The sequence below is a fragment of the Scyliorhinus canicula genome, chromosome 3 (assembly GCF_902713615.1).
Source record: "Scyliorhinus canicula chromosome 3, sScyCan1.1, whole genome shotgun sequence".
NCBI lineage: Eukaryota > Metazoa > Chordata > Chondrichthyes > Carcharhiniformes > Scyliorhinidae > Scyliorhinus > Scyliorhinus canicula.
In genome coordinates this window covers 42,504,757-42,964,911 of record NC_052148.1, presented here as the reverse complement: position 1 = coordinate 42,964,911, position 460,155 = coordinate 42,504,757, and the positions used below count along the sequence as shown (strand labels likewise).

General features: G+C 45.9%; 4 protein-coding genes and 1 long non-coding RNA gene across 22 annotated transcripts; 3 read left to right on the top strand and 2 right to left on the bottom strand.

Moving 5' to 3' along the window:
* Nucleotides 1-13,406: 13,406 nt before the first annotated feature.
* On the bottom strand, nt 13,407-29,955 carry ino80b (INO80 complex subunit B). Of its 2 annotated transcripts, none has more exons than XM_038793375.1 (5): nt 29,819-29,955; nt 24,565-24,754; nt 22,850-22,956; nt 18,061-18,260; nt 13,407-15,493 (listed from the first exon to the last, which is right to left on the bottom strand). In XM_038793375.1, the coding sequence occupies exons 1-5, from the start codon at nt 29,856-29,858 to the stop codon at nt 15,035-15,037; spliced, it is 996 nt and encodes a 331-aa protein (XP_038649303.1). In that variant the 5' UTR covers nt 29,859-29,955; the 3' UTR covers nt 13,407-15,034. The 2 variants fall into 2 exon arrangements, with proteins under 2 accessions (XP_038649303.1, XP_038649304.1); XM_038793376.1 differs by having other exon boundaries at nt 18,061-18,233.
* A 27,543-nt stretch (nt 29,956-57,498) lies between these two features.
* On the top strand, nt 57,499-148,906 carry si:dkey-21a6.5 (proprotein convertase subtilisin/kexin type 5). Of its 2 annotated transcripts, none has more exons than XM_038793374.1 (9): nt 57,499-57,782; nt 112,971-113,201; nt 113,970-114,105; nt 130,337-130,425; nt 137,971-138,031; nt 139,151-139,239; nt 141,103-141,215; nt 145,343-145,499; nt 146,915-148,906. In XM_038793374.1, exons 1-9 carry the CDS (start codon nt 57,728-57,730, stop codon nt 147,079-147,081), a joined length of 1,098 nt encoding a protein of 365 aa, XP_038649302.1. In that variant the 5' UTR covers nt 57,499-57,727; the 3' UTR covers nt 147,082-148,906. The 2 variants fall into 2 exon arrangements, with proteins under 2 accessions (XP_038649302.1, XP_038649301.1); XM_038793373.1 differs by lacking the exon at nt 57,499-57,782 and adding an exon at nt 58,493-58,514.
* A 4,392-nt stretch (nt 148,907-153,298) lies between these two features.
* Nucleotides 153,299-228,615, top strand: LOC119963935. Of its 7 annotated transcripts, none has more exons than XR_005460203.1 (8): nt 153,299-153,415; nt 178,435-178,635; nt 196,273-196,492; nt 196,612-196,686; nt 197,168-197,222; nt 222,642-222,736; nt 223,820-223,959; nt 226,853-228,615. It is a non-coding gene; the product is annotated as an uncharacterized LOC119963935 (long non-coding RNA). The 7 variants fall into 7 exon arrangements; XR_005460202.1 differs by lacking the exon at nt 197,168-197,222 and adding an exon at nt 153,942-154,142; XR_005460204.1 differs by lacking the exon at nt 197,168-197,222 and adding an exon at nt 154,069-154,142 and having other exon boundaries at nt 153,305-153,415.
* On the bottom strand, nt 176,365-298,446 carry nsd2 (nuclear receptor binding SET domain protein 2). Of its 6 annotated transcripts, none has more exons than XM_038793363.1 (23): nt 298,273-298,446; nt 288,427-289,133; nt 262,781-262,958; nt 252,395-252,564; nt 250,529-251,059; nt 243,548-243,704; nt 242,579-242,656; nt 239,086-239,207; nt 235,895-235,994; nt 235,611-235,735; nt 230,568-230,705; nt 228,869-228,992; nt 224,397-224,597; nt 222,074-222,256; nt 213,327-213,483; nt 205,260-205,465; nt 201,620-201,732; nt 197,259-197,528; nt 196,036-196,152; nt 192,375-192,516; nt 190,573-190,679; nt 186,120-186,321; nt 176,365-180,011 (listed from the first exon to the last, which is right to left on the bottom strand). In XM_038793363.1, the coding sequence occupies exons 2-23, from the start codon at nt 289,102-289,104 to the stop codon at nt 179,725-179,727; spliced, it is 4,386 nt and encodes a 1,461-aa protein (XP_038649291.1). In that variant the 5' UTR covers nt 289,105-289,133; nt 298,273-298,446; the 3' UTR covers nt 176,365-179,724. The 6 variants fall into 6 exon arrangements, 5 of the variants coding, with proteins under 5 accessions (XP_038649291.1, XP_038649289.1, XP_038649293.1 ...); XM_038793361.1 differs by lacking the exon at nt 298,273-298,446 and adding an exon at nt 297,932-298,094; XM_038793365.1 differs by lacking the exon at nt 298,273-298,446 and adding an exon at nt 297,932-298,094 and having other exon boundaries at nt 222,074-222,253.
* letm1 (leucine zipper-EF-hand containing transmembrane protein 1) lies at nt 298,185-417,353 on the top strand. Of its 5 annotated transcripts, XM_038793367.1 has the most exons (16): nt 298,185-298,305; nt 298,902-299,005; nt 321,581-321,638; nt 322,106-322,559; nt 335,997-336,140; nt 338,049-338,186; nt 350,005-350,208; nt 350,576-350,695; nt 352,117-352,248; nt 363,687-363,866; nt 368,444-368,599; nt 383,383-383,415; nt 389,367-389,501; nt 392,047-392,240; nt 411,350-411,506; nt 412,986-417,353. In XM_038793367.1, exons 2-16 carry the CDS (start codon nt 298,927-298,929, stop codon nt 413,136-413,138), a joined length of 2,337 nt encoding a protein of 778 aa, XP_038649295.1. In that variant the 5' UTR covers nt 298,185-298,305; nt 298,902-298,926; the 3' UTR covers nt 413,139-417,353. The 5 variants fall into 5 exon arrangements, with proteins under 5 accessions (XP_038649295.1, XP_038649296.1, XP_038649297.1 ...); XM_038793368.1 differs by lacking the exon at nt 298,185-298,305 and having other exon boundaries at nt 298,573-299,005; nt 411,368-411,506; XM_038793371.1 differs by lacking the exons at nt 298,185-298,305; nt 298,902-299,005 and adding an exon at nt 319,523-319,584.
* The last annotated feature ends 42,802 nt before the right edge of the window (nt 417,354-460,155 follow it).

Below are 460,155 nucleotides of genomic sequence, written 5' to 3'. Positions count from 1 at the left end.
ACCGCTGGTGACTGGGACTCCAGGATGAAAATTTACCATCTACCACCACCCTCTGTCTTCTATCTGATAGTCCGTTACTGATCCAATCAGCCAAATTTCCCTCTATGCCACGCCTCCTTACTTTCTACATGAGCCGACCATGGGGCACCTTATCAAACGCCTTACTAAAATCCATGTATATGACATCAACTGTTCTACCTTCATCTATGTACTTGGTTACCTCCTCAAAGAATACAATCAAACTTGTGACGCAAGACTTACCCCTCTCAAATCCGTGCTGACTATCCTGGATTAAGCTGTATCTTTCCAAATGATCAAAATCCTATCCCTCGGGACCCTGTACAATAATTTACCGATGACCGAAGTGAGACTAATCGGCCTATAATTCCCAAGGTTAAACCTATTCCCTTTCTTGAACAAGGGGACAACAATTCGCCTCTCTCCAGTCTTCTGGCACTATTCCTTTTTTTTAAAATAATTTTTATTGGAATTTTTTACAGAAAATATAAAAATATAACAAGTATAGCAAAAAGCAGTAATATGCAACTAACAGCCCCATAACACCCACAATTCCCCCCATACCGTAACATCACATGTATCACACTCCCCCCACCCCACCCCACCCCCCCACCCCCCAACAACAGAACTTAACCATAAATTAACATTAAATAAATCAAATTTAAATAAAATAAGCCAACATAATCAACGTCCCCCACCCCCCCCGGGTTGCTGCTGCTACTGTCCCAGTACCCTATCGTTGAGCCAGAAAGTCGAGGAAAGGTTGCCACCGTTTAAAGAACCCTTGCACCGATCCTCTCAGGGCGAATTTAACCTTCTCAAGCTTAATGAAGCCCGCCATGTCATTGATCCAGGTCCACGCTTGGGGGCCTCGCGTCCTTCCACTGTAGCAAAATCCTTCGCCGGGCTACTAGGGACGCAAAGGCCAGCACACCGGCCTCTTTCGCCTCCTGCACTCCCGGCTCTACCCCAACCCCAAAGATCGCGAGTCCCCATCCTGGCTTGACCCTGGATCCCACCACCCTTGACACCGTCCTCGCCACCCCCTTCCAGAACTCCTCCAATGCCGGGCATGCCCAGAACATATGGGCATGGTTCGCTGGACTCCCCGAGCACCTGACACACCTATCTTCACCCCCAAAGAACCTACTCATGCTCGTCCCAGTCATGTGGGCCCTATGCAGCACCTTGAATTGGATGAGGCTAAGCCGCGCACACGAGGAGGAAGAATTTACCCTCTCCAGGGCATCAGCCCATGTCCCGTCTTCGATCTGTTCCCCCAGTTCCCCCTCCCACTTCGTTTTCAGCTCCTCTACTGACGCCTCTTCCACCTCCTGCATAAGCTTGTAGATATCGGATATCTTCCCCTCCCCGACCCAGACCCCCAAGAGCACCCTGTCACTCACCCCCCTCGCGGGGAGCGCAGGGAATCCCTCCACCTGACGTCTAGCAAATGCCTTTACCTGCAGATATCTAAACATGTTTCCCGGTGGGAGCCCAAATTTCTCCTCCAACTCCCCCAGGCTCGCAAACCTTCCGTCGATAAACTGGTCCCTCAGCTGCCTAATGCCCGCTCTATACCATCCCCGAAATCCCCCATCCATGTTCCCCGGGACCTCTGGCACTATTCCTGTGGACAGTGAGGACATAAAGATCAAAGCAATCTCATCCCTCGCCTCCCAAAGAATCCTAGGATATCCCATCAGGCCCAGGGGACTTATCCTCAGACTTCTCAAAATTTCTAACACATCTTCCTTCCAAATATCTACCTTCTCCAGCCGACCAGCCTGTTGCACTATCCTCCTCAACAAAATGGCCCCTCTGTGAACACTGAAGAAAAGTATTCATTTAGGGCTTCTCTTCTTCAGACTCCATGCACACGTTCCCACTACTGTCCTTGACGGGCCCTAACTTCACCTTGGTCATTCTTTTATTCCTCACAAGTGTAGAAAGCCTTGGGGTTTTCCTTGATCCTACCCGCCAAGGACTTCTCATGCCCCCTCCTGGCTCTCCTAAGCCCTTTCTTGAGCTCCTCCCTAGCTATCTTGTATCCTTCAAGTGCCCTAACAGAACCTTGTTTTCTCATCATTACATAAGCCCCCTTCTTCCTCTTGACAAGACATTCAACCTCTTTTGTAAACCATGGTTCCCTCACTCGACCATTTCCTCCCTGCCTGACAAGGACATGCAGTATTTGCTCCTTGAACAAGCTCCACATCTCAATTGTGCCTATCCTGACAGTTCCTGTTTCCATCTTATGCTCCCCAATTCTTGCCTAATTGTATTGTAATTACCCTTCCCCCAGTTGTAAACCTTGCCCTGCCATATGTTCCTATCCCCCTCCATTGCTATAGTGAAAGTCACTGGATAGTGACCACAATTCGAAGTGCTCTCCCACAAACAAATCTCACACTTGGCCAGGTTCATTACCCAGTTCCAAATCCAATGTGGCCCCGCCTCTTGTCGGTCTATCCATATATGTGTGAGGGAACCCTCCTGCACATTGGATAAAAACTGCCCCATTCGAACTGTTCGAATTATAGTGGTTCCAATCAATAGTTGCAAAGTTAAAGTCACCCATGACAACTACCCTGTGACTACCGCACCTATCCAAAATCTGCATTGCAGTCTTTTCCTCCACATCTCTGTTACTGTTTGGGGGCCTCTCGAAAACTCCTAACAAGATAACCGCTCCTTTCCTATTTCTAACTTCAGCCCACACTACCTCGGTAGACAGATCCTCCTCAAACTGCCTTTCTGCAGCCATTATACTATCCTTGATTAACAATGCTACTCCGCCACCTCTTTTACCACCTTTCCTAATCTTACTGAAACATCTAAACCCCGGAACCTCCAACAACCATTCCTGCCCCTGTTCTATCCAAGTCTCCGTAATGGCCACAACATCGTAGTCCCAGGTACCAATCCATGCTTCAAGCTCACCAATCGTATTCCTTTCCTGATGCTCCTCGCTTTGATGTAGACACACTTCAAACCACCTTCATGCCTGCAGGTCCACTCTTATGACCTTGGTGCCTTCCTCAGTACTGCACTAACCCCCCCCCCCCCCTCTCCCGAAGAGCTGTAGCAAATTTCCCCCTCAGGATATTGGTGCCCCTCTGGTTCAGGTGTAACCCATCCTGTTTGTACAGGTCCCACCTTCCCTAGAATGTGCTCCAATTATCCAAGTAACTGAAACCCTCCCACCTGCACCATCCCTGTAGCCACGTGTTTATCTGCACTCTCTCCCTGTTCCTCACCTCGCCAGCACGTGGCACTGGCAGCAAACCAGAGATGACAACGCGGTCTGTCCTGGCTCTCAGCTTCCACCCGAGCTCCCTGAATTCCTGTTTTACATCCCCGTCCCTTTTCCTACCTATGTCGTTGGTACCGATGTGTACCACGACTTGTGGCTGCTCCTGCTCCCCCTTAAGGATCCTGAAAATACGATCAGAGATGTCACGGACGTTGGCACCCAGGAGGCAACACACCAATCGTGAGTTTCTATCGTTGCCACAGAACCGCCTATCTGTACCTCTAACTATAGAGTCTCCAATAACTAATGCTCTCCTACTCTTCCCCCCCCCCCCTTCCCTTCTGAGCCACCGGGCCAGACTCAGTGCCAGAGACCTGGTCTCCATGGCTTACCTCTTGTAGCTCCCCCCCCCCCAAACAGTATCCAAAACAGTATACCTGCTATTGAGGGGAACAAACGCAGGGGATCCCTTCACTGACTGCTTCTTCCCCCTTCTTTTAAACATCACCCAGCTACCTTCATTCTTAGGAGTAACTACATCTCTGTAGCTTCTATCTATAACCGACTCGGCCTTCCAAATGATCCTCTGTTCATCCAGCTCCAGCTCCAGTTCCCTAACGTGGATTTTGAGGAGCTGGAAATGGGTGCACTTCCCACAGGTGAACTCAGCAGGGCCACTGACGATGTACCTCACCTCGAACATCCTGCAGGAGGAACATTGCACTGCCATCCCTTCCATTTATCCACTTGAATAGTCAAGTTTGGAATGACGGTGCTTTCCTGAATGATTTGCAATACTCCGCTAACTTCAGGAACTTTTGCTTTTCAAAGCCTGTATCCTATTCTGCATCAATACCCTTGCCCTCATCCCGATCCTCACTGACCCACATTGGTTCCTGGTCAACAGATGCCTCAAATTTAAAATTCTCAACTTTGTATTTAAATTCCTTGATGACTTTGGCCTTTTCTTATCTTTGTAACCACCCAAAGCCCCCACCCAAAGCCCATCTCGCTCTCCATGTCTCTGACTCTAATTTCTCATGCATTCCTTTGCCCTTTGGCAGCTGTAGGCACAACTACCAATGATCAACATTCTGCAATTCTCTTTCTAAAACCCTCAACATAGTCCCCCTCAAATGCCACTGTAACACATTTTGGTCACCTAATATCTTCTCCTTTGGCTCAAACAATTTTATTTCTGGATACACCTCAGTGAAGCAACTGTGGCAAGTTTTATCACTTTAAAGGCAAAACGCCACCGTTCCCACGCTGGCGTGAGGACATGGCCCTAGAATCGAAGTTCCAGGGTCCCAGGTTTGATTCCCAGCTTGGGTCACTGTCTGGCCGGAGTCTGCACGTTCTCCCCGTGTCTACGTGAGTTTCCTCCGGGAGCTCTGGTTTCCTCCCATAGTCCACAAAGATGTGCAGGTTATATGGATTGGCCATGCTAAATTGCCCTTTGTGTCCAAAGGGGTTGGGTGAGGCTGCTGGGTTATGGGTATGGGGCAGAGGTGTGGTCTTAAGTGGGGTGACCTTTCCAAGGGCCAGCACAGACTCAATGGGCCGAATGGCCTCCTTCTGCCCTGTAAATTCTACGTCTATGAATTGAATGAAGCCTGGCATCTATGATACTTGGGTCCTCCGGAGTAGATGGAGATAGATCATCTTGGTAATTCAGGTTGATGATGCTTACAAATTCATAAATCTAAGCTTTTGCTCGGGTCTATTGGATTTCACATTCATTGAGGTTGGGGATGTTTGTAGAGCTTCACCCTGCTGTTAGTCATTTGGATGTTCACTATTCATGCCCAAAGCAGGCAGTACTAGATGCGGTAGAATGTCAGAACTTTGTTCTGACCTGTTGGTTGTGGGATCACTTAGCTCTGTCTTTAGTATTCTTCTAGTGAGTTCACCCAGTGAGCCAGAGAAGACACAGCCAGAGTGAGACACAACAAAGAGTGAGTTTGGGAATTTGAAGCTAGGTGGGAATTGAATTAAATTAAATCGAGAAGACTGTTCCTTTTTAAATTTCAGGAATTTAAATTAATCTAGAATTGTGCAATGAAGGTTAACAAGGGCTGCCCCACCCACTCACATAACTGGTTGACAGTTAAGTGTCAGTCACCTTAATCTACTTTGATCTCAAAGCAGGTGGGGTGGGGGGGGGGGGGGGGGGGGGGGGGGAGTCAACTCGGACTTTAAAAGCAACTTGTAACTCACTCCCGGTGAGTTCGCCCAGTGAGCCAGAGAAGATACAGCCAGAGTGAGACACAGCAAAGAGCGAGTTTGGGAATTTGAATCTAGGTGGGAATTTGAAGCTGGGTGGGGAGGAGGTGCTTTTTATCCCTGGTAAGTGACTGGTAAGTAGTTTTTCTTTTTCTTTTCATTGGTATATTTATTTATTTTTTCTTCATTTTTTTTTGGAATTGTATTTGTATAAGTTAACCGAAGGTTTAAGACATGGCAAGCGATCCCAGACCCATATCATGCTCCTCGTGTACGATGTGGGAGCTCAGGGACACGTCCACTGTCCCTGGCTCCTTCACGTGCAAGAAGTGTGTCCAGTTGCAGCTCCTGTTAGACCGCTTGGTGGATGGACTCACTTTGGAGCATCCACGATGCTGAAGATGTCGTGGATAGCACGTTTAGCGAGTTGGTCACTCCGCAGGTGAAGGTTACTGAGGGAGATAGAAAATGGGTGACCAAAAGACAGAGCAAGAGTAGGAAGTCAGTGCAGGTGACCCCTGTGGTCATCTCCCTGCAAAACAGATATACCGCTTTGGATACTGTTGAGGGAGATGGCTCACCAGGGGAAGGCAGCAGCAGCCAGGTTCATGGCACTGTCGCTGGCTCTGCTGCGCAGCAGGGCAGGAAGACGAATGGCAGGGCTATGGTGATAGGGGACTCAATCGTCAGGGGAATAGACAGGCGATTCTGCGGACACAATCGAGACTCCAGGATGGTATGTTGCCTCCCTGGTGCAAGGGTCAAGGATGTCTCGGAGCGGCTGCAGGACATTCTGAGGGGGGAGGGTGAACAGCCAGCTGTTGTGGTGCACATTGGCACCAACGATGTACGTAAAAAACGGGACAAGGTCCTACACGCTGAATTCAGGGCATTAGGAGTTAAACTAAAAAGTAGGACCTCAAAGGTAGTAATCTCAGGGTTGCTACCAGTGCCACGAGCTAGTCAGAGTAGGAGTGTCAGGATAGATAGGATGAATGTGTGGCTCGAGGGATGGTGCAAGAGGGAGGGATTCAAATTCCTCAGGCATTGGAACGTTCTGGGGGAGGTGGGACCAGTACAAGCCGGACGGTCTGCACCTGGGCAGGACTGGATCCGATATCCGAGGGGGATGTTTGCTAGAGCTGTTGGAGAGGGTTTAAACTAATGTGGCAGGGGGATGGGAACCAATGCTGGAAGTTGGAAGGTAGTAAAACAGGGACAGAAACAGAAGGCAGTAAGGGGGAATGTGTAAGGCAGAGAAGCCATAGTCAAAAATCAAAAAGGGTGACAGTACAAGGTACAGTGACTGAGGGGAGCTCAGTGAATACTAAAAGGAATAAAACGGGAAGTAAAAACATAAATGGTAAGCGACGCTGCAGGTTGTTACATGAAGATATGGGTTCAACGACAAGGAAAATTAAAAGTTAAGAGGAAATTCAACTTAGGAGAGGTTACTGATCGAGGTGTTAAGACTCAAAACAGAGGTATAAAAGCCAACATAAGTGTAATTTACCTGAATGCTCGTAGTATTCGGAATAAGGTAAATGGGTTGATGGCGCAAATCATCATGAATGACTATGATAAGGCAGCACGGTGGCCTAGTGGTTAGCACAACTGCCTCATGGCGCTGAGGTCCCAGGTTCGATCCTGGCTCTGGGTCACTGTCCGTGTGGAGTTTGCACATTCTACCCATGTCTGTGTGGGTTTTGCCCCCACAACCCAAAAATGTGCAGAGTAGGTGGATTGGCCATGCTAAATTGCCCCTTAATTGGAAAAAATAATTGGGTAATCTAAATTTATTTTTAAAAAAATTTTTTTTTAATGAATGACTATGATTTAGTGGCCATTACTGAAACATGGTTAAAGGATGGTCAAGACTGGGAGTTAAATATCCGAGGGTATCAAACTATTCGGAAGGAGAGAGTGGATGGTAAGGGAGGTGGTGTAGCTCTGATATTTAAGGATGACATCCGGGCAATAGTAAGGGATGACATCGGTGCTATGGAGGACAAGGTTGAATCCATTTGAGTCGAAATCAGGAATAGTAAGGCGAAAAAGTCACTGATAGGAGTAGTCTATAGGCCACCAAATAGTAACATTATGGTGGGGCAGGCAATAAACAAAGAAATAACTGATGCATGTAGAAATGATACAGCAGTTATCATGGGGGATTTTACATGTCGATTGGTTTAACCAGGTCGGTCAAGGCAACCTTGAGGAGGAGTTTATAGAATGTATCCGCGATAGTTTCCTAGAACAGTATGTAATGGAACCTACGAGGGAACAAGCGGTCCTAGATCTTGTCCTGTGTAATGAGACAGGATTGATTCATGATCTCATAGTTAGGGATCCTCTCGGAAGGAGCGATCACAATATGGTGGAATTTAAAATACAGATGGAGGGTGAGAAAGTAAAATCAAACACTAGTGTTTTGTGCTTAAACAAAGGATATTACAATGGGATGAGAGGAGAGCTAGCCAAGGTAGACTGGGAGCAAAGACTTTATGGTGAAACAGTTGAGGAACAGTGGAGAACCTTCCAAGTGATTGTTCACAGTGCTCAGCAAAGGTTTATACCAACAAAAAGGAAGTAAGGTAGAAAGAGGGAAAATCGACCGTGGATATCTAAGGAAAGAAGACAGAGTATCAAATTGAAGGAAAAAGCATATAAAGTGCCAAAGATTAGTGGGAGACTAGAGGACTGGGAAATCTTTAGGGGGCAACAGAAAGCTACTAAAGAAGCTATAAAGAAGAGTAAGATAGATTGAGAGTAAACTTGCTCAGAATATAAAAACAGATAGTAAAAGTTTCTACAAATATATAAAACAAAAAAAGAGTGGCTAAGGTCCGTTAGAGGATAAGAAGGGAGATTTAATAATGGGAGATGAGGAAATGACTGAGGAACGGAACAGGTTTTTTTGGGTCGGTCTTCAGTGGAAGACACAAATAACATGCCAGTGACTGATAGAAATGAGGCTATGACAGGTGAGGACCTTGAGATGATTGTTGTCACTAAGGAGGTAGTGATGGGCAAGCTCATGGGGCTAAAGGTAGACAAGTCTCCTGGCCCTGTTGGAATGCATCCCAGAGTGCTAAAAGAGATGGCTAGGGAAATTTCAAATGCACTGGTGATAATTTACCAAAATTCACTAGACTCTGGGGTGGTCCCGGTGGATTAGAAATTAGCAAACGTGACACCACTGTTTAAAAAAGGAGGTAGGCAGAAAGTGGGTAATAATAGGCCAGTGAGCTTAACTTCGGTAGTAGGGAAGATGCTGGAATCTACCATCAAGGAAGAAATAGCGAGGCATCTGGATAGAAATTGTCCCATTGGACAGACGCAGCATGGGTTCATGAAGGGCAGGTCGTGCCTAACTAAGTTAGTGGAATTTTTTGAGGACATTACCAGTGCGGTAGATAACGGGGAGCCAATGGATGTGGTATATCTGGATTTCCAGAAAGCCTTTGCAAGGTGCCACACAAAATGTTGCTGCATAAGATAAAGATGCATGACATTAAGGGTAAAGTAGTAGCATGGATAGAGGATTGGTTAATTAATAGAAAGCAAAGAGTGGGGATTAATGGGTGTTTCTCTGGTTGGCAATCAGTAGCTAGTGGTGTCCCTCAGGGATCAGTGTTGGGCCCACAATTGTTCACAATTTACATAGATGATTCGGAGTTGGGGACCAAGGGCAATGTGTCCACGTTTTCAGACGACACTAAGATGAGTGGTAAATCAAAAAGTGCAGAGGATACCGGAAGTCTGCAGATGGATTTGGATAGGTTAAGTGAATGGGCTAGGGTCTGGCAGATGGAATAGAATGTTGACAAATGTGAGGTTATCCATCTTGGCAGGAATAACAGCAAAAGGGATTATTATTTAAATGATAAAATAATAAAACATGCTGCTGTGCAGAGAGGCCTGGGTGTGCTAGTGCATGAGTCGCAAAAAGTTGGTTTACAGGTGCAATAGGTGATTAAGAAGGCAAATGGAATTTTGTCCTTCATTGCTAGAGGGATGGAGTTTAAGACTAAGGAGGTTAGGCTGCAATTGTATACGGTGTTAGTGAGGCCACATCTGGAGTATTGTGTTCAGTTTTGGTCTCCTTACCTGAGAAAGGACGTACTGGCGCTGGAGGGTGTGCAGAGGAAATTCACTAGGTTAATCCCAGAGCTGAAGGGGTTGGATTACAAGGAGAGGTTGAGTAGACTGAAGCTGTACTCATTGGAATTTAGAAGGATGAGGGGGATCTTATAGAAACATATAAAATTCTGAAGGGAATAGATAGGATAGATGCGGGCAGGATGTTTCCACTGGTGAGTGAAAGCAGAACTAGGGGGCATAGCCTCAAAATAAGGGGAAGTAGATTTAGGACTGAGTTTAGGAGGAACTTCTTCACCCAAAGGGTTGTGAATCTATGGAATTCCTTGCCCAGTGAAGCAGTTGAGGCTCCTTCATTAAATGTTTTTAAGATAGATAGATAGTTTTTTTTGAAGAATAAAGGGATTAAGGGTTATGGTGTTCGGGCTGGAAAGTGTAGCTGAGTCCACAAAAGATCAGCCATGATCTCATTGAATGGTGGAGCAGGCTCGAGGGGCCAGATGGCCTACTCCTGCTCTTAGTTCTTATGTTCTTCCACTCATGCATACAGTGTTGTTTCAATTTTACCAGGTTGGCTTCTCATTTTAAGGTACACCTGGTTCTACTCCAGCATGCTCTCATAGAATCGGTTGGTTTCCTGGCTTGAATGTCATGATAGAGTGAAGAAAATGCTAGGCCAAGAGGTTGCATTGAATTTCTGCATTAATTCTGAATCTATCCCATTTAGCACATGGCTTTGTCTCTCCAAGGACTAATAATTGTCAAGGAAGTTGGTGGTGTAGTGAGTGGCATTATCACTGGGCGATGAATCCAGGCACCCAGGGTAATGGTCTGCGGACCCAGGTTCGAATCCCAGCATGACAGATGTTGAAATCTCAATTCATTAAAAGTCTCGTGATGACCATGAAATCATTGTTGGTTGTCATAAAATCCCATCTGGTTCACTAATGCCCTTTAGGGGGAAATAAAATAGCCTGCATGTGACTCCAAATTCACAACGATGTGATCGACTCCAAACTGCCCTCTGAAATGGGCTAGCAAGCCACTCAGTTCAAGGACAATTAGTGATGTCCATATGAACAATTAAAATGAAAAACCCTGACTAGTACCATCTGATGCATCTGTGAAAGGTAGCTTGGTGAAGAAGGTTTTCCTTCTTGTTATCAGTCCCAGTCTGGCAGGTAAGCCTTCAGGAATCAGCTAGCTCCAGTTATTACTGGTGCTTTCAGATTACTCTTGATGATGGACATTGAGGTTTCTCACCTAAGTACATCCTGTGCCCTTGCGGTATGCTCAGTGCTTCTTCAAAGTGTTTAATATGGGAGGAGCACTGCTTCTTCACTTGAGGGTGTCAAACTGTAATCAGGTTTCCTTGTCTCTGTTTAACATAATGCAATTAGACTGCATGGAATGCAGATTCGATGTTGAGGACTCCCAGGGCCACCCCCTGCTGACTGTGTATCACTGTGCTGCCACCTCAGGTGGCTCATCCCATCAGTGAGGCAGGAATTATCCAGATGTAGTAATGCACGAGTCTGGGATATTGGCTGCAAGGTATAAGTCGATGCTCATAACTTTGTCATTTGTTGCTTGACTAGTCTGTGGGACAGTTCTCCCACTTTTGGCAGAGGGCCCAGCCATGGACAACATTGCAGGATTGACTGGCCAGAGTGTGCCTTTGCTTCGTGTCCACGTCAATGTAAGATGACCCAACCAGTTTTAAATTTATTCCACTTTTCTATTGCGATTTGATACAACTGCATGGCTTGCTGGGCCCTTTCAGAGGGTAAAGTTGCCATAGTCACAGATGACCTTCAGCTGCTTTCCCTTTGAGGGGGGAGCTGACTGGTAGCAATTTAACCTAAGGATCACCACACCTCGGGCGAGGAGCATAATTGAACAGGGTAGCACAGTAGTTAGCAGTTGCTTCACAGTTCCAGGGTCCCAGATTCAAATCCCAGCTTGGGTGACTGCCTGTGCAGAGTCTGCACGTTCTCCCAGTGTCTGCATGCGTTTCCGCCGGGTGCTGCGGTTTCCTTCCAGTCCAAAGATGTGCAGATTAGGTGGATTGGCCTAATCTAAATTGCCTTTAGGTTAGGAATGGTTACGGGGGCAGGGTGGAGGTGTGGGCTTAGGTGGGATGCTCTTTCCAAGGGCCGGTGCAGACTCGATGGGCTGAATGGTCCCCTTCTGCACTGTGAATTCTATGAGTCTATGATTCATGAATAACCTCAGTGGTACAAGGAATTGAATCCGCGCTCCTGGCCTTACTCTGCATCACGAACCAGCTGTCTCGCCACCTGAGCCAAACCACGAGGGTAGTGAAAGAGTGAACCACAGTACTGTTAACCTAGATAAGTCAGACCTCAAGCCTATTATGCAGCACACAATAGCTCACACAGGATACTGCTGAACTTTAACATACATCAACAGGTTAATTTCTTCCTCTCTCTTTACCTTGTGCATAGTATACACTACTACTTTTTTATCTGGGTATTTAATTTTAAATAGTGTCTCTAACATAATTTGGGTGGAGGGAACCTTTGATTAAAATATAATATGTTGATTATGGTATGACAAGTGTTGTGAACAAGACCCCCTCAAGAAAGAATAATTATGTCATGTAAGACAAAAGTGGCAATGTGTTTTTAAACCAAATCTCACCTCAAATCTGTTTTAACTATTTCCTAACGTAGATTATTTCCTAACATGACTGCAAAAACAAGAGGCAACAAACCTTGTATCCTAGACTTCCTGCAGAAGTGAAAAAGGACAGTCAGCTAAATTATTCCCAAGCACCTTGGGAATGAACAACTTTTAACCATTTAATTCAGTAAAAAAAAAAAAACTTTAAATAAGACTAAATGATATTCTAATCCTACATATATTATGGATACACAACCCAGGTATCGTATGGAATCAGACAGAACTTTTCAAATGAATGTAGTTTCCCCTCAAATCATGAAACAGGGCACACTCTCCTTCAAGAAGTTTAAAACATTTTTATCTGAGCGACAAATATAGTATTTACAAAAAATGTTCTTATCCACTACAGTTATAGAGTAAAGATGAAGGAAACACAAACTCCAAAATATACAAATCTAAGTGTACTTTCCTTAGATACAGCAGAGTGATTAGCACTGCAGCCTAATGGCGCTGAGGTCCCAGGTTCGATCCCGGCCCTGGGACACTGTCTATGTGGAGTTTGCACATTCGCCCTGTGTCTGTGTGGGTCTCACCCCTGCAACCCAAAAAGATGTGCAAGGCAGGTGAATTTGGGGTGAACCATTTGGGACTGAGGAGAAATTTCTTCATCCAGAGAGTGGTGAGCCTGTGAAATTCATTACTACAGAAAGTAGTTCAGGCAAAAACATTGTATGTTTTCAAGAAGAAGTTAGATTTGGGTCTTGGGGCTAAAGAGATCAAAGAATATTGGGGGAGGAAGCAGGGACAAGTTACTGAGTTGGATGATCAGCCATGATCATAATGATTGGGGGAGGGGCATGAAGGGCCGAATGGCCTACTGGTCCTATTTTCTATGCTTCTAATTGCCCCTTAATTGGAAAAAAAGAATTGGGTACTGTAAACTAAAAAAAAAAATAGAAAAGGAAACTTTGTTTCCTGCTCAAAATGCAAAGGCAAGAGGACTAGGCAGTTATTCTCCAATAATTTACCTCTTTCTACTTTCTACACACAATAAGAAGAAATTCCCATACCGAGGTGCCACTGATGCTAGAGAAACTTATGAAATCTTTCACACACACCAGGTCTCAAAATATCCAAATAAATTCCAAAGACTATCAAATTGTTTTTCTGAACATTTAATTTGGAAATTTATTTGCCAGAAAAAGATATTTCCACATCTTCAGTATTGTATCCAATTCCAAAGATACGAAAGGAGATATTTAAACCAACGTAATAATTTAGAGATGAGTAATGAAGAGGATTCCCAGCATCATTAGGAAAACAAAACTGAAGAAACAAGCATTTCAGCTCAAGGTAAACTGTGAAGGCAAAGCAAGGAGACAGGCTCAAAGGCAAATATTAGGAAGTCACTCACTCAAAATGACACACACACAATGTAGTTGACGGCAAAACCTTAGAACTGTTTTTGTCTATTTGGGGACAGGGTGGAACTGTAGGTTCTTTCCGGATGCTGCTTCAGCTCTATCTATGCTGATGATGTTCTCATCACCTGGCTATATAATCCCCATGTATCTGAAGTAATTTTTTTCACCCAACAAAAAAGATACTTTAATCAGTTTTTAACATCTGAGTGTGCATAAAGCAGCCATCTTTTGATTTTATATACATATTGCTCACCATTTCTTTCCTCTTTACTAACATAAATCTAGATAATCCTGCATTCTGAAATTACAGATGCCCAGGAGACATTCCAAGAGGAATGTTTATCACCAACACAGTACGTTCAAACTGCCACTTCTGATGAAAGGTCATCGACCAGTAATGTTAACCGTTTCTCACTATGTGGCCAGCTGGGTATTCGAAGCATTTGATGTTTTTATATTCAAACTTGATGTAGTTTGAATCCCATTATCTACACCAAAATCATTAAAGCTGTACAGCAAATTCAATAGAACTTGTACTTGAGTGGGCAGCCAGTCTAATAGTTACCCTGCTGAGTTTTGTTTGCCTCGCTTGTGCTAATCAGAGGTGTCTCTACTGATAGATAACCTTCCAAGAAGTTTACTAGCTATCTGTGTGCATGCCCGTGCGGGCATAGCACGTCCGCTATGTATTTTGTTGTGGGGGTGGTGGCAGGGGTGCATGGAATAAAATGAAGGAAGGGGAATTGTTTTAATGCGGGATTATGTGGTGCAGCGCAATGGAAACTGGCCTCCGCAATCCTAGATTTGAATGCAATCCAGACTGTTGGGATGGAAATCTATTCTGTTCACTATTTGAGTCCTATGAAATCTCGACTTTTGAAGTGAGCAAGGTTCCACAACTCCAATTGCTTCCAAATTGACCATAGGAAAGGAATGGAGAAACATCACACCGATGGGGGTGAAATGCATCATTGGGGCAGGGTAGAAGCACCTTCATTGTGGAACCGATTGTACTGTACTAGAACTAGAAGATTTACATTGGGTACTGCAGAAAACAGTTTTGTCCCTCACTGTGAGGAACACCATTATTTGTGATGATTACTAAACTGCAGACTTCCATTAATCCTGCCACTAATGAAGCATATCAACTCTAGCTCTGATTGAAACAAGCATCATGATCCACCTCGTGTCACAAAAAGAGCCAGACAAAGCACAGTAGATATTTCATATTACAGAAGAATCTTATTACCATTCATAGGATTCTACTGGCAAATTAATTGTTCCCATTAGTGCAGTAGCCCACAGGTAGCAGCTTTGCCTCTCTTTCATCAGGACCGACATTAAAAACAAAGCTTGCGGCCCATCAAGCCAAACCCCGGATTAACAAATTTTTTTTATAGCATTCAAGGCTGCAAAGAGGTAACCCGGTTTTAGAACAGGAGTATTTCTTGAAGTTTGAGCAGCCCTCTATCCCACAGGTTACAGGTGTGGGGACAGGCTGTGAAATGGCTGGGAGTGGCACAGCACATCCATGTGGAAAGGAGACTGTAATGCCTGTGGCATTATTTGAATATCTAATCATTGGATAGTGCACTCTCTTCGTCCTTCTCTCCCTCAGCGTTTTCACTTTGGCCTTGTTGGTTTTTGTCAACCGTTCAATAGTTTGGTTTTTGCTGTCCTCGGCTTTCTTGGCAGCTTGCAGGCGTCTCTTTCGAGCACGCTCAGCGCGTTTCACCATCATCTCCTCGGTCATCTCCTTCGCTTTATAACCCATGGGCAGCTCCAGGAGTGGTTGGCTTTGCTGTTTGTGTAGCAGGGCACGCTGCAGAAACAAAAAAGATCCATGGAAGAACTTGGGTAAACACTGCACACCAAGTAATCTTTGGTTTTAATGCAACAAGTTATGATCGGAGATGCACTTCCCAAAAGCAGGATCGAAACAGATTTTTAAAAAATAGCCTTTTCAAATTGTCTCATCACCGTCAAAGATTTATGTGAGTATATCCCTAGATCTCGGTTTCTGCAGCTCCTGTAAAATTGCACTGTTTATTTTATATTCCTTCTTCATTTTCTTTCCAAAATGCATCATTTCAAACATCTCTGCACTAAATTTCATCTGCCACGTCTGTCCATTTCACTAGTTTGTCTACGTCCTCCTGAAGTTTGTTCCAATCCTCCTTATTACTACAACATTAAAAAAATATATAAATTTTTTTTAAAGTACCCAATTCTTTTTTTTTTCCCCAGTTAAGGGATAATTTGGCGTGGTCAATTCACCTCTTTTTGGGTTGTGGGGGTGAGACCCACGCAGATGGGGAGAATGTGCAAACTCCATACGGACAAACTCCACCCGGCAGTGACCTGGGGCCGGGATCGAACCCGGGTCCTCAGCACGGTGAGGCAGCAGTGTTAACCACTGCGCCATTGTGCCGCCCTACTACAACATTTCTGATCTCTATGTCAACTGCAAACCTCAATTATGTCCTTTCTATCCATGTGCAAGTCATTAATCTATCAAAAAGTGCAGTGGGCCTTGAGGGAGACCACAGTTTACTTCCCTCCAATCTAAAGAAACTAAACATTATTACTCTACTTTCTGTCCCTTACCCAATTTCCATGTCCATGCTGTCATTGGCTCTGGAGCGTGGCACTGAACTGAATTAACAATTGTCACATTGTTCAAAAGGAAGGAGTGAAACCGTTTACCATGAAATCTAACTTGCTATGGTGAGTTAAATGGGCCATCAATGTGCAAGTTCTTACAAGTAACATTCAGGCTAGGGGCAAGATGCTATTGTGTGAAGCAAACAGCGGAGGAGTGTAGATCGACCAGGAGATGCCGGAGCTTCAGAACTTCTGGAGTATCCCTTAATTCCCTCAAATTGCTGGCCAATTTGCACATTAGTAACGTGCTTTTTTATTCCTAGAAAAGTTTGCTCCAGCATGTGGATGAAGGTAAAGCAGTAGATGTACTGTACATGGATTTTAGTAAGGCATTTGATAAGGTTCCCCATGGTAGGTTCCCCATGGTAGGCTTATGCAGAAAATAAGGAGGCATGGGATAGTGGGAAATTTGGCCAGTTGGATAACGAACTGGCTAACCGATAGAAGTCAGAGAGTGTTGGTGGATGGCAAATATTCAGCCTGGAGCCCAGTTATCAGTGGCGTACCGCAGGGATCAGTTCTGGGTCCTCTGCTGTTTGTGATTTTCATTAATGACTTGGATGAGGGAGTTGAAGGGTGGGTCAGTAAATTTGCAGATGCTATGAAGATTGGTGGAGTTGTGGATAGTGAAGAGGGCTGTTGTCGGCTGCAAAGAAACATAGATAGAATGCAGAGCTGGGCTGAGAAGTGGCAGATGGAGTTTAGCCCTGACAAGTATGAGGTTGTCCATTTTGGAAGGACAAATATGAATACGGAATACAGGGTTAACGGTAGAGTTCTTGGCAATGTAAAGGAGCAGAGAGATCTTGGGGTCTATGTTCATAGATCTTTGAACGTTGCCACTCAAGTGGATAGAGCTGTGAAGAAGGCCTATTGTGTGCTAGCGTTCAGTAGCAGAGGGATTGAATTTAAGAGCCGTGAGGTGATGATGCAGCTGTACAAAACCTTGGTACGGCCACATTTGGAGTACTGTGTGCAGTTCTGGTCACCTCATTTTAGGAAGGATGTGGAATCTTTGGAAAAGGTGCAAAGGAGATTTACTAGGATGTTGCCTGGAATGGTGAGTAGGTCTTACGAGGAAAGGTCGAGGGTGCTAGGCCTTTTCTCATTAGAATGGAGAAGGATGAGGGGCGACTTGATGGAGGTTTATAAGATGATCAGGGGAATAGATAAGAGTAGACAGTCAGAGACTTTTTCCCCGGGTGGAACAAACCATTACAATGGGACATAAATTTAAGGTAAATGGTGGAAGATATAGGGGGGATGTCAGAGGTACTCTCTTTACCCAGAGAGTAGTGGGGGCATGGCATGCACTGCCTGTGGAAATAGTTGAGTCGGAAACGTTCAGGACCTTCAAGCGGCTATTGGATAGGTACATGGATAATGGAGTGTAGATTAATTTGTTCTTAAGGGCAGCACGGTAGCATTGTGGATAGCACAATTGCTTCACAGCTCCAGGGTCCCAGGTTCAATTTTGGCTTGGGTCACTGTCTGTGTGGAGTCTGCACATCCTCCCAGTGTGCGCGTGGGTTTCCTCTGGGTGCTCCGGTTTCCTCCCACAGTCCAAAGATGTGCAGGTTGGGTGAATTGGCCATGGTAAATTGTCCTTAGTGTCCAAAATTCTATGATCTATGATTAACCTAGGACAAAAGTTCGGCACAACATCGTGGGCCGAAGGGCCTGTTCTGTGCTGTATTTCTCTATGTTCTCTGTTCTAACACTCACCTGCCTGGCTGTCAGCAGTGATTCATTAATCTCCTTCTTTAGTTCCCCATTGTCATCTAATTCTCCTTTTTCCAAAGCATCCAGCCATCGTTGCTCCTCATCCTGTTCTGGCACCTGAAGAGTTTCTGAATCCAGGTCCGGTAAAGGAGATGGATCCAAGTTGCTCTCCTCATCTGCAAATGTTATGGGCAATTCTTGTCCTACTCAAAATTTATACTGTCACACATTTATAACTGAAATAAAAAAAGACTACAGGTAAAGGAGAAGACTTTAGAATCGTAGAATAGAGAGTGCAAGAAGCTCATTCAGCCCATTGAGTCTGCACCGACCATCAGAAATAGAACCCTACTTAAGCCCACACCACCACCCTATCCCCGTAACCCAATCTAAACTTTTTGGACACTAAGTGCAATTTAGCATGGTCAATCCATCCAACCTGCACATTTCTGGACTGGGGAGGAAATGCGGAGAACTCAGAGGAAAGCCATGCAGACACAGGGAGAAAGTGCAAACTCCACACAGATACTTTTCTTTGAGACAAATTATTTTCTTCCCCCTCCTTGAGTATCTCTATGACATATATGCTTGCCATGGAGGTGAAAGGTTAGACCACTGCTTTCAGGTCCTGGACCATCCTAGTGCTGGCAATATATATGTGATACAACCAGCAGAACTGACTGGGCCTCCCATTGGGAAACACAGCAGTGGCTGGAAAAATAATGCCAAATTAAAGGTGCTCAGCACGTTTGTTTGTTTTTTAATTTAGCAATTTGTGAAGAAAATACAAGCCAGCAATCAGATTTGCACTTTTTTTTATTGCACTCTTCATTCTCTCCCAATAAAAAACAAGAAACAACACCTGGCCCCTGCAGTGACTGGTTAGGATCTGGACTGCACAGTGTGTGATAGAGGCAGACTCAATTATGGCCTTCAAAAGAGAAATGGAACATTACCGGATGAGAAAACATTTGTAGGGCTACTAGGGAAAAGGGAGGGTGATGGAATTAGGTGAGCTGATCTTCCAAAGCTGGCATGGCCATGGTGGGCAGAATGGTCTCCTTCTATGTTGTAACCATTCGCTGAAATTACTAGACAATTTGTGCTGCCATTAGTCTTGGCAAATCCAAAAAAATTGCAAGTTTTTCATGAGGAGCGCCATCGAAATCATGAAATTGCTGGCTTTATGTCAAAAACTGATATTAATCTCACAACTAATTATAGTGGGTGATTGTGATTTATGGTCCAAGAGGATCATAAAGGGAGCTGTGAGGTCTCACTCAATAACTACAACATTTTCCTACAAGTTTTGTTTTAGCTTTTGTCTTATTAATAATAATAATAATAATAATCATCACTTATTGTCACAAATAGGCTTCAATGAGATTACTGTGAAAAACCCCTAGTCGCCACATTCCAGCGCCTATTCGGGGAGGCCGGTACGGGAATTGAACCCGCGCTGCTGGTCTTGTTCTGCATTACAAGCCAGCTATTTTACCCACTGTGCTAAACCAGCCCCTACAACCAGCCATTACAAGCCAGTCTTGGCAGCATTTTTGTGCTACTATTGCCATCTACACTCCGGTTTCGAAAGCAATCATTTTCAGAACACAAGAGCTGTTTAGATACTTCAGAAATCCAAATTAGATCATTTCTTTCAGAAAATTATTTTAAGAATATATGATTCATTTGAGACATGGTGCTATAAGTGCACGGGTATCATGCAAGGTTACTCAGACTAGTAGAAGATGGTCTTCCATGGGAATTGGTGCCCAGACCACATTTGTTTGCAGAATGGGTATGTAAATGAAAAATTAATATCAATTTCGACAAGTTGGTATTTTGGTAGGAGGAATAAAGAAACCTTATATTCCTTGCAAAATAAGAGGCTAAATGAGATAGAGGGCATAGGGATTCGGGTGTGTAGATTCATAAAGCATTAAAAAAATGTACCAAGATGGGTTGGTTAATAATGCCACACCAAACTACAAACAAGGCAGCCAAGTTCATAGAAGCATAGAAAATAGGACCAGTAGGCCATTCGGCCCTTCAAGCCCCTCCACCAATCATTATGATCATGGCTGATCATCCAACTCAGTAACTTGTCCCTGCTTCCTCCCCCCAATATTCTTTGATCTATTTAGCCCCAAGAGCCAAATCCAACTTCTTCTTGAAAACATGTAATGTTTTTGCCTGAACTACTTTCTGCAGTAGTGAATTCCACAGGCTCACTACTCTCTGGATGAAGAAATTTCTCCTCAGTCCCAAATGGTTCACCCCATATCTTCAGACGGTGACCCCTGGTTCTGGACTGCCCCCACCACTGGGAACATCCTTCCTGAATCTACCCTGTCTAGTCCTGTTAGAATTTTCTAAGTTTCTGTGAGATCTCCCTCATTCTTCTGAACTCCAGCGAATATAATGCGAACCGACTCAATCTCTTCTCATCCACCAGTTCTGCCATCCCAAGAATCAGTCTGGTAAACCTCCCTACTACAGAGGGAGTGCAAGAACATCGTTCCTCAGATAAGCGACCAAAACTGCACAGAAACTACAGGTGTGGTCTCACCAAGGCCCTGTTTAATTCCATCCCTGCTCCTGTGCTAGAATCCTTTCATTATGAAGGCCAACATACCATTTGTCTTCTTTACCATCAGCTGCACCTGCATGCTTACTTTCAGCAACTGGTATACAAAGTCACCCAGGTTTCATTGGCTATAAATTGAAAGAGGGGAATGTGCATCCAGATAATAATCTGCCTTCCTGCTTTTGCTACCAAAGTGGCATATTTGGGGTAAATTCTAGAACCCATTGAATAAGATTTAATAGCAGAACATATGGAAAACAGTGACAGGATCGGACAGTCAGCACGGATTTACGAAAGGGAAATCATGCTTGACAAAGCTACCGGAATTAGTCGAGGATGTAACTAGTAGAATTGATGAAGGGGAGCCAGACTTATCCACATTATACTGCATACGCCATGAATTTGCCCACCCGGCTTGACTAAATCACACTGAATAAACTTTATTATTGTCACAAGTGGACTTACATTAACACTTCAATGAAGTTACTGTGAAAAGCCCCTAGCAGCCACACTCGCACTTGTTCAGGTACACTGAAGAAGACTTCAGAATGTCCAATTCACCTAACAAGCACGTCTTTCAGGACTTTGGGAGGAAACCGGAGCACCCAGAGGAATCCCACTCAGACACAGGGAGAACGTACAGACTCCACACAGACAGTGACCCAAGTGGGAATTGAACCCGGGACCCTGGCACTGTGAAGCAACAGTTCTAACCACTGTGCTGTGAAGCATCTCTGCATCCTCCTCACAGTTTACCCTCCTACCCAACTTTGTCTCATCTGCAAATTTGGAGATATTACATTTAGTTCCCTGATCTAAATTATTAATATATATTGTGAATAGCTGGGATCCCAGCACCAATCCCTGCGGTACCCCAATAGTCACTGCCTGCCACTCAGAAAATTACCCATTTATTCCTACTCTTTGGTTGTCAACAGTTTTCTATTCATCTCAATACACTCCCCCCAATCCAATGCACTTTAATTTTACACACTAATCTCTTATGTAGGACTTTGTTGAAAGCCTTATTGAAAGTCCAACTAAAACGCATCCACTGGTTTCCCTTCATCACTCTACTAGTTACATCCTTGAATAATTCCAGCAGCATTGTCAAGCATGATTTCCCTTTCGTAAATCAATGTTGACTCTGTCCGATCGCCACTGTTTTCCAAATGCCGTTATTAAATAGTTTATCATGGATGTTCCCCTCTACCAGATGTCAGGCTAACTGGTCCATAATTCCCGGTTTTCTCTCTGCCTGTCTTTTTTAAATAGTGGGGTTACATTAGCTGCCCTGTTCCATAGTCTATAAATATTGGAAAATGACCCCCAATGTATCCACTGAATAGCAAGAGAAACAGTATTGGAAAACAGAAGTTATATTAAAATGATACGGGTAGCGCGGTGGCGCAGTGGTTAGCACTGCTGCCTTATGGCACCGAGGTCCCTGGTTCGATCCCAGCTCTGGGTCACTGTCTGTGTGGAGTTTGCACATTCTCCCCGTGTCTGCCTGGGTTTCGCCCCCACAACCCAAAGATGTGCACTGTCGGTGGATTGACCAGGTTAAATTTCCCCTTAATTGGAAAAACTTAATTGGGTACTCTGAATTTATTGAAAAAAATAAAATAATACAACCTTGCTTAGACCACATTTAGGAAATTGCGCACAATTCTTTTTGATTTTCTTGTCCCTCTTCTCTAAACCAAGTAACATTTCTTCTGCAGGCTTGCACCCATGTTGCTGAGCCAAAAGTCTTTAAAGAATATCTAAGGTTTCTGACTTTAGGTTGCTGCTGCACATCAAGAAAGAAAATCCTAGGGCAGCACGGTGGCCTAGTGGTTAGCACAACCGCCTCACGGCGCTGAGGTCCCAGGTTCGATCCCGGCTCTGGGTCACTGTCCGTGTGGAGTTTGCACATTCTCCCCGTGTCTGTGTGGGTTTCGCCCCCACAACCCAAAAATGTGCAGAGTAGGTGGATTGGCCACGCTAAATTGCCCCTTAATTGGAAAAAATAATTGGGTAATCTAAATTTATTAAAAAAAAGAAAGAGAATCCTGACAAAATTGGCACCTATAAATATACAGAAAGATCCCACCACATTAAAACTGACCAACTGACCTAGTTTACCCACACAAAGTGGCGAGGGTTATAGAAGTACATAAACCGAAGCTTTCTTTTGAGAGAGTCAGGATGCATTGCACCTACCCAGCCAGGCTCGATACTGATCCAACGGCACTTCATCTGGTTCGTCATCAACTGTCAGTGGGCTTGGAGACTGCTTCAGTTCAGAAGTCAAAGAAAAGTGGGGCACACTGGTACACAAAAACAAAAATTCTGAATTACATGTACAATAGAAATAAAGTTGTGCAATACTGATAAGGATAAGCATGACTAGTTTGGTTCCGTTTTCTTCCATTCTACCTCTTTAGCTCCCCTCACCCTCGAACCATGGAGGTCACCAATGCCCAAAACATCTGACAGCAAGCACAGAGAATCTGGTCAAACAGTGTCCTTCATTCCTTGGGCTGACAAAGTCAACTGCAGGCTCCAGCTATGTCCCAATACAGTCTGCATCACATGGTGAACTTAGTCGGAGAGATGCAATAGCACTAGGACTGGTAATTCAGCAGTCCAGGCTAATGTTCCGGGGACATGGGTTCAAATCCCACCATGGCATCTGGTGGAATTTAAATATACTTAATTAATGTCAGTAATGGAAATGGAAATGGCGGTCGTTATAAAAACTCATCCGATTCCTTAACGTCCTTTAGGGAAGGAAATCTGCCGTCCTCGTCTAGTCCTACATACAACTCCAGAATCATGGTTGACTCTGAACTGCCCTCTGTGACAACCGAGCAAACTGCTGAATTAAAGGCAATTTGGGACGGGCAACAAATGATGGCATTGCCAGTGATGGCCACATTCCATGAAGGGAAAACAAACTCACCAGTGGAAGAGGGACAAGGCTTTGCAAATAAACAAGTTTATTTCAACCAATCCATAAATAGCACATTCCTGTCTTTCCATGGAATAATTGGACAAGTGATTGGGCATTGCACAGGGTGGCAATCCACAACAGATCCCGTGCATTCCTGCACTTTAAATTTCTCAGAACGTGGTTAACAATGGTACGGCCACTCCATTCCCAACTGCTCACAGGTTATCTTGAACTGCTGTAGCAATAATTTTACAGCAAGGTGGTTTACTACCTCCACTTCAACCAGCAATTTAGCGTGGCCAATCCACCTACCCTGCACATCTTTGGGTTGTGGGAGTGAAACCCACGCAAACATGGGGAGAATGTGCAAACTCCACACGAACATTGACCCGAGGCCGGGATTGAACCCGGGTCCTCGGTGCCGTGAGGCAGCAGTGTTAACCGCATGTCATTATATTTTTAAGGACTCACTTCAACCAGTGTTAAAAGTCAACCAGAAGGTATCATATGTAGAACAGATCAGGCAGGGGTAGCATTAGTTCACCGTAATTTAGCACCTTTTTCAGTGTAATCCACAAACCAAATATCATTCCATGATGGAAATTTCACCAATGACCATCGGAATGCTTGTCCGGTACTATAGCCACTGTACTACCACACCATTTTTCTGCCACGATCGTACATGGAACACCAGAAATAGGGAAAATGCCGGGTTCAATCCCGGCCTCAGGTCACTGTGTGTGCGGAGTTTGCACATTCTCCCCGTGTTTGCGAGGGTTTCGCCCCCACAACCCAAAGATGTGCAGGGTAGGTGGATTGGCCACGCTAAATTGCCCCTTAATTGGAAAAAGGAATTGGGCGCATTCAATTTATTTTTTTTAAATGTTAAAAGAAAATACAGAAACATTTCTTGACAGATTTCAAAATGAGTATCATCTAAAAACAACAAAAGAAGTGGAACCTGATAATGAAGTTACGTTACCTCTTTGTACCCATGGTCTGCCCACCCAATTTTATTTTAAGCTTTAACTGGGGTTTTCCGGTGCCAGAATCAGATTCCAGAGTCTCGGAGGAGAAGCCGAGCCCTACGTCTGCCTGGTGATGCTTCTTCTTGTGTTTCTTGTGCTTCTTGTGTTTCTTCTTGTGAGAGCTGTGCCCTCCAGCTTCGTCTTCTGCAAAACAGCAAAGAAAGCAAGATAAAATGGTGCCACAGCAGCTGATTGAGTGGCTGATCACCCAGCTCTCACCCTGGGCTGTCTATCACTCAAATCAATAGTTAATAAAGGACTACAACTATATATTAAACTGCCCATTGGCGAAGGCAGGTGACAACCTGAACTGTGCATCTTACATTTCAAAATGCTCAACTTTAAAGAAAAGTTTCTAGTCGTTTTACACTTGTGAACAAAGAACAAAGAAAAGTACAGCACAGGAACAGGCCCTTCGGCCCTCCAAGCCCGTGCCGACCATGCTGCCCATCTAAACTAAAATCTTCTACACTTCCTGGGTCCGTATCTCTCTATTCCCACCCCATTCATGTATTTGTCAAGATGCCCCTTAAATGTCACTATCGTCCATGCTTCCACCACCTCCTCCAGCAGCAAGTTCCAGGCACCCACCACCCTCCGTGTAAAAAACGTGCCTCACACATCTCCTCTAAACCTTACCCCTCGTACCTTAAACCTATGCCCCCTAGTAATTGACCCCTCTACCCTGGGGAAAAGCTATCCACTCTGTCTATGCCCCTCATAATTTTGTAGACCTCCTCAACCTCCGTTGTTCCAGTGAGAACAAACCGAGTTTATTCAACCGCTCCTCATAGCTAATGCCCTCCATACCAGGCAACATCCTGGTAAATCTCTTCTGCACCCTCTCAAAAGCCTCGACATCCTTCTGGTAGTGTGGCGACTAGAATTGAACACTATACTGTGTATTTCCAGAGTTCTTTTTTCAGATTTCCAACATCCACTCATTTTCGACTGGTTTATGTTAGACAACAGCATCAAAGGATATGGACAAAAAGCAGGTAATTAGCTTGAAGCACAAAATAAGATTGAACTAAAATGGTGGGCAAGGCTCAAGGAGTTGTTCTCAAGGATTTTGTTCCTATGAACCACCAATCCAATGCACCAACCCAATAACATTGAAGCACCGTACATTAAAACTCCCATTGTGGATCCCCTAATGAGTCAATACCCTCCCCAATGCAGAACTCAGCCCACACCGGTATGGGAAGTCCCAGGTTTACTCCCCTTCACGGGTTGAGCTCAGCCTGAGAACACAAGAAATAGGAGCCAGGAGTAGACTGTTGCTCGTTTTGCTAAGTGTGCTTTACACTTAATTGCTCTGTTTAATCACCTTGCTCTAGAGTCGCCAGGTATCTTTATGATACCACCACGAGGTTCAAGTTCAAGTGCTGATCAATAACTCAATACACCAGTTAGTAAGGTTCAAATCAAAACACATTTATTATATACACAGTCAATCACTACTCATGCATAAAATACTACAGAACTAGACTATTTCTACCACTAAAGGCCGATACTTAGCTTTGGAAAAGGAACCCACTGGGTCAGGGAACAATGGCCTCTTGTTCGATCCTGAGACTGCAGGCTTCCAGCTGGTATGGACTAAGGGTCAGGAGCGCCTATCTCGTAGCGTGCATTGACTGGACACTTACTTGTTGGTGCAGCTGCTAGGCAAGTCTCTCCGAGTTGAGAGCCACGGTCAAGAGTTCTTTGAGAGCTGCCAAGACGACCAAATTGAACTTGGGGACTCTATTTTATAGTCCCCAGGGGTTTCGTGCCTTTTTGGGCGGACCCTGTACCTGGCTCCAATTGATTGGACTATGTTCCAATTGATTGGTTTGATTTCCCCAATACTGGGGCTGTTCCATGATCACTGGGCGGTTCCCAAGTGTTCGTTGGCTTCTTTTGTGTTGGCTCCTGCTGGCACCGAGGAGTCTGGCTTTACCTCGATTATCTTTAACTGTTGCTATTGTTCCCGGGGATCGCTCATTAATATGTAGATGGTCGTCAGTTTCAGTGCTGTCTGCTTTCTGCAACTCGAATATACAGGACACTTTGCATTCTGCTTGCTTTTCTGAGCCTGTCCATTTTTCCCTGCGTTCTTAGCGAATCTCCATTTTAAACTCGGGAAGTGGCCAACCCAGGTGGCTACAAGGCCACTCAGCCCCTGGAACTATGTCTGCCGAGGCTGATCGGATTGTAGCTTAAACACCACTTTGCTGTCTGCCTCCCATAACCCAAGATACCATGTAAATCAAAAATCAGCCAAACTTGGCCTGGATTTTTAAAAACTTATTTTCACTGGATGTAGGCAATAGTAGCCAGGCCAGCATTTACCACCCATCCCCAATTAACCTGGAGAAGGTGGTGGGGATTAGCTGCCTTCTTGAACCGTTGCAGTGAAGGCACATCCAGAGTGCGGTTAATGGGGTGCGGAGGGGGCAAAAGAGAGAGAAAGAGTTTCAGGAATTTGACCCAGCGTCAGTGAAGAAAGGCAATAAAGTACCAAGTATAGAGATAACGTATTGGAGAGATCTCAGGTTCGAAAATCTGACAAATCCCTGGGACCTGCTGCTTACACCCTTGAGTTCTAACAGCTGCAGAGAGAAAGCAGATGCACGGACTACGATTTTCCAAAGTTCCTTAGATTCAGGAATGTCTCACTAGATTGGAAGTTACTTTTGACGAAAGGAGGGAGAGAGAAAACAAAATAGGCCAGTCGGGCTAACATCAGTTGTTGGTAAAATGCGAGAATCGATTATGAAGGAAATTTTTAAAATGCACTTGGAAAAGCATGGTTTGATTAGAACAAGTCAACATGGTTTTACAAAAGGGAAATCCGCTTGACAAACTTTTGGGTTTGTAATTTGTAGGATAGATAAAGGGAAACCAGTAGATGTAGGATATTTGGATTTTGAAAAGGCTTTTGATAAGGTGCCGCATGATAAGTGCTCATGGAGTTAGGGGTAATATCAGCATAAATAGAAGATTGGTTAACAGATAGAAAAGAAAGATGAACATAAATTAGGCTTTTCCAAGTTGGCAGGCAGTGAATAGTAGAGTGCCACCAGATTCAATGTTGGGGCCTCATCTACTTGCAATCTATAGTAATGACTTAGATAAAGGGACACAGATGTATCAATGTTTTCTGATGATGCCAAGCTAAGATGAAAGGTAAGTTGGGGGAGGACACAGAGGCTGCAAAGAGATACAGACAAGTTAAGTGAGTGGGGAACAAGATGAAAGATGGAGTATAACATAAGGAAGTGCAAAGTTACTCACTTTGATCATAAGAATGAAAAAGCAGATTTTTTTAAAGAAGTGTTGAAGAAACTTTGTGTTGATGTTCGAAGATGGGCGTTTGTATAAAGAATGTGGAAAGTTAGCACGCAGTAGCAGCAAGCAATTAGGAAGGAAAATAGCATGTTGCCATTTATTGCATTGGTTTGAAGTACAAGAATAAAGAAGTCTTGCTACAGCAATTTAAAGATGTGCAGGTTAGGTGGATTGGACATGCCAAATTGCCCCGAGTGTCCAAAGGTTGGCTGGGGATACAGCGATAGGGCTTGATGGGGCTAATGGCTTCCTTCTACACTGTAAGGATTATATGATTCTATGAACTCCATGGTCTTGGCGAGAGCGCATCTGGAGTAGTGTGTGCAGTTTTGGTCACCGCATTAAAAAAAGTATATACTTGCATTGGAGGCAGTACGGTAAAGGTTCACCAAATTGGTCCCTGGAGTGAGGGGGTTGATGAGAAGTGGAGTAAATTGGGCTTTTATTCCCTGGAGTTTAGAAGAATGATGAACAAAGTAATTGAAATATACAAAAACTCTGAAGTAACTGGACAGGGTTGACACGGAGAGATTGTTCCTGTTGGTTGGAGAATCTAAATCACAGCCTCGGTTAAGGGGCCAATCATTTAGGGCTGAGATGAGAAATTACTTCACTCAGCTGTGAATCTTTGGAATTGTTGTGAATGCCCTGTCATTGAATATATTAAAGGCTGGAAAGAAATATTTTTTGGTGTCTTAGGGAATTAAGGGATATGGGGAACGGGCAGGAAATGGAGTTGAAGCTCAAGATCAGCAATGATCATATTGATTGGTGGAGCAAGCTTAATGGGCCGTATGGTCTACTCCTACTTCTTATGCTGTTTAGTCAGGATGGTGTGCAGCTTGGAGGGGAACTTTTTGCTGGTGGTGTTCCCATGCATCTGCTTCCTCATCCTTCTAGGTGGTAGAGGTCACTGGTTTGGAAGGTGCTGTCAAAGCAGCCTTGGTAAGTTGCTGCAATGCATCTTGTAGACGGTGCATATTGCTGCCACTGTGTATTTGCAGTGGAGGAGTGAGTCCTCAAGCTGGCGGATGACATGTCAGTCAAGTAGGCTGCTTTGACCTGGATGGTGTCAAGCTTCTGGAGTACTGTTGAAGCAGCACTCACCCAGGCAAGTGACACTTGCGCTTAGCAGATCAGGGGACAACCTTTGTGGAGTTCCGGTAGCACGTTAGTTAGCATAGTTGCTTCACAGTTCCAGGTTTGATTCCCGGCTTGGGTAACTATCTGTGCGGAGTCTGCACATTTCTTCCACCCCCCCCCCCATGTGTCTGCGCGGGTTTCCTCCGGGTGCTTCGGTTTCCTCCCAGTCCAAAGATGTGCAGGTTAGGTGGATTGGCTATGCTAAATTGCCCTTAAGTGTCCAAAAAGGTTGGTGGGGTTACAGGGAGAGGGTGGAGGTGGGAGTTTAAGTAGGGTGCTTTTCCAAGGGCTGGTACAGACTCAATGGGCCGAATGGCCTCCTTCTCCGCTATAAATTCTATGATTTTATGAGTTGGCAGTTTATGACCCAGCCTCCATCACTCTCGGGGGGGGGGGGGGGGGGGGGGGGAAGAGATGCCCCGCCCCGGTCTTAAATTGGACACTGTTCATCACTCCCGATCGGAGTCTGATCACGATGCCTTATGTGGCCGAATAGCTCGGCCCGGTCATGAATCGCGGGGCCTCGGGGGGGGGGGGGGGACTTGCTCTCTGATTGGATCCACATTGTCAAATATAAATAATTATTCTTCCTCGGTACCGGTTTCAGTTTGGGGGAAACAATCGGCCCGGGCCCACGGATTAAAGTTGGTCGGGCCCACGGATTAAAGTTGGTCGTCCCCGACGCTCCCACCAGCCACACCCACTCGTGACAACCCCACCACGTCTTACCCAGGCCTCTTTCCACCGCCGCCTCCTTCTTCTTGCCCATCTTCACTGCCCGATTTAAAGGCCGAATTTGACTGAAACGGGGGAGAGGTGGTCAGGTCCCTTCCGGTGTAACGGCCGGAAATAGCCGGGCTGCCGGCCCACCATGGAGTAAAGGTTCCCCCTCCCCTCACACTGTCCACACAGCAACTAGACAAGACAGAACAAAACGCTCCAGGCAATAATTCACGAAGAAATGGCAGCGGGGGGAGATCATGAATGAAAGGTGGAATGTTGCTAAACAGTGAGATTAAAATCAGGAAAGCCTCAACTTCCATCTCAGCTGAATGAGGTCCTATAATTGGCCCAGGAATCAGAGAGGGACCTCAGCCTTGGTACTTGCTGGAAGCCAGGCTCACACAGAAATAGTGGATTTTGGACAAGGTGGTTCCCCTTGGGAATCATAGAATTCCTACAGCGTAGAAGGAGGCCATTTGACCCATCAACTCTGCACTGACCCTACGAAAGGGCACCTCATTCAGCCCCACTTCTAACTCTGTAACCCCGTCCCCACCTAACCTGTGTATCTTTGGAAACTAAGAGGCAATTTAACATGGCTAATCCATCTAACCTACACACCTTTGGGCTGTTTGAGGAAATCAGAGCACCTGGAGGAAACCCACACAGACACGGAGAACGTGCAAACTCCACAGAGTCACGCAAGGTCGGAATTGAATCCAGGTCTCTGGCGGTGAGGCAGCCCTGCGAACCACAGTGCCAACCATGTCGCATCAGTGCCTTCAGAAGAGAAAGAGTAAAGAGATGGAATTTTCTTCAAATTATAGAATATAAGGGCTGGTTTAGCACAGTGGGCTAAACAGCTGGCTTGTAATGCAGAACAATGCCAGCAGCGCGGGTTCAGTTTCTTTACCGGCGTCCCCGAACAGGCACCGGAATGTGGTGGGGCTTTTCACAGTAACATCATTGACGCCTACCTGTGACTATAAGTGATTATTATTATTATTATTATTATTAATATGGAATTAGGAATGATATGGAGGGGTCAACTTCCAATATTCAGTTTGAAGGTTCTTTGGTTTTGTCAGGGCCCATGCTCCATTAGTGCTGTTGATGTGCCAGGATTGTCTTGGGTTCCTAGAAACCCGAGGGTAGTATTAATAAAAAAAAATTTTCTTCCGTGAACACTTTTGTAACTCAAATATTGCAGACGGACATAATGGCTGTTTGGGCAGATTTTCTTTTAATTTGTTCATGGGATGTGGTTGTCACATGCTCTACCAGCATTTATTGCCCATTCCTAATTGCTCTTGACGGAGCAGTTAAGCGTCAACCAGATTGCTGTGGGTTTGGAGTCACATGTAGGCCAGGTAAGGATGGCAGATTTGCTTCCTTAAAGGACGTTATAATAATAATCTTTATTGTCACAAGTACGCTTACATTAATACTGCAATTAAGTTACTATGAAAAGCCCCTAGTCGCCACATTCCCGCGCCTCTTCGAGTACACAAGAGGGAGAATTCAGAATGTTCAAATGACCTAACAGCACGTCTTTCGGGACTTATGGGAGGAAACTGGAGCACCCGGAGGAAACCCATGCAGACACGGGGAGAACGTGCAGAACGGCACAGACAGTGACCCAAGCCAGGAATCGAATGTGGGATCCTGGTACTGTGAAGCAACAGTGCTAACCACTGTGCTATCGTGCCACCTGGTGAACCAGATGGGTTTTTACAACAATGGTTTAATGGTCATCCTTAGCCTTTACATTCCAGATATTTTATTGAGTTTAAATTCCATCACCTGCCTCCCTTAAAAAGGATGAAGTTGGGAAATCTTCTGATGAAACCTTCAGAACCCATAGACAACGATGTGCAGGTTATCGGGGGTTACAGGGTTTGATGTGCAAGTTAACTGGGGCTGGGGGAGTGGGCCTTGGTGGGGTGCTCTTTTGGAGGGTCATGCAGACTTGATGGACCGAATGGCTTCCTTCAGCATTGTAGGGATCCTATGAAATATGTCCAACTAGAGTTGGGAATATGAGGATCACAAGTTGTCACCAAGTTATGCAATTTTGAAATGCTGTATGTGTGGAAACGCATTTAAAATATGTGACTTACTAGCCTGACACTCGCCTCCTAGTTTTAAAGCTCTGTAAACTACTTGAACCTTTTTTCAGACTCTTGAAGACAAAAACTTGGTACGCAGTAGTTTCAGTGTAACAAATTAAGAGGGTTTATTAAGTAATAGAGCAATGAATAATTAGCTTTATGAGTCACACATGACCTTTACTCTCCTGAACAGCTCAGTCAATGCTTGTTCTGGTCTGGCATGACTTATTTCTGCTGTCTCTTTCTTTCTCTCTTTGATCTTCTGTGAACCTGTACAACCAGATTTGGTAAAAGCAATTGACTTGCATCATTCATAACACAGGCAATATGATCAATACACTATTCACTTTTACATTAGTGGACCGTCGATGCACAATAAATAGTTACATCCTGATCTACAATAAATGATGTCTCAGGCATGTGGACAATTTGGAGTCCAAATTGTCCTTTGGTAACACAATTCCAACCAGAGTTCAAAGCCAGGTAATTTTGAACCGTCCCTTGTCCCTTATTGTTAAACTTTAGACAGACTCAATCATTTAATACTGATCTAATTTCCATTTAATCATTCTGAATCATTCTGACTTCCTACCCTTTGTCTCTATAAATGTCTAGTTTCATCCATCATGTTAGCATTAATCATCATGTGACAGTCTTTATTTATTTACACCTAATCTACTCAATGGATGCAGAATCTCCGATTATAACATACCCAGTAGCCAATTCTTTGCTTACCACATGATCAGACAAACATTTCTAAAGTATAATATCCAAAACTTCATAGTATGGGGAAAAGTATATAAAACCCCATATTTCTTACATTGTGGCCTGTCAGAAAACTCATCTGAGTCTCCGCACAGACACACTCTGATCGACCAATTGGCCCAGATCTTCCCATCTCCGAACACAGAGACTCCCAAGATACACAACTGGACACCTCAGAAATCCCAACACACTGACTCCATGGGAATTTCTCAGGAGGTTTGAACTTCCGACAGGCAATTAATTCCCCTAGGACCCTCCAAAAAATACTCTCCAACCCGGAGATAGTGTTAGAGACGTTGGACAGTTCAGATTTACTTACCAGAATAGTTACCCAGGAAATGTTAGACAGAGAAATTCTAGTCTAACTCCTGGGGAATTATGCAACTGACATTCCACTCCCGTTCCAATTCCTAACTTGGCCGGAACCCACCACCCGATTTCCCCACCAATACCCAGACTACCCCCCCCCCCCCCGAACTACCAAACACCCCTAATCAGACTTTACAAGCCAACCCTCTGCTCTTTCAACTCTTCCCCTGGCCACCCCTGAGCCCAACCTGACTAGCCCCCACCACTTGACTCCCCACCCCAACCACGCGACTCACCTCCGACCCAACATGACCCCAACTTCAGCATCCTACCCACTTACGACCCAACCTATCTTCCTCCCTACCCACATGACAACCTACCGCATTATCCATCTACCAGCATACCCATATGCCACCCTTTTCACCTGCCATCCTACCCACTTACCCTCTCACCCACCTGCTACCCTACTCCCTTATGCACTTACTTTACCCACTTACCTTACCCGCCCTACTTTCTTAGCCACCTACACATTCACTCAGACACTCGTACACGAACGCCCTGAAAAGCAGTTTAAATGTCCAGTGTTATCGTGTGATAGGCAACACTTAACTGAATACGACAGCTAGTGCTATGAAAAGAGGGTGTGACCAGTCAGCCCGGACGTTCCAGTACTATGAGGAAGTAGTTGGATTTCAGGTACACTCCACATTTCCCAAGAAGCAGGGATCGTAATTCCTGGCTAGAAGTTCTGAGCTCTGGCATGGCGCAGGAAAGTAAGAGCGGAGCGACAATCCAACGCTGATTGCTGCTCCTCGAAGATTCAGGCCAATCATAGAATCATAGAAACGACTGTGCAGAAGAAGACCATTCGGGCCATCAAGTCTGCGCCAGTATCAATGTATCAGCTTGACTCAGTTGTTGCAGTCTCCTCTGAATCAGAAGGCTGAAACTAAGAGCGAAGGGGCTGAACTTCTTTGGAGTGGCAAACAGCGTCAGATTGCCACTCTGTGTCTAATTGCCTCCCTCAATTTTTCTCTGATGCTGTCTTGCCCAACCTTCCAACTCAGGCCAGGCGAGACCCAGGCAACACAGTGCATCCCCAGGGGCCCAATGTCAAAGCCCAGGAGGCCATGCCCCCTTTTTTTATAGTCTTAGCTGCAGTAAACCAGGTAAGTTTAAAGGTCCTTTCAGGCCAGGGAGAAGGTAAGTATTGAAGATAAATGGATGGGGTTGGAGGGTTGAGGGGGTTGGACATCAAAGATGATGGAAGAAGAATCATAGAATCCCTACAATGCAGAAGGAGGCCATTCAGCCCATCGTGTCTGCACCGAACCTTCGAAAGAGCACCCTGCCCAGGTCCACTCCACCAGGTCCACGTCTACCCTGCTCTATTCCTGTATCCCCATAATCCCACAATCTAACCTGCACATCCCTGAACACTCAGGAGCAATTTAGCATTGGCAAGGAAACCAGATTCCCTGGAGGAAACCCACGCAGACCCACGGAGAACACCCAAACTCCATAAAGGCAGTCACTTAATCTGGCACTATGAGGCAGCAGTGCTAGCCACTGTGCCTCCTGGTGTTCGGACATCATGAGGGGAGAGGGGGTGGGATTTGGGGGGAAATGTGGGAGCTGGGCATCGGGGCAGGAGCATGTGTGTCAGACATCAGGAGGTTGGGGTGATCGGATATTGGGGAAGATGTGGGAGCCAGATATTGGTGGGGGACAAGCCTCCCACTCCCCGATATATACAGCCCGATCCCCCTTTGGAATTCAACAAAATTGAACTCAATCGCTGCTAAAAGTAAACCGTGTACCTTTTTAACTTTATTAGGATTAAGTAGAAATGTGATGCTGCTGTTTTAAATTTTGTACAGTATATAAGTTCTTTGATATTCACCAGCAGCATGAGAGTAGCTTAGATAACGTTAGCTAGAGATCAACTGTGTGGATAAATTAAATGTTTTATAGTGACCTGAATTATAGTAACAGCACGGTAGCATGATGGTTAGCATAAATGCTTCACAGCTCCAGGGTCCCAGGTTCGGTTCCCGGCTGGGTCACTGTCTGTGCGGAGTCTGCACGTCCTCCCCGTGTGTGCGTGGGTTTCCTCCGGGTGCTCCGGTTTCCTCCCACAGTCCAAAGATGTGCGGGTTAGGTGGATTGGCCATGCTAAATTGCCCGTAGTGTCCTAAAAAGTAGGGTTGGGGGGGGGGGGGGGGGGGGGTTGTTGGGTTACGGGTATAGGGTGGATACGTGGGTTTGAGTAGGGTGATCATTGCTCGGCACAACATCGAGGGCCGAAGGGCCTGTTCTGTGCTGTACTGTTCTATGTTCTATAACAGTTAGAGATTAATTAATTTATGAACGTATTAATGGAATATTAGGTAAATGCCCCAGACCATAAGATAGAGTAGTGTAGAACCTTGCCTTGACCAAGGGTGACCGGTCCACCAAGGATGAACAGGGATCGATAGTGTGATCCACCACGCTTTGCATTCAGGATCAAGAAATTTGCATTTCTTGTCTCCAAAATTGTATTACAAAAAAATGAGGGAGTCACACATAGATTACTGCAATTACTAGAAGAGCCTCTACTATGTATGAAAGAGGGTTCCATTTGACAATGTTTTCACACCAGGTGGGGGTTTCGATGTCTGTCTTTATGTGTGGTGTGGTGTCCAGGCTGGGGGTGCCCTGTTGTGTGGTAGTACAGAGACTCTCGCAGCTTGTAGTCGATGCGGGAAGTGGTCGGACAATTTCGTCGACCAGTCTTTTCTTTTGCAACCAGTGGTGGTTGAGGCTTACCTTAACCAGCCCAATTTCAGGGTGGCCAGTTTTATATATTTGTTAGCCGGAATCACATTTGGTCTGGGGTGTAACTAGCATATGGAGTCGGTGTGTGACCGAAGAAGAGAGGAAGGAGGAGAGAAACAAAAATTAAGTGGCATTGCTGAGGTGTCCCTGGATGAGAAGTGGCGGGTAAGCGCTCACAGTTTGCACGGGGCAGCTGGGACCTTGTAGCTGCTGTGGGCGGTGTTCTGTTTCATATCTGAGGGCGAGTCTATCTGGCGGTGGGGGTCTCCTGCAATCTCGGGCGAAGTGTCCTGACTGCCCACAGTTGTAACATGACCCCCGGGGCACACAAGGTGGAGCAGGCTCTCTGGTGTATTGCTCCCTTGGTTATGTGAGAGAAGATCGGAACACGCATTTCTCTTTGTTGTACGTGAAGTTGAGGGACTGGGCAGTCTGGAGGAACTTCCTCAGGTTTGCGTCTTGGTCCTGCTGGTCATGGCCGCAGGTGGTGACGTTGTCCAAGTACGGGAAGGTAGCCTGTAAGCCGTACTGGTCCACCATTTGATCCATCGCCCTCTGGAAAACTGGAAAACGGAGACTCCGTTTGTAACACCAAAAGGGACCCTGAGGAAGTGAAACAGCCGACCGGCTGCTTCGAAAGCCGTGTAGGGGCGGTCCTCTGGGCGGATAGGGAGTTGATGATAGGCCGATTTAAGGTCGACCGTGGAGAATACCCGATACTGGGCGATTTGATTCACCCTTTCTACTATGCGGGGAAGTGGGTACGCATCGAGTTGCGTGAAGCGGTTTATGGTCTGGCTATAGTCCACTACCATTCGTTGCTTTTCCCCGGAGCGGACTACCAATACTTGAGCCCTCCAAGGACTGTTGCTGGCCTCTATGATCCCCTCTTTTAGTAGCCGCTGAACCTCTGACTTGATAAAAGTCATGTCTTGGGTACTGTACCGGCGACTCTTGGTGGCGATGGGCTTACAGTCGGGAGTGAGGTTCGCGAAGAGGGGGGGTGGCGCAACTTTGAGTGTCGCCAGGCTGCATACCATGAGTGGGGGCAGGGGTCCGCCGAGCTTCAGTGTCAGGCTCCGGTGGCTGCACTGAAAGTCCAGACCGAGCAGCAGGGGGGCGCAGAGGTGAGGGAGGATGTAGAGTTTAAAACGGGTGTATTCAGCGCCTTGAATTGCGAGGTCAGCGACACAATACCGCGTGATTTGAACCGAATGGGACCCAGAGGCGAGGGCGATAGTTTGGGAGGCGGGGTGGGTGCGCAGAGAGCAGCGCCTTACCGTGTCTGGATGGATAAAGCTCTCCGTGCTCCCGGAGTCGAATAGGCAGGGAGTGTCGTGGCCGTTGATTTGTACCCGCATCATTGAGTTCCGCAGGTGCTTTGGCCGTGATTGATCGAGCGTGATCGCTCCTAGTTGCGGGTAGTCAGAATCCTTGGTTAAGTCGGACTCACAAAATGGCCGCCTGGAGTCACAAAATGGCCACCCCCATCGGTCGCACGTGTCGGGGTTCGAAGATGGCCACCGCCAAGATGGCCGCTCCCATGACTCGCACGAGGTAGATGACGCGTCGGAAGTGGGCGTGTCCGGCCGTCGCACGGCCGTGTTGTGAGGCCGGGAGCTTGATTTCTGGGCCTGGTGAGGATTTTGTTTGTGGCCTTTGGGCCCTGCCACGCAGACTTTAGCAAAGTGCCCTTTCTTCCCGCAGTCGTTGCAGATCGCGGAGCGGGCCAGGCAACGTTGACGTGGGTGCTGGACTTGCCCACAGAAATAGCATGGGGAACCCCCGGAGTGAGCGGATCGCCGCGCGGTGCAGGCCTATAGCGTGGCCGAGTCTGGAGGGGATCGAGAGGGGTTTGCAAGGTCCACGGAGTATGTATGGAGGTTACGGTGGCCCGTTTCTAGAGAAGAGGCGAGCGTTCCCGTTCCTTGGAGATCCTTTGCCCCGTCTTCTAGGAGCCGCTGTCGGATGTATGAGGCCCTGATACCGGACACAAAGGCATCGCGAATATGCAAGTTCATGTGGGCTTCTGCCGTCACTGCTTTATGGTTGCAGTTCCTCGCGAGCGCAGTGAGTCTCTCCACGTACTTGTCCAGAGTTTCCCCGGAACGCTGGCTGCAGGTTGAGAGCAAATGTCTGGCGTGTACCTCGTTAATCGGCTTTACAAAGCGTTTCTTCAGTATCTCGACCGCAGTTTCGTAGGTCGTAGCGTTCTCAATCATGGAGGAGAGTCGGTGGCCCACCCGGGCATGTAGTAATCTCAGCTTGCGAGCGCCGTCGACATCAGTCGCTGAGGAGTCAAGATAGTCCTCAAAACACCGCAGCCAATATTTAAACATTTCCGGGGCTTCTGGCGACCGAGCGTCCAGGTTGAGTTTCTCCGGCTTTAGAGCGCTGTCCATCTTGATGCGTCTGATGATTAAATTGAGATACCCTCAATTACGACACAGGAGAGAAGATCGGTAATTCAAGGGCTATAATCATCAGAGAACTGAACAGCTGCCGAGAAGTGTGCTCACCACATGCTGCCGAATGAGCCTCAACTTATATACCATTTCCTGGGGGCGGAGCCAGAGGCGGAATCCCCCAGGGTTCCAAGCCCGGTCTTAAAGGGCCAATGTATTAAAGGCAAGGCGCAGGTACAGCAGTTACTAATACCATTCATCACAGTATGGTTCCCTGGGATATTCTCCTCCACCCTCGTTTATCCATGCAGGTCCCTGACTAGTGCTAACTGGATGCATGGTGGCTTTCTAGTCATTCTGTTGTATCTGTTTCTGCAGTGACTGTTCCCATGCTCTAAATAAACGTCTCAGTACCCATGCTTCATTGTGTGCCTGTTCTGTGGGATCGAAGTTTACACAAGCCTTTTTAACCTGCTTCTGTGGCGTGGGAGACTAAAGTGCGGGTTCATTTGGTAGTGTCTTCAGCATCTAGGTTAGCGCGGTTTAAATCCCCAAAAACTGCCTTAAAATGTATCCAGAGGCGACCGGCAAAGGCAGTTGGATGTTTCCCTTTCCTCTGTCTACATTTGTTCAAGCCCTCCACAGGATCGCCTTTATTGTATCCGATAGCGGCCAGTATGGCATCCTTCATTTCCTGTAGGGTTCCTCCTGCTACATTTTGGGGTTCTGGCAAAGCTGACCTTACGGACTGGCTAAGGCTCATAACTATTAGCTTTACTTCCTCCCTCTCATCTAGGCCGTACATAACTTTTTGTTGGCGCACTTCCTCAAAGAAGCTGCGAGTCTGCGGTGGGCTGGAATGGAATAATTTTCGTGCAAGCATCTCTTAATTGGGTTACGGATAGTGGGGTGGTGTAAACAATATCAGGCTCATCCTGATCCGGTGACCTGCGTTGTGTGGTAACCGGATTCATGGGGGTCGAATTGTGAGTGGGGGTGGGTGCTGCGGGTGCTTTTATTTTTGGGGCGTGGGGGGCTCAATTTTGATTAACCGTGTCCTCTACGTATCTTTGGGCGCTTTTGATTAACTCATGCCAATAGGGAGCATCTTCCTCACCAAAACCTGCCCAAAAATGTACCTGTAGCCATTCTGTACTGAGAGTAGCGACTGTAACTTTTCTATCTTCTGTCGGCATTTAGCATGGTCAACGGTACTCTGCCTCTGTTCCTTAGTGGAGCTGTGGAGGCCTCTCAAAGCTGCTTTTAAATCTGTGCATTTGCTAGTTAGCTGGGCGACCTGTTGTTCTGTTTCCTCTCTTACCAGGACTGCGCGCTGTGTATCGTGGTAGGCTTTATCATACTGGGTCTGGAAGCTACTAAGATGAACTAGACAAGATTGATGTGCGCGTTTTACATCGGCCATTTCCTTGTCCTTGGCAGCTAGCTGTTCCTGGAGTTGCTCAATTATCTTCTCGCTTTCGTTATTGTTTCCCTCGTTCTTTTCTTCCTTCTCAATTAACTGCCTACAGAGCGTCTTCACGACCTCCTCTGTGCCTCACAACTGTGCCAACAGAACACTATTACCATCGGCCTTCTGACTTTCCCTACATTTTTCTTGTGGACCTCGCTTAGGTTCTCCCACCAAGTCTGTCCTATCTTTCCTGCACCTGACTCATCATTAGCGCAAAAATTCGACCAAAGGGGCCATCCTTTCCCCTTTAAGTATTTCCTTAACTCTTCCTCCCATATGGAGCATTTCTCTGCTCTGTTGGTCGCTGCGACCTCGGGTTCCTGTGGATTCATCAATCTTCCCATTGCTTTAGTGGCCATTACTTCTCTTATCTCTTTCTCTACCTTTAATTTGGGACAGGGGAATAAGGCGGCGATTTGAACAACGGGTATGGCTTAAGCTATATTCCGGCTCACAATCCCTCGATAGTTGTACACAATTCTAACGAGTTTACCTTACTCTTCCTGTTAGGTACGCATGCGGGTTAGTGCCCACATCCGAAATTCAGTTATTTGGTCGATATGGGACTTGCACTTGTGGTTCTTTCTCTTTCTCGCAATTGGATTAAAAGTTTGTGGATTCTCTCGAGTCCCGTCAGAGTTCGCCAATAATGTTGCTCTGTTTCGATCCCAACAGTGTCGCCAATACTGCAGGTATTTCTATTTATCTTGGTGAATCACAAACCTTCCCTTATATTGATCAAATGATCACACAACCAGTTAGTTAGTTCAAAAGGTGGTTTATTCACATACACAAGAGTTATCTCAACATGCAAACACAATATCTACTACGAGTTGAACTACACCTATCAGCTACAATAACCTACACTTAACTTCAGGGCGACCGGTACTGTGCAAATGGATAAGGCCTTTATCTGGATTTCACTTGGCTGGTTCGAAGAAAGTGGTTCTGTCTCTGCTGGGCTCATCCGTCAGATAGCGATCATTGGTCTTGAATTTAGCTGGCTGTTCCTGCTGCAATTGGGCTAGTAGAGGCCGAATCCAAAAGAGACAGAACACATGGTTGTGTCCTTTTTTATCCCTCTGGGATTTCGCGCTCTTTGGGGCGCTCCTTAACCTGGGACCCAATAGCTCGACAGGGCTCTGATCACTCTCTTCGATTTCGGCCAATAAAGGGGCGGGTCCTTAGCGGTCATTGACCTTGGCAGTTGTGCTTTGAGAGTAAGGGGAGTGGCTCCTATCAGTCTGTGGCTTTACCGGTTGCTATTGTTCTAGGACTAATTCTATTGTCCTGGGAAAATGGGCCATTAAAATGCAAACGAGTGGAGGTTTCGATCTGGTTACCTGTGTTTTAGATACACATAGGCTGTGTATCTGTCTGAGTCCTGGATTGGCCATAATTCCCATGGTCCTTTGCAGGTGGCCATCTTAGAGGTGAGTGTGTGTGTGAGGGGTGAGGTCAGACATTGGGGAGCGGATGAGGGTGGTCGGATCTGGGGGGTGTTTTCCTTCCCGGTGGGGTCTGTTCAGGGGTTCCGATTGGGCAAGTGTGGGGAATACCATAGGGATGGTGTCCGGTCGGGTATAGTGTCGGGGATGGGGAGTCTCCTGTGGGGGTTGGGTGTGTGGGTAGGGGGGCTCCGTTTTCTGGGTATGGAAAAAAAATCAAGTTCGCCTTGAGGGATCTGTACTGGGGTTCGCCCGAAGGTGGCAACCATTCATCGACTTCTTTGCGGGAGAGTGAACGTCAGCGGGGGGGGGGGGGGGGGGGGGGGGGAGGGGGGAGGTTAGAGTAGTGCAGGAGGGACAAATAGGCGTGTAGTGTTTATGGGAGAGGAGCAGTTATGTGCACTATGGCTTGGTTGAAGTGTTGGTTTTCCGTCGTTGTTTGCATATTTCTGTAACTGTTTACAATGCCAAAAAATACCTCAATAAAATTGTTTGTTAAAAAAAAGAAGTGTGACGGAATACTCTCCACTTACCTGGATGAGTTCATCTCCAATATTCACCAAGATTTTTTTTTTTTTAAATTTAGATTAGCCAATTATTTTTTCCAATTAAGGGGCAATTTATCGTGGCCAATCCACCTACTCTGCACATTTTTGGGTTGTGGGGGCGAAACCCACGCAGACACGGGGAGAACGTGCAAACTCCACACGGACAGTGACCCAGAGCCGGGATCGAACCTGGGACCTCAGCGCCGTGAGGCGGTTGTGCTAACCACTAGGCCACCGTGCTGCCCAATATTCACCAAGATTGACAGCATCTAGGACAAAGCAGTCCTGTTGATCAGCACTCCTTCCACCAACCTAAACATTCACTCCCTCCATCGGCAATGCACTTTGGCAGCCAGCAGTGTGTGCTATATACGAGCTGCATTGCAGCAAATCACCAAGGCGCCTTAGACAGCACCATCTAAACCTGTGACCTCTACCACCAAGAAGAATAAGGACAATAGACGCATGGGACACCACAACCTGCAAATTCCACTCTAAACCTCACAATATCCTCACTTGGAAATATATCACCGTTCTTTCACTGTCACTGGGTCAAAAGCCAGGAACTCCCTCCTTACCAGCACTGTGGGTGTACCTACAACTCGGGAACTGCAGACGTTCAAGAAGGCAGCTCACCACCATCTTCTCCAGGGCAACTAGGGATGGGCAACAAATGCTGGCCTAACCAGAGGCTGATTTAGCACAGTGGGCTAAACAGCTGGCTTGTAATGCAGAACAGTGCCAGCAGCACGGTTCAATTCCCGGAACAGCCTCCCCGAACAGGCGCCGCAATGTGGCGACTACGGGCTTTTCACAGTAACTTCATCGAAGCCTACTTGTGACAATAAACGATTATTATTATTATTTTAAAAAATAAATTTAGATTACCCAATTATTTTTTCCAATTAAGGGGCAATTTAGTGTGGCCAATCCACCTAGCCTGCACATTTTTGGGTTGTGGGGGCGAAACCCACGCAGACACGGGGAGAATGTACAAACTCCACACGGACAGTGACCCAGAGCCGGGATCGAACCTGGGACCTCAGCGCCGTGAGGCAGCTGTGCTAACCACTAGGCCACCATGCTGCCCGATTATTATTATTATTATTATTACTAACCAGTGATACCCCATCCCATGAAATAATTTAAAAACTGAGTGTTGGACACACTCCTTCGGTCCACGCATGTGAATGCAAACTAGCTCACTGGGCTAAATTGCTGGCTTTTAAAGCAGGCCAGCAGCACGGTTCGATTCCCGTACTAGCCTCCCCGGACAGGCGCCGGAATGTGGCGACTAGGGGCTTTTCACAGTAACTTCATTGAAGCCTACTCGTGACAATAAGCGATTTTCATTTCATTTCATGGCAGAATTTGAAGGAAAACAGCAGAAGTTACCTGCTGAACTGACCAACATTCATCCCTCAACCAGAGACCACGCCACTGTTGCTCTTTTTTTTGTCCGTAAGCCTCAGCTTACTGAATCCACCCGTGCAATTGTTTCAGTTGTCGTAACAGACGCAAACAATACCCATCGTGAGAATTTTTCACTGACCTGTTTTTAATCTTTTTATGGGCACAAGTGCAGAAAGAGCTGAATTGTAAATGATAGACAATGATAGACAATACGGTGCTCACACTCAGGAACGGCAGATGCCATTTGGAATTGTAAATGATAGACAATGATAGACAATACAGTGCTCACACTCAGGAACGGCAGATGCCATTTGGAATTGTAAATGATAGACAATGCAGCTGAATTGTAAATGATAGACAATGCAGCTGAATTGTAAATGATAGACAATGCAGCTGAATTGTAAATGATAGACAATGCAGCTGAATTGTAAATGATAGACAATGCAGCTGAATTGTAAATGATAGACAATGCAGCTGAATTGTAAATGATAGACAATGCAGCTGAATTGTAAATGATGGACAATGCAGCTGAATTGTAAATGATGGACAATGCAGCTGAATTGTAAATGATAGGCAATGCTGCTGAATTGTAAATGATAGACAATGCAGCTGAATTGTAAATGATAGACAATGCAGCTGAATTGTAAATGATAGACAATGCAGCTGAATTGTAAATGATAGACACTGCAGCTGAATTGTAAATGATAGGCAATGCAGCTGAATTGTAAATGATAGGCAATGATAGACAATGCAGAGCTCACACTCAGGAAGGGCAGATGTCATTTGGAATTCACTTTTTTAAAACCAGTGAGGTATCTGACATAAGTGGAAACACATATCACCATGTTTACAGACAGGCCAAGCTGTTGGGAAGCCCTTTCTGTTTGCCCTGCATGGAACTGATACTAGCACTCTTTTGTGAAATACACCACTTATCTAAATTTAACAGGTTCAGATTAGCAAGAGCTGAGGCCAGGGAACCCCCCAGTTTAGTCAGGGAAATATTGAACTTTCCCACTTCAAACCCTGTGCCGCCAAGCAGAACAGAGGGGTGGGCAATTAACCCTTGCCACCCCAGCGATGTTCACATCCTGTAAATAAAAAACAAAATGAAATGTTTGTGGGAAGGAAGCAGCTGCTACTGAATCGTCACACCTTGGACTACCACTGCTCACTGTCAGTTTGAAGAACAGGATGAGGAAAGCTGAGAGCTAACCACAATCAAACCGGGATAGTTAGGGAATTCCTAATCCTTTACATACCCTAAATGCAGGAATCCCCCAAACTGCAGCCCACTACATCCAAAAATCCAACTGCGCATGTGCGGACCCCGCGGCGCTTGGTTCAGGCCGGGTGCTAGAACCCTGTGGGCTGCAGAATGGGGTCCCGGAACGGGCGCCGACGACAGAGTAAAACACTCCCATTTTTACGCCGGCGTCGGCACTTAGCCACCCGATGGGAGAATCCCGCCCCTTGTGTCTTCCCCGTTTTAATTTCTCAACCAATGGTGACCACGTCTTCAGTTGCCGAAGCCTCAAGTTCTGGAATTTCCATTCTACACCTCTCTGTCCCTCTACCTCACTCTCCTCCTTTACCACGCTCCTTAAAACTTACTTATTTGACCGCCTCCCCCCACCCCCACCCCCACCCCCGACCTAGTTTATCCTTATGTGGCTCGGTCTCATAATGCCCCACGAAACACTTTGGGATGTTTCATGATGTTGAAGATTGTTGTTGTGAGGCAACACAACAGGCAGACAACATGGTGAAAGCAAGAAGGTCTGAAATGTAGGCGGTAAAAGCTGGAAAGTCCCGGTAGCTCTCTGGATCCCCACCTCACGGCAGCCACCGGAACCTATGTTCAAATTAACCAACCTTCCCACCCACCCCTTCCCAAGGATTAACAGATCCACCCCACATCGTCAATCCCCTGAAACCTCAGATAAGATGATTAGATTACATGGGTCAAAGATACTGGTCCTGATACTTGATTAGAACTTACTTGAAGCAGAAATGAAGGCATGCCAGACGGGTCAATGGTAGCGGTGCCGCACAGCACTGTGATCACAGTACCCCACACCAGAATATACAAGCTGAGATGGTCTTGCCTCCAGTTACCTCAGCCGCAGTGCTTGCAGAAGTCTTGCTTTATATAAAAAATAATAATTTAGTGTACCCAATTCATTTTTTCCAATTCAGGGGCAATTTAACGTGGCCAATTCACCTAGCCTGCACATCTTTGGATTGTGGGGGGGCGAGACCCACACAAAGAGGTTTTACATTCTAAATGGGCATGATGTGGAGATGCCGGCGTTGGACTGGGGTGAGCACAGTAAGAAGTCTTACAACACCAGGTTAAAGTCCAACAGGTTTGTTTCAAACACGAGCTTTCGAAGCAGTAGCTGCTTCACGGAAGGAGCCGTGCTCCGAAAGCTCGTGTTTGAAACAAACCTGTTGGACTTTAACCTGGTGTTGTAAGACTTCTTACTATTCTAAATGGGGCCATCATCAACAACTTATACTTGCATCTTTGTCATAGTAAAATATCCAGTTTTTCACAGGAATGCGTTAAAGTTTGTAATCACGAGCTTTCAAGGGGCATTTTAAAGAAGGAGAGAGAGGTCAATAAATTATGACACATGCTTCAAGCTGACATACAGCCCATTTCCACCACTAGCATCACACTGCCAACCATTAGAAGGATCACAGCTACCCATCAGTTTTACCAGTCCTTCCGACTGTCAATGGGAACAGAGGGAAATATCTTAAGGTTAACGTGCAGGTTCAGTCGGCAGTTCGGAAGGCAAATGCAATGTTAGCATTCATGCCGAGAGGCTAGAATACAAGAGTAGGGGTGTACTTCTGAGGCTGTATAAGGCTCAGGTCAGACCCCATTTGGAGTATTGTGAACAGATTTGGGCCTCGTATCTAAGGAAGGATGTGCTGACCTTGGAAAGGGTCCAGAGGCAGGGCACAAGAATGATCCCTGGAATGAAGAGCTTGCGAGACCTGGACAGAGTGGACGTGGAGAGAATGTTTCCACTTGTAGGAAAAACTAAAAGCAGAGGACACCATCTCAGATGAAAGGGACGATCCTTTAAAACAGAGATGAGGAGGAATTTCTTCAGCCAGAGGGTGGTGAATCTGTGGAACTCTTTGCCGCAGTAGGCTGTGGAAGCCAAATCATTGAATGTCTTTAAGATAGAGATAGATAGGTTCTTGATTAATAAGGGGATCGAAGTTATGGGGAGAAGGCAGGAGAATGGGGATGTGAAAAATATCAGCCATAATTGAATGGCGGAGCAGACCCGATGGGCCGAGTGGCCTAATTCTGCTCCTATGTCTTATGTGACATTAGCCAATCAGCTGTGTGTTGAGCAAGTACAGATGCACACATGCTAGAGCAACAATTTCAATCTCTTGCCCCAAGTTACAATCAGCACTGCCTCAGGACTGTAATTTTATAGGCAGATTTCCTTGAGGTTAAAGCAACCTTGCATTGTACCCATGCATCTGTATGTGTTATCTTCCAATCCTCCGCTTCTCTCTCCCCCTTTAAGATCCCCATTGAAACCATGAAGCTTTAGATCACCTGTCCTGTTCCTCGTTCTTTGGCTTGATATCCATTTTTGTCTGATTATGGATTATGCCTCCATGAAGAGACTCGGGATGTTTTCTGTGTTAAGGGCACTATGCAAATGTGAGTTGTTGTCACATGCCGTCCCTGGCAACATGTGTCACCTGGTTGTGTTTCCCCTGAGATCGATGTTTCAGAAACAAACCCTTCCAGAGTTTTGAGGTGGTATTTTTTTTAAATATTTTTATTCAAGGCATTTTCATATGTGGGGAAAGAATCAGAAGAACAAACAATTCAATAAACAACCAACAACCACTGCCCCCCTGATGCCAACCCCACCTCACATCCCACCTTCCCCATTTTACCCCCCCCCCCCCCCCCCCCCCCGTTGCTGACCTCTCAAACCTCCTTAAAGAAACCAATAATGTCCTCCACCTCCAGGTGTACCCATCGGCCGGACCCCTCAAGGTGAACATAACCTTCTCCAGCCTCAGCAATTCTGCCAGGGTGCTCATTCACACTCTCACTTTCGGCACCTCTAAGTCCCGCCACACAAGCAAGATCCATCTCTGGGCTATCAGGGAGGCAAAGGCCAAAACATTGGCCTCTCTCACCCCCTGGAATCCTAGGTCTACCGACACCCCAAATATCGCCACCTCTGGACTCGGAATGACCACCACACCCAGTACCCGGGACCATGTCCGAGAGCCCCTGCCAGAACCCCCTCAGTCTTGGACACGCCCAGAATGTGTGGGCATGATTCGCGGGGGCCCCCGCGCACCACTCAGACTTATCCACTACCCCTGCAAAGAATCTACTCATCCTCACTACCGTCATATGAGCCTTATGTACCACTTTAAATGGGATGAGGCTTAGCCTCGCACATGACGAGGGCGCGTTCACACTCCTCAAGGCCTCCACCCATGTCTCTACCCCCACCTCTCCTCCCATTTACGCTTAATATCCCTTCTCTGGGTCCCTCCCGCTTGGGGCAAATTTTCAACATTTTCTGCTGTTCGTTTCAATGCTGAAGAGAGGAAAATGGAACAGACATTTGTGCATGATAATCTCGGCAAGCCAATAAGCAGCCATTAGGTACAATGTAGTATTTACTTTAACAAAAAATGTAACTATGACTGAGGGTCAAAGACTGGTGTGGGAAAAGTGGGTTTTGGTTTGTGGAGCACTGGCAGCAGTATTGGGGAAAGTGGGGGCTGTACCGTTGGGACGGCCTACACCTGAACCGTGCTGGGACCAATGTTCCTGCAAACCACATAATCAGGGAAGTGGAGAGGGATTTAAACACAATAGAGAGCTGATGGTTCTGGAGAGGGGTTATTATAATAACTCAGAGGAAGCTGTCGTGAATAAAGATGGATTTATTTACATATTTATAATTATCTGCGTAATGCAGCATTTCGCTCCCAGTGCAATCGTAGCTGGGAGGATTTGGCTCACTAGGCCGCGAGATGCGCCTGCTTTTATACCTTGCTCATAATGAGCCCAGGTGGTTGGTCCACCTTTTAACTGGGGTCACGTATTCCAGGAGTCTCACGGGGAGATCAACGATTGTTTCCCCGTGCTCCTCGTGGGGGTTATGACAAAGGATATATATATTTTTAATTTTCCAGTTAAGGGGCAATTTTAGCGTGTTCAATCCACCTATCCTGCCCATCTTTGGGCTGTGGGCGCGAAACCCAAGGAAACACGGGGAGGATTTGCAAACTCCACATGGACAGTGATCCGGGGCTGGGCTTACGAAGGATATTGCAGCATTGCAAGGCAGCTATTTAGGTAATGATCTCCAGAGTGTGACAGGAAGGGACAGAGTGTACAAACATTTAAAAAAGGTGCAAATAGGGTCAAAGGGGGAAGAAAATGGTTTTAAAACCCGAAAAGTACTGACTCTTTACTTAAATGTTCATAGTATTCGGCAAAAATAAATGAATTAATGGCACAAATTGAAGTTAATGGGTATGGTCTCATAGCCATTACAGAGATGTGGTTACAAGAGATCAAAACTGGGAACAAACCCCCCTCCACCCCAGAAGCTGACGGTAACCAACTCTTTAAAGTTAATAAACCCTTCCCTTGTGGAATCCCTCACTCGCTTCCCCCAAAACAAACATAACCTTCTCAAAATACAGGAACTCCATCAGGTTTGCCAGCCATACTGAGGCACAGGGCAAAGAAGCTGACCTCCACTCCAACAGGACCCGCCTGCCAGCGATCAGCGAGGCGAAAGCTAAAACATCTGCTCACGCCCCCATCTACACCTCTGGCAAGTCCAACACCCCAAATATGGGCCCCATCAACTGGGCTCCAAATACACATGCAAAACCGACCTCCGAAACTTCTCCAACTTCAGGCGGACCAGAACATATGTACATGGTTGGCCGGATCCCTCCCACATGGCTCACAAATGACCCCCTCAAACAACCGGCTCATCTTGACTTCGTCAGGTGCGGCCTATGCACCACCTTTAGTTGTATCAGCCCCAGCCTTGTGCACGAGGTTGAGGCATTTACCCTCCGCAATACCTCACACCATAACCCCTCCTCCACCCACCGCATATTTAGGAGTGACTGTGCTGGTAGAAATAAGTGCTCTGGACTTTGTAATCAGATAGCGACAGAATCCTATCTCCACCAATGCTAACTCCCAGAAGCTAATACAATTAACCTCCGGAACGTTTACTGGAAAATACATTAATGCGCACACACCTTTACAGACTGTAGTGAATGACATGTGGGTCTGGAGCCACATGTAGGCCAGACCATATCCCTGATTTATTGATTTCCCCTTTAAAGCCTACTATTGAACCTGTATCCATCACACCATTAGGCATTGCATTCCAAATGCTAGCCAAGTACTCATGCCACCCCTGGTTCTTTTACCAATAACCGTGCATCTGGGCATCCACACCTTAGCCACTGGAAGCAGTTCCTCTTTATTTACACTGATTCTATCCCCTTCATTTTGTTAAACATCTCTATCAAACTTCCACTTAGCCTTCTCTGCTCTGAGGAAAAAAACTTCAATTTATCTAGTCTCTCCATGCAATTCAAATCCCTTAACCCTACAACCATTCAAGTCAGTCTCATTTGGATACTCTCCAAAGAAGTACAGTCCTTTCTAAAGTTTGGCATTCAGAATTGGAGACAATACTCGAGCTGAGGTTCAACTTGCGTTTTCCAAAGTTTAGCATAACCTCCTGCTTTTTGTGCTCTAAGCATCCATTTGTAAAACACAGGATCGGCCATAACATTGGAAGGTGCAACTGTGTCCTCTTACCTCGCTTGACCTGCTAAACCTTCATTGAGTAACTATATTTCATTCCATGCACAGTTGACACTCATTGTCCTGGCCACAGTGGGGCAGCACAGTGGAACTGGGGTAGTTCTATGGTGGTTAACATTGCTGCCTCATAGCGCCAAGGTCCCGGGTTTGATTCCAACCTCGGGGAAACTGTCTGTGTGGAGTTTGCACTTTCTCCTCTTGTCTTTTTAAAAATAAATTTAGAGTAGCCAATTATTTTTTCCCCAATTAAGGGGCTATTTAACGTGGCCAATCCACCTATCCTGCACATCTTTGGGTCGTGGGGGTGAAACCCACACAGACACGGGGAGAATGTGCAAACTCCACACGGACAGTGACCCAGCGCCGGGGTCGAACCCAGGTCCTCAGCGCTTGAGATACCCTCAATTACGACACAGGAGAGAAGATAGGTAATTCAAAGGCCTTAATCATCTGAGAACTGAACAGCAGCTGAGAAGTGTGCTCATTACATGCTGCCGAGTGAGCCTCATCTTATATACCATTTCCTGGGGGCGGAGCCAGGGCCAATGCATTAAAGGTAAGGTACCGTTACAGCAGCTACTGATACCATTCATCACAGCGCTGTAGGCAGCAGTGCTAATCACTGCACCATCATGCCGCCCGACTTTCTCCCTTTGTCTGCAAGGGTTTCCTCTGGGTGCTCTGGTTTCCTCCCACAGTTCAAAGTCCAAAGATGTGCAGGTTAGGTGGATTGATTATGCTAAATTGCACCTTAGGGTGGCATTGCAGGAATAGGACGGGGGACTGGGCTTAGGTAGTGTGGTCATTCAAAGTGTTGGTGCAGACGTAGAATTCCGCCGGTTTTAGGGGTTTAAGCTTAATATGGGGAAGAGTGAGTTTGTGGTTCAGGCGAGAGGTCAGGAGAGGCGCCTGGTGGGCAGCACTGTGGCGCAGTGGGTTAGCCCAGCTGCCTCACAGCGCCGAGGTCCCAGGTTCGATCCCGGCTCTGGGTCACTGTCCGTGTGGAGTTTGCACATTCTCCCCGTGTTTGCGTGGGTTTCACCCCCACAACCCAAAGATGTGCAAGGTAGGTAAATCGAACACACTAAATTGCCCCTTAATTGGAAAAAAAATAAAAATGAATTGGGTACTCTAAATTTATAAAAAAAAAGGAGGCACCTGGGGGAACTGCCGTTTAGATTGGTAGGGGACAGTTTCAGGTACTTGGGTAAACAGGTGGCGCGGGATTGGGACAGACTACATAAATTGAACTAGGCCTGGCTGGTGGACCAGATGAAGTACGATTTCCGGAGATGGGATGCGCTCCAGTTCTCTCTGGCGGGTAAGGTGCAGTCTGTAAAAATGACGGTCCTCCCGAGATTCCTATTCGTGCTCCAGTGCCTCCCCATCTTCGTCCCACAGTCCTTTTTAAATAAGATTATCGTGGGCTTTGTGTGGGAGGGCAAGCTCCCGCAGGTGAAGAAGGCAATGCTTGAGCGAGTCGGGGGGATGGAGGGCTGGTGCTGCCGAATTTCAGCAATTACTACTGGGCGGCTAATATAGCCATGGTGGGGAGGTGACTGGTGGGGGGTGAGCCGGCGTGGGTGCGCATAGAGGCGCTTCTTGTAAGGGCACAAGTTTGGGGGCATTGGTGACGGCGTCCCTGCCATTCCCGCCGGCTCGGTACTCCACAGTCCAGTGGTGGTGGCGGCCCTGAGAGTCTGGGGGCAGTGGAGGAGAGGGGGCATCGGTGTGGTCCCCAATCTGCGATACCCATCGGTTTGCCCCGGGGAGGATGGAAGGGGGAGTTCCGAATTTGGCGGAGAACGGGGATTGAGAGGATGGGGGAACTTGTTTATAGAAGGAAGCTTCCCGAGTATGAGGGCGCTGGAGGAGAAGTGTGCGTTGGCTGGAGGGAAATGAATTCCGATATTTACAGGTACGGGACTTTCTGCGGAAGCAGGTACCAACCCTCCCACTCCTGCCGCTAAGGGGGATTCAGGATAGGGTGGTCTCCAGAGGATGGATAGGAGAAGGGAGCATCTCGGACATATATAAAGAGCTTATGGGTTCAGAGGAGACGCAACCAAGAAGCTGAAGCGAAAGTGGAAGGAGGATCTGGGGGGGGGGGGGGGGGGGGGGGGAGAGAGAGGAGGGCCTCTATGCGGACGCGTTAGGAAAGGCCAATGCTACCGCAACATGAGCCAGGCTCAGCCTGATCCAATTTAAGGTTGTTCACCGGGCTCACATGACAGTGGTCTGGATGAACAGATTCTTTGGGGTGGAGGATAGGTGTGTGAAGTGTGCGGGGGTTGGGGGGTGGGGGGGGGGGGGGGGGGGGGGGCAGTGAACCATGTCCATATGTTCTGGGCATGCCTGAAACTGAGGGAATTTTGGCAGGGGTTTGCTGACGCCATGTCCATAGTATTTAAAAAAAAATTTTTTTAAATAAATTTAGAGTACTCAATTCATTTTTCCAATTAAGGGGCAATTTAACGTAGCCAATCAACCCACCCTGCACATCTTTGGGTTGTGGGGGCCGAAACCCACGCAAACATGGGGAGAATGTGCAAACTCCACACGGACAGTGACCCAGAGCCGGGATCGAACTTGGGACCTCAGCGCTGTGAGGCGGCAGGGCTAACCCACTGTGCCACCGTGCTGCCCTATGTCCACAGTATTAAACATTTTTTATATTTTAAAAAATAAATTTAGAGTACCCAATTCATTTTTTCCAAATAAGGGGCAATTTAGCGTGGCCAATCCACCTACCCTGTACATCTTTGGGTTGTGGGGGAGAAACCCACACAGACACGGGGAGAATGTGCAAGCTCCACACGGACAGTGACCCAGAGCCGGGATCGAACCTGGGACCTTGGTGCCGTGAGGCCGCAGTGTTAACCCACTGCGCCACCGTGCTGCCCACAGTATTAAATATGAGGGTGGCAATGGGTCCGGAGGTGGCGATTTTTGGGGTATCGCAGGACCCGGGAATCCAGGAGGAGAGAGAGGCGGCCTTTGCTTCCCTGGTAGCGCGGAGGCATATATTGCTGGCATGGAGTGACTCAAAGCTCCCGAAATCGGAGATCTGGCTTTCAGACATGGCAGGCTTCCTCTGCCTGGAGAAGATTAAGTTTGCGAGAGGGTCTCTGCTGGGGCTCGCCCGGAGGTGACAACCATTCGTTGACTTCCTCGCAGAGATCTAATCATCAGCAGAAAAGGGAGGGGGGGGGGGGTTTAGGTTAGCATAGATTAGGGGAGTAATGGCAAGACCTGTGGGAGAGAGGGGGTGGAATTTGCACTATGTTTATATTTTCCTTGTTATGTATATTGTTGATTTTGTTGCTGTTGAAATGCCAAAGAAACACCTGAATAAAACGTTTATTTTAAAAAAGTGTCGGTGCAGACTCAATGGGCTGACTGGGCTCCTTCCACTGCTTGGTGGACACTGCTCCTGCATAGCAAACAGTGCATCTTTTTACATGACCTCCTGCAGTTACACTGCAGATCTGGATTGGAGAAGGCTGACATTACAGATTTTTCTTTTGGCAAAAATGCGTGCTTTGACATAGCACAAATAAAGGTTGATTTTTGCTGCTTTGAACAGCTGCAGTATTTAAATCCTGAGATAGGAGACTCAGTACATGATGCTGGGCAGATGCTTCATGCTCTGCTATATTTGTAGTTTGGATTGGAAAAGCTAAATTCTTAAATGTGTAATTCTGGTAAATTTATTGTTTATCTTTGCTGCTGTTGGAGGAAACATCAATTCAGAGCAGTTCAAAATAGTCAATAACTCATACCACTTATTATGATCTTGGACCAGGCCCCAACAGTTGCTAGGATACCAATCAGAAACCCCGATATTTAGTTTAATTGATAAGACTGTGAGGAAAGGATACTTCACTTCAGGAGTGATTCCACACACAAATAAGGATGCGGGCGCATTAAAACAATCTTTACCCCGACTCAAGCAAAACCCATCTCAGGTCAAAAGCCATGTTTAAATACAGTTAGCAAACAGAGGGTTACCAGAATATAGTTCCTTTTAAAAGAATGATTGGAGAAAGAGAGAAAACCTGTCAGGAAACAACCTGCAGATTTTTGTCTGTCTCAAACTACTGTCTAACCTGCTAGTCTTTGGCAAAAAGCTACCGTCCTGTTCACAGTCAAAACTTTAGCTGTTTTGAGAGAAGCTGCTGGTCTGTTCACATTCCATTCTTTACCAGAACTCCAAACTGAAACTCAACACCTGACTGCTTCAGCCCCAGCCCCAGCCCCCCGCCCCCTGCCCCCCCCCCCCCCCCCCCCCTGCCCCCCCCCCCCACATTAACTACATCATCTTATTAAGGCTAGACTCAATAACACTAATTATCTACTCCACAGGGAACCTTCTTTATATAAACAAAATTCCATTAGCCCTTACCTTTACGATGCTTTAATTGCATCCCTGTAGCCAAAGTGTTTGCTTGTCTTGTAAACCAGGATCTTTAAAAAAAAATTACTGCAGCAGTCATACACACACTAACCCGGACTTTGAACCCTTACTGCACCAACGACATATAATACAATATATCTGAACTTCCTACATGCATCACACACTACTAGAGATCCATTTTGGATGGGCGGCACGATGGTGCACTGGTTAGCACTGCTGCCTCACAGCGCTGAGGATCCGGATTCGATCCCAGCCCCAGGTCACTGTCCGTGTGGAATTTCCACATTCTCTCTGTGTGGAATTCCACATTCTCCCAGAGTTTGCGTGGGTCTCACCCCCACAATCCAAAGATGTGATGACAGGTGCATCGGCCATGCTAAATTTCCCCTTAATTAGAAAAAAAAAGAATTGGATACTTTAAATTTAAAAAAAAAAGAAAAAGAGTTCCATTATGGGGAAAGCAAAACCAGTTCAGCACAGTCAGTCTTACTGGTACCAGCCATATACAGGTGTCACTGGTTTCTGATCTTCCACTTACCGTTGATAGATCTGTTTGGTAACTAATATACTAAATCACAGTTTAATAATGGTTACCACTTTCCAAAGCCAAGATGACCCACAAGTGGGCATGTGATTTATCCAGCAAGCTGAAATAAACGGATTTGTTTTTCAGTGCCTGACATCACTCAGAAAACACACAGCCCGTGGCTGGAAATCTGTGGAGGACAGAATCCCATCAAGAGGAGCAGTCGGGCCCAGCTGTTTTGAATAAGGCCTACCCAGTGCGACATAAATGATCAAATTCCCTCAAGGGGAAGGCATGAGTAATAAACCCAGCCCAAACAAACTAGAACATAAATTATGACATTTAAATTAGATTCCGCCTGTTAATTAACACAACACAGGGAAAGTTCCTCTGCCGTGGGTTCCTTTACCCAACCAAGCAGCTTTCATGCCTCATCTGAAAGACAGCACCTCCAACAGTGCAGCATTGGAGCGCCCAGCTTGATCTTTGTCCTCTTGATCAGGAGTGGGACTCAAACCCAGCACCTTGTGACTCAGAAGCACAAGCTGTGCAGACTGAGCCACAACCCCAGGCTGATTATTCAGCACGACTCAGCCAACTATCAAAACAATCCCATTATTTTCAGAAGCATAACAGTGTGGCAAAATCTGAAAATGAATCAAAGTGGCTGGGAATACTCAGCAGGTCTGGCAACATCTGTGTAGAGAGAAGCAGAGTTAATGTTTCGATTCGAAGACCCTTGATCAGATTGGGAAGATGTTAAGGGATTTTAACAGCTTTTCATAGAATCATAGAATTCTATAGACTTGCAGCAGGAGGCCAATTGGCTCATTGAGTCTGCACCGAGTCTCTGAAAGAGCACCCTACCCAGGCCCATTCCCTTATCCCTAGAGCATGGACAATCTGACAAAGAAGGGCCTGGTACCGACAGAACCCTCACCCCAAGAATCAGTCTACACATGCACTCCCAGTGGTTCTGGTGAAGCTATTGTGGTGAATGTAACTTGGTAATTCACACTGTATCTTTGTAAGCACAGTAGCACTATCCGACCACTAGGGGGAGTAGCTCTGGGAATGCTCAGGAGTTTGTACGGGGCTCCACCCTTGGCTCCGCCCGCGACTCCTCCCTCTTGTGCTGCTGTATAAATACCCTTGTCCAGAGTAAGCCTGCATTTAACCGAGAGTTCACCAACGGGTAACAGGCTGGCTCTGTAGTAAGTAGATTAAAACCACTTCATATCGGAAAGCATTTGTCTGGTGAATTAATGGTTCCATCAGCTATGTTGTGTAATTCTTGCTGAAGAAGTAGAACAAAGAACAAAGAAGAACAATACAGCACAGGAACAGGCCCTTCGGCCCTCCAAGCCTGTACCGGCCATGATACCAACCTTGGCCAAAACTCTCAGCACTTCCGAGCGCTGTATCCCTCTATATCCATGCTATCCATGTATTTCTCAAGATGTCTTTTGAACACCGTTAATGTATCTGCTTCCACAACCTCCCCTGGCAATACGTTCCAGGCACTCACCATCCTCTGTGTAAAAAATATGCCTTGCACATCTCCTCTAAACGTTGCCCCATGGACCTTAAACCTATGACCCCTGGTGACTGATCCCTCCAACCTGGAAAGAGGGCCAGCCCATCCACTCTCTACATGCCCCTCACAATCCTGTAGACCTCTATCAAATCACTCCTCAACCTCCATTGTTCTAATGAAAACAGTCCGAGTCTATTCAGCCTCTCCACATAGCTAACATCCCCCAGACCAGGCAACATCCTGGCAAACCTCCTCTGCACCCTTTCCAAAATCTCCACATCCTTCTGGTAGTGTTGCGAACGAATTGTGCGCAACATTCCAAGTGTGACCTTACCAAGTATGGTAGTGGAAGTGAATGTTATGGCAGATGGAGTGTCAATCAAGTAGGCTACTTTGTCCTGGATGGTGCCGAGCTTCAAGTGTTGTTGGAGCTGCACTCATCCAGGCAAGTAAAGAGTACTCCAGCACACTCCTGATTTATGCCTTAATTTGTGGACATGCTACAGAGGGGAGCCAAGACATGAGTTACTGGCCAAACAAATCCCCACCACTGACATATCACTTGCAGCCACACTATTCACGTGGCTGATCCAGTACAGTTTCTGATCAATGATAACTCCCAATACGTTGATGGGGGGGATTCATCAAGGATTATACCATTGAATGTCATGGGGAGATGGTGGGATTCTGTCTTGGTGAAAATGGTCACGACCTGGCACTTGTGTGGCACAAATCTTACTTGGCCTTCATTGCCGTGCAAACAAAATTCCGCCTTTTAATGAGTTTGTCACCTCACTGACAATATTCAAATTAAAACAAACCCTTTCACAACCCTAAAATACATCAGGGTAAGAGATCTGGGAGTGACCTCAGCATAGTTGCAGCCGGGGTGTTAATGGAGGAAAACAATTGAAAATAGAATTCGTTTCAGAAACTTTATCACCCACAATGGTCATATTCCATAATAGTGTGGACAATCGAGGTGACTTTTTTTTGCACTTAAACGTTTTATGGCCGTTTAAAGCGTGCAGAGTTTTGATCTACCAGGCCTTATTCCCAAAATATAAACTCCACCTCCTCAGGGCGTGCAATGAAAATAATGGTTGCCCCGGCTAGGACTTGTCACATGATGGGAATCATATGATAGACCTGAGAGCGCCGCCGGCTCCTCGGCTGTTCTGTGGACATCATCACGGAATAGGCAAAATACAGCAGCGGCCAAGCAAGCAGGAGATACAGACAGGGAGAGAGAGAGACAGACAATCACCATGAAACAGCCCGGGCACAGATACTACTCGCTTCTGGCTCTGCTCTCGTCAGTCGGTGAGGAATACATGTTACTTTCGAGTTTCATTTATATGCTGGACGTTTCTTATTTCGCTTTATTGTAATTCTGCTCTATGGATCAACACTAGAATATTTACATTAACAGTCACATAAAAAGTAACAATGTCTCTCTCTCTCTCTCGTTTTCTCTTTTATTCACTGCCCAAGCCAATTGGAAATTTTTTTTAAAAAGTGAAGCTACCAGTGCTAAAAGTCGAAGTTGACAATACTGTCCAGGACTGGAGAGCTGTCCTTTTTGTTGTTGGAGGTCCGGCGCTTGTGTGATTGCAGCACTTTCTAGCTCAGAAACAATTATTGTGCAGAAGCCTGGCGTTTGGGGAAAAGTCTTCCAACATAATCTAAACAGGAGGAAGACCCCGAAATGGTCTTTTGTCTACTTAAACTGCCGTGTGGAGAGCGGCGAGAGCTGGGTATTATTATAGCTGGGTCCAGTTACCGGGTATTGCTGATCAACCAGCTGTTGAAGAAAGGGTAGAAGTCTACTGTGCACTTAATGTTGAATGTAATTTAAACAACATTTTATTCACCAAGTGATACCAAGATCAGCGTCTTAAACCAGGATACACCCAGACCAGCTGGAATGAAAAGCCCCATTGAGAGTTCCTCACTGACCTCCTGATCCTTTCACAGTGCAAATTCTGCTGTTCATGTCAAAAGTGCATTGTTGCTGGCGATGCTTAGATTCCTGCTGTGCACCAGATATGAAAGGTTTGTGAGCTCATTGTCAAACCAGCTTGCAATGTGGTGTAGTGGCAAATTAACAATCTTTTAAAAAAAAATTTAAACCAGTGTTGTTAGAGTTCATTACCAAAATGTGATGTTGAAATTCCTATCTGGTTAAAATTGTTTTTTAATATTGGGAAGTTAAATGAAGGGATCAAGGAATGAATTGATCTATGCCAGTTCTGAGGTGCTTGATCGATTTTCTTGGTGGAAGTATAACTGTGGTTTTGAAAACTTTCTTCAATACTGTGTAGCATTCATCAGAGGTAGGGTAGGTCTGGAGTGGGGATTCATACTGGAACTGTTGGTGGCCTGTTTGAGTCACAGTGGGAGTTCCACAGAATGTACATGGAAACATGTACACCCTTCATGCCAACTGGTCTATGTACTTTATTGTTTAATCTCAGCACCTTCCCATCCATATCCCTTTATTATTAGAACATAAAATTCCTACAGTGCAGAAGGAGGACACTTGGCCCATCGAGTCTGTACCGACCGTCTTTCAGAGTACCCCACCTCGGCCCACTCTCCTGCCCTATCCCAATAACCCCACCTAACCACATCTTTGGACGGTGGGAAGAAACCGGAGGAAACCCAGCAGTCACGAGCAGAAAGTGCAAACTCCACACAGTCACCAAGGCTGAAATTTAACCTGGGTCCCTGGTGCTGTGAGGCAGCAGAGCTAACCATTGTATCACCGTGCTGCCGTTAATCCTCATGTATGCATCAAGCCTCCCTTTAAATGTATCAATGCTTTCCACTTGAGCCACCCCGTGTGGCAGAGATTGTCAGTGGCTAACTAGTTCCAGACTTGTGCACAAATGAAAATAGTTTTTCTGTATTCACCATATCAAAATTTTCTTAATTTTTGAACAGTAAGAAGTTTTACAACACCAGGTTAAAGCCCAACATGTTTGTTTCAAACACTAGCTTTTGGAGCACTGCCCCTTCCTCAGGTGAATGAGCAGTGCTCCGAAAGCTAGTGTTTGAAACAAACATGTTGGACTTTAACCTGGTGTTGTAAGACTTCTTACTGTGCTCACCCCAGTCCCAACGCCGGCATCTCCACATCTTCATTTTTGAAGGCTTCTATCAAGTCTATTCTCCGTCTTGTTGTGCTGTGAGATAAATGCATCCGATGGGAGTTCCCGATTATTATAAATCAACAGCACAAGGCATTCTAAAATGTGTGACTCCTAGCCACCCAAGGGGCTTTAGTTAAAGAATTAGCTCTCAGAAGGAAAATTAGGGAGAGAAGCCACTGTCTCTTGGAGTTAAGGCAGTAAGAAATGAAGGCATGGCTGCCAATGGCAGAGCGAAGATTGAAAGTGTTCAGGAGGCCATAATTATTTGAGCACCTATATTTGGGTAGCATGTTGGGGGGGGGGGGATACATACAGATAGTGAGGGGAGAGAACATGGAATTATTGGAGAAGAAGGGCGAGAATTTTAAAGTTTGTGGCATCACTTAAACAGGTGTGAACTCCAGGTCATTGTTGCCTTCTAAACCCAAAGACTCCACTACAGTTTATATTTTGAGCAATATCCTGGTGCGTAATGGCTGCTCTTTCCTGGCTGCCACAAGATCTCTTGGCATGAATCAAAAACTGTAGATGAGCCTGATTGCTTCCTTAATTGCACAACTGCCAAATGTTCTCGTTATTTGCAGCCCTGCCAGTTGAGGCATGAACAGCAGCACCGGCTGGGGGTAGTGGAAATCCCAAAACCTTCCATTATGAATTGTTTTTAAAGAATAAAATTGAAAATTCTTGAGAGTTTTAATTCAATAGAAATATAATCGATAAAGGTTGGCCATGGTTCAGTGTAGAACTCTATCCCTCTTGAGTCAGGAAGTTTGATCTTAACTCCAAGGATTTTAGCAAAAACTATGTGGTTCTCCGGCCTCGTTGCGTCCTTGAGCGAGCGAGATGAGATGGAAAATGAGAATAGCGCAGGGTGGCAACCCTTTTGCGATGCAACCGGCCCTCTCCCGTAGGCGAAATCAGGATCCCGCCATAGTGTGGTGAGAAACCAATTATCATTACTTAAGCCCTATCTTCACACAATTAATGGGGGCCACCCCCACATCCAAAGGCCTCCCCAGCAAGTGGTCACGTTGGTGCTGGGAGTGGGATGTCATGGGGGCCTGGGGGGGGGGGGGGGGGCAGATGTGCACATGAGTCTGCCATTTGTTCCCATTTTGGGGGCGACCCGAGCCCCTGCCTGCCTGCTCCTCCCACCACCAATACCTCCGTCTGACCACGGAAGCCTCTGGCCTTGCGGCTGAATGCTGTTGCTAATGGGGAATTGGCAATCATAGGTAAGTCAGCACTTCACACATCCCAAGTGGATGCCTGTGGGTGGTTGGGCCATGTAGCATCGGGGCTCATTGCCTAGCACCCCAATCAGACCTTGATGCATGGACATTGTACTTGAACCCTGCGGGTGGCAGCACCACACACTCAGCGACCAACCTTCGATCATCCAGGGGATCTGGGTGGGTGTGCGTGGCAGGGTGTGTGGGGTGTGGGTGGCATGCATGTCTGGAGGGATGGGGCATGGGATTGTTGATTAGTGATCAGCCCGCATTGCGGAGCAAAGAACCAGAGGGAACATACTGGTTGTGGTAGGGTACTTTAATGTTCATCATGTATGTCACTGCCCCACTATCCCCACTCTCCCCCTCCCAACGTACATTCCACTCCTTACTCCCCCATCTACCCTCAACCTCCACCCCCCCCCTCCCCCCCAGTATCCTCCGTGATCCTCGATGTGCTTGGCCTTCCTTCCTCTACCGTTCCGTCGAGGTGTATCCCCCAGGATGCACGTCCGAGGTGGAGGCAGCCAGCTGCTTACCACGCACGTCCTGTAGCCTTCAATGCCCCTGGTGGGGATTCTCTGGGGGCTCTGGTGCTGCTGGAGGGCTCCGGCACACTAGCAGGCACATGCACACCCATGCCACCCTGTTCTGGATGCTGGCTGTGAGATGCGTCCTCATCTAAGGGGCGGACCGTGGGGAAACTGGTGGCCACCATCGCCAGTCCATAAGATGGGACTATGCCCCCTAGTTCTAGAGTCTCCTCTACCTTGTCTTTTCCTGTTAATATCTTTGAAGACTTCGATCAGGTCATCCCTTAATTGTCTAAATTCTGGAGAAAACGGGCCTAATTTATGTAATCTCTCCTTGTAACTTCACCCTTGATGTCCAGGTATCAAATTCCTCCAAGGCCAAAATATCCTTCCTATGGTGTGGTGCCCAGATCTGCTCTCAATATTCCATGTCAGGTCTAACTAGGGTTTTGTAAAGCTGCAGCATAACTTTAACATGACCTACAAGACATAAACCAAGAGTATGGTTAATAGTCCAGTTTACCTATTCTCTCCACTAACTCTGTTCCGAATTCGAGTTGGGTTGCTGCACTGAGTAGGTGATGACGGAAGCTGCCCAAAGACTGTCCAAATCTTTTGCTACAGATTCACTGTCAGGTCCCACAGTAAATGATTGAGACTTGACTGCAGTTTTAACTAGTGGCCTGAGTGTGGAGAAGGCTTCCTGCCAGGTAAAGTCAGCACGGAAAAAGTAACTGGGCCCCAGAATAGGCCGCAAGAGGCAACTGTGTGAAAGGTTTCGGGTGCAGGGCCAGGAGGAGCAGGAGTGAGCGTCTGGGATCTCAACTAAGGAAAACTCAAACCTGATCCGACTTGCCCAACTCCCATAGTCTCATTTCAACCCCGCCTAGGAGAGCCGGCATAAAGTAGAGGGAAACTAGATAGCTGGAAAGCTGTGCAGTAATGCCAGCTAGGTGACAGGATTGGATTTGAATGCTGTCCGGCTTGGTAGGGGGTGGTCTTGTGTTCAGGGAAGTGGATGCCTACATGTACCTGTGGAGCATTCCAGTGAAAGGATATTAGAATTGTCCAGCATGGGCTTCTCTACCTGCTCTCAATGTCTTCACCTAGTGGGAAAACGTCACCCGTTAAAATTCCAGCTGGATCTCGTTGATTACACTTGCTTTTCAAGAAGGGGAGGAGGAAAGAATGGAAATACTGAAGCACGATGACTTCCAGTGGCGGCCATGAGCTGAGTGGTCGCACGAAAGGTGGCTCGCGTGTGAAATCCTCGAATATGACCGGTTAAACTCATCAAACGGGCACCAAAAATATCCAGCCTAACCCCCACAAACTGCAGCGACCAGAAATAGAAGAGAAGAATGGGAAATAGTGCAATGGCCCAGCGGACAAGCCAGTAAGGACGAGGGGAGGGAAACCTCAACCTCGGAGCCGGCAGCCACACGAGGCGGCACAGAACCGGGAAGGACCGGCTCCACAGAGCTCCCAGTGCCCACCCAGGCACCGATGGACAGACTCATGGACTCCCATCACCTCTGAGCTCCAAAGACAGGGAGGAGCTGAAGAGAGACAGCATCCCAGTCAGCAGCGGAGGCGCCAACGGCTCCCATGAGGGAGGCTATGGCTAAAATGGAGATGCGGCTTGAGGCCCAAGAGCCAACTGTGAGAGACCTGGAGAAGGCTGCCAGGGACCAAGGGGACCGGATCATGGCACTCGAAGCCTGATAAAGACCCACAAGGGCCTAAAAGAAAAAATAAGACTACCAGGAGAGCTGGTCTCGACGCCAAAACCTGAGAATCGTGGGGCTACCAGAAGGTATGGAGGAGAGGAACCCCACAGAATACGTTTCAGCGATGTGCGGGGAAACTGGTCGCCGAGGAGGGCTTTGCCAAGCCCTTGCAGGTGGACTGTACCTACAGGTCACTTCGGCAGCAGCCCAGAGCTGGCAAACCTCCACAGGCAATAATTGTAATGTTCCACAAGTATCAGAACAAAGAGCAGATCCTGAGGTGGGTGAAAGTGGGAAGGACATTCTATTCGCTTGTATCAACACATTGGGGCAGACCTGGGCAAGCAGTGGGCCGAGTTTAACAGTGCCAAATCCGCCCTATACAAAAGCAAGGTGCGGTTTGGCATGCTGTACCCGGCCAAGCTATGGGTCATATACAGGGGAAAGAGTATTTTGATGCCCCCGAGTAGGCTAACAAATTTGCCCAGAAGAATGGTCTGGGCAGGCAGTGATGGTGCATATGCGAGTTGTGAGAGCTGAGAGGGGCAGGAATAAATGTGGGCAGAGATACGGAGATGGCAAGGGAAGGGAGGGGGGGTGGGGAGAGGAAGAGTCAGACAGGACTTAAATAGGAGAACCTGACAGTGAGGGGAGGTGCTAAGCAAGCAAGTGCTGGTGCACGGGAGTACGCTGAAGGGAGGACGGGACTGGTCCAGTGTCATAGAGGTGAGCTGCGGGTGGTCGTCCGAGGATTTAGATGGGGAGCGTTAGCGACCCGGATCCAGCGTTCCAGTCCCGTGGGGGAGACTGGTGGCGTCCAGAGGTCCTGTTGAGAAGATGGCGGCGTCCATGCAGCACACTTTGTAGGGGCGGGGCAAGATGGCGGCATCCATGGAGCGCATGTTGTGGGGGCGGTGCAAGATGGCGGCATCCATGGAGCGCATGTTGTGGGGGCGGGGCAAGATGGTGGCACCCATGGTGTGCACGTTGTGGGGGTGGGGCAAGATGGTGGCGCCCACGGGCCTCACGTGGGCCCGAGAGCAGAAGATGGCGGCGCCCATTGTGCAATCGGCTGGGGGAAGGGGGCGATTGCGGGCGCGATAGCGGCGACTGAGCGGGCCTGGCACACAGCTGCAAAGTGGCCCTTCTTACCGCAGGATTTGCAAGTGGCGGCGCGGGCTGGGCAGCGTTGGCGGAGGTGCTTCTGCTGGCCGCAGAAGTAGCAGCGGGGACCCCCCAGAGTGTGTGGCGTGGCGGGCGGTGTAGGCGTATTGAGCAGGAGAGGCCCCAGCCGGGGGGTCGTTTGCGGGGTCCAGGAGGGTAGGAGGGGTGGGCCGCGCGGCAAGCGGGGTAGGATTGGATGTTGCGAGATGCGACCGTCATGGAGAGCGCTAAAGCGTTCGTCTCCACTAGGTCGAGCGTGGCCCCTTCCAGCAGTCGTTGTCGGATGGGGTCCGACGCAATCCCCGTCAGGAATGCGTCACGCATGAGGAGATTGGAATGTTCAGTGGCCGTAACGGCCTGACAGTCACAGTCCCGTACGAGTGGGATAAGAGCCCGCCAGAAGTCTTCGATCGACTCACCAGGTAGTTGTACACGAGTGGCGAGTACGTGCCTTGCGAAGAGTGTGTTTGTCTTCTGAACCTAGTTCTCTTTTAGGAGTGCCATCGCTTCCGTGTAACTCGGGGCATCCTGGATCAACAGGAACACGCTGGAGCTCAACCTGGAGTATAGAACTTGAATCTTGTGAGCTCCCGTTGGCGCGGGGGCCGCAGCGTTCATGTAGGCCTCAACAAGCTATCCAGTGATTAAAGTCCTATCTGGCGAGTGCGGATCCAGCTGCAGGCGATCTGGTTTGATCCTGATGTCCATAATGTAGAAATATCTGACTGTAATAAATTGATGCACGATCAATTGCACGAAATGCTCCGATTGGTACAACTGTGGCTTTATTACAATCAGATGTGTGGCCTCCTGCCGCAGCTGGCGAAATGGTTGATCAGGAAGAGGTCACACATATTTATACGGCTCCTTGTGGGCTACCGGCGAACCTGTAGTGCAGGTCCTACCTTACATCCCCTAATACAGGTGCACAGTGGTTCACCACACACCTGGACACTGATAGGGCCGGACTGGTTAGGAGGTGACCAATGCGGTGGTATCGGAGGTCAGGAGTCCACGGGCCGAGACCAGGTTAAAATGGGCGAGGATGGGCATGGAGATAGGGGGAGGACTCTGAAGTGAGGTGCTGCACTACCTCAACTCCACCTCTTCCTGTGCCTGGGTAAACCTGATACAGCTCAAGGTGGTGTACCTTACCACGATGTGTATGTGCAGGTTCTTCCCGGAGGTGGAGGACAAGTGCGAGCGGTGCACCGGGTTTCCGACCATCCACACCCACATGTTCTGGTCCTGTCTCAGACTCGGGAAATTCTGGATGCCCAAGGTGATGGGGGTTGAGATGGAGCTCTGCCCGTCTGTCAGAGCACCCAGAGCTCTGGCCAGGGAAAGGGGCTCTGGCCCTCGCGTCACATTGCACGGCGGAGAGTTCTGATAGTTGGGTGGGGGAGGCGTCTGTAACACCACTCCAGACCTCCAATGGCTCTCGGACCTGCCCGATTTCTTGGGGCTAGAAAGGTAAAATTTGAAATAAGGGGGTCTGAGGTGAGATTCCACGGCACATGGAACAAATTCACAAGCCTCTTCACAGACCTGTTTGCAACCAGCAGCCAACCGGGGAGAAAGCTAGGGAAGGTGTGGTGGGAGGGGAGGGAAAGAGGGAGGAGAGGAGAGGGGAGCTCGCAAGGAACTGGGGAGGAGGGCCACTCCCTGGAGGGATCACATGCTCCCCCCTCGTACAGGGAGAAACTGGGGTAATGAACAGACCCACCTTCCCTCAAAGCTCATGGGGGGAGATTCCTCCCCCCCCCCCCCCCCCCCCCACCTCACCAGTGGAACAGAGTTTACCGATGAACGAGGGGAAAGATCCCCAACAACAAAAGCTGGGGGAAATCCCTACCGCCAAGCAGCAGGAGCCCCGGCTGAACCCTGACAAACCACTGTGTAGATGTAAATATTAAGGAGATTTTCTCAGTAACTTCATTGCAATTTTAATGTAAGCCTTCTTGTGACAAAGAATATTATTATTATTTTTCCTGCCTTATTCCCATATTTCTTGATCTATTTAATATCTAGAAATCTATCGATTGCTTGTCTTGAACATGCTCAATGACTGAGCATCTACAGCCCCCTGAAGTAGAGAATCCCACAGAATCATCACCCCCTAAGTGAAGAAATTCCTCCTCGTCTATAAATGGCCCACCTGTTTATTCTGACACCGTGTCCCCTGGTTCTAGACGTCTCCTTATCTTCCTTGTCTTTCCCACCCCACCTGTCGGGGGATACATCATTCCTGCATCTACTAGGTTGAGCCCTGTAAGAATTTTGTATGCTTAAATGAGGTGGCCTCTCATTCTTCTAAACTCTAGAGACTACAGTCTCCTGTACAAGACGTGCTGGTGGGCAATTTGGACATTCCAAATTCTCCCTCCGTGTACCCGGAACAGGCGCCGGAATGTGGTGACTCGGGGCTTTTCACAGTAACTTCATTGTAGTGTTAATGTAAGCCTACTTTTGGCAATAAGGAATTCAGTACTAAAATATCCCGATACAGCAACGATTTATGTATCCTGGCCCGACAGCATCTGTGGAGAGAGAATGGACCTAACCTTTCAAGTTCTGGGCAAACTCTTGGAATGCATAATTTGAAATCCAATTCGTAAACTATTTGAAATGCATGGGATAATTGGGATAGCCGCACAAGATTTGTTAAGGGTATTTGGGAAATTATTACAAGGATACCAAATTCAGTAGATCACTGGACCCTACGGCCCTACAATCAGGAGTGTGCAGTTTCAATGTATTATCTGGCCGTATCATGATGTGAACTGGGGCCCACAACAATATGACAGCATAAGCGTTCTGAACATTCTGTGCAAGGGAGCACGTGCCTATTCTGGAAGATGAACTGATTCTTTTAGTGGAATTCAGGAGGCAGAGAAGAATAGCAGTATTTGTTGATAAAATGAGGCAAATGTGGAGCATAAACATCAGCCAAATGGTCTATTTCTGTGCTGTTAAATGTTTTGAGTGCTGAGATAAGGACAATAACATCAAGGAAAACTGTTATTTTTCATGTTAAATGTGGACGGTTTTGGCAAATTCTGATCTAATTTTTAAATTATCTTGCATCATCTAATTTCCTTTGTAAAGAAAAATGGAATTTTGAAGTTAATGCATAGTTTACAAAATGTGATTATCGTGTATTTACATATGTATAGTTTCCCAACCCCTTGTTTTAGGTGTTCCTTGGTGCCTTAGTCTATTTTGCCTTATTTGCTTGTGCCAGCCCAGGCAGGGCCCTAGGCCCTGTAATTGGCTCTGTTAGTCTGGTGTGAACATTTCCACCCTGGGGTGGTCGGGGGTCGGTTGGGACCCGTTCCCCGTACCCGGCCAGCCAGCCCCCATTTCGACCTGGGGTCCTTCGTCCCTGCTGCAGGGTCCTGTCTTTCGACCCCCCCCCCCCCCCCTCCCCCCCCCCTCCGCTGAGACTCTCTCTTCCCCGGTACTGCCCTCTTCCTGTTCTTGGGTGGCCCCTCTGTACCCTCGCCCCTCCCCTCGCTCTGTTGCTTTCAAACGGGTCCTGGAACAAGTTACTAAATGGCTTCCACATCTGGAAGACCTTCTCTGACCCTTGGCTGGCGAATTTAAAAAATAAATGAGTACCCAATTCATTTTTCCAATTAAGGGACAATTTAGTGTGGCCAATCCACCTACTCTGCACATCTTTGGGTTGTGGGGGCAAAACCCACGCAAACATGGGGAGAATGTGCAAACTCCACATGGACAGTGACCCAGAGCCGGGATCAAACCTGGGACCTCAGCGCCGTGAGGCCGCAGTGCTAACCACTGCGCCACGGTGCTGCCCTTTGGATGGTGAATTTGATTTTCTCCAGGTGGATAAATTCCCACAGGTCTGCAACCTTGGATGGTCCTGCTGATCGCCAGCCCGAGCAGGACTTTTCGGCAGGCGATTAGGGAAGCAAGGGCGTTGGCCCATTTCCCTATAAATAGTTCTGGCTGGTTTGATACCTCTTTTGTTTTAATATACATCCATCTCCCAATCTATTTGAAATGTTGACCAATTTGTTGTACCTGGTTGAGGATCATCAATGCTATAACACACATGTGTTCCTTTCCCATGATGCTGCAATATTCTGTGTTTTGGGTAAAACTGAAGTTTTTCTATATTCACTTATGGGACGTGGCCTTCACTGGCTTGGTCAGCATTTATCTCTGATTGCCTTTGAATGTCTTGCTACGCCATTTCGAATCAGCCACATGGGTGGGTTCTTTCACTTCTGTGATGAATGTAGGTATTCAGATATGATCCGATATATTGTATTTGGTGTAGTTGGGGTTAAAAGCCTGGGTTACGATGTGTATGACTGCTGCAGTCACGTTTTTAAAATCCTGGTTTGCAAGGCAGCTAGGCCTTTTGGAGCCAGATGTAAACTTTTGGGCTAATGGACTTTTATTTGGATTAATAGGGTTCCCTGTGGAGTAGTTAATTGGATATATTGTGTTCAGTTTAGTAAGATAATGTAGTTAATGGGAGGAGCCAGATGTTCAGAGTTCGTCTGTGGGTGGAAGGCAAGCTGAGAAGCAGTTTCTGAAGAAATACAGCCAGAGTTTCTGCATTATTGTGACAGGGTGTCGGATCTCTTTCTTTAAAGCAATCTCAAAAGATCTCTTAAAGTGAACCATTCGAGACGTCTCTGCAGCAAGTATTCCTGACTGCTTGGAATCTGAGATGGTTTTGTTGTTCAAGTGGAAAGAAAGACGGCAGTCAGGATTATCGTGTCACCTATCTATTAGCATTGTTTCGGGCAGCACGGTGGCCTAGTGGTTAGCACAACCGCCTCACGGCGCTGAGGTCCCAGGTTCGATCCCGGCTCTGGGTCACTGTCCGTGTGGAGTTTGCACATTCTCCCCGTGTCTGCGTGGGTTTCGCCCCCACAACCCAAAAATGTGCAGAGTAGGTGGATTGGCCACGCTAAATTGCCCCTTAATTGGAAAAAATAATTGGGTAATCTAAATTTAAAAAAAAAAAAGCATTGTTTCAGGGGCAATTGTAAGCTATTTTCTTGTGTGATGTTAAAGATATTTTAATACTGTTTTTTTTGACAAATGTTTTATTGAGGCATTTATGTATTTACACATCAAACACAATCACAAAACAAACCAACAGGGCTGCAAATAACCAAATCAACTAAATCCCTAACACCCCACCCCACTGCTGACATCTTAACTGTTCTCAAAGAAGTCGATGAACGGCTGCCATCTCCAGGCAAACCCCCCCACAAGCTCCCTCAAGGCAAACTTTACCTTTTCCAGCCTAAGAAACTCAGCCAGGTCACTCTCCCACACCCCTGGTTTTGGGGTCCCCGAGTCCCTCCATTCTAATATTATCCGTCTCCGGGCTACCAGGGAGGCAAAGGCCAAGACATCAGCCTTTCTCGCCCCCTGGGCTCCCGGGTCTTCTGACACTCCAAAGATCGCCATTTCTGGACTCGGTGCCACCTTCACCTTCAGGACCTCCGACATAACATCGGCAAACCCCTGCCAGAATCCCCCAAGCTTAGGACAAGCCCAAAACACATGGGCACGATTCTCAGACCCACCTGCACAATGCCCACACCTATCCTCCACCCCTTCAAAAAAGCTTGCTCATCCTGACCACCGTCATGTGCACCCTGCGAACCACCTTAGACTGGATAAGGCTGAGCTTGGCGCACAACGAGGATGCATTCACTCTCCTCTGAGCCTCCTCACGCAACCCAGTCTCCAACTCCCTACCGAACCATTCCTCAACTCCTTGTAAATTTCTGATTAATATTGTGTTATTAATAAAGTTTTCTTAATATACCATATCACTATTTCTTCATGCAATCATTCCTGGATCTTGGAATTTCTGTCCAGTATTCTAGCCACTGATGGGGTCTGGTCTGGAATCCATAATACTTCAGATGGACATAAACCGGCTGCTCTCCTAGGGTCTCTTCATCAAACTTGCCTGAAACACAATATCTGGTCATTGGAGCTTGTTTGGTGCTAATGATTGTTACTGTGTTACAATAGTGATTACACCTCAAAATATTTAATTTTCTGTGGGATGTTTTGATATTGTGCAAGCCATTGTTCAAATGCAAGCATTTCCATTTCCTTATTTTTCTTTTTCTTTGCTTCCTCTTTTTCTTTGGTATTTTCCTTTGGAAATATTTTTATTGAAAACTTTTTCGTTAGAACAAAATAGTATAACCATATAGTACAAAATAGTTAATTTTCAAAATTTGTTTCTGGGAGGTGGGCGTCGCTGTCTGGGCCTGCATTTATTGTCCATCCCTGTCGGTATTTAAGAGTCAACCACATTGCTGTGGGTCTGGAGTTGCATGTAGGCCAGACCAGGTAAGGATGAGAGATTTCCTCACCTAAAGGACATTAGTGAACCAGATGAGTTTTTATGACGATCAACAATGGTTTCGTGGTCAGCATGTGGCAGCAGGGTGGCACACTGGTTAGCACTGCAGCCTCACAGCCCCAGGGTCCCGGGTTGAATCCCAGCCTTGGGTGACTGTGAATTTTGCACTTTCTCTCAGTGTCTGTGTGGATTTCCTCCGGGTGCTCCGGTTTCCTCCCACAGTCCAAAGATGTGCAGGTTAGGTGGATTGGCCATGATAAATAGGGTGCTTTTTTCAAGGGCCGGTGCCGACCCGATGGGCCGAATGGCCTCCACTGTAAATTCTATTAATTTAAAAATAATCTTTATTAGCCTGTTAATTCCGATAATTGAATTCGCGTTTCATCATCGCCATGGTGGGTTTCAAACCCAGGTCCATAGATAATGACTGAGTCTCTGGATTACTAGTCCAATGATAATCCCATTAGGCCACTGCCTCCAAGTTCAAGTTATGATGCAAAAGAAAAAAAATCAACAATCAAGAACCCCTCCAATCCAATCCTAACTCCCCCACCCCCGTTCCCACGTTAAACTAAACAAACAAAAAAAAAACCTTTAACAGCTGACAGTGACTAACTGCTTGAAAAAGTAATAAATGGCTGCCATCTTGGGTAGAACCCCTCCATCAACCCCCTAATGGTGTACTTGACCTTCTCCAAATGTAGAAACTCCATGAGGTCTCCCAACCAGGCCAAGGCACTGGTGTAGGAGACCTCCATCCAAGCAGAACTCGCCGCCGGGCTATTAACGATGCAGAGGCGAGGACATCCGCCTTCACCCCCCTCTGCAGCGCCGGCGAGTCTGACACCAGTGGACAAGGCTCCAGTTAAACATTAAGAATCTCTGACATGGTGTTAGTGAACCAAAAGCTTAACTTGGGACACAATCTGAACATTAGTGTATGATTACATCTCCCAGTCAGGCATTGCCTTCTTCCAAACCCTTCCATCAGGCAGAGGTCTGAAGACCCACACATCCAGACATGGAACAGCTTCTTCCCCACAGCTACGTGACTCCTCAACGATTCCCCCTGAGACTGATCTGTTCCCTGTAAGAACACTATTCAGAATGCCCTATGCTGCCCTTGCTCATGTATTCGTTTAGTTTGGCCCCTTGTTCCGCACTGTAACCCGCACTGTAACCAAACACTGGCGATGACAAATGGTACAATGTTCTCTGTTGATTATTCTTTTGTCTACTATATACGTTCCCTCAGCCGCAGAAAAATACTTTTCACTGTACTTCGGTACATGTGACAAATCAATCAAAGCGATTTTATAATAATAATCGCTTATTGTCACAAATAGGCTTCAATGAAATTACTGAAAAGCCCCTAGTCGCCACATTCCGGCGCCTGTTCGGGAGGCCGGTGCGGGAATTGAACCCACGCTGCTGCCTTGTTCTGCATTACAAGCCAGCTATTTAGTCCATTGTGCGAAACCAGCCCCTTGGGCTGGTTTTTAGGAGGTGTATGATTAGGAAACCTTTGAAACACTCCTCACACCTGCCTCCGACCCCCGAAAAGAAACCACTTCTCCTCGCCTTGGTCTGATCAGCCCTGTGCACCACCTTGAACTGAATTAAACTAAGCTGAACACAGGAGGATGTGGAATTGACCCTACGAAGAGCCTCGCTCCACACTTCCGCATCCAGAGCAGGACTCCATTCGCCTGCCATTTTATCTCCACTCATCCCACAGAGCAGACTCTGCTGACATGATCTGACCATAAAAATACCAAAATATTCCCCCCCATCAGACCTGGCCAAAGGTGAAATCCTCTCAATTTGAGAAGACGGTGGAACCAGGGGAAAGGAAGGAATGGTCTTTCGCAAAAAAAAAATCACAAACCTAGAAGTAGCTAAACAAATTGGGAGGTGAAATTTTTCTGACGGCTCCTCAGCAAAACTTCCCCAAATGCTGTCTGAACTGCTTCCAGATTCCCAGGATGGACACCGTCACTGTATTCAAAGGAAATCCTGCAGGAGAGAACGGAAGCGAAGCAGTCACTAAAGCACCCAAACTAGAGTCCCTCCAAGAACTCCCCTCCGTTTGCTTCCAAATGGAACTCTAATCACTAAGCTACCCCAATACTGAAATGGCCGACAGATTCTTGGGGTCCGGCCCTTCAAATAAAAGAGGACAGTTAACTCTAGCAAAAATGGAGTTGGGGAGAAAAGTGGGAGATGCTGAAAAATAAATATATAAACTTCGGGAGCACATTAATTTTAATAGTCTGAACCTTGCCCGCCAATGACAGGAAGGTTATCCCATTCCTGGAAGTTATTCTTGACCCCGTTCACCAGACTAGTACAATTTAATTAATGAAGCGAGGCCCAGTTGTGGACCACCTGGATTCCCAGATAATGAAAGCTGGATCTGGTAACCTTCCCAGATAGGCTCCCCTCCCCGAGATGTTAACCGGAAAGTATTCACTCCTGTCCAAATTTAACATACCCAGAGAAGGAGTCTAAAGTAGCTTCATTATCTCCTCCATTGTGGAAACTGGGTCCATAATGTAATATAAAGAAGTAAATCATCTGCGTTCAAGGACACCCTGTGCTCCCTCCCTCCCCGACTTATCCCCTTCCACTTACTGGAGGATCTTAATTGTCATGTGAGGGTACCTTTTAAGAAATGGGTGTTTACAAATGGGTGTGTACATAAATATCTGTAGTGAGAGGGTGTTTACTACTGCAGTGATGTCAGAGTGGGTGGAGCTGGGCTGTCTGTCAGCTTTTTACTTTTGTTTTGGACTGTTTGCTGCAGGGTGTGTTTTAGTTTCGTTTTCAGTGTTGGAGCTGAAGCCAGACCAAGCAGGTGTACTGCTGTTCTCTCTGCCATCAAAAGGCTATCTCTGGTGAATTCCGAATTATTATAAATGTTTTCAGTAGTGACTTTAACCTGATGTGCTTCTGATAAAGGTTTTTTTAAAGTCGTATGGATGTTAAAAAGGAAAGCTTAAAGGTTTACTTAGTGTTGTAGTCTTTGGGGGTTGTATTTGAATTGATGGTTGCAAAGATGTTCACTGTATGTTTTAAAAAGGTTAACTTGAGTTCATAGAATAAACATTATTTTGCTTTTAAAAAATACTTTTCTATTTCTGCTGTACCATACCTGTAGAGTGGGCCGTGTGCTCCCCATACCACAATCTAGTAAAAGTTGTGGGTCAGGTGAACTCCATGATACACTTTGGGGTTCTCTAAACCCTGGCCCATAACATAAAGCTATGACCAGCAGTTCAACTGCTAAAGCAAATGGGAACGGAGATGATGGCCATCCCTGCCTTGTACTCCTGTTGAACGGAAAATACCCCAACCTCAATGCATTAGTATGGACACTAGCAGTGTTAGCCCTATACAGCAAACAAATCCCAAGAAATTAACTTTTGCCCAAACCCCAAGGATCTCACTCCACCCTACTGAACGCTCTTTCGGCATCCATGGACATGATCACCTCCGTTTGGGCACACGAGGGGAAAAGACAATATTTAACAGCTGACATGTATTGGCTGACGATTACCAGCCCTTAACGAAGCCTGTCTGGTTGTCCACGATCGCCTCTGGAAGGCAGAGCTCCAACTGCAGCGCAGCACCTTTGTGAGAAATTTAACGTTAGGACAGCACGGTAGCACAAGTGGATAGCGTTGTGGCTTCACAGCGCCAAGGTCCCAGGTTTGATTCCCGGCTTGGGTCACTGTCTGTGCGGAGTCTGCACGTTCTCCCCGTGTCTGCGTGGGTTTCCTCCGGGTGCTCCGGTTTCATCCCACCGCCCAAAGCTGTGCAGGTTAGGTGGATTAGCCATGCTAAATTGCGCCTTAGTGCAAGGGGGGCAGAATGGGGGGAGTTGTTTTATTCTTTGTTAGGTGGGGGGGGGGGAAATGTTGGAAAAGGGAGGTGGGTTCTGGGGTGGCTGTGAGCTGAGTGCGGGGGGGGGGGATGTTGGTTGGGGTAGGTGCTAGGAGGGTAAGGTTTGTTATCTGTTGCGGTTGGTGTTGCAGACTGCACTCTAAGCAGCTCCTTTTGGTGATCTGGAGCAACTCCCATGCAAACATCCTCCATGAGTTTCTGTGCTGGCTCCTTTTGCTCCTGTTGTTGCAGTTGTTTATGATCAGTAATTTTTTTTAAAAAGTATTTTTTATTCTCCTTTTTCACATTTTCTCCCAAATTTACACCCACCAACAATAAACATTAATCAGTAACAAATATGTCAATGCCCATATCAATAACAACGATCCCATCCTCCCACCAACCCCCAAACATCAGCCCGCATGTTAACATAAACAAATGACAAAAAGGAATTAGGGATCACCCATAGTTGTCATTAACACACACAGTCCCCGCCCCCAACTAATGTTCGATGTTATCCAGTTCCTGAAAGTGCATAATGAATAATGCCCATGAATTGTAGAACCCCTCCATCTTTCCAAACTTAACCTTCTCAAGAGTCAAGAATTCCAACAGGTCCCCCCCGCCACGCCAGGGCCACAGGGTGGAGAGGTTGCTCTCCAACCCATCAGGATCCGCCTTCGGGTGATCAACGAGGCGAAGGCTACAACATCTGCCTCCACACCCGCTTCCAACCCTGGCTGGTCTGACACCCCGAAATTGGCCTCCTGGAGGTCCGGGTCCGGTTTCACGTGCACCAATTTAGAAATTACCCCAAAAACCTCCTTCCAGTAATCCTCTAGCTTTGGACAGGACCAAAACATATGAACGTTGAAGTGTTGGGTATTCTGGATCTGTGGAGACTGCGTTTACCTTAGCAGTAACATAGGCTACTAACACTTGTAGAAGTAAAACTTTATTTTATTGAACTATGAGCTGTTAAACATACTTGCACTGTGGGTCGACACTATGTTAGATTGACTGAAGACCTATGCCTAACCTGACCAGCCTATATTGCTAGCACATGGTAGATGTTTGTGCTACTGACTGCGGGCTCTGTCTGTCTCAGAGGCTGCATCCCGATTGAGCAGGAAAACTAGTGCCCTCTGGCTTTATAGTGACCTTGCCTTAACTGGTGATTGGCTGCTGTGTTGTGTGTGTTGATTGGTCTTGCAGTGTGTCAGTCAGTGTGTGTCTCTGCGCCATCATATACTTCTGTGTATATTATGACAAACGTGATTAGCGGGGCCCCCCGCAACATTCACACACACGTTCCACTCCTTCAAAGAATCGGCTCATTCTCGCCCTCGTGAGGTGTGCTCTGTATACCACCTTCAGCTGTATCAGCCCCAACCTCGCGCACGGGGTGGAGGCGTTCACCCTCTGGAGCACCTCACACTAGAACCCCTCCTCCATATCCTCTCCCAACTCTTCCTCTCACTTCGCTTTGATCCCTTCCAATGGTGCCTTCTCCTCTTCCAAAATAGTTCCGTAAACTGCTGACACTACCCCCATCTCCAGTCCCCCTGTCGTCAACACCTCCTCCAGCAATGTGGAGGCCAGCTCCACCGGGAAGCTCTGTGTCTCCTTTCTGGCAAAATCTTGAACCTGCACGTATCTAAACATTTCCCCCTGTTCCACCCCATACTTCGCTTCCAGCTCCTTCAATCCTGCAAACCGACCCCTAACAAGCAAATCTTTTAGTGCCTTAATCCCCTTCTCCTCCCATTTCTGAAAATTTCCATCCCACTCCCTGGCTCAAATCTATGGTTGCCCCGAATCGGCATTTCCCTTGACCCTGCCCCCAACCCGAAGTGTTGGCGAACCTGCCTCCAAATTCTCAATGAAGCTATTATTACCGGACTCCCTGAGTATTCCCCCGGGGCCATCGGGAGCGTCGTTGTTGCGATCAGCAATCTTTTCATTCTTGTTGACTATTGATGGATGAAGGGAGTCAGCTGCTTTTTCCAAACTGAATGTTCTTTCCAATGAACTTGAGAATTTCCTTTATAGTCAGGCGTTTTGAGATGCGCATAAATGTCTTGTTCCTCTGTGGTTTGGAAATGACGACAAAGGGAGCATTCTATTAGTATTCCGGGCCTTCTCAAATGAATTTTTCAGTGTGCTTTTGTCCTTCATTTTTGTCTATGCATCTCCGTAAGCTCTTCATCCTTTTTACCTCGATCCTGAGCCACATTTGTTACAATATGCTGAGCCTTTGTCGTCTTGGTCCCAGCGCTGCCAGCCTGACCCTTGGTCACAGCTGCTTTTAGATATTTTTTTCTGTTCCATTTAGGCTTTTGGTTGGGCCTGCTTAAGCATCTGATATGAAATTTTATCCAGTTTTCCTTGTTTGTCTCCAGCCAAATTCTCCCCGTTGGGGCTGGATAGGTACCTTGGGGCAAGTCTGCAGACTTGCCTGTTCACTGCACATTTCCATCGATACAGCCCCTCAACGGTGGTTCTTCCCTGGTACAGGTTTTAAGGATTATGCTTGAGGGGTTTTAAGGCAATGCCATAGTATGTCTTGGTAAAGAATTTCTGGTACCAATGAAATAGCTGCGCCAGTGTCCATGTGCATTTCACTGGCTGTCTGTCCAGTGGAGTGAGCCAATAACGGTTCCTTGTGCCTGTAGTGGCCAGTATATTCAGCATCAGTTTATCTGACTGCGATTCTGATCCCTTTTTGCGCCTTTTTCATGTCGCGTGGATACCCACTACTTGATATTTCATTTAGAACAAGAATAAAGAAGAGTACAGCACAGGAACAGGCCCTTTGGCCCTCCTAAGCCTGTACTGATCATGATGTCCTAACTTTAAAAAAAACCTTCTACCCTCACTCTGTCCATACCCGTCTATTTCTTCCCTATTCATGTACCCATCCAGGTGCCTCTTAAATGTTGCTAATGTGCCTGCTTCCAGCACATCCTTTGGCACTATGTTCCAGGCACCCACCACTCCCTGTGGAAAAACTAACCCCGTACACCTCCCTTAAACTTTCCCCCTATCACCTTGAACTTGTGCCCCCTTGTAATTGATACTTCCACCCTTGGTAAATCCTCTGACTATCCATCCTGTCTATGCACCTCATTATTTAATAGACCTCTAGCAATTCTCCCCTCAGCCTCCATCTTTCCAGTGAAAACCATCCTAGTTTATTCAACCTCTCCTCATAGCCGTTTTGTTCGTGCTTTTTAGAATTCTTGGTTGAGACTTGATGTTTCTTTCTCCAACATGCATGTTCAATGTGCCCACTACAAAATCTCTCTCTCAATTTTGTTCACCTGGACAAGTATTTAAATCTTTTAGAATACGAGCACGCTCTGTGCTTTCGTCATATGATTCCATGGTGCCAAAAACCCCTGCCGTTTTACTTGGGGAAGGCTTGCAAATGCACAAATGTGCCACTGTTTTTAGCACTACCTCACTTTTCAGTACAAACAAAGAACAATACAGCACAGAAACAGGCCCTTCAGCCCTCCAAGCCTGTGCCGACCATGGTACCTGCCTAAACTAAAACCTGTTGTTGAAAACTCGCCACTATTCTTAGAATTCCCCGTATACCAAAAAGGGCCGACATTCTAAATGTTGAACAGGGATTCTCACTCCCCGACTCCGATGCAGGCTTCGGTGGGTGCTATTCAGGTCAAACTATATTTTCAAGTTATCCCTCGGTATAACCCATACCTTCACCGAAGTTTCATCTACTTACCACTTTGTAGCATCGATCCTGGGTCCCACATTGCTAAGTAAGTAAAGTAGATTTAGGAATAACCACTGTTTCAGGTTAAAACTTAAAAGTTATTTTATTATTATAATTTTTCTATTAAAAGCTGCAATCACTGTCTTTACAGAAAGGTAAAAAGATCTTGCTTCTGGATCCTTCTGGTTGGTTGAAGGGACCTTCAGGCCCACCTTGACAATCAGTCTTTAAAGTCTGGTCTTCTTTAGATGTATTCGTTGGCTAGCTCGGTTGCTATGTATTGTCGATCCCATGTACTGAGCTATGAGAACTGACTCTACTGGCTGTCTCTGAGCTGACTCTGCCTCCTCTTTAAATTCTAGTCTTACTTAGATGTATGAGCTATTTTAGCTCGGCTGCTATGTCTTGTCTTTCCCATGACCGAGCTGACTGTAAGCTGACTCTGCTTGCTTCTCTTGTTCCTTCTCTCCTTCTCTCTGAGTTCTGGTAGTTCCTGCTCTGGTCTCTGGGTTTATATTCTCTTTCTAACAGTTATTATGTTTTTATGACCTTATTGTAAAATAACTATTATTTCATTTTGATTGTAAAAAGTATCTTTGATCTAAACATTCTAATACAACTAAGTATTCATTTTGACATGACCTCACCTCTCAGGTCTCTGATTACATTGTTTCCTTTGTGATGTTCAAAGTTCCTTTGTGATATTCAAAAATGATTTGGTTTCAAGAGGTGTTACTTTTAATTCCTTACGTTTCTATAGTTTTATTTTCCAATTGTGTCCCCAGCTCATAATTATGACTTTGATTTTGGCTCTAAATTATGTTTCTCGTAGACTGATAGTCTCCAGTTTTCTTTAATTTACTTGATATCAGCAGAACTTCACACTTAGAATTGTCAGCAAATTCAACAGAACCTCACCCTTTCCTTTCCAGCTGTTTACTAAGATAGTTAATTTCAATGAAGGTGTGAAACATTGCTTTTAGCTGTATTCTAAAAATTCACCTGGTTATAACTTGAAAGACCTGCCTGTTTTAAACATTCGTCACCTAATTCAACCGAAACTCTCATCCATGCTTTTCCAGATGCTTACTAAGATAGTTACTTTCAAAGAAGGTGTGAGCCATTGTTTTTAGCTTCATACAAAAATTCTGTGTTTGTTTGGGAGAAGGAATCTGCATTTTGTAATCCTGCTCTTTGCAGCTGCTGTTAACCCTTTGTGGGATCTTTCCCTGTATCCTCTCATACTTCTCTCAGACCAGATATTGCCAGACTTCCATGTTTCAAATGACACATCTTTCCATATTATGAATTACAAACCGTATGCGCTTATGGAGTCCGTATCCTTCCATTCCCACCCAATTCATATATTTGTCGAGATGTCCCTTAAATGCTGCTATCGTACCTGCTCCCACCATCCTCCCCAGGCAGCGCATTCCATATATTTACCACCCTCTATGTTAGAAAAAAACTTGCCTCACACATTTGTTCAAAACTTTTCCCCACGCACTTTAAACCTATGTCCCCTAGTACCTGACTCTCCAATCCGAGGAAAGAGCATCTGACTATTCACTCTGTCCATGGCACTCAGTAGACCTCAAGGTCGCCTCACAACCTTCGTCGTTCCAGTGAGAACAGACCGAGTTTATTCTCTTTCCTTTCAATTAAGCTCAGCCTGCGTTTTGCAAGGGGTGTTGCGATGGCCAGGTGACCCCATGCCTATGTTGGGGATTGGGCCCAGGTGTGCCTTGCCCTAATGAAGTGCGAGGGAATCGATGACTCCGCTTATTGGTGAGTTGGAATGTTTTGCGTTCCCGAGGCCGTGGTGGGGGTCTAGCAATCTGGGCACAATTTCTCTTCCTGCACTGGCGAGTGGAGCTAGTTAGTGCAGCAACAGGACTAAGTGGCACCTTGGCGGGGCATCCCTCACCGAGGCCCAGAAATGAGGACGAGTCCCATTTATAGTGGAGTCATTCTCGGCGGTGCCAGCTCTGGGAAACACCCGGCTAAATGCAAGACTCTGTTAAATTTCTGTTAAATTGCGTTTGGTTCCTTCGGTGGTTGGTGCTATTATTTAGCACCCCTCTATTGTCAGCTTTGGTGTAGTGATGTTTTTATTTTAATCCTTTTTTGGATGGCTGTAGTGTGGATCAATAATTTATCTTACACCATCGGATTTCTGCAGTTCTATTTCGGGGGCGAAATTCTCCGACCCCCCCCCCCCCCCCCCCCCCCCCGGCGGGGTCGGAGAATCGCCCGGGGCTGCCAAAAATCCCACCCCGCCGTGGCAGAAATTCTCCGCCACCCGGGAATTGGCGGGGGCGGGAAACGCGCCGCACCGAGCGGTGAGCCCCCTGCGGCGATTCTCCGGCCCGCAATGGGCCGAAGTCCCGCCGCTGGGAGGCCTCTCCCGCTGTCAAAGTTTGAACCACCTCCGGTGGTGACAGGATCGGCGGCGCAAGCAGGCCCCCGGGGTCCTGGGGGGGGGGGGGGGGGAGCGCGGGGCGATCGGACTCCAGGGGGTGCCCCCACGGTGGCCAGGCCCGCGATCGGGGCCCACCAATCGGCGGGCGGGACAGTGCCGTGGGGGCACTCTTTCCCTTCCGCCGCCATCACGGCCTCCACCTTGGCGGACGCGGAAGAGAATCCCCCAGCCCGCTTGTGCCGATGGTGACTGCCGCTGACGTCACCACCGGCGCATGCGCAAACCGGCGAAGGCCTTTCGGCCAACCCCGGCAGCGGGCGTCAAAGGCCGCTGGTGCCGGTTTTGGCGCCAGTCGGCGTGGTGCCAATCGCTCCGGTGCGGGCCTAGCCCCTCAATCTGAGGGCTTGGCCCCTAAAGGTGCGGAGAAGTCCGCACCTTTGGGGAGGCCTGACGCCGGAGTGGTTGGCGCTACGCCGGGACCCCCCCCCCCCCTGCCGGGTAGGGGAGAATCCCGCCCTTGGTGTTTGCTGTCTGGATCTTACCATCTCATGCCAGGTTTCTTTTTAAAAATAAATTTAAACTACCCAATTCATTCCTTTCCAGTTAAGTGGCATTTTAGCGTGGCCAAACTACCTACCCTGCACATCTTTGTGGCTTGTGGGAGCAAATCCCATGCAGACTCTGGGAGAATATGCAAGCTCCTCATGGACAGTTATCTGGGGTCAGGATCGATCCCGGTCCTCGGTAGCATGAGGCAGCGGTGTTAACCCCTACGCCACCGTGCCGTCCCATCGCCAGTTTTCTTTGTGGTATGTTTAATGGATAGGCTTGCAGGCCACAAAGGAACAAATAAGTAAGAGCTTTATTAGGGAGCTATTTACACGCAGACTGCTAGAATAGACTGACTGTTAATCTGCCCCAAGCTACCGATGATATCATCAGTACCACATGATTGAATTCTGAAAGTGACCTTGTCCCAACGAGTAACAAACATGAGCATGTAGCAATGGAGATGGGATGGAGTGTACATGAGCATGTAGCAATGGAGATGGGATGGAGTGTACATGAGCATGTAACAATGGAGATGGGATGGAGTGTACATGAGCATGTAGCAATGGAGATGGGATGGAGTGTACATGAGCATGTAGCAATGGAGATGGGATGGAGTGTACATGAGCATGCAGCAATGGAGATGGGATGGAGTGTACATGAGCATGCAGCAATGGAGATGGGATGGAGTGTACATGAGCATGTAGCAATGGAGATGGGATGGAGTGTACATGAGCATGCAGCAATGGAGATGGGATGGAGTGTACATGAGCATGTAGCAATGGAGATGGGATGGAGTGTACATGAGCGTGTAATAATGGAGATGGGATGGAGTGTACATGAGCATGTAGCAATGGAGATGGGATGGAGTGTACATGAGCATGTAGCAATGGAGATGGGATGGAGTGTACATGAGCATGCAGCAATGGAGATGGGATGGAGTGTACATGAGCATGCAGCAATGGAGATGGGATGGAGTGTACATGAGCATGTAGCAATGGAGATGGGATGGAGTGTACATGAGCATGTAGCAATGGAGATGGGATGGAGTGTACATGAGCATGCAGCAATGGAGATGGGATGGAGTGTACATGAGCATGTAGCAATGGAGATGGGATGGAGTGTACATGAGCATGCAGCAATGGAGATGGGATGGAGTGTACATGAGCATGCAGCAATGGAGATGGGATGGAGTGTTGAGGTACACAAGAAGGGAAATGGCGTTGGTGAGATGATCGAGCCTTGCATGACCCCAGTTGGCAATCTGATTGGGACTGTGGCCGATCTATTAGTAAGGATCAGAGCTTGCATGTCATGAAGGGCAGTGACAAATTTCAGTGGGCAGCCAAATTTGAGGATACTCCACAATCCCTCCTGGTTGTGAAAGCAAAGGCGGCCACAAATAAGAGGTTTCTGCTGCCCTCTACATTTTTCTTTGATATCAGGTAAGACTCGATGTGCTCATTTATACCCATTTAATTTAAAAATTTCTTCAGAACGGGCCCACTTGGCTCACTCTGTCGGCACTGGCTTTCTGAAAGGGAAGTCCAACTGGGCCAAAAGTACAAAAAACCACGTTTTATTACATAAATACCTGACTGTCATCATCGTGGCTTTGTGATTTTTGAGAAGTGTGTTGCGAAAGGAAACCTCCTCCTCCAACTTCCCTAATGCTGGCCCATGATTCTAGCTAAATTTCTTGTGACCAACCATTAATGTTAATCAGCAATATTCACCAACTTTGTGTCTTTAAAATAATATAGAAATTTACAGTACAGAAGGGGGCCATTCGGCCCATCATGTCAGCATAGGCTGACAAGTAACCATCCAGCCTAATCTCACTCTTGATCTGCAGCCCTGGGTTGGTTATGATACTTAGTGGGTATCCAAGTACCGTAATATTGTGAGGGTTTCTACCTCTATCATAAGAACATAAGGACTAGGAGCAGGCAAAGGCAATTCTGTCCCTCGAGTCAGCTCCATCATTCAATGTGATCTTGACTGATCTCATTTTCACCTTCCTCGCTCCCATAACCCTTCATCCCTCCACTAATTAAAAACCTACCCTTCTCATCAAATTGGTTTAATGTTCCACTCTGGGATAGAGCAGTGCACAGATTCACAAGCCTTTGAGTGAAGTAATTCCTCCTTATTTCTGTTTTAAATCTGCCTCCCCGTAACCTAAAACTATGGCTCCTCGCTCCTAGAATGTACCGCCCTACCCAGCAGTAAGTTCAAGATTCCTACCATTCCTCTGAGTTGAGTTTTCCCCTTGAATCTCCTTTAAACCTCTTTCCCCGAAAGCTGGGGAGAATGAGAATGTACCTGCCCTTGACAGAGAGCAGTGTGAAAGCCGGAACTGAATTTTGGTTTGTTTTATTTTGGACCTGGCCCCCTCTAATTTAATTTAAGTCATGTGTTTTACTTCCTCATCGAGGCAGCAGTACTTCAATTTCTACGCTTTACTAAGGTTATTTTTAAAAGGTCCCTTTTCTCAGTAAACATAGTCTAATGGATATGTGCACCAAAAGTAATAACATGCGCTTTGTGTAGTAAATTACTTTTTATTCTATGCTCCTAACAGACCCCTTGTGACCTGGTTTTCCGATCCTTGCCTTAAATTTTTGTTTCCTTGCTCAATAATCAGAAAAACTGCCGCCCAATACGAGGGGTATGGTTGGGGTGAATTCTGGAAACATATTGCCTTTTACTGCTTAGTCGATAAACAGACTGTGTAACAGTTTCTTAAATATTACTATTTGCAATCTTTATGGGAAACATCTGAGGTATGACCACTATTTGGCTTGATAGTTTTACTCTGGTGATGTATAGAGGTGGTCCTCGGACGTGCAAAGCAACTGATTCCTGAAAACTACGTCATAAATTGGATGCGATTTGTTTCAATGGGAAGATGGTAAAAATGGGGATGGTCCGTGAACCAAAGTCTGATGCCCTATTTATTTATTGCCCATTTCTCCTTTCCGATTTGGTCTCAGGGGTTTATTGTTGATATTTTGCTTAATGATCTCTCACTTTAAACTGTTTTGGGGATTTTTAAAGGGTGATGAATCTTCTATGAAAGGTGTTCCTCCGTCCCCATATGTATTACTGCTTTGACCTGATACCTGTCCTGGGCTGTTGCCTGAGGCCTGACTGCCTTGGTTTTGGGAGTGTTGAGCGTTGCTTCAGCCCAGCTTATGGCCAGTGGGCTGCACGGAACCGGTCAGGTATGGCATCCTAGGATGATTGACTGGAAAACTGTTTTCACGTTGGTCCATGTTCCTCACCAGCCGTTCACACTTGCTGTTACCATCTTCGGTGCCGGTGATGGAGGCCTGGCCAAAGGGGGCTGGGTGGTCGCACACTGGGTTTCTGAACTTCCTCGGGATCCGACATGCCAACCCCAACTTGAATCGGACACACTGTTCTGGAGCAAAAGGCGTTGGACTGGAGGCACTGGAATCCCATGGTAATCAATGGGAACGCCATCGGCGGAGCAAGGCCGCATTTTTACTAACCAGTTGGAGAGAGCTTTCTCCATTTCTCCGGGCTTGTTTGGAGTCAGTGGCCCAATATTTAATAAACATAAAGAAGATGGGCACTGCAGAACATAGATGCGCACATATGAACTGTTTGATGAGACCATCAATTCACTAGACACGTGCTTTGAGATATGAACAGTGGTTTTAATCTACTTACTACAGAGCCAGCCTGTTACACGTTGAACTCTCGATGAACTGGTCGGCTGGCTCTGGGCATCGATATTTATACAGCAGTCCGGGGGGAGGAGCCGTGGGCGGAGCCAAGGGTGGAGCCCTGTACAAACTCATCTACGACGTTTAGAAAGTAAACGTTCTTGTTAGTTGAGGGGAGTGGCCCTTTGAAATCAATCGCGAGGCGTTCAAAGGGCCTAGAAGCCTTGTCCAGGTGGGCCCTGTCTGGTCTATAGAAGTGCGGTTTGCACTCCGCGCAGATCGGGCAGCTCTGGTGACAGCTTTTACCTTCTCAGTGGAGAAAGGCAGATTTCAGGCTTTGATGTAGTGGGCGAGCCGGGTGACCCCCGGGTGACAGAGGTCGTTGTGGATGATTTTCAGGCGGTCGTTCTGCGCGCTGGCGTACGTCCCGAGGGTTAGGGCATCTGGGGGCTCGTTAAGCTTCCCTGGTCGATACTTAATATCGTAGCTATAGATGGAGAGTTCGATCCTCCACCGCAGAATTTTATCGTTTTTAATTTTGCCCCTTTTGCGAGTTGTCAAACATGAAGGCAACCGATCTTTGGTCAGTGATGAGGGTGAACCTCCTACCTGCGAGGTAGTGTCTCCAGTGACGAATAGCCTCCACAATGGCTTATGCTTTTTCGACTGCCGAGTGTCGGAGTTCCGAAGCGGAGAGGGTACGGGAGAAGAATGCGACTGGTCTGCCTGCCTGATTTAAAGTGGCTGCAAGAGCTACCTCTGAGGCGTCGCTCTCAACCTGAATGGGGGTGGATTCATCCACTGCCCGTATGGCTGCTTTGGCGATATCCTCCTTGATGCAGTTGAAGGCCTGGCGTGTCTCAGCTGACAGGGGAAATAGTGTGGTCTTAAAGAGTTGGCGGGCTTTGTCCGCATATTGAGGGACCCACTGGGCGTAATACAAAAAGAATCCCAAGCACTGTTTGAGGGCCTTGGGACAATGAGGGAGAGGGAGTTCATACAGTCGGGGTCGGGACCCAGGACAGCCGAGGATGGCTAGTCTCGTCGTGCGGAAAACGCATTTCTCCTTGTTATAGGTGAGGTTTAGTTTCTGAGCCGTCTGGAGAAAATGGTAGAGGTTGGCATCGTGGTCCTGCTGGTCATAGCCGCAGATGGTAACGTTATCCAAGTACGGGAACATGGCCCGCAGCCCGTACTGGTCCACCATTCGGTCCATTGTTCGTTGGAACCCCGAAACCCCATTAGTGACGCCGAAGGGAACCCGGAGGAAATGGAAGAGGCGGCCTACCTGGCGGAAGCAGGCACAGCCGAAACAACGGAGGAGCAGAAACTGAGCCTACTGCACGCGAGGGTGAGCCACAGAATCTCTACTCAACTAAACTGTGCCGGTTCGTATACTGAAGCACTAGCGCTACTCGACAAAATGTATGTGAGGCCTGTTAATGAAGTCTATGCACGACACGTGTTCACTACTCGTCGCCAGTGGTAGTGTGGGTGTGGCCGTCGGGGCACGCTACGTAGGCATGCTGCGGGTTGGCATGGAGTAGCTGTACCCTCTCAACCAACGGGTCCGCCTTGTGGAGTCAAACTTGTCTACGGAGGAGAACGGGTCCTGGAGCTCCCAGCCACGTTGGGAGCGAAACCCTGGAGGTGGACTTCCTAGGGAAGGCAAAGAGACGTTCATGGGGTTTTTCTTTAGTCGCGGTGCACAGGAGCAACCGAATGGAGTGAAGGGTGTCGGGGAGGACCTCCTGCCAGCGGGTGAGAGTGGCGGTGTGGAGAAATTTGGCAAGGTTGGCGTCATGGTCCTGCTGATCGTGGCCGCAGATGGTGATTATTGTCCAGGTACGGGAAGGTGACCCGCAGTCCGTACCGGTCAACCATTTGGTCCATCTCCTGTTGGAAGACCGAGATCCCGTTGGTGATGCTAAAGGGAACCCTAAGAAAATGGTAATTGCGGCCATCTGCCTCGAAGGCAGTGTATGGGCGGTCCGCCTTGCGGATGGGGAGCTGGTGGTAGGCAGATTTCAGGTCGACTGTCGAGAAGACCCGGTACTGTGCAATCTGATTGACCATATCAGATATGCGTGGGAGGGGATGTGCTTCGAGCTGCGTGTACCAAATGATGGTTTGACTATAGTCAACGACCATCCTGTGTTTCTCCCCAGTTTTCACAACTACCACTTGGGCTCTCCAGGGGTTGTTGCTGGCCTCAATGCCCTCAAGAGGCAGTCGCTGGACTTCGGACCTGATGAAGGTCCTGTCCTGGGCGCTGTACCGTCTGCTCCTGGTGGCGATGGGTTTGCAATCCGGGGTTAGGTTTGCAAATAGGGAAGGTGGGTTGGCCTTTAGGGTAGCGAGGCCGCACACAGTAAGGGGTGGTAGGGGCCCGCCGAATTTCAGTGTTAGGCTCTGGAGGATGCACTGGAAGTCCAGGCCGAGTAGCAGGGCCGCATAGAGGTTGGGAAGGACGTAGAGGTGGAAGCTGCTGGACTCCATGCCCTGGACAGTGAGAGTGGCGATGCAGTACCCCCGGATCGCCACGGAGTGAGACCCGGAGGCCAGGGAGATTCTCTGGTTAGCGGGGTGTACGATGAGGGAGCAGTGCATTACCGTATCGGGGTGAATGAAGCTCTCGGTGCTACCGGAGTCCAGCAGGCAGGAGATCCCGTGCCCATTGACCTTCACTTTGGTTGAAGCAGTTGCAAGGTTGTGTGGATGGGACTGGTCAATCGAGACGTGGTTGGTCATTGGCGGTTGCAGGCGACGAGCGGCCGCGTGAGGTGCCCAGGGGGCATGGGTAAGATGGTGGCGCCCACTGGCCGCACGTGTCGTAGGGAAAACAAGATGGCGGCGACCGTTGGTCCTGAGGGGAGGAAGATGGCAGCGCCCACTGGCTGCACGTGGGAGGTGCCGGAACAATAGCGACGACTGAGCCGGCCTGGCACACTGCAGCGAAGTGACCCTTCTTGCCACAGGCCTTGCAGAGGGCGCTCCGGGCCAGGCAGCGCTGTCGGGGGTGTTTGGACTGCCCACAGAAGTAACATTTGGGTCCCCTGGGGTTGGTTGGTCGCCCGCAGCACAGGTGTGGGGTTGGCTGCGGGCGGTCGCTGATGGAGTCCAAGATGCACAGGAGGGTGTGGGCCGCGCGGTCGGGGGCGTAGGCCTGGATGTTGCGTGAAGCGACTAAGTGAGAGCACTAACTCTTTGGTTTCCACGAGGTCGAGCGTGGCCCCTTCTGGCTGATGTAATCGGACCCTATGCCCATGACAAATGCGTGTCTCATGCGCAGATTCGAGTGTTCCGTGGCCGAAACGGCCTGACAGTCAGAGTCTCTAACTAGGGGAACCAGGGCACGCCAGAAATCTTCCACTGACTCACCACCAAGTTGATGACGGGTGGAGAGGTGTCTGGCGTAGTGTGATAGGCCGCTGAGTGTTTTCCTTTATTCGCGCCAGGGTTTCTACGTAGGTCGGCGCATCCTGGATAAGTGGAAAGACATTGGAGCTCAGCCGCTTGTAAATGATCTGGATCATCTGTGCTTCTGGGATTGGGTCTGGTGCAGATCTGATGTACGCTTCAAAACAGGCTAGCCAATGTTCAAAGTCCTTTTTGGCGTTGTCTGCTTGCGGATGCAGCTGCAGGCAATCCGGCTTGATGCGGAGATCCATCTTCTGAAAACCTAGTGTAATAAATTGATGCACCATCAATTACACAAAGACGAGAGTTGGATGCAATCGAGGCTTTATTACACTAAGATGTGTGGCCTCCTACAGCAGCTGGCGAAATGGCTGCTGTATGGGGCACACACATATTTATACTCCGTCTACTGGGCGGAGCCAGCAGGTGGGGAACTACCCCCGCACCTGTAGTACAGGGCCTTACCATAGATTATCATAGAATTTACAGTGCAGAAGGAGGCCATTCGACCCATCGAGTCTGCACCGGCTTTTGGAATGAGCACCCCACTCAAGCGCACACCTCCACCCTATCCCCATAAACCCAGTAACCCCACCCAACACTATGGGCAATTTAGCTTGGCCAATCCACCTAACCTGCACATCTTTGGACTGTGGGAGGAAACTGGAGCACCCGGAGGAAACCCACGCACACATGGGGACGATGTGCAGACTCGGCACAGACAGTGACCCAAGCCGGAATCTAAGCTGGGACCCTGGAGCTGTGAAGCAATTGTGCTATCCACAATGCTACCGTACTGGCCACAAAGCACCTACATTGACGTCCTCTATAAACAATAGCCAATCAGTGGTGACTACCACACCCCTCTACCGTGGGGGAAAAGCCTTTGACTATCCGCTCTGTCGATGCCCCTCATAATTTTGTAGACCTCTATCGGGTCGCTCCTCAACCTCCGTCATTCCAGTGAGAACAAACCGAGTTTATTCAACTGCTCCTCATAGCTAATGCCCTCCATACCAGGCAACATCCTGGTAAATCTCTTCTGCACCCTCTCCAAAGCCTCCACATCCTTCTGGTAGAGTGGCGATCAGAATTGAACACTTTATTCCAAGTGTGGCCTAACGAAGGTTCTATACAGATGCAACATGACTTGCCAATTCTTTTACTCAATGCCCCGGCCAATGGAGGCAAGCATGCTGTATGCCTTCTTGACTACCTTCACCACCTGTGTTGCCCCTTTCAGTGACCTGTAGACCTGTACACCTAGATCTCCCTGACTTTCAATACTCTTGAGGGTTCTACCATTCACCTGTATATTCCCTACCTGCATTGGACCTTCCAAAATGCATTACCTCACATTTGTCTGGATTAAACTCCATCTGCCATCTCTCCGCCCAAGTCTCCAAACGATCTAAATCCTGCTGTATCCTCTGACCGTCCTCATCGCTATTCGCAATTCCACCAACCTTTGTGTTGTCTGCAAATTTACTTATCAGACCAGTTACATTTTCCTCCAAATCATTTCTATATACTACGAACAGCAAAGGTCACAGCCCTCCAATTTGAAAAGCACCCTTCCATTGCTACTCTCTGCCTTCTATGACCTAGCCAGTTCTGTATCCACCTTGCCAGCTCACCCCTGATCCCGTGTGACTGTGACCCAAGCCCAGAATCGAACCTGGGTCCCTGACGCTGTGAAGCAACAGTACTATGGTTTCATTAGCATGAAGCACGATCTCTCTCTTGGGTGCTATTTTCAAAGACTGTTTGTTATTCACAGTCACAATGGAACTCATCCTATCCATGAGAAGCATTTCCAGCAGGGCCCTTCTTGAACTGTACATGGCTCAACCTTTTTATTGGTAAACCTGCTGAATCATCTGTGTGCTTGTTTTTCCCCCTGCTGCGCATTGTGAAATGTAAATGGGACATATAAACTGTTGTTGAATGCTGACCTGAGTTTAAGTTGGTCACGTGAACAGCATCATTAAAGTTGTTATGATCCGGAAAGGGAATGTGAACATTTAAAAAATAAATCCAAATGCCTTCTTTTTAACCAGTTGAACTACACTACAAGATTTGCCACTTAAAAAAAAACCAAAAAACTTTATTGTAGTAAAGTATTAAATTAACAATATGATGATTTATAACTGCGTATGTTAGGCACTCTGGTTTACTCCTTACCTCCCCCAAGAATTCTCTTACAGATACATCAATTGTAAAGCTATTTAATTCTGGAGGACCACCCATTTGAATGTCGCAGTCCCCTGGAGAATTCTTCTTAGTTCAAGCTTTTCAGAGGTAAAACCTTTGTTTACCATCTTTTGTGGATGCCCTGCTCTGATCACTTTTTGGTTCTTCCAACATAATTCAGCTGATTGCTTTCTTTTAGAGTAAGACACTGTCTTATTAGGTGGCATTGTGGTTAGCACTGCTGCCTCTCAGCGCCACAGACCCAAGCTCGATTCCCACCATGCGTGACTGTCTGTGTGGTGTTTGCACATTCTCCCCGTGTCTGAGTGGGTTTCCCCTGGGAGCTCCGGTTTCCTTCTACTGCCCAAAGATGTGCAGGTTAGGTGGACTGGCCATGCTAAATTGCCCTTTGTGTCCAAAGATGTGCAGGTTAGATGGGGTTACCAGAAGAGGGCGGGGGTGTGGACTTAGGTAGGGTGCTCGTTCAGAGGGTCGGTGCAGACTCGATGGGCCAAATGGCCTTCTCTGCACTATAGTAATTCTATGGTTCACCTTGTGTTCCATGCAGTCAATTATGTCACTAGTTCTTTACTCTATTTAGTTGTAATTTACTCTGGCTTAGTTTTTTTTAAAATTTAGAGTATTGATGTACCATCAATTGGACTCGAGACACGATTAAGATCCTAAACTGTGGCTTTAATCAGCTAGTTGTTAGCCCGGTGGTCGACTACAGAGAAAGGCCGACCGCCGGGAACTCTGGGTACTTATACCCCGCCTCGGGGGCAGGGTCTACTTGCCTCTCGACCAACTGGTGAGCAGTCACATGACCAGCCTGAGCCAATTGGAAACCCATGCTCTGCACCAATGGCAGTGCTCACATTCATACCACCACATTCACCCCTTGTGGAGAAGGAAGGCGGGGGGGTCTGAGGAGTGGTGGTATGAGCAGCGAAAATCGAGAAAGGTGGGCTGCCCACTGGCTCGTGGCAAAAAAAACAATACTACTACTACTTAAGGTGCAACAGAATAACAACAAAATCCAAAATGTCCCATGGTCGCATCAGATGGACACGATCAGTCTGTCGGGTGCCCATGGTGTTCTAGAGGACCGTCGCAGTGGAGCCGGTGACGTCGGGCTGATGGTTGTCCTTGCCTCCGGGAGCGTCGGTCGTAGATGTGTCTCCGTACCCCGGGCCGGTGGTGGAGACGCTGTAATCGGGGGAGAGGGGGCATGTGCGCTGGGTCGTGGGGAAACCACCTGAGATTCGGTGGGGGCGGGAATCGCGCCACGACGATCGGCGGGCCCCCCCGCGGCTATTCTCCGGCCCGTGATGGGCCCAAGTCCCGCCGCTGACTAGCCTCTCCCGCCAGCGTGGATTAAACCGCCTCTCTTACCGGCGGGATTGGCGGCATGGGCAGGCGGCGGGGTCCTGGGGGGGGGGGGGGGGGGGAGGGGAGGTGTTGCAGTCTACTTGCCTCTCGACCAATTGATGAGCAGTCACATGACTAGTCCCAGCCAATCGGATGAGAGGCACATGACCAGCCAGAGCCAATGGGAAACCCATGCTCTGCACCAATGGCAGGGCTCACATTCATACCACGACAAGTATCCAATTATTTTTTTTCCAATTAAGAGGCAATTTAGTGTGGCCGATCCACCTACCCTGCACGTCTTTGGGTTGTGGGGGTGAAACCCACGCAGACACAGGGAGAATGTGTAAACTCTACACAGACCCGGGGCCGGGATTGAACCCGGGTCCTCAGCGCCCGCTCTGGGCTGCCCTCAAAATGGCCTTTAGTTTAATTACCCCTCATTTCATGGGGTTTATGACCTTTTGGGGTTTACTGAATACTTTAAAACAAATTTAGCACTACCTCCCAAAAGAACAACAACACTCTACACTGCCATTGCTCTTGCAAGCATTACAGACATCATGGCCGGGATTCACCCCTACCCGGGGGGGTGGGGGGTCCTGGCGTGTTGGAGTGGTGTGAAACCATTCCGGCGTCGGGTCGCCCCAAAGGTGCGGAAGTCTCTGTATCTTTTAGGGGCCAAGCCCTCACATTGAGGGGCTAGGCCCGTGCCGGAGTGGTTCCTGCTCCGCTGGCTGGCGTGGACAGCCTTTGGCGCCACGCCAGCCGGGGCCGAAAGGACTTCGGCCGGCATAAGTCCACGCATGTGCCGGAGAGTCAGCGGCTGCTGACGTCATACTGGCGCATGCGCAGGGCAGGGGGTCTCTTCCGCCTCTGCCATGGTGAAGACCATGGCGAAGGCGGAAGAAAAAGAATGCCCCCACGGCACAGACCTGTCTGCCGATCGGTGGGCCCCGATCGCGGGCCAGGCCACCGTGGGGGCACACCCCCGGGGTCTAGCTATCACCTCTTTTCAGGTATCATGGCTCAATCTTTAAGTGTAATAGGCTCCAAGCTTTCTTTCATTGCAGTAACCCCACGTTTTGTGTAGTCAAAACTTTAATTCCTAAAACACTTGATCATATTCTAAAATGCATGAACCTAATATTCGCAGCAAAGGGTAAACTGTCATCCCAAAACTGATTCTCACTTGCACAGTTTAGGTGTATGAAAGTTTAAAAAATAAAGTCAAGTGATGGTGTTGAGACGGTGTTGGCTGTGAGTGGCGTGGGGAGTGAAGTGACGGTGTTGGCTGTGAGTGGCGTGGGGAGTGAAGTGACTGTGTTGGCTGTGAGTGGCGTGGGGAGTGAAGTGACGGTGTTGGCTGAGTGGAGTGGGGAGTGAAGTGACGGTGTTGGCTGTGAGTGGCGTGGGGAGTGAAGTGACGGTGTTGGCTGTGAGTGGCGTGGGGAGTGAAGTGACGGTGTTGGCTGTGAGTGGCGTGGGGGTTGAAGTGAAGTGACGGTGTTGGCTGTGAGTGGAGTGGGGGGTGAAGTGACGGTGTTGGCTATGAGTGGAGTGGGGAGTGAAGTGACGGTGTTGGCTGAGAGTGGAGTGGGGAGTGAAGTGACAGTGTTGGCTGAGTGAAGTGGGGAGTGAAGTGACGGTGTTGGCTGTGAGTGGAGTGGGGAGTGAAGTGAAGTGACGGTGTTGGCTGAGTGGAGTGGGGAGTGAAGTGACGGTGGTGGCTGTGAGTGGAGTGGGGAGTGACGGTGTTGGCTGTGAGTGGAGTGGGGAGTGAAGTGAAGTGACGGTGTTGGCTATGAGTGGAGTGGGGAGTGAAGTGACGGTGTTGGCTGTGAGTGTCGTGGGGAGTGAAGTGACGGTGTTGGCTGTGAGTGGCGTGGGAAGTGAAGTAACGGTGTTGGCTGTGAGTGGAGTGGGGGGTGAAGTGACGGTGTTGGCTATGAGTGGAGTGGGGAGTGAAGTGACGGTGTTGGCTATGAGTGGAGTGGGGAGTGAAGTGACGGTGTTGGCTGAGAGTGGAGTGGGGGGTGAAGTGACGGTGTTGGCTTTGAGTGGAGTGGGGAGTGAAGTGACGGTGTTGGCTATGAGTGGAGTGGGGAGTGAAGTGACGGTGTTGGCTGTGAGTGGAGTGGGGAGTGAAGTGACGGTGTTGGCTGTGAGTGGAGTGGGGAGTGAAGTGACGGTGTTGGCTGTGAGTGGAGTGGGGAGTGAAGTGAAGTGACGGTGTTGGCTGTGAGTGGCAGGAGGCCAAGTTAGTGACTTATTAATGTTTCTCCTTCTATGCTGGGTAACTTTCTAACCTGGCTAATAGGATAGAGCACAGAACAGGCCCTTCGGCTCTCGATGTTGTGCCGAGCATTGTCTGAAACCAAGATCAAGCTATCCCACTCCCTGTCATTGTGGTGTGCTCCATGTGCCTATCCAATAACCGCTTGAAAGTTCATAAAGTTGCGACTCCACTATCACAGCAGGCAGTCCATTCCACACCCTAACCACTCTCTGAGTAAAGAACCTACCTCGGACATCCCTCCTATATCTCCCACCCTGACCCTCATAGTTATGCCCCCTTGTAACAGCTACATCCGCCCGAGGAAATAGTCTCTGATCGTCCACTCTATCTATCCCCCTCATCATCTTATAAACCTCTATTAAGTCGCCTCTCATCCTCCTCCGCTCCAAAGAGAAAAGCCCTAGCTCGCTCAACCTTTTCTCTCAAGACCTATCCTGAAAACCAGGCAGCATCCAGGTAAATCTCCTTTGCACCCTTTCCAATGCTTCCACATCCTTCCTACAGTGAGGTGACCAGAACTGCACACACTACTCCAAATGTGGTCTCACCAGGTACAGTTGCAGCATAACCCTGCGGCTCTTAAACTTAAGCCCCCTGTTAATAAACGCTAACACACTATAAGTCTTCTTCACGGCTTTATCCACTTGAGTGGCAATCTTCAGAGATCTGTGGACATGAACCCCAAGATCTCTGTTCCTCCACATTCCTCAGAACCCTGCCGTTGACCCTGTAATCCGCATTCAAATTTTTTTTCTACCAAAATGAATCACCTCACACTTATTAGGGTCAAACTCCATCTGCCATTTTTCGGCCCAGCTCTGCATCCTATCAATGTCTCTTTGCAGTCTACAACAGCCCTCCACTTCATCCACTACTCCAACAATCTTGGTGTCATCAGCAAATTTACTGACCCACCCTTCCGTCCCCTCCTCCAAGTCATTGATAAAAATCACAAATAGCAGAGGACCCAGCACTGATCCCTGTGGTACACCGCTGGTAACTGGTCTCCAGTCTGAAAATGTTCCATCCACCATCACCCTCTGTCTTCTATGTGATAGCCAGATAGCCAGGAAATATGTGCTCCTATTGTGGAAAGACTTTCAGCCTCTAGTTGATGCAACAAACGACATAAACTGGAAATTCAATTGATGTAGGTTACCACACCTTGGCATTACAGGTAAGGATTCCAATGTTCTGTATCACCTGAACAGAACTTTTTTTTATTTGGCTTTCTAAATCCTAATACTGATTATTTTCCCAAGTAGAGAAATGCCCTTGCTACCTTCTATCCTAGATGTTGGTTAAACAACCTGCTCAGAAGGCATCATGGTGGCGCAGTGGTTAGCACTGCTGTCTCACCACTCTGCGGTCCTAGGTTCGATCCCGGCCCTGGGTCACTGTCCATGTGGAGATTGCACATTTCTCCCTGTGTTTGTGTGGGTTTCGCCCCCCACATCACGAGATGTGCAGGGTAGGTGGATTGGCCCTTAATTCCCCTTAATTGGAAAAAATGGATTGGGTACTCTAAATTTATTTTAAAAACGCAACAAAAAGAACCAACCTGCTCAGTACCTTGCTCGGGCCACAACTCATTGCATTGGGCATATCATGCAATACAGAACCTCAAAGAGGGCCAAGGAAGTACAATTAAACAGTTTAATTGCCAGTTGACACCAGTGTTGGCCAGTGATCTGTGTGGACTGCTTGGGGCAAGAAAGAACCGTGTCTGTGACATAATACGGTGATGTCACTAATTTAGTTGGTCTTAACCCGAGGCTGTAAATGAAGTTTGCAAGGGTGTTGGTGCCACATCATTGGCAAAATTGAAACCCATGGGAGCAAAAGGGTAATGGCAGCAGAAATAGGAAATTGAGCACAAGGCAGAGAGGAGTGGGAAAGTTTTTTTTTTTAGTAGAGATCATTGATACCTCCCATATAGGGGTCTGTACTGGATTACTGCCCTGTTTTCAATATGCCTCCGATATACAAAGCCCCTAAAGTGTTGAGATGACGTGAGACTGAGATATGTAGTAAATGATGAAGAGGAGAGCAAGTCTTTAGGACAATATAAACTGATAAATGGGCAGGTTGTGGTAGTCACCACTGATTGTATAATAGTTGTAATGATGATTAGTAGATGTAATACGGTAAGGCTCCTGTACTACAGGGACAGGGATAAATCCCTGCCTGCTGGCTCTGCCCAGTAGGCAGAGTATAAATGTGTGTGCACACCGAGCTGCTTCCATTCTGGTAGCAGCTGCAGGAGGCAACACATCTCTGCTTAATAAAACCTTGATTATTCTCTACTCTTGTCCCGTAGTAATTGATTAAGCAGAGATATTACAGCGATGGAACTTCGTATCAAGCCTGATCACCTACAGCTGCACCCTCAAGCAGCCAACGCCACGTCGGCCTTCGACCACTGGCTAGCTTGTTTCGAAAGCTACGTCCGATCCACGACCGATCAACCCTCGGACACACAGAAGCACCAGATCTTTTACTCACTGGTGAGCTCCGATATTTTTCCCCTTATCCGGGATGCACCTACTTGCCCTGAAGCAATAGAGCTTCTCAAAGGACATTATATTCAGCCGATCAATAAATTCTACGGCAGGCATCTCCTGTCCACGAGAGAGCAACTCCCTGGTGAGTCATTTGACGATTTCTGGCGTGCCCTGCACATCCTGGCGAGGAGCTGTGACTGCCAGGCAGTTTCGGCAGTCGAACATACGGAACTTTTAATCGGGGAAGCTTTTGTCACGGGCATGGGGTCGGTGTACATCCGCCAGCGCCTATTAGAAGGGGGTGTGCTTGACCTTCCGGCAACCAGGCAGATCGCAAATTTTCTAACAGTAGCCTCCCATAACGTACAGTCGTACGCCCCCAACCGCACGGCACCCTCATGGACATCGTGGGCCCCATCAGCTACCGCCCCCAGCCCACCCCAAGCCTGCGCCGCGTGGCAGCCAGCCAACCCCGGGGGGCCCAAATACTTTAGCGGGCAGACCAAACACTCCTGGCATCGCTGCCCAGCGCAAAGTGTAAACTGCAAGGCCTGCGGGAAGAAAGGACATTTTGTTGCTGTGTGCCAGGCCCGGTCGATCGCTGCAGTTTCTTGGCCCATCGTGCCTGCACCCCCCCATGTGCGACCCGTGGGCGCTGCCATTTTTGTCCCAGCAGACCACATGCGGTGCGTGGGAGCCACCATCTTTAATGCCGCCCGCCATGTGCGCCTCGTGGGCGCCGCCATCTTTAGCGCCATTTTGGACGGCGCCTCAGGACCCCTGCTCATCGGGAACTTCGTCCATCGCCTGCCACCACCGCCGACCAGCCCGGGGCCTACCAGCACCAGCCGCAGTTCGCCTGCATCACACTCGACCAGTCCCGGCCTCACAACCTCGCAACCGTGACGACAACGGTGAAAGTCGATGGGCACAAGACTCCCTGCCTTCTTGACTCCGGGAGCACAGAAAGCTTCATCCGCCCCACTATGGTAAGGCGCTGCTCCCTCGCGGTACACTCCATTACCCAGAGAATCTCCCTGGCCTCCGGATCCCATTCCATGGAAATCCAGGGGTACAGTATCACGACCCTCACCGTCCAGGGCATAGAGACCCGCAACCTCCGACTCCACGTCCTCCCTAACCTCTGCGCTGCCCTGTTACTCGGCCTGGATTTCCAGTGCAACCTCCAAAGCCTAACTCTAAAATTAGGCGGACCCCTGCCACCCCTCACCATTTGCGGCCTCACGACCCTCAAGGTCGACCCACCTTCCCTGTTTGCAAACCTCACCCCGGATTGCAAATCCATCGCCACCAGGAGCAGACAGTACAGTGCCCAGGACAGGACCTTCATCAGGTCGGAAGTCCAGCGACTATTGCGGGAAGGTGAAGTCCAGCGACTATTGCGGGAAGGTATCATCGAGACCAGCAACAGCCCCTGGAGAGCCAAGTGGTGGTAGTAGTAAAGACTGGGGAGAAACACAGGATGGTCATTGACTACAGTCAGACCATCATTTGATGCGTGCAGCAGGACGCGTACCCCCTCCCACGCATATCTGATATGGTCAATCAGATTGCACAGTACTGGGTCTTTTCCACAGTGGACCTGAAATCTGCCTACCACCAGCTCCCCATCCGCAAGGCCGACCGCCAATACATTGCGTTCGAAGCAAATGGCCACCTTGGAGTTCCTTTCGGCGTCACTAACGGCGTCTTGGGCTTCCAACGTGAGATGGACCGAATGGTTGACCGGTACGGACTGCAGGCCACCTTCCTGTACCTAGATAACGTCCCCATCTACGGCCACGATCAGCAAGACCACGACACTAATCTTCTCAAATTTCTCCACACCGCCAAACTCCTGAGCCTCACGTATAATAAGGAGAAGTCTGTGTTCCGCACCAACCGCTTAGCCATCCTTGGCTATGTTGTGGAAAACGGAGTTCGAGGGCCCGACCCCGACCGCATGCGCCCCCTCATGGAACTCCCACTGCCCCAAGGCTCCGAAACGATGCCTGGGGTTTTTTTCCTATTATGCCCAGTGGGTCCCTAACTATGCGGACAAGGCCCGCCCACTCATCCACTCCACAATTTTCCCCCTGGTGGCTGAGGCTCACCAAGCCTTGAACCGCATCAAGGCAGACATCGCCAAGGCCACGATGCACGCGGTCGACGAGTCCCTCACCTTTCAGGTCGAGAGCGATGCATCAGACATCGCTCTGGCCGCCACCCTCAACCAGGCAGGCAGGCCTGTGGCATTCTTTTCCCGCACCCTCCATGCCTCCGAAATGCGGCACTCCTCTGTCGAAAAGGAGGCCCGAGCCATCGTGGCAGCTGTGCGCATTACCTGGCCGGCAGGAGATTCACACTCCTCGCTGACCAACGGTCAGCTACCTTCATGTTTTAACAATGCACAACGGGGCAAGATTAACAATGATTAAAATCTTAAGGTGGCGGATCGAGCTCTCCACCTACAATTACGAGATTTTGTATCGCCCCGGGAAGCTCAATGAGCCCCCCGATGCCCTATCCCGAGGTACATGTGCCAGCGCACAAGTGGACCGACTCAGGGCGCTACGCGATGGTCTCTGTCACCCGGGGGTCACCTGGTTTTTTTCACTTCATAAAGGCCCGCAACCTGCCCTACTCCATTGCAGAGGTCAGGGCTATCACCAGAGACTGCCAGGTCTGTGCAGAGTGCAAACCACATTTCTACCGGCCAGATAGGGGACACCTGGTGAAGGCCTCCCGCCCCTTTGAACGCATCTGCGTGGACTTCAAAGGACCCCTCCCCTCCACCGACCGAAACACGTACTTCCTGAACTTGGTCGATGAATACTCCCGATTCACCTTCGCCACCCCATGCCCCGATATGACGTCTGCCATGGTCATTAAAGCATCTTCGCCCTGTTTGGTTTCCCTGCTTGCGTCCACAGCGACTGGGGATCCTCATTTATGAGCGATGAGCTGGGTCAGTTCCTGCTCAGCAAGGGCATTGCCTCGTGCAGGATGACCAGCTACAACCCTGGGGAAACGGGCAGGTGGAGAGGGAGAACGGGATGGTCTGGAAGGCCATCCTGCTGGCCCTGTGGTCTAAAAATCTCCTGGTCTCCAGCTGGCAGGAGGTCCTTTCCGACGCATTTCACTCCATCCGGTCACTACTCTGCACTGCAGCTAATGAAACACCCCAATGAACGTCTCCTTGCCTTCCCCAGGAAGTCGACCTCCGGGGTTTCGCTCCCAACGTGGCCGGCAGCTCCTGGACCCGTTGTCCTCTGCAAGCACGTGCGGACTCACAAGGTGGACCTGTTGGTCAAAAGGGTACAACTACTGCATGCGAACCCGCAGTACGCCTACGTGGCCTACCCTGACACGTGCCAGGACACAGTCTCCTTCCCCCACTCCGGCGCCACTCTCTCCCCCCCCCCCCCCCCCCCCCCCCCCCCCCCCCCCAGCGCACCTCACCACTGCCCCAGGACAATCCGACCTCCCACTGGTTCCACCCGGGATGAAGATGAGGACAACACGCTCCCGGAGTCACAAGCGACCAAGTCGGCACCCGAACGGCTGAAACTGTAAATTCTTCAACCAAACTGTATATTTTTTCAACCGAACTAATTTTCCACTACCCTCGCTGGATTCTTTATTATTTTAACAGGGGGTGAATGTGGTAGTCACCACTGATTGTATAATAGTTGTAATGATGATTTGTAGATGTAATACGGTAAGGCTCCTGTACTACAGGTACAGGGGTAAATCCCTGCCTGCTGGCTCCGCCCAGTAGGTGGAATATAAATGTGTGTGCACACCCGAGCTGCTTCCATTCTGGTAGCAGCTGCAGGAGGCCACACATCTCTGCTTAATAAAGCCTCTATTATTCTCTACTCTCGTCTCGTAGTAATTGATGGTGCATCACAGGTGAAATATATTGTTAAGTGTGAATGTGCATTTTGGCGGGGAGGACTGAAGAGGTGACATAAGTTTAACTGGTACAAGTGTGTGTAGACACAAAGAACTGGGGGTGTATATCAACAAACCTTTCAAGGTGACAGGACAAGTCGAGAGCCTTGGCTTTGTGAACAGGAACTTGGGAATAAAACCTAGAAAGCTGTGGTAAATTTTATGAAGCACTGGATAAGGTTCAGCTGGAATATTTATTCTGTTTGATTCTAGCACTACACTTTAGAAAACATGCTGAGTCTTTTAGCGAGGACCCTGAGGAGATTTACTAGAATTGTACCAGGGATGGGGGACTTCCAAGTTCCGTAGAGAGACTGGGCAAACTGCGGTTGATTTGGTTAAGAGTAGAGAAGGTTATGGAAGAGATTGAATAGAGGCTTGAGAAGGGTTTTTGATGAGCAAAAATGAATTCCAGTGGCAGAAGGAAGATGTGAACTTTTTAAAATCTGGTTATCACCTGGAGTTGTGGAAGCAGATTTTTTTTTTTTTTTTTTAATAATTTTTATTGAAGAAATTTTTCAAAATACAAACATTTTAACCCCCCCTACATTTACATTTAAATTATAACAAAACAAAGTCAAAAACCCCCCTACTTAACAAGAAAAAGAAAAAAGTCCCCCCCCCCCCTACTCGCGCGTCCCCCCCCCCCCCCCCCCCCCCCCCCACCGGCGAACCGACAGTCAGACCAACTTATCATTTCTAGCAGCGTCCTCGGGCAGGCCTTGCCCGTGCCACCACCGCTACCGTACTTCCTTCGTCTTTGTCCCCCTCTCCCCCCCCCCCCCCCCCCTCCTCCCCCCTCCCTCCCGCCCTCCCCTCCCCTCCCGGGTTGCTGCTGTCACGGCCTCAGTTTCTATCTCTGATCCAAGAGGTCTAGGAAGGGTTGCCATCGCCTGAAAAACCCCTGCACCGACCCTCTCGGCGAATTTGATCCTTTCCAATTGGATGAAGTTTGCCATGTCGTTTAACCAGGTGTTAACACTCGGAGGCCTTTCGTCCCTCCACTGAATCAGGATCTTCCTCCGAGCCACCAAGGACGCAAAGGCTAATATTCCAGCCTCCCTCGCCTCCTGTACCCCCGGTTCCACCCCAACCCCGAAGATCGCAAGTCCCCATCCTGGCTTGACCCTGGACCCCACCACTCTCGACACCGTCCCTGCCACCCCCTTCCAGAACTCCTCCAGTGCCGGACATGCCCAAAACATATGTGCATGATTCGCAGGGCTTCCCGAACATCTAATACACCTGTCTTCACCCCCGAAAAACCGACTCATCCTTGTCCCCGTCATGTGGGCTCTATGCAGTACCTTAAATTGAATGAGACTTAGTCTCGCACATGACGACGACGAGTTGACCCTCTCCAGGGCGTCTGCCCATGTCCCGTCCTCTATCTGTTCCCCCAGCTCTAACTTCCACTTATCTTTCAGCTCCTCTACTGGTACCTCCTCCACCTCCTGCATAATCTTATAGATGTCCGAGATCTTCCCCTCCCCGACCCAGACCCCTGATAGCACCCTATCACTCACCCCCCTGTCGGGGAGCGCGGGGAACCCCGCTACCTGTCGTCTGGCAAATGCCTTCACTTGGAGGTACCTGAACGTGTTCCCCGGGGGGAGCCCAAATTTCTCCTCCAGCTCTCCCAGGCTCGCAAACCTCCCCTCTATAAACAAGTCCCTCAGTTGTCTAATACCCGCCCTCTGCCAGCTCTGGAATCCCCCTCCTGTGTTTCCCGGCGCAAATCTGTGGTTCCCTCTTAGTGGTGCCCCTATCAGACCTCCCACTTCCCCCCTGTGTCGCCTCCACTGCCCCCAGATCTTGAGGGTGGCCGCCACCACCGGGCTCGTGGTATACCTCGTGGGAGGGAGCGGCCATGGTGCCGTTACCAGTGCCCCTAAGCTTATGTTGCCGCAGGACGCCCTCTCCATGCGCTTCCAGGCTGCCCCCTCCCCTTCCATCATCCACTTTCGTACCATCGATGTATTTGCCGCCCAGTAATATCCTGAAAGGTTGGGTAACGCCAGCCCTCCACTATCCCTACTCCGCTCCAAAAAGACCCTTCTAACTCTCGGGGTGCCATGTGCCCACACATACCCCATGATACTACTCGTTACCTTCTTGAAAAAGGCCCTGGGGAGGAAGATGGGCAGACACTGGAACAAAAACAAGAACCTCGGGAGGACCGTCATTTTAACTGACTGCACCCTCCCTGCCAGCGACAGCGGCACCATGTCCCACCTCTTAAACTCCTCCTCCATCTGTTCCACCAGTCTGGAAAAGTTCAACTTGTGGAGGGTCCCCCAGTTCTTTGCCACCTGCACCCCCAAATACCTAAAACTTTTAACTGCTCTTTTGAAGGGGAGCCTCCCAATTCCCTCCCCTTGGTCTCCCGGGTGTATTACAAAGACCTCACTTTTCCCCAGATTTAATTTATATCCCGAAAAGTCCCCGAACTCCGCTAGTATCCCCATTACCTCCGGCATTCCCCCCTCCGGGTCTGCCACATACAACAACAAATCATCCGCATAGAGCGAGACCCGATGTTCCTCCCCTCCCCTTGTCAGTCCTCTCCACCCCCCTGAACCCCTCAGTGCCATCGCCAACGGCTCAATCGCTAATGCAAAGAGTAAGGGAGATAGGGGACATCCCTGCCTAGTACCTTGATGGAGCCCAAAATATTCTGACCTCCTCCCGTTTGTTACCACACTTGCCATCGGAGCTGAATAGAGCAGTTTTACCCACTTGATAAATCCCTCCCCAAACCCAAACCTTTCCAACGTCTCCCACAAGTATTCCCACTCCACCCTGTCAAATGCCTTCTCCGCGTCCAGCGCTACCACTATCTCCGCCTCCCCTTCCACTGCTGGCATCATAATCACATTTAACAATCTCCGGACATTTGTGTTAAGTTGGCGTCCCTTCACGAACCCCGTCTGGTCTTCATGGACTACCCCTGGCACACAGTCCTCTATCCTGGTTGCCAGGACCTTTGCTAACAGCTTGGCGTCAACATTCAGGAGGGAGATGGGCCTGTAGGACCCGCACTGGACCGGGTCCTTGTCCCGCTTCAAAATCAAGGAGATCAGGGCCTGCGACATTGTTGGGGGCAGAACCCCCCCCTCGCGCGCCTCATTAAAGGCTCGCACCAGCACTGGACCCACCAAGTCCACAAATTTCCTGTAAAACTCCACCGGGAACCCATCCGGCCCCGGCGCCTTCCCCGCCTGCATCTGGCCTATCCCTTTAATTAGCTCCTGCAGCTCTATCGGCGCCCCCAACCCTTCCACCAGCTCCTCCTGTACCTTTGGGAACCCCAATTGTCGAGAAAGTTCTTCATTCCCCCTCTCCTCTTCGGCGGTTCAGACCTATACAATTCCCTATAGAAGTCCCTAAAGACCCTATTCACCTCTTGCCCCTTCTGCACTACATCCCCACCCCTCTCTCTCACTCCCCCAATCTCTCTGGCTGCATCTCGCTTACGAAGCTGGTGTGCCAGTATCCTGCTCGCCTTTTCCCCGTACTCATACGCCGCACCCTGCGCCCTTCTCCACTGCATTTCCGCCTTCCTAGTGGTCAGTAGGTCGAACCTGGCCTGCAAGCTACGCCGCTCCCTTAATAGCCCCTCCTCTGGTGCCGCCGCATATTTCCTATCTACTTCTAGGAGCTCCCCCACCAGCCTCTCCCTTTCCTGCCTCTCCTTCCTCTCTCTGTGTGCCCTTATGGAGATCAGCTCTCCTCTAATCACTGCTTTCAAGGCCTCCCAGACCGTCCCCACCTGCACCTCACCTGTGTCATTCGTACCCAGATAGTTCTCAATGCCCGTTCTCGCCCTTCTGCACACCTCTTCGTCCGCCAACAGCCCTACATCCAGGCGCCACAACGGGCGTTGGTCCCGCGCCTCCCCCATGTCCACGTCCACCCAATGTGGTGCATGGTCCGATATCGCAATGGCCGAGTACTCCGTGTCCTGCACTCTCGGTATCAGCCCCCTGTTCAATACGAAAAAATCGATCCTAGAGTACACTCTGTGGACGTGGGAGAAAAAAGAATACTCCCTCGCCCTAGGCCTACCAAATCTCCATGGGTCTACCCCTCCCATCTGCTCCATGAACCCCCTTAACACCTCTGCCGCTGCCGGCCTCCTATTCGTCCTGGAACTCGATCTATCCAGCCCAGGGTCTAACACCGTATTAAAGTCCCCTCCCATGATCAGGCCCCCTGCCTCCAGTCCCGGGATGAGGCCCAGCAGGCGCCTCATAAAACCCGCGTCGTCCCAGTTCGGGGCATACACATTTACCAGTACCACATTCTCTCCCTGCAGCCTACCCCTCACCATCACGTACCTGCCCTCCTTGTCTGCCACCACCTCTGCCGCCACAAACGACACCCTCTTTCCCACCAAAAGCGCCACCCCCCCGGTTCTTGATATCCAAGCCTGAGTGGAACACCTGTCCCACCCACCCCCTTCTCAGGCGGACCTGATCTGCTACCCTCAAATGAGTCTCCTGCAGCATTGCTACATCAGCCTTCAGTCCCTTCAGGTGTGAGAAGACCCTTGATCTTTTGACCGGCCCATTCAGCCCCCTTACGTTCCACGTGATCAATCGGGTCGCAGAGCGACCCGTCCCTACTCCCTGTCGATTAGCCATGTCTTGTCCCTTGCTCGCCCCGGGTCATCCCTTCTTTTCTGACCCGCTTCCCATAGCGATGGCCACCCCCCCCCCCCACCCCCCCGGCTCTCCCCTTCTCGTCCCTGGTCTTTCCAGCAGCAACCCGGTGTCCCCCCCCAGCCACCCCCCCCCTTCCCCCCCCCCCCCCCCCCTGACTAGGACCCCTCCCGGCCGCGATGTACCCCACATCGTACTCCCGAGAGTCAGCTGGTCTCCGCTGACCCGGCTGCTCCTGCCACATTCCGACTCCTCCCGGTTCACCCCATCTGCGCCCGTGAAAGATCCCCTTAAAACCCCCGAGAAAGACCCGCATAATCAACCCGCTCCCCCCCGTCCCGTCTCCCCAACTTAACGATATAAATACCCAATGGCAACTAAATACATAAATACTTAACTACATACTTAAATAACCAAATAATTAACTAACTATCAACTAACAGTGTGCCCAACCATCACCCTCCATCAAACAGTATAAATAACCGCAGATAACCATAACCCGAAAAGAAAAAAAAGAACAAAAAACCCCCCCAAGCACCCAAAGAAAAAGGGTAAGAGGGGTAAATAACTAAGGGAAATTGGAAACGGGAAAAAAACACCCCATAAGAAGCCAACGACCCACAATAGAGATTTCAACAGTACAAATATACAGAAACACCCAACAACTCGAAACCTTCAAATATTCAGAAAAGTCAACCGTTCGAGAAAAAACACCCCAAACAATCCACGAAACTGTTACCCAGTTCCGACCTGGCCTGAAAAAGAAAAGGGCCACTTGCTCAATCAAGAGTCCCCCGGCGGCTACGACCGCCGGTGCTCCCAGGTTTTAGTTCGTGTCCAACTTTTCCTCTTGTACAAAGGTCCAGGCCTCCTCTGGGGACTCGAAATAATGATGTTGGTCCTTGTAGGTGACCCACAAGCGCGCCGGTTGCAGCATTCCAAATTTGATCTTTTTCGCGTGTAGCACCGCCTTTGTCCGGTTGTACCGGGCCCGCCGCTTTGCCACCTCCGCACTCCAGTCCTGGTACACCCTTACCGTCGAGTTCTGCCACTTGCTGCTTTTCTCCCTTTTTGCCCACCTCAGGACTTTCTCTCGATCACTTAGCCGCTGGAACCGCACCAGCACCGCCCTCGGGGGCTCGTTTGCCCTAGGCCTCCTGGCCATGACCCGGTATGCCTCTTCCAATTCCAGGGGCGCCGGACCGGCCCCTTCCCCCATCAGGGAGCTCAACATCTCCGCCACATATCCCGGGAGATCCGACCCCTCCAGGCCTTCTTCCAGGCCCAGGATCCTCAAATCTTTCCTCCTCATCCGAGTGTCCAGCTCCTCGAAGCGGCTCTGCCACTTCATGTGGAGTGCCTCGTGCACCTCCACCTTTGCCCCGATGACTGTGGCCTCCTCCTCCCTCGCGGTCATCTCCTGCTGCAGATCTTTAATCGACGCCTCTTGGATCGCCTGGGCTCCCACCAACCTGGTGGCCGTCGCGTTCATGGACTCTAAGAGCTCCACTTTCATCTCCGTGAAAAAACGGAGGAGAGCGGCCTGCTGCTCCTCCGCCCATTTCTTCCACTCCTCCGATGCACCGCCGGCCGCCATTTTGATTTTCTTCCCCCGCTTTTTTTTGGGGAGCTGCTGCCGTTTTTCTTGCCGCTCCACTCCGGGTACCGACCATAAAATCGGTCTAGTTCTCCTCAGGGGACCTTCCCCCACCGGGATTCGTTTTTTCAGCGCCGTTGGGGCCCTCCAATTGGCCCAAAAACACCTTTGTTGCAGGAGCTTCCAAATGTGCGGCTTAGCTAGTCATAGCCGCAACCGGAAGTCGTGGAAGCAGATTTAATAGTACCTTTTTAAAAAGTAAATTTGATAAATACTTGAAGTGAGAGCGGATGGGGTGGAATTTGCATGCCTACAGTGAATGGGACGAATGAGTTGGCTCTTTGAAAGAGCAGGTACCTATGGGCCAAAGGCCTCCATCTGTGCTGTATCATCTTTGTAAGGAGTGAAATATGTCCTTGTGGGCAGCCGACTGTCCCTGCTTAGCTTTTATTCAGCAAACTAGTTTTTAATTTTGTATTTTACATTACTGAATTACAAGAGGGGGGAAAAAAAGGTACCCGCTTGCAAGACTTTTGAGGTTTGTATCTGCACTGAGATCAAGTAATTATTCCTCAGCACTGACATTGAACTGTTTGTGGCCATTTTCCTGTTGCATTTGGTGCACCAGTTACAGGATGGGATGGATTGGATTTGTTTATTGTCATGTGTACTGAGGTACAGTGAAAAGTGTTTTTCTGCGAGCAGTTCAAACAGATCATTAAGTACATGAAAATTTAAAAAATATATAATAGGGCAACACAAGGTACACAATGTAGCTACGTAACACCGGCATCAGATGAAGAATACAGAGGTGTAGTGTTAATGAGGTCAGTCAATAAGAGGGTTGAGTCTGGTAACAGCGGGGTAGAAGCTGTTTTTGAATCTGTTTGTGCGCCTTCTTAGACTTTTGTATCTCCTGCGCAATGGAAGAAGTTGGAACAGTGAGTAAACCGGGTGGGAGGGGTGTTTGATTATGCTGCCCGCTTTCCCCAGGCAGCAGGAGGTGTAGATGGAGTCCATGGATGGGAGGCAGGTTCGTGTGATGGACTGGGCTGTCTTCACCACTTTCTGAAGTTTCTTGCGGTCTTGGGCCGAGCAGTTGCCATACCAGGCTGTGATGCAGACAGATAGGATGGTTTCTATGGTGCATCTGTAAACGTTGGTGAGAGTTAATGTGGAAGTATAGGCGCTGAAGAAGTATAGGCGCTATTGTGCTTTCTTGGTGGTAGCGTCGACGTGAGTGGACCAGGACAGATTTTTGGTGATGTGCACCCCTAGGAATTTGAAGCTGTTGACCATCTCCACCTCTGCCTCGTTGATGCTGACAGGGGTGTGTATAGTACTTTGCTTCCTGAAGTCAATGACCAGCTCTTTAGTTTAGCCGGCATTGAGGGATAGATTTTTGTCGCTGCACCACTCCACTAGGTTCTCAATCTCCCTCCTGTATTCTGACTCATTGTAGTTCGAGATCCGACCCACTATGGTCGTGTCGTCAGCGAACTTGTAGATTGAGTTGGAACCAAATTTTGATATGCAGTCGTGTGTGTGTGTACAAGGAGTATAGTAGTACGCAGCCTTGCAGGGCCCAGTATTGAGGACTATTGTGGAGGAGGTGTTTATTCTTACTGATTGTGGTCTGTTGCTGCCTCACTGCGTCGAGGTCCCAGGTTCGATCCCGGCTCTGGGTCACTATCCGTGTGGAGTTTGCACATTCTCCCCTTGTTTGCGTGGGTTTCGCCCCCACAACACAATAAGATGTGTAGGGTAGGTGGATTGGCTGTGCTAAAATTGCCCCTTAATTGGAAACAAAAAATGAATTGGGTACTCCAAATTTAAAAAAAAAAAAGTTGAGGATCCAGTTGCAGAGTAAGGAGCCAAGTCCTAGGTTTTCGAGCATTGAGCTTGGCTGGGATTATGGTGTTGAAGGTGGAGCCTGATGTATGAGTCCTTGTTGTCGAGGTGCTCTAGGGATGAGTGTAGGGCTAGGGAGATGGCGTCTGCTGTGGACCAGTTGCGGCGGTATGCGAATTGCAGTGGATGTATGTGAATAAGTGGATGGAGGGTGAAAATGTGTACTCTGAGCTCACAAGGCAAAGAGTGTTCCAAAGACAAAGTTTAGAATATTGTGATGTTTTGGGACTGTGTCTTTAAGGTAAAAAGGAAAAGTGAAAAGGGTCAGATGACCTGCCCTGGATTCTGCTGACAACAAACCTGGATGGCTTGGTTGTTAAAGGGGGTCCCAGGCTGAAGAAGGTAAACACAGAATACCCAGAGAGACTGTGCTTTACGATGAATAGACTATTAGTCTTCAAGTCACGGGGAAATGATAGAAATATCAGGTTTTATAAATGGTTAGAATTTAAACTGTTTAATTCCAGGATAATAGAGTGAAGTTGTGGATCTAGAGAATAGCTGATTAGCACTTCACCTGAATACAAGGCCCATATGAGTCATATTGTCATGGCGATGGGAAGAGTTCATGGAAGTGATTGTAGGATTGAATTAGGAGATTTTATTTAAATAGCCAGAAGCTGGGCGGCGCAGTGGTTAGCATTGTTGCCTATGGCCCTGAGGACCCGGGTTTGAATCCCGGCCCTGGATCACTGTCCGTGCGGAGTTTGCACATTCTCCCCGTGTCTGCGTGGGTTTCGCCCCCACAACCCAAAAGATGTGCAGGATAGGTGGATTGGCCACACTAAATTGCCCCTTAATTGGAAAAAATAATTGGGTGCACTAAATTTATTTAAAAAAAAAAAAATTGCCAGAAGCTCACTGACTGGGTAAGTCTGTAAGGATACCAGAGAGCTAGAGATTGCCTCTATTGCTCACTACATCGGATGTAGATGGGAGCTCCTGCTCGGAATGAAGATATCAAGTTTGTGAGGGTTTCAACACAGTTGGGAGATTTATCTAGATTTGGCTAGAGGAAGGATCTACAATTCATTCATCAGTCAGTTTGGGGAGTAGAAGTTATCCATGTGGAAAAGGAAAAAGGAGCTGAGAATAACCTTGGACTGATTTCCAGAGAATGAAATATAGCCATAGCAAGGGGACTTTTGGAAAAGTTAAATCGTGGATCTTTTCTGTAGTTTGGAGAAAGAAATTGCCTACTGAAATAGTGTTTAGTTGGTATGTGTTGTTCGCTTTGGTTTTTGTTTGAAAACTGTTAAAATTATAAGTGCCTTAATAAAAAAAAATATATTTTTTTTTCTAAAACTGTTTCATCAATGTTGCTTTTAGTTTGTTTCAGTAAAAGACTTAAACACAAGATTTCAAGCTTTGTACATCTAGTCAGTCATTGGGAAGTTATTTATTTTTGACTGTCTGAGAACCTTAAGAGAAATATTTGACATAAGAGTTATGCTAATTTTTAAATCATGCAGACAAAAAATTATGCTTTTAAAATACTGCTACTGCATTGTGTTTGACGAGCACTTACTTTGTTGTGTCTGACGAGCACTTTCTTTGTGTCCATTTAACATTCACCACAAAAAAGTTCTTGCAGCAGCAGTTGCAACCTTTTCATTTGATCTTGCATCAATCGTCCTTTTGTCCGGGTCATGATGCAATTGACAAATTGATTGTTAATTAGTGGTGTTTTTGTGTTATCCTTCCTTGATTATTGGAATAGTGGCTTGTTTACAACTAGGCCGAACATCCTGTTAAAGGATGCTGCTTTTGTTATTGATTAATTGTGGCAATTTGAGAGCAAACTGTTAATCCTATAGGTCCAGGGCAGCATGGTTGTGCAGTGGTTAGCGTTGTTGCTTCATGGCACTGAGGTCCCAGGTTCGATCCCAGCTCTCGGTCACTGTCCGTGTGGAGTTTGCACATTCTCCCCGTGTCTGCATGGGTTTCGCCCCCACAACCCAAAAGATGTGCAGGATAGGTGGATTGGCCATGCTTTTTAAAAAATAAAAAATAAAAAAAATTGCCCCTTAATTGGAAAAAATGAATTGGGTACACTAAATTTATAAAAGAAAATCCGATAGGTCCACCTTTTACGCTGTCTACTGATGGGACTCGTGCTCTTTTTGTGCAGTTTGGAATGAAGGAAAGCTACAGTGTAAGATGCCGTTAGTGTTTCTGTTTGTCATTGTACTAGTTTGAATCAATGTTTACGTTCCTTCTGATCTGGTGATGTGTGGTAAAGTGGAAAGCATTGGACAATTACCTAGGAATCTTAAAGATTTTCTTCAGTGCAGCTGGGGAAACCCACTAATCTTTCCCTTAACTAAACTCGTGCTAGAGTCATAGATGTTTACAGCATGGAAACAGGCCCTTCGGCTTAGCTTGTCCATGCTGCCCAGTTTCTATCACTAAGCTAGTCCCACATGCCCAAATTTAGCCCAAATCCCTCCATACCCAACCTGCCCATGTAACTATCCAACTGCTTTTTAAAAGACAAAATTGTACCCGCCTCTACCACTGCCTCTGGCAGCCCGTTCCAGATGCTCACCACCCTCCGTGAAGACATTTCCCCTCTGGTCCCTTTTGTATCTCTCCCCTCTCACCTTAAACCTATGCTCTCTAGTTCTAGACTCCTCTACCTTTGGGAAAAGATGTTGACTATCTACCTTACAGATCATAGAATAGATCATAGAATTTACAGTGCAGAAGGAGGCCATTTGGCCCATCGGGTCTGCACCGGCTCTTGGAAAGAGCACCGCACTTCAGCCCTGGCCTCCACCCTATCCCCGTAAACAAGTAACCCCACCTAACCTGCCCACCTTTGGACTGTGGGAGGAAACTGGAGTACCCGGGGGAAACCCATGCAGACACTGGGAGAACGTGCAGACCCCGCACAGACAGTCACCCAAGCTGGGAATTGAGCCTGGGACCCTGTAAATGAAAAATCGCTTATTGTCACAAGTAGGCTTCAAATGAAGTTACTGTGAAAAGCCCCTAGTCGCCACATTCCGACGACTGTTCGGGGAGGCTGGTATAGGAATTGAACCCGCGCTGCTGGGCTTGTTCTGCTTTACAAGCCAGCTGTTTAGCCTAATGTGCTAAACCAGCCCTGGAGCTGTGAAGCAACTGGTCTAACCGCCCTGCTGCCCACATGCTCCTCTGTCTATGTTCCTCATCATATCTTGCTTCGGCTGACTAGTACAGTAGTCCCCCTTTATAACGCGGGTGTTGGGGTCCAAGACAGCCACCCGCGTTGCAACCGAGCCGCGGATATCCACGATGGGGGTTTTTAATTTATTTAAAAATCTATGCTAGCGCTTCCCATTGAGAGTCTACGGGGGGCGGGGGGAGAGGTCAGACCCCCGTAGACTCACAATGGGAAGCGCTAGCATAGCTTTTTAAATAAATTTAAAACCCCCATCGTGGATCTAATTAAAACAGTGTCAATTTCAGCGGCCGGCTCACTTTGATCCGGAGAGGGAAGCTGCTCTCTCACTGAAACAATCAGCCGGCCGCTGAAATTGACACTGCCCGCTGCTCTCTCCCTCCAATCCAACTTTTAAGTTTTAATGTTTCTGATTGGAGGGAGAGAGCAGCCGGCAGTGTCAATTTCAGCGGCCGGCTGATTGTTTCAGTGAGAGAGCAGCTTCCCTCTCCGGATCAAAGTGAGCCGGCCGCTGAAATTGACACAACTGACAGTTGGGGTCCATAAGCCCCCCCGCGGTATATCGCAAACCGCGGTATTGCGGAGCGCGGTATAACGGGGGACTACTGTAATCAGTCTGTATTTACTTTCAGACCTCTGCTCACTCTCTCACTCACTCTCTCAAATGCCAGAGCTGCTTGCTTTTTTTGTTCCACCATTGCATTGTTATGCCATAAAGTCCAGAGTTCACTTTTTTAACCTGATACCTTGTCTGTTGTTTAGGAACACCTTTCTATGATGAGACTAAATCCCTATATAAGAGTACCTCTTGGATAATTAAGTCTTTAATGCAATAACCAACATGTTAATACACTGACTTGTGATTGTAATTGTTATGCAGTGTATATGGCATCGTTCCATTTCCCTTAAACTGATTTGATCTAGTCACACTTGTTTTTACTTTTAGGTCTGGTGCTTGGCCAAGTCAGCACTGTTCCGACCATTCCACTTGCTTCTACACCAGTGAATACTTCGCCTAATACAACTGATGGCATTAACATCACCACCAGCACTACACAGGGAATTGACACCACATCAGCTCACCTTCCAGGGACAGTCACATCCATGTCTTCGAACTGTTCAGTTTTGAACACCTCTAATTGTGCTGGTTGTTCTCCAGGGCATTACTCCAATAATGGTAAGTGGCATCGGTACTTCTCCAGTTAGACGTCTTGCACAAGTTTGAGAGCAGCAATGTATTTAAGTGGATGGCACGGTGGCGCAGTGCTTGGCACTGCTGCCTCATGGCGCCGAGGACCCGGGTTTGATCCTGACCCTGGGTCACTGTCCGTATGGAGTTTACCGATTCTCCCAGTGTCTGCGTGGGTCTTGCCCCCACAACCCAAAGATATGCAGGGTAGGTGGATTGGCTACGCTAAATTGCCCCTTAATTGAAAAAAAATAATTGGGTATTAAAATTTAATTTGAAACCTTGGTTTTGTTTCTCCCTATACAATGAACCTTGGTCTCGGGGCATTATTCCAACCAGTGTTGCCTTTGTACAATGCATGTCGCATGTGAAGATGCATCTTCTTACTTTTTTCAGTGTCTCTGGATGCATAACTAATTTGTTTGGACCATCCTAATGCTCAGTAGCCACACTATGGAAATCCAATCCTCAGAAGTCTCTATGTAAACCAAATGAACCACCTGATCTCGGATCAGGAGAATGCCGTTCAGTTCCTCAAATCAGTTATGCCAATCAGTGTATTTCAGCTTGAATTTGAGGTGGTTTATTGTTTGTGAGGTCTGAATTGGCGAACTATTTTGGATTGGTTACACTTCTGTTAACTAAGGTTTACGACTGTCCTCGTTCTATTGAGTTTAACTAAAGTGTTTCTGTTTCATGTAAAACGTGATGGATATTTAAGTGGCTGTAACTTTTTAAAAAATGTTTCCCTTCCAGGGTCCCTGAATTGCTCCTGCTGTTCGGCTGGGTTCTGTCTTGCTCCAGACGACTGTCTGATGTGCCCACAGGGTTTCTACCAGTCTCAGGCTGGACAAATGATGTGTCTGCCATGTTCAAAAGGTGCTTATGCAAAGTAAGTACATGGGAGAAATGCCAACAATTAAGCATTGGATTCCCTCTGACATCCTGGGAAAGTAGCCCTTCTTCACTTGTGGCCTTATAGACAGTGTCGGTCTCTTTGACCAGAGGGGCAATGTAGTTGAACCAAATCCTACCCTCTACTGGTTAAGCTTCCTTCTGCAGTGAGACTCTGCATCTGGATCAACCAGATGAGTGGTTGAATGCATATCAATTTAAAAAAAAAATTAATTTAAGGTACCTAATTTCTTTTGTTTTGCAAGATAATTTATTGAAGTTATGACCAAAGAATACAGGAATAGTCCATAACACAAAACAACATCGGACACCGCATAACATACTAATAATGCTAATAACACTATAACAATACAATACAACAGGACCCCACCCCCCACCAACCCCACCCGCTGTCATTCTGATCGTTCTTGAAAAAGCCAATGAGCAGCTTCCACCTCACGGAGAACCCTTCCTCTGACCCTCTAATGGCGAACTTGATTCTCTCCAAATGAAGAAACTCAGCAAGGTCCTGTACCCATGACCCCTGCCAATTGAGCAAAATCCTCCTTCGAGCTAATAGGGAGGCGAAAACCATGACCTCTGCTTCCTTTCCCACTATGACACTAGGATACTCAGACATACCAAAGATAGCTAGCCATGGGGAAGGTGTGACTATACCCCCACCACTCGAGACAATACATCTGTAACACCCTCCCAAAACCCCACCAGTTTTGGACAGGACCAGAACATGTGGACATGGTTTGCATGGGACCCAGCACATTGCGTACATTGCTTAGCCACTTCTGGGAAGATACAGCTCAGCCTAGCCCAGGGGTTTTCAAATTTAGGGTCGCGACCCGCAGGGACGATAGTGACGTTTAAGGGGCCTCTTGACAAATACATGAATAAGATGGGAATAGAGGGATACGGACCCCGGAAGTGTAGAAGATTTTAGTTTAGACGGGCAGCATGGTCGGCGCAGGCTTGGAGGGCCGAAGGGCCTGTTCCTGTGCTGTACTTTTCTTTGTTCTTTGTTCTTTATTCATTTGATAGGTCCGCAAACTTCCCACCCAAAAACAGGGTCCTCAAAGCATTTGACCCCCAGATGGTCTCATTTCTTAAACCTGACATTCAATCTCGCTGGGACAAATCTACAGTTACCACTAATCGGAGCCTTTCTGTACATGCCCTTCTGGCGAAAATGTAAGTGCCACTGGTTCCAAACCCTCCAGAGTGGAAATCACCACTGGATTGATGAGTAACTATCTGGCAAAATTGGAAGGGGAGCTGAAGCCAATGCCCTTGAGGAAGTTTCTCTATACGAGATTTCCTCCACTCTGCACCATACCTACCCTTGATCCAACATCCATCTTCAGACCACAACAATATTAGCAGCCCAGTAGTAACTTTGAAAATTGGGAAGGGCCACTGAGGCGATCTCCAACCTCCCGCTTACCATGCGCATCTACCACTTGGATCTGCAATGAACCGCTTCATTGAGGAAGACACACTTTGACACCCAACTGAGGAAGCAGACAACTGCTAGGAAAATAGATAGGCTTCGGAGTGAGGGGGCAGAGATGGTTAAGGACCCAGCATGGATTAATAAAGACAACCCTCTGGGAGATCCCAGATTATCGGAGAATAGCCAATGTTGTTCCTTTGTTTAAGAAGGGTAGAAAGGATAATCCAGGTAATTACAGGCCGGTGAGCGGTACGTCAGTGGTAGGGAAATTATTGGCGAGGATGCATCGAGACAGGATTTACTCCCACTTGGAAATAAATGGACATATTAGCGAGAGGCAACATGGTTTTTTGAAGGGGAGGTTGTGTCTCACTAACTTGATCGAGTTTTTTGAGAAAATGCCGAAGATGATTGATGAGGGTAGAGCAGTGAATGTTGTCCACATGGACTTCAGGAAGGCCTTTGGCAAGGTCCCTCATGGCAGACTGGTACAGAAGGTGAAGTCACACGGGATCAGGGATGAGCTGGCAAGCTGGATACAAAACTGGCTCGGTCATAGAAGGCAGAGAGTAGCAATGGAAGGGTGCTTTTCTAATTGGAGGGCTGTGACTAGTGGTGTTCCGCAGGGATCATTGCTGGGACCTTTGCTGTTTGTAGTATATATAAATGATTTGGAGGGAAATGTAACTGGTCTGATTAGTAAGTTTGCAGACGACAAAGGCTGGTGGAATTGCGGGTAGCGATGATGACTGTCCGAGGATACAGCAGGATTTAGATCAGTTGGAGACTTGACGGAAAGATGGCAGATGGAATTTAATCTGGACAAATGTGAGGTAATGCATTTTGGAAGGTCTAATGCAGATGGGAAATATAAAGTAAATAGTAGAACCTTTTAAGTGTATTGATAGGCAGAGGGATCTGGGCGTACAGGTCACAAGTGGCAACGCAGGTGGAGAAGGTAGTCAAGTAGGCATAAGGCGTGCTAGCCTTCATTGGCCGGGGCATTGAGTTTAAAAATCCGGTTTCCTCCCACAGTCCAAAGATGTGCAGGTTAGGTGGATTGGCCATGATAAATTGCCCTTAGTGTCCAAAATTTGCCCTGAGTGTTGTGTGGTGTTACTGGGTTATGGGGATAGGGTGGAGGTGTTGACCTTGGGTAGGGTGCTCTTTCCAAGGGCTGGTGCTGACTCGATGGGCCGAATGGCCTCCTTCTGCACTGTAAATTCTATGTATAGAACCTTAGTAAGGCCACCCTTGGTGTATAGTGTTCAGAAGGATGAGGAGGCTACGCTACCAGAAGGATGTGGAGGCTTTGGAGAGGGTACAGAGAAGATTTACCAGGGGTAGCACAGTGGTGCAGTGAGTTAGCCCTGTTGCCTCACGGCGCAGAAGTCCCGGGTTCGATCCTGCCTCTGGGTCACTGTCTGTGGAGTTTGCACATTCTCCCCGTGTTTGTGTAGATTTCGCCTCCACAACCCAAAAGATGTGCAGGGTAGGTGGATTGGCTATGCTAAAATTGCCCCTGAATTGGAGAAATGAATTGGGTACACTAAATTTATATTTAAAAAAAAAAAGAGTTACCAGGATGTTTAGGGCATTAGCTATGAGGAGAGGTTGGAGAAACTTTAGGGGCAGCACGGTAACATTGTGGTTAGCACAATTGCTTCACAGCTCCAGGGTCCCAAGTTCGATTCCCGGCTTGGGTCACTGTCTGTGCGGAGTCTGCACATTCTCCCTGTGTCTGTGTGGTTTTCCTCCGGATGCTCTGGTTTCCTCCCACAGTCCAAAGATGTGCAGGTTAGGTGGATTGGCCATGCTAAATTGCCCTTGGTGTTCAAAATTGCCCTTAGTGTTGGGTGGGGTTACTGGGTTATGGGGATAGGGTGGAGGTGTCGGTTTGGGTTATGGTGCTTTTTCCAAGAGCCGGTGCAGACTTGATGGGCCGAATGTCCTCCTTCTGCACTGTAAATTCTATTCAATTCTAAACTTGGTTTGTTCTCACTGGAACGACCAAGGTTGAGGGGCGACCTGATAGAAGTCCACAAGATAATGAGGGGCATGGACAGAATGGATAGTCGGAAGCTTTTTCCCAGGATGGAAGAGTCCATTACGGGGGGGGGGGGGGGGGGGGGGGGGGGGGGGTTTAAGGTGCGAGGGGCAAGGTTTTAAGGAGATGTACAAAGTTTTTTGCAGAAAAGGTGGTGGGAGCCGGAGGATGTAGTGGTGCTGTTTAAGGGGCATATTGACAGATACATGTATAGGATGGGAATAGAGGGATATGGTCCCCGGAAGGCTAGGGTTTTTTTTTAGTTCAGACGGGCAGCTTGGTTGATGCGGGCTTGAAGGGCCTAATGGCCTGTTCCTGTGCTGCAATTGTCTTTTCTTTGTTCTTTGTTCTACTTATTACCACAGCCACCCCTCTCATCTTCATATCCAGTCCTGAGTGGTAAACCTTTATTGTTAAAATAAATTTAGATTCATTTTTTCCAATTAAGGGGCAATTTAGCGTGGCCAATCCACCTACCTTGCACATCTTTGGGTTGTGGGGGCGAAACCCATGCAGACACGGGGAGAATGTGCAAATTCCACATTGACAGTAACTCAGGGCCGGGATCGAACCTGGGACCTCGGCGCCGTGAGGCAGCAATGCTAACCACTGTGCCACCGTGCTGCCCCTGAGTGGTAAACCTGACAAACCCATCCCCTCTCAGTCTTCTCTGGTCAGCCACCTTCAAATGAGTCTCCTGGAGAAACATAGTCTGCCGCAGGCTCTTGCAGATGAGCAAATATGCACAACCGTTTAACAGGACAATTCAGGTCTCAAACATTCTAAGTTATCAATAGAGTGAGGGGGCCACCGCTAGGCTTCCACTGCCATCGACTCCCACGTCGCAGCACCCTAACAATCAGATTTTCCATACCCTCCCCGCCCTCCAGTTAAACCAGAAGAAAGAAATATACGAAGCCCTACCCTCTTCACACCATTTTGTCCCCCACATCCCTTCCGTTTACTGGTTTTCACACCAGCATGGTGGCTCCCACATGAGCCCTGCGACTACCCTGAACACACCAAAAAACCCTATACCCGATCCTGGACAAGTAAAAAGGAAAGTGCCCGAGTAAATAGATCCCCCCCCCCCCCCCCCCCCCCCCCCCCCCCCCCCCCCCCCCCCATCCCATCCCATCCTCCACATTCTCTCCCCCACCCTCCCAAAAAGCTCACTAGCACCAGACCCACCTCATTAAAACAAAAAAGAAAACCGGGAGAATGTTAAGTATTAGAGTACACAGTAATCAAACTAACAACACAACCGCCAACAACTCGGAACAACATTTTACCAATTTAACATATTTACAAATTTCCAATTCCCTGGTCTCTAAGAAATGTATCCGCCTCCTCCGGGGTGTCCCAAGAAGTATTCCGGTTTAAGGAAAGTAATCCACAGATGGGCTGGATAATTCATTCCAAATCTCACACCTTCCTTGCGGAGAACTGCCTTGACTTTATTAAAACGGGCACGGCGTTTAGCCAGTTCCGTACCCCAATTAGGGTGTACCCCAATCAGGGTGTATCCTGATGACGCTCTCCTCTCACGTGCACTTCTTCGCATGCCTGGCCCACCTCAGGACTTTTTCCTTGTCCAAGAATCGGTGCAGACGTACCACATTCACTTTTGGTTGTTCACCTGCCTTTGGTTTCCTTCTCAACACCCTATATGCAAGGTCAACCCCAGGGGGATATTAAAAACTTCCTCACCGACCAGCTTCCGCAGCATCTGTGCCACATACTCCGCTGGTTGTGAACCTTCCAATCCCTCTGGGAGACCCACCATCCCGGACGTTCAGCCTCTACTCTCGGTTCTCCAGCTTGACTACCCTGTCCCGTACCCTTTTTGAAGCTGCCCGGCAATCAGGGAAAGCTCTACTTCCATCATGGTCAGCTGGTCCTTGTGGTATGGGGGGGGGTGGGGAGGGGGAAGAAACAGCAAGTCCACAACTGTCTACCGCGAGAATGCCATCGGAAGTCCCCCCCCCCCCCCCCCCCCCCCCCCCCCCAATTTATTTTTGTTTCTAATTAAGGGGCAATTTAGCATGGCCAATCCACCCACTCTGCACATCTTTGGGTTGTGGGGGTGAGACCCACGCAGACACAGGAAGAATGTGCTCCACACATACTGACCCGGGTTGGGATCCAACCCGGGTCCTCAGTGCCGTGAGGCAGTGGTGCTAGCCATTGCGCCACCGTGCAGCCCTGTGAATGTGTATCATACCATCTTTTGTTAGTGTTTATCTATCAGTTATGTCAAAGTCTGACTGAATTTCCAGTTATGATGCAATTGAGGTTTTAATAAGAGAAATAGCTATTGCATAGAACATACAGTGCATACCGAGGCTATTCGTCCCATCGATTCTGCACCAACCCACTTAAGCCCTCACGTCCACCCCATCCCCGTAACCCAATAACCCCATCTAACCTTTTTTTTGGTCACTAAGGGCAATTTATCATGGCCAATCTACCTAACCTGCACGTCTTTGGACTGTGGGAGGAAACCGGAGCACCCGGAGGAAACCCACGTAGATATGGGGAGAAAGTGCAGACTCCGCACTTTCCGAAGGTGAACTTCCAGATGGCGGTGGTGGTGGTCCCATGTATCTGCAGCCCAAAGCGCATCATTATCCTACTGATATCAACCAAGTCTGGATGACCCAGCAATTTAATCAGATGCTGACTGGTCTCGCTAGCTCAGTTGCATGTTCGTTTTACTAGTTGAGCCACTGGAAATACTCCATTAAACTCTCTCTTTTGCTGGAACCCTTGGTTTACTGTGGATGTGGATCTGGTTAGTGATTATAAGCATTGTTCTTGTATTTCTTCATCCATTACAATAGTTTTGGGATGTGCTGCCTTTGTTTCAATGTTTAATGGGTGTTTACAAGACTGAAACTGGTGACAGGAAGTGAATGAATAATGTGGATCACAGTGACCCAATTAACACACCAAATTGCTGTAGGAATGTGAATTGATTTTACAATCTAATTGGGGTCATGACAGATTTAGGAATTTGAACTTAATCCCAAAAGTGCTTTTCTTTTCCTGTGTTGGCTACCATGTTTTAAACAAATGTATTCCAGCCACATTTAGTGTACTGAATTCTAGGGACTATAGACTGTTCATAAAGAAACATTTTACTGTGGCAGACATGGGTTGATCAAAAATGAGGACGGAACCCTGGAAATGGGGAACAGAGCGTCTGCTGCTAGAATAAGGGGATCGGCGGTTATGGGGAGAAGGCAGGAGAATGGGGATGTGAAAATATCAGCCATGATTGAATGGCGGAGCGGACTCGATGGACCAAGTGGCCTAATTATGTACCGATGTCTTATGGATCGCTAATCGATACCGTCGCCTCCTGACTTAATGTTTAGAATAGTCACTGGCTTTCCATCTTCCCTGTTCCATAAACTTGAGCTCATCTGTCCAAATCCTAACTTGACAAATCCTGTTCGGACATCACCCTGCTTGATGCCTGCTGTCGTTCAGCTCCTGATCTAGTAACGTCTCCACTTTTTGATTCTTATAGATAGAGAGGGATTTGAAAATGTAACCTCCTGCAGCCCTGCAACCCCTTAAGAGCTCTGTGCTGCTCCATTACTGATCATCACTCCACCATTGGCAGACATACCTTCATCTATCTGGGCCCTAAACTTTGGAGTTCCTCCCCTAAGCCGCTCTACGTTTAAAATGTCAATTTAAATGTAATCTAAATTCTCCCAAGGCAGCTGGTAGAACTGTAATTCAGTGAATGATTCTGGAATAGGAAAACTAGTCTCCGTAATGTTAATTGGAACGGCAAATGGAATTTTGGCATTCATTGCCAATGGAATGGAGTATAAAAGTAGGGAAGTGCTTTCGCAACTGTACAGGGCACTGGTGAGACTGCATCTGGAGAACTTGAGGCAGTTCACAGAGAAGATTCACTTGATTGATTCCAGGAATGAAGGACTTGGCTTATGAAGAGTCTTCTGGAGTTTAAAAGAATAAGAGGATATCTAATTGAAGTATATAAGATGTAAAGGGGATTGACAGGGGGATATGTAGAGTGGATGTTCCCCCTTGTTGGACATTCTAGAACGAGAGGCCATAGTTTTAGGCTAAGGAGTGGCAGAATTGAGGAGGAATTACTTCACTCTGGTTCGTGAATCTGTGGAATACTCTACCCCAGAGTGAAGAGGACACGGGTGCAGTAAAAAAATTTGAGAAGATAGATAGGTTTTTAAACAGTAGAGGGATGAAGGGCTATGGGGAGCGGCCAGGAAGGTAGAGATGAGATCAAGGTGATAGCCATCATGATTGTAAGAGCAGGCTTGAGCGACTGAAATGCATACTGCTTTCTCCTAGCTCTTGTGTTCTTCGTTTCATGGGCACATACCATAAGAACATGTTATCGATTGTTAGAAAAAGCTATCTGATTCACTTGTGCCCATCAGGGAAGGAAATCTGACCTGCATGTGACTCCAGACCCAGGGAAATGTGCCTGACTCAACTGCCCTCTGAAATGACCGACCAAGGACTTCCAGTGGTGGTGGGCGGGCAGGAGGCAGCTGCACATTGGAGAGCTCCCGCTCGGGAACGGCATTTTCGGGGTCTAACACCCGGTCCCAGGGGTAATGGAGGCGGCAAAAGCAGGGAGAAGGCACAGTGAAGAGAGATATCGAAAACAAGTTTTAAAAAATAGCCGTGAAAAAAGCAGTGGAAAGTCTGTTGGGGAGTGGAAAGGTCACCGCGGGGACGGCAAGGAAAATGGAGGCTGGAGCACCAGGGGAGGCCGCATTGCCCACGGCTGAAGAAATTACTACGGTAATGGCCGCGGTACTCGAAAGGCAGTTCACAAAACACATGGTGGTGATGAGGAAGGAGATGGGGGCGGTATTGAAAGTGCTGGTGGAGGAGGCGATTGCCCCGGTGAGGGCGGCGATATTGAATGCAGTGGTGGAGGTACGTGAGCAAGGCGAGGCGCTGAAGGAAGTGGAAGAGACATTGTTACAGCACAGCGATCAACTTACCGCGAAGGGGAAGGAGATGCGGAAGGTGATAGAGATCAACGAGGGTCTGCGAGCCAAAATGGACGACTTGGAAAACAGATCCAGGCGACAGAATCTGAGGATTATGGGTCTTCCCGAAGGAGTGGAAGGCCCGAGGCCGACTGAGTATTTTGCCACGATGTTGGCGAAGCTATTGGAGAAGGGGGATGATCTCTCCCGATATGAACTGGATCGGGCTCATCGGTCGTGGAGGCCTGTACCAAAGGAGAGTAACCCGCCAAGAGTAGTGACTGTGTTTTCATCGATACAGTGTGAAGGAGAAGGTCCTGTGCTGGGCAAAGCAGAAGCAGGTGGTGCAGTGGGCTGGAGCTAGTATACGCATATATCAGGTCTTTACGGTGGAGCTGGCGAGGAGGTGGGCTGCCTTCAGCCGGGTGAAGAAGGCGCTGTACATCAGTAAGGTGCAGTGCGGTATAGTATACCCAGCTAAATTGAGGGTGACCTACAAAGCCAAGGACTTTTATTTCGGGACTGCAGAAGCAACGGAGGAATTTGCGAAGGCAGAAGGACTGTGACTAAATTGAGAAGTGGTCATGTACCGATGTAGCCTCATGTAGCTGCATTTTTTTCACTGTGGCGGTGTATGTGCTAAATGAACTAACGTTGTATATATTTGGACAAGGGAAGAGAGGGGACTTTCACTTGCAATGATGGTTTTTTGGAGCTTGGGTGTGTATGCAGAGTTTGTGTGCTAAAAGGGATTTCTCTGTTTTCCTTGGGCCGGGCAAGGGGGAAAGAGACCCGGGCGGGGGCCTCCACGCTGGCCAGTGAACGGGAGTGAGGTGGGGGGAGGGGCTGCGGCCATCGGAGCCTGGCAGAATAGGTCCCGATGAGTCTAGCGGGGTGTAAAGATGGGGGGAAGGAACAGAGGTTGGGGGGAGGAGTTCTGTAAGAGGAAGTGGAGGGAGGAGTCGGGTGGGGGGGGGGGGGGGGCTTGCAATGCATGGGTGTCACCTACGGTACTCTTTCGGGGATTGGATGGCATTGAATGTTAGGGGGGGGGTGGGAGGGACTCTATAGGTTAATGGGGACCATAGGCGGTTCCTGATTCCTTTCTCTTTTATTTCTCCTTTGTTTGTCCCACCGTGGGAGGGTTTGTTCTATTTGATGTTTATATTGTCAGGTGGGTCGTTGCTTGGGTTAGTGGGAGGATGGGACCGTTGTTGTTGATAAGGAAATTGACTTTGTATTTGTTACCATTTGCTGCTTGTGGGTGGGGTGCAAATCCTGGAGAAAATATGAAAATGAAGAATAAAAATATTTTACAAAAAAAAAAGAAATGACCGAGCAAGGCACTGAACCCAGGGTAACTAGGCATGGGCCACAGAACCCGGGGTAACTAGACATGGGCCACAGAACCCGGGATAACTAGGCAGCAGCCACAGAACCCGGGGTAACTAGGCCGCAGCCACAGAACCCGGGGTAACTAGGCCGCAGCCACAGAACCCGGGGTAACTAGGCATGGGCCACAGAACCCGGGGTAACTAGGCATGGGCCACAGAACCCGGGGTAACTAGGCATGGGCCACAGAACCCGGGGTAACTAGGCCGCAGCCACAGAACCCGGGGAAACTAGGCAGCAGCCACAGAACCCGGGGTAACTAGGCAGCAGCCACAGAACCCGGGGTAACTAGGCATGGGCCACAGAACCCGGGGTAACTAGGCAGCGGCCACAGGTCCCGGGGTAACTAGGCAGCAGCCACAGAACCCGGGGTAACTAGGCATGGGCCACAGAACCCGGGGTAACTAGGCATGGGCCACAGAACCCGGGGTAACTAGGCATGGGCCACAGAACCCGGGGTAACTAGGCATGGGCCACAGAACCCGGGGTAACTAGGCATGGGCCACAGAACCCGGGGTAACTAGGCATGGGCCACAGAACCCGGGGTAACTAGGCAGCAGCCACAGAACCCGGGGTAACTAGGCAGCAGCCACAGAACCCGGGGTAACTAGGCATGGGCCACAGAACCCGGGGTAACTAGGCAGCAGCCACAGAACCCGGAATAACTAGGCAGCAGCCACAGAACCCGGGGTAACTAGGCAGCAGCCACAGAACCCGGGGTAACTAGGCATGGGCCACAGACCCCGGGGTAACTAGGCAGCAGCCACAGAACCCGGGGTATCTAGGCAGCAGCCACAGAACCCGGGGTAACTAGGCCGCAGCCACAGAACCCGGGGTAACTAGGCATGGGCCACAGAACCCGGGGTAACTAGGCATGGGCCACAGAACCCGGGGTAACTAGGCAGCAGCCACAGAACCCGGGGTATCTAGGCAGCAGCCACAGAACCCGGGGTAACTAGGCAGCAGCCACAGAACCCGGAGTAACTAGGCAGCAGCCACAGAACCCGGGGTAACTAGGCAGCAGCCACAGAACCCGGGGTAACTAGGCAGCAGCCACAGAACCCGGGGTAACTAGGCAGCAGCCACAGAACCCGGGGTAACTAGGCAGCAGCCACAGAACCCGGGGTAACTAGGCAGCAGCCACAGAACCCGGGGTAACTAGGCAGCAGCCACAGAACCCGGGGTAACTAGGCATGGGCCACAGAACCCGGGGTAACTAGGCAGCAGCCACAGAACCCGGGGTAACTAGGCAGCAGCCACAGAACCCGGGGTAACTAGGCATGGGCCACAGAACCCGGGTAACTAGGCAGCAGCCACAGAACCCGGGGTAACTAGGCATGGGCCACAGAACCCGGGGTAACTAGGCAGCAGCCACAGAACCCGGGGTAACTAGGCCGCAGCCACAGAACCCGGGGTAACTAGGCCGCAGCCACAGAACCCGGGGTAACTAGGCCGCAGCCACAGAACCCGGGGTAACTAGGCAGCAGCCACAGAACCCGGGGTAACTAGGCAGCAGCCACAGAACCCGGGGTAACTAGGCAGCAGCCACAGAACCCGGGGTAACTAGGCAGCAGCCACAGAACCCGGGGTAACTAGGCAGCAGCCACAGAACCCGGGGTAACTAGGCAGCAGCCACAGAACCCGGGGTAACTAGGCCGCAGCCACAGAACCCGGGGTAACTAGGCCGCAGCCACAGAACCCGGGGTAACTAGGCCGCAGCCACAGAACCCGGGGTAACTAGGCAGCAGCCACAGAACCCGGGGTAACTAGGCCGCAGCCACAGAACCCGGGGTAACTAGGCCGCAGCCACAGAACCCGGGTAACTAGGCAGCAGCCACAGAACCCGGGGTAACTAGGCAGCAGCCACAGAACCCGGGGTAACTAGGCAGCAGCCACAGAACCCGGGGTAACTAGGCAGCAGCCACAGAACCCGGGGTAACTAGGCAGCAGCCACAGAACCCGGGGTAACTAGGCAGCAGCCACAGAACCCGGGGTAACTAGGCAGCAGCCACAGAACCCGGGGTAACTAGGCAGCAGCCACAGAACCCGGGGTAACTAGGCAGCAGCCACAGAACCCGGGGTAACTAGGCCGCAGCCACAGAGCCCGGGGTAACTAGGCCGCAGCCACAGAACCCGGGGTAACTAGGCCGCAGCCACAGAACCCGGGGTAACTAGGCATGGGCCACAGAACCCGGGGTAACTAGGCATGGGCCACAGAACCCGGGGTAACTAGGCAGCAGCCACAGAACCCGGGGTAACTAGGCCGCAGCCACAGAACCCGGGGTAACTAGGCCGCAGCCACAGAACCCGGGGTAACTAGGCAGCAGCCACAGAACCCGGGGTAACTAGGCAGCAGCCACAGAACCCGGGGTAACTAGGCAGCAGCCACAGAACCCGGGGTAACTAGTCCACAGACACAGAACCCGGGGTAACTAGGCATGGGCCACAGAACCCGGGGTAACTAGACATGGGCCACAGAACCCGGGGTAACTAGGCATGGGCCACAGAACCCGGGGTAACTAGGCAGCAGCCACAGAACCCGGGGTAACTAGGCCGCAGCCACAGAACCCGGGGTAACTAGGCAGCAGCCACAGAACCCGGGGTAACTAGGCCGCAGCCACAGAACCCGGGGTAACTAGGCAGCAGCCACAGAACCCGGGGTAACTAGGCAGCAGCCACAGAACCCGGGGTAACTAGGCAGCAGCCACAGAACCCGGGGTAACTAGGCAGCAGCCACAGAACCCGGGGTAACTAGGCAGCAGCCACAGAACCCGGGGTAACTAGTCCGCAGACACAGAACCCGGGGTAACTAGGCATGGGCCACAGTACCCGGGGTAACTAGGCAGCAGCCACAGAACCCGGGGTAACTAGGCAGCAGCCACAGAACCCGGGGTAACTAGGCATGGGCCACAGAACCCGGGGTAACTAGGCATGGGCCACAGAACCCGGGGTAACTAGGCCACAGCCACAGAACCCGGGGTAACTAGGCAGCGGCCACAGAACCCGGGGTAACTAGGCAGCGGCCACAGAACCCGGGGTAACTAGGCATGGGCCACAGAACCCGGGGTAATTAGGCAGCAGCCACAGAACCCGGGGTAACTAGGCAGCAGCCACAGAACCCGGGGTAACTAGGCCGCAGCCACAGAACCCGGGGTAACTAGGCCGCAGCCACAGAACCCGGGGTAACTAGGCCGCAGCCACAGAACCCGGGGTAACTAGGCAGCAGCCACAGAACCCGGGGTAACTAGTCCGCAGACACAGAACCCGGGATAACTAGGCATGGGCCACAGAACCCGGGGTAACTAGGCATGGGCCACAGAACCCGGGGTAACTAGGCATGGGCCACAGAACCCGGGGTAACTAGGCATGGGCCACAGAACCCGGGGTAACTAGGCATGGGCCACAGAACCCGGGGTAACTAGGCATGGGCCACAGAACCCGGGGTAACTAGGCATGGGCCACAGAACCCGGGGTAACTAGGCAGCAGCCACAGAACCCGGGGTAACTAGGCATGGGCCACAGAACCCGGGGTAACTAGGCAGCAGCCACAGAACCCGGGGTAACTAGGCAGCAGCCACAGAACCCGGGGTAACTAGGCCGCAGCCACAGAACCCGGGGTAACTAGGCAGCAGCCACAGAACCCGCGGTAACTAGGCATGGGCCACAGAACCCGGGGTAACTAGGCAGCAGCCACAGAACCCGGGGTAACTAGGCCGCAGCCACAGATCCCGGGGTACTAGGCCGCAGCCACAGAACCCGGATAACTAGGCAGCAGCCACAGAACCCGGGGTAACTAGGCCGCAGCCACAGAACCCGGGGTAACTAGGCATGGGCCACAGAACCCGGCGTAACTAGGCCGCAGCCACAGAACCCGGGGTAACTAGGCAGCAGCCACAGAACCCGCGGTAAGTAGGCATGGGCCACAGAACCCGGGGTAACTAGGCAGCAGCCACAGAACCCGGGGTAACTGGGCAGCAGCCACAGATCCCGGGGTAACTAGGCCGCAGCCACAGAACCCGGGGTAACTAGGCAGCAGCCACAGAACCCGGGGTAACTAGTCCGCAGACACAGAACCCGGGGTAACTAGGCATGGGCCACAGAACCCGGGGTAACTAGGCAGCAGCCACAGAACCCGGGGTAACTAGGCATAGGCCACAGAACCCGGGGTAACTAGGCATGGGCCACAGAACCCGGGGTAACTAGGCATGGGCCACAGAACCCGGGGTAACTAGGCAGCAGCCACAGAACCCGGGGTAACTAGGCATGGGCCACAGAACCCGGGGTAACTAGGCAGCAGCCACAGAACCCGGGGTAACTAGGCAGCAGCCACAGAACCCGGGGTAACTAGGCAGCAGCCACAGAACCCGGGGTAACTAGGCCGCAGCCACAGAACCCGGGGTAACTAGGCCGCAGCCACAGAACCCGCGGTAAGTAGGCATGGGCCACAGAACCCGGGGTAACTAGGCAGCAGCCACAGAACCCGGGGTAACTAGGCAGCAGCCACAGATCCCGGGGTAACTAGGCCGCAGCCATAGAATTCGGGGTAACTAGGCAGCAGCCACAGAACCCGGGGTAACTAGGCCGCAGCCACAGAACCCGGGGTAACTAGGCATGGGCCACAGAACCCGGGGTAACTAGGCAGCAGCCACAGAACCCGGGGTAACTAGGCAGCAGCCACAGAACCCGGGGTAACTAGGCATGGGCCACAGAACCCGGGGTAACTAGGCATGGGCCACAGAACCCGGGGTAACTAGGCATGGGCCACAGAACCCGGGGTAACTAGGCAGCAGCCACAGAACCCGGGGTAACTAGGCATGGGCCACAGAAGACACCCACGTCTCATGAAAGAATAATTTTAAAAAAATACTATTATTCTCCTCATTTTCAACCTTTTCATCAAATAAACAACAAAAGAAAAAACAAACGAAAAAACAAATTCAGCAGCAATCTCCCAAACAAAACCAGCACCCCCTTCAGGTAAAAAAAAATAACAGTCAATCAGTAAACAGTGTAATTAGAAACACTAATAACCACAGCCCCCCATGTTCAATGGCAACCAATTCTTGAAGGTGCATAATAAACAGTCCCCATGAATTGTAAAACCCCCTCCTTCATCCTCCTCTGCTCAAATTTCACCTTTTCGAGAGTCAGAAGTTCAAGTAGACCCCGGCCACCCCAACAGGGCCTGCCTCTGGGCAATCAGCGAGGCGAAGGCTAAAACATTCGTACCTGCCTGACACCCCGAAAATGGCCTCTAGGGGCCCTGGTTCCAAGTTCAGAAATGATACTGAAAACCTCCCTTCAATACTTCTCCAGCTTCAGACAGGACCAAAACATATGCACATGGTTTCGGGGCCCCCGGAATATTAGCTTCCACAGTCCTGATGGCCAAAAGCTCTATCACTAATGGAAATAGCAGAGGGGGCATAGGACAACCCTGCCTGTTCCCCCAGTGCGTACCCCAAACTCGTGTTGTTTGTGCGGGCACTCGCCATCGGTTCCTTTATAGTTGTACCCACTCCATAAATCTCAGCCTAGGGGCTGTTTAGCACAGGGCTAAATCGCTGGCTTTGAAAGCAGACCAAGCAGGCTAGCAGCACGGTTCGATTCCCGTAACAGCCTCCCCGAACAGGCGCCGGAATGTGGCGACTAGGGGCTTTTCACAGTAACTTCATTTGAAGCCTACTAGTGACAATAAGCAATTTTCATTTCATTTCATTTCATCCCAAACCTCTCGAACTACCCTCAAATACCGCCATTCTATTCGATCAAATGCCTTTTCCGCGTTCAGCTCAACCACCACCTCCGTCTCCTTTCCCTCAGCCGGTGAGAATACATTTTTAACAAAAAGCAATCTTGTCCATGTTCTCCATGCCCAATAGACTTTTGTTTATAAATGGCATGAGAGGAATGTTATTTATTACAAAGTAATTTGTGTGTGGGTTTGCGTGTAATTGCTCATTTGGCCGTCTTCATACTGATGCTTTGTAGATGTGAGTGATGAACAATGTTATGACGCTGCCCCTCATTTCCTGGGTATGGGTCCAAATTCCGATTCAATGTGGAATTTTGGTCCACATATTTCTTCAGTTTAGACAATAAAATTGTGCAGAAATGAATTCTGCACACGAGGGAGCAAAAGATCCCTTGTGCAGTAAAGTGGATTTGAAGGAGAAAGCTTTGCGATTATTGTATAATCTCCTCCAATTTAATCTATCAGATTGAATCTTCACAATTGCCCATTTTTAATTTAATTTTTATGCTTTTTGTATAAGTAATTTCAAGTTTGAATGTAATAATTTGGTATCTATTTTTACAGTACCACAGGGAGTACAGAATGCCAATCCTGCGGAGCTGGGTATTATGCCAATGAAACTGGTTCCATCTCGTGCCGAGCCTGTCTTCCAGGTAAAGCTGCCTTCCTATTGCCACGTGAGAGTCCAGCCAAGATGGGCTGGGGTTAGGTTGGGGAGGGTTGGCAATGCAGTAATATTGCTGTGTCTTGTGTCCTTTGCATTCTTCTCCCCTCGTCGTACAACTCATGGAACAACTAAATGGAACAAGCATAAGTTTATTCAGTTCGCTTTGCTGCGCAAGTTGAGTTTTAAATTGGACTGTTGTGCTCACTCCTCTTTTCCCCCACAGATGTTTTGCATCCTCTTAGAACTAAAAGAAGGGAGAAGATTGATAGAACTGCTCCTGCTGCATTGTACTTCCTGTGTGTGTGAAACAGCTCTGAAAATAAACTCCTCCGCCCAAATTAACTTGGGCCAGGGGACAATGGAGGACGGTTCGTGGCTGGGGGATTCCTAGCCTGAGGGGGAAGGGAGGGGGGGGGAAGGGGAATACCGGGTTGCTGCTGGTAGGGTCAGGAAGGGGCTGGGGGGACAGAGGTGAGGTGTTGTCGCTATGGGGACTGGGTCGGGCAGGGGGTGCTGGCCTGGGGCGGGCAGTCGACGGGCTATGGCTAGCCGACGGGGGAGGGGGGCGGGACGCCCTCTGATCCGGTTGGTCACTTGGAATGCAAGAGGGTTGAATGGGCCGGTGAAGCGGTCGAAGGTACTGGCTCACCCGAAGGGGCTTGATGCACCATCGATTGCACGCGAGGCGAGTGATTTACCAATGTCAGGCTTTAATTAACTAGAACACAGCCTGGCGATCGTCTACAGTGGAAAGGGACGATCGTCAGGCTTCTGAGCATTTATACCTCGTTGATAGAGGCGTGGTTAACTCAGCCTCTCGGCCAATCGGTCGAGAGGCACATGACCGACCAGGGCCAATGGTAAGCCGACGTTCTGGCCCAATGGCAGACGAGTATGCAGATCATATCATCACAGGGCTAAAGGCAGATGTGGCAATGCTTCAGGAGACCTGAGGGTGGCGGACAAGGTCTGCCTGAGGAAGGGATGGGTGGGGCAGGTTTTCCACTCTGGGTTGGATGTGAAGAACCGGGGAGTGGCGATTCTGGTGGGGAAAAATGTGTTGTTTGAGGCATTGGAGGTGGTGGCGGATAAGGGGGGTAGGTATGTTATGGTTAGGGGCAGGCTACAAGGAGAGAAGGTGGTACTGGCTAGTGTGTATGCCCCAAATTGGGACGATGCGGGCTTTGAGGAGTATGTTGGGACGGATCCCGGATCTGGAGGCGGGAGGTCTGATCATAGGGGGGACTTTAATACGGTGTTCGATCCTTCACTGGATCGGTCCAGCTCTAGGATGGGTAGGAGGCCGGCAGCGGCCAAGGTACTGAGAGGGTTTATGGATCAGATGGGTGGAGTGGATCCATGGAGGTTTGTGAGGCCGAGGGCACGCGAGTACTCTTTCTTCTCCCATGTACATAGGGTCTACTCTCGGATAGATTTCTTCGTGGTGAGTAGGGGACTAATTCCGAGAGTAGAGGAGGCCGAGTATTCGGCCATTGCAATCTCCAACCACGCTCCGCATTGGATAGAGTTGGAGATGGGAGAGGTGCAGGACCAACGTCCGTTGTGGCGGTTGGATGTGGGGTTGTTGGCGGAGGAGGAGGTGTGTAGGTGGGTCCGGGCAAGTATTGAGGGGTACCTTGAGGTGAATGATACGGGGGAGGTTCAGGTGGGGATGATCTGGGAAGCCCTGAAGGCAGTAATTCGTGGGGAGCTGATATCCATCCGAGCATACAGGGAGAGGAGTGAGAGAGATAGACTGGTGGGAAAGATGCTGGAGGTATGCAGAGGCACCAGAGGAGGGACTGTTGGGGGAGAGGCGCAGCTTGCAGGCTAAATTTGATTTGATGACCACTAGAAAGGCGGAGGCACAGTGGAGGAAGGCACAAGGGGCAGTGTACGAACATGGTGAAAAAGTGAGTAGGATGCTGGCTCATCAGCTCCGCAAGCGGGATGAGGCTAAGGAGATTGCTGGAGTGAGAGACAAGAGTGGGAATGTGGTGCGGAAGGGGGTAGAGGTGAATGAGGTCTTCAAGGACTTTTACGGGGAACTGTACCGGTCGGAGCCAACGGGGGAGAGGGGGGGAATGGAGAGGTTCCTTGACAGGCTTTCTTTCCCGAAGGTGCAGGAGGAGAAGGTGGAGGGGTTGGGTGCGCCGATTGAGCTGGAGGAGCTAGTTAAGGGGATCTGGCAGATGCAGTCAGGGAAGGCACCGGGGCCGGATGGGTTCCCGGTGGAATTTTATAAAAAGTTTGTGGACCTAGTGGGCCCCTTGCTGGTGCGGACGCTCAATGAAGCGTGGGAAGGGGGGGACTTTGCCCCCGACGATGTCGCGGGCGCTGATCTTGTTAATTTTAAAGAAGGACAAGGACCCCCAGCAGTGTGGTTCATACAGGCCCATATCTCTCCTCAACATGGATGCTAAGGTGCTGGCAAAAATCCTGGCCACCAGGATAGAGGACTGTGTGCCAGGGGTTGTGCACGAGGACCAGACAGGTTTTGTGAAGGGAAGGCAGCTGAACACGAATGTGCGGAGATTGCTGAATGTCATCATGATGCCGGCGATTGAGGGGGAGGCAGAGATAGTGGTGGCGCTGGATGCGGAGAAGGCCTTCGATAGAGTGGAGTGGGGGTCCCTATGGGAGGTGTTGGGGAGGTTTGGATTTGGTGAAGGGTTCATTAGATGGGTAAGGCTGTTATATGAGGCCCCGATGGCGTGCGTGGCCACAAATAGGAGGAGGTCGGAGTACTTCCGGCTTTACCGAGGGACCAGGCAGGGTTGCCCCCTGTCCCCCTTGTTGTTTACACTGGCAATCGAGCCGCTGGCGATGGCGTTGAGAGATTCAGAGAGGTGGAGAGGCTTGGTGCGAGGTGGAGAGGAACATAGGGTGTCGTTGTATGCCGACGACCTGTTACTGAATGTGGCGGACCCGGTGGGAGGGATGCCGGGAGTGATGGAGTTGCTAGCTGAGTTTGGGACCTTTTCAGGTTATAAATTAAATTTAGGCAAGAGCGAGGTGTTTGTGGTGCACCCTGGAGACCAGGAGGAAGGAATTGGTAGGCTCCCGCTTAGGCGGGCAGGGGAGAGCTTTAGGTACCTGGGGGTGCAGGTGGCCAGGGACTCTTCACAAGCATAACTTCACCAGACTTGTAGATCAGATGGAGGAGGAGTTTAAGAGGTGGGACATGCTGCCATTGTCGTTGGCGGGGAGGGTACAGTCCGTCAAAATGACGGTGCTTCCGAGGTTCTTGTTCCTCTTTCAGTGCCTGCCCATATTTATCCCCAGGGCCTTCTTTAGGAGAGTGACTAGCAGTATTTTGAGCTTTGTGTGGGCACATGGGATTCCGAGAGTGAAGAGGGTGTTCCTGGAGCGAGGAAGGGATAGAGGCGGGCTGGCGCTGCCCAACCTTTGGCTGCCCAATAGTACCCCAAATGTGTCAATGGTGCGTAAATGGGTGATGGAGGAGAGAGGGGCGGCGTGGAAAAGAATGGAGATGGCGTCATGTAGAGGTACGAGCCTGGGTGCCATGGCAACGGCACCGTTGCCGCTCTCCCCTAAGAGGTTTACCACGAGCCCGGTGGTGGCGGCGACCCTAAGAATCTGGGGACAGTGGAGACGGCATCGGGGGGAAACAGGGGGCTCGATGGAGGCTCCACTGGGTGGCAACCATCGGTTCATCCCGGGGAACACGGATGGGGGATTTAGGGGGTGGCAAAGGGCGGGCATCAGCAAATTGAGGGACCTGTTTATTGGTGGGAGGTTTGCGGGCCTGGGGGAACTGGAAGATAAATTTGGCCTTCCCCAGGGGAACATGTTCAGATACCTGCAGGTAAAGGCATTTGCTAGGCGACAGGTAGAGGGATTCCCTTTGCTGCCCTCGCAGGGGACGATGGACAGAATGCTTTCGGGGGTGTGGGTCAGAGAGGGGAAGGTGTCTGACATCGATAAGGTAATGCAGGAGGTGGAGGAGTCGTCAGTGGAGGAGCTGAAGGCAAAATGGGAGGAGGAACTCGGGGAGCAGATAGAGGACGGGACTTGGGTGGGTGCCTTGGAGAGAGTTAACTTTTCCTCCTCATGTGCGAGGCTTAGTCTCATCCAATTTAAGGTGCTGCACCGGGCCCACATGTCCGGGTTCAGGATGAGTAAGTTCTTTGGAGGTGAGGACAGGTGCACCAGATGTTCGGGGAGTCCAGCGAACCACGCCCATAGGTTCTGGGCATGCCCAGCGCTGGAAGAATTCTGGAAAGGGGTGGCAGGGACGGTGTCGAGGGTGGTTGGATCCAGGGTCAAACCAGGGTGAGGACTCGTGATCTTTGGAGTTGCGGTAGAGCCGGGAGTGCAGGAGGCGAAAGAGGCCGGTGTTCTGGCCTTTGCCAGGGAGGGAGGGGGGAGGGGGGGGTGCACTATTGTAGTGTCTATTCTGTAACTTTATAGTGTGTTAATTTGCGTTGTTGTTAAAATGCTGTGTTGTTCATGGAGGTGGGGCGAATGTATATGATTGTTAATACTGTATTATTGTTATGTTCGGTATTTTACTAAGGCGTGTCAATGTTGTATAAAATCAAAATTTTTCAATAAAAATTATTTCAAAAAATAAAACTTGGGCCAGGGGTTTACAGACCCTCCCACCCAGCGGATATTACACGCCCGCCAAACCGAATGGCGATTTAAATGCCCTGCTGCATCTTCTTATTTCCGGGGGGTGGGGGGTGGAAGAAAAGAGAGAGACTTGTTGCGATGAGGTCTTGGGGTTTTTTTTTCTGTTTGGGATTTAATCCATTTTCATTTGTGTTTGTAAAATGTTGAGCCTTTGTTCCATGCTTGTTTATATTTATAAGCTGCTCTGCAGATGACCATCCGCACTGATGTAATGTATTCAGCATAGAACATAGAACAGTACAGCACAGAACAGGCCCTTCGGCCCTCGATGTTGTGCCGAGCAATGATCACCCTACTCAAACCCACGTATCCACCCTATACCCGTAACCCAACAACCCCCCCCCCCCCCCCTCAACCTTACTTTTTAGGGCAATTTAGCATGGCTAATCCACTGAACCCGCACATCTTTGGACTATGTTTGGCGTTCTGATATGGGGCATGTTTGGCTATGATATGGGGCTACATTTTCTATTAATTAATGGAATGATACAGAAGCAGAGGCCATTCGGCCCTGAAGACCTGCCCCTTTGAGAATAGTTCAGTTAGTTCAACTCCCCTGCTCTTCCACTGCTGCTTTGAAAATTTTCAAGTTTATCCAGTTCCCTTTTGAAAGTTATCGTTAATCTGCTTCCACCAGGCAGTATATTCCGGATCGGAAAACAATGTTATGCTTGTTTTATTTTTTTTTCTGGAAAGAAAAAAATTATTCTTCTGATTTTCCCCTTTTACTTTTTGCCAGTTACCTCAATTCTACATCTTCGGATTGCAGACTCTGCTCCCAGGGGAACCAGTTTCTCCCAACTCTAAGTTTTTTTTTCACTATTATGAATTATCCCTGAACCTTCTCTGCTTTTGAGGAGCAAAATCCCAGTTTCTCCAGCCCATTAAATCCGCACTGTCACTTATGGGCTGCACTTTCCTGTCCAGTCCTTACAGCTCCTGATTCCCTTTGCTGCCCAAAGACCTGGGGCGGGATTCTCCCATACCCGGCGGGGCGGGGGGGTCCCGGCGGGATGGAGTGGCATGAACTACTCCGGCGTTGGGCTGCCCCAATCCTTCGTACCTTCAGGGACTAGGCCCGCCCCGGAGTGGTTGGCGCCCGGCCAGCCAGCGGGATAGGGGCTTGGCGCCACGCCAACCGGCGCCGAAGGGCCTCCGCCGGCCGGCGCGAGTTGGCGCATGCACAGGAGCGCCAGCGCATGCTGGCGTCATCCTCGCACATGCGTGGGAGGGTTTGTCTCCGCATTGGCCATCGTGGAGGACCACAGCGGCCGATGCGGAGAAATAGAGTGCCCCCATGGCACAGGCCGACCCGCGGATCGGTGCGCCCCGACTGCGGGCCAGGCCACTATGGGGGCACCTCCGGGGCCAGATCCCACCTCGACCCCCACTCTTTTCCCCCCACCCCCCAAGAACCCCGGAGACCGCCCGCGCCGCCAGGTCCCACCGGTAAGGGACCTTCTCTAATTTACGCCGGCGGGACTAGCTACAGGCAGGCGGGACTTCAGCCCATCACAGGCCGGAGAATTCGGGTGGCCCTGGCGCCCATCGAGTCGCGCCGGACCCTGCCATTCTCCGAGGCGGGCGGCGCAGCTCACGCCGAGCCGGTTTTTGTGGGGGCGGGAGAATTGGGAGGACGCCGGGGCCGGCGATTCTCCCTCGCGGTGGGGGGTCAGAGAATCCCGCTCCTGATCTATCAGTCTCGGTCTTGGATATAACTTGAGTATTCGCTGCTCTCCGGGGTATCCAAAATTCACAACCTTTCTGAATGGAGAAATATCTCCTCCACATCTTTGTACTATATGGCTGATCCCTTCTCCTGAGGCTGTGATCCTTCTAACCCACTGGGGATTATAGCAAGGTTCACCGCTCTGCACTATCGGCATCTTGTGCAGGTTCCTGTGTGCTTTAAAAAATTTTAACATGCCTCATCGACCAATCCTGTCACCATCAAAAATCTAGTTATACAAGACCTCTGAGAGTTTCTCTCTTCCTCTCTCTTTTTAAAGTTGTACCATTTTTGTATTGCTGCTCCTTTCTTTCCCAAAATGCATCATTTGACACAAGTAAAATTTTATCCCTTTGGGTGTTTGCCTATTTCATCTATTTGTCAATGTCCTCTCGAAATGTCTCCTTATCTGCTGCTGATCAGTGCTCGATGATTCCGTGTAAATGATGAGCTGGGCATTTGAGGGAGTCATTCACTTTGGCAGCATCCAGTGGGTGACCATCCTGCCTGCTCCTGGCCTGTCTGAAGTTCAACGGAGAAAGCATTAGGTACCTTTCCCTTCCATACTTGGACCTATTGGGTCCTTTCCTTGACCAATTAATGGTCACTGATGGGTCTCATCTGGCCACAGGTACTCTACCTGTGGTGGGGGGCCAGCACCTCTATCTGTGCAGGCCGTGTCGGGTCAGGGGAGAACTTTTTTGTGCGGGGGTGGGGAGGGGGAGGGAGGCCTCTTGAACCCAGCTCTAACTCCCTCATCCCTCCTTACTGAGACCCTTGGGCTTGCTGCCACTGCTCCGCATCGGGGACCACGTGCAGTCCCTGCAGTAGACACTGCTGTTGGGCCCTGTGATGACTGGTACCCACAGTGTTAAATTGTGGGTGGGTTTCCCCCTCAACCCTTCCGGTGGGAGGGGAGCAGGGACCAGAGTGTATTAATCAGCCCAGTTGCTCCCTGGACTGGAAGGCTAGGTGGGTTGAGGTGGTGGGTCGTTATACAGGCCAGTTCCCCGCCTGGAGTGCAAGGACTTGATTCCTCACTTGTTAATGTATGTCAATTGAATATACTTGCAGGAAAATCAAGTGATTTCGAAATATGTTCAGTCGGATGCAATTTTCATTAAAATTCCACTTGCTTCCCAGGTTACTTTTCTGAGAAAAATGCAACTACTTGTGAGTCCTGTTCCCAAGGCCTATTTTGCAAGTAAGTATTGGAAGTGTGCATATCGATCGAACCAAATCAATAGAGTTGCTAATATGTGGATTCCTGGTGTGTGCTGGGTTAGCCGATTGGATTGTATTGGATTTGTTTATTGTCACGCGTACCGAGGTACAGTGAAAAGTATTTTTCTGCGAGCAGGTCATTAAGTACATGGGACGAAAAGGGAATAAAAGAAAATACATAATAGGGAGTATTAGAATTAAATTTTAAAAGATTAGAATGAGTATAAGTTAAGTAAAAAGTGGATCTGTTGGGGAGAGCTTGCAGACAGTCGCCTCGCTCCAGCGCCATCTTCTGATTTCTGCATCGTACTGTCTACAACCTGTAACCCTCCCACTTAATAAAATATCAAACTACCATTGCCCTGTTGTCTCCTAGCTCCACTGGTTGCTGCAGTGGGTTAACTTCTAAATTCTCATTCGCACTTTTGAATCTCCCCATAACCTTAATCAGTGTTACCATAATTCCTGTCCCTACATCCATCCTGTGGTCCTCGAGTCAGCTGCCTCTTAGCTTTCTTTGTTTGGCAATTTTCTAGCCTTCCCTTGACTCGGTGAAGCATTCCTTTTGTTTACTATTTCTCTGAAACAATTATCTCTTGAAAATTCCTTCTCTTTTTTATTAGAATATCCAATAATTCTTCTTTTCCAATTAAGGGGCAATTTAGCGTGGCCAACCCACCTAACCTGCATATCTTTGTGTTTTGGGGGTGAAACCCACGCAGACACGGGGAGAATGTGCAAACTCCACATGGACAGTGATCCAGGGCCGGAATTCGAACCCGGGTCCTTGGTGGCGTAGGCTGCAGTGCTAACCACTCCGCCACCATGCCGCCCCTTCTTTTTTGATCATGTTGTTGTTACCCACGCACCCACTTATTTTGCTTTGGCCCCTCCCATGTGGAACCATTTGGTACACTAGCCACATGAGGTGCTATAGAAATGCAAATTGTGCATGAGCGAGGATCACTAGTGTGAGCTGTGCTGTCTGTCAAGAGTAACTTGCACCATTTAAACTTTTTTTTGTTTGTGAATCCTGTCCTTTTACTAATGGAAGCCTGTTTTCGGGTTACTGTGCGTAAAATGTTCTCTTGCTTTTCAGCACGACTGACTGCAGCAAGTGTACAATGTGCCCCGGTGGGGAGGAAGCTCTGTCTACAGCAGCAACAGAGTGTGCACCGTGTCGACCAGGTATATCATGGTGAAGCAAAGGGATGACCAATGGTAAAGATGGCGGTGTAATGGTATTGTCACTGGGCTAATAATCCGGAGACCCGGCGTAATTCTCTGGGGAGCCGGGTTCAAATCCCATCATGGCAGGTGGTGAAATTTGAATTCAATAAAAAAAGTCTGGAATCAAAAGTCTCACGATGACCCGGAAACCATTGTTGATTGTTCCAAAAATCTACCTGGTTCACCAGTGTTCATTTCATAGAATCCCTAAAGTGCCGAAGTCTGCACCGACCCTCTGAAAGAGCACCCTGCCTAAACCCATTCCACCGCAACTTTGTAACCCCACCTAACCTTTGGACATTAAGGGGCAATTTAGCATGGCCAATCCACCTAACCTGTACATCTTGGACTGTGGGACGAAACCGGAGCACCTGGTGGAAGCCTATGCAGACAATGGGAGAACGTGCAGACTCCGCACAGACACCCGAGGCCGGAATTGAACCCGGGTCCCTGGTGCTGTGGGGCAGCAGTGCTAACCACTGTGCCACCGTGCAGCCCCTTTTTTGGGAAAGAAGTCTGCCATCCTTACCTGGTCTGGCCTACATGTGAGTTCAGATCCACAGCAATGTGGTTGACTCTAAAATACCCTCTGAAATGGCCGAGCAAGCCATTTCTGGACAATTAGGGCAAGAAATTTTGGCCCAACAAGCAATGGCAACATCCCGTGAATATTTAAAAATTGAGGACCCCCTTGTCGGGGGAAATTCAACGCTGTGTGTGTGGGTGTGGGGTGCGCGTCCACACGTGTCGTGTGTGTCAAGAGAGGAAACCAAGCCAGTTAACTGCACAAAACATCAAGGAAAGGAGCAATAGATGTTGTGAAACCCACTATAGTATTAAACAGGGAGCTTTTCAGATGGTGGAATTAACAGTTCTAAAATTACTCGAGTCCTATATTTTGGTTTGGTGTTTTTTTTGTTTAATATTTTCGCTGGAAGTGGCTTACTGCCAAAGCTGTAATTATTGGGCTGTGTTTGGTTACCCCGAGGAAGTTGGTGGTGAGCTTTCTAACCGAACTGTGCTTCTCCAATCAGGGTTTTGCACGTATGCAATTTCTTTCTGCTGAACCCACACAACTACTACAGTGTTCAAAACAATAAAGTCTGTCCATTTATGATCAATTGAATTTAAATACAGTGGCAGACGAGGTGGGAGAGAGAAGCATGAAGTCAAAGCAAACTGCTGCCTCACAGCGCTGAGGACCACGTTCAATCCAGGCCTAAACGGGGAGTTTGCACATTCTCCCCGTGTCTGCGTGAGTCTCCCCCCACAACCCAAAGATGTGCAGGGTAGGTGGATTGACTACTCTTAAATTGCCCCTTAATTGGAGAAAAAAAGAATTGGGTACTCTAAAATGACGTCAAAGTAAAACGATATTCCTGTTAACCAGACTTGTTCTAATTGTCATTTGGGTCAAATGAGCGGCAGTGTTTTCTGGACCAGTAATGCTGATAGGATGTGTCGGAGTTGAGTCTAATCCTACTCTATGGGGATGGAGTGGGGCAGGTTACTGAACCAGGCAGTGGGCTTCATTTGTTTCCCCAAACATTAATGGCAGCCTTCCTTGTCTGCTCCCCTTGTCATCACTGGCTGTGCTATTTTTCTGGTTGGCACTAACCAACCCTTCATGGAATAGCAATCAGACTAATGATTGTAGTGGTCTGCATAGCTCTGTACTTTACTCTGCCATGTGCTGTATTTACTCATTGAACAGAGGATGTCTAGCGGGTGGGTTTATACAGGAATTTAAAATAATCATGGTGCGTGTGTGATTTGGGTCCCAAACTGATGCTTTCATGTTGTTCCTCTTTCATTTTGCAGGAATGTACAAACAGCCAAAACATCTGTTCTGTAGAATGTGCCAAACGGGGTATTACCAGATAATGGTGGGACAGGAGAGCTGTAACCTATGTCCCGAAGAGCATTATTGCCCCGTGAGTAATCCTGGTTTGATGGAAGTGGAGTATTCGGATGCTATCCTGATTGGCGACTCTTTGGGTGGGTATGTGGGCATTCGGTCCCTGATGTGTGCTGTTTCCGTGGTGGGAAGAAACTGCCCCCCAAAAATCTAAATCTCCGTCTACTACAAGTAATACCTCATACTTTAGAAGGTGGAATGTCCTCTTCTGGATTTTAGCGATTAACAAAGAAAAGTGCATCACAGAAACAACCCCTTCGAACCTCCAAAACCTGTGCCGACCATGCTGCCTATCTAACCTCACTTCCGGGGTCCGTATCCCTCTATCCCCATTCTATTCATGTATTTGTCAAGATGCCCCTTAAATGTTGTATCTGCTTCCGTCACTTCCTCCGGCAGCGAGTTCCAGGCACCCACTACTCTCTAAACTTTCCCCCTCATTCCTTAAACCTATGTCCCCTAGTAATTGACTCTTCCACTCTGGGGAAAAAGCTTCTGACTATCCACTCTGTCCCTGCCCCTCATAATTTTGTAGACTTCTATCAGGTCTCCCCTCGACCTTGTAATTGAAAATATGGAAAGATATGTCATTTGAAACATGGAGGTCTGGCAATATCTGATCTAAGAGTGCATGAGAGAATGTAGGGAAAAATCCCACGAAGGGTTAACAGCAGCTGCAGGAGAGCGCTGTGAAATGCAGATAGGCTTTAAACAAAACAAGCAGGTCTTTCAAGTCACAATCGAGTGAATTTTAGTAGACAGCTAAAAGCAATGTTTTGCACCTTCTTGAAGTTAGCTATCTAAGTAAGCAGCTGGAAAAGAATGGAGGAGGTTTTCAGTTGAATTAGGTGACAGATATATAGGTGTGAAGTTCTGCTGACATCAGGTAAATTAAAGAAAGCTGGAGACAACGGGTCTATGAGAACACAAATTAGACCCAAATCAAAGTCAAAATTATGAGCTGGGGACACAATTTGATAATAAAACTATAGAAATGACAGGAACCAGAAGTTACACCACTTTGAAATCGAAGCATTTTTGAACATCACAAAGGATACAATGTAATCAGAAATCTATGAGATGAGGTCATGCTCAAAATGAATACAGTCGTGTTAGAAACATTTTGATTAAAGCTACCTTTTACAGTCCAAGTGAAATAAAAGTTACTTTACAATAAAGTCATAAAAACTTAATAACTGTTAGAAAGATATATAAACCCTGAGAAAGGGGACAGTAGGCAGAGAAGGAACCAGAGAGGCCAAGAGAAGCTCAGAGGGCACAGTCAGCTTCCAGTCAGCTCAGTCATGAGAAAGGAACAGAGCAAAGCAGCCGAGCTGAACAGCGAATATATATAAGGAAGACCAGAATTTAAAGAGAGAGAGCCAGCTCTCACAGCTCGGTACATGGGAAAGATAGAGCATAGCAACCGAGCAGAACAGCGAATACATCTGAGGAAGGTCAAAAACTAAAGAAGACTGATTGTCAAGGTGAACCTGAAGGTCTCTTCAACCAACCAGGAGAATCTAGAAGCAAGATCTTTTTACTTTTCTGTAAAGACCGTGATTGCATATTTTAAAAGAAAAAATATAATAATAAAATAACTAAGTTGTAAACTGAAACAGTGGTTATTACAAAGGTTATTACTTAGCCACGAGGGACCCAGGATCGATGCTACTAAGTGGTAAGTAGATGAAATCTTCGGTGAAGGTATGGGTTATACCGGGGGATAACTTGAAAACATAGTTTAACCTGAATAGCACCCATCTAAGCCTGCATAAGAGTCAAGGAGTGAGAATCCCTGTTCACCATTTAGAATATCGACCCTTTTTTGTACAGGGAGAATTCTAAGAATAGTGGTGAGTTTTTAATTTCAACCTCCGTGATTCCAGTGAGAACAATCCAAGTTTATCCAACCTCTCCTCCGAGCTAATGCCCTCTATACCAGGCAGCATCCTGATAAACCACTTTTGTACCCTCTCCAAAGCCTCCACAACCTTCTGGTAGTGTGGTGACCAGAATTGAACACTATATTCCAACTGTGGCCTAACTAAGGTTCTATAAAGCTGTAACATGACTTGCCAATTTTTATACTACGATGCCCAGTCGATGAAGGCAAGCATGCCATATGCCTTTTTGACCACCTTCTCCACCTGCATTGCCACTTTCAGTGACCTGTGGACCTGTATACCCAAATCCTTCTGTCAATACTTTTAAGGGTTCTGCCATTTACTGTATATTTCCCATCTGTATTAGACATTCCAAAATGTATTCACGTTTGTCTGGATTAAACTCCATCTTCCATTTTTCCACCCAAGTCTCCAACCGATCTAAATCCTGCTGTATCCTCTGACAGTCCTCATCGCTATCCGCAATTCCACCAACCTTTGTATCGTCTGCAAACTTACTAATCAGACCTGTTACATTTTCCTCCAAATCATTTATATATATATTCATTTCATTTCATATACTACGAACAGCAAAAGTCCCAGCACTGATCCCTGCGGAACACCACTAGTCACAGCCCTCTGTTCAGAAAAGCAATCTTACATTGCTACTCTCTGCCTATGACCTAACCAGTTCTGTATCCATCTTGCCAGCTCACCTCTGATCCCGTGTGACTTCACCTTTTTGTACCTGTCTGCCATAAGGGACCTTGTCAAAGGCCTTACTGAAATCCATATGGACAACATCCATTGCCCTACACATGCTTCCTTTTTCTTTTGGACGCGGCTCACAATATCTCTTGTTACCCAAGGTTCCCGAAACTTGCCATACATATCCTTCTTGGTCACAGGAACATGCTGGTCCTGAATTCTTATCAACTGACATTTGAAAGGCTCCAACATGCCAAATGTCGATTTACCCTCAAACAACTGCCCCAATCTACATTCTTCAGTTCCTGCCTAATATTGTTATAATTAGCCTTCCCCCAGTTTAGCACCTTCACCTGAGGACTACTCTGATCTTTATCCATCAGTATCTTGAAACTTACTGAATTATGGTCAGTGTTCCCGTAATGCTCCCCTACTGAAACTTCGACCATCTAGCCGGGCTCATTCCCCAAAACCAGATCCAGTGCAGCTCCTTCCCTAGTTGGGTTATCTGCGTATTGTTTCTGGTTGCTCCTTACAAACCCTGCCCCATCCACACCCCTCGCACTAAGTGAATCCCAGTCAATATAGGGGAAGTTAAAATCACCCACCACAACAACCCTGTTGTTTTTACACCTTTCCAAAATCTGCCGGCATATCTGTTCCTCTATCTCCCGTTGAGAGGCTTGTAGTAAACCCCAACATTGTCACTGCACCCTTCCTACTCCTGAGCTCTACCCATATTGCCTCGCTGCATGAGCCATCTGAGGTGTCCTCCCGCAGTACAGCTGTGATGCTGTGATATTCTCCTTAACCAGTATTGCAACTCTCCCCACCACTTTTACATCTCCCTCTACCCGCCTGAAACATCAAAATCCTGGAACATTTAGCTGCCAATCTTGACCCTGCCTCAACCAAGTCTGTAATGGCAACAACAACATCGTTCCAAGTACTAATCCAAACTCTATCTGCCTTGCCTGTTACACCTCTCTCATTGAAACTAATGCACCAGACCGTCAGTCCCGCTGTGTTTTGCAACATCTCCCTGCCTCCTCCTCCTCTGAATCTCAGTGGCCCCATTTTCTAGTTCCTCCTTGGGTTTTGCTTTGTAAGTGTCCTCCTCAGCAATCCATTAAAACCATAGTGGTTCCTGCGTGACTTGCTCGAGTTCCAATCGACTGCGAATGCCAGGAATGAACAGGAACAATAATTTAATTATATTTTGTTACCGCTTCATTTGAAAAATGAAGGTGAAGCTGCAAAGTGCATGTTAGTATTTTAGTGAAGGGTTAGTCCTGTTTGAAAGAACAAATTCTTCATAATCGAATAAGTGTAAATAAATACACAGTAAGTTTGTCAACATTTGTGAAAGCGTCAAGCTTTTTGGGTAAAGAACATGCCAAGATTTGCAAGGTTTGTTTTATTCCCGCTCCCTTTTCGGCATCAATGGTTTCGTTATTTCTGTGGTCTGACTGGTGCTCGGCTGTGCCAGCTAAACCAACCTTAAGTATGGCCAATGGTTAGTACAAACTACCTGACCTTGTTTTCCCAGAGTCCAGATGTAGCGCCAATCCGGTGTCCAAATGATGCATTTTGTCCGGCTGGAAGCACTGCGCCTCAGTACTGTATGGAAACGTTCTTCCTCAAATCGGGCGATAACTGTGTGCTGGCACCACTCGCCATTATCCTGCTTGTGGTCATTTTAACAAGTGAGTAGGAAACATGTATTTCTTCTCATGATAGCTTCTCCCCTGACTCCCCTCCCCCTGAAGAGGAATTTTGGGCACAGCAATTTATTGCAAAACACTGGTCACCACATTATAGGAAGGATGTGATTGCAGTGGAGGGACTGCAGAGAAGATTCACCAGAATGTTGCCTGGGATGGAACATTTTAGTTATGAGCAGAGAAGACTGAGTGAGGGGCGACCTGATGAAGGTGTACAAGATTGAGGGGCGTGGACAAGGTGGATAGGGAGCAGTTTGTTTCCCTTAGTTGAATGGTCAGTTATGAGGGGACTCGAGTTCAAACTGAGGGTTGGGAGGTTGAGGGGGGATTTGGGGGAAAACGTTTTACCCAAAGAATGGTGTCAGTCTGGAATGCACTGCCTGGGGGAGTGGTAGTTGGGGGTTGCCTCGCATCCTTTAAAAAGTACCTGGATGAGTACTTGGCACGCCGTAATATTCAAGGCTGTGGGCCAAGTGGGGTCAGCTGGGCAGGTCAGGGCCTTTCATGATCAGGGGCAGCACGGTGGTTAGCATAAATGCTTCACAGCTCCAGGGTCCCAGGTTCGATTCCTGGCTTGGTCACTGTCTGTGCGGAGTCTGCACGTCCTCCCCCTGTGTGCGTGGGTTTCCTCCGGGTGCTCCGGTTTCCTCCCACAGTCCAAAGATGTGCGGGTTAGGTGGATTGGCCATGCTAAATTGCCCGTAGTGTCCTAAAAAGTAAGGTTAAGGGGGGGTTGTTGGGTTACGGGTATAGGGTGGATACGTGGGTTTGAGTAGGGTGATCATTGCTCGGCACAACATCGAAGGCCGAAAGGCCTGTTCTGTGCTGTACTGTTCTATGTTCTATGAGTTGGTGCAGACTCGATGGGCCAAAGGGCCTCTTCTGCGCTGTAGTATTCTGTGACGACATTGTGCCCAACTCCAGCTGCTCAATATCTGAAAATAAGTTGCCTCATGGCCTGTCCTTGAAATAGATGAAGAGAAAATCCCAGATGATTACTTTCCCAGCATAAGAACATTCCAAATATGACAACTGATATTGTACATGGTGAGTCATGAGAATGAAGCTTTATTCTACCAAGTGATGCTAAATAAGATTGTGAAGAGCCTTGCCTTTTTGGAATAATTGGAATTTGGTGACTGCACATCTGGATGTGGTGTTTGATTTCAAAATTGCTGCCAAACTGAAATGTTCACCAAACTTCGAAAAAGGTTATCTGCAAAGATTTAGCAATTTCTGTGACATTAATTTATTTTGCCATAATCTATTGGGTTTTCCAACATCCAGCCAAGGGTTTGGCAAGCTAGCCCCCTAAGGATACTATTTCCTCCTCCTACACTAGAATGGTTTATGTGTGTGCCTTGTATATTTCTGATCAATTACATGTTCTTTTTCAGTTATTGTGCTGATCGTTATTGTAATTGTTTGTCGTCGCAAGAGGAAGGCCACACCAATCGACTTAGTGCGATCCCCATTACTGAGTAAAGAGCCATTCACTGGTCAGGAGCCACACCCAACTTATGGAATTTCCTGGGATAGAGAACCGGTCTACGCAGGATGGTAACTGTGCCCCATGACTGTTTTGGCACCAGGGTTAGGCTCACGATTGGTACGTGTACATTTTTTTTTGTAGAAAAGGAAATGGTGTATCTTCTGAACTGGGAGTCGGAGTCTTGTGGAACCACACACGCCCCTCTGATTCATTGCAAGTCTTTGATGCAACCTGGATCACAAACAACTTATGGTGTCTTTTCCTGTCCACTGCCTCGTTTTCTCTAGCAGAGCGGAACAATTGAGTGATTTGTCTCTCGTGGTCTATAATGTTCACTGGTAATGAGATACTTTCAATGTGATTGGTCGTCTGGACTGTTTTGTTGCGTCCTTCTGTATGACAATGCCCTGTAGAAGACTTGATGAAAAGCGATGGTATTCCATGGAGTTGAACAGTTGTTAACGGTTCTGAAAATAGAATTTCTGGTTGGAGATTAATGGTTCATCGTTTCTGCCACCTCGTTGTCTCAAAGTCACCTAGTCGATTTTTTGTTTGTTTGAAGAAAATGCACCCAAAGCTGCACAAAGATTCTCTCGTTGGAGAGCCGATAAAAGTTTGAGACAAAAAATTCAAGATGAACAGTGCTAACGATTGCATTTTGCACTAATGTCTTTTTTATATTTACAAAAAAGAATTGACTTTTTTGGTCGTGGAATTCTTCTCTTTTTTCATAAAAGCAATTTACTGACAAAATACTGCGTACACTTTAAATGCGTTTCCAAAGAGAACCTATTCAAACATGCTTTGTTTCTATTTTTGGAAGGGATGATAGAATGCTTCTTATTTAACTTTTAGCCTGGTACAGTGCATCCTGGTGACTTTTCAGGAAGTAACTGAATGAAGTATGGAAATGTGTTACTAATTGATCGTTGGTTCAAGGTGAAAGTGTTCAAATTTCACGAGATTTTCTTTTTGGAATCATCGCTGTCCAAATTAGAACTTTTCCCCCCCTCGGTAAACTGGATTTTAAATTTGTTCTTGTGAACCTTTTTTATTATAAAATGTTGTTTTATGTGGAATGTTTAAATGTAAATTAGTTTGTAATAAGACTGTGACTGATGTATATTTAAAAGAATAGCCCTTGCTGATGGTTGGGTAAAGTATTCTCTTCCTTGCCCCATGCCCATTTTCCTTTTGACACATCCTGCAAGCTTTTCACATGCGGAAGCGGCTAGTCAATAGTCGTTCTTCATTATTGGTTGCAATTAGATCTGTGAAGTGCCCAGTTTATCCTGATTCTAGCTTTAGTAGATTCCCACTTAGTTACTTCTGTAACTATTTAATTGAGCTAAATTTCTTTTATTTTTAAATCCTCTCTACCCCCACCCCAACTCATTCACCACCCAGACCCATCTGTACCCAAACACTCACATCCGTTGTCTCAAATCTCTCACTGTTAAACAATTTCTTATTCCTGTTTTACACCCATGTATGTCACTGAGAAGTTACAAAATTATATATTTATACAGTCTGGCATCTCACATTTTGGGAGGAGAAATTACTTTGATATTCTTTAACTTGAGAAACTGAAATGCTGTATTCATAGCGGTAAAGGTGATTGTGTTTTTGGGTGTTTAACATGTTTAGCCAGCTCTCGAACAAATTTTTGATAGCTCCAGTATTGACTGGCGAAACGTTTTTATAAAATAAAAAATTGAGATTGGAAAGAGGAAGCGATCGTTCTCTAACTCTGATTTTTAAACTTGGTGCAGAATCTAATGCTTTCCACTAAGATGTGTAATGAATCCTGTACTAAAGTGTTTAATCTCTTGAATTGTAATGATTTTTTAAAAAAATGAAAAATAAATGCTGTGTAAGTGAAATGGCCAAACCCAAAGGACCCTGACTTTTTGCTTTTCACAGAACTATTCCCAGACGTTTGTGTGTGGTTTGAGTCGGCAGGATGCAGTTTGAGAAGTAAGCAGGCCCTCCATGGCATATGGGTAATGTGGCCTGAATTTTACTGTGATGTGGAGATGCCGGCGTTGGACTGGGGTGAGCACAGTAAGAAGTCTTACAACACCAGGTTAAAGTCCAACATGTTTGTTTCAAACACTAGCTTTCAGAGCACTGCTCCTTCCTCAGGTGAACCAGGTGTTGTAAGACTTCTTACTGAATTTTACTGCACACTTTGGGGGCCCCAATGCCCGTTTTAGATGGGGTGTCTTGAACCCACACTTGCTGGCACCAAGATGAACTTGCCATTCTTTTTTTTTTAAGGGGCAGCCTTAGGCTGCATAGGTGCTCACGTATGAATTAGGAGCAGGATGTGGCCAAGTGACCCTTTGAGCCTGCTTGGCCCCTCATCTCACTAACCTTGCAGGTAATGAGGAATGGGTGACAGATGCTGGCCTTGTCCACAACACCCGCATCCCCTGAAAAAATGTTTTGAAAAGAAAGAATGTTTTAAATTAAATTTTTAAATTAAAGTACCCAATTCTTTTTTTTTCCAATTAAGGGGCAATTTAGCGTGGCCAATCCATCTACCCTGCACATCTTTGGGTTGTGTGTGGGGGGGGGGGGGGGTGTGTGAGACCCACGCAGACACAGAAAGAATATGCAAACTCCGCATGAACAGTGACCCAGGGCCAGGATCGAACCTGGGTCTTCGGCACCATGAAGCAGCAGTGCTAACCACTGCACCACCATGCCACCCACTCCATAATATTCTTTGACCAGACTTTGACTGCATAGCAACTGTCTTCATGCGTGATCCTTCTGAGCCACTTAATAATAATTATTATTGTCACAAGTAGGCTTACATTAACACTGCAATGAAATTACTGTGAAAATCCCCTACTCGCCACATTCCGGTGCCTGTTTGGGTACATGGAGGGAGAATCCAGAATGTGAAAATTACCTAACAGCACGTCTTTCGGGACTTGTGGGAGGAAACCGGAGCACTTGGAGGAAACCCACGCAGACACGGGGAGAACGTGCAGACTCCGCACAGATGGTGACCCAAGCAGGAATTGAACCTGGGACCCTGCCGCTGTGAAGCAACAGTACTAACCACTGTGCTACCTTTCTGTCCAATGATCAGTCTCCTGGTGCCAAGTTATGAGGCACCTGCATGTATCAAAAGTAAGTAACAACATCAAGCTCCTTCCATCAAATCATTTTTCACACTGAATCTCAGGCATTCTTTTAAGAAAACTTACACAGGAATTCTTATTCTTACAGCGGACTGTGACTGCTGTGAGGATCAGTGCTGGGGCCTCGGCTATTTACAATCTATATTAATGACTTGGATGAAGAGTCCCATCTGAATTTACTGATTATACATTTATAAGCTGAGAGAACAAAAAAGGCCGTAAAGGGATGGGAACCGGTCAAGTGAATGGGCAACAAGGTGGCAGATAGACTATAATATGTGCGGAGTCTGCATGTTGTCCCCGTGTCTGTGTGGGTTTCCTCCAGATGCTCCAGTTTCCTCCCACAGTCCAAAGATGTGCAGATTAGGTGGATTGGCCATAATAAATTGCCCTTCTTTTCCAAAAAAGGTTAGGTGGGGTTATTGGGTTACGAGCATAGGGTGGAAGTGAGGGCTTAAGTGGGTCGGTGCAGACTTGCTGGGCCGAATGGCCTCCTGCACTGTATGTTCTAATATGGGGGGGTGGGAGAGGTGACTGTACAGCCGTAAATTTGGTTCAGGAGGGGGAAATTGTAAGAACAGTAAAGCAGAACATTTTTAAAAGGTGTTGGTGTTCAGAATGATTTGTATGTACTCTTACAAAAGACACAAAGTTAGCATGCAAGAGCAAGGTGATCAGGAAGGCAAATGGCATCTTAGCCTTTATTGCAAGAGGATATGAGCTCAAACGTAAGGGAGGTTTTGTTACAATTGTACTCATCTTTAGTAAAATGATGCATGGAGTACTGTGCAGTTTTGGTCACCATCTGAATGGAAGGACATACTCGCATTGGAGGTGGTACAATGAATGTCCGTTAAATTAGTACTTGGGATAAGAGAGTAGTGTGGTTGAGAGGCTGAGTAAACTGCCCAGAGTTTAGAAGAATGAAAGGTGATCTAATCGAAGTTTTTGAAGGGGATTGGCAGAGTAGACATCAAAAGAGGTTATTTCCTCCTGGCTGGAGAAATTCAAAACGGGGTTACAGTTTCTGGATAAAGAAATGATCATTTAAGGGCAGCAAGGTGGCGCAGTGGTTAGCACTGCTGCCTCATGGCACCGAGGTACCAGGTTTGATCCCAGCACAGGGTCACTGTGGAGTTTGCACATTCTCCCTGTGTTTGCGTGGGTTTTGCCCCCACAACTCAAGATGTGCAAGGCTAGGTGGATTGGCCATGATAAAATTGCCCCTTAATTGGAAAAATGAATTGGGTGCTCTAAATTTAAAAAAAAAAAAGAAATGATCATTTAGGACTGAGATAGGAGAGATTTCTTCACCGGGATTGAGAATTTCCGGAAATCCTCTACTCAATAGGGTTTTGGATGCTCCTTTGTTGAATATATTTAAGGCTGCGCTAGAGAGATTTTTGGTCTCGCAGAATATGGGGAAAGTGGATTTGGGGTGTAAGTTCAGTCATGATTGTGTTGCATTGTAGAGCAGGCTCAAGGGGCCATTCGGTCGAATCGCATTTCTTGTATCCGTTGAAGTGCTGACCACTCGATGTCCCTTTATGCCTCCATTCTTTCAATGCTAACATCATTATTTAATCACACAACCCCATCCTTGACCCTTTGTCCTTCAGCCCATCGAGTCTGCTCCACCATTCAAAACAATCATTGTTGATTTTCAGCTTCAAATCCATTTTCTCACCCCCTTTCCAAATACCTGAGAGACTAAAACTCTGTCCAGCTCCAGCTTCTCTTGTCCAGATTTTTGTTAAAATCATTCCTTTCATGGGATTTAGACACCTCTGGCATCTATTTCTCTTTTTTAAAATAAATTTAGTGTACCCAATTCATTTTTTTTTTCCAATTGAGAGGCCATTTAGCGTGACCAATCCACCTAACCTGCACATCTTTGAGTTGTGGGGGTGAAACCCACGCAAACACGGGGAGAATGCGCAAACTCCACACAGAGAGTGACCCAGAGCCGGGATCGAACCTGGGACCTCGTGGCCATGAGGCTGCAGGGCTAACCCACTGTGCCACCCTGCTGCCCGGCATCTATTTCTCAACCCTAACTACGCTTGAGAAGGTAGTGATGCACTGCTGCCTTGAACCCCTGCACTGAGATTTTCAGGGGGGGAATGGATTGAATGGTCTGTATTCCAGCACCCACTATTGGAAAACCTTGTTTATGACCATTGCAAATATCTTCAAATGAGAATGCTCTTTTTAGGCACCAGAGGCTCTTCCTGATGTCACAGGTTGTAGTGTTTCATAAGACATAGGAGCAGAATTAGGCCACTCGGCCCATCGAGTCTGCTCCACCATTCAATCATGGCTGATATTTTCTCAGCCCCATTCTCCTGCCTTCTCCTCATGACCCCTATTGCTGCCCTACAATGCACCGTGCTGTAATGTATTGTACAGGTGGTGATGTGACCGAGTAAACAAATCACCATCTCAGTCAAAACTTTTGGTTTGACAGGATTGAGATTTCCCCCCTCCAATTTGTGTTTTTAGGCAGCTGGTAGATTAGAGGGTTATAATTCTTTTTGTGTTTTGTACACATTTCTGAGGTGCGAGAGATAAAAATAAGATGCTCGTGCTCATTTTGCCGTCTGCAAGAGACTTGGCGGAGTTGGTAGCCCAAAGGTTGTTGGGTTCAGATGTCAGATGTGCTGCCTAGAAGAAAACAAACAGTAAAACTGGAAAACAAGAAAACTGGGTTGAACTCTTTTTTAAAAAAGTCTCCTCCTGGGTGCCCAATCTCATAGCAGAGGCCTGCCCTATTTTGACGTCTGGTCCGGATTACCTTTCACCTGGGGTTATGCTTGACATTCCCTCAGTGGTGCATAAAGTATGTCTTCGAACCCAACAACCTTTGAGCTACCAACTCCGCCAAGTGAGCAAAACTTTGGCAAAATGAGCACGAGCATCTTATTTTTTATCTCTCGCACCTTAGAAATGTATACAAAACACAAAAAGAATTATAAAGATTATTTATTGAAGATTTAAATTTCTTCCAACATTTTCGTATTTGTTCACTTCGATTTCAGCAGATTTTCTTTTTTTATTATTGCTGTTACAAAGACTACAACTCCCAGCATACCTATTATAGACTATAAGGAGCTGGGGCAATTTTCTCTAACTTCCTCTTCCTATATTACAGCTGGCCTCGACTTCTGGGATGCTGTGCATTCAGGAGCACTGAGGTGTTTGTTTTTGGAGACGTTCCTGGTAAGGAGACTCCTCGAGCTTTCCGTAAGCAGGTAATTAGTTGTTTATTGTCTCTCCCACTTCAATCCAGGTGACATTTTCTTCTCTTTCCCCTTTCTGTGTTTCCTCCTACAAATAGCAAATTTGTGGCCTGTCCTCTGCCGGACCTCAAGCCCTGTGAACTTGATAGATGATTGTGTTTTAAACGGGGATGTCATTCTATTTTGCCAAGTGCTGTATCATGGGCAATTGATTTAAATTAAAATGTTTGGAAAAACAATGGGAGAGATTTAGCCGAGTTAATCTGGAGTCGGATTTATTGGAAGAGGATTTGGTTGGTCGTGACTTGGCAAATTTGAACTTATCCCTGCATCAGCTGGTTTTAATTTGGAAATGGGACCCTTTTGGGAACATAGCTCAGCTGTCTTATTAGATTGCATTTTCAGTAGATATTAAACATTTATGCCTGATTCCGATTGCATGTTTTATCAAAATTAGATATTGTAATTTGCCATGTTCCCCTTCCGCCCTGCCCCTGATTTCTGAACATGCTGACTGATTTTGCATACATTTCTATAGGTTTCTGCACACCTGTGTCCTATAGGGAGCCAGTTGTAGGGTCAGAGGGCAATCCCGGTTGAGATCAGCTAACTCAGCACAGATACGCGATTTAAAAAAAAAAATCTGTTGCCCTTTTACTTACAAGAACGTCTCATGAGGATTTAGGCTGCACAGCAGACCTTGTGTGGAGATGCCGGCCTTGGACTGGGGTGGGCACAGGTAAGAAGTCTTACAACACCAGGTTAAAGTCCAACAGGTTTCTTTGGAATCACTAGCTTTCGGAGCACTGCTCCTTCATCAGGTGAGTGAAGAGGTGGGTTCCACAAACACGTGTGTGTATATATATGTGTATGTATATATATATATATATATATATATATATATATATACACAAGATGATACTATGAATGCGAGTCTTCGTGGGTAATTAAGTCTTTACAGGTCCAGGCGGTGCGACTGGAGAGAGGGATAATCACAGGTTAAAGAGGATTTTGCAAGCCCAGGCCAGATGGGTGGTGGTGGTGGGGGGGGGGGGGGAGAGGGGGGGTGAATGTGGTGAGACAACAATCCAAGGTCTCGGTTGAGGCCGTACTCATGCGCGAGGAACTTGGGTATCATTGCACTACAGTCGAATGGAGTTCCACTGAATAACAAGAGTCTTGTTTCTTGGCCATTTGGTGCCAGATAAAATAAATGGAGCAGAATTGCCAGATGCAAAGAATACTGCCACCATTGCCAACACCCGCCGCTTGTTGCCCCTCCGAAAGTGGCAGGTTCTTTCCCAGACCTCCCTCGGAGTCTGATTTACGGACCATGCTTGCCCCATCAGGTTGGAGATAGGCATTTACTAGCCTGCATGCAAATGCCTGAGTCGCACTTTAGACGTGGATTTTATATCCCAGGAGTTCCTGAGGAAATGCCGTCTTTTTAATTAGGAATGGGGGTTATTCTGTTTATCAAGCCTATTCCACTATTCAGTTAGGTCGTGGCTGATCGATAGCTTAACTCCATTTAGCCACTTTGGTTACATAACACTTGATGCCCTTGCTGAGTTTTGAATTTTTCAGTTGACTTCGCCTTTGCCGTGGGGAGGTTGAGTTCCATTTTTGCCCCATTACTTAAGTGGGGTGAAGAAATGGTTCCTGACATCATCCCGGGACAGCCGAGCTCCAATTTTAAGGACCCCCCCCCCCCCCCCAATTCTGCACCACCCAATCCAGGATTTATTTTCATGGGAATGGGGCATCCCAAAGGCAAGGTCAGCATTTGTTGCCCATCCCTAATTGCTCTTGAACTGAATATATCACAAGGCGGTTAACAGTCAATCACACTGCTGTTGGTCTGGTGTCACATGTAGGTCGGGCTGGGTAAGGTTGACAGATTTCCTTCCAATGATAATTGCCATAGTTGCCATGACTAAGACTAGCTTTTATAGTCCAGATTTATCAATGGAATTTGAATTCCACCAGCTGCTGTTGTGGGATTTGAACCCGGGTCCCCAGAACTCTACCGTGGGCATCTGGTTACAAATCTTCCTTAAATAGGGTAGGTAGAGAAAAAATATAATACCTACATCATTAAACACCTCCATTAGTTCACTCCTTAATCTTGTATGTTCAAGGGAATAAATGCAGTCTTTGTGCACCCTGTCCTCCTTCTCATTTAACTCTTAGCTGCAGTGTCATTCTGGTGATTCTGCCACACTCCCGACCTCTAAAGCTAATATCTTTCTGGAGAACTGAATATAATAAATGGGGTCAAACCAGAGACCTACATAATGGTAACACAATTTCCATCCCTTTTATATTCCAGCTCCCTTCGGAAAAAGGTGAACATTTCATTAACACCTTTTAAATTGCTTTCTCGTCTGACCTCTAGCTCTGTATGATTTCTACACTTGGATCCCTAAATTTCACTCTTCCACCCCAGCTTTTTGCATCTTGTCATGTTAAAAAAAAAACCTCTGATCTATCTTTGGCTTCCAAGTGGATGATTTCAGACTTTCCTTTATTGAAACCCATTTGCCTCCGTTTTCACATGTAAATAATCTATCACTATGCAGTCAGTGGCGGACAAACCGTGCCCCAACCTTTGATATGCGGACAGTTTCTCTGCAAGCTTCCAGTGAAGACTTGCTCTCATCTAGTGCCTGCTCCAGCACAGTGCCCTCTACAGTGCATCTGCGGTATCTATGCAAAGTGCATGAAACGACAAGTCACTTCTGCTAGATTCTTCACCCATATGATTTCATGAACAGTAGAAAGCAGGAGCTATAAATTCGATTTAAATCATGTACAAGAAATAGAAGAGAGTTTTTAAAAATTTAAATCTCCGACAAATTAATTTCTAAACTAATGAGACTCGCATGGAATCATAGCCCTTCTGAAATAGCACTCTACCTAAACCCGTGCCCTCACCCTATCCCCTTAACCCTACCTAACCTTTTGGTCACCTAAGGGGCAATTTAGCATTGCCAATCCATCTTACCAGATCTTTGGACTGTGGGAGGAAACCCACACATACGCAGGGAGATCTTGCAAACTACACAGTCACATAAGGCTCGAATTGAACTCGGGTCCCTGGCACCGAGGCAGCTGTGCTAACCACTGTGTCCCACGAAAATAAATTTTCAGAACCAGAGGGGTTCTTTGGCAATATGCACCAATCATCCCACTGAAAATTCAGTTTGCATCAGGCCTAACCTTTAATGGAAAGTGGGGAATGAGTGGGCAAGTATCCCAATTTCATGTCACTGATATCAATGCTTACAGCAATTTGATGAAGATTGTTACAATGCACCCTGCGGAGGAGCTCTGAATTTGAAGTGTTACCAAACTCTGAGTTTATCCAGATGTGTGTTCTCAACTTGAGAACACCTTGAGCTTTCCCCCTCTGGAAACATTGGGGGCCTGAAACTTTGTACAGTGCTATCACATAGCCAGATCAGGCAGGAGGGACCAAGCATCCTCCTGTCATAATTCCAAAGTGTGAAAAGTTGGATTAGTTGAAAGTATGAGTGATCTGCAAGTTGTGTAAATCTAGCCTGGAATGCTTCTGGTTTGGTGGTTGGAGCTGGGAGTGAGGAAATAGCGGGAGGACAGGCAGAAGTCTAGTGCAACATCAGAATGTGAAATGTTGCAAGCAACCTGCCAGAGAAACATCCAAGGGCCAAAAGCGTAGACGATCAGTAAATTTCTGCATTTTGTCTGTGTTTTAATTCTGATCAAGCACAATTCAAACCACGTACGTGAACATCTCGAGGATTCCTGCTGGTTTTCAAATCCCTACACGGCCTCATCCCATCCTATCTCTGCAATCTCCTCCAGCCCCACAACCCTGTGAAATGCATCTAAAATGCAGACAATTACGCTCCTCCAATTCAGGCTTCTTATGCATTCGTTACTTCATCATCTTCTTTAGTTCTGGAGTCCCTCCCTAAATCTTTCCACCTCACTCCCCTGCTATGGAGTTTTGGTCACCTTCGAAAGTGGCTTGGCATCAGTGTTTGATAATGCTCCTGCGAGGCATTGCCAGACGTGAAACTACATTGAATGGAGCTATTTGAATATAGGTGGGCGTGGTTGTGCCATGTGGAGTTTGCACATCCCGTGTCTGCATGGGTCTCACCCCCACAACACAAAAAGATGTGCAGGGTAGGTAGATTGGCCACGCTGAATTCCCCCTTAATTGGGGAAGGAAAAAAAAGATTGGGTTCTCCAAATTTATATATTTTTTTAAAAGTTGGCATGGTTGTGAACGTGACCATTTCCAGGTAAGACGAGACACGCCAGTAACATCCCTCTTTTCCACAGGCAAAGGTTGTTGGCTTGTGATTCAGTTGTAAATTGAGTTTTGAGGACATTACCTCCCCATCTTGACTTGGAAATATATCGCTGTCCCGTCACTGTTGCGGGGTGAAAATTCTAGAACCCCCTCCCCCAACAGCACAACACATAGACTGCAGAAGTTCAAGAAGACAGCTCACCATCGCTTTTCACAGGGCAATTGGGGATGGACAATAAATGCTGGCCGAGCCAGCAACGCCCACATCTTATGAAATAGTAAAACGACACCAGGTTTCCGCCTGATTATACATGCGGATGCATCATCTGCCAGCATCCATTTCTAATGGCCGTGCATTTTCTTGCACCGCAATATCATCATCCCCCGCCAGCCATTGCAATGACGTTTTTGCACACCCCTGGGTAGGCAATGCCACAGTGGTATTGTCACTGAACGGGTTTGGGATTTTCACTGAGCCACATCATCGTGCCTTGCTGCTGCTAGCTAGGTGGAAGAGAAAGAAGAAATGACAACAAAAAAACTAACTGCATCAGATTCTAAATGTCCAACACTGAATTTGTACTGATGAAATTAGTTAACTGCTGTGCTGCCATTTTAAAGGTGATTAGATGCTGGAGCTGCCAAATACATTTGCACCAAAATTAACTTGCCTGCCAGCACACATTCCATTGCCTTTTTAAATAAATATTAACCACAACGTCATCTTTCTCTTTCAGGTGCTGATTGATCTGTTGTGTGTGGCCTCTTTTCTGTTCATTTGATGCTCTTGCTCCTAGCTACAGCAAAAAGAACGTGTTGCTGAGCCAATGTGGGAATAATAGCATTAAACTAGCAGTCGATTGCTTATGGTGACAAGGCCTCCAAGATGGCCAAGATGTCTGGCCCTTCCCCTTGCAAAATGTCCTGCACCTGCTTTGTGATTGCCTTTCCCTGGCATCCAGGAGTCAACATAATTGGCTGGTGACCTTCTCTCCACCCCCACACACATCTCCTTTGCCCTCTGTGGCAGAGGATGAGTAATCTTAAGACATTGTCCAAGACAGAACTACATAAATAATTTACAACATTGAAATTACCATCAAATGAATCAACAGTGGGGGGAAAAATCAGCAAATTTATATGCAATAAGTGAATACTTGCTGGCTACCAACCCATATGCTTGTGGTGAATGTGATTCACACTATATATAGTTGCCAATATCACTCCATGTATATATGTTCATTGTCTACCCGTTGCAAGATCAATGCTGTATATAGTTGCCACAATATAACTCCGTGTATATATGTTCACTATCCATCATTGTAAGTGCAGTTGCACTATCCGACCACCAGGGGGAGTCGCTCTGGGAGTACGAGAGAGTTTGTACTGGGCTCCTCCCTTGGCTCCGCCCAGTACTCCTCCCCCTGGGACCGATGTATAAAGATCAGTGCCTTAGAGCCAGCCTGCCAGTTCATGGAGTTCAACGATGAATAGGCTGGCTCTGTTGTAAGTGTATTAAAGCCTCTGTTCAGATCCAACTACACGTGTTCACTGAATTGAGCTGCTGCAGGTCGCAGATCGGGCTGAGCAGTGCTGCCGCGGGTGCTGGCTTTGTCCACAGAAGTGGCAGGCTGGAGCAGTTGAATAACTGGTTTGGCGAGCTGAGTAGCTGGCTGGGGTAGCTGAGTAATTAGCTGGATAGCTTGAGTAGTTGACTGGGACAGTAGGGCGGCTGGCTGTGGCAGCACGATAGCTGGGGGGCCTTGCGGCACAGGCTTGGGGGGGTCTCAGGTCAGGGGCCCATGCGGGATTAGCGGGGTCCGCGGGAAACGAGTTGAGGCTGCGGAAGGAAACTTCCATCGTGATAGCAGCCTCTACGGTAGTCTCTAAGCCCTGGGCCCCATTTTCTAATAGTCTCTGGCGTACGTAGTTAGATTGAAGGCCCGCTACAAAAACATCCAGCACAGCAAGCTCCCTATGTTCGGCCGCGGTTACGGCCTGGTAACTGCAGTCATTTGAGAGATTGTTCAACTCGCGTGCTAATTCAGCTAAAGTTTCAGTAGCCTGTTATCGGCGAGTCGTGAACACATGGCGGGCAAAGACCTCGTTCATGGGCCTAATATACATTTTGTCCAAAATCGCCAGCGCTGCGGTGTAGGAGCCGGCTGGATTTAGTTGTGTAGAAATTCTGTGGCTTACCCTCGCGTGCAGTAGGCTGAGCTTTTATTCCTTCGTAGTTTTAGCGGTGCTGATTTTGGCCAGGTAGGCCTTAAAACATTTCAGCCAGTGGCAGAAGGGTTCTTTCATCTCTGCATCCTGCGGATCGAGTTCTAGACGTCCTGGTTTTAGAGTGGATTCCATGCTTTACTTCGGCAGCTTCTTAAGTTTATTAAATTGATGGAACCATCAATTCAGCGAACACGTGTAGTTGGATCTGAACAGAGGCTTTAATACACTTACAACAGAGCCAGCCTATTCGTTGTTGAACTCCATGAACTGGCAGGCTGGCTCTAAGGCACTGATCTTTATACATCGGTCCTAGGGGGAGGAGTCCTGGGCGGAGCCAAGGGAGGAGCCCAGTACAAACTCTCGCGTACTCAGAGCGACTCCCCCTGGTGGTCGGATAGTGCAACTGCACTTACAATGGTGGATAGTGAACATATATACATGGAGTTATATTGTGGCAACTATATACAGCATTGATCTTGCAACGGGTAGATAACGAACACATGGAGTGATATTGGCAACTATATATAGTGTGAATCACATTCACCACAATGCTCAGTCCATGGCCATCACAACTTTTGAATTTTCTTTCTCTCTATTCAATTTCCATTGAGCTGGACTTGACCCTCATTTCGACTTGTTCTCTCTGCTGTTTGCTCACTATTTTCAGCTTTTATCTCTTGGCCTTTCGCGCTGTTTTCCCCTCAGAATTTCTCTCCTATCTTAGATTGAAGGATAGAAAGTAGGGTGCCAGAAAATGTAATTATCTGCTTCAAAGCTTTTGATTGCTGCTAAAAGTAATTAACCCCAGTTTTGACAGCAGCCAAAGTAATTCTATGGATGTACATAATAAGCTATAGAAAATGCAACGAGAACACTGGATTAAATTAAACTGCTATCTTTTTCTTTATAAATTTAGAGTACCCAATTCATTTCTCCAATTAAGGGGCAATTTAGCCAATCCACCTAGCCTGCACATCTTTGGGTTGTGGGGGCGAAACCCACACAAACACTGGGAGAAAGTACAAACTCCAGACAGACAGTGAGCCAGAGTCGGGCTTGAACCTGGGACCTCGGCGCCGTGAGGCTGCAGGGCTAACACACTGTGCCACCGTGCTGCCCTTTCTTTATTCATAATCTTTGTTAGTGTCACATGTAGGCTTACATTACACTGCAATAAAGTTACTGTGAAAATCCCTTAGTCGCCACACTCTGGTGCCTATTTGGGTACACAGAGAGAGAATTCAGAATGTTTAATTCATCTAACAGCCCGTCTTTCGGGACTTGTGGGAGGAAACCGGAGCACCCAGAGGAAACCTATGCAGACACTGGGTGAACGTACAGACTTCGCACAGACTGCCCAAAGTCGGGAAGCGAACCTGGCACTGTAAAGCAACAGTGCTAACCACTGTGCTACTGTGCGGCCCTTAATGGGATGTGGGCAGTACCAGCAAGACTGGCATTTATTACCCATTCTTCATTGCTTGGAACTCGAGGGCAGTTAAGAGTCAACCACATTGCTGTGGGTCTGAAGTCACGTGTAGGCCAGACCAGGTAACAATGGCAGATTTTGTTCTCTAAAAGGACATTAGTAAACAATATGGGTTACTACAACAATCGATGATAGTTGTCATGGTCACCATCCGCTAGTTTTATGTTATATCCCAAATTTATTTATTGAATTTAAATACATTTCCCTGTACCTCGGTACACGTGACAATAAACAAATCCCATCCTAAACTTCCCTCGCTGTCGTGGTGAAATTTGAATCAATGTCCCCAGAGTATTATCCTGGGCCTCTGGATTATCAATCCAGTGACATTACCACGATCACTATCTCTCCCATTCTATGTATATATAGTGATGATTGTGCAATGTTCAGCTCCATTCATGACGACTCAGCTGTTGAAGGAGCCCCTGTTCAAATGGAGCAAGACGTGGACAATATCCAGGCTTGGGCTGACGAGCAGTATGTGTCAATCCCATGTGCCAGGCAATGGCTATCTCCAACAAGAGAAAATCTAACCATCACCCATGACATTCACCATCACTGATCCCTCACTATCAACATCCTGGTGGTTACTATTGACCAGAAACTGAACTAGCCCTATAAAAAGTGTGGTGAGAGGCCATATATCCTGTAGCGAGCAATTCACCTCCTGCCTTCTTCACTATCAATATTATAAGGATTGCAGTGGTTCAAGAAGGCAACCCACCTGGAGCTTTGCAAGGCCAATTAAAAATCATAAATTAAGGAAATGCTGACCTAACCAGCAAAGCCCACATACCATCAAATGATTTTTTTTTTAAATGCCCGAAGGTGCTTCAGAGGAACGAAGATCCAAAGTTTGCCATTGAGCTACAAATGGATTGTAGGCTAGATGACTGAGTTTGGGCAAAAATGTGCATCTTAAGGAGGAAGGCATGGTAAGAGGGAGGAGAGTTATGCGGAGGTGATCCCAGAGGTTGGGCCAAGGGAACTGGGAGGCCACCAGCGATGGAGCGATTTAAAACCAGGGAGGGAGGTACAATCAGCCAAAATTAGATGAGTGCAGGTATCTTGGAGGGTTGTGGGGCTGAACCATCAAGCTGAACTAAACTTTCTTTTAATGGGAAGCCCTTAATTTACCAGTGGCTCTTGTTCATAACTTTAAACAGTTTTTATAAAATTCTTCCAACTCTGCTGGAACATCAGGATCTGCTGCCTTTCCCATGAGAAGTGTTCATTCGAGATATTAGGGTTACTGGAGGAAGTGAATGGATAACCTAGATTACGGAGAGCCAAGTAACATAAACTTGGTGCAACAATCCATGAATTTACTTTTTTTTAAAAATCCAATTAAGAAGATACAGTGGTTAGCTCAGTTGGCTGGATGGCTGGTTTGTGATGCAGAGCAAGGCCAGCAGTGTGGGTTCAATTCTCATACCGGCTGAGGTTATTCATGAAGGCCCCGCCTTCTCAACCTTGCCCTCCCTCGCCTGAGGTGTGGTGATCCTCAGATTAAATCATCACCAGTCAGCTCTCCCCCCCCTCAAAAAAAAGGGGAAAAGCAGCCTATGGCCACCTGTAAATCCTAAAATAAAACTGGACAATAGATCATTCATTAGCTTATTTTAGGGGCAGCAGGGTAGCATGGTGGTTAGCATAAATGCTTCACAGCTCCAGGGTCCCAGGTTCGATTCCCGGCTGGGTCACTGTCTGTGTGGAGTCTGCACGTCCTCCCCCTGTTTGCGTGGGTTTCTTCCGGGTGCTCCGGTTTCCTCCCACAGTCCAAAGATGTGCGGGTTAGGTGGATTGGCCATGCTAAATTGCCCGTAGTGTCCTAATAAAAGTAAGGTTAAGGGGGGGGGTTTGTTGGGTTACGGGTATAGGGTGGATATGTGGGTTTGAGTAGGGTGATCATGGCTCGGTGCAACATTGAGGGCCGAAGGGCCTGTTCTGTGCTGTACTGTTCTATGTTCTAAGAGTGGGCCACTCGAGTCTGCTCCGCCATTCAGCAAGATCATTGCTGATCCAGAGTGTAACTTCAACCCTACATGCCTGCCCACTCCTGATATCCTTTCACCCCCTTCTTAATCAAGAATCTATCTAGCTCTGCCTTAAAAACATTTCTTTATCTCTTAAAGATGTGGAGTAAGTTTTGTTGAGAAAGATAAATGCTGCTGCGTAATAGCTCTTGGCTTCCCAACCCCTTGGTGGTTGGGTGCTGCCATAAACCTGGGAATGGTGCAAACTCTTGCCCTGCTGGAAGAAAATGGATGTTGCTGTTCCAAGGGACTAGTTAATCCCCATACCCAGGAAAATAGTTTCCTGGTAATTAGACACTGGCCTGAATTTTGTGGGCAGCAAAAGAATGGCTCCTGCCTTTGATGTCAAAGGTAGCCAGACAGTTTTAGTGGGCAGTTGATCAGATTCCTCTGCTCCAATGTTCACTTAAATCAAATGCCTACTTTGTACCGAGGATTTGTGGCATCCAAGGCAGGCTGATCAGCCAATCAGATTGAAAGACTAAAGGCAGGAAATTAAAAATGGGAAATATAAATCATGTTTAAAGCATTATTGGCACAAGATTAAGGGAGAAACTATCAAAATATAAACTATGAAAATTAATTTGTCACGTATAAAATTTTTGTTCAGCAGTAATCATGGCGACCAGTTCAGCTCAATTGGCTAGATAGCTGATGTGATGCAGAGCAAGGCCAGCAGCATGGGCTCAATTCCCGTACGAGCGGAGGTTATTCATGAAGGCCCCGCCTTCTCAACTTTGCCCCTCGCCTGAGGTGTGGTGATCCTCGGGTTAAATCACCACCAGTCAGCTCTCCCTTCAAAGGGGAAAGCAGCTTTAGGTCATCTGGGACTGTGACTTTGCCGTACCTAATTATGATTAAGTAGACTATTACTGGGGCTGGTTTAGCACAGTGGGCTAAATAGCTGGCTTGTAATGCAGAATAAGGTAGCAGCACGGTTCAATTCCCGTACCAGCCACCCAAACAGGCGCCGGAATGTGTCGACTAGGGGCTTTTCATAGTAACTTCATTGAAGCCTACTTGTGACAATAAGTTATTATTAAACACTCTTGAATAAAGCTCTGGTAGTTAGAGTGAGAATAGTTGTGTTTAGCTTCACCGAAATCAGTGATTTTATATTAATGCCGTCTGCAAAGACTGGGCAATATACTTTTTGGAGGAGCAGGATATCTGTGACAGCAACTTCTGTATTTCCATGCATTTAACCGAATGCGCAGATGCCCGTTTACAGATAATAACATTGATTGCTAACTGCCTCTCCACACAAAGTCTGGGCAAATACCTTTTTGTTATTCTTTGCAGCAGAATGAAGATATTTGGGGGGGAAAAAAGCTCTCCTCGTTCAAAAACTTGAAAACCACTTAATAATTCAGCAACAGCCTTACCACAACCTATGATCAAATGCGTTGAAATTTATTACGTGCAAACTTTCTCCCTTGTTTTAAAGGTAGAGGATGCTTATTAAGCCATATTTAACACTACCTGGAACAAAGGCACAATCAAGTAGGATAAGTTGCATTAAGTTAATGCAAAAGTTGAGTGAAGTTTAATTTGGAACATGAACTACTCTGGAAGAATGATGCTTCACAGACCAGTGCAAGGGGGCGGTGTACTTCTTAACTGGAGTGAAGGACATAATTCCCCAACAAGCCCTGGGATTCAACACCGATCCTGATGGAAGTCTTTTGTGCGCTAACATAGCTGTTTTAAAATGCTGTTATGCCCACAAGAGCGTTATAAACTTAGCCCTCAGATGTATAGAGTTAGAATCATGTAGGCCATAATTGACCCATTGAGTCTGCTCCACTACTCAATGAGATCGTGACTAAACTGATAGCTCCTCAACTCAATTTTCCCACCTTATCCCTTAACCCTAAATTCCCTTATTGATTAAAAATATACATCAGCCTTGTACATACTTACTCAATGACCCAGCCTTTGTGACCCTCTACGGTAAAGAAGTCCAGATTCATTACCCTAAAGAAATTCATCCCCATCTGTCTTAAAGCAGACAGGAGAAATGAATCCACACTGCTAGCCTTGCTCTGCATCGCAAACCAGCTATCTAGCAGGAGCAGCACGATGGCACAGTGGTTAACACTGCTGCCTCACATCACCAAGGCCGCGGTCAGTGTCCGTGTGGAGTTTGCACATTCTCCCCCCCTATCTGCATGGGTCTCATCCATGCAATCTAAAGAGATGTGCAGGGTAAGTGGATTGGCCATGCTAAATTGCCCCTTTAATTTGGAAAAAAAACCCCACACATCTGTCTGGCCAATTGAAGTTCACCTGATGAAGGAGCATTGCTCTGAAAGCTTGTGATTTCAAATAAACTCATTGGACTTTAACCTGGTGTTGTAAGACTTACTAGATTTAACAAGATTTCCATATTTTTATATTCCATTTCCTATGAAATAAGGGTCAAAATTACATTTGCCTTCCCGATTACCTGCTGAGTTTGCATGCTGTGATTTATGCACACGAACCTCCAAATCCCTGTGTTGAATCTTTATGCAGTCTTTCTCCATTTAATATTCAACTCCTTTATTCCTCCCATCAAACTGCAGAACTTCCCATTTTCCTGCATTATATGCAACCTGCCAAGTTTTTGCCTATTAATTTAGTCTGCCTATATCGCTCTGTAGAATCTGTGTGTCATCCTCAAAACGTGCCTTCCAACCTACGTGTCATCTGCAAATTTGGCAACAGCACATCCATGTCCCTCATCCAAATCATTAATATAAATTGGAAATAATTCTAGCCCCAGCACAGATCTCTCTACTAATTACAGGTTTCCACCTCTTGTCTTATTAGTCTGCCAATCCTCTATCCATGCTGGTTTAGCAAACTGGGCTAAATCACTGGCTTTTAAAGCAGACCAAGGCAGGCCAGCAGCACGGTTCAATTCCGGTACCAGCCTCCCCGAACAGGTGGTGACTAGGGGCTTTTCACAGTAACTTAATTGAAGCTTACTCGTGACAATAAGTGATTTTCATTTCATATACTATCCCAAATACCATGGGCTCTGGTCTTATTAAGCAGCCTTTTATACGGCACCTTATTGAACACTTTAGAAAATCCAAGTATATTGCATCTACTGGTTCCCCATTAACTATCCTGCATGTTGCCTCAAAAGAATTCTAAAATTTGTCAGGCATGATTTCCCTTTCATGAAGTTATGCTGTTTTATGTATTTCCAAATGCTCTATTACATCCTCTCTTCAAGTCATGATTGGATCTTCTATCTTCCCTACTTACTGTATCTCTTGATTTTATGGGATTAAAAATCTATCTATTGTAGCCTCAGCCACATACAACAACGCAGAATCCACCAATCTATGCGAGAGGATTCCAAAGATTCACAATGAGTAAGAAATTTCTCATCAGTACTGAATGATCAGCCACTTATCCTGAGGCTGTGGCCCCATATTCTCTATTTCAGCCGGGTGAAACTACCTCAGTATTAATCCGGTTAAGTCCCCTCAGAATTTTTTTATGTTCCAATGAGATTACCCATCATTCTTTTAACCTCAATGGAGTATGTGCCCAATGTAGTTAGCCTCTCATCCCAGGAACTAATCGAATGAAATAAAAACAAATGCTGGATAACTGCAGCAGGTCTGGCAGGATCTGTGAAGAGAAACATAGTTAACATTCCAAATCTAAATGCACCTGCTACAGAACTACAGAAAAGTAGAAATGTAAAGAATTACATATAGTTGGAAAGAGGGTGGAGGAGGTGGAGCAGAAGAACAGGGATAGGTCAGGCAAAGGAAAGATTTACATATTTGGCTTGGACAATCAACTGTACTAATCAACCTTTACTGTACCACCTCCAAGGCTTCATTAGATATGGAGACCAAAACTACATATTTACTCCAGGTGTGGTCTTACCAATAAAAATAGAAAAGCAGATTTTTAAAATAGTGTGGCACTTGTAGAAATTGAAGTTCTCAGACATGGGTGTAACAGATGCAAGGAACAGAAAATTTGCTTCCAGCAATGGATAACAGGAAGGCAAATGCCATGTTGGCCTTTATTGAAAGCAGATTGGAGTAAAATAATAAAGTATCCCTCCACTTGGATGGGGACAAGTGCCACACTATTAAAAAAATCTGCTTTTCTATTTTCATTTCCCATATTATGCTCCATCTGCCACCTTGTTGTTCATTTACCTGTCCATACTGCTTTACAGTTGGTGTACTCCTCACAGCTTACATTTCCATCTAGTTTTGCATCGTTGGATACATTACTCTGTCTCATTGCTGTCTTTTCATTGGAGTTAACAGACATGAAGCCCCAGCAGATTCTTGCAGCAGTCCATTAGTTGTATCCTGCTGACTTGAATTGATACCTACACTTTGCTCCCTGATAATTAATATCCCTGCTAACATATTACCCCTGACCCCTTACCTTTCGCATTAACTGTGTGGCATCATCTAGCATATGTTTTGGAAACCCAATTATACTTCATCTACTGGCTGCCCTTTTTCTACTCTACTGGTTACATCCTCAAGTTTCATTTTTGAAAACCATGTTGACACTGTCCTCAATTTTCAATTCCAAAAACCATGTTGACACTAGATACAGTAGTACTAAGATTTTCTAACTACATTAAAGCTTCCTCAAGAGTTTCCATCATTTTCCTCACTGCTAATCTCAGGATTATTTGGCCTGTAGTCCTCCATTTTCTCCCTCCCACCTTTCCAGAATAGAAGCATTTGTCAATTTCTAAACTGTTAGGACCATTTTAGAATCTAGGTCATGTTAGAAAATCATCATCAGTACATTCATTATCTCTGCAGGTACCTCTTAGAAACCTAGGCCATCAAGTCTTATGGAATGTCTTTTAATCCATTCATTATGGGAATAACTTTTCTCTGCTGATAAAGTTGCTCACACTTATTAGTTTCTTGGTTACCCTTCATTTTAGGTGTGTAATTGGAGATTCCTATTATGAAAGTATACACAAAAACTAGTGTTTTTGCCATTCCTGCTCCCCATGAGAATTGCTCCGGTCTCTGCTTTGAAGGGATCAACATTTATTTGAGATATTCTCTTTTTATACTTACAAAAGCTCTTGCAATTTAGGGGAGGCAGTAGCATTGTCATTGAACTAGCAATCCAGAGTCCCAGAGAAAGATCTGCTAACCTGGGTTCGAATCCCATCATGGCAGATGGTGAAATTTGAATTGAATAAAAATCTGGAATTAAAAGTCTAATGATGACCATGAAACCATTGTCAATTGTTGTAAAAACCCACCTGGTTCACCAATGTCCTTAAGGGAAGGAAATCTGCTGTCTTTGCCTGGTCTGGCCTACATTTGATTCCAGAACCTCAGCAATGTGGTGGATTCTTAAATGCTTTTGAAATGGCACACCAATCAAGGACAATCAGGGATAGGCAATAAATGCTGGCCCAGCCAGTGATGCCAATATCCCATGAATGAAAGGAAACAAAGTGTATAAGGCAGGATTTGAAACACCCAGTGACACCCATGTCTCGTAAAATGTATTTTTAAAAATATTTTATATTCTTGGCCAAGCCTCTAATACTTTCCGCAATTTCCTTCACAAAGCCCGACTGATGGATCTTTCTTGCCGATCTTGGTTTATGTTTTAAATGGAATAAATTCAACATTTTGAATTGTTTGTTTCCACCGTTTATTATCTTTTAGGCTGTTCACCTACTTTATTAGTGTAACAAGTAGGTTTACATGAACACTGCAATGAAGTTACTGAGAAAATCCTCTAGTCGCCACACTCAGCGCCTGTTCGGGTACATAGGAGGGAGACTTCACAATGTCTAATTCACCTAATACACACGTCTTTCGGGAATGATGGGAGGAAACCCATGCAGACATGGGGAGAACGTGAGACTCCAGTGACCTAAAGCTGGGAATCGAGCCTGGGACCCTGGTGCTGTGAAGCAACAGTGCTAACCACTGTGCTACTGCCGCCATGGCAATCATTTAAAAAAATTAATTTAGAGTACCCAATTCATTTTTTTCTAATTAAGCGGCAATTTAGCATGGCCAATCCATCTACCCTGCACATCTTTTGGGTTGTGGGAGCGGAACCCACGCAAACACGGGGAGAATGTGCAAACTCCACCCGGACAGTGACCTAGAGCCGGTATCGAACCTGGGACTTTGACACTGTGAGGCTGCAGTGCTAACCACTGCGCCACCATGCTGCCCCACCCTAGCAGTCTTACCTATGTAATTAGCTTCAAGATTCTAGTTTTGGGACTGGAGTATGTTGTTTTCAAATTTAAAGAAATTCATTTCTATCATTTTTTTGTTTCAGTAATCTTTTAAGTTTTTAACCCTGTCTCATTGCAGATTAGATTTTGTTACTTGTTGGTTGCACAACATATTATTCCAGGAGCACCGAGCAACATATTATTCCAGGGCAGCACGGTAGCACAGTGGTTAGCACTGTTGCTTCACAGCGCCAGGGTCCCAGTTTCGATTCCTGGCTGGGTCACCGTCTGCACGATTCCCAGCTTGGGTCACCATCTGCACGTTCTCCCCGTGTCTGCGTGATTTTCTCTGGGTACTCCGGTTTCCTCCTGCAAGTCCTGAAAGACGTGCTGTTAGGTTAATTGGACATTCGGAATTCTCCCTCAGTGTACCCGAAAAGGTGCCGGAATGTGGCGACCAGGGGATTTTCATAGTAACTTCATTGCAGTGTTAATGTAAGCCTACTTGTGACAATAAATATTATTAGTAAACTGCTATGAAAGCATTCCATAAATTCATTCGCCAGACCACCTTTTGCTAATTTGATTGGCCCAGCTTAAGTAAAGATTAAAGCCTCTAATTATCTTTGTTACAAGTTCCTATTATTCCTAGCTTAAACATTCTATTGTTCAGGGGCCTATAAACTACTTCAACATTTTATGACCCTCGTTATTCCTAATTTCGATCCATATTCATTATATTTACCAATGATCTCAAACAGAGATCCTCTCTCATTATTGTCCCGTGTCAATCTTAATATTAGGGTTACTCACCCTCCTTTTCCATTCTGCTGGTCTTTACAAAACATTGTGCACCTGGGAATAATTTTTTCCAATCATGGTCACCTTGTAACCATGTCTCAGTAACAGCAATTATCTATCAAATTCTGTTTATCTCTATTCATTGTGCCAGTTAGTTTGTCTTGTTACAAACACTTTGTACATTCATAAAGAGCCTTTAAATTATTTAACCATTATTCTTTGCAGACCTAATTCACTGATCCATTATTTTTCTTTTAAATTTAGATTACCCAATTATTTTTTCCAATTAAGGGGCAATTTAGCGTGGCCAATCCACCTACTCTGAACATTTTTGGGTTGTGGGGGCGAAAATCACGCAGACACAGGGGAGAACGTGCAAACTCCACACGGACAGTGACCCAGAGCCGGGATCGAACCTAGGACCTCAGCGCCGTGAGGCGGTTGTGCTAACCACTAGGCCACCGTGCTGCCCTCACTGATCCATTATTACCATCAAACCTGTTGTCCCATTCTTCTTTGCTTTACTCAAATTACTGAACTGCTCTATCGCCGCAATTTTTCTCTTTAGATTTCAATTTTCCTATCCAGTCCTAGTACTGTAATTTAGAAGAATGAGAGGCACTCTCATTGAAGCATACAAAATTCTGAGCGTTTGACGGGGCAGAGGAGGAGGTTTCCCATGGCTAGGTAATCTAGAACCAGGGGGCACCCTCACAGAATAAGAGGTAGGCCATTTATAGATTAGGTAATTTTTTTCCCACTCATAGGGTGGTAAATATTTGGAATTCTCGGCCCCAGAGGACTGAGCCACATAGTATATTCAAGACCCCAGTCCATAGAGTTCTAAATATTAACGGTTATCAAAGGATTTGGGGACAGTGCAAGAAAATAACGAGATAGAGCGGCCTCGAAGTGCCAAATGACCTACGCCCGTTTCTTTTTCTATTCAAGGGGCAATTTAGCGTGGCCAATCCACCTACCCTGCATATCATTGAGACCCACAGATTCTGGGAGAATGCAACCTCCACATGGTCAGTGACCTAGGGCTGGGACCTAACCCAGGTCCTCAGCGCTGTAAGGCAGCATTGCTAACCGCTACACCATCCCTGCTTCTCTTTTCTATGTTCTTCCCCAGTACTGGTGCCAGTGGCCCATGCATCAAAACCTCTTTTTTCCACTCCACTCTGAGCCACACATTTAATCTTCTTTGACTGTGCTTTAATTTGGACATAACTTCTCAAATCCTTTCAGCAGATTATTCCTTGTTTTACTTATTGGTTGGTTCCTACATGGACCACATTTGGATTCCTCACCCTCCAGCCACAAGGAGATATCCCTAGCACTGGGTGAGCAACACAACCTTTGGATCACTTGGTTGAGGTCGACGAGATGGTCTGCTATCACTGCCATGTTGCCTCGCAGTCTCCCATTTAAATGGCTTTCTGCAAATAGTCATGGAGCTTTAGTCAGCTTGCACATCCACCTTGCAGCCCTTGTCCTCATCCACATGGGTAACAAGCACTTAGTTCCTGTTGATCAAAGTCCAGAGCCGAGCCTCCTCTAAGACTACATGATAACATGAATAGGAACAGTGGACAATTTGGTCTCTAGAACCTGCTGCACCATTCAGTAAGATCACAGCTGACCTGATGCAGCATCAACTCCTTTCCTACCTGCCCCCATAATGCTCCACTTCCTTGTGGGTCAAAAATCTAACTGTTGAATATATTAAATGATCAGTTTCCACTGCTCTCTGGGGTAGAAAACGACAAAGATTAATGATCCTTGGAGAATAAATTTGTTGTTTGATGTTAAATGGGAGACCCTTTACTTTGTAACTGTGCCCCAGTTCCGATTCTCCGCCCCCCCCCCCCCCCCAAACACACAAAGGAAAACATCTTCTCTGCTCCGACCCTGCCAAACCCCTCAGAATCTTGTGTTTCTACAAGATTATCTCTCATTGATGCGCAGGTATACATAGGACATACAAGTGCAGAAGGAGGCCATTCGGCCCATTGAGTCTGCACCGACCCACTTAAGCCCTCATTTCCATCCTATCCCCATAAGCCAATAACCCTCCAAACCCTTTTTAACACCAAGGGCAATTTAGCGAGGCCAATCCACCTAACCTGCACGTCTTTGGACTGTGAGGAAACCAACGCTGACAGGTGAGAATGCAGACTCCGCATAGACAATGACCCAGCGGGGAATTTAACCTGGGACCCTAGGTCATCCTTTCCTCAGGACAACTCCTGCATCCCACAATTCACCCCAGTGAACTGTTTGACCTGCCTCAAATGCACCTATAACATTCCTTAAATAAAAACCGTACATGCCCTATTCAATTGTAACAAGACGTCCCTCGTCTTATACTACCCCTTGCAATAAAGGCCCAACTATTCAATTTGTCTTCCTGACGAGTTGTCATAACAGTGTATGAACTTTGTGATTTATGTATGATGCCCCCCAAATCCCTCTGTACTGCAACATTGTCGTCTCTGCTTCTGATTTTCCATTCCTCCTACCAAAGTGGATAACCTCAAATCTTCTCGCATTATTCTCCATCTGCCACATTTTGGCTTTGCTGAATCTTGGTATCCTCTTCACAACTTGCCTTTCCACCTATCTTTGTATTGCCAGCAAATTTGGCTACAATAATCTGTCCCTTCATCCAAGTTATTAAAATAAATTGTAAATACCCCAGTAGTTAGTATGCCAAGCTGTAAATGACCCATTTATCTGAACCATCTCGTCAGATGGCCAATTGTCCATCCATGGTATCATCCCAACTTCATGAGCTCTTAACTTTAAAAAAAAATTGTGCACCCAATTCATTTTTTCCCAATAAGGGGCAATTTAGCGTGATCAATCCACCTACCCTGTACATCTTTGGACTGTGGGGGCGAAACCCACGCAAATACGGGGGGGAATGTGCAAATTCCACACGGACAGTGACCCAGAATCGGGATCAAACCTGGGACCTCAGTGCAGTGAGGCAGCAGTGCTAACCACTGTGCCACCATGCTGCCCTGATGAGCTCTTGACTTGTGTAGTGACCTTATGTGACACCTTATTGAATGAGTTCTTGAAATTTTGGATCCCCATCTTGCAGTCACACTCCCGTTTCTATATGCCAAATCCTACTTAATCTGAAGCACGTTACCAGTGCCTGAGGAAGTGACAAGGTAACCATTCAATGTCTATGACTCTGATTCTAGCTCAACAACTGAGCCAAAGTTACTTGAGCTTGCAGTTATGGTTCCCTGCATTGCAGTGTTTTCCACGTATTGCAGATTTGGCACACCACCTTCCCTGCCACACCGTTCTACAACCATATGTAATTGATTTGATTAGTTAATTTAGTAAACTAACATGTGTTTCCTCGCTCAAAAGACAAGAGGAAAAAACTCACCAACTAGTGGAGGTATAACAAAAATAAAATAACAGCATCTCCTTCCTTCCCCCCCCCCCCGCACCAAATTCCCACTTGTAACAAATTCAACTTTGTAATGTTTCATAAAAGGTAATTCGACGTCAGAAATCTCTGCTCCACATTTGCACAAGTCTGTTTGTTCTTGCAAGTTGTACTGTCCTTCCCTTTTCCCTCTGTGCTTTGTGTAGTCCTCAGGCAAGTAGGCAACATTGCCCCAGGGTTCTCTCTCAGCTTTATCAAGAGGCCAAACTAACTTCCACAGATCCCCTATTCCTGTCCTCTAGGAAGAATAAAGTTTAGAACAATAAAAGGGGTTACTAGCTATTTCAATAGAATAATTTTCATTATCACATATTACCCAAATCAATCACATGAAGTTAAGCTTAGAAAATACCGTTTTGCCCGCTTGCTGAAATCAATCAAGTACAAATCACAGAAAACAATTGGCAAAGGTCAACCTTAAGTGGATGCATTAAATAATAGCATGTCTATAATAAATTATAAAATTGTATAGCACAGGAGGCCGTTTGGTCCATCAAGCCTGTACCAGTTCTTTGAAACAGCCATCAAATGAATCTCACTTGTATAAATTTGATTAAACATCCTATTATATTTGCCTTCCAGATAATTACAACTCCAGCATAAAAAAATTCTAATCTTTGCTGGCTCTTTTCACAGTTACCTTAAATTGTGTCCTCTGGATACCATCAAATGTCACTGGAAAGTTTCTCCATTTATTCTATTAAAACTCAAATTTAAATCATCTTTAACTGTCTCTATTCCAAGAACAATCCCACCTCTTTTAGTCCCTCACCCACACTACCATTCTGGTAAATTTCCTTTGTACTAAGTGCTTTGGAAGCTTTCCAAATAAGGTGTCCAGAACTGGATAGAATACTCCACCTGAAGCTTACCCATCAATTTGTAGAAGTTTAGCTTTGTACTCTTACATTTCTACAAAGCTACTGAACCTGAAGCCATATGGACTTAAAACATTAACACTGTTTTTCTCTCCCGAGATGCTGCCAGACCTTCTGAGTTTTACCAGCATTTTCTGTTTTTACTACCACTGAGCCTGTATGCTTTTTTAAACAGCCTTCTCAACTAGTCCTGCTGCCTTGGGGCAATGTGTGCAAAATTCCTGGGTCTCTATTCCTGCCAACACTTTTGAAGTGTATTACTTAGTGTATATTGCCTCTCATCATTCTTCCTTCCAAATTGCATCACATCACACTGCTCTATACTGTACTAAATTTCATCTGTTACGTGTGTCCATAAGAAATAAGAGTAATATGCTCCGACAAGCCTGTCCTGCATTATCCAGTATGATCATGGCTGATCTTTGACTTCAACACTATTTTCCTGTCCCACTCCCCATATCCTTTGATTATCTGGTAGACCAAATTTCTGTTTCTCTCAGCCAAAAATCTATTCAATGATGGAGCATCCACAAATCTCTGGGGTCGAGAATTCCAAAGATTCAAAACCATTTGAATTAAGAGATTTCTTCTAACCGCCACCCAAAATTAGTAGCCCCATATCCGTCATTTGAAGCCTACTCGTGACAAGCGATTTTCATTTCATTTCATAGGAAATCCTCATTTCAGGGCCCAATCCAGTGAACGTTTGCTGTACTGCCATCAATACAAATATATCCTTCCTTAAATATAGGGACAATAACTGCACACTATATTCCAGGTGTGATCATACCAAACCATGTACCATCGTAGCAAGACTTCTGTATTCTTGTACTCCAATCCTCTTGCAATAAAGGCCAACATATTATTTCCCTTCTTCATGGCTTGCTGCACCCACATTCCTTGTTTGAATGTACCCAAATCCCTCTGAAAAATCAATAATTCCAAATTTCACTTTCAAAAATATTCTGCTTTTCCATTCTTACGACCAAACCAAATAACCTCACACTTCCCTACATTATACTTCATCTGCCACCTTGTTGCCCACTTACTTAATCTGTCTATATCTATTCGTCTTCTCACATCATACATTCCCACCTAGATTTGCATGCTCAACAAACTAAGATACATTAGTCTCTGCCTCCTCCTCATTCAAGACATTTGTGTAGATTGTAAATAGCCGAGGCTCCAGCACTGATCTTTGCCAACTTGAAAATGTCCAATTTGTCCCTACTTTTTCCTTCCTGTCCACGATCAATTCCATGAGCCCTTATCTTGTATCTTAACCTTTCTTATCAAATATCTTTTGGAAATTCATCTCTTCTCTGTTTGTCATCCTGAGATCTATTGCTATCTCCATGTTTACATTTCTTAGTTTCGCACTACCTGCAGATTTTGAAATATGTCCACATACCCAAGCCCAGGCTTTTATGATTAAACAATTAGTGATCCAAACTCCGACCTCTTGAGGGATACCAAATCACACCTTTATGGTTGAGTTTGTTCTCAGCCACAAAAGTTAACCGACATTTAAATGATGGGCTGCAATTCTAGGTAAGCAAGTCTTTTAATACAAAATTTCAAAAAATAAAATCTTGTTGAGGTGCACAGTGAAAAAAAGCATACAGCAGCTTCAGTATGTTATGTCCCATCAATAAGACCATGAACTCAAGACACACAATTGTTGCCTGGTTGTTGCTTAGATTTAAACATGTACAAACCAGTTATAGAAATTGTACTATATATTCAAGCTTAACTGAATCAAATGAAGTTCAAAAAAAATCCTGTTAGTACCAATTTTGCGAGTCTAATTTTCACAACAGTTTCAATACTGAGCTAAGATTAAATGTCTTAAAAATAAGGGGGTGAAATTGGTCTATGCAATAGCATGATCAGAGCTCAAGAGCTTTTTATTTTTACATGGTGGCTGATCATTTGAATGAGCTTCGTGTTGCAGGCAAAAACCAATTTCACCTGCAAAACCGTATGTGGGGGACATTCATCTGTGCACATCTTCAGGTTAAGGATTGGCACTGCACAATCACCAAGGACTGCAAACTGGGACTCTTGGGCCTTCAAATACATTTTCCAAAGGACTGATCTTTAGTTAGCAGCTGAAGAATCCTAAGCAAGTCTATCACCTGTCCTGCTCACTGCTGTCCAATTAGTATGAAAGGATCGAAAAACAGACATTAGGCTCTTCATTTACTTATCTAGCAGCCCTGACACCTGTTTAGATTTAAATGTCCAACACTCGTTCCCAATATTAGACCCCGTGTTTGTTTCACATCAACGTCAGTTCAGACGATTTATCTGAAAATTTACCCTTTAACTTCTCAAGAGCCAAGTCTTTTCCTAGTCAAAATCAAGCAACTACAACAACTGCTTTTAGACTGATCTCAGTCAGAAGCCATTTTTAAATCCTGAGAAAACCATAGTTACCTTCAGCTCGGTACAAATTTTCCATCAGACTATGAATAAACAGAAATTTAGTTGTTTTGTCATGTCAACTTCACAATATCTAAACTGCTAAGATATTGAACATCAGACTGGACATGGCCACTGACAATCAATGAGTATTGGATAGGAAGTATGTTCCTAGAGTCAGCTTAGGATTTGCTTTATTAACATTATGCCTCCAGTTTAGAACAATATCGTAGCCTTGCCAAGATGGGAGGACACTTTGGCTTGGAAGACCAGCTGAGCTTTTGGATGCAAAAATCCTAAGACGGATGTGTCCAATATTGTACAACAGGAACCACTGCCATGCTTTGATTCCTAAACAATTCCCTGCAAACTTACTGGCATCAATTCACTTTACAACTGGAGTCAAAAAAATTGAAGAACTCTTCCCATGCATCTTATTCAATCTGCCCTCAACTAATATCTTCAGAACTCAACTATTTTCAGTTCAGATTGCTGCTTTATATCTTTCGGGGTAAATTCTAAACACTATTTCTTTCAGCTGGCTAAATGCACGCAGCACTTAAAATTCAGTCTTCCACAGATCTCCAAACACTTATTATTCTGCTTGTACTGTAAGTATAAACATTTTTCAAGAGCGCAATTATTTTCTATACTTAAACTAACTGTATGTAAACAGACTATTACAAGTGAACAAAATAGTTAACATGAGGTACCTCTCACAATCATCCAGGAAAGAAGAGCACCATCCTGAGTATTTCCACAGGGGTGGAAAATGAAAACCATTAGGTTGTTGGATGAAAAGTGCATAATGGAATTAAATCCAAAAGCCAGTTATTTTTTATAACTTCTTTTGGACTGGCTTTTGCCTTTAAAAGAAAAAACAGCACGAGCGGTCATGGTGGAAAAAGAACAATTTCACCAATGGAAAAAAAATCATCTAAATAGGTGGCAGAAGGACGGGTTGACCTTCAAATGTTGTATTACATTGATCTTCTTCCTGACAGTGTAGGCAGATATTGTAGAAGGGAAACGTTATGGTCCCTAATAACACACCTTTGTGTGAACCAGCAATAGTGAATCTTCAGTTCTGGCATTGGAAATTTACATTTGTGTGCTCGGTCAATCTGAGTTGCAAGTGACCCAAAATTCATTCAGTAAACTAAAATAATTTTCTTTTTTTTTACAAAACAGCATGCACAGATCTAAGCAATGACACAACATGACAGCAAGAGGAAATAGTGTACCGAATCAGTGAGATGAAAACTCATTCACCATCATCATTCAGTGATGGAGCACATTTTGTTTTAATCTCGCAACAAGCCCATGAATTTCATTTGTCATCCCCAAAGGAATTCTCAAAGTGGCAGCCACAGCTGTCAAATGAAGACAAAGGTAACGTTGTTGGCAATATTCAAACAATAATATGATTTTAAAATTTTGCCAACAAACCAGTTTGTTTACATGTGTTATAAACAATATCAATAAACCCGGAAAGCTCTCCTGCTGTGGATTGGGCCACTCTTGGGCACCAGCTACAGCTACAAAAGTAGTATGGAAATATATGGAGTACAAAAAGTTAAAACTAGAGGCTGAACTCTATGAGCAGTGCTTTGAGCAAAGCACAATTAAAGGATACATCTCTGATCTATAACAGTTGGCATCTTTCTCATAGGATATTGCAAAGACAGAGTTTAAAAAGCTCCTGGAACCTCCAAAGGATGAACCAAAAAAACACAACTAGAGGAAACACAAACAATGATCTAAAACATTTTTCAATTAAGGTGAACATGGTTCACAGTTTGGTACATATCTGACTAAACAGAACTTGTATTTGCTGTTATTACAGTTGGTTTAAATAAAACTTGTCTGACCAGAATTTTTCCAGTAAAAGACCCACATTCCTGCATTTACTGGCTACAGTAATACAGTCTCAATCCCTGCGGTCACACAAACAATTCAAACAGCCCTGAAGAGAAGGTATTTTAAAACACTGAACGAGTGATTATCTATGCACTGATATAAAGACCAGCAGAGTTACAAAAGATACTGAACTATTAATGTAAACTACACTAACGCATACAAACACAATGAAGAGCAACTAATAGTGTCATTTCTTTCAGTATCATATTTCTAACACTTTTAATGATTGATAAATGCTATTAACTTCTAGTTTCAATCCTAATTTGTATTTTGGTCTTTTAAATCTACCTCCTATTTCCAATATTTCATAGGAGGGATAGTTTCAACAAAGATTCCCAGTGTTAATATAATGCTGTGTAGTTTTGCTGTCCGGTTACTGTGAGTTCTGTCGCCACAGTCTTGAGTTATCAGTGCAGATGCAGTTAAGAACTGGAGATGGCTCAGCGGAATCAAGAATGCCTTTCCCTGCAAACAGTTCTTGCATTACAAGTTGTGAGAAGCGTCTCTGGTAGTATTTATCAATCAACATCAGTTCCCAATAGTGTCCACAGTTCAAGTAATTCACTGTGCTTTTTCAACTGGCATATGACTGCTGGTTTTGGGATTCTTGGACTCTAACTTCACTGTTTCGTTCAGGGAGGGATTGGTTTCCGGGTTTTTGCATCGTTCCAGAGGTTCTGCCATGTTGCAGTGGTCATGTTCGCAGCAGCAAGCACGTCCATCAATTGTGGACCTGAACATTGTTCCTTCCTCATGATCCTTGCAGAACGAGTTGGGGCAGAATTGGCAAAAAACAACGGAGAGTTTTCCACAGACATCACAGTGGTGCCATGGGCACTCCCATTTTCCTGAAACAATGGTAAAATATAAATTAGAAATGGTGCAACAGAGCATAGGCAGTTATTAGCGAAGTTTATATTATTTTGTTTAGATAACTCCAGTACACGTGGATATCCATTCTGCTCCATAGGTCACTTCAAAACAAAAATCACACGTTTATTGCAATATTCAGAAATTCATTTACCTATTCGCACAGATTATGATCTATTTGAAAAACTAAATTGACTTTTTACAATAGAATATTGGAATACAGGAGAGAGAGAGAGAGATACAGAGAAAAAGAGAGATAGGACTAAAACATGCTACTGATAACATGTAAGCCGTCCTACATCAAGAGGACAAGCAGCACTGCATGGTTACACATGCCAATTATTCACAAGGAAAGACACACGCAACACATCTTTTCCAGGCAAACAGATAATGGGGGAAAAAATCAATCATTTTTGTTACGATTGAGATGCAAGCCTTTGAGGATAAAAGGATGTTAAAGCATTACATGTCTGTATTATTTATCCTGAAATATAAAGTAGACCCTGGAGGAGTTATGTAAAGTGTGCACAATTATCAGAAGTTGGGAGACATTGGAAAGGCTCCAACACACTGAAAACTGGCCAATATGATGTCCATGTTTATAAAAGGAAAATAACTAAGGCTCAGACTATCACAGACACTTCAGTATTCAACTTTATGCAAAATAATACAATTGGTCCGGTGTAAACTTGAAGACTGTATAATGATTCAGGAAACAGTAATAAACAAAGATATAGAAAGGGAAGATCCTGTTTGACCAACCTCCTTGAATTCTTTTAAGAATGTGAAAGCCTTGGTGAATTGAGCAAGCTGTAAAAATATTGCACCAGAAAGCATCTGACAAAATTTCACATGAAAAGCTAGACGCAGGCTAGAAATGCAGGCAATTCATTGGTTCTGATAAGAAATTGGGCGAAGGGTAGAAAACAACAAACATTTGTTCAAGGAATTGTATCTGTTACATTGGCGTGGGAGTGCTTGGCAGTAATGGTTGGATGTCCCAGGGCATTGGGTCTTAGGACCATTAATTACTGTTATTGATTTATGTCAATGACCTGGAATTCTAAGTCTAATGCAAACCAGTTACATTTGCAGTTGATACTAAATCAGGAGGGGCATTCGACCTGGGAGGAAGCAACTCACAAATTACAGTCTTCTTCGGCAGTCCCACCGATTGAGGATGACATGCTTCCACACTAAAAATGAGTTCTCAGGTGACTGGAGTCCCAAGTGTGACCAACAGTCTCAGGTGGGGCAGATGCTGACTGGAGTGCCCGAGTTGCCACTTGTTAATTTCACTGTCGATGCTTGGCTTCAGCTTGTTCTTGCCGATGAAACCTGAAGTGTTCAGCTCCTTCCCAGATGCCACTTCAGGCAGTCTTGGGCCAGGGATGCCGAGGTTTTAGTGGAGATGTTGCACTCTCTTGAGGAGGCTTTGAGGGTGTCCTTGGAAGTGTTTCCTCTGCCGTTCCGGGACTTGTTAACCGTGTCAAAGCTCTGAGTAGAGCGCATGTTTCGGAACTCTTGTCAAGCATGGGGATGATGTGGTCAACCAGCAGAACTGATTGAGCATGGTCAATGATTTGATGCTGGCCTGAGCTTGCATGGACACTGGTGAGCCTATCATGCCAATGGATTAGCAGGATCTTGTGGAGACAGCGCTGCTGGTACTTCTCCAGGGTTTTTAAGTGCCTGCTGTGCATAGCCCACTCCCGAGCCATATAGGGCAGGTATTAATACTGCTCTGTAGACCATAATCCTGGTGCTGGGTCTAACGTCCTGGTCTTCAAATACTTTCTTCCACAGGCGACCAAAGGCTGCACTGGCACGCTGGGGAGGGGTGTATGTGTTGAATCTCATTGATTTTTGCCCTCATTGATAGGAGGCTCCCAAGGTATGGAAAGTGGCCCACATTGTCCAAGGCCTCGCAGGGAGTTTGACAACTGGGAGGCAGTACTGTGTGGCAGGGGCAGGTTGGTTGAGGACCTTTGTCTTACTGATGCAGGCCCATGCTCTCTTAAGCCTTGGTGAAGGTGTTGACAGGCTTGGAACTTGGCTTCCATGTGTGTGCAGACACGAGCATCGTCTGCATATTGTAGTTCAATGACAAAAGGTGGGACCACTTTGGGTCTGGCCTGTAGGTGGCGGAGGTTGAACAGATTTCCATTTGTTCTTTGGTTTAGCTCCACTCTCATCGCTTCTCGGTCTTTTGGCTGAGATGAGTGCTAGGTCAGGTGTAATGCCTGGAATTGGATTCAATTTGAATTGGTTTTTGGAGTAGGCAAGGAGCTGGATTAGGGGTTTGCTCCTGTCCACACTGAGCTCTGGCTTTGTAACTCTGATAAAGGAAGAAAAAAAATGTTTAGCTCCACTCTAGTGGGGAGCTTGCTGAGGGGGAGATGAATCATTGCAACAAGGAAGATCGAGAAGAGCATTTGTGCGATGACACAGCCTTGCTTGACCTCCAGCTGGACAACGGCATGCAGCAGCAGATGAAATTAACAATTGGGAAGTTACAACCTGGGAAGAGAAAATATGGGAGAAGCATGTACCAAGGATGTTGGAACAGCTGAGGATGAAGTTGAAGGAGACTTGAGAATCTGGGTCGACTCAGTGCTCAACATGTTCAAACAATGCAGAGCAGCAATCACAACAAAAGTTGAGATACAGACAAAACAGTAAACTATCAGGTCAAACTGTGTAGTGATCTTGTAGGTCCATACCTTGTGGCCATTTCTCATTACTGGGAGACATGCAATATTCCAATGATGGAAGCAATGTGGAGAACAGTCACAAGACTGAGCCCTTGTAAGACCATAAGAAATAGGAACAGGAGTATCAACTATTCTGTTGGCCTTTTTATGGTTTCCTTTCCTTGAGCTGTAATATTTAATGGCTTGTGCATCTGTACACAATGTTTCTGTGTTCACAAGATCATGAGAAATATGATCTAGCCTCCACTGCTCAGTGGAAGAGAATACCAAAGGCTAATGACTCCCTGAGAATAAAAAATCTATTTCCGGTTTCTTAAATGGGAGATCTCTTATTTTAAAACTGAGCCCCCGTTTCTAGATTCCCCTAGGAGAGGGAGCATCTTCTCAGCATCCACTCTACTCAAATCCCCTCAGAATCTTATTACGGTAAGGAGTCTAGGGCTGAACTTTTCAAGCATTCCTCATAAGACAATTCCTTCATCCCAGGAATTTGCCTTCTCTGAATTCTCTCCAATGCAAGTATACCCCTCAAATAAGGAGGCCAAAACAGTTCACAGTATTCTCAGGCATGGTCTCACCACGACTTGCCTATTTGTAGACTCCATTCTTCTTACAATAAAGGACAACATTCAGTTTATATTCTCAATTACTGTACATGCAGTATTCATATTCATTAGTGATTCATATACAAAGATCACAAGTTTAAATGAGGAACGGCATGTTAAGACTTATATTAGCAAGCTCTTCACAAAAATGACTGATACAAAGATAAAGAGAGAGCATGAAGATGAGAATCCAGGAAATCATTTAAGATCTATAAGAAAGAGCAAAAGAGTGAGACAAAGAACTGACAGGGTAAGTTACAACTTTTGGTAGTTAAGATTTCGGAACCAACTGATGCCGAAATCAGGACTGGGGGTAAGAGTGTAGTGAGAGTTTGTAGTGCTCTCAAGGCTATTCTGGGTGAGTGTTCTTTCTCATCCCTACTTATCATCTGAACTCATGAATGACAATAGTTTATACTGACAGCACATCAAGACTAATTTATTCTACCTCAGTAACTGAGAAAAAAAAGTAGCAACACAAGACAATTGAAAAAAATATTGTGCAATGAACTCAACCTTATTCGGAGTAACCTTGTAGTTGCTGAGATTTTCCTTTAAAACTTTAAACGGCTCATGATAAGAATGGATTGTGAAGTGGTGGGGACTGGATTAAACAATGATCCAAAAACGGAAGCAATTTGAGGTAGTGAGCATGTTATTGAAGTTCTTAAAACAAAGGGTATGTTGCTCTCCGTTGACTGGTCTGTAGTGTTGCATTAACTAGTGATGTAGCAACCCAAAAGTAGACGATTATTCAGCTTCATCAAAATTCTTTTGTTCCTCATCCTTTCACAAATGTTGTTAAGTGAAGGAATTATTCCTAGTACTTCCAACACCTGCTTCCAGCCAGCTGTTTAAGAGCTCCATCTCAGTATATTCCACTGTCAACAAACCATGTCAGGTAAACATGGGAAGTCACCAACAGGTTCCTTGTGACAAACCCAATCGGCTGTTGAATGGCAGGCTTTGACCTGCCACAGTGAATGTGGTCTTGCTAAACAGATTCAGGACAGGCCAAGGCCCCAGTGCAGGCAACCTCCATCGCAGGGTCTTAGTACAAACCATTTATGCACTTATGGTGGGACATAAACAATGCTGCATGTACCAAGAAATGTTCTCTCTAAAGACTAGATGGTGGGCTAATCACCTTAAACTCGGCAAATGAAGAGTTGATTGCTGGCTTCAGGGATTTGTATTTGCTAAGTAAAATAATAAGAGGAGGAAGATCAATCTTCAATGTTGGTAGAGCCCAGGAGAGCAAATGACAAGGATGATGATTTTGTAACCATCCTCAGCCAGAAGTACCAAGTGGACGATGCATCTTGGCCTTCTCTGGAGGGAGAGGAGGACACACCATACAGAGGCCAGTTTTCAGCGAGTGCGATACACTCTATGTGATATCAAAAATCAGTTGAGGACATTATAAATAACAATAGCTGTGGGCTCTACCCTGCCTGTGGTGTTGAAGCCTTGTGTTCAAAGGCTCGCCATGGCACTAGCCAAACTCCTCCTGTACAGAGATGAGATATGAATACAACTTCCCTTGGCATCAAGTTTGAACAAATGTGCCCTCAAGGAGTCAGAAAAACTGAAATAATTGGGAGTCAGGAAACCCTCCACTGGTTAGGGTCATACCTAGCACAAAAGAAGATGCTAGTCATTGTTGGAGGATTATCTCAGCCCCAGAACATCGCTACAGGTGCTCCTCAGGGTTCGAGACTAAACCACCTCCAGCTGTTTCAATGACTTTCACTCCATCTAGAGTTCAGAACTAGGATTGCACAGTATTCAGTCCCATTCACAATTACTCAAGACATCAAAACAGTGTGCCTGCATGTAGCAAGAACGTGGCAATATTTAGGCTTGGACTGATAATTAGCAAATTATATTTGCAAACACACAGGTGCCAGGCAATGACCATCTCCAACAAAAAAAAATCTAACCACCTCCATAACATTCAATCGCTTTACAATCATTGAATCCACCACCATCAGCATGATGGGAGTTATCACTGCACAGAAATCTAACTGGACCAGCCACATAAATACTCCGATTACAAGAGCAGGTCAGAGGCCGGGCTTTCTATAGTAAATGATTCACATTTTGACATCCCAAAATTTTTCCATCACATACAAAGCAGAAGTGTGGTGGAATACTCTCCACATGCCAGACAGATGGCGCTCAAATATTATTCATGAAGCTTGACACCGTTCCAAGACTAAGCTGTCTGCTTGACAGGTGTTCATCCATGACCTTAAACATCAACTCCCATTCAACAAACACCATAGCTGCAACGTGTGCCATCTCCAAGATGCACGACAGCAATTTGTTGCGGCTTCTGAGACAGTACCTTGCACACCTGAAACCTATCACCTAGTAGAACAAGGGCAGCAGATGCATGGGAACAACACCATTTGAAGTCACTTTCCATCGTAACTTGCAAATATATTGTTGACCTTAATTGTTGCTGGGTCAAAATTATGGAATTTCTCCCCCACCAACACCACTGTGGGTATGCATTTACCACACGGTCTATAGGGATGGGATCAAGAACTTTCTGAAGGGCAATGAGGAATGGGCAATAAAAACTGTCCTTGTGAATGAATACTAAAGTTTGGATTCTTCATCTAATTTTTTGGGAACTCACTACTTCATCTCTCAAAGTAAGAAAAAAACTCATCTCAAACTGAGTAATTTTATGAAGAGAAAAAATATTGCACAGAAAAATAGTGTCTTCAAAACAGTGAGATTCTTAAGAGTTTGTTACCAAATGGAGGTTTTGTAAGACTGAGGCAGGATAGGTGATATGACTTTGAGCAAATTTTTCTGTCACAAAGTACAAGTTCTCCGCCATCTCTGCAGCGGAAGCATTCATCTTCATGCTCTTTTTTTCCTTCACCCTTTGACTTGCGCTTTCGCATTTTCTTTTTTCCCCTTTTTCCTCTGTCGTCTGAACCATTGCTTGCATTCTGCAAAATTAAAAATAATGTTTAGATTAGGTTTGGCATATTACTTTCTAAAATAAAATTACAGCAAGAAAACACCAATAGCAAAGCACTAAGCACAACACCATAATGGCTTTTAGGACTGGTTGAGTGATGGTTTTGTCCATTAGTAAATTTGTCACTTACTAGTCATCAAGAGTGCACTTCTCCCAATAGTCATGCTACAACAATAATTACTTATGCAGAGAAAAACAATACAAGTTCAGAGGTAACAGGGACTGATGTAGCCTTGTTTTTATTGTCCACTTTCTGGGCAGTTCTCTTACTTCGCAGGAAAACCTGGATCCCGTAACTTCTCCTCTCACCTCTACCCCATTACAATACATTTCAACGAGTTCTTGATTCAATAAATTTACCTAAAATTTACAAGAACAGGTGACAACATTTGTGGCCTTTCTAACTATTTGTTTATAGGCACAAATGGGAGCCAAATCTTTTAGGATGCGGAAGACCCATGTTCTCAGCTCTTTCCCTAAACACTGGAATTTAGAAATTTCCAAATAAAATTTAACATATTAGGTTCCTCAAATGGTTCTACATTGGTGAGTGCAACTAGATCTCCTTCAAGAACTGCCAATGAATCGTACTTGCAGATATTAAAAAAAGGAGCGGAAATATATGCAATATTCAGATTGCAGCATACAACTGGGCAGTTTCACAAGCAACATTGTGAAGCCATGAATGTTCCTTTGAATGTGAGAAATGTAATATTGTACAAAACATTCCAGACTAAGGCCTGAGAAATATTAGTGGACACTAAATGAAGAGAAGTGTGAATAAGGCAATGAAAATTAAGTATTTTCATTATCTTATCACTTTCACATAGTTATATTTCCATGATTTACTTAAAATCGCAATGTGATAATCTTCAAAGTCAAACTAAAAACACCATTATCAGTACCAGAGAGAAAATTCCCCAAATCCATCTTGCACTAACTATTAGAAGCTAGTATTTTTTTTATATCCTCATAATGAACAACCGAATTAAGCAAATAAACACCTTTTACTACCAACATAGAAACAGTTTTTAACCATTTCTGTACCGATTAGATTTCTCTCTGTTGAAGAACAGAATTCTGGAGGTGAGGTGATAGTGACTGCCCTTGATATCAAGGCAGCATTTGACTGAGTGCGGCATCAAGGAGCCCAAACAAAACTGGCGGCAAAGGAATTCAGGTGGGGGGGAAATGCTCCACTATTTGGAGTCATATCTGGCACAATGAAAGATGGTTGCCGGAGGTCAATCATCTCAGTCTAGGAGTTCCTCAGAGCAGTGTCCTAGGGCCCAACCATCATCAGCTGCTTCATTAATAACCTTCCCCCCCATCATAAGGTCAGAAGTGGGGAAGTTTGCTGATAATTCACAATATTCAGCACCATTGACAACTCCTCAGATACTGAAGCAGCCAATGCCCAAATGCAGCAAGACCTGGACAATATCCAGGCCTGGGCTGAGGAGTATCAAGTAATATTCGCACCACGAGTTTAAAAAAATTATTTGTTCATGGGGCATGGGCATCGCTGACTGGGCCGGCATTTATTGTCCATCCCCAATTGCCCTTGAGGCGCCAGTTAAGAGACAACTACATTGCTGTGGGTCTGGAGTCACATGCATGTCAGACCACGTAAGATGGCCGATTTACTTCCCTAAAAGGACATTAGGTGAACCAGATTTTTTTTTTAAAATGACAATCGACAATGATTTCATGGTCATCAGACTTTTAATTCAAGATTTTTATTGAATTCAAATTTCAACATCCGCAGTGGTGGAAACAAACCCAGGTCCCCAGTTCATTACCCTGGGTTTCTGGTTACTAGTCCAGTGAAATACCACTATGCCACCACCTCCCCTAAAGTGCCAGGCAATGACTATCTCCAACAAAAGAGTTCAACATCTCCCCATGACATTGAGTGACATTACTATCACTGAATCCCCCTCTATTAACATAGGGGTTGCTGTTGACTAGAAACTGAATTGGACTAGCCATAAAAATACTGTGGCTACAAGAGGTCAGAGGCTGGAATCCTGCAGAAAGTAACTCGCCTCCTGACTACGCAAAGCATGTCCACCATCTGCAAGGCACATGTCAAGAGTGTGTTGGAATCTTCATTTGCCTGGATGAGTGCAACTCTAACAACGCCCAAGGAGCTTTTCACCATCCAAGAGAAAGCAGCCCATTTGAGAGGCCCCATCTACAAACATTCACTGCCTTCACCATCGACACACAGTGGCAGTCTGCGCCATCTACAAGATGCACTGCAAGAACTCACCATACACTTAAAATAGTACTTTTCAAACCCATGACCTCTACCATCTACAAGGACAAGGGCAACAGACACATGGGAACATCACCACCTGGAAGGTCCCTTTCAAGCTATTCATCCTGACTTGGAACTATATCACCGTTCCTTCACTGTCACTGGGTCAAAATCCTGGAACTCACTCCCTTACAGCACTGTGGGTGTACCACACGGACTGAGCAGTTCAAGAAAGTAGCTCACTATTACCTTCTCAAGGGCAATTCAGGATGGACAATAAATGCTGGCCTAGCCAGTGATGCCTACATCAAATGAATGATAAAAAATTAATTCCCTACTTTAACTCCATTAAAATTTTTTTTTTTTTTTAAGAGAACCCAATTCTTTCCCCCCACAACCCCCTCCAATTAAGGGGGAATTTAGCGTAGCCAATTAACCTTCACTGCACATCTCTTTGGGTTGTTGGGGTGAGACCCATGCAAACACGGGGAGAAGTGTAAACTGCACACAGACAGTGACCCGGGGCTGGGATCGAACCTTGGTCCTTAGCGCCATGACGCAGCAGTGCTAGCCACTACACCACCATGCTGAAATGAAATGAAAATCGCTTATTGTCACAAGTAGGCTTCAAATGAAGTTACCGTGAAGAGCCCCTAGTCGCCACATTCCGACGCCTGTTCGAGGAGGCTGTTACGGGAATTGAACTGTGCTGCTAGCCTGCCTTGGTCTGCTTTCAAAGCCAGTGATTTAGCCCCGTGCTAAACAGCCTCTGATAAAAAAATATTCAACTCTTCACGAATCTGCTGCCCCCCAAACTCCCTTTAATGCAAAAGTGGGTTCAACGTGATGTTCCCTTCCTGTGGGAATAGCTTTCCGCTGCTGTTCATCCAACTAATAGCACAATAGCATTGTGGATAGCACAATTGCTTCACAGCTCCAGGGTCCCAGGTTCGGTTCCGGCTTGGGTCACTGTCTGTGCGGAGTCTGCACATCCTCCCCGTGTGTGCGTGGGTTTCCTCCGTGTGCTCCGGTTTCCTCCCACAGTCCAAGATGTGCAGGTTAGGTGGATTGGCCATGATAACTTGCCCTTAGTGTCCAAAATTGCCCTTCGTGTTGGGTGGGGTTACTGGGTTATGGGGATAGGGTGGAGGTGTTGACCTTCGGTAGGGTGCTCTTTCCAAGAGCCAGTGCAGACTCAACGGGCCGAATGGCCTCCTTCTGCACTGTAAATTCTATGATAATCTAATCCATTCCCCAAAATAAAACCAAGAAAATATTTCAATTTGACAGGTGTGGAGTTTTGGTTGGAAGAATAAGGAAGCACGTGTTGCCTCAGAAAGATTCCAGATGATGCAGAAGAGCAAAGGGATCTTGGGGTACAGACACACAAGTCAGGAAAGTGGAATAGGGAGAATACATGGTGGATGCAAATCCTAAACCTAATGCTGCATTGGCAAAGTGCATTGAAACTCTTATTTTTAAAAATAAATTTAGAGTACCCAATTCATTTTTACCAATTAACGGGCAATTTATCGTGGCCAATCCACCTACCCTGCACATCTTTGGGGTATGGGGGTGAAACCCACGCAAACACGGGGCGAATGTGCAAACTCCAGACGGACAGTGACCCAGAGCCGGGATCAAACCTGGGACCTCGGCGCCATGAGGCAGTAATGCTAACCACTGTGCCACCTTGCTGCCCTGAAACTCTTCTAAATCCCAAAACATTCTGTAACTCCGAAAGCTTTGGCAGACCATGAAGCAACACACTTTGATAAATCACATATTATGAAATAAATTCAACTGGTAAAATGCTCAGCAATTTTGTTTTAAGCAGGCTATTTCAATTGGTGCTTGTGGGTTTATACAAGCTTTAAAGCACAATCAGTACTCAAAAATAATACCTCCCTTCTTGATTACATATGCTTTATTCCTGGATGCAATTCTTAATCATACCTTGGGTCTGACCCCGAGGAATCCGCTGCAATTTGGCGCACCACACCGGCAGATAGTCTTCTCATTGCCAAGACAGTCCAGATTATAATTAAAGGTGAGCTCAGTTCCTATGGGTAAAAATAATCATTATACAAATGCCTCTGCTTCTCAACAGTTAGAAACATTGTACTGCCAACAATGAAAATAATTGAAAGGATTTCCTTCACTACTTACTAGATTTCTTTCAAAGGAAGTTGTAAGACATTAATAACTGAACAGACTCAAATTTCTGCACATTGCAGTAAAACCCACTTGTCTGATGGTCTGTCCTATTGCCATCATCGTAACAGATATGATATCTTCACTCAGTGTGTGGAGCTTGCACTTTCTTCCCGTGTCTGCGTGGGTTTCCTCCCAGTGCCCCGGTTTCCTCCCACAGTCTAAAGATGTGCGGGTTAGGTGGATTGGCCATGCTAAATTGCCCCTTAGTGTCCAAAAGATTAGTTAGGGTTACTGGGTTATGGGGATAGGGTGGAGGCGTGGGTTTAAGCAGGGTGCTCTTTCCCAAGGGCCGGTGCAGACTCAATGGGCCGAATAGCCTCCTTCTGCACTGTAAATATATGCAAACTAGCCCAAGCCACACAGCAGAGGAGATAACGGATTTGGTTAAGGTTATCGGTCTACAATTTCTCCAACTGCTGTCCACCCATACATGGGCACCTGGAAAATATTTAAATATGTGATGTCGCACATTTTGATAGAAAGAATGAAGGAAGCCCACACTGCTAAGAACAAGAGACCAGATGAGATAGAGAAGCAAAGGGATCTAGTGCTACAGATGCACAAATCACCGAAAGTAAGTGAGGCAGATTAATAAAATAATAGAAAAGGCAAACAAAGCACTGAGGTTCATTTCTAGTGGGATTGAAGGATAAGAGAGAAGCGATGTTAAACATGTATTGAACACGGAACAGTTCTGATCTCCATATTATGGAAAGGATATGGAGGCATTAGAGGAGGTGCAAAAGATTTCTCAAAATGATTCCAGAGATGAGAGATTATACTCAAAGAAGGCTGAAAAGTCGGAGGTTCTTTTCCTCTTAAAAGAAATTGAATGGTTAACCTAATTGAGGTTCTTAAAACTATGATGGGATTTTCTAACGTAAAGGGAGAGATGATGCTTTCACTTGTGGGAGACACCCAACCTAGGGGCCATAAATGTAAGACAGTAGCTAAAGAATCACAGGGTTTAAACTCTGCTGCCTCACAGAGGCAGGGGCCTGGGCTTGATTCTGGCCTTGGGTGACCGTCTGTGTGGTTCTCCACATGTCTGTGGGGGTTTCCTCTGGGTCCTCCCACAATCCAAAGATATGCAGGTCAGGTGGATTGGCCATGCTAAATTGCCCCTCAAGTGTCCAAAGACGTGTAGGTTAGGTTACAAGGTTACGGAGATAAGTGAAGGGGTGGGCCTCGGTGGAGTGCTCTTCCGGAGGGTTGGTGCAAACTAGATAGGCTGAATGGTCTCCTTCTGTACTATAATGATTCTATGATCTAAATCCCATAGTCAATTTACTTGTCTAAAGAGCGGTAAAGAATGTGGAACTCACTACCGACCACAAGGAGCAGTTGCGGCAAATAGCAGAAAATCATTCAAGAGCAAGTGAGGTAAACACCAAGGAGAAAGGAAACTAATGTGGAACATCAACACTAAAATGGCCACTTCGAGCCAAATGGCCTGTCTCTGTGCAGTACAGGTGTTTCCTTCGAGCCCCAGAGTTAGAAAGGTTAATATTAATTTGACAAATTCTTCACTTCCCCCTTACCTGCTGGGATGTCAGAGAGAGAAAACAACCCAACTCTGGTGTCTCCATTCACTGTCCATTTCTGCGTTTCGCAATTGGGTTGGCAACTGTGGTTCATAAAGCGACAGTAATTCCCTTTTGGCCCAGCATCAATTATTCGATCCTGAAATAAATAAGTTACATTCATAAATAGCTGTCAGGATCTGAAAACATCTATAAATATATTTGTGAACAAGTTGGTTTGTGACAAGGACCAGCGACAAAATAAAGCGTGCAATGGTTTGTTCTTAACAATATTAATTTAACATTTGAGTTACAAGCTGCATGAATCCATAGAATTCCGACAGTGCAGAAGAAAGCCATTTGACCGGAGACTGCACTGACCATCCAAACGAGCACCCTACGTAGGCCCACTCCCCGCCCTATCCCCATAACCCCACCTAACCTGCACATCATCTGGACTGTAGGAGGAACGTATGCGGAACGTATACTTAGTCAGTCAGTCACCCCACGTCAGAATTGAATCGGGGCCCCTGATGCTGCGAGACAGCAGTACTAACCACTGTGCTACCCATTGTGCACAATACAAAAACATCCAATAGTATGAGCAGGCTGGGATCCAGGCCAACCCAAATATATTAATTTGGTACAAACATATGTAGAAATGTTTCCAAAGCAGTGCAATTATCCAACCAAATATTCCTCTCATCAGTTATGGCAGTGTCAAAATCACTCTACAGAAAATATTGCACAATCTCAGCAGGTCTGACAGCATTGTGGAGAGAGAAGGGAGCGAACGTTTTGAGTCTGGATGACTCTTCGTCAAAGCCCAAAGCTTTGACAAAGTCATCCAGACTTGAAACGTTACAGCTTCCTTCTCTCTCCAGACGCTGTCAGACCTGCAGAGATTGTCCAGTATCTTCTGTTTTTGTTTCAGATTCCAACATCTGCAGCAATTTGCTTTTATCTAAATCATTCTACATGAACAATGTTTTAACCTGGACAGAAATCTAAAATTTATTCCAAGATTGTCAATCTCCTTGACCAAGGATCAAAAGAGAACACAGTTCAGCACATCAACTCTATAACTTTTGACCCACACCTCTTGATACCATTTACCTAATAAAAGTATGATCTCAGTATTGAAAATTTTTAACTGATCAAGCAGTCACGGTTTTTTGGGTTGAGACTCTCACATATCCAATAACCTGTGTGTATGCGCTTCCTGAGTTCTGTATGGCCTAGCTCTACTTTTATTACTGTGAGCCATTACATATGAAGTAGGAGGAGAAGTAGGCCATCACACCAGTGACCACATCTGAAATATATTTAATCAAATAAAGCACTATGGGATATCCAGAGGGCCATGAAAGGCACAAGTTTTTATTTACTTTCAATTGATCACCTTGTATTAACTACCAGTAAAAAGAAAATCCACTTCCACAAAATGAAATATAGGAAGGAAAAGCCTCCACACACAGCTCTATAAACGTGCTTCAATTCTTCACTTACCAGTACACTTTATTCAACTGTAATTCAGGTAAACATCTGAACTATAATACGTAACAATCATCTGAGCAGTAGATTTTACTAAAATCCTAGTGACAGCCCCATTGAAATTGATAATTTCTTTATTTGCATTTTTCCACATCTTTGTTTTATCCATTAATCAGACTCTTTTCTCTTGTCCACTTAAACAATACACACACACGTTCGGCGATGCATGAAAAGTTATGTTACTAACACATCTGATGACAATCATATACTTTATTTTAAATGGTGAAACGGGAGAGTATAAAAATCACCAATTGGACATGATCTAAAAGCACAAATTCTTTTGTTCTTAAAAACGGTCAAAGCAAGAACGAACCCAATTTCACACTTTTAATCTGCCTGTCATCTAGGTTTACATAATGGACCTGTAGAGGGTGTTGTTTGCTCTTCATAATTCTAGAAAAAAAAACTAATTTAGTGATAACTTTAAAAAATTTGTTCATGGGATGTTGGCGTCGCTGGCTCGGTCAGCATTTACTGCCCATCCTTAATAGCCCTTGAGAGGGCAGTTAAGAGTCTGTGGGTCTGGAGTCACATGTAGGCCAGATCATTATCCTGGGTCTCTGGGTTACTCGTCCAGCAGCAATACCACTATGCCATCTCCTCCTCTAATACAAATAGCCTAAATTAGTTGTATTATTGCCGAAAGGACAGCTTAATGCACACACGCAAACTCTCAGATAGAAGCATAATAGATAAGATAGGAGACCAAACATTGTCCCCATAAATAATGCACAATATACAGCAGACATATGCAGAAAACTGCCTGCCTTTAAAAAAGAAATCAATTAACGTTGGGGAAATACAAAGAGAGATGTAGGAGTCTGGAGTCTTTCCATAAATAGGTGCAATTTAGTTTCCATTTTCAAAAACTTGAACAGAAAATAGATTTAAGAAAAACTAAAAGCAGCTACAGTAAATTATGGAATTAAATGTTGCATTCCAAACCATAGCAATGACTTGAATGCGACACTGACTTGAATGCGACACTACCTTAATGGACCTCACTTCACAAAACAACCATTACTGAAGTCAATAGACCATAAGACCATAAGACATAGGAGTGGAAGTAAGGCCACTCGGCCCATCGAGTCCACTCCACCATTCAATCATGGTTGATTTCAACTCCATTTACCCGCTCTCTCCCCATAGCCCTTAATTCCTCGAGAAATCAAGAATTTATCAATTTCTGTCTTAAAGACACTCAATGTCCCGGCCTCCACCGCCCTCTGTGGCAATGAATTCCACAGACCTACCACTCTCTGGCTGAAGAAATTTCTCCTCATCTCTGTTCTAAAGTGACTCCCTTTTATTCTAAGGCTGTGCCCCCGCATAATACCTGGCAGCATGCTCGTGAACGAATTGCCCTAGACAAATCCAAGTGTGGTGTGCACACAAACACCTGCTTACTATTAAATGCTTAAAGTGACAAGAAATCACAAATATTTAAACACAACAAATTGTCTAGTTGCTCTGTTTTAAGCGCATAGTTAATGGGGCAGGCATTTGCATTTAGCTCTGGGAGTTTTGTTTTAATGTTCTTTCACGAGCTTAGGCCAGGTTGGCACCATTTCGGAGCAGCTTCTCCTCCTCCCCAATCCTCCTGCTCACTGCAACCCAAATCTGCTCAACACCCCCCTCTCATTGTCCATTGCCAAGCGCTTGCTCGTAGTGAGGATTCGGGAGATGGAAACAGTGAGCTGGTGGTAAGCCAGGGTTGGCGAGCAGAAGCAGGGTGGAGCAGTGGTAAATAGAAAAAAATTGGCATATTTCTTTAATATTTTAAAATTTATTTTAAAATGATTTACAAATAGTGAAATTGAACAAAGTATTTCAACTTACAGGGAAGAGGAAGAACATCTGATTGTTTTACGAGAAAGGTCCTACAGAACTCTACAGCTTTTACATTGTTATAATGGGATAAGCTGGTTTGATTAACTTAGTAGATGTGTTCTTGAAAAGTGCAACTTTAAATGAAACTAAATAAAGTGGGACCCTCCTGTATAACAAATAAAGATTTATTAAATACACTATATTTTAGTGAAAAATTCCCAAATCATCTTGTCTATTGCCCTTCAAAATGAGCAGAGGAATTCAGAGTATGAAATTTTGCAAGATTTAATTTTACCTTATCAATTGTGAGCATGTAGAAGTTGGCAATGTTGTGTTCCTGGGCAAATCGGATTCTTGCTCGGCACTCATCTTCATCGATCACCTCTCCCACGTACTCATTTACAAATGCTCCCTGCATGATACAAAACAAAGAATTAGAACAAGGAGGCTCTAATTCAAACTTCTACACCACCCCAACACCACCAAGATTGGTAGATTTAAAACAAATTATATTTCTGCTCTTTTCCCCAAGGAGAAGAAACAGGAATCTCAACATAAGTGAATCTGCTGTGTAACTGCTGCCTCTTGCAGTACGTTGACAACACCACTGTACCATTCCGAACGTTTTCAAATCTGTTTGCCATTAATATCGCTCCATTCAATTTGGGCTATTCCAGTGAAAATTAATGATCACAGAATGTTCCACGAGGACTACTACAGCAGAGACTACAGTTTAATGTATTCACATACAGGTGAGTATTCATCAATTTTGTGAAATTGATAATTTAAGGCTTCAGAGGAGCCAATTAAGCATTCCTCAACTCCATAATTTCAGCACCAAATCCTGAAATCCTCTTGTTTTACCTTGTAGTAGCCTTCTTCAGAAGCAAGGAAGCACTGCTGAATATCAAGCTTTCTGATGTGGAGATGCCGGCGTTGGACTGGGGTGAGCACAGTAAGAAGTCTTACAACACCAGGTTAAAGTCCAACATGTTTGTTTCAAACACTAGCTTTCGGAGCACTGCTCCTTCTTCAGGTGAAAAGGTGATTTCACCTGAGGAAGGAGCAGTGCTCCAAAAGCTAGTGTTTGAAACAAACATGTTGGACTTTAGCCTGGTGTTGTAAGCTTTCTGAAGCAGTTAAACTTTTAGAAACATGAACAAAAGCTTCCTTTTTGTTAAATTCAAGGCTGTTCAATTTTTGACTCCTCTTTAATGTCTCATCTTTAATCCCTTCCATGCATTCCTGCACACTTATCACAAGTATTTCCATATTTGCCACACGCAAACAATTTAAAAAATAATGGATCTTTTGTTCTGCTGGAAGGATTCTTGTGCAAGTATAAATATATTCTGTCCTTGATGTTCCAAACTGGCATCAGCCACAGACTAATAGACATTTTCTCATGAATTAAACATCATTTTCAGATTCTTGATCAACATGTACACGATTCAACCACAGTGTCCTTCAATTAATTGCCAGGTAGGCGTGGAATCAAGTATATGTGCAACAACTTACTTTTTTTATGTCGGTCTTTGAAATGAGGCCCCAGCCCTTTCCAGCAGTCTTGACCACCTGCGATTCAGGGTACTGTCGTTTGCTAAAACACTGGTTTTGACACCGTACACCAGCTGGGCAGACAGCTGGATGACATTCGTACATTAACATCCTGTTCAGGCACTCCGAATCCAGGCCACAAGGATGATCATCTGTAGGTTTACAGTTGCACCTCGAGATTTCAGATATATCAGCTGTATAAATCTGTGCTTTGCCGTGAGGTTTGTTGACCTATTTAAAAAAACATATATTTTCAAAAACTCCAGTGTGAAATGAATAGTGATGAAATCAATGCTTAATGTATCTGAAACTTAATTTTTATGAAAATGAAATGAAAATCGCTTATTGTCATGAGTAGGCTTCAATGAAGTTACTGTGAAAAGCCCCTAGTCGTCACATTCCAGCGCCTGTTCGGGGAGGCTGGTACGGGAATTGAACTGTGCTGCTGGCCTGCCTTGGTCTGCTTTAAAAGCCAGCGATTTAGCCCAGTGTGCTAAACCAGCCTTCTTACCGCTTTTATCGCTTGTGCAGTAACAAAAATTGTGCAATACTTTATATATAAAGAGGGTGCTTTGTCTGATAAAACGTGTAACCATATTTTTTTAAACAGAGGTGGGATCGTGTGGATGAAGACAATTATTTGGATAAGAACTATTTAAGTAACAGGACAAGTAAATGATGGTTCATGTCTACTAATGTTTTGTATGCTGCAACCCACTTGAAAAAAAAACAATTACTCACAAATCTAGCAACCTATTCTGATATTTAGCAGGAAAATACTAAATCGAAGATGCATTTCACATTTAACATAGGCCTATGGAGCTGTAAATGGAGCACTGCAAGATGGACCAGCATTAAGGCACTAAAAAGGTCATAAATTGAAATGGTTCCCATCAAGTAGGACATTCAACATTTCCTGATGCTTTGATGGAACATAAATGGGAATTCATATGCTGATTAAAACAACAAGGAGGAATGAAGGGCAGCACGGTAGCATTGTGGATAGCACAATGGCTTCACAGCTCCAGGGTCCCAGGTTCGATTCCGGCTTGGGTCACTGTCTGTGCGGAGTCTGCACATCCTCCCCGTGTGTGCGTGGGTTTCCTCCGGGTGCTCCGGTTTCCTCCCACAGTCCAAAGATGTGCAGGTTAAATGGATTGGCCATGATAAATTGCCCTTAGTGTCCAAAATTGCCCATAGTGTTGGGTGGGGTTACTGGGTTATGGGGATAGGGTGGAGGTGTTGACCTTGGGTAGGGTGCTCTTTCCAAGAGCCGGTTGAGACTCGATGGGCCGAATGGCCTCCTTCTGCACTGTAAATTCTATGATCTATGATTAGCTCCTAAGGGCAGCATGGTGGCACAGTGGTTAGCAATGCTGCCTCAATGCCAGGGACCCGGGTTCAATCCCAGCCTTGGGTGACTGCGTAGAGTTTGCACATCCTCCCCATGCCTGCAAAGGTTTCCTCTGGGTGCTACGGTTTCTTCCCACAGTCCAAGGATTGGCCAGACTTAATTGCCACTTGGTGCCAAAGGGTTGGGTGCGGTTGCTGGGATAGGACAGAGGATTGGGCCTGGGTTGGGGTACAGACTCAATGGGCCAAAAAGCCTTCCTTCTCCAAATAGAAAAGTGGGCAGCAGTGGTTAGCACTGTTGCATCACAGCACCAGGGACCCAGGTTCAATTCTGGCCTTGGGTGACTGGCATGTGGAGTTTGCACATTCTCCCATGTCTGGTTGGGTTTCCTCCAGGTGCTTTAGTTTCCTCCCACAGTTCAAAGATGGGCAGGTTAGGTGGATTGACTGTGCTAAATAATTGCCCCCTGGTGGCCAAAGATGTGGTTAGGTGGGGTGCTCTTTCAAAAGGTTGGTGCTGACTCGATGGGCTGAAAGGCGTCCTTCTGCACTATAGGCATTCTATTGTAAAGAATTGAGAATCATTCAGCCAGTGTCAACTTCTATGCTAGAGAAAGGAAAAGCAGTTTTCAGAGCAATTGTTTGTCAGTAACTCAAGGTAGTATCCCAGTCCCAACCATCTTCAGCTGCTTCATCAATGACCTTCTATCATAAGGTCAGAATAATTGACTGATAATTGCACAATGTTCAACACCATTCGTGACTCCTCACACATCCATGTCCAAATGCAGCAAGATCTGAACAAAATTAAGACTTGGGCTGACAAGTGGCAAGTTACATTTGCGTCACGCAAGTGCCAGGCAATGACCATCTCCTACAAGAGATGATCTAACCATCGCTCCTTGACATTCAATGGCATTATCATTGCTGAATAACCCACAATCAACATTCTATGGGGTTACCATTGATCAGAAACTGAACTGGACTAGCCATATTAATACTGTGGCCACCAGGACAGGTCAACGGTTAGGAACTACTGACCCCCCCAAAGCCTGTCCACCACAAGGCACAAGTCAGGAGTGTGATGGAACTCTCTCCACTTGCCTGAGTGCAGCTCCAACAACACTCAAGAAGCTTGACACCATCCAGGACAAAGCAGCCCGCTTGTCGCTCCTCCTACAAACATTCAAACCCTCCATCACCAACGAACAGTGGCAGCCATGTATACCATTTACAAGATGCACTGCAGTAACTCACCAAGGATCCTGAGGCAGCGCCTTCCAAACCCACAACCACTACCATCTAGAAGGAGAAGAGCAGCAGGTACCTGGGAACCCCACTACCTCGACTTGGAAATATATCGCCGTTCCTTCACTGTCGTTGGGGCAAAATTCTAGAACTTCCTCCTTAACAACATACTGGGTGTACGCACACCAAGGGCAGCAGCGGTTCAAGGGGGCAAATCATCACCAACTTCTGAAGGGCAACTAGGGATGGGCAATCAGGGCAGCACGGTGGCACAGTGGTTAACACAGCTGCCTCATGGTGCCGAGGTCCCAGGTTCGATCCCGACTTTGGGTCACTGTCCATGTGGAGTTTGCACATTCTCCCCGTGACTGCGTGCGTCTCGCACCAAAGATGTGCAGGGTAGGTGGATTGGCCACGTTAAATTACCCCTCAATTGGAAAAAATGAATTGGGTACTCTAAATTTATTTTTAAAAAAGGGATGGGCAATCAATGCTGGCCTAACCAGCAACGCACACATTCCGTAAATGAATTTTAAAAAAAGTACAGGTATCCTTAAAATGATCACGTCACATAGCCCCAATAGATCATCACAAAAACAAACATAATTTTATTTGGATTCAGCTTTTCAATAGATTTTCTCTTTTGTTTTACTGCATCGGCCAAACTAAAAGACTAGCTTGGCAGATAGGCAAAGGTGTGTGAAAAGGTTTTAGGTTCAATTTTTTATTTCTGTTGAGCAAGTCAACTGTGGCTGGGCTTGCAGCAAGTGTGTAGTAGAGTGTGCAATTTTTGCTCATTGTTCATTGGATGCAGGTAATACTTGCAATGCCAGTATTTGTTGCCCATGCCTAATGTCCTTTGAACCGAGTGGCTTGTTAGGCCATTTCGGCGGGTAGTTAAGAGTCAACCACATTGCTGTGGATCTGGAGTCCTGATAAGGACAGCAGATTTCCTTCTCGAGGGAATCAGTGAACCAGATAAGGTTTTTGGACAATCTCACCATAGTCGCATGGTCGCATTACGGAGACCAACGTTATACTCCAGATTTTATAAACCGAAGTAAAATTTCACCAGCTGCCGTGGTGGCATACAAATCCACGACCCCAGATCATAAGCCCGGGCCTCCAGATTACTAGTTCAGTGGCATTGTCACTTCACCACAATCTCCACATTACTACCCAATAATCATATTTGTGGACATCCCTGCTTTCATGAATTCCTCAAACGTCAAATAGAGTTTCCAGGTCTCTTCCATTGCTTAAAACTATTCAATGATTCTTGGTATGCCCAACAAATCCTGCCCACATTCCCATCAACAGTTCCTTAACTCTACAGTTTAAGATTGCCCTGTTCTTCTAATACTGAACCAAAGGCTGAGGAAGCATTTTCATTCAGCACTACTCACACAATCTGATTGAAGATTGTGTGAATGAGACAGGAGATGCCCATTGCCCCCTCACCTGCCAATAGCCCCAAAGTCCAACCAATCTTATGGTCACCAAGTTTAAAAATGTTCTGGTCTTTACATTAAATCATTATGATCGGTACTTCTTCAAACTTTCCTCTTTTGTTCATTCCAAATATGTAGTCCTCACAATTACCCCATGCATACTGTTGGCTTTCAAAACTTACCACACAATCATCTACATATTCACACAGATCTCAAGTATTCAGGCCAGAGAAGAAAGGAAAAATGAACAGGGTTCTACTTCACACTTACCCTTATGTGTTTATATGGTGGAGGTTTTCTACCGTTACGCTCATTTTCCTGAGCTTCTCTGGACTCCCGCTGAGCTTTAAGATCCTGAAAACGTTCTGCTGCCTCTTCCAAAGCTGAAATGATAACCAGAGTGGATTTATTTTTTTTAGGATTGTAAAGAAACAGTAGTAACTTCATTGTAGTTACAAGATACAACCTTTTCACACACCTTTGCCTATCTGCCAAGCTAGTCTTTTAGTTTAGCCGATGCAGTAAAACAAGAGAGAAAATCTATTGAAAAGCTGAATCCAAATAAAATTATATAACTTACAAATAAAAATCTGTACACGACAAACAGCAATATAAATTTACTTCACCACTGAATATTATAATTGATCCATATCATAAGATTAAGGCCTTCGCATATTGAAGCCCTGGGTTGTGTGAAAAACAATGTCATTCTTTCAATGTGGAAAGGTTCCTGGGCTCACGATGAGAGTTTAATTTAAAATGAGCAATGTGCGAAGTGCTAGTACTCTGCCTATTTTCTAACTGCCTTACCCCAAACTAATTACCAACTGTTACAGCAGTCTGCTGCTGTTGGTTTGACTCTTCAAACCCAGTGCACTTCTACTGCTGTGTTTGCTGCATATAAAAATTCTGACATGGTTTTCATGATAGATTTTAATTAAGCCAGATGTATTCGAGAGCAGCGAGTACTGGTGGTCAAACAGACTCATAGTGAATTAGAATTAAAAAGAATGGTTTGCTGTTATGTTACACAAAGACTTTGGAAGAAGTTGGAGTTTCATTGGTATAAGAAGTTACAACATCATACACTCTACATTAACCCTACAGATGCCACCTGACCTGCTGAGTGCTTCAAGCATTAAGTTTTTATCCCAGTCTCTTGGACATTGTGCAAGGTTCTAAGCCCCTGTGAGAAAAGAACATTTTTTTTAAAAAGCCTTTGCAGATTGGATAGAAATAATTATTTCATTTCAGTAAATAAAAGCTCGATACGTTTAGATGATGATCACAGCACCAAGCCAGTCCCAGCCTGAACAACAATCATATTTTGGCACATTCTTCAGGTTAAGATTCACTAACTTAAGTCACCCAGGTTATCTGTTGAATGAAAGGAAGACTGGTTTGTAATAGTCGGTGGTCTTTCCTTTTAAGTTAAAGTATTCTTACCAAGTTGGAGGGGCCCCAGAGATAGCCCCGTGCATCAGATATATCTAAAGACCTGTCACACAACAGGTATTTTGAAGCGACTTTAGAGCATTACGTCGATACTAGAAAGGAATCTGGGTTGGGTCCAAGCAGAGTCCATAAATAAGGTTGATGGTTATGAAAGAGTTGGAACCCCAAGACTCCGTAGAGATGGAGAGGCAAAGAGGAGAGTTTAAGACAGAGGGAAGGGAGACTGGTCGGAAGGTAGTGTCAGATAGTGAGCAAGACAGAAAAAAATGAAAGACAAACAAAAAGATGAAAGACTTGACAGAAAAAATTAAAGACGCTAAACAAGTTTAAAAAATGTTACAGAAATGGAGCCAATTAATTTTAAAATTTCAGTCCCAAGATCATCTTGTATCCAGAATATTTTCAATGCATGTTATGGATGCAAATATTAACTGCATTTCAGACAAATGCAATATTTACAATAAACAAATGTACCAAAATCTTATCACCTATTGATATATCCTTGCAAGTTCCCTAGTGTGTAGATTAAAATTAGCTTTGAGACTGTGAAAAAAGTAGACCGATAAAAAATTATTTCCCTTACTGATGTCATAAGTAATTACTATTTGCAAACCAGATGGCAAACAGGCGATCTGCTCTTAAATCACTGTCACTTTAACCAGCTCCCATAAAGAGCCTGCTATAGCATTAATCTCAAATTCCCCTCCCAATTGGGAAACAGCACTTGTGGAGAATCCACAAGAGATATCAGCAAATTGTCAAGTAGGGAAATCAAACAGGAAGAAGCCATCCTTCTTTATATTTTTATGTGTTAAATGATCACAAAATTCAAACTAAATAAAATACCTAAGCTATCACCGATGTTTTATTTTAAATTTAGAGTACCCAATTCATTTTTTCTAATTAATGGACAATTTAGTGTGGCCAATCCACCTACCCTGCATATCTTTGGGTTGTGGGGGCGAAACCCACGCAAACACGGGGAGAATGTGCAAGCTCCAGACGGACAGTGACCCAGAGTCAGGATCGAAACTGGGACCTCGGTGCCATGAGGCAGCAGTGCTAACCACTGCATCACCATGCTGCCCAGTGATCACCGATGTTAAATGACTTTAGACAGCACTTTTTTACAAATTTAACTGCTTTTGACATTCCCAAGAAGATGTCAGTATCATTTGATATATTTATAAATAATATGTTTATTGGATAGAGCAACTAGTTTGATACCAACCTGGAGCTGTGGCAGACAGCAAGGATATAGCCAATCAAATGTGCAGAATGGGTAGACAAATACATGGTAGATGGAATTTTTTTTTTTTTTTTTTTTTTATAAATTTAGATTACCCAATTATTTTTTCCAATTAAGGGGCAATTTAGCGTGGCCAATCCACCTACTCTGCACATTTTTGGGTTGTGGGGGCGAAACCCACACAGACACGGGGAGAATGTGCAAACTCCACACGGACAGTGACCCAGAGCCGGGATCGAACCTGGGACCTCAGCGCTGTGAGGCGGTTGTGCTAACCACTAGGCCACCGTGCTGCCCTGGTAGATGGAATTTAATATCCAAGTAGTATGACTTGATACATTCGGAAACAAATAGCGATAGGTATTAGGTACCAGTAACTAACAGCACAGTCCTAAACATGTTTAGTGCTGGAGCGACAGAGGGGCCACAACACTTCAGGATGGACCCTTGAGAGGATGCAGAGGAGATTTAACAGAACGGTTCAAGCAACAAGGGATCTTAGCTACGATGTTAGCTTGGGGTAGCTGTGGTTGTTCGCCCAGGAGAAAAGGGAAATTGAGAGGAAATTACAATGTGATGTACAAGATGATAAAAGCTTTAGGTAAAACAGACAAATGGATGCTCTTCCAATAAGTAATAATACAAGGACTACGGGGACAGAAATTTAAGGCTAATTTTGAAAGCAAGTAGTACATAGAACATACAGTGCAGACGGAGGCCCATCGAGTATGCACTGACCCATTTAAGCCCTCACCCCCATCCCCATAACCCCATCTAACCTTTTGTTTGGGTACCAAGGGCAATTTATCATGGCCAATCCACCTAACCTGCACATCTTTGGACTGTGGGAGGAAACCATAGCACCCAGAGGAAACCCACGCAGACACGGGAAAAACGTGCAGACTCCGCACAGTGACCCAGCAGGGAATCGAACCTGGGACCCTGGAGCTGTGAAGCCACAGTGCTATCCACTTGTGCTACCGTGCTGCCCAGAGGGGTGGAAGTGAGCAACAGCTGTTTTATGCAGTGAGTAGTCATGAAAAGGAGATTAGACAGGCACTGGAGGGAAATAAACTTGCAGGGTTATAGGGATAGAATGAGGAACGAGAACGACTGGAGTCATCAAGGAAGTCAACACACTCATTGGCCTGAATAGTCTCCTTCTGTGTCTCAATTAACTAATCCATTTCACTTTTCTCACAGTACCTTTTCTAAAGGCTTTGCTGAGGCTTTTGATTTTGTTGTCTTTGCTTCCCTTATCGCCTTCCATATAAGGAAATACGCGTGCCTGATGGGTCCAAAAGTAGTCGTTTGATCCAAAGAAGTGAACTGGAAACTCGCCAATTTCGTGCTTCATATTTTGAATATTTGTTGGAACGTTTCTTGGGTGACATATCTCTGCCGGCCACCACCTGTGTTTGGATAGCAGATTTACGATAAATCAGAACAAAAGCAAAACCAGATGACTGCAACAAATAACTTCAGTCTAGTCAAAATAATAAAGTAATAAAGCAGTGGCTCCCAAACTTCATTATAAACATCTTATTCAATTCTTATTCAATTCTCCTAAAAAAAAACAACCACCGGCAAAATTAAAGGTGGCTTAAGCCTTAAGAGAACTGGGAGACAATGGTGTGGGGGGCTGGAGTTAAACTACTAAAGTGGAGAAAAAATATAAGCTTCAGGTATGTAAATACTCCAGAGGTAGAATGGGGCAAGAAAGAGAGTAGCAGGGCCACATGTCATAAAAGAAACAAAAATATGGGAAGACAAACCAAACTAAACTAAACACTAAACTAAACGTATAGAAACACAGAACCATAAAATTAACTGGGATTGGGACATACATTAAAATAGGAGAGGTTTCAGCTGGGTCAGGATCATCAATTAAATATATAAAACAGAAACTATTAGAAATACTCAACAAGTTCAGGCAGCATCTGTAGAGACAAACAGTTAATATTTCAGGTGAATCATTTTGCTCTTGATTGGGATAAAAAACAGACTGGGATAGACAACATACTTTTCTTGAGAAATGGGAGGATTACGAAAGGACACAAGATTTTTGGGGGGGGGGGGGGGGGGGGAGAAAGAAAACAATCCATGACATTTATAAAAGGAAACAATGCTAAATAATGACATAACTAGGAGCACGAGGAGTCCATTTGGTCCCTCGAGCCTGCTCCGCCATTCAATAAGATCATGGCTGATCTTCTTGTGGACTCAGTTCCACTTACCTGCACGCTCACCATAACCTTTTATTCCTTCACTGTTCAAAAATCGATCTACCTTTGCCTGAAAAACATTCAACGGGGTAGCCTCAACTGCTTCACTGAGCAGGGAATTCCACAGATTCACAACCCTTTGAGTGATGAAGTTCCTCAACGCAGTCCTAAATCTGCTTGCCCGTATTTATGAAGCTATGCCCCTAGTTCTAGTATCACTCCCCCAGTGGAAACACCCTCTCTATTTCTATCCTATCTACTCCCTTCATAATTTTTAAAATGTGTTTCCAGAAGGTCATTCCAATGAGTATAGTCCCTCCTCATAAGCCAATCCTCTCAACTCCGGAATCAACCTTGTGAATCTCATCTGCACACCCTCCAGTGCCAGTACATCCTTTCTTAAGTAAGACAACCAAAACTATACACGGTACTCCAGGTGTCGCCTCACCAGCACCCCATACAGCTGCAACATAACCTTCCTGCCTTTAAACTCCATCCCTCTGACAACGAAGGGCAAAATTCCATTTGCCTTCTTAATTACTTGCTGCACCTGCAAACCAACTTTTTGCGATTCATGCCAAAGGACACTCCAGTCTCTCTGCACAGCAGCATGCTGTAATTTTTTACCATTTAAATAATAGTCCATTTTGCTGTTATTCCTACCTCAAATTTATCAACATTGAACTCCGTCTGCCAGATCCTGGTCCACACTTAAACTATCTCTATCTCTCTGCAGACGGTGTCCTCTCACACTTGGCTCTACCACTCATCTTAGTGTCACCTGCAAATGACACATTACACTTGGTCCCCAACTCCAGATCATGTCAATTATGAACGATTGCGGACCCAACACTGATCCCCGAGGCACACCACTAGCCACTGATCTCTTACCAGAAAAACACCCATTTATCCCCACTCTTTGCTTTCTGTCAGTTAACCAATCCTTTATCCTTGCTAATACATTACCCGTAAACGCCATGTGCCTTTATCTTATGCAACAGCCTTTTGTGTGGCACCTTGTCGAATGCCTTCTGGAAATCCAGCTACACCTTATCCACCAGTTCCCCGTTGTTCACTGCACTTGTAATGTCCTCAAAGAATTCAACTAAATTAGTCAAACATGACCTGCCTTTCATGAACCCATGCTGCGTCTGCCCAATGGGGCGATTTCTATCCAGATGTCTCACTATTTCTTCCTTTACGACAGACTCAAGCATTTTCCACACTACAGATGTTAAGCTAAACGGCCTATAGGTACCCGCCTTTTGTCTACCTCCTTTTTTAAACAGTGGCATCACATTTGCTGTTTTCCAATCTGCTGGAACCACCCCACAGTCCAGCGAATTTTGGTAAATTACCACGAACGCAGTTGCTATTTCCCCCGCCACCTCGCTTTTAGTACCCTGGGATGCATTCCATCAGGGCCAGGAGACTTGTCTTAGCCCATTAGCTTGCCCAACATTATTGCCTTAGTGATAATGATAGTTTCTAGGTCCTCATCTGCCACAGCCTCCTTGCCAACAATTATTGGCATGTTATTTGTGTTGTCCACTGTGAAGACGGGCACAAAATATCTGTTCAAAGCAATTTAATAATTTCCCATCATTAAATCCCCCTTCTCATCATCTAAAACACCAATGTTTACCATAGCTACTCTCTTTCGTTTATATATTTGTAGAAACTGTTGCATCGGTTTTTATATCCTGAGCTAGTTTACTCTCAATCTATCGTACCTTTCTTTATAGCTTTTTTGGTGGTTCTCTGTTGATCTTTAAAGGTACATCAATCCTCTAGTTTCCCATTAATCTTTGCCACTTTGTATACCTTTTCTTTGAATTTGATACCCTCTTTTGAAATGAAAATCGCTTATTGTCACGAGTAGGCTTCAATGAAGTTACTGTGAAAAGCCCCTAATCGCCACATTCCGGCGCCTGTTCAGGGAGGCTGGTACGGGAATTGAACCGTGTTACTGGCCTTCCTTGGTCTGCTTTCAAAGCCAGCGATTTAGCCCAGTGTGCTAAACCAGCCCCTGGATTAGATACCCATGGTTGATTATCCTTTTTCCTACAGTCCTTCCTTTTCACTGGTATGTACTTTTTCTGAGCACTGTGAAAAATCTCTTCAAAGGTTCTCCACTGTTCCTCAATTGTCCCACTGCAAAGTCTTGGCTCCCAATCTACCCTAGCCAACTCCTCCCTCATCCCATTATAGTCTCCTTTGTTTAAGCACAAGACACTGATGTTGGATTTTACCATCTCACGCTCCATCTGTATTTTAAATTCAAAAATACTATGAGCGCTCCTTCCGAGAGAGCCCCTAACTAGGAGATTATTAATTATTCCTGTCTCATTGCACAGATCAAGGATAGCTTGCTTCCTCGTAGGTTCCATTACATCCGGTTCGAGGAAACTATCGCGGATACATTCTGTGAACACCTCCTCAAGGCTGCCCTGACCAACCTGGTTTGACCAATCGACATGTAGATCAACCCCCCCCCCCGCCAACCCCCATGATAATTGCCGTACCATTTTTACATGCATCAGTTATTCCTTTGTTTATTGCCCATCCCACCGTGATGTTATTATTTGGTGGCCTATGGACTACGCCTATCAGCGATCTTTTCTCCTTACTTTTTCTAATTTCCACCAAATGGATTCAACCTTTTTCGCTATATAACCTATATCATCTCTCACTACCGTCCTGATGCCATCTTTAAATATCAGTGCTACACCACCTCCCTTGCCTTACTACCTGTACTTCCGAATAGTCTGATATCCCTGGTATTTAACTCCCAGTCATCACCATCCTGCAACCATGTCTCTGTATTGGCCACTAAATCATACTTATTTGAGATGATTTGTGCCGTCAACTCATTTATCTTGTTTCAAATACTACGAGCACTCCGGTAAAGTGCCTTTATGCTAGTTTTAATACCTTTTTGAATCATAACACCTCCATTAATAACATCTCCTGAGTTAGTCTTCCCTTTATCTTTTTTCATAACTTTCAATGTAGGTGAACCCACCTTCCATGTGCTAACATGATATTTTGCTTCCCATTAACCATTATACTTCCTGGAGTGTAACACTTCCCATTCCCCCCCCCCCCCCCCCCCCACTTGTTGTTTAAAGTCATTGAGACCACCAATTAATCCTTTTTGCTAGAACACTAGTCCCAGATTTGTTCAGATGGAGACCATCCTAACTGTACAGATCCCTCCTGAACTGATGCCAATGCCCCATGAAATGAAACCCCTCCTTCCCGCACCACTCCTTTAGCCACGTGTTTACTTGCCTAATTTTCTCATCCCTATGCCAATTTGCATGTAGCTCGCAATATAAATTAGAACGGCGAAGACAGAATACCAGACAAAACTAGAAAAAAAAAAACTAGAGTGAGCTGCAGGCAAGCTTATAATGCAGAAAGTGTTAGAAGAGGTGTACATTATTTACGTTTTTTTACCCAACTTATTATAATAATCTTTATTAGTGTCACATGTAGGCTTACATTAACACTGCAATGAAGTTACTGTGAAAATCCCCTCGTCGCCACACTCCTGCATCTGCTCGGGTGGAGAATTCAGAATGTCCAATTAGCCAAACAGCACGTCTTTCGGGACTTGTGGGGGGAAACCGGTGCACCCAGAGGAAACCCACACAGACTGGGGAGAACATCCAGACACGGCACAGTGACCCAAGCCGGGAATCGAACCCGGGTCCCTGTACAGTGTGAAGTAACAGTGCTAACCATTGTGCTACTGTGCCCCCTTCACCTGGGAGGTTGACTATTGCCAGTATTAAACCACCATAGGTGTGTAAAATAGTGAGTGAATATTACTATCAAGAGAAATGGCACTAAAGAAGCCAACCAATGTAAAATAGACACATAGGACCAGATAGTTTACTAATGAGGAACTCCAAGGAGACTAGAAAATTGCCAAGGCTCCAATCATCAGCTCCAAAATCAGTGTAAAGAAAAAATTATCACTGAGGACTTGGAGCAAATGGACACAAAAGTAAGCTTTCCAAAGAAGAGTCTGATTGTATTGGCAAACAGAGAGCAATAGATGTGATTTTCAGAGACGATTTGCTAAGAGGTCTCAAGAGATTCCTGGACAACAATTAGTTGACCAATAGATGGATAGAAAACAAAGGATTAGGGCGAAATAGTGTAACTCTTATTGGTGTCCACTCTCGAGGGTTAGAAGAAATCAGCAGTTGGTTGAAACAAAAGATCATGGTTTGGCACACAGCATGCCCTAATGCAAAATACCAGAGTGGGACAGATTACTAGAATGGACAGTCAGATGGCAGACGCAATTTACAGCACAGAGGTGCCAGGTAATATGCTGTAGGAAGGAAAACAAGAAATGGAAACATAATCAACTACGGACCAGTCAGTTTAACCCCAGTGGTGGGAACGCTTCTAGAAGGAATATTTCAGAACAAAGTTAACCTATATTTGCCCAAGTGACCAATAATTAAGTAAAATCAGCATGGATTTGTTAAAGGTAACATGTGTTTAACTAACTTGGATTTTACTTATGAGATGGACAGAGAGGATTGATGAAAATAATGATGTTAACGAAGTGGGCATGGACTTGCAAAAATTAAGTACTGCAAACAGACTTGTGAGCAAAGTTATAAGTCACAGAATAAAAGGGACAATAGCAACATGGATATGAAATTGGATAAATGACAGGAAGGGCATACAGGTTAATAGATATTTTCAGAGTAGAGGAAGGTTTATAGTGAAGTCCCCCAGTGTTCTTGTTTGGGACTATTGCTTTTTTCTGATATATATTGATGATCTAGGCCTTGGTGTATAAGGCATGATTTAAAAATTTGCAGGTAATTCGAAACTTGGAAGGATTGTGAACAGTGAGGAGGATATTTTGGAACTGCAAAAGGACAGACATGTTGGTGGAATGAGTGAACGAGTTGCAGGTGAAATCTAATGCAGAGAAGTGTGAATTGGTTCAGTTTGGAAGAATGCGAGGGGAAACATAAAATAAAGGGTACAATTCTAAAAAAGGTAGAGGGACCTGGGTATATTTGCGCATAAATTATTGAAGGTAGCAAGACAGTTGAGAGAATGGTTAATAAAGTATACAGCATCCTAGGGTTTAGCAATAGGGGCATAAAGTACAAAATGTCAAACTTGTACAGAACACTGGCTCGCCCTTAGCCTCAACTGAGACCTGAAACTACAACTGTGTCCAGTTCTGGGTGCTACACTTCAGGGATGATGTGAAAGCATCAGAGTGCAGAATCAAAATGACAACATTGTTTTACGGTAAGGAATTTCTGAATTTCATTTAATGGGAGAGGTTGGGACCTTTTTCCAACTTTGCTCATACTTCACACTTTTAGAGATGATATACTTCTCACCTTCCAACATCTTTTTTGGATACACCTTTCTCGTTTCGTTTTTAGAGTTTTACTATGGTTTTCTTTCTTGGTCCTTCTGATCTGCCAAAAGCTTACCTATGTACAACCCCAGTGTGTTGCCCCATTGTGTGACAATCACAACCATTTACAACAATTTATTTTCCCCAGGAAAATTAAAATTACAGATCCTCCTCAAACTTTTGTTATTCCTAATTTCTTCTGACTTTTAAATCTGCTCCTTTTTTGGCCACAATTTAAATGGCTGTTTCTCTGTCAAGCAAGATTATCTTTCAAAAAACAGGACAATATCCCACTTCTAGAAACCCTGCTAGTGCTAGCTCTCTGGAAGGCAATATAAAGTATGGCTGCATGTTATGGATGTATTAACAATTTAGTCACAAATAGAGCTCACAATACAATTTGAGTGGCTGCACAGACTTTGTTAAAAACTGTTCACTCTTTGACTCCAATAACAGTTGCCCTAATGGGAGAGCAAGGTACCACATCAGTAACCCAATCTCACTGTGGTTTTGATGCCACAAAGCAAATCACCAAATGTCTGCCATTTCTTGCAAATGGCTCTATTTTTCTTTCTTAGGATGTAGGCTTCACTGGCTAGGCCAATATTTAATATCCATCCCCAAAGACAGCCACAGAATCGTAAGAGTTTTACAGCACAGAAAGAGGCCTTACGTCCATAGTGTCTGTGCCAGCCAACAAGAACCTATCTGTTTTACTCCCATTTTCCAGCACTTGGTAATAGCCTTGTATGCTATGGCATTTCAAGTGCTCACCTCAATGCCCTTAAGAAGGTGGTGGTGAGCTGCTTCTTTAACCACTACAGTCCATGTGGTACAGGTACACTCATTGTGCTGTTAGGACATCCAGGATTTTGACCCAGGGACAGTGAAGGAACAGCGATATATTTCCAAGTCAGGATGGTGTGTGGCTTGGAGGAGAACGTACCAGATGGTGATGTTCCTATGCATCTGCTGCCCTTGTCTTTCTTGATGGATTTGGGAGATGCTGCAGTGCATCACGCTGCTGCCAGTAGGAGTCAGTGGTGAGGGGAGTGAATGTTTTGTGGAGGAGGTGCCAATCAAATGGGCTCCTTTGTCCTGGATGGTGTCAAGCTTCTAGAGTCCTGTTGGATCTGCTGGCATCATCCAGACAAGTGGCAAGTAGTCCATCACACTCCTGACTTATGCCTTGCAGGTGGGGAACAGGCTTTGGGCAGTCAGGGGTTACTTGCCGCAGGATTTCTAGCCTCTGACCTACTTTCGTGGCCACTGTATTTATATGGCTAGTTAGGTTCAGTTTCTAGTCGATGGTAACCCCCAGGATATTCAATATATCCCGATTCTCAGGATTTGGAATGGGGCAAATTGACTCACGGTAAGACTTCCCCTCTGCAAGTTTATCTGCTCAACAGCCGGTCAGAAATTTAAAGACCCAATCATTCAGCTAAACAATTCACAGGAATGCATTTGCAAGGATATCTCCAAATGAAACAATAATGTGCTTTATTTAACTTTTTACAAAATATTCTTGGATTTCAAACCTGTGTCCAGTTTTAAAATGCCAGTGATTATGCCATGCATTCTCAGATAACAAAACTGGTTAAAAAAAAGCAAACACCTTTCTCTGTTTGTACTGACCTGTAGCTACCCAGTTTGACCCAGATAATGTCTTTGTAGCGTGGCTTCTTGCCTGCTTTGCAATCATTGCAATACCAGCTTCCCTCTGGCATATCAATGCTCAGGCATTCTGGATGAAATGCTGCAGGGCAGGATTCGCAACACAAAAGGCTTCCCCCTGTAGGAAATGAGCCAGACTTAACACAGGGAAACAATTTTTGTAGAAATTTACATAATGTTTAAAATAAAGTACATTTTGCATTTACATAGCACTTTGTTATGAATCTCACCTCAGGTGCACTTTATTTACTTTGAAATGCAGAGGGAGTGATGTAGGAAAACATTAAATAGTAAATCAGCAGCATGCAATTTTTATTTTTCCACTAAATATATAAAGCCATAATGAAACAAGGGGCATTATCACAGTCTATTTTTAAAAACATGCACGTATATATTTGACAAAACATTAACTCAAAGATGTTCATCAACAGCACTTAGCAATATAACAGAGCAGTTCATGGATATGGGGCTGGTTTAGCACAGTGGGGTAAACATCTGGCTTGTAATGCAGAATAATGCCAGCAGTGCAGGTTCAATTCCCGTACCGGCCTCCCCGAACAGGCGCTGGAATGTGGCAACTAGGGGCTTTTCACATTAACGTCATTGAAGCCTACTCGTTTTGTTACCTGTGTGGTAGGAAACATCTGCTACTCAATTCTTGACTAATGAAGAGATCTTCTGAATCTCAATGAAGACTCAAACTCATCCAGTAGTAACAAAAGGATTATTGAGTAACTATAACAATAATTGCATGAGTTGCTACTTGAACTTTGATACTAGTGATAAGGTTAACAAGATCTAACTACAGTAACTATACGTAACTCCACTAGCCATCTGAACTACTCTGCTACTGCCCTGATCACAGTGCACCCTGGAGAGAGCCCGAGAGCCAATGTGGTTGCCTTTTATATCCCTGTTGGTCAGGCCCTCAAGTGATTATGTGGTGCTACTGATTACACATTAACCCCTTGTGTACATGCACATATAGAGATCACTACATCCTCCTATTTTCGTGTTACATATTTTCTTTAAGTTTTAAAGAAAATTGAACAAACATAATGGATGTAGTTTACAAATGCATTACATAAAATCAATGAGTTAGTCCATCAAATTTGAATATTTAGTCTCCAAGGTTTTTTTCGCTTGCGTGAAATAGGTAGACAAATTATGTTATGTACCAGTTGTGATAATCTTGATGATTATACAAAGCCAATTATATTTATGAGTCCAATCTTAATAAAAAAAGTTAGTGAGTCCAAACTTTATGAATTTGTTCGGTTGCGTTGCTTTCGTCTTCTGTTGTTGAAGTGGTGATGTTGATGCTGTTATTTCTTTGTGAACGTCGTCAGTGTTCTTGTGTTTAAGTGACCATCAAGTCATCATGAGGTGTTCGAATGGTCGAATCACTGTTGTCTGATTTAGACTTTCTATTTTTTTCTATACTTGTGGTAGCGATTCTGTGTTACACCATTGTCCGACCTAGACTTTTTCCTGTGCTTGCGGTATTGATCTAGTGCAGGGGTGGGCAAACTACGGCCCGCGGGCCCAAGGTCTTTATGCGGCCCACCAAGTCATTAAAAAAAAAAAATTTAAAAAATTTTTTTTTAAAGAATTTTTTTTTAATTTTTAATTTTTTTTTTAAGGTTAATGGGGGGGCTGTTGGGTTACTTACTGGTATAGGGTGGATACGTTGACTTGAGTAGGGTGATCATTGCTCGGCACAACGTCGAGGGCCGAAGGGCCTGTTCTGTGCTGTACTGTTCTATGTTCTATATGAGGCGCCCAGAATCATAACCGGGTGAAGTAATTATTTTACTTAATATACTATGCGGCCCTTTAAAATTGTGAATTTCTGAATGTGGCCCTTGCACGGAAAAGTTTGCCCACCCCTGATCTAGTGTGTCATCTGCCTTGAAAGCTGGCATGCTTGCTTGTTCTGGAGCAGATGTGAAATTGTGAGTTTCTTTGTCATGCCTTGGCATGTTTTTAGTCTGGTCATTGTTTTGCAGTGTGCTGAGGCATTGTCCTTCATGTGCAGAGTTGTACCATGTTGTGCAGGTCGTTGTTTCATTGTTGTTGTTTGTGTTTGTTGGTTTCGTTGTCATTCTTGTTGTATTCGTTGTCGTGCTTGTTGTTTTTGTCGTGCTTGTTGTTTCTGTTATGCTTCTTGTTGCCTTTGTTGTTCTTGTTGCGCTGCATGTTATTTTTGTGGTTGCTGTTGTTCTTGTTTCTGCTCTGCATCTTGCAGTGTTTCTTGTTCTTGTTGCACTCAATGAGTGTTCCATGTGGATGATTTGAGTCATTGTCACAGTTATTGGTGTCAGTGTCCATTGTGGTATCTGTTACATGGAGCGTTTCCTCTTGAGAATTGTGAGAATGATCTGGTGTTGGTGACATCAAAGATTTGTGGTGGATTTGATTCCTCTTCTTTGCTTCCTTGGTACCCCTCTTCTGGGGTCATTTCTAGTTCACTTGAATCATCATTGGTTTTTCCAATGGTGCTCCCCTTCTGGAGTCAAAATCTTCACGATTTCAATGGGGGGTGGTCTCTCTGGACTCATGAGTAGCCCTCCTCCGATTGTTGAGTGTTTCTGTGCAGATGAGCTGAGATCTGTCAGTCTTGATGTGATCCTGCACATCCGGTATGGGAATTGTGATTTCTTCGTCACTTGTCTCACGTATAGTGAGTAGACATTCAGTGTCTTCTTGGTTAAATGAGCTGGGTAGACTTTCATAGTCTTCTTCTGGTGGCTCAAATAAGCTGGGTAGACATCTTCTTGTTCGTTAAATGAGCTGGGTTCTGGTAGCTTAAATAAGTTGGGTAGACTGTCATAGTCTTTTTCTTGTTCACCTGAGCTTGGTAGACTTTCACAGTCTTGTTCATGCATGGCATTCGCTATGGAGTGTTTGCTTGCTTCCATTTTTGAGTGTCACCGAACTGTCTGCGGAGCCCGTCGTCGCTCTCTCTGCGGAGCCCGTCGTCGCTCTCTCTGTGGAGTCATGCAGTGTTCTCGCTGCAGAGTCTATCTGTGCTCTCTGTGTGGCGTCTTCTTCTTCTTGGGTATTGCTGTCATCCAATGTATCGACGATCTGCCATGGAATCATGGTATTGGATTCATCTACCATGAGAATAGTCGTGTTGAGCGTTTCAACCGTGTTGCTAATGCAATGATCATCAATTCCGAATAGCTCATCCATGTCTGAGCAGTAGTCTTCAATGAACAAATCATCTCTTTTTGTTTCGGATTTGTCATTGTTCTTTCTATGTCCAATGAAGAAATCATCTTCTGAGTAGTATTCCTCAATTAACAAATCACTCTTTGGGTGGTGCAAACTGCTTGTGCCAGGGTGCTGCGGAGGTTATTTTTAACTGCTGATGTAAGTTTGGGCATTGTTCTGTCTTTTGTTGCAAGAGAATTTGGTTTTGCAGCTTTAAATATCTTTTTGTTCATTTTCGTGCATTTCCCTTTTAAGTGGGCGTGGTCCGGGTCCTCTGACGTCATGCGTAGGAATCGATTGCAAATGCGCAATTCGAGTTTCCTTTATTGTGCACTCTTTTCGCATCTGCGCATGCTCGGCTTCGAGTTGGGCAGCACGGTAGTTAGCACAAATGCTTCACAGCTCCAGGGTCCCAGGTTCGATTCCCGGCTGGGTCACTGTCTGTGCGGAGTCTGCACGTCCTCCCTGTGTGTGCGCGTGGGTTTCCTCCGGGTGCTCCGGTTTCCTCCCACAGTCCAAAGATGTGCGGGTTAGGTGGATTGGCTCTGCTAAATTGCCCTTAGTGTCCTAAAAAATAAGGTTAATGGGGGGGGGGGGGCGTTGTTGGGTTACTGGTATAGGGTGGATACGTTGACTTGAGTAGGGTGATCATTGCTCGGCACAATATAGAGGGCCGAAGGGCCTGTTCTGTGCTGTACTGTTCTATGTTCTATGTATTTTGCCGTTTTCCTTCTTCTTGAGAAGTGCGCATGTGCGTACTAGCCGGAACGCTCTCGCTGAAGATGGATGCCAATCAAAAAGCGCAGTTGCATCGAGTGAGATCCTGCCTCTGCCTCGTAGAAAGTGTTCGTGCCATTTTTACCGATTTTGTTTTCTAGATACTGATTCGGTGTTTGTAAAGACTCAACAGTATAGATTTTGTTTTTGTTCATAAGCAAGGCATTTTTATGTAGCAGTTTCTAGAGTTAGATACTTATCGTGTGTAAGTTCTTCCTTCAAACTTTTGTCAGATAGACAGAAAAATTAATTGATCCATTATCATAGTGTCTCTGAAATCAGCATAATCACAGCCTTGTGGTATTAACTTGAGATTGTGATAAATCAGTGATGGGCTCCTCCGTTTCTCTGACAAGAGTTATGATAGCACTGCTCCCTCACAGCGCCAGTGACCCAGGTTCGATTCCAGCTTTGGGTGACGGTGTTCTCTCCGTGCCTGCGTGGGTTTTCCTCTGGGTGCTCTGATTTCCTCCCAAGTCAAAAGATGTCTGCAGGTCAGGTGGGGTTATGGGGATAGGGCAGGAGTGGGCCTATGTAGCGTGCCCTTTCGGTGAGGGTCAGTGCACTGTAGGGGTTGTATTCTGAGCAATGCATGCTTGAATTAACGGAAGCAGGCAACCAGAGTGGAATGAGACCTACTGTGCAACACATCACACGTAAAGCAGCAGCAATAAAGTTAAGGGGGGAGAGAGAGAGAGAGAGAGAGACAGAGAGAGAGAGAGAAGGTGATTCTGCCACAACTCTTCTGGCATTGAAGTTGTAGCCAGAGCACACGTCATAAATTTGTTTTTTGGATGAATTCTCACAATTCGGAATACGCGTCAACAAAAAAAAAAATCTCATACTGAACAATGTGAAATGAAATGAAAATCGCTTATTGTCATGAGTAGGCTTCAATGAAGTTACTGTGAAAAGCCCTTAGTCGCCACATTCTGGCGCCTGTCCAGGGAGGCTGGTACGGGAATCGAACCGTGCTGCTGGCCTGCTTTAAAAGCCAGCGATTTAGCTGAGTGAGCTAAACCAGCCCGTCTCTCTCTCTTGCATCTACCTATCCCATATCCTGTAAACAAATGCCTGACTTCTGCTCAGACCAAACTCACTGCCCAAGGCCAGAGTTCGACTGGGGTCCTGACCCAGAAAATCTACTTCCTCCGTGCGTGTCAGGCACATGGCCAATCTGCTTCAATTAGCAGTTAAAGGGCACTGCCTAAAACACATCGTGATGGTCTGAGCAGCACCACCTTTGCTCCTGGCTGCTTCTCGCAATGATCATAACAGCGTAAAACCTGAGAACTAGGCAATCAAAGCACTGGCAACAAATGCCGCCTTCCTGGATAGTTCTTCCTCCCATTTCCATCCCTTCTCACACTTTTGTACCTCCTTATATAAAACGGATTAGAAACCCTGTGGAGGAATGAGTACATATTACTGAAACCCATTGGATCCAGGGCAAATCGGATCAAAAACTGGCTTAGTGGTCGGAGGCAGAGGATGATGGTTAAAGGTTGTTTTAGTAACTGGAAGCCTTTGTCACAGGGATTGGTGCTGAGTCCCTTGTTGTTTGCAGTGTACATTAATGATCTAGATGGGTGGTATGATCAATAAGTTCGCAGATGACACAAAAATTGGTGGTGTGGTAAATCGAGAGGAGGAAAGCTTTAGAATACAGGACAATCTATATGGGCTGGTCAAAATGTAATCCTGAAAAGTGAGATGATGCATTTTGGGGAGGACTAAAACGGCAAGGGAATAAAAAATGATTGGCAGGATGCCAGGAAGTACAGAGGACCAGATGGATCTTGGGCTGCATGTTTATAGATTCCTGAAGGCAACAGGCCAGGTAGAAGGGTGGGTAAGGCATATGGAATAGTTGGTTTTTATCAGCCAAAGCATAGAATAGATTCATAGAATTTACAGTGCAGAATGAGGCCATTTGGCCCATCGAGTCTGCACCGGCTCTTAGAAAGAGCGCCCCACCCAAGCTCATGCCTCCAACTCAGTAATGAGTAACCCCAACTCACTTTTTTTTTGGACAATAAGGGCAATTTATCATGGCCAATCCACCTAACCTGCACATCTTTGGACTATGGGAGGAAACCAGAGCACCCGGAGGAAACCCACGCAGACACAGGGGGAACATGCAGACTCCACACAGACAATGACCCATGCTGGGAATCAAACCTGGGGCTGTGAAGCCACTGTGCTAACCACTGTGCTGCCCTAATAGAACAGCAGGGAGATTAGATAGGTGCTGGATGGCCAGCACAGACATGATGGGCCTCTCTCTGGGCTGTAAAATCATATGACTGCCATGACTATGATAGCCACCTGTTGAAATCTGAAATTAATGGGAATGGAGGACATTAGTGGAGTATTGATTTAGAGTTAAACTGTGGAAGGGGTCACAAAGAGAAACGGAATGCTCTCAGAATTGGGATTTCCTGGCCACATCTGCTCACCCTGCGGATAGGGAACGTCAGGAAGCCAAGCATGTGAAGAACGTCAAAAATTAGATTCATCACTGCCAATGTGGAGTTTGCACATTCTCCCCATGTCTGCGTGGGTTTCACCCCCACAACCCAAAGATGTGCAGGTTAGGTAGATTGGCCATGCTAAATTGCCCCTTAATTGGAAGAAAAATAATTGGGTACTCTAAATTTTAAAATAAAAATTGGATTCATGACTTTATTTGCAATGACAGCCTGGTGTGGCAACTGCTTGGCCTGAAACAGTAAGAAAGTAGACAGCCAGGAACACAGCCCAGTCCATCATGTGAAACTGCTCCCCATCTATTGACTCGGTCTACCTCTGAGTAAACAAACTTGCCTCGCACATCTGTTCTAAACTTTTTCCCACGCACTTTAAACCTATGTCCCCTAGCACTCTCCTACCCGAGGAAAGAACATCTAACTATTCACTCTGTCCATGGCACTCAGTAGACCTCAAGGTCGCCTCACAACCTCCGTCGTTCCAATGAGAACAGACCGAGTTTATCTAACCTCTCCTCATAATTAATGCCCTCCATACCAGGCAACACCCTGGTAAATCTCTTCTGCACCCTCTCTAAAACCTCCACATCCTTCTGGTAGCGTGCCGACCAGAATTGTACACAATATTCCAAATGAGGCCTAACTAAGATTCTGTACAGCTGTAACATGACTTGCCAATTTTTATATTCAATGCCCCGGCAGATGAAGGCCAGCATGCCCTATGCCAGGGGTGGGCAAACTACGGCCCGCCAAAAGGTATTTCTGCGGCCCACCAAGTCATTAAAAAAAAAAATTTAAATTTTTTTTTTAAGGTTAATGGGGGGGGGGGGGGGGGGCTGTTGGGTTACTTACTGGTATAGGGTGGATACGTTGACTTGAGTAGGGTGATCATTGCTCGGCACAACATCGAGGGCCGAAGGGCCTGTTCTGTGCTGTCCTGTTCTATATGAGGCGCCCAGAATCATAACCGGGTGAAGTAATTATTTTACTTAATATACTATGCGGCCCTTTGTGAGTTGTGAATTTCTGAATGTGGCCCTTGCACGGAAAAGTTTGCCCACCCCTGCCCTATGCCTTCTTGACCACCTTATCAACATGCATTGCCACTTTCAGTGATCGGTAAACATGCATGCCCAGATCTCCCAGTCTGCCAATACTCGCAAGAGATCTACCAGTTAATGTGTAATTCCTACATGCATTGGACCTTCCAAAGTGCATTACCTCACACTTGTCCAGATTAAACTCCATCTGTCATTTCTCCGCCCAAGAGTCCAAACTATCCTGCTGTATCCTCTGACAATCCTCTTCACTATCTGCAACTACACCAATTTTTGTGTCATCCGAGAACTTACTAATCAGACCAGCTACATTTTCTTCCAAATCATTTATATACACCACAAACAACAAAGACCCCAGAACTGATCCCTGTGGAACACCGCTAGTCACAGCCTTCCATTCAGAAACGTACACTTCTACTGCTAGCCTCTGTTTTTGGTGACCAAGCCAGTTGTGTATCCAACTTGCCGGCTCTTATCCCATGTGACTTCACCTTTTGTACCAGTCTACCATGAGGTACCTTGTCAAAGGCTTTACTGAAGTCCATGTATACCACATCTGCCTTTCCCTCATCTGTCATCTTCGTCATTTCCTCGAAAAACTTGATCAAATTAGTGAGGCACGACCCCCCCCCCCCTTCACAAAACCATGCTGTCCATCACAAATAAGTCCATTTGTTTCCAAATGTGAGGAAATCCTATCTCTAAGAATCTTTTCCAATAATTTCCCTACCACTGATTGAAGGCTCACTGGCCTATAATTTCCTGGATTATCCCTGCTGCCCTTCTTAAAACAATAGAACAACATTGGCTACTCTCCAGCCCTCTGGAACTTCACCTGTCTCCAATGAGGATACAAAGATTACGGTCAAGATATGCCATTATAAACTCGGGTAATTAGATGAAAAACATAAATAAGTTAAAAGGTTTTGTAAGAACAAGAAACAACAGCTGACTCCTGTGAAATCGAAAAGTGTCCTATATGTGGGTCACATTCTTCGATAGGTTTATGCACAAGACCTCATTTATGCGCAAGACCTCATTTCAGGAAGCAGCCCATGAGTACATAAAGGACAGAGGGGAAGATCAATCAGTTTGTAAAGCTAATTATTCAAGGGCTAAAATAATTAATTCACATAATTCAACAGTAAAGATATCTCAAACTAACCTCTTGAGCACACAAAGCACCAACTAACATTGACATGGGCATGGTGCGTGTGCCCCTTTTTCGGAGCAAAATGGTTGCTACAGATAATACTGTTGGCTGTCAGTATTACAGACCCTGCTGCAATACAGGTCTCCCCTCCATGATAAGCCACAGGACAGCGGACACAGCGCATCAGTCTTCCTGCTAACAGAGAAAATTTTGTGTTAACCTTTAAATAAAGCTACTGTATTATTTTCTTAAAGGTGCATCTCTCTCGATTTACAGTAAATTCATACAGAAATATTTTAAAGCAAATTCTTATCAAAGCCTTTACATAAAAGCACTGTGGCACCCCATCCCCAAAAATCTACTCTTTCCCTGAATAGTAGATTTGAATGTTACTGAGGAATCGTTGGAGTTTCAAGCATTTGAATTGAATATTTCAAACTTTCAAATCTTAATTTGATTTGAGGACCATTATTTTTAATACATTACAAATGCCAAAGGTACTTAGTTTTTATTTGTGCTTTACATCTAAGAAGTTTCCTGAAACGTCCACTTCTAAAAGATCTGATGGTTTATGTTGCAGATAAATATTTTTGAAAGATACAAATGTTTGAACAGTCTCTAATGGAAGAAGTCTGAACAACGAAAAATCACTCAGTCATGAATCAGCTTGGCCTTGTAAGTGATCCTTGGATAAGCGGTTCTTGGATTCAGTATTTAAGCGCATTTCCCCATTGCAGATTTAAGAAGTCGTAAAACGTTTTGGTCATGAAATTAGTAAACTACTTCTATCATCTGATTCATCACACGGTGGAATTCCACCATAGGAAAATTGCAGTAACCTCGGAGATAGAAATAGCTTTTCTCCAATTTAACCAGGTGTTTGACTGCATATAAACAAGTCCAGTTTTTAAAATAATGTTTGAAAGTATTTAAAACAAAGAGTTAAGGGGTTGCTGGTTTTAAGACTTACAAACATGCAGACTTAATTATCCAGATTAAATATATTGGCAAGAAGTCACATCTTAGCCGTCATACATTTTCACTCATCCCCTAAAGAAACATTTCACGCAAAGCAATAACATAGATGAATTAGTGATGCTTAGTTTATCTTTTAAAAAAATAAAGAATTACAATACAGCTAAATTAAAGATCAACAACAAATGCTGGCCTTGCCAGCAACGCCCATCACCCATGAAAGAATAAAGAAAAAAATATTGGTGGCAACTATCGCACCCCCAAATTCTGGAATTTCCCCCCAACCCTTTATTTATCTTGTCAAATCTCTTCACACATTCAAAAGCCACAGTCATAGTATACCTTATTTACTGCATTCTTGGACACCTTTCCTATCCTTCCCACTCACTCCATATCCAAATCACATTTACAAAGCAAGTTGACACTTTTTCATGTGACAGTATACGAATGCATATAATTTTAGGGAATAGTAAATTACAGGATGAGAAAATACTATCATATATCTAGATGGTCACAAAAGTTTGAAATAATTATCATTTTTTCTCATACTCATTCTTTACCACTTTCTCTGAAATAACAATTCAAGTTTCATCCTGAATGTGTCCACCTTGTTTGCCTCCATGGCACCTTTAATAGTCTGTTCTACATAACTAGTAACTTTATGTTTAAGGTAGTTACATGTGAACCATTTGGTTACCTTCTCTGAGCTCAAGACTGTGCCTCTTTGCTAAGCTTACGATTATCAAACATTATTGATCAATCAATCTATTTATAACCCTCCAGATCTTAAAGACTTTGATGAAATCTCACTGAACATTTCTGATTTCAATCGCCGCAACCGTCAGGTATTTAATTCTGTCAGCTATTTCAGGATAACCACCCCAATGACGAGCTGCTGACAATGGTGTATTGCCTCATAAAATGTAAATAGTACTTCTTTTCCTTCCATTCTATATTAGCAAGCTTAGACAGTTATCAATTTCAAATCATTCATCTACATTGATGATAATGGTCTGGTACGTATCCCTAATACACTTTTAATCAATTTGAATCCCATTTTCGGAAACCTAACACTACACTCACCACACCCATTTTGTGTCTTTCAAATGCAAGGATGATCCAATCACCTGGTGTAGATTTTTCTAAAATCCAAAGATAAAGCTATAAAACACTATTTTTGATGATTTCAAAAGCAAGGTTTGGAAGTGCAGTCAAAGAACTTACCTGACTTCCATATGAATAATCCATTACAATTCGTCAATTATATTACCACATCTAAAGCCCATTTAAAATTTACATCCTGTCAAATGGATTTTTCACACAAGTGAACAATTTCTAATCTATCAGAGGGATTTTGCACCTTTTGTTGTTCTGGGGTTAGAGGGGTTTGTGGCATGGCAGCTGATACAAGTGTGCAGTGGGCATCGGAACCTCTTGTTTTCAAACACAGTTGGTGGGTACTTTCTCACACAGTCCTCGTGGTAGAACTTGCCACACAAAGGAACATTACAACGTTTAACATCAGGCCCCTTCTTCTTGCATACAAAACATGTGTGAACACCTGTACAAAATAAACAAACAAAACAAAAAATGCAATCCATGAATTTGATTTTAAAAGTTCCACAAATACAAGTTTAAAAAAACTAATCATCCTGCTAAATAAAGCATGCTTTAAATCATGGGCTTTTGCAGCTTTCTGAAGAGGTTGTGCTTAGTTATTAGATGACAGGTGTAAAAATATTTATTCCGAAGTTGAGAAATATCAACTGTAAAATTACTCATTTCATAAAAATTGCCAGATAATGTTGTCAGAAATGCAACCAGTTATTCAATCTATAGTCTGAAAGTATCATCTTTCTCTTACAAAGGCTGGAAGAATACTAACAATAATAATCTTTATTGTCACAAGTAGGCTAACATTAACACAGCAATTAAGTTACTGTGAAAATCCCGTAGTCGCCACACTCAGGCGCCTGTTCGGGTACACAGAGGGAGAATTCAGCATGTCCAATTCACCTAACGCGTCTTTCGGGACTCGTGTGAGGAAACCCACGCAGACTTAAGGAGAACGTGCAGACTCCGCAGACAGTGACCAAAGCCGGGAATCAAACCCGGGTCCCTGGCACCGTGAAGCATCAGTGCTAACCACTGTGCTACAATGCCACTTGCACAGCTGTTTTAAAAAAAAACCCCAATTTAAAAAATTATCCTTTGAGGCAAGCTTGCTGCCTGTCATTTTGTTCCCAGCAAGGGCTAACAACACCCACATTGTCAATATCATGTCTGTTCCCCTTTCCCTCACCACCACCCTGAGACCAATTGGTTACTCCTTAATAATTGGAACAATTTAGTGACCACACGCAGAAAGATCCCGTGCAACGCTTAGGCTGAGAAATGGCAAACCACACGCACGCCTCACAGGTGCTGGACATTGACTACCCCAAGAGAGAATCTGATCATCTCCTCCTGACATTAAAAGGCATTACCATCATTAAATTCCTCACCAACATCCTGGGGATTGACTCAAAATCCAACTGGAGCATCAATGTAAATGCTGTGGCTACAGCAGCAAGTCAGAGGCCTGGTCATGGCAAGTAACTCACCTGACTTGGCACAGTCTGTATATCATCAAAAAGGCACAAGTCAAAAGTATAAATGGTATATTCTCTGCTTGCCCGAGTGTGGCTCCAACTACATTCAAGAAACTCAACACCATGCAGTGTAAAGCAGCCTGCTTGACAGGTGCTGCATTCACTTTAAACACCCACCATCATTGGCGCACAGTGGCAGCAGTGTGTACCATATTCAAGATGCTCTGCAGCAATTTGCCAAGACTTCTTTTGACAGCACCTTCTAAACATAATCTCTGCCACCTAGAAGGACAAAGACTACAGACGAATGGGGAAACCTCCACCTTCAAATTCCAGGCCACACACGAGCCTGACTTGGAATAGTCGTTCCTCCACTGAAACTGGGTCAAAATTTTGGAACCCCCTTCCTAACAATGTAGGTGTATCGACACCAGCTGGAATGCAGCAATTTGCTTCTTGGAAACTAGGGGTACACAATGCAATAAATGCTCACGTTCCACAAACTAAAAAAGAACTAAGTAGGCAACATAGGAAACTAGGAGCAGAAGTAGGCAATTCAGCCCTCCAAGCTTGCTCCGCTATTCAATCAGATCATAGCAGATCGCTTCCTGGTCTCAAATCCACCTCCTTGCCTGTTCCCCATAGCCCTTTAATCCATTTATCAGAAATATCTCTTTCTTGAAACTATTTGATGACATATTCCATCGCACTATCATGCAGCGAGTTCCACAAATTCATCACCCTCTGCGAGAAGCAGTTTCTCCTCACCTCCGTCTCTACTGCTTCTCAACCTATATTGGTGACCCCTCGTTCTAGATCGCCGCACAAAGGGGAAACATTTGGTCTACGTTTATCAATCACTTTTAGTATTTTGTATCCCTCAATCCGGTCCCCTCTCACCCTTCTAAATTCCAGCTAGTATAATCCTAAACTGTTTAATGTCTCCTCATACAATCAACTCTTTAATTCCCAGAATCAATCCGGTGAACCTCCTCTGAATTGCCTCCAATGCCATCACATCCTTCCTCAAATAAGGAGACCAAAACTGGACACATACACAATACTCCAGATATGGTCTCACCAACACTCTATACAATTGCAACAACATTTTTCTACTTTTATACTCCAGTCCTTTTGCAATAAATGCTAACATTCCATTTGCCTTTTTTATTACATGCTGTACCTGCGTACTGACTTTCTGCGATTCATCAACACTGGACCATAGCGGACCACAGGTCGCAAAACATTCGGAAGGAGATGTGCTGGATATACCATTTATGCATCCATGGCCCGAGTGATTCTATTGACTGTTTGAGGTTATTACCAATGAAATACATACTGCTGCATGGGCATGCCGTGTACTGTTCCATTCATATCATATGATACATTAATGGACAAGAAAATAAACTGCTTATAACTGGATTATATTCAATAGATAATGAGAGTTCAAGCTGGGTAACTCAGCAAGTTGTCGGAATTGTTAGAGCTTTTACAATATTGCTCATTTTACAATTGGAAATGCACCAAAGCAATGAAGCTGAATTTAAGAAAAAATATTAGGGGCATGGATGTAACTGAACCCTTTATAATCAAGAATGGAACATGAGGACAGTGGCATAATTGGGACATGTAACAGAATATTGGATAAACCCCCATTTAAAATGAAGTATAATCTATGGCACACTCATGCTACCCAAACACTAATACAACAGCAGGATTTCTCTTAACTCCTCCATTGTCTGGATGTAATAGGTTGTGTGCTTTGGGACATGAAGGTCATGGCACTGGGCATATTTAGCCATAATTCTTTCAAATCCCAGTGCATGCATTTTATCTCTGGGACTTCTGGCCCCAAAGAAAACTTTGAATTATATTGGAAATTCTAAAGTAGTTTATGTATGAGAAGAACACAGTCTCAGTAGCTGTTTGGCATCCTGGTCGAAAAGCATCACAACCTCAAGTCATTTTCTGCTCTGCATGACTTCTTCAAAGACTGGATGAGCTTCTACCCCTACAGATTACAGAAGTTTTAAAAACCCCACTGATGAAGAAAATCTGAAATAAAAACAGCAATGAACAGCAGATGAAGAATCACGACTGAAACAGTTTCACATGCGCGACAGAAAGAATCTGGCCGACATGTGAAAGATGCAGCTGGCATCGACAAATATACACTTACCTAGTTTTGCCTTTACTTGCCCACTCTAATCTGGAGTTGCAAAGCACCAAGCAAATGCAAAATGAGTCAATGAATTGTAAGTGTGGAAAAGCAGAGTAGGTGCACAAAAGGACATGACATAATGGAAACTCCAATTGTTTTATAGATCGTGTGTTAAGTGTGGAAGTAAAAAAAGAAACAAGATTTAATTGTGGTTGCCATTAAATTCAAGCAATACACAGCCCAGTTCATCACGCAAACCCACCTCACATACAACGCCTTGGGAAAGTGGGAAGCATAATCAAATACCCCACCCATCGAGGAGAAGATACAAAAGTCTGAACACACATTAAGTGATTCAAAACCAGCTTCTTCCCTGCCGTTACCAGACTCCTGAATGACCTTCTTATGAACTGATGCAATCTCTCCCCACATCTTCTCTACTGTGTAGAACTACACTCTGTATACTTCACCCGATGTCTACGTATTTACATTATCTTATATCCTACGTTTTTCATGTATGGAACGATATGCCTGGACTGTACGCAGAACAATACTTTTCCTTGGTACATGTGACAATAAATCTAAATATCTAATGTACAAGATGAATAATTTTCAAACTGTGAAGTTACATCATGCTAAATACTACCCAGTTCTGAAATTCATTCAGTGAATGAATGCCTTGCCCTATTGCCCTATTTTACTCAGTGTTTAGCTAATTATTTTCTTTTGAAAAAAAATCAAATACCAATTTGTGTTGAATTAAACAGAATTCTGGCGAAGTAAATTTAGTGTGAAGAGTGCTTTAATAAAGAATTGAACCAAGGTGACAATTATGCAGTCAGGAAACATTTTTGAACAATTTGTGCTCACAGAGAAACTACTTGTTGAGTATTTTGTGGAATTAACTGCCAACAAAGCCAGCTGATTATTTCACGACATCCAATTGTTTTGCATTTCAAGAATACAAAAATCAATACAAATCTGATTTGAGCTACACGGATTTAGGTTTTAAATCAAGAGAATATTACTCAATTTATTTCAAGAGGGAGCTGACTGACAGTAAAAAATAAAATAGATTACCTGATGTGCATTCTCTGCATGTGAATTTGCCTTGAGGTAATTTAGACAGCCCAAGACAAGCCAAATGGAACGCCCCACAACACTGTCCTTCACAAAGGAGCAGTTCACCAGAGCTCTCACACATCTACAAACAAAAGAAAAATCATGCGTCAGTCTGTGGAAACGTTAGCAAACTGCCCAAAATTCTGTCCAAAAAACCTTTATGCTTGCAAAAGATGTGCAATCCAAGTTTAGTTTTGACTGAAGTGTGTATGTTGCTCCTAAATTATTCAAAAGCTTGTACAGAACCCTACATAACGGTCAACTGAGGAATAAAAAGATCATTTTCTCGCTACTGTCTCAGCTGCAAAATCAGTTTTAAAAAGTTAGGTATACCAAGAAGAAAGGCAGATTACTCACCTTTAGGTGCAGTATTCCTCATTCTTCAACTGAAGTTGTCCTCCACATACCTTGGGTGAGGTCAGCATACCAACAGGAAACTCACTGGGGACGCCTGTCCCCTTCAGAGACTCAGCCAGAACCACACCACTGCCCCCTTCCCGCGCCCAAATACAGTAACCCCACGTGGCAATCTTCAGTTCTTTTTGACAAAAGAAGACAAGGCAGAAGAGGATAAGCAAGGAGACCAGCAAGGAATCCATTGCCCTCTCATTTAAAAAAAAATAGCCGGGAAACTTATTAACTTTGATGATAATTCATGGTTTGTTTTTAAAATAATGTCCTACAGATGCTAAACACACGTGTCACACAGGCTTAACAAATGGATAACCTGAAAGCTAAAGAGCCAAAACCTTAGACTAGATGGTTATGCAACAGATTGACAACTTGATATGTGGGGTTTAACCTTATGCAACGAGTACAGTGATATAGTACAATGAAAAAGGGAAGCAAGCCATTTTACATTTTATTACCCTCCTCATACAATAGATGATTCTCTCAAAAGTTCCACTTCAGAAATGAGGCATTTTAGTATCTAAGACACAGGCATAGTTAGCCCCTACCTAACCAAGCATCTCTGCAGTCAAGTGCGAACTACAAGCAGCTTATGCAAATATGCAAGGATTACTTGACATGGTTGCCTTGTATATATCATTCAGTGCAACGTGCACAAAACCAGTCAACACAGTGGAGATTACTTGTGTGAAATGATGCTTAACAATGAAGTCCAACATTTTAGATAGTTTCTGCTCCACGGTTGAAGTGAGTTGGTTTCCACTCTTCATTCATAATTTTATGCAGGAGAAAATGAATCTTTAAGCCATTAAAAAGTAGCGATGTTTTCAATCCACATTAATTTCATCAACTACTGCCAAACCACCAATAGTAGGTGAACATACAGAAATTGTAAGATGATTTACTTTAATTCTGCAAAGACCACACTGTGAAGTATCTTCAAACTCCTCAGATATTAGATCATCACGTGAGTGAAGGTACCCATATTTTAGAAATATATATATATATATAAAAAAATTAAAACGCACACAAATAGAGAGCCAGTTTCTTTATTCATAAGTCAAGCACATAATAAAAATATCCAGCGATCAATAGTTTTATCACAAGTCAGAAAGACAGATGGAATGCAGTCACATCTGCAGTACTCATGATTTTAGATTTTCTTTCTTGCTCATGAAATAAATTGATCACGTGACCGAACAGCTCTATTTCTTTGTACAGTATGTATGCTTGAAGTTCGTCTCACCTGACAAACTCCTTCTTTCTTAGCTGTACCAGTGCCTCCTCGTTCTCCTTGTGATTTTTTGGATGATACAGATGAAGCCTCTGTTGGGGTTTCATCTGCACTTTCATCTGCTGACTCCAACTGCCCATCAAATGATGTCTGAACACAAAATACAAAACACAAAATATTTCAAAATCATTAATCACTATGGTGTTGCAACATAAAGTGACACATTGGTAAAAATTAGTTTATTGCAAATCTGAAAACCCAGTATCAAATGACCAACTGAGGTCATGTAATTTTTGAGTTTATACAACACTAAATCAGGAGCAATTATAATGCATTGTAACTTTCCAGAAGTTATATTATACAAGTTTGAATACTTTAAAATGTGTTTAATTCAGCAAATCAGTGAACAGGACAAATGGATGTTGCGCTTGCGGACGCAAGGTGCTGCTCACAAAGATGACATGCATTCCTCAAAATGAGCTTGAAACAAGTGATGGGATCACATTTTCCCCAATAGAAATATTTACAACAGCAGCCTTTTCCTAGCACTCCGTTTCACAAAGGCTGCAGCAAAAGTCTACAAACAGGTCACCCATTACCCACTTGAACCTCTGGTCAAGAATAGTGTATGGGAAACACCTCAACATTAATTAAATTCCATGTACAAATAAGGAAGTCATCATGCTCTCCACAACAGGTTAAAACGTTTATTAGATTCTAACTGACAATGTTCGAACTTTAGACCCAAGTAAAACAACTGGAACAATTAATGAAGCAGAATGGTCAAGTGCTTGGGGTCCCAGTATGCTTTTCACATGGACTGGTCCCACGTGAATTCTGACTTTTTGAAAACAAAATTCCATTTTCTTATAAAATCCTTTCATGACTGAAAGAACAACAAAGACATTTTTTAAAAAAGCATTTTTTGTACCTACATATATTGCAACAGTGCATTAATTAAGACTTCTAGCAAAGAAATCTGTCAAAGCTGAACAGGCATTTTAAAAAGAGCTTTGACAAAGAGTCATTCAGACTCAAAACGTTAGCTCCCTTCTCTTGCCAGAGATACTGTCAGACTTGCTGAGATTGTTCAGTATTTTCTATTTTTGTTTCAGATTCCAGCATCTGTAATCTTTTGCTTTTATTTTAAAAAGAGTATTGCCATCAGCAGCCAACTTTCAAACAAGTTCGTTGGGAATGTATATGAAAAAAATCACTTTAATAGACAACAAAGAAAAGGTTTCAGGCCAGTAACTAAGTGGAACATCTGTGCATCAAATTTGGATGCATGGAATGAAACGGATTACTATTCACTCACATTGAAGTGCTTACATCTGAATAATTCAGGATGGTGAGTGAGAAACAGACATCATAAATACACCCAAAAACAGGCTTGTCAAATATAATGCTACTGCACAAAAATAGGCTGCTGGGCCATCATTTCTGAGCCAGTATTTTATTTATCATCCATTTACTTCACTAGTCTCCTGCATACATCCCAGAACCTTTAATAAACGACTCTTTTCAGACAACCATCTCACCCGCTTAATAATTTATGCTTAGGCAGATTACTCCACATGCTAACCATCCTGTGTCAATTTATTTTCCCTAAAATTCCCTTGAAGTTTGTCATCATTGTTAATTTTTGACCTCGTTGGATTCTCTAACTGAAATTTATATTCATAACATATATAAACATAATCAGATCGTCCCTTAATCACTCAGCTCCAGTTATAAAGGTTGTGGCTTTGCAAGCATCTCTTCATAACTATCCTCTTCAACTGAAACAAAAGCTTTTCCATTTTATACGTATTTCCCAACACACTTGACCAGAAGAGAAAAAAGTTCCAACTGTGACCAGCTACGGTCTTGGACAACTTAAAAATTTTAGTATTGTGTCCTTCCACACACCAAACCAAGTATCCCATTTGTCTCTGTGGTTTACTTCTCTTGAGCTTTCACTTCTTACAGCAATAATACCTGATCACGATGCTCCTGTGTTTCTCAACACCATCTATAATCTTGATATTTACGATACATTTCCTTCCATTTTTTACTCAAGAGCTGGATTTAGATCTTTAAAACTCTGGTTTCATAATTATTTGTCCTTTATTCTCATTTTCTCCAAATATTTTCCTTTATTCCCCCATCACAGGTTCTCAACAGCCTATTTCTGCCAGTGGAGTGGTGGCTAATATTTTATTGTCCTTTTGAGGGCCGGTAAACACGAAATGCAAGTACACAGGGAAATATACAGGAAAAACAAATTTCAGGAAAAGAAGCAGTTGACAGGAAAACCCTGATGCAGCCACTAATGATTTGCCCCATTAATACTAAAAAAGGAGCTACTGAGAACTGTAGCAGCAATCGACACAGCTGGTACCGCATCCAAGTGAACAAATACTTGACTGGAAGAGGGGAAAGAGCATTAGCTGAGCTCATGAGGGAGATTGGGGGGGGAGGGGAGAGTGGACCCAGAGATTTTTACACCCAAGGGATCGGGAGTATTCTTTTTCTCCCCCTGGTGCACAAGGTGTTTTCAAGGATTGACTTTTGTTATGTTGGGAAAGGCGCTGTTAGCTGGAGTCAAGAGTACTTATCAATTGTGATCTCGGATCATGCCCTGCTCTGGATTGACGTGGTTTTGGAGAAGGGGGCAGCCCAGAAGCCGGGGCGGGGAATCGTGTGAGGTTACTGGCGGATTGGAGTTTCTGTGACAAGACAGGAAAGGTGATTGAGGAGTATGTGGGGTTTAATGGCACGGGGTAGGTCTCACGCTCAGTGGTCTAGGAAGATCTGAAGACAGTGCTGAGGGTGGAGGTGATCTCGTTTAAGATCAGGTGGATAGGGAGAAACTCCAATGACTCAAAGATGAAATTTTGGAGGTACGTTGAAGACCTGGGTTGCCTTGCAGGCGAGGTCTGATCTATTATCCACGGTTAAAGTGATGCGCCAGGAGAGAAGGGTGAGGGGAGCTGTCTGAGTACAGGGAGAAGGCAAGGCGTATAGAACATAGAACGTACAGTGCAGAAGGATGCCATTCGGCCCATCGAGTCTGCACCGACCCTCTTAAACCCTCACTTCCACCATATCACCGTAACCCAATAATCCCACCTACCCTTTTTGGTCACTAAGGGCAATTTAGCATGGCCAATCCACCTAACCTGCACGTCTTTGGACTGTGGGAGGAAACCGGTGCACCAGGAGGAAACCCACGCAGACATGGGGAGAACGTGCAGACTCCGCACAGTGACCCAGCGGGGAATCGAACCTGGGGCCATGGCACTGTGAAACCACAGTGCTATCTACTTGTGCTACCGTGCTGCCAGCTATATTGTATGCTGGCAGGGAGGCCACGGCAACGGAGACAGTTTGGGATAAGATGGGGAACCTGGTGGTGACTCTGGAACAGATTAATAAGATGTTCAAGGAGTTCCACAGGGACCTGTATCAATAGGAGAAACTGGAGGAGTGGGAAATTAGTGAGTTTTTGGGTGGGCTAGAGTGTACAAGTTTGGGGGAAGAGGAGAGGGCAGGGTTGGAAGAGCTGGTGGGGGGAAGGTGATGGTGCAGGCATGGAAGGCGGCAGGGCCCGATGTGTTCCCAGTCGAATTTTAGTAAAGATTTAAGGATAACCTGATGATGGTCATGTTTGAGGATGTGATGATTAGGGGCAAACAGTGGGGCAGGACCCCACCTTGATGTTGTAAAAGGAGGACAAGGAGCTTAGGTGGTATAGGCACATATCTCTGCTGAATGTCGATGCAAAAATACTGGCAAAGGTGTTGGCATTAAGGTTGAACGGATGCCTCCCAAAGGTGATTGGAGAGGACCAGACAGGGTTTGTAAAGTTGTCCCCAAATGTGAGGAGGGTGTTGAACGTATTGCTTTCTTTGGAAGAGGGGAGGGAGACGGAGGTGATGTTGGATGCGGAGAAGGCATTCAATCGGGTGGAGTAGGGATATTTGATGGTGGTATTCAAGAAATTTAGGATTGGGCTGAAGTTTGAGGCATGGATGCAGCTGCTATACAAGGAGCAGATGGCAAGTGCGCACACAAATAGTATGAACTCAGGGTATTTTGCACCGGGGTATGAGGCAGGAATGCCCTATGCCCCCCCCCCCCCCCCCCCCCCCCCCCGCCTTCTGTTTGCATTGGCAAAAGAGCCCTTGGCTATTGCACTGAGGAGCTTGGGGTTATGGAAGGGGATAGTGGTGTGTGTGTGGGGAAGGAACATAGATGTCCTTACATGCAGATGATTTGTTCTTGTATATTTCAGAACGGAGATCTTCGGTGGGGAATATAATGGGGTTGCTCCAGAGATTTGGGCCGTTTTCAGGATACAAATTAAATTTTGGGGGAGTAAAGTGAGAGTATTTTGTGGTCTCCCCTCGATTGGGAGTGGAGCAACTGCGATTTTGCCTGGCAGCATCTCATTGTAGGTTTTTGGGGTGCATGTGGCCCGGGATTGGGCAGGGCTTCGGAGGTCTTCACTAGCTTGGTGAGGAGGGTGAAGGCTGATTTGCTGAGGTGGGTCAATCTCCCTCTGTCGGTGGCAGGCTGGGTGCAGGCAGTAAAGATGAATGACTTGCCGTGATTCCTGTTCTTGTTTCAATACCTGCCGGTATTTTTGCTCCAAGGCATTTTTAGGGGGGTGGACAGCCTCTCCACCCAGCATGGCGGGGGACCTGCTGGAGTTTCTGACCCTGGAAAAGGTGAAATTTGTTTTGGGGTGGGGGTTCTACAATGTTGGGGCTGGTTCATCATGCATTTTCAGGAGTTGGCTACTGTTGATTGCTGAGGAGGAGGTGGGGGGTGTTTTGTATTGTAAAACTGTTGAAAATGTTTTGAACAAAAATATATATATTTTTTAAAAGAAATCCCATGCTGAATGAATAGAACTTTCAAAATCTCATAAGCTGGGAGAGACTGCATAGTCCCGCCTCCATCGTTTAAACGCTTTCTTCTTTAAACCATCTCTACTGAAATCCATTTTTCTCCCATGGGTATATTACAGAGGTCTGTTCAGTCTTTGAGACTCCCTCTTATAATTACCTCATTTTCTGTAAACACAGTGAGAGGAGATGGATTCTTGTTGACAGCTGGCATCAGAGTTTCTGCTGTTGATGCTCTGCTTCGCTTTTTCAGTGGTTTACACGCATCAGAGAGTTTGCTTATATCTGAAAATTGCGTGAAAATAACATTTGATACTGTGTATTAAATAAAAAAACATTTTGCTTCCCATTTAAGCAATTGTAACTTGTTTATTTCAAAATATGAATTAAAATGCATACTGAAATAGGGCCTCAAGAATTTTTTAGAAGTAGATAAATCTTTACCTGACTGGCTGTTTTGGGATGCATTCGTAACAGATGCTTCTCCAGCCTCAACACCATCACTTCCACATACCTCTGCCTGGCCAGTATTATTGAACTCATACTGTGCATAAAAGACAAAAGTCAACATTCATTATACAACAGTGTCACAGGAGAACATTTTAATGCACGAGATGTGTCAGATTCACAACAAAGCCTAATACAATCCTCAAAGGAAACAACTTGCACTGCCACTCAGTATATTACAATTTAAACATACAAACTCCATTGTGTGAATCACAGATGATCAATGTTAATATTGCCGTCAACATTCAGATATTCAGGCAAATATGAGCTGAGGAGCTGGCTCTTATTCCAAATAATTTCCCATCAGTTTCCCAATTACCATGGGTTAGCACCGCTGCCTCTCAGTACCAGGGACCCGGATTCCATTTCGACCATGGGTAATTGTCAGTGCGGAGTTTTCATGTTCTCCCAGTGCCTGCGTGGATTTCCTCCGGGTGCTCCAGTTTGCTCCCAAAGTCCAAAGATGTGTAGGTTAGGGATAAGCCGGGGGAGTGGGCCAGGGAGTGCTCTTTCAGAGGGTCAGTGCAGACCGATGGGCCGAATGGTCTCCTACTGCACTGCAGGAATTGTATGAACTTTACTCAATCTAAATATTACCAAAATCTCTCAAAATTACTGAGTATTGGCAGGAAAACCGAAATATTTGAATAATCGACTCTGTCCTCATTACGACAATAAAAGCTAGTAGGTATTCTTGGCAAAGTAATTGTTCAATATACTGTATTAGAAAAGAGAAGCATCATGTATATTAAAGTATAGGCCTATGATTCCAATATTAGTCAAGCGGACATCAAAAAGATATGTCAGTATGAAAGGAATGTTTTTTATAGCACCAAGACTTTAAGGAAAAGAAAAGCAATGGGATACTAAGGAAAAGGCAAATTTGGATGAACTGCCTAATATGCTTTTTTGAAGTTAGCCACAAGAATGCAATGTATAGTGGCACTGGGTGAAGGCACACATTTGTGATGCTGTATTAAGTTCTGTTAATTGGGAGGAAAAACAAATATTGGCCTACAATTTCAATTAAAAAAAAATGAAAATCACTTGTCACGAGTAGCTTCAATGAAGTTACTGTGAAAAGCCCCTAGTCGCCACATTCCGGCGCCTGTCCGGGGAGGCTGGTACGGGAATCGAACCGTGCTGCTGGCCTGCTTTAAAAGCCAGCGATTTAGCCCTGTGTGCTAAACCAGTGTTCACTTCTGAATTGCCGAAAGCATCAGTATAGGTGCTCATGTAACGACAGAAAGCATGTGCAAATTGCAGAAAAATAAGTACAGCTTCTCTTACCTCTTAATGCACTCGTTATTTTTGATTTTCCGCACTCTACCATTATGCTTTCTGAGCTCGAAGGTTAGTGATAAAATACAAGCCTAGTTCTATGTTATTGGAATTATTTTTGGAAAATTGAGAAACTTGGTGCACAATTCCACCAAAGAAGAAAAGAGAAATCAAGTAAAATCAAGCAGTATAACTAAGCAATGCAGAGTTTTGGTTGGAAAAGTTCAAAACGTTGTGGAAGGCAAGCAAGAGTTGGCCAAGTGTCAGTTAAACATTAGAAGGCAACACTGAATCTGGTGAAGAACAACCTTTTTGAATGGCATATTGCAGGAAATTTCAAAGAACACTTGTAGCAATTTCAGGAAAAAGGAGAAGAAGAATGAAAAAAACCTCAGCTATCAGACAGTCTCTACTTCTAATTGATCGAAGTGTGCAAGGTGCACAGGAAATACCTCCTCCGATACAAGAGCAATATTCGCACTTTGGATTTTATGGAAAGTGAGAGTTGTTCGGAGAAAAAGAAGTGTTCAGCACAAAAAACAAACCAAGTTCCTTGGAAATAAAATTAGTATTTTAGTGACTGTTGGCAAACAATCTGTTGGGCAGCACGGTAGCATTGTGGATAGCACAATCGCTTCACAGCTCCAGGATCCCAGGTTCAATTCCGGCTTGGGTCACTGTCTGTGCGGAGTCTGCACATCCTCCCCGTGTGTGCGTGGGTTTCCTCCGGGTACTCCGGTTTCCTCCCACAGTCCAAAGATGTGCAGGTTAGGTGGAGTGGCCATGCTAAATTGCCCTTAGTGTCCAAAATTGCCCTACGTGTTGGGTGGGGCTACTGGGTTATGGGGATAGGGTGGAGGTATTTACCTTGGGTAGGATGCTCTTTCCAAGAGCCGGTGCAGACTCGATGGGCCGAATGGCCTCCTTCCGCACTGTAAATTCTATGTATGAATTTCTATGTATGTAATATTTTCTGGTTGGATTATGAGCCTAATGACAATGAGGGATGCTGGATATGGAACAGAAACAAAAATTCAAGCACCTAAGAGGGAAATTTACTGTAACTTGTCGAGTGGGGAACCTTCAATGGCAAGTTTGATCAGTAAACTGGGTGGCCTATCTGGTTCCATCAGTTTTTCATAGGACAAGTTAAAATCATCCACTTGGTAAACATTAAACACATTATCAAATCAATAGAAGAAAACACTGTCAATGCAATAATGTTCCCTCTACCATACCTCAACAATAGGAGATAAACAAGTATTTTTTCATTTTCCATGCCAGGTATCCTGTGGCCTCAGACTCTCAGTGAATTCATGATAAATTAAGGGCTGTTCTTGCTCTTGGAACTGGACTGAGACTCAAATATAGGACCATAGATAGGGTTTTGGAACCCATCAACCAGAAGAGATCTCATCAGGATGGGCGATGATTTCATTGCACCAGTCTCCACTTTTTTTTAAATCTGGAAGACTGTGCGCTTACTTTCAAATACTAGCTATAAAATATAATTCTATTTACTACACACTGCCAGATAAAGAAGTCTTCAATATGCTACATTTTCCCCAACCTAACAGGTAAGCAGGGATTTGGTGCCAGGCTCTTCCCCAGCAATCAGTGGGGAATCCTTGTTTAGTTCCATGCAGCCTTAGTAACCTGTTCAAATTCAACATGTCATGTCTGATCAGAGACTGCTGACACCAGATGCACATAGAAAATTAGCATAGCCAACACCTGTATCATTACAACACATCTTCTATCTGTAACCCTTCCCTTCTTTTAAAAGGACTGGGCAGATTACAAATTCGGTACAATTTTTGTAGTTGAAATTCTAAACATGCAAGAACCTTTTCATCTACGTAGTAATTTCGCTTTAATCTCTTGCTGGAGCCACCTCGTTCTGGAGAGTCCTCCCTGTAATCTATTATTTTCCTGGATAGTCGTCTTTGCCTCGTTGATTCTGAACTAACTGTAAAAGGAAACAAAGAGCAGTTAACAGCTAGACTGGAGTTTGAACCGATTTTGCCAAAATTGAAAGGCAGGAGTTCAAGATAAATTGCCCTTACTGTTGGGTGGGGTTACTGGGTTATGGGGATGGAAGTGTTGACCTTGGGTAGGGTGCGCTTTCCAAGAGCTGGTGCAGACTCGATGGGCCGAATGGCCTCCTTCTGCACTAAATTCTATGATAATCTTTGATATGTCCCGCTCCAGACTTGAAAGTACAATCTAGGCTGCTATTCAGTACATTACTGAGGCAGTATTCCAATGTCAGAACTGCCATCTTTTAGATGAGGCACTGAACTGGATTTCCCGGCCACCTATTCAGGCATGCATGGTAGAACCCATGGCATTAATCAAAGAGCAGAGTTCTCTTAGTGCTCTGATCAGCATTTCCCCATCTTAGTTGACCCTCAGCCTGTACTGATCATTAAAACGGTCTTTAAATGAATAATAATCTTTATTGTCACAAGTAGGCTTACATTAACACTGCAATGAAGTTACTGTGAAAATCCCCTAGTTGCCACACTCGGGCGCCTGTTTGGGTACACTGAGGGAGAATTCAGAATGTCCAATTCACCGAACAAACATCTTTCGGGACTTGTGGGAGAAACTGGAACACACGGAGGAAACTCAGGGAGAACATCAATTTGCTCTTGGTGGGGCCTTACTATACACAAAAGACTACCTTTGCTCAATGTAATTAGCTGACTGTGGTGTGTTTTGGGATGTCCTGAGGACATTATTAAGGAACAGTTACCCAATAGGGTTAAGTTTTGGGCATCATACTAGTCACATATCAAGTACCTTTAATTCTAATAACATTGGGCCTGCAGTTCTAATAATAATAAACTCTATTAGTGTCACATGTAGGCTTGCATTAACACTGCAATGAAATTACTGTGAAAATCTACAGCCATTTGCAAGAATCTGCCTCCAGAGACCCAATGGCATTTGGAGCCTATATAATTGCAGTTCATCTCCATGATCTGCTTGAGGAAAAGATGTCTTCCAGGATTCTGGCGCTCACAAATACAAGCATATGGAAACTCACATCTAGGTCTGTCTGAGTGCTGCTTGCTCAGACTATAAGTATTTACATATTTAAAAACCTTGGGCTGGCTTCTACGATTCTGGGGCTATGTCCCTACACCTGAGTGGGAACATGGCATTTTACGCCAAAAAAAATGACAAAACAGCCGATTCCCCGTTTTGCTGGGGGGCTAGCAGGACGGCAGCGTAGAGCACCCGGCTCTAGCTGCCAATACGCCCCGAGGAATGCCTGGTCCGTGGCCGCACATGTCCAGTTCAAATCTCTTGTACCATGCCTTCCAAAAGGGTCACATTTGAAAGAGTCACAAGTCTGTCGGCCAAAATTACTATCAGTTAAAACAAGGACTTCTGTTAGAATCCCGACAATGCAGAAGGAGACTATTTGACCCATCGAGTCTGCACCAGCTCTTGGAAAGATTACCCTACTTAAGCCCACACCTCCACCCCATTCCCCATAACCCAGTAAACCTTCCTAATCTTTTGGACACTAAGGGGCAATTTATCATGGCCAATCCACCTAACCTGCACATCTTTGGACTGTGGGAGGAAACCAGAGCACCCGGAGGAAAGGGTGCAAGCATGGGGAGAGAAAGTGCAAGCTGCACACAGTCACCAGAGGCCAGAATTGAACCTGGGTCGCGGGTGCTGTGAGGCAACAGTGCTAACCACTGTGCCACCCTGCCGCCCTTAGCAATTAACATCCAATTGACTCAATATGAATGAGTCAAAGGCAATTAAATTCAGCAAGTATCAATGATCCAGCTCGTGGGGAGGAGACCATGGCGGGTGATGAGTCCCGGAGCCAAATTTTCTGCCATTCCCAGTTTTGCTGCGGCCAAACCGGCTCCTGTCCAGGGTTTAAAATCTCAGGTTCCAAGGCCCACGCGACTGGTGAAACTGTGGATTGAGGTCTAGCGTCATCAAGGCTCAGTACTGAGTGAGTGCTGCACTGTCAGAGGGTTAACAGAGTTTCACAGGCAGACGGCATTTCTCAAACAAAAACGTTTCAAGGCATCGCAGTGGATCCTGCTATCTGGGGTCAAGATTTGCGGAATCCTGATCCCCCTTAAACCAATGTTGGAAACAGTAAAGTACAAAGGAATCTGGTATAGCCGTTGCCTGTAAAATATCAAAAAAATCTTTGACTGTTTGGATAGGATTTTGAAGTCACACTGAAGTTGGGAAAGGCAGCAAATGATACCTCGACTGGCCAGTGTGCCAATTTCTCGACCAGGTTTCCGGGACTGGACATTTTGGTCAGGATGGGCAGCCATTTTGGTGCATTAAGAGCCTTGCCAAAAGCCCAAGTTTAGAAGGCTGACTGGGATTTTTCAGTTGGCTTCCTGTTTCCGAGCATGATACTACAGATCAACTGCTTGGGAGGCAGGCACCTAGTCGCAGGCTAGGATACGACACGCCAGGCAGCCCTACACAATCTCCTTTCCCACCTAGGCAGAGGGGGCAGGAGGCATAGCCAAAATCCTGTCAAGGGATTTCCCCATCCCACCCATAATGCCAGACAGAAGTTTCTTGCTATTAATTTAAACTGAAGTTTCCTCTCAGTTACCGCTCATTGCAGCCAGGTTTCTGGGCCCACCCTTCACCCTTAATTGAACAGGAAACCTGTCTCCATGTCAAAATCCAAACGAGTGACTCTTCCCCCTTATCCTTGGTTCAAGACCCAGAAACTGTCCCTGGTTCCTGTTTCATGCTCCCAAAGCAAATGTATGGCATTTCCTAGTTGTCTTTCATTCTCAGTCAACACTATTAACAGTTGAGCACATTACTAATTTGCACTCAAGCCCTAAACCACTCTACAGTACGAAAGAATGATGTGTTCACATGGTCCTGAATTATCCTGTCCCCACTCCATGTTGCATGACACAAAACAACCAATAAACAAAAACTTCATTCTCTACATAAATGTCTGACAAATTTCCTTTGAAATCCATTCAACGGAAGCATGTACCACACCTATCCCAGCATTAGTGGAATGCCTGCTTCACTTTGAACAATGCCACAGCAGATAATTTGACCTAATGTGCCGCAGCCACCCGAAAATTTCTAGTTCAGTTATGTTTAAACTTATAAACGTAATAAGCATCCCCGATGACAGCACTCCCAAAATTGAACCAGAACTTACTTGATTATGTAAATACTAGTCATCTTTAAATTACAAATGAAATTTTAATCACACAGGTAAGCCCCGACGTGTGAAAAGTTCAAGAATAGTTTTAAAACTTTCAATATAGTTGACCAAATGCAAATCAACTAACAGGAACAACCTACCACTAGATCTGGTCGTTCTTTTTGGAGACTCTTGTAGTACTTTGCGTCTGGTTGGCCCAGGAGATCCTGCTGAAAAACCTATTGGAACAGTGGAGAAAAACACTTCACTACAGACAATGCTATGGTCAACTCACCATCTAATTATTGTATTTCACTAGTACCTGATTACTTTCAAGTAAAGAGCAAAATAACACTTTTGATATAACAAAAAATCAGTGGGGAAGAACATGCTTTGGCATATTTATTTGTGCACCAGTAAGTTTCTTCTGTAGAATGCAATGTAATAAAATGGGCAAAACCTTTATTTTATATTTATGCTTTCATCGCCTAGATGAGAAAGCTATGGTTAATTTCTAATTCTGGATGTGCTGGTATTTTGAAAGATAATTGACGGCTACCACCCACATATTTAAATGAACTGGGAAAGACACCATAGCTTAACCAGTGTAAAAATATTCCAATTACTTCTGAAATAACTACCTGTCCATTCTATCCAAATATTAATGGTTTGTCTCTTCGAGTAGCCCGTTATTATCTTGGAAACCAGAATAAAAATAGTTTCCATGAGCGAAATTGTAAATGTCACACTAATATTGTGCAGAATAAAAAGTAAATTATACTCCATTGACTTAATATAGAACATTCAGAAAACAATATATGGAGACATACTGTGGGGGAGAATGTGAAAATCACCCTCGTCGGGAAACTGATGGGACCAATGTGGGCAAGATTGTGGGAAGAGCGTAAAACTTGGGTTCCACATCATTCAGTCAGTTTCTTGACAGGAGGATAACATTAAAATTCCTTCCTGTTTCTGCACATGATCACCAAAGGTCTCAGTAATATCCCATTATTGTTCTCTGAATGTTAACTTTGATAATTTGCTTTTAAACCATTGTATTCAAAGTAACTGTCCATCTCTTCAGAATAAAATCTTAGCACCAGTTACAATTGATAATTTACACTCACCTGAACCCAATACAGGTGATTTGCGTTCAGCAATCGGTGTTACTATTGAGAACTTAGTATTGTAACGTGCTCTCTGTTTATCACTAAGCATAGCCCACTGAGATTCAAGCAGCTCTTCAATTTCCTCACCAGAAGCATCTGGATGCTCCTCAGCTAGCTGCAATGTAAAAGCATTTCAGAATAATTTTACTTTTGGTTGCAGACAATGCAAAAAGATTCACATCTATTACTCAAAAAGTATTGACAACAGGCTATTTTTGAAAACCTGAACTCAATACAAACATTTGTTGAATAAAGGTTTGCGGCTAGCAATATCCTTTCAGTTGATGGAGGGACATGGGTTTCAACACACCACTATGCACTGGAGGGCAGCTACAACACTCACCTTAAATTAAGGGCAGTGCATTGGCAAAACAAACAGGAGAAAAGGCAAAATAGATATCTGATAGAGCAGGTTGATAGCTCTATCAGCTGATGAATAGCTAAGTTGCTTTCTGATGGTCTAAATGGATAAACAAACTATAAAAAGGAATGGGACTCGAATCACTCAGACCAAAAGAGCTGGAGATCCAATTTCTGGTATGCACAGAATTAGGTAACAGGCTGGTGTTTGGGGATAGAGACGAAAGAGAAAAAGAAGAACAAAATCAACTATGGATTCCACCGTTGATCATCATCAGGAATTTTTATTGGGAAATGGAGATGTCAGGGCATGGCACAAGGACGGGATCTAGCTGAGCTGCGATACTTGCCAAGGTGAATTCACTGTCTAGAGTAGAATACAAAGAATAGTCACAGCCATTGCAGCACCCATGGAATTATTTCCCAACATTGTAGGGGAGAGGAAAAATGTAAAAGGGTACAGAATTAGGATAAAATGCAAACTTCTATGCTTCATCAGGCATTATTGAAGCAACTGAAGTAATAATTTTTGAGCCACCTTTGGTTTTCATCACAACTAACAGAAATTCAATGACAAGCTTCAATGTAGAGCAGTTGGAACGGAAAGCATGAAGGGATGTTTTAACCATTCAGTAGGAAACATATTAAGCAGTAATCTTCAGATCAGTGGAATCTTGGAGAAGGTTTTCCTTTGCACAGTCAACATATAGTGATACTTTTATGAAAACACATCTATAATTTTACTATAAACCATGGAGGAAATTTTCCCTTTGTGGTGTTCAAGATGCGGGTAGCTCAACTCACATTTGGTCAATTTATCAATATTTGCAAATTTTAGATTGAAAACATAGGGCTCCAATATTTAATCACTCATACAAACTAGGAGCAGAGTAGGCCATAGTTACTCAATCCCGCACTGCCAATCAATACATTTATTGTAACCTCAACTCCATATTCCCACCCATCCCCAATAACCTTGCACCCCCATGCTTCTCAAGAATCTATCTATCCCTGCCATAAAAATATAAAGACTTTGCTTCCACCATATTTTCAGGAAGAGTTCCAAAGACACTCAACCTTTAGAAAATAATTCTCCTCATCCTCGTCTTGAATGAGCAACACATTATTTATAAACTGTGACCCCTAGCCAGCAGGTATAAACCAACCATCTAACATTTCCACATAATGTAACCCGCCTAGTCCAGGCATTAGTCTATTAGGCCTCCCCGAACTGCTTCCAACGCTTTTGCGACTAATACTTTATACAAAGAACAAAGAAATGTTCAGCACAGGAACAGGCCCTTCAGCCCTCCAAGCCTGTGCTGACCATCTAAACTAAAATCTTCTACATTTCCTGGGTCCGTATCCCTCTATTCCCGTCCTATTCATGTATTTGTCAAGATGCCCCTTAAATGTCACTATCAACCCTGCTTCCACCACCTCCTCCGGCAGCAAGTTCCAGGCACCCACGACCCCGTGTACAAAACTTGCCTCGTACATCTCCTCTAAACCTTGCCGCTCGCACCTTAAACCTATGCCCCCTAGTAATTGACCCCTCTACCCTGGGGAAAAGCCTCTGACGATCCACTCTGTCTATGCCCTCATAATTTTGTAGACCTCTATCAGGTCGCCCTTCAACCTCCGTCATTCCAGTGAGAACAAACCGAGTTTATTCAACCGCTCCTCATAGCTAATGCCCTCCATACCAGACAACATCCTGGTAAATCTCTTCTGCACCCTCTCTAAAGCTTCCACATCCTTCTGGTAGTGCGGTGACCAGAATTGAACACTATACTCCAAGTGTGGCCTCACTAAGGTTCTATACAGTTGCAACATGACTTGCCAATTCTTATACTCAATGCCCCGACCAATGAAGGCAAGCATGCCGTATGCCTTCTTGACTATCTTCTCCACCTGTGTTGCCCCTTTCAATGTACACCTAGATCTTTCTGACTCGATGCAGCACTCCTGATGTGATCTCATCAATGCCCGGTATAAATGAAGCACAACCGTGGTATCTTAGTATTCAATTCCCCTCAATAAATAACATTCCATTCTCTCTCCTAATTAATAATAATCTTTATTATTGTCAAGTAGGCTTACATAAACACCGCAATGAAGTTACTGTGAAAATTCCCATGTCACCACAATCCAGCGCCTGCTCGGGTACACTGATGGAGAATGTCCAAATTACCTAACAGCGCGTCTTTCGGGACTTGTGGGAGGAAACCGGACCACCCGAAGGAAACCCACACAGACATGAGGAGAACGTGCAGACTCCACACAGTGACCCAAGCCGGGAATCGAACCTGGGACCCTGGCGCTGTGAATCACTTGTTGTACTTGCATATTAATGTTTTGTGATTAATGCACTAGTACACCCAAGATCTTGTGCATCTTAGGAGCTCTGCAACCTCTCACCGTTCAGATAAAACGCTTCTTTTTCATTCTGGCTTCCTTCCAAAATTGACAATTTCATATTTTAACCACATAATATTTCATTTGTCAGATCATTGCCTACTCACTTGATCTATCCAGGGGCCATCTAATAATAACAATCTTCATTAGAGTCACAAGCAAGCTTAAATTAACATTGCAATGAAGTTACTGTGAAACTCCCCTGGTGCCTTCATCAAAGTAATTGATAAAAATTGTAAAAGACTTAGGGTGGCACTGTGGTGCAGTGGGGTTCGATTGCCCCTGCCCCCCCCAAGGACCCCGGGGCCCGCTCGCGACGCTGATCCTGCCGTTCCAGAGGTGGTTTAAACCTCAGCGGCGGGAGAGGCCTCCCAGCAGCGGGACTTCGGCCCATCAAGGCCGGAGATTCACTGAAGGGGCCTCTCCGATCGGAGTGGTGAGATTCCTGCCGCCGCCACTTCCCGGGTGGCGCAGAATCTCTGCGGGGGTGGGATTTCCGGCGGCCCCAGGCGATTCTCCGACCCTACTGGGGGTCGGAGAATTTCGCCCCTGGTCTCTATAGGACAGCAAATGTGTCAACCAGAAAATGACCCATTTATGCCTACTCCAATCTTCTTTCCATGCCAATATTTTTCCCCCAAAACTAAACTAGCAGAAAACAAACACAGATGCCAAAAGCAGCACGGTAGCATTGTGGATAGCACAATGGCTTCACAGCTCCAGGGTCCCAGGTTCAATTCCGGCTTGGGTCACTGTCTGTGCGGAGTCTGCACATCCTCCCCGTGTGTGTGTGGGTTTCCTCCAGGTGCTCCGGTTTCCTCCCGGGTTTGGTACGTTTCGGCGTGGCCAGTTCGGCGTAGCCGATTCGACGGAGGAATTTTTCGGCGGAGGGACGTTTCGGCGTCAAATTAGTTATAGTCGCAAAATGTTTGTGCAGCCCATTTCTTGTATCTTTTCCTTCCAGCCGCCTCAGATATCGTGTTTGTGCACCAAACCGGGTCTCTTAAAGAAAGGCACCAACATTAAACTCTTAAAGAAAGCCGGTGTTACTGAAAGTATTGAAGCAGCTGCCCAGTGATCTACACTGCTGTCTGACTTAACACATCTTAAAGTCACAATATCTTCAGTAACACCGGCTGTATAAAGTCAGACCCGGTTTGGTGCTCCGCGGGGGAGCTTATGGACCCCAACTGTCAGTTGTGTCAATTTCAGCGGCCGGCTCACTTTGATCCGGAGAGGGAAGCTGCTCTCTCACTGAAACAATCAGCCGGCCGCTGAAATTGACACTACCGGCTGCTCTCTCCCTCCAATCAGAAACATTAAAACTTAAAAGTTGGATTGGAGGGAGAGAGCAGCCGGCAGTGTCAATTTCAGCGGCCGCTGATTGCTTCAGTGAGAGAGCAGCTTCCCTCTCCGGCCGCTGAAATTGACACTGTTTTAATTGGATCCACGATGGGGGTTTTGAATTTATTTAAAAATCTATGCTAGCGCTTCCCATTGTGAGTCTACGGGGGTCTGACCTCTCCCCCCGCCCCCAGTAGACTCTCAATGGGAAGCGCTAGCATAGATTTTTAAATAAATTTAAAACCACCATCTTGACGTCCCTCCGCCGAATCGGCCACGCCGAAACGTCCCATTCCAATCGGCTACGCCGAACTGGCCCCGCCGAACTGGCCACGCCGAAACGTCCCATCCCCTAAAAAAATGCTCTGCTTTTCTGTTATTACAGCGGTGAATAACCTCACATTTTCCCCAAATTATATATCACCTGCCACCTTGTTATTCATTCTCTTAACTTGTCTATATCTCTTTGCTGCCTATGTGTGCTCCTCACAGCTTGCTTTCCCACTTAAATTTTGTCTGTTTGTCCAAATCATTAATAGATTGTAAACTATGGAGGCCTCAGCATTGATTCTCGTCATGCCATTAGTCACAGCCTGGCAACTTGAAAGTGCCCCCTTTACCAGTCTGCTTCCTGTCCTTTAACCATTCCTCTATCAGTGCCAATATATCGCTCCCAAATCCATGAGCATTTATATTGTGTACAAGGTGTGGCACCTTATCAAATATCTTTTGGAAATCCCAAGTATACTACCTCCACTGGATTCTCATTATCCATTCTAATAACTACATCCTCAAAACAACGCTTATCAATTTGTCAAACAGGATTTCTATTTTGTACAACCATGTTGACTTTTACCAATCATATAATACTTTTCTAAGTACAGTTTTAAGACTTACATGATAATAGATTCCTGCATTTCCCCAATGACTAATATCAGGCTAACTGACCTACCAGGTCCCTGTAATCTTTCTCCCTCCTTTCTTGAATAGTGCTGTTACATTTGCTAACTTCTATTATGCTGGGACCATTTGAGAATGTAGAGATTCATAAACAGGGCACCAACTACCTCTGCAGCTCTCTTTTAAAACCCAGGCCCTGGGATTTGTCTTACTTTTTATTATCTTGATTTTCTCCAGTACCTTCTCCCTACTGATAATTAATTACCTTTTATTTCGTCATTCACACTAGCCCCATAGTTATTCATATTATGTTTACCCATGTTATTAGCCCCGTGGTAACTTGCATCTTCTACTGTCAAGACAGACAAAATATTTGTTCACTGTCTGCATTTTCTCATTCCCCATGATAATTTCTCCTTTTAAAGCGACCAACGTTTACTTTAGCTACTCTTTTCCCTTTACACTTTTATATTCTTGGTTAATTTATGCTCATTCGATTTCTTCCTCAACCTTTTGGTGGCCCTTTGCTGATGTCTAAAACACTCCCAATCCTCAGACTTGTTCCTATTCTTTGCAACATATAGGCCTCTTCTTTTAATCCACTAATATCTTCAACCTCCTAAGTTAGCCATGGATTGATCTCTCGCGTTGAAGTTTTGTTTTCCAATGGAATGCATTATTGTAGAACATTCCGAATTGTTTCTTCAATGTTGCCTACTGTTAATTTACAGCCACACCCGTGTCTTTTCCCATTAAGTCTAATTTCCCAAAGAACCGTATAGCCAGCTCTCCACTAGGTTTTTTTTCATAGAATCCTCAGTGCAGGAGGCCACCATTCGGCCCATCGCATCTGCACCAACCCTCTGAAAGACCCCCATCGTATCCCCATAATCCAGTAACTCCACCTAACATTTTGGCTACTAAGGAGCAATTTAGGATGGCAAATTCACCGTACCTGCAAATCTTTGGACTGTGGTGGGAAACCAGAGCTCCCGGAGCAAACCTACGCAACATGGGGAGAACATGCAAACTCCACAGACAGCCACCCGAGGCCGGAATTGAACCCAGGTCCCTGGCGCTGTGAAGCAGCAATGATAACCATGGTGCCACCGTGTACAGTTTAAGATTCTGATTTGAATACATGTTGTTTTGTGCAATGCGTGAGCAGCATAAGGAATGAAGGGGGAAGCTGGAAAGAATTAATTAATTCTGAACTGAAGGCAGATCTCAAACCTCACCTAAATTGCCATGACCTGCGAGGCTACGGACCAGATGCTGGAAGGTGGGATTAGAACGGATTGCCAGTTGTTTCCTCTTTTTTGGCCTCTTTCTGTACCCTAACCTTTCTATGGTTCCAACAAAGGAGGCATTGTTTCATTTCAACTCACCTTGACCACTGATCCACACTGCAGCCGGGACAGGAATTTCCCGCTGCAGCCGATGGAAAAAGTATAAAGTACAATTTAAAATGCAAGCTGCTGACAGGTAAATACATCCCCAAATCTCTCCTTTTGTTCTAGTAATAAAACAAAACCTTCACCTTTTTGCTGTTTTCATTCACCAGGGGTAAATGCTCAACAACGGCCATATCTCCATGGTTTTGTCTATTGCTGATACAAATTTGGTTAACTTCAATCTTCATTCAAGATTACTACGCTGTTCATTTTTATTTCATCACTAATGAACTGTGCTATGACATTCTTGGTGCCAAAGTCTAATAATGAAATGCATTTTAGCGTGAAACACAAGGCAGTGTCTTAGACAAATATTCAGCGTTAAACATTATATACTGTACTTCTGGCACTGCCTACCTGACTTGTACTGCCACTGTATAGCAACAGCTCTGGAATTTTAACTGCTTATTAAAGAATGAAATCAAGTCTGAGTGCAAGAATTTGTACAACTTAAAACACAAACCTCGTCTCTGTGTTTCTGACAAAAGGCCATGAACTGAGCGAAGGCAGTGTCACATTTCCTGGTCCGCTGAGTGGAGACTCCTTGTTTTCTCTTGGCCACTGGGGAACCTGCACCACACTCAGAGTCTGATGATCTACAAGATGTCCTGTCAGTTGACTGACTTTGAGCCGAACCTTCAATACAATCTACAGTCCTATTTACACACTGCCTTGCAGGGGTCTTAGGTTCATTCGGCTTTGAACACTGCCTTTTATTTGGTGCACTGCGGTTTCTTCTCCTACGCCCTTTACTGTCAGCGAGATTTTCCTTGGTACTTGGGAATTCTTGAGTTGGCCATTTCCTATCCTCTATATGTTCAACAGGAACCCCAGCTTCCTTTGCAACCTGAGGTGGCAGTAGTGGACGATCATGATCATAAACAAAGGTGTATTTAGCTTTTCGATCCTCTCGGGTCATTGCCATTGCTTCTTTAGCCTGGGAAATACCTACATCCCACTGGCCACGTATTTTGGCAGGAATTGGTTTTAGGATCTGAAAAACACAAGAATCATTTAGTTCTCCAAGGACACATCATATTTGCTCAAGTGCTGAAATAATTTCTTCAGACTTTCTAGGGATGGAATTTACACCTCACATTCAAAACCCAGCAGCATATTTTATCATGAACGACTGAACATTTAACTCTACAGACATCGATTGGAATTTGCAGCGCCTTAGGCTGGTTTAAAAAAAATATACATACACATTTCAATTCAGATGGAAATAAAATGTTATAGTAATAAAGCTACTGCAACAATGAACATATTAACCAGGTTATAATACAACATGACAACATTCAGTGAGATAATATTTATATGCAACACCAGACAGGTGTAATTACCACAAATAATGGCAACTCTGAGGCAGATTTCATTTGACATAGTGGAAGCTCAAATTCAGAATTTGACTTGGAGTGTTGAGACAGCTGGGCAATTTAGAATTAATCGAGACCCAAAAAGACTGGGAGAAGAAAACATTTAAAAAAAAAATTTATCTGAGCATTTTGCACAGTTTAAAAATCTCAAGTGAATCTCAATTGAAGCAGGGCAGCATGGTGGCGCAGTGGTTAGTGCCGCTGCCTACGGCACCGGGCTCGATCCCAGCCCAGGTCACTGTCTGTGTGGAGTTTGCACATTCTCCCTGTGCCTGTGTGGGTTTCGCCCCCACAACCCAAAGATGTGCAGGTTAGGTGGATCAGCCATGCTAAATTGTCCCATGATTGGAAAAAAAGTAATTGGGTACTCTAAATTTATTTTTAAAAAGAATAATGCTTGAGAGGAGGCCAAAGGAAATGTTTTATAAAGCACTCCAATGCAGATCTCAGATACAGCAGCAAGATTTGGTGAAGTCACCCAAGTCTGGATATGTTTAATGACCACTTTTTGAATTTGATCTAATAGTGGTCATTAATTAACCACTGACTATATTTCCATCAAGAAATACAAGCACACTGTTTCTGGATGTAAATACAAGCACACTGTTTCTGGATGTAAATACAAGCACACTGTTTCTGGATGTAAATACAAGCACACTGTTTCTGGATGTAAATACAAGCACACTGTTTCTGGATGTAAATACAAGCACACTGTTTCTGGATGTAAATACAAGCACACTGTTTCTGGATGTAAATACAAGCACACTGTTTCTGGATGTAAAGGTTGGAAGGTGTGGGAAGATATTTTACAATGCTGTGAACAGCAGGATACAAAGCGCTAGGAATAAGATGTTAGGAGTGAATGGTAACAAACTGGATTAGATATTGGTCAACCAAACTAGTGTATGACACAGGAAATATCAATACTTAATGTGTCCAAGGGAATTTTCTACCTTGTTCTTCTCTGCCTTGGAGCTTGCATGTTTGGCACTTTCCTGGATTAATTCATCATATTGTTGAAAATCTTCAAAAGGAATCATGCTCTTTTCAAAAATCCAGGCTCTTTCTGGGGCTTCCCCAAAAAACTGGACATGGTATTGGCGACAAGTGGCCCTGTTCAAACCTGCCAAAGTAAGAGAACATAATTGTTAGTAATTTATACTGCAACAGTGCACAAGATTCAAAAACACAATGGACAAAATTACATCAATCTGCATCATTCCCAGTCTTTGGTTGAAAAGACCAAAATTCTTATTACCCACAATCCTGAAAGAAACAGTGACACTTCACAACTTTGAATTTCTAGGCTATTAACAAAAGCGGTATTTCTCCTCAAAAATTACATCAAGTGATGAATTTGGCACAACTGTTATCAAGGACATATTTTCTGCCACAGATTAGAAAAAGTTAAAACCATGACAAAGCAGGAAACTCTATAAAACATGGCAGGCTCCCAAGAACAGCTATATTTGAAAATTGGGAGTACCATGTAAGCTTTAAGCAGCCAGTTTCTGCTCACCTTTACAAAAACAAACCTTGAAAATAAAACACTTTTCAATAGGCTTACACATTCAAATCAAGTTAATATTATTGTAAATTATTCAAGACTGACCAAAGGCCACTTTCTGGTCACATGTGAATGCTTTTTTTTTATATACAGAGGTAGCACAGTGGTTAGTACTGTTGCTTCATAGCTCCAGGGTCCCAGGTTCGATTCCCGGCTTGGGTCACTGTCTCTGTGGAGTCTGCACGTTCTCATGTCTGCGTGGGTTCCCTCCGGGTGCTCCGGTTTCCTCCCACAGTCCAAAGATGTGCAAGTTAGGTGGATTGGCCATGATAAATTGCCCTCAAGGGTCCAAAAAGGTCAGGTGGGGTTGCCGGGTTATGGGGTGGAGGTTTGGGTTTAGGTAAGGTGCTCTTTTTCCAATGACCGGTGCAGACCCGCTGGGCCGAATGGCCTCCTCTGCACTGCAAATTCTATGAAATCAGCTTTTAAAAAACATCTAAACATCTGCTGTTATAATGTTAGAATAAATGACAACTATACACACACTTGTTTCTGTTCTGCATGTTTGATTATGGTGCCATGTTTCTTCTAATTTAATTTTCTCATGCATTAACTGCATGCACGTTTTTCTGTTTTCTAATTTATTTTAGTTGTTAAATTCCTCATCAATCCCATAGCCAATTACAAACAGTACTTTGGGCAATTAAAACTAGTCACATTCCCAAGAAACATCAAACCATATACTTATCCACCATGGCTTCCTACAATAATTATCTGCCTACAGGTTAATAGCTTTCACAAGAAAAATCCTAGAGTTTTGGATTTTATTACAGATCAAAGAGATTTTAAAATTAAAAATATTGTTAAGAAGAAAGCGAGGCCCAGATCAGGACAAGGCACAGTTACAGATGGAATTAATATCTAGCACGTAAAAGTCAAACAAGCAATTATAAAATTGCTATTTAGGGCGTTATATTTTACTGCATAGACTTGCCATGGATTTTACTACACTGGACTTTTTAAATTTAAAATTTTAAAAAATTGACAATGCAATCATCAAAAGAATTACAATTATCGAAAGCCTAAAATAATGCGTCTTGAATTCAAAAAACTATGGATCTGAGTCACTAAAAATGGACTTCCCCTACACCAGACCCACAAACTGTACTTCGCTAATGAGCATCACAGTTCTGCTCATGCAAATAAAACTGCTTCAATTAAAAATCTTATTCTCAGGATATGGGTGTTGCTGGTAAGGTCAACATTTATTGCTGATCCCCAGTGGCCTTGAGAAAGTAATGCCGAGTTACCTGCTTCTACTCTGGTCTGCATAATGAAAGTACGCCCTGCAATGGTGTTAAGCTTTCCAGGACGTTGACACTTGTTTCATCATTAAATGAGACTATAACTGATTTACATTTTTAAAATAAATTTAGGGTATCCAATTATTGGTAGCCATGATGCATCTGTCATGGTAGAAGTAGATCTTTGAGGGATGCATGGTCAAGCAGACTACTTGTACTTAATAATGCCAAGCTTCAAAAACTGAAGCAGCTGTACTCAACCAGGCGTGCCTTTGTCACCATTAGATTAGACTATTCCAACACTATCCTGGCCAGTTTCTCATCTTCCGCCCTCCATAAACTACAACTTTCTATTCTAACTTGCAATAATTTCCATTCACCATCACTCAAGGTGTGTGCTCACCAACGTACGCATGCTCGGAGTCTGACAATACTTAAAATTTGCATCCTAGTTTGAAAATCTCTCCGTGGTCTTGCCCCTCTCTTCCTCTGGAATCTCCTCCAGCCCCACAATGCTCAGATTTCTGCAACCTCCAATTTTGGTCTCTTTCACATCCCGTTTTAATTATGCAACCATTGCCAGCTAACCTTTTAGCTGCCTTGAAAGTAAATTCGGGAAATTCCCTCCCTAAACCTTCAGGAACAAGAGCAGGACATTTAGCCCTTCGAGCCTGCTCCATCATTCAATTAGATTATGGCCAATCTGGTTGTGGGCTGAGCTCCACTTTTCTGTCTGCCACATATAATCCTTTCCTGACAAAAATCTGCCTAACTTTGTCTTGAATAAATTTAAAGACCATCACTACTTTCTGTGGAAGAGAATGGCACACACCAATGTCCTTTCAGGTGAAAAGGTTTCTCCTCACCTGTCTTAAATGGAAGGCCTCATTTTTAAACTTATAAGTTCTAAATCTTATAAGTTTCAAGAAGATAACCTCTAATTCTTTAAATGCCAATGGGTACAGTTGTATTGACCTTTCTTAATAAGACAATCTCTTCATCCCAGTAATGAGTCCAATGAACGTTCTCTCAACTGCTTCTAAAGCAATCAACAAATTCTTAAAAGGAGACCAAATCTGCACTCACTACTCCAGATGGAGTCTCACCAAGGCCCTGTACAGCTGCAGTAAAACCATCCCATTTAATGTTACATTCCTCTTGCTATACATGCTGACTCACCAAGGCTCTTTAGGCAACCTCCAAACGCACAACCACTGCCATCTAGGACAGGGTTTTTCAAATGACTGGTCGCAGGCAGGTGTAGGAGCGATCGGTTGCACCGTTCCTGATCATGGGAGAAGCACCTAATAGCCATGACCTGCTTTTAAGAATGCACATTAGGAGGGTGCTGCCTAAGGAACATTGGTGAGTTCCACACAGTTGCCGCTGTTCATTGGTGGTGGACTGAATGTTTGTGGAAGGGTAGCAATTAAGCTAGCTGTTTTGTCTTGGATGGTGTTGAGCTGGAGTATTGTTTGAGCTGCACTTATCCAGGCGTGAAAAATATTCCATCACACTGCTAACTTGTAGATTTGGTGGACAGGCTTTGGGGAAATCAGGTGGTGAGGTACTTGCCCCACAATTCCTTGCTTTTGACCTACTCTTTAGCCATATGGCGAGTCCAATTCAGTTTCTGGTCAATGGTAACCTCCCAGGATGTTGACATTGGGCAATACCATTGAATCTGAAATGGCGATGATTAGATCCTCTCTTGTTGGAGATGGTCACTGCCAGGCACTTGTGCGGCCTAAATGCTACTTCACTAGTTAAGCTTGCCAATCTAAAAAGGAACCATTTATCCTTATTCTCTGTGACCTGCTAGCCAACCAATCAATTATCTATGCCAATATGTTATCCCATACACCTTACGTCCGTGTCATAACCTTTGGGCAGCACGGTAGCACAAGTGGATAACACTGTTGCTTTACAGCACCAGGGTTCCAGGTTCGATTCCCTGCTGGGTCACTATCTGTGCGCAGTCTGCACGTTCTCCCAGTGTCTGCGTGGGTTTCCTACAGGTGTTCCGGTTTCCTCCCACAGTCCAAAGATGTGCGAGTTAGGTGGATTGGCCATGCTAAATTGCCCTTAGTGACCAAAAGAGTTAGGAGGGGTTATTGGGTTACGGGGAAAGGGTGGAAGTGAGGGCTTAAGTGGGTCAGTGCAGGCTCGATGGGTCGAATGGCCTCCTTCTGTACTTTATGTGCTATGAAACCTTATCAAATGCTTTTTGAAAATCCAAGTACACCAATCCATTGGTTCCCTTTTATCCACCTTAAAATTACTTTTTCAAAATACTCCAACAGGTTACCAAAATACTCCAACAAAATACCCTCCACAAAGTCATTTTGGCACCATCTCATCAAACTGTTACTATCTAAGTATCCGGACAGTTGTTAAGACTAACTGGCTTGTAGTTTCCTACTTGCTGCCTCCCTCCTTGCGTGAACAAAGTAGTGTTATTTTCCAAAATCAAAGGAATTTTGGAAGATTATAACTGATGCACTTGCTGTCTGTGCCACCACTTCTTAGATATAGAAGCAGAATTAGGCTATTTGGCCAATCTAGTCTGCTCTGCAATTCGATCCTGGCCGATATGTTCCTTGTTCCCATTATCCTGCCTTCTCCCCGTAACCCCTGATCTTATGTTAATCAGAAACCCCATTTGGGGTTATAAAAAAAAATGAAAATCGCTTATTGTCACAAGTAGGCTTCAAATTAAGTTACTGTGAAAAGCTCCTAGTCAACACATTCCGGCACCTGTTCACGGAGGCTGCTACGAGTTATGTGGGGTTGAATGATACGGGGGAGGTCACAGATGGCACACTGTGGGAGGCACTCAAGGTGGTAGTTAGTGGTTAATTTATTTTGACCCGGGTGCAAAGAGAGAGGAGAGGGCAAGGCTGATGGAGGAGATTCTGAGAGTGGATCTGAGGTACTCAGTGGTGCCGGAGGAGGGGGTTGTTGAAGGAGAAGCAGAGGCTCCAGATCGGGGGCGGGTATTTGAGGCTTTCTAAAGGAGGCCGTCCAAGTCAGAACGTCCGCCTGGGGAGGAGGGGATGAGACGGTTCCTGGATGGGTTGGAGTTTCCCAAGGTGGAGGGGGAACAGGTTGGAGGGGGCACAGGTTGGAGGGGGCCCCGATCTGATTGAGGGAGGTGATGGCCGGCATGGGTGCGATGCAAGCAGAGAGGGCCCCAGGGCCGGACAGGTTCCAGGAGAATTTTATAAGATGTTCAGTTCGGACCTGGGCCGCTGCTAGTGAATCATAGAATGTACAGTGCAGAAGGGGGCCATTCAGCCCATCGAGTCTGCACAGGCCCTTGGAAAGAGCACCCTACTAAAGTCTACACCTCCACCCAATCCAAATAACCCAGTAACCTCACCTAATCTTTTTGGACACTAAGGGCAATTTAGCATGGCCAATCCACCTAACCTGCACATCTTTGGAAACCCACGCAGACACGGGGAGAACGTGCAGACTCCAGAGAGAGTGAGAGTGAGAGACTTGGAAGAGGTGGGGATGCCCTCCCCCATGGCATGCAGACAATGAAAATGCACATAAACATTCTGCCAAGATTCTTATTTGTGTTCCAGTCTCTGCCGATCTTCCTCACAAATCTTTTTTTTTTAAGTAGACAAGTTAATCTCGGCCTAGATTTGGGTGGGTAAGACTCCCAGGATTCAAGGAACCTTCCTGCAGAGGGAACAGCATTCAAGAGAGCTGACGTTATCAAATCTAATGTTCTACTACTGAGCAGCAAACATGGAGAAGGCGAGAGGGTGGTTTGGGGAGTCGGGGTGGGGGCAGATAGGGGATGCCTCCTGTGTCGGGTCTTGTCTACGGGCATTGGTTACTGCCCCTCTCCCATTCTCTCTGCCTCAATTCACAATGAGCTCAGTAGTGGTGGTGTCACTAAGCATCTGGAACCAATTCAGGCAGCATTTTAGATTGGGGAGCATGTCATTATTGTCCCCAATTTGCGGAAACCATAGGTTTGCATCGTCAGAATATACGTAACGTACAAGATTTGGAGGGGTGGGGGCAAGATGTTCAGGGATCTTTGTGGATGGTAGGTTTGCAGGATTGGAGGAGATTATGAAAAAAGTTCAATACCCGAGGGAGTGTGTGTTTTGGTATCTGCAGGTGCAGGACTTTGTTCGTAACTAACTCGCTTCGTTCCCAATTACAGAGATCTGCACTGATGGACAAGATGCTATCTCATGATGAGTTGGGAGAAGGAAAGATATTGGATATATATGGGTGGTTGCTGGAGACAGGGAAGGCTTTGTTAGAGGAAATAAAGGGGAAGTGGGGAGAGGAATTGGGTCAGGGTTGGAGCGAGGGTCTGGAGTGAGATTTTGTACAGGGCGAACTCCCATCTCCTCCAGTGGCAGGCTGAGCCTGATACAGTTCGAGTACATAGAGTGCACCTGACTAGGCGGTCGGAGTAAGGCAAGAATGTATGTTGTGAAGAGGATATACAGAGGCTATGAATGGATATAGAAAGATAAGTGCGTGGGCAAAGGTCTGACAAATGGGGTAATAATGTGTGGAAATCTGAAATTGCCCATTTGGCAAGAATAGAAACCATAATATCAAAATAGTGAGAGATTGCAGAGCTCAGAGATGCAATGGGATCTTTGTGTCCTGGTGCATGAATTGCAAAAGGTTAGTATGCAGGTACAGCAAGTAATTAAGAAAGCAAATAGAATGTTATGTTTTATTGGGAGGGGAATGGAATACAAAAAGTAGGAGTTATACAGGGTATTGGGGAGACCACATCTGGAGTACCGTTTACAGTCTCCTTATTTAAGGATATAACCATGGTCGGCACGGCAGCACAGTGGCTAGCACAGTTGCTTAACAGCACCAGGGAGCCGTGTTAGATTTCCAGCTTGGGTCACTGTCTGCCTGGAGTCTGCACGTTCTCTCTGCGTCAGCGTGGGTTTCCTCCGGGTGCTCCCGTTTCCTCCAACAAGTCCCAAAAGATGTGTTGTTAGGCAATTTGGACGTTATGAATTCTCCCTCCGTGTACCCGAACAGGCGCTGGAGTGTGGCGACTAGGGACTTTTCACAGTAACTTCATTGCAGTGTTAATGTAAGCCTACTTGTGACAATAAAGATTAGGATTATTGTTATTTACAGAAACAGTTCAAAGAAGGTTTACTAGACGAACACTGAGAATGGGTGGGTTGTTGTTGAGGAAAGGTTGGACAAGTTAGGTCTGTGTCTGTTGAGAGTTTAGAAGAGTAATAGGTGACTTGGTTGAAACACAAGATCATGAGGGATTACAACAGGGTGGATGTGGAGAGGATGCTACCTCTTGTGGGAAAATCTACAACTGGGGGGAGTCACTAAAGGGTCGGTCGTTTAACGCACGAGATGAGGAGATATTTTCTCCCGCATAGTATCGGGTCTTTGGAGCTCTCTTCCTTAAAAAGGTACAGGGAGCAGAGTCTTTGAATGTTTTTAAACGTGGAGTTCGACAGATTCTTTATGAGCAATTAGATAAAAGGTCATCGGGGTAGGCAGGAATATGGAGTTCATGTCAAAATCAGATCAGCCATGATCTTATTTCATGGTGAAGCAGGCTCAAGGGGCCGAGTGGCCTATCCTAATTCACATGTTTCTATGTCTGAAAGGTAGTGCATTCTTCAGACTTAAAGAAAACTAAGATGGGACTCTATCAAGGGGAACAAATGTTGGAGAGAGTAAGGGTTTAGTCGGAACAAAAAGAAAGTTGGAGGCAAGTAACTAGAGGGATTCAAGAGGAGCTGCATTTATTGATCCGTTAGAGAAGTTCACTTGGGTGGCACGCTGGCGCAGTGATTAGCACTGCTGCCTCACTACAACAAGGGCCTCGGTTTGATTCCAGCCAAGGATCTCTGTCGGTGCGGAGTTTGCACATTCTCCCCGTGTCTGCATGGATCTCACCCCTCAACCCAAAGATGTGCAGGGTATGTGGATTGGTCATGCTAAATTGCCCCTTAATTGGAAAAAATTAATTGGGTATTCTGGTGAGATTAACCTTCAAAACTCCAAACCGGAAGGTTAGTGAAGAAACAGGAAGAGATAGCCTGGGGCACAAGCTCATAAGCACGCAGCAAGTGCTTGGAAGGACCCGTTGCAAAATTTGGAGAAGGCAGAGAGCCACTTCAGGCTTATCCAAGAGGGAGTCATGGCATCAGGAGGATAGGTTGAGAAATAGTCATGCGTTGTGAATTGCATAAAGAAATTTGGGCAGGAGGATGCGCTTGAGAGGTGACAAATGAGAGGAGCTTTGAGGGCAACAGGAAAAGAAACTGGCAGGAGGAGAAAAGGAATGAGAAGCTTCGATGTTAACTGGATCCCAAACCAGATAGTGAAGCATGAAGTGAGATACTATTTACAAAATGCAGCATTACACATCAAGTCTTCTCCCGGCTAACTCAAGAGTTCCAGCAGTTTGAGTACCAATTAAAATAAAAATCAACTAAATTCAACAATAGAAAAAGCCAATTAAACCAAAGGAACTTGGAGGAAATTGAAAGAAAATGTAGAAAATAAATGAAGGTTATTTTGGGGGCTGAGAAGAACCCACTGGTTACAGAAAGCCTCAAGCATGCCAGTGGACACTGTATGCTCACTCTCCAAGGGACACCCAACTACAAACACATCCAAGGAAGAGTCAATCCAGACAATTCCCTCCACTACCCGTTAGCTCAGGGGTGGGCAAACTACGGCCCGCCAAAGGTCTTTATGCGGCCCACCAAGATCAAGTCATTAAAAAAAAAAAAAAAAAAAATTTTTTTAAAACATTTTTTTTTAATTTTAAGGTTAATGGGGGGGGGGGGGGGCTGTTGGGTTACTGGTATAGGGTGGATACGTTGACTTGAGCAGGGTGATCATTGCTCGGCACAACATGTGTTTCATGTGAAGTTTCTACTTTAAAATATTAATTAATAAAAATTAATTGCTTTTTTTTCTTTAAAAACCTTTTATTTTGGCTATTTTAAATATTAATTATTTTACTTAATATACTATGCGGCCCTTTAGAATTGTGAATTTCTGAATGTGGCCCTTGCACGGAAAAGTTTGCCCACCCCTGCGTTAGCTGGACCTGCAAATAGATCATAGAATCCTTAAGAGTGAAGAAGGAGGATATTCGGCCCATCGAGTCTTCACCGGCCCCTGGAAAGAGCACTCCAGTTAAGTCCATGCCTCCACCCTATCCCCGTAACCCAGTAAACCTACCTAACCTTTTGGACACTAAGAGGCAATTTAGCATGACCAATCCACCTAACCTGCACTTCTTTGGGCTGAGGGAGGAAACCGGAGCATCCAGAGGAAACCCACACAGACACGGGGAGAAAGTGCAAACTCCATACAGTCACTGAGGCCGGAATTGAACCTGGGTCCCTGGAGCAGTGCCACCGCAAGTGGATTTTATCTTTTTACACTTTTGAGTACCAGTACAAAAACAAATTAATAAATCAACCAATTGAAAATAAAAGCAAATGAAACCAATTGTAACTGAAGAGATTTAACAGAACCGTTGCAAATGTGATGGCACAGTGGTTCCGACTGCTGCCTCACAGCTCATGGGACCCTGGTTCACTTCCAGCCCCAGGTGACTGTGCGGAGTTTGCACTTTCTCCAATGTCTGCGTGGGTTTCCTCCGGGTGCTATGGTTGTCTCCCACAGTCCAAAGATGTGATTAGGTGGATTGGCCATTACTCATTGCCCCTTAGTTTCCTAAAGGTCAAGTTAGGTGGGGTTACTGGGTTAAGGGGATAGGGCGGGGCCTGACCCTTGGTTGGGTACCCTTTCAGAGGGTTGGTGCCGCACGTTGGGCCAAATGATCTCCTTCTGCACTGCAGTTATTCTATGATTCTAAATTTAAATGTTGTTTTGGGGGGGCAATGATGTCCTCCAGCCAACTGGCCGCAAGGCCTCAAGTGTGCCAGTGGATGTTGCATGCTCCCTTTTCAAGGATACCAGGCTGCGAATGCAGCAGCAGATGAGGAGAAGACATTTGGGTCGACAACGTCAGCTTGGCCAGCTTGAGGTCCTTTATGTAAGTGCTCCAAGTATGTAATTATCTTTTTTGTGTCATTCATGGGATGTGGGCGCCGCAGTCTGTGCCAGCATTTATTGCCTTTGCGGGGGCAATTAAGAGTTGCTGTGGGTCTGGAGTCACATATAGGCCAGACTAGGCAAGGATGGCAAATTTCCTTCCCTAAAGAGGACATTAGTGACCCAGATGGGTTTTCACGACTATCGACAATGTTTTCATGGCCATTTTTATTGAATTCAAATTTCACCATCTGCCGTAGTGGGATTTGAACCTGGGACCCCAGAGAACTCTGGGTCTCTGGATTACTAGCCCAGTGACAATACCACTACGCCACCACCTCCCCTCAAAGAATGCCCTTTGCCCGTGTATCCTAACATAAAATTAATGCACAATTAACAAGAGAAGTGTCTTAAAATGTTAAATTAGAATTACTTTACCAATTCGACAGTTACAAAGCTACTGTTTCAAATACCTTTCACTCTTGTATGAGTGCTCAACAGGGGGTCTGAAGAAACCATGCAAGCCCACCAAGGATAACCAGATACTTTGGACCACACCATGTCTCCCACATGATATTTCACTGGCACATCTTTATCCTTCTCCTTGGTTTCGTCGTCTTTGGCTCCTTCATTGTCTTGATCTTCTTCAGTCTATCGATATAAACATCACAGAAGTACTGTAGTGAAATTTAGAATTCAGTTTTGAAATCAGAGACTTATAGAATAATTTACCTGTTGACAGATATATACATATATATATATATATATATTTATTATTATTAATGGCAATTTAGCATAGCCAATCCACCTACCCTGCGCATCTTTGGGTTGTGGGGGTGAGAGCCATGCGGACACGGGGAGAATGTGCAAACTCCACACGGGCAGTGACCCGGGGCCAGGATCGAACCTGGGTTCTCGGCGCCATGAGGCAGCAGTGCTAACCACTGTGCCACCGTGCCACCCTGACAGGTATATTTTAAAACAAAGTGAATATAGTATTTTGACAAATAACATTCATTTTGTCATGCCTAATTACACTGCAAATATCAAAATATTGATGCAGAGGTTATACTTTTGTTTCATGAAATTTATAGCCGTGACTATGAAAACATTGATTGCAACTGAACAGACCCAATTTTGACCAGGAAATTTGAAGCTCTACATGGGACAAAATAAGTCAGCCAATCAAAATTGAAGGGCAAAATAAACAACACAAGATAATTTCATTAAACAAACAACTAATGCAATCTGATTCCATTCATTTTCTCCTTCTCTTGGTTTTCCCCGTCCCACAAACATTTCAATGGACAACTTAGGCTCTTGACATGCCGAAAGCGAAAGCAGGCCTGTATTCAATGTTAGAAAGGGAAAATATTCTGAGTTCTCCTGGATTACAGGACTATTTCAACAGCAATTTCCTTCCGATTATGAACGGGGCACTGATATTACACATGACCGGCACCATCACACTTTTTTAAAAAAACATGTTAAAAATTAACACTCGTGACTGCCAACACCTATGAAACAAACAAGGAGACAAAACTAAACCTTAAATCAATAGTTTTTAGCTACATAATACTCAGCAGATGAAAATTAAATCACCTGAAATTCTTGGAATATTTTGGCATGACAAGCAAGAATACAGGAAAACGGGAGAAGCGATGCAACACATTGTTTTCTCTTATTTCTTGGGGGTGTCGGAACAACACTGTTTTGGATGTTCACTGGTGCTGATGTTAAATCTACATTTATTGCAGTCCCCTCCCCACTCCATGCCACTGGAGTTTGCCAAATCAGTCTCTCTCAATGTAGACCTCACTGACTTTTCATAGTTCCTATCTGCTGCTGCGCCTCAACAAGATTCAGGCTGATTGTAGCATTGTAGTATGCAAGACACTGAGCAGTAGCAGCTGGGCATGATGGTAACAGGCAGGTTGGTGAGCAGAAAAAGTGTTGAGAACCGGGTTGTGATTGTCTACCTGCTCTTTGGACAAGATATTTGTATTTTAAATATCTCTTGTCCTTCATCATTAACATGAAAATAATTCAGTATGGCTAATGTGGCCATTAGCACACGTCACTTTCTATTTGCACGAAGTTTGGATATTTGAGCTCAGTCTAAAAATAGTACAGCTTTGCTTGTATATCGTTCTGGCTGTGTTGGGTTCAGAAAACCACCACCACGCCATCCTACGCGGAAGAACTCTATAGGTGCTCGGAGTTAACAAGCATGTCATCGCTTTCGTATGGAAGAGCAGATGGTCAAATTCCCCCCCCCCCTCCCGCCCGTCTATCTCTCCCTTTCATGCTTTGGCAACTTTCCCCCGATTCTTGGCTACCTGGCTATTTTTCCGCTTGTTCGTTGGCTGGAACAATTGCGTAACTGGCTCGCACATTCTGTGGAAGCCGTCGTCTGACCCTTGGATGGCGAATTTGATTTTCTCCATTTGGAGAGATTCCAAGAGGTCGGACAGCTTTGGGTGGTGCTGCTGACCACCAGCCGAACAGGATTCTACGGCAGAAGATCAGGGAGGCAAAGCAAGGGCGTCCACCCCCCCCCCCCCCCCCCCCCTCCCCCCCAGGAATAGATCTGGCTGGTCCGATACCCCGAAGACCGCCACTTTCGCGCATGGCTCCACCCTCATCCCCACCACTTTGGACATTGCCTCGAAGAAGGCTGTCCAGTACCCTGCAAGTCTGGGGCAAGACCAGAATATGCGGGCGTGGTTGGCTGGGCCTCCTTGGCACCGTTCACATCTATCCTCCACCTCCGGGAAGAACCTACTCATACGGGTTCTTGTTAAGTGGGCTCTATGTACCACTTTTAGCTGCATCAGGCTGAGCCTTGCGCACGTGGAGGTGGAGTTGACCCTATGCAGTGCTTCGCTCCAGAGACCCCACCTTATCTCAATCCCCAGGTCCTCCTCCCATTTCTTTCTTGTTGCGTCCAGTACGGTGTCGGTCGTTTCTACCAGTCAGTCATACATGTCACTACAGTGTCCTTTATCTAGTATGCTTGCATCCAGTAATTCTTCCAGTAATGTCTGTCGTGGTGGTTGTGGGTATGTCCTTGTCTCCTTTCGTTTCCCAAGATGTTTTTGAGCTGTCGATACCGTAGCTCGTTCCCCCTGGCTAGCTGGATGGAACGAGGAGAATAAAGACGAGAGGAACGGCAGAAGCGGAGGTGAACGCGAGACGGCAGCAAGATCCGTCCAGGATAAGCAAGCGACAACACCAACACCAAACCCATTCGAGTATTGCCCACTGTAATTGTTTCTCCGGCACCCAAATGTATATTCACCTCCCCAGTCTCTTCCCCCCCCCCCCCCCCCCCCCCAAACAGTCGCCCACTTTTGTGTTGCAAATCATTTTGCCAGGTGTACAGAGTTGCTTCTGTTGAGCTGGTGCACAATAGTCTACCAGTTATTCTATTTTATTTTTTATTGTTTTTAAAAAATTATTTACTATTTTCTTTTCTTTGGTATGTTTGGATGTGCCCTTCTCTTCTATATATGTCTCTTATCCTTGGAACACAACGGTAAATATATTTTGTTCAAAAACCCAATAAAAAACATTTATTAAAAAAAAAGTGGGCAGTATTTAAAATTTACCTGGTTCAAAAGCACACTTCGACATTTTACTCGAGACGAGAATCACAATAAAGGTGACTCAAATGTATCTCAAGCAGATTAATTTTCTTAGTTACCGTATATACTCGCGTATCCTTCGATCTCGCGTATCATGCGACCCCTAAATTTTCGTCCCCAAAACATGATTTTATGGTATACCTCGTGTATCATGCGAGTGACTTTTTTGGAAATCAATTTTGGAAACCAAAACTTCCAAATGGTATCATTGTGTGTGGTTTCTGCAGAGTTGATTCTGCTGTGAAAGCTGTTCGCGATTCGAACAGCTTTCCAGCTGGCTTTACTCGCGTTGTTCAGCCACTTGCCGTTTCCATTCATAAAAACATGAATGGAAACGTCAAGTGGCTGAACATCTTCCCATCAGAATGCCGTGGTCAAAATCTGAAGAGTAGTATTCTGATGGGAAGATGTTCAGCACTTGACGTTTCCATTCATGTTTTTATGAATGGAAACGGCAAGTGGCTGAACGACGCTAGTAAAGCCAGCTGGAAAGCTGTTCGAATCGCGAACAGCTTTCACAGCAGAATCTACTCTTCCCATCTTCCCATCAGAATACTACTCTTCAGATTTTGACCACAGCATTCTGATGGGAAGATGTTCAGCCACTTGACGTTTCCATTCATGTTTTTATGAATGGAAACGGCAAGTGGCTGAACGACGCTAATAAAGCCAGCTGGATGCTATGTGACTTAGCTTGGCCAGCATTTTACACCCGCGATTTTTGTACCTCGCGTATCATGCGACCCCCGAAATTTAGGCTTCAAATTAGGTGCTCAAAAGTCGCATGTTACGCGAGTATATACGGTATACAAATTCTGTCCATGTGCAGGCAGACTCTCTAAAGGCATAGCATGGTTAACCAACTAATGCCTAGTCAAATTTTGCATCTGCTTTACAATATAGACAACCTATTTTAATGTACATCCCATACTCAAGTCGAAGAATTCCAAAGTAGTCATATGGGACTCGAAATGTTAATTCTGTTTCTCGCTCCAAAAATATGGCCAGACCCGAGGTTTTTTTCAGTTTTTGTGGATTTCAATAATCAAGATATTGATTGATTCATAGATATAAACTAAGAGCGCAGCTGAACATTTTGGTATAAATTCAAGTTGATGCAGGTTCCTTTTTGATTTAATGAGGTCTGATTTTGTAAGGAAGCAAAGAATCCCATTCTTTGGTTGCCAAACAAAACTCTCCCATTCATACCTTTAATGGGCAAAAGTAAAATGAAACAGGAGGAATCAAAAGGGATAAAAACGGATAGGTAAGTGACACAATCAAATACACATAAAAAAATATCAATACACTAGCCAAATTAAAATGAAACATTTGCAAATGGATTCTGGGTGTGGGGGTGGTCCGAAGCCCGGAGGTGCCGATATTCGGGTGTTGGAAGATCCGGGAGTCCAGGTGGGATAGCCCGGAGACGTATCTTGTTGTGTTGGCGGGACTCGGAGCTGCCGAGAGCGGGGGTATGGGCGAGTGACCTGGCAAAATTCTTTTGGTTGGAGGTGGTCATGTTCACTTTGCGGGTTTCGGAGGATGGGCTCATCCGGAGGTGGAAACCATTCATTGATTTTTTTTTCCCCCAAGGTGGATTGTCGGGTCGGATAAGAGGGAAAGGTTAGGAAGGCGTATCGCGGGAGGTTGGGGGCTTGTGGTTTCTGTTGATGTTTTGGTCTTCTGATAATTTTATGTATACACAATCCGGCAGCACGGTAACAGTGGTCAGCGTTGCTGCCTCACAGCGCCAGGGACCCAGGTTCAATTCTGGTCATTGGTTTTGTTTGTTTGCACATCGTGGGTGGCGTGGCTTTCCTCCGGGTGCTCCGGTTTCCTCCCACAAGGGCCGAAAGATGTGCTGTTAGGTAATTTGGACATTCTGAATTCTCCATCTGTGTACCCAAACAGGCGTCGGAATGTGGCGACTAGGGACTTTTCACAGTAACTTCATTGCAGTGTTAATATAAGCCTACTTGTGACAGTAAAGATTATACATTAAAAAGTCTTGAATAAAATATTTTTTTTTAAAAAAGAGTATATTGAACAGAAATACAATTTTCAGAAATCATCCCAGTTGTCAATCCTCCTTTGCCCGCTTGTAAAGAGGATACATTAACTCCAATGACTGGAGCAGATGAAATTGGGTTGAACATGAATGAGCACCCCAATGGAATGAGCACCCCAATACTCCAGCAAAAATCACTGCCTTCAGGAGAGCAAAGCTGGATTGGTTTCCACACCAACAGGAGTAGAAAGATGATCAACGTAATACCAATGACTTGGATGCAGATTAAATTTTTCAACCTCTCATGCTTCAATAGCCTGTCGATGAGAGCATGTTATAGATAGATCAGAATAGTTCATCTTTGATGAATACTTCATCTTTAAGGTGATTGGAAAGGATCAACACTGCAATAAAAGAACTTGTGATTGGGTAAAATTCTCAACTAGTTACCTCTATCCAAAAAAGATCATAGTTAATTCTGAACAAAGAATACAGTACAGGAGCAGGCCTCCAAGCCTGTTCCAGTCATGATACCACCCGTGGCCAAAACCCTCAGCACTTGCTAGTGCTGTATCCCTCTATACCCATCCATGTATTTGTCGAGATGCCTTTGAACCCCGATAAATGTATCTGCTTCCACAACCTCCCTTGGCGGCGCATTCCAGGCACTCCCCACCGTGTAATAAAACCTGCCTCGCAAATCTCCAAACTTTGACCCACGGACCTTAAACCTATGCACCCTAGTGACGGACCCCTCAACCTTGGGAAAGAGTGCCTGCCCATCCACTCCATCCATCCAGAGACAGAAGTACCAAGAGGAAAACACAACTCCCTCAATGTAACACATCTGATAGAGAAAGAACTCCTCCAATTGAATTATCTAGTGACAGCTCTATTCTCCAATTTCACAAGCCCATTTATACCAAGATGATCCAGCCCGAAAACAAATAACCGAACTTAGATGACAAACTGGGCTGAGACATATAGAGGGTGCACATTTCCTCACAACTACTAAAATATCAACTTCTTCATGCCTTCCCATTCACTCCTCTGTTCTAATGAAGGTACATTCTTGTTGGGGTTAGATTTTAGAGGTGCTGTCAACCTTCTAGTGACTTTGTGTGAGCTATTCAGCTATTTGACCGTGCAGGACACAGCTGCTCAGCACCATCCTGTTCCTACCCAATTCCCAATTTCTTCATATTTCATTTTCTAGCAGAAGTCACTGGAATGCAACCTTTGTTTCATCCCCCTTCCCCAAGAACAGTACAGCAAATCTCTCAGCCAGTTCAGTACAGACCAAAGATCAAATCTGGGGCTGTGAAGCTCAGGGTCACACTGACGGCACCTTTAACAATGAACTGGGAACTGACAGACATTACAAATAAATATCGCAAATAGAATGAAAACATGACCCATACATTGTACATCGATTTACACTTCCAAATGCTGTCAAATTATTGAACTCTGGGATCCATTGAACAATTCACTCTGTTCCAACAGGTCCCACACAAGGGTTTAAGCCCTTCGACTGAAAAGTAAGAAATAGAAGAAGACTATTTTGCATCTCCCTCCAGCCATGTTGGTTGGAACCACACAGACCAATTAAAAATATTAATGGATTTCCTGGATCAGTATTGGTCCAAGTACTTAGCTGGCTGTAAGACAATGTGGGACATCTTACGGTCAGAAAAAAATGACAAAAGTGTTTTTTTTTTTAAACATAAAAGAGCAGAAATCTTCATACTATTGTCCCACAAAATGTGGATTCAATTCTCACACATTTAAAATTTTTGATCCTGTTGAGTTAGCATGCAAATTTTGATCTATGCAGAAGACAAGAGATGAAAAAGAAACAAGGTTAACCAAGTTGCCTTGTCAGCCTTTTAATGATTGATTATGAGCTCAATTAGCAGAAACCTGTTAATACAATGACATATCTGCTGCTGCGATTATGCAGAAATCATAGCATAAATTAGGAAAAGAGACAGAAAAAAAGTTTTCCATGCGATTATGGAGGTTTCAGCTCACTTTAATGAAACTAGCATTTGAACTCTTTGGAATATACAATCAAATCACAGATTGCACCAAATCAAAAATGATTTTCAGAGCACAAGTGATGACCTTTATAAAAGTACATATATAGACAGGCACATAGACAGATGGGCTAGGATTCTCAAGTAACCAATACAGTTACTTCACAGTAACATCATTGCAATGTAAGGATACTTGTGACAAAAGATTATTTTTTTTTTAAAGTGTCACAAGACAAGTCAACACTTCATACGAGAACCATCGTAATAATTGAGACAATTTTTTTTTTAAAATATAAATTTAAAGTACCCAATTCATTTTTTTTTCCAAAGGGGCAATTAAATGTGGCCAATCCACCTACCCTGCACATCTTTGCGTTGTGGGGATGAGATCTACGCAGGCACGGGGAGAAATGTGAAAATTCCACACAGACTGTGACCAGGGGCCGGGATAAAACCCGGACCCCCGGCGTCATGAGGCAGCAGTGCTAACCACCACATCACTGTGCCACCTTAATACTTCACTATTAGTTCAACTGTCACGGAATGTTATTTGTTTAGCAAAGAACCTATTTTTGACAGCTGGCAATTTTCAAAGCTTCAAGACCCGCGAGGGAATACCTGCCATTTCCGAAGATTGGATTGGATTGGATTTGTTTATTGTCACGTGTACCGAGGTACAGTGAAAAGTATTTTTCTGCAAGCAGCTCAACTGATCATTAAGTACATGGGAAGAAAAGGGAATAAAAGAAAATACATAATAGGGCAACACAAGACATACAATATAACTACATAAGCACTGGCATCGGATGAAGTATACAGGTCAGTCAATAAGAGGGTCATTTAGGAGTCTGGTGACAGTGGGGAAGAAGCTGTTTGAGTCTGTTCGTGCGTGTTCTCAGACTTCTGTATCTCCTGCCCGATGGAAGCTGGAAAAGTGAGTACGCCGGGTGAGAGGGATCTTTGATTATGCTGCCAGATTTTCCTAGGCAGCAGGAGGTGTAGATGGAGTCAATGGATGGGAGGCAGGTTCATGTGATGGACTGGGCGGTATTCACGACTTTCTGAAGTTTCTTGCGGTCCTGGGCCGAGCAGTTGCCATACCAGGCTGTGATGCAGCCCAATAGGATGCTTTCTTTGGTGCATCTGTAAAAGTTGGTACGGGTTAATATGGACATGCTTAATTTCCTTAGTTTCCTGAGGAAGTATAAGTGCTGTTGTGCTTTCTTGGTGATAGCGTACGTGAGTGGACCAGGACAGATATTTGGAGATGTGCACCCTATGGAATTTGAAACTGCTAACCATCTCCACCTCAGCCCCGTTGATGCGGACAGGGGTGTGTACAGTACTTTGCTTCCTGAAGTCAATGATCAGCTCTTTAGTTTAGCCGGCATTGAGGGACAGATTGTTGTCGTAACACCACTCCACTAGATTCTCTATCTCCCTCCTGTATTCTGACTCGTCGTTTTCAAGATCCGGCCCACTATGGTCGTATCGTCAGCAAACCTGTAGATGGAGTTGGAACCAAGTTTTGCCACGCTGTTGTGGGTGTACAGGGAGTAGAGTAGGGGGCTAAATACGCAGCCTTGCGGGGCTCGGGTATTGACGATATTGTGGAGGTGTTGGTGTTTATTCTTGCTGAGTGTGGTCTGCTGGTCATAAAATCGAGGATCCAGTTGCAGAGTGGAGAGCCAAGTCCTAGGTTTTGGAGCTTTGATAAGAGCTTGGCTGGGATTATGGTGTTGAAAGCAGAGTTATAGTCAATAAATAGGAGTCTGATGTAGGAGTCCTTGTTTTCGAGATGCTCCAGGGATGAGTGTAGGGCCTGGGAAATGGCGTCTGAAGTGGACCCGTTGCAGCAGTATGCGAATTGAAGTGGATCAAGGCATTCCGGGAGTATGGAGGTGATGCGCTTCATGATCAGCCTCTCGAAGCACTTCATTACGACTGAAGTCAGGGCCACCGGGCGGTAGTCATTGAGGCATGTTGCCTGGTTCTTCTTTGGTGCTGGTATGATGGTGTTCTTCTTGAAGCAGGTGGGGACCTCTGAGTGGAGTAGGGACAGGTTAAAGATGTCTGTGAATACCTCTGCCAGCTGGTCCGCGCAGGCTCGGAGTGCACGACCAGGGATCCCATCCGGGCCCGTCGCCTTCCACGGGTTCACTTTCAGGAAGACTGATCTGACTTCGGAAGCTGTGATGGTGGGTATGGGTGAATTACGGGCTGCTGGGGAACTCGACAGCAGATTGTTGGTTACCTGCTCGAACCGAGCATAGAATGCATGGAGTTCACCCTCCACAGCAGATTCTGTTGGGAGATCCTGTCCAGTAGGTACACTGCCCGAGTCTCTGACCATCTCTGAATTTTAAGAAAACGATCGGTCTTCACAGTCCTCTTGCCAGCAGCTGAAAAATGAAATCCTCCGTGTTTTGACGCCAGAAACGCATACAAAGCACTTGTCGCCAAGTTTATGTGCAAGGTGAGTGAGCTGCTCTCTGCTGCTGTTTCTGGCCAGAAGATTCCACATAGCCTCATTTAGGCGGCAGCGGCCGCCATTTTCTCTGTAATAGCTGGGAGCGGCCACTGGGTACCTCCCCTGAGATCGGGACCACCAATTGCTCCACTACTCAGCCTGCGATCCACCCACAGGTAACGACAGACTTGAAAAACCCTGCCCAACTCTGGATTTCCTCTCCAAACCTCTTAGTTTCTCTTTCCTCCTTTAAAGATGCTCCTAAAACCTACCTCTTTGACCAAGTTTGTTTTAGGTCTGCTCCAACATCTCCCTACATGACTCAGCATAAAGTTTGGTTATGTCTGTGAATTGTCTTGGGATGAGAGCACCTGAGTAATAGCAGAATGTTAGAGCAGCAATATACTGGCCCAAAGGTAGGTAATGATCAATCACCAAGAGTCTGATCTCACTACTAACTGTTTTCCCACAAGAAGTATTTCCCTGTGCTGATCTCGTGCATCTATAATATTAAATTTCAGGTGAGTACTGCCAGTCGCCTGACGGCGTATTTCTGACAACCTCTGAACTAGGATTGTGTCAAGACAGCAAAAGAAAAGGAGCAAATGCTTTCAAAGCACCGTTATAAATTTGACTAAGCTTTGCCCTGTAATTCAACATCTATTAAAAATCTTAAAGGAACACTTCTGGACAATGCAGGCAGACCTTTCATTTTGATTTGGTTTCCAACCCCAAAGGCTACCCTTTCAAAACTTGCGATCAAGTTGACCCCTTTCTCAGCTCATCTGCCGCAGGAAACCTTCATTTCCTCTTGGCTCAGCTACCCCAAAGTACTCTAGCCTGGTCTCTTGCATTCTCCCAGCTGTAAACTTGAGGTCATCTAAATCTCCGTTGTTTCTTGTGCTTACTGATCCACAGTGGTTCCTGGTCATGCAACATCTTGATTTTAACATTCTCATCCTTTATTTCAAATCCCTTGCCCATCCCCATCTCTGTAATCTCCAACCCCAGTTCGCTCAAATATCTGCATTTTTCTAATTCTGGTGTCTTGTGCATCCCCAATGTCTGCACCCCCAATGTCCTCAAGTTGCTTAGGTGCCACGCTCTGGAATTTCCTCCTTACAACTCTCAGTCTCTCCATTTTACCTCCCTCCTTTAGAAAAAACCTTAAAATAATACCTCTTTGACCAAGCTTTTGATCATTTGACCCAATATCTCCTTTGGTAACTCAGTGTCATACTTTGTTTTAGAATGTTCCTATTGACCCAAAATATGCGTAGGTTAGTTGGGTTGGCCACTGTAAATTGCCCCTTAATTGGAAAAAATGTTGGGTGCTAAAATGGTCCTATTGAAATGTTTGGGTAAAGCATGATATAAATACATGTTTCTGTTGTTTTAATTCGTTTTAAGAATACAATTTAGCAGCTGGCTGCCTCTTTCAGCTGCGGTCTATTATTTTGTGTCATACTAGATGCTTCCGGTGGCAGCATATTGGAGGAAGTTGCTCGTTGGGTGGCTCCTGCTGGAGGCTTGATTATTTTGAATTTAGTGCCCAGTTCCAGGGGCAATTATTCAACAAATAAGTGAAGGAAGACATAATAAAAGAGGGGAATGTCCAAAACCCAAAAGAAAGCCACCGTGAAGAAGTGGGGGAGTGAAGTTTCGCCATCAAGCGAAAGGGTCAGCTCGGTAACTGGAAAGATGGCGGAGGCTGGGTCGGGCCGCACTGTTCACGGCAGAAAAGGTGACTACGGTGATGGTTGTGGAGTTTGAAGAACAGTTTGCAAAGCACATGGAGGTGATGAGGAAGGAGATGATGACAGCAATGAAGGTGCTGGTGGAGGAGGCGATTGCACCGATGAAGGCGGCAGTGTCGAAGATATCAGCGATCAGCTTACCTAGATGGGTGAGGAGCTACAGAGGGTAGTGGAGGCCAACAAAGGTCTGTGAGCGAAGGTGGAGGAGCTGGAAAACAGATCGAAGCGGCAAATTCGAGGATCTACGGCCTGCCCAAAGGGGTGGAGGGCCTGAGGCTGACTGAGTACTTTGCCAAGATGTTGATAGTACTGATTTGGAGGGGGAGGATCCCTCCTGGTACAAATGGATCGAGCTCATTGGTCATTGAGGCCTAAACCGAAGGCAAATGTGCCGCTAAGAACGGTGATTATTTGTTTTCATAGGTACCACGTGAAGGAGACAGTTCAGAGTTGGGCAAAGCAAAAGCGGAAGACGCAGTGGGCTGGTGCTGGTTTACGATTGTACCAGGACTTATTGTGGAGTTGGCGAAGAGGTGGGCAGCCTTTGGCCGAGTGAAGAAGGCACTGTATAACACTCTGCGTTTCTGCGTAGTATATCCAGCTAATTTGGGGGTGACCTTCAACTCCAAATACTTGAACTTGGAGACAGTGGAAGCATTTGTGAAGGCAGAAGGACTGGGGCCGAAGTGAGACTAAGGATTGGTCTTGGACGGTGTTCGTGCGTGTGTGTGTGGGGTGGGGGGAAGAGAGAAGGGGAGATTGAGTATAGTTCTATTTTTTATTTCGTTTGTTGAAGTGTTAAATGGGTGAAGTTGCTTATTTGGTTACGGTAGGAGTCGGGATTTTTTTTGCAATGACGGTTTTCTGGCGTTTGTGTTTGCACTGGGTTTGTTTGAAGGGGGTTTCTTTGTTTTCCTGGGACCCGGTAGGGGCCATGGGATTGGGGCCTGGGCAGGGGCCTCCACACTAGCAAGCGCAAGCTGGCTAGTGAACAGGAGTGTGGTGGGTTGGGGGGGGGGGGGGGGGGGGGGGTTGCATGCTGTACAAACAATGCATACCCTACATAGGGAAGGAAGGAGAGACTGCAGAATATAATGTTACAGTTATAGCAAGGTGTAGAGAAAAGATCAACTTAATGCGAGGTAGGTGTATTCTGATAGCAGTAGGGAAGAAGCGGTTCTCGAGCTGGTTGGTATGTGACCTCAATCTTCGGTTTCTTTTTCCTGACGGAAGGTGGAAGAGAGTATGTCTGGGGAGTGTGGGGTCCTTAATTATGCTGGCTGCCTTTTGAAGGCAGCGGGAATTAGAACATAGAACATAGAACAGTACAGCACAGAACAGGCCCTTCAGCCCTCGATGTTGTGCCGAGCAATGATCACCCTACTTAAACCCACGTAACCCGTATACCCGTAACCCAACAATCCCCCCATTAACCTTACACTACGGGCAATTTAGCATGGCCAATCCACCTAACCCGCACATCTTTGGACTGTGGGAGGAAACCGGAGCACCCGGAGGAAACCCACGCACACACGGGGAGGACGTGCAGACTCCACACAGACAGTGACCCAGCCGGGAATCGAACCTGGGACCCTGGAGCTGTGAAGCATTGATGCTAACCACCATGCTACCGTGAGGCCCCTTAGATTGTAATTGTAGACAGAGTCGATGGATGGGAGGCTGGTACTGTGTGAGGTGTCTCAGCGCAAGTGGATGGAGGAGGAGGAAAGAGTTATGATGATGGCAGATAAGAGGGATGACCCCCCCTCTCCGGTCCGAATAGTTACATGGAAGGGTTGGGGGGCAGTCAAGAGATTAAAGGGTGTTTGCGCACCTAAAAAGCTTAACGGCCGATGTAATACTACAGGAGACTCATCTGATGGTGAAAGACCAGGTGAGGCTCAGGAAGTATTTTATTCGGGGTTCAACAGTAGGGCGTGGGGGGGGTAGCGACTTTAGTGGGCAAGAGAATGAGGTTCCAGGTGGAGAAGATGGTGGCGGACCAGGGGAATAGGTATGTGATAGTAACATGTGAGTTGGAGGGGAGGTTGCTTGCACTGGCATGTGCATATAGCCCTAACTGGGATGATGCAGGCTTTGTGAGGAAGGTACTTGGGGCCATTCCGGACTTGGATTCGCACGACCTAATCGTAATAATAATAATCTTTATTGTCACAAGTAGGCTTACATTAACACCGCAATTAAGTTACTGTGAAAAGCCCCGAGTCGCCACGTTCCGGTGCCTGTTCAGGTACAGAGGGAGAATTCAGAATGTCCAAATTACCCAATAGCACGTCTTTCGGGACTTGTGGGAGGAAACCGGAGCACCCGGAGGAAACCCACGCAGACACGGGGAGAACGTGCAGACTCAGCACAGACAGTGACCCAAGCCAGGAATCAAATTTGGGACCCTGGCGCTGGTGAAGCCATAGTGTTTAACCACTATATTACCGTGCTGCCCAAATGGGAGGGTATTGGAATCTGGTGCAAGAGCCAAGGATGGATAGGTCACAGCTGCGCTCACTCACCCAGTCGGACCCATGGAGGTGGTTCTTGAACCCGAGGAAGCGGGAGTATTCACTTTTCTCCTCGGTTCATAAGATTTATTCGAGGATAGACTTTTTTGCTGTAGGGAAGGCACTGCTGGAGGGGATTAGTGGATCGGAGTATTCGGCGATAGCAATATCGGATCATGCACCGCATTGGGAGATGTAGATAGCGCAGAGACCGGGATGGAGAATGATGTGGGGTTGCTGGGGGACCAAAGTTTTTTTTAAAAGAGAAGTCAGGAAGGTGATTCAGTGGTAAGTGGGCTTCAACTGTACCCGGGGGGGGGGAGAGAGAAAAGGAGAGAGAGAGAGAGAGAGAGCGAGAGAGAGAGAGTGTGTTTAAGGCCAAGGTGGATAACGAGAGTGTCAAAGGCTGATAGAGATGATGTTGGAGGTGGACAGGAGGTACATGGGGGATCCAGATACGGCCCTTCTGGACAGAAGGAGGGAGCTTCAGGCTAGCCTTGCTCGGTTGTCCACAAGGAAGGCGGTGCAAGGGAAGGGAATCATGAATATGGGGAGAAGGCGGAGCACATGCTGGCAACTTCGGAAGGAGGTGGCGGAGAGGGAAATAGTCCAGGTGCGGGATACGACGGGGAAATTGGTGTTGGCCCTGGACCACATTAATTAGGTATTTGAGGAGTTAAGGTGTTCGAGGAGTTCCATGAAAATCTGTATAGGTCGGAGCCGCCGGGATAGGATCAGGGGATGCGGGAGTTCCTAGACGGGTTGGAGTATCCAAAGCTGGAGGAGGAAGACGGGGCCAGACTGGAGAGGCTGGTGGGGGGACATGAGGTAAAGGAGATAATTGGGAGGATGCCATCAGGGAAGGTGGCAGGACCAAATGGGTTCCCAGTGGGGTATTACAAGAAATTTAAAGACAAATTGGTGCCGCTGATGATGGAGATGTTTCAGGGGCAATAGGGAAGGCCTCAATCTTGCTGCTGTTAAAGAAAGATGAAAATGAAATGAAATGAAAATCGCTTATTGTCACGAGTAGACTTCAATGAAGTTACTGTGAAAAGCCCCTAGTCGCCACATTCCAGCGCCTGTCCGGGAAGGCTGGTACGGGAATCGAACCGTGCTGCTGGCCTGCTTGGTCTGCTTTAAAAGCCAGCAATTTAGCCAAGTGAGCTAAACCAGCCCCCAAAATGAAAATCGCTTATTGTCACGAGTAGGCTTCAAATGAAGTTACTGTGAAAAGCTCCTAGTCGCCACATTCCGGCACCTGTTTTGGGAAGGCTGGTACGGGAATCGAACTGTGCTGCTGGCCTGCTTGGTCTGCTTTCAAAGCCAGCGATTTAGCCCTGCGCTAAACAGATAAGGATCCAATGGGGTGTGGGTCATACAGGCTTATACTGTTACTGAATGCAAAGATACTGGCAGCTAGGTTGGAGGGGTGCCTCTTGAAGGTGATAGGGGAGGACCAGACTGGGTTCATGAAATGAAGGCAGCTAGTTTCAAATAGGAGGCGTTTTCTTTTAATTCGTTCTTGGGAAATGGGCATTGCTGGCTGGGTCAGCATTCGTTGCCCATCCTCAATTGCTCTTGAACTAAGCAGAGTTATAATCATGTTGAAATAAGTGTAAGCACTTGCTAAAATTCAAAATGTGATCAAAAAGTTAGAAGTATCAATTTCCTGCAAAATACCCTAAATAGTAGAGTTCTGTAATGAAGTGTCATTAGCCACCTACACAATTCTGAAAGGAACTCCTGGTGTTCTTAATTCAAGAGAAAAGTGATCATAAAACCACTGCATTTGATACTGAACAAAGAAACAAAGTGGGGGGTGGGGTTTAATGAGTGAATTCTGAAGCTTGGGACCGTAGGGCATGGACAGCAATTCAAATTGAGAATGTTCAGGGCCAGAATTTGAGGGCCTAAAGACAGGACCAGCAATGATGGCTGAGGGCTAAGCAAGAGGCGAGTGTTGGAGAAATGTAGAGTTCTCAAGAGCTGAAGTGCTCAGAGAATTTGTACTTTTAATCGAACTGGCAGAAAGGGCTGAATTTTAATAGTTCATTTGAAAGGCAGCACCGTAGACACTAAAAAGCACGCCCTCAAGTGCTTAAACAAAACATCAGGTTAAGTTATTCTTCAAAATTCTAAAAGGTTTGAACACCCATCCTACTCAGGAGAATGTCACCACTGAGCCAAGAAGAAAAAAATAATAATACATGAAAGCAACCAGGGTTTCAATTAAAGAAGTTGCAGCAGAAACCATTCTGCTCTTATACCCATCCCAGGTCAGGAAGGATCGATAAGATGAGGTCTTGTCCAGCACAGCAATGTGGGAGGTAAACTGCCTCCTTAGACTGTACAATACTGAGCTGTGGTTTTCATGCTTTATAGCAATGTGTACGGTAAACTGCATCCACCAAAGACTAGACTATCACAGTACTGAGCTGTGTTTTTAATTCTTCATAATTGCTATTACCACATCGGCAAACAATTTGTGCACCAGAAATAATTCTGCAATAACAAATAAAATGAATGACCTGTAATATTTTGTGATATTGGTTCAAACACGAATGGTAGCAAGACAGGAGCCTTGTCCTTCTTTGGTATGCCGTACTATTTTGATTCTTTTTAATACAATCTCCCGAAATTGCAGAATGCTCCAAAGTGCAATGCCTCATCTGAAAAAGTGCACCTCCAACAATGCTGCATTTTATCAGTATTCCATTGAGCTTTCACATGCTAATCCCATACCCTGCTGATTCAAAGGCAAAAGTCCTATCAATGCAACCAAGTTGGATACAAAATAAGACAAAAACTATTCAAAGTTTCATATTATGGCTGTGGCACAGGAATTCTTTCATGGGATGTGAGCAACGCTGGCAAGACCAGCATTGCCCATCCCGAACTTCCCGAGAGTGGCTTGGTCGGCAATTTCAGAGGGTAGTCAAGAGTTTATCATACCACTATGGATTTGCAGTGACACGCAGGCCATACTGCAATGGATCTGGAGTCACGTGCAGGCCACACCGCAATGCATCTGGAGTCACATGCAGGCTGCATGGATCTAGTCACATGTAGGCCAGGCTAAGACAGATTTCCTTCCTCAAAAGGATATCAGTGAACCAATGGGATGGGTTTTTAAATAAATCAATGACAGTTGCCATGGCCACCATCACTGAGACTAGCTTTCAATTGCAGATTTTATGAATTGAAATTAAATTCCACCAACGACAGTGGAATCTATATCCCCAGGCACTGGCCTGCATCCCTGGATTACTAGTTCAGTGACATTACCACTATGCCACAGTCTCCCTCACCGTCTCCCCGTTGTGTTCATGTTGACTCTCCACAAAAGCAACTTGCTCTCTTGTCATAGCCCTTTCCTCATAGCCCTGCAACTTTCTTTCTCTTCAGATAGTTATCCAATACCCAATTAAAAGCCATAATTGAACCCGTCTCCACCAGACTTTCAGACAGTGCATTCCAGATCCAGCTGCACAAAGTACTGCAGTTTTTTTCCTCACGTTTTCTTTGGCTCTTTTGCCAATGCTCAATATAAATATCTCACTTCAAACTTTTTTTGAGTAAATACGGAGTGCGCAAATTGAACTATTATAAAACCATATTGTTGCAATTAAATCCAGGTCTTCGCCACCATCCTGTTCTCTATACGGTCTTGAAATTGAAATTATTTGAAATTTGGGATCATTTATTTCCTTATAACACCAAAATGGTGCAATTCATTACCATGAATAATCTCATCCTTAATCAAATGACAGTCTCCAATTTGCAGGAAGTTTGGATTGCAGGGTGGGGGGGGGGGGGAGGGGGAGAGGGACATAAATAGAACATAGAACAGTACAGCACAGAACAGGCCCTTCGGCCCTCGATGTTGTGCCGAGCCATGATCACCCTACTCAAACCCACGTATCCACCCTATACCCGTAACCCAACAACCCCCCCCCCTTTTAACCTTACTTTTATTAGGCCACTACGGGCAATTTAGCATGGCCAATCCACCTAACCCGCACATCTTTGGACTGTGGGAGGAAACCGGAGCACCCGGAGGAAACCCACGCACACAGGGGGAGGACGTGCAGACTCCACACAGACAGTGACCCAGCCGGGAATCGAACCTGGGACCCTGGAGCTGTGAAGCATTTATGCTAACCACCATGCTACCCTGCTGCCCCTGCTGCAAATGGACCAAAAATATAAGCGCTGATTGAACTTGGATCTCAGCATATAAATGGAACTCAATATTTGTAATCTAAAATATAATCATGCATAAAAGCAAAATACTAGATAACTAATGTTAGACCCGAGTTTTTCTATCATTTCTGTTTGCATTTGTGTTCACTTGTGCTTAAGGTGAATGCTAAACATGCATTACAACTCAATTGAACAAAACAAAGAACAAAGAAAAGTACAGCACAGGAACAGGCCCTTCGGCCCTCCAAGCCCGTGCCGAGCATGCTGCCCAACTAAACTAAAATCTTCTGCTACACTTCCTGGGTCCATATCCCTCTATTCCCATCCTATTCATGTATTCGTCAAGATGCCCCTTAAATGTCACTATCGTCCCTGCTTCCACCATCTCCTCCGGCAGTGAGTTCCAGGCACCCACTACCTTCTGTGTAAAAAAACTTGCCTCGTACATCTCCTCCAAACCTTGCCCCTCGCACCTTAAACCTATGCTCCCTAGTAATTAACCCCTCTACCTTGGGGAAAAGCCTCTGACGATCCAACTGCAAATAATAATAAATAATCATCTTTATTATTGTCACAAAAAGGTATACATTAACACTGCAATGAAGTTACTGTGAAAATCCCCTAGTCGCCACACTCCAGCGCCTGTTTCGGGTACATAGGTGAATTGGACATTCTGAATTCTTCCTCTAACAAGCAGGTTTTCGGGAGGAAACCGGAGCACCTGGAGGAAACCCACGCAGACACGGGGAGAACGTGTAGGCTCCGCAAACAGGGGCCCAAGCGGGAATCGAACCTGGGACCCTGCCGCTGTGAAGCAACGGTGCTAACCACTGTGCTACTGTGCCTGCGCAAATGGGAGAAAGAAAATAAACTACAACAAATCACAACCTCTCCCAAGTTTTGGAAATAATCCGCCAAAGTGATGGGGTCACGAGGATTGCACACAAAGCGTTGTCCACGGATTGCAATCATATGGATGTCCAATGGCAGGTGATATGATTCCATAAACAATTATTGGGAAAAAGAAAATCTTTGCATTTGGAAACAATCCTGGAACACAGGTTACAAAATAGTTGACAGGTAGGAAAAATCATGGAAAGATACAGTAGAGGGAGGCCATTCAGCCCATCATGCCAATTCTGGTTCTGGTTAGAGCTGCACAACTGGTCCCATTCCACTGTTTTTCTCCCGAGAGGATTTTTTTTTCTTTTCCCAGCCCCCACTCTCCTCGAGTAATTATACCAATTCTTTTCAACTTATCAAATCTGCTTTCACCACCAAGTAGTGAGCTCCCGATCATCATAACTCACTTCATTAAAAGAAAAATATTCACATGTCACCTCTGCTTCAATTGCCTGTCATTATTATTCGACCAACCATCCTGTCCTGGAAACAGTTTCTCCTTATTTACCCAAACTAGTCAAACCTCTGTCAATTCTATTTCATATGGGTGTCACGGTAGCAGAGTGGTTAGCACTGTTGTTTCACAGTGCCAGGGTCCCGGATACAATTTCCACTTAGATCACTACCTGTGCGGAGTCTGCACATTTCCCCCCCCGTGTCTGCGTGGGTTTCCTCCCCGAAAGACGTGCTTGTTAGGTGAACTGAACAATCTGAATTCTCCCTCTGTGTACCCGAACAGGCGCTGGAGTGTGACGACTAGGGGATTTTCACAACAACTTTATTGCAGTGTTAATTTAAGCCTACTTGTGACAATAATAAAGATTATCTTATCTCAGCTTGTTTAGTCTTTACACATTGCAAGTCTCTCATAACCAGTAGTGTTTTATTCAGTTGCTGATGCCGTCTCTTTAAAGCCTTCACATTCTTCCAAAACCGCAAGGTCCAGAATGGAACACAATGCTCCAGCTGATGTCCAACCAGTGCTTTAAGAACATTTGGCATACCTTCCTTGCTTTTAAAAAAAACATTTGTAATTCTTGGCTTGATTAGTATGGAAACAGATTTTTAAACTAAGCTTCCCACCTTGAAGAATTAGTGAACAGTCTTTTCCTGCACTCACTTTAACATTGTCTATAGTTTTGTCTATATTGCCTCTCCTCATCCTTTCTCCAAGAATGTATCACTTCACACTTCCTTGTATTTAATTTCATCTGCTATATGCCTGGCCATAAAAAATATGTATTCTGATTGACACACGGTGACAATTGGCGTCACCGGGGAATTAAAGTGGTGGTCTTGGCTTTTTACTATATTTATCAACAACTTGGACTAGATGAGCTTGCAGATGATGATAGCTGGCAGACACAGCAATTGTGCAGTGGTGCAGATTGGAACAACGTAGACAGATTGAATAGACAAAGCTAAAATCCAAGCAGGAAAGTGTGCAGTCCCCCACTTATGGATCAAAAATACTGAAGGCCAGTCGGTGGTCAAATATAATAAGGCTAGTAGATTAGTAGCCGATATCTCAAGGGGGATAGATGACAAAAGGGAAAGAAGTCTTCAGTGTCACAGCTAATCTGGAATACAGTGTTCCATTCTGGGCACTTGGGGTTTTACTGGGGAAAGATGCAGATTCACAGAAAGGGGTGGGTTGATTTCATTGAGGCATTCAAGATAACAAAAATATTTCTTCAGATAGACTAAGACAGGGGTGGGCAAACTTTTCCGTGCAAGGGCCACATTCAGAAATTCACAATTTTAAAGGGCCGCATAGTATATTAAGTAAAATAATTACTTCACCCGGTTATGATTCTGGGCGCCTCATATAGAACATAGAACAGTACAGCACAGAACAGGCCCTTCGGCCCTCGACATTGTGCCGAGCAATGATCACCCTACTCAAGTCAACGTATCCACCCTATACCAGTAAGTAACCCAACAGCCCCCCCCCATCAACCTTAAAAAAAAAAAAAAAAAAATTTTTTAATGACTTGGTGGGCCGCATAAAGACCTTTGGCAGGCCGCATGCGGCCCGCAGGCCGTAGTTTTCCCACCCCTGGACTAAGAGATTGCCCATTTCCTCTGGTGGCTGAATCCAGACCAAGAGGATAGGAAAGACATTTACTGCAAAAGGGAGACATTTGACTTATAGCATCCACATCAGCCCCCCATGCTTCATCAGTCCCATTCCCCTTGCTTTATCTCCATGGCCCTGCAAGTTTATTTCCTTCAAGTACCCATCCGATTTCCTTTTCAAATCATTCAGTCTGTCGTTCCACAATCCTTATGCTCACCAAGTTCCAGGTCATTGCTACTCTCTAATAAAGTTTTCCCGCATCGCTTACCCAAATGCCCCCCTTTTTATTGTTTTTTTATTCGTTCATGGGACTTGGACATCGCAGGCTGTGCCAGCATTTATTGCCCGTCCCTAATTGTCCTCGAGGGACAGTTGCGAGTCAACCACATTGCTGTGGGTCTGGAGCCACATAGGCCAGACAAGGCAAGGATGGCAGATTTCCTTCCCTAAACGACATTAGTGAACCAGGTGGGTTTTACGACAATTGACAATGGTTTCATGGTCATCATTAAACTTTTAATTCCAGATTTTTACGGAATTCAAATTTCACCATCTGCAGTGGCGGATTTGAACCTGGGTCCCCAGAGCATTACTCTGGGTGTCTCATTTACTAGTCCAGTGACAACACGACTACACCACCACCTTCCCCTCCTTAGGCCATCAATTAAAGGAAAAAGATGTTTTCCTTATCTACTTCTCAATACCTCTATTTATAAAGCCCAAGACACACCTTATCGTCAAGTCTCTGTTAAATTTCATATGCTACTTGTCTGTCCATTCTGTTCACCTATGCCCTGTTGCAGACAATTAGTACCATCCTTTCTGATTGCCACTCTTCCAAATTTGGTACAATTGTTGGATTTCACTCCAGTTCTTCAAAACACAACAGTGGTCCTGTCACTAACCAATGGGGAACACTGACTCGCTGTTTTCTGTCCTTAAACCGATTTTTAAACTTAAGCTATGACTGACCCTCCTATTCTACAAATCTTAATTCTATTAACCAAGCTTTTATGTGGCATTTTGTCCACTTGATTTTAAGGAAGCATTTGACAAAGTCCATAACATTTCGTTCGTCAACCTTCGGATTTAGATTAGTCAAACACAATCTGTCTTTTACAAATCAATGCTGGTTCTCCTTAATTAATTCAAACCTTTCCAAGTGCCTGTTGATCACCAAAACCTTGCTTACCACTGACACCATTCCCTCGGACTGCCCCAACACGCGTTCTTGAATCAGGGCATGGTACGAATCAAGTATTCTAGCCATGTCCTGAGCCTCCAGCATACATTACCCTCTTTGTCCCTAACAGAACCCAGTCCATCTCTTATTATTTACATGACGGAGAAGATTTTTGGGTCCTCTTTATGTTGATTGCCATTCTATTTTCATATACTCTTTGTCAATCTTCTTTTCCGCTTACAACATATTGTATTTGACCTGTTTCTCGCTTGAAGAATTGACCTGGCATGCTTAATAATAATCTTTATTGTCATAAGTAGGCCTACATTAATGCTGCAATGAAGTTACTTCGAAAAGCCCCAAGTCGCCACATTCAGACACCTGTTTGGGTACACAGAGGGAGAATTCAGAATGTCCAAATTGTCCAATAGCACGTCTTTCGGGACTTGTGGGAGGAAACCAGAGCACCCGGAAGAAACCCACGCAGACACAGGGAGAACGTGCAGAGTCTGCAGACAGTGACCCAAGCTGGAAATTGAACCTGGAGTCTTGGCGCTGTGAAGCCACAGTGCTAACCACTATGCTACCGTGCCACACCATACCCCTGTTTAATTTCACCGTATTCTATATCTCCCCCATTAGCCAAGGAGCTGGGCTTTGGTTCCTTTAGCTTCCACCCTTGTAGAAACGCATCTAGCCTGCACTTGAAGCATCTCCTCCTTAAAGATGAAACATTGTTCCATTACAGATTTCCCTGTCAGTTTTTGGTTCCATTTTATAATCATCGTTGGAATCAGGCCATTCAGGAGTGAAGCACTTCTTCCCACAATAAGCGGTAGAAATCTGGAACACGCTCTCTCCCACAAAAGGTTACAGCTGAGTCAATTGAAGTAGTTAACGCCGGCTTCTTCAGAGTTCGGCAGAAAACTACTCAACAGCATCAAACGTTCAATAAACAAAAATGACTAAAAGAATTTAACAAATACAAACCATTCCAAACATATATTTATAACTTATTTCAGAATGTAGTGTACGAAAGAAGGGAAAAAGCACCCACACTAACATAACAACCACTCATGTATATCATGAGATGCAGACAGGCAGTAATTGACACACAGGATAACCAATGAACACACACGACACAGAAAACTAATCACCAGACAGGTCACCACCACGATAAAGCCCACAGGGCATTAAGGCTCTCCCTCACTCACAGGACACGGCTAGGTAGATAGTCACAGTGCACAGGCCAATGAACATCATCACCATGTGGTAGAGAGCTAGTCTGGTCAAGCCAGTAGGAGGTTATCAGTTAGGTTAGAGTGTCAACCCACAGCAGATTATGTACAGCAATCAGCAGGTTCAATAAAACAGTGTTGGACCATCTCCTGTGTCAGAAGCCTGTTTCTCATTTTACTGCATCCAGTTGCAGTCGATGTTAGACCAACACAGATAACACATCACACACCAAATGCTATTTCTCCAGCATTTTATGAGTACAGGTAGCAGCAGTACTTTTCTTGTCTTTTAACAAGAGCTCAGGCATTTCCAAATCCATAACCGATTTAATTCAAAATATAACTTGCATACAGACCTTAAAAATAAACATGTTCCTGGAACGTCAAGAAAGCTAAAAGAAATACAATCACCTGGAACATAATTCATCGAAAAATACCTCAAAAGTAGAGGAGCAATTTTCAGGCAGGTGCTAAGAATTTGAAAAATGAAAATGAAAATCGCTTATTGTCACGAGTAGACTTCAATGAAGTTACTGTGAAAAGCCCCTAGTCGCCACATTCCAGCGCCTGTTCGGGAAGGCTGTTATGGGAATCGAACCGTGCAGCTGGCTGCTTGGTCTGCTTTCAAAGCCAGTGATTTAGCCCAGTGTGCTAAACAGCCCGTGGGAAATGTTTCTGAAAACAACAAACTTGCAGCATTGTCCAGTGTACCAAATGTAAGAATTTCCTTTTTTATAATTTGGAGTACCCAATTATTTCCCCCCCCCAATTAAAGGGCAATTTAGCGTGACTAATCCACCTACCCTGCACATCTTTGGGTTGTGAGGGTGAAACCCACACAAACACGGGGAGAATGTGCAAACTCCACACAGACAGTGACCCGGGGAAGAGTTCGAACCCGGGTCCTCAGCGGCGTAGGCAGCAGTACTAACCACTGCGCCGCCATGCCGCCCAATGATTAGAATTTCAAGTAGTTAAATATATTTACAAGAGTTTGAATAAATCTCCAAATGTTTCACATACAAACAGAAAACACTGGAAACACTCAGCAGATCAGGAAGCAAGATGCAACATTTGTAGTATTTTGTTTTTTGTAATAATTTCAAAGCCATAATCAGATTTAAATGAACCACCAGAAAGCTTACCCAGGTAAATTTGTGCAGATTTCCAACACTTGAAAATATTTAAAATCTAGAATTTTGTAAAATAGCACAATGATGGATGGATTTATTTTCTGAAACTGTAAAAGGCATCTGGTATTAGATATGGAGGGCATACAAAGGAATTGCCATGACTTGAAAAAATTCAGTTTTGTTAAGCCTCTTAAAAAGATAAATAGTTATTTCATATTAAATATGCATTTCATGGCTTGGAGCAGTTTTAATATTGCAGTCTTTGTATATTAATGATGTATGAATAAATTAAGTTGTAGTTATATCAACATATTGTCATTTGGATTTACCCTGAACCTCAAAACGTGTGAAGGAGATTCCCAAAATCTGAACTTTGGTTCAATTGAGAAGATGGATCGGTAAAACTGTGACAATATTTAAAGCATGGTACTGAAGCTATTTGATGGAGCTTTAAAAAGATGGCCTTCATAGGGGCTGGTTTAGCACACTGGGCTAAATCACTGGCTTTTAAAGTAGACCCAGGCAGGTCAGCAACACTGTTCAATTCCCGTACCAGCCTCCCCGAACAGGCACCGGAATGTGGCGACTGGGGGCTTTTCACAGTAACTTCATTGAAGCTTACTTGTGACAATAAGCTATTTTCATTTTCATATTGTTGGTACATATGGTACACCAACTAATCAGTAATTTAAATGTTTTGATGCAAATAATATCCTATCTAAACAGCCTTGCAAATATAATTTTCTTAGTTATGCTTAATTCATCTTGATGTTAACACATGCTCCTCCTTACTATTACTATTCAGGAATATTGATTTGACATCAAAAGAGTGTCACGCCTTTTATATAATTCACATCATATTTCAGCTGCAAAAAAAGGTAACCAGCAATAACTTGGGGATTAACCTGCCCACAAAAGGCTATGACTATCCACACTCACCGTTTCATGTTCCTCAGGAGAATCGGATGTCTTGGATACAAGTGCCACTTGAGCCAGACTTTGCTCAAGTAGCGCATCATACTTCATACTTCTCTTTCGCTTTCTTTTCTCTCGATTTTTATCTTTGTCTTCATCCTTTCCTTCTTCCAGCTGTGCAGACTCAGGGTCACCTATCTGCAGATCTCCACAAAGTGAGGATTCAAACAGCGGCTTTCCATTCAAGTAAGTTTTAGTAATCCTCAATTTAATCTCGGGTGAACCACTCTTTTTAGGTGTTGTTCGAGGTGGTGTTTTGTTCCCTCTGTTCTCTGTGGAGCATTCAATTGGGGAAGATGCATGCTGGGATGGTGGGTCTTCAACTACATCTGCTGCACCAGAATCTCCATTTAACACAAGAGAAGTTAAATCCTTTAATTTGTCTGATGATCTGTAAGCAGAAGCTGCATCATGTCCATTTAATCGGTGTATCACACCATCCTGAAGAGCAGCTGATAATGGTGTGACAGCTTTGTCAGTCAGTATGGAGTGCTCAGAATTCACTTCACCATTTTGACTCTTCTTATTAGTAATACTAAGGATCTCGGGAACCTGTTTCATAGTTATTGGATTTATCAACTCATGTGCCAGTGGACGGGAACTGCCCATTACACTCTGTGGAAGTCGGTAGGGTTGAGCCATGTTGTACAGGTGTTAGTCGTCTCAAAGAGCTTTAGGTAGGCAAAAAAAAAGAAAAACTGATTATAAAACATATTTCTGTAATAAAGAAAAGTTGCAGTTGACAAATACTTGGAAGTGATACACTACTAAAACATTCAGCCAAAGAACAGGAAATCAGAGACGGTTATACACCCCTTGAGCACGCTCTGCCATTCAATTAGATAATGACTGATGTTCAACCTCAACTCCACTTTCTTGCTCAATTATCACATCCCTTGGTTTCCTTACTGCCCAGACTTATCACACTCTTGAATATACCAATTGACTAAACATTCAAAAGCCCTCTGCGAGAAGATTCATAACTCGTTAAGTGAAGAAATTCCTCATCTCAGTCCTAAATGGCTGACTGTCTTTTAACATTTAAAAAAAAAGAGTACCCACTTTGTCCTCCGCAATTAAAGGGCAATTTAGCATGGCCAACTAACTACCCTGCACATCTTTGGATTGTGGGGGCGAGACCCACGCAGACACGGGAGAATGTGCAAACTCCACATGAACAGTGACCCGGGTCAAACCAGGGTCCTCAGCGGCGTATGGCAGCAGAGCTAGCCACTGCACCACCGTGCTGTGCTGCCCCTGGCTGACTGTCTTTTGAGGCTAACCCAGGCTATACTGTACAGAGTGGGGAAAGCAGCTCTCAGTGGCTATCTGGTCAAGATCTCAAAACATTTTATTTAAAGTTTTTTCAATGAGATCACATCTCATGCTTCGGAACACCAGATAAAGACCCATTTTGCTTAATCTCTCCTTCAAGGACACTCCCCTTATCCCAGCAAACAAAGAGAGTGAAATTTATTACACCCCTTCTACGAATAATGTCTCTTGGGTGAAGACCAAACGCTACACACAATACTCCAACCTTGTTCTCAATATATCCCTTATAACTGCAGCGAGGCTTCCCCCTTGAAATAATGGCTAACAATCATTTGGCACCCTAATTGTTTGCTCTACCGGCACTTAACTTACTGTCATTTGAGTACAAGAGACCCCAAATCCCTCCACAAACCAAGATTTACTCATCTCTCGCCTTGAAGAAATATTTTGGTTTTCCATTCTTCTTACCAAGTACATATCTTCATGCTTTCCCAAATTATATTCAATCTGCCACCTCTTGCCAATGCAGTCTCTTTCCTTTCTCTTCGCCATGGTTTATTTCCCTGCCTAGATTTGTTTCGTCAGCGGACTGAGAAACACTTTGGATTGCTCATTTAAGTCATTGATATAGATAGTAACTTGCTGAGGCCCAAGAACTGTTTCTAGTCACATTCATTTGGTTAGGCCCAGTAATTGTGAAAACGACCAATTTATTTCCATTCTTATTTTGTCCATTAACCTCTCCTCAATTCATGCTAATATGCTGCCCCATCCCATAAGCCCTAATCTTGTATAACAACCCTCTGTGATATTTTCATATGCCTTCTGAAAATCCAGAACAACCTTATTTATCGATTTTTATCCTCAAAAATCTCAATAATCATCAAACATGGTTTCCTTTTCATAAAACTGTCTAATCATAATTTCTCAAATTCCTGTTAACACATTAAATTTAAGCATTTTCCTTATTGATGCCTAGGGATACAGGTGGCTCGAAAGTGGGATTCCCTCCACAAGCTTAATCTATCTCAGCTGGTAGAGCAGATGGAGGGGGACTTCAAAAGAGCAGATGGAGGGTGCAGACCATTAAGATGATGGTCCTCCCCAGATTTCTGTTCGTCTTCCAGTGCCTTCCCATCTTCATCCCAAAGTCCTCCTTTAAGCGAATGTACAAGATCATCTTGGGATTCGTATGGGCAAATAAGACCCCGTGACTAAGACTGTACCTGGAGCACAGTGGGTGTGCAGCTACTATTGGGCGGCTAACATAGCCATGATTAGGAAATGGGTATTGGGGGGAGGGGGTCAATGTGGGAATGGTTAGGGGCGGCCTCATGTACAGTTACCAGCCGAGGGGCACTTGTAACGGCACCTCTGCCGCTCTCGCCGGCTCGCTACTCCTCTAGTCTGGTGGTGGTGATGGCATTAAAGATCTGGGGTCAGTGGAGAAGGCACAAGGGGGGGCAGGGGGAGGGAGCCTCAGTCTGGACCACGATATGTAATAATCACAGATTTGTCCCGGGCAAGATAGACGGAGGATTTTGAAGCTGGCAAAGGGCAGGCATTAAAAGGATGGGGGACCTGTTCATAGACAGGGCCTTTCACAGCCTGAACGCGCTAGAGAAAAAATTTACCCCCTGGAAACGCTTTCGGATACCTTCAGGTCCGCGCCTTTCTGAAAAAACAGGTGGTATCATTCCCGCTGCTACCCCTACGCAGGATACAGGATAGGGTGGTCTCCACCAACTGGGTAGGGGAGGGGAAGGTTTTGGACATCGACTGGGTACTTCAGGAGGCGGAGGAAGCCACAGTAGAGCAGCTTACGGGCAAATGGGAGGAGGAGCTAGGTGGGGAGCTGGATGCGGGCCTGTGGGTGGACGCCCTAAATAGGGTCAATTCCTCTTCACCATATGCCAGGCTTAGCTTTATCCAGTTTAAGGTGGTCCACCAGGCGCATATGATGGCAACCAGGATGAGCAAGCTCTTTGGGGTTGAGGATAAATGTGCAAGGTGTGCGGGAAGCCCTGCAGATCATGTCCATATGTTCTGGGCATGTCCGGCTCTTTCGGGATTCTGGCAGGGTTTTGCTAAGGCAATGTCCAAGATCTTAGACACGCGGGTGGTGCCGAGTCCAGAGATAGCGATCTTTGGTGTGTCAGACGACCCAGGAGTTCAGGAAGTGAAAGAGGCCGACGTATTGGCCTTTGCCTCTCTGGTAGCCTGAAGATGGATCCTTTTAATGTGGAGGGACTCGAAGCCCCCCACCGGAGTGTAGAGACCTAGGTTAGTGACATGGTTGGGTTTTTGGATAATAATAATTTTTTTTTAAAATAAAGCCGAGGATACTGTGAGCTTCATCAACTGCTCTTTCAATCCATCCTGCCACCTTCAATTACTTATGCACATATACACCCAGGTCCCTTTGTTCCTGCACCCCCTTTAGAGTTGAACCAAAATGAAATCATTTCACATGGAACTTCATTTGCCAATTGTCTACATCCGTTTGAAGTTCTACACCATCCTCTCACAGTTTATAATGCTTCCAAGTTTTGTATCATTAAATGGCATTTTGTAGCCCTCAAGAGGGGGTACATTCACTGAGACCTATCAAGCCTTCTGTTTAATATCACATTGAATACGTCACAGGATTTCCAATTAAAATATCTACCAACAACTGAAACTGTGCACAATGGACGAACAATCCCCATCACTCAATTAATTAAAAAACATTATCTGATATGTACAGCCTAGCAAAGTTTCAAGTTGGGTTCCAAACTGGGCAATAGGAATAAAACTGAGCTCTTAAAATGACTAGTTAAGTAGGGCTCCAAATCAGTTGAGTTACAACCAATTGCCACACAGCACCCCCCCCCCCCCCCCCAATGCCAAATAACGAAGAACAGGAAATAGGTGATTTAATTTGTGAAAGTAACAAGTATTCCCTTCATAATTTTATACGTTTCTATAAGACCCACCCCCCGCGCATCCTTCTAAATTCCAACGAGTACAGTCCCAGTCTACTCAACCTCTCCTCGTAATCCAACCCCTTCAGCTCTGGGATTAACCTAGTCAATCTCTTCTGCACACCCCCCAGAGCCAGTACGTCCTCTCTCAGGTAAGGAGACCAAACACAATACTCCAGGTGTGGCCTCACTAACACCGTATACAATGGCAACATAACCTCCCTAGTCTTAAACTCCATCCCTCTAGCAATGAAGGACAACATTCTATTTGCCTTCTTAATCACCTGTTGCACCTGCAAACCAACTTTTTGCAACTCGTGCACTAGCACACCCAGGTCTCTCTGCACAGCAGCAGGTTTTAATATTTTATTTAAATAATAATCCCATTTGCTATTATTCCTACCAAAATGGATAACCTCACATTTGTCAACATTGTATTCCATCTGCCAGACTCTAGCCCATTCACTTAACCTATCCAAATCCTTCTGCAGACTTCCGGTATCCTCTGCACTTTTTGCTTTACCACTCATCTTAGTGTTGTCTGCAAACTTGGACACATTGCACTTGGTCCCCAACTCCAAATCATCTATGTAAATTGTGAACAATTGTGGGACCAACACTGATCCCTGAGGGACACCACTAGCTACTGATTGCCAACCAGAAAAACACCCATTAATCCCCACTCTTTGCTTTCTATGAATTAACCAATCCTCTATCCATGCTACTAATCTTATGCAGCAATCTTTTGTATGGCACCTTGTCTAAAGCTTTCTGGAAATCCAGATATACCACATCCATTGGCTCCCCATTATCTACCGCACTGGTAATGCCCTCAAAAAATTGCACTAAATTAGTTAGGCACGACCTGCCCTTTATGAACCCATGCTGCGTCTGCCCAATGGGACAATTTCTATGCAGATGCCTCACTATTTCTTCCAGCATCTTCCCTACTACCGAAGCTAAGCTAACTGGCCTATAATTACCCGCTTTCTGCCTACCTCCTTTTTTAAAAAAGTGGTGTCACGTTTGCTAATTTCTCAATCCGCCAGGATCACCCCAGAGTCTAGTGCATTTGCAATTTCCCTAGCCATCTCTTTTAGCACTCTGGGATGCATTCCATCAGAGCCAGGAGACTTGTCTACCTTTAGCGCCATTAGCTTGCCCATCACTATCTCCTTAGTGATAACAATCATCTCAAGGTCCTCACCTGCCATAGCCTCATTTCTATCAGTCACTGGCATGTTATTTGGGTCTTCCACTGTGAAGACCGACCCAAAAAACCTGTTCAGTTCCTCAGCCATTTCCTCATCTCCCTTCTCATCCTCTAAAGGACCAATATTTACCTTAGCCACTCATTTTTGTTATATATATTTGTAGAAATTTTTACTATCTGTTTTTATATTCTGAGCAAGTTTACTCTCAGAATCTATCTTGCTCTTCTTTATAGTTTTTTTAGTAGCTTTCTGTTGCCCCCTAAAGATTTCCCAGTCCTCTAGTCTCCCACTAATCTTTGCCACTTTGTATGCTTTTTCCTTCAATTTGATACTCGCCCTTATTTCCTTAGATATCCATGGTCAATTTTACCTCTTTCTACCGTCCTTCCTTTTTGTTGGTATAAACCTTTGCTGAGCACTGTGAAAAATCACTTGGAAGGTTCTCCACTGTTCCTCAACTGTTTCACCATAAACTCTTTGCTCCCAGTCTACCTTATCCTTGCCTCTTGGTTACCAAAATAAGGAAAACAGCTCAGATTCGATCTCACGACTGTTTGTTCAAGTGTATGTGAGACTCTCAATTAGTTGCTCAAGTACATTTTTGACAGAAGATGATTGCAGGACCAGCTTTGGATATGGGGCCTGACACATCTGACGTTACATTATTGTGGAGTGGCATGGTGGCTAGCCACGTTCAATTCCAACCTTGGGTGACTGTCTCTGTGGAGTCTGCACGGATTTCCTCCCACAATGAAAAGATGTGCAGGTCAGGTGGTTTGGCCATGCTAAATTGTTCCCTCTTGTCCAAAGGTTAGGAGGGGTTCCGGGGATAGGACAAGGTGTAGGCTTAGGTAGGGTGCTCTTTTAGAGCACCTGTGCAGACTCGATGGGCCGAATGGCCTCCTGCACTGTCGTGAATCGATGGACCAAATGGCCTCCTTCTGCACTGTAGGTAGACTATTTCTATTAATAGTCACTTGGGAGAAGTGTCATCCATGGAACTATAGCTCAGGATGTGACAATTTCAGGAGGTGACAGAAAACTAAACTTTCTTAAACCAAAATTTTCCTTCCTCTAATACCAAAGTTGTTAATTCTAACTATTTATTACAATCTTGACTGAAAGTCTTGTGGAAATCAATAGCTAGTCTGAAAAGCAAATGTATCTATTTTGTAATTTTCTGATCTCCTCTTAGATCTCCTTGTGCAATGGCTGCCAAGGCAGCTTCAACATTGCCCACCAGGGGTAGTGACAGATAATAGTCTTCTCCTGTGGCAGGGCACTTGGGCTTATTTTAGCACGTCACTTGGAGCTCACTGTGTGCCAAATGATTTGTGTACTGCACTGCAAGGCATAATATTAGTGATGTTATCCAAAGTCAAGTGGTCACCATCTCCACGTCCCAAAATCCTTCACAGCCATGAAGTTCATTTTGTAGTCTAATCTCTGTTGTTATACAGAAAACACAGCAGCCAACGTGCCCACAGCAAGGTCCCACAAACAGCAATGTGATCGTAAATAGATCATTCTGTTTAGTTGGCCGAGGGATATAAATATTAACGAGAACGCCAGGGAAAACACCTGCTCTTCTCCAAAATAATGCTATGGGATCATTTATGGGACCCTAGACGCAGAGGACCTTTTTTAAAGTCACAACGAAAAGATGGTCTAGATTGAATTCTCAAGCCTCTGGAGCACATTACAAGTTTCCACAACATTTTAGATAGTGTGTTATATCAAAATAAAACAGCCTTACTTTGACAATTTCTTGACTGCGAAATCCCAGTATCAACAGGACACAGACAGCAGAGACCAAATTATTTCCCAGGGTGAAAGGACAATTGATGGAAGATCAACAAACTTGGGCAGCTATTGTGCGCCTCCTATCAGATAGCATATCTCACCTACTGCCATACCAAAAAGAAGATTTTTAAAAAAAAATTAAATGGGGAAGGGAAAAGAACCAAAAGCTATATTAAAATTAGACTGCATTACATAATGACCAAGACAGTTGTCAAATTGTATTGCTGAGCACTTACTACAAAAACACACCACCAATAAAGTGTCAATTATCTGAACCTATTATTGAACTGAATTTTTAAATAATGTTTGCTGAAGAATGCTTATTGATTTGTTACAGATGATAAATTGAAATTTCCAAAGCAGAAAACTAGTTGTGAGGTTATACTATGATTATATTTATTGCAGCTTGATTTTTACTTGGAGCATAAGAAAACCTGTTACATTTTCCAAAAATAAAACTAAAAGTTCCATCTGCCAGCTTCAGGAGGTCCCAACACATTCTCAAAGCCACATTTGAAACAAAACGTCACATTTAAGTCTGCTTCATGTGTGATTCAAATGACATTATTGTGCAATGCCACTTTTGATGGGAGCCAAATTGAGTTTAATGAATTGATTTCAAACCCAAATCTAGAAAATAAAGCAACAAGCCTAAGTGGGAAGGTGATCAACACATCACATCATCGCAAAAGTATTGTTTCAAAAGCTTGTGGATAGCTTCATTAAATCAAAATACTCTATTTTCAAATGTAATCTAACAGGCCTCACGTAAGAGCTACAGCAGACAATTACATCAGTAATCAATATTCAGGCATATTACCATAAAATAGGGTAATCCCAATGTGTTTTAGTTCATCAAAACATGACGACATCATGCTGAATTATCAACCCACTCAGAAGTACTTTTTCATTCATTTAATGTCAACTGCTGAGATGACTAATTTGGACCAGATATATGCATTTTATTCACAGAACCGTAGCAGCATTCTGAACATTGCACAGTAAACCACTTGATAGGAGGTAAATTAGCAATCCAACTCCTTGCTTCTTACGGAATCAGAAAACGTTTTAATTAAAAAAAATATTAAGTTGTACTGAAGCAAAAGAATAAACGAGCACGTAACTATTTGGACATGCTTCAACGACCAGGTCATTACAACTTCTCGGACTTGCAAATCGTGTCTGCAGTATTAACTGAAAAACAAAGTTATTTTTTCCTTTAACCTGTCCCTCCCCCATTATCTTTAAAGCATGAGGGATTAACAATTTGCATCAAACACAAACAGTTGTGTTAAATCCACTCCATAACCGAAGAGCAACAAATACAACCGAAGTACTGCGTTGGCAAAAATGGCCTTTTTGTCATTCCAATGGTCCATTCCCAGCAAGCAGGTCTCCTGCTGGATGCAGCACATCCTACCCTCTCTCCACCACCCCCCGACAACCCCAACCAAAGAAATCCTGCCACATATTTACAAAACCTACACTGGAGCTAAAGCAATCCGCGGGCGTGGAGTCCTTCGAAAATAAAAAAACACCTGTTGCGAGACGGAAATTAAATTTCAAACAATTTCGAAAAGGGATCACTGTGAAATTAAAAGACCAATCTTTAAAAAAAAATTAACAAACATGGCTGCCCTCCATACATCCAGCAGGCAAGGCAAGGCGAGCAATGCAGATTCAACCCCCCCACAGCAGCTTCTTTGCAAAAAAAACCACGACCGAATGCGCTCACCGTGTTTGCAGACATCGGAAATTATTAATCGCCCGTACGGATGCAATAATAGATAGCCGGTTCTTTTAAAATGGAATACGTACGTAGGAGACCTGGGGGGGGGGGGGGGGGGAGGGTAGTGAAGAGATTAAAAAAAACACGCTAAAATCTCATTCCCTGTTCAAGAGGGCTGACTGACTGACTGCTCAGCTTCCGATTGGACCAACTCGGGGCCTAATTCCCTCCAACTAAATCGCCACCTCTTCTTATTCAGCCACCGTCCACCACCCCCTCCCCTCTCTCCCCCCCCACCCAGCCAAGAATCCCCCTGCCTCAGGCCCTCTTATGCAGTTTTAATACCGCAACAACAAAAAAAAAAATGAGTGGGGGGGGGGGGGGGGGGGGGGGGAGCAATGAGAAAGGCATGAGGTTCGAGGAGAGGTTTTTTTCCCCCTTTTTTTTCGGAAATAAAAATGCACGTTTTAAGAGAAGCGGCAAACCTGTTTATCCGTCCATTTCCCGGGGTGGAGGGAGGGGGCGGCCGGGCCCGATGAGGGGAGGGGGGTGTGGTGGGGGGTTACTGTACTTTGGGACGAGTACAGTAACTCTCACTCCTTCACTCCCTCATCCTCATCATCCACCTTCTTCTTCCACCAAGCCAATCAGCGCGAAAACTCTGCCTTCCCATTGGCTGCAGTCAGGACGGAGAGGGGGGTGGGGAGGCAGAGAGCGCGCGCGATGCATGGGGGGGGGGGGGGGGACACACGGGAGATTTGACGCGACCTTCGTTCCGTTCTTTAAAATAAAAACCTCTCGAGTATTTTCAATCCCGGTTTCTCACCCGACGATCTGCTCCGACGCCCGTCTGATTGAGGTGTGTGTTTTTTTTAAAAGCGGAACGTTGGAAACGCGTGACGTCACAGCCTCACAAGCATCATTCTTTTTTGAAATGGAAAAGCTCTCCCCGCCGGAGAGTCGCGCGAACGCGCGCCCTTCTCCCCGTGCCCCCACCCACCCCCCAAACCGAACATGATTTAAAAAGGCAAGTTCGCGCGCGCATGGGGAGTCACGTGATCGATGTTCACAAACACCCGTTGATTTCCCGCCCCCGGGCGGCTCGAGGGCGCCGTTTCCGAAGGGCGGACCAATGAGAGGCCGAGCCCGGGGGTGGATGCGGTGTTGCCGGGCAGGATGACGCCGGGACGTTGGGCTCTATTTTATTTGATTGGTTGATGCGGGGCGGACTGCTCCTCTCCTCCCCCTGCTTTTGGAGGCGTCGCAGTGCAGCGGGCGGATGAGGAAATCTGACTGGTGTCTCCACTCACTCACACACACTGAGTTGGGAAGGAATATGGTGCTGTGCGAAAAGGGGCTGTGACTCAGCCAGAAGGGACCGTTCCTTCTTTCTTGCGCTTCACTCAATGGTTGTTCCCCCCGGGCGGCTTTCACTCCCGACCTTTTCTCTTGTAGACGGCGGTCCATACCGATAACGAAAATGACCTTCATGTTGTTCACGAGCTGCCGGCCATCGCTGTGGAAGACGCCTAACGTAGTGTGTCGGGGGGTGAGGAAAGGTACGTGCCAGTCCTCCCGTCAGGGAGAGGCCATCGCGCATCAATGCAGCTGGTGTTTTAATATTGCTACCAGCGATCGAAAACCCCACCGGTGTCGGCGATTAATTTCCGATCAGTCATGTCCATTACAGAACGCTTTCCCGTGTCTGTCTGGGGAAGTAAAGCCACTAAAGCTGAGCGGAACCGTTTAAATTTGCAGTAGGCCTTTGCCGATGTCAAACACCAAATGTTGAGCGTTTTAAATGCTACCTCCTCTCTTACCCCCGCCCCCCCCCCCCCCCGGCCGTATGTTTTGTTTCCTTTTTAGCCATAATGTAAACTGGGCCCAGGAACCTCGGTTTTCCTTTATTTCCCCCTCCCTCTATCTCGCAAACTCGAATGATTTGAAGGCGGTCACTGTTGCTATGTTGTCAATGCCCTTTAAACTCCGCTGACTCCGCTGTCTTGACAGATCAAATGTTCCAGGCCGTTTCGTTTTAATCCATACGTTTGGCGTGTGCCATTTCGTAATGCAATTCATCTCCTGATCAGATTTCTTGTATATTTTAAACTGTAGGCTTAGAGTAGATCGGTTTGCAGAAGTCAAAGGGCGGAGAGGGGAGGTGGGTTGGTTTGCAGGAGTCAAGGGGCGGAGAGGGGAGGTGGGTTGACCTTCACCTCGGCTGCAGAATTTGGCTGCCAGTCTCCCAGTTAAATGGCTTAATTTCTCTATCCGAAGGAGAATACGGCAGACGCTGGCAACCTGAAATAAATGAAAACAGAAAAGGATGGGAATGCCCAGGTCAGGCAGCATCTTTTTGGAAAGAGAGGCAAGGAACATTTTGAGTCGATTAGCTTTTGCTAGAACTGTAAAATGTTGGATTTAACAGGTTTTAAGCATGTACAGAAATGGGGAATTGAGGTAAAAACAGAAAATGCTGGATAAACTCGGGCCAGTTCAGAGGAGATGAGGAGTTTGTTTTATAAACTGAGATTGTGCAGTTTAGACCTATACTCTGGAGTTTAGAAGAATGAGGGGAGATGAAATTGAGGTATATGAGATGATAAACTGTGTGGATAAAGTAGTTGTGGAGCAGATGCTTCCTCCTGCGGGACATTCTAGAACGAGAGGTTATAGTCTCTGGATGAGGGTAACAAATTTAAAATGCAGATGAGGAGAAACTACCTCTCCCAAGGGGTCGTGAATCTGTGGAATTCGCGACCCGAGTGAGGTGGTTTGCTGGGCCAGTGGGAAAATTTGAGGAGTTGAGGAGGACAGATTTTTAATTGGTAATGGGTTGGAGGGCTATGTAGAACGGGTAGGATGGTGGAGAGGAGATCAGCCATGTTTGTATTGGAGCAGACCCGAGAAACTAAATTGTCTACTGCTCCTAGTTCTTGTGTGCTAAGAAAGAACTATCCTGTCTAATTCCACCTTCCAGCTCTTAGTCTGTAGCCCTGTAAGCAACAGCACTTCAAGCACAAACCTGGTGTTCTTGATTAATAAGGGGATCAGGGATGATGGGGAAAAGGCAGGAGAATGGGGATGAGGACCATATCAGTCATGATCGAATGGCGGAGTAGACTCGAAGTGCTAAATGGCCTAATTCTGCTCCTATGTCTTCTGGTCTTGTGTCTGGCAGAATCTATGGGGAGAGAGGAACAGAGTTAATGTTTTGAGTCACAAGTCCATGTCTCTTCTACAGAAATGGGGTGGTGGTGGGAGGAAATTCAAATATTGCTGCCAAAGCTTAAAATTACAAAACAACAATCTTGCGTACACTGCTGCAGCCTTACTAAAAACTGGTATTTTGAGGGGGTGGGATTTGAAGGAAATAATTTTTTATCTTGACTGAAAGGGCTTGCTGCTTCTAAAACAACTGGTTAAATTTGAATTGCAAATTCTGATCAATTATATTCTGTATTTGCATATGCTGGGGTCATTTAATGCTTTCCTCGGTGGTTCTAAATGCACAAAGCTACTTTTACTGTGTTTCTTGGACCCTAGTTCATTGTGTGCAACTAATGCAAATACGTGGCACAATTTTAATTGGTTAAGCATTCATGGTTAATTGGAGTAATGATTCCCATATCACATTACTTGCATGTGCTTTGAAATAAATTTGGATCGTGTAATAACTAGTAATTAGTAATGGTCTGCTTGTGATATTTTTGTAGACAACCATTTCTCAGTTTTCAAAATACAAATGACAAATTTCCTGTTCTTCAAATTATTATGTGTATAAAAGTTTTTTAAATGGTTCATTTTCAAGAGGCTAAGGAGAACAAGCTGTTTTGTCCGAATCTTGTGGCTTTGATTTCAAATGAATACCACCATCACATGGCTTGCACTTGGAATGTTATCTGAAACAATGATTGACATTTTCTTATCCAACTAACTGTCACCAAAGAGCAGATAGACAAGCTAATGTTCATGTTGGTTCAGTTGTTGTGATCTGACAAAATCAGATCCCAGTACCTTAGCTACATATCACACACAAATGTTATGGCTCTAAAATAGAGCTTCAACACCCTAATCAGAGGTTTGATAGCAATGAGATGTGATCCCACATGGATCATATTAACAAAAACAGTCTGTTATAAAGAAGCTGATGAGGTAGTTAAAATTTCATCGAATTTACAGTGCAGAAGGAGGCCATTCGGCCCATCGTGTCTGCACTGGCTCTGGGAAAGAGCACCCTACCCAAGCCCACACCTCCACCCTGTCCTCATAACCCAGTAACCCCACCCAACACAAAGGGCAATTTTGGACACTAAGGGCAATTTACCATGGCCAATCCACCTAGCCTGCACATCTTCGGACTGTTGGAGGAAACCCACGCACACACGGGGAGAACGTGCAGATTCCGCACAGACAGTGACCCAAGCCGGGAATCGAACCTGGGACCCTAGAGCTGCAAAGCAATTGTGCTAACCACTATGCTACCGTGCTGCCCAATTGTGAAACAACAGACAGCCTTGTGAACCCTACTGCTTTACCATTAAACAGTTTGTAAGATCTCATTAAAGAACTTTGCAAGCCCAATTATTCCGGAAACTAAAAAAGAATGAATCAGCAATCGTGATTGACATAACAATAAAAACATATTTCAACAGCAACTTGCATTTATAAAGTGCCTATAGCAACATTATAGGACTACATTCATAGGGTATACAGATGTATGACACAGAAAGTGAACATTTGTCCCAACTAGTCCAGGTCAACTCCACTTGCCTTTTCCCATCTTTTCTTATCTGAATCTACCCTCTATTCCTTCTCCCTCAAAGAGGTTATGCCATGATTTTACTGTGAGGAAGAGGGAGGAGGCAGGCCTCTGGTCTGTCTCTCCCTGTGGGGCATGAATCAAAAGCCATTATTCTAAAGCACACATCATCAGTCTAGTTAACCAGCCCCAGTACCTCTATATCCTTTTTATAATATGGCAATCAGGCCATTTTGGAATGATCTATAATGTAAGCCTACTTCTGACGCTAATAAACATTATAAGTGTGGGTCAAACCAACGTTTTAGCACAACGTCCCTACTTCTAAATTGCATCTTGCTCGAATATAAGTGCTTGGTGTGTATTTCGTATGGCCTTGTTTTTTGTTTTTTTTAAATAATTTTTATTGGAATTTTTACAAAATATAAACATCTTAACTCTATTAACAAACAACCGTGGTAACACCCCAAGAACAGTACCCCCCCCCCCAACTTCAAGAGCAACTTCAAACAAAAGGGAAAAGAAAAAAAAAACAAAAGATCCCGTGATTCGCTGGGCTCCCCGAGCACCTAGCACACCTGTCCTTGCCCCCGAAAAACCTACTCATCCTCGACCCAGTCATGTGGGCCCTATGCAGCACCTTGAACTGTATGAGGCTAAGCCTCGCACAGGAAGAGGAGGAATTCACTCTCCAGGGCATCCTCCCACGTCCTCTCCTCAAGCTCCTCTTCCCATTTACCCTTCAGTTCCTCCACCGAGGCCTCGTCTACCTCCTGCATTACCCGGTATATGTCCGAAATTCTCCCTCCTCAAACCACGCCCCCGAGAGCACCTTGTCCCGTACCCCACGTGGGGGCAACAAGGGGAACCCCTCCATCTGCCGCCTGGCAAACGCCCTAACCTGCATGTACCGAAACATGTTCCTGGGGGGAGCCCAAACTTCCCCTCTAACTCCCCCAAGCTCGCGAACCTCCCCTCCACAAACAGGTCCCTCAACCTCCTAACCCCTGCCCTGTGCCAGTCCAGAAATCCGCCATCAATGCTCCCTGGGACAAACCGATGGTTCCCCCGTATCGGGGCTTCCATCGAGCCCCCCATTTCTCCCCTGTGCCGTCTCCATTGCCCCCAAATTTTGAGGGTAGCCGCCACCACCGGGCTCGTGGTATACCTTGTTGGAGGGAGCGGCAATGGCGCCGTTACTAGCGCCTCCAAGCTCGTCCCCACACAAGACGCCGCCTTCATCCTCTTCCATGCTGCCCCCTCCTCGCCCATTACCCACTTACGCACCATCGCTGCGTTGGCAGCCCAATAGTACCCACAGAGGCTGGGCAATGCCAGCCCCCCCCTATCCCTGCCTCGTTCCAGGAACACTCTTCTAACCCTCTGAGTTTCATGCGCCCACACAAATCCCATGATACTCCTGTTGACCCTCCTAAAAAAGACCTTCGGGATAAGGATGGGAAGGCACTGGAACAGGAACAAAAACCTCGGGAGCACCGTCATCTTGACGGACTGCACCCTCCCCGCCAGTGACAGCGGTAACATATCCCACCTCTTAAACTCCTCCTCCATCTGCTCCACCAACCTTGAGGTTGAGCTTGTGTAGGGCCCCCCAGCTCCCCGCCACCTGGACCCCTAGGTACCTGAAGCTCTTCCCTGCCTGCTTCAATGGGAGCCTACCAATCCCCTCCTCTTGATCCCCCGGATGTACCACAAACACCTCGCTCTTGCCCAAGTTCAACTTATACCCCGAGAAACCTCCGAATTCACTAAGAATCCTCATCACCTCCGGCATCCCCCCCCCCACCGGGTCCGCCACATACAGCAACAGGTCGTCCGCGTACATCGACACTCGATGCTCCTCCCCACCCCGCACCAGGCCCCTCCAGTTCCCTGACTCCCTCAATGCCATGGCCAGGGGCTCAATTGCCAACGCGAAGAGCAAGGGGGACAGGGGGCACCCCTGTCTCGTCCCCCGGTACAGCCGAAAGTACTCCGACCTCCTCCTATTTGTGGCTACACTCGCCATCGGGGCCTCGTAAAGCAGCCTCACCCACCGGATATACCCCTCCCCAAACCCAAACCTCTCCAACACCTCCCACAAATACTCCCACTCAACCCTATCGAAGGCCTTCTCCGCATCTAATGCCACCACTATCTCCACCTCCCCTTCCACAGCCGGCATCATAATAACGTTGAGGAGCCTTCGTACGTTTGTATTCAGCTGCCTTCCCTTCACAAACCCCGTCTGGTCCTCATGAATGACCCCGGGCACGCAATCCTCTATTCTAGTGGCCAGGATCTTTGCCAGCAGCTTAGCATCGGCATTCAGCAGCGAAATCGGCCTATATGAGGGTCCTTGTCCCGCTTCAGGATCAAGGAAATCAGCGCCCGTGACATAGTTGCGGGCAAAGCCCCCCCCCTCCCTTCGTATGGCCTTGTTAACCTATCAAACAACTTTGTGATTGATGTATTTATACTCCGACATCCCTTTGTTCCTTTACCTGACCGAGACTTGCTCCCTCCAAGTAAGGAGCGACCTATTTTTACTAGCAAAATGTACAACTTTACATTTATCTGTGTTGATCTTCATCTGTCGATTTATATGCCCATTCTGCAAGTTTAGTAACTCTTTTCTTTTGAAGCCAGTGAGCAGTCCAATATGCCAATTGACCCTCTTACTTCACATTCTCTGAGTTTATTTATTGGTCCTGTTATGGGGCACCTTTTTGAAACTCCAGATAAATGTATATTCAGTTATATAACTCACCATGGTTCCTTCTACAACACCGTACAAATTCCTGGCAACTATCATTTGGGAGAGCAAGGGCAGCAGATGCAGAGGAACTACCCTTTTAAGTTCCTCTCACAATCCTAACTTGGAAATTATACAATTTGGGTCAAAATCCTGAAGTACCCTATCAGAATCTCTGGGAGTTTCAGCACTTCCTGGATTGCTGTGCTTGAGGTGACTCATGACCACTTTCACAAGCAATTTTAAAAGAAATTTGTTCATGGGACATGGGCATTGCAGGCTGTACCAGCATTTAATGCCCATCCCTAATTGAAGAGGGGGCAGTTTTTTTTTTTTTTTTTTATAAATTTAGATTACCCAATTATTTTTTCTATTAAGGGGCAATTTAGCATGGCCAATCCACCTACTCTGCACATTTTTGGGTTGTGGGGGCGAAACCCACGCAGACACGGGGAGAATGTGCAAACTCCACACGGACAGTGACCCAGAGCCGGGATGGAACCTGGGACCTCAGCGCCGTGAGGCGGTTGTGCTAACCACTAGGCCACCGTGCTGCCGAAGAGGGGGCAGTTAAGAGTCAACCAACCACATGTGGGTCTGGGTGGCAGATTTCCTTCCTGAAAGGACATCAGTGAACTAGATGGGTTTGTATGACAATTGACTTTTAATTCCAGATATTTTATTGAGTTTAAATTCCATCACCTGCCATGGTGGGATTTGAACCATTATCCTGGGTCTCTGGATTACTAGTCTAGCGACAATACCACTATGCCGCCGCCTCCCCGCAGATGAACCATAAATGCTGGCCTTGCCAGTAACACCTACAACCCATAAGTAGACTAGAATTATCAAGTAGAAAATCACGCAAATGTGTGGCAGTCCTGGATCTCCTTTCAGAGACCAGTGCAATTTAAAAAAAGAATTGACATCCTAGTTCAAGAACTATTAATATTATTGTCTAATATTAAAACTAATTTGTCAGGGGGATGGGAAAACGAGCTGTAGTCCAGAAGCCAGTGTTGAGAATAGTGCGGTACTGAGGAGGGTATCAAGGTCGCAGGAGTGTACCGGCAGACAGGAAGGTGGTTTGAAGTGTGTCTACTTCAATGCAAACAGCATCTGGAATAAGGTAGGTGAACTTGGTACTTGGGACTACGATGTTGTGGCCATTACGGAGACATGGTTAGAACAGGGACAGGAATGGTTCTTGGAAGTTCCGGGGTATAGATGTTTCTGTAAGAGTAGGGAAGGTGGTAAAAGAGGTGGAGGAGTAGCATCGTTAATCAAGGATAGTTTAATGGCTGCAGAAAAGCAGTTCGAGGGGGACCTGCCTACTGAGGTAATATGGGCTGAAGTTAGAAATAGGAAAGGAGCGGTCACGTTGTTAAGAGTTTTCTATAGGCCCCCAAACAGTAATAGAGATGTGGGGGAAGAAATTGCAAAACAGATTATGGATAGGTGTGGAGGTCTCGGGGTAGTTGTCATGGGCGACTTTAACTTTCCAAATATTGATTGGAACCTCTATAGGTCAAACAGTTCGGATGGGGCAGTTTTTGTACAGTGTGTGCAGGAGGGTTTACTGACACTATATGTGGATAGGCCGACAAGAGGTGGGGTCACATTGGATTTGATACTGGGTAATGAACTGGGCCAAGCGTTAGATTTATTTGTGGGGGAGCACTTTGGAGAAAGTGACCACAATTCCGTGTCTTTCACTATTGCAATGGAGAGGGATAGGGCCATATGGCAGGGCAAGGTTTATAATTGGGGGAGGGGTAATTATGATGCGATTAGGCAAGAATTAGGGAGCATAAGATGGGAACAGATACTGTCAGGGAAAGGCACAAATGAGAAGTGGAGCTTGTTCAAGGAACAAATACCGTATGTCTTTGATAGGTATGTGAAATGAAAATGGATTAGTGTCACAAGTAGGCTTCAAATGAAGTTACTGTGAAAAGCCCCTAGTCGCCACATTCCGGCGCCTGTTCGGGGAGGCTGGTATGGGAATTGAACCGTGCTGCTGGCAGCGTGCTCCCTGTCAGGCAGGGAGGAAGTGGCTGTGTGAGTGAACCATGGTTCACAAAAGAGGTTGAATGTCTTGTCAAGAGGAAAAGGAAGCATATGTAAGGATGAGAAAACAAGGTTCAGTTGGGTCGCTTGAGGGTTATACGGTAGCAAAGAAAGAGCTAAAAAAAAAAGGGCTTAGGAGAGCTAGGAGGGGGCATGAGAAGTCCTTGGCGGGTCGGATCAAGGAAAACCCTTGTGTGAGAAATAAAAGAATGACCAGGGTGAGGTTAGGACTGGTCAAGGACAGTAGTGGGAACTTTTACATAGAATTACATAGAATTTACAGTGCCGAAGGAGGCCTTTCGGCCCATCGAGTCTGCACCGGCTCTTGGAAAGAGCATCCTACCCAAGGTCAACACCTCCACCCTATCCCCATAACCCAGTACCCCACCCAACACTAAGGGCAATTTTGGACACTAAGGGCAATTTATCATGGCCAATCCACCTAACCTGCACATCTTTGGACTGTGGGAGGAAACCGGAGCACCCGGAGGAAACCCACGCACACACGGGGAGGATGTGCAGGCTCCACACAGACAGCGACCCAAGCCGGAATCGAACCTGGGACCCTGGAGCTGTGAAGCGATTGTGCTATCCACAATGCTACCGTGCTGCCACATGTGTATATACTTGTGTATATATGCCATACTTGTGTATGGAGTCAGAAGAAATAGGAGAGGCATTGAATGAATACTTTGCTTCAATGTTCACCATGGAGATGGGCTATGTTTTTGAGGATGAGAGTGTGATACAGGCGGGTAGGCTGGAGGAGGTAGATGTTCTGAGGGAGGATGTATTAGCAATTTTGAAAAACCTTAGGGTCGACAAGTCCCCTAGGCCAAATGGGATATATCCTAGGATTCTTTGGGAGGCTAGGGATGAGATTGCAGAGCCTTTGGCTTTGATCTTTGGGTCCTCACTGTTCACGGGGATAGTGCCAGAGGACTGGAGAGTGGCAAATGTTGTTCCTCTGTTCAAGAAAGGGAATAGGAATGACCCTGGTAATTATAGGCCGGTTAGTCTTTCTTCGGTGGTCGGTAAGTTAATGGAAAAGGTCCTGAAGGATAGGATTTATGACCATTTGGAAAGATGCAGCTTAATCCGGGATAGTCAACACGGATTTGTGAAGGGTAAGTCTTGCCTCACAAATTTGATTGAATTCTTTGAGGAGGTAACTAAGTGTGCAGATGAAGGTAGAGCACTTGGCGTCGTATATTGGATTTTAGTAAGGTGTTTGATAAGGTTCCCCATGGTAGGCTCATGAAGAAAGGTAGGAGGTGTGGGATAGAGGGAAATTTGCCCAATTGGATAAGTAACTGGCTATCACATAGAAGACAGAGGGTGGTGGTGGATGGAAAATTTTCGGACTGGAGACCAGTTACCAGCGGTGTACCACAGGGATCAGTGCTGGGCCCTCTGCTATTTGTGATTTTTATCAATGACTTGGAGGAGGGGTCTGAAAGGAGGGTCAGTAAATTTGCTGATCACACCAAGATTGGTGGAGTAGTGGATGAGATGGAGGGCTGTTGTAGGCTGCTAAGAGACATTGATAGGATGCCGAGCTGGGCCGAAAAATGCAGATGGAGTTTAACCCTGAGAAGTGCGAAGTGATTCATTTTGGTAGGAAAAATTTGAATGCGGATTACAGGGTCAACAGCAGGGTTCTGAGGAATGTGGAGGAACAGAGAGATCTTGGGGTTCATGTCCACAGATATCTGAAGGTTGCCACTCAAGTGGATGGAGCCGTGAAGAAGACCTATTGTGTGTTAGCATTTATTAACAGGGGGCTTGAGTTTAAGAGCCGTGGGGTTATGCTGCAACTGTACATGACCCTGGTGGGACCACATTTGGAGTATTGTGTGCAGTTCTGGTCACCTCACTATAGGAAGGATGTGGAAGCATTGAAAAGGGTGCAAAGGAGATTTACCAGGATGCTGCCTGGTTTGCAGGATAGGTCTTATGAGGAAAGGTTGAGGGAGCTAGGGCTTTTCTCTTTGGAGCGGAGGAGGATGAGAGGCGACTCAATAGAGGTTTATAAAATGATGAGGGGGATAGATAGAGTGGATGTTCAGAGACTATTTCTTCGGGTGGATGTAGCCGTCACAAGGTGTCATAACTATAAGGTTCAGGGTGGGTGATATCGGAGGGATGCCCGAGGTAGGTTCTTTACTCGGAGAGTGGTTAGGGTGTGGAATGGACTGCCTGCTGTGATCGTGGAGTCGGACACTTTTTAGGAACTTTCAAGCGGTTATTGGATAGGCACATGGAGCACACCACAATGACAGGGAGTAGGATAGCTTGATCTTGGTTTCGGACAAAGTTCGGCACAACATCGAGGTCCGAAGGGCCTGTTATGTGTTGTAGTGTTCTATGTCTATGTTCTGTGTAAACTAGGATTGTCTAATACTAAACTAGGACTATTTGTTCAGAATTAGTTTTTTTTTTAATTTGTTCATGTAATGTGGGCAACGTGGCCTGGGCCAGAATTTATTGCTTCTCTCTGAGGGCAATTAAGAGTCAACCATATTACTGTAGATCTGGATTCACATATAGGCCAGATCCAGGTAAGGACAGTAGATTTCCTTCCCTAAAGGACATGAATGTACCAGATTGGTTTTTGTGACAAACGACAATGGTTTCTTGGTCATAATTAGACTTGTAATTCACGGGCTTCCGGTGGCGACCATGGAGGTGTAGGTCGCACATTTAAAAGCTCCCGCCTGTGACATACTTTTGCACCTTTTTCCCCTGGATTTTATGGGATAAATCGGGGAGGAGTGCGACAGTGAGGAGAAATCCCCCTCCAGTGTATGGAGAATTGGACCAGAGGTGGCCGTGTGAAAAGGCAAAGTCCTATAAGGAAGACACGAGCAAAGCTGGTAAGGCAGGAAAGCAGGGCAGAGTTTTTTTTGAAGATTGCTTCAAAAGGTGGAGATGAAGAACGACCGCCAGAGAAGAATGCAAGAGGACCTGAAGAACAGGTCCAGGAGGCAGAATCTTAGAATTGTCCGCCTCCCTGAAGGCAGTGAGGGATCGGATGCGAGGACTTGTGTGACGGACATGTTGGAGAAGTTAATGGGGGCTGAGGCGTTCCCCGGCCCCTGGAAGTGGATAGAGCACACAGCCCTCGCAAAGAAGCCCAGAGCGAACGAGCCGCTGAGGGCGATGGTGGTACGCTTTCACCGATTCCTGGATAAGGAACACTTTCTGCGGTGGGCCAAGAAGGAATGGAGTAGCAAGTAGGAGAATTGTGAGCTGCGCATTTATCAGGACCTGAAGCAGATTTGGCCAAGAGGCGAACTGGGTTTAATCAGGCAAAAACGGCCCTCTTTAGAAGGGGTGAAGTTTGGGATGCTGTACCCAGCCCGTCTGTGGATCACACATGATGAATGGGACTTCGACTTCGAAACACTAGACGAAGTATCAACTTTTATTGAAGAAAAGAGGCTGGAGGCGAATTAAAAGACACTGAGGCCTCGGAAAGTACTTTGGTGGCGATTTGTTGTGTTTGGCTGTATAAGTACTGCTATGTATACTGTACTAAGGTGCTGTTTGGATGGCTAAAGGTAACTTTGTCTTGCAGGGAGCTGGTTAGAGGGGGGATGGTCTTTGGAGTTCTGTTTTTTGGGTGTTTTTCTTTCCTGTTGCTGTTTCTTCACTGCTTTTTTGTCCTGATGTTTATTCACTGTGGAATGTGATGCTTTTAATGTTTGTCCATGTGGGGGGAGAGTGGAGAGAACAATGGGGAGACAGACTGCTTGGTGCCAGGGGCTGGCGCAATCAAGCCAGCATGGGTCAGCTGACTCTCGGAAGCGCAGTGGGGGGTGAGCAGGTGTTAAGCTGGAGCTTGACCTTGGGGGTGGGGGGGGGATTGGGTTGCTAGTGTTGCTAGGGGGGAGGGAGAGGGGGGACTGCTTTGCTGACGGGGAGGAACTGTTACTAGGGGACAAGGTCGGGAACGGCGAATGTCTGAGGGGTAGGGGCTCGAGGAGGAGGAGGGCATGAGCTAGAGGCTGGCCTAAAAAGGGTGATGACTAGTCAGTTGGATGGGGGATTGTAAGCCCCCCGACCAGGCTGATTACATCGAACGTCCGAGGGCTGCATGGGGTGGTCAAGAGGGCTTGTGTGTTTGCGCAGTTGAGGGGGTTGAGGGCAGAGTGGCAATGTTACAACAGACAAACTTAAAGGTTACAGACCAGACAAGATTGAGAAAGGGGTGGGTTAGCCAAGTATTCCACTCCGGGCTGGACTCGAAGACCAGGGGTGTAGCGATCTTGATCAACAAACTAGTGGCATTCGAGGCAGATCAACAAACGAGTGGCATTCGAGGGAGGGAGAATCGTGTCAGACAAGGGGGGGTAGGTACATAATGGTGAGGGGGTGCGGGTGGTACTCGTGAACGTATATGCTCCGAATTGGGACGATGTGGAATTAATGAGGCGGGTGTTGGGTAAGATCGCAGACTTAGAGTCACATTACCAGATCATGGGAGGAGACTTTAACGCAGTCATTGATCTGGAATTGGACCGGTCAAAATCCAGGAGGCCGGCTGTGGCAAAGGAATTGAAGGAGTTTGTGGCACAAATGGGGGGAGTAGACCCATGGAGATGTGCACGGCCAAAGGCGAAGGAGTTTTCCTTTTTCTCACATGTCCACAAGGTATACTCTCTCATCAACGTTATTGTTCTGGGCAGGGCCCTAAGACTGGAGGTGGTGGATACTTCGTACTCTCAATCGCAGTGTTGGATCATGCCCTGCATTGGTTGGATCTACAGGTTAGTTTGGGAGCGGACAACGCCCTGTGTGGAGGCTGGATATGAGGTTGCTAGTGGGTTAACAAGTCCATCCAGAACTACCTGGAGACAAATGATACGGGGGAGGTCTCTGCTGCGGCAGTCTGAGAAGCTTTGAAGGCAGTGGTCAGAGGGGAATTAATCTCGATACGGGCCCACAGAGAAAAGGCGGAACGGGCTAAGAGGGACAGGGTAGTGGAGGAGATACTCCAGGTGGACAGGAGATACTCGGAGGCCCTGGACGCGGGGTTACTGAGGGAGCGGCAGAGGTTACAGGCGGAATTTGGGCTGTTGACCACAGGGATAGCAGTGGAACAGTTGAGGAAGGCAAGGGGGGGGCGATGAAAAGGCAAGCAGAATGCTGGCACACCAGCTCAGGAAAAGGTGGCCAGGGAGATAGGTTAAGTCAAGAGTAGAGGTGGCAATACTGTCCTGGACCCAGCGGGGGTGAATAAGGACTTCTATAGTAAATTATGAGTCGGAACCCCCGCCTGGGGTGGAGGGGATGAGGCAGTTTTTGGATCATTTGAGGATCTGCAATTGAGATGGAGGAAATAATCAAGGGGCTGGAGGGCATGCAGTCGGGCAAGGCCCCGGGGCCTGACGGCGAGGGTGGAATTCTTTAAGACGTTTTCTGAGATATTGAGCCCACTGCTGGTGAGGACATTTAATGAAGCAAGAGAGAAGGGTGTCCTCCCCCCAACAATGTCGCAGGCCTCGATTTCATTGATCCTGAAACGGGAGAAGGATCCGGAGCAATGCGGGTCATACAGGCCAATTTCTCTACTGAATGTGGATGCCAAACTGCTGGCGAAGATACTGGCCACAAGGATGAAGGACTGTGTCCCGGGGGTGATAGAGGAAGACCAGATGGGATTTGTAAAGGGCAGGCAACTCGAGGCCAATGTTCGAAGGCTTTTGAATGTTATTATGATGCCCTCCGAAGGAGTGGAGGTGGTGGCAGCGATGGATGCAGAGAATGGCCTGCTCCTGTATATTTCAGACCTGTTGGAGGGGATGGGGGAAGTAATGCGAAGCCTGGGGGAATTTGACAACTTTTCAGGGTATAAATTGAACATGTGGAAAAGCGAGATGTTCGCGATCCAGGCAAGAGGACAGGAGAAGAGACTGGAAGAGCTGCCGCTTAGAATGATAGGGAAGAGCTTTCGGTATCTGGGAATTCGGGTGGCCCGGGAATGGGAGGCACTGCACAAGTTAAACCTCTCCTGGCTGGTAGAACAAATGGAGGGGAACTTTAAGAGATGGGACATGCTCCCACTATCACTGTTGGGGAACGTACAGACCGTGAAAATGACGTTCATCCCCAGATTTCTGTTTGTCTTTCAGTGCCTCCCCATCTTCATCCCAAAGGCCTTTTTCAAGCGAGTGAATAAGGTTATTTCGGGCTTTGTGTGAGTGGGTAAAACCCCGCGAGTGAAGAAAGTGTTGCTGGAGCGCAGTCGGGCGGAGGGTGGGCTCGCGAGGCCGAACTTCTGCAATTACTACTGGGTGGCTAATATAGCCATGATTAGGAAGTGGGTAGTGGGGGAGGGGTCGGTGTGGGAGTGGATGGAGGTGGCGTCATGCAAAGACACCAGTTTGGGAGCACTGATAACGGCACCTCTTCTGTTCTCGCTGGCCCGATACTCCGCAAGTCAAGTGGTGGTCGCCGCTCTGAGAATCTGGGGGCAGTGGAGGAGATATGAGCATCGGTTTGGACCCCGATTTTATAATAATCATCGGTTTGTACCGGATAGATTAGATGGTGCATTCTGGAGATGGCAAAGGGCAGGAGTTAGAAGGATTTGGGGGGGGGGGGGGGGGGGCTCTATTTATAGACGGGAGCTTCCCCAGCTTGAAATCCTTGGAGGATAAATTTGAATTGCCAGCAGGGAGCGGGTTTAGGTATTTGCAGGTGCGAGACTTCCTGAGAAAACAGGTTCCGACCTTTTCGCATGCTGCCACCACGGGGGATACAGGACAGAGTAGACTCCAGTACCGGGTGGGAGAGGGGATGTTTTCAGATATTTACCAGGAGCTTTCGGAGGTGGAGGAAACTCCGGTGGAGGAGCTCAAGGGCAAGTGGGAGGACGAGCTCAGAGGAGAAATAGAGGCGGGTCTATGGGCGGATGCCCTAAGCAGGGATAATACCTCCTCATCATGTGCCAGGTTTAGCCTGATACAGTTCAAGGTAGTCCACCAGGCACACATGACAGTGGCTAGGATGAGTAAGTTTTTCGGGGTAGAAGACAAGTGCGCGGGAAGCCCAGCACATCATGTCCACATGTTTTGGGCATGCCCGAAGCTTAGAGAGTTTGTCCACAGTACTAAAACACGGCTGGTGCCGAGTCCGGAGGTAGGGATCTTTGCAGTGTCGGAGGAGCCGGGAGTTCAGGTGGCGAAAGAGGCTAATGTCTTGGCCTTTGCCTCCCTGGTAGCCCAGAGATAGATCTTGTTAATGTGGAGGGACCCGAAGCCCCCGAGTGTAGAGACCTGGGTTAGTGACATGGCTGGGTTTCTCAGTCTCAAAGATAAAGTTCGCCTTAAGAGGGTCAATGGTCGGGTTCACCCTGAGGTGGCAGCTGTTTGTCGACTTTAAAGTATCAGCAGATGCAGTATTCTGGGGGGGTAATTGTTTTATGGTTGGGGTGTGTGAAGATTGGGATGCGGGGGAATGTTTATTAAACCATGTTTCATAGATTATCATAGAATTTACAGTGCAGAAGGAGGCCACTCGGCCCATTGAGTCTGCACCGGCTTTTGGAAAGAGCACCCTACCCGAGGTCAACACCTCCACCCTATTCCCATAACCCAGTAACCCCACACAACACTAAGGGCAATTTATCATGGCCAATCCACCTAACCTGCACATCTTTGCACAGTGGGAGGAAACCAGAGCACCCGGAGGAAACCCACGCACACACGGGCAGGATGTGCAGACTCCACACAGACAGTGACCCAAGTCGGAATCAAACCTGGGACCTTGGAGCTGTGAAGCAATTGTGCTACCCACAATGCTACCGTGCTGCCCTTATGTCAATGACATGTTGATGTCATTGTTAATGTTATTTCAATACCTTAATAAAAATATTCCCAGCCTCCCCGAACAGGCGCCGGAATGTGGCAACTAGGGGATTTTCACAGTAACTTCATTTGAAGCCTACTTGTGACAATAAGCGATTTTCATTTCCTTTTCAAATATTTTTTAAAAACGAAAGACTTGTAATTCACTTTAATTTTCACCGTTGTGGGATTCAAGGTCCCCAGAGAATTACTGTAGATCTCTGGATTACTAGTCCAGTGGCAATGCCACTACTCCGCTGCCTCCCCAGTTTTATGGTAATGTCCTCTATCCTTAGAATTAAATGCATAGGAAAATGGTAGACCAGTCTGTGGCCATTAAGCTTGAGATTGTGCACTTTGAGCCAAAGTTTGAATTAGTTTTGAGCAACGAGCACTTCTTTATGCAGCAAGTTCCAAGCTGCCAGACTGGGCTCCTGTCAACTCTGTTTCATTATTTGTGGAGTTCTAGATCAAACTGAACGCGCTGCAATCATCAGCAACCGTTGCCAAAATCTGCACTGTTCTGGTGGTTATATTCCTACTTTTTTGAAACAGAAATAAGCAAGAATTTAATTGTGTATCAAACTAATGGACTTCCATATTCCACGATTTTGGTTCAACTCTAAATGCAACTGTTTTTATAATGGCTGCTATTCGAGGATGGGACAAGAAATTTTGGCAAAATTCGGAGTGTTGCTCTTGCTTTCAACAATGAGCAATCTGCACTTTTTTGTGCGTCTATTGCAGCTATATTATACAAGAACCCTCTGTATTTCGTATCTGTTATAAGTTCCTTTAATTTATAATGGGAAATGTCAATGCAATCGTGTCAGAATGGAGTTGCACCCTGCTAGTGGAGGTACTGTTGTGTTGTCTCCAATAGTGTAATTTCTTTCCCAGAGACAAAAGTGATAACAACAACAGGAAAAGACTGGTTAGTCTCGTAGCTCACTCAGACGGTCCTAACATAACTTCACAGCATGGTGGCACAGTTGTTAGCACTGCTGCCTCACAGCGCTGGGGACCCGGGTTCAATTCCAGCTTTCGGTGACTGTGGAGTTTGTACGTTCTACCCATGTTTGTGTGGATTTCTTCCCGGCGCTCTGGTTTCCTCCCACAGTTCAAAAATGTTCAGATTAGGTGGATTGGCCATGATCAATGCGTGAAGTTATGGGGATATGGCAGGGGAGCGGGCCAAGTAGAATGCACTGCAAGGATTCTATGGATTCGTACCACCCACCCACTTATAGTGACATATTTTCCTGGGGGAGATGGGAAAACTACACATAAACCAACATCGAGTGGACAGATTGGAAACGGGAAAGGGTCTTTAAGCGGTTTTCCGCAATTATATCATGGCCACTTGCAAGTAGAAGAGGACATTCCAAGGAAGAGAAAGGGGAGGCAGCCATGGCTGAAAAGGGAAGTTGGGGACAACATAAAAGGGAATGACCCTGGTGACCCACCCTATACACAAAATCCAGGTAAAACCTCTGCAAAGCCATCTGGAACTCCCAAGAGAAAATACCAGACTAACCTCAAGTCACAGACTACCAACACGTACTCTCGTCGGTTGTGGCAAGGCTTAAACAATATCACTGGCTGCAAAGCTGAGTAGAATCTCTACAACAGAGCACCCCTCCCCAATGAACTCAATGCATTCCATGCTCGTTTCGAGCAGTAAGTCAACAAACTGTTTTCAACTGCCCCAGCAGCCTTAGACACATCACAGCCTCAGAATTGAGATCGGCATTCTTGAAAGTGAACCCTCGGAAAGCAACGGGTCCTGATGGATCTTGCGTGGACCAACTGGCGGGTGTGTTTGCGGACATCTTCATCCTCTCCCTACTCTATTCTGAGATCGTATGTCCTATGTCTTTTATGTAATGATCTGCCTGGACTGTACACAGGACAAATCTGAATGAAAAGGCATACAATGGTTCAACGGAGTGTGGGTCGTAGAGGCCCATATCACTTCTGAATGTGGACGCCAAAGTATTGGCAAAGGTACTGGCGGGTAGGCTGGAGGAGTGCCTCCCAAAGGTGATAGGTGAGGATCAGATGGGGTTCATGAAGGGGAGGTAGCTGTTTTCGAACATTAGGAGGGTTTTGAACGTCGTTGTGGCACTGGAGGAAGGGAGGGGAAGAAGTTCGGGGGTATGGAAAGGAATAGTGTAGGAGGGGACAGAGCATAGGGTGTCCTTGTATGCCAACGACTTGCTGCTGTATGTGTCGGAACCAAGTGCGTCGATAGGAGGAATATTGGAGCTACTGCGAGTATTGGGGTCTTTCTTGGGGTACAAGCTGAACCTGGACAAGGGTGAGTATTTTGTGGTGTATCGGCCGGGGGTGGGGGCAGTGGTGGGGGGATTGCCATTCCATAGGGCAGGTACTCACTTTAGGTATCTGGGGGTGCAGGTGGCCCAGGGGTGGGGGAGGCTTTGCAGGTACAACATCACTAGTTTGGTGGGGAGAGTGAAAGTTGATATTGCAAGGTGGGATGGTCTCCCTCTGTCACTGGCAGGTCAGGTACAGGCGGTTAAAATGAATGTTTGCTGTGATTTCTGTTTATTTTTCAATGCCTAACGATTTTCCTGCCAAAGGCTTTTTTCAGGGAGATTGAGGGAAGGATTACCTGGTTCATATGGGGAGGGAAGCTGGCCAGTGTGAGAAAGGTGCTGCTACAGAGAGGAAGGCAGGCAGGGGGTTTGGGTCTCCCGAACCTGATGTACTACTACTGGGCGGCGAATGTGGAGAAGGTGCGGAGCTGGGTCAGAGGGGTTGATTCCCAGTGGGTCAGAATGGAGGAGAGTTTGTGCAGGGGATCGGGACTGAAAACACTAGCAACAGCGCCGCTCCTGATAGCTCCGGGGAAATACTCAGGTAATACAGTAGTCCCCCTTTATAACGCGGGTGTTGGGGTCCAAGACAGCCACCCGCGTTGCATCCGAGCCACGGATATCCACGATGGGGGTTTTAAATTTATTTAAAAATCTATGCTAGCAGCTTCCCATTGAGAGTCTACAGGGGGGCGGGGGGAGAGGTCAGACCCCCGTAGACTCACAATGGGAAGCGCTAGCATAGATTTTAAATAAATTTAAAACCCCCATCGTGGATCTAATTAAAACAGTGTCAATTTCAGCGGCCGGCTCACCTTTTGATCCGGAGAGGGAAGCTGCTCTCTCACTGAAACAATCAGCCGGCCGCTGAAATTGACACTGCCCGCTGCTCTCTCCCTCCAATCCAACTTTTAAGTTTTAATGTTTCTGATAAAGACCTTTGGCGGGCTGCATGCGGCCCGCGGGCCGTAGTTTGCCCACCCCTGATCTAGGCACACGAGCCTCCGCATCCTTTTGTCGCTGCCCATTCTTTTGAATTATGCCATTAAATCTATATTGCTTCTGCCCATCTCTTTTGCTGAAATGCATCACCTCACACTTTTCCGTATTAAATTCCGTCTGCTCATTCTGTTGGCTCATCTGTCGTGGTGCAGTTGACGCGCCTCCAAGTTTGGTATAATTTGTAAATTTATTCTGTATTTTAATATCTAAATCCTTTACAAATGTCAAGCAAAGCAGTAATCCCACCATTGCCTCCTCAGGATCACCACTCTCTACCATTTCCCAGTCATTTATCACAGCTCACTGTTTTCATTCCTTGTCATTTTTATTTACCCAAGGTGACACTGGCCTTTTTCCATGAGGCTGAATTTTGTAAATGAGCCTTTTACGTGGTACCTTGCAAGTTGCTTTCAATCCGTATAAACCATGTCAATTGCAGTCCTTTCAACCTTCTTTGTTACCGAGTCAAAAAAAAATTATCTGCCTTTTACAAATCCATTTGGGCTCTTATCAATTAACTCGAACCCCTCTAAGTGCCTATTAAGTTTTGTTCTCTGATTATTGTTTCTCAAACCATATCCACCAATTATCTTAAACTAACCAGCCTGTTACTAATATTGCCCTCGCACACTTTTTTGAGAATAGGTGTTAGATTTGCCACTGTCAAAACCTTCTGCCACTCTCCAATATTCTTGCATATCTCAGGAAGATTGGAAGATGGTGCTAAGCCCAGCTCCGGCCCCCCCACACCCATTTTCCTGTAGCAACTTGGGATGCCAGTCATCCAACCAGGGAACTTAGCCATCCTTAAGCAGTTGGGATGTTTGCAACTAGAAAGGCAGCATCCTCAGCACATGGGTGTTGCAGTCGGCCACAATACCATGTGTGCGACTGAAGTCAAATGTGACTAGTATCTTTCCTTGAAGGACATTAATGAATAAGGTGGGTTCTACAAATTCCAGTAGCTTTTGTGGTTGTGTTTTCCATAGTGTAAGGTCTGACATGTCCACACGTTTACTGAATTCAATTTAATCACTAGTCATGGATGTAAATTCTCAATCTCAAGTTTTTTAGTCCAGTATTCTCACCTCTTAGCTACCATACCTGCTTCTGGACATTTTCTGTGATTGTTTAAATATCCATACGGAACAATATTTTAAAAGAATTTATGTATTTTTCAAGACTATTGAGACATTTTTTAAAACGGCAGACATGTTGTTCGTATGGTGAAATGACTCATAAGGAAGCTTTTATGAGATCATAGTGATATTTCCACTATGGACAATGAAGCATCAGATTCAACCTTATTTTTAGTTTAAACTTGATCTGGATGTTCAACAATCCAACATTAAGTTATGTAAGATTACTAAATTTATTATTCTGATAAGTTAGCTGTTAATATATTTTATCCACTTGAGCTGTTATTAGAATGTATTTGCTGAATAGATTTAAGTAGTTTGGCAAAAAGGAAAAAATCTCTGAAGCTACGATAAAAGAATGATACTGAATAGGAGAGGACCAGAAGAAATAATAATAATCTTTGATTGTCACATTAACACTGCAATGAAGTTACTGTGAAAAGCCCCTAGTCACCACATTTCGGCACCTGGGTGGGTACACGGAGGGAGAATTCACAATGTCCAAATTACCTAACAGCACCCTTTCAGGACTTGTGGGAGCAAACCAGAGCACCTGGAGAAAACCCACCCAGAAACGAGGAGAACGTGCAGACTCCGCACAGGTGATGACCCAAGCCGGGAATTGAACCTGGGACTCTGGTGCTGTGAAGCAACTGTGCTACAGTGCCGCCAAATGTTGCAGAACTCATAAACATGTCAATCCAAATCGTTACTGTTAATGTTTTCATAGGGATATTTGCTACTTTCCTAACCCGTTGAAGGATTTGGATCAAACCAAATGTCAATTGTTAATTTTTCTTTATCCCTTAGTGGGGCAATAGAATGACATTGCATGAATACAACACCATCTCTTTCTATCTCCACGGCACCCCATACCACCAGGAGGTGGACACTATTATTACAAAAAAAAGTCAAACTATAAATCAACACCTAGCGTATTATATAATGATATGGTTTACATTGTTGATTTACTGGTAACTGGAGATGTTCAAATTAATGAATAGGGACCACAAGCTCGTGCTCCAAATTCACCTGGGTGACTTCTAGGCCTTAGAATTGTAGCAGGCAATGAAAAGTAACCCTTGCTGGTAATCCTACGTGTCCTGTACCTGTGTAAATAGTTTGCACTGAGCCCAGGATCGGACCCGTCAGTAGGTCATCTGATTTTACATAGGAACAGGATAGGCCATTCAGCCCTTTGAGCCTGCACCACCATTTAATGAGATCATGGCTGATCTGTGATCTAACTCTATATACCAGCCAATTGGCCCATATCCCTTGATATCGTTGCTAAACAGAAATCTACCTATCTCTGATTTAAAATTAACAACTGTTCCAGCTTCAACTGCTGTCTATTGGCCAGTGAAGAAGTATCTCCTTAACTGTCTGACCCTAATTTTAAACTGTGGCCCCCAGTTTTAGAATCTTCAACCAGTGGAAATATAGTTTACCTTTATCTACTTTTTTTCCCCTGTTAATATCTTAGACTTTGATCAGATCATCCCATAACCTGAATTCCAGTTGAAACAACCTAACCTGTGTAATTTCTCCTTGTAATTTAAATCTACCTCGAAATTCACCTGAGGAAGGAGCTGTGCTCCGAAAACTAGTGATTCGAAACAAACCTGTTGGACTTTAACCTGGTGTTGTAAGACATCTTATTGAAACATTTATGCTGAGAGTTTTAGAAGTTCATCTCGCCTGCATATGACACTGCTCTTTATCATATACATATTTTATAAATAACTTAGGGGGGTGCCACCACCTGATGTTAGTCTAATTGTCTCTACTGATTCCACCATTAATTAAACATGAGAGTTTTGTGTTTTAATTTATAATTGCTTTCATATCCAGGCAAGATTTATTTCCACAACATTCCCAGCATCTATTTTGTGCACATGAATGTTGACATCACTTTCTTCAGGTGTAGATGCTGTTTATTTTTTTTTAAATAAAAATGAACATAAATACAGAATTGCTCCCTGTGTTGGGAAGAAAGGAAGATGTCTAAATATTTTGTAATCTAAAATTACTACTGTTCTTTTACTTGGTAGCTAACTTTATTGCCTAATATTGTAATCATTTGATGAATGAATTTCCTGTTTATTTGAAAAAATATTTTTCTGCTGTCCCTGCAAAAATTAACTAGCTGTGTTGAACCAAGGAAAATATTTATGCCTTTGTAATGATTCATTTGCTATTTCCCTGTTCTAGGTGGTGTTGGTGAAATTGCCTGTCTTAAGTGTATTGCACTAAGGTTGACAAGCCACAGGTAAGAAAAATTATTTATTGTCCAGGTATCATGGTGTTTTTCTCGAATGAGTTCACTCATTAAAGGTGTGTGAGTGTATGTTTTCCAAGTTAGCCTTTGTTGATTTCCCCAACACTGAGCACAGCTACTCATGCGGATGGATGCTCTGTTAACTGAAATATTAACTGGACACGGGCCATTTCTCTCTAACTTGATGGTGTTGGTTAGTGATTTGGTAAAGGAATTGTTCTTTGGGTTGGGATATTAAGTGTTGTAAATTAAATAAATCAGTTTCGCTGCTGCTGAAAACTAGGATCCCTCCATCTCCCATTTCAAATATATGTCCAACTTGTCCTCAGTCTTTCCACATTATTAGCCTCTTAGACAGTCTGTTCCAGTTCCACATATTCACTACCCTAGAAAATAGTTTACATTTAAATTTTCGTTGAATTGTTCTCAACAATTTTTCTTTTCTGTCCATTTTTCAGAAATGTTTGGATCAGAAATTGCAGCACAATATCTACAAGCAGCAGTCCTTTGCACGTAAGAGATCCTTGTAATAACTGGACAAAAGGGCCAAAACGTTTGTGCTGTGGTGTGGTGGGTGCTCCTCTGCCATGCCCTTCTACCAACATGAGTTTTATTGGAACCAGATATGTTTCAGTGAGGTGGTGGCATTCTACGCATCACCGATATGATGATTCCAAAGTAGAAAAGTCTCTAAAGTCTCTAAAGGACAAGAATAAGCGACTGGAGGAAGGAGGTCCTGTGTATAGTCCTATAGAACCTGAAGTTCGCAGGTCATTGGGTCAGAAGATTGTAGATGAAGTAAAACACTATTATCATGGCTTCAGGTTGTTGTGGATCGACACAAAGATAGCAGGAAGGATGCTTTGGCGAATCCTGAACGGATATGATCTATCAAGAAGAGAGCATAGACAGGTATGTGTGCAATCGGTCATTTGTGTACAATCTTCTAATTCTCAATGAACATTCTAAACTGAAGTTCCACATTCCAGCATACAATTCAAGTTAATCATCAATTTGAAGCGTCTTGGTAAGCTCCAGTGGAATTAGTATAACACAGATTGATAATTTCCTCATTTGTTCACTAACCTCATGCAAGTAAAATAACTCTATCCTACATTGGAGGGAGGAAAGACTGCAAAAGGCTGGCCCTTTAATAACTTTTCCCAGTCCTCCCACTCAAATGTAGGTCGTTTGCTGTAAATTCTAGGCAGATTTCTTCTATTTATAGTTCAAGTCTGCAAAGGTTTCGTGGTTTTATTAATTCCATTTTCAGTAGCATCTCACTGTGATTGTGATTGTTTTGGATGAATACCAGCTGCTAGTTTGGAAGGCGTATGTAAAATGGTGCGTGACCTTTCATTGGCCAATACTAACAACAGCTATTACAAGTTTCTTAACATTTTGGTTTCTTTTATTTTAAAAAAACTGAGCTGCAACTCGCCTGAACTCCAGTCTGGTGTCACCCAGTGTTTGCCTGAATCATTGACTTGTCCTGATGTAATTTTATAATTTTTATTGGTGCAGTCTATGATGGGTTAATATCACAAACCACAGGGCAGCTTTCTCAAACCATGACATATTATCAAAGTGAGGCATTGGTCACAGATTTCTTTCCATCTCTCCCTTTCCGCTTCCTTCCTCTACTTTCCCCCCTCCCCCACCCTCGCACCAACTTCCTCAGAGGGATTTTTGTTTTTGAAGACTTCTTTCATTTGGTGTTCTTGGTAGCTGCACTAGAATGATCGATCAGCTTTAACACAATGTTGATTGTAGTATAGGAATAGGTCCCAGTGCAATTCCATTCCTGACTTGAGACTTGCATAGAATCGTACAGCACAGAGGGAAACCATCAGCCCATCATGTCTATGCCTATTCTTTGTAAGACCTATCCAATTACTCCCAATTCTTACTCTTTCCATGTAGCCCTCATTTCCGCCACCCCATAAGTATTTATCTAGGTACTTAGGATGCTGATTCTCTGTATGTTTTGCTAAGATTAAAACATCACAGTTGTCCAGCCAGTATTTATTGCCTATCCCTAATTTCCCTCGAAGGCAGTGGTGAGCTACCTTCTTGAACCACTGCAGTCCATGGGTGTGTCAGTGCACCTACAGAGTTGTTGGGGGAGTTCCAGGATTTTGACCACCCTATGCCCATGAGAAGGTGGGTATTGAGCTGCTGCCTTGAACCCCTGCAGTCCATGGGGTGCATGTATACCCACAGTGCTAGTGCGGAGTAAAAACACAATGCTGGAAAAACTCAGCAGGTCTGGCCGCATATGTGGAGAGAGAAAATTAGTTAGCATTTTGAGTCCAGTATAATGACCCTTCGGATCATGGAAGACATTTTAAAGATTGTACAGCTGTTGTCACTGTTAATTAGTGGTGGAGGGAGTGCATGTTGAAGGTGGTGGATGGGATGCCAATCAAGCGGACTCCTTTGTCCTGGATGGTCTGAAGCTTCTTGAGTGCTAGTGGAGCTGCACTCATCCAAGCAAGTGGAGAGTATTTCATTGTACACCTGATCTGTGACCTCACTAACACTACACCCCTGTATACTACAGCCCTGAATGCTTCACCCGATGCCAGTGCTTATGTAATTTTTTTTAAAATTTAGTGTGCCCAATTAATTTTTTTCCAATTAAGGGGCAATTTAGTGTGGCCAATCCACCTACCTTGCACATCTTTGGGTTGTGGGGGCGAAACCCAAGCAAACACGGGGAGAATGTGCAACTTGTGTAGTTATATTGTGTACCTTCTGTTACCTTCAGCTCATGTGCTTAATGAGCTGTTGAGCTGCTCGCAGAAAAATACTTTTCACTGTACCTCAGTACACGTGACAATAAACAAATCCAATCCAATCCTCTGACCTGTTCTTGTAGCCAGTACTTATATGGCTGTTCTGTTCAGTTTGTAATAAACGATGACTCCTGGGATGTTGATAGTGGGGGACCCAGACATGGTACTGCCATTGAACATCATGGGGCAATGGTGGAATTCTCTCCTGTTGGAGATGGTTTATTTCCATGCACTTGTGTGGCATGAATGTTACTTGTCACTTATCAGCTGAAACCTGAATGTTGTTCAGGTTTTGCTGCATATGGGCACGGGCTGCTTCAGTATCTGAGTAGTTGTAAATGGTGCTGAACGTTGCATCTCCACTTCTGACCTTGTGATGGAGGAACTCCTGACTATATCATCGTAACAATGCTGTGGCTCGGTAAAAATCCTGCTATCAGCACTGAGTACCCAATGGACTCCAGTGGTTCAAGGAGGGTCACCACAGTCTCCAGGGCAATTAGGAGTGAGTGACAAATGCTTTCCTTGTCAACGATGCCCACAATCCATAAAAGAGTAAAATAAAAACAACAGCTGCCACAATTTCAAACAAACGTTGGAACAGGAGTACACCCTTCAGCCCCTCAAGCCTATTCTGGCATTAAGTTGAAATAATTAGTGATAAACACTGAATCTATTTATCCATCTTTGACCCATGCCCTTTCGTACTTTTGGTGAACAAAAACCCATTAATCACAGTTTCACAATTGTAGTTGATATCGCATCTGTCGCTGTTTCGAAGACATTTTCTAAATTTCTGCTGGCCTTTTGATTCTGGAACTATTTCGAAGAGGCTCACCTTTCAGGAGTAGGATTAATGTATTGGACTATATCCTCCTTCCTGGACTCCCCAAACAAAACAAATAGTTTCCCTCTATCTACTGTCTATCTACCTATATATTCCCTTAATAATTTGAAAACTTCGATCAAATCATCCTTCAACTGTCTAAATTCAAGGAGTTACTACCATGGTTTGTGTTATCTCTATTTGTAATTTAAAAAAATATAAATTTAGAGTACCCAATTAATTTTTTCCAATTAAGGGGCAATTTAGCGTGGCTAATCCACCTAACCTGCACATCTTTGCGTTGTGGGGGCGAAACCCACACAAATACGGGGAGAATGCGCAAACTCCAGATGGACAGTGACCCAGAGCCAGAATCGAACCTCTGACCTCGGCGCCGTGAGGCAACAGGGCTAACCCACTATGCCCCTGTGCTGCCCCTCTATTTGTAATTTAGTCCTTGGAGTCTAGGTATCATGCTGGTAAATCTGCAGTGCACTCTCTAGTATTGCTCTCAGTAATCCAAGTCCCTCTCTGGCTTTGTATAGCTGTCACATAACGTCTTTCTGCTCTTCATGGAAATTGGCCCGGGGTGTAGTTTGGGGCATTGGTGTAGTCATTTGAAATAGTTTGATTTCTTTTTAATAATGTGGTAAATTGAAAGCACAATTACAAAGAAGAAGACGCTAGTAGTTTATTTGGACTACCTCAAAATGGCACAGTTAGCACTGCTGCCTCACGGTGCTGAGGACCGAGGTTCGGTCCCGGGTGCCTGTCTGAATGGAGTTTGCACATTCTTCCTGTGTCTGCATGGGTCTCACCCCCACAACCCACAGATGTGCTGGTTAGCTAGATTGGCCCTTAATTGGAAAAAAATAGTTGGACTACCTCGTTCAGCCACATGTGTGACTGTGACGACAGACCGTTAGCTCATGACGGAGGTGGTGAATACAAACGTTTTGTATTTTTTTTGTCCTTCATGAGTGGATTGGTCAGTTGATATGTGCTACTGATAGAGATATATCAAAGTATTAAAGTATATCCGAAAAAAAGCCCTTAGTTTCAATACTGAACAGTTGACATTTAAATGGTAGCCTATCATCCAGATCAATTTAAAAATGATAAATTTATAAAGCCAAAATCATAATGGCTTGTGTTTGATTGTTAGACAATTATGTGCCTAATGTAGCTCTAGCATGAAAGTTTAAGTATAAAAAATCATTATAATACATTAGCATTTTGTTTTGTCCAAGCCCATTTATTGGATTTATAATACAACACAATTTCTCGCAGTTTAGTAATTATGTTAGGGTTTCTCTGTTCAGGTGAATGGGTAGAAAATAAAATTCTATACAAGACCAGTATGTTCTGTGCCATGAGGTTCTGTGCATATCCAGTTGTTTTGCTTGTGGCCTGCTGGTGAGTGCAATGAAAGCTGCTGATGAGGAGGAGAACAGTAATGTGTTGCGTCATTGCTCACCAAATGCTGTGGTTCGAAAGTGACTGACGTTCTAGTAAGAATGACCTTTGTTTTTATTATTTTATGCTCAGCATTTTATTTTGAAAGAATAATTACAAGCAGTCTAGAATGTCATAGGAAAGGTACCAGTGTATAGAGAAATGTGTTTTTAAAATGTTTTTGCCAAAAAGTAGGTCTTAGCTTTTGAATGAAACATTTTTTTTGTTTCAATGTATACATTGTGCATGCTTTGTAAACTAATTTTATTGTTGATAGTTCATTGTCCTTTTATAAAAGAGAATGCACATTTGCTATTAAAGTAATTTAGTCCTGTTATTTCCAAGTTGTATCTAAAATAAAATCTATTGGGAGCTGCCAGATGGAAATTTACAATTTCTAAATTGAATACTAAGCAAATTACCAAGTGTCTCTGAAATTCATAATTTGCATATATAATAAAATACGTGGTTTGAATTAATGTATCAATAAACAATTTTTTTTTAAAAATCTAACTCAGAATTATTGTGTTATGATGGCCAGGAACACATTCTCTTCTATCACCCTCTATATCCATCCACAAAACCCCAAATCGGCCAATAACCCCACTCCAGCCTTCATTCTGGATGCTGAACCGGACGTACCTCTGACGCCAAATCTACCAGATGTGAACATGATCTGAGATGACTGTTGGGGAGTATTCAGCTTTACTCACCCCAGGCAATAGAGATCTTCTCTTCCTAAAAAAACTCAATCCTTGAATATACTTTATGTACTGGGGAGAAAAATGAAAATTCTTTGCCCCCAGGGTGCAGAAAATGCCACTGATCTGCCGCCTCCCCCAATCTCCTCCATAAACGCCAACTCTCCCTTTGCTACCCCTGAAAGAGTCAACGACTTTGACTTAGACCAGTCTAACTTTCGATTGAAGACGCAATTCAAATTTCCTGCCAAGATCAACTGGTGCATGTCCATGTCTGGTGTTGCGGCCAACAATCTCCTTGTGAGAACATTACATCGTCCCAATTTGGGATGCACACATTCACCAACACTGCTAACTTGCCTACCAGCGTTCCAGTGACTATAACGTACCTAGTCTCCTGCAGAACCACCACCCTCTCACTTCAGTTCAAGTTCTTATTCTTTAACGAAAGCCTCCCCCTCCGCTGATTCAAAAAAGTGATCCTTTGAGTTGTGCATGACTCTTAATCTCGCCAGGTACACCACACCAAAACACATACTGCTCTCGTATAACGCCGACTTTGCCTTATTCAAGGCCGCACGTCTCATTGCAAGCTCTGCCTCTACATCGAATGCTACTGCCTTCTCACCTCACATCCCGCATGAACTGTGCGAGCTTCTGAGCAAGTACTCGGTCGGCCTTGAGCCCCCCCACCCTCCCTAGCAACCCTACAATCCTGAGGTTCTGCCTCCTCGACCTGTTCTCGAGATCCTCGACCTTCGCTCTCAGGCCCTTATTCCTCTGCTCCAGCACCTCAACTCCCAGTGAGGCTATCTGGTTGCTATGTCGTGACAAGGTGTCCTCCACCATCCTCAGCACCTCCCATGCTCACGCACCACCTCCGAAGTCCTTCCCAATCTCCTCTGTTATTGGGCGCAGAGCGTCCTCCACAGACTTTTTAATGGTCTCAAATATCTCCCTTCTGTGCCTCACAAACTGCTTGCTGAATTGTTTCTCAAATTCAATTACCATTACCTCCGTCAGTGTATCCATTATAATAGGCGCGGTTCCCATCCGACGAGGTTTTCTCCACCATCTTTGCTCCCAACTAGCTTTGCACCTTCTTTGCCTCTGGTGACGGGCTACCACACGTAACCTTCTTTTCAACATTCTTTTTCGCAGCTTTCGACATCCTCTCATAAAGTATGAATTGGGTTATCAACTAATTTCCCCTGGGGAATGGGCTAAAATCGGGGGCTACCTTATGTGTGACCGTCTCCTACATGCTGCCACCAGATGTCCCCCATTCCTTGAGGGATCTAGACAGAGCGGTAGGGAGAAACTCTTCCCACTCATGAAAAGATCAAGAATGAGAGTTTACAGATTTAAAGTAATTGGCAAAAGAAACAAATGCAATAGGAGGAAAAACTTTTCATGCAAGTGGTTAAGATCTAGAATGCGGGGGGCAGCACGGTGGCTCAGTAGGTTAGCACTGCAGTCTCACGGCGCTGAGGTCCCAGGTTCGATCCCGGCTCTGGGTCACTGTCCGTGTGGAGTTTGCACATTCTCCCCGTGTTTGCGTGGGTTTCGCCCCCACAACCCAAAGATGTGCAGGCTAGGTGGATTGAACACGCTAAATTGCCCCTTAATTAGAAAAAAAAAAAAATACTCTAAATTTAAGATCTAGAATGCGGGCAGCACGCCGGCGCAGTGGTTAGCAGTGCTGCCTCACGGCATTGAGGTCCCCAATTCGATCCCGGCCCTGGGTCACTGTCCATGTGAAGCTTGCACATTCTCCCTGTATTTGCTTGGATTTCGCCCCCACAACCCAAAGATGAGCAGGGTAGGTAGATTGACCATGCTAAATTGCCCCTGAATTCGAAAAAGTGAATCGGGTACTCTAAATTTAAAGAAAAAGGTCCAGAATGCACTGTCTGGTTGTGTGGTGGTGGCAAAGTCAATCGAGGCCTCCAAAAGGAAATTGGATTAGGAAGAATGTGCAGGACTACGAGGCGAAGGAAAGGGAAATGGCATGGGTGGATGAGGAGAGCCTTGCACACCAATTGAGCTAAATAGCCTCCTTGTATAATACATCCTATTTCGGACCCGCACTTTAGAAAAGACATGACAGCTTTCAACAGGGTACAGAGGAGACCTCCAAGGTGCTGGACACACTCTATACTCCTGATACACACACTACTGTGGCAAACGTTGGCTCCAACTCCACCTCTTGATTTGCTGATGTGTAACAACAATGCTCTGTCAATGTCAACAAAACTTCGGCAACTGCTCTGCCCAAGTCTGTAAAAAAATTAGAGTCGTGAACACTGCCTAGTCTATCTCCCAAACCTGACTCCCATCTATTGACTCTGTCTATACCTCCTGCTGTAACTAGTGGAGTGCCATAGGAATCAGTGCTGAGTCCTCGACTATTAACAATCTATATCTGTGACTTGAATGAAGGGACCGAATGTGTGGTGACTAAATTTGCAGATGACACAAAGCTAGGTAGGAAAAAAAGTAAGTTGTCACTAGGAGTTGGGGAATCTGCAAAATAATATTGACAGGCTAGGTGAGTGGGGGGGAAAAAATGGCAGATGGATTATTGTGTCAGTAAATGTGCTCGAAAAATAGAAAAACAGTATACTATTTAAATAGAGAAAGATTACAGAGCTTGTTGGTACATGCATCATGATGTTGGTGTGCCGATGCAGCAAGTAATTAAGAAGGCAATGGAATGTTGCCCTTTATTGCAAAAGGAATGGAATATAAAATTAGGGAAGTTTTACTGCAGCTGTGCACGGCCTTGGTAAGACCACTTACCATAAGCCATAGGAGTAGAATTAGGCCATTCTGCCCATTGAGTCTGCTCCACTGTTCAATAATGGCTGATAGGTTTCTAATCCACATTTTCCTGCCTTCTCCCATAACCCATGATCCCCTTATTATTCAAGAGCCTATCTATCTTTTCTTAAAAATACTCAAGTGACTTGGACTCCACCGCCTTTTGCAGCAATAAATTCCACAGATTCGCCACCCTTTGGCTAAAGAAATTCATAGAATCCTTAGTGTAGAAGGAAGCCATTCAGCCCATTGTGTCTGCACTGACCCTACGAAAGACCACCCGTCCAGGGCAGCACAGTGTTTAGCACTATTGCTTCACAGCGCCAGGGACCTGGGTTCAATTCCCGGCTTGGGTTACTGTGCGGAGTCTGCACGTTCTCCCCGTGTCTGTGTGTGTGTTGCCTCCTGATGCTCCGGTTTCCTCCCACAGTCCAAAGAGATGCGGGTTTGGTGGATGAGCCATTCTAAATTGCTCGGTGTCCAAAAACGTCCGGTGGGATTACGGTGTTACAGGGATAGGGTGGGGGTGTGGGCATAAGTAGGGTGCTCTTTCCAAGGGCTGGTGCAGACCCGATGGGCTAAATTGCCTCCTCCTGCACTGTAAATTCTATGATTCTATGATACTTGGGCCCAATCCCCCACCGTATTCCTACAACTTAACCCCAAGGGGCAATTTAGCATGGCCAATCCACCTAACCTGCACATCTTTGGACTGTGGGAGGAATGCTGAGCACCCAGGGCAAACCCACATAGAAACGGGGAGAATGTACCAACTCCAACTACACACAGTTACCCCGAGGTCGGAATCGAACCCAGATCCCTGATGCTGTAAGGCAGTAGAGCTAACCACTGTGCCACCGCCCCGCCCGTTCCGCCTCATTTCTGTTTTAAAGGGTCGTCCCTTCAGTCTGAGGCTGTGCCTTCCTCGGGTTCTAGTTTCTCCTACTACATCCTGTCCACGTTCACTCTATCTTTACTTCTCCGTATTCTGTAAGTTTCAAAACTCCCATCGAGTACAGACCCAGAGTCATCAACTGCTCTTCATACGACAAGTTCTTCATTCCCAGGATCATTTTTGTGAACCTCCTCTGGACCCTAACATATTTACCTTCCTAACTCCAACTGAACCTGCATGTCAACGTTACTAGAATCCTGAACCAGGACTCCTGAGTCCCTTTGTGCTTATGATTTCCGAAGCCTTTTCCCATTTAGTTTTTTAAAAAATAAAAAAATTTGGAATACCCAATTATTTTTTCCAATTAAGAGACAATTTAGCGTGGCCAATCCACCTAACCTGCACATCTTTGGGTCGTGTGGGTGAAACCCACGCAGACATGAGGAGAATATGCAAACTCCACATGGTGGTGACCAAGGACTGGGATCGAACCCGGGTCCTCGGCACCATAGACTGTAGTGCTAACCACAGCGCCACTGTGCTGTCCATCTTTTCCCATTCAGAAAATAGACTATGCCTCTATTCTTCCTATGAAAGTGCATTTTCTGGAGTATTGTGTGGTTTTGGTCTCCTTATTTTAAAAAATATGATTTGCTTTGGGGAGGGGAGCAGACAGGAAAGTGGAGCTGAGATCACAACCAGATGAGCCTTGATCTTATTGAATGGTGCAGTCGCTTTAAGGGCCAAATGACCTACTCTTATAGAATCATAGAATTTACAGTGCAGAAGGAGGCCACTCAGCCCATAGAGTCTGCACCGAGCCTTGGAAAGAGCACTCCACTTCCAATCTATCCCCGTTATCGAGTAACCCCACCTAACCTTTTTGGATATCTATCTAATCCATCTAAACTGCACGTCTTTGGACTATGGGAGGAAACCCATGCAGACACTGGGAGAGCGTGCAGACTGCGCATAGACAGTGACCCAAGCTGGGAATTAAACCAGGGATTCCGGAGCGGTGAAGAAACTAGGCTAGCCACTGTGCTACCGTGCTGCCCATTGTTCCTATGTTTTAGTACGTAGCCATGATGTGGAGATGACGGCGTTGGACTGGGGTGAGCACAGTAAGAAATCTTACAACACCAGGTTAAATTCCAACAGGTTTGTTTCGAATCACTAGCTTTCTGTGCACTACTCCTTCCTCGGGTGAATTCAAACAACCAAGTGGGCCGGTACATGCAAAAAACCATGAAAAAAAAATAATAACATCCCCTACTACCCCCGCCCTATTTCCTAATTTCGCGTACACAAAATTCCCTGTCCTTGTCTTGCACTACCATGCCTCCCATTCCCCCCCCCCCCCCCCCTCCCCTTGCTGTTAACGTTCCATTCTCCTTAAAGAAGTCGATGAACGGCTGCCACCTCCGGTCGGACCACTGAATGGAACCACAAGGCGAACTTAATCTTTTCCAGCCTGAGAAACCCTGCCATGTCACTGACCCCAACACTTGACTTTGGAGGCTCTTGAGTCCCTCCATCCCAGCAAAATCTGTCTCTGGGCCACCAGGGAGGAGAAGGCGAGAACATCATCCCCTGGATCTTTCGATACCCCAAATGTTGCCAATTCTGGACTCCGAGTAACTGTCCCTCCCAGGGCATCTGACATGATGTTCGCAAATCCCTGCCAGAATCCCCTCAACTTCGGACACGCCCAAAACATATGTACATGATTCGCTGGGCTTCGCCCACAGGGTCTCCTCCACTTCCTCAAAAAACCTACCCATCCGGGCCACAGTCATATGAGCCCTATGGACCACCTTGAACTGGATCAGACTGAGCCTGGCACACAACGAAGATGAATTGACTCTCCTCAAGGCCTTTTACCATAGTCCGTCTTCCAACTCTTTGTCCCACTTCCTCTTCAACTCCCCGGGTCTGTAATGTAAAGAAGTAAATCGTCCGTGGAGAACGAGATCCTATGTTCCACCCCCTCTCTCACTGTCCCCCGTCAGCATTTCAATGCCCTAAGGGCCATCGCCAAGGGCTTGATGGCCAGGGCAAGCAGTAGTGGGGAGAGCAGGCATCCCTGTCTTGTCCCTGTACAAAGACTAAAATATTCTGACCGGACTCGGTTGGTTCTTGCATTCGCCAATGGAGTATGATATAGCAAGTGGACTTTCTCTGTCTGTTAGCTTTGACAAAGAGTCACCGGCAGCACAGTAGCCTTGTGGATAGCACAATTGCTTCACAGCTCCAGGGTCCCATGTTCGATTCCGGCTTGGGTCACTGTGTGGAGTCTGCACATCCTCCCCGTGTGTACGTGGGTTTCCTTCGGGTGCTCCGGTTTCCTCCCACAGTCCAAAGTTGTGCAGGTTAGTTGGATTGGCCATGATAAATTGCCCTTAGTGTCCAAAATTGCCCTTCGTGTTGGGTGGGGTTACTGGGTTATGGGGATAAGGTGGAGGTGTTGACCTTGGGTGTAGGGTGCTCTTTCCAAGAGCCGGTACAGACTCGATGGGCCGAATGGCCTCCTTCTGCACTGTAAATTCTATGATATCTATGACTCACTGCCACCTCTCTTCCAGGAAAGCCTACTCAGAAGAAGTACTGCTCTTCTCCGCGACAGGATTTCCGCAATATAAATATTTCCCACTTTCTGTCTCTTGACTTTGACAAAGAGTCATCGGACTCGAAATGTTAGCTCTTTTCTCCCTACAAATGCTGCCAGACCACCTGAGATTTTCCAGCATTCTTTCGTTGTAGAATATCCCATAGGTACTTTTACTCCACCCAGTCAAAGGCGTTTTATGCATCTATAGCTACTATCACCTCAACCTTGTGTCCCTCCGCTGGCATCATTATAACATTTAAGAGCCGTCTAATGTTGGACACCAGGTGTCTGCCCTTCACAAATCCCGTCTGGTCCTCCCCGATTACCTCCTGGACACGGTCCTCTATACATGTGGCCAAGATCTTTGCTATTAATTTAGGTTCTACGTTCAAAAGGGAGATCGGCCTGTATGATCCACAGCTCCCTGGGTCCTTATCCCGTTTCAAGAGAGAGAGATCGATGCTTGTGATAGCATTGTGGGGAGCACTGCCAGTTCCTTAGACTCTTTTTTTTTCATTTTCATTAAAGGCCTTAACCAAGAGTGGCCCCAGTAACCCAGAAAACATTTTATAAAACTCCACTGGGTATCCATCAGATCCCGGGGCCTTGCCTGATTGCATCGCCCCCCAATCTGTCTTATCACCTCCCCGAGCCCAATTGGGCCCCGTTGCCTTCCTCATCTACCTTCGGGAACTCTAGCCCCCCTCCCCCCAGAATAAAATCGCTTCATAGCCTCCTCCCCAGCTGGGGGTTCCAATTTATAAAGTCGACTATAGAATTCAAGAAACACATCATTTACCACCACCGGGTCCACCACCACCTTCCCCCTCATATCGTTTACTTTCCCAATTTCTCTTGCCACCACCTGCTTCCTCAGCTGATGTGCTAACATCCTACTAGCTTTCTCCCCAAACTCGTATATCGCCCCTTTTACCCTCCTCAGCTGCCCCTCTCTCTGCCTTACCTGTGGACAGGAGCCAAATTCCATTTGAAGTCATCTTTTTCCTCTTTAGCAACTTTTGTGGTCACCCTTTCCTGGTTTTTAAAATGCTCATAATCCCCAGGAATACTGCTATCCTTCACAAAATTATAAGCATTCTTTTAATCCAACATAATCCCTAATTTTGTAAACCATGGCTGGATCCCTTGAATTGAAATTTTGTTTTTACTTTTTGATTGTGGCAGTAGTTACGGGAATGACTTTCAAAAAAGAATTGGATAATTCACAGGACATGGGTGTCATTGGCTCGGCCAACATTTTTATTACCCCCCCTTGAGATAGACTATTGCAATCCCAGTGGTTGAAGGGATAACATTTTCAGGCTCCAGTGAAAGGGCAAGGGAATAGGAGTAATTTAAATAATTGTGCCAAAGAGCTGTCTCATGCATAATGGGCTGTCTCACACTGCCCAATGATCAATTCATGTTTTATTTGTGTAGATCTCGGAATTGCTCGTCTAGTAACGTAACGGCAGAGTGTTTAGCACTGCTGCCCCATAGCGCCAGGGACCTGGATTCAAATCCAGCTTTGGGTGACTGTCTATGTGGAGTTTGCACTTTCTCCCTGTGTCTGCCTGGGTTTCCTCCAGGTGCTCTGGTTTCCTCCCACAGTCCAAAAATGTGCCGGTTAGGTGGATTGGCCATTGGCTAAATTGTCCCTTAGTGTCCAGGGATGTGTAGGATAGGTTAAAGGGTTAGGAATAGGGGAAGTGGCCTTGGGTTGGGTACTCTTTCAGAGGGTCAGTGCAGACTTGATGGGCTGAATGGCCTCCTTCTGCACTGTAGGGATTCTGTGATTCTATGATAACCAATACACGGTCATGTCCTATTCCTTACTGATACAGTGAGTTGACTGGGTCAGCATGGTTGCACATTGGTTAGCACAGCTGCCTTACAGCGCCAGGGACCCGAGTTCGATTCTGTCCGTGTCTATGTGAGTTTCATCCGGGTTCTCAGATTTCCTTCCGCAATCCAAAAATGTGCAGATTAGGTGGATTGGCCATGATCAATGCATGGTGTTATGGGGATAGGGTGTTCTTTCAGAGGGTTGGAGCAGTTTCAATGGCCCAAATGGTCCCCTTGCACTATATGGATACTATGGATTCAATTTTTAATCAGCCATTTAATATGCTTATCACTTTCAGAGGTTTGTTTATCTAATTGTTGAAACTTTTGTTTTATAAATAAGTGAAAATAAAGGAAATGCTTTTGAATTTAAATGTTTTTTTCCCTCTTAACAGTTTCTGAGGACATGTGCTGACCTCTTTCGCCTGGTGCCCTTCCTGGTTTTCATAATAGTTCCATTCATGGAATTTCTTCTTCCTGTTGTTGTTAAACTTTTCCCTAATATGCTTCCTTCAACTTTTGAGACAAAGTCAAAGAAGGTGAGTACGTATAGATATTCTGTTTCAACATGTACTGTAACTTCTCCAGTCCGAATGCTTGTGACCAAGTAATTTCTGCATTTCAGAAATTATCGGTTTATTGAATAAAGTTAGAATATCCAAACGTAAGTGTGAAACGGAAGTCACCATAGATATAAAACTTTACCTGAAGCAGAAAATATTGATTTATTTTTCTAAAAATAAATAAACATATCCAGTTATTTTTTTCCAATTAAGGGACAACTTAACGTGGCCAATCCACCTAGCCTACACATCCTTTTGGGTTGTGAGGGTGAGACCCATACAGACACAGGGAAAATGTGCAAATTCCACATGGACAGTGATGCCGGGATCAAACCCGGGTCCTTGGCACCGTGAGGCAGCAGTGCTAACCACTGTGCCAGTGTGTTGCCCCAAGCATAAAACATTGATGAAACAATGTTTTATTATCCAAATACTTTATCTTCAATGGTTCCGCTGCCAAAGTAGTGGAGTAAAATTATGCTGTGAGTAGCTTGGGTCTGCTCAAAAGGTTTCTGGACAACTGATGTTTCCGAACTATTGATTTCCTCATTGGAGAAATTGTAATTTGTTCTTTTTCTATCATTTAGACAATTTGCAATTCATAAAAGTTAATATATACAGAGAAAGTGATGGCCTGGCACACTTTCACCCTATTTCTTTTACAAATATTTTATTGATGTTCTTCAAGTAGATGAATAGGAACTACATGGAACACATTGGCAAACCCAAATTTCAATGGCCAGCCAAATTAGTCATGTGTTTTTCTCATTAATAATCAACTTGATGTTACTTATTTTTTTCTTAATACAGGTGTAATAGTTTTTAGTCCATGGCATGGGAGCACAGTGGTTGGCACTGGTGCCTTACACCTCCAGGGACTCTGGTTCAGTTCCGGCCTCAGATGATTGTCTGTGCGGAATTGGACTTGCTCCCCGTGTTTGTGTGGGTTTCCTCCAGGTGCTCCGGTTTTCTCCCGCAGATGTGCACGTTAGGTAGATTGGCCATGCTAAATTGCCCCTTAGTGTCCAAAAGATTAGGTGGGGTTACTGGGTTACCGGGATAGGGTGGAAGCATGAGCTTAAGTGGGGTATTTTTTCCAGGGTCGACCTGATGGGCCGAATGTCCTCTTTCTGTGCTGTAAGTTCCATGATTCTCTTTTCCCCTGAATGTAATGACTCCTTAGTTTTAATACAGTTCTACACAAACCAGTTTTGCAAAATATTGCTCAATTGTCTGATCCTTGCATGTGAGCCTTGACTGACTAATTTGAGCAGTGGGACATTATATCCAATTCTACCTAGGTCACTTCAGAGTGATCAAGAGCAGCAAGTCTGACCAACCTTATCTCCTTTTCCCCGATTTCCCCCACCCACCACCAAGCTTCAGCAATTAAGCATGTTGAGATAAGTTAGTTTACTACAAACCAGGAATTTAATGTGCAATCCTTTCTGCCTGTAAAACTGAGCTAGTCACACAACAGGGTCACTGAGCTTTCGTGGAGTTGGTTTTGCCAAATACATTGGACTTCAAATATTCACTATTGTTTTCTGCTGCCATCTCTATCAAACATTTCATCTGCTATGTATGCTAGGAGTTGTCGTGATATTTGAAGCTGCAATTTATAATGCAGCTGTAACACCCTATGTAACCCTGGATAAAAGAAGCATCTCTTCCTCCTCTATAGAATAGAACAATTTCTATAATTGCTTCCATTAGAGAGAACTGTCAGCAGGGTCATTTGAACTTCAGAATAGAAACATTTCAATTAATTGTTGAAACTTGACAAATAACCTGTAAATTTGTATTGAAAATAATTAAATGCAATAAAAATTTCTTTGTTGAAACATCTGGGTATGTTTAAAACCTAAAAGATTTTCTTTGTAGGAAGAACGGTTGAAAAAGGAGTTGAGAGTGAAGCTTGAAATGGCAAAATTTCTTCAAGATACAATTGAAGAGATTGCGCTGAGAAACAAAGCAGCTAAGGGAGACGTCACAAAGGACTTTTCTACTTTTTTTCAGAAGGTAACATTTAAGCTTCCACTGCATGCCAGATAATTGCACTGTTGCGTGCAGAAATGAAAAAGATAGTTACCTAATATTTTCATTTTTTTAAATTGGCTATTGGTGTATCTCTTGCCTCTCTTAAAAGCACATATTTTTGAATAGTTCTGATGACAGAACTGCAACTGATCTCAGCCTCCCTGAATCAATGTTACTCTTTCTGATTTATTATCCACTTATTGTTGTTGGGAAGTACAAGTGTTTATTTGCATCCAAGCACAAAATCGGATATAATTGTGATGCTTTTCCTGCCAATGCATGCTTTCTGGAGAATGGCATGTTATGGGTATTGATGTCCATGGAGTTATATTCCTGCATTAATCATTGCCTTTGGAAGTGGGACAGTTGGGAAAAGCCCAGTGCCTGCAACATTTTCTGCTTTGGTGGATTTTTGTTTAATCGTTTTAGTTAGCCTTGGCCTTGGATCCAATTTAACTGCTGAACTTGCACCTAGAAATTAATGCTTTGAAAGTGGACATCTGGCAACCCTCTAGCAGCTCACCCAACTGGCTTTTCTTCATGCATGAGCAGCAGAATTGTGTTACAGAATCACAGAATTGTTAACATTGCAAAAGGAGGCCATTTGACACATAGACTGCACTGGTTTTCTGAAAGAGCACTGTTCCTAATCCCACTCCCTCGCCTTGTCCCTTATGGCCAAGTATATACAGGGCCTTGGTGAAGCCACACCTGGAATATTGTGCGCAGTTTTGGTCTCTTTATCTGAGGAAGGATGTTCTTGCTCTTGAGGGATTGGAGAGAAGGCTTACCAGGCTGATTCCCTGGATGGCAGGACTGACGTATGAGGAGACATTGTCAGTTAGGATTGTATTCGCTAGAGTTCAGAAGAGTGAGGAAGAATCTCATAACCTATAAATTTCGAACAGGACTAGACGGGATAGATGCAAGAAGGATGTTCCCGATGATGGGGGTGTCCAAAACCAGTCTGAGGATATTGGGTAGACTGTTGAAGACCGATGAGGAGAAAGTTCTTCATGAGAGTGGTCAAACTGGGGAATTTGCTACCATAGAAAGTAGTTGAGGACAAAACATTTTATGTTTTCAAGCAGCAGTTAGATATAGCACTTGCAGTAGGGCTCAGGGAGTGGTGATATTGATGGCCAAGAGGAAGGTTTCAGATGGATAAGGTGGTGGCTGATGAGGGGGGCAGTTATGTGATAGTGACAGGTGCGTTGCAGGAGTGGTTGATGGCTCTGGCAAGCATATCTGGCCCCAATTGGAATGATGCGGAGTTCGTGAAGAAAACGTTGGATGCTATCTTGGATCTGGATACCCATGAGCTGATAGTGGGTGGGGAATTGGAACTTAGTGCTGGATCGAAGGTGGACAGATCCCAGGCGAGCTCGCTGACCCAGAGGGGGGAGGCATTGGCTGGGTTCATAATGGGGGGGTTGGGGGAGTGAACCTGTGGAGGTTTTTATACCCACGGTATCGGACGTTTTCAGTTTTCTCCCTGATGCCCAAGGTGCTTTCAAGGTTTGACTTTTTTGCGGTGGGAAAAGCGCTGTTGGCTGGAGTTAAGAGTTCGGAGTACTCGGCAATTGTGATCTCTGATCACGCTCCGCATTGGATAGATGTGGTTTTTGGAGAAAGGGGCAGCCCAGAGGCCAAGGTGGAGAATGGATGTGGGGTTACTGGGGGACTGCTGCTTCTGTGACATGACAGGGAAGGTGATTGAGGAGTATGTGGGGTTTAATTGTACGGGGGAGGTCTCACGGTTGGTGGTCTGGGAGGCTCTGAAGATGGTGGTGAGGCGATGGTGATCTCGTTTGAGGCTAAGGAGGAGAGGGAGGAATGCCAACGACTCGTAGAAGAGTTTTTGGAGGTGGATGGAAGGTATGCGGGGGACCTGGACCCATGTTTCCTGGAAAAGAGGAAGGAGTTGCAGGCGAGGTTTGATCAATTGTCCACTGGGTAATCAGTGCGTCAGTTGAGAAGGGTGAGGACGGCTGTCTGAGTACGGAGAGAAGGCAGAGCGTATGTTGGCAGGTCGGCTGCGGCGAGGGAGATAGTTGGGGTGCGGGATAAGATGGGGAAATTGGTGAGTTTTTTGTTTTTTTTTGTTAAATCTTTTTATTCACCACATTTTCATCTTTTTTGCCATAAGGAGAAACAAAAAAGCCCGAGAAACAACAGCAAAACGACCCCTGCAGTATGCAACCTAAAACATCGACTCACAAGTTAAAAACAAGAACAAAAAGCAAACAACAGACCAAACCACCCCCGCCCCACTTCATGTTCAATGGCAACAAACTCCCGAAAGTGCATGATAAACAAACCCCATGCGTTATAGAACCCCTATTTCGCTCCCCTTAGCTCAAATTTCACCTCCAGGGTCAATATTTCCAGCAGGTCCCCCTACCACACCGAGGTGCAGGACGGAGAGGCTGACTTCCACCCCAACAGGACCCACCTACGTGCAATCAGCGAGGCGAAGGCTAAAACGTCTGCCCCCGCACCCACCTGCAATTTGTGCTAGTCCGACATCCCGAAAATGGCCTCTAGGCCCGAGTCCACATGCAACACCCCGGATGTTAAATACCTCCCTTCGATATCTTTCCAGCTTCCGGCAGGGCCAAAACATATGCACATGGTTTGTGGGCCCCTCCCACACCGCTCACAGACATCCTCAACACCCTCGGAGTCAGCTTATCCTTGCGCATGAGGTTGAAGCATTCACACTTCGCAGCACCTCACACCACAAACCTTCTTCCGTTACCTCTCCCAGCTCTTCCTCCAACTTTGTCTTAATCCCCTCTGTGGACACCTATCCTTCTCCAAGATCTTCCCATAGATCGCCAACACCACCCCCCTCCCCAGCCCCCCTGCTGACAGTAATTCCTCCAACAGCGAGGGGGCCAGCTCTATTGTGAAGTTCGGGAACTCCTTCCTCGCAAAATCTCGGACTTGTAGGTACCTAAACCCTTCCTCCTGTACCAACAAACCTCGCAAATCATCCCCCCCAAAAACAGATCCTTCACTGCGCTAATCCCCTGCCACCTCTGAAACCCCGCAGCTAGCCTCCCCAGCTCGAACCTGTGATTTCCCCGAATTGGCATCCCCGACCTGGCCCCCAGCTTAAAGTACTATCTAAACTGACTCCTGATCTTCAAAGTTGCCACTACCACAGGGCTCCATGAATACTTCCCCGGGACCTTGCCAAGTCGGCCTTCACCCTCCCCACCAAACTAGTCAAAATTATACCTTTGGAGCCCCTCCCCACCAATAATGCACCCCCAAATACCTGAAGTGGGTTGCTGCCCTACGAAATGGCAGCCCCCACTCCCGGCCAGACACCATAAAATACTCTCTCTTACCTAGGTTCAATTTATACCCCGAGAACAACCCAAATATTTGGAGCAGCCCTATTAGATTACCCAACGATGTACTCGGTTTGGAGATGTACAGTAGCAAATTGTCCGCATACAAGGATATCCAATGTTCCATCGCCCCTCTAACTGTCCCCTCCCACAGCCCCGAGCTCCTTAGAGAGATGGCCAGCAGCTCTATCGCCAATGCAAACAGCAGGGGGGACATGGGGCACACCTGCAAAATACCCTAAACTTATGTTGTTCGTGCAAACACTCGCTATCGGCTCCCTATACAGCAGCCATACCTACGGCGTAAATCTCTGCCCGATCCCAAATATTTCCGGGACCACCACCAAATACCTCAACTCTACCCAATCAAACGCCTTCTCCGCATCTAGTGCCACCACCACCTCCGTCCCCTTCCATTTGTTGGTGTTCTGATCACATTTAGCAACCCTCTAACATTCGAGAACAGCTGCCTTCCCTTCACGAACCCTGCCTGATCGTCCTGATCACATTTAGCAACCCTCTAACATTCGAGAACAGCTGCCTTCCCTTCACGAACCCTGTCTGATCGTCTCCCATCACCTTAGGGAGGCACCCCTCCAACCTTGCTGCCAGCACTTTTGCCAGTATCTTGGCATAAACTTTTAATAGGGATATGGGCCTTTGCGACCCACGGTCCAGATTTACCAGGATGCTGCCTGGACTAGAGGGCATGTCTTATGAAGAAAGGTTGAGGGAACTAGGGCTTTTCTCACTGGAGCGAAGAAGGAAGAGAGGTGGCATGGTAGAGGTTTACAAGGTGATGAGTGGCATGGATAGAGAGAATAGCCAGAGACGTTTCCCCAAGGCGGAAATGGCTGTCATGAGGGGACATAGTTTTAAGGTGATTGGGGGAACGTTTCGGGGAGATGTCAGAAGTAGATTCTTTACATAGAGAGTGGTGGGTGCATGCAACGTGCTGCCAGCGGAGGTGGTGGAGTCGGAATCATTAGGGATATTGAAGTGGGCAGCACGGTAGCATTGTGGTTAGCACAATTGCTTCACAGCTCCAGGGTCCCAGGTTCGATTCCGGTTTGGGTCACTGTCTGTGCGGAGTCTGCACATCCTCCCCGTGTGTGCGTGGGTTTCCTCCGGGTGCTCCGGTTTCCTCCCACAGCCCAAAGATGTACAGGTTAGGTGGATTGGCCATGCTAAAGTGCCCTTAGTGTCCAAAATTGCCCTTTGTGTTGGGTGGGGTTACTGGGTTATGGGGATAGGGTGGACGTGTTGACCTCGGGTAGGGTGCTCTTTCCAAGAGCCGGTGCAGACTCGATGGGCCGAGTGGCCTCCTTCTGCACTTTAAATTCTATGAATGTCTAAGAATCTATGACTCTTGGACAGGCACATGGACAGCAGTAAATTGAAGGGGTATAGGTTAGGTTGATCTTAGATTAGAATAAATGGTCGGCACAATATCATGAGCCGAAGGGCCTGTACTGTGCTGTACTGTTCTATGTTCTAAAACTCCTCAAAAACTTTATAAATCTGCTCCGGGGTCACCACTAAGTACCCCATCCCGTCCTGTTCCTGGACTATCTCCCTCACCGCCACTTCCTTCCAGAGCTGACCGGCTAACATCCAACCCGCCTTCTCCCCATATTCGTAGACTGCTCCCCTCGCTCAGCTCAATTGCCGCACCGCCTTCTCTGTAGACAACCGGTCAAACTTTGCCTGAAGCGCCTCCCTCCTGGAGGGCTGGGTCAATATCCCCACATACCTCCTGTCCACCTCCAACATCTCCCCAATCAACTTTTGCCGTTCCTCCCCCTCATCCTTGGCCACTTTAGCCTTAAACAAGAACACCCCCCCCCCCCCCCCCCCCCCGGGGGAACACCTGACTCACCCAGCCCTTCCTGAGCCTCACCTGATCCTTCACCCTCATGTGGGTCACCTGCAGCATCACCACATTGGCTTGTAGGCTCTTTAATGCGCAAACACCCACAACCTCTTCCCCGGTCCCCCGCAATCCCCTCACGTTACTATTCTGACCGGGGGTGGGTGGAGATCGTTTCTCATTCTCCCACCCCCACTATTTACCATCATCGTAACCCCGGGCCCTGCCCACTGGGCCTGACCCGCCCAGTCCCTTGATTGCTGTTGACCCCCCCCCCCCCCCCATCTACTTCCTCTTGAAAACACCCCTCCCAGTATCGATCCCACCCCGCCCACCTCCCAGGCCCATCGAAACCTGTTCGACCAGGTTCCAATGGCCGTGGCCCCTCCCCCCACCACACTCCCGTTTCCTAGCCAACCTGCGCTTGCTAGTGTGGAGGCCCCTGCCCAGGCCCTGAAAACAAAGTCAAACAACAAACTCTGCAAAAACCCCGCCCCAGAAAACCGCCATCACCCTAAAGTTCACTAACCTCCTACTGTTGTGCCCCATATCACAGGGAACACCACCCTTCCCTGTCGACCAACCCAAAAAACCCAACTCCCAACCATTCCCATCCCTCATACAAAACAAATTAACATCCTTAAACAGCAGACAAGAAATGAAGCTATACAGCATTTCACCCTTTCAGTCCAAATCCAAACCCCAATCCCATTTTTCATTTTGACTGCAGTCCTTCAGTCTTCACGAACGCCTCTACCATCTCAAAGTAGAAATCCTTTGAGTTGGAGGTCACTGAGCAGGACACGCTGAACCTTGCACCATTGCTGTGGAGTGCTGCCTTCACCTGACCAAAGACCGCCTGCCTTCTCGCCAGCTCCACGGTTAAATCCTGGTATATGCGAATGCCAACTCCTTCCCACTACACCTCGCGTCTCTGTTTCGCACAACTCGGGATGTTCTCCTTAACATGGTACTTATGAAAACAAATTATCACAGCCCTTGGTGGTTCATTTGTCTTTGGCTTGGACCTGAGTGACCGATGAACCTTATCCCCCCTCCCACAGCATCTCCATCAACATCTTCTGAAATACTCAGTTGGCCTTGGGCCCATCATCCCCTCAGGCAAGCCCACAATTCTTCAGTTCTGCCGCCTCGACCTGTTCTCCAACTTAGCTCTCAATCCTTTGTTGGCCTCCACCACCCTCTGCAGCTCATCGTGGTGAACTGGTCACTACGTTATGACCGCGCTTCCTCCACCCTCTTCAACTACTCTCCTTGCTCCTGTAATGTTGATGTCTTCAACACTGCCGCCTTCACTGGGGCTATTGCTCCTCCTTCCAGCTCATCATCCCTTTCCACATCACCTCCATATGCTTGGCAAACTGCTTTTCAAACTCGCCAGCCATCGCCTCAATCATCTTCTCTCCTGCGAAGGGCATGGCCCACCCAGTGAACCAGCCTCTGCCATCATTCTTGCAGCCGGACTGACCCGCTCGCTCGACTGCGAACCTTCGCTTACAGCTTTTTTTTCTGGTTCTTCAACATTGCCCTCCTTCTTTATGTTTTGCTGCACTAGCTCATCCAAAAACTGCCCCCAGGACCAGGCATTAAATTCCCCAAAAAACCGCACATTCGGCCCATGTCTGCGTGGATTTCACCCCACAACTCAAAAGATGTGCAGGTTAGGTGGATTGGCCACACTAAATTGCCCCTTAATTTGAATAAATAAATCAATGGGTCCTCTAAATTTAAAAAAAAACATGCCTCCAGCAGGAACCACCCAACGTGTGACTTCCACCTACATGCCGCCACCGGATGTCCCTGCTCTGGAAGGTGTTAAGACAGTACTGCCAGTTTGCTCTTCCTTCCCAATAATCTTCTCACCAGTGCTGAGTTTGGATTTCACAATGACCACTCGGCCCCACACCTCATTCCAGCCTTGGTCCAAATATGGACAAAAGAGCTGAATTCCAAAGTTGATGTGAGACTGACTGCATAATAACAGAATGACTAAGTATGGCATGAAGAAATCCTATTAAAATTGAACTCAATAGGTATCAATTTGGAGGCAGGGTGTTGAGTGGAGGAATGCCCTCAATTGAGTGGAGGAATGCCCTCAATTAAGTAGAGCAAATTACTGCGGATGCTGGAATCTGAAACAAAAGAGAAAATGCTGGAAAATAAGAGTAATCGGTCTCGAAACGTTAGCTCTTTTCTCTCCCTACAGATGCTGCCAGACTTGCTGAGATTTTCCAGCATTTTCTCTTTCGATGCCCTCAACTAGTTGGAATCGTACCCAGCATAAAGGAAGATGGTAGCGGTTGTTGGAGGACAATCATCTCAGCCCATGACATCGCTGCAGAAGTTCCTCAGAGCAGTGGCCTAGACCCAGCTATCTTCAGATGCTTCAGTGATCCTCCCCACATTCTGAGCTCAGAAATGGGAATGCTCACTGATGATTGCATAGTTTTCAGTATAATTCGCAACCTCCCACACACATGCACACTAACAGCCACAGGAATGTAATGGCATACACTCGCCTTACCTGGATAAGTGCAGTGTAAGTTGATATGAATTCAGGACCAGCACATTTCTGTAACGATGAAGGATAAGTATGGCAAGTATTGGGAACCTTGGGGCAGCACGGTAGCACAGTGGTTAGCACTGTCGCTTCACAGCACAAGGGTCCCAGGTTTGTTTCTTGGCTTGGGTGTCTGTTCGGAGTCGGCACGTTCTCCCAGTGTCTGCGTGGATTTCCTCCGGGTGCTCCGGTTTTCTCCCTCGTATCCCGAAAGATGTTCTGTTCAGTCATTTGGACATTCTGAATTCTGAGTTCTCCCTCTATGTGCCCGAACAGGTACCAGAATGTGGCAACTGGGGGATTTTCACAGTGGCTTCATTGCAGTGTTAATTTAAGCCTATGTATGACAATAATAAAAATTATTAAAATGACAGATATTATGAGCCTGGTCAAAAAGAAAAAGGAAGCATTTGTCAATGCTATGAGGCTGGGAAAACACAAAGCAAGTGTGGAATACAAGGGAGGTAGAAAGAAACTTAAGCAAGGAGTCAGGAAGGCTAAAAGGGGTCACAAAAAATAATTGGCCAGCAGGACTAAGGAAAATCCCAAGGCTTTTTATACGTGTATAAAGAGCAAGAGGGTAGCCAGGAAGAGGATTGACCCACTGAAGGACAGGGGAGGGAATCTGTGTGGGGCCAGAGGAAATGGGCAAGTTACTGAATCAGTACTTTGCATCAGTATTTGCCAAATAGAAGGACTTGGTGGGTGATGAGTCTGGGGAAGGTTGTTTAGATAGTTTGGGTCATGTTGAGATCAAAAAGGAGGAGATATTGGGATCTTGAAAAACATTAAGGTAGACAAGTCCCCAGGGCCTGATGGAATACACCCCAGAATACTGAGAGAGGCAAGTGAGGAAATTGCTGGGGCCTTGAGAGAAATCTTTGTATCTTCAGTGACTACAGGGGGGGGTCCCAGAAGATTGGAGAATAGCCAATGTTGTTCCTTTGTTTAAGAAGGGTGTCAAGAATCATAGAACATACAGTGCAGAAGGGGGCCATCCGGCCCATCGAGCCTGCACCGATCCACTTAAGCCCTCACTTCCAGCCTATCCCCTAACCCAATAAGCCCTCCTAACCTTGTGTTGGACACTTTAGGGCAATTTAGCATGGCCAATCCACCGAACCTGCACGTCTTTGGACTGTGGGAGGAAACCGGAGCACCCAGAGGAAACCCACGCAGATACTGAGAGTACGCGCAGACGAGCTGTGAAGCAACTGTGCTGACCACTATGCTACCGTGCTGGATAATCGGGTAATTATAGGCCAGTGTGCCTTATGTCAGTGGTAGGAAAATTATTGGAGAGGATTTTTCGAGACAAGATTTACTCCCACTTGGAAATAAGTGGACGTATTAGCGAGAAGCAACATGGCTTTATGAAGGCGAGGACGTGTCTCACTAACTTGAGTTTTTCGAGGGAATGATGAAGATAATTGATGTGGGTAGGACAGTGGATGTTGTCTGTATGGACTTCAGCAAGGCCTTTGACAAGATCCCTCATGGCAGATTGGTAAAGAAGGTGAAGTCGCAAGGGTTCAGGGTGAGCTGGCAAGATTGATACAGAACTGGCTTTTTCATAGAAGACAGAGGGGAGCAGTGGAAGGATATTTTTCTAAATGGAGGACTGTGACTAGTGCCATTCCTCCAGGATCATTGCTGGGACTTTTGCTGTTTGTAATATATATATATATATATAAAAATGATTTGGAGGAAAATGGTTTGATTCGTAAGTTTGTGGACGACACAAAGGTTGGTGGACTTGAGGATAGCGATGGGGACTGTCCGAGGTTACAGCAGGATATAGATCAGTTGGAGACTTGGGCGGAGAGATGGCAGATGGAGTTTAATACGGACAAATGTGAGGTGTTGCGTTTTGGAAGGTCTAATACAGATGAGAAATGTACAGTAAATGGCAGAACCTTCAAGAGTATTGATGAGCAGAGGGATCTGGGTGTACAGGTACACAGATCACTGGAAGAGGCAATGCAGGTGGAGAAGGTAGACAAGAAGGCATAGGGCATTCTTGCTTTCATTGGCTGGGGCATTGAGTTTAAAAATTGGCAAGACATGTTGCAGCTTTATCAAATCTTACTTAAGTCGCACTTGGAATATAGTGTTCAATTCTGATCACACTACCAGAAGAACGTGAATGCTTTGGAGAGATGTTGCCTCCTATGGAGGGCATTAGTTATGAGGAGAGGTTGGAGAAACCTGGTTTGTTCTCACTAGAATGACTGAGGTTGAGGGGCAACCTGATAGAAGTTTACAAGATTATGAAGGGCATGGACAGAGTGGGTAGTCAGAAGCTTTTTCCCCTGGGTGGAAGAGTCAATTGCTCCAAAGCAAATGTTTACCGTGCGAGGGGCAAGGCTCAAAGGAGATGTACGAGGTAAGTTTTTCAAACAAAGGTGGTGGGAGCCTGGAACTCGCTGCCGGGGAGGTAGTGGAAGCAGATACGATGGTTACTTTTAAGGGGCGTCGACAAGTACATGAATAGGATGGGAATAGAGGGATTCGGTCACTGGAAGGGTTAGAGGGTTTTAATTCAGATGGGCAGCATGGTCGATGCAGGCTTGGAGGGCCGAAGGGCCTGTTCCTGTCCTGCAATTTTTTTTTGTTCTTTAAAACCAGTTGCTCATTGCACTACATCTGGCAGGGTAATGAAAGGCAAGCTCAACCACCTTCTCAATTGGCATCTATGCAAGCATGCTTTGCCACCCGGAACTAGTGGATAATGATCAGGAATGAGAACCTTTGATTTCATCTCTGGCATTTGGATAGAGAGATGCACCCTAACTCACAACTAACAAGAAACTCATTGGTTTTGGTGCTGGAGGTATGAAGTGGATTTACAAGGCCAACAGGGAGCACATGAGAACATCAGTTAATCAGAATAGCTAATTGATCACTTGTTAAAAGCTGTAGAAGTAGAATGTAAGGCATGCCGTATAACATTGTCTACCAGCCTCCCCGAACAGGCGCCAGAATGTGGCGACTAGGGGCTTTTCACAATAACTTCATTTGAAGCCTACTCGTGACAATAAGTGATTTTCATTTCATTTCATTTCTGAGAAAGACAATTGCAGGTGTTGAAAATCACGAAACATTGAAATGCTGGAAATGCACAGTATCTTCAGAGAGATTGGTTCAGAGCAGAGTTTTTCCTAGTAACGATGCCTCAACTGTCAGCACTTGTTGTCATTACACCTCTGAATTTTTTAACAGCAACATCTGGATTCCTCACATGCGCATTGAATGTAGAAATCCATAAGTTGCTGTCAGTAATTCTGTACTTTCCCAGAGGGTACATTGTACAGGTCTCCCTCCAGACTGCAGTCAAGTGGAAATCGATGAAATGATGAAAACTTCTACTTTTGTAAAAACTCTTGAAATAATTGGGCTTTCAATGCTATACCAAGTTCATTGTTGCTGCTCAACGACATCACTGCCCCGAAAGAGCAATTTTATATTTGTTGAGTTTCAAATTTGTCATGATAACTCTACATATTTTTTTTAAAAGTTTTTGATATTTTGTTTCCTACCATAATTCCTTGTGTATGTCCAAATCATTTAATTTATAGACCTCACAGATAGCAAATTAAAAATGAAGAGATGCTGTGGTTTAAACTTCCTGGTTTGCCATCTGTGAGAAGACTTCAAGTAATTGGTGGCTTATTCTGCTTGATTTCATTTCTGTTGCTGGATGCCTGGAGATTCCCTTGATTTGGCATGAGAAACACGCTGACTTGGAAAAGTGCTGCAGAGATCACTAGATCTTTGTGGGCAACTTTCTTTGCAAAATCTAGCCCATAAATAATTTGAGGCAACGAGGAATTACATTTTAACATTTGTGGATGGTAACAAACTGTGTTTTTTACACCTATGACATGGTGGGGGGGGGGAGATTATTCTATGGAAGATAAACTTAATTAGATTTTCAAATTCTATTTTTAAAATTATGCACATGCTTGAAAACATGGTTCTTTTCAGATTCGAGATTCTGGAGAGAGACCAAGTAATGAGGAGATCATGCGTTTTTCTAAACTGTTTGAGGACGAGCTAACATTGGACAACTTAACACGACCTCAGCTGGTAGCACTTTGTAAATTGTTGGAGCTGCAGTCAATAGGAACCAATAACTTTCTACGATTTCAACTGATTATGAAACTGCGCAGCATTCGTGCAGATGATCAGGTAACATATTTGTATCAAATTTGGGGTTTACATTCATTGCTAGGATTTTCTTTCTGGTTTTCTCTTTTCCACTCCTAAAATAATGGCCCTAATAGTTGGGGTACTGTTCATCAATAGAACCTATCTTGACTAAATATTGTAAAATAGAAACAGAAAATGCTGGAAATGCTCTGTGGCATAGGCAGCATCTGTGGAGACAAACAGTCAATGCTTTATGTCAATGACCTTCCCTTTGCTCTGACCCCATTGCCACCTCAGTCCATTCTGTCCTCACATTCAACTTTAAGTTGCAGTTCAGTTGGATTTGTTTTGCTTGCTTCTGGATAGCTAGGCTTAACTGTAGAATATTGATTTATTTTGTCTAAAGTTGATTGCAGAAGAAGGAGTAACCACACTGAATGTAAATGAGCTGCAGGCAGCCTGCCGGACTCGGGGAATGAGAGCATTAGGGGTGACTGAAGCTCGCCTGCAAGAACAACTTAAACAAGTAAGTGAGTAATAAAAATTACATCGTGTTTTTTTCAAGTTATGATGTGATGGCTTGTGACCCAAGACTGTGTTGTGAAAAAGATAACGTAGAATTGGCCATGTGAAATTTATCACATAATGAACTCCAACCTGCACTTCAACCTTCTGAGTGAAAGTCCCACACTCGCGCAAAGTCCCATAATTGAGCAAAAGTCCAGAATCTTATTCCTTCATGTGTACATTTCATTCAACCCATAGCCTTCAACATCTCTAGCTGTGGCTCAGTTACCTGCAGTACAATGTTTAAAAGTAGGAAATTACCAGAAGTCTCAGGATGACATGGATGAATGATGAAGTTAACAGCCAACTGAAGTTGAAGAGGGCCTGTGAAAATCATAAGAATAATAAAAAAGCTAAAGAAAGTTTTGAGAGATTTAATGGGTTAACCAAAGCTGAGTGGGCATATGTGATTTTTTTTTTAAAAACCAAACCGAAAAGTAATTTACAAATGTATCCATGCAGAAATAATTCTTAAACATGGGGTGATATCTCCAAGAGAAGATGAGCACCATTTCGCGCAGTACCTATTCAAATATTAACTTGCAGCACGGCAGCGTAGTGGTTAGCACAGTTGCTTCACAGCTCCAGGGTCCCAGGTTTGATTCCTGGCTGGGTCACTGTCTGTGCAGAGTCTACACGTTCTCCCCGCGTCTGCATCGGTTTCCTCCAGGTGCTCCGGTTTCCTCCCAGTCTAAAGATGTGCGGGTTAGGTGGATTGGCCTTACTAAATTGCCCTTAAGTGTTCAAAAAATGTTAAGTGGGGGTTACTGGGTTATGGGGATAGGGTAGATGCGTGGGCTTCAGTAGGGTGCTCTTTGTAAGGGCCGGTGCAGACTCGATGGGCCGAATGGCTTACTTCTGCACCGTATATTCTATGAATGAAACCTCATATAGTGAGATAAAAGATAGTGCTTCTGGAGGACTAATGGGACAAAGATATCTGAACATTTTGAAATTATCAGTTTCAGTTTCAATTTTCAGACTTTTTATTTTTATTCAGCATGTACATGGGTGCTTTAAAAATGTTCTTCTCACTTGAGTACCAGTTACTCTCGTAACTTGCGAATAGTGATTTATAAACTCCTGGGCTCCCTATAAAAAGGAATGAATTTGAATGTTCACTAACATTGCAAATAGCGTTGTTATTTTATAGTTAATAAAGAAAATACATTTTTGGGAACAAATAATTCCGTGTTATATCACAGAAAATAAAACACACTTCACATTGATTGCTGATTTTTCATTGCTGTATTTGACCTATACAAGTGACCGGTTGAGAAGTGTACCAAATATCACATTAGTACCGTATGTGTTTATTGGTTTATTCTTTTTAAAATATTCTACCTGTTTCAACTAAATACTGCTGCCTTTACCTTGCAGTGGTTGGAGCTACATCTGAACCAGCAGATTCCAACTTCACTTCTACTTCTGTCCAGGGCCATGTTCCTTCCAGATACCCTTTCACCTGCTGATCAGCTTACAACAACTTTGCAGACTTTGCCAGATAGTGTGGTGAGCAATTTATCAAAGATAGAAATATACTTGTAAACAGTTGTTTAATATTACATCTTAAACCATTCTTTGGTCACTTTTTGTTCTTAAGGTGACCTAGATGCTGTTAAATTTTAACAATGTTATGTAATGTTCTGCTGTTGGCTTGTACTAATGCAGCATTGATGGTATAGTGTACCCTTCTAAGGCAGCTCAGCTTAAATCAGGATGTTTAAGAAGATTAAAAGTTTCAATGAGGGCAGTTATCTGCAACAAAGATGAGATAAAATAGATAATATTTTTAATGATCAGATCTTCCAAATATTCACGAGAGGACATGAGCAGCATAACCTCCCTAATTAGCAATAATCAGCGAATTAATAATTTGGGTATCGATGTGACGAAAATGCTAGACAGTGCTCAAAATGTTGTGCAGATTCGGTGGGGTTGCAGGGATTGGGCGGGGTGGCACAGACCCAATGGGACAGATGGCCTTCTGCACTGTTGGGGTTCCACGGTTCTAAATTAGCAAATTTCTAGAGGTAATATTTAGCCCAGAGTAATAAAGGGGAGCAACAAAAGCTGAAAATTGCATTCTAGTTAGGTTGCAAAAATGGTAGCGATGTTAATTTTTGCCCGCTTGGGTCAACTATTTTTTTAACGTCTATAACAGGATTTTGTTGCTTAGCAGTTACACTGACCCTTGACCTGGTCCAGCAAACGTCTTCACTCCTGTTATTGATTCCTGCAATCTCATGCGGTGCTCAACACCTCACCTAGACTGACATATTCTTTTATTAGCGCAGTTCAGCTGGGAATCTCATCCTGTTTTTTGTCTCATCTCTATTTGTGCCAGACCTTGATATTTCACAGGAATCTACCTTCTGGGAGCCTAATCTTCAGTGAAGATTTTTTTTTATTCCACTCTTCCCACTGTAGGAAAATGGCACTAGCCTAACCAGCTGTCTGGCTAGTTTCGCAACAATTCAACCTTATGTTGACAAAGTTAAGAACATATGAAATAGGAACAGAAGCAGGCCATTTGGCCCCTCGAGTCTGCTCCACCATCCAAGAAGATCATCACTGATTTGTTTGTGTTTTGAATTCCACATTCCCATCTACCCCTGATAATCTGTGATTCCCTTGCTGAAGGGGAGACAGTGCTTAGAGGTATTGTTGCTGGACTAGTAATCCAGAGACCCAGGGTAATGCAGGTGGTGAAATTTGAATTCTATCATTCTATAATTTAAATTCTGGAAATAAAAGTCTAATAATTACCAATGAAACTATTGTCGAATGTCATAAAACCCACCTGGTTCACTAATGCCCTTTCGGGAAGAAAATCTGTATCCTTACCTGGTCTGGCCTACATGTGACTCCAGATCCACCCCAATGGGGTTGACACTTAAATGCCCTCATGGATGGGCAATAAATGCTGGCCCAGCCAGTGCCGCCCACATCCCATGACCAAATAAAATAAAAGAAGCTATGTACTTCCAGCTAAAAAATATTCAATGACTCTGCCTCCATTACCTTCAGAGGCAGAGAGTTCTAAAATCGCACAACCCTCTGAAAGAAAATAATTCTCTTCTTTTCTGTCCTAAAAGGGCGACCCTTAATTTTAAAATAATGCCCCCTTGCTCTGAACTTTCCCACACAAGGAAATATCCTTTCCACTTCCACCTTGTCAGTACCTTTCAGGATCTTGTGTATTTCAATCCAGTCACCCTTTCACTCTTCTGTCTGTCGAACCCCGGTCTATCCAACCATTTCTCATAAGACAACCCATTCATTCCAGGTATCATTCAATCTAATAAACTTCCTCTGAACCTCCTCCAATGCATTTGTATCCTTCCTGAAATAAGAAGATCGAACTGCGCACATTATTCAAGATTTGGTCTTGCCAAATGCCGTGTATAACTGAAGCATAGCATACTTCCATTTATGTTCAATTCCTCCCATAATAAAGGTTAGAATTCCATTAGCCGCCTTAATTACTCGCTGTATGTTCAGACTAAAGTTTTGTGATGTATGCACCAGAACATCAAGATCCAGCTGCACATCAGAATTCTACAACCATTCTCTGTTTAAGTAATACTCTGCAATTTTACTCTTCCTCTTAACCTGAACAGCTTCACGTTTTCCTACATTATACTCCATCGGTCAGATTTTTGACGATCACTCAACCTATCGATTTGCACCAGCAACCTCCTTGTGTCTTCTTCACAACATACTTTCCTACCTATCTTTGTGTCAACTGCAAGCTTTACTACCATGCCTTTGCTCCCCTCATTTAAACCATTGAATGGACAAAACTCCACTCGTCACATCCTGCCAATCAGACAAAGACCCATTTATGCATGCTCTCTGTTTTCTGCCAGGCCAATCATCTATCCGTGCTAATATGCACCATGAACTTTTATTTTCCGCATTAACCTTTGTTGCGCCATCTTATCAAATGTCTTCTGACAAATCACGTATGTTTACAGGCATTCCTGTAAGGGGCTGGTTTAGCACAGTAGGCTAAACAGTTGGCTTGTAATGCAGACCAAGACCAGCAGTGCAGGTTCAATTCCCATACCAGCCTCCCCGAACAGGTGCTAGAATGTGGCGACTAGGGGCTTTTCACAGTAACTTAATTGAAGTCTACTTGTGACAATAAGCAATTATTATTATTTCCTTTATCCACAGTGGATGTTACTCAAAGAGCTCCAATTAAATTTTGTGAGAATGAATTTTAAAAAAAAGTATTTTGGAGGAACATTGTAATGAAGGCTGTGTGCGTATAAATGATTTAATAAGCGGGGAATGGTTGATAGAGACAGCTTTGGGATTCAATTTTTTGAGGTTGAAGAGATGAAAGGGGTAAAAGTGCGAAATGCATATCTTTGTCGTAAGAGGCCATGGTGAAGTGGACTTTTAAATACGTAGGTTGGGTTTAGAAATTTGCATTAGGAAATAGAGACATGCTTTTCTTTTTAAGCTATTCAATTTCAAGGGGGAGTAAGGACCTTTTGCAACTTAAGAGGTTTCATAAGTAAATGAGGGAAGGTTATTACATTTTATTTGGCTTTAAAGGGGAGGCAATAGGAAGACATGAAAGATTTTTATTTTTTGGAAAAGCTTGAGTTCAAAAACGGTGCGGAGGACAATGGAATTGAATATGAAAAGGGGAAAGGATATTTAAGGAGAGCTGTTGAGTTGTGGTTGGTTGTGTGGGAAAGATAGCCTGTGAAACTCTCTACTAAGAGAAGGTGAGAAATCTGCGGTAACCCTCCAGAAACCATAAAGTCTTTGCGTTAAACTTTCCAATCTCGCTCACCTCTGGAATCATCGCGGAAAGGACGGATAGTTTAGCGAACTGTTAAAGGTCCGCTGACCTGACCTCTGGTGAGAATTTTGGTCACTGGACGGGAGAGACCAGAGGTTCCCGTTCCTTGTGTCAGAAAGCAGTCTTGTTTCTGAATTTTCTAGCATTTCCACAGTGGAGTGGAAGAGTTTGAGGAGTCATGTGACATACCTTTACTAAAGAACAAAGAACAATACAGCACAGGAACAGGCCCTTCGGCCCACCAAGCTTGTACTGGTCGTGATACTAACCTTGGCCAAAACCCTCAGCACTTCCTTGAGCCGTATCGCTCTATACCCATCCTATCCATATATTTGTCAAGATGCCTTTTGAACGGCACTCGTATCTGTTTCCACAACTTCCCATGGCATTGCAGTCTAGGCACTCATCACCCTAAACGTTGCCCCACAGATCTTAAATCTATGCTCCCTGATGACTGACCCCCTCCACCCTGGGAAAGAATGCCTGCCCATCCACTCTATCCATGCCCCTCATAATCTTGTAGACCTCTATCAGGTCATCCCTCAACCTCCGTCGTTCTAATGAAAACAGTCAGAGTCTATTCAACCTCTCTGCATAGCTGGCACCCTCCAGACCAGGCAAGATCCTATTAAACCTCTGCACCCTCTCCAAAGCCTCCACATCCTTCTGGTAGTGTGGCAACCAGAATTGTGCGCAATATTCCAAGAGCAGTCTTACCAAGGTTCTATACAACTGCAGCATGACTTGCCAGTTTTTATACTCTATGCCCCATCCAATGGAGGCAAGCAATCCGTACGCTTTCTTGACTACCTTGTCCACTTGTGTTACCACTTTCAAAAGATCTCTCCCAGATCTCTCTGACTTTCTATGTTCCTAAGAGTTTTGCCATTTATGGTATATTTCCCCTCGATGTCAGGCCTACCAAAATGCATTACCTCACATTTGTCTGGATCAAACTCCATTTGCCATTTCTCTTCCCATGTCTCCAACCTATGTATGTCCTGCCATATCCTCTAACAATCCTCAACACTATCTACCACTCCACCAACCTTGGTGTCATCTGCAAACTTACTAAACAGACCAGCTACAATTTCCTCCGAGAAGTGACAGCAGTTTTGTCTTGGATAATATTACTGGAGTTAAAAATCAGTAAGGGAGACTTGCCTGGAGGGTATTTACTTGTGTGTTCTGACCAAGTATGTTTTTTGGAGGGGGTGTTTTGTAAGGCTGTGTAACTTTGATCTTGCATGATTAATTTATTTTCTTGTTAATAAATCTTTTCAGTTTTTAGAATCCCAAAAGTGTTACTGGGATTCTATACTCCTGAGATCAGTAGTTTTCCTCCTGTTTACAGAATACAGAACAAAGGGGTTATGATTAATAAGACCAGTTTCCTCCTGGGATTTGGCTAAACGTGATTCCCTTTTCACAAAACCATGCAAACGCTTTCCGATTACATTGAGTTTTTCTAAGTGCCTAGCTGTAAGCTCCATCATGATCAATTTCACCTTCCCTATGAATGACATCAAGCTACAGTTCCTACAGTTTCCTTTTTTCTGCCTCCATTGAAAGAAGGGCTAAATTTGCTACTTTCCAGTCAGGTGGAATCTTTCCAGACTGTAGGATATTTTGGAAAATTAATACCAATGCATCTACCTCATTAGCCACCTCTTAAGATCTGAGGATAAATTCCGTCCTGATCCAATTTTCTCACTACCACTTGCCTAGCAGAACTTTCATAGAATTTGTTAAAAAATTGTTAAGTGGGGGTTACTGGGTTACGTGGATAGGGTAGATCCGTGGGCTTCAGTAGGGTGCTCTTTATAAGGGCTGGTGCAGACTCGATGGGCCGAATGGCCTCCAGCTCTGTAAATTCTATGATTCTAAGTTACGGTGCAGAAGGAGGCCACTCATCAAGCCTCCACCGGCCCTTGGAAAGAGCAACCTACCTAAGCCCACACCTCCACCCTATTCCCGTAACCCCGTGAGAGGTCATGTGGGCGTTGATTAGTACTGGTCAACAAAAACGTGAACCAGGCATCCCGGCAACTGCAGGGTTTCCTAGACCATTGGAGGCTCTCTTGGATGGTTGGGAGGCACCCTGGCTCTCCCCCTGGCACTTTAGCACTGCCAGGTTGGCATCTTGGCACAACCAAGGTCAGGGCCCAAGGGGGGCCATGTTCATGAAAGCAGAGGGGAGGGGTGGGTATGGGGTCCTCTGGAAGTTTGGGTGGTATGGTTGGTGAGGGTCCGAGAAAGGGAAGGGGGCCTGAAAGAGTGTGTAGGAAGGCCTGAAAAGTGTCAGTGGTGGAGGGAGGGAACATTTAATGGCAGCACAGTGGTTAGCACAGTTGCTTCACAGCTCCAGGGTCCCAGGTTCGATTCCAGCTTGGGTCACGGTCTCCCGGTGTCTGTTTGCTCCGGTGCTCCGGTTTCCTCCCACAAGTCCCGAAAGACATGCTTGTTAGGTGAATTGGACATTCTGAATTCTCTCTCTATGTATCCGAAGGCGCCGGAATGTGGCGACTCGAGGTTTTTCACAGTAATTTCATTGCACCGTTAATGTAAGCCTACTTGTGACAATAACGATTATTATTATTCTTCACCTACTCTGTGGCCCCGTGAAGAGAGGCTACCACACAAAAGAACATAAGAAATAGGAGTAGGCCATCTGGCCCCTCGAGCCTGCTCCGCCATTCAATTAGATCATGGCTGATCTTTTGTGGACTCAGCTCCACTTTCCAGCCCGAACACCATAACCCTTAATCCCTTTATTTTTCAAAAAAACTATCTATCTTTACCTTAAAAACATGTAATGAAGGAGCCTCAACTGCTTCACTGGGCAAGGAATTCCATAGATTCACAACCCTTTGGGTGAAGAAGTTCCTCCTAAACTCAGTCCTAAATCTACTTCCCCTTATTTTGAGGTTATGTCCCCTAGTTCTGCTGTCACCCGCCAGTGGAAACAACCTGCCCGCATCTATCCTATCTATTCCCTTCATAATTTTAAATGTTTCTATAAGATCCCCCCTCATCCTTCTAAATTCCAACGAGTACAGTCCCAGTCTACTCAACCTCTCCTCATAATCCAACCCCTTCAGCTCTGGGATTAACCTAGTGAATCTCCTCTGCACACCCTCCAGCGCCAGTACGTCCTTTCTCAAGTAAGGAGACCAAAACTGAACACAATACTCCAGGTGTGGCCGCGCTAACACCTTATACAATTGCAACATAACCTCCCTAGTCTTAAACTCCATCCCTCTAACAATGAAGGACAAAATTCCATTTGCCTTCTTAATCACCTGTTGCACTTGTAAACCAACCTTCTGTGACTCATGCACTAGCACACCCAAGTCTCTCTGAACAGCGGCATGCTTTAATATTTTATCGTTTAAATAATAATCCCGTTTGCTGTTATTCCTACCAAAATGGATAACCTCACATTTGTCAACATTGTATTCCATCTGCCAGACCCGAGCCCATTCACTTAACCTATCCAAATCCCTCTGCAGACTTCCAGTATCCTCTGCACTTTTCGCTTTACCACTCATCTTAGTGTCATCTGCAAACTTGGACACATTTCCCTTGGTCCCCAACTCCAAATCATCTATGTAAATTGTGAACAATTGTGGGCCCAACACGGATCCCTGAGGGACACCACTAGCTATTGATTGCCAACCAGAGAAATACCCATTAATCCCCACTCTTTGCTTTCTATTAATTAACCAATCCTCTATCCATGCTACTACTTTACCCTTGATGCCATGCATCTTTATCTTATGCAGCAACCTTTTGTGTGGCACCTTGTCAAAGGCTTTCTGGAAATCCAGATATACCACATCCATCGGCTCCCCGTTATCTACTGCACTGGTAATGTCCTCAAAAAATTCCACTAAATTAGTTAGGCATGACCTGCCCTTTACGAACCCATGCTGCGTCTGCCCAATGGGACAATTTCTATCCAGATGCCTCGCAATTTCTTCCTTGGTGATAGATTCCAGCATCTTCCCTACTACCGAAGTTAAGCTCACTGGCCTATAATTTCCTGCTTTCTGCCTACCTCCTTTTTTAAACAGTGGCGTCACGTTTGCTAATTTCCAATCCACCGGGACCACCCCAGAGTCTAGTGAATTTCGGTAAATTATCACTAGTGCATCTGCAATTTCCCTAGCCATCTCTTTTAGCACTCTGGGATGCATTCCATCAGGGCCAGGAGACTTGTCTACCTTTAGCCCCATTAGCTTGCCCATCACTCCCTCCTTAGTGATAACAATCCTCTCAAGGTCCTCACCTGTCATAGCCTCATTTCTATCAGTCGCTGGCATGTTATTTGTGTCTTCCACTGTGAAGACCGACCCAAAAAACCTGTTCAGTTCCTCAGCCATTTCCTCATTTCCCATTATTAAAACTCCCTTCTCATCCTCTAAAGGACCAATATTTACCTTAGCCACTCTTTTTTGTCTTATATATTTGTAAAAACTTTTACTGTCTGTTTTTATATTCTGAGCAAGTTTACTCTCATACTCTATCTTACTCTTCTTTATAGCTTTTTTAGTAGCTTTCTGTTGCCCCCTAAAGATTTCCCAGCCCTCTAATCTCCCAGCAATCTTTGCCACTTTATATGCTTTTTCCTTCAATTTGAATGATCTGAATGATCTGTTGAGCTACTTGCAGAAAAATACTTTTCACTGTACCTCGGTACACGTGACAATAAACAAATCCAATCCAATCCAATACTCTCCCTTATTTCCTTAGATATCCACGGTCGATTTTCCCTCTTTCTTCCGTCCTTCCTTTTTGTTGGTATAAACCTTTGCTGAGCACTGTGAAAAATTGCTTGAAAGGTTCTCCACTGTTCCTCAACTGTTCCACCATAAAGTTTTAGCTCCCAGTCTACCTTAGCTAGTTCTTCTCTCATCCCCTTGTAATCCCCTCAGTAACCTTCGATCAGTCCTCTTTCATCTCAGCCGATGCTGCTGAAGTTCCGCCTTAATCAACCCCATCAACTGCTCCACTGTGGGGTAGACGAAGCATGCGCGGTGCCTTCTGTAGCTGCGCAATTACATCAGTCCCCTTCCCTGATTACTATACCTGCATCGCCCTTCTCCATGGGGAACACAGATGCAAAAAAAGCAGTGGCATAGTGGTATTGTTGCTGGATTAGTAATCCAGAAACATGAAACCCAGGATAATGATCTGGTGACCTGGGTTCGAATCCCACCATGGCAGGTGATGGAATAAAGTAAATAAAATATCTGGAATTAAAAGTCTAATATTGACCATGAAACCATTGTCAATTTGCGTAGAACCTATCTGGTTCACTAATATCCTTTAGCGAGGAAATCTGCCGTCCTTACCTGGTCGGGCCAACATGTGACTCCAGACCCACAGCAATGTGGTTGACTCTTAACTGCCCCCTCGAGGGCAATTAGGGATGGGCAATAAATGCTGGCACAGCCTGCGACGCCCACCTCCCATGAATGAATAAATAAAAAATAAACATATCTTCCAGCTCCACACAGATTGCCACTTTGGTACCTAATGGGCCCTACACTTTCCCTGGCTATCCCCTGAGTATACTTGGGATTTTCCTTTATTTTGCCCATATTTTTTTCACTTTCCTAATTTTTTTTTAAGTACCTCCCCCTGCACTTTCTGTTCTTCTCCTAGGGCATCTACTGTTTTAAGCCCCTTGTCTCTGTCAATCCTGTATATCCCTTGAAACCCAGAGTTCTCAGGACTTGTTGGTCCCACCCTTTATCTTTATGGAACATGTTGATCACTCTCCATTTCCTTTCAAATTACTCCCACTGTTCTGGTGTGTGTTTTTTTACAATTAGCAGCTCCCAGTCTGCTTTGGCCAGACACTGTCATATTAAAATTGTCCTTCCCCAATTCAGAATCTTTATTTCCGGTCCATCTTTGCCCTTTTCCACAACTACCTTAAATCTTACCAAGTTATGGTCACTATCACCAAAATGCTTCCCCACTGACCTTTCTACCATCTTCCTGGCTTCATTCCCTAATATTAATTCCAATTTCGCCAGCTCTTTTGTGGGACTTTGTGTTCTGGCTCAAAAAGCTCTCTTTGATGCACTTTCCAATACCTCTGACCTTTCACACTTTGCCTATCCCAATTAACATTGGGGAAGTTGAAACTATTGTTACCCTATTGTTTTTATGCTTCTCTGAGATTGTCTACATATCTGCTCTTCTATCTCTTCCTGACTGTTTGGGGGCCTGTAGTACACTCCAAGCAAAGTGATTGCCCCCTTTTTTGTTTTTACATTCTACCCATATGGCCTCAACTGAGGAGGCTGCTAACATATCATTCATCCCTCACTGCAGTAATTGGCTCCTTGGTCAATAGTGGACACCACTATTGCAGTTGTAACATACCGTTGAATTTTCTTATATTTTTCTGTGTATTCTGAAATGTCTGCCACAGCATCTCTTGCCCTATCCCTTAACCTAAATTGTAAGCTCACTTTCCCTAGCTCTGCTTTCATGCCCTCATTATTACCCTTACCCTTATTTCAGTTTAAAATATTTGTCCATTCTACTTTCCCTCAAATAATGTGAAATTCAATCACATCATAATTGCTACCTAGGGGTACCTTCAATATGAGGTCATTAATTACTCCTATCTCTTTAATCCTAGGATCTCTAATAATAATAATCACTTATTGTCACAAGTAGGCTCCAATAAAGTTACTGTGAAAAGCCCCCAGTCACTACATTCCAGCGCCTGTTCGGGGAGGCTGGTACGGGAATTGAACCCGCGCTGCTGGTCTTGTTCTGCATTACAAGCCAGCTGTTTAGCCCACTGTGCTAAACCTATCTCCAATGCAGACGGAGGCCATTCGGACCATTGAGTCCACACTAACCCTATGAAAGAGCACCCTACCCAGGTGTGCTCCCCCATACTATCCCCATGACCCCACCTAACCGATGGACACCAAGGACCAATTGATCCTGGCCAAGCCACCTAATCCGCACAGTTTTGGACTGTTGGAGGAGGCCGGAGCACCCGGGGAGAATGTGCAAACTCCACACAGACCGTCATTGCTCAGTACCTGGTCCCTAGTTGGTTCCAGACTTTCTGCTCTAAGAAGCTATCTTGAAAGCATTACATAAATTCCTCATCTGGGCTACCTTTGCCCACATACTTTTTCCAGACTATTACATTAATTCCTCATCTGGGCTCCCTTTGCCCATCTGATTTTGCCATAGCTTTCTGGCAGACCCCCATGTTTTATTCTTTGATGCCCTGTTCTAATGTGTGGTTACTGTTACAAGAGCCTGGACACCACTCTCACAAGTGACTTGTCTTTATCATTTCTCTACCCAAACCACTTCTACATTCTGGTTTCCTGAACTTGGGTCAAGCCTCTCTATTATACTAATATGATTTTTACTTAACAGAGCCACCCTTCACCTTCTCCTAGCTTCCTAAATGACACTACCCTTCAATATTGAGATCCCAATCTATGCCATGTGACTAATCATTTTGGGAATTATTTTTCTATTTTAATCTAGTGCTTACCTTATGGATCAGTATTAAATGTCATCCTATTATTTCTGTATCCTTAAATGGAGTCGACGAGTATTTCCTCATTTTATGTAATCACCAATAGGTATGGTAAGATGAAAGGGAGTTGGCTTTTATTTATGGAAAGAAGGCCTTCACTGAACTTTACTGTGAAATTTGAGTGAGCTGTGGGAGCAAATGAAGGAACTTGTTAATGACGGAAATTTTTCGCCAGCTCTTGGAGGAGCGTGACTAGAGAGCTTTCCATTTTTGTGGCTATTTGATCGTGGGGGGATGGAGGGAGGAGCGTTGCGTTGTATTCCTCCTGGGCTCTGAAGGCTCCGGTGCGTTTTCTTAACTGTAAGTTGTGTTTCAGTTGTTAACCTGATGATTAAACTTGTGTGACTGTGGAAAAAAAATGACGGAAATTTTGTTGGGTGTTCTGCTTTTTGCGCAGAAACTTGTTTGGAGAGTTTGAAATTAACTGAAAGGACAAAAAAAAAAACATGTAAGGAACAGCCACTTTTTCACATGCGGATCGGAATTGCAAGAGCGGCTATGATATGACTACTTTTAATCCATGCTTTTCTATTTCAGGCAAAGGAAGCGCAAGTCAAAGTCGCAGAAGTCGAATGTGACAAGGTGGACAATAAAGCAAAATTAGAAGCAACCTTGCAAGAAGAGGCAGCCATCAAGAGGGAGAACCAGGAACGAGAGTTGGAACGTATGGCGGAAGCTGCTGAAAAAGCGAAAGAAAGTTTACAGGTTGAAGCCAGGGTGAGTGTTTGATTTATAAATCTTAACATACTTCGAATTTAGCATAAAAGTTGTGAACTAGTACTTCCAAATTTCTCTGTTTTAAGAATTGAAACTGATTAAATATATTTGGCTTACTTGCAAGACTGATCAGCTTTTGAAAAGTTACAAAAGAAAGATGTCCACAATGTGACAAAATGTAGCTACTATTCCTTAATGATATTTACATTAGAGTATGTATATTCACCTAGATCCATAGGGACACACCAATTATGTCAGTGTTGGCTATTTGTAGGAGCAGTTCGAACCTATCCTTACAAGACTTGAGGAAAAAATAGCATGACCTGATTTTTGTCTTGTGGAATTTTAAATTTCAATACGGGCATAATTAAGATGTAAACCATGACTCAGTGGTAGCACAATAAGCTTGGAGTCAAAAGGTTGTGCGTTCAAGTCCGACTCCAGAAACTTGAGCACAGATTCTAAGCTCTTGTTCCAACGCATTACTGTCCTTCAGTTGTGATGTTAAATCAAGGACGTGGCACTATTTGAAGAGAAATTAGTTCTGAACAAGAGTCCTATTGGACTTGAAATGTTAACTCTGTTTCTCTCCACAGATGTTGCCATACTTGAGTATTTCCAGCATTTGTCTATTTATTTCTGATTTCCAGCATTCAGTCCTTTCCTTTATTATGAATTTTCCTACTGTGTCCTGGCCAATATTTACCCTCAACAAAAACACACACAGATTATTAGGGCTGGCTTAGCTCACTGGGCTAAATCACTGGCTTTTAAAGCAGACCATCGCAGGCCAGCAGCACGGTTCGATTCCCGTACCAGCCTCCCCGGACAGGCGCCGGAATGTGGCGACTAGGGGCTTTTCACAGTATCTTCATTGAAGCCTACTCGTGACAATAAGCAATTTTCATTTCATATTAGTTCATGTTGAGTTCAAGACCGGAACTACATTTTAAAAACAATTATTTCATGGGTATAGGCATTTATTGCCCATCCCTAATAAGGTGTTGCTGAGCCACCTTCGTGAACTGCTGCAGTGGGGTCACTCATCAAAGTGCTGTACATCATCTTTATTGCCACAAGTAGGCTTACATTAACACTGCAACAAAGTTACTGTAAAAAGCCCCTAGTCGTCACATTCCAGCGCCTGTTCAGGTACACGAGGGAGAATTTCAAATGACCAATTCACCTAACAGCATGTCTTTCGGGACTAGTGGGAGGAAACATCCGTCAATTTTCATTGTGTCGAATGTGAGTCACCACCTGGAATAAAATAAGTTGAACTTCTATAATCCATGTGGTGTAGGTGCACCAACCTTGCTGTTAGGGAGGGAGTTCCAGGATTTTGACCAGTGACAGTGAAGGAACAACGATATAGTTCCAAGTCAGGATGGTGTGTGTCTCGGTGGGGGGAACAGGCAGGTGGTGATACTCCCGTGCATCTGATGCCCTTATCCTTCTAGGTGGTAAGAGGCCGCATGTTTGGGAGATCCTGTCAAAGGAGCCTTGGTGAATTCCTGCAGTGAATCTTGTAAATGTGTGTGTGGAGGGAGTGGATCTCGAAGGCGGTAGATGGAGGGCCAACCAAACAGGCTGTTTTGTTCTCGATGGTGTTGAGCTCCTTGAGTATTGTTATAGCTGCACTCATCAAAGCAAGTGGAGAGTATTTGTGTCTTGTAAGTGATGAACCGGCTTTATGGAGTCGGGGGGCAATTTACTTTCTGCAGAATTCCAAGCCTCTAATCTGTTCTTGTAGCTCCAGTAATTATATGGCTGGCCCAGCTCAGCTTCTGGTCAATGGTACCCCCAGGATGTTGAAAGTGGGGGATTCCCTGATGGTGATGTCACTGAATGTCGAAGAGTGATGGTGGGATTCTCTCTTGTTGGAGATGGTCATTGCCTGGCACTTGTGTGGCATGAACTTTAATTTCACTTATTCGCCCAAGCCTGAATGTTGTCGGTCTTCATCGCTTTGCCGATGATCGAGAGTAGACTGAAGGGGTGGTAATGGCTGGGTTGGATTTTGTCCTGATTTTTGTGAACAGGATGTAGCTAAGCACTTTTCCACAATGCCAAGTAGATGCCTATGTGTTATGAAAGAGTTAATGTTCCCTAGTACTTAAGTTAGTAATGGGGTTTTAATTGTTTAATAGATTGCATTTAATGGATTACACCAATAGATAAAGAGAGATACAGGTGGCGCTGTTTTGTTGTGGAGAAGTGATTACTGAACACAAACTTGGAGTTGAAGAAGTCAAGACTTATTTCCTCGTTCTTATTATAGAGTTACCATTGGAGCTTAATGCTGTCATGTAGCTATATTGTAACAGCTTGGCTAAGGGTGCAGCTAGTCTTGGAGCACCAGTATTATTACTGGAATGTTGTCGGGGTCCATAACCTGTGATGCCAGGGCCATATCTGTGATGCCGGGGCCTCCGGAAGAGGAGGCCAAGTTTGATCATCCTTCTGGCTGAAGGTGGTTGTAAATGCTTCAGCGGGCAGCATGGTGGCGCAGTGGTTAGCATTGCTGCCTCACGGCACCGAGGTTCCAGGTTCGATCCCGGCTCTGGGTCACTGTCCGTGTGGAGTTTGCACATTCTTCCCATGTTTGCGTGGGTTTCGCCCCAACAACCCAAAGATGTGCAAGGTAGGTGGATTGGCCACGCTAAATTTCCCCTTTATTGGAAAAATGAATTGGGTACTCTAAATTTATTTAAATAAACAGTGCTATTATGGATATGTGGCAAGTAGATTGGTGAGGACAAGGTTAAGTATGCTTTTCTCTCTTGTTTGTTCCCTCACCACTTGCCACAAACCAAGTCTAGCAGCTATGTTCTTTAGGACTAGGCCAGCTCGGTTCGCATTGGTGCTATCGAGCCGCTCCGAGTGATGGACATTGAAGTCCCCCACCCTGAGTACATTCTGCACCCTTCCCACCCTCTGTGCTTCTTCCAAGAGGTGTTCAACACAAAAGTGCGGATTCATCAGCTGAGGGTGGAGGCGGTAGGTGGTAATCAGCAAGTTTCCTTGTCCATGTTTGACCTAATGTTTCCCCCCACCCCGCCACCAACTATATATCACTATGCCACCAGCTCTTGTGGGTGTGTTCTGCTGATGGGACCGTGTGTATATAAGGATGGTGATTGTTGCATCTGGGACATTGTACGGTATGACTCCGTGAATACGACTGTCAGGAAGTTGTTGACTGGTCTGAGACAGCTCTCTCAATTTTTGCACAAGCTTCCAAACGTTTGTATAGAGAATGTTGCATGGTTGACCGGGCTACGTATGTCATTCTCACTTCCAGTGCCTAGTTTGACGCTGAGTGATCCATCCAGTTTGATGCAACTTACTAGGCCATTTCCAAGGGCATTTAACAGTCAACCACAGGTGTGATTCTAGAGTCACATGTAGGCCAGATCAGGTCAGGATTTCCATCCTTAAAGGACATATGAACATAAGAATTGGGAGGAGGAGTAAGTCACTTTAAGATATTGATAAAGCAGACCGGTTTTTATGACAATCAATAGTGGTTTCATGATCACTATTACCAAGACCAGCTTTTCAATTCTAGGTTTATGAACTGAATTTAAATTCTGACAGCAGCCATAGTAGAATTCTAACCAGTGTCCCCTGAGCATTAGCCTGGGTCTCTGAGTTGCAAGTCTGGTGACGTTACCACTGTGCCACTGCCTTCTCCAAAGTCTAAAATATTAAACACAAAGCTAATTCCATCGGGATGAAGGGCAAAATGGCTCCGGTGGTTTGAAAGTTATGATGGTAGATAAGCAGTGACAGATACTTCATCATTTTCAACAAATAAGCATTCTCTTGAAAAACTAAATCTCAATTTGTAAAGTGCTTAGAGTAATTGAAGTGGTTAAGGATAGCATTAGCTTAAAAAACGAGGCTTATAATATTTCAAAGAAATGCAATATGTCTCAGGATTGGGACAGGTTTAGAAGTAGACTCAGGTTGGCCAATAGTTTACAATGAGAGAAAATAAAACATGTGTAAACTGGCAACAAATATGAAAACAGATTGTAAAAGCTTCTACAACGATATAAAAAGGCAAGTATGCAAATAGACTTGGATCCCTTCGGGCTGAGACAGAAGAAATGGTAATTGGAAATAAGGAAGTGTTAAACAAATATTTTGTTTCTATTTTCACAGTAGAAGATAGAAAAATATACCTTAAGTACTGGGGAACAAGGGATCTAATGAGAGTGAGCAACTTTAGTTGATATTAGTAAAGAAATAGGTCGTTCACACCATTGTCAGTGGTGGAGGGAGGAAATATTTATGTTGGTGCCAATCAAGCAGGCTGTTTTGTCCTGAATGGTGTCAAGCTTCTGAAGTGTTATTGGAGCTTCAATTCTTCAGGCAAATGGATAAGCTCTTGTAGCAAAATTCTCGGCCTCTGACCTGCCTTAATGTTGGGGGCTGAGTGACCCTGGTTGCTCTGTTTCATACGTCACAATAACTAAACCACTTAATTAATTGTAAACGTTTTATCTTGTCATAAAATGCACCAGATAAATACAGATGTTTTCTCTTTTCCTCTTAATTCTCTGTCACAGAAGGAAATTGAATCGGCAGTGAATCTAGAAGCAGCAGCAGTCAATGTGAAGCAAAGCCAGATTGCTGTGGATGCAGAACAGGAATTAGCTAATGTAGACCTGGCAATGCATTCTGAAACCTTGAAAGATACAGCCCCAGTATTAGAAGGAATTAAGGTATGTTTCAATGTCAAGGTCAATGATCCATTTACACTTATTTTTATGCTAATCATGGTGGGTAAACACTGTCCTGGTAACAGTTTGGTTTATATTTTCTAATCAGAAACCACTGAAAAGGTTTTTGTTGACATGATCTCTATGACGCTGATTCAACACACATTCCCTTCATATTGCATAACAATTTGATGTATAAACATGCAAAGTGCATTCAACAAGCAATTGGGGAACGTCTCGGCTGAGCAGGGTGGTGACTGTTACTTTTTTTTATTCATTAGCCATTATGATCTTGAGTGGAAGCTATGCTGTGTCTAGTACCGGTCGCCAGGTTTCGGACGAAATAACCCACATTATTACGCTCTTATTTATTCAACCACTTGGTTCACTGCAACAAGGTTAATTTAGAAAGGGTACCTTCACTTGTGGATACCTTTTCCCAGGCCAAATGTATTTTATGTTTTAAAAGGAGATAATTTAATCAGGCTTTCTTGAGTTAAAGAAAGAGTGTATGTATTAGTTACCAAAACATGAGAAAAGTAATTAAAAATGAACGCACATGCACAGAGATTAGAAATGAGAAGTCAGTTGAACGTAACAAATCAGTCTTTGGCTTATCTGTGAGGAGGAGATGGTGAAACATTGCAGCCATTAAGTTGGGTGATTCCAGTGGCATTGACTTTGGCAGTTGGTTTGAGAATTCTTGGTTCTGCAGGTTAGCTGAAAGGAGTTGTCCTGTTTCTAATTTGATGGTGGCTCTGCTGACGTGCTTCCAGCAATGAGAGAGAGATTTTGTACCTGCAAGGTGAAGTGCTGCATAGTAGATGTTATTCAGCTGTGACCTTCACAGTAGACACCAGCACAGTGGAACTAGAAAAGCAGAAGAGCGCACAAAGATCAGGGCTGCAGTTAGCTTTTAACCATTGTTCTTGTGTATTATGGAAGGGGAAAACACAAACCTGTCTAGTATATAACTCACCAGAAATGGTTTCTGCTGATATGGTAATCAGCTTCTATTATTTCTGCGAGAGATTGCAGTTCAATCTTTGCACTGCACCTCTTCAAAGGGTGCGACATTCTGTTGTCTCTCTCGGAGCTGAGTATAGTCCACATAGGAATTCCAGAAAGTGGTTATTTTGTAGACTTAGTTTTTGCTTGGATACCAATTTTTAAAAATAAACCACGTCTTATTTAAAAGTTCAGTATGTCTGTGTGTAATTTGGGGCTAAGATCCGTTGTCATGACGATGGCAAACATGAAATTACTGAATTGTTGCAAAACAATCTGGTTCACTAATGTCCTTCAGGGACGGAAAACTCTGATCATTCCGTGGTCTGATCTGCATCTGACCAGAACACAGCCATGTAGTTGACTTTTAAAGACTTCTGAAGTAAGGTAAGCAAGCCACTCAGTTGTATAAAACTACGACAGAAAATTCAAATATGAATAAAACTGGGTGGACCACCTAGCATTGACTTGGGCACTGGAAAGGACAAAAGGCACAGCTACCCATCAGCTAACCCTATGGAGTCCACTTTACTAACATCTGGTGACTTGTGGTAAAAGTTAGAGAGTTGTTCTACATACTATTCCAACAACAGTCTGACACCACCATCACCATCCTGGATATATCATGTCCCACTGGAAGGACAGGTTATTTTTGCAACAATTCAGTAATTTCGTATTTGCCATTGTGGTGACACAGTCGGAATGAGTGGTTCTGCGAGTCCTCAGCTTTGACTCTGAACCTCATGGTTTCACGGCATCAGGTCAAACATGGGCAAGGAAACCTCCCACTGATCACCATTTACCATCCTCTCTCAGCCAGTACTCCTTTCTGCTTAACAACATTTGGAAGAAGCACTGAGGAGAGCAAGGGCACAAAATGTATTCTGAGTTGGGAACATCACTGTCCATCACCAAGAATGATTTGGTAACATCACTTTTGACTGAATTTGGCTGAGTCCTGAAGGACAAATGGCCCCCAGTAGATGGTGAGATAACTTGCAAGGGGCAGAGGGCAGCACGGTGGTGCAGTGGGTTAGCACTGTGGCCTCACAGCGCCGAGGTCCCAGGTTCGATCCCGGCTCTGGGTCACTGTCTGTGTGGAGTTTGCACATTTTCTCCGTGTTTGCGTGGGTTTCGCTCCCACAATCCAAAGATGTGCATGGTAGATGGATTGGCCACGGTAAATTGTCCCTTAATTGGAAAAAAATTGAATTGGGTACTCTAAATTTAAAAAAAAAACTTACAAGGGGGAAATAAACTTGTAAACAATAATACAGCACCAGAAATAGGAGCCGGAGTAGACCATATGACCTGTTCTGCCGTTCAGTATGATCATGACTGATGTTCGGCATCAACTCCATTTACCTGCCCATTTCCCATATCCCTTAATTTATAAATATCCCAGTGTTAAATGTATTCAATTGTGGGACATCTGTTACGATCCCAACTGACATTGCACATCAGATCCTAGGGTGGGACCCAGCTTGATGGATCCTAACTTTCATTTTTTTGTTTTGAACAGTCACAGAGACTGCTAATGTACTTTAACAAAATAATAAAACCTTTATTAAACAGCCATAATACATTACTCCTTCACCACAACTATGCCTTTACAGATGTATACAGATTCGTAAGGATAACACAGTTACAAACTTTATCATACCCTCTAATGTTCATAGTAAGTGCGCAAGTATACATGCAAATCGATAGTCACACAGTGGTCAGACACAACACATTCTGAAACCAAGTGCCAGATGCCACCCAAAACAACTTTTATGGATATCTGATCAATTCCCTTTTCACACAGCCAACTGTTCTCACTGGAACTCTGCCTTTCACACAAGAGTGTCCGCTCTCCGCTCTTGAAGAACATGCCTTGGAATCTTCTCCCAAATGATGCTTTCTTTTAGATGTCTTCACCAAGGATCCACCTCTAGGGTTTCAGTCTCTCCCTCTGATGGTCCACTCCCCTAGATTCCCAAGCGCATTTAAGCTTCGCCTTCCAAATGTTCTCTCAGGTACTTAGCAGTACCAACAGGACACTCGGGGCCGTAGTAAGGAGGCACCAACCTTTGGCAGTCTCTTTGGATCTTCTGGCTTTTTACAAGCCTGCTTTGCATCTGTTTCCTCAATTGGGAGACTCTTTTACTGCTACTCTAACAAAGGATAGTCAAAAAGGAAAAGGCAGTGGAGTTGCAGTGCTGATTAAAGAGGGAATTGGCACAAAAGTGAGGAAGGATATTAGCTCCGACAATGTACGAGTAGAGTTAAGAAAACCAAGAGGCAAAAAACATTACTGGGCACCGTATATAGAACCCCAAACTGCAGTAGTGATGTTGGGAATGGCATTAAACAGGAAATTAGAGATGCACGAGATAAAGGAACATCTGTAATTATGGGTCATTTTAATCTGCATATAGATTGGGCAAGTCAAATTAGCTGCAATACCGTAGTGAAGGAATTCCTGGAGTGTATGAGATGGTTTTCTGGACCAGTATGTTGAGGAACCAATTAGAGAGGAGGCTATCCTTGACTGGGTACTGTGTAATGAGAACAGAATCATTGGCAATATAGTTGTGTGAGACCCCTTAGGGATGAGCGACCATAATATGATAGAATTTTTCACCAAGATGGAGAGTGAAGTAGTTGATTCTGCGATTAGGGTCCTGAATCTTAATAAAGGAAACTACGATGGCATGAGGCCCAAGTTGGCTATGATAGATTGGGAAACACTGCTTAAAGGGATGGCAGTGGATAGGCAATAGCAAACAATCAAGGAGCGTTTGTGGGAACTGTAACAATTGATTATTCCTGTCTGGCACAAAAGTAAAATGGGAAAGGTGGCCAATCCAAAGCTTACAAGGGAAATTAGAGATAGTATTAGATCAAAGGAAGAAGCATATAAATTGGCCAAGGAAAACAACAGGTCTGAGGATTGGGAGCAGTTTAGAATTCAGCAAAGGAGGACCAAGGGATTGATAAAGGTGGGGAGAGTACGAGAATAAGCTTGCAGTGAACATAAAAACTGACTAACAAAATTTCTCTAGGTACATGAAGACAAATGTAGGTCCCTTACGGTCAGAATCAGGGGAATGTATTATAGGGGCAAAGAAATGGCTGAGCAACCAAACGCATACTTTGGTTCTGTCTGTCTTCACAAATGAAGGCGCAAATCAGATACTAGAAATGGCAGAGAATGCAGGGTTTAGTGAGAGGGAGAATCTGAATGAGATCAATATTAGTAGAGAAATGGTATTGGAAAAATTGATGGGATTGAAGGCTGATAAATACCCAGGGCCTGATAATCGACATCCCAGAGTACTTCAGGAAGTGGCCCCAAAAGATAGTGGATGCATTGGCGCTTCTATGAGACTCTGGAACAGTTCTTGGAGGGTAGCTAATCTAGCTCCACTATTTAAAAGGGAGATAGAAAGAAAACAGGGAATTATAGACCAGTCAGCCTGATGACGGTAGTGGGGAAATTTATAATCCATTGTCAAATTTTTTATAACAGAGCACTTAGAAAATAATATGATATGATCGGACAGAGTCAGCATGGATTTATGAAGAGGAAATCATGCTTGACAAATCTATTGGAATTCTTTGAGGATGTAACTAGTAGAGTTGAAGCAGTAGAGCCAGTGGACGTGGTGTATTTGGACCTTCAGAAGGCTTTTGACAAAGTCCTGCATAAAAGATTAGTGTAAAATTGACACGTATGGAATTGGGGGTCGTGTATTGAGATGGATAGAAAACTGATTGGCAGACAGGAAACAGAGTAGGAATTAAAAGGTCTTTTTCAAATTGGCAGGCAGTGACTAATGGAGTACCATAGAGATCGGTGCAGGGACCCCAGCTATTCACAATAAGTATTAATGATTTTAGATGAGGGATCAACATGTAATATCTCCAAATTTACAGATGACAGGTGGGAGGGTGAGCTGTGAGGAGGATGCAGAGATTCTTCAGTGGGAGTTGGACAAGTTGAGTGAGTGGGGAAAATGAATAGTAGATGGATTATAATATGGAGAAATGTGAGGTTATTTATTTGGTAACAAAAATGAGAAGGCAGACTATTATCTGAATGGCCATAAATTAGAAGAGGGGAATGTGCAACGAGACCTAGGTGTCCTCGTGCACCAGTCACTGAAGGTAAGCATACAGGTAGAGCAGGTGATAAAGAAGGCAAATGGTATGTTAGCCTTCATAGCCAGAGGATTTGAGTGTAGGAGCTGGGATGTCTTGCTGCAATTATTTTTTTTTTATTTATAAATTTAGATTACCCAATTATTTTTTCCAATTAAGGGTCAATTTAGTGTGGCCAATCTACCTACTCTGCACATTTTTGGGTTGTGGGGGCAAAACCCACGCAGACACTGGGAGAATGTGCAAACTCCACACGGACAGTGACCCAGAGCCAGTATCAAACCTGGGACCTCAGCGCCGTGAGGCAGCTGTGCTAACCACTGGATGCTGCCCTCTTGCTGCAATTATACAGAGCCTTGGTGAGGCCACACCTGAAATATTGTGTGCAGTTTTGGTCTCCTTATCTGAGGAAGGATGTTCTTACACTAGAGAGAGTGCTGCAAAGGTTTGCCAGACTGACATCCTGGGATGGCGGGACTGATGTATGAGGAGAGATTGAATTGATTAGGATTGTATTCGCTGGAGTTCAGAAGAATGCGAGGCATCTCATAGAATCCTACAAAATTCTAACTGGACTAGATGGTAGATGCAGGAAGGATGTTCCCGATAGTGGGTGTGTCCCGAACCAGGGATCCCAGACTGAGATACTGGGTAGAGGGCAGCACTTGCTTCACAGCGCCAGGTTCCCAGGTTCGATTCCCGGTTTGGGTCACTGTCTGTGCGGAGTCTGCACGTTCTCGGTGTGTCTGCGTGGGTTTCCTCTGGGTGCTCCAGTTTCCTCCCACAAGTCCCGAAAGACATGCTGTTGGGTGAATTGGACATTCTGAATTCTCCCTCTGTGTACCAAAACAGGCGGCATAATGTGGCGACTGGGGCTATTCACAGTAATTTCATTGCAGTGTTAATGTAAGCCTACTTGTGACAATAAAGATTATTATTATTTAGACAGATGAGAAATTTCTTCACCCAGAGAGTGGTCAGCTGTGGAATTTGTTACCACAAGAAATAGTTGGGGCTGAAACATTGTATGTGTTCAAGAAGCTATTAGATATAACATTTAAGACCAAGGGAATCAAAGGATATGGGGGGAAAGCGGGATTAGGCTATTGAGTTGGATGATCAGCCATGATCATAATGAATGGCGGAGCATGGTCAAATGGTTCCTCCTGCTCCTATTTTCTATATTCTCTGAACAGGTCCTGTTTTCGATCCCTGTCCTTGTTCCTTGACTTCACTTTCCACCTCAATCTTTCTTCTGCCCCATTCCCTGGTTTGGGCACCGTTCTGTTCAACAGTTTTTGACCAGCTCTCTGTGGTTCACCTTCCTGCTTGTTCCAGTAGAGTCTGAAGTGAAACCAAAACTTATGTTTTTTAACACCCAACTGCAGAAATATAAATTGGGCTTAAACCTCCAGCTGAAACTTAAATTTAAATCTATGGTGGGCGACACGGTGGCGCAGTGGTTAGCACTGCTGCCTACGGCATTGAGGACCCGGGTTAGATCCCGGCCCCGTGTCACTGTCCGTATGGCGTTTGCATGTTCTCCCCGTGTCTGTGTGGCTTTCACCCCCACAACCCAAAGATGTTTAGTTTAGGTGGATTGGCCATGCTAAATTGCGCCTTAATTGGAAAAAAATAATTGGGTACTCTAAATGTTTTTTTTTAATTAATCTATAGCTTGTGCCCAACATGTATTATCACATGCAATCTTTGATAATTGCTCTATCTCCTATATAGAAGGTAAATAGCTGAGGCCCAGATTGATCCTTGCGTACTCCACTATTTATTTCCTGCAGCTTGAAAATGTCCCATTCATGCCCACCTTTTGCTTTCTATCCATTAACCAATCTTCTATCCATGCTAAAATATTAACCTGAACACCATGCCTACCAACCTTATTGAATGCTTTTTAGAAATCCTGGTATACTACATTTACTGGCTTTCCTTTATCTGCTCTATTAGTTACATCCTCAAAACACTAATAAATTTGTCAAACAGGGTTTCTTTTTGGTAAAATCATGTTGACTTGTGTTAATCATACCAGGTATTTCTAAGTTAAGACTTCCTTAATAATAACTTCTGACATTTTCCCAACAATTGATGTTAGGCTAACTGGCCTGTAGTTCATGGTTTCTTGATTCCCCTCCTTCCTTACAAACATAGGTCATACAATGTCAATACAGACATCGGGTGAAGCCATGGTGTGTAGTACTACTCGGTAGAGAAGATGCATGTAGAGATCGGTTCATTCCATAAGAGACTGACTAAGGCATTTGGTGATAGCAGGGAGGAAGCTATTTTTAAATCTTTTAGTGTGCGTTATGAGATTTCTGTATCTCTTGCCCGATGGAAGAGGTTGGAAGAGAGAATAACCCAGGTGGGAGGGATTTTTGATCATGCTGCCCACTTTCCCAAGGCAGCGGAAGGTGTAGACAGAGTCAATGAATGGGGAGTGGATTTGCGTGATAAACTCAGCTGGGTTCACTACTCTGTAGTTTCTTATGGTCTTGGGCTGATGCAGCCAGATCGGATGCTTTCTATGGTATGTCTGTAAAAATTGGTGAAGAGTCAATGTGGACGCGCCTAATTTCCTTGTTTTCCTGAGGAAGTATAGTCGTTGTTCAGCTTTCTTGGTCGTAGTGTCGACATGTGTGGACCAGGGCAGATGTGGAAATTTGAAGCTGGCAACCATCTCCACCTCTGCCCCATTGATGCAGACAGGGGTATGTATGATTCTTTGCTTCCTGACGTCAATGACCAGTCCTTAGGTTTGCTGACATTGAAGGAGAGATTGTTGTCGTTACACAATGCCACTAGGTTCTCTATCTCCCTCCTGCACTCTGAGTCATCGTTGTTTGAGATCTGATCCACTACGGGGTTGTGTCATCAGCAAACATGTAGATGGAGTTGGAGCCACATTTTTACCACACAGTTCTGTGTGTATTGGGTGTATAATAGGGGACTAATTACACAGCCTTCCGGGGCACCGGTTTTGAGGACTATTATGGAGGAGGTGTTGTTTATCCTTACTGATTGTGGCCTATGGATCAGGATGCAGGTGCAGAGGGAGGAGCCAAGTTCTCTGTTTTGGAGTTTTGATATCAGCTTGATTGGGATTTTGGCTTGGAAGGTGGAGCTGTAGTCCATGAATAGGAATCTGACGTAGGAGTCCTTGTTATCAAGATGCTCCAAGGATGAGTGCCAGGCCAGGAAAATAATGGACCGGTTGTGGCAGTATGGGAATTGCAGTGGATCATGGCAGTCTGAAGTATGGAGTTGATGTGTCTTATGACCAACCTCTCAAAGCACTTCATAATGATAGATGCCGAGGCCACCGGCGGTAGTCATTGAGGCACGTTTTTGTTCCTATTTGGCACCGGTATGATGGTGGTCTTCCTGAAGAGGTGGGAACCTCAATGGAGGAGGGAGAGGTTGAAGATGTCTGCGATCACACCCGGCAGTTGGTCCGCACAGGATCGGAGTGCACAACCAGGGACTCCGTCAGGACCCGTTGCTTTCCGAGGGTTCACTTTCAAGAAGGCCAGTCTGACTTTGGAGGCTGTGACTTTAGATATGGTTGTGTTCAAGGCTCTTGGTGCAGTTGACAGCGGTTTGTTGGTTCCCTGTTTGAAACAAGCATAGAATGCACTGAATTCATCGGGAGGGGTGTGCTGTTGCAGGAGATTCTGCTCAGCTTGGCTTTGGAGCCTGTTATGTTGTTAAGCCTTGCCATGACCAATGAGAGTTTGTGTTGTTAGTCTGTGACTCCAGCTTAGTCTGGTCTTGCCTCTTGGCATCCCGATGGCTTTGCGGAGGTTGTACCTGGATTTCTTACATAGGTCAGGGTCGCCTGTCTTGAATGCCTCATGTCTGACAATCTGTTAAGAGTTCTTTTGAGGAAGTAACAGGGAAGTTAGACAAAGGAGAACCAGTGGACGTGATTGATTTAGATTTCCAGAAGGCCTTTGACAAGATGCAGCATGGAGACTGTTAAATAAGGTAAACGCCCATGGTGTTAAGAGTAAGATCCTGGCATGGATAGAGGATTGGCTGACTGGCAGAAGGCAGAGAGTGGGGATAAAGGGGTCTTTTTCAGGATGGCAGCTAGTGACTACTGGTGTGCCTCAGGGGTCGGTGCTGGAGCCACAACCTTTCACGATGTACATTAATGATCTGGAAGAAGGAACTAAAGGCACTGTTGCTAAGTTTGCCGATGATACAAAGATCTGTAGAGGGACAGGTAGTATTGAGGAAGCAGGTGGGCTGCATAAGGACAGGCTAGTAGAGTGGGAAAGAAGTGGCAGATGGAATACAATGTGGAAAACTGAGAGGTTATGCACTTGGAAGGAGAAATGGAGGCATAGACTATTTTCTAAATGGGAAGATGCTTCGGAAATCAGAAGCACAAAGGGTCTTGGGACTCCTTGTTCACGATTCTCTTGAGGTTAGCGTGCAGGTTCATCGGCAGTTAGGAAGGCCAGTCGACCACTTCTGAGGCTATACAAGGCTCTGGTCAGACCCCATTTGGAGTATGGTGAGCAGTTTTGGGCCCCGTATCTAAGGAAGGGTATGCTGGCCTTGGAAGGCTGTGCTGGCCTTGGAAAAGGTCCAGAGGAGTGTCACAAGAATAATCCCTGGAATAAAGAGCTTGTTGTATGAGGAACGGTTGACGACTCTGGGTCTGTAATTTGGAGTTTAGAAGAATGAGGGAGGATCTTATTGAAATTTGCAGGATACTGCGAGGCCTGGATAGAGTGGACATGGAGAGGATGTTTCCACTTGTAGGAATAACTAGAAGCAGAGGGCACAACCTTAGACTAAAGGGACGATCCTTTAAAACAGATGTTGTTTTAAAACAGATGTCGCTCTCGCTCTCGCTCTCGCTCTCGCTCTCGCTCTCGCTCTCTCTCCGGAAATCCTCCTTCATCTGGTCCACCAACCGGGCAGCGCAAACAGCAGTAGGGAGAGTGGACAACCCTGTCTCGTCCCCCGGTGTAGTCTGAAATAAATTCCGTACACTAGCTACCGGCGCCCGGGACAGCAGCCTAACCCAGTCAACAAATCCCCTCCCAAACCCGCACCGCTCCAGCATCTCCCATAAATAATCCCGCTCGACCCGGTCGAACGCTTTTACCGCGTCCATCGCAACCACCACTTCAACATCCCTACCTCCCGGGGGCATCATAATCACATCGAGCAGCCTTCTAGCGTTGGCCCCCAGCTGCCTGCCCTTAACAAACCCCGTCTGGTCTTCTATGGCGGAGCAGACTTGATGGGTCGAGTGGCCTAATTCTGCTCCTATGTCTCATGGTGTTATGGACCTGACCTTCAGTACGGAGTGAATCTCCTGGTTAAACCATTGTTTCCAGTTGCGGGGTGCACGTACTACCTTCTTTGGCACGCAATCTTCTACACACTTGCTGATGAAGTCTGAGATGGTGGTGGCATACTTGGCCACTGAGTTCTTGAATATGGACATGCCACTGACTCCAAACAGTCGCATAGGATCTCTTCTGTTGCCTCGGACCAGCAATGCACGACCTTAACCGAATTCTCCCTCTTATGATTTTGCGTAAGCCAGGAGAAGGAGCACTGTCATGTGGTCTAATTTCCTAAAGTGCGGTCAGGGGATGGATGGGTAGGTGCCCTTGATATTTGTGTTGCAGTGGTCAAGGATGTTGCATCTGGACCTCTGGTGGCGGCCATGCTGCAGACAGTCATGAACTTGGTGACTCCTATGCAGAGTTTTTTTTTGTCTAAAGTCCCGATCGGACTTGCGACATCAGTCCCGAAGTATGTGTTTGGCTTTGTGAAAGTGCCGGCAGTTTTTTTTTTTTTCAAGCAGTCCAGCATGCATCCAGTGAAAAGTAACAGTGGAAAATAAATGGCAGCAGACTGACTGCCTGGCTCTGGAGAGCGTGGTTGAAGACGCAATGGCGGTAGGCCCGGAGCTTGTGCTTTTGGCCGAATGGTCTATTCACAATTCCGGAAACAGAGGATGGAAACCTCCAAAGATCTGGTAAGGGCCATTGACCCGATAAAAGCAGCTGTGGAGAGCTTTGAGCAGCAGTTAGAGTCCCAACGCACCTCAAAACATGGTGGAGTCTGTCGCCGAACACGAGGATCAGTTGGCTGTGATGGAAGCAGAGTGTTCCCTGATTGCTGGCAATTTTAAAAAGGTGCGAGATAGAGTGGACAAGCTAGAGAACCGTGAGCAGCGACTAAGTGTCCGGATAGTGGGTCTCGCGGAGGGGCTGGAAGGTTCTCAACCTTCGGAGTACGTGGCACAGATGTTGCGGAAGCTGATAGGGGAGGAGTTTTTAAAATAAATTTAGCGTACCCAATTATTAAACTATCCGGCTGCATCACAGCTCGTTATGGCAACTGCTCTGTCCAAGATCGCAAGAAACTGCAGTGTGATGAACTCAGCCCAACGCATCACACAAGCTTCCCACCCTCCCATTGATCATGTCTACACCTTCCGCTGCCTCAGGAAGGCAAACCGCATTGTCGGAGACCCCTTGCACCCAGGGTTTGCCCTCTTCCAGACCCTTACATCAGGCAGAAGGTACAGAAGTTGAAGACCCACACATCCAGACATAGGAACTGCTTCTTCCCCACAGCAACTAGACTCCTCAATGACTCTGCCTCGGAATGATCTATTCTCTGCAAGACACTGTTCACGACGCCCTATGCTGCTCTTGCTCATGTCGTATTTGCTTTGTTTGGCCCTTGCTCTGTACTGTAACCAAGTACTTATTTGTCGATTATTCTTTTTGTCTACTGGTTGCAGAAAAATAGTTTTAACTGTACTTCGGTGCATGTGACAAATCGGTCAATCTACCAGGGAATCAACCTTGGTTCAACAAGGAGTGTAGAACAATACAGCACAGGCACGGGCCCTTCGACCCTCCAAGCCTACGCCGACCATGGTACCTGCCTAGACTAAAACTGTCTGCACTTACGGAGTCTGTATCTTTCCATTCCCACCCTATTGTATTTGTCTAGATGCCCCTTAAATGCTGCTATCGTACCTGCTCCCACCACCTCGCCAGGCAGCACGTTCCATATATTTACCACCCTCTGTGTAAGAAAAAAAACCAACTTGCCTCGCCCATCTGTTCTAAACTTTTCCCCACGCACTTTAAACCTAAGTCCCCTAGTACTTGACTCTCCTACCAATAGGAAAGAGCATCTGACTATCCACTCTGTCCATGCCACTCATAATCTTGTAGACCTCTATCAGGTCGCGTCTCAACCTCCGTCATTCCAGTGAGAACAAACCAAGTTTATCTAGCCTCTTCTCATAGCTAAAAAGGAGCCCATGACTGCAGTGGCACCAGAAATACCTATAAATTGGGTATCAACCTGGTGTGGTAGCCACTGTATGGGACTACATGCATGCTAAACAGCAGAAGCAGCATGCTATAGACAGAACGAAGCAATCCCATAAAGAACAGATCAAATCAAAACTCTGCACACCTGCTGCATCCTGTAGTCATGAATGCTGGTGGGCAATTAAATAAGTAACCAGGGGAGCCAACATCCTTATTTTCAATGATGGGCAGAGATTATCTGGTCTTTTATCACATTGCTGTTTGTGGGGCCTTGCTCTATGCAAATTGGCTGCTGCATGTCATAAATTACAGCAGTGACTATACTTCAAACGTACTTCATTAGCTGTGAAGAGTTTTGGGACATCCAGTCGTCATGAAATGAGCTACATAAATGCAAGTCTTTCCCTGTTATCCTTTGGGAAATGGTAAAATGGGATTTTATTCCCAGCGGAATAATGAATGTTCCCTTAAAGTGCATCTACCATGCAGAATTAGGAAAGATCAATTCAGGTTCCCTCCTTAATATTATGATGGAAGACCAGGATGAAGAAGGCCCAAACAATGATACATCATTAGCAGAAACAATGCCATGTGAGAATACATTCGGGAGCAATGCATGGTGGCTGAGTAGTTAGCACTGCTGCCTCGCAGCGCCTAGGACCCAGGTTCGATCCCAGCTCCGGGTCACTGTCCGTGTGGAGTTTGCACATTCTCCTCATGTCTGCGTGGGTCTCACCCCCACAACCAAAGATGTGCAGGGTAGGTGCATTGGGCACATTAAATTTTTTTTTAAAAAAAAGAAAATACATTCTCGGACAGGTACATGAGTTTAGATTTGACATTACAAGAGATCCTACTTGTTGTTGGGCTCCAAAGGTTACCATCAATGTTTTGTGTGACCTGCACTTACCACAATCGCCGTGTAGCAGAGCCTTAACTCCAGAAATGAGGATGTCCATCGCCCCCAACTTTCAGGACTCTAGTGCCTTCCAGAAACCCCTGTGCAGAAGTAATCAGGGGCCTACATTTGGCAGTAACTATTTACATAGCTCTGGGGAGTTAATTTAATTTGATATGTCTATACTGGGGAAAGACAGAGTATTTGTTTTCTACAGAAGTAGTGACTTCTTCAGAGAGTGCTGGGTGTAATTTCTGGAACAGACTTGCACTGAAGACCCACACAGCAGCTGCAAAGCTACATAATCAGAAAGAGCTATGAGTTCACTTGTGATGGTTAGCAGCACATGTGAACATGCAACACGCAAATGTCAGTCACAGTGATTCATTGTGTGCAACTTTATCATCACATGCATGTTCAAAGGGTGGGTCTAGTGGAAGATGGATAATTGTTGTAATGGTTGATGATGCCTTTTTGCATCCCACACATGGTTCCTTTTCTCCACTTTCAGTCAGGTGTATGCATCCACCAGACAGGTCTTTGAGAGGACCACCATGAGAGCAGTGCTGAAGAAATCATTCAGGTGCTTGGGCAGGTCACATAGAGAAGTGAATAAAAGCAGATGAATCTGTGGTTTAGGTGTTAGAACTAAAAACATAATGCATCTGAAGAAGGCCTTGTTTTGAGAGGGCCATGTTTATGGCTTTTACTCCTCAAGAGGTCACAACCAGAATAGTCAAATTTCCAATGACTTTTTATGAAGAATCTTAAACTCTCACCAAATGTGAATCGTTACAAATGAAAACATACTTTTTTAATATAAATTTAGAGTACCAATTTTTTCCCCCCAATTAAGGGACAATTTAGCATGGCCAATCCACCTACTCTGCACATTTTTGGATTGTGGGGGTGAGACCCACACAGACATGGGGAGAATGTGCGAACTCCACACAGATGTTGACCCGTTGCTGAGATCAAACTCGGGTCCTCGGTGCTACGAGGCAGCAGTGCTAACCACTGCATCACCTTGACACACTTAATAAAAACAAATATTGACTGAAAAATGTGAACAATACTTCGAAATGTTTTTAAAAATTGAAAAATCCAGTCAATATATTTGTTACAATTTGTTACAATATTAACATTGCAATGACTTGAACTAGTCACAAAGATATGCCTTCAACAATATACTTTTAATGCTTTGAAACAAAATTTTAATTAGCAGCAAAATCACATCACAAACAAATAGTTTAAGCAGAATGGCATTCCTAATTGTACTTGCCTTTTGAGTTGTTTGCTAGTATAGTAACACAAGTAGACATAGAAATTTAATGGCATTGAAGAAATAATGAGCCATTTCTGCCACTTTTCTCATTTGTTTTTCCATGCTGTCACAGTTTGAGAAATGGCAAAGATATCTACGCATCAAGGTTGGGTGTATATCTCCATATTTTTGACATTTTAGTTTATATGTATGCAAGTTTTCTTACTTTTCTCCGGAATACCTGTTTTTTTAAATCTTTCTGCTCTTTGTATCTTCCAGTGCATGTAATCTTCCCAGGCCAAAAAAAACTAAGTAGGCTGTAGTTGTCTGCAAGTGCTGTTCTTCGTGAGCTACTTCTAGAGATGCTTAATAGCCATCTCGCTCAATGTACTACTCCTGCTCTAGTGAGTGATGTGGCTGACATCGGCAATTCTTTGTGTGGGAGGTTTGAATGCTCCATGGCGCAGCGAGCAATAATTAAAAAGACAAATAGAATATCGGCCTTTATTTTAAAGGGACTGGAATACAAAAGGGTGTAAATTATGCTACAGTTGTATATGTCTGAGGTTAGACCATATTTGAAGTACTGCATTCAGTTCTGGGCACAGCACCTTAGGAATGATACAATACACTAGCTTTGGAAGGACTATAGTGCTTCTCACCGGGGTTAAAAAATTTAAATTATAAGGACAAGTTGTATAGACTGGGCTTTTATTCAGTTGAGTGGAAAAGGTTAGGGGGTGATCTAATTGAGTTGTTTAAAAATGATTAAAGGAGTTGATAGGATGGGTACAGAGCAATTATTTCCTCTGGTGGGGAGTCCACAACAAAGGGGGCATAACCTTAAAATTAGAAATAGGCCTTTCTGGAGTCATGTCTAAAAGCAATTTTCCACAAAAATTGGGTAAAAGATAGAGACTTGGGTGTTAGGTATGGGGTGCGTGAACTCAACCTCCTGCACAAGGAGTTTGATATAACTTTAGGTGGTGCACAGGGGCCACATGGAGGGGGCCGGAGAATCATGCTCGTGTATTCATAGATTATCATAGAATTTACAGTGCAGGAGGAGGCCATTCGGCCCATCGAGTCTGCACCGGCTCTTGGAAAGAGCACCCTACCCGATGTCAACACCTCCACCCTATCCCCATAACCCAGTAACCCCTCCCAACACAAAGGGCAATTTTGGACACTAAGGGCAATTTATCATGGCCAATCCACCTAACCTGCACATCTTTGGACTGTGGGAGGAAACCGGAGCACCGGGAGGAAACCCACGCACACACGGGGAGGATGTGCAGATTCCGCACAGACAGTGACCCAAGCCGGAATCGAACCTGGGACCCTGGAGCTGTGAAGCAATTGTGCTATCCACGATGCTACCGTGCTGCCCTTCTGGGGGTGAGAGGTGCTCAAGAAATTTTGGGACGCAGTGTTCGATACCTTATCAAGGATTGTAGGGGTTCAGGTGACACCAGACCCTATGGTGGTGATCTTTTGGGTATCAGAAATGCCGGTACGGGTAAGGAAGTAGATGTCGTGGCCTTCGCCTCTCTGATTATCCGGTGATGGATACTTTTGAATTGAATTGGAGATCAGCTACACCACGGGGGGACGGGGAATGGCTGGGAGTTCTGTATGAATTTCATAGGTTGGAGAAAATCAAATTTACCTTAAGGGTGTCAGAGGAGGGCTTCGAAGTACAGTGGAGGCTGTTCATGGCTATGTTTGAGGAGATGTTTGTTGCGGCGGGGAAGAGGGCATGAAAAGGGGGAAAATTTACAAATTGTGTACTTTGGTTGGATGTTAAGCTTATCTTATTTTGTTGAATGTATTTGGAATAAAATATCTTTTATTCTAAAATCAGTATTTATATATTACCCTTTTGACATTTTAATACTTCATTTGCTTCAACTATGATTTCTATGGGCGGTGTAGTGGTTAGCACTGCTACCGCATGGCACCGAGGACCTGGGTTCAAACCCGGCACCGGATCGCTGTCCATGTGGAGGTTGCACATTCTCCCGTGTCTGCATGGGTGTCACCCGCACAACCCAAAAATGTGCAGGGTAGATGGATTGGCCATGCTAAATTGCCCCTTAATTGGAAAAAAATAATTGGGTACTCTAAATTTATTTAAATAAAGAATTCTACAAAATCCCATCTCTTGAGGCCTTAACATCCTTCCTAAAGTGCAGTGCTCTTGATGAATACAATATTCCAGCTGAGATCTAACCAGTGATTTATAACGGTTGATCATTGCTTTATACTCGTGGGCGGCATAGTGGCATGGTGGCTAGCACTGCTGCCTCATGGCACCGAGGACTGGGTTTGATTCCGGTTGAGGGTCACTGTCCGTGTGGAGTTTGCGCATTCTCCCTGTGTCTGAGTGGGTCTCGCCCCCAGAACCCAAAAATGTGCAGGATTGGCCACACTAAATTGCCACTTAATTGGGGGGGGGGGGGGGGGGGGAAAGAATTGGGTACTTTAAATTTGGGAAAACAAATATTGCTTTATGCTCTGTTTGTTTATAAAGACAGGAATCCTTGTAACAGCCATTATTAGGTGAAGATACCAGGTGGAAAAAAGGTGGTTAAATGGAGTTGAGGTACAAATCAGTCACTATCTAACTGAATGGTAGAACAAGCACAAGGGGCTGAATGACCTCTTGTACCGATGTGATGGAGTGTCACTCTACCCTCTAAAGGGAATTCTGGTTATTAATGATTAGGCACATAATCTCAGCGTCCTATTTTAATTGTCCAGGACTATAAAATATACATTTTACACAGAATATTATTTATGCAAATTTTGTGTTTATCCAATTTCCTTTTGAAGGTGATATTGAACCTTTATCCATTACCTTAACAGACAATGCATTCCAAATCCTAATCACTTGTTGTGCTAAAAATCTTTTTCAATGTTGTCTCTGGTTCTTTTGCCACGTAACCTTAAATCTGTGCCCTCTGATTATTGATATGTCAACCATTGTGAATATTTACACAACTATTTAAACACCTTTATTATATATATATTCTTTGAATTCTCTGATTTGAGGAGAACAACCGCAGCTTCCCCAGCATTTCTGCACAATTATAACCCCTCATACCTGGAACCATTCTGGCAAACCCATTCTGAACGCTTGCCAAAGTTTTCACATCCTTCCTAAAGTTTAGGCACAGAATCGGACACTCCAGCTGGGACCAGACTATTGATTTATGTAGGTTTTTAAAAACTTCCTGTCTTAATTTATAAAGATCCCAGATGCTTCATTAACTGTGCTGCCAACCTGCTCAGCTACTTTCAAAGATTTGTACACCATACTCCCTGGTATCTCTCTTCTGGCATTCCCTTTGTCACTCCTCATTCTTCCTACCAAAAATGTGTCACCTCCATACTTTTCACTTGCAATGTTTCTTGCACACTCGAACCCGTCGTCTGTTCTTTTAAAGTCTATTACTATCTTTCTCATTGTCCACTACAACTCTAAATTTCATTCATAGAATTTACAGTGCAGAAGGAGGCCATTCGGCCCGTTGAGTCTGCACCGGCCCTTGGAAAGAGCACCCTACCCAAGCCCATACCTCCACCCTATCCCACACCTCTGCCCTATCCCCGTAACCCCACCTACCCTTTTTTGGACACTTAAGGGCAATGTAATATTATAGCCAATCCACCTAACCTGCACATCTTTGGACTGTGGGAGGAAACCCATGTGTTGCTGCATTCCCAAGTACAAATCATTAATTTGCATCAATAGCAGTGTCCCAGTACTGAACTTTGGGGAAGCCTGCTGTATACTTCTCTCCTGTCTGAAATAATTATCCACCATAATTTAGGGGCAGCAGGGTAGCATGGTGGTTAGCATAAATGCTTCACAGCTCCAGGGTCCCAGGTTCGATTCCCGGCTGGGTCACTGTCTGTGTGGAGTCTGCACGTCCTCCCCCTGTGTGCGTGGGTTTCCTCCGGGTGCTCCGGTTTCCTCCCACAGTCCAAAGATGTGCGGGTTAGGTGGATTGGCCATGCTAAATTGCCCGTAGTGTCCTAATAAAAAAAGTAAGGTTAAGGGGGGGTTGTTGGGTTACGGGTATTGGGTGGATACGTGGGTTTGAGTAGGGTGATCATGGCTCGGCACAACATTGAGGGCCGAAGGGCCTGTTCTGTGCTGTACTGTTCTATGTTCTATGTTCTATAATTCTCATTTCTATCCCTTAGCCAATTTTCTATCCTTGTTTCAATTACCCCTTTTATCCACAGACTTCAAATTTGCGAACAAGCCAAAAATGTTTCAGTTCATATGCACAATTGTGCTGCCCTCATCCACTCTGTGTTCTATCATCAAAAACTCAATCAAGCTAATCAAGAACAATTTTCCCTTCACAAACCCCTGCTGATTCTCTTTTAATAATCCATGCTAGTCCAACTGGCTTTTCGTTTTCTCCTAGATCAGTCATGCCTCCGACTTTCTCTTTCATATAACCATTGAATGTAGTTACAAAATGAAGTTCAGCCATTACATCTGTTTTTGTGGTCATACTTCAGATATTCCAATCTCTTTTTGTCACTTTGTACAATGACTCCCATGGATAATTAAATACTGCACCAGAAGAAAATGTAGGTTTCTTATTCTGAATGGGAAGGATAGCCTCACTCTTTGCAATCTTTTAAATTCTGTGTACGCCATTGAGAGGAATTTTTTTTAGCTCCCTGGTTCTTATTCGTGATTACTGCCTAGTGATGACTCCTGGTGGTATATGTGGGGAAGGAAGCTTAGCTTGGTTTTAAAGCACTGGCACTCATTACTGTGGTTTAATACCATTCATTGTCCAGCCTGGGCATGATATATTATCCTTGGATTCATATTCCCACAAGGAATCTTTGCTTTTCTGGTATAGAACTTGAAACTTTCTGCTTTGGAAGGTGTTATGACACTGTCCACTTAATCTACCATACCTTAGTTGAATCTTGCATTTTTGTGCCTGGTAAGTAAAACATTAAATTTAAATAGAAGGTAAAATATTGCAAAACTAGTTCCTGTTCACTGATCGTTCCCCTTAACCAAACTAGTACTACTGTTTAAAAACTTGTACGATATTTTTCACTGCAAGCTACAATTCACTGATGGAATGGAGACATTAGCTTGTTTGAAAGTGCGTTTAGGATCTTGTCAATTTTTTTGTATTGTTTATCCCCTCACAAATCTTTATCAATTATTGTGTAAAAGGAGACCAATTGTGGCATTTTGAAATCTTAAACTGAAATTATGTCCAGTAACTGCACTTCCCTATTCTTTCCCAATATCTATTTGAATTATTTATAAATATGTTTCCAATTTCCTTTTAAATAATATAGCTATCTCTGATCTCCTGTGATGAAATGTTCTATGGCTGAATAACCCTTTGTGTGAAAGCATTTCTTCTTACTCTCCCACCCCATTGTTCTAGTGATCACTCTTGCGTTCATGCTCCCTTATTTACTGATTCATCAATGAGTGAAAACTTTCACTATTTACTTTCATTGTCTTTTTATAATTTTGAAAAGCACTTCCAGATTTCCACATAGCCATCTCTGTTGCAGTGAAAATGCCATAACTTGTTTGAGCCATTCTTCATGTGCCAGATCTTGCTGTGAAATTAATATCATGTTAACAGTGCACACTGTTACGAATGTGAAAATCAGCCAGCAATCTGGATTGAGATGCAGTGTTAGTTAATTACCTCCAGAACTTGCTGGTTGTTTACACCACTCTGACATATGCTTCGCAGAATGGCATGTCATCCTTAACCTCCCCGCTATTTTTGAGAGCTAGCTGGAGTTTCACATTAATTGCTGAATAAACTCATTTCAAAAATGTTAGATCTGGCAATTAAGAGTGTGAGCATCTTTTGAACAAAATAATTGTTAATGCATTTGCTAATTAATCTCTCTGGTCCAAAAAATGGGACAGTTCAAGATACTCGGTTTCATTTCCTGCACGTTGTAAATTGCTGAGACATTTTTTTTAATTGATCCTTTTTTTTTATTTCACCCTCCACAAGTTGTGTTCCATTAATATTTCAAAACTGTAACTGTATTCAGAATTTAATTATAATTCATTCTGATTTATTGCATTGCTTTTAGGGTGAAGAGATTACAAAGGAGGAAATAGATATGCTCAGTGATGCTTGCACGAAGTTGAAGGAACAGAAGAAACTGCTAACCAAAGAGAAGGAAGAGCTAGAGGAATTGAAGGGAGATGTACAAGAGTATAATGAGGTATGAAAATATTTGGTTTAAGTCAAAATTCATATCTATTTTCCATTGATTTTTCCTCCCCCCCCCCCCCCCCCCCCCCCCGAACTTTGAATCATTTACTTGAGACTACATCAGTTGACAAATTAAAGAAGTGTTATCCCTCACTGCTTGGACTGGGTCTGACACAAAATATAACTGACTTTAAAATTCCCGAGAAAGTCGACGAATGGCTGCCACCTCCGGGTGAACCCTAACATTAACCCTCTTAAGGCGGAACTTTATTTTCTCAAGACTGAGAAACCCAGCCATGTCAGTAACTCAGGTCTCCGCACTCGGAGACTTTGAGTCCCTCCACATTAATAAGATCGTCTCCGGGCTACCAGGGAGTCAATGGCCAAAACTTTGGCCTATTTAAAAGCCTTCGAAAGTTGGGCGTGAGTTGCCTGCCCTTTACAAATCCCGTCTGGTCTTCTCCTATCACCCCCGGGCCACAATCTTCTATCCTTGTGGCCAATATCTTAGCCAGCAGTTTGGCGTCCGCATTCAGTAGAGAAATTGGCCTGTATGACCCGCATTGCTCCGGATCCTTCTCTCGTTTCAGGATCTATGAAATAGAGGCCTGTGACATTGTTGGGGGGAGGACTCCCTTCTCTCTTGCTTCATTAAATGTCCTCACCAGCAGTGGGTTCAATATCTCCAAAATGTCTTATAGAATTCCACCGGGTAGCCGTCCAGTATTAGAGCCCTGCTCCGAACAAAAAAGTTGATCCGAAATTACACCTTTTGGACATGTGAGAAAAAAGAAAACTCCTTCGCCCTTGGCCGTGCAAACCTCCATGGGTCTACTCCCCCCATCTGTTCCATAAACCCCTTCAATTCCTTTGCCACGGCCGGCACCCTCCCTGTCCTGGATTTTGACTGGTCCAATTCCGGATCAATGACTGTATTAAAATCTCCTGCCATGATCAAGTTATGTGACTCTAGGTCTGGGGTCTTACCTAACACCCGCTTCATAAATTCCACATCGTCCCAATTTGGAGTATATACATTCATGTGTACCATCCGCACCCTTCCAGCTTCCCACTCGCCATTATGTACCTGCCCCCTATCTTGGCACGGTTCTCCCTGCCTCAAATACCACCTGTTTATTAATCAAAATCGCTAACCCCCTGGTCTTTGAGTCCAGCCCTGAGTGGAATACTTGGCCAATCCACCCCTTTTTTAATCTAGTCTGGTCTGAAACCTTTTGTTATGTCTCTTGTAACATTGCCACATCCGCCTTCAGGCCCCTCAAATGCGCGAACACGCGAGCCCTCTTAACCGGCCCGTTCAGCCCTCTAACGTTCCATGTAATCGCCATTGCAATACTCTTCCCCAAGGATCCAGTGTCTTTAGTTCACATCCAGTCTTTTTTCCCTGATGAAAGTCAATGCATCGTCTGATGTTTCAAAATAAAATTTCCGGTCCTCATATGTGACCCACAGATACACTGGGTACAACATCCCGAACTTCACCCCCTTCTTAAAGAGGGCCAATTTTGCCCAGTTAAACCCGGCTCGCCTCATGGCCAAATCCACGCCCAGGTCTTGATAAACGCGCAGCTACAATTCTCCCACCTGCTGCCCCGTTCTTTCTTGAATCACCGCAGAATGTGTTCCTTTTCCAGGAATCGGTGCATACGTACCACCATCGCCCTCGGCGGCTTGATCGCTCGGGGCTTCTTCGTGAGGGCTCTGTGCACTCTATCCACTTCCAGGGGACGAGGGAACACCTCAGCCCCCATCAACTTCTCCAGCATGTTCATCACATAGGCCCTCGCATCTGATCCCTCACTGCCCTCAGAAAGGCTGGCGATTCTCAGGTTCAGCCTCCTGGACCTGTTCTCCAAGTTCTCCAGCTTCTCCTGCATTCTTTTCTGGCAGTCATTCAGCATCCCCACCTTGGTCTCCAACACGGTTAGGTATTCCTCGTGCTCGGACACCTTTTTCTCCACCCCCGGATCGCACGTCCGTGGATTTCTTAATTCTGCACAACCTGATCAATCGAAGTCTTGATGAGGTCCAGCATGTCCTTCTTAAGCTTAGCGAAGCAATCTTCAAAAACTTCACCAGCTGCTCTGTTGACCACTGTGCCATCTCCCCGCAGCCCTGCTTCTCCTCCATGCTTTCCCGCATTGCCAGCTCTGTTTGCGTCTTTCTTGTAGAACTTTGTCTTCCTACACGGCCACTTCTGGTCGAATTCTCCCTACACCAGAGTGGGATTTCTCCTCACCGTCTCACGCTCCACCGACTTCATCCAATAATATCCGGGGAAAAAAAGATCCAAAAGTCCGTCATAGACAGGAGCTATCAAATGTGCAACCTACTCCTCCATGGCTGCCACAGGACGTCTGCTGTGTGAATTCATGCCTAATTTAGTTTGCTGACCCTGAAACCAGGTCAGCCGCCATGATTGTTCTGCAATAAATCTTTAAAATAAGATTAATTTGTGACTTTATTTTTAACCCTTTTTTGTCAATTAGCCTCCGATTATATCTATTGAAAGTTTTTCTTGAATTTCATTACAGGATTTGGAAGAAATTAAGAAGGAATTATCCAAGACTGGAAAGGAAACAATTGTAGAAGAGTCCAAAGCTAGCAAGTTATTAACGAAGAGGGTAAACCGAATGATCGGCCGGATTGACACACTCATTGTTGAACTGGAGAAAGGCAAAGAAGTGTTGGATGAACAACTGGACAATGATGCAGCATCACACGCTGGGTATGTGGATATAATGCTTCATAAATAATTTATTTTCCTCTTCTTGCTGTTCATAATTTAAACTACTTTCCATCTATTTTGTGGGCCTTAAAAAAAATCCTCATATTTACATCTTAATTGCAGAAATTGTGCACCTTTTCACACACCTTTTTTGGATCTCAATGTGACCTGGGCTATCTACATGCCCTTCTCCAGACTCAACATCAATTCCTTCTCTTGGGTGAATACTGATACAAAGTATTCATTTAGTACGTCGCCCACTTCCTCCAGCTCCACACATAGATTCCCTCCCCTGTCCTTCAGTGGGCCAACCGTTTCCCTGGCTACCCTCTTGCTTTTTATGTATGTGTAAAAAGCCTTGGGATTTTCCTTAACCCTATTTGCCAATGACTTTGTGACACCTTTTAGCCCTCCTGACTCCTTGCTTAAGTTCCTTCCTACTTTTCTTATATTCCACACAGGCTTCATCTGTTCCCAGCCTTCTAGCCCTGACAAATGCCTCTTTTTTTTTTTCCTTTTGAGGAGGCCTACAATAGCTCTCGTTATCCAAGGTTCCCAAAATTTGCCATATTTATCCTTCTTCGTCACAGGAACATGCCGGTCCTGAATTCCTTTCAACTGACATTTGAAAGCCTCCCACATGTCAGATGTTGATTTACCCTCAAACATCCGCCCCAAATCTAGGTTCTTCAGTTCCCGCCTGATATTGTGATTATTATTAGCCTTCCCCCAATTTAGCACATTCACTCTAGGACCACTCTTATCCTTATCATAGCTTATCATAGAATTTACAGTGCAGATGGAGGCCATTCGGCCCATCGAGTCTGCACCGGCTCTTGGAAAGAGCACCCTACCCATGGTCAACACCTTCCCCCTATCCCAATAACCCAGTAACCCCACCCAACACTAAGGGTAATCTTGGACACTAAGGGCAATGTATCATGGCCAATCCATCTAACCTGCACATCTTTGGACTGTGGGAGGAAACCGGAGCACCTGGAGAAAACCCACGCACACATGGGGAGGATGTGCAGACTCTGCACAGACAGTGACCCAAGCTGGAATCGAACCTGGGACCCTGGAGTTGTGAAGCCATAGTGCTATCCACAATGCTACCGTGCTGCCCCTTATCCACCAGCGCTTTAAAATTTACTGAATTTTGAAACTTCTACCACCTGGCAGGGCTCATTCCCCAATACCAGGTCCAGTACAGCCCCTTCCCTCGTTGGACTATCTGCATATTGTTTTAAGAAGCCCTCTTGGATGCTCCTTACAAACTCTGCCCCGTCCAAGCCCCTAGCACTAAGTCCCAGTCAATATTGGGGAAGTTAAAGTCTCCCATCACAATAACCCTGTTGCTTTTACTCCTTTCCAAAATCTGTCTGCATATCTGCTCCTCTATCTCCCGCTGGCTATTGGGAGGCGTGTAGTAAACATTATGACTGCACCCTTCTTCCTGATCTCTACCCATATAGCCTCGCTGCCCTCTGAGGTGTCCTCCTGTAGTACAGCTGTGATATTCTCCCTAACCAGTAGCGCAACTCCTCTACCCCTTTTACATCCCCCTCTATCCTGCCTGACACATCTAAATCCTGGAATGTTTAGCTGTCAATCCTGTCCTTCCCTCAACCAGGTCTCTGTAATGGCAACAACATCATAGTTCCAAGTACTAATCCAAGCTCTAAATTAATCTGCCTTACCTGTTATACTTCTTGCATTAAAACGTATGCACTTCAGGCCACCAGTCCCACTGTTTTCAGCAACATCTTCGTCTGCTCTTCCTCAGAGCCATACTGGCCCTATTCCCCAGTTCTGCCTCAATTTTTTCACCATCTGACCTATTACCCACCCCCCTGCCATGCTAGTTTAAACCCTCCCGTGTGATAATAGCAAACCTCGTGGCCAGGATATTTATGCCTCCAGTTTGGATGCAACCCGTCCTTCTTGGTCACACCTGCCCCGGAAGAGCTCCCAGTGGTTGAGATAACTGAAACCCTCCCTCCTACACCAGCTGTTTAGCCACGTGTTTAGCTGCTCTATCTTCCTATTTCTAGCCTCACTGGCTCGTGGCACAGGGAGTAATCCCGAGATTACAACCCTAGAGGTCCTGTCTTTTAAATTTCTGCCTAGCTCCCTGAACTCCTGCTGCAGGACCTCATCCCCCTTCCTGCCTGTGTCGTTAATACCAATATGTATCACAACCTCTGCCTGTTTGCCCTCCCGCTTCAGGATGCCTGCTACCTGTTCGGAGACGAGAGGGAGACAACCACAGAGGATTCCTGCACTGACTGCCTGCCCCTTCTGGTGGTCACCCATCTCTCTGCCTGCATCTTGGGTGTGACTACATCACCATAACTGCTATCTATGACGCTTTCCTGCATGCTCCTAAGTGCATCCAACTGCTGCTCCAACCGATCCATGCAGTTTGTGAGGAGCCGCAGTTGGGTGCACTTTCTGCAGACGTAGCCATCCAGGACACTGTAAACCTCCCGGACATGCCACATCTCAAAGTCAGAGCACTGCACCCCTCTGACTGACATTGCGTTAACTGATTAATAAACTAAATTAAAAATAAATTTAAAAAAAAAACTAAAAGTTACTGTTAACTATATGTTTCCTAGCTCGAGATTTCCACTATAAATGTAGGGGCTGTTTAGCACAGGGCTAAATCGCTGGCTTTGAAAGCAGGCCAGCAGCACGGTTCAATTCCCGTAACAGCCTCCCCAAACAGGTGCCGGAATGTGGCGCCTAGGGGCTTTTCACAGTAACTTCATTTGAAGCCTACTGACAATAAGCGATTTTCATTTCATTAAATGCTAAATACACTACTCTGGTCTCCGGTCTCTGGCTTAGATACTCCTCTAAATTATGATTGAGTAATTCATTAATTATGTTTAATTAGTTTAATGATGTTTAATTTTTAAATTTAGTGCAGATTCCCGACCAGGCAATCGGGTCACAGCTTTCCTGTGATGTTAGTCCCCCCTCCCCGCCTGAACACTCTGAATAGCAGAATATTTATCACTTACCTGGTCCTAAGCTGCTCCCCGGCTCTGTCTGTCTCTCTCTCTCTCTCTCTCTCTCTCTATAAAAGCAAATTACTGCGGATGCTGGAATCTGAAACGAAAGGGAAAATGCTGATTTTTCAGCATTTTCCCTTTCGTTTCTCTCTCTCTATCTCCCCCGCACCTGGAAATGAAGGCTGCAGGAACCTGGGGGTAAGTTTTTATATCACTTGCCTGTTCCCAAGCTGCACCCCGGCTCTCTCTCTTTCTCTCTCTGCCGCTCGCGGAAAAGAAAATAAATAAATAAATAAATAAATAGACAAATGAAAAGAAAAACTACTTACCAGTCATTTACCAGAGATAAAAAGCACCTCCTCCCCACCCAGCTTCAAATTCCCACATAGCTTCAAATTCCCAAACTCGCTCTTCGCTGTGCCTCACTCCCGGCTGTGCCTTCTCTGGCTCACTGGGAGTGAGTTACAAGTTACAATACTTGGAGACATTGCAGAAAAGGACTGCACGGTGGCACAATGATTGGCACTTCTGCCTCACCGCACCAGGGATCCAGGTTTGATTCCGCCCTTAGGTGACTGTGTGGAATTTGCACGTTCTCTGTGTCTGTGTGGGTTTCCATCTGGTGCACTGGTTTCCTCCCACAATCCAAAGATATGCAGGTTACGTGGATTGGCTGTGTTAAATTGCCTTCGTATCCAAAGACGGGTAGGTTAAGTGCATTCGAATTGATCAATACGCAGTAACGTGGTGGCGCAGTGGTTAGCATTGCTGCCTCACGGCGCCAAGGTCCCAGGTTCGATCCCAGCTCTGGGTCACTGTCCTTGTGGAGTTTGCACATTCTCTCCGAGTTTGCATGGGTTTCACCCGCACAACCCAATAATGTGCAGGGTAGGTGGATTGGCCATACCAATTTACCAACATACCATTTGTTTTCTTTACCGCCGGCTGCACCTGCATGCTTAGGGGCATCACGGTAGCGCAGTGGTTAGCACAGTTGCTTCACAGCTCCAGGGTCCCAGGTTCGATTCCCGGCTTGGTCACTGTCTGTGCGGAGTCTGCACGTTCTCCCCATGTGTGCATGGGTTTCCTCCGGGTGCTCCGGTTTCCTCCCACAGTCCAAAGATTTGCAGGTTAGGTGGATTGGCGATGGTAAATTGCCCTTAGTGTCCAAATGGGGTTATGGGGATAGGGTGGAGGCGTGGACTTAAGTGGGGTGTTCTTTCCTAAGGGTCGGTGCAGGCTCTTTCCTAAGGGGCGGTGCAAACTCGATGGGTCAAATGTCGTCCTCCTGCACTGTAAACTCTATGCTTCTATGATTACCTTCAGCGACAGGTGTATAAGGACACCCAGGTCGTGTTGCAGTTCTCCTCTTCTAATCTTCCCCTTTTCGCTACTAAAGTGGTTAGCCTCCTATTTATCCAAATTATACTGCATCTGCCATTCATTTGCCCACTCATTCAACGTGCCCAAATCACACTGAAGGCATCCTCCTCACAGCTCACCCTCCCATCCAGCTTTGATCTGAAAATCTGGAACCATTACATTTCATTCCCTCATATAAATCAGTAATGTATATTGTGAATAGCTCGGGTTTCAGCACTAACCCCTGTGGTACTCCACTAGTCACTGCTTGTCATTTGGAAAAAGACCTGTTTATTCCTTCTCTTTTTTTCCTGTCTGCCAACCAGTTTTCTATCCATCTCAATACACTACCCCTAATCCCATGCACTTTAATTTTACACACAAATCTCTTATATGGACTTTGTCAAAAGCGGTCTGAAAGTCCAAGTAAACCACATCCACTGACTCCCCTTCATCAACTCTACTAGTTACATCCTTGAAGAATTCCAGTAGATTTGACAAGCATTATTTCCCTTTGATAAATCATAATGCTGACTCAGTCAAGCCCTGCCACTATTTTCTAAGTGCTCTGTTATAAACTCTTTGATAATGACTTCTAGAATTTTTCCCACTACCAAAATCAGTCTATAATTCCCTGTTTTCTCTCTACTGCCCTTTTTAAATAGTAGGGTTACATTAACTCCCCTCCAATCTGTAGGAAGTGATCCTGATCTATAGAATATTGGAAGATGACCACCAATGCATCCACTATTTCTAGAGCCACTTCCTTAAGTACTCTGGGATGTAGATTATCAGGTCCTGGGATCGATCAGCCTTCAATTCCGTCAATATTCACAAAACTATTTTTCAGCAATTACGGATCTCATTCACTTCTTCCCTCTCACTAAACCCTGTGTTCCCCAACATTTCTGGTATGTTATTTGTGTCCTCCTTTGTGAAGACAAAACCAAAGTATATATTTAGTTGGTCAGCCATTTCTTTTTTTCCCCATTATAAATTCCCCTGTTTCGGACTAAGGGACCTACATTTGTCTTCACCAATCTTTTACTCTTCACATATTTCCTCAATGTTTGGAGTCTGTTTTTACGTTCCCTGAAAGCTTATCCCCTCTTTTACCCTTAATTAATCTGTATGCAGATTAAAGTCATCCATAATTCTGGATGTTCCTTTATTGCATGTATCTCTAATTTCCTGTTTAATGCCATTTCCAACATCACCACTACACTTTGAGGGCCTGTACACAACCCCTACTGTGTTTTGTGCTCCTTGGTGTTTCTCCTCTCTACTTATATAGATTCCACATTGTCGGAGCTAATATCTTTCTTCTCTATTGCGTTAATCTCTTCAATCAGCAATGCAACTCCACAGCCTTCTCTTTTTTTCTCTGTCCTTCCTAAATACTGAATACCTCCGAATATTCAGTTCCCATCCCTGGTCACCCTGCAGTCATGTCTCTAATCCCGACTGTACGTACCCATTTACATCTATTTGCACAATTAATTCATCCACTTTATTGCAAATGCTCTGCACGTTAAGGCACAAAGCCTTGAGGCTTGCCTTTTTAACATTATTTGTTCCGCTCCTGCTATTATTCACTGTGGCCCTGGTTGAATCTGGCTCTTGGTTTCTCTGCCCATCACTTTTCCGATTCCCCTTTCTGCTTTTTGTTTTGTTTATTCCCCCTCCTCTGAGGTGCCCATCGCCCTGCCATTGCAGGTTAAACTCTCCCCAACCACTCTAGCAAATACTCCCCCGAGGGCATCCTGTCCCTGCCTAGGTGTAAACAATCCAGTTTGTACAGGTCCCAATGTCCCAGGAATCTGAAACGATCCCCCTCACCATCTTTTCAGCCATGTCTTCATCTGGTATATCCTGCTATATCTACGCTGACTAGCACATGACACTGGGAGTAATCATCAATTCACAACCTTTGAGATCTGACTCCTCAACTTTCTTCCTAACTCCCTATATTCTGCTTTTAGGACCATATCCGTTTTTAAAATTGTCTTTTGTACCATGACGACTGTCTGTTCACCCTCCCTCTTAGATTGGATTTATTTATTGTCATGTGTACTGAGGTACAGTGAAAAGTATTTTTCTGCATGCCTAGCTCAAACAGATCATTTAGTACATGAAAAGAAAATACATAATAGGGCAACACAAGGTCACAATGTACACAATCTCCAGAGTGCCCTGTAACTGCTCTGAGACATATTTGAACCTAGCACCAGGAAAGCAACATACCATCCTGGAGTCTCGTTTTACGCTCACAGAAACACCTATCTATGCTCCTTACAATTGAATCGCTGATAGCTATTGCATCTCACAATTTTACTCCTCCCCTCTGCAGCAGAGCCAACCATGGTGCAACAAATTTGGTTGTTGCTGCTTTCCCCTGAGAGGTAATTCCCTTCAACAGTATCCAAAGCGTTATATCTGTTTGCAGTGGAAGGGCCACAGGTCTGGTGGCGCTGTGGTTAGCACTGCTGGCTCACAGAGACGAGGACCTAGGTTTGATCCCGGCCCTGGGTCACTGTCTGTGTGGAGTTTGCACATTTTCCCCATGTCTGCATGGGCCTCACTCCCACAACTCAAAGATGTGCAGGGTATGTGGATTGGCCATGTTAAATTGCCCATCAATTGGGAAAAAAATAATTGGGTACTCTAAATTTTTTTTTTTTAAAGAATAGCCACAGCAGATTCCCACACTGTCTGCCTTGCCCTGCCTGGTGGTCACCCATTTATTCATACCTGTGGATTCTGAGCCTGCGGTGTGACCACGTCTCTATACATATTATCCATGATACTCTCCAGCTCGTAGATGCTCCATGATGTCCTCAGCCAACATTGCAGCTCCAAAACCTGGTCTTCCAGGGCCTACTGCTGGCCCTGGGCACTGGAAATGTTCCTGGCTTCCCACATGGAGCAGGAGGAGCAACCACAGCTTTTAGCTCTTCTGCCATGACTTACCCATGAGATTCGATCCAATTCTCTGGGGCTCTTCTTTCCTGTTCCTTGTTACTACCAAATATAAACTCGAAAGCAGTTTTTTTCCCCAATAATTTAGAGAACCCAATTCATTTTTTCCAATTAAGGGGCAATTTAGCGTGGCCAATCCACCTATCCTGCACATCTTTGGGTTGTGGGTCTGAGACCCACGCAGACACTGGGAGAGTGTGCAAACTCCACACGGACAGTGACCCAGAGCAGGAATCAAACCTGGGACCTTGGCGCAGAGATGAGCATTGCTAACCACTGCACCAAGGTGCTGCCCCGTATTTTCTAACTATTAAGTTATAAATGTAATAGGTTTTAAGAGCTTAATAGAATGAGCAGGCAGGGCAGGTCTAACGACTCTGAAGGGGTAAGAAAAAGTTTTTTAAAAAAGGGCAGCACGGTGGCACACCGGTTAGCACTTTTGCCTCGTGCGCCGAGGTCCCGGGTTCGATCTCGGCTCTGGGTCGTGTGGAGTTTTCACATTCTCAACAGTTTGAGTTGTGCGATTCGCCCCCACAACCCAAAGATGTGCAGGGTAGGTGGATTGGCCACGCTAAATTGCCCCTTAATTCAAAAAAGTTAATTTGGTACTCTAAATTTAAAAAAAAAAAGAAAAGGTATAAAATTAAAATGTCAGGTGATTTGGGGACCGAAAGTTGGGGATGAGGCTGAGTGTATCCAAGATTAATGAAGGAGGTCAGAATGTGTGAAAAGTAGTGCACACGAAAATCTAGCAAGGGACAGACAAATCAGTAAGACATATTTTAAAACCTTGTAACAAAATGCATGCAGTATTCTGAATAAGGTCAGTGAACTGACGACACAAATGGGTATGATTTGGCGGGGATCACAGAAACATGGTTGCAGGAGGACTGGGTGTTAAATGTCCAAGGGTACTCAGTATTCCGAAAGGATAGACAGGATGGAACAGGAGGTGGAGTTGCATTGTTGATTAAAGATGACATCAAGGCAGTATTAAGAAATTATATTGGCACTAAGGTCCAAGATGTTGAATCAATATGGATGGTTATTGCACGCTTGGGTATTAAATAATCATAATCTTTATTATTGTCACAAGTAGGCTTACATTTACACTGCAATGAAGTTGTTGTGAAAAGCCACTCGTCACCACACTCGGGCGTCTGTTCAGATACACAAGGAGACTTCAGAATGTCCAGTTCACCTAACAAGCACTTTCGGGAATGGTGGGAGGTAACCTGAGCACCCAGAGGAAACCCACGCAGGCACTGGGAGAATGTGCAGACTCCGCACAGTGACCCAAAAGGGAATCAAACCTGGGACCCTGGCACTGCGAAGCAACCGTGCTAACCACTGTGCTACCATCACATAGAACATAGACCATCGCAGTACAGGCCCTTCGGCCCTCAATGTTACGCTGACTTGTGAAACCACTCTAAAGCCCATCTACACTATTCCCTTATCATCCATATGTCTATCCAATGACTATTTGAATGCCCTTAGTGTTGGTGAGTCCACTACTGTTGCAGGCAGAGCATTCCACGCCCTTACTACTCTCTGAGAAAGAACCTAGCTCTGACATCTGTCCTATATCTATCTCCCCTCAATTTAAAGCTATGTACCCTCGTGCTAGACATCACCATCCGAGGAAAAAGGCTCTCGCTGTCCACCCTATCTAATCCTCTGATCATCTTGTATGCCTCAATTAAGTCACCTCTTAACCTTCTCTCTAAAAACAGCCTCAAGTCCCTCAGCCTTCCCTCATAAGATCTTCCCTCCATGTCAGGCAACATTCTGGTAAATCTCCTCTTCACCCTTTCCAATGCTTCCACATCCTTCCTATAATGCGGTGACCAGAATTGTACGCAATACTCCAAATACGGCCGCACCAGAGTTTTGTACAGCTGCAACATGACCTCATGGCTCCGAGTAATGGATGCACTGGTTATGATATTTCAAAAAATATGAAATTTCAAAATTCCCTGGATTCTGGAAAGATCCTGGTGAATTGGAAACGCCCTAATGTAACTCCCTCATTCAAAAAGTGAGAGACAAAAAGTAGGAAACTACAGACCAGGTAGCTTGACCTCTGTGATGTGAAAGTTGCTGGAATCGATCATTAAGGAGGAGATGACTGAACATTTGGAAAAACAGCTCAATCCACCATTGTCAGCATGGTTTTATGAAGGGAAAGTCATGTTTGACAAACTTGATTGAGTTCTTTGAGGACCAGCAAGGTGGATAATGGAGAACCTGTGGATGTAATATATCAAGACTTCCAGCAGACGTTTGACAAGGTGCCGCATAAAAGATTGATCCAGAAGGTGAGATCGCAGGGGATTGGGGGTAGAATGCTAGGTTGGATTGTGAATTGGCTGACTGATGGAAAGCAGAGGGTCGGGTTAAATGGGTCTTCCTCTGGCTGGCGAACTGTAACTAGTGGGGTTCCGCAGGGTTCATTCCTCAGACATCAACTGTTTACAATCTATATAAATGATCTGCAAGCAAGGACAGTGTGTAACATAGCAAAATGTGTGATGTTGCTGAAATAAGTGGGAAAGCACAGGCAGTGAAGAGGAAATACAAATTTTACAGACGGATATAGATAGGTTAGGAGATTGGGCCAAAATTTGGCAGATAGAGTTTAATGTGGATAAGTTGAAGGGGTGTAGGTTAGGTTGATCTTAGATTACGATAAGTGGCCAGCACAACATCGTGGGCTGAAGGGCCTGTACTGTGGTGTATTGTTCTATGTTCTATGTACATGGACAGCAGTAAAAAATAAAAGTGTGCAGTTATCCATTTTGGCCAAAAAAATAGTCAGGCACTTTATTAACTAAATGGAAAGCAGATTCAAAATGCATCTGGGCAGAGGGATCTGGATCTCTTTGTTCATGAACCGCAGAAAGTCTGTATGCAGGTACAAAATGTATTAAGAAAGGCAAACTAAGAAAGGACTTCCGGTGACGGCGGGGGGGGGGGGGGGGGGGGGGGCGGCGCGCCGCGCAACGGAGGGCTCCCGATCGGGAACGGCATTTTCGGGGCTTTAAGCCCGGTCCCAGGGTCCACGGAGGCGTCAAAGGCATGGAGGAGGCACAGTAGAAGAAGATGTCCAGGATCAGCAAGAAAACGGCCGGTAAAAGAACAACTGAGGGCCTGTCGGGGAGTGGAGAGGTCACCAGAGAAGAAGGAGGCTGGAGCACCAGGGGAGGCTGCATTGCTGAAGAAATAACTACGGTAATGGCTGCAGAATTCGAAAGGCAGTTTACAAAACACCTGGAGGCGATGAGGGAGGTTTTGAGTGTGCTGGTGGAGGAGGCGATTTCCCTGGTGACGACGGCAGTGGCGAGTGCAATGGCGGAGGTGCGGGCGCAAGGGGAGGCGCTGAAGGTAGTGGAAGAGACGGTGGCGCAGCACGGTGATCCACTTACCGCGATGGGGAAGGAGATGCAGAAGGCGATGGAGGTGAATAAGGATCTGCGAGGTAAATTGGAAGACCTGGAAAACGGGTCCAGACGACAGATTTTGAAGATTGTGGGGCTGCCCGAAGGAGTTGAAGTGCTGAGGCCGAAGGAGTATTTTGCCGCTACGCTGGCGAAACTATTGGGGCAGGGGGAGGATCCCTCCCGATATGAACTGGATCGGGCTCATCGGTCAGGGAGGCCTGTACCAAAGGCGGGGGAGCCACCAAGCGTAGTGACTTTGTGCTCCCGTAGGTACTGTGTGAAAGAGAAGGTCCTGTGCTGGGCCAAGCAGAAGCGGGTGGTGCAGGACTTTACGGTGGTGCTGGCGAGAAGGCGGGCTGCTTTCAACCGGGTGAAGAGGGCACTGTACATCAGCAAGGTGCAGTGCGGCATTGTATATCCAGCGAAGCTGGGGGTGACTTATAAGCTCAAGGACGTTTATTTTGGAACGGCGGAAGGAGCGGAGGAGTTTGCGAAGGCTGTGGCAGAACTGAGAAATGGCCATGTGCCGATGTAACCTCAGGACTGTATTTTCTTCTTTTTTGTCTCTTCTTTTTTTGTTTCAGTGCGTCATGGGCTAAAGGAGCTAATGGTGTTATATATTTGGACAAGGAAAGTGATGGGATTTGCACTCGAAGCGAGGGCTCTTTGGGGTGTAGGTGGATATCTGGGTGTGCGTGCTAAAAGGGGATTTCTGGGTTTTCCTTGGGCCGGGCAAGGGGGAAAGGGACCCGGGCGGGGGCCTCCACGCTGGCCGGTTTAAACCGGCCAGTGAACGGGAGTGAGGTGGGGGAGGGGCTGCGGCCATCGGAGCCTGGCAGAACAGGGTCCGAGTGGTCTCGGCGGAGTGGAAAGTTGGGGGGAAGGAACCGAGGTTGGGGGAAGGAGTTTTACAAGAGGCAGTGGGCGGGAGGAGTTGAAGGGGGGGGGGGGTGGTTTACAACTCTTGGGTATCACATATGTTACTCTTTCGGAGGTTGGTCGGCGTTGAGTGTGGCGGTGGGTGGATTCTAGAGTGGCCCGGGGGGGGGGGGGGGGGGGGAGAGACTCTAGGGTGACCATGGGCGGTGGTCCCGGACCCCTTTTTTTTTCTCCTTTGTTTTTTTTTTTTGTTTCCACCGTGGGAGTGTTTTATTGGATGCATATATTGACAGGTGGGCCGTTTGGGGTGGTGGGAGAATGGGATCATTGTTATTGTTAAGGGGATTGACTTTGTATTTGTTACCGTTTACTGTTTGGGGGTAGGGTGGGAATTTTGGAGGAAAATGTGAAAATGGAGAATAAAAACTTTTTTTTTGAAAAAGAAAGGCAAATGGAATGTTTATTGCACAAGGATTGGAGTATGAAAATAGAGAAGTGTTGTTGCAATTGTATAGGGTGTTGGTGAGACCTGTTTTGGTTTCCTTATTTGAGGAAGGCTGTGGTGGCATTTGAAGCAGTTCAGAGGAGGTTCACCAGATTCATTCCAGATTCATTCATTACTTACCAAACAGCTCTCCCCTGTAGCCTCTAGTGCTGCAGCAGGGCAAGACCACACTCTGAAGGTTAAAACGTTACAAAGCAAGGAGGAAAAGCAAAAAGCACCTCTTTCCACTCTGCACCAAATTCTCACTCCATTCCAACTCACTCTGGATGTGGTCTCTCCCAATGCTCATGTGCACAAAACTCACATTTCCAATGGCTGAATATCAAAAACTGGATAGTGCAGATTTAAGGTTATTGGCAAAAGCTGGAGATAACATGAGTAAAACTTATTTTTACTGAATTAGTAGTTCAGATTAGTAGTTCAGAAGTATCTGCCTGATAAAATGGGTGGTTACTGGTTCAGGCCTTAAAAGGAAAATCTGACATATACTTGAAGGAAAAGCTTTGTAGGGCAAGAGCAGGGGAATTGACTAACTGGGATTTTCTTTAAAGGAGATTCCATAGAATCCCTCTCGTGCAGAAGCAGTGCGTTAGGCCCATTGAGTCTGCACCAACCACTATCTAGGCCCTGTATGCTTCACCTGATGCCTGTATTTACATTGTGTATTTTATGTTTACCCTATTATATATTTTCTTTTCATGTACGGAATGATCTGTTTGAGCTGCGCGCAGAACAATTTTTTTCACTGTCTCTCGGTACACGTGACAATAAACCAATCCAATCCCTGTAGCCCTGCTCATTGATCATGGCCAATATACTTAACCAGTCATCTTTGGACTGTGGGAGAAAACCGGAGCACCCGGAGAAAACCCCCGCAAGAACAGGGAGAACGTCCATACCCCAAACAGACAAGTCACCCAAGGCAGGAATCCAACCCTGGTTCCTGATGCTATGAGACGGTAGTGCCAACCAATGTGCTGCCAGTCGATTAACTGAATGCCTTTTCTTTGCTCTGTACCATTGTATGATCGAATTCAGTCCCAACAACGTTTCAAGGCAGGACAATAATGCCAAGTTGCTGCCTCTACAGTTGATACTTCTGCTTGAAAGACCGAAGAACGTTGCTTTATCCTCCTGATGATGAGATCAGGTGTTCGCAATATTCACCAAGATAGCAAGGTCTGGAAGATGTTGATTGTTTTGTAAGACAGTAAAGTTTTTCCCTCTCTGATCCAAGCACTTTTGTATCTCAACTACAGATGTCAATTGAAGTTTCAAACATCAGATTTTTATTAGGTAAGGGTACCAAAGAATGATGGGATAGATTTGAGGTGCAAGTCAGCCATGATCTAATTAAAACATGGATCAGACATGAAAGGCTGAAAAAGCCTTAATAATAATCTTTATTATTATCATAAGTAGGCTTACATTAACACTGCAGAGAAGTAGTGGCGGCACGGTGGCGCAGTGGGTAGCACTGCTGGGTTCAATTCTGGCCCAGGTCACTCTCTGTGGAGTTTGCACATTCACCCCGTGTCTGCGTGGGTTTCACCCCCACAACCCAAAGATGTGCAGGTTAGGTGGATTGGCCACGCTAAATTGCCCCTTAATTGGAGAAATAAATAATTGGGTACTCTAAATTTATTTTAAAAAACACTGCAATGAAGTTATTGCGAAAATTCCCTAGTCACCACACTCCGGTGCACTGAGGGAGAATTCAGAATGTCCAATTCAACTAACAGCACGTCTTTCGGGACTTGTGGGAGGAAACCGGAGGAAACCCACGCAGACACTGAGAGAACGTGCAGACTCCGCAGACAAGTGACCGAAGCCGGGAATCGAACCTGGGACCCTGGCACTGTGAAGCAACAGTTCTAGCCACTGCCGTGCCACCCAGTGAGACACAAATAGCTTCATTCCTTTCTAAAAAAAATTTTCCCGCCTCTTCCTTTAATATGTTCTATTCAAAGTAATTCGGGGTTTTTTTTAATGTCACTGGTTAATCTGGACTGGGCGCCATCTTCTGGTGACAAGTATGCTGCTGTGCTCTGAGTCAATGATGCTTGTGGGGGAGGGGTTTAGAGGAAAATCTCTGCAGATTTCACTTTCAACTCGATCTCCAGATCAAGAATCTGATTGGGCACTCTAAACTGCAGGTGAAAATAATCTTTTAGTGGCTCAATTATACATATATCTGTTTCCCTTACTGCAAAAGTTGCCAATTCCCTGGATATTAAGATGGAGATCTGGGCACAGTGTTGCAGAAAGGTTCTCTTAACACCCTGATATCCTTGCTTTGCTTCTGGCCTTTTCTATCAAGTTTGCTCTTTCATGGGATTGCATAGAATTACATTGGGTATATGGCACAAATCGTTCATAGAATCCCTATAGTTCAGAAGGAGGCCATTCAGCCCATCATGCCTGCACAATACTTCAGCCGACACCTCCACCCTATCCCCATAACCTATTAACCCTATCTAACCTTTGGACACTTAAGAGGTAATTTAGCATGTCCTATCCACCTAACCTGCACATCTCTGGACTGGGAGGAAACCGGAGCACCCGGCGAAAACCCACGCAGACACTGGGAGAATGTGCAAGCTCCACACCGTCATCCGAGGCCGGAATTGAACACGGGTCCCTGGAGCTGAGGCAGCAGTGGTAACCACTGTGCCACCATGCCGCTACCATTCAACCCAGCCAATGCTGATGTTAATGCTTCATTTGAGCCTCCTCCATCATTTTCTCATGTAATCTACCATCATAAAACCATCTATTTCCTTCTGCCTCATATGTTTGTCTAGTCTCCCCATAAATGCATTATGTACAGTTTGCTTTAACAACTCCCTGGAGCAGTGAATTCAACATTTTTACCACTCTTTTTGATGAAGTTTCTTCCAAATTCCCTATTGAATTTCTTGATTTATATTAACAGCCTCTAGTTATGCTCTTCTCCACAAGAGACTCTTGAAGAGATTGCAAGTTAAGATTTGGCATGTTGACCTTTACTGCAAGGGGAGTGGAGGAAAAGAGCAAAAAAATCTTTCTGCAATTTTAGAGTGCTCAGTTTCACTCTCCATATCTAAGGAAGGATATACTTGCATTGGAGGCAGTACAGCAGAAGTCTTCTGCATAATTGGATTATCCTATGATGAGTGGCTGAGTGAATTGGGCCTATTCTGTCTGACGTTTAGAACAATGAGAGATGATTTCATTGAAACATAAAGGATTCTGAAGGGACTTGACAGGGTGGACACACACTCAGAGGTTGTTTGTCTTGGCTCGGGAATCTAAAACATAGGAGCACAGTCCCTGGACAAGGGGGTGATAATTTAGGATTGAGATGAGGAGAAATTTCTTCATTCAGCAGGTTGTGAATCTTTGGAATTCCCAATCCCAGAGGGTTGCTTCACTATTGAGTATATTCAAGGCTGGGATAGATAGAGTTTTATCCTCCAAGAATAAGCTGACACAAAAGTGAAGTTGAGTGAGGAGATCAGCTATTATCATGTTGAGCAGAGCAGGCTTGATGGGGACCATACTTTATTCTCCTCCTTTTTCACAGTTTCTCCCAAATTTACACCCGGCAATAAACAATAATCAGTAACAAATGTAATGTCAATCCCCAAATCAATAATAACAATCCCATTCTCCCACCAAACCCCAAGCATTAGCCCGCATGTTAACATAAACAAATGACAAAAAGGAATCTGGAATCACCCATAGTCACCATTAACACATACAGTCCCTCTCTTCCACGCCCCCAACCCTCTCAGCCCCCCACACCCCTAATGTTCGATGTGATCCAATTCTCGAAAGTGCATAATGAATAACGCCCATGAATTGTAGAACCCCTCCATCCTTCCCCTCCGTTTAAATTTGATCTTTTCAAGCGTCAAGAATTCCAGCAGGTCCCCCCGCCACGCCAGGACACAGGGTGGAGATGTTGATCTCCACCCTAACAGGATCTGCCTTCACGCAATCAGCGAGGCGAAGGCTGCAACGTCTGCCTCTGCACTCGTTTCCAACACCGGCTGGCCCAACACTCCAAATATGGCCTCCCGAGGGCCTGGGTCCAGTTTCACATGCACCACTTAAGAGATTACCCTAAAAACCTCCTTCCAGTAACCCTCCCGCTTTGGACAGGACCAAAACATACGAACGTGGTTTGCGCCCCCCCCCCCCCCCCCCCCCCCCCCCGCAACGTTCACACATCTTCTATCCCCTCAAAGAGCTGGCTCATCCTCTTCCTTGTGAGGTGCACGCTATACACCACCTTCAGCTGTATCAGCCCCAACCTCGTACACGAGGTGGAGGCGCTCACCCTCAGGAGCACCTCACACTAGAACCCCTCCTCCATACCCTCTCCCAACTCTTCCTCCCACTTTGCCTTGATCCCTTCTAGCGATGCCTTCTCCTCCTCCAAAATAGTCCCGTAAACCGCCGATACTACCCACTTCTCCAATCCCCCTGTCGTCAGCATCTCCTCCAGCACTGCGGAAGCCGGCTCTACTGGGAAGCTCTGTATCTCCTTTCTGACAAAGGGGTCCATACTTCTAAATGTATTTCTTATCTTTACAATGATTGTAAGACCTGTGACTTGGTATCTTGAAGGCCAAACAGCTGATCTAGACTTCTGTAGACTGTTTAGCCAAACAGTGATGAACCAAACATTAATGTAATGAACACAGTACCTAATATGCAATTAAAACCAAGATTAATTGTTTAATTTTATTATCATGAAACTAATTATGTTTTTTTTAGTTGGCAGCCTGATGCACTGGACAATTACGCAATGCATCTGTCAGTTGAAGAATTATAATACCGGTTATTATGAGTTTTGTTTGGCTTGCCACTCCATTCGCGTCTATTCGGGTACATAGAGGGAGAATTCAGAATGTCCGATTCACCGAACAAGCACATCTTTTGGGATTTGTGGGAGGAACCCGGAGGAAACTCACAGACACTGGGTAACGTGCAGTCTCCGCGCAGACAGTGACCCAGTCGGGAATCGAACCTGGCACCCTGTCGCTGTGAAGCACAAGTGCTAACCACTGCTACCATGCCGCCCAAACATTGTCATTGAATGTCAAGAATAAATCAGTAAAGGGTGGCATGTGGTGCAGTGGATAGCACTGGGACTGCGGCGCTGAGGACCCGGGTTCGAATCCCGGCCCTGGGTCACTCTCAGTGTGGAGTTTGCACATTCTCCCCATGTCTGCATGGGTTTCACCCCCACAACCCAAAAGATGTGCAGGTTAGGTGGATTGGCTATGCTAAATTGCCCCTTATTTGGGAAAAAAAATAATTGGGTACTCTAAATTTTTTTAAAAAGGAATAAATCAGTAGACCAAGCTATTAACCTGTGGGGCTTTTTATAGTACACTTGGGAGTTTATGATGTAGGCAAATGTAGTTTTAAATGCTGATACATTATATTTGAACCTAGTTGTGAGAGTTTTAATATATTAGTTAGTACATATGCTCTGCACTTCAAATTTGGTATTGCACAAGGCCACAGTCAAACTGGAACCAGGTAGACAAGTCCAAAGATTCCATGGCTTATCCAGTTAGTTTTGTATTGTGTTTATCACCCAAGGGAAATTCCTTTCTAGTTTTGATTCCAAGGAGAATAGAGAAATCATTTTTTTCAAATTAGCTATGATGTACTTTCATGTTTAGTAAATATATTTAAAGATTAACACTTCTAAATTTGTGCTTGGAGAATCTGAAAATGACCTAGTTTCAACTCTCCACTGGCTTTCCCAAGTTCTCATTCTTGTTTGAGGATAAGCGCACACAAACAAACACACTCCAAAAGGATGATTTCAGCTTTAATTCTTTGTCCGTGTTGGATTTTTAAGACATAGATGAGGAGATGTTTTTTTCTGAGGGTTGTCAGTATGTGGAATTATCTTTCCCAGAGAGCAGTGAAAGCTGAGTCATTTATTCAGGGCAGAGTTGAATAGATTTTTGATAGACAAAGGAAGTCTCAGGTTGTGGGTGGTAGATGGCAAAGCGGAGTTGAGATCACAACCAGATCATCCATTTTTTTTTAAATAAAAAAATTCAAGAGTACCCAATTCATTTTTTCCAATTAGGGACAATTTAGCGTGGCCAATCCACCTATCCTGCACATCTTTGGATTGTGGGGGTGAAACCCACGCAACACGGGGAGAATGTGCAAACTCCAGAGACAGTGACCCAGAGCCGGGATCGAACCTGGGACCTCGGCGCCGTGAGGCAGCAGGGCTAACCCACTGTGCCACCGTGCTGCCCTACAATGAGATCATCCATGATCCTATTGAATGGCAGAGTTGTCTCAAAGGGTTGAATGGCTTACTCCCAACACCTATGCCCTATGTTCCTATGTATAGTGATTGTTAGCCCGAGCCACCGCCACCAGAGTGTATGCTTTTCTTCATGTTAAAGGCATGGTATGCTTGAGTAAGGTTCTTTGATTTTGGTGTTTTGGCACTTTATCTCGTTATTGTACAGGTAAATAAACAATATAGTTTTTAGGGGGCACTAGACCTGGAGTTTCAATCGGTACTGAATTCAAGAGAGTATCTTGTGCAAAAAGTTCCTTAAAAAATTGGTATGTTTTAAAATTGTGGAGAAATACTGTGTGTTCAAGAAATAAAAATCATATGTATTCGTACGGAATATATTGCTACTGCCTATTTAAATAACATTATAATATATTGACATACTTCTCACTCACCATAATAGCAATTAGAGATTAGAAATTAATGTTTAATTGGCTTCCATTTTTGAAGTACAGATGATATTCCAGCCAAACGCCTCGAGGTTGGAATTGGGTGATAAATTTGCAAATCTGAAAATTAAGGTTCTCCCGCAGGTCCTCTCATCCTTTACTCATAAAAAGTTGCAATTAACTTTAATTTTTTCCTATATGCAGTTTGTATTTCACCTTCAGGGAAAATCTTATCAGCATTGATGAGCTGATCAGTGCAATGAAGAAAATCCAGAATATCCCACATCACAAATTACAAAACATTGCTGAATCCTTGGATGAAAACAAGGATGGAAGAATCGATATCAACGATGTCATAAAAGTAAGCTTGACATGTTTTTTTTTTTAAATCGCAACCTTAAGATTGCTAAACTAGACATGATTCAGGTAAACTGTGTTTTCAGAAAAATTGTCTACTATTTTCTCCTCCTGTCTCTTCTGAATTTAAGAAAATCTATAATCGAGAAACCATGGAGCAAAGTTCAAGGTCTAACATGGATGGTGCAAGCTGTCAGAGTTACCCTGATTAAGTTATTGGCTGCAGAAATGTTTCTATTGGTATTCTTTATCCTTTATAGAAATGCGGTAATGTAATAACCCTTTTGGTTCCCTGAGAGTCTTATTGAATGAAAAGCAATTCTGCAACCTGGAATATGTAATTTATGTTTGTGTGTCTGACTAATAATCGCAACCTTGTAAATGAGCGTGGAATATCTTTTGTTCAAACTTGTGAAGATTTCTGCTGACTGGTTATCTTCTTGGTTTCAAAATAATAATTCAATCGACTACTTGTGACTCAATTGCCATTATTCAGTTCCTTTATCATTTGTTCAGCATCTGTCTCCACATAGGATATTGCCATCATCCCTTTAAGTGGATGATCCATCTCATAAGGTCAGAAGTGGGGGTGTTTGCGGAGGATTGCACAATGTTCAGCACCATTCACCACACAAACAATGAAGCAGTCCATGTCCAAATGCAGCAAGACCTGGACAATATCCAGGCTTGGGCTGACAAGTGGCAAGTTACATTCGTGCCACACAAAGGCCCGGCAATGACCATCTCTAACAAGTGAGAATTTAACCGTTGCCCCTTGACATCCAATAGCATTACCATCGCTGACTCCCCTACATTCAACATCTTGGGGGTTACCATTGGTCAGAAACTGAACTAGACGAGCCATAATAATACTGTGGCTACCAGGGCAGGTCAAAGGCTAGGAATCCTGCGGGGAGCAGCTCACCTCCTGACCACCCCCCACTCCCCCCAAAGCCTGTCCACCAGGCACAAGTCAGAAGTGTGATGGAATACTCTCCACTTGCCTGGATAAACGCAGCTCCAACAACATTCAAGAAGCTTGACACCATCCAGGGCAAAGTAGCCCATCTGAATTACTCCCCCTTCCACAAACATTCAAACCCTCCACCACCGATGAACGGTGGCAGTCATGTGTGCCATCTACCAGATGCACTGCAGTAACTCATCAAGGTTCCTTCGACAGCACCTTCCAAACCCATAACCACTACCGTCTAGAAGGACAAGAGGAGCAGATACCTGGGAACCCCATCACGTGGAGGTTCCCCTCCAAGTCACTCACCACCCTGATTTGGAAGCATATCGCTGATCCTTCACTGTCGCTGTGGCAAAATCCTGAAACTCCCTTCCTAACAGTATGGTAGCTGTACCTACACCTTGGGTTCAAGAAGGCAATTTACCACCACCTTTTGAAGGGCATCTAGGGATGACCAAATCAGCTTGCTAGACAACTATTTGTTGCCTGACTGATTTCCTATCTTTGCAGGTGGTGAAGTTAATTGATAAGGAGGATATAGACATCTCAACCAACCAGGTTGCGGAGATTTTGGAATTATTGCGCAAGGAAGAGAAGGTTGTAGAACACCAGAAAGCAAAAGAGAAGTCGGAGAAGGAACAGGCGGCAGAAGTCCAGAATTAAACAGCTTCATCTAATAAAATGCTCATGATATCGAATCAATCTAATTTTATTTGTTTGATCTTTGAAATGTGTTATGTGCATAACAAAAGGAATCAAGTGGACAATGTGTACTGCAGAGGAATTGTAGATTGCTGCATTGTGCTGCAGAAATGAAATGTTTTCTGTTATGCCGAAAATTGAATTCCACCATTCCTGAAGCTTAGAAACAATGTTTCTTTGAAAATACACTTATAAAAGTAATGTTATTGTGATGTGGTAGGCTCTAATAATATTGTTTTTATAAATGAACAAAGCAACAGGAAAACATAGCCTTGGGGAGTGTTAAGTGCTTACCGTGGACAGTGAGACAGTTAATTGAAATTGAGTACCATATCTTTCAGGAAATATTTACATTCATGCAAATATGTAATTCTGGACCACTACAAACCCTTTCAATATTGGGGCTTATTTTAATTTCAGAGTAGTGTCCATTAAAATTGGTTTTCTATCAATTCAAAATGAGTGCTATACAGTTGAATTAGACAGATGGAACAAACAAAGAAAGCTTTTAGTTATTTTGGAATAAGCTAAATTATTTTTGCAGCTGAAATGTTATTAAAGTCCTTAAAGGGTTAAATCTCAGTGATATAGGGCATCTACTCTATTATAACGTAAGCATTTTAATAAGTTGTATGAATGTTAGACTGCAATGCTGCCGTTCACTCCCACACACCCCAAACAGTTTATGTTTTACTGTATTGCTGACTGGATATGTTCGTGAATCAGGTTTTTTTAATACACTCAGGTATTGCTAAATTAATTTTTTAAGTGGTTAAATATTTAGTGAAGAAAAAGCTGACCCATTCTTCAAATTATACCCTTATTTATATTGCAGATACTGTGGAGGTTGCAGCAAATGAGATGTGTTCATGTGCACAAGATTGTACTATACGGATGAATAATGATGTAGCAATGAAATTTGAATGCTAAATACATTTCTATCCCAGAACGTTTTCATATTCTACTTTCTTTTGCACTGGCATGTGAATATGGAGTTCAATTGTATCACATTCAAAAAACACCTACATTTGAATAAGATGGTAAATTATGTTAACCTGCACATTGTCGACTCAATTCTGTTTTCTAATCGATTATATCAAATAAAGTATACGTTGACCATAATATTTTCCTAAACAACTTGTCTAAAAATTACTGTTGCACAAAGGTTGTATAATTAGTGGCCTATCTGTGCAGTATTTGCACTATTGACTTGTATATTGTATTTTCATGTTCATGTCTAGATTTGAAGTCAATTTACGTGCAGTTAAAACAATGCGAGTCTCTGGCATTTGCCATGAAATGTTAATATTTTGTGTTGGAAATTATTTGAATTAAGTGCTTTACTCAACCTAATTGAAGTTAAATATTTTTAAAGCGATGGCCCAGATTTTCCATGGAGCAGCAATCATCCTCTGATTTCTGCTCTGCTCAAACTTTTCCACACCTAGACGCTGCTCCACATTTTTTTGCAGGGTCTTTTGAGGCTGGCTTCTCCATAATTGCAGAATACTGTCTCTCCAAGAACTTCATTGCGGCGTTGTAGCGATAGGGGGAACACTAGGTACGACCCCTTTTTATGGCATTAGCTGGTGTATGATCGATGTGAATGTTGGCAAACAGTGGATTAATGAGCGAGTGCATAGGGTGGTAGTGTGGGTGAAGTGAAGGAGCAAGATAGGTGAGGTAGGGCAAGATGGCAGGTGGGCAAGGTGACAGATAGTTGGGGATGGGGAGGATACGCATGAGATTGGTTATGCAGTTACCCAGGTGTTGGACCAGGTTTTAATCTGTCTAACATTTCTTTCCGGATAAGTACTAATAAGGAACTGTCTGAAGTCTTTGACTGTAGCTCAGAGTTGGAGACTTTTGTGGAGGGTCCGGAAAGCAAGGGAGTTGTCAATCGTAAAATCAAACTTCTTGGGCAGTTCTCATAGTGTCATGATTTCCGTGGGGATCTGACATGCATCTTGGATTGACATTTGTCTCTGACAACCTGGAGACCAGAAGATCTGGGGCATTGTTTTAGACCTTTTTAACATACATTTCAGATTTTTCTTTTGACATGACCATAGTAAAATGCATCCTCTCTTTCCAATCCCCACCCCATCACATTTCAATCTCTTACTCAAACTTTTGAGTTCAAACATGTTTTTCCTGTAGTTATTTAAATTTTTAAAGAAAGTCCCTCAACTGCAAGTTAGCTATTTGGAACCTAAGAATTGATAATATTTATTATTGTCACAAGTAGACTTGCATTAACACTACAATGAAGTTACTGTGAAAAGCCCCTAGTCGCCACACTCCAGCGCCTATTTGGGTACACGAGGGAGAATTCAGAATGTCCAATTCACCTAACAAGCACACCTTTCAGGACTTGTGGGAGGAAATCCACGCAGACACTGGGAGAACATGCAGACTCCGCACAGACAGTGGCCCAAGCCGGGAATTAAACCTGGGACCCTGGAATCACAGTGCTAACCACTGTGCTACCAAATTGGGTTTCAGCTGATTGTGTTCTGAATATTTGATCTATGCGACTTAATACTTTTGGCCAGTTTTGGAGGCAAAAGAAAATGACCAGTCAAATACATAACTTAATCAGATTGGAAGGAAGACACACAAATTTGTTTTTAATACTGAAAGCTATTGGATTGTGTGCTGCACTAGATGCAGTTAGCACTGGCTCATTTAACTCTCTACAATTGAGTTATCTCAATATTCACTAGGGACACATTTGAGATATTCATCCTTGTCTGTTTCTTTAAAGTGTTTTGTTATGTCATCCTTGTCCGTTTCTTTAAAGTGTTTTGTTATGTCATCTAATATACACTTGTTTCGGAAAATATTTTTTTCTCACCAAACCTGTTCCCAGCTCCTTGTGCAGCTCCTCGAGTTGTTGTGCAGTCCACTCTGTTGACCATTGGAATAGCAATCGATTGCACCACATGAGAGTGTGTAGTTTACTGTATGCTCTTTTTTACCAGTCACCTAGATTCAAATGGAGCAAATGATAGTCTCCCTTCCCTTAACTATAAAGGTTCTATGTTTTATATTTAGGACCACAATCTGAAGCTGCCTCAAAATTGGTGATCTCATTGAGATATTGCAAGGATCTAGTTGGTGTGGAGAATGTATTTCACAAGGACAGTTTGCTGCTCAGTGGAAGCCAAATAGCGAGAGCTATAATTTGCATTTGGCAGGATTATACCCAATCTGAAACTACTTGATTCTGACGCTGAGCAAAATGTGATTTTATTTTTGGTGGATAGAGAAGGATAGAGAAAAAGAAAGTTATTAATACCACTGTATGACAAGATACAAGGGACTAGGCAATCTGAAAGTTTAATTGCAATCATATAATGATGGGGCGGCACGGTGGCATAATTAGCACTGCTGCCTCATGGTGCCGAGGAGCCGGGTTCAATCTCAGCCCTGGGTCATTGTCCGTGTGGAGTTTGCACATTCTCCCCGTCTGCGTGGGTCTCACCCACAACCCAAAGATGCGCAGGGTAAGTGGATTGGTCATGCTAAATTACCCTTTAATTGGGGAAAAAGATAATTGGTACTTTTAATTTTTTTTAATCATGTTATGAAAAGCTTTTATTAAGTACAATATTAATTTATCATGCCTTCTCAACCTTGCACCTTACCCAAGGTGTGGTGATCCTCGGATTGAATCAGTCTGCTCTCCCCCTCAAAGGGGAAAGCAGCCTATGGTCATCTGGGACTATGGCAACTTTACTTTACAATATAAATAACTCCCTCCTGTAGCGTGAAATGGAACACATCATTTAAGAAATTTAAAGGGAAAATAGTTAATTTCACAGCCACGATGATTAATGCCTGCTAGAAACACATCCCATCCTGAGCTAGTGAACTATTAATTGTTAGTTATGGTGTAAGATACTGTATGTTGTGGGCTCTACATATGTCTTTGCCTCTATTGTGGTAACAAGTCATGGTCCTGCTTTATTAACTTTTTCCTGCTATAGCATAAATGTGTGCGCAGAAGTGTTGGACTGATCTTTAGAAAAAAATACAAATTATACATATTTTTAGAAATAATATGAAAACGATGGACTGGATTTGGAAGCAGTTAATTTCAGAGAAATCTGGGCATTTGTGTATAAAAATTGCAAAATGAATATGATTAAAGTGCACAAAGATTTAAAATCCTACAAGCCTTCGATGTATTTATTTTTCTATGACTTCTTCCATTTCTCCCCTCTTTTCCCACCCTCCAACAATTCAATTCTCATCTGCTAGTTCCTGAGATTTCTCAAGCGATCCACTGGCCAGAAATTAGCAAAGGTTTTCCAGTACATTATTTTTGAGATAATGATCGCTGTTGTGTCTCACTCAGATAACCCAATTCCCATCATTTAGAGAATAGTCCTAGCTACAAGTGTCAAATAATGGCATTTTAAACTTCCAAGTAATATGGTTGACTAGTTCAGTATTTTTAAGACATTGTCATCAAATTGTCAAGAGTTGGGTATATCACCATGAGAATGTGAAGCAAGGGTTAATAGCTAGAACAATCCAAACTTAATGGGACACATTAGTGGAAAGTTACTGAGGAGGGAGTTATTATTGAATTCGTGAGCCGATTCATGACTGTAAGCCAAATAGCCTTGAGAAACAAGGAAGATGGCTGGATGACGGAATATGAAATGTAAGAGCCATTGATAAATCATGGCTGGACACCTGGTGTTTTGCTAAAATTGCTATTCGCTCATGTGCCAATAGATAACCTCAATGTCTGTAAAATTATGTATTGAAAATATGACAACAAATTAATCATGTACTAAACATTTGGTAAAAACAAGCTGTAATCTGTACTGGAGGCAAGCTCAAGTGAATGTAAGGGACAGCCCCTTAAAAACCATATAAAGATAGGATGCTTTGGTCAAAACTTTGGCACTCTCCCACAGGTGTTTCTTTGGAATACCTAGAGGGCTGTCCAATAAAGAATATTCTAAGTACGAGCGTGTTCGAGACTGTTTCTTCCGGACTGATAGATAAGTGAATTAAAGAGACATTCACAACCATAGGGCAACTCAGTCTATGTTACTAACTTACTAATGGTCTAATCAAAATTACATGATGGATACACTATAGGGGACTGATGTGTTTGCTCTAAAAGTTTTCTCTTGAGATTGTATGGCTTTATCTTAACAGTCATAGTGCTGCTTCAATGCCCATTGATACGGGTTGTGTTCAATTAGGTATTTTAACAATTTATTACATTGAGGCATCATTTGACCGATAATGAAATGAAAATCGCTTATTGTTGCAAGTAGGCTTCAAATGACGTTACTGTGAAAAGCCCCTAGTCGCCACATTCCAGCGCCTGTTCAGGGAGGCTGGTACGTGAATTGAACCCACGCTGCTGGCCTGCCTTGGTCTGCTTTAAAAGGCAACTATTTAGCCCTGTGCTAAACCAGCCCCTGGAATCAAATTATGGCATAAAAACTGAACAGGAAGATGATTGTGGTTGTTGGGAGGCCAATTATCTCAGTTCCAGGACATCCCTGCAGGAGTTCACAGGATCATTTTTTTAAAAATTCATTTACGGGATGTCGGAGTTGCTGGTTAGGCCAACATTTATTTCCCATCCCTAGTTGCCCTTCAGAAGGTAGTGGTGAGTTGCTGCCTTGAACTGCTGCAGTCCTAGACTCAATCATCTTCAGCTGTTTCACCAGTGGCCTTCCCTCCATCAATTGCACAATGTTCAGCACCATTCACAACTTTTCATCCTGAAACAGCCTGCTGAATAAGGTAACCCTTATTCAGCAGGACCTGGACAATGAGTCTTGGTTTCTAGTTGTTGTTGAAAGAGTAGGTGTGTTGGCTGAAGCATTGTGGTGGTGGTGGTGGTGGGGCCAAGTCATGAGATGAAATCTGTCTGTGATTTCCCTGCCACCCCTAGAGGTAATGAGATTGTTTGCAGAAGCTGCACTTCATTCATTGGAAGAGCAGACACTTCCGGTGACAGGGATGTGCTGAGCAGTCGGACATCAGGCAGCTCTCTTCCAGAGCACAACCAAATGGGCACTTTTAGTTGAAAATGGCACTAGACAAAGCATTGGAAGTCCTGGTAAATATGTGTGTGCCCAACTGGGATGACATAGATTTTATATAGAAGGCCATGGTGGGATTCCCTGACATTGACACACACCGACTGATCATGGGGAGCGGGGGGAGATTTTAATTGACAGACCAATCAAACCCCAGAACGGGGAGAAAGATGGGCACGGCTCCGGAACTAGGAACATTCATGGAGCAGATGGGGACATTGGACGCAGGGCGGTTCCTAAACCATGATGAGAAGGAATTGCCGTTCTTTTCACCGGTACTCAAGGTATATACCCGTATCGACGACTTTGCAGTGGGGAAATCGGTGCTTCCAGAAATAGAGTGGAATAATCAGTGATAGTCAATATCTGACCATGCTCCATATTCCATGGATGTGAGGTTGGAGATGGGCCGTGCCCAACATCTTGCCTCGATGTTGGACATGGGCCTCTTGGCTGACAAGGTTTCCTGCCAGAAAACGGTGGTAGCCACAAGAGGCAGCATTTCAATTTAACTGGGATGTCCTCTATGCCCCTCATCTCTGGTAACCGCAAATTCCTGCCAGACATGCTAGACCGCATCTTTAAAAAATTGAGACAGGATGGGGGCGGGGCTAGTGCCCAGGGACTTTTATATGGGGGACAGACTTACGTCCCTAGATGAACTTTTTAAAAATAAATTTCGAGTACTCAATTATTTTTTTCCAATTAAGGGGCAATTTAGTATAGCCAATCCACCTACCCTGCACATCTTTGGGTTGTGGGGGTGAATCCCACGCAGACACGGGGAGAATATGCAAACTCCACACAGACAGTGACCCAGGGCCGTTATCGAACCCGGGTCCTCAGTGCCAAAGGCAGCAGTGCTAACCACTGTGCCACCTTGCCACCCGACCCTGAATGAATTAACGTAAGAATTGGAGCTAGTGAAAGGACAAGAGCTCCGGCACCTTCAAATCAAATACTTTCTCCGCAAGGAGACAACGAGGTACCCTGGGACCCCGAGGGGCACTTTACCAGAGGAACTTCTAAAAACTGACTGCAAGGGGAATGGTGGGGACATCCACGGATGACTGCTGGAAAGGGCAAGGACATTGGACGGAGCTAGGCAGAATAGGAACCCAAGATGGAAGAGGGTTAGGGATTCTGGAGCGAAGCACTAAGTAGGACCAACTCCACCACGTCCTGCGCAAGTCTCATGCAGTTTAAAGTGGTGCACATGGCTCACCTTACTAGAACCCAAATGAACAGGTTTTTCTTCGAGGTGGAGGATAAATGCAAACTGTGCCAGGGAGGCCCGGCCAACCACGCCCACATGTTCTGGAACTGCCCCAGACTTGTCAGGTTCTGGACAGCCTTCATTGAGGCCATGCCCAAGGTGGTGGGGGTGGAGCCGTGCCCAAGAGTGGCAGTCTTCGGGGTTTCAGACCAGCCAGTACTACATACAGGGAAGGGGGCTGACGCCCTGGCTTTTGCTTCCTTAATCACACACCGGAGAATCCTGCTTGGCGGGCGATCACCAACACCCACAGCTGCAGACTGACTGGCAGACCTGTCGGAATTTCTCCGTCTGGAGAAGATCAAGTACACCATCCGAGGGTCAGACGATGGATTCCACAAAGCATTTGAGCTATTCATCTGCCTGTTCCAAGACCTGTTTGAAGCCAATAGTGATTAGGAAGAAAGGAGGGACGGGGACCGATGAGGGAGACAAGACTATACAAAGCAGAGAGGGTCAGGGGAGGGGAGTGGGGGGGTGTGGCAAGGAAGGAACCCAGGGGAGTATCAAAGAGGGACAGAGGGCTTTCAGAAGGGATATGTGTAAAATTTGAACATAAAAAACATCATACCTTGTAAATATCATGGGTGGGATTCTCCGCCGTGCCACATTTCTCCCCCAAGATTTTCCGTTACGCCGGCCGGTCAATGGGGTTTCCCATTGTGGGGCAGCCCCACGCCGTTGGGAAACCCCTGAGCGCCGGCATAACGGAGAATCACGCCGGCAGAGAATCCCGGTACATGTGTTTTGTATGTTAAATTGTTATGCTGTAAAAATTGGAGAATGCCAATAAAAATATTTTTTTTAAATAAAGAAAACCTCACAGGCCATAGACAAGTACATTACTAACAACCAGAATGGAGATGTCTAACTTTCCATGTTCTGGCAGGCACTAAAGGTGGTGATTTGGGGAGAGATTATAGCCTGTAAGGATTGTAGAGACGGGGGAAAAGAGGGCAGCCAGGCAACAACTGATCGACTCCATCCTGGAGGTCAACAGAAGGTACTCCGAGGCCCCGACCGCAAAGCTTCTGGCGGAGAAGAAAAAGCTACAAATGGACATTAACCTGCTATCCACCAAGAAGGCAGTGCACCATCTCCACCAGACACGGGGGACCTTTTATGAACACAGAGGGAAGACTAGCTGCCTGTTGGTTCCCCAGTTGAGAAAGCAGGCAGCCATGAAGGAGATAGCCCAGGTAAAGGACAGCAGTAGCCGAACCAAAAAAGATCAACCAAGCATTTGAGGCCTTCTACCGGGGGTGGTACATCTCTGAGCTGCCCGATGGGAGCTCGGGATGAAATTGTTCCTCAATGGACTGGACATGCCAGTCGTGGGGGTGATAGACGGGGGGAGCTGGCTGCACCAATAGGAGTGGGAGAGGTCATGGAGAGCAGCAACTCCATGCTGGTAGGAAAGGCACTGATGGGTTCCCAGTGAACTTCTATAAAGAAATTCGCACCATCTTTGGCCTCGCACCTATGGGAGATGTTCGCAAACTCGCAAGGGCCATTGTGCCTCCTATGCTAACACAGACTACCATATCGCTGATACCCAAGAAAGACAAAGACCGGACGGAATGCCGATCATGCAGACCAATTTTGCTGCTGCAAATACTTGCGTTAAATACTTGCAGAAGTCCTGGCCAAGTGACTGGAAAACTACCAGAAGTGGTCGCTTTGTCAAGCGGGCTTTGTCAAGGGTAGGCAGCTAATTCCGAATATCAGACAGCTGCTGAACGAAATAATGACCCCACCCGGGGAGATAACATCACAGGTGATTGTCTCCTTGGATGCAGAAAAGGCCTTCGACAGTCGAATAAAAGTACCCCATAGAGGTATTAGAGCGGTTTGGGCTAGGCCGCATGGTAGCACAGTATTTAACACTGTTGCTTCACTGCGCCAGGGTCACAGGTTCAATTTCTGGCTTGGCTCACTGTCTGTGTGGAGTCTGCGCGTTCTCCCTGTGTCTGCGTGGGTTTCCTCCAGGTGCTCCGGTTTCCTCGAACAAGTCCCAATAGACGTGCTTGTTAGGTAATTTGGACATTGCACGTTCTCCCCGTGTTTGCGTGGGTTTCGCCTTCACAACCCAAAGGTGTGTAGGGTAGGTGAATTGGCCACGCTGAATTGCCCCTTAATTGGAAAAACATGAATTGGTTACTCTAAATTTATGAAAAAAAAGGACCTACAGAGATGGGATACACTCCCGCTCTCCCTGGTAGGGAGAGTGCAGACGATCAAGATGTACATACCTTGTGTGTGGCGGAAAGAATCCAAGAATCCCCAAGATGCAGAGGAGAAGAAACATGGGCAGCCTGGTCCTTCCGAACTTGTGATACTACCACTGGGAGGCCACAGCCGAGGGAGTGAGGGGATGGGTAAGGGAGCCGGGCGCAGAATGGGTGAGAATGGAGGACTCCTCCTGTACGGGAACGACCCTCTAAGCCCTAGCCATGACGTCGCTAACATCCACCACCTCCCCCCCCCCCCCCCCCCCCCCCCCCCCCGCCTCCGGCAAAATACACATCCAGCCCCGTGGTGGTAGGCACGCTAAAAATCTGGAACCAGATGAGACAACACTTCGGTTTAACCAAGTTGTCCACCATGGCCTCCATCTGCGGTAACCACAAATTCCCACCAGCCATTTTAAGAAGTGGAGACAGGACGGGGGTGTGCTAGCAATCAGGGACTTTTACATGGGGGAACAGACTCGCAACCCTGGACGAGCTGGCAGAGCAACTGGAGCTACAGAACAAACAGGAGCTTTGACATTCACAAACCATAAACTTTCTCCACAAGGAGATGATGAGGTACCCTAGTGCCCTGAGAAACACAATGCTGGAGGAACTGCTGGACGCGGACAGTATGGAGAAGGGGAACTGTGGGGACATTTATGGACGACTGTTAGAAAGGGCAAGGACAGCACTAGACAGAGCAAGACAGAAATGGGAAGGAGAACTAGGGACGGAAGTTGAGTGGGAACTCTGGAGCAAAGCACTGAGCAGGCCCAACTCCACCTCCTCCTGAGCAATTGGCTACACAACTGTTAATCGCCTACTGTATGGTGTACCGATGTAAAATTCAATAAAAAAAATTTTTTTAAAGTGGAAGAGCATACCTTCCAGACCAATTGGCATCCTCATCCGCTTCAGAGATGTTCGTGGTTTATGAAAATGCAAACACCCAGGTGAATACAAGGATCCTCCTTTGATTCACCCAGCACAACATTATGTGCTGGGTTCTACCTTAGGCCATTTAGTTAAGCCAGCTTTGAAAGTCTGATCTCTTTATTCTGTGGGAATTTCCTAATGGAACACACGGATCTGGGAGAGTGCTGCCCTGTGCAGAGGAGCTTTACTTTTTCATGTACTGCTCCCTCGTGGCTTAGCTCCCTAACATTAAGCCATTCAGGCCAGGATGTTCCAGTATGGTTTCCATTTCCCTGAGTTAACTGAACAGGATTGCAATTGATGCCAAAACCCTTGGCCGGGATTTTCCGAGCCTGCACCAGCTCAGAGAATCGCCGTTCACGCTGAGACGGGCCGTGACGCCGGTCCGACGCCTTGACGCAATACTCCCAACCGGCGCATTCAAAAGAGCCCGAGCGTGGCGGGCGCCGTGCAGCCCAGAGAATCGCCAGAGGTGGCCCAACCTGCAATCCTTCAGGCCCCCGGTGGTACTGCGGCCCGGATGGAGGTGGAGGTCGGCGTGGGGAGGACGTTGAGATGGCAAAGCTGTCGCTGCAGAGGGTTTGGGGGTAGGCCCCCCAGGGTCAGGGGGGGGAGGGGGGGTGCCAGACAGCCGCCGCGGCCAGGCACGCCCCGCCATGACAGGGCGGAGCCAACGCCGCGGACGCCGTGATGGCAGCCACACAGATGGGCACCCACCCAGGTCGCTGGCTCAGCCCAGGTGTGACGTCTGGAAGGACCCCACCCAGCCTGCGGCACCCACCGGCGGGTACACCCAGGGGTGCACCCACGACAGCCCTCGGTGAGGGCAGTGCCATCAGACAGTGGCCCTGGCAGGAGGGACGCGCAACAGGTGTCAGGGCACTGGGGGGGGGGGGGGGGGGGGGGGGAGTGGGGGCATGCGTGGCTGGGGCGCGAGCTGCCAACCGGGTCGACCATGTAGCCCATGGCACCTGGTTGTGGAGGGGGGTATGCACAATGCCGAAACTTTGTCCACCTCCACCCACTGCACGTCGTAAAGTTTGGGTATCGTCCAGCGTTATTGGCCGTGGTGACGGTGGCAGCTGCCCTGTATGAAGCCCTGTGGGAGTAGGAGCAGGGGCTGCAGCAGAGGAACGTACCGAAGTGGGTCAGGTGCCAGCCGCTCAGGCTGGAGGGCCACCCGCCCGACAGGTGCAGGAGGTGGACCACGACGAGGGGGAGCCATGGCACGAGGATACGGAGGAGGAGGAGAGGGGGGAGGAGGAGGCGGTGCCACTGCCACGGAGGCGCCCGATGAGGCCTTGTGTGTACCGGCACCGCATATCCTTCCAGGACCTTTCGTACAGGGCATGCAGGCGGAGACCCCGAATGAGCCAGGAAACCGTCGCCCACATCTGCCAACTGACGGCACACCTGGCACCACGTGTGATTGGGGGAGCCGTGAAGGTGATGGTTGCCCTGAACTTCTACGGGACAGGGTCGTTCCAGTCGCTGAGTGGGGAACCTGTCAGGCATCTCCCAGGCATCAGTGCACGGGTGCATCCGTGCAGTGACTTGACGCCCTGTATGACATCGCGGACCACTACATCAAGTTTCCTGTGGATCGCGGCCACCACCAAGATGCCTGGGCAGCGGAGTTCACTGCTGTCACCAGGATCTCCATGGTCCAGGGGGGCGATCGGTGGGGTGCACGTCGCTATGCGGCCACCATCGGATAACAGGGTGATGTTCAAGAAGAGGAAGGGGTCCTACGCCATGAACGTGCAGGTGGTCTGTGACCACCGGATGAGGATCCTGCACGTCTGCACCCGGTACCTGGGCAGTGTACATGACATGTTTATATTGGCTCAATCATTCAACCCCACCACATTCAAGAGACACCCCCTCCCCCGGCTGCGGGGCTGGTTGCTGGGCAATAGGGGTTACCCTTTACGGTCGAGGCTGAAGACACCTGTCCGGAGGCCACAGACAGACGCAGACCACCGCTACATGATGCCCATTGTGCGACCAGGCTGTGGTTGAGAGGTGCTTTGGGCTGCTGAAGATGCGCTTCATGTTCCTGGACCGCTCTGTAGCCATCGGAGAGGGTCGGCCGCATTGTTGTGGTCTGCTCCCTCCTGCACAATATAGCCCAGCAGAGGGGCAATGTGCTGGAGGCAGAGGAGGAGGAGGAGGGATAGGGGGAGGATCACGACGAAGGGTACTCCTCCCCAGGTGAGGGGGGTGGGGAGGGTGGGGCAATGTACGGGACATGGGGGCTGGACGTGAACAGGAGGCTGCCCAATGCCACTGACTGGGCCAGCGAGTACAGGAGGGGCTGATAGCCGCATGTTTCACTGACTAGGGTGGGGGATTGCTGGGCATGGGCACGGACAGCAGAGTACGTCACCACCTCACCACCAGCCATCCTCACCTCCCCTGCCACCAACCACCCTCACCACCCCCGCCACCACATCACCCGCATGCACACCCACCTCCGTTACACATCCACCTGCGGCACAACGAGCTGGGCTCACACGGTTGCCAGTGACAGCGGGTCTGGTCCATGGCATGGAGGATGATGACAGCCCGCTCTGCAGTGAGCTCCAAGCTCCACAATGTTAGAGAATGTCTGACTCATGGCCACAGCACGACTCTCCACCTGGGTGGTCCCTGCATGCGGACTGGAGACTGCATCGCATGGACCCGTCGTCTGGCTGGGGGCGGGGTGGCGTGGGTGACCCGGGGTGGGGGGGGGGGGGGGGGGGGGGGGCACGTCACACTCACTAGAGCTCAACGTTCCATCACACCTCACCCACAGTGGCACTCAGTTCCTGCCCTACCCCCGCATGCATCGGACAAGAGCGCAGAGTGTGTTTAATAACGGACGTCCTGTACATGTGTCCCAGCCCATATAACTAATCTGTGCCCTGTACCCGTGCCAGTTTACTCAGTGTCTAGTTTTCTGGCCTTACGGGCCCTATGATTATGTCCGGGTGTTTCCCCAGACAGTAAGGCAGAAGTGGAGGGGCACTGCTGTGACTCCTGCCCTATGACTAGGGTCCCTGTTGGCACTTGTTTCCTGGGGCGGCCTAGCTTGAGTGGGCCAAGTTGCACTTCGGGTGACTGGGATGGCGTGCAGCCACCCTGTTCTGCCTACCAGATGCACCAGGGATGGTGGGGGGGGGGGGGGGGGGGGGGGGGGGGAGTCCGAAGTGCCACGGTGTTCAGGGACCCCTGCCTGCAGGGGGAGCCGGAACGGGCCACATCGTCTCCTCCTCCCTCGGGGTGCCCGATGGCCCCAGGGCTTATCCATGGGACGGGGGTGTGAGCGGATCCAACGCCCGAGGAACCCCCGTCACCTGGCGCTGCCAGTTCTGGAGGCGCACTCTGGTATTGACCAGGGTCTGCAAGTTTGCAGCCATGGAGCTCAGGGAGTTGACCATTCCTGTCCGGGTCTGTGCGACACCGGCTGATATGTTGGGTATGCTGGGTCTGCGAAGACTGCGTTTACCAGAGCAGTGAGAGACAGGCTACCAACACTTGTAGAAGTACAACTCTATTTTATTGAACTATGAGCTGTTAAACATACTTGCACTGTGGGTTGACACTATGTTGAGTTGACTGGAGACCTGAGGCTAACCTGACCAGACTATCCTGCTAGTACATGGTGGATGTTCGTGTTGCTCATCTCAGAGGCTGCATCCCAAGAGAGCGGGAAAACTAGTGCCCCCTGGCTTTGTAGTGGCCGTGTCCTGTCTGGTGATTGGCTGCTGTGTGTCAGTCAGTCTATGCACCATCATATACTTGTGTGTATATTATGACATCTCCCCCTTTTGAAAAAAATGTATATGTGGCAATAAATACTGTGGTATGTGACTATATACAGAGTATGTGAGCATATTTACATGACCGTGATCCTGACTATATACAAAAATCCTAACGTATTTACATGGGAAGGTGTCTAGTGCAGATAGAGTGCATGTAACAAAACATGGAATATAAATAACAGGATGTGCAAACGAAGAACCAAGGTAACAAAATAATCAGTTCATAAATTCAGTCTCTGTGGTGGGCGACGAATTCTGGTTAACCGCCGCAAGGGTGGGTCGGGGGCCGCCTGCTCTGGAATGGGCGGGGCTGTATCAGCCACAGAGGATGGGTCGGGGGCCGCCTCCTCTGGAATGGGCGGGGCTGTATCAGCCGCAGAGGGTAGGTGGGGGGCCGCCTGCTCTGGAATGGGCGGGGCTGTGTCAGCCACAGAGGGTGGGTCGGGGGCCGCCTGCTCTGGAATGGGCGGGGCTGTGTCAGCCACAGAGGGTGGGTCAGGGGCCGCCTGCTCTGGAATGGGCGGGGCTGTATCAGCCGCAGAGGGTGGGTCGGGGGCCGCCTGCTCTGGAATGGGCGGGGCTGTATCAGCCACAGAGGGTGGGTCGGGGGCCGCCTGCTCTGGAATGGGCGGGGCTGTATCAGCCACAGAGGGTGGGTCGGGGGCCGCCTGCTCTGGAATGGGCGGGGCTGTGTCAGCCACAGAGGGTGGGTCGGAGGCCGCCTGCTCTGGAATGGGCGGGGCTGTGTCAGCCACAGAGGGTGGGTCGGGGGCCGCCTGCTCTGGAATGGGCGGGGCTGTATCAGCCGCAGAGGGTGGGTCGGGGGCCGCCTGCTCTGGAATGGGCGGGGCTGCATCAGCCGCAGAGGGATGGTCGGGGGCCGCCTGCTCTGGAATGGGCGGGGCTGTATCAGCCACAGAGGGTGGGTCGGGGGCCGCCTGCTCTGGAATGGGCGGGACTGTATCAGCCACAGAGGGTGGGTCGGGGGCCGCCTGCTCTGGAATGGCCGGGGCTGTGTCAGCCGCAGAGGGTGGGTTGGGGGCCGCCTGCTCTGGAATGGGCGGGGCTGTATCAGCCACAGAGGGTGGGTCGGGGGCCGCCTGCTCTGGAATGGGCAGGGCTGTATCGGCCGCAGAGGGTGGGTTGGGGGCCGCCTGCTCTGGAATGGGCAGGGCTGTATCGGCCGCAGAGGGTGGGTTGGGGGCCGCCTGCTCTGGAATGGGCGGGACTGTGTCACCCGCAGAGGGTGGGTCGGGGGCCGCCTGCTCTGGAATGGGCGGGGCTGTATCGGCCGCAGAGGGTGGGTCGGGGGCCGCCTGCTCTGGAATGGGTGGGACTGTATCAGCCGCAGAGGGTGGGTCGGGGGCCGCCTGCTCTGGAATGGGCGGGGCTGTATCAGCCACAGAGGGTGGGTCGGGGCCGCCTGCTCTGGAATGGGCGGGGCTGTATCAGCCGCAGAGGGTGGGTCGGGGGCCGCCTGCTCTGGAATGGGCAGGGCTGTATCGGCCGCAGAGGGTGGGTCGGGGGCCGCCTGCTCTGGAATGGGTGGGACTGTATCAGCCGCAGAGGGTGGGTCGGGGGCCGCCTGCTCTGGAATGGGCGGGGCTGTGTCAGCCACTGAGGGTGGGTCGGGGGCCGCCTGCTCTGGAATGGGCAGGGCTGTATCGGCCGCAGAGGGTGGGTCGGGGGCCGCCTGCTCTGGAATGGGCGGGGCTGTATCAGCCACAGAGGGTGGGTCGGGGGTCGCCTGCTCTGGAATGGGCGGGACTGTATCAGCCGCAGAGGGTGGGTCGGGGGCCGCCTGCTCTGGAATGGGCGGGACTGTGTCAACCACAGAGGGTGGGTCGGGGGCCGCCTGCTCTGGAATGGGCGGGGCTGTGTCAGCCACAGAGGGTGGGTCGGGGGCCACCTGCTCTGGAATGGGCGGGGCTGTATCAGCCGCAGAGGGTGGGTCGGGGGCCACCTGCTCTGGAATGGGCGGGGCTGTGTCAGCCACAGAGGGTGGCAACAGAAGAGGTAGATCGGTGAGCTCTTATAAGGGCATGCCTGAGGGCGGGGCAGGGCATCACGATCTGGCGGCGAGCGTGGAAGCAGCCGCAATGCCCGCCTATTACACCGAAGAAAAGAGCCACCCTGCATACGAACCAAAAAAGATCTGGGGGCCACTTGCTTGATCACCACAGTAGTGGCAGACCAGCCACCGTCAGGTAGCTGAACACGAACCTGGTCATCAGGGACCAGAGCAGGGAGATCTGTGGCGCGGGCGTCATACGCCGACTTGTGTTGGGCCCGAGACAGTTGCATTCTTTGCAGGACCGGAACGTTGTCCGGGTCCGGGATGTGTATTGCAGGCACCATTGTCCGTAATGTGCGGTTCATTAACAATTGTGCTGGGGACAGACCAATGGGCAAAGGAGTCGACCTGTAGGCTAGTAGTGCGAGATAAAAGTCTGAACCCGCATCAGCCGCTTTGCACAGGAGTCGTTTGACAATGTGTACCCCCTTTTCTGCTTTGCCATTCGACTGGGGGTAGTAGGGACTTGAGGCGACGTGCATGAAATTATACCGCTGGGCAAACTTGGTCCATTCCTGACTGGCAAAACTCGGGCCATTATCGGACATGACCGTGAGTGGAATGCCATGGTGAGCAAAAGTCTCCTTGCACGCCCGGATGACCGCTGCCGATGTGAGGTCATGCAGCCTAACCACCTCTGGGTAGTTAGAGAAGTAATCCACAATGAGGACATAGTCCCGGCCTTGTGCGTGGAAGAGATCAATGCCAACCTTGGTACAGTTCATGTGGCTGCAAGGTCTCTTTTGGCTGAGCCGGCTGGAACCGTTGGCATGTTGTGACGTCAGAACGCTCCGTGCGCCACCGCGCATGCGCGGTGCAATTGTACATTGTGCGCACCTGTGCAGTTCGGTCTTCGGCCTCGCCGTCCCCTCGGTCGTTGCGCGCGTGCGCAGGAGCCCGGGAAAAGCACGGAAAATGGCTGCCCTCTTCCAGACTCAGGCCCTGGAGCTGTTTTACAGTCTGCACCCGCTCCGCATCGTGGGGGCCTTGCCATGCCGTCTCTGCTGCTTGAATGTGCGAGTACCGGTTAGTAGCGTGCTCATGCAATACGCAGGTTTGGATGGCTATAGCAAGGGTGAGCTGTTTCACTTTAAGGAGCTGCTGGCGTAGGGGGCCCGAGTGTACTCCGAAAACGATTTGGTTGCGGATCATGGAGTCAGAAGTGGAGCCGTAATTACAGGATTGCGCGAGGATACGGAGATGGGTTAGGAAAGATTAAAAAGGTTCATCCTTACCCTGCAGACGCTGTTGAAACACGTAGCATTCAAAACTCCCGTTGACTTCGATGTCACAATGGCTGTCAAATTTGAGCAGGACTGTCTTGAACTTGGACTTGTCCTCACCCTCAGCGAATGTGAGGGAGTTAAAAATGTGGATGGCGTGGTCCCCGACCGTGGAGAGAAAGAGAGCAATCTTTCTGGCATCTGAGGCAGCTTCCAGGTCGGTGGCTTCGAGATACAGCTGAAACGTCTGCTTAAAAATCTTCCAGTTGGCACCGTGGTTGCCGGTGATGTGGAGTGGCGGGGGAGGGCGGTCGCTGTCCATACTACCGGATGGCTGATCGCTGGTCAAAGGCAGACTACCTCAGGGTAGGTCCATCAAACTCTAACGTCACGCACTGGTACCATGATATGTTGGGTATGCTGGGTCTGCGAGGACTGCGTTTACCAGAGCAGTGAGAGAGACAGGCGACCAACACTTGTAGAAGTACAACTCTATTTTATTGAACTATGAGCTGTTAATCATACTTGCACTGTGGGTTGACACTATGTTGAGTTGACTGGAGACCTGAGGCTAACCTGACCAGACTATCCTGCTAGCACATGGTGGATGTTCGTGTTGCTGATCACGGGCTCTGGCTGTCTCAGAGGCTGCATCCCAAGAGAGCAGGAAAACTAATGCCCTCTGGCTTTATAGTGGCCGTGTCCTGTCAGGTGATTGGCTGCTGTGTTCTGTGTGTTGATTGGTCATTCAGTGTGTCAGTCAGTGTCTGTCTATGCACCATCATATACCTGTGTGTATATTATGACACCGGCCAGCACCAGGGCAATGTCACCGATGCTCTCAGCGATGGCCTGCTGAGTCTGGGTCATGGCCTGCTGGGACCGGGCCACATTGTTGAGCACCTCTGTGATGTGCAGCTGGCTCTGGCACATGGCTGCCTGTGAGAGTGCAGCCCTGTCCTGGGCCGCAGAGGCCGCGTGCACAGAAAGCCCCAGGCCTTGCTGACATAGACCCATGTCCGACACCGTCGCCCCCATTGCCTCCACCGCGGACGCCGCCCGTGCGGTTTCAGCCTGGGTGGCACTCATGACCGGCACCATCCCTGCTCCTGCAGGCAGGTGGATACATTTGAAATTCATTTTCTAGTCTCACTGTAGACACTAAAGTTAACGTAAAAGATTTAGGACAGTAGAGCAAGTAGAACCTTTTCATATGGGGTCTTGGAACCGTGGAATATATTTACAGGTATGAAGGAAAGATCACATGGCTGTGTGGGTGCAAATTCCCACAAGAAGCCAAAACTGAGAATGTCGCCTGCCCGCCCCCAACCATTAACGTAACGAGACTCCCGTCCAGGAACGTCGGGAACCTCAATTAAATCCATTGCCACCTCAGGGGCAGGCTTTCTCACTGCATTGTCCGTCCACATCCCTCGCCGACGCGATGTCATGTCGGTGTGGTTTACAGCTTGTTTTTAGAAACGGGGACCAGGTGAACTGAACCCACTGGTAGGTGGCATCCCCATCTCTGGAAACCCGGGGGGGGGGGGCTTCATTTGGGACTGCGGGGCACTATGTTGGCAGTCCATGGCTGAGTCCGCTATGGAAAATGGCGCGGCCACTGAAGGCCGCCATCGTGCGCATGCGCGGCCTCTGACCCGGAAGTGCAAGGGGGATGTATCTGCTGCTGGAGCTGCGAGCTCCTCGACAGCTGCCTGCTGGCCCCCAGCAAGGCGGTCAATCTGTGGCCTTTTGACGCCAGTTTCCCTGATAAAATGATGTGGAGATGCCGGCGTTGGACTGGGGTGAGCACAGTAAGTCTAACAACACCAGGTTAAAGTCCAGGTTAAAGCTAGTTTCAAATCACTAGCTTTCGGTGCACTGCAGGTGAATCCTGGTAAAAGACCACAGTCTTCACGACGACATGGGGACATAGTCCCAAAAATGGAGAATCCAACCCATGAAAATAGAGGAGGCAAAATTGAATTTGGCTACTAATGTGGAGGGATAAACACCAAATAGCCTGTTTGTGCTGCACACTGGAACTTGATTCCACCGTATGATCCCTGCCAATGGGACCAAATATGGTCATGAGCCTGGGCCCAAATAAAAAGCTACTGTCAGGACTGGCAACCTATTAAAGTTGGTGGCCTGCCTGTCCGAGCTGCTGGCCCGATCAGAGGGCTGGGGCACCCCCATCTTTAGGTGCCCTCGAAGAGCCAGGATGAAAGTTTCTTAATAGGCCAAGGCCAGGCAGACAGGCGCTGACGATCAAAGGAATGAGTCTTCCGGTGCTGGGATCAGAGCTGTGGGGGGGGGGGGGGGGGGGGGGGGGGGGGGGGGTGCAATCAGGGGATCCCAGCTCTCCCCCCCCCCCCACCCACCCACCCCCCCCACCACCACCACCACCGCCTCCGTTGTCGATTATCGAGCAGGCACAAAGGAAGGTGCCTCACTAGGGAAGCTGCTGGGTGGCTGGTTGTGATTGGGTGGGGGGATGGGGGGGGGGGGGGGGGGGGGGGGGGGGATGTTCCAGTGTCGGTAAAATGCCAATGAGAACATAAAGTGGCCTCGATAGACCAGCTAATTGACTTAAATGTCCAGTTGAAAAATAAATAATTTACCCATGTCTCCAGCAGATGGTGCAACGGGACAACGTGAGAGAAAATTTTACGGCGAGCAAAACCCAATTCTGTACTTCAGGGATGTCCGTCTCATCTGCAGAATTAAAAAAAAATTAGACCTATTTACTGGCAAATCATCCCTGGTATTATCAAGTGAACTTTCTTTTTCTATAGAATGGTTGTTCACATGAAAAAATATCAATGGGAAAGTTTGACAGGAAATAATGCCCACTTGCAAGGCTTAAAATATATTATAGTTGCCACATAAACATACATATATGGGGCTCATTCATTCTCCAACTCGCTGTTTCTATTTTTAAATTCGATGGAGATGAGCAAGGACAAGTCATTTAGATCTCAACAATCAGAACTCTTGAAACTTATTTACTGAATCCTAAACCTTGGTAGAAATTCAGGAGCAGCCAGGCAGTCAAAAAGGGCTCCTGTCTTTCCTGTTAATCCAAGCCTGTTACTGGGCTGCTAAATGACTTGCCCTTGCTCCCGTAACAGCCTCCCCGAACAGGCGCCGGAATGTGGTGACTAGGGGCTTTTCACAGTAGCTTCATTTGAAGCCTACTTGTGACAATAAGCGATTTTCATTTCATTTCATTTTTCATTTCACATCAAAAGAGTTTTAGCTTTGAAAAGTGGCCTTTGCTGAAACTTTTCAGCGCACTTTCTGAAACTCGACAGTCACGTTATGGACCTGCCCTTGCCTAACTCCCGAGCAACAATCTAGAGTGAGGCGTCTAGTATTGCCTGTGGTATGTGGCTAACACTGGCAAGACAATCACCTTATTACTGCTTCCTGTTTACCCTGAGCGCATTAAGCCAAATATATATTGTGGGACTGTTGTCACATGTGGATCAGATCAGATAAGAGTGGCAAGTATCTCCTCGGAAAGAGATCAGTGCAGATTTCCAATTTATACTCTATAAAAAGAGAAGTAAAGTTTATAAACTGTTAGGAGGGGCTATTTGAGCTCAAACAGACTTTGTAGCAGTTTATAAACTTTAATTCAATTCCAGTTGCAGGGTTGGATTATGTGATAACAGAATTGAGTGCATTGTTAACAGAGTGCTAAATGTGGAAGTGGGAATTCCCGGAATGGGGATGACAGAGTGACGGCAGTACAAAATGCTAAAGTCCAAACTTTGCCGCAAGATTGAATTTGGTGCAGGATGTGAGGGTCCTTCCTGTTGATTATATTTCCCTTTTCTTTATTTTTTTGCCGTTATCATTTTGATCCATGGATGCTTAATGGACATGTATCGCTAAGTCAAGCAGCAGAGAGAGTGAGGAATTCAAAAAGTTGCAACATAGTATACGGTGCTTGTTTTTAAACAGCAGAACTCGGACTTTGTGGCACCCGAGAGATGAGGTGGGACTCGGTTCGATTGTTTGGCTGGTGACCAATGCATTGGCCAAAAGACCATTCTGCCCAGTAACAGGTGGTGATTGGGTCCAACCCAGGTGGGATGATTTACAGAGACCTAAGGAAAACAGAGTTGGGTCCTGGACACTCAATGAGGATGTAACCTTGAGACCATAGATATAGGAGCAGAATTAGGTCAATCGCGTCTGCTCTGCTATTCAATCATGCCTGATATGTTTCTCATCCCCATTCTCTTGTCTTCTCCCCATAATCCATGATTCCCCTATTAATCAAAAATCTATCTATCTCTGTCTTACAGACACTCAGTGCCAGGGTCCAGGATGTTACTGGACAGATGCAGGACACTGAGGGAGAGGATGAACAGCCTGGGGCTGTGGTCCATATTGCCACCAGTAGTGACATTGGTAGAAAGAGGGGTGATGTTATGCAGCATATTTTAGGAAGCTAGGGAAAACATTAGTAAGAAGGACATCAATGATATTAATCTCTGGATTGCTCCAGTGCCATGTACTGGAGTGTAGATATAGTATAGAACAGATGTCTGGAGAGGGTGCAGGAGGAAGGGCTTGGGAAGGTCCACAGAAGGATTGGGAGAGATGGAAATGACTGCCACAAGAAATAGTAAGGTATTTTGAGAGTATTGATTTGACATGACGTGACTAAACGTGACCAAGTTTTACCAACGTGCTATTCCCCAGTCTGTCTGGGAAGTGCAGGAATGTTATTTAATGATCTGAGTGAAATATTTTCATGTTTAATCAGTCTGACTGGATAACATAAGTACTTGATAACAGGCAAAAACTAACTGTAGAGCTTTTGAAAGTAGGCTTGGGGACCAAGGAAGTGACCATGGAAAACAAAGTGATAAGCAAACAGTTTAACGTATGCTATATGTGCAAAAACGTAAAGATGGGCTTCCAACCCATGGTTTAGACAAAGAACTCAACATTTTATTGAACATTTTGTGTTAAGGGGAACTTTTATACTACAATAAGACCATGTCAATGTAACCATAAGACCATAAGCCATAGGAGTAGAATTAGGCCACTCGGCCCATCGTGTCTGCTCCGCCATTCAATCATGGCTGATAAGTTTCTCATCCCCATTCTCCTGCCTTCTCCCCTTAACCTCTGACCCTCTTATTAATCAAGAACCTATCTATCTCTGTCTTTTTTTTTTTAAATTTAGATTAGCCAATTATTTTTTCCAATTAAGGGGCAATTTAGCGTGGCCAATCCACCTACTCTGCACATCTTTGGGTTGTGGGGGTGAAACCCACGCAGACACGGGGAGAATGTGCAAACTCCACACGGACAGTGACCCAGAGTCGGGATCGAACCTGGGACCTCAGCGCCGTGAGGCGGTTGTGCTAACCACTAGGCCACCATGCTGCCCGTATCTATCTCTGTCTTAAAGACTCCCAGTGATTTGGGTTCCACAGCCTTCTGCAGCAAAGAGTTCCACAGATAGCACCAAGATACTCCCCTGAAAGAGATGTGAAGATGTTGCACAAATAGCACTTTTTTAGTGCCATCTGAATAAAGTGATTGGGCCAATTGCTTGGAACTGGAAGTTCAGCTATCAAGCCATTGACTTGGGCAGATTGTATGTCTGAACTGTGTGTTTGGATTCTGCTTCAGTAAGCGTACCAGTTTATGCAGATCTTGGACGGGATTTTCCATTGGCTGACTTTGAAATCGCGAAATGCGATTGGGAGGAGAATAGGTTCTGACGGCAAAATTGTGGCAGGCGCCAATTTGACGCCAAATCACAATTCTCCGTCGCCTCGACAGCGGCATCAATGCAGTCCAGAATGCATTTACCGTCTCTGCCTCCCATGGGCGAGTTCCTGGCGACGCGGTTCACTTGTGCTTTTAAAAGTCGTGAAACTGTCAGAGTGGCTGCTGAGGGAGAGAGAGGAGGTAGGACACTGAGAGGAGCGACTGTGGGCTGCCGAGCTGGACGCTGGCTGGAGTGGGATGGCCCTGCCGGGGCCAGGGTGTGGGGGAGGGGTTGACGGGGGAACAGGCTGGCTGGCCAGGATGACTCCCCCAAGGGACTGGGGCGGTGACCAGTCACGGACCGCCATTGCCGCGGCCTGATGTACCGGATCAGCCTTGTGGTGCACGCCAGATAGTGTCCCATGAGCCTCTTCACTAAAGAGGGTGCTGGGTGTGAGGATGGTGCGGGTGTGGGGTTGGTGTTGAGAGGGATTGACACACTTGTCACGGGGAACCTTAACTCAGCAGGGTGTCACTTCCTCGCCCACGACCAAACTCCACCCTGGCGACCTCCCTTTCCTCCGGACCGCCAACCACATCGAGGGTGAGGGGCCACATGCCCGGTGGTTCCCCCTCCAGTCTTCTCCCACTCCTGGAGGTCGTCGGTGGACTTCTCGGGGTAGGGAGGGAAAACAGTAAACGACAATGTTAGACAGCCCGATGCATGCAGACCAGGGGCTGGATAGCTGGTGGTCTCAGTGGCCAGGGCACCCAGCCATATTGGCCGGAATGGGTGCCGGTATGTAGTACAGGGTGGGGGTTCGGTTGCGGGGGTAGGGTTGTGGGTGTGTGGGACGGGGAGGGTCAGTGCCAGGGCCACAGTATTGCCTATTCACCCTGGCTGCCCTGAGGAGGTCCTGCAGTAATTTCCGACACTGCTGTCCGGTCCGGACGGTGTTACCCACGACGCTGACCAACTCTGCCACCTGTGCCCAGGCACAGCGAATGGCGCGGCTGGCAGTCTCCTTCCCGGGCCCGGGTACAGGGTTATCCACATCTCCTCCACTGCGTCCAGGAGGGTTCCCAGCTCTGCATCTGTAAAGCGTGGGGCTGCACGCCTAGTTGCCATCTTGTGGGATGGTGTGTGTGTGTGTATGTTTGTGTGTGTGTGGGGAGTGAAGTGTGTATATGCGCCTGCAGTTTGTCAGCCTCCTGAACGTCAATCGCGAAACCGGTGAATTCCACACTGCTTCTTATTGGAATGGGTTGTGTTCCACGTGGTGCCGGTGCTAGCCCCTTAACAGTCACTGAATCGGTCCAGGTGCAGCGGCAGTTTTGCTGTCGTGGAACTCCACGAATTCTGCGTTGGTCTCGGAAACGGAGAATCCTGCCCCCTGTGTCTGAGTGATTTATTAACATCCCATCATTCTCAAGTCTGAACCCAAGTAAGTGAAGTCTCAGCAGTAAGGTCTTACAGTATTAGGCACCACTAGCCTAAGAGGGTATTAGGTTTATGGTGCGAGTAAGCAAATACACAGAGTGTGATAAATAAGGTTGGTGAGCTACCAGTGCAAATAGCTACATGGCAAAATTATGTTGTGTGATAACAGAGACCCTGGTTCAAAATGGCAGGACTGGGTACTGAATATTCCTGTATACAAGGTGTTCAGGAAAGATAGGGCAGGAAAGGAAGGAGTATGAAGGAGAATATCACAATTTTGGAAGGAAATTACGTTTTCGAGGGTTCAAGGACAGAATCCATTTGGTTAGAGTTCAGAAACAATAAATAAGCCGTCACACTACGTACGTGTATTCTATAAGCCACCGGGATAGATATGGAGGAAGAAATGTTGAGCCCCGAAGGCTGTAAAGTGCCTAATTGGGAGTTGTGGAGCTCCCCCATCTTGTGTGGGACTTCACTGGAACATTGCAGCAGGCCAAGGGCAGGAATGTGACGTGAGAGCAAAGTGCTGAATCGAAGTGGCAGCACTCAGAAGGTCAAGATCATGCTTGCAGACTGAGCAAAGGTCACCCAGCCTGTTTTGGAGTGGAGATTGCATCGTGAGCAGCGAATATAGTCGACCAAACCAAAAGAGGTGCAAATAAATCACTGCTTCGGCTGGATGTTTCAGCGTGTTGCCCCGAAATTCTATTTCTATCTCCACAGATGCTGCCAGAGTTGCTGAGTATTTTCAATATTTTTTATTTTTAGTTCAGATTTCCAGTATCAGTGATTTAAAAAAAAATTTCTACGTGTTTTATCAGATGGCTTTTGTTTAGGTTGATAAGGAGAAACTGTTTCCATTGGCAGGAGGGTCATTGAATCATAGAGTTATTTCGGACACTGAGGAGGACATTCTGCCCAGCGAGTCCGTGCTGCCTCTCCACGATGCAATGCAGTCCCTTACCAGCATAATCCCTGTAGCTCTGCATGTTTATTCCCTTCGAGAGCCCATCCAATCTCCTTTTGAAATCATTGATTGTTTCCACTTCCCATCACCTTCGGCAAGAGGAAGTTCCAGGTCTTTATCACTCTGTGTCCTCTGCTGCTTGTACCATCAGGTGGCATGAATAGTATGTCCTTATTCACCTTATCTAAACCTGCCATAACCTCATACATTTCTATCAAATCTCCCCTCAACCTGCTTTGACCGAGGAGGACAACCCCGGCTTTTCCAACCTCCCCTCGTAACCACAATCCTCTATTCCTGAAACCATTGTGGTAAATCTCCTCTGTCTCCTCTCAAGGACACTCATATCCTCCCTAGCGTTTGATGACCAGAACTGGCCCTAATAATCCTGTTGGGGCCTATGTAGAGCTTTATAAAAGTACAATATAAATTCCTTATTTTTCGATTCTATGTATGAAGCCCAAGATCCCATATGCTTTGCTAACCACTCTCTCAATAAATTCTGCCACCTTCAACAAGCACCCCCCCCCCCCCCCCCCCCCCCACCTAGGTCCCTTTGCTGTTCTTGTACTCTCTTTAGAACTGTGACATCCAACCTACATTACCTCTCCCTTCTGTCAAAATGCATCACCTCTTACTTTTCTGTATTAAATTGCACCTGCCACTTGTCTGCCCATTCTGCTAGCCCATTCTGGTCATCAGAGAACACACCTTCAAAATAATTATTAAAAATAGCCAGGAGGGATATTAGGAGACAATTTCTTTCTGTGAGGAATTGTTATAATCTCATTGGCTGAAATGGTGATGGATGCAAGTTGACTGATAACCTTTAGAAAGGATATGGATATGCACATGGAATAAAATGGATAGGAGGCACTTGGGTAATAAACTGGGTGAGCGACTGGAAACAAAGATAACTGGTTGATTTTCAGATTGGAGGAAGGTTTATCGTGAAGTTCCCCAGGGGTCAGTGTTCCCTTGCTCTTCCTGATATATATCATTGTCCCACACTGTGTTCAAGGTATGATTTCAAAATTTGCAGATGATACGAAGATTGGAAACATTGTAAACAGTGACGAGGATAGTCTTGAACTTCCAAAGGACATAGAAACGTTGGTGGATTGGGAAGACAAGTGGCAGACGAAGTTAAATGCAGCGAAGTGTGAGGTAGGAAGACTATGGAGAGACAATACAAAAGAAATCTAAAGGAGATGCAGAAATAGAGGGATGCCAGTGTATATAATAATAATTGCTTATTGTCACAAGTAGGCTTCAATGAAGTTACTGTGAAAAGCCCCTAGTCACCACAGTCCGGCACCTGTTCGGGGAGGCTGGTACAGGAATTGAACCCGTGCTGCTGGCCATATTCTGCATTACAAGCCAGCTGTTTAGCCCACTGTGCTAAACCAGCCCCTACTGTGCTAAACCAGCCCCATATATATACATAAGTCATTGAAGTTAGCAGGGAATGATGAGAGAGCAGTTAATAAAGTAACAGTATCTTAGGCTTTATTAATAGAAGCATTGAGAACAAGAGTAAGGTGATGTTGAACTTGCATAAGACACTGGTTGGGTCTCATCCAGAGTACGATGTTGAGTATTGGGTGCAATACTTGAGGAAGAATGTAAAGGCATTGGGGAGAGAGCAGTGGAGATTCACAAGAATGATTCCAGAGGTAAAGAACTGCAGCTGTGAGGATAGAGTGGAGAGGTTGGGACTGTTTTCCATGGGGAAAAGATGGCTGAGGGGAAACGTGATAGAAATATTTAGAATCCTGAAGGGTGTGGACAGGCTAAATAGTGAGAAACTGTTTCCACTCAAGAGAACTGTGGTGATATGAGTGGGAGCACTGCCATTGGTGCAGAGCATTGGTTCCCCATTGGCTCTGGCTGGTCATGTGCCTCTTGTCTGATTGGCTGGGACTAGTCATGTGACTGCTCACCAATTGGGCGAGAGGCAAGTAGACCCCGCCTCCGAGGCGGGGTATAAGTACCCAGAGTTCCCGGCGGTCGGCCTTTCTCAGTAGTCGACCACCGGGCTAACAACTAGCTGATTAAAGCCACAGTTTGGATCTTCATCGTGTCTCGCGTCCAATTGATGGTACATCAATTTAATCAGCTAGAATTTTGGAATGGAGCTACACATCAAGCCTGACTGCCTCCGCACCAGCCCGCATGCTTCAAATGCGGCTGCAATCTTTAAACACTGGCAGGCGTGTTTCAACAGTTACCTGACAACTGCAGCCAGCAAACCCTCCAACGAGCAGAAACTCCACATCCTCCACTCATGCGTGGGCACGGCGGTATATTCAATGATTGAGGACGAAAGTGATTATGATGTGGCCATGGATATCCTGAAAGGACACTTTCCCTGGCCGGTCAACGAAGTATACGCACGGCATCTCCTGACGACTAGACAACAGTTCCCTGGTGAGTCACTCGACGAATTCTACCAGGCCCTCACAGCTCTAGGGAGAATGTGCGTCTGTCCCCAAGTTTCGGCGACCGAGCACATGGAACTTTTAATTAGAGATGCTTACGTTGCTGGCATGCAATCCTGCTCTATCCGCCAACGATTGCTAGAGAAGAACGCCCTCAGCCTAGCTGAGGCACGGACCCTTGCAACCTCCCTGGAGGTCACTGACCTGAACGCCCGCGCATACGCCCCCGGCCGCACAGCAACCCCCTTGACATCGTGGCACGCGCCACCCCCGTCCTCCGTGGACCCCGACCCCCCCCCCCCCCCCCCCCCCCAGGTCTGCGCTGCGGGTCGCTCCGACAAGCTATCGGGGCCCCGCTGCTATTTTTGTGGCCTCTCCAGGAACCCCCGCCCGCACTGCCCGGCCCGCTCCGCTCTCTGTAAGAGCTGCGGGAAGAAGGGCCACTACGCGGTGGTCTGCCAGACCAAGTCGGTCGCTGCTGTCTGCGCAGCGACCGCGGATGGTCCCTCCCCTGGGCCCCCCCAGGGCCCCGCGCCGTGCACCGACCTCCCCGGCCTGCCTCCCGGCCCCCGCAACAGGCCCACTGTCCTCCCGACCCCCACTCCCAGCTGCCCCGACCGGCCCGCAGACGCCACTAACACTGCCCCCAGCTGCCACAAGGTCCCCACGGGCGCCGCCATCTTGGGCCCCGGACGCCACGTGCGGGTCATGGGCGCCGCCATCTTGGGGCCCTGGCTCCACGTGCGGGTCCTGGGCGCCGCCATCTTGGGACCCCGATTCCACGTGTGGGTCCTGGACGCCGCCATCTTGGGCCAACACGGAAGGCCCTGCCAGCGATTACTCTGCCATCGAGGATGACCTGGAACTCTCGCCACGACTTGCTTCCATCACTCTCATCCAGTCGCGACCACGCTCGCTCGCCAAGACTACGACAACGATCCAGGTGAACGGACACAAGACGAAATGCCTACTGGACTCCAGGAGCACGGAAAGTTTCATCCACCCCGACACGGTAAGACGCTGCGCGCTCTCCATCCACCCAGTTAAGCATATAATCGAATTGGCCTCGGGTTCGCACTCCGTCCAAATCACCGGGTGCTGCATAGCGGACCTCACGGTCCGGGGAGGGTTTCCAAAAACTTCAAACTCCTCATTCTCCCCCGTCTATGCTCTCCAGCACTCTTGGGCCTGGATTTCCAGTGCAACCTGCAGAGCTTAACCTTCCAATTCGGCGGCCCTATTCCCCCCCTTACTGTCTGCAGCCTCGCGTCCCTCAATGTGGACCCACCTTCCTTGTTTGCTAATCTCACCCCAGATTGTAAACCTATCGCCACTCGGAGCAGACGATACAGTGCCCAGGACCGGACCTTCATCGGGTCCGAGGTCCAGAGGCTCCTTAAGGAAGGAGATATCGAGGCCAGCAACAGTCCCTGGCGAGCCCAAGTGCTGGTGGTCCAGACTGGGGAGAAAAACCGGATGGTCATTGACTACAACCAGACCATCAACCGGTTTACGCAACTGGACGTGTATCCTCTCCCCCCCCCCCCTCCTATCCATCTTCTCCCTGGACCTCAAGTCCGCTTATCACCAGTTCCCCATCCGCGCGAGTGACCGCTCGGTCACCGAGTTTGAGGCAGATGGGCGCCTCTACCACTTCCTCAGGGTTCCATTCGGTATCACAAATGGGGTCTCGGTCTTCCAACGGGAGATGGACCGAATGGTCGACAAGCATGGGTTACGGGCTACCTTCCCGTACCTCGATAACGTCACCATCTGCGGCCACGATCAGCAGGACCATGACATCAACCTTCAAAAATTCCTCCGAACCGCGAAACTCCTTAATTTAACCTACAATAAGGATAAGTGCGTGTTTAGCACTGACCGTCTAGCCATCCTCGGCTACGTAGTGCATAACGCAGTGATAGGCCCCGGTCCCGAACGCATGCGCCCCCTGATGGAACTCCCTCTCCCCAACTCCCTCAAACGCTGCCTGGGCTTCTTCTCCTATTACGCGCAGTGGGTCCCCAATTACGCCGACAAAGCCCGCCTCCTCATCCAGTCCACCTCTTTTCCCCTGTCGATGGAGGCCCGTCAGGCCTTTAGCCGCATCAAAGCGGATATCGCAAAGGCCACGATGCGCACTATCGACGAGTCCCTCCCATTCCAGGTCAAGAGCGACGCGTCTGACGTAGCTCTGGCGGCCAGCCTCAACCAAGCGGGCAGACCCGTGGCCTTCTCACGAACCCTCCACGCTTCCGAAATCCGCCATTCCTCGGTGGAAAAGGAGGCACAGGCCATAGTCAAAGCTGTGCGATATTGGAGGCATTATCTGGCCGGCAGGAGGTTCACCCTCCTCACAGACTAACGGTCAGTAGCTTTCATGTTCAATAATGCACAGAGGGGCAAGATCAAGCACGACAAGATCTTGCGGTGGCGGATCGAGTTGTCCACGTACAACTACGATATCTTGTATCATCCTGGGAAGCTCAACGAGCCTCCTGATGCCCTGTCCCGCGGTACCTGCGCCAGCGCGCAGATTTACCGCCTCCGCTGCCTCCACACAGACCTCTGCCATCCAGGGGTCACTCGTTTTTACCATTTTATTATGACCTGCAACCTGCCCTACTCCGTTGAGGAAGTCAGGACCGTCACCAGGGACTGCCACGTCTGCGCCGAGTGCAAATCGCACTTCTACCGGCCCGAACGAGCGCATCTGATCAAGGCATCCCACCCCTTTGAACGTCTCAGTATAGACTTCAAGGGTCCCCTCCCCTCCAACAACCGTAACACATATTTCCTGAGTGTTATCGACGCATACTCCCGCTTCCTTTTCGCTATTCCCTGTCCCGACATGACCACAACAACCGTCATAAAGGCCCTCCTATCCATCGTCTCCCTGTTCGGTTACCCCGCGTACATCCACAGCGACCGGGGATCCTCCTTTATGAGCGACGAACTGCGTCAATTCCTGCTCAGCAGGGGCATTGCCTCTAGCAGGACGACCAGTTATAACCCCCGGGGTAACGGTCAGGTCGAGCGGGAGAATGGCACCATCTGGAAGACCATCCTGCTGGCCCTATGGTCCAGAGATCTCCCTATTTCCAGATGGCAAGAGGTTATCCCCGACGCCCTTCACTCAATCCGGTCTCTCCTCTGTACTACCACTAATCAAACACCTCATGAACGTCTTCTTGTTTTCCCTAGGAAGTCGTCCTCAGGATCCCCTCTCCCGACCTGGCTGGCCACTCCCGGACCCATCTTGCTCCGGAAGCATGTGCGGGTGCACAAGTCCGACCCGTTGGTTGAGCGAGTCCAGTTACTCCACGCTAACCCGCAGTATGCGTACATGGAGTATCCCGACGGTCGGCAGGATACGGTCTCGCTTCGGGACCTGGCACCCACTGGCGTGCGGCCCTCTCCTCTTCCATCAACCCCCCCCACCCCAATTCCCCCCAGCGCCCCCCGCGCCCCCACGACCCAGCGTATATACCCCCCCCCCCCTTCCCCGATTACAGCATCTCCACCACCGGCCCGGGGTACGGAGACACATCTACGACCAACGCTCCCGGAGGCTAGGAGAACCATCGGCCCGACATCACCGGTTCCACTGCAACGGTCCACCAGCACATCACGGGCACCCGACAGACTGATCGTGACCATCTGATGCAACCATGGGACTTTATTGGACTCTATTGTAATTTTTTTTGTAGTATGTAGTATTGTTTATTGTTTGCCACGAGCCAGTGGGCAGCCCATATCTTCGATTATCTCTACTCATATCACCAGTCCTCGGACCCCCTCCCTCTCTCTTCCCCTCACACAGCCCCCCCCCGCCTTCTTTCTCCACAAGGGGTGAATGTGGTGATATGAGTGGGAGCACTGCCATTGGTGCAGAGCATTGGTTCCCCATTGGCTCTGGCTGGTCATGTGCCTCTTGTCTGATTGGCTGGGACTAGTCATGTGACTGCTCACCAATTGGTCGAGAGGCAAGTAGACCCCGCCTCCGAGGCGGGGTATAAGTACCCAGGTTTCCCGGCGGTCGGCCTTTCTCTGTAGTCGACCACCGGGCTAACAACTAGCTGATTAAAGCCACAGTTTGGATCTTCATCGTGTCTCGCGTCCAATTGATGGTACATCAAGAACGTCAAGAGCACGAGGGCACAGACTGAAATTAATTGGCAAGGACAGCGGGGAGAACTCTCCTGTTCTTTGTTTTAAATATTGCCATGGAATCTTTAGCATCCACCCAAGCAGGCAGATTGGGCCTGAGTTTAAGATCAGAAAGGCAATAACTCTGGCAATGCGGCACTGCCTCGTTACTTCACTGGAGTATCAGCCTGGAATTTTGTGTTTGAGTTCCAGACTGGTACTTGAACCTGAAACCTTGTGGGCTGAAAATGAGACCAATTGAGCCACAGTTCACACTTTCTTCTTGAATAATGTCATGGGACCTTTAATGTCCATTTTAACCTTGGTTAAATACTTCACCGGAGAATGCAGCACTCCTTCAGTACTGCCCTGGAACAAGAACCTAGCCTTTACCAAGTAGTCCTGGGGCGAGGTTTGAATGCACAACATTCCAGTGCAGCAGGAAGAGCCAAGCTGATATTGTAACAATAGGTCATTTGAAATATTTTTGTGCACAGTCATCTACCAAGGACTGTTTCCATTGTAAACACTTGTCCTCTAGCCAAACCCGATGTTTCCCTGGCTCAACTCCCTCAAAACGATCAACTGGCTTATTTGAATGATCAGTGGTGCAAAGGGCTCCAGTTAACATTCTCTTTTTTTTTTTTTTTTTTTTTAAATTTTTTTATTGGAATTTTTTTGCAGAAAATATAACAAAAAGTATAGCAAAAAGCAGTAATATGCAACTAACAGCCCCATAACACCCACAATTCCCCCCATACCGTAACATCACATGTATCACATTCCCCCACCCCCCCCCCCAAACAAGAGAACTTAACCATAAATTAAAATTAGATAAATCAAATTTAAATAAAATAAGCTAACATAATCAACGCCCCGCCCCCCCCTCCCCCCCCCACCCCCCCACCCCCCCAACCCCCCCCCACCCCCCCCCCCCCCCCCCCCCCCCCCCCCCCGGGTTGCTGCTGCTACTGTCCCAGTACCCTATCGTTGAGCCAGAAAGTCGAGGAAAGGTTGCCACCGTTTAAAGAACCCCTGCACCGATCCTCTCAGGGCGAATTTAACCTTCTCAAGCTTAATAAAGCCCGCCATGTCATTGATCCAGGTCTCCACGCTTGGGGGCCTCGCGTCCTTCCACTGTAGCAAAATCCTTCGCCGGGCTACTAGGGACGCAAAGGCCAGCACACCGGCCTCTTTCGCCTCCTGCACTCCCGGCTCTACCCCAACCCCAAAGATCGCGAGTCCCCATCCTGGCTTGACCCTGGATCCCACCACCCTTGACACCGTCCTCGCCACCCCCTTCCAGAACTCCTCCAATGCCGGGCATGCCCAGAACATATGGGCATGGTTCGCTGGACTCCCCGAGCACCTGGCACACCTATCTTCACCCCCAAAGAACCTATTCATCCTCGTCCCAGTCATGTGGGCCCTATGCAGCACCTTGAATTGGATGAGGCTAAGCCGCGCACACGAGGAGGAAGAATTTACCCTCTCCAGGGCATCAGCCCATGTCCCGTCTTCGATCTGTTCCCCCAGTTCCCCCTCCCACTTCGTTTTCAGCTCCCCAGTTAACATTCTCGATTGCTCATTCGCTAAAGTTGAACCTAGTTTCCAAGTGATATTGTGCACGTTTCAGGAAATTTGGCTCTAATTAGCTAGCCCAGTTTACAATTAAAATCTATAATTCAGTAAAAGTTGTTATGCAATCCTTAGGGCAAAAAGCTGATTTTAAGCCTCATTACAAAAGCGTGACAACATTTCTGAATATAAACGAAAATACCCCAATCTTTCATTCCTTCACAACATCTTGCACTTATGTCTTCCCGTACCAGCCTCCCCGGACAGGCGGCGGAATGTGGCGACTAGGGGCTTTTCACAGTAACTTCTTTGAAGCCTACTCGTGACAATAAGCGATTTTCATTTTCATTTCATTTCATTTCATACTGGGGAATTCCAGGGTAAGGCAGGGTTTAAGCACTTGTTGAAGAGACAGATCATTTCAGTGCGTGAAAGAGGGTACATTTCAAAGTGCAAGGGTCTGAGGACTCCACCACTGATTCTGGGGCAGAATCGGAAAAGTCGAGGATGCGAAATAGATGCAACCGGAGAAGTAGGTGCACAGGTCTGATGGGGAGATTTCTCTGATGGAGGATGAACAAAGGCTGAAAGTCATATTGTAGGTAGAATGTAATCGTAAAAATCGATATTTTGTTCATCAGAATCTCAAGTGTTAATTTTGGTCCTGTTTCCTCAGTTTCTTAGTTTCTGCTTATTCCTCGGATTTTCTCGGCTTCTGTTACATAGAATTATAGAATTCTCATAGAATTTACAGTGCAGAAGGAGGCCATTTGGCCCATCGAGTCTGCACCGGCTCCTGTAAAGAGCACCCTACCCAAGGTCAACACCTCCACCCTATCCCCATAACCCAGTAACCCCACCCAACACCAAGGGCAATTTTGAACACTAAGGGCAATTTATCATGGCCAATCCACTCAACCTGCACATCTTTGGACTAGGGAGGAAACCGGAGCACCCGGAGGAAACCCACGCAGACACGGGGAGGATGTGCAGACTCCGCACAGACAGTGACCCAAGCCAGAATCGAACCTGGGACCCCAGAGCTGTGAAGCGATTGTGCTATCCACAATGCTACAGTGTTACCCAGAGAGTCATCATGTAGCTGACTTACCCATTTCCCCATCAGGGGAAGACCTGGATTCAATTTTCAAGTGAACATTCTGAAGCAAGTGAATCAAGTGCCCAAAGGTTTCTAGCCATTTAATCTTGACTATATATTTTTTCTATTATCCTCAGTGCTTGTTATTTTGACATTGCCCAGGAGCAGGAGCAAAAGAGTTGTATAGGTACAGACACACACACCTTATTCGGAGAGACTGTGGTAGTCGGTATTAGGGTATGTGACATGTAACAAGGCAGAACACTGTACCACCGATGGGTACCACCATAATCTCAACCTCTACCACTGTATAACGCAAGACCAGCAAATTGGGGCCGGACTCTTTTGTTAACAGGGTGTGAATGTGGTAGTCGGTATTAGGGGTATTACGGTACCCAGGTTGATGCTGTCAGATCATTGGTGTGCAAGGTACCTGAGGCAGCAAGGTCATTGGTGAAGCCTGCCTGCTGGTTCCGCCCAGTAAGGCGGAGTATAAGAGTCTGTGTCTCCCTAGCTGCTGCATTCTGTACCTGTGCTGCTGGGGGAAACATCTAGTCCAAGAAAGCCTTCAATTGTTGTCCAATCTCGCTTCTGATCGAGCATCAATTTATTGGACTAGATTTTAAAAAAAAAAATTTTAGTGTACCCAATTTAATTTTTCCAATTAAGGGGCAATTTAGCGTAGTCAATCCACCTAGCTTGGACACCTTTGGGTTGTGGGGGCGAAACCCACGCAGACACGGGGAGAATGTGTAAACTCCACACGGTCAGTGACCCAGAGCCGGGATCGAACCTGGGACCTCGGCGCCATGAGGCAGCAGGGCTAACCCACTGCACCACTGTGCTTCCCTTATTGGACAAGATTTTAAAGAATGGAGCTCCGAATCAAGCCCCCACGCGGCAAATTTAGCGGCAACTTTCAAACACTGGCTTCAACGGGTATCTTAGGACGGCCACGACTACACCCACGGAGGATCAGAAGATGCAAGTTCTCCACTCAAGGGTGAGCCCAGAGATCTACACGCTCATCGAGGATGCGGACAATTTCAAGGCCGCGATGGCCCTGTTGAAAGGACACTATATTCGCCCAGTAAATCAGGTCTACGCCCGACATCTGCCAGCGACAAGGCAACAAATCCCCGGGGAATCGCTGGATGAATTCTACCGGTAATTGCTTCTGGTATTAGGTAGGAACTGTGACTGTCCGCCAGTTTCAGCCAGCGACCGCACAGAACGTTTAATCCGTGACGCATTTGTTGCAGGTATGCTGTCCTCCCAAATCCCCCAGCGGCTGCTGAAGAAAGAGACACTAGGCCTCAAGGAGGCACAGGCCCTCGCTAGCTCCCTGGATATGGACTCCCGCAACGCCAGCGCGTACATCCCCGACCGCGCAGCAGCCCCACGGGCAGTGTGGAACCCACCCGTGGCCAACCCCGATGCATCACCCATCGCCCCACAAGCTTGTGCCGTGCGGCTACCAGGCAACCCCGGGGGGGCCCGCTGTTATTATTGCGGGTAAGCCAAGCACCCCCGGCAGCGCTACCCGGCCCGCTCCTCCACCTGCAAAGGGTGCGGCAAAAAGGGCCATTTCGTGGCGGTATGCCAGGCCCGGGCGGTCGCCGCGGTCTCCGGGGGCAAACCGGGACTGCCACCACAACTCTCTCCACGAGTCACGTGCGGGCAGCGGGTGCCGCCATCTTCAATTTCCCGAGCCACGTGCGGGCCCTGGGTACCACCATCTTGTTCCCCAGGGACCATGTGCGACGGATGGGCACCGCCACCTTGCACACCCCAGCCATGTGCGATCAGTGAGCGCCGCCATCTTGGCTGGAGTCTCAGGACCCCGATTCAGATGACCACACACCACTCGAGGAAAATCTTCAACTTTTACCACGACTCGCCTCGGTGACCTTGGACCAGTCTCGGCCCCGAACGTTCTCAACCGCGACGACGACTGTGCTCATCAACGGACACAAAACATCCTGTTTGATCAACTCCGGGAGCACAGAGAGCTTCATACACCCCAACATGGTAAGGCGCTGTTCTCTTCCCATACACCCAGTTAACCAAAGAATCTCCCTGGCCTCACTCTGTAGAGATCAAGGGGTTCTGCGTAGCTAACGTCATGGTCCAGGGAAGGGAATTTAAAAATTTCCGACTCTTTATCCTTTCTCACCTCTGCGCTGCCCCGCTCCTAGGGTTAGACTTCCAATGCAACCTCCAGAGCTTAACCTTTAAATTCTGCGGCCCTATACCCACCTCACTGTCTGCAGCCTCACCACCCTTAAAGTCGCTCAAGTAGTGGTTGTAAAGAATGGGGAGAAGCACAGGATGGTCATCGATTATAGTCAGACCATCAACAGGTATACACAGCTCGACACGTACCCTCTCCCCCGCATATCTGATTTGGTCAATCAGATTGTACAATACAAGGTCTTTTCCACGGTGGATCTCAAATCCGCCTACCATCAGCTCCCCATCCGCCCTAGCGACCGCAAATACACTGCATTCGAAGCAGTTGGGCGGCTCTACCACTTCCTAAGGGTTCCCTTTGGTGGCACAAATGGAGTCTCGGTCTTCCAACGGGAGATGGACCGAATGGTTGATCGGTGCGGCTTGCAGGCCACATTTCCGTACCTCGACAATGTCACCACCTGTGGCCACGACCAGCAGGACCACGACACCAACCTCCGAAAATTCCTCCATACCGCAAAAATCCTTAATCTAACCTACAACAAGGACAAATGCGTGTTCAGCACCGGCCGTCTAGCCATCCTCGGCTACGTAGTGCATGATGGAGTTATAGGCCCAGATCCCGAACGCATGTGCCCCCTCATGGAGTTTCCCCTCCCCCCACTGCTCCAAGGCCCTGAAACGCTGCCTGGGATTTTTTTCATATTGCGCCCCGTGGGCCCCCAATTATGCGGACAAGGCCCGTCCACTAATCCAATCCACGGTTTTCCCTCTGTCGGCAGAGGCCCGCCAGGCCTTCAGCCACATAAAAGCGGACATCGCAAAGGCCATGATGCACACAATCGACGAATCCCTTCCATTCCAAGTCGAGAGTGACGTGTCCGACGTAGCTCTGGCGGCCACCCTCAACCAAGCGGGCAGGCCCGTGGCCTTCTTCTCACAAACCCTCCATGCTTCAGAAATCCGCCATTCCTCCGTTGAAAAGGAGGCCCAGGCCATAGTAGAAGCTGTGCGGTACAGGAGACATTACCTGGCTGGCAGGAGATTCACTCTCCTCACTGACCAACGGTCAGTTGCTTTCATGTTCGATAATGCACAGCGGGGCAAGATAAAGAACGATAAGATCTTACGGTGGAGGATCGAGCTCTCCACCTACATCTATGAGATCTTGTATCGTCCCGGGAAGCTAAACGAGCCTCCAAACGAGGTAGAGAGGGAGAACGGAATGGTCTGGAAGACCGTCCTACTGGCCCTGCGGTCTCCCGCTGGCAGGAGGTCCTCCCCGATGCACTCCGCTCCATCCGATCACTGCTGTGTACCACGCCAAACCAAACACCTCATGAACGTCTCCTTGTCTTCCCTCGGAAGTCCTCCTCCAGGACCTCGCTCCCAACCTGGCTGGCAGCTTCTGGACCCATCCTGCTCTGCAAACACGTGCGGGCGCACACGTCGGACCCATTGGTCGAGAGGGTCCACCTCCTTCACGGTAACCCTCAGTACGCCTACGTGGCGTATCACGACGGCCGACAGGATATGATCTCCCTATGGGACCTGGCGCCCGCTGGATCCCCACCCACACCCACCCACCTACCCCACCCTCCCTACCACTGGCGCACCCCATGGCTGCCCCTTTCCCAGGTGGATCGGTCGTCCCACTGGTCCCACCCAGGGGTGATGAAGCTACCGAAGAAGCCGAAGTCACGCTCCCGGAGCCACGGATGCTCGAGCCGGCGCCTGCATCACCACCGAAGCTGCGACGATCACAGAGGACGACCAGGGTCCCCGATCGACTAATTGCTTCATTTTGATATGTACATGTAAATAAATACCGTAAATAGTTGTGACATGTAACAAGGCAAAACACTGTACCACCGACGGGTACCACCATAATCTCAACCTCTACCACTGTATAACGCAAGACCACCACCCCCGCCGGACTCTTTTTTTAAACAGGGGGTGAATGTGGTAGACGGTATTAGGGGTATTACGGTACCCAGGTTGAGGCTGTAAGGCCAGTGGTGTGGGAGGTACCTGAGACAGCAAGATCATTGGTGAAGCCTGCCTGCTGGTTCCGCCCAGTAAGGCGGAGTATAAGAGTCTGTGTCTCCCCAGCTGCTTGCATTCTGTACCTGCTCTGCTGAGGGAAACGTCTAGTCCAATAAAGCCTTCAATTGTCGTCCAATCTCGCTTGTGGAGTCATTGATCGAGCATCAGAGACCTACTCAGATCCATGCTTCTGTACTTCAGGACAAGTCTTCCATATCCGAGCTCAGCCCGTGCTCCCGCAAATAGGACGGCACGGTGACACAGTGGTTATCTCTGCTGCCTCATAGCGCCAGGGACTCGGGTTCAGTTCCAGCCTTGGTGACTGACTGTGTGGAGTTTACACTTTCTCCCCAGGTCTGCATGGGTTTCCTCCGGGTGGTCCAGTTTCCCCCCACAGTCCAAAGATGTGCAGGTTAGGTGGGGTTACAGGAATAGGGCGGGGAAGTGGGCCTAGACAGGGTACTCTTTTGGAGGGTTAATGCAGGCTCGATTGGCCGAATGGCCTCCTTTTGTATTGTCGCGATTATATAAAAAAAAGATTTCATAGAATCTTAATAGAACGCTAAACTGCTGCGGCCTGAAAAGCAGCCATCTTGTTGCCCCACAGACCACCCTCCTTTACCCCAGGTTCTGCAGAGTAACACCGGCCCCACCCCCTCACCCAATCGGCTGCCACCCGTCGGTAGGTCACCAGGCGGCCCACCCAAGGCAATGCTGACTGTAGAACCTACGAGAGTACCGGGTGCAGGCCACGGAGCTTACTGGTGGCAAGGATAGCGCCAGCCAATGGTACTCCTGGCAGCAGGGTGAGTGTCAGGGCCAGCGTCCTCACAGGGATAGGCACCGATGGGCCAGGGGTGCGAGGATGAGGGGGGAAATGGGGGGGGGCTTGGTCCACAGTGCCAACCCGGGGCACCTTGTCGCCCATTGGACCTGGTTGGCCACGAGGGTATGCACCATGCCAACATGTCTGCCTTTCACCCCCTCTAGACAATGGATATTGGAATCAGCAATGGTGGCTGGTAGGTCCTCAAATGCTGGCGCTGCCCGAGGAGGAGGAGGGAGCTGCAGCAACAGAGCTTGCCATAAAGGAACAGGAGGCAGCCACTCAGGATGGAGAGCTGGTCGCCCAAGAGGTCAAGGAGGGGGCGCCGATTGAGGCCCTGTGTGTACCGGCAGCTCCTGTCATTTGAGGACCTGCCAGACCGCGCATGAGCAGGGGGACAGTGCAACATATCTGCCAGATCATGATGCACCTGGCACCGCGAGGCATGGGGGAAGACACGCGCTCCCGGTGCCCGTCAAGGTGATGGTTGCCCTGAACCTTTACGCCACAGGAGCCCTCCAGGTGCCGAGTGGGGACCTGTCCGGGATCTCACAGAGCTTGGTGCACATGTGCATCCGCACCATCATAGAACATAGAACATTACAGCGCAGTACAGGCCCATCGGCCCACGATGTTGCACCGTCCTGTGAAACCCTTCTAAAGTCATGGAGGCCCTATATGCCCAGTCGGCATATACATCCACTTCAATGTGGACCGAGCCCACCAGCATGCCCGAGTTCACCGCCATCGCCGAGATGCCCCGGGTCCAGGGGGTTGATCGACGGGATGCATCTCCCTCTACGAGCACTTGCAGATGACAGGCCAGTCTTCACAAACCAAATAGGGTTCCACTCGATGAACGTGCAGCTGATATGTAACCATGAGCTGCGCATCATGCACATCTGCACCCGATACCCGGGCAGTGTGCACGGCGCCTTCATCCTGACACACTCGTCGATTCCAGGCATGTTATAGGCCCCTCCCTGACTGGGGTTGGCTCCTGGGTGACATGGGTCATCCCCGGACTACTTGACCCGCCCGGCCCCCATTGCAGTGTTAATGTAAGCCTACTTGTGACCACGAGACCCGGCCTGACCCGACCTGGAGAGGTTCGCCCAGTGACTCGACCCGGAGAGGCCCGCCCAGTCACCCGACTTACCCGAGGTTGGAGGAACGGGAAATCCATGTGAAGGCCCGGCGGGGCCTATTCCAAGGCCTGACCCCAGGAGCGCCCAAGGAGACAGCAGAACACGCGACCCAGTCCAACCTGCCTCACGAAACCCCTGCCTGTGACCCAAGACCCCTGAAACGGCGAAGACCCCGTGCGAGGACCCGAACACGCCGCAAGGTATTCTCGTACTCGCAGCATTCCGGGACCCAACCGGATCTCAAACATGCCCCTCCCGGCAACCCCAATACTGCAACCAGCACCGGGGACCCTGCCAGACGCAACCCTGGAAACGTAACCAGTGCCCTAGCCCCTGCCAGTGCCCCGGCCCACGCCAGATGCAACCACCTACCTTCCACAAGGTCAGGCTTCTCCCATCAGATTCCGGGACCACCAGCCGCAGCCGCCGACCGAGGAAACGAGGAAAAAAACGGCGGTCTGCAGGTGAGATTGAAGCAACGTGGTTTCTGCAGGGGCTGGTTTAGCACATTGGGCTAAATCGCTGGCTTTTAAAGCAGACAAAGGCAGGCCAGCAGCACGGTTCAATCCCTGTACCAGCCTCCCCGGACAGGTGCCGGAATGTGGCGACCAGGGGCTTTTCACAGAAACTTCATTTGAAGCCTACTTGTGACAATAAGCGATTTTCATTTCATTCATTTCATTTCAAGACTCCTCTCCCCAGCATACTCCTGGCAAACGTTCTTGTGATCGAAAACAAGCTAGATGAACTTAACGCTAGACTTACCTCTCAGAGGGAAGTAAGAGACTGCTGTGTGCTCTGTTTCACAGAGACATGGCTCACTTCCGCCTCACCGGACTATGCCATACAACCTGAAGGCTTCTCAATTCATCGGGCGGACCGCAAGGCGTCTTCAGGCAAAGCGAAGGGTGGAGGGGTTTGCCTCCTCCACATGGATGTGGGCGACCTGGGCAACCTACTGCTCCCCGGACCTGGAATACCTGACCATGAAGTATCGCCCATACTATCTTCCAGGTGAGTTCACTTCAGCCATTATCACAGCGGTCTACATCCCACCCCAGGCAGAAGTGAGGAAGGCGCTGGACGAACTGTACAGTTATAAACAACTATGAAACAGAACACCCGGAGGCCTTGTTCATCGTGGCCGGAGACAACAAGGCCAATCTCAAGAGTGTACTGCCAAAATTCCACCAGGGGCGACAACACTCTTGACCACTGCTACTCAAAAATCAAGGGCGCCTACCGTTCCATCCCCCTGACCGCACTTTGGAGAATCAAACAGTGCTCCTTCTCCTGGCATACAAGCAGAAACTCAAGCGGGAGAATCCAGCTAAGAAGGTCATGCAGGTCGGAGGAAACAGAAGAGCTCTTACGTGACTGCTTAGAGACAGTGGACTGGTCCATATTTAAGAACTCAGCGACCAACCTAAATGAGTATGCCACCACCGTCACAGACTTCATCAGCAAATGTGTGGATGACTGCGTGCCAAAGAAAGCAGTACGTACGTTCCCCAACCGGTAACCATGGCTCAATCGGGAGATTGACTCCCTACTGAAGGACAGGTCTGAGGCGTTCAAGTCAGGCGGCCCTGTCCTATACAAGAAATCCAGGTACGATCTCCGCAAAGCCATCCGTGATGCCAAGAGGGAATGAGAGACCAAGCTAGAGTCACAGACAGACTCTTGGCGGTTGTGGCAAGGCCTAAACAACATAACGGGCTACAAAGCAAAGCCGAGCAGTATCTCTGGCAGCAGCGCACCCCTTCCTGATGAACTCAATGTATTCTATGCTGAGTTCGAGCAGGAAACCATCGACCCACTGTCGAGTGCCCCAGCAGCCCAAAATACACCCTACCCACAGTCACAGCTTCCGAAGTCAGATCGGCTTCCTGAAAGTGAACTCTCGGAAGGCGAAGGGTCCGGACCGGATCACTGGTCGTGCACTCAGAGCCTGCACGGATCAGCTGGCAGATGTGTTCGCGGACATCTTTAACCTGTCCCTCCTCCGCTTCGAGGTCCCCACCTGCTTCAAGAAGACCACATGAGAACAGGCAAATACTAACAGTAGAGTTTTTGAAAGTAGGCTTGGGGACCAAGAAACTGACCATGGAAACCAAAATGTTAAGCAAACAGTCTAACGCATACTATGTGTGCAAAAACTTAAAGATGGCCTTCCAAACCATGGTTTAGACAAAGAACTCAACATTTTATTGAACATTTTGTGTTAAGGGGAACTTTTATACTACAATAAGACCATGTCAATGTAACCATAAGCCATAGGAGCAGAATTTGGTCATTTGGCCCATCGAGTCTGTTCCGCCAGTCAATGGCTAATCCCCCCACCAAATTCATCAACAAAGAGAAATGCAGCTCAATGGAGCATAAAAAGTGCCCCCATGTTGCTGACTCCAAGCAGGTTGCTTCCAGAGGGTTCTCTCTGAGTCTATTACCCTGTGACTCGATACATCATACTGTGCGGTGTTAATCTCCAGTACTGTGTTAACCCTTGCTCTGCACCTTTATATTACAATGACATGCAGGCACATACAACTGCTACCTAGTTGAGAGTGCAGAGCAGGTAAACCCTTTTGTGCAGGGGTAAAAAGATAAATATTCTGGACAATAAAATCAGATAACCTTTGACAACTGATAGACAGAAAGAGAACTCGGGAGCAGAATTCTGAGACTGCTTTAATACTTCTTGTAGTCCTCGGCCACGATGAACAAGGGCTCCGGGTGTTCTGTTTCGTTGGTGTTTATAACTGTGTACAGTTCGTCCAGCGCCTGTGTGTGTATTCAGTCCGGTTTTATTAGGTCTGAAGTCACTTCCCATCAGTGCTGGGCCTGCAGGGTAAATGCTGCCTAATTTCTCACTGATTAGGGTATGCTGTAAAAGTGGAGTAATCCTCCCCTGTGTAAAAAGTGGGAAACTGTTTAATCCCCTTGTCATGCATTTCCTCATTTGAATGTGCTCACATGAAAAACAGACGAAGAACATAGTAACAGTGTGTAAAAGAAAAAGCAAATGCCAAAGAGTGGAGCTCCCTGAGGCAGCCAATTAGAAAACGTGTCACTATGCAGAACACAGTGTTGACAGAGTCCAGGAGCGCGAAAGGCAATGGCATTAAGGAGTCAATACTACAGGTGGAGCTGCAATGAATTGCTTTAAATATTGAGTTAACTTGTGCCCCTTGTAAATCAATACAAGGGAAAATGGAGCCCCCATGGATTAATAATCCAATATTCAATTCAAGGGATTCATGCTAGCTAAAATTAGATTTTGTAATTTACAGGAAGTATCTAATATATCTTATTATTAATTTATTCCCTCCCCCTAATGCTGCTGTGATCAAACTACCTCATTCAACATTTCTCAAATGCCTCCTGAGGGTTACTGGCCATACAAAGCCAAGTCATGTATCTCTTTGAGATGTTTCATTTGCCCTGTTTGAGAGGTTACCTGGCTCTCCACACTGCTGTGCGGAATCTTATTTCCCTCTTCCGACAGATTGCGCTGTGGATTATTTTCCTAAAATTGTTCTGTTCGCTTCTCCTCTGCTGAAGTGGTCAACTCCCTCGCTATTGGCACAAACAGCCCTCTGATGTCTCACCCAGTTGGTATGTTTTGCCTGTCGGTATAGAATATAGAATATAGAACAGTACAGCACAGAACAGGCCCTTCAGCCCTCGATGTTGTGCCGAGCAATGATCACCCTACTCAAACCCACGTATCCAACCTATACCCGTAACCCAACAACCCCCCCCCCCTTAACCTTACTTTTTTTTTAGGACACTACGGGCAATTTAGCATGGCCAATCCACCTAACCCGCACATCTTTGGACTGTGGGAGGAAACCGGAGCACCCGGAGGAAACCCACGCACACACGGGGAGGACGTGCAGACTCCACACAGACAGTGACCCAGCCGGGAATCGAACCTGGGACCCTGGAGCTGTGAAGCATTGATGCTAACCACCATGCTACCCTGCTGCCCCTATGTTCGCAGTTGCGGTGGACATCACAGTTTATGCCAGGCTGGCACTACCAATTGCTGCTGGTGTGGTGTGGTGGGGAGCAGAACTCGATTGAGGGGCTGAATGGCCTCTCTTCCAGCAGGCTGTGTCACTGGTTGGGTGGGCGGGGTGTACTGATATTGCTCATTATTCTACATTTGATTGGATTTGTTTATTGTCACGTGTACTGAGGTACAGTGAAAAGTACTTTTCTGCGAACAGCTCAACAGATCATTAAGTACATGGAAAGAAAAGAGAATTTTAAAAAATACATAATAGGGCAACACAAGGTACACAATGTAACTACATGAGCACCGGCATCGGGTGAAGCGTACAGGGGTGTAGTGTTAATGAGGTCAGTCCATAAGAGGGTTGTTTAGGAGTCTGGTAACAGCGGGGAAGAAGCTGTTTTTGAATCTGTTCGTGCGTGTTCTCAGACTTCTGTATCTCCTGCCCGATGGAAGAAGTTGGAAGAGAGAGTAAGCTGGGTGGGAGGGGTCTTTGATTATACTGCCCGCTTTCCCCAGGCAGCGGGAGGTGTAGATGGAGTCAATGGATGGGAGGCAGGTTTGTGTGATGGACTGGGCTGTGCTCACGACTCTCTGAAGTTCCTTGCGGTCCTGGGCCGAGCAGTTGCCATACCAGGCTGTGATGCAGCCAGATAGGATGCTTTCTATGGTGCATCTGTAAAAGTTGGTAAGGGTTAATGTGGACATGCCGAATTTCCTTAGTTTCCTGAGGAAGTATAGGCGCTGTTGTGCTTTCTTGGTGGTAGCGTCTACGTGGGCTTAGTTTTAGGCCCCACTGGGGCCTGAACCAGAATCGGGTGGACGGGCATGAAAAATACCACCACTGGCCTGCAGGCCAGCTCCCTGGCTCAATTCAGGGCTATTTTCCTGGAGTTGGGATAGGAGGGGGGGTACAGGTAGCTGCCACAGCTCGTTAGAAGCTTACTTCAGGGCAATAAAGGAAGCCGATTGCAATTGCCAAGGCGGCACAGCCAAAGACTCCCCTTGTGGGGAATTGGCCTGGCTTCAAAAGTCACTGTTTCGTTTAAGTTTAAAAATGTTGGTGAGAAGGACACCTTCATTATGAAGCACCATCTTCCTCGTACAGCTTCTGTTGCAGGTTGCCGTTCCGTGCATGCTGGAGGCCTCTGATTGGTCCTCCAGCTTGGAGGTCCCATTGGAGGGCGTACAGCCCCCCGTCCCCCCCCCCCCCCCCTCGGGAAGAATCACACCATCTTCAGCCTGATGGCAGAGTGCAGAAACCCACAGGGGGAATCCTGTTCTTGGTGAGTTAATGGTCTGAGCTGTGCCAGCCATGGGCAGACAAAAGGCTGGTTACCAACACCACATCCTAGTGCTAATTCTGGAGCTTGGTAAGTGGGCAGTATCAAAAGTGACATGGAAGAGGGGGCAGATGGGAGGTGGTACCTCCATGTGTAAGAGTGTGTTGTGCTGAGAGACTGGGCAGAATGAAAAGAAAATAATTAAATACCGATATTCTTTTTAGTTCTTTCATTGATCATAGTCCGACAGCTAATCTAAATCCAAGTTTAAACAAAGTATAGAATAAATCTTGCTGTGCATGGGCCAGGGAATGGAACCTGCCAGAGTTCCCAGTTGTCCTTTAATGCCTCGTGCTGTGAAGCCGCCCTTCATTAACTCACCAGAGTGTCCACTCTTTGTGAATATCAG

Bases quoted from the DNA above. Each gene is read 5' to 3' on its own strand.
- ino80b (XM_038793375.1), bottom strand. From the start codon at position 29,858: ATGGGCAAGAAGAAGGAGGCGGCGGTGGAAAGAGGCCTGG. The intron at 22,957-24,564 runs GTAACGTAACTT...TTTGTGTACCAG, and splicing joins CAGACCATGGGTACAAAGAG to TGTGCCCCACTTTTCTTTGA. The intron at 18,261-22,849 runs GTAGGTGCAATG...AATTTTGAGTAG, and splicing joins TCAGTATCGAGCCTGGCTGG to GACAAGAATTGCCCATAACA.
- si:dkey-21a6.5 (XM_038793374.1), top strand. From the start codon at position 57,728: ATGAAACAGCCCGGGCACAGATACTACTCGCTTCTGGCTCTGCTCTCG. The intron at 57,783-112,970 runs GTGAGGAATACA...TTTTACTTTTAG, and splicing joins GGCTCTGCTCTCGTCAGTCG to GTCTGGTGCTTGGCCAAGTC. The intron at 130,426-137,970 runs GTAAAGCTGCCT...CTTGCTTCCCAG, and splicing joins GTGCCGAGCCTGTCTTCCAG to GTTACTTTTCTGAGAAAAAT.
- letm1 (XM_038793367.1), top strand. From the start codon at position 298,927: ATGACCTTCATGTTGTTCACGAGCTGCCGGCCATCGCTGTGGAAGACG. The intron at 299,006-321,580 runs GTACGTGCCAGT...TCCCTGTTCTAG, and splicing joins GTGTCGGGGGGTGAGGAAAG to GTGGTGTTGGTGAAATTGCC. The intron at 322,560-335,996 runs GTATGTGTGCAA...CCCTCTTAACAG, and splicing joins CAAGAAGAGAGCATAGACAG to TTTCTGAGGACATGTGCTGA.
- nsd2 (XM_038793363.1), bottom strand. From the start codon at position 289,104: ATGGCTCAACCCTACCGACTTCCACAGAGTGTAATGGGCAGTTCCCGT. The intron at 235,995-239,085 runs GTTCTTGCATGT...TTTTATGCACAG, and splicing joins ATTACTACGTAGATGAAAAG to TATGAGTTCAATAATACTGG. The intron at 235,736-235,894 runs GTAAAGATTTAT...CGCAATTTTCAG, and splicing joins ATCCCAAAACAGCCAGTCAG to ATATAAGCAAACTCTCTGAT.